At 43.6% G+C, this 576716-nt stretch overlaps 2 protein-coding genes, 4 long non-coding RNA genes and 1 pseudogene across 17 annotated transcripts; 3 read left to right on the forward strand and 4 right to left on the reverse strand.

Annotated features, from left to right (window-relative positions):
- Positions 1 to 27598: 27598 nt before the first annotated feature.
- On the reverse strand, positions 27599 to 265926 carry MYO10 (myosin X). 8 transcript variants are annotated; one of them, XM_005672397.4, is made up of 41 exons: positions 265436 to 265926; positions 215041 to 215139; positions 167264 to 167422; positions 148772 to 148959; positions 135431 to 135565; positions 133555 to 133679; positions 133054 to 133067; positions 132862 to 132946; positions 132170 to 132273; positions 122350 to 122479; positions 120686 to 120804; positions 118909 to 119055; positions 118650 to 118750; positions 118192 to 118258; positions 117266 to 117358; positions 116762 to 116830; positions 116256 to 116338; positions 112805 to 112913; positions 110141 to 110221; positions 67918 to 68042; positions 67711 to 67825; positions 61774 to 61880; positions 60727 to 60960; positions 59948 to 59993; positions 58117 to 58983; positions 57125 to 57248; positions 53330 to 53573; positions 50804 to 50899; positions 46234 to 46327; positions 45191 to 45246; positions 43141 to 43283; positions 42683 to 42877; positions 41526 to 41683; positions 38730 to 38853; positions 37465 to 37762; positions 36245 to 36452; positions 35045 to 35181; positions 34095 to 34215; positions 32707 to 33159; positions 30693 to 30884; positions 27599 to 29085 (listed from the first exon to the last, which is right to left on the reverse strand). In XM_005672397.4, exons 1-41 carry the CDS (start codon positions 265454 to 265456, stop codon positions 28984 to 28986), a joined length of 6168 nt encoding a protein of 2055 aa, XP_005672454.2. In that variant the 5' UTR covers positions 265457 to 265926; the 3' UTR covers positions 27599 to 28983. The 8 variants fall into 8 exon arrangements, with proteins under 8 accessions (XP_005672454.2, XP_084857853.1, XP_084857854.1 ...); XM_085001727.1 differs by lacking the exon at positions 133054 to 133067; XM_085001728.1 differs by lacking the exons at positions 118909 to 119055; positions 120686 to 120804; positions 122350 to 122479; ... (3 more) ...; positions 133555 to 133679; positions 135431 to 135565 and having other exon boundaries at positions 118650 to 118668; positions 148754 to 148959.
- LOC146395460 (uncharacterized) lies at positions 178621 to 183993 on the reverse strand. Its single transcript, XR_014830823.1, has 2 exons — positions 182149 to 183993; positions 178621 to 181336 (listed from the first exon to the last, which is right to left on the reverse strand). It is a non-coding gene; the product is annotated as an uncharacterized LOC146395460 (long non-coding RNA).
- Positions 265927 to 266279: 353 nt separating the features above from the next.
- On the forward strand, positions 266280 to 334450 carry LOC102167708 (uncharacterized). Of its 2 annotated transcripts, XR_014830808.1 has the most exons (5): positions 266280 to 267638; positions 291280 to 291455; positions 313988 to 314124; positions 327459 to 327561; positions 333086 to 334450. It is a non-coding gene; the product is annotated as an uncharacterized LOC102167708 (long non-coding RNA). The 2 variants fall into 2 exon arrangements; XR_002339623.2 differs by lacking the exon at positions 266280 to 267638 and having other exon boundaries at positions 290912 to 291455.
- Positions 334451 to 337886: 3436 nt separating this feature from the next.
- Positions 337887 to 344014, forward strand: LOC146395461 (uncharacterized). 2 transcript variants are annotated; one of them, XR_014830814.1, is made up of 4 exons: positions 337887 to 339598; positions 340958 to 341090; positions 342671 to 342787; positions 342993 to 344014. It is a non-coding gene; the product is annotated as an uncharacterized LOC146395461 (long non-coding RNA). The 2 variants fall into 2 exon arrangements; XR_014830813.1 differs by lacking the exon at positions 337887 to 339598 and having other exon boundaries at positions 340200 to 341090.
- Positions 344015 to 450571: 106557 nt separating this feature from the next.
- On the reverse strand, positions 450572 to 450672 carry LOC146395462 (U6 spliceosomal RNA; annotated as a pseudogene).
- A 26879-nt stretch (positions 450673 to 477551) lies between these two features.
- On the reverse strand, positions 477552 to 495164 carry LOC102167846 (uncharacterized). Of its 2 annotated transcripts, XR_308347.4 has the most exons (3): positions 495008 to 495164; positions 486230 to 486526; positions 477552 to 479217 (listed from the first exon to the last, which is right to left on the reverse strand). It is a non-coding gene; the product is annotated as an uncharacterized LOC102167846 (long non-coding RNA). The 2 variants fall into 2 exon arrangements; XR_014830812.1 differs by lacking the exon at positions 486230 to 486526.
- Positions 495165 to 495685: 521 nt separating this feature from the next.
- Positions 495686 to 552695, forward strand: BASP1 (brain abundant membrane attached signal protein 1). Of its 2 annotated transcripts, none has more exons than XM_085001741.1 (2): positions 495686 to 495925; positions 551097 to 552695. In XM_085001741.1, exon 2 carries the CDS (start codon positions 551106 to 551108, stop codon positions 551790 to 551792), a length of 687 nt encoding a protein of 228 aa, XP_084857867.1. In that variant the 5' UTR covers positions 495686 to 495925; positions 551097 to 551105; the 3' UTR covers positions 551793 to 552695. The 2 variants fall into 2 exon arrangements, with proteins under 2 accessions (XP_084857867.1, XP_003483854.2); XM_003483806.5 differs by lacking the exon at positions 495686 to 495925 and adding an exon at positions 496523 to 496738.
- Positions 552696 to 576716: the final 24021 nt, after the last annotated feature.

Genomic DNA, 576716 nt, shown 5'->3' on the forward strand with positions numbered 1-576716 from the left:
TTGAGGTGCCGGGCGGCCTCCCCAACCCGCGCTGGGGTGCGAGCGGGCGGCGTCCCTGGGGAGCGGTGGCCTAGCTTGGGACCGGGGAAGCGTGACCCCTTTTTCCTTTCCAGACGCGGTAGAGGACCGCCGCCAGCGGTCTTATCTAAAAGAAAAGTCACGGCAACGGGCAGAATCAGTTGGACATCCTCACTTTCTCATTCCAGGGCCACCGATCGCCCATCCTGCAGCCTTAAAGGGTGTGTGACAGGCGGCCCCTCCCCTGGCAGCAACCATTCCCCACCTAGACCGAGTGCCCTTGCAGGGACAGCCTGCACATCCGTAGCAGAGGTCTTTAGTCCTCTGGGAATAACGTGATGGTATAAAGGCTGGATTGAGAAATGAAAGGAAAAAAAATTGGGGGTCGGTTCAGGAGCGTCTGGCCCTCTTGTTTTAAAAGTCAGGAAACGACAGGCCGCAGCGATGGGGGATGGGGCTTCCTCTCTCCGACTTGTGGGCAAATTCATCTGACTCACAGATGCACGCTGGGCTTCAGAGGCACAGGTGAGAGGGGAGCTGACTAGCAGAACCCCTTGAATGTGTCACGCAGGTCTGGCCACCCTAGACTTCAGTCATTCAAAGTGGTCTCTGTGTCACCACAGGCATCAGAAGAGGGGCAGGACCCTGTGAGAGGGGTACCGGGACTCACCCCCTGGTGCTTCTGAGTGAGTGTGGGGGATTAGTGTTTACACTCACTTTTCATTATCGCATTTTTTTTTTTTTAGGGCCGCACCCACAACATATGGAAGTTAGGAGTCTAATCGGAGCTTCAGCGACCAGCCTACATCACAGCCAGAGCAGTGCAGAATCTGAGCCGAGTCTGCCACCTACACCACAGCTCAGGGCAACTGCGGGGTCCTTAACCCACTGAGCGAGGCCAGGGATCAAATTCTTATCCTCCTGGATACTAGTCGGATTCTTAACCCTCTGAGCCACAACAGAAACTCCCACTATTTGCATTTTTAAATGTTCTATTCTTTAATCCCTGTTCTTACTTTTCTCTAAGGTAAAATGTCCCTTCCCCTGTCCACAGCGGTCTACCTATGATGAGTCAGAGCATCCTATAGCCTCTTGGAGTTCACTGCTGGCAACCAACCTTCCTTCACAGGAGGGATGCCTCTCATTCCCAGAGCAGTTAAAGCCAGTTGTTTCCAGGGAGACTCTGGAGAATGTTCTATAAAGTTCATCTGGTGGTCATTATATATGTACCCATATGTAGAAATGCATTGATCTGTACTTGCAGATGTGTGCACTTTACTGTGTGTATGTTATACCTAAAGAGGGTGTATTCCTAGTTCACTCAAAAGGTTGCTGAGCACCTACTATGTGCCCAACACATTGTTAAGCTCTGTCGATATGGCTTCCACCCACAGGAAGCTCACAGTCCAAGGAGAGGCCAGTGACAACTGCGATTACTGCTGTAATGGAAATACTCACTCAGGGCTATGAGACCTCACTTAAGTCATGCATCCAAAATTAGGGACATTGGTGCAGCAGAAATTATCACAACCTTGTAAATTAACTGTACTTCAATAAAATGTAAAAAAAAAAAAAATTAGGGACATCAGAGTTCCCATTGTGGCTCAACAATTAAGAATCCAACATAGTGTCTATGAGGATGCAGGTTCAATACCTGTCCTTGATCAGTGGGTTAAGGATCTGGCATTGCCGCAAGCTGCCGTGTAGGTCACAGATGCAGCGTGGATCCCACGTTGCTGTGGTTGTGCTGAAGGCTGGCAGCTGCAGCTCTGATTCAACCCCCAGCCTGGGAACCTCCATATGCCACAGGTGCGGCCATAAAAAGAAAAAAAAAGTAAACAAACAATCCCCCCCCAAAAAAACCCCAAAATTAGGGACAGAGCGGAAGAGTCAGGTTTCAGAGGGTTCTCTGGAATAGATGGCATCTGCCCTGAATTATAAGGAGGAGGGAAATAAAATGGGGGTTGGGAAGAGGAGACAGTCGTTTTCGAGGGAGAGCAACATGAGTGAAGTCCTGAACTTGCAAGTGGAGGTCACGGTTCCTTATGTATATTTGCAGGTGATCGCCAAGGCCTCACCTGATCCACTAGTGGCAGCAAGTTTGGTTTTTGACCTGCAGGCAATGCAGAGTCTCATGTTGCTAACTTATCTTTAAGGAGATTTTCGACAACCCAATATAATGGCCAGGGAGGCAATGAAAAAACAATGTGGAAACAATCTCAGTATTTTTCCCCAAAAACAATGACCATCTTTTCCCAGGTGTTATCCCCTCTCTTAGCCTTAGTGCAGGAGCCTTTGAAAGATAAATGATGCTTTCTTATGGTATCTGGCCTTTGCTTAGCACTGGATACAGCCCAGAGGTTGTGAGATCCTAAGATTCGTCGCTGGGCTCCACAGCTGGAGGGAATTGCAGGGCAGAGATGAGGAAGCTGATATATCCCTATTGTCTGAGCCAGTGTGATGGGCTTCTAGGGACATGTCTGCAAGACCCTACACACTCCTCTTTCTACCCTGAATTCTCATTATTGTCATCCAGATCTGTTGAAGTAGTAAAGCTGCTGACAACCAAGACAAATAAAAGCTAAACTTTAGGGAGTTCCCTGGCGGGCTAGTGGTTAAAGAATCCGGCGTTGTCACCACTGTGGCTCCAGTCACTGCTATGGCTTGGGTTCAGTCCCTGGCCTGTGAACTTCCTCATGCCATGGGTGTGGCCAAAAATAGCTAAACTTTAGTTGCAATATGTGGTTTGTAACATTTACCTCTGTTTAATGATAAAGTTCCCTATTCTAACAGCTCTGTGAAATCTTTTCTTTCTCTCCTAAAATAAAATGCTGCACACAACTGTTTTGCACAGAAAGCTGGACTAATTGCTCTAAGGTGTCTTTTTCACCTCTGACCTCTAATAATACCAGCAAATAATGTCGCAGGAGTAGACCCTGGACTAGACACATAAGTGTATGCTAATGGGTGTTTTTTTTTTTTTTTTGTCTAATTATCTGTGTGATGTGCGAATAATGTATTCTGTGCTAAGACTACATAAAAATAATGCTAATGATGCTTAAAATAAACCTTGTCCCTTAGTTTCAACAGCATGTCACATTTTAAACTCCCGTGGGTAACCTTACCGTTTAAGGTTCTCTTCTGAATTTTGCATCTCTGTATGCTGGGAACACTAGCGAGCTAGATGATTTGAAAATATAGATCCAAGGGAAATAAGGAACTGGGTAATAGGTCAGAGGGGGAAAAAATAGAGAGAGAGAGAGAAAGAAGAAAAAAAAATGTAGCCACTGAATCTCAGTGACAGTTTAGAAAATAACAGCTCAGGCAAAGAAAGCCAAAATACACATGGGAATTCTTAAAAGAGGCCATTCGCCTTTCTCTTCCAAAAGTAGCTAGAAAGCTTGTAATAGGAGAGAAAAACAATGAATTATTAATTCTCACTCCAGGAGGCCACCTAGGCAACACCAAGCTAAGCCTTAGAATGAGAGGGAAATGCCCCGGTATTATTTTTTCCCTAAAATGTTTCATGTTAGACTCCTACAGGAGGTCTTAAAAGAAGGGCCATGCACCCATGTTACTAGTCCTGCAAATAGACTCTTGTGTGCTGATCATTTCACGAAAGTGATTCTGCCCTCCTATTCCTCTACTCTGTTTTCTTGACTTTTCTTAATTTTTTCGTCACTGAGTCAAGAGAGCCTAGACAGTTCACCCTAAGCAGATGAAAACAGGAACATCACACCACACCACACCAGCAATAACAGAGGAAAGGGAAAGGAAGATGGTACTGGTTTCCATAGCCCAGCTCCCAGAAGGAATGGGTTATTTCTCTTTGGGGTTGACTGTTGTATTCACAGGAATTGAAAAAGAAAGAAAAGAAAGAGTTCCCGTTGCAGCTCAGCGGAAACGAACCTGACTAGTATCCATGAGGACAAATTGGGTTCCATCCCTGGCCTTGCTCAGTGGGTTAAGGACACGGCTTTGCCGTGAGCTGGGGTGTGGGTCGAAGACCAGGCTCAGATCTGGCACTGGTGTGGCTGTGGTGTAGGCTGGTGACTACAGCTCTGGTTGGACCCCTAGCCTGGGAACTTCCATTTGGCATGGGTACAGCCCTAAGAAAGCAAAAAAAAAAAAAAAAAAAAAAAAAGGAAGGAGGAGGGGAGGAGGGAGGGAGGCAGAAGAGAGGAAAGCTGCAAACCAATATTTCTCATTAACACAGACGCAAAAATCTTTAACAAATTATTTACAAACTCAATCAACAATGTATAAAAATAATTATGCTTCGTCACCAAGTGGGACTTATTCCTGGTTCATTATTCAAAAATCAATCATTGGCAAAGGCTAAAAATGAAAAATTATATGATCATACCCATTGAAGCAGAAAAATAAATTTGACCAAATCCAACAGCCATAAAAATATTTGGAAAAAAAAAAGAATTGGAATATTCAAACCAGAATAATCTATGTTTCACAAGCATTCTGTAAGGGCGGCACTTACCAGAAATTAACACCAAGATGGTGGCCAGCCACACACAGTTGGGATACTCAGTTTTAGGCATCCTTCCCTAATAACACACAAAAGAGCTTTTTTTTAAGTCTTCAGGATGTTAATTTAAGGGAACTGAGGTCACACTAGAACAGTTATCCTGAACAGGAACTATTTATCTACCCACAGGCACACACGTAATCAGCAAGGATGATTTCAGGATATTAACTGCCAGCCCCTTCCCACTGGCCTACCATTTACACCCAACTTGGCAGCTTAGCCACCATTCCAGTCCTGTTGGAGGAGGTCACTAAGAGGATGTGACCGCTGATTGACCCTCCAGCTGGACACAGGCAATCAGAGGCGCCTCCCCTGCCCCCTGTCTTTGGACTGTCCGTTCTGCCCACTATTCCCACCGTGGGAGACGTTCCAAGGCCACAGCCCTGAGAGATCAGGGTGGTGTTGAGGTCACTTGGAGGTTCAATGTGCGTGAACCCCATTAAGGCCTCTGGTGGGTGGATGGGGAGATACACAGTCTCCTCCAACGTGTGCTAAGGGGTCTGAGCTTTGGGGCCTTTGGCGAGCTTTCAGCTCAGCAGGAGAACAAAGTGGCCTGGTCTGTGTTTTAGAAAAGTATCTTGGGGAGTTCCCCTTGTGGCCCAGCAGGTTAAGAACCTAACTAGTATCCATGAGGACACAGGTTCCATCCCTGGCCTCACTCAGTGGGTTAAGTGTCTAGCGTTGCCACAAGGGTTGCAGTGTAGGTTGCAGATGCAGCTCAGATCTGCTGTTGTTATGGCTGTGGCATAGGCCTCAGCTCAGCTCCAATTTGACCCCTAGCCAGGAACTTCCATACGTAGCAGGTGAGGCCATAAAAAGAAAAAGAAAAATATCTGGGGTAATGGATTATATAGAGCTCGGCAGAGACCCTGGAAGAGACTTTTTATTCATCATTCACCTGTTAGGGGAGAGAAAGAGTGGCAGGTTTGGGACATCGTTGTAAAGTCCACTTAGATAGGTGGGCACGGGGGTCTGCAGCTCAGAGAGCAGCAGGGGTCCTGGATAAGAGCCGGATCCAGGTGGAGAAGCAGCCTGTCCCAGAGTTTGGCAGAGGGTGGAGCTGGGATGAGTTCAGAGGCACTGGCCAGCTCAGATTGACCACATGGAGTGGAGTTTTTTTTGTTTGTTTTTTTTTTTTTTTAGGGCCGTACCCATGGCATGTGGAAGTTCCCAGGCTAGGGGTAGAATGGGAGCTATAGCTGCCAGCCTACACCATAGCTCCTGGCAACGCCAGCTCCTTAACCCACTGATCGAGGCCAGGGATCGAACCTGCCTTCTCATGGATACTAGTCTGGTTCATTGCCTCTGAGCCACAATGGGAACACCCTATGATGAAACTTCTGCATAAACAGATCAGATGGGGGAGAGTTTGGCATATCTGTTGCCAAGTTTAGACACAATTCTGTGAGCAATGAAGAATTCCTGAAATGTGTGCGTTTCTTGTTGTTTGTTTTTACAAAGGAAGTCATAGACTCAAAATTCCCATCTTCTGAGGCCCCAGGAATTCCAGCTTGACAGCTACCATCAAAGCAAAACCGTGATTGAAATCTAGGTCTCCAAATCAGGCCGGTGGTCTCAGGGGGTATTCTCTAAGCTAAATTAGATCAGTGGAATGCAGTGGAACCGCTGCCAGAGTTACCTCCCACAGACATCCCTTCAAAATGTGTAGCTGGCTTGTCATCTGTTCCTAATTTTAGCTTATTAGAAATTAGGCCCAGGAGTTCCCGTTGTGGCTCAGAGGGTTAAGAACCCTTCTAGTACCCATGAGGATTCAAGTTGGATCTCTGGCCCTGCTCAGTGGGTTAAGGGTCTGGTGTTGCCATGAGCTGTGGTGTAGGTCACAGATACAGCTGGGATCCTGTGTTGCTGTGGCTGCGGTGTAGGCTGGCAGCTACAGCTCTGATTCGACCCACAACCTGGGAACTTCTATATGCTATGGATGTGACCCTAAAAAGCAAAAAAGAAAAAGAAAAAAAGAAAGAAAAGAAAAGGAAAGAAATGAGCCCCCAAACCCGACCCTGTTGAGAACAGGCAGTCAGTCTGTGTCATATGTGTCCTCTTGAACTCCTTTAGGGATGGGCTCAGCCAAGGGTTTCATGGGGACCCTTCAGCTTTATGAGACTCAAGTGCCTTTTGAACCATCAAAAGGACTTTTGAGATTATATTTAATATAGTTCATAATACAGTACCTTTGTTCGTGGGCCAATTCATTGAAAATTAATGGTTTCTGGGGTTCCCGTTGTGGCTCATCAGGTTAAGAACCCAACATAGTGTTCATGAGGATGCAGATTTGATCTCTGGACTTGCTCAGTGAGTTAAGGTTCCAGCATTGTCTCAAGCTGCAGTGTTGGTCACAGACGCAACTCGGATTCCTCATTGCTATGGCCGTGGCTGTGGTGTAGGCTGCCAGCTGTAGCTCTGATTCGACCCCTAGCCTGGGAACCTCCATGTGCCGCAGGTGCAGCCCTAAAAAAAAATATCAGTGATTTCTCTCTGCCCCATTACACTCTCACACCTGTCCCACCCCTGCGCTAAAGCATGTTCCCCAAAGGGCCTCGGGTGCTCCCTCTGGGTTGTCTGGACAAGGGCCTGGCTGGGACCAAAGGCCTCCTTCCTTTCTAGGGAGAGGATACACATGAACCCAGGCTCCCACAGGCCCAGGGACCTTACCTTCCGTAGCCAGACACCCGCAGGCCCCCAAACTCCCTGGGTACTGGGCAGCTAGGTTTTCCAAACTCTGCCAACTTCTGGCATCCAGGTACCTACAGACCATTTTTTTCCTGCCACTGATGATGCACCTGCCCCATAAGAAGGGAGGTGACTGAGCTGGAAGGAAGCGACTTCTTCTCCAGGAACATCCACCCCTCCCATGGGTCCCAGTGTCAAGCCTGTTTCCCAACCCACACAGTGTGGGCTGTCCAGCTCCTCACACGCCCTGCTGGGGAGGACAGGTGGGGATTGCCAAGAGAGCCCCATGCCAGCATAAGAAGGGCTTTAAAACTGCCTGTCAACTGCACTGACCCACCGTCCCCAAGGCAGAAATACTGGCCTAAGTTTTGATCCTGGCCCCTTCTCCCTTTTCTCTCTGGAATGACTGTATATCAGGTTTGCCCATGACAGGCCTGGTTTATGCTGCCATCTGGCCTGGTTATCCAAAGCTTCACTTTCTTTCTCAAAGGTGTCTGGGTTTGGATGATAAATGATAATAGAGATGGACTCCAACTCCGTTTCTAATCTGTTGACAACAGCTGAGAACCTTTCTTCTCAAATGTTCCCACACCCATCTCTGGTTCTGCGGTTTCAGAGCCACCTTCCCTGTCCAAGCTCTGTCATTTGCTGCCCGACTGAACTTTGGGAGCCCTGTGCCCTCTTCTCTTCCAATCCACACTGTCCACTCCTCCGAAACACAGCTTTCAACATGAAGTGCCACCCAAACACTTTCCAGGATGCCCAGTTCCCTAGAACCGCTAAACCTCAATAATCATAAGGCACCTTCTAAAGTCCTGGTTCATCTCTTTCTAAAAGTCTTATTTCTGGAGTTACCATTGTGGCTCAGCAAGTTACGAACCTGACTAGTATCCATGAGGATTCGTGTTCGATCCCTGGGCTCGCTCAGTAGGTTAAGGATCTGGCGTTGCTGTGGCTGTGGCTGTGGCTGTGGCGTAGGCTGGCAGCTGCAACTCCGATTCAACCCTTAGCTTGGAAACTTCCATATACTGCAGGAGCGGCCCTACAAAGCAAAAACAATAAAAACATAAAAGTCATTTTTCTTGGCTATAATGAGATGAACCCTTCATTGAGTCCACAAGCCAGCCCCCACTTTCATGCTTCTGCTCACATAGTAGCATGTTTTCCTGTTTTCTCAAACCCTAGTTCCTATATATGTAGCTCAGCCTGCTTCTTCTCCATAGACCCTCCCTCAATTGCAAGGAGCCTGGATTTTATAGCCTCGAAGGTCTGAATTTGATTATAGACCTTAGTGTCCAGGCATTAACCACTGTGTGTTACTGACCCTAAGACACACATGGGTTTTCTCCTGCATTTTAACTTAACCTGGCAATGAAATATACTTTGAAATCTACAGCATCTTAGAAGCAGTAAAATATAGTAGATCTCTGGCTTTGTATATAGTAGCTCTCTGAGTCTTGGTTTCCTTGTCTTTTTTTTTTTTAATGGCCACACCCATGACATATGGAAGTTTCCATGCTAGAGACTGAATCTAAGCTGCAGCTGCAGCATATGTCACAGCTGCAGCAATGCTGAATCATTTAACCCACTGCAACTGGCCAGGGATCAGACTGGCACCTCTGCAACCTCTGCAGTCCAATTCTCTCTCTCTCTTTTTTTTTTTTTTAAGGTCTATCTACACCCGCAGCACATGGAAATTCCCAGGCTAGGAGTCGAATCCGTTGAATCAGAGCTACAGTTGCCAGCCTACTCCACTGCCACAGCAATGCAGGATCCAGGCCATGTCTGTGCCCTACACTGAAGCTCACGGCAATGCCAGATCTTTAACCCACTGAGTGAGGCCTGGGATCAAACCCGAATCCTCATGGATACTAGTCAGTGTTCTTTACCACTGAGCCACAACAGGAGCTCCTGTAATCCGATCCTTAACCCACTGGGCCACCTCAGGAACTCTCCTCGTCTTTTAAAACAAGAATAATACCTGAATGTCAAGACTGTTGTGGGGATGACTTGAGATAACTATAGTGGAGAACCAGGATAGGGATATGTCCATGGGAATCTGGATTCCATGCCCAGTCATTTTGTTTGTTTGTTTGTTTTTGATTTGTTTTGTTTTGTGTTTTTGTTGTTTGTTTTAAGCGGAATTTATTTATCTTTAAATTTTATTGAAGTATAGTTGATTTATAATATTTTGCTAATTTCTGCTGTAAAGTGACATATATATGTAATAGTCTGCCTCTGCTAATCCCAAACTCCCAATCCTTCCCTCCTTCACCCTCTTCCCCCTTGGCAACCAGATCTGTTCTCTGTGTCTGTGAGTCTGTTTTCTGTTTTGTTGATCGGTTCATTTGTGCCATAATTCTGTATTCCACATATGTGATATCATATGATATTTGTCTTTCCCTTTCTGACTTACTTCACTACTATAATCTCTAGGTCCATCCATGCTGCTACAAATGGCATTATTTCATTCTTTTTTGGCTGAGTAGTATTCCATTGTGTATATGTGCCACACGTTTTTTATCCATTTTTCTTTCCATGGACATATAGGTTGTTTCCATGTCTTGACTATTGTGAATAGTGCTGCTATGAACATAGGGGCGCATGTATCTTTTTGAATTATAGCCTTGTCTGGATATATGCCCACGAGTGAGATTGCTGGGTCATATGGCAACTCTAGCTTTGGTTTTTTTGAGGAAACTCCATACAGTTTTTCATAATGGCTGCATCTGTTTACATTCCCAGGAACAGTGTAGGAGGGTTCCCTTTTCTCCACGCCCCCTTTGGCATGCCCAGACATTTAGTAATCATTGCCAGGGGTATCCCCAGGAAAGACATGTTGCATGGAAACACCATTGCAACAGATGCCAAAGTTTGTGTACTAACAGAAGTTCACAGAATCATCCGCAATGTGTAGAATCAGATAGAGAAAAGAGTCTCACCCAAAGGGGTAGCTTAACCTCAGCACTTCACTGAGAACTCTGTTCAGAGGAAAGAAAGGGGACACGTCTCCAGGGGTAATGGGTCAAGTAGCTTTTAGTTGGAAAGATGTCCTTTGCGTGGAGGAAGCTACAAAAGCAGGTTTGTCCTTCATTTATTCTAAGAAAATCGTCCAAAGCTGATTTTGTTTTTTTGTGTGTGTGTGTCTTTTTTTTTTTTTTTTTTTTTTTTTTTTTTGCCATTTCTTGGGCCGCTCCCATGGCATACGGAGGTTCCCAGGCTAGGGGTCGAATCGGAGCTGCAGCCACTGGCCTACGCCAGAGCCACAGCAACGCGGGATCCGAGCCACGTCTGCAACCTACACCACAGCTCACGGCAACGCCCGATCGTTAACCCACTGAGCAAGGGCAGGGACCGAACCCGCAACCTCATGGTTCCTAGTCGGATTCGTTAACCACTGCGCCACGACGGGAACTCCCAAAGCTGATTTTGTATTTAAAAAAATCCATGGGTAATTCAGTGTTGGGTTCCAGGTGGATGTTTAGATAATGTTCACTTGGACAATTCCCCCCTACCCCTTGTGAGCCGTCCTCCCCTTTCTGTAGGAAAGTTTGGTCCCCTGCAAGAAGCCTGGTGGGCAGCCACCCTGGGGGACTACCTGACTGGCAAGGGGACTCTTTCCTTCTGTGGCCTTTTGCTGGCCCTCAGGTAAGAAGGCCAGCCTTCGCCCAAGCCCAGAGCAAAGAAGGTCCTAGCATAGGACTTGAATTGGCATTATGAGTAAGTATGATTTCGAGATCTGATATTCTAGCTCTGCCCACAGAAAGAGCCTGAATCAATGATACCCTGTGGCAGTGAGCTCACTCAGGGATAAGGTATTGGTTTCTGACTGTTTCTTGCCAAAAGGAACCAGGGCTGCATAGAGAATTGTCTGATACAGGGTCTGAGTTAGGAGCTTGCTGTATGCCAGAAAGCAAAGACATGTTCAAAGATGATTTAATAGTTCATGGAGTTCCCATCATGGCACAGTGGTTAACGAATCCGACTAGGAACCATGAGGTTTCAGGTTCCATCCCTGGCCTTGCTCAGTGGGTTAAGGATCTGGCGTTGCCATGAGCTGTGGTGTAGGTCGCAGACGTGGCTCGGATCCCGCGTTGCTGTGGCTCTGGTGTAGGCCGGTGGCTGCAGCTCTGATTCGACCCCTAGCCTGGGAACCTCCATATGCCATGGGAGCGGCCCAAGAAATGGCAAAAAGACAAAAAAAAAAAAAAAAAGATGATTTCATAGTTCATATCAAAAGGACACAGAAGCCAGCTTGAAAGGGATCCCACTGACCAAATCTGGGGAATGTTGAGGATTAAAAAGAATTATCTTGGCAAAAGATTACAACATATTAGATTTAAAAATCTGTATGACTCCATAGTGACTCAAAAAAGAGATGAGAGAGGGAGAGAGGAAAAGCCTTGCTTTAGAAAAGATTATGAGCTAATACAAGTAGGCTAAATTGCAGATTGAGAAAAGCACCCTTTTATAACTTTCAACGTAATAATTCATGCAGTGATCACCGATGACAAATATGAACACTGGGGAAAAGTCTGTAGGAAGAGGGCATATACACAATCTCACAATTATTTTTTAGTTACAAAGGCAAAAATGTGTCTTTGCTCTGGAGGGACATGTCTGCCTCTGCTCATCCTTGACATCACAAATAGGGAGACAAACGGGCCCTAAGGGTCCCTCGATCACCCACCGTGGCAACCAAACTTGCTGGAAACATTCGATGTGAACCAAATCTTGACAAAACAGAGGCATCTAGAATGTCAGATGCATTGCAGGTCAACTGGCGTGGATCTTCCAAGTGTTTTGATATAAAGGACCGAGGACGAGCTTGAGAAGAGTAAGAGCCAAGTCAATGTGTGAAACTTGCTATGATTCTGGGCCCCCAGAATAGCTCTCCAGGACATCTGGAGGGAAAATTAGGGAAATTTGAGTCCAGACTGCACACAAGGTGATTTTGTTGAATTATTATTGCTTTTCTTAGGTGTGATAATGGCATTAGGGTGGTGTAAGAGAATGTCTTCCTTCTGCTCGAAGCACCAGGAAACATTTAGGGGTGAAATGCCAGGACTACAGCCATCTGCTTTCAGCAAAAAGGAAGTGTGTCTATTCATAGCCAAGACATGGAAACAACCCAAATGTCCATCACAGATGATTGAATTAGGAAGATGTGGTATATATACACAAGGGAATACTACTCAGCCATAAAAAGGAAGAAAATAATGTGATTTGCAGCAACATGGATGGAACTAGAGACTCTCATACTACTGAGTGAAGTAAGTCAGAAAGAGAAAGACAAATATGATATCACTTATATCTGGAATGCAATATATAGCACAAATGAAACTTTCCACAGAAAAAAAAATCATGGACTTAGAGAATAGACTTGTGGTTGCCAAGGTGGAAGGGGAGGGAGTGGGATGGATGGGAACCTTAGGGTTACTAGATGCAGACTCTTGCCTTTGCAATGGATTAGCAATGAGAGCCTGCTGTGTAGCACTGGGAACTATGTCTAGTCACTTATGATGGCACATGAGAATGTGAGAAAAAAGAATGTATACATGTATGTGTAACTGAGCCACCATGCTGTACAGTGGAACATTGACAGAACACTGTAAACCAGCTATAATGGAAAAAAAATCATAAAAAAAGGAAGTGTGTGTTTATAGAGATTTATACCTACAAAGATAGAGGAAATGAGTGCAGGAAGTTGGTGAATCTGGGTGAGGGGTATCTGGGCGTTTATTGCACTGTTCTTTCAAATTTCCTGTGGGTTTGAAAATTTTCAAACAAAACAAATGTTTTTTAGAAGATCGTATGAGAGACTAGGAAGTAGAGAAAGTTCATATATATTTAAAAACAAAGATCTCTTCTATTTCCTTTCGCCCGACTGTGACCTTTGCTGCTTTCTCCCTTCCAAGAACTCTTGCTTGACTTAAAACCATTGTGACAACATAACATGGGAGTCTGATGATGTCTGACATATAGCATCAGGAAATGAAATGTTTCTATTTTCTCCAAGGAACTGTAGTTTATCTCTTTAATTTAACCTTCTTATATTGAACATCAACTATGTACAAAACCCTGTGAGAGGTACCATGCATGATAAAAGATGAACCACAATATGGTTTCTGCCTTCAAAATCTTAAAATCTAACACATAATCATGGAGTCAACACTTTTCGAATAGTTTTGAAATTAGGAGCCAAACAAATGACTAGGACGAGGGACCTAATTTTGAATAAGACATAGCCCCCGGAGTTCCTGCTGTGGCACGCAGGATGGGGCAGCATCTCTGGAGCACTGGGACTTATGTTCAACCCCTGGCCCGTCACAGTGGGTTAAAGTCCAGTGTTGCTGCAACTGTGGTGTAGGTCACAACTGTGGCTCAGATCTGATCCCTGGCCCAGAAACTTCCATATGTCACAGGGCAGCCAAAACAGGAGAAAAAAGAAAGAAAAAAGAAAAAAAAAAAAGACACAGTTCTTGCTATCCAAGAGCCCCTTATCTTTTGAGAAATACAGACACACACATCGATGTCAATAGAATAAGATGAGATTTATGAAAAGTCCTTTATCATTGTCTAAAAATTATCACCAAGCATCCAGGGACAGCTTCAGAACAAGGCATGCCTCTGAGCTAGGACTTGAAGAGTCAGAATGTTTTCAAGACAGATTGGTAGGCCTTCCAAGCAAATGGAATGGAATTTGCTAAAGCAGGAAAATATGAAGTGAGTGGGACATTTTGGGGATCCCCAAGTAGTTGAATATAGCTAGAACTAGGGGTATTTATAGAGGAGTGAGAGAGAGGGGGCTGGGAATATATCTCGGGGTAGTTCATCAAGAGATTTCATGTTATACAGAGGCATTTGAGATGTGTCCTTTAGGTGATGGTAAGACTTTGATAGTTAAGTGGCACGATCTGATTCTAAGTTCACTCTGGTGTTGGAGTGGCAGGTGGATTAGAAAAAGATGAGGCAAAGAAATGGGCTAAATGGCATTTGTAATAGTCCCAGTGAGAGATGCCAAGAGCCTAAACCAAGACAGAGGAGGCAAAGACAGATTAGAGGCAGGAGACAGACACAGCATCAATGGATCCAGAAAGAATGGATGTTGGGAAGTAAAGGTGAGGGGTGGTCCAAGATAATCCCTATATTAGGCTCTCCATAGAAACAGAACAAACAGGGTGGGTGTGTGGGAGAGAGATCTAAGGAATTTATTCATGCAGTTGTGGACCCGGGCAAGTCTGATGCCTGTGGGCTAGTCTGGGAGGCTAGAAATTCCCACAGGAGTTGATGTTTGAATCTTGAGTCTGAAGGCATGCTGGAGACAGAATTCCTTCTTCCCTAGAGGATTTTAGGCTTTTCTCTAAAGACCTACAACAGATTAGATGAGGTCCACCCAAATTATGGAGGGTTAATCTGCTTTACTCAAAGTCTACTGATTTAAATGTTAATCACCTCTAAAAAAAAAAAAAATAATCTCACAGCAACATCCATACTGGTGTTTGACCAAACGACTGGGCAACAAAGCCTGACCAAGTTGACACATCAAATTAACCATCATCACAGCTGTTTTAAAGACTGGTTATATTTTGTGCCATTACTAAAAATATGGGATAGAGGAGAAAATATTGAATTTCAGTCAGTCATGTTATGTGGTGAATTGGAACAGAGCTCAGGGACATATCTTTCGAATGGACCAAGTTGAGAGATGTTGCTGGAAGCCAGAGGACCAGAACAGGCTGCTCCACGAGATGCTCTCTGTTCGTTCATTCAACAACAAATGTCTTCTGGATGCCTCCATGTGCCAGGCAGACTGGGGGACCATGGAGTACCTAAGATAAGGTTCCCATCCTCATAGAGTTTAAGTTTTGGAAGGGTTGGCAGGCCATGAACAAATATTCACATAGACATATAATTTCAAATAGCAATATGTATAATTTACTGCTGCAAAAAAACCATCCCCAAACTTGGTGGCCTAAAACAATTTTATTTTCTCATGATTCCATGGGTTGGCAACTGGGGAGAGACCAGCTGGAGTGACGTCTCAGATCCATGCCGTAGTGATTCTGGGTTCACTTATGCATTTGCCATCAGTTGGCATATACTGGATGGCAGTTGGCTGGAGCTATCACTGGATATGTCTCAGTTGTCCCCCATGTGGCCTCTTCAGCGGGCTAGTTCAGGCTCCTCACTTGGTGGCTGGGGTTCGAGGAAACCAGTCTTCTAAGAAGCAAGCAATCATTAGGCCTCTGATCGGGTCACCCATTCTAATGTCCTAATGGCCAAGGCAAATGGAATGGCTAAGCATGAGGGGGGACAGCAGGAGTGCATGAAAATCACCAGGGACTTGTCATTAGCACAACAATCTAACATGTGCCAAGTGCAATGAAGAAAATCAGAAAAGGGTAAAAAGATGGGGAATTACTTCAAAAGAGGGGGCTTTTATAGACAAGTTAGAGACATGATTTTTGAGCCGTGATCTAAATAAAGCAAGACAGCCAGTCACGTGAAGTTTTGGAGGGAGAGACATGCTGGATGGAGGGAAGAGCAAGTGCAAAGATTACGAAGCTAGAACCTGCCTGAAGTGCTCAAGAAACAAGAAGGTTAAAACAAGGTGAGTAGAGTGTGCCTGGGTGATTCACAATTATTAGTTACTGCCACGAAACCAAGTTTTGCTTCCTCACAGATTTTTGGCCATGTCCTGAAATGATGAATTTGCCAAATACGTACCATATGTGCAACTTATTATTATAGATAATGTCATTTATTAAGCTTTAATTATATAATGCTCTAGGGAGTTCCCACTGTGGCTCAGTGGTAACAAACCTGACTAGTATCCATGAGGATGTATGTTCGATCCCTGGCCTTGCTCAGTGGATTAAGGATCCGGTGTTGCCGTGAGTTGCGTTGTAGGTCACATACGAGGCTCAGATCCCATGTTATTGTGGCTGTGGAGTAGGCCGGCAGCTGCAGCTCTGATTTGAACCCTAGCCTGGTAGCTTCCATATGTCACAGGTGCAGCCCTAAAAAGACAATAAATAAATAATAAAAATTATTATATAATGCTCAGAAAAAATAAACCCTTTCCTAAAGATCTTGAGTATCTTCATACATACAGTTGTACATTCCTTTTTTTTTTTTTTTTTTTGGTCTTTTTAGGGCCACACTCTACACATGGAGGTTCCCAGGCTAGGGATCAAATCGGAGCTGTAGCTGCCAGCCTAGCTGCTGGCCTATGCCACAGCCACAGCAATGCCAGATCTGAGCCACATCTGTGGTCTACACCACAGCTCATGGCAATGCTGGATCCTTTAACCCAATGAGCAAGGCCAGGGATCAAACCTGCATCCTCATGAATGCTAGTCAGATTCATTTTCACTGAGCCACGATGGGAACTCCCAGTTGTACATACTGATTTAAGTGCACTTAAAATTAGTTCAAAACACAGGATTCCAAGTCAGTCACACACAGCCTGCACAAAGGCCAAGCTATTGGGACCTGGCAATGAGACCATGTCTGGCATAGCATTTGCAATTGGGACTATGTTTGGTTGACTTTGCTGTTGTTCCCTGGATGTGTCTGGTTTTTGCAGGGTCCAAACTTGTGCATTCAAAGACAACACAATGGGGGCCTCACCCTGAATCCTCTAGTTCTTTAGGGATGACACTAATTTCTGCCATTCCCCCCAGGGGTGCCATGTCAGTTTTGATTTGCTATCTCTGTCATGGAGGGGATTCATTTCAGAGCATTCTCCTTGGCCCTCTACACAATTGTAGTCTTACCCAAGCCAAGGAACCAGTGTGTAGCTGGTTGTTCAACTACCAAGCATTTGGGGTCTAGGGAAATGACCACTAGCTGGGGCCACAGAGACGGTGGCCCCACTGTTAAGTTGGATCTGGACCAGGTCTCCATTTACATACCAGCCCCAGGACTCCTGCACTTTAACAGAGGGCCGTGGAGTTGATTAGTGTCTCTAGACGGTAATGTCTACAAAGACTTTGTTCAATAATCACCAAAATTCTTGGGTAATCTTCAGAGTTCAGTTGCCCAAGAAGGTCCCTTTGGTGAAGGCCTGGGACACCCAGGACCACATACATTTGTGTGGTGTTGTAGGATTCTGCGCTTGGGGACACAGTCTTTTCTTCAATCAACGGGCCTGGGTCCAAACACTGGCTCGGGTCTGGAAACCGGGCGAGTGATTGTGACTTTTTATGGGGGCAGTGGCCTCTCAGGCTTCTGATCATTTATCCTTGACTTCTTTTTATTGTATAGGTTGAGTAGTCTTCTGTGGCTATTTATCTGTTTTGCTCCTAGGATGCAGTAACTAATACGATTTGGTGCTAATTCCCCTGAGTGTTCTTTGGGGGCTGGGGAAAGAGTTTTCTGTCTTTAAGAGAAAGTCTTCATGCATAGTTCTCACCCAGAGGGGCAGCTGTCCACCACAGCATCGCTCTGTCCTTATGTAAAGTACAATTGTTACTGAAAAGCCTGGAACTGCATTTCCCGCTTTTAAGTAATGCTATGAGTGACTGTTTTTAAGTAATGCTATGAGTGACTGAATCTTGGTAGAGGATTGTAAGCAGATGTGATAACCCTTCTAGGCTGAGGAGGTTAAAAGGTACTTGTTTTTATCCAATCAACTGTCCCCACTCTGCCATCTGCTTATGCCTAAGGTGACCTTGGAAGGTAAATGTGAAAGAAGGCAGAGCCTCTGTCAGCCTGGGCCCCTGAGTAGCCATAGGAGCAGAACCACCACCTTCCCAACACTGCATCCATATCGCAGTCATGTAAGCAAGAAATCATCTTTTTTTTTTTGTCTTTTTAGGACTGCACCTGTGGCATATGGATGTTTCCAGGCTAGGGATCAAATTGGAGCTGCAGCTGCCAGCCAACACCATAGCCACAGCAATGTGGGATCTGAGACTCATCTGCGACCTACACCACAGCTCATAGCAACCCTGGATCCTTTAACCCCCTGAACAAGCCCGGGGATTGAACCTGTGTCCTCCTGGATACTAGTTGGGTTTGCTACCACTGAGCCACAACAGGAACTCCCAAGAAATCACCTTTAATAGTGTCAGGCCAAAATGTAGGAATGTGTTTGCTAAAGCAGCTAGAGTTACCCTAATACATGCTTTCTATAAACTCTATATCAAATCTACATTAAATAAAATTGTTTTCTGCCTCAGTAGATTTTTTACCACATTTGAAGGTATGTTCATGACGGTCTCAGAGGATAGATTATGGGGCATGTACCCAATTCATTCTGAGGGGCCCAGGAACATTTTACAGAGATAGGCAGCTATTATTCACGACTGGAAATGAAGTATAATAAAGTACAGTGTTAATACAATCAGCATATTCACATTTTCTGTCCTCAACTTCTTTTTTTTTGGGGGGGGGGGTCCCTAATGACATATGGAAGTTCCCTGGCCAGATATCAAATCTAAACTGCAGCTGTGACTTATGCCACAACTGTAGCAACACCAGATCCTTGACCTGTTGTGGGTTAGTGGGTCAAATCAGAGCTGCAGCTACTGGCCTACACCACAGCCACAGCAACACAGGGTCTGAGTAGTGTCTGAGACCTGCACCACAGCTCACGGCAGCAAGGATAAGGCAGGGAGGCAGGAAGGTTGGGCAGCCACACCAAGTAATGCATGACCGATCCTTAACCCACAGAGCGAGGCCAGGAATCAAACCTGCATCCTCATGGATACTAGTCAGGTTCTTAACCCATTGAGTCACAATGGGAACTCCCCTGCATGTTTATAAAAAACACAATGATGCAATAAAGGCTAGTTATTTTATATTTGGTGATGAAGAAAGGCCCTTCTAGGGAGGTGACATTTAAGTCAAGGCCTGAATGATAGTCATTGGTGCAGAATCAGGGGAAGGAGAGGGGTCCTTAATGGCAGGTATCAATTTGCCATCTCACGTGGATGATTCTAGGTACCATGTCTGGTCGAATAGCAGCAGAAATTTACTTTTAAAAAAATTCATGATTCTAGCAAGCAACAGAAGGCCAATTGGCTTAAAAGACAAAATAAACATTTCAAGCAGAGGCTTCCTACTAGCAAATAGATGGGACTTTCTCTTTGGGAAGGGATGTGTTTTATTTTAGAAATTAGATTTTTTTTTTTTTTACACTAAGCATCATATAAGAAGAACTATGAGAGTGAAAGTAATGAGCCTGGCTTTCTCACCTGCATAATAAATTGGGTTATAAATCCATCTCCTTCTATCTCCAACATATTTTTCATTTCTAGGATTAGCTGACATTTCATTTCTCAGGTATTTTCTCTTTCCTATTTCTCCCTAAAGTTTCTTCAAGTGGTCCCTCCAGTACAGCGGTTGTCAGGCTCCAAAAGCCCACTTCCCAGAGGAGTGACAAGCAAAAGCTGTGACGTCCCTTTTCATGACTTGGGCTTTGGGAGCGGAATGGTGCCCCTTCTGTCCCATTTGATTTGTTAGAGGGAGAGGAGAATTAGACCCCACCTTCTCATGGGAGAGTTACCAGAGAATTTATGGGTATGTTTTGTTTTGTTTTGTTTTGTCTTTTGTCTTTTTTGTTGTTGTTGTTGTTGTTGTTGCTATTTCTTGGGCCGCTCCCGCGGCATATGGAGGTTCCCAGGCTAGGGGTTGAATCGGAGCTGTAGCCACCGGCCTACGCCAGAGCCACAGCAACGCGGGATCCGAGCCGCGTCTGCAACCTACACCACAGCTCACGGCAACGCCGGATCGTTAACCCACTGAGCAAGGGCAGGGACCGAACCCGCAACCTCATGGTTCCTAGTCGGATTCGTTAACCACTGCGCCACGACGGGAACTCCTATGGGTATGTTTAAAGTCACCATGATTGGTCTTCTGGAGCAGCAGGTTAAGGACATTTCACCTTCATGCATTTCTGAAATCCAGCCGACCCCATGTTGCTAGTTTCAGGATTAGGATTCAGGTCCACTAGCTGGGAGTTATCCTCCGTGGGTTCTTAGGTATATCCTCTGAGGCATCCTTCTTTCCCATAAATACCGTGGATTAGTGACTGTTAGGTGCCTGCCACTTCCCCCTTTTGGGAATTAGTGACCATAACTCTTATCTTATACCAGTCCCATCATTGTATGTGGAGCACAGAAGACTTGTCCTTTCAGTGAACAGATTTTCCAGTCAACAAGAATGTAATCAATGAGCTGTACTTTGAGGGCTACATCCAAGGAGCCTCATTCACACTGGAGCTTGATTTAGATGCCAAGTCCCGGGGCCTCAAGCCTGAACCTGAGGCTTCAGTACATAAGACTTTGATGGGTCTTGAGAAGGAGGGAGCGTATTTTGCCTCAAGCGTGGTTTCAAACCAGTGGCTGGGGTAATCTGAAGACTCTCATTCCTTCTATTTGAGGTTGAGAGGATAACCAGGAGGGGATGGCTCACCTGGGGCTCATGGCAACCTTCTTGCAGTCTTTTTAGCACGGCGGTTCCAGGTTGGGACGATGTCATTTCAGTCTAGAGCACCTAAGGTGTGTGTCCCAAGAGAAAGGGCTGGTGGAGACAGGTCGCCTTTGCTGACCTGGCCTTGTACGCCAGGCAGGCTCACTTCTACCATATCCTGCTCATGAGAAGCGGAGTTGCCACAGCTGGCCCTCATTCACAGGAATGAGACTCCACCTTCTAATGGAATGGGGATCAAGAAGTTGTTTTAAAATCATCACACACACTCAGGAGCAAGGGAGGCTGGGGAATGTATTCTGTAGCTTAGCACCCACTGCAAGCTAAAACAGGGGAATTCTATTACTAAAGGTAAAAGGAGAGAATGGGCAGATTGCTGGGGGTTGGTTGGTAGTCTCTGTAACAGACAGCTTTGTGGAGGAATTGAGATCTAAGCCAGGTTGTCGTAGGTGAAGAAAATATGAACAGAGAGAAAGGTCATTTCAGGCAAGAGAAGAATCTGAGCAGAAAAAGGAAGGATTCACTTGGAAAAGGGAGTCATCTGGGCATATGTGTCTGTTGAGGCTAAAAGTGTATGTCTAATTAGAGGAAGCAGGTGGAGGGATGGTGGTGATGCCTCACAGAATGGTTGTGGCCATATAAGGAAAAAATAGAGGAAGTATTAGGATTGTAACATAACTTTGTGATAAGAGCAAGATGTCAGAGTCAGATGAACCCAGATTTGAATTCTCTGTCCACTGTGGTTTTGTGATTTTTCACCCAGTGTGGTAGACTGCAAAAATGGCCACAACTCTCCAACTTCTTGCTGAATGACTCTGCAGCAACTTCCATCAAACTCTGGGGTCTGTTTCCCCATTTCTTGGCTCTGGTCTGGCACTGGGTCCCAATTTAGCCAATGGAATGTAGCAGAATTAACCACGTGCCTGTTGAAATTTGTTTATTTGTTTGTTTGGTGGCGCTCATGGCATATAGAAGTTCTCAGACCAGGGATTGAACCTGCGCCACAGCAGTGATGCCAGGTCCTTAACCTGTTGCGCCACAAGGGAACTACCCATATGCTTGTTCTAAACCTAAGCCTCTAGAGGTTTTGCCCCTCCCTAGTAGCTTTCTTGAGACCTTGCCAAGTGCCATGTGAATCAGTCAGCGCTAGCTAAGTGGGGGATGAGAGACCCCATGGAACAGAGCTCAACTGTCCCATCTGAGGCACAGACTTAGGAGGAAGCCAAGGCAAGATCAACAAAGAAAGGATTGTTGCCTTAGCCATTGGATGCTGGAGTAGCTTGTTACACAGCAAAGCTGTTGCAGCTAGTTAAATAAGTTCCTTTCTAAGTCCCAGTAAATGAAATAGGTTTGCCAGCACCTACATCATGCCTCCTGGGACACAATGGGATGATGGTGCTGCTGTACGTGGCACCAAGCCTGAACTATCATATGGGCTGAGTAAATGGTAACTAATGTCATTGATTACATCAGAGAGAAGGTCAAGGGAAAAACAGTGAAAGTCTAAGAAGGAATTACTTAGAAATCCACATTTTGCTTCATGGATTTTCTTCGTTTGTTCCACCAGCGTGAGCTCACACTACACATCACGGACTCTGCATTTTTTGGCTCATTATACACCTTTGAAAACCCTCCTTTGCATTCTTGCTTTCTGGACCTTCAACACACATGCAGTGATCCGTATACTCTTGCTATGTCACGATCGACTTCCTGTTTGTATATTTCTATATTTTACTTCCAACCAAGCAAGTCTAAGTGAGAAACTTAAAACTGTTTTTAGATTTCCTTTGCACACCCCACTGAGACCAAGTTTTGCTTTTTTACCCAAACAGCAAGAATTTAGTAAATACTTAGCAAATGGAAGTCAATTACATTATGTTCCGGTTAGTGCTAATCCTTGGGGTTATCTTATCTCTAATCAAGACGCCTATTAAATTTCCTCAGTGTCAAGTCACCAAGTAGCCTTATAGAGAACAAGTCCCCCAAGAGATCAGAGTTAGAGGAATTATTCATTTTCTTTCCTGGCTTGTCAGGAGGGAAGAGTGAGAACTCTCTTTTAGCAACTGGTTCCCACCAAGCAAATGTCTGGATGCCTCCGGAGCAGTAGACCCTGTTTATGTCTCAAACTGCTAATCAACTCTGATCCTGTTATTACTTGAAAGAAACCATAAAAAGCCCTGGGAAAACTAAAGATAGGCACCGATTATATACTTTGAAAATATCTTTAAAGTTCCTACGTAATCTCCCCCATCTCTCAAGATGCTTTAGGCTTTCGAAGCCACCTTCTTTTTTACTCCTTTTTCCTCTGAATTAGATGCCAATTTTTCTTGAAGAAATTATTTATTGATGTGTCCTTTCCACAGGATGCAGGACCCAGGCATTACCAGCTTTAGGGAGCCAACCATGCATCTCATTTCAACTCCGCATGCGGCCATGTCACTGGACCTTGAAATCGGCCATGGTGGGAAGAGTGGCACCACGAATGTCAGCAGACACTACTGAGTGGGACTGTTTTCCCTTGGAGACGCCGGTGGAGAACACGGGCCAGCATATCACTGCCGCCAGAGCTCCGGACACCTGGGAATTCCAACTCTTGTCATCTGGAGACTGGGTTTCACTGGGAAGTGCCAAGGTCACCTTCCCACTGCTGGGCAGCAGGATACTCCAGGTTGGGGGACTGATCAAAGGGGGATGAAACGAAAGCAGGACTGAGATATGTGCTGAGTCAGAGCTAACATGGCTGGAATGCAGGTGAGGCAGAGCGTATACAGGACAAGGTTAGAGGCAGGCGGGGGCAGAAAACACAGGGTGTGTAGCAGGGACTTGTATTTTAGAAGGTTGTAGAGTTTTAGGTAGAAGAGAGAGAGATTTGGATTTGTTTGATAAAGATCCTCTGGGAGTCTGGTCTGTGGAGAATAGCATCTACGGGGCAGGGTGATGGGAGTGGGGGCAGCAAAGTAGGAAGCATGGAGATCAGTGGAGATGCCATCAGGGACTGGGGCATCTTCACCTTTGCCCTGACACCTTGTTCCGTGCCACCTCCACCCTTGTGCTCATGCTCCTTTAGGGGCCCTCCCCCCAGGAATTCTTTCCCCGCTGCCACAGCATAAGACAACCTCAAGGTGAGTACCAGCTCATCACTCTGGTTCTCCTGTCCCCTGTCCCAGTCACATGGACCTACCTGCTTTGGGCACCTGGAACACTACCTCCCAAAACTCACCGTGTCACTTTGTGTGGTCACTTAGCATTTTCACTTGCTGGTGTCCGGTCCCCATAACTTCTTGAGAGTGGGGGCTGGGACCTGTTCACTACATCTGGCTAAGCTTAGCCCCTGTGATGCTCCCAGTGGGCACCGTGCTGGATTTCTTGGGGCAGGTGGAGGGAAGACAGTTTCTGTCCTGGAGAAGCTCTAGCCAAAATCTGGGGACAAGTAGCAAGGGGAGGCAATGCTAAGCCAATCTGTGCTGATGACAAAGGCAAGGACAGAGATCAGGAGGTTACTGCAAACAGTGGACAGGAGCACAAAGCATGATCTCAATCAAAACCAGAACTCTATTCCCTACCTAACACGCAGAATCAAAATCCTAACCATAGGAGTTTCTTGGTGGCTTAGTGGCCAAGGACTTGGCGTTATCACTGCTGTGGCTCAGGTTCCATCCCTGGCCTGGGAACTTCCACATGCTGCAGGTGTGCCAACCCCCCCACCCCCACCCCCAAATTCTAACTATAGTCAACAATTGGCTCTGAAGGAGACAGCGTACTTTTTTCCTTTATGGCCACACAACAGGCATATGGAAGTTCCTGGTCCAGGAGCTGAATCTGAGCTGCAGCTGTGACCAACACCATCCTTACCCCACTGCGCTGGCTGGGATTGAACACATGCCTCTGCAGTGACCTGCTGCAGTCAGATCCTTAACTCACATCATCACAGCGGGAACTCCTATACTTCCATAATTACCTAAAACAGGGCTCCACAGATTCTCTCCAGAATAAGAGAGTAAACGCTTTCAGCTTTGTGGGTGGCCCTGTTGCAACTGATCAGCTCTGTTGTAGGGCAATCACACCTGCAGACACTGCACCCATCAACAAATAGAGACTTTTTTTGGCTGGACCCATGGCATATGGAAGATCCCAGGCCAGGGATCGAATCTGTCTGTGCCACAGCTGTGGCAACCTAGATCCTTAACCCCCTTGCCACAGCAGGAACTCCAACATTTTATTAACAAAATAGGTGAAGGCCAGATTTGGCCTCAAAATTATATACTTCGAAAATGGCAATGCCAAATCTAGAGTCCAGGTCCAATATTTTCCAACATATTAGGATACTTCTCTGATCACTTATGAAACAGGCACAAAGAGGTGCTGGTTAAATTTAGTTTTATGTAGGTGTTTCCATTGTGACTCAGCAGGTTAAGAACCCAAGTAGTATCCATGAGGATGTGGGTTCGATCCCTGGCCTCCCTCAGTGGGTTAAGGATCTGGCGTTGCTGTAGCTGTGGTGTAGGCTGGCAGCTGCAGCTCCAATTTGACCCCTAGCCTGGGAACTTCCATATGCCACAGGTGCAGTCCTTAAAAAAAAAAAAAAAATTAGTTTTATGTATACTTGTTTTGTTCCCTATTAAATAATAAACTTTTGGTGAGTGAGGATTTTCATGTTTTTAAAGCATGATTTTTATACCCAGGAGACACACAAGTGTTTCTAAAACATACCAGAGATTCCAAAGGATGAGATGGATATTAAGAGAATTTCACCATGGCATACATGGGACCTCAAGGTGCTTAGGAAAAAACCTTGTAAATAAAAGTGTGCCTTCTTGGACAACGGGACAGTGTATCCGCTCCTGCCTCCATCTCTCCAGCCCACCAGGCATCATCCTCCGTGACACTCAGAAATCTTGCCAAGTGAAAATCAGGGTCTGCTTCTACCTATTTAACATCCTTCAATTAACTTTATCCCTTAAGACCCAAAGGCATTGCCCTGGGGGGCAGGGGGAGTGTGCCTTCTTAGATTCTGTAACGATTTCTAGAGAGAAATGAAGTGTCCTCCCCCCTCCCCAACGCTGTCTTAAGACACTAAACAAGAACAAGGCACCCTTATGCCTACTGTGTGGAAACATCTAAACATTCTGGGAGAATAACAAGTTGCAGAAGAATTTATCCTTTTCTATATTTTTTTAAAAGAGAAGGGGGTATGGATATATATGTGAGCATACATACACTTGAACTATTTCTGGAAGGCTAGTCAAGAAAATGGTAAAAGCAGTGTTTCTGAAGAAGGAAACTGGGTAAACTGGGCGATCAAGTCTGGGAGAAAAAGTAACTTTATTCCCACTGTTTGCACTGGAAAATCTATCCAATAGTTTGTGATAACTAATATGGGAAAAGAATCTGAAAAGGAATGGCTATGTGTATGTGACTGAGTGGAGCAGACAGAAATTAATACCACACTGTAAATCCATGATATTTCAATAAAACTTAAAAAAACAAAACTCAGTTTCTGCTGCGGTATAATGGGATTGGTAGTGGCGTCTCTGTGGTGCCAGGACATGGGTTCCGTACCTGGCCCAGCACAGTGCATTAAAGGATCTGGTGTCGCCACAGCTGTGGCTCAGGTCACACCGGCAGCTTGGATGTAATCCCTTGCCCGGATGTCGTATGTGCGGAGTGCTGGGGGGCAAACCCCACAAAAAAACAAAACACCCCCACAAGACTCCACCTAGGTGTACTCTCTTCCAGAATTAAAAATTAAGAAATGAAAAAACAAGATTGTCTACATAAGTCTGCAGTAATGCCATGTTTCACACTGATGCCTTTTGCTATAATAAGCAGATAACACTCAAAATTACTCCACCAACCACTTTCAGACCTATTGATTTCACACACAAATGAGTGCATGTAAATCTGGTGAAATCAGAATAAACTCCGTGGATGGAGGAAGCTCAGTATTAGTTTCTTAGCTGTGGTATTTTCTGTGGTCGTGCAAGATGTTACCACTGGGGAAACCAGATGGATAGGGTACTGGCCTCCCTGGACGTCCTACTACAACTTCCTCTGAGTCTCTAATTTTTTCTAAATAAAATGTTAAAACGAAGCTACTGACGCATAGAGGCTTTTGTGTTGATAGCCAGGTTTTAGTGGTGGTGCTGTTGCAGGGCCTGAGCCAAGCCCCTCTGCCTTTCTCTGCCTACTTTCTTATAGTTGGGGTCCGAGAAGCCACAGTGGGAACCCTGAGTGCTCAGCCATGGAAAAGCCACTTCTGCCCACTGCTCTTGGGGCCTCAAGTGAAAACAAAGCCATGAAACATCCGAGTCTTAGCTCACCTCTCACCTCCTCTCTTGTCATCTTGGTTACTGATGCTGAGGCACTACCTGGTTTCAGGTCGCCTCCCAAGCGCTGTGCAGTGGGAGGTGGCCATTCCCAGACACAAGGAGACAAGCGGTAAAGAGACGGGTGCCACTGGGGGGCGCTACGGGTGCTACTCCCGTTCCACATCTGCCTGAGGAGCCTGTGCAGGGGGAACCATGTCCCCAGCTTGTTCTCTGGGTAGACTGGTCACTAAAGAAGCTCCTCATGTACCCTGATCACACTGGGGGGAGGTTTACAGGACCATGACTCTGTCATCACGCATCCTGAGGCTTAGCAACAGGAGATGGTGTGACATCCACATCTCAGGTCCCCCCATGTCTGTGATTTCATCAAACCTGGTCGTTTACCTCCTCAGCTTTCTTGGACTCATGCTCTGTGTCCAAAAAAACCAGCTGAGACGGCTGCATGTTTGCTTCTAAGACCTGGTGATCAAGTGCAGGACCCACACGACCTTGACCCTTTGAAGCCCAGAACATTAAAACCCCAACAAAAACAAGCCCATATGGTACTGAGAGCCACCCCATAAAGACAAGCTACTGCATGTTAGCTAATATCTTTTTATTGGCAGACTTTCTCTGAGCCAACAATGTTTCTGCATGGCTGTCCACAGGGATAAGGCAAATTTCTTCCTTCTTTGTGGGTAGACTTAGTTGGCCTAAGTCTTTACAAGCTTTCTATATAAAAATAGAAGTCCAAGACCAGATAATTCTCCTTCTGGTCCTAAAGGCTGATTTATTTACAGGGGCCTTATTCAGACCACTATTATAAACTCCGGATAAAATATGTGTTTTTTATTAAAGCCTCAGCATTGAATGTCAGGGTCCTTTAATGATTTGCTCATGTGTATTACGCTTTCAGGGCAGGTAGCCTCTTTCTCTCATCTTCAAACCTGGTTATGTCGCCACCTACCCGGAGTGATACAAGCTAACCTTCAAAGAAACACTTTTTTTTTTTTAAAACTTAAATCTCTTAGAAACTAAAGACTCCAACATGACTTCATAGAGTTCTAAAAACAGCACTGGAGCCAGCTGTTGAAGAGTGGTTTATAAATACAGTTATTTGTAGGCTGCATATCCGTTTATAATACAGCAGACACAGATTGCAGACGCTGCTACATGTAAGACAAAACTGGAGTCAAAATGTGGCTTTTGCAATACAGCAAAGACAGGAAAATCCAGGATTCCGGTCTGTTAGTAAAACCTCCTTGGAAAGGAAGCATGGACGCCTGTAACTCTGAACTATTAAAATATACAGACCATTGCACACCGTCTTTCCCTCTGCTCTTAGTGCTCCTGGAACAATGATGAAAGTGATGGGTTTGTTTATGAACACATGCATGCTTGGGCAAGCACACAGACTTCAAAGATGAAACAAAGAGAAAAAGTTAATTCACGTCAGCGAGGAAGGCTGCCAGCAGCGCTCCAACTAAAACAGACTGTCCCTTCACTCTCCCTCCGTTCCCCTCCCAACTCCCTCACCTTCCCTCCAAGGGGAAATCAGGCTGGGAGGTTAGTGCAGAATTGATGGATCAGCCGCCCCCCCCACTCCCTTCCAACCTTAGGAAGTCTCTCCTGAAAGGGGGGGGCCCAGCATGTCCCTTCAGTAGCACAGTTAAGGTGGATTCATGTAGGTTCCACAAGTTAAGGCACTTCTGGCTGCTTTGGTGGCAGCGTGGGTATCATTTCCTCTCTTGTTAAGGCATGTGTCATCTAAGTGAAGTAAAGCTTTGGAAACTGGGTTAAGCTTGACAGCTGGATACGCGATCACTGGAGTGGACGGGGCGTAAGGTCCCCCGAGACACCCTCCTCCGATGAGGGTCTTCCAGAAAGCCCGGGCGGCCCTGCTTCGGGCTCCAGGCACGGGAGCCGGTTGGGGCTGCAGCGGGTGGTGCGTGCAGATGCCGCATTCACGGGGACTCCCAGCCACCTTCACCTGGAGCTGCCCTGACTGCTCACGGAGCGCGAGGTGCTGTAGCGCTTCTTCACGATCATGCTGATGTAGGCTTTCATCAGCTTGGCTACGTCCACCACCTGCCGGGGAGCAGAATTGGTACAGGGTCATCAGCCTCCATGGGGTCAGGGGGCCCGGGATAATGACCAGGCACGGCAGTCTCTGCCCAGCAAGGGCAAACGGGGGCCATCCTTCCAGCAAAAGCCAGGGGCCTGCTGTGAGAATCCACGGACTCCACAGCGCAGGCTGCGTATGCGGCCCAAAGTTGATCCGCTTTTCCCTATTCCTACGCCGGAAGAAGGGCACTCGCTGTCTTTCCCAATACAACGCGCGCCACCTGGTGGTTGCCCGGCATAATTGTCACATTTTGCAGGTAAAATAAAGCCCCCACGGGATGACACAAGTGTGCTGCCGTGATTATGGCGGGGGTCACTGTCCCCACTTAAAAGGGGAAACGACAGCGCCCACAATCACAGCTTTTAAAGATTGGTCAACTCCTCACGGTGACTCTGGACACAGAAATGAGACTTGAGGGCCTGGCAGAGCTATTTGCCGTTCTGCTTCCTGCCAGCTCCAAGCTTGCAGTAGTTATTTCAGATGATGCGTTCACTGTCACCCCTTCTGGCCTGTCCCTCCTGATGGCCTGCATCCTTGTGAAGATACCCCTACTGACTTCCATTTTTCCCTGTTCTCTCTTGGACTCCAATCTCATCCCACATCTCTGTAAAAGCACTGTTATTGTTACATATCATGCCCAAAGATCCTATGGCAGTTCCCTATTGTCTATGCAATGGACCAAACCCTGCAGCCTGCTCCGGAGACCCTCCAGTGGGAGGCCCCCATCTTGTTTCAGCTCCATGACACCTCCTGCACCACATCCTTGTCCAATCACCGTCTCCCAGCATATCCTCCCCATCACTTAAACCAACAGCCGAATGGGCAGCATGTGATTCGTGCCCATTTCCAATCTTGAGGTGTTAGCAGCTCCCTGTGCAGAGACCCCAGTGGGCTTCTTGTATTATCATCACTATTACCGCCATATTTTAAGCTCTGGAACAGGATGGCATACATACATAGAGGGGTGTTTTGTTTGTTTTTCTTTTTATGGCCACACCTGTGGCATATAAAGTTCCCAGGCGAGAGGTTGAATTGGAGCTGCAGCTGCCAGTCTATACCACAGCAACACAGGATCCAAGCCTCATCTGTGACCTACATCACAGCGCACAGCAATTCTGGATCCTTTAACCCATTGAGGGAGGCCAGGGATCAAACCTGCATCCTCATGGATACTAGTCAGGTTCTTAACCTGCTGAGCCACAAGAGCAGCTCCCAAAGAGATAGGTCTTTTTTGCAATTTTTTTTTTTTTTTTTTTTTGCTGGCTAGAATCAGCTCTGTCCAGAATGGTCTGCCCCTTGCTCCCTCCTGCTCTGTGGACATGGCCGGATCCAAGTTCCCCCAGATGCCATCCACTGTCACATCATCTAGTAATTCTGCCAAATGATACCGAAGAAATTTGGGGCTGTCCGATTTTTGGCCCGTGAGAAGCCTGCAGCTGGGGAGGGACCACCAGACTGTACCTTCCTATGTCTTAAAGCAAAATATCCAAATAAAATTTGTCAAATTTTAGGAAACGGGGTGTTGCTTTTTTATTTTGCCAAGGCCACAGATGAAAGATTCGCCTCTTACCTCACTGGTTTCAAAGAGCAGCTCCCTCTCATCGACGACAATCTTGTATGTGTTGGCGAGGGGGGCCCCAAAGGAGAGGATGTGCTCGTATTGGAAGACTTCCAACGGCCTCCCCTCCCCACGCTTGTAGACGGAGACAGCGTCCGCGCTGACGCCCAGCCAGAGGTCCTGGGGAAAGCCGCCTTCCTTGCACTGGTGGGCGAGAGTCAGTGCAAGGGTTGTTAGGTCATCAACGTTAGAAACAGAAACAAGAGAGGCTCTAAGTCAAGGACACTGCACGGACTATTAAACACATTCAACGTGTCTTCGTGCCTGGGGGGGAAGTGAAATACAGCTGTCCTGAGTGATTTCTGACTGGCTGATCCCGTGCATTTGGGGAACCCTCACTGGTAAATCCAACATCTGGCCTGCATGCCCCACATCTCAACATCATTACCTGATGTTGTAACAGCCACCTGAATCAGTAGCGTGGAGTTGGCAGTAGCTGCGGAAATTGACAAGGAGCCCCCCAGCAAATCAAGCAGCCTGAGCCAGGGCTACCCTCTTCTATCTCTAGTTCTGCCTCCATTCCTATTTTCTTTTTCTTTTTACGGCCTCACCTGCGGCATACGGAAGTTCTCAGGGTCGAATCGGAGCTGCAGCTGCCAGCCTACACCACAGCCATAGCAATGCCAGCATCTGCAACCTACGCCGCAACTTAACCACTGAGTGAGGCCAGGGAATCAAACCCGAATCCTCATGGACACCATGTCATGTCCTTAACCTGCTGAGCCACACTGGGAACTCCAAGATGATAATTTTTCAAATAAAACAATCTAGGATCCCATAGGGAAATTCCCCAAATTTGTGCTGGGCAGTTTTGGCTTCTCTTATTAAACAACACAGGACAAGGAGCAGCAATGACCAGTTGTGTGCACAGTGACTGATCTAACTTGTTTAACAACAGACTTTCTTGCACAATCAGCAGTGGAAAATAAGAGCCAGGACTTGTACTTAAAAACAAATGTAACTGAATCAACCCACAGAAAGACAGCATCCAATGAAAAGTCATGAAAGGATCCTGGAACAGATGCTCAAGAATTACATTTTTATAGCGCCTCATTTAAAAGTCATGAAATAACATGCTGATTGACTATGATCACAAGGAAAACAGACAGGGGTTGTGGCCAACTTAGTGGTTTAAGGGTAAATATTTTAGGTTTTGTGGTCTCTGTCACAGCTATTTAACCCTGCCATTTTAGCGTGAAAGCTGCCTGAGAAAAATACATAAAGGAATGAGCATTGCTGTGTTCCAATAAAACTTTATTTACAAAAAGAAGGCAGGCAGGATCTGGCCACTGGGCAGTTTGCCAAGCCTTGATCTAGATCAGTAATAAGGTTTTCTTTCAATAAATGGTTTACGTTTTAAAAAAAGGATATGAATCCGTACTAGGTTGACGTGAATTTTAGCCAAATTCCAACTGTGTAACAGAAATTCCTCCCTACCAACAGTCATGGGAAAAAATAAAAATCCAAGTCTATCCCAAATTTCTAATTTTATGTACAAAGTCCCAAAAAACTTTAAAAAATTAATGTAGATTTTTACCAGCACTTTTTAACTGGATCTATAGCTTGAATAACATGGAGTTGGAAGTTACTTAAGAATAAGTGGCATCTTGTCAGCTCCCTGGTGGTCTAGCAGTTAGGATGCAGCACTTTCTCTGCTGCAGCCCAGGTTCAATCCCTGGTCTGGGACCTGAGATCCAACATCAAGCTGCTGCACATTGCAGCCAAAAAAAAAAAAGAGTGACATTTAAATTTTCTGGTCGCTTCCAATATTAAGAAAGTATTTACTATAAAGGAGGACATACACCTTGGGTAGGTGGTGGGGGTGTTAAGGGTAAAATGTCAGGGGCTCTAATAGAAGAGGGTAAGACAGTCCAATGTTGGGCCTGGTCTGCCCTCCCTATGAACTTGACCACGGTCACACTGACTCAGGTGCAACCTGGGCCAGGAAGCAGCAGCCAGCTCTTACCTCCACATCAAAGAGCGTCGACCCGTACCCAGGCCACTCCTTGATCAAGGCCATGTACTTGGCCATGGCCTGTTCCTGGCTCATCCCCTGAAACTTCTTCCACTTGTCCATGATGCTGGCTCGTGCCGAGGACACCTCCTCCTTGACCCACATGTCCAGCATTTGCTCCTCCTCCACCTTCTGGCGCACGGCGGCCCCTGTCCGGAAGCTCCGCCGCAGCGTCCCCTCCAAGAAGCTTGTGCGCCTCTTCTCCAGCCTCTCGCTGGGTGTGAAGCTCTTAGTGGACTGGCTAATGCGGGCCTTGAGCCTCTGCAGCGAGTAGACCTCCTCGAGAGGCGGGACGGTGGCGTGCAGTGTGTAATCCCCCTGCAGGTACTGTAGCCGCAAGGCAGCCAGCACCTGCAGGTTCTCCTCGGGGGCTGGGTAATGGCCGCGGATGACGGCTTCGTGGGCCTGCAAGCAGGTGGGCGAGAGCTTTAGGGGCGCGGAGGGATGCTTGGCCAGCTTGCTCCCTTGGCCACTTGTGCCTAAGCCACCTTCTCAAATGCCACCTTCCCTAGAAATTGTACCCTGACCCCCCCCCCCAACCTTTGCTGTTTTAAATCCCTCCCTGGCACGGATACCACTGAACACATGTACTTTATTTCTTACTGTCTCTCCCCTCAACTAGAACAGTTCCTGGTATAGGAGTTCAAATAATAAGTGTAGAATTTCATTCTACAACTGAATGAAAGAGCAGCTGACCCTGTCCATGCTGGGAAGTCCACTGCCACGTGTGATGTCTTGCCCTTTTTAAAAATTAAAAAAATTTTTTTTATTAAAGAGATGCTGCACTTCCATGTTTACTGTAGTTCATAACAGCCAAGATATGGAAACCAGCTAAGTGTCTATTAACAGATGAAAGGATAAAAGCATACATACACACACAATGGACTACTACTCGGCCTTGAGAAAAAAAGGAAATCTGTCATTACGAATATTGTATAATATCCCTTACATGGGGAATCTAAAAAACCAAACAAAGCGAAAAACTGAACTGGAGAAAACAAGAATTAAATAATGGTTACCAAAGGCTGGGGGTGTGGTGAAGGGATGGAAGAGAGGCTGTTTTTTTAGGGTACATGCTTGCAACGAGTAGGTAAAGAAATTCCTGGAGATCCCATATAAAGTGCAGGAATTAGAGACCACAAAGCTGTACCATGTATAAACCTTAAACCTGCAAAAAACACTAGACCTTCACTGTTCCCCTCACTAGAACAAATACAACTCTGCGCCTCGTGTGATTTCTAAGGACAGGCAGCTCATGTCCGCACAGGGAGGATGGCGCGTGGTCTATGGATGGGTTTCACCCTCGCTCGCCTGCAAAGGAACCAGAGAGCTCCATTTACCTGTTCGAACATAAATGCAAATTCCACGCTGTCTTTCGGCACGTTGTCTGTGTCCAGGAAGCAGTAGAGTTTAAAGTAGAACTTCCAGGGCTGGTCACCCACGTCTGATGTGGCAGCCAGCCTACAGACAGAAGTTGAGAGAGACTCAGAAAGCAAAGCAAGAAACGGGCCAGGGGTGGCCCACAGGTGTATTCTCTGTAACAATTCAGACACCCTGTGCTCAGACAGAGAGGGAGGAGATGGGGACGGAGGGAGAGAAAACATAGCCGGATTGACGCTCCTTGGAGCTCCCCGCTGATTTTGTTTACCCAGAGGCCAAAAAAAAGCTTTTGTCCTGGTTTCACTTGAAGACAGCAAACAGGCAGCCTTCAGTTAACCTGAGCTAACAAGTATTTCTGAATGTCCCAGTCTGGTTAGCCCCAGCTAAGCATTATGCTGAATCCAGAGGAAAAAAGGAAATAAAGCCTCTTTCTTCATTCCCTCTAACAACTCTCAAGCTATAAAAAAATATTAAGAAAAATGGACAAGAACATCAGGGAGGCTGTGTTTACACCAGGGAGTATCTTTTGTGTTACTTGGGGGGTCTGAATGTTGTAGATAAAAAATGGGGTTTGAAGAATTAATAAATTGGCTTCTACCTACTTGCCTGGCTTCAAAGCCAATGAAAAGTAAAATCTAAGAATCAGAAAATTCCAAGATAAAGAGTACACCAGGGGACGGAGAGAGAGAATGGGTCAGAGGAACAATGATGGGGTGAACGATATTTGAGGAAGAGACTTGATATATCTAGGAACCAAGGGGAACAGGCTAACAGAGGTCACGTGTGAATTAAATATGCTTCAACACAAGGTGAGATGCACGCTGAGGCCGAAACTCAATAGACGTTCAAGCCCTCCTGCTCTACATTTCTCTTCTCAGATCTGCTGACATTTCTGGTAGAAGGAACTTACTTTTCAAACTTTGCCAACACATCCGCTACGATGGTACGGCTTTCGATGGCTTTGTCGACCTGTCCATTGTACTCAAAGAGCGCGAACATGTTTCTGCTGTCCTCCATGGCCAGGCCTCGGATCAGCTTCTCCACAACCTGGAAAACATGAGGTCTTCAGCCTCTGAAGCTGGGGTTTCACAAAGCGCCTTGTCAGAGCCCAGACGGAGCTGCAGGCAAAAGTGAGGGTCCAGGCAGCCTCCTAACACTGCCGTGTGTGGTTACCCAGCATTTCGGAGGTGCTATTTTAGGAGTTTCCTGGTGGTGCAGAGGGTCAAGACCAGGTATGGTCACTGCTGTGGCACAGGTTCAATCCCTGGCCGGGGAACTTCTGCATGCCATGGGTGCACCCAAAAAAACCAAACCAAAACAACCAAACCAAAAACCCCCAAAGGGCTGTTTTCCCTGGTTTTCTTGAAATCAGCTATATCTCTTCCTTGTCAAAAAGAATGTAAGGTATTTTGCCCACTGGTTGGAGTAGACGCTGGGCCAGTTTCTTGCAGACCCATGTTAGTAGGAACAGTGCAAGAAAACTGAAGCCCTTTTGTCTGATAAATTCATGAATAATGATTTACACTGATATTTCTCTGTACCAGATTTTCTGGGTTTTATTGAACTATTCCTTTCAGCCAATTGGCTTTATAATACTAATTTAATTTGAAAAAAGAAAGGAAGGATTCCCGTCATGGCACAGTGGAAACAAATCCGACTGGGAACCATGAGGTTTCAGTTTTGATCCCTGGCCTCCCTCAGTGGGTTGAGAATCTGGCATTGCAGTGAGCTGTGGTGTATGTATGTAGCTCCGATTCGACCCCTAGCCTGGGAACCTCCATATGCCACGAGTACGGCCCTAAAAAGCCAAAAAAAAAAAAAAAAAAAAAAAGGAAATGTGTTCACCTGACCCAATGTTCTAGATAGATCTTTGGGTGGCAGACACTTTACTGCAGAAGTGATAGATAAACCCTTGTCAGAGCAGCCATATCTGAGGCAGCGCCTCAACTGTTTCTCGGATGAGCAGGATTATGTTTTGTTTACTGAGCAGCTGCATTGTGCAAACCACAACTCTGCACAGGGCTTGACCTAACCACACAATTTTCCTGACGTAAGCAAGCACGTGGGCAGCTGGGCCTCAAGCAGAAAGGCAGGGCGGCGTCTCCCTCACCTCCCCAGCTGTGGTGTGGGAGTTGATGGTGATCTTGCAGGAGCCGCCGCCGTGGCAATGCACCGTGGACGTCATCTCCTGCCTATGGATCAGGGCTTCTATTTCATCCCGGGAAGGCACAAACTCCCTGCATTTTGTTTTCTTCAGAGATTCGTAAATGAAGAGGGCGTATTTTTCCATCTCGGTTCCTGGAAACTGTTCCCGTATCCTAGGAGACAGACACGCGCCGTTAAGTTGCCAGACTGTGGACAGGACAGCGGGCTCCAGGGAGCTGGGCGGCTTCCACGCGCCGCAGACCAATGGGGTGAGCGGGCTCCAGGGTGGGCGGAGCCAACGCCCGCCACTTCCGGAGCTCGTCCTGTGTGGGCTTAGTTTCAAGAAAGGGAGGGAGGGAAGGAGAGAGAGAAAGAAGGAAAGAAAGAGAAAGGAAGAAAGAAAAGGCAGGAGGGAGGGAAGGAAGGAAGCAAGCAAGCACGGAAGGAAGGAAAGTAGGAAGAAACGAAGGAAGAAAAAACCAGAAAAAAAATTAAGAAAAACCATCCCAAAGACCAAGGGAGCTCAAGTCTGGGAGCAACTCATGCTTCCAGCTACAAGAGCCACGAGCCTCATAGTGTCAGAGAAAAATTATTTTCCTATAGTTAATCAGAATCTGAATCAGATGTTTCTATCTGTGGTCTTCTGGTTTTTTTTTTTTTTGCTTTTTCTAGGGCCACACCTGTGGCATATGGAGGTTCCCAGGCTAGGGGTCTAATCGGAGCTGTAGCTGCCGGCCTACACCACAGCCACAGCAACGTGGGATCCGAGCTGCGTCTGCAACTTATACCCCAGCTCACAGCAACGCTGAATCCTTAATCCACTGAGCGAGGCCAGGGATCGTACCTGCAACCTCATGGTTCCTAATCGGATTCGTTAACCACTGAGCCATGACGGGAACTCCCCAGATGTTTCTATCTGAATCATCGGTTTGATATGGAACAAATAAGCCCCCCGCCCACCCAGTTTATAGAGTAGTAATTCAATGGTTCCAATGTCCTACACATAGGGACACTACATGTGAAGTGATCTGGTTCCTGGAACGGGCCTGTGTGGCTTAGAGAGGATGTCTGCCACCCCTCTTCCCACTAGCTAGCTGCCCAGGTGACCCGGGCCACACCAGGTGCCTGCTGCTCCCTCCACCCACCCACCCCTACATGAGCTGCATTCTCCCCCGACCCTCGCACCTTCTCAGGTGGAACTTGAGGTACTTGAGGATACTCCGGCTGGGTAGGAAGGTGCAGCTCAGGCAGGTGAGAATCTGCCAGCTGCATAGGTTGCCCACACTGCCTGGGTGGGGCACCTTGTTGGTCTGTTTAATGAGCTGGCAGTACAGCTCGTCCCGCAATGGCCGGAGGTCGTGCCCCGTCTGCAGGATGCCCTGGATGATGGGAACGGGGTCAGACATGGACTCCAGCTGCTGCAGGGAGTTGAATATCTTGATGGCTTCATCCTGAAGTGTTGTGTAGCCTTTGTCTTTGAGCACTAGGAAAAGCAAGACAGACACGAGTCACACAAAGAGTTCAGAGAAGGAACCTGTGAGCAGCTGACAAGAGGAAGGAATGAGGACCAGACCATTTCAGCATGCAGTTCTAAACAGAGGTGGGCAAGTAAGGGAACTATTTTACCAGGCAAAACGCTTACTTGAAAGCAGGTCTGTTGCAAAACGGGTTCCACATTTGGAATAAAAGACAACTGTTTTGGATCTGGTTCTCTAATGTATTAGGGCTACTTCGAGCTCATGGGGAGTGCTGGCATTTTAAAAAATTTTTTAAATTTTTAAATTAAATTTTATTTATTTATTCTGTCTTTTCAGGGCCATACCCGCGCAGCATATGGAGGTTCCCAGGCTAGGGGTCCAATCAGAGCTGCAGCCGCCAGCCTACACTACAGCTCATGACAATGCCGGATCCTTGACCCACTGAGCGAGGTCAGGGATCAAACCTGTGACCTCATGGATAGTATTCAGATTCATCTCCACTGAGCCGTGATGGGAACTCTCGCTGGCATTTTTTTTGGAAGTGAAGTATACCTGATTTGTAATATTGTTTAGTTTCAGGTGTAGTACACAGTGATTCAGTAATGTATATATATTCTTTAATATACAATATATTCCTGAAATATATATCAAACAGTATATATATTTTATATAGTAATATGTATATATATTTAATATTATATAACAATTATATAATATAGAATAGAACGTGTAAGTAATACACTCTTTTCCAGATGTTTTTTCCCTTACAGGTTATTACAAAATACTGAGTAGAGTTCCCTGTGCTCTGCAGCAGGTCCAGGCTGGCATCTATTTGGTATGTAGTAGTGTGCGTATGTTAATCCTAGTCTATCCTTTACACAACAATCCTGGCATCGCTACAACCAACCAACGCTAATACAGCAGAGCTAAAGAGTTAACAGGGCACCCGCGCCAGCGTCCCGGTCGACTCACAGTTAAGGTTGATGTCCCCGTAGGGCAGCGGCAGGAGCGGGGAGTGCAGGGGGTGGTGGGTGTGGCGCAGGATGGGGTTCCGCTTGTAAATCTGCTCCACCACGTCGGAGTTCAGGCAGTTCTCCTGGAGGATAATGGAGCCGTTAGAGAAGGCCCGCGGGTTCGTTGTAAGAAGCAGGTACCCAAAAGAACAAAGCCCCTTGTATTCTCCTGTGCGCCAGTGCGTTTCACAAGCCACAAAGCACCTCCAGCCTGAGGTGGTGGGAATCCACCAGGAAACACCTCATGCACCAGGTACCCACAGATACGGCTAAAGGCAAATCACACATGTTTTTCTCACCTCGCTCATTCTTTCTTTCATTTGCATATATTTTCCCAGGTTATTTAAAGATCTTCCCTCTGGAGATGATATATACTTAAAAAATTAAACTTCCCTTACTAATTATTTAGGCATAAGTTATTTGGCCAAATCATGTTATCTTTTCTTTTTTGAAATTTTTTTTCCACTGTACAGCATGGGGACCAAGTTACACATACATGTATACATAAAAATTAATTTTTAATTGTTATTTCCCCAATGTATGTTATCTTTAATCCATTTAAAAATAATTTTGCTAGTTCTCTCATTTGTCTTTTGAGTCTTCCACCTGAAAATGACGCATCAGTAAGTTATCAGTGAGACTGTTCTTTCCTGAGTCTCCTTTCTCACTCCTGACATTTAAGAGCTCCTTTCAGAGAATTTCATCATGTATTTATGTTCCTGAAACATTAATCTGGGATCTGAAAAAGCCAAAGGTACTTTCAGAAATTGAAACAAACAGAAAAGTTGGAGGAAAGGCAAATGAATCATTCTATCATGGTAATTTCATTTCCACTACAAAACTTTTTCTTTCTTTCTTTTTTATGGCCTCACCTGTGGCATATGGAAGTTCCCAGGCTAGAGGGTGAATACCAGCCTACACCACAGCAACGTGTGATCTGTCTGCAACTCACATCATAGCCTGTGGCAACACCAGGATCCTTAACCCACTGAGCCAGGCCAGGGATTGAACCTCCATCCTCATGGACACTATGTCAGGTCCTTAACCTGCTGAGCCACAATGGGAACTCCTCTACTATGAAACTTTTTCAATAACACCCAGTTGAAAAATCAGGAAAAAAAAATGTTTTAGTTACTTGAAAAAAAATTGGTATCGACTTGATTAGGGCAGTTAGTCTCATTTCTTAGAAGAGTTGCTTCATCTCTAAAAAGTCTATTTACTCTTTTAACCTCTGATTTCCAGTGAATTAGTACATATAAGGGCAGATAAGATATGGCTTTGAAGAGAAAGTTCAGTTGATAATGGGTTTTTTTCCCTCTTCTCTCTCACAAGAAAGCCTCGAACATTAATTTTTTTTAAGACTAGAAATGACACCATTAGGAGTTCCCATAATGGCTCAGTGGTTAACAAATCCGACTAGGAACCATGAGGTTGCGGGTTCGATCCCTGGCCTTGCTCAGTGGGTTAAGGATCTGGCATTGCTGTGAGCTGTGGTGTAGGTCGCAGACGCAGCTCGGATCCCGTGTTGCTGTGGCTCTGGCGTAGGCCGGCAGCTGCAGCTCCGATTGGACCGCTAGCCTGGGAACCTCCATATGCCATGGGTGAGGCCCAAGAAATGGCAAAAAGACAGAAAAAATAAAATTAAAAAAATAAATAAATAAAATAAAATAAAATAAAAAAATAGAAATGACACCATTAGTTTCAAGTGCCCTGGGTTCCCTGGACAACTCTGCAGTTTGTAGGTTAACTGACTACCTTGTAGGAACTCGGCTCCAAATACTCAGAAAACATATCACTTTGGAATCAAGAGGCTGACATGTGACTTTGGTAATAATATACTACGGACCTGTTAGACCCTCTCCCACCTTTACAAAAGTGCAGTTTGTCTCCTGGATCTGATCTATTTTTTTTTTTTTTTTTTTTTTTTTTTGGATGCTCATCAGTAAAGACTCGCCTCACTATCATTCTGGCATCTTTTCTGTTATTGCTCCAGCAGTTTTCCTTTATACAGGGAACCTGCCTACATGAATAACCTGGAGGAACAGCGTAAAAATAATCTCTTTGACCTGGGCCTGCACCAGGGGCTGGCCAGCTAGGTGAACAATGCAGCCGGAATATTCCACGCCTGTTTCCACTCCTGGGAAATGTGTGTGGTGATCCTTGTTTACGGCTGCCACCGAATCACTTGTTTGCTCATTCATTCATTCAACGGACACTCAGAGCAAACAGTCTTTATAATCAGACCATTATCATTTAACAAGATCAGTGTTGGTCCAGAGAGCTGGGAACTTCTTTCAGTTCAGAGGCATCTGATAAGCCTCCCAAGTTTTCTAGACCCATCTGGGCTCTTAGTGAATCCATGTGTGTGGTCTCAGAAGCATACGGTAAAAGCAGAATTACTGTGTTACTCCTAGACGGTCTCCAACCTGGGCTTAAGAGGAACCTGTGACACACCATGTCCCTGTGATCAGGGAGCCCTACACCCCAAACTATAGAGCGCTGTCCCTCTACTTACACAGCCCAATACCTGGGTTTGCCCCAGAGGCCCTCGCCAGAGACAAGATGTTTTTATCTTAACATTTCACCCGTGGCCTGGCATTTAGATTTTCAAAAGCCAGGATACACAAACACAAAATTAACCCAGAATTACCTTTGATTATAGAATGAAAATGTATTCAACTACGCTGATGCCCTGCTGTGCCAAGGGTGAGAATCTGTGGGCTACCGTGAACCATGCCAGGGCTCCCCCTCTCACCTTGATATCTTGAATCAGCTGCTGGGTGGGGGTGTCGATAGGGGCCTTGGTGTCGGTCACGTTTTGAATGGCGCTGGACCACCTGGTGGCCTCGTTGAGCAGCTTGGTGTAGAGCCGATAACAGTGCTTACGACCATACACAGTGATGTTCCAGTAGCCTGTGAGAGCAACACACACACACACACACGTGCCAGCGTTAACCTTGGGGACCAGGGTGTCGTCACCGTCCTGCAGTCCCAGAATCTAGCGCCCGTCATCGCCACCTGAGCCCCTTTATTACACAATTCAATAGCGACCTGCTGACTTCCCCTACATGCCTTGTGCTGTACTGGGTACCCAAAGACACATGTAGTTCACAGTTGAAAGGGCAAGATAAACATTAAAATTTTAAGCCTGGGATAAAACACAGAGCAGTATCATCTGCTCTAAAAGAAGGAACAGACATAAGCTAAAGTCCTGCTCAAGGCTCTGGAAGCAGAGTGAAAACTCTTCCCTCTGATCTTTCTCCCTCCCTATTGCTCCTCTTTTATCCCCTAAGATTCTCCCTTCAAAAGAAACTGTTCATGCACAGTGAGCAATTCACGTGTTCAGAAACCAGCTGAACGTGGAATGGAGTGATCCCATGAAACAATACGTGCCTTTTTTTTTTTTTTTTTTTTTGAATGGAGTAACTATATTTAAAAAAGCATAAAATCACAACCGGCAGCAAAAAATATCAAAACAATCTAGAAACATAATGACAAAAGGAAAAAAAAAAGAAAGCTGACGTGACCCACTTTTTTTTTCTACGAGATTATATTCACTGACAGTCAGGATTTACCGTTTTTAGGCTCATTGTGACTCTCGGGGGACAATGGTGAGAAAGGCAAAAACACAAGCATAGAAAAATAAGGCTTCCTGCAGGAAAACCTTTGTTTGCACTTCACTGCCCTCAAAAGAATCTTCTGGCAACTCCATAAATCAGGACCTCTTTAATATGGTTTACTATGGTTCACGGAGCCAGCCATGAACGGCCTCAGAAGATAAGCCAGGAAAAAAAAAAAACTTTGGGGCAAAGAAGGTACAGACCCTAGGTGGGACTGTCCTTTGCTCTGAGCACACCCAGACCCCCGCTGACTGGACAGGCCCTGTTTCAGGCCAGTGCTCGTACCCCTCACCTGTCTCTTTGAAGATCTTCTCATCTGGAGGGACCACTGAACAGAGGCTGTTAAGGACCAGGGTACCCAATTTCAGCGCATTCTTCTCTGAGCTCTTATAGTAATCCAAGGAGTTATGGGTGAGCACAAACCACCGCTTCTTCAGTTTCAGGGAAGACATCTTCGGACTGTTTTTCACTTCTTTGTGCAACCACCCTGGAAAGAAAGACGGAAGGGTGAATTCCAAACCATCAAGAGAAACAGCCCCCGACCAAGTCAAAATGTGCACAGAGCTTCCAGATGGGTCATGTTTTTATGGAGTTGTTAGAAATGGACCCCAGAGTTTCTTGGATGATTTTTTAAAACAACTTCGAGAGTGAAAATTACTCAGAGAAGGGGTGCAAGATGGAAATGCAGCAGACAGCCGTGTAAAGAAAAAGAGGGCTCGATAAGCAAAAAAGGGCACAAGTGGCTGTCACCTCTCACTATGAATTCCTGGCCCTCCACTCTGGTGTCCCCCTTGGATCTCTGCAGCAGCGTTATCCAGTGATGCATCTCCTCCGGTGTGTCCGCGTTGCAGTGAAGCACCCGATTGGCCGTAATGATCACAAATGAATTGGGTCTGGGCGGTGGGGTGAAAAGGAAGCAAAAGCTCTTAGCGCCACTGCAATCGTCAACCTCCGTTTGAACCAAGATTGAATTGAATGCCTTTTTCCTGGCATATGGGTCATGGGGCGATAAAAACGGCAGTGCTATTTGTATTTCATGTTAAGGCAAACCTTGCTCATTTCTGCAGGTTTATTTTATGCCTCATTAACCTTTAAACTTGGAGGAGCAACACATTCTGAAGGTTCTGGAAGGGAAAACATTTCTTCATGCAAAATTTTCCAGATGAAACTGTTCCGGGAAGGCTAAATAAGGTGACCGCAGGGGGAAGGTTTTTTTTTTTTGATGCCTCTCCAAAGTAAATTTCTTCCTGCCTCTGGGTATGGCCTTGGATAATATTTCTGTGGGTTGGTAATGAAATGTCAGACACTAGCAACAGAAGGTCAGTAAATAGGTGTAAGTGGAACATTTTAGACCCTTGATTATGCCTGGTTCAGAGAGCCACCTGGGTCCACATATTCAAAGCAATCTGACAAGGGGGCATTTCCCAGGCAGGGATACTATAATAATGGAAACTTACTTTCTCCTGCATCTCTTTTCACCTGGCAATGCTTGGAGCCTCTCACAGCCTCCTGTCCACACTAACTCTTAATCACTGAAGCTAGTGACTCACCAACTTCTTGCAAATTTTCATATTTTATTCTATTAATGTTTTACAATTAGAGCTGATTTACAATGTTGCGCCAGTTTCTGCTGTATGGCAAAGTGATCCAGTCATACATACACATACATTCTTTTTCTCATATTATCTTCCATCATATGCTATCCCAAAAGAGTGGATATTGCTCCCTGGGCTATATAGTAGCCGCTCATTGCTTATCTAGTCTAAATGGAATAGAATCTTGCAAGTTTTCACATGTTCACTGAGGTTAAGTGCTGCAAGAGTTCAAAGAAGAGGAAGAGTGACAGGGCTGGAGTAGGGACAGACAGGTGCTCCTTAAAAAGAACAAGGTTTTGCCATGGTTGGCAAGGGAAAAGGGGGGCATTTGAGGAAGAGAGAAAAGCCTGGGAAGGGATGTTCATAGGGCCAGCCTGCCAGAGAGAAGGGGTTTCAGAGAAGAGAGACACAGATAGGAACTTGACTGTCAGATTAAGAATCTGGGCTCTGATGACTGAACAACACATGCATGTTCACAGTTCCTGAGCCAGGCATAAAAAAGGTGCATGTAACTACTAGAAATAAGGAATCTATGCTTCAGAAGAACGCGGTCAACGGTGGGGTGACAGACACTCCAGAAATCTCATTCAGCCCATGAGAGGCTACTTGTCCTTGTCAGTTTGAATACATTTTTGTTCATTCTCTAAGGCAATGTTATTGAAGGCAGGAGTCAATTTTGATTCATACTGAGGACTCCTAAGCGGCGAAACAAAAGAGAGAGGATAAAGGTGAAGGTCACTGGGCACAAAGACTCCTGAGACCATCTCTGAAGCTGATCTGCCTTCAAAAGATAAAACCAAAACCATGCCACTTTAAAGGCACAGATAAGGTGTGTGAAGGAAAATACATGTGTGTGGTTTAACTTATTATGTCCTGTATAAACTGCCATTGATACCCATTTCAAATTCATTATTCAAGTTTAGAAAGGGAACCTACACCCACCCTGATGACAGATACAGGCATTTTCTTCCTCTTTGAATCCCGAGTTTGTCCTTGGATGACTAAGTGAGGTTTCTGTGGTTTGCCCTGCCACCCCAAAGGCGCCCAGAGAGGAAGACTTTTGCATGAGGTCAAATGGTACAAAGAAGGAAGTCTCCGGATTGCTGGGGCTGACCAGGTGGAAGCACCCAGCCCAGAGCACAGAGCCTGTGGGCGCCTGCAGGTAATCAGCAGTCACTTCTGTTACGAGTCACATCCGAGCTCACCTATCAGGGCTGTCGGAAGCACACACGGAATCAATCAGCCCCACATCCAAAGTGCCCTGGAAAGGGGTGAAAAAGAGAAAAACTGAGAGAACCATCCCAGTACAGTGCACAGCAATGATAACATCCTTGGCTGACTCTCTAAACGGGCAAACAAAAAAGCCTCCTTCTTTTTATGTTAACTGCAAAATAATAGTTATCTAAGGAAATCGCCCCCTTCATTTAGTACAGACAGCCTCTAGACAGGGCAAAAGCTACTGTCCATTCATTAAATAAAGTACCAACTCATCTTTCTGTCTTGTTCTTAAAATACTTTCATCAAGGGTATAAAACTTCTTTCAATTGTACAAATATTCTGATTTATCCTAAGGTCTAGCATTAAATTTTGTACTTAGGAAATAAAGTCAAACTATTTCTGAAATTTGATTTTGTGGCTGTGGCTGTGTCTGTGTGCCTAGGACAGAGTGATGACAGAAAGAGTATGATTCAGAATTCACTAAATCCTCTGAAGGAATATGTAATGGGCTTCCACGATTTCATCAAAATTGGGAGTTTGGGGGGTCCTTTTAATGGTTTGAGGTGGGAGAATTGTAATCTATGTCTATTTATACTCTTGCGTAATTTACTCTGCTTCTCTGCATGATTTTTAACCAAAAGGTTCCTATTTCTCTTTTTAATTATTAAGCTATCATTTATTTAAATAAAGACTGTCTAGGAGTTCCCGTCCTGGCTCAGTGGTTCACGAACCCGACTAGCATCCATGAGGACACAGTTTGATTCCTGGCCTCGCTCAGTGGGTTGAGGATCCAGCATTGCCATGAGTGTGGTGTAGGTCAAAGATGCGGCTCAGATCCCATGTTGCTGTGAAGATGTGGCTCAGATCCTGTGTTGCTGTGGCTGGAGGCTACAGCTCTGCTTGGACCCCTAGCCCGGGAACCTCTATGTGCCGCGGGTGTGGCCCTAAGAAGGAAGGAAGACAGACTGTCTAGAAATTCCCCGTTTCTCGGCCTCTGGCAGCACACCCCAGCCCCTGGAGGCTCACGCACCACAGCGTTCTGAGGGTTGGCCTGTTCATCATGCATCTCCCGAATCTCCTGGTCCGTGGATGCGTGGACTTGACTCAGCACGCTGAACCACTGGCTGTGGGGGGAGAAGAGAGTGACTGTTAGGTGGTGGCCAAGCTCTGCATTGGCGGAAACAGTGACGCCCTTCTGCACATCCTCTGGGAAGGTGACATCCCCTCTGAGCAACCTGGCTTTTCCTTTGCCTACTCCTCCTGGGGAGACAAGGGTTTTGTACTACCAGGAGCAAGGTCGGAAAAAACAGCCCAGATAACTCTAAGTACCCTCTGATGCAGCTGCTGGTCAAGAGAAGACCCTTTCCTCTGGCCCTCAAAGACTCTTAGAGGCATTTCACGATGATGATAATGGTTCCCAAGAAAATTAGCAGCAAAAAATGAAATCCTGGAGTTCTGTTGTAGCTCAGCAGTCATGACCTGGACTAGTATCCATGAGGAGTAAGGTTAGGTCCCTGGCCTCGCTCAGTGGGTTGGGGATCCAGTGTTGCTGTAAGCTCATGGAGTAGATCACAGATGTGGCTCAGATCCTGTGTTGCTGTGGCTGTGGTGGAGGCTGGCAGCCGCAGCTCAGATTCAACTGCTAGCCTGGGAATTTCCATATGTTGCAGGTGTGGCTCTAAAAAGACAAAAAAAAAAATAAAAACCAAAAAACCAAAAAATGAAATCATCAGTTCTATCCAAAACACTTAGATCAAGGATCTTTACTGGAGCTCCCTGGTGGCCTAGTCCTTAAGATTTGGCACTGTCACTGCTGTGGTTTGGGTTCGATCCCTGGCCTGGGAACTTCAGCATGCCACGGGCATAGCTAAAAACAAAACCCAAAAGAGGATCTTTACTGAAGGTATTATTTATAATCTAGGGAACATTCAAGTGCCTTCTCAGTTTTCAGAAGTGAATTCCAAGGTAAAAAGGCCAATAATGTAAGAGCATCGACTGAGGATGGCCACTTAAGATCTATTTTCTCGGAGTTCCCGTCGTGGCGCAGTGGTTAACGAATCCGACTAGGAACCATGAGGTTGCGGGTTCGGTCCCTGTCCTTGCTCAGTGGGTTAAGGATCCGGCATTGCCGTGAGCTGTGGTGTAGGTTGCAGACGCGGCTCGGATCCCGCGTTGCTGTGGCTCTGGCGTAGGCCGATGGCTACAGCTCCGATTCAACCCCTAGCCTGGGAACCTCCATATGCCGTGGGAGCGGCCCAAGAAATAGCAACAACAACAACAACAACAAAAGACAAAAAGACAAAAAGACAAAAAGACACCTGATAGGATTTCTACTTAAGCGACTAAAACCAGAGGAGAGCTGGAAAGAGAAAACAATTGCCTGAAGTAGAAATTATTTTGAACAGAGAACTCTTCTATCTTCATTTCAAATGTTTTTTCGTACTTCCAGCCTCATCATAATCAGATAACAAGGGAAAACATGTCCACTCCAGAAAAGTTAAGGAGAACAAAAGTCATGATGCAGCTAGAAACAATACATGCTTAGGGAAAATGATCATGAATATCCATCCATCTGTCAGTCAGACCATCCATCTGTCCATCCATCCAACATTTATTACACAACTACATGTGACGGAGCTCCCATGGTGGAGCATCGGAAACAAATCCAACTAGGAACCATGAGGTTGCAGGTTGGATCCCTGGCCTCGCTCAGTGGGTTAAGGATCCGGCGTTGCCGTGAGCTGTGGTGTAGGTCGCAGACACAGCTCAAATCTGGCATTGCTGTGGCTCTGGCGTAGGCTGGTGGCAACAGTTCCGATTAGACCCCTAGCCTGGGAACCTCCATATGCCACAGGTGCGGCCCTAACAAGACAAAATACAAATAAGTAAATAAATAAATAAATAAAACCCAATAACTACACATGAGAGGTACCGAATGTGAAAGAGATGCTAGTACCTCCTCCTCCTGTAGGGGACTGATGAGACACATATTGTGTACATATGTACACACACACACACACTCCTATAACTAAGGCAGAGGAAAAAGTACTGAGTATACAATGGATATTTAAGTAAAAAATTCACACCTACATTACGTAAGTCATGTAAGTTGTTTACAGCAAGGCAAAGCAAGGCACTAAAATCTATCTCCTGTGATTCTTGAAGGAAAAAGACGTAACCAAGAGCTTGAAAATACTCAGGATATATAGACTTTGAAGGAGACCAATAGCGACATCTTAATATGAATTTGTTCTTTGATTCTGGCTAACCCAAACACAAGACTTCAGTCACTGCTTTTTCCAAGCTCAAAAATATCTCCAATCAAACACTGAACAATACATCCATTCAAAATGCAGGCCACATGGGAGCAGACACACAAATAAAATTTGCTATGCTTTCCATCTGTACAGGTGACCCCTTTAAACTTACAAATCTCTCCTCCTAAATCAAGTACAACCTGGAATCTGAAAGGGAAATTTTAAAAATGTGTTCTACTGGCCAGGGCAAAAAGTCCTTGGCTAAAATATTCCAAATGTTAAATTTAGCAGGTTCATTATGGCACAAACCAGACAGGACAGCTGCCAAATGCTGGGCCTATAATTCAGCTGAAGAGCTCTGGGCATATTCCCTGGACCACAGAAAACCACACGAGGTCTCTGAGCGTCCCAGACGGAATGATGGGGCTCTAATTCCAGGTCTGCTTGTTTTTCCAGTTTGTGTCATAATTTATGGATCCAAGCAGGGTTTTAGTTATTTCCCATGGGAAGAATGATTTTCTTTGCCTTTCGTGCTGCTACCTTGGTATAGTACCCACAGAGACATTCTAAGGGCAAAGGGTCATAAGAGCCCCGAGAACTGGCTAGAAGATTCTAGTGATTTCTGGGCTGGAAAATAAAGACCACAGGTTGAAGGATGCCCCCTCATAAATTAGAAGGGATTCGCTGGTGTTGCTCAGGGTGGATGACAGGCACTTCCAATGTGACCCTACAATCACAAAGCAGCAGGAAGAGACAAGAGAGATGCTCCACTGTGTGACCCTGTGATGTCAGGCTGAGGACCCGACAACAGTTCTTCATTTTCTGCCACATCTCAGCACCATGATGGAAACCAAGGTCCAGAAAAGTCAGATGACTTGGCCCAGTCCATGAGGCAAACCACCACCCTCTGAGGTCAGTCCAAAACCTTAGCTCCTTGGAGTCACCGCTCAGCAGAAATGAATCTGACTAGTATCCATGAGGATGCAGATTCAATCCCTAGCCTCGCTCAGTGGGTTAAGGATCTGGGGTTGCTGTGGCTGTGGTGTAACCCAATGGCTATAGCTTTGATTCAACCCCTAACCTGGGAACCTCCATACGCTGCAGATGCGGCCCTAAAATGACCAAAAAAAAATCTAGGCTCTTTAACAAGGTTTCTGCCTCGGTTGGAAAGAAGTGACCCTGCACTGCTTTACAGAGCACGCCACCCTTTCTCTGCACCTCAGTCTCCGCCTCTGTACAATTAGCAAACAGTAACAACACTGCCGCCCTGGAGGGCTGTATGAGAATTAAATGAGTTAATATAGGTGAAGCATTTTAGAATACTGCCCGGAAGCTCCTGCTCTGGTTCAGTGGGTTAAGGATCTGGTGTTGCTGCAGGTGTGGTGTGGGTAGCAGCTGGGGATTGGATTTGATCCGTGGCCCAGGAACTTTCATATGCCACGGGTTTGGTTAAAAAAATTAAAAAAGGGTAATACAGAAACTTGATATTTTATGCCATGGATGGGGCTGAAAAAGGAAAAAAAAAAAAAAAAAAACTGCCTGAAATATAATAAGTTCCCTCGTGTTAACTATCTCTTTGAGCCGACGGAGTTCTTCAGCATCCCGGCCTCAAGCACCCGCCCGATGCCTCAGCACTAGTGCTTATGTAAGTAGCTAGTGGTTAACGTTTCTGCTTTTTCGACTTTTCAACACACAGAAGCTGCTCTCCTTCACAGCTCAGAAGCTTCCAGAGGGCGGCTTTCAGCTGCGTGTAGCAGCATATGCTGCTAGTGACAAAGTGACAAAGGCCTGAGTGGAAATAACAAGGAGTCTGCCCAGTGGCCCTGAAGTGGGAAACCCATGTGCCCGCTGTAGCAGACACATTCTTCTGGCGAGAGAGTCCCCAGGAGACAAGTACATCCATCTTTTCTGACTTTCAGTTTTTCAACCATTCTAACAGAAAAACCCAACTAGAAAATCAAATAAAATCTTTTTTTGTTTTTTTTTGTTTTTTTGTTTTTAGGGCTGCACCCAAGGCATACGGAGGTTCCCAGGTTAGGGGTCGGACCGGAGCCATAGCTGCCGGCCTACGCCACAACCACAGCAACATGGGATCCAAGCCACATCTGCAACCTGTATCACAGCTCACAGCAAAGCCAGATCCCTAACCCACTGAGCGAGGCCAGGGATCGAACCCGTGTCCTCATGGATACAAGTTAGGGTCGTGAACCACTGAGCCACGACAGGAATGCTTCGACTAAAATCTTTTCAGAGCTGGCAGGCTCAACCGTGATTTGTGTGATGCCCAGGCCAGCAGGGGAGTGAGGATGTGGTTACGACCAAGGCGACGGCACCGGAGCTCACCTGGCGTCTTCCGGGGATTCGGCGATCAGGTGGAAGGTCCTATCGGCCATGATGATGTCGATCCCATTCTCTTTGCTGGTGTTATCAACGATCTCTCTGCAAAGGAACAGGGGCACCAACCACACATCAGGGACAGAATTCTTAATGAACGAGAAAAGAAACTTTGTGAAACGAAGGACTGAGTTAGAAACTGTAACTGAAAAATCAGATACTGATACTTTAGCCTTGGTTTTCGGCTTTTACACAGGATGGAGACCCTTGTGGCCTCTAGGGGGAGCCAGGCTCCACTCCGCTGCAGAGAGGGAGGGCTGCTGGGTGTGGGTGCCTTGTGGGGGCTGTGTATCATTGACTTCTCTAGGAAGGGGCCCCGCTTCTTCCACTGGCCCCCCCAGGCCAGGCCCTAGAGTGCAGCCTCCACTCTGCATGCACATTCCTCTCCCCCACCCCACCGCCCCGATCAACTGCTCTGCAAAGGAAAGGCCCCCACAACAGAGCCCAGTCTGGCCTGAGCTTTCCCCCTAGCTCATCACAGCTTTCCATCAAGGTTCAAGGCCTCAGCTGACACCTCTGACTTGACCTGAGATGGGGACATTAATTTCCATTAGGGGGTGTGGGGTGAAAAACAGGATTGGGGTTTCTGAATCTCAATTCCATCTTGATCGCATCTTAACGCTCTAAACAACACTGGAGGTTTAAACTCAGTGGGTGAGGAGAACAAGATCAGGGCAAAACACAAGCAGCAATTTTCATACAACACCTAGAAAACAGGCTTACAGAACTGAGGGAGCCGTAGAAGAGACAGACATCAGATTTACACGATGAGATCCACCCCCTGGACGCTCTCAGCCTCCTGGCACTTGTGGATGCCCTCCTACTGGGTGAAGTGGCACCATCAGGGTCTGGAGGACTGGGGGAAATATCCTGGGGGACACAGAGCTGCGCCAAGCTGTGAAAACTTGCAGGACTCAGATCCAAGTTCCCACGAACTCATCTCACTACGGAACATGGGCTCCTAAAAATCCCCAAAGGGGCAGCCTCGATACGTCCGATACTCTGCTGCCTGCATTTCACTATTTGTCCTTAAAATTAAATGCATATAAGCCTTTCCTCCCCTGCTTTAACTCTCCACTTTTTGACAAGTCATTTTCTTTTTTTTTTTTTTTAATTTTTATTTTTTGTCTTTTGTCTTTTTTAGGGCTGCACCTGCGGCATATGGAGGTTCCCAGGCTAGGGGTCTAATTGGAGCTGTAGCTGCCAGCCTATGTCAGAGCCACAGCAACGCCGTATCTGAGCCTCGTCTACAACCTACACTACAGCTCACGGCAACGCGGGATCCTTAACCCACCGAGTGAGGCCAGGGATCAAACCCGCAACCTCATGGTTTCTAGTTGGATTCATTTCCACTGGGCCACAACGGGAACTCCAGTGACAAGTCATTTTCTAAAGTTTCTGATGCTGCCTGAGGAGGAAGCGTTATGTCATCTTCAGGTCGCATGACTTCAGGGGTTAACGCAGTCTCTCAAAGCTTGTTTGTACCCGTTTTCTAAATACGTATGGTTGCTGTTTGAGTGGAGATGGTGTGCTTAGTAACCAGTTACCCATGAAAACCAGCTGCCCCTACGTTCCCAACATTTTCTGAAAGCTTTAGTTTTTAATAAAAATAATAGGCCCTCTTCAGTTCTAGAAGAAGGTGGCAGGAGGGATGTCTCTGGTGGCTCAGTGGGTTAAGATCCAGCGTTGCCACTGTTGTGGCATGCGTTTGATCCTGGGCCCCAGAACTTCTGCGTGCTATGGGTGTGGCCCAAAAAAATGTGGCAGAAAAAGGAGGGGTGTTGGGTTCACACAGCAGCTGTTTCTCTCATCGCTGAGTAGGAAGAGGCTAGTACAACCAACACAGGTGGAGGGCAAATGATTCATTTCAAAACACACCTCCGACCGGCTGTCTGCTCCCCATTTAGCCATCTGTTGGCTCCAGCTGGATGTGGGGAAGAACTAGAAGCGAGAGGTGGACCCATAAAAGACGTTCTGCCAATAATGGCTCAATATCCACGCCAGGATTCTACGTGCAGCCAATCACATTTCCAATGAGCTTGTTACAGTCCAACTAGCATCTTACAAACCAGAGCTGTGTGTCTGACTTGACGACAAAAGTGACTTTTCAGAGTTCCCGCTGTGGCACAATGAGATTGGTGGTGTCGGGAGCCCTGGGACGCAGGTTTGATCCCTGGCCGGGCACAGTGGGTTAAGGATCTGGCATTGCTGCAGCTATGGCTTAGGTCGCAACTGAAGCTTGGATCGGATCCCTGGCCCTGAAACTGCGTATGCCACCGGATGGCCCAAAAAAAGTGAAAATTCACAGTGAAGGCTTATCTCCCCGGCTTCCTCATGATTCCATCTACTGAAGGGAATAAAGAGGGCCCAATGGACACCTCCGAACATCTACTGCTGAGGAGAACTTGCCCCCAACAGCTTGTAGGCGGGAACAGAACTGACAGCCCAAGCCCCAGCCCGGGATCAGCAACATACTTGGCCGTGCGGACCTCCACGGTGCCCTTGAGCTTCTCCTCGCTGTCATTCTCGAAGTACATCAGCCTGGCCTGGCGGAGGACGAACCAGCGCCGCTTCCAGTTCCTCCTGGACAGTGTGGAGGAGCCGCCGCCCTTCTTGTGCAGCCAGCCTTGCTTGAGGGCTTCCTGCTTGGAACGGAACCACAGGAAGGTTTCGTCCTTGAGGACACACCAGCGGCGTTTCCAGGAGTTCATGAGGCCACCTGTGCCCCCAGGATTGGGTTTGGGGGGGTGGAGAAAAGTCTGTCAAATGGGATGCTAAGATCAGAAGGTCTTGGGGTTCAACCCATCCTTAACCTCGCCCCAAGTGACCCGCCTTCAGTGACGATGTTGTACTGCTGGCTTGTGCCCGAAAAGCTCTAGACAGGCATCAGAGGGGCTTGGTTAGATTACACAAGAGCCCTTCCCTATTTCCAAAGCAGTTCCTCCTCACTTAGCTAAGAAATTATAGCGAGGAGCTAACAGCAAGACCAGTCAAGGACCCAGGCACCAATCCATTGGTGTAATTTCTTTAGTGGACTCAACCCAGATGCCATAGGGGGAGGGACGGGGGACCGTTTCCAAGTGCAGGCCTACTTAGGTCCCCAGGATCTCAGGGAGGGGAAATTAGCTTAAAATATGTCTAAGTTTATATATGTTGTCCCTTTTTAGTCACTGTAAGAAACAAAATTTATCAGTGACTCACTCCAGACTTCAGTAATCAACTCTAAGTTACATAGAGAAATAAAATGTGGGTTTTTCCAATAAAACCCTTTTCAAAGAAAAGCATTATCGTCATCATTATCTGAATGAGATTGATCTGTATAAGGTATAAAATTTAGAACACGAGGAGTTCCCACTGCGGCACAGTGGGTTAAGAACCTGACTGCAGTGGCTTGGGTTACTCTGGAGGCATCAGTTTGATTCCAAGCCCAGCACAGTAGGTTAAGAGATCCAGTGTTGCTATAACTGTGGTGCAGGTCAAAGCTGTGGCTCGGATTCAATCCCTGGCCTGGGAACCTCCATAGGCTGTGGCTGCAGCCATTAAAAAAAAAAAAAAAATTTGATTATGAAACAAAGACTCTTAGCTGAACGCCATAAAAAATGAGAATTCAGCTGTAATATATTTAGTGGAAAACTTTTGGCTGAGAAAAATTAGACAAGGATATACAGATGTTTTACAACATAAAAACATTTCTAGAGTTTCCTGGTAGACTAGTGGTTAAGGATCCCGTGTTTTCACTGCTGTGGTTCAGGTCACAGCTGTGGCTTGGGTTCAGTCCCTGGCCTGGGAACTTCTGCAGGCCGCAAGTGTGGTTAAATATATATACTTAATACTTTTCTATTTAGCAGGACAATTTTATTTCAGGATTTTAGATTCCCCAAGAATGTTCAAGAGTGACACCTTACCACTTTGATTCAAAAATCTGTTTTTTAACAAACCCACTGAAGAACTAACACTGCTTCAATAATCATCAAATGTCCACAAATTATGTTTTTTGATCAGCTAGTCCTAACAATAAAGGACATTTAAACATGGATTTTGAAAGTGAGTATTAGAAGTACATTTAAAACACTTTCTCAGGTTAATTTTTTTCAATGACCATATATCTAAACTTCACAGGGGAACAAAAGAGGCAAAGACAAGGCTGGTCTCTGTTCGAAGTGCAAAGTGCACTTGCTTAATTGACTCCTACAGACGCCTGCCCTTTCTCGTATCTACAGCACTTCCTGCTCACCTGGCAGAGAAGCCTCTGTGATCTTGCCACGCTCCAGAGTGGTTTCCTAACAAACAGCAAACCTGCCAAAGGACTTCCAGAAGGAGACATTTTTTCCCCCTTTCTTGATTTGTGGCTTTAGTCTAGGTTTCTCCAAACAAGCCAAGAGAAGAGTATAATACAAAGTTATCCTATTATCTTATCGTCTTTAAAAGATAAAGGCTCTTCAGAGCTGTTTCAAAGGCAGAGATTCCAACAGCCCTCACCACCACTCTCAGTCACTCTGCTACTGTTATATTATTGATGGCAATCACTTTCACCCCTTCCTCTCTAATTCTGGGTACTCTGTTCATATTTCCTACAGAGAATTTGATCAATGCTTTCGTTTTCTGATTGTAAATACCTTTAGGAGGCTATTAGGCTGATATGAACTCATTTATGCTTACAAAATATAATCTGGTGATTAGATTTTCCTTATCACTGGTTTCTTTGAAACTTTTGGTCACAACTTTAAAGCTTTACTAAACATTAAACGAAAATGTATCAGAGATTAGATGGCGATACATTTACACAATGTGTTTAAGAGATGAGTTTGTAAAAAAATTCACTTGCTTACTTAACTTTCTTGAGTTTTAATGCTTTAATCTTGCAATTTTAATACTTTCAGTGTATCTTTACTTTTCCTTAGTCCTATTTGTTTTAATCAGACAATTATAATAAATTAACACCATACATTAAAAAAGTGATTGACCGGGAATTTTTATACTAATTTAGGCAATTAGATTCATGAAAGGGAGAGGAAAATATATGAATAATAAAAAGCTTGTATTTATTCTGAGAAATGCATGAGAAAATCTTAAAGTGCTATGATTAGATACTTATAGGATTCCTATTTTCTGATTTTGAGATTACTTTCTTTCCTTCAACCAATGAACACTTGACTATTTGGTTAGACTTTCTCGATCTTTTCGTTTTTTTTTTCTTGGCACACCAGCAGCATATAGAAGTTCCCGGGCTAGGGGGTGAATTGGAACTACAGCTGCAGGCCTATGCCACAAGCCATGGCCACACCGGATCCGAGCTGCATCTACAACCTACTCTGTAGCTTGTGGCCATGTCAGATCCTTAACCCACTGAGGAAGGCCAGGGACTGAACCGGCATCTCACAGAGACTATGTCAGATCCTTAACCTGCTGATACACAATGGGAACTCTGAATTTCTCAATCTTTTTCATTCCAACGCTCTATAAGGACGTCTATCAATCAATGACTTTGGCCAACAGGAAGATCCCCCAACGAACCTGGAGGAGTTTCCATGAGCACCTTAGGGATCTGAGGCTGAGAGCAGCAGAATTTTGAAAAGCAAATGACTGATGTCTGGCTAGACAGATGTTGAAGAAGAAAAAGAAACCAAATGAAAAGGAAAAGACAGAAATCAACAGAAAAAATACTGAGGAGGACAAAAGAGATATGAATAAGGTAAATATGTCAATAAGAGAGAAGCAAAGGCAAAGAACAAAAGAACAGGGAAAGGGAACACAGAATAAAGAGTTTTTCTTTTTTTTCCTTGGGCTGCACCTGTGGCGTATGGAAGTTCCCCGGCTAGGGGTTGAATAGGAGCTACAGCTGCTGGCCTACACCACAGACACAGGTAGGTCAGATCCAAGCCTCGTCTGTGACCTACATCACAGCTCATGACAACACCGGATCCTTAACCTACTGAGCGAGGCCAGGGATTGAACCTGCATCCTCATGGATACTAGCCAAGGTCATTACATCTGAGCCACATGGGAACTTCCAGAATAAAGAATTTTTCATGCAACAAGAAGAAAAAGGGAATGAAGAAATACGGCAGTAGAAAAGAAAGTCAAGAAAAGGGTCAGAGAAAACATTAAAATGTGAACCACCGATGGGCGATGGTTCTTATTATATCTGCCTCATCCCCAAGCTTCAGACTCTTTCTCCCCATCCAGTCTAAGGCCGTGTGAGGAAATCAGATGATTCCCCTCCTGTCACTCACCCCCTCCCCCAGACACTGGGGCAGCTGCAGGTCATACCTTTCATGTACAGGAAGCTATGGAAGTATGGCAGCGTGACACAGCTGTACACAGAGTCCCGGCGGTAAGAAAGCTCATCGTCTGTATCGAACCGAGAGTCAAAGTCTTCTTCACTATCTTCAAACTAGACAAGGAGAGACAGAGTGCCAAGGGTGAGCAAACAAGCAATGGAAATGCCCAGCACGGATCAACACGGAAAAAATAAAAACAACGGACACAGCAGCATCAGGCTGATGCATCACATTACAAATGGAAGGTGGTCAACAAAAGAACTCAAAATTCCAACATACTGACTTTTGCTGTCAGACGGTCAGCAGACTTGCTACATAACAGCGGACTTGCTACATGAGACATACTTTAATCCCAAGGCTGTGTATCCTAAGAATGCTGCTGTTGAAGTGTATAGTTTTAATTAAACCAGCAAAGAGTTAATTTCCTTTAACTTACGGGGCTAAAAATATCTCCGCGTCTTAGAAAGTCACAGGAGTATTTTATGCATGGTCAACAGGAAGAAATAAAAGTAAACGATCAATGAACCCAGAAGCTGGAAAGAGCCCTTAAAGTTTCCTCCCTTACAACGACAACAATATATAATGGCCCACGGGACGGTGAAACCACTGTCAGGAAAGTTCTCCAGTGTCTGGCAAGTCTGGCTCTGGTTCAGGGCGGGTCTCATTTCCCAGTGTGCTGCAAGGCCAGGACGGACACAGCCAAAGATTCCACTGAAAATGCCAGGGTTCTTACTAGGGCTTTGGGCAAAAGGCAGTCCTGGGTTTTGTGTTCACCCAACCCCAGGCCTCAAGTTCCATTTACTAATGGGACTAGAGAAAGGGGTTCAAGACCACTGCTAAGCGCCCGACTCTGGAGTCCTGGCCTGTTCCTCAGGGGGCCTCTTCATCCAGGGGAGGGTGCAACAGGGGTGTGGGTGACCGACGACGTCCACACCACCAGTGAGGGCGAGCCTGGGCCCCAGGGGGAGAGCGGTTACTCACTGAGGACTGGGCCCCCTCGGAGCTGAAGCGGTAGGCACCCGAGCTGTTGTAGGTGCCCACGGAGCACCGGTAGTCTGGGGACCACTGGCTGCCATAGGAGTTGGAGAAGGTCACGCTGCTGCCAGAGGTGATGGCCCCATCCTCATAGTCATCCTGGTCATAGTCGTAGTCGCCGTCCGCGGAGGGTGGGCCCCCGGGGGTCTGGGGCAGGCAGTAGGTGGCGTCCCCGCCAGAGGAGCTGAGCTCCGAGGGGGCCAGCAGCACGGTGCTGTCGGCACTGGGGCTGGTGGGCACCACCGTGTCGTTCATGTAGGGGTCCTCCTCCGAGGACTCGTCGCTGGTCCGGATGCCACTCGTGCGCTGGTCCGAGTGGCCGTGCTCGCTGGGGTTGGGCGAGTCCTTGAAGGCGTCGTCGTCGGCCTCGAAGCCCTCGTCCACTTCCTCCTCCGGGTAGGGCTGGCTGAAGTTGAAGCTGGGCTTCTCCCCACTTGCGCCCTCGGCCCCCTCGCCGGGCTCGTCCACGAACCCACTGCCCACTGACAGCGAGCGCTCGATGTTGCGGACACACTCGTCGATCTCGTCAAAGTTGAGCGACTCCAGGAACTCCTGGGCCGCGCGGCAGGCCTCGTCCTCCAGCCGCCGCAGCTCCTCGTCCCGCAGCTGCTGCAGCTTCTGCAGGGAGGCCTCGGTCAAGGACAGCTCCTGCCGCTCCTTCATGCGTTGCAGGTCCTCGATTTCCTTCTCCAGGCGCAGGATTTCTTCCACCTGCTTGTTCTCCTTCTGCTTCTCCAGCTCCCGGCTCAGCTCGGCCTCCCTCTGACTCTCTTGCAAGGCCTCCAGCTCCCGCTGCTTCCTCGCTGCTTCCTCCTGGACACAAACGGAAGGAAGCGGTCAGGAAACTGTGCTACAGATGCAAGCAGCAGCCCTCCTGTGTGATGAGATGCGGCTGCTGTGGGCTGAACGGCATCCTTCCCTCTTCTGAACTAACACGTGATGCCCTGACCTCCAGTACCCTCAGAATCCATGCCTCTGGATTTGGAGATGGGGCCTTTAAAGAGGTGATGACGTTACCATGAGGCCGTAAGCCTAGGCTCTAACCCACTCTGACAGGTGTCCTTAAAAGAAGAGGGGATTGTGACGCACACACACACACAGGAACACCGGGAAGCACATGAGGACACAGCAAGACTCTGCAAGCTAAGGAGAGACTTCAGAAGACACCAACCCTGGACTTCTAGCCTCTGGAATTGTGGACAACCAATTTCTGCTGTTTAATCCACCCGGGCAGTGGTCCTACGTTCTAGCAGCTTGAGCAAACTAATATGATGGTTATACTGGTGTCGAGAATTTATGCTGTCATGGTTCACTCTAAAACCTTAAACGTTCGCACATTCTCACTCGAGTATAATGGGTTAGAAACTGCAGCATTAACATTTCCTCTAACATTATCCTTCCTATTTACTTTCTTCTTAGGGCATATGGAAGTTCCTGGGCTAGGGGTTGAATTAGAGCTGCAGCTGCCAGCCTACACCACAGTCACAGCAACACTGGATCCAAACCGCATCTGTGACCTATGCTGCGGCATGCGGCAACACTGGATGCTTAACCCACTGAGAGGGAGCAGGGATTGAACCCACATCACGCATGAAGGAGCGGCAGGAGCTGTCCTTGAACCCTGATGAGCCACAATGGGAACTCCTCTCCCTATCTTTTTATTTTAAGTCTTGAATCCTTTTTCCCTACATCTTTATTTTAGTTTCACATCCTTGGGTCAACGTGTCTGGAGTGGGAAGGTGACACACAGATGCCACGTGGTCATGGCACTCTTTACCTGTTGGGCACGGAGCTCAGCTTCTCTTTGTGCTCTCTCTCTTTCTCTAAAAATAGTAAATACATACATACATAAATAAATAAATACAGTCAAAATAAATGCAAGAACAAAAAAAATCCTAGAACCACTTTTCAGAGGCTAACTTTTAAGAAAGCCTTTGCTAAAGACAACTTAAAAAGCATGACAGATGGGTATATTCTCTTTCTTTGGCAAGAGGCTTATTCTGTGATGAATGAAAACATACGCACAGCTGGATCTTCACTGCTGCCGAAGAATTTTATCTGAGCCCCCAAGAGTTATTATTATTTCGAATAGTAGGTTCTGCCCCATCCACCGGGAATTCCTACTGCAAGGCTGGGTACTGAGCATGAAATGTCAAAGGAGTCCTCCTATCTCTTTCTTTTTTTTTTCAAATTATTTTAAAATTCATTAAAAATTTTTTTAAGCTTTATTGGCATATACTTGGTTTACAATTTCGTGTTACTTTCAGGTATACAGCAAAGTGAATCAGTTATACAGATACATATACCTATTCTTTTTCCATACAGGTTATCAAACAATGTTGAGCAGACCTCCCTGTCCTATACAGTAGGCCTTTATTAGTTGTCTATTTTACATAGAGAAGTGTGTGTAGGTTAGTCTCAAACTCCTAATTTATCCCTTCCCCCTATGTTTCCCCTCTGGTAACTGTTAAGTTTGCTTTCAAGATCTGTGAGTCCGTTTCTGCTTTGTAAATAAGTTCACGTGTCTGTCTCACCCAAGCAAGAAAAGTACCATACCTTTCCTCCTCCTCCCGTCTCCTCTTCTCTTCCTCCTCCCGTTTCCTCTTTTCCTCCTCCGCCCGCTTCTCCGCCAGCAGGTGTCTGTAAACTTTCCTGGCAATCTGACCTCGGAGTTGCTTCTGGAAAACCACGGCTGCTTTCTTCAGGTGCAAGAATCTCCTCCTTAGCAGGAAAGCTCTGTAATTCTTCTGTATTATCACTACACAATCAAGGACCTTCCTGTACTGCTTTCTGAAAATGAAAACAGAAGCAGCACAACCAAATAACTGTGGCGGTAATGAGGCTTCCAGCTTTTCAGACGCGTTTACATTAATGCTACGAGACAAGAGATTAGGGCCTCGTTTGGGGCTGATTATGCTCATTACGGAGGCTCATTACAGGGAGCCAACAAGGAGGCCCTTTTGGGCAAAACGAAGCAGAAGGAAAATAGACGAAGAATAACAAACAATACGAAAGCAAGACCCTACCATCTTGCTGGCTAAATAAAACATCACTCCTAAAACTGACTTCGAGAAGTCCTGGCAGGAAGTTGGGCTGTCAACAGAATCAAGAGATGTGATGTGTTCTCCTGTTCTAATGAGGAAAAGAGAAAAGGATTGGCCACAGTGGAAGGGCTTTGTACTTGAGAACATGTAACCTACTGTAAGGTGCAGGGGTTTGAGTGGCCCAGTGGTCCACAGAGGTGGACAGGACTCAAGCACATGGAAAAAGAACCTGCCTCATTCAGCAAATGCTGCAGACGAGGCTGCTGTGGATCCCATGGACGACACCAAAGTCAACAGGCAGCTGTCAGTGTGGCTTCAGTGTGCCACCCAGAGGAACTAGGTTACCAAATTTCAATGTCTCAGCCCAGTGCCCCAAGCCATCAGGAGCCCCTTTTCTGACTTCCTGCTCAGGTCAAGGTAACTAGGCACTGGCAGCACTATTTTAGCCTGGTTCTGACCTGAGCCTACCCAAGTTTATTTAAATGAAAGCAACCCCCGCCTCTGCCAAGACCTGGTGACACACACTGGGAGGGCCTGCCTCACTCCAGACACTTCTTACCTCGCTAAGTAGCCCAAGACATGGGCCCGGATCACCATGGCCGCCCGCGTCACCTCCTCCTCCCGCCGCTTCTCCAGTTTCTGCTCCAAGGATTCTCGAAGGAAGACCTGCCCAAGAGGGAGTGACATGTCACATCACAGAACGTGGCCAGTACACGGAAGGCACCCTCGAATCAGAGATCTGCTTAGGAGGTAAGGTGTTTTCTCTCTCCAACTTGGTCCAAACACAAACAGTCACACTGTCCAGCACAGGGCTTCTCAAACTTCTTCTTGGGTTTTTGTTTTTTTTTTTAAAACTCCCATGTCTTATGGACTAAGGCCTTTACAAAACATAGTAAGAATTACTGGGAAGAAAAAAACAAAATGAGATATAAAAGTCCCATTTTCTCTGTAAGTAAGAGTTCAACTGGCATAAAATGACTGTGAAACTGCCATCAAAGTTTATAAACACTTATCTCATTGTGGGCTGGGACAAACAGTTCAGGGACCAGCACCAGTATGACATTAAGTCTAAGTAACAAGAGGCAGAGAGATTCCTTACATAAAAGAAAGAAAAGAGAGAGAAAGAAAGAGAGAGGGAGATAAAGAGAGAGAGAAAGGAAGAAAGAAAGGAAGGAAGGGAGGAAGGGAGGAGTTCTCATTGTGGCACAGCAGAAACGAATCCTACTAGGAACCATAAAGTTGTGGGTTCCATCCCTGGCCTCGCTCAGTGGGTTAAGGATCCGGCGTTGCTGTGAGCTGGGATGTACGTTGCAGACATGGCTCAGATCTGGTGTGGCTGTGGCTGGCAGCAACAGCTATGATTAGACCCCTAGCCTGGGAACCTCCATATGCTGTGGCTGTAGCCCTAAAAAGACAACAACAACAATAACAAAAAGAGACAAAGACAGACAGACTTAAGAGAGAAAGAGAAACAAAGAAGAGAAAAGGAAAGGAAAGAAAAGAAGAAAGGGAGAGGGGGAAAAATCCAAGACGTGCAGAATGCTACTTTGCCATGATATGGAAATTCTCTTCATGCCTGTCAGGTGATTATGATCCAAGCATCCTGGCTTCAAAAATAGTGCACATTCAACAACTGACATTAAGAAAGTAATTCTGGAGTTCCCGTCGTGGCGCAGTGGTTAACGAATCCGACTAGGAACCATGAGGTAGCGGGTTCGGTCCCTGCCCTTGCTCAGTGGGTTGACGATCCGGCGTTGCCGTGAGCTGTGGTGTAGGTTGCAGACGCGGCTCAGATCCCGCGTTGCTGTGGCTCTGGCGTAGGCCGGTGGCTACAGCTCCAATTTGACCCCTAGCCTGGGAACCTCCATATGCCGCGGGAGCGGCCCAAGAAATAGCAACAACAACAACAACAACAACAAAAAAAGACAAAAAGACAAAAAAAAAAAAAAAAAAAAAAAGAAAGTAATTCTATAAACTGTCTGAAATTAGAATTAAATTATTGAAGCTACCTCTTGAGCACCTCCATCCTACAAGTGTCACTCATATAAGGTAAGTGCATCTGGTAACTGGGACTTTGTATCAGAATCTCTAACATTTGAAAAGGTATGAACCTATTGACACCCTCCTTCCATCACAGTAACTTTTAATTTTGTTAACTTCCAACTGATGTGTGCATAAGAAGTCTTAAATTATTGCCTAAAAAAAAATAAGGCCAAATATTTTCATGCTTTTTTGTTAATAGCCAGCTGGAGGCACTGGTGGGGGGAAGGGATTTAAATGATACACCCGCTCACTCATAATCTCTTGATTTATGCTCCTGTGAGTCAGTCTAGTCTATGATGATGCATTATGTTCTTCTCTTGATGGCACATTTTTCCAGACTCTCTGCTCTGTCTCTTCCAAGACATTTGGGCAAAAAAGCAAATAGAGAATCCTACCATCTTGTGACTCACAGGAAGCCTCACCTCCTTCTGCTGTGGGTTCCAGAGCATTTGTAAAAGTCTCCCACAAATAATTCTCCCAGAAAAGCTTTTCATAGAATTTTCTTCTTATAATTGTAATTAATATGCTCCCTAGATGCATAGATCCTTCATCTTTAGTTTAAAAAAAAGGAAAAATTTTAATGTAAAAACCAGAAGCTATATGCATAAAGCTTGTTTGTTTGATAATGATAAAAAGATGAGTTCCCATTGTGGTGCAGCAGAAACGAATCCAACTAATATCTATGAGGATGCGGGTTCAATCCCTGGCCTCGCTCAGTGGGTAGGGGTTCCAGCATCGCCATGAGCTGTGGTGTAGGTTGCAGACGTGGTTCAGATCCCATGTTGCTGTGGCTGTGGTGTAGGCCAGCAGCTGCAGCTCTGATTTGACTCCTAGCCTGGGAACCTCCACATGCTTCGGGTGCAGCCCCTAAAAAAAAAAAAAAAAGAAAAGACAAGAAGTGTTTACAAATAGGAATCTCTGTCAAAACCATGGGTCAGAAGCCATTTTCAAGATTGGACTTCAAAGAGAGAGGACTTTTTTTTATATATATTAAGGATCTTACTCTAAATGCTTTTGCTCTAGTTAGTGCCTCAAATTTTGAAAAAGAGTGGTGGTGGTGACATAATGAAACAAAAGAGTGGATTCTAATGAGCAATATATTTATCAGATGAATAAACAGGAAGCGTTATGAATGAAAGAATATTTCACACCTTATCAGAAGCCTAAAGACTGTCTTGGTTGAAATCAGAAATGCCTGGTTTAGTTCCATGCCCATCAAAGAAAACTCTCTGCTCTGCCTATTAGATCTGCTTCCACATCTAGAAGTAGCTCTAGAGTGTACATTCTCTTTCCATAACCTGAAGGGCAGACAAAGGGAGTCAAATGCTTGAGAGTCCTGACTTGGCTTCATTAAGAACATTCAGGTTGTATTTAGGCCATGGCACATGGGAAGTGATGCCAGTTCTCCCAGCCCTGTGGTGTCTGTTGCCATGTCCCCATGTTCCCGGGACGTGGCCAAGATCAGGTTAGCACAGCCAAGCTCCTTTGACCGGAGGTACTGGCCTTGCTGGGCACCATCAAGCAGCTTAGGGAGGGGCAGTGTCCACGCCAGGGGTTGCTCGGCCAAATTTGACTCAGTATCCAAAAAGAACAACATCATGTGACTTTTTTTCATCTTTATCTTAGATAGCTCAAAGGTCTATGGATTACTCTAATAAGATGTCTTTTTAAAATACCTCTTGCAGGAGTTCCCATTGTGACTTAGTGGTTTATGAACCCGACTAGTATCCATGAGGATGAGGGCTGATCCCAGGCCTTGCTCAGTGGGTTAAGGATCTGGTGTTGCCATGAGCTGTGGCGTAGGTCACAGACGCAGCTTTGATCCCTCATTGCTGTGGCTGTGGTGTAGGTCTGCAGCTGCAGCTCCGATTCAACCCCTAGCCTGGGAGCTTCCATATGCTACGAGTGCGCCCCTAAAAACACAAACAAAAACAAACAAAAAAAAAACAAATAAAGCAGGCTTTATTGCCACAGAAGAGAGGAAATAAGGTCTGGCCATGTAATCTAGGCAGGTAATCAGAACAGTGAACGAGCTAGAGTCAGGAGGCAGAGGGAAAAGTCCAAACCAGGAAAAAAAGGGTTACCGCTGCTCACCCCACTCCTCTAAGTTCAGCTTTTCAGAGGGGAAATACATCAGGATCTTCCCGGAAGATATGACTTCTTGTCTTCCACGGACTAGATGTGCCATAGTTAGGTCAGTGAATTCAGACCTGGCGGCAAGCTTAATTTGCTGACTGCAACCCTGCCCACATCTACCAGAAGATCCAGATGTTCCTTAGAGGTTCAAGGTTGTAAATGCAAAGACTTCTGGTAACAACACCGCTAGTGTATAATCAAGAGTATAATTAAGTTCATAGTTGGTCAAGGTCAAAGCTATTTAGCGGAGGCATTTCAAATGCCCTCCTGTTTACATCCACTTCCTAATATTTATGTGAAATGCTACGTTCCTATCCTATTTCTTCTTCCAACCTGTTAACCAATTAAAACGTAACTCCTCTTTCAAGATTTCCTTTTCTTAACTATTTCTCTGATCATTGCAACTCACAGTGAGCTCTCTCCTGGAGAAGCTGTGTCTTTACTCCTTAAACAGTTCACACTGCATAATTTATCAGTTGTATGGGACATGTTATCTCCCAGCAATTTAGTAAACTGGGGCAACGCCCATGTCTTTATGTTTCTGTACTCTGGGCTACAGCCAGTTCCAAGCCTTTCTGGGCCTACCATCCACAACGTAAACTGGGAGTGAAGCTGGACTGGTTCTTCAGAGCTCAGAAAAGAGATTGGCATTGGCTGGGTGAGTCAATAATCTTTGATGCCACTCCATTGTCTAAGGCAGTGAGACAGGAGGAGGATATTCATTTATTTTATAGTTAGATATCTAGTTTATATTAGATATTATTATTAGATATTAGATACTATTTATGGTTATATATTAAATATTAGTTTATATTAAATGTTAGTTTATAGAGAATATCTCTTCAATTAAAAAAATCAGAGCAAACCACACTGTGTGGTCAAGAGTTCCATTTATTTATTTATTTATTTATTTATTTATTTATTTATTTATTTATTTATTTATTTTTGTCTTTTTGCCATTTCTTGGGCCACTCCCGCGGCATATGGAGGTTCCCAGGCTAGGGGTCGAATCGGAGCTGTAGCCACCAGCTTACGCCACAGCCACAGCAACGCAGGATCCGAGCCGAGTCTGCAACCTACACCACAGCTCACGGCAACGCCGGATCGTTAACCCACTGAGCAAGGGCAGGGACCGAACCCGCAACCTCATGGTTCCTAGTCAGATTCGTTAACCACTGCACCACGACGGGAACTGCAAGAGTTCCATTTAAACCAACTTTTTTTTTTTTTTTTTTTTTTTTTTTGCCTTTTTAGGGCCATACCTGCAGCATATCAAGTTCCTAGGCTAGGGGTAGAATCAGAGCTATAGCTGCCAGCTCACACCCTAGCAACACCAGATCCAAGCTGTGTCTGTGATCTACACCACAGCTCATGGCAATGCCAGAACCTTAACCCACTGAGTAAGGCCAGGGATTGCCTCGTCCTCATGGATATTAGTCCGGTTCATTCCCACTGAGCTACAACAGGAACTCCCAAAACCAACTTATTTAGAAAATTTTCCTTGAGTGACTATCGTACGATAATCTTGTGCCATCCCCTTACAGCTTTTTTTTTAGCACTTAACAAATGTTGATTGAGCTATTGTGTGTACTATGTAGAATAAACAACTACATTTTCTGTTGGCTGATTGCTCACAAGTCACCAGGCAAGGCTAAGACAGTGGAGAGCATGTTAAATGTTATAATCGTATAGAAAGCAGAAAGATGTACATGATTGAGAAGAGCGGCTTAACCCAGTTGATGGGTGAGTTTTGATGCAGGGTGAAATAAAGGATGTTAAGAAGGATTCCAGTCCAAGTCTACCTCTAAGCAGAGACTTGAAGGGTGAGTTAGTTAAACAAGGAGCGGGGAGAATTTCAAGTAGAGAGACCTGTCAACCTGTGAGGACACACCCCAAGGTGTGACCTCCCACCCTCCATGAGTTACTCTCTTGTTTAATCCTGCTAGTGTGGGTGGAAACTGTGACTTCTTTCTAGCCCACAGAACGAAGCAAAAGGTCTGCAGTCTCACTGAGCCACTGGAGGCTGCCCAGCACTTTCCTGGCACCGGCTTGTCCACCACGCCCACATTTTTCGAGTGACTGAAGGAAAGCACATGCGCTTGGGATAGGATGCTTCACTATGTCTCCAAGAAAAGAGTCCCTGAAAAGGGACTTCAAATAAAAGATTCATGTCGGGAGGACCAAGACTACGGCGGGCACAATACCACGCGTGTCTCCTCAATGCCAGAAAGTAATTGGCTTGCAGTCAACACAGAGCACGGAACTCTAACACCTCTCAGGGGCTGAGGGGACAGGCGTTCTTTCTCTGAAATTTTACCTTCGTCTTCCCCAGCTGCCACTCGCTGCTGGAGGAGTCGTAGAGCTGCAGCAGGGCGGTGCACTTCCCACGCACGTCTTCGGGCAGAGCCACGTTCCTCAGCAGCACCTTATACCTGCAACATACGGACGCCCAGCATCACCTTCAGCTACAGCCCCCTTCCCAATCCCAATGGAAAGAACGAGGCTCTCTTCAGCTCTGTCTTGCCTTTTGTAAAAATCCTGGAAGGGTCTCCGGACGGCATAGCCAGCCTTCCGGATCCGCACTGTCTCCAGCATCCCCGAGTACCGCAGCTGGTTGACCACGACTGCCTGGTCAAACTGGTCGGGCATCTGAAACATGCCAAGAAGGGAGAAGATACAGATGGCACCCACCCCCTCCCTGCACCACTGCTCTACGCACACACGGAATCACACAAGAGAAAACGAACCCCACCGCATGTACCCACAGCCTAGCTGTAACAACCAGCACCCCGTGTCAATCCTGCCCCCTCCTTGAGTCAACTCATTTACTCCCCGCCCTGGGATTTTTTTTTTTGAAGTCCCAGATAGCACACCATCTCTCTCACAGGTTTATCAGTATCAATATAAAACATAATCACAACACGACTATCGTTATCTTAAAAGAGACCAACAATTCCTTGGTATTAATTAACATCCAGGTTCAAATTTCTGGTTATTTTACGAATATCATAAACCCACTCCATTTTTAATGCTGTGTTTGCCAGAGCATCTAAAATGTCATCCATGGAGTTCCCACTGTGGCACCATGGGATTGGCAGCATCTCTTGCAGCGATAGGTTTCAGGTTCGATCCCTGGCCTGGCACAGCGCGTTAAAGGATCTGGCGTTGCCAAAGCTGCGGTGTAGGTCTCAGCTGTGGCTCCAATCTGATCCCTGGCCCAGGAACTCCATATGCCACAGGGAAGCCAAAAAAAAAAAAGAAAGAAAGAAAAGTCAGACAAATACCACTTTATTTGCTTTTTAAAATTCAATTTCCAGGCCTTTTTTAGCTGAAGAAGGCAGTGACCCAGTGAGGGCTGGGGGGGAGGGGTTAGGGGCTGGGGAGGAAAAGGAGAGCTCGCAAGTGGAGAAAAGTGAAAAGAAAAAAAAAAAAAAGAATTTTAATTTTCTCAATTTCTTGTCAAAAACCCCATTTATCAAGAGTTCCCTGCTGTGATCACTAAATCAATCCCAGAACATACCAATGAAAGACAGGAAATCAAAACCAAGACTTAACATTCTAAACCACATTCTCTTATCTGTTCAGTTGCCAAACAAACTGGCACGGCTTACAGGACAATGGCCTTTCAGGGTAAAGCCCCAAAGTAGGCCATTTCCCACTTACGGATTTTGGGGCAGTGATTTGTTTTTTAATCCAAATACCCCATTCCTTTTAATTCACCTGTATTTTATATCCTACACACTATGTATAAAATGATGGGAAAGTAGCACCATAGGACCTAAGTACACTGTTAAAAAGTGCGAGAACGAAAATGGAAAGTGGCTTAAATTTGCAAGCCTTAAAAATAAGCCAGTCATTAACAAAATCAGGCGGAAAGCCAAGTTATTCTGTATGCTTTCCAAACTAGCAAAAAATAAACCTGAAGAATGCTCTGCAAATCTCCCTCGAAGCGTTTGATGGAACAGCTGCCACCATCTCCAGCAGGATGACTTTGCTCGTGTTTAATTTCTTACAAACACTGTGGTCAAATTGTCTCTACTCAGCAGTATTCTACTCGAATCTAGCCAATAAATTAGGGCAAATATCCAGAGAACGGTGGCTCACTGATTTCTAGTCTAGATTATTTCAAACATCCTTAGACAAGAAAGAAAAACATAAAAATTTGAAAAAATGAGCTTTGCTTACTCCTCTACCTCATCTTTGGATTAAAAAACGGAGAGAGGCAATTGTTCTGAAGTATTTGGTTCAAATGCTCCTGTTAGATTTATTTGGGAGTGTAATGTGAACAGCAGCAGTCACAAAGACTAATGGAGAGCTAATAGAAAAACACTGAATAAAGCATCAGACTTAGTTAACTCTCTTGAATCCATAAGCAGAGAAACCTACCAATTTCATATTTAATCACCTGATGCTCACAGAATTTTTAAATGAAAAACACAAACAAAAAACTCTCAATGCCTCTCCAACTTTCACCATTCCTGACCCAGACTGTTTTTCCTTGCTCCCTTTCTTTCAATCTCTATCTAACAAAGTCCACACACAATTCCTCAGTTAGGCACTAGTTATTAAAACACTCTAAAAAAAAAAAATTACGAAAAGGACACCCCATCCACAAAGTCCGGCCAACACTTACCATCTTCCAGTCCCTCCGAGGAACATTCCACTTTTGGTTAGGCTCTCAGGCCAAAATTCATATGGAAAACAACTGCCACACTGACCTTTTCGCCACAGCTAAAGACACTGAACAATAATGAACACCATTCCTGTGCTTTAAAAAGTGCTCGGTCGCCATGACAACCCCTTCCATTCTCGGGGCTAATTAGTGTGGTGTGGTTGTAGGATTTCATACAGCCCAGGGAGGGAGCCACCAGGAGGGGCCACTCTTTCCAGGCTCCCTTTGTGACTGTGTTTCTGTCCCTTCACAGAAATTTAACCAGGGTGAGGGGGATCTATAGGCAGACTGTCGCCCCGGGCAACCCACAGGGCAATCACGAGGGGACCAGACCTGTATTTCCATTGGTGGGTTTCTTTTTAGTTTTAACTTCCTTTTCTTCCTGGCGAATTTAATGTCCAAAGACGACACAGCTGGAAGGTGGACAATTCACAGCTGAAAAGCATGTGGCCTTTCAAAACTTCCCTAACACACTCCAGTCGGCAGTGGTAACGAGTTTTCCAGAACTGGAGTTGTGTCCCCCCCCATTTCACTCCCCTCCCCCATCTTCAAAGACTGCCTGCAGTGTCCTAACTGTGATGTCTGGATGGCCCACAGACAGGGAGAATTTGGGAAGAGCCATCAACCAGGGCAATTACAGTCCAGGGAGCCGGGTCCTGATCCACTGACTGAATATTAAATGATTAAACACCTACTGTGCGCCAGGTTTTGTGATTTGCGCTCAGGGGAAACACAAAGGTGGGGGCTGGATTCTTTTCTGTCTTCAATCAACAGCCCTCACCAGAGGGGCACATTCACTACAATTGACGAATCTACAAGGACACATCCTGGTCGCCCCAAGTCTATAGCTGACATCTGGGTTCACTCTTGGTGTTGTACATCCTATGGGTTTTGATGACAGTGTAATGATAGGTGTCCACTGTCAGAGCACCAGACAGAGTGGTTTTGCTGCCCTAAAAAAACCGGTGCTTCACCCATCCCTCTCTCTCTCTTTGCAATCCCTAACAACTGCTCATCTTTTTACTGACTCCAAGGGTTTTTTCCTTAAGACTTTATTGTTTTTTAAAGAGCAGTTCCAGGTTGTTAGTGAAACTGAGAAGAAGGTACCGAGATTTCCTTTATACCCTTGGCTAACCCCACATGCATAGATAGCTTCATAGGGTTGATTCTGTTTCCAAGAACCCTGAAATTTAAGAGGGTGACAGGTATGGCATATATCACTACTTCTATAGTAGACAGTCCAATATAAAGCCGTACTCAACATTAAAGTTATGTCCTTTGGGAACACAAGAGAAAGAAAAGTCCTGAGGAGGTATGGGTGGCACATGAACTTGAACCCAGGGCTGACCCCTAGTTTGGGCTCCCACAACTACTATCATGGCAAGAGGGGAAGGGACATTCTATGGAGAGCACAGCACAGACCAGAGCCAAAAGGGGGAAAGAACTCGGCATGTTTAGTGGTTGGTCTGGGAAAGAACAGGGAGGAGGGGAGGGGCCTGGGCTGATGGTGGACGCTGCCCTCAAGTCTGATGCCACTGTTTTCGGGATCAGGAGCCCCCTGCGGGTCAGACCTGTGCTGAAGAAGATCAGGCTGGCAACAGCCAAACTGGAAACAAGACCAGAGGAATGGCTGGGTATATTTCGATATCATGCACATCATGACATGTTAGGAGGCCATTAAAAAATAGGACCAAATTAAAGATGAACTCAACAACCGTAGAGCACAGGGAACTATATTCAATAGCCTCTGATAAACCATAATGGAAAAGAATATAAAAAAGTATATATACACAGACACATACATGTAACTGAGTCACCTCACTGTTTAGCAGAAATAACACTGTTAATCAACTATACTTCAATAAAAAAATTAAAAAAATAAAGATGCACTAATTAACTCAGATCTTTTGCAAGGTGAGAAAAACAGATGCAGAAAAGGATGTATTACAATCTCACTGTTGTAAAACAAACAATGGCCTTGTCAAAAAACCACCTGATCTATTTATGTACATGTGTGAATATATACACCTAGATATGCACATGCAGAAAAGGACAAGAGGACACACAATAAGCTGTTATTGTTAACCAGTGAGGGGCACTGCTCTGGGTGGTGGGAAGAAGAGACGGCTAAGAAAAAAGGGGGGAAAATTAGACGGCATCAAAAGAAGAAAATTATCACATCTATACAATTTGAAAAGCTTCTACATGGATATATTTCTTTGAAGACATTTAAAAATAGTATTTTTAAAAATTAAAAAGAGGAATTCCCATCGTGGCACAGTGGTTAACAAATCCGACTAGGAACCGTGGCCTTTCTCAGTGGGTTAAGCATCCGGCATTGCCACGAGCTGCAGTGTAGGTCACAGACACGGCTCCAATCCCACGTTGCTGTGGCTCTGGTGTAGGCCAGCAGCTACAGCTCCGATTAGACCCCTAACCTGGGAACCTCCATATGCTGCAGGTGCAGCCCTAGAGAAAAGGCAAGACAAAAAAGACATTAAAAAAAAAAAAAAAAAAAGTCAGATACCAGTTTCTAAAGGTCCTGCATGCAACAGGATGGAAATGGGGGCAGAGAAGCAGAGAGACCAGTGGAGAAGCTGCTGAAAGGTTCTTGGTGCTTTATAAAGTAGAAACAACTCAAATGCCCCATCAACTGATGAGCGAATTGAAAAAAATGTTCCACATCCATACAATGGAATATCATTGGCCATTAAAAAATTGAAGTGAGGAGGCACACTACAATACAGATGAGCCTTGAGAACATCCTACTAAGGGAAAGAAACCAGTTACAAAAGACCACATGCTGCATGATTCCACTCATAGGACACGTCCAGGACAGGAAGTCTACAGGGACAGAAAGCAGAGTGGCGGCTGCTTAGGGCTGGTGGAGGGGGTGGGGAGACAGAGGATAGGCAGCCAAGAGCTAAGGGGATTTCTTTTCGAGGTGATGAAAAGGTTCTAAAAGTATTTGTGATAATGATTGCACATATCTGTGAATATATGGAAAACCACTGAATTTCATACTTTAAATGAGTCAATTGTATGGTAAGTGATTTATATCTCAATAAAGTTTAAAAAAAAAAAAAAGTACTGTAAAAGCCAGACTCACCCAGGCACATTTAAAATGGACAGAAAGAGGAGTTCCTGTCATGGCTCAGTGGTTAATGAAGCCGACTAGCATCCATAGCATGTGGGTTCAATCCCTGGCCTCGCTCAGTGGGTTAAGGATCTGGTGTTGCCATGAGCCGTGGTGTAGGTCGCAGATGCCACTCATATCCTGTGTTGCTGTGGCTGTGGTGTAGGCCAGCAGCTGCAGCTCTGATTGGTCCCCTGGCCTGGGAACTTCCATATGCTGCAGCTGTGGCACTTCAAAAAAAAAAAAAGGTGGGGGGGGCAGACAGAAAGGAGGGAGTTCCCGCTGTGGCACAGTGGGTTAAAAGTCCAACGGAAGAGGCTCAGGTTGCTGCAGGGGGGCGGGTTCAATCCCTGGCCCAGTGTAGTGGGTTAAAAGATCCAGTATTGTCACAACTATGGCACAGGTGGCAGCTGTAGCTCTGATGTGATCCCCAGCCAGGGAACTTCCATATGTCATGGGTGCTTCCATAAAATTAATAAAATAAAATAAAATGGAAAAAAGGGGGTGGATGCAAGAGAAAGCTTGCATCCTAGAGACAGGATTACATATATTTAGCTTCAGGTAATTTAATTCTGCAAAAAAAAAAATTAAACTTTTTCACTTACAATCTGAAAAAAAAATACAATTTCAGATGCTGAGACAAAATAAATTGACTGATAACAGAGCATGCTAAACCCTCCACAAAAATCAATTAGGAGCAAGCCCAAGCTTCTGCAACTAAAACATCCAAATAAAGGGCAACAGAGGTGCTGACAAACAGGGACTGAGGACAGGGGAGGTGCTTTACAACAAATTAGAAAATAAAAATGCATTTATGCCCAACGCATCTGATTACCCTGAACATTCCCTAGCCTTCTATAATTTCATAAATATTGCAGAGACCATAAGAAGTGTGACAGCAGAGCTGGAAATAGCCACCTGTCCATGGCAAGGGGACATTCAAGTTGTGCCTATTTAATTAAAGAAAATAGAGTTAATGGATCCTTGGGGTTCTAATGCTTTTCAGCACTTGAGAACTCTCAGAAACCAACCAAGGAGCCTTGGGATGAGCCCAGGGAGGTGGGGTGGGGTGGGAATGCAGCCAGCCCTCGGGTTTGGTGGGGAACAGCAAGGACTGCAGGAAGAAAGACCCTCTCATTCCTTTGACGGCAAAAAGTCACACACACTGATGAGGCACTCCATCTACAAGAAACCCAGGCAGGGGGTGCAGGGGAGATGCAGCACTACTGCTAAGGCGATACCCTCTCCAGGTCTTGGAGTTTCCTGAAGACAACACACACACTCTTAGTCACTCTGTGGAGAATGAGCTGGATAAAGAACAAAGAAGTCAGGCCAAAAGTGACTCTTATTTCACTCTGCCATCAGCCACTGCTCTGCACTATCACTTAGCATGGATCTATGAGATCAACTTTTCCTTATTTTGATATGAGGAAAGAAAACTATTCTCTCTAGAAGAAATGACATGCTCTATTTGACTCTACATTCATAAATAAATGACCACCGTAAGCATTGTAATTTGCTTACACACTTTGTGCCAAAGAGGAATTAAGGCAAGATACAATAAACAGGAAATAAATATAATGATTAAAAGAGACACATGGTAGAAAAAGGCAGTGTGTTCCCTTTTGCCTTGGCTGACAGGAAGCTCAAAGTTAAATTTAATTCTCAATGGTAACTACTGTTAACCAGGTATTTTATTTTGCCTTCATTTTTGAATCACACTTCATAGATGTTAATCAACCAAGTCTCCATTAAGGAGCATATATTATTTTCACAGTCTAAGAAAGCAACCATAAAATGCATAATCTTGAAAACATTTATAATTGTTTTAAAAAGAAGAATTCTATTATTCCACCCTCAAAGAGTTACTGATGATTATACACACAGAATTTCCAGTACTTGTTTAGCTGCCTTGCAGAGACCAAGTCCTCTTACTTATGTGTGTGGGGAACCCACAGCAGTCTTTCAACTCAGACAGCACTGAACACAGAAACCCAATGGGGTGGGTTAGATGAGAAATACTATTCCATTCGTAAAGGAGGAAACTGGAAATGAGCAAGGCTAGACGGCCTGCTCCAACCAGTTTTAATATTTGCTGAAATCAAACAATTAAAGCTCAAAGAGCCTTGCATTTTGCCAAACTAGTATGTGAACCAAACTTGTACACACCAAACCCTATTTTCCTACTGATAACATTCTAAAATCAGGGGCATATTTCCATAGAATGTAATTCTCAAAGGAGTGAACTGAAAACGTCTTTGGGGAAAAGATGATGATGGAATCTAGGAGAATGTGCCCTATATCACAGCATTTCCAGAAGCACTTGGTCTTCAGGGCCCAAAGAAACATTTTCTGCAGACTTTAAAATTAAGGAGGGGCCTTAGGGATAACCTGTCAGATGCTGACCTGGTGTAAATACGAGTGATATGGAAGTCACAATTCTAAGAGCCATGGCCATGTACAGCGGAAACTGGTTCACTACAGTGCAAGTTCAGCTGAACATCTAGACATGGAAATGACTAGTGAACAGAAGAAACCTTTTGGAAACTGAGCAAATCCATCTCCAGCCACTGGGCCCATTAATACAGACAATGAAAGGCTGACAACTCCATTACTCTGCGTCTCAGCCTCAGAGAACTGACAATTCTAACATTCTTTGACCCACTCACTGCAGCTCCACCCTCCTCCCCTTCCATCCTCCCTGGCTCCCCACCTACCAAGGACAGGTGCTTAAAGAGATACACAACAGTGGACACTGCGCTGGATCCCTTGGGGTGAGGGTGGCACAGGACAACATATCTAACATTAGAGCATACTGCTTTTGCTCTAATAATAAATACAGCTTGATAATGTTGCCAGTGCTTCTGAACACAGGCTACAATGCATTTCCAGAACGGGTCCTTCCCTCCCTTTTTAGGAGATGCTTAATTTATTCAAAGTCTACAAACAAACCATATGATAGAATCACAGTGTCTTAGAGATGCGAGAGCAGTAAATGTTAACTATTTTAATCAGGCATGTGCATTGATTATGAACCTTCCAGGGACCAAGAAACCACAGAAGTAGTTGTGTGGGATGCACCAGAGCAAACCTGGTCCCTGCTCTGACCCAACAAACATGGGCTCTTTGGTTCTAATCTGCTTGGTACGCAACATGTCAGTGAACACTGGGCCTGGCAACAGGGCCCTCAGAGCAGAGACATGGGATCTGGGCATTATGCCAACACCTACTGCCCTATTTTAATAGCCTATTAAATTTTTTTTTTTTTTTTGGTCTTTTTAGGGCAGCACCAGCAGCATATGAAGTTTCCAGGCTGGGGGTGAATCAGAACTGTAGCCGCCAGCCTATACCACAGCCACAGCAACACCAGACCTACACCACAGCTCACAGCAACGCCGGATCCTTAACCCACTGAATGGGGCCCGGGGTGGAACTGGTGTCCTCATGGATACTAGTGGATACTAGTTGGGTCCTTTAACGTTGAGCCACGACAGAAACTTCTAAAATTTTTTTTTTCACTGTGTATCTTTTTTTTGGCCAAGCCCATGGCACACAAGAGTTCTCGAGCCAGGGATCGAACCTGTGCCACAGCAGTGACAAGACTGGATCCTGAAGCCACTGCACCACCATGGAACTCCTTAACTTTCTATCTTACAAGATTTACCCCTCAACCCAACACTGGTAGATTGCGTCTCAAAGTGAGTGGTATAACATCTAAAATTAATTATTATGAAAGAGTTCTACTTTTTCTTATTGTGCTTTTTTTTTTTTTTTTTTTTTTTTTTAATGGCTCCTGACCTTTTTCTGCTGGGCAACACTGTCAACTTTATTCACATACTATGTGAGCTCTGCAATGGAGGGACTTATTACACAGTCCTTATTCAGGAGGACTTGTCCCCAGGGTCCTATGAAAGGTAAAATAAGTTGATTCTTGGGTAAAACCACTACACGATTCTTCATTTTACTAATTAAGCATTGTGGGGTGAGAAGAAAGACAAGAGCATTACAGAGAGGACTTCACATGTCAGGTACGTGTATCTGAATTATGACTATGGGATATGCCTCTACCCTAATTCAACTTTAAACACAAACAAGCAAACAAATCTTCAGAAGGTGGATAACCCTCTGTTAATGAAGTAAAAAATTACAGACAAATTTACCAAAAGTTGATTATGTTACACTCATAAAATATCATTCCCAGGAGTTCCTGTCATGGCTCAGCGGTAACAAATCTACCTAGCATCCATGAGGATTCAGGTTCAATCCCTGGCCTCGCTCAGTGGGTTAAGGATCTGGCGTTGCTGAGAGCTGTGGTGTAGGTCGCAGACATGGCTCAGATCCCGCATTGCTGTGGCTGTGGTGTAGGCCAGGAGCTATAGCTTTGATTCTACTCCTAGCCTGGGAACTTCCATGTGCTGTGGGTACAGCCCTAAAAAGACCCCCCCCGCCGAAAAAAATCATTCCCAATTCTATGCTGAGTCTCGACGAGACTCCTGTCCTCACTGCTTACTAATTAACAAAAAAATTAATTAAGACACAAGGCCTCTTGATCTTGATTTGCCGTCTTTGCTACGCCAAATTCTCAAAAGCAGCTAATAAATAGTGGAGAGAAGTTTATCATGCTTTGAACAGTTTTCAAATGCATGGTTACTAAAGCAGCAATAGAACTTTCCTGACTCTGAGCAGGAAGTAAACACAGGCCAATTAAGCTACCCACAAAGGTTCTTTGTCTTTTACTAGTCATTTCGCCCTGCTGTTCCACATCTGACATGGTCTTTGCCACCTGCCAAGTTTCACATTTTGAGGAGGTAGAAATAAATTTCCTCCTGGAGAAGTGGCACCCCCCAACCCCCAGGTGAGGAAGGGGAGCAACATGATCACACAATTGGCCAACGCTGTCAGCCAGTCTTGGGGGTCAGATGATAGGGCGTGGGAACATCTTCCTCACCCAGGACAGCCTCCAAGCCACAACCTTCCCAGACTAGCAGAGTTAAAAGGACGTCCAAGCTCTGTTACAGGTGGGAACTGTGGTATTCACCCCAGAGCCACATAAACCCCCACTACTTAACAAGAAAGGAAAAATCTGAACATGAATAAGATACACACACACACACACACACACACACACACGAACTCTTTCTAAGGCACAGCCTTTCCCTGCTCATGAATTTACAACACATGCCAAATTAAAACAAAGGCTTCAATTTCACATCTGAGGCCTCTACCAAGGTTCCAATCTACCTTCCCCTCAACCCACCCCCACACATATGCTCCTTTTTTGTCAATTTAGAGAGAATTCTACCCTTTTCTTGACCAAAACCTTCACTTCCTATCTTATCTCTGGCTGAAGCCAGCTTCTGCACCTGAAATGTTCTCCCACTGTCTCTAACTGTGGAGTTTCATGGATCTTTTAGGGGTTTCTCCAATACTCCCTCCTCAACAAGAAACGGTTCTAGGTGCAACATCAACTAGTGCCATCTGTGCTCTTGACCATGCTCTTCCTCATGTCACGTATTTTTTTTTTATTATTATAGTTGATTTACAATGTTGTTAATTTCAGGTGTACAGCAAAGTGATTCAGTTTCACACACACACACGGTCCTTTTTGTTTATTTTATACATAGCGGTATGTATCTGCTAATCCCAAACTTCTAATTCATCCCCCTCCCCTTTCCCCTTTGGTAACCATAAACTTGTTTTTTATGTCTGAGTCTACTTCTCACAAAAAAAAATTTTTTTTTCCTTTTTTGGCTGCACCCATGGCATGTCAAAGTTCTCAGGCCAGGGATCAAACCCAAGCCACTGCAGTGACAATGCCAGATCCTTAACCCACTGAGCCACAAAAGAACTCTCATCTCATAAATTTTTTAATATCCACAGCACATATCCATGTGAACCCCTCATTAGAGTATAAATTCCTTCAAGGCAGGAGCTGAATCTTAAGAATTTCTCATTAAATTGGCAACCACTGGTCTAGGTACCCACGTATCCTACTGTATTTAAATAAAAGTGTGGTTCTGTTTACAGCTGTTTCAAATGTACTTGCTTGTTTGGCAATGACTTAGAAACAATACCAAAAGAACAGTACACAAAAGGGAGAACTGGTAAACTGGGTTTCATTAAAATAAACTTCTCGGAGAAAGAACTGCTAATACAATGAAAACACAAGCAACACACTGGGGAAACGGTTGAAAAACACATAGCTGAAAAAGACTGTAGTCGAAACACACAAAGAACGCTTAAAACTTGATGACACAGAAAAAAAAAAAAACAATTTTCAAACTAGACAAACACATCATCAAAGAATCTAAAGGGATGGCTAATGCATATGGAAAGACACTCAACATCAGTTATCTTAGGAAACTGCCAGTGAACACAATGTCATGTCACTACAAACCTATTAGAATGGTTAAACCCAGAAAACTGAAAATACCAAATGCTGACAAGGATGTGGAGCTACAAGAACTCAAATTCATAGCTCGCTGAATGCAAAATGATAGAGCCAATTTGGGAGACACTTTCTTACAAAGCTAGACATAATCTCCACATGCCATCCATCAATTACACTCCTAGGCAGCCACCCCTCTGTACCCACAGGGGATGGGCTCCAGGACCCTACTCTCCATAGACGCCAAAATCCATGGATGCTTAAGTCCCTCACATTAAATGGTGTGGTACCTGAATACAAATTACGCACAATCTCCCTATATTTTAAATCATCTCTAGGTTACTTAAGATACCTAATACAATGTAAATGCTATGTAAACAGCTATGAATACAATGTAACTGCTATGTAAATAGCTGCCAGCCCATGGCAAATTCATGTTTTGCTTTTTGGAACTTTCTGGAATTCTTTTCCCTGAAATTTTTGATCCGAGGTTCATTGAATTCCTGGATGTGAAACCCTTGGATAAAGTGGGTGGACTGTATTCAGGCAATTGATTGAATACTTATAGTCACTCCCAAAACATACACACGAATGTTTATAACAGCTTTATTCATAACCATCAAAACCTGGAAGCAATCATCATGTCTTTCAATAGGTGAATGGAAAAGAAACTGTGGTACATCCATTCAATGGAATATTACTCAGATTTTTTTTTTTTTTTTTTTAAGAGCTCGTGGGCCCCTAAAGACTTGAAAGAATCTTGGAGTTCCCGTCATGGCACAGTGGTTAACGAATCCGACTAGGAACCATGAGGTTGCGGGTTCGATACCTGCCCTTGCTCAGTGGGGTACCGATCCGGTGTTGCCGTGTGCTGTGGTGTAGGTCACAGACGTGGTTCGGATCCCGCGTTGCTGCGGCTGTGGCGTAGGCCAGCAGCTATAGCTCCTATTAGACCCCTAGCCTGGGAACCTCCACATGCCACGGGAAAGGCCCAAGAAATGGCAAAAAGACAAAAAAAAAAAAAAAAAAAAAAAAGACTTGAAAGAATCTTAAATACCTAGTTCTGGAGTTCCCATCGTGGCTCAGTGGTTAACAATCCCGAACAGCATCCACAAGGATGCAGGGTTGATCTCTGGCCTCACTCGGTGGTTTAAGGATCCAGTGTTGCCATGAGCCATGGTGTTGGTCACAGAAGAGTCTTGGATCCTGCGTTGCTGTGGCTACGGCGTAGGCCAGCAGCTACAGCTACAATTCGACTTCTAGTCTGGGAACCTCCATGTGCTGCAGGTGCAGCCTTAAAGACAAGTCCCCTGCCCCCCCCCCAAAAAAAACCAGGAATTAACTACCTAGTGCTAAATGAAAAAAGACTCTCTGAAATGGGCATATATTTGATTCCAATTACATGACATTCTGAATAAGGCAAATCTACACAGATAGTAAGAAGATGAGTGGTTCCTAGAACCTCAGGGGTGAACAGCGATGAAGAGGTAAAGCACAGGGAAATTTCAGGTTAGGGAAACTGTTACATAAGATACTGTAACAGTGGGTATACAATATAACGTGTTTGCTATTTGTCAAAGTTTGTAGAACTTTACAAAAGAATGACCCTTGAAGGATCCCAGGAAACAATTCAGATTATCACAAAAAAATCTAAATGTATTACAAATATATGAAACAACATCATGGAAGGACAAGGGGGAGAACTTGCCAACTAAAGTAGCTTTGGATGAGGAGCCTCTTCAGTGTAAGACTTAGAGGACAAAGGAGTCCTACATTAACGCTGTATTGTAGTTGATAAAGTTGTTTCCTGGGGGGTAAGAATAACAACTCTGCTGCCCCTATATGTTTATGCTGCAATGGAACAATTACATAAATGGATGGATGGTGAAAGAAATCTTTAATGCCCCTAATTCTACCCAACTAGAGCTGATTTACTCTCATGAAAACATGAAAGCAACCGCAGCAGCAAAGCCCAACTGTGATCCTGGCATGACCTCAACTCCAAAGGATCCAGTCCCAAGGTCCCAACAGCCCTTAAAAAGTGTTTCTAAAGAACAAGCCCCCCTCCTCCAGCTCAATACCCACCCGCTTCTTAAAATTATTTATACGACACAACTGAAATGGGTTTCTATGGGGAAGAGTTCAGCTCAAGATGGAATGAAGGCACTTTTCAGTATAGAGTTAAATGAGGACAGATGTCAAAGACAATGGGAGACCCAAGTAAAGTCTTGTTTTCTTCATTATCATTAAATCAAAGAATAATGCACCCAAAGGTGTTTCTTTTAAATCAAAAACATAAGAGGATACGTGCAATGAAAACCCCACAGCTCTCCTAGAGAAAACCACTCTTGCCAGTTTCCTATGTTTTCTTCCGGACATATTCTATGCATGTATAAATGTAGCACTGTGTGTATTCACGTAAACAGATGCACACACATATATACAGATCAACTTTTTGTTTTTGTCTTTTGAGGGCCGTACCCGGGGCATATGGAGGTTCCCGAGCTAGGGGTCTAATCGGAGCTGTAGCTGCCGGCCTATGCCACAGCCACAGCAATATGGGATCCAAGTTGTGTCTGTGACCTACACCACAGCTCACGGCAACGCCAGATCCTTAACCCACTGAGCAAGGCCAGGGATCAAACCCGAAACCTCATGGTTCCTAGTCAGATTCGTTTCCACTGCTCCATGACAGGAACTCCACTTTTTTTTTTTTTTTTAAGCAAATAAAACATGTCTGACACGTCACTATTCACGTAAGGTGATCTTAGAGAGTTCCCTGTTAAGGCACACAGATATTCCATGTTTTTTCAAAGCGGCCCAGCAATCCTTACCAGAAGGTGTTTAATCAGCTCCCTAGGGAGAAACACTGAGGCTGTTTCTACCCTTTGCTGTTCTTTATTCAGCTTTTACTGAATGAAAGGAAATAAAGTGGAACCCTGGAGTCCCCACACCAGAAAATTTCCTGTCAACACCTCCAGCCCTGGCCCCCCAACAATCCTCTTTGTTTTGTGGTGAATGCAGTCCTGCACTTTTGAGGGCTAATGGTTAGGAGGCCAGAAAACAGGAAGGTGATCGCTCCAGTATGAAGCCTTATAACCTCCTCCATCTCCATCCAACCTCTACCACTAAGGAAATGCCACTACTGAGATGCCTTCTGTGTGAAACAGGCTCTTGTTCTAAGAAAAGACTCTCTGGGCTCCCAGTTTATGTAGTGTCAGCATCAGTTCGACATTTTAATCAATCAAAAACTAATTACTGGAGTTCCCATCATGGCTCAGTGGTTAACGAATCCGACGAGGAACCATGAGGTTGCGGGTTCCATGCCTGGCCTTGCTCAGTGGGTTAAGGATCCGGCGTTGCCGTGAGCTGCACTGTAGGTTGCAGACATGGCTTGGATCCCACGTTACTGTGGCTGTGGCGTAGGCCAGCGGCTACGGCTCCGATTCAACCCTTAGCCTGGGAACCTCCATATGCTGCAGAGCGGCCCAAGAAAATGGCAAAAAGACACCCCCCCCAAAAAAAACCACTAATTACTGACAAGAAGACTCTAACTAGTCTGCTAATTTTCATTCTGCTAATTTTCTTCCATGAAACTTTGGGAGTTTATCCGTCACACTATCTAACAAGGTCATTTAATAGTATTTCTAGTCCAAATGATGCATAGAAACCTAAAGGGCTGGGTTATGATAAAAGGCTGTGTCAAACTAATAATAAAAATAGCAGCTACCTACTCACTGAACAGTGACCACATTTCCACCAACAAATTAAAGCACTTTCCATGTAGCTCTCTTAATCCCTACAACCACTCCATGAATTAAATCAGCCTCTGATGATCAAATTAAATGTGTGCTACAAGGCTAAGAGAGGCAGCCACTCAGGAAATGCTATTAGCTAACATTTGCACAGCACCGTACACTCCAGATGTCACGTGTTCATCTCTACCACCTGGTGAGGTGGGTAGGGCAGCTACTAGCAGCTTCACTCAATGTGTCCAAAGATGTGAGTGATCTGAGCCACATCACAAAGCAGTTACCAGGACAGAAGAGCAACAGGCTCTTCCCACTTCTTCTAACCTCCAAATCCCTGCAGATTCTGCCAAAGCTTCCCTTCAATGCAGTAGCTCCTCTACCTATAACCAGTCCAAAGTGACATCATGTGAGCAGCTGCTCTGATCGTCTGTGAGTGGTTGATGCACCTCTGCTCTTGGGCAAAGACTGGTTTGCATTTATGAATTTTTATGACGGTGGTGGTAGTAGCAGTATTAATACTATAAGCAGTAACAATAAGTACCAAGGACTATGTGCCATGCACTATGCTAACTTTATAATGCTAGCAACTCCGAGTCATTGTCACCCCCGTTTTATAGATGCATAACCCGAGACACAGAGAGGTTGATTAACTTATCTAGAGTCACAACGCTCCTCTGAGACAGGACCAGGAGAGAGTGAGGGCCAAGCATGCACAAGAAGCCCCTGGCTACACAGCGCCTGTGCAAGGTGCAAGTTCAGGAGGTGGGGTGGGAAGTTCCCGCAGTTCCAAACTATTCATTACTTAACAATGGAGTTTTGTTTCCTGGTACATTTGCCCTAAATATTCCTGAATGAAATTCATCACAATAGCTATCTTGGTGGCAAACCTTAAGCCAAAACAGAAACCAACTTCTGAAGATTAAAACTCAAGTGAGACAATACATTCAGTTTAGAGCAAGGGTTGACAAAAGCAGGGGCTGGAGCCACATCCGGCCTGCCACCTGCTTTGTAAATAAAGTTTTATTGGAACACAGCCATGCATTGTCTGTGATAGCTTTCACGTGACAATGGCAAAGCCTGAAATATTTACGATCTTGCCAGTTATAGGAAAAGTTTGTCAAACCCCTGAGTTGGAGAATGAAAGCCAAGGAAATGATGCACTCACTGCAAACTGAATTGTGTTCTAATAGTAAGGAGAGGCCAGATTTTGAGAGATCAACATGGAAATAAAATGCAAAACATGTCATTAATAACTTTGAAATTTATCACACGCTAAAATAATGTTTTGGATTTGTTGGGCTAAAACACACTATTAAAACTAATTTCACAAAGGTTGACTTCTTTCTACACTTTTAAATGTGGCTATTGGAAAGGTTTTCATTACATTCATGACACATTTTATTTCTACTGGACAGTGCTGCTCTAATAAATCAGGCCAAACCTCTGCTCTATAAGGACTTGGAGACTAAAGAACAAAGCTTAATAGTATAATTCTACCTGCATTTGCTTGATACTTGGAGCATCTTTTACATAAATGAGCTGTCAGACTATCTTACCACAAAACTTACAAGGATCAAGTCACATACTACTTCTCTTTGAAAACTTTATCCATTATTCAAAGATGAAAACCAACACTCACACAGATAATGTGAAATAGAAAAGACTTCATGAATAATTTTTCTGAGGCCAATGACTCTCAACAAAGAAATCAGACATAAGAATTTCCATTAATTTCAAATAAGGTATAAAAGATCAACCTAATGACTCTGAAACAGAATGTTAATTTCACTTTCCTAATAAATTTATATCTGTTTTCCACAGTCACTCTGGAAGACTCTAAGAACATTACATTTTTTTCTTTTTTTTGGCCACATCCACGGCATTCAGAAGTTCCTGGGCCAGGGATCGAATCCGGGCCATAGCAGCAACCTGAGCCACAGCAGTGACAACACTGGATCCCTAACCCAATGTGCCACCAGGGAATTCCCAAATTTGTTTTTTATTTTTTACTTTTTTCTTTTTATGGCTGCACCCGCAACATACAGAAGTTCCTGAGTTAGGGGTCAAATCAGAGCTGCAGCTTCGGCCTACATCACAGCAACATGGGATCTGAGTTGAGTCTGTGATCTACTCCATAGCTCAGAGCAACGTCAGATCCTTAACCCACCGAGCAAGGCCAGGGATCAAACCTGTATCTTCACAGATACTATGTTGGGTTCTTAACCCACTGAGCCACAATGGAACTCCTGTTTTATATTTAACAAGCCACTGAACGCAGCATCTTCTGTGCCTACAAGGTAATGAAGAAACAGAACACCACTGGAGGAGTTTGTAATAAAATTAGCCTGAATAGGCCAAAAGAGAAACACCTACTTTCTCATCCTTTTTTCCCCCAAATCTGGCAATTCAATGCTTGGAAAGGCTACACGTCTAACAGCTCCCAATGTCTGGTCCAAGCACTTTAACTGGGTCGTGGGATATTTCCTCTTTTGAATTGTAGCTGCCATTGTGCCCATGTCACACACTTGTTTCCAAACCCCACAAATGGCCTGAAAACCACATGTATTTAACTGGTCGAATGCTTCCTTGAGTTACAAGAATACAAGCCCCCCTACTCCAGGGCTTCTTTCTTCCATTCTTATTCCTTTCCGGTTTCCTGCTTTGAACAACCAGCCCTGCACCTGCTGCTCTGACTGCCCTTCCTCTCACTGGCCATGCATGGAGAACTGCTCACTGCTGGCTTTCCTCTCTTCTCCTGTAGACAAGAGGCAGACACCCCCTCTCTGCCTCCCTCCGGACCACAAATTCCCTGGAAACCCTGTGGGGAGTTCCTGGCCTTCATGCCTGCACATCAGGCCCCTTCTGGGGACCGGGCACCTGGCGCTTTCTCAGAGACACCCTCTGCCATCACATGGGCAAGACAGAAAGCAGTGTGTTCCTGCAAAAATGAGAGCCCTGGTTTGCTAAGTGGAGCTGGCTTTAATTTGCGCCCCTGAAGGGAAGCCATGATTTCTTTTTTGAATGAAACATAATAATGATATCTTTTATTTAAATACGGGGGACTCTGCACAAAGGGGTTTTAGTACTTTAATTAAATTTCAAAGAACCCTATTAAGGCACGTGGGCCAGTTGCAAAGATTATTTCGTTATATATACAGAGGGACTGAATCGGATGTAACTTAAGCAGTGTCTACGGTCATGTGACTGGCAAACACTAGACTCTGTGCTCTCTTCCTTCTTGTAAGAAAACCATGAGGTTGTGAGTCCACTGTGGCTTGTGACAGCTGCTAGTCTGTGATGAGATGGACACCAAAAGTGAGAGGGACTTTTATAGCAAGATGACACGGCCACATAATTTTTATTCTATTTTTCAAAAGTGCCAGTCCACAACGAACTGGCACTAATGAAAAGAACTTTTCCTTTGCTACATATAATTTGAGAAGTGCTGCTCTAGAAGGTACCAATGTCAATTTTGGGTGATGCTTTCAAGAAATGTCTCAATCATCATGTGTATACAAATCTGCCATTATGACACTATGACTAATTTTTCATGAAGTAGTAGACTTCCCTTACTACATCAGAGCAGGCGCAAAAAATATAAGGAAAGTATGTTTATTGAAATCCTCCCTTGATGCTGTTACAAGCATAAAGTGCCTGTTTAGAAAATCTGCTATCACATCTCTGTCCAAAGTTCTCTGAACGGGGAGTTTCTGTGGTGCAGCAATGGGATGGAGGCGTCTTGGAAGCACTGGGACACGGATTTGGTCCTTGGCCCGGCACAGTGGTTAAGGTGTTGCTGCAGCTGCAGCTTAGGCTGCAACCATGGCTTGGATCTGAGCCCTGGCCTGGGAACCCCATATGCTGCGGGGCAGACAAAAAAGAAAAAAAAAAAAAAAAAAGTTTTCTGAACTGTACACAATAAAATCCAAACATTTTTATATTTCCTTGCATCCATCTGCATCCCCTCCACTGCTCATCTATAGTTTTATTCTTGCTGTGGCCCATGAACCCACCCTTGTTAATGGAGCTCCCACGGTGCTCAGGGCATCTGCTCTGGGAAGGCAGTCATTCTAAGTCAGCCCTGCAAATCTATTCACTTTTCCCAGATACCCTCTTGCCTAACTTCCCACGGAGTGAGGCTCAGTCACAGGTCCCAGGCTGGCCCTAGAACCAACCAAGAATGCAGGCCCAGGAGATGTGAGGCAAATCGACCGAGGTTTTGTTTTTTCCTAATAAAAGGAGATCCGCTTCCTTTTGGCCCAGCCCTAATTCCTTTCAGGGGTATAATGGCTACTTCAAGAGGCCAAAGCCTTTGTTTGTTTTAGTCAGAGATGAATCCCAAGAACAAAAAGATACTCAAAAACTATCTGTTGAAAGAAGTGAATAAGGATGTTCTCTGAGGATGTGATGGCAGCCATTTTGCAACCCTGAGGAAGGGTCAAGGCAACTGCAGATGCATTGACGTGAAGCCCTGATATTGTGGAGCCTCTACACAAAGGCTTCTTATAAAATGTGATCCTTACATATTTATATGCTGTTTGGGTACTGCTGGCTGAGTTATTTTGTCTTGTCACTGAAGAGTTGAGGTCTGCTCAAAGGGACAAGAGGGCTATCAGGAGTGTGTGACAGACCTGCATGGTCTGTTGGTAGGCAGACGGAAGAGGTCTTAGGGAAGAAGGGAAGGACCACCCTGGGAAGGAGGGGGCACCAATGGGGAACGGGCTTAGACTCCAGAAAGTTCGAGATCCACGGTGAAAATGCAAGGTTGAGTTACGGCTTAAAACTCCAGGGTGGTTCACACTGTTGCCCACAAAAAATACCCAGAAGGTAAATGAGCAACGGAGCAGAGGTCAGCAGGGGCAACACGAGCTGGTGTACTATGCCAAAGCCAGAGAGACATCCCAGGGTTGTGGTCAAGTTCAAATTGAGGTCAGAGAAGTCAGAAGCAAAGATCGGATGCTCAGACCCAGGTTCTGCGGCCACAGTGAGAACCACTAGGTGGTGCCCTCTTCGGAAGCAGCCAAATAGGCAGGAGACCTGGGACGGGGTGGTTTTAGGAAGGTGGGACTCAAAGCGCAGCCAAGACCTGACTCTAGGAGAGAGAGAAAGGGATGCTACAGAGGAGGGCGGGTGCGTTGGCTCAGGGGAGATGTTCTCAGGCCTCGGCCGGATTGCAAGGTGAGGTCATGTTCAGGAGGCGGCGGCGGGTTGACGTCAGTTTCAGGAGTGTGGGAAGGCTTCCCGGGGAGGAGGCTGGCGCAAAGGCTCACTACAATCCATCACAGCGCCTTTCTCCATGTGGCCCAGCAAGTCATGGAAGCAGAGAGAGGAGAACAGGTGCACTCTCAAGACCAGGCTGTCCATCTGGAGGGAGGTGAGGTCAGGGAGCCAAGGGAGCTTCCAGACACCCCAAGTTCATGACTAAATGACTCACATCTCCTCCCAGACCTGTGATGGTGTTTTATGCCTGGGCTCACCTTGTGATCACTCGGAAGCCGGACACCTAGAGTTTGGGCACTCTGTTAAGACACGTGCGCTGGGTTCCAACTCAAACAATTTTTGTTGTTGTTTTTGTTTTGCTTTTTAGGGCAGCACCCACAGCATATGGAGATTCCCAGGCTAGGGGTCGAACCGGAGCTATAGCTGCCAGCCTACACCACAGCCACAGCAATGCTGGATCCGAGGTGTGTCTGTGACCCATACCACAGGTCACAGCAGTGCTGGACCCTTAACCCACTGAGCAAGGCCAGGGATGGAACCTGCATCCTCATGGATGCTAGTCAGATTCATTAACTGCTGAGCCATGACTTGAACTCCCAATTAAAACAAAATTATAGGCCCACCAATGAATCCAACTAAGGCAAGAAGATGAAATCCCAAAGGAGCTTTACAATCAAGAGAAATTAAGAAATTGAGATCTATTTGAAAAAAAGGAACAAGTTCATTCGAATGAGGCAGTGAAAACAATGGAAGGACAAGAGGGCAGGTTACAGGGTAAATTTACATTCTCAATAGGTCAGATTAATTTAAAATTAGGAATTCAGGAGTTCCCACTGTGGCTCAGCAGTAACGAACCTTACAAGTATCCATGAGGACACTGGGTTCGATCCCTGGCCCCACTCAGTTGGCTAAGGATCTGGTGTTGCTATGAGCTGTGGTGTAGGTCACAGATGTGTCTCGGATCTGGCACTGCTATGGTGGTGGCATAGGCTGGCAGCTGAAGCTCTGATTTGACCCCTGGCCTGGGAACTTCCATGTGCCTTGGGGGTAGCCGTCAAAAGGAAAAAAAAAAAAAAAAAAAGATAAAAAATAAAATTAGGAGTTCAGTAGTTCAGTATTTTTAAGAAAATGGTCCTGAGTCTATTAATGTGCATTGAAAGAGACCCTCAGGAAAACACAAAGAGAAAAAAGTGGAGAGGGAGGGAAGGAGTAACAATTGGCTCTAAATCAGACCACATACACACAGACAATGGAATACTACTCAGCCATAAAAAAGAATGAAATAATGCCATCTGCAGCAACATGGATGGACCTAGAGATTCTTATCCTAAGTGCAGTCAGAAAGAAAAAGACAAATACCATTATGCTATCACTACTATTTGGTATCTAAACCCATCTAACAAAACAGAAAGACTCATGGACATAGAGAACAGACTTGTGGCTGACGGGGGAAGGGGGAGGGAGCAGGATGGACTAGGAGGTTGAGGCTAGCAGATGTAAAACACTACATATATACATCTATTACTGAATCACTTTACTATACAAGTAGAAATGAATATAACATTGTAAATCAACTATACTTCAATTTAAAAAGAAATCAATTAGACCACAAACTGTGGTAAAGCCAACAGAAGGTCCAAACCTTAGCATAAATCCCATCTGGAAACTCTCACAGAGCAGCCTCCCTCTTGGGTATAATCTGTTGCCATTTTATCTATGGAATGTAATTATAGCCTTTTAATCTTGCTCAACTAAACGTGAATCTCGATCTATTCATCGCTGTTCTATTTCTACGTCTCCGTTCACCATACTGAACAGGTCACACACAGTCCTCTCTATTCAGACTCGCTCAGAAAAACCATGCTGGGAAATACAAATTAGGGGGGCAGCTGTCGCCCTTTGTCGATGTTGGCCAGGAGGCTCAAATCAGTCATGAAGATGCTGAAATCACTGTGAAACTTGCTGAGCGGCTTATTCAGTCACCGAGGTTATGATGATGCGATAAAGATGCTGAGGTGGAAACCTGAAAAGCAGCAGATGAGGAGGAAATAAAGAGGCATGTACCTAGGAACCAGACATTCACCAACGTCCAGGAAAATCTGTCCAAAGGAGCTGTAATACGCGGCCAGAATTACTAATTTTACAATGCTACCTTTGTAGGTTCTAAGATAAGCCACCATGCTCCGTAAATCAGTGTACCCACAATAACAGGAGACTATGCTTGTGTGGTTTCTTACTTTAACGTACTTGAATTGTGGAGAAAAAAACTTCCAACCAGCTGGAAACTAGAGACCATTCACCACACTTAGTTCCAAAAAACTGTTCTTTTTAAAAAACTAGGAGGAAGGAGTTTCCACTGTGATGCAACAGGATCGGTGGTGTCTCTGCATCCCTGGGACACAGGTCTGACCCCCGGCCCCGCCTAGCAGGTTAAAGGATCTGGCATTGCTGCAGCTGCCACGTAGATCACAACTGTGGCTAGGATTTGATCCCCAGCCTGTGAGGCAGCCAAAAAAGAAGAAAGAAAAAAGATACAGAGGAAAACAATGGCTCTGAGAGAACAATAAATAAAAAGCCATATTGGGATCTTTGGACTATCATAAAAAGTATGAAAATGGAAGCAGCAACTCGGAAAAAATTGAGCCCAAACCCAGAAATGTCAAATATTGGAAAGAATGTGACTTCATCAGATTCATGTTGGTTGAGAGATGGAAGCAGCTTGAGAAATCATGCCATCACTTCGTCCCATTTATATAAGAGAACTAGAGGAAGCCATCACTCTACGTCTGCTTAAAAGAATCTACTAAGGAAGGAACTACCTCTTTTATAATGGATGGAGCTGATGAATGAATATTTATCAATATTTACATTGATGGGCTATGTGAGACAACAACAACAAAAAAAATCAAATGGAGGAGCTCCCACTGTGGCTCAGCAGGTTAAGAACTTGAGAGTGTCCGTGAGGATCCAGGTTCCACTCCTCGCCTCACTCAGTAGATTAAAGATCCAGTGTTGCTGTGGTATAGGTCACAGATGCAGCTCAGATCTGGCCTTGCTGTGGCCGTGGCTGGCAGCTACAGCTCTAATTCAACCCCTAGCCCAGGAAATTCCATATGCTGCAGGTGCAGCCATAAAAAGAAAAAAGAAAAAAAAAAAAAAAAAAAGACATGAAAAAATCAAATAAAGAATTTACTTGAAAACCATTCAGCATAGTCTGCCCTGAGAAGTGGCACCATATGGGAAGGACCTTGGTAAATTTTACTTTCCCAAAGGAAAATGAGGGCCTGGTGAGGAAGGGGTGCTGGTGAGCGCAGCTCCCTAGGAGTTCCCTTCTCTTGCTTATTCATGTATTAAAGTGGCTGTCTGCAAGTCATAATGGGAAATTAGCCAGCCTTAGATACAGCCAATATCTGTTAGGGATAAATTAGGAACGCAACAAAATATTCCTCAGAGCAGTTGGAAGTTGCTAGGAAACGAGAGGTCAGGCGATGCTCAAAGGCCAGGTTATTCCCATCCCTGGGGCCCCAACAGGACCGGTTCATGCTGGAGTCTGAGCACTGCACAGCCAGACTGAGAGGCCAGGCTCCTGAGTGGTGAGGCTTAAGATGCTCCTCTCAGCCCCCTACTTGGGTGAAGGCCCCAATGAGAAAACCCAAGAAAGACACAGGAAACAGAAAACATATGCATGACAATATTGCGCTCTTTCTCCTTAGAAGGACATATTGCACCCACGTCCTTTAGTGATGCAATCTATTTATTAACACTTGGTATGGTTCCTGGGCTTAGATTTATTCTTTTTGGTTTTTGTTTTCATTTTTTTTTGCTTTTTAGGACCGCACCTGTGGCATATATAAGTTCCTAGGCTAGGCGTTGAATCGGAGCTACAGCTGCCAGCCTACATCACAGCCACAGGAATGCCAGATCCGAGCTGCATCTGCGATCTACACCACAGCTTAATTCACCAAGCGAGGCTGGGGATCGAACTCACATCCCAATGGATACTAGTCGTGTTTGTAACCTGCTGAGCCACAATAGGAACTCCACCATTCTTAGAGTTAAAAAGAAGTTCTCAGGGTTCTGATAATACTTTTCCCCTGAATTTGTCTTCATCAATCTACCCTCAAATGGATGTATGTCATTCACAAGTCCTATCTGAGGATGTGGTGCTGAATTAGCAAGTGGTGAGCCAAGTTCAAGAGGAAACAAACACCTCTTTATGCTGGGACAGCAACATAGTATCAGAGGCTCCACCAACACACACATGGTGTCTCTCTGCAGAGTGACCAATATGATTGCTCTTATTAATCAGCCACCAAGACCATGAGTGGCCAGTATGTGCCAGAGTTTGAGCTAGGAGTTTTACAGACATGATCATGTTTAACCCTATAACCACCTTAAAAATGGGTGACTTCTGTCCCCACTCCATCCATGAGAACACCTGAATTGATGACCAATGTCTTGGGGCTGGTGAAAGGCAGTAAGCAGGGCATTTCCTACAAGACTCCACGCAGTCCACCATGACACACAGCCTCCTGATCCATCTCTGCTAGTTGTTTTATTCCAGAAATGGTGAAAGATGAACCCATTTTAGCATCCTGTTTATAATGTCTGCAGGACAGACTGCCTTCTTCCCTAGCAAAGAGTGATACAATCAACTTGACCGTTGAGAATTATGAAAGCCACTGAGCACTGGAATGTGTAGACAAACAGACCAGGTTAGACTGCTGCAGAGTCATGGGCTGGTGGGGATAAGCTTTGCATTAGAGGTTATATTCTGTGATTTAGGCCACAAACACTGGGACCAGGCCAGCTGGGACCAGTGCTGTTTAGAAAAACTACTAGGAAACATCATACTGGTCAACACTCTCAAAGATCCTCCTAGAATCTAAAATACGGCACAAATGAACCTATCTACAAAACAGAAACAGGCATAGAGAACAGACTTGTGGGTGCCAAGCGGGAGAGGAAAGAAAGTGGGATGGATGAGGGGTTTGGGGTTAGCAGATGCAAACTATTACATTTAGAACAGGTAAGCAATGAGGTCCTACTGTACAGCACAGGGACCTCTATCCAATCTCTTGAGATAGAATATGGTGGAAGATAGTATGAGAAAAATAATGCATATATATATGGATGACTGGGTCACTACGCTGTACAGCAGAAATTGACACAACACTGTAAATCAACCATTCACTAATAAAAATAAAAGTATATTTAAAAAAAAAAGGAAACACAAAGGAAAAAAAAAAGATCCTCCTGGGTCTGTCTCCATATCTTTTCCCATCAGTGTTGTGGCCTCGTCAGTGCTGATCTGAGGCCAGCCTGTGATTTATTAACTGGAACGGAAATGATTCAGACACGATCTATTCATCAATGCATTTCTTTTTATATTTTTGCAACCGACCCCTCAGCTCGGTTAATCTTCAACGGAAGAGTGTTGCTTTATCTACTGATACGTCAGTTAGGTCTATTCGGCTCCACTTGCGCCCCTCCAGGCTCTGGCATCCTTGGCAGTTTACAATCCCCATGGCACTCAAGAGCATGCAACCTGCGTTTCAGGCTAGTTTAACCAAAGCAGAACAAAGAACAGAAAAGCCTGTGCACCCAGGCTGGTTGCTAGAAGCCCTTCAAACACTCCCAAACCACTTTCTCAATCATTTAAATACTTTTTTTATCAACGTGTTGTAACAGGGAGAGTGGATGAGCTCTGAGCAGGCACGGTGAGTAATGGAGAACAAGTGGCAATTGTATTGCAGTTAATTTTTTTGAATCGAGCATGAGAAGGGAAAGGCTTTAACTCTGTCGACATTGGCACAGCCCCAGGTTTGTGTAAACCAGGAAATGCCCCAAGCAGCGCTCCAGAAAGCAGGCATTCTGGAGCACTCCTTGCTGATACAAGGAGGTTACAGACAATGGCTGGTCTGAGAGATGGTCAGCTGCACTGAGATGTGCAGTTTTGGGGGTATCTTTCTGTACCTCTGATGCCACGCCCCAGCACTCACAGGCTGTGCTGGAACCCTGGAAATCTGAATCATGCGACATCACAACCAGGTCCGACCTGCCCTTCCACCTCCACACAGGACCTCGTCTTCCTAATGTGCAAGGCGCCCCCACTAAAAGGCTCTAAGGGCTGCCACTGTGTGCACCTGCAGTTCAATGCCAACTGAACAGTCCAAGCTTTACTGGAATTGATGTAATGAAGGCACTGAATCAACGACGGGGGGCCAACTTTGTGGAATTAATACCAAAACAAACCAAAGAAAAAAGGAGAGAAGCCAAGCGAGGCTAATTTTCCTTCCGCAACTTCTCAAGCTACAAGCAACATATTAAAGATTCTTTACATTCGGCTCAGATAATCTGGTGGGGTCTGTTATTCCAGCTCAGCAAAATTGGTCTTCGTCTTCTTATGTATGGTGACAACCTCATTTAAACTGTCCCCTTGAAAACAACATTAAGGGAAGCCTGAAAGATTTCATACTCAAAGCCCTATTCTGTGCCTCAAGTGTAAAGAGTGAAATCTCAGCAACCCACACTTAGGATGCATATTCGAACTTCATTTTCTTGGATCCAAGGAGGCTTTTACAATTTTTTACATTTTTGTCTTTTGTCTTTTCAGGGCCACACCCATGGCATATGGAGGTTCCCAGGCTAGGGGTCGAATCAAAGCTACAGCTGCCGGCTTACACCACAGCCACAGCAATGAAGGATCTGAGCCGCGTCTGCGACCTACACCACAGCTCATGGCAATGCCAGATCCTTAACCCACTGAGCAAGGCCAGAGATCAAACCCGCAACCTCATGGTCCCTAGTGGGATTCGTTTCTGCTGCGCCATGATGGGAACTCCTAAAGAGGCTTTTTTTAAAAAAAAGAGTCATTACACAATATCTAAAACATTTGTTTGCTGGTGAACATTTTTACTGTTATAAACGCGGAGAAGAGCGAAGATAAGACACTGCAATATTTCTAACTGGGGCGCTTTCATTTCATAAAGGCAAACTTTGAGTCTATCACAGAATTCCAAAGCTAAACAGTATTCCCTTTTAAGTGAAAATACTGGCAAATGAAGCATCTGGCACACTTTAATGAGCCGTTTTATCCTTTCACAGTGGCTGAAACTAGGACAGCCATTCATTCCAGCAAGTGGAGAGCACAGAGCTATTATGTAACCCTGCCAGGCGGGCTGATATTCAGGGCACGCCACGCCCCTGACCCCCAACGATTTTAAATTTTCTAGAACTACTTACTAGAAAAAGAAACAGTAATACATGTTTTACTTCATGATGCAATGTATCTGAAAAATGTTACATGATAACTATTTTCACCATTATATTCCACAGTGAAAACGAGGTTCAATGCTATACCAAGTGCTTAATACAACTTAAATTGCAGGTAGATGCTTTCTTTTTTCTCTCTTTTTTTTTTTTTTAGCAAGAGCAAAGGAAAAATAAAGATAAGCCCCAAGAAATAATCTGCATTGACACCTTAACGCAGGGGTTTTCAACCAGGGACAATTTTGCCCTGTGGGGGACATTGGGGGGTATGTGTAAACATTTGGGGGAGAGGGACTGTTGTTCCTGGCACCTCTGGGTAAAAGGCAGGGCAGTTGCCACACACCCTAAAAGGCACAGGGTAGTGCCTCCCAACAAAGAACTGTCCTGTCCAAAATGTCAACGGTGCCGAGGTTGAGACAGTCCAGCCTAACCCGATAAATTAAAACGTGGTTAAACAAGGAGGTGGAAGGAAAGGGACGTGAAATTATGGACACACTGAAATTTGAAGTGCTGGCCAAGCAGAGACCCAGAGAAAGAGGGGGTTGTGAAACCAGACTCCAAGGTCAAAGTTTAGGGGAGGGTTTGGGGCTAAAAACAAAAAAACAAGCAAACACGTGGAAAAGGTACTCACCTGGGCTGAGGGCAGAAGGAGAGAAGTGAGCCTTGCTTCAGGAAGAGCACAGGTGAGGAGGTGAGGGCAGGACCTCAGGCCAGGCCAGGCTGACACCCAGGGAACCAGTCAAGAGCAGGAGGGGGAGGGGCAGGGGAGGGGGGAGGCTTGGTCAGAGAAGTGCCAGGAAGGAGGTGCGGCTGGTGATGCCAGAGCCCTGCGGGTGGGAGGTGGGGATTAAGAGGGCAGGGCCGAGGAGAACTGTACCTAGAAGCTTTCAGCAGGAGAGAGGCATTGGTGCTTTGGTGGCACAGCCTTAGAAGAGAATGGGAAGGGACTCTTTCTAGAAATGTTTAGCAATGAAAAGAAGACTGCTCTGCTGAGGGTTGGGGGGGGAGCTTGGCCAAGTTCCTAGGCACTTCCTCCTCCTCTCTCTTTTACATAAGTAAATATATGTTTCTAAACACAATCAAAGGATCAGCAAGGAGATGGGATTCTGAGAGAAGGACCTCTTTATAGCCCAAGAGAGAAAAACTGATGAACAGGGGATGAAATTGTCCTTCAGAAAGGCTGCAACAATTTAAACTCCCAGTAGCAATGTACTGGGAGTTTCCTCAAGTATTCACAGACCCTAGGAAGTGTTACTGAAAACAGAAAACCAAAAACTTCTCCAATCTTCATATTAGCAAGATTATCTCATTATTTGAAGTTTCTTTTTTTAAAAAAAATTATTATAGTGATTTACAATGTTCCCTCCATTTCTGCTGTACAGAAAAGTGACCTAGTCATACATACTTATATACATTCTCCCCCCACCCCAATACTATCTTCCATCATGTTCCAACCCAAGGAACTGGACACAGTTCCCTGTGCTGTACAGTAGGACCCCAACGCTTATCCATTCCACATGTAACAGTTTGCATTTACCAACCTCAAACTCCCTGCCCATCCCATTCCCTCCCTATTTTAAGTTTCATTTCTTTGATTATACAATTGAGGTTGCCAGGTTTTTTTTTTTCCCTTCCATTTGCATTACACCTTTTACAAATTTCTTGTTCATGTGTTTTACTCATTTTCCAACCAATTATTTGTTATTTTCTTCTTGATTTGTAAGGGCTCTTTACATAGTGAGGCTCTGAACCCAACATTATACATTGCAAAAACTTTTCCTGTTGATAGCTCAAGGACAAGCTGGCCACGTGTGAATGTACACATCAAAGTCATAAAAATGTGCATACTCTGATTCTGCAAATAAACTTTTGAGAATTTACCTTAAGGAAACAGTCTTAGCACAAGTATTTATGCACATGGATTTCTGTTTGTCTTTGGCTATGTGGATAACATGAGGTTCCCAGGCCAGGAACCTAAGCGAGAGCATTGACAACACCAGGTCCTTAACTGCTAGGCCACCAGGGAACTCCAAGTAGGACTATTAATCCTGGAGAGATCACTGCAAAGAGTGAGGAAGTACAAGTAATCCATTTTTATTTTGACCACACCTGAGGCATGAAGTTCCCAGGCCAGGAATTAAACCCACGCCATGGAGCTTCCGTTATGGCTCAGCAGGTTAAGAATCCGACAAGCATCCATGAAGATGTGGGTTTGATCCCTGGCCTTGCTCAGTGGGTTAAGGATCCAGCACTGCCACGAGCTAAGGTGTGGGGGGCAGACGTAGTTTGGATCCTGCATGGCTATGACTGTGGTGTAAGCCAGCAGCTGCAGTTCCCATTTGACCCCTAGCCCAGAACTTCCACATGCCACAGGTGCGGCCTTAAAAAAATTAATAAACAAAAACCTCACGCCATAGCAATGACCCTAGTCACAGCAGTGACAATGCTGGATCCTAACCTGCAGAGCCACCAGAGAACTCCTACACACAGGAATGATACAGCAAGCAGCACTGTTTACAATGACAAATAAAGGAAATAATCCAATAAAAGAAATCTGACTTAGTAAAGCCACTGACAATTCTATACAGTCATGAAAAAAAGCATGGGAATATTTTAAGATATACTAAGTTAATAAAAACAGATGTTACATAATTGGGGTAGATGATCCTGATTTAAAGAAAAAAGTACATATACTACAAAATGTAAGCAGGATTGTCTCTGGGTAGTAAAATCATAGGTAACTAATTTAAAGAGGTTTTTTTTGAGAATTTTCCACCTATTTTATAATCAAGAAATACTGCCTTTATATCGGGGCGGGGTGGAGCCAAAATCTTCGTAACTATGGCAACGATGTTTTTTATTATAGTTACTATTCATGGTAGCGGTATTTTTGAATATCAGGGAAAGAGCTGATCTGAGGAAGGAACAGGGGAACTCCCCAGGGCCAAAGGCCAAAACAGGGATGCTGAGGAGAGAGCAAAGGCAGGGAGCTTTCTCCAAGGCTGGGAGAAAATCCAGCAACATTCAGACTCTGAGTCCAAATCAGACTCTGAGTGCAAGCATCACACTGCAATCCATCCCCAGTTCCCACCCTCTCGTCTTCTCCGCAACGAAGACCCACTGTTCCACAGTCGCTGAAGGGAGCCCACAGCCTTTAGAGGTGATCCTCAGAGCAGATGCTGGGGGAGCAGTGGGGAGTTTTACAACCAAGTCACTAACAAAAATCACACATTAAGGGGGCTGCATGTAAAAATGTTAACGTGGGGCCACTTAGACTAGAACACATATACACACACACAATCACAGTCTGCCTGTGACTGACAGGTGCTTTGGGGTCTGGGATTGGCTCAAAAGTTGGACTCGGCTGCTATTCTGATTGGCTGCTATTCATGAAGTTCATCGAGGTCAGAGCAAAAAGGCACCACCCAAGGGCTGCAGGAAGGTGGCGTGGCTATCCCTTAAGGTGAGCAGAGGGGCAAACGGTTAGCCCATCTAGGCAGATGGCAGCTCCCAGGTGGAAAGCAAGCAGAGCCGACGGGGGTAAGCTCTCCAGTCACAGAGCCTTCTGGCTGTGCCCTTCACTGTGCCACAGCACTCATCCGAGAGACAGGAAGTACATTCCCTCACTGCCAACAACAGTGGGATTCTGCAGCCGAGGACCCACATAGAAATACACAGAAAGACAGGCGAGAAAACCCGCAAGTTGACCACTGTGAAAGCGCCAGAAATAGGTGGCTCTCCCTTGAAGGTGACGTCCACGACATCTTTCTCTTAGGATGGTTATTAATTTCATGTCAGAGTAATTACCCTCAAGACTGAAAAAACTGATGGTAAAGAAAAAACATTCCAACATTTTCCCTTGGCAAACCAAAATTTATTTCCGTGAAAGCAGAAGGCGCTAAGTGGCAGTCAGCCCCATTATTATTCATCTCTTTTAAATGTAACTCAATTTAATACGAAAGACTGCCTTCACATTTAAAATACTCATTCCCTTAAAGGGCACGTTTAGCAACTGAATGGAAATCTGATGAACCCTTTCAAGGAGCTGCTGAGGCAGAGATTAGCATTCAGACACTTCTTTATCAGGTTCTTTAGGTAGGGACTTCTACTCTGGGGACGAGGGGAATCTCAGCAAAAAGAGCCTCCTCAGGTTTCTCCAGGCAGATTGCAAAATATAAGCAAGTTGATGCTTGCGTGAAACAAGCACATGCTATTCAACAGATGACCGTTCAACTCCCATAACTTCTCCCAGTCCCGACCTATGACTGGACCAATTTATAACACAGCTTAAAGAGACACTGGCTTTGTTAAAGGTTCCCACAGAGCACAAGGCAAGAAAAAGCTGCAAAACTGTAGCATGTCATCTTTTCAAGGGAAATTCTGACATGACAAATGCAAACAAAAGAAACCACCACTCACCACTTTCCACTGCAACCTAATATTAAAAATGATTTTTCCTATAAAAGTTGAATTCCATTCCCCAAATATAACACATTATCAATACCTTATCTAAGTGGCTATGTCTTTTGTTTTCACAAAACATTAGTTTAAACTTGCAGACGCAACTAAAATCAGCACTTACCCACTTGAGAAACTAAACACTTCTGGTGCTCAGAGAGAAGGCAAAACCTGTTTTCCCTGGGTTTAAAAAGCTCATCTGCAAAACTTTACACTACTGTGATCATTGCAAGGTCCGTGGAACTTTTAAGCATGCAAAGAAGAGAAAAATCCCTACCTTGGGTTTCTTTTCCCCCCTTCAGCTTTTGTCCACTGTAAATGGCTGCATCTTTAGCAGTCTGCTCTATGTGCATCTGAGCCAACAGACACAAAAACAGGCTTTCTTCAGCTTGCTGCTGTTCCCAGGCTTTTATGCGGTGTCTTGGGCTCTGCTCGCTTAACTCCTGATTCCACTGAAAGAAGTCCAGCCTGGCGAGGCTGGCAGGAGAGCAACTGCTGAAGACACTTTTGACTGTAGCAGCAGACGAATCACTTTATAGGCGCCAACAAATGTGCAAACACATCTGAGGTCCAAAGTCTCCGAATTTTAAAAGATGACTAATATGGCAAAGAAAAAAAAAATGCCCTGGCCAAAAGCAAACAATTTAGTTGTGACCTTGGAAAGTCCACCGGAGAACAGCACCCCTCCCTGGAGCCCCTGCTTCATTTATGGCTACTTATCCTGGTCTTTGCATAGCGCTCCTGAATAGTTGCCATGACAACTTGGTAAACAGGATTCAAGTGACCACTGAGGGGTTTAGTGGGATTGTTTTGTTTGGGGAAAAGAATGGTGGCTTTAATGCTTCCTCTACTAAAATTTCCTGAAAAAGGAGAGCTGCCTTTTTTTTATAGGTTGTGCGTATGTGATGTTCTGCAAAGTTGAAGATGCTGCCAATGTGTGCTCCCATTACAGGAGAGGAGGTGAGGGAATGGCCTTCAGAATCAAGGAAGATTACTGAATGCCAAGTGGGCATTTTCCAGTAAGGATGCAAAGAAGTGGAATCATCCCAAAAGGCTGTAAAGTGAGCGTAGGGAGGTATCAGTCTGATAATCCAGATAGTCCTAAAAAGTCCTAGCTCCCGGTTCTCCTATGCTTTCCCTCCTTCTCCATTGTTCCATTTAGGTTCTTCTCCATAAAGCAGTGTGATTCGGATCTGATCATGGGTCATAGAAACTTCATTCTCAATCTTCACCCGTTGTCCGGGCAATCAGAAACTCTCCTATTCCTACGAAATATTACTCGGAAAAAATGCTCACTGTATCGTGAAATAGATCATGAGCATTTAACATTTTGACACCTCACGAAGGTACCTATTTATCAAAAGTCGAAGAGTCTTACTTAACTTTGGATTTCAATAATAATGGATCAATATCGGTTTACAATGATAACAAATATACCACACTAAGGCAAGATGTGAAGAATAGAGGAAAGTGTGAGAGACACTGTGTGTGTGTGTGTGTGTGTGTGTGCACGAGTGCACGCACGTTGGAGAGGAGAGTGATATGGGTTCTCTCCGGCTGGTCAAATTTTTTGTAAATTTTAAAATTTTCTAAAAAATAAGGTCTATTTTTTAAAAAGATATTAAAATGTTCATCCCATAACCATGTCAAAGACTAAAGGAAATTAAAAGAAAAAAGAAGCTAGTTACAACAATTTACCAAAGGTATGTGATTTAAAACTAAACTCAAAAAGGAAAAGGTCTGGTAATAGGAACAGCAAGAGTTTTCCTGGGATTCAGCTTAAATCGGGGGTTGAAAGCACGAGGATGAAGCAAGCATATTTCCCACCCCAAACACACAAGGCGAGACGGATTGTTTCACACAGGGAAGTGTAGCTGTTTCACGTCCGCGGGACCTCATTTAATACCTGCAACTGCTCCCCTAAGTAGGCTCCATCACTAAACGTATCTTAGGGAGAAGGAAACACTCCCAGGGCCACCTGACTGCTCGGTGCCCAGAGGCTGCACAGACACGTAGGCACACGCCTTTCACCTATTTCGCTTTCATCCTAGTGCTTTATGTGCCCTGCACCTGGGCGGCTGCGCAGTAGCATTCCCACACCGGCACGACCAGGGCGCATCCGTGTGGAAAGTAACATATGTCTTTCCTGTCAAAGAAAATCTTGGTTACTCCATTTTGCTCCGGTTTTGGCTGAAACACCCTCCTGTGACCCCCTTCTCTTTACCTCTTCTCCCAGCAACAGTTTATTTCAATTAGCCAACGGGAAGAATGTGCACCCTGACCTGACCAATGGGAAGGGGACAGGCCCACCACCTGCGTTAGGGATAAATAGGGAGGGTCTTTTCTTCTTTGCTTTTTGAGTACCTGCACCCTTCTGCAGAAGAGCCTTGGCAAGATCTCCCTGTGTTCATGGTGTCTCACTTTCCGACACTGATGATCCGAGCCAGAGTCATTTTAACTCTCCAACATCAGGAGGCACCAGACCTAGGGTACCTTGAAGCCCATGTCTTGGCGGGAGGGGAACAGAGTCACCTATGCTTTTGTCATCAGGCACCAATCAATGACCTAGTCACCAAGTTCTGCATGTAACCCCACAAGTGCACGGGAGGAGGTGGGTGGGAGGGGTGTGTATCTAGGGTGGGTGGGGCAGGGGCCAATGGGCAGTGGTAAATGCAGCCATAGGAAAACAGCTGAAGAGAAAGAAATAGAAAAAAAAAAATACGAATGAGATAAGCATGGTCAGTAATAAGGCTCAACCAAACCCACCTGCCCAAAAGAACCTGGAAATATTAATAAGAGTAATTGAAAATCCTGAAATAAAATTTCCTACAGGAAGCTGTTTACTAAGAGCAAGGACATGTATACTCATTAAGAGCTTAAAAACATTTGGCCCATTCACAACAGTAAACATTTGACATTTCACTTTCATTCAAGTGACCAGATGATAACCAGTGAATGGAAGAGGCAAAAATGCAGATTTCAGTCACTCCAAGTTCGGCCTTTCCCACAAATAGTAAGGGCTTCAAACAAAAGACAATACGCTGCCTTTAGGTGGAAGCAGAGAGTAAATTCTCTTTCCCTGAGGGTTATTTACAAAGAGGGAGGATGATCTTTGTGTCTCACGTAAAGGGGATAAAACAGACCATATTTTATCAATTCTTTTCTCTTTTTACAGCCACACCCACAGCACATGGAAGTTCCAGGGCTGGGGGATGAACTGGAGCTGCAGCTGCCTGCCTACACCACAGCCACAGCAACACCAGATCCAAGCTGCACCTGCAACCTACGCAGTTTGCAGCAATGCCGGATCCTTGACACACTGAGCGAGACCAGAGATAGAACCTGCATCCTCACAGACTACATCTGGCTCTTAACCCTCTGAGCCACAATGGGAACTCCACATTTCATCAATTCTTAACGCAAACGTTCCCCTTAATACACCTGAGTGTGTCTGTGACTCCTGACATCCAAACATCCATCGTGACGTAATTCCACACCCGGCTGTGCATGGATTTCATCACAGCCTCCACTGTCTTCGAAAATCACAGGCACTATTGGAACCACTGAGTCCAGCTGTCCTTTTAACGTAGTCTAAAGTTTCCTCTCTAAAGGCCAGTGAATGGAAAGTCATTTTACCTGCAGAAAGACCTGGAAACAGAGTGATGAGGTGAAGCCATGTTATCAGTGAAGCTATTATTTATGGTGGACAAATGACCCCCATGCTATACCTCTTGCAAGGCAAAAAGCAAGTGCCTAGTGATAAGATTGCACTGTACCTTGGTGAAGTATGCAGAGCGTCTGCTTTCAGAGTGATGTGTACATAATGGTGCCTTTTACAACCACGGGAGTCTTTGATCCAACAAAATATAGTAAGAGGTAATGCCTGGACTGAATAATGTATAATTCCAGAAAGTTCGATCAAAATGCTAACATCCAGCGTTTGACCTTTCAGGTTAACCAAACCCTTGTTATCTGGAAGATCTGCACATGTAGAACTCCTGGTCCAAACGCCCCACAGGGTCCCCATTTAGAGCTCTGGGTGTGTATGAGGCACTGAGCCCACCTCGAAGTGTTTGCAAATGAGTCGCTAAGTGCTGGGCTTGGCTGTTCCAAAAGGGCACCAAACCCTGGTGGGGGATGCGTCAGAGAAAGGGGTCAGCTGGGAGAGGAGGAGAAATAACACATTAACACAGAAAGACTGGGTCACAGTCAGGACATCACTCTAACACTGACCTACTGGTGTAGCTTTAGGGTAACTTCCAAGTGCACAAATCAAAGATGATCCAGAAACAAACAAACCAACCAAGGCCAAAAATCAATTAAACGAACTAGAATGGCATCTGTGCCAGAAGGAATGGTGCATAAGCTTGGTCTTTGTCAAAGTCAAGCGCTCACACACCATGAGCACCTCCAGAGTGTCCTTTTACGAGCAATTCAACTTAATGTTCACTGAGCACATGCGGCAGCCTGGATGGAAGCTTCGCATCAGGGCTCAAAGACGGAAGAGCAGGTTCTGGAAAGCTGTACTCAGAATACCTTATTAGGAAAATAGGATTTGGGTAGAGAAACCAAAGCCTCAAAAGAAACATAAAGAGTCCTTGGAATAAAGTTCAGTAAGGTTCCTGACAAATAAGATGAATAAAATGAGAGGGGAGACGGTCTAGAAGAATAAAATAGGACAAAAAAATTCAAGATAGGAAATGTGCTACAATATCATAACTTTTTAGTGAAATGTCTGGACTCTTTTTTTTTTTTTTTTTAAGGGGGGGGGGCTGCAGGCAGCACCTGGATCACACAAATAGGAATCCAAGAATTAAATGTGCAAGATAGGAGTTCCCTTGGTGGCGCAGCAGAAACAAATCCAACTTGGAACCATGAGGTTACGGGTTCAATCCCTGGCTTTGCTCAGTGGGTTGAGGATCAGGCATTGCCATGAGTTGTGGTGTAGGTAACAGCTGGCTTAGATCTGATGTTGCTGCGGCTGTAGGGTAGGCTGGCAGCTGTAGCTCTGTAGCTCTGACTGGACCCCTAGGCTGGGACCCTCCATATGCCACAGGTGTGGCCCTAAAAAGCAAAAACAAACAAATAAACAACCAGAAAACAAACAAACAAAAAAAACTACCTAAAAAAAAAAAAATGCGAGATTCATGAAGCCATTCATCAAATCATGACGCCTCTGGAAACAAAAGGCTTGTTTCTATAATGTCAGCATGGTGTTCTCAGTTGACGTGTGGCCTGACTGCAGCCAAAAAGAGGGACCTAATCTGATACCAACCTTGGCCCCAAGAAAGACAGGGACACGGACTGATTTAAGGGAAAAGCACTGGCCTCCCCAGAAGTTTCTGGAAGACTTCAGTGTGTGACGGTCCACATGGCCTCCTGTCTCAGTGCTTTAGGAATATGGCCACCAGAGCCAGGCCCGTCCTGCATCCCCAGCTCCATTCTCCTGCTTGATGTTCCACTTCCCAGCTAAGATGACTGCAGTCCACCTCACAAACTGCATGGCTTCCCTCCTTGGGGGCCTGGCCTCCAGTCTCCCCTCAGCTGGACATTTCTCTTCCCTTAGATAAACCAACTCCATGTGGCCACCTGTGCTAGAAGTCTGTCCCCACAACTCCCAGCATCAGGCCACCCAGGTGAGCCACGGCCTGCCTTTCTGGGGAAGCCCTGACAGAACCTTTGAGGATGCCGTGATGCTGGGGTGAAGCTTAAATATGATTCTGCAGGAATCAAGGATGTTTCTCCCCAGGCCCCAAGGGCTCCTCACATCAAACCCACAGAGGGAAGAGTGAGGAGAGCCAGTCAGGCGAGTTCCACACCACAGCCCCCCAGCTTCTGCAGCAAGTAGGCCCAGCCTCACCCTCCGGGCTGGAAACCACTGCCAACCTGTTCCCACACCTGGGAAAGTTCTCCTGATATTTCTCATCTCTTCTTTGATTCTGTCCTGCACCTCCTCGGGTTTTTTTTTGTTTTTTGTTTTCCTGAGGAATGTTAAATGACAGACTTTTCTGACTAGAACTTATCTGCTAAAACACCAGGCAGGGAGCAAAGTGAGAGGTCACAGGCCATGGGACGCCCTTGTGGAGAAATTCAGGGGAGGTGACGGGGGTTTTCTTTGATACAGACACCTCCTACGGTGGGCAGGGACACTTCCAGCCAGAAACTACTGCCGCCTAAGCAACCCACAACAGAACAAAGCCAGGAGGCCCCATCGCCAACTAAAACCTGTCGGATGGACACGTCTGCCCTTAGGAAACAGGAGTTTAAGGTGAGGGGAGAAGGGCATCCTTGAGGCCAAGGACTGGCTGCAGACCAGCCCCACTAAGAGCTATGCCTTTATTTTCTCCATAACTTCATGCCAGGAGGATTTCTCAGCCATGCTAGAGAAGTGTCTTTGATGCAACACTCCAGATAGAGCTACAAATTGTTCATAAAGAGACAAATGCCCATGTATTATGAGAGTTGATTTGACATAACTGTTCCAGCATTTCAGTTACATTCTCCCAACTTCTACCAGTTTTTCAAAGCAAAACATAAAAACTCCAAATAAGAGGAGCCCCCTGGCGGCCTACTGGTTAAGGACAGCAACTGCTGTGGCTCGGGTTCAGTCCCTGGCCAGGGAACTTACACATGCCATGGGTGCAGCCAAAAAAAAAATCTCAAGTGATAAAACCTTGCGATATTCCCACAGAAGGGTTTCTAGATGCTTTGGGCCTGAGTGTCCATTCTGAGCTTCCCACACTTGCCAAGGAGAGGAGGCAGCCCATACCATAGGCCTGGGGCCCTCGGGGCCGTGTCTGCATGCTGCCCAAATCCATGCTCTACGTTCCTGGATGATGTACAGAACACAGCCACATGCACACATCTGCAGCCACCTTTCTGAACCCCCTGACAGACATATGACTGGGCAAGAGCATGAGGTAAGGGCAGGCGGCCTCATTCTTCCACAACAGAAATACACATTCCCCATCTCTGGACAGAGACAGAGGTCAGCAAGACATTCCCTGTTAAGTTTCTAGAACCATCTACTACCTTAGGACAAAAGAAAATTCCTGAGAAACTCCAAAGGAGAGTTGTCATCATACATTTCATGTCCCATCACCAGTAATAGTCTCAATGGAACCAAATGATGCTGAGCAAGTCACAATTTACTATTTCTATAGTCTAATTAGCCCGTTCACACTTAATACCACACCCAGATCCTAGGCCTCAAACAAGTCAGTTCTCATGTCTGATTTGCTCAATGCCTTTAAAATGGTCCTGAGACGGTTTTTCAAAGCCTTCTACAGCTCATCTTGGTGTGTTATTAATTAGTGCTTGCCACAAGTCAGGGGGTGGAAAGGGCTGTGTGCCAAAAGAAATGGAACCAGGAGGCTGGGTTGGCTCTTTTTTTTTTTTTTCCCCTTTTTCTTTTTAGGGCTCCACCTGCAGCCTATGGAAGTTCCCAGGCTAGGGGTGGAATCTGAGCTGCAGTTGCTGGCTTACACCATCGCTTTGTGCAACCCTGGATCCTTAACCCACTAAGTGAGGCCAAAGATTGAACTCGCAACCTCATGGAGACAATGTTGGGTCCTTAACCTGCTGGGCCAAAATGGGAACTCCTGGGTTGGCTCATTTTTTAAAACACAATAAAAATCCCAGCAAGGAAAAATAAACATTAAAAAGAGATGATTTCTTCTTTTTATCATTTTGCTTTTGGATTTATTTAGCTGTAATAACTCATTTCATTTCCTGTGACTGTAATGTTTCTGACATTTATCAGATATATTTGGGATTCTTGGAGAGGAAATTAAGCATGCAAACTGTTTTCACTGGAATTTTTAACAAAGTTTAACAATGAATGAAATAGACATTTAAGTAAAAAAATTTTTTTTTTTAAAAAGGCAATTTCTTTGATATTCCGTCTGCTTCTGTGTTTTCAGGCAGGCCTTATTTCAGAGGCAATCACCATTTAAAGGAAAAACTAACTCCATACTATCCAAGAAAGAAAACAAAACCAAGAGGACTGAGTTTTTTAAAATTAAAATGTCTATCCTTGTAAATAAGGATCGGCATGGCAGGCCCCCTCCATTTCATAGAATCTAAGTTGCCAGTGGCTCTAAAACTGCACAACTGGAGTTCCCGTCATGGCTCAGAGGAAATGAGTCTGACTAGCACCCATGAAGACGCAGGTTCGATCCCTGGCCTCACTCACTGGGCTAATGATCCAGCATTGCTGTGAGTTGCAGTGTAGGTGGCAAATGCCACTCAGATCCCGCACTGCTGTGGCTGTGGTGCAGGCCAACAGCTAAAGCTCCATTTCGACCCCTAGCCTGGGAACCTCCATATGCTGCAGTGCGGCCCTCAAATGAAAAAGACCAAAACAAAACAAAACAACCTGCACCATTACTGGGCCACAGAAGAGGGAAAATTTCCCACTAAAGCTTGTCCTCATCGAAAGCTTTAAGATGCATCTCAATGCCCAAAGACCTTAAACTGGTGGAAAACCACAAGTGTTAAAATATGGTATGACTAGCCCTGTTGTCAAAAGTGGAAAGAGACACAGGCAGAGGTTAAACATCTCTTGGGAGTGTAGACCCAAAATGCAAAGCCCATTTATCTGATTTTGCAGATCCTGCCCACTGGGGTTTTACAAAAGCACAGCAAGTGGATATAAACCGGCTGACCCAGGCAGGACATGGTTACTATATGTTTTAATTTTCTATATTATGTCAAAAAAGCTAAAAGTTGCCATTTTCTCTGATACCCTAAAACATTTTACTATTAATTTGAAAAAAAAATGGAAAGAAGAGTTACTATTTAAGCTACCAGCATCGATGATTTAAATAAAATTGTCATCACAGATCTTCTACAGATTCCCAGTCCCAGTCACTTTATGCCACACACGCCAAATTCTCACCATCACACCTCAGAGCTAGGAAACAAAACAAACAGACTACTTCCCACCAAAGACAATTACTTCCCTTCGTGGAAGACAGAATTCAATAATGTGGTTCCTATAAGCAAGCATCTTAAACTAAAAATGAGCAATCAGGCTATGGCATTAAAAAGCTAAAACACAGGAGTTCCCATCGTGGCGCAACGGAAATGAATCTAACTAGGTACCATGAGGTGGAGGGTTCAATCCCTGGCTTTGCTCAGTGGGTTAAGGATCCAGCCAGCGTTGCCGTGAGCTGTGGTGTAGATCACAGATGCAGCTTGGATCTGGTGTTGCTGTGGCTCTGGCATAGGCCAGCAGCTACAGCTCTGATTAGACTCCTAGCCTGGGAACCTCCATATGCTGTGGGTGTGGCCCTCAAAAAAGATAAAAAAATAAATTAATTAAAAAAGCTAAAACACAGAGACATGACACAAAAACTTATGATGACAGGGGTCTTCTAGTTAGTTGCAACCCACTAGTTGAAGTCCTTAAAATCTATTACTACTACATAGAATACAGACAGTCATCATCTTTGATAATAAAGCAGAAGAAAATAAAATGGAAAAAAAAAAAAATCAGCCACAACAAAAACCACACCAACCGTTTTCTCTAAAAAGCTGTTATCACATTCTGGAGCAAAACAATGGTAAAAATAAACAAACAAACAAAACCAAAGGCTTCACTATATTTCCTTTTAAAACTAGATTTCTCTAAAACATAGTGAATGGCTTCATTCAAAAGCAGACAAACAGGCCCAAAAGACAAAGGGATTTTTTTCCATTGACTGTTAGGTTATGATCATGTCATATACATGTCCAACCTCCTATTATGAAAAAACCTTGGAGAAACCTTATCTGCAAGTAACCACCCCAGGAGGAGGTGTCCTTAAATAAGACACAGTCTCAGTCTAGAATGGCTGGAAATCTTACCTTCTGCATGTTTGGCTTGATACAGCGAACAAAGAAAGGATTAGAGGAGCTTAGCGTTGCCATCAAGGAATGCAGAGAGTCCTATTAAAAAGGAAAACGTATATGTTGATTTAGTCTCTCATATCTGTCTTTAAATTTCTCAGTACCCTAGGTACTCATCAGAAACAAGAAAACAATATAAATCCAAGGAGAGTTTTTATTTTTAACCTAGTCATTCTAATATAAAATAAAGCAAAGATAACTGTCACATAAATTATTTCACATATACAAAACTCATTTATTACTTCCTGGACATAGTACCATCAAAAACAAAAACCAAGAAACAAAACACTATTCCGTTAATCAGCAAAAAACCACCCAGGGATATTTCAATGTTTAGGACAGAAAACCTGCGAAGTATTCACTCTCCCACTGGGGTTGTTCCTAATTATTTCCATCAAAATGACAGCTTATACTAGTACCTCACTGGCCTTTGGGCCACAATCTCTTACTCTTATCTTCAAATTACCAGGCAGATCAATCTTCCCTAATACTGCTGTCTCTTCTTTTTTTAAAGGTTTTTTTTTTTTTTAACTGTGAAGATTTTTTTTTTGTCTTTCTGCTATTTCTTTGGGCCGCTCCTGCGGCATATGGAGGTTCCCAGAGCTAGGGGTTGAATCGGAGCTGTAGCCACCGGCCTACGCCAGAGCCACAGCAACGTGGGATCCGAGCCACGTCTGCAACCTACACCACAGCTCACGGCAACGCCGGATCATTAACCCACTGAGCAAGGGCAGGGACCGAACCCGCAACCTCATGGTTCCTAGTCGGATTCATTAACCACTGCGCCACGACGGGAACTCCAGAATTTTTAACATTTACCGAAGCATCATTAGTGTTAGCTCCCAGCTAGTCTCATCTCCCTTGCCCCCTGCCCCCGTACATACTACGCCCACTTCTTGTAGAAAAGCAAATTCCAGACATGCTAGTATTTCTGTCTTTTTTTTTTTTTTTGGTCTTTTTAGGGCTGCACCCTTGGCATATGGAAGTTCCCACACTAAGGATCGAATTGGAGCAGCAGGCGCCGGCCTATACCACAGCCACAGCAAGGCAAAATCCAAACTGCATCTGTGACCTACAGCACAGCTCACAGTAACACCAGCTCCTTAACTCACCGAGCAAGACCAGGGATGGAACCTGCATCCTCATGATCCTAGTCGAGTTTGCTATGGATGAGCCACGACAGGAACTCCAGGATGCACATTTCTGTCCCAGGACTCCTCCTCTTGCCCTTGTCTCTACCTGGAAGCCCTGCCCACTCTCTCTCATGACTTGATTCCTAGTCCAACTTAAGTCCCCACATCCCCAAAGCCTTCCGAGGCAACTCCAGGGAATGCTGATCTAGAAAAAGGCCATAGAACAACTGCCCTGGTTTAGCATTGGACAGACCCAGGTTCGACTCATATCCTAGCTTCAGGCCTCGGAGGGATGAGCAAGTCTCTGTTTCTCCAAACCCTGGGTCCCCATCTATAAAATGAGGACAATAATACATACTTCCAAGATGGTGGGAGAAGTGACCAAGAGAACGTATGTGAAGTGATGAGGCCAGTGACTGGCACACTGAGTGGATAATAAGCTGTGGCTGTTACTATCATACCCTGCTTGGGTCAAACCTGCCAGTCACATCACGTGAACGAGCTGGGGATCCGGCTCGTGACCAACCACACGGTACAACAGACCTCACACAGGACTGAGGACCCCCACCCGCCAAAGCATCCAACTCTGAGTAACTAATGAAAGAGAGCCGCCCAGAGGGCAAGTTTAACACACTGTTGACGGAGGTACCTCCATTCCTCCCAAGGTAAGATTTGGGAATAAAACATAACGACCAAGTTAGGGAAACGGTCTTCATATGCTCTGCTTCTAAACTATCTAAAAGGCTTAAATATTTAAAATGGAGATAGGAGTTCCCATTGTGGCTCAGTGGGTTAAGAACCTGACTAGTATTCATGCGAGTGCGGGTTCAATCCCTGCCCTTGGTCAGTGGGTTGAGGATCCAGCGTTGCTGCAGCTGAAGCATAGATCACAGATGTAGCTTGGATCTTGTGTTGCTTCGGCTGTGGCAGAAGGCTGGCAGCTGTAGCTCCAACTCCGTCCCTAGCCTGGGAACTTCCATATGCCACAGGTGCAGCCATAAAAAGAAAAGAAAAGAATAAATAATAAAATAAAATGCAAATACAAATGTTATCTTCCTTGATTTCTGGACACCTGGACAAGCAAACTGACACTGACCTCATTTAACCATGGACTTGGTTATTCCTCTAGTTATGCTAAAATCCAGACACACAAAGAAATATACTTTAGATTCGCATGAACCTTTAGATACAAATCAGAGTGATCCCAAATGGCCAAACAGTCCTTCTTAAGATGAATTGCTATTTCATAAGCTTAGCATAAGCAGCAACTTATTTTTCATAAGACAAAAAATTTTTACATTTTTTTCAACTGACACAGGAAAAAACATGTGTTTTTCTTCCTAAAGCACCATCTGGTTTTAAAGGATGATCAAAGAAAACAAAAAATTAAAGAAACATTTTCACAGACCTCACATAGGCCTCATTCCCATGTTCAGCTCTTAACATCACGACAAAGACCAATTCATCCAGGCCAGTGGTGAGGACTAACCTTGAACTGGGAGCTGACAGTGGGCCGCCGATGCTTGCTTCCGCATTTCAAGGTATCCTGGTTATTGCGGCTTGAAACGTGTTCAAATAGGTCGTAGATGAAGTCGAATCTGTGGGTGCAGAGAGCAGGAGGGCCATCAGGGCCACACTCACCCCATTATGAGGCACAGGATCACTGTAATTATAACGCATTTTCCCACTAAAAACAACACACCGGGGCCTGGAAGAGCTAGGAAAGTTTCCTAAGATTTCAAACCAATGGCTGCCGGAGAGCTGTAGGCACTGGAAACAGACATGGCTGCTTCGGAGCAGGAGGGTCTTGAAGGAGAAAAGAGGGTCCCACTTCCTGGAATGGAGGTGACCCAGGGTGACAGGCCACCTAGGAGTGCCCAGCTTTCCAGCGATTCCAGAGCCTCCCCAGCCTCATCTATAGAAGGGGGATGAGGAGTTCCCGTCGTGGCTCAGTGGTTAACGAATCCAACTAGCTTGTGGATTCGATCCCTGCCCTTGCTCAGTGGGTTAAGGGTTCACAGTGCCGTGAACTGTGGTGTAGGTCACAGACACGGCTCGGATCCCGCATTGCTGTGGCTCTGGTGTAGGCCGGTGGCTACAGCTCCGATTCGACCCCTAGCCTGGGAACCTCCATATGCCTCGGGAGTGGCCCAAGAAATGGCAAAAAGACAAAAAAAAAGGGGGGGGGAATGTGTCTGGTATGTCCCACAATGTGGCAAAGATCCACCCAGTTAACAGATGGCAAGGTGCCACCTCTGGAGAGTGGCCGACCCGGGTTCCAACCCTGTCTCCCCCTGTCATGTAGTGTGTGTGACTTAGATAAGAGGCTTGCCTCTCTCGAGGCCTGTTTCTTCATCTGGAAAATGCGGGCAATTTTAGGATTTATTCCGTGATGCTGGGGTGAGAAGGAAACGAGGAAACCCAGGCCAGAGGGTGAGTGTGATGGCTAGTGCCTCTAAGGGCCAAGAGGAGTTAGTATCATTAACAAATTCTATAAGCGCTATTGCCACTTCTAATAAAGCAAAAGGCTTCTCAATGACTTTATCTTCCTTGCATGGAAGATGTTATGGGCTGTAACGCTGGAAGTGGAGGTTGGTGGCTCCACCGTGACTAGGAAAAGCATGGAGCCCATCCTGCGCCCACGCCCCTCACAGTGGCCAGGCCAGCACTTCTCCCATCACCCTTCATTCTGCCCGATCCTTTCTCACTTTCGTCCTAGGGTGCTGTTTCATTCTTGCTCTTTGAAGTGCTCTGTGCTTTGCAAAAAGGCTTTGGTTCCATTAAAATATCACAGATTATCAAAGACGAAAAAGAGCAAGGCCAGCAAACAGCAGAGAGAAACCTGGGGCTGAAATGAAGTTCTTTCCCTCAATTCCACACCCCCTCGCATCATCACACCACCGCATCCCAACAGCAACCAGTAACACATAGTTTCCTGGTCTCCAGACTTGTGTTCTTTTCACAGGAAAACACTTCTGTTTAACCACAAAACAGTGCCTTTATTTAAATGTATCACTTTAAAGCTGCTTTGAGAGATAGATAACATGCTATAGCATTTTTTAAAAATGTGGCTATTTATTTTTTACAGGTGGGAAAACTCATCTAAAACTAAAAATAGCTGATGAGGTTGTAATTAGGGAGTCCACATATGGAAGAATTAAGACAAGCTGAAAGATCAAACAATTCTAACCCTGAGCTTCTAAGTTGACACTTTAGATGGGTCCCCTTCACCCCAATTCACAGCTATTTAAGTGACAAGTGGCCACCTGGTCCTTTCATTTCTAAAAGTATTAGAGCTTTTTAATAACTGTGCGACTTTCCTTAGGTATTAAAAATGTGTTTGTTAGAGATTCACACTGGATCTGACACTGGTACAGAAAACTTTAAGGCAAGAGCTGTTTCTCTCCTCTTTCTCACTGGTAAGGCCTGCTAAAAATAGCCTCCTGGTTTAATAGCTACAAATAGCTAAACTAATCTCTGAAAATTTCTGCATGCTTCCCTTAACTATTGATGTAATGGAATTTACGATTCATGCATGAATCAATGAATATATAATTAACTTAACTTTTAGCTGAATTAATGCTTGTTTACTTCTCCGATACCCTTTTACACTAATTAGAGGATACGTGCCTACAAACCTGAGGCTGCAAGCTCTAAGCTTGCTATGAAGATAGTAGGTCATACTGGTTAAAATCTCAGGTTCTTTTTTTTTTTTTTTTCCTGTCTTTTGAGGGCCACACCCGTGGCATATGGAGTTTTCCGGGCTAGGAGTCTAATCGGAGCTGTCGCTGCCAGACTAAGCCAGAGCCACAACAACGCCAGATCTGAGACCTACACCATAGCTCACAGCAATGCCGGATCCTTAACTCACTGAACTAGGCCAGGGATCGAACCCAAAACCTCGTGGTTCCTAGTCAGATTCATTTCCTCTGAGCCATGACGGGAACTCCTCAGACTCTTTTTTTGGCTATATCCGCAGCCTGGGGAGGTTCCATCCCAGGCCAGACCTGTGCCATAGCAATGATAACACCAGATCATTAACTGCCAGGCCACCAAGAAACTCCAAGATCTCAGGTTCTTGAACCCAGCAGACTAGAGCAAATCCAGGTGAGGGATCTTGCCTGAGTCAGTTAACCACTGCAAGTCTCAATGTCCTCACCTGCATATCAGGATAAACAAAAAGTGTGTACGCACAGGGAACTATATTCAATCTCCTGGGACAGAACATGATGGAAGACAGTATGAGAAAAAGAATGCATGTATATGGGAGAATCAGTCACTATGCTGTACAGCAGAAACTGGAGCAGCACTATAAATCAACTACACTTTGATTAAAAAAATAAAGTAGGAGTTCCCGTCGTGGCGCAGTGGTTACGAATCCGACTAGAAACCATGAGGTTGTGGGTTCGGTCCCTGCCCCTGCTCAGTGGGTTAACGATCCAGCGTTGCCGTGAGCTGTGGTATAGGTTGCAGACGCGGCTCGGATCCCGCGTTGCTGTGGCTCTGGCGTAGGCCGGTGACTACAGCTCCGATTCGACCCCTAGCCTGGGAACCTCCATATGCCGCGGGAGCGGCCCAAGAGATAGCAATAGCAACAACAACAACAACAACAACAACAAAAGACAAAAGACAAAAGACCAAAAAAAAATAAATAAATAAAGTAATAGGATCTAAGGATATTTAAAAATTAAAAAAAAAGGATTAACAGAAGTATCTAATTCATGGATTTGCTGTTCCAACACTGCTTTATTAAATGGTAGTCACTACCCCTAGTGTCACTGTATATTGCTTGTGTCATTGTATTGGTGAAACATTATCCAGGGAAGAAGACAATAATAACCAAGTTGTTTCCACATTAATCGCTTCTTTATCCTGGATTAAAAGCATCTGCATAGACATTAGTCAGGCATCTCGGGGGTGGGGGAGGAAGAAGGACGTACCGGCTTTCCCTCAGCAAGTTGAGAAGATCATCCCTGAAAGTATCTCTGTTCTTCTCCAAGATGCCTCGCACATCATACTGCACCTAGTTTGGATCAAAAGAATCATTTCAGGCCATAAGCCTCCCCTTTAATAGCTGGGCCCATGAAAAAATGTTAGTTCACCATATTTTCAATCAGCTCCTTTTTTTTTCTCCTTTTACAACTGCAGCTGTAGCACATGGAAGTTCCCGGGCCAGGAGTCAAATTGGAGCTGCAGTTGCTGGCCTACACCACAGCCATAGCAACACCAGATCAGAACCCCATCTGCGACCCACACCACAGCTTGTGGCAATGCTGGAGCCTTAACCCACTGAGCCAGGCCAGGGACCGAGGCAGCATCCTCACAGAAACGACGTTAGGTTCTTAACCTTCTGAGCCACAATGGGAACTTCCATGATAAGCTTCTGAAATTACTGTTTCTCAAAATACCAAATGGGCAAAGGTCAGCAAGGATCTTAAGATGTTACCTCTCCAGCATAGTGTTTCACTCCAAAATTGTTGACTGCAACTCTGGGCTTCACATAAAAGTGGTTATTCTAAAAATAAAAATAATAATAATGATAATGATAATGATAATACAAATGCCTGATTTCCCTTACAGATTTCCACAGAAAACTACCTATAACTGACAGTGAAGACAATTTCAAACCCCACCAAGTATCAGAGGTTTAGAACATGGCCTTTGATGCACTCTACCAAAACCATGCAACTCTGGTCTGTGCCATTAGAGTAGGTTAAAAAATGCTGAACTTTGAATATACGTGGGCATTTAGAATTCTGACAAGCAGCCCCACATCTATGCCTTTGGCTTATTTTAATCCACTTCTAGCAAGCGGAGAAGAGCTTTCATTTGAGCAAAAAATTCCATGTGGGAGACACAGTGGGGCCAACAACACTGGCATGTCCTATGCAATTTCAATCCATAGGTTTGCTATTCAGACATAATCAGGAATTGGCAGGTTTTGACATACAGCATGTTGATTGTGTAACTTCTCCAATAAGGTGCCATCTGTGGCTTGAGGAAAATGGCTTTCTTCATTGATAAGGGCTAGGAGGCCAAGTTTCTAGAAGAGAGGAAACAAGGTTATACATGAATTAAAAGTTGAATGTATGCCTCTAAATAATTTTTTAGCTCCTTTCCCTCTCTACTCTGTTTCAAGTAGGTGATAAAAGAGGCAAAATAGGAGTTCCCGTCGTGGCGCAGTGGTTAACGAATCCGACTAGGAATCATGAGGTTGCGGGTTCGGTCCCTGCCCTTGCTCAGTGGGTTAACGATCCGGCGTTGCCGTGAGCTGTGGTGTAGGCTGCAGACGTGGCTCGGATCCCGAGTTGCTGTGGCTCTGGCGTAGGCCGGTGGCTACAGCTCCAATTCGACCCCTAGCCTGGGAACCTCCATATGCCGCGGGAGCGGCCCAAGAAATAGCAACAACAACAACAACAACAACAACAACAAAGACAAAAGACAAAAAAAAAAAAAAAAAAAAAAAGAGGCAAAATAATTTCTCAAGTTGAAAAATTCAGAATGATACATTATAAAGAAATCCAATTAATTCCACGCTAAAAAAGCTGGACCCACTGCAATTTGGTGGACAAAACAATGAGCCAATCCACTCTTGGTCCGGCAAACCTTTTGATGCTGACTCAAAAATCTCTGTGAAGCCAATATGCACACTGTTGATACTTAAAATATTGACTCCCATGAGACAATGGGTTTAAAGAGGCCAAGTATTTAAATGCAACCTCGTACATTTACATTTATGTTTCCAAACGGCCCATTGTGTTCTAAACATTCACATCTTTGATGTGCATGTTCACACAAGCTCTTTGGTTCCCATAAAAGTGAATCAGCCCAGCTGGACACCCCTGGGACTGGACCAATTCCTCAACAGTGAGTTACCTTCTCGATCAAGTCCAGGCATTCTCCATTGTCGATCCAGTCAATGTCTTCCCACACTAAGCCTTCTCTGCACAAAGATTAAAAGGGGCCAAGGTGTAGTAAAATACAGCTTTAAAACCAATCTAATGTAATGATGTAATGGCTCATTAAAAAAAGGAAAAAAAAAAAAAAATGGAGTTCCCATCATTGGCTCAGTGGAAATGAATCTGACTAGTACCCATGAGGACAGAGGTTCGATCCCTGGCCTTGCTCAGTGGGTTAAGGATCCCATGTTGTCGCGAGATATGGTGTTGGTGGCAGATGCAGCTTGGATCTGATGTTGCTGTGACTGGGGCATAGGCCAGCAGCTGCAGCTCTAATGTGACCCCTAGCTTGGGAACCTCCGTATGCCTCAGGTGTGGCCCTAAAAAGCAAAAAAAAAAAAAAAAAAAAAGAAATGGAATTCGGTGAGCACTTACCTGCTATACTCCAGTTGTTCTAAAGAAAAAATATGCTTGTTGAAATATTCCTGAAGTTTTTCATTTGCATAGTTTATATTGAACTGCTCAAAGTGATTAACCTAAGGGGGGAAAACCACTCAATAAGTATCTTGAGCGCTCTCACTATTACAGATAAAGGTAGAGAAAAGCCCCCCCCCAACCACCCCCAGATCTGCAGAGAAACATATCCACGTTTATTTCAAGAGATTTAAGATTATCCCACTCATTGGAGGCATACCTCAAAGTTTTCAAACCCAAAGATGTCAAGGATGCCAATAGATTTGAAGTCATCTTTGCCTTTGATCCTGCTGTTGATCTTCTTGATGACCCACTCGAAGCAGCGTGCATAAAGTGCCATGGCCAAGGAGTCTCTGCTGTCCACCGCCTGTGCCAGGGGTTTGGGGCGGGGGGGGGGGGAGGGAACAGGGATGCCATTGCCAGATAACCATAGGCGGCCCCCGCAGACAGGTCCAGCCATGCCCCACTCAGGAGACACCCCCACTCAACACCCTTTCCCCCAATGTGAAGGAATGCAACACCATCGAGAAAAGCACAGGTGTCTAGAGAATGGGAGCTTGCTTATTTACAGCAGGGTTCACCAAGAATTCCTTCACTATCAGGCTTTCAAATTCAACCTTATGCATGAATTATAAGAAAGAACCTAGGAGTCCCTGTTGTGGCTCATCAGGTTAAGAATCCTAGCATCCATGAGGATGGAGGTTCCATCCCTGGCCTTGCTCAGTGGGTTAAGGATCCAGCATTGCTGTGAGCTGTGGTGTAGGTGCAGCTTGGATCTGCCACTGGTGTGGCCATGGCTCAGGCCACAGTCGCAGCTCCCATTTAACCCCTAGCCCGGGAACTTCCACATGCTGCAGGTGTAACCGTAAAAAGAGGAAAAAAAAAAAAAAAGAAAGAATTTGAATCAATATATTCTGGTACAAATTGTATCAGGTATAAAACAATAAGAACTGGAGTTCCCGTCATGGCTCAGCAGTTAGTGAACCCGACTAGCATCTGTGAGGATGAGGGTTAGATCCCTAGCCTTGCTCAGTGGGTTGGGGATCCGGCGTTGCCGTGAGATGTGGTCACAGATGCGGCCTGGATCCCACGTTGCTGTGGCTGTGACGTAGGTGGCAGCTATAGCTACAACTGGACCCCTAGCCTGGGAACCTCCATATGCCACAGGTGTGGCCCTAGAAAGACAAAAAGACCAAAACAAACAAACAAACAAAAACTCCAGTATAGCCTTATTTCACTCATTATCATCTTTTTGTATTCTATTCTATAAACATTTCTTCACGGTATGGTTAACATTTTTACTTATTCAATCAAGAAACAGATATTAAGATATTAGATGGGCCAGCACCTGTAATTGGCTCAAGGCAGGAGCAGAGGCAAAAGTAAGTAATACAACATACTGCTGCATTGTTTTCATTAATAATAATAATGTTATTATCATTACTAATGTTTATGTAATTCTTACTCTGCACCAGTCATTAAGTACTTAGCTATATTTTTTATTACCATTTTTACACGAATTCTGTGAATTAGGTATGGCAATTAGCCTTGGCTTACAGAGGAGGAAACTGAGGCACAGTGACTAAATACCCAAGAACAGAATATAAGCAGCAGTAGGGTCAGGACTCAAACTCGGGAAATCTCCACCAGGTTCAATCCTCTTAAAGACATGGTGACACTGTCTCTAAGAAGACGGCGGAACAGCTTTGTTTATTCCCCTGGGTGTGGGTATCTTCTTTAGTTTTTCAATGCATTTCTTTTTGGCTGAGCCAGTGGTATGTGGAAGGGCCAGGGCCAGGGACTGAACCCGAACCACAGCAGTGACAACACCAGGTCCTTAACCTGCTGAGCCCACCAGGGAACTCCTGGATGTCTTCTTTACCTTGACTATGAACCAAACTCATTTGAAGGGTTCAATGTGGTTACTTAATTGAGTCAAAGCCCTGATCTGCAGACCCAGGAGTGTCTCTGCAGGTTGCCTGGAGGGACCCGTGTACCTGCTGAACGCTGAGAGGCGTGAGGATCTCCTCTCCCCGGAGGAACATGGATCTCTGGGTCAAGGCATCCGTGAGCTGCGCCGGGTCCAGCCCAAGTAACTCTGCAGACCTGCCCAAGGCTGGGAAGGAAGGATAAGGCCAGAGTGGGCACACAGCCCTGAGAAGGAACAGGCCACGGGGCCCCGAACAGGAGCCAAGCAGACTCCAGGCAGTGACCCAGGAAAGCCGAGAACATCCCTAAGTCCCTCAGGCAGTCGACACAGGGGACACACCTCCTGCGGCAGGTTCTTCACCCCCTTAAGGAGTCTTAGGCTTACTGAGTCTTAGGCAAAGACCCTGATGCCTGGACCAAGTATGGTCCAGAGCCCCCCAAGTGGGGGCCCTAAGACCCTGTCAGAGGTCTGAGAGGTCAAAACTACTTCCAATAATAATACTGAGATGTTACTTGCTTCTCTTCTCTCGTCCTCTCACCAGTATACAGAAGAATTTTCCAGTGGCTACAAGACATGAGGTAGCTTTACAAATGGAAGGCAGGAACAGAGGAAAAGCCATCTGTCCTCCGTCACATCAGATACTTTATTTTATACATGTGTCTCTGTGTGTGTGCATGTGTGTATATACATACATACATACATACACACACATACACACTTATTTATTTTTGGCTACACCCTAAGCATGTGGAAGCTCCTGGGCCAGGGATCGAACCCATGCTGCAGCTGCAGCTACACCAGATCCTTAATCTTCTGCACCACAAGCGAACTTCCACATCAGACATTTAAAAAATTTATAAAATTGTCAGTGTCACTCTTTCCTGATTTGTTTTAGAAGATGATCTTTTACATAATATTTTAATACAGGCCATGGGTTTATCATGGCTATTTTTCAGTGAATGTGTTATTTTTTTAAACTCAGTTTTCATTTCTAATGTAATAAACATCAACGGATATGACCCACATAAACAACAGCTTTTCCGAAGTCTCCGTGCTCCGTGATTTTAAGGTTATCAAGAGGCGAGGGGACCACATGCTGGAGAACTACTGGCCTGAGCTCCTCTGCAGCCACTTTGAACTTCAACCCATCCAATTCCCAGCCTCCACGCCCTCATCCATGGCTCCCATCAGGAAAGTTCACAAAATAAATCACTCCAGGAAAATGACAACCAACACTATCATGTGTATGTTCACGCACTCAATCTTGACCACACGTCTCTGAGACACTCCACCAGGGAGAAGTCACTGGTGCTCAGGGACTAAGCAACCCGAGCAAACAGCTTGTGGCAGAGCTGGGCTACGAACCCACTAAACAGCTGTAACCCCTCCTACTATGGCAACAGGCAATCACCCTGAATAACCACAGCAACACAAGCGACTGGCTCATAACATCTTTCCTGCGTCTAATTCTCGCTGCTAATGATTCCTCTTATTCAACCCATTTTCTTTCTTTCTTGGCAAGGATGAGAACACAGCCACCACTCCCTTCAGTAATCACTTGTCACTTTGACCTTTTATCAGCTGACAGTTCACATCAGATGCCAAGTTCTTAGCCCTTAACCCAGGAGTCAAACATCTTTTCTGTAAAAGGCCAGAGAGGCAGTACGGTAGATCTACGTTTTCCCATGGAGGCAAAACCCAAAAGAAGGAGGGATGGAGAAGCCATCTTACCCGTTTTGAAGGAAATTTGCGCCCCACCGGCAGTGATAAATTCTATGTTCCCGAGATGCAAGATACCAGCGAGCAACCTCAGCACTTCCCGAACTTCTTCCTTGCTAAACTGCATTACTTCCATCGCCGTCTGGAAGAAAATAAAGGTAATTACCTTTTCATTTTTTTTTTCCACGCTGGGGGGGAAAAAAAAGGAGTTCCCATTATGGCTCAGGGGTAACAAATCTGACTAGTATTCATGATGACGCAGGTTCGACCTCTGGCTTCGCTCAGTGGGTTAAGGATCCGGCGTTGCTGTGAGCTGTAGTGTAGGTCACACACGCAGCTCAGATCCTGCATTGCTATGGCTGTGGTGTAGGCCGGGCAGCTGCAGCTCTGATATGACCCCTAGCCTGGGAACTTCCATATGCTGCAGGTGCAGCCCTAAAAAGCAAAAAAGAAAAGAAAAGAAAAAAAAAAAGAACAGGAAGAAGAAAAAATGTTCATTACTCAACAAAGTTATTAAATACCATTCTGAAGGCAACAAAGAAATAGAGGCATCCTTACTTTTAAATGACAGACTTTACATAGGTACACATTTAAAAAAATGGTATTAAGATAAACCCATCAATAAGATAAAAATAAATACCTTATGTACAAAACTCCTATTTATGTTACCAAAAATTACCTTAGAGAGTCACAGTAAAGATGGTGACAAAGAATACGTTTTCTACATGTCTCAAAACGTAACGGGACATTTATTATTTTCTTACACATTAAAAAATGGGAGGCTCCTCCCCTGTGAGCCCTGAGATTGGTCTTAATGATGAGATGCAGCAGGAACCCCAGTGGGTGGAAGCAAATGCTCTATCAGGGCATCTACTGCTCCTTCTACAAGAGATGGTGATAGAAAGCCTGGAAGGATCTAGATCTGGCTTCCTGCGACGCTCATTCCATCTCTCTTTTCCATTTCTCCAAAGCATTTTGAAGGTCTTAGTTTGCCCTCTGGATACTAAACAGAAGTTAACACAATGCTTATTTATGATTTTCATTCATAAAAATGAGCAGCCACCTACAGGGGCTTTGTTCCCAACAAGTACCTAAAAGGAAGCCAGAAATCTTCTGAAATAGACCTAAGATTTTTTTTTTCATTTTCTCTTATGATTTAGGAGCCACAGTCTTATCAGGAAAATACCCATCCTCCCAATTCCACCACACACACACACACACACACACACACACACACACACACACTGAGGATGGAATTGCTGGCAAGACTGAAGAATACAGCCTACAAAGAGAACTCCGACCCAAAATCACTACCGCGGCCATAGGCGAAGGGAAAGGAAGAAGCCACAGAGCCCTCTGAAGCAGCAGAAACTGCACAAGGAAACAACCGGAGATTTTAAAATGTGAAAAGTGTAATTTCTTTACAAGGAAGACAGAAACAAAGCCAAAAAAAGCCAAGGACAAAAACAATAGACAGGAAAGCAGAATTACAAGCAAAAATTATAAGGCAAGGAGCAATAGCTATTTTAAGAGACAAATGAGAATAAATAAATAAATATATAAAAAGGCACTTCTTAGAAGAGGAAATGCAAATCTGCAGAGAAATGTTTTCCTTCCTGGAAATCAAACATGTACAAGATAAAGAAAATGAGAAACTTCTATTCAACTTCTGAGTGATAAACTCCAAGTGGGTGTATTTAGGGGTATTTATGCACTGGTCGCTGGAACCATAAATCAGTATGATGTCTTTGGAATAAGAGTATGGGGCAGCATTGCTCTGGGCCACATACGTACATCATTTCATAATGTTCAGAGAGGTTAACTAACTTTCTCAGAGTTCCGCAACCAAGACTCAAAATCAGGCCCAATGAAGCCAAAGTCTAGGAACTTATTATCTCCATCCACCTTTATTATATTCTAAGGACACAACAGGAAAAAAAAAAATTATGTAATTTTCCTTCATGTCAATTCTGGAAATTTGTCCCAAGGAAACTTCAACAGCAAAGAATGTTTTGTAAAATATTCACTATAGTATTACCTTAAAAAAAAAACTTTGTTGGCTGTGCTGGAGGCATGTGGAAGTTCCCGGGCCAGGGATTGAACCTGTACCACAGCAGCGACCCAAGATGCCAGAGTGACGTTGGAGCCTTAACCAGCTGCACCACAAGTGAACTCCACTATCGTGTTATCCTAACTAACTTTCAGAGGAAAAGAGTTCTAGATGGCTTACAATCAGACAAGTCAGAGTAAATGAACTTGTTAGAATAGCGTATAGCTTTTAAAGGAAATTATGAACATTATATAGAAACTATTATAAGTTTAGGTAAAAAGTAAAAAAAATTTTATTTTTTAACTAATTTTTTTTTTTTTTTTGTCTTTTGTCTTTTTAGGGCCACACCCGCGGCATATGGAAGTTCCCAGGCTCGGGGTTGAATGAGATCTATAGTTGCCAGCCTACACACAGCCACAGCCACGCCAGATCCTAGCTACCTCTGAGACCTATACCACAGTTACCACAATGCCGGATCCTTAACCCACTGAGCCAAGGCCAGGGATTGAACCTGCATCCTCATGGATGCTAGTCAGGTTTGTTAACCACTGAGCCATGATGGGAACTCCACATAATTTTTTAAGAAAAACAGGTTAGGAAAAAAACTTACAAAGTTGAAGACAGTCATAATGTTATTACTATTGCTGGGCTAATGAGCATTACATTCGATCATGCTTTTAACGTTGCTGACACATTTTTATTGTAACAAGTGAGACTGTGAATGCGTGAATGGATGAACTGCTGTCTATTCAATGAGATTCTACTTACCACAAAAAAGAAATAATTGTGTTACATGCAGTTTGGAAGAGTGACAGCAGCTAGACACAGGAGAATAGATTCTGTGTGCTTTCATTTACGGGAAACTTGAGAAAAGACAAATCTATATTATAGTGACTGAAAGCAGATCAGTGGTTTCCTAGGGCTGGGTTGGGGGGTAGGCTGGGATTGTCTAGGAAGGGGGACAAGGAATTTTTAGGGTATAGAACTGTCCTTTAGTTTGTGGATATAAAGGTACATAAATTCAAAATTCACTATACTTTTTTTTTTTTTTTTTTTAAAGGGCTGCACTTGTGCCATATGGGGATTCCCAGGCTAGAGGTCGAACTGGAGCTACAGCTGCCGGCCTACACCACAGCCACAGCAACATCAGATCTGAGCCGGGTCTGTGACCTACACCACAGCTCACGGCAATGCTGGATCCTTAACCCACTGAGCGAGGACAGGGATTAAACCCGTGTCCTCCTGGATACTAGTAAGGTTTGTAACCTGCTGAGCCGCAATGGGAACTCCCCAAATTCACTTTATATGAGAATGTTTTATTGAATATACATTATAACGCAATAAAGTAGACTATAAAAAATTTAAAAAGACCATGAATTATTTAATCAAGAGAGAGAAGACTGTTTCGTGGGTACAGACAGAAGTTGAAGCAAAGATTAGAGACTATGAATGAAGTGCTGATCAATCTCAAAAAGTCTACAGCAAAATAACTATTCAAATTTACTTATTCTAAATGCAAAGAAATAAGGCTAAGAAATACAGAATATTTATTACACCTAAGACTTTTAAAACAGTGGTAGGAACCAAATCAGACTTCAACAAAATAATTATAAAGCACCCATGCTGTGCCAAAGTTAATATTTTCTCTTTCTAAGGTTAAAGTTTTCTGTATGTATTACAAGACCTATTCCACGCTAATGTATAAAACTTTTCTAATGTCATATTAGAATGACCACAGAAATGAGAATCTTCACTGTTTAAGTCACCTACCTGGACTCTACATAACACTAAAGAAATAAGTTCTTCCAGAGAGAACAGACTTGTGGCTGTCAAGGAGGAGGGGGAAAGATTGGGAGTTTGGGATTAGCAGATGCAAACTAGTATACACAGAATGGATAAGCAAGCTGTAGAGCACAGGGAACTATACTCAATATCCTCTAACAAACCATACTGGAAAAGAATATGAAACAGACACACACACACACATATAACTCAATCACTTTGCTGTACATTACCACAATATTGTAAAGCAACTGTATTTCTTTTCTTTTCCTTTTGGTCTTTTTAGGGCCACACCCATGGCATATGGAAGTTCCCAGACTAGGGGTCAAACTGGAACTGCTGCTACCTGCCTACACCACAGCCACAGCCATGCCACAACTGAGCTATGTCTGTGACCTTCTCTGAGGCTTGTGGCAACACCAGATCCTTAACCCACTGAGCAAGGCCAGGGATCAAACCCACATCCTCATGGATACTAGTTGGGTTCTTAACCTGCTGAGCCACCACGGGAACCTCCAAGCAACTATATTTCAATTAAAAAAAAAAAATCTCTTCTATACTTGTCGAAATTTAAAAAAAAAAAAAGATCTTCAAAACATAAGCTCACAGTAGCAGAAAATTTCAAACTGTGAAATGAAAAATAGCAGAAGATGCTCTGTGAGGAAAAATTCTCAAGTTCTGAGAACACACACAAAGATTACATATGGAGATCTGAAAGCAAATGAATAAAATGTGCCTCCAATATGAACAAATGTGTGACTTCTTCACTCTCAAGTGACTTAGTTAACTCGTCAGGAGTGTGGTATAAAGTGGAAACTGCATTCATTATACCAAGAGGTAATTTAATGGCTGCAACCAATTATTGCCAGTGTGGGCGGAGGCGCTAAAACTGCTAGCGAGAGGCTCCTTTCGCTGCCTCCTACCGTCCTATTTACAATCGTTTTAGGAGCATCTCCACCCCTTTGGCAAGAGTAGCCTTCTTATAATCATCTTCTTTTCTCAACGATATGGCTCAAGACTTTCAAAACCCTGGGAAATTCTCAGTCTAGCTCAGAAGTGCTACACAGCAATTTCGTTACAAAACTGGCACAAAGTTATAGGAAGGGTTTCCAATAAACTCTTTATGGAGCACATAAAAAAACAGGTGTTTGTGAAAGTGTGTGTTGGGGCGGGGGAGGGGACAAACACGTGATATAATCCCAACCTTCAAGGACAGAAGGAAGAAGGCAGGCTTGTCACTCTAGGGACAGAGAGAAGAGGAGCAAATTTAAGGAACAAAAGGTAAATCTGCTTGGTGGGGGGAGAGAATGACGTTCAGGGAAGCAAAGGATCTCTGGTGAATCCTGAAGAAATGGAATGAATAAAATGCTGAGACAGGAGGCTGTGCTGGGCATATCACGAACCATGTGATAATTTACGATGTAATTTTATATTAGGCAAGACTATGTTATTTTATAATATAACCTTAGCTTATATGCCCATATTATCCAACACTGAAAGAGACTGATGTTTTCAAATGTGGCAAAATTGAGGTATAAAGTCAGCCCTCTAAATCTTAATAAGATCTGACTCACGAGTGAACTTGTGGATATGTACACATGGGCTCACACCATTAAAAACCCTCGAGTATAGCCAGTAAGGCGTATATGGTCAGGAAACCCCAGTCCTGGTCCTTGGCCAGGCATGCCACTGACATTCCAATATTTGCAGAGTCCAAGAATGAAGCAATTAGCACTTATCAAAGACTCTTGTTTACCCCCCCCCCCATTTCATCAGCCACCATTCTGGTGGTTCAAATGCAGGCAATAAAAATAGCTGAAATAGCTTTTCCTCCTGACTCAACAATTTGTAGCACAATTTGGAAGACTACAAAAAAAGACTATGAAATTTCACAAATGTTCATCATCTCTGCCCAGGGAAAAACCAGGTCCCCTAAAACAGCTCAGGATCCCTCACAGATACCTATTTATGTCAGTTGGTAACAAGGAAGAATTCTACATAAGTCCTCAATGAAATAAGCAAAATTCTTAAAAGGTCCTAGGGCCAGGGTATACTGACATTAAAAGTTGATAAAAAGAATAATGATTTTTTTTAATAGCTGAAAATCCAAACCATGGGTGACATTCTCATACATAATTCACAGAAATAATTTCTCTCCATTAAAGGTCCCTGAGTCCCAAGAGAACGTAGTCCCTTCCCTTCCTTCAATCCCAAAACCTCTGGGAAAAGGAGCTTTACGGAATCAAAGTATGAGGATACAAATTAAATCGTATTTGATTTTGGAAGGAAGCAGACAAATTACACTATAAAACAAAAGTTACACTATAAAACAAAAGTATAAGCTATTCCTATTGTCTTTATTTCTTCACTAGATAACATAGAAATCATATGTAGTTTGTTCACTGCAGTCTCCTTGGTGCCTAGAACTGGGCCCGCCTGGCACACAGGAGATGCTTAAACATGCAAACAATATAAAATCAACTGTAGCCAAGAGTTTACTGTCTGTTTAACCATTTGTGTCATTCTTGGTTAAAGAGTGCTGGGCAAGGCAGAAAGATAGCCTGGCTGGTATTTGATAATGATACTTTATTATATTCCTATATTAAAGAAATTATGTTTTGGGGATGTAACCATATAATAATCATGTAATCATTAAAGCTGACCTAGTCTTTGCAAAAATAACATAACAGAGAGGATGATAAAGAATAAAATAAAATCCTAGAATTCTGCCTTGTGAGATAGTATTTTTGGAATATTTTGTTTCAATATTTTTTCTGCATATATAATCACTCCATATACATGATATATATATGCTTATACACTTACTTTTCAAATGAAAGATTATACAGTGCTGCTTCATGTCTTCCTCACTTAAGAGAACAACTTTTTCAATATTTTTAAACATATGTGAGCATGTGTTTGGTGAGCTGAAAGAGCTCTTTACAAATATAAGGAATAATTTAACGATTCCCCAATTCGTGATTCTTGTAGGTTTTGGAGGAGGGAATTTCATTTTTTATAAAAAGAATATTTTTCCTTTCTGAAAAGTGGTACATTTATTTTTGTTTCTTTTCTGACTGCACTGCTTAGACCGAGCCAAGAAGGTTAAATAAGAGCAGAATACATACTCCTGATTTCAACAAACATCAGCTAAGTTTTCATTGACTTTTCTAAAGGGTCAACACTAAAAAGCAATGGCAAAGTAAATAGTTACGAATCTATAAACAGAATTCCTATAAGTCTGTTGTGTACATTCATTTATCCCATAAGTCTGTTGTGTACATTCATTTATCCTCTAAATCTGTTGTGTACATTCACTATGTCAATTTCACATACACGTTTTTCTCCCTTTCTCACCTTTCATCAAAGGACCAAATTTCAAATGCCAAAAAAACCCCTATGATTTCAATTTAGAAATAAAAGCTAGGGAGTTCCCGTCATGCTCAGTGGTTAACGAATCCAACTAGGAACCATGAGATTGTGGGTTCGATCCCTGGCCTTGCTCAGTGGGTTAGGGATCTGGCATTGCCATGAGCTGTGGTGTAGGTTGCAGATGCGGCTCAGATCCCGCATTGCCGTGTCTACAGCTCCCATTAGACCCCAAGCCTGGGAACCTCCATATGCCACGGGAGCAGCTCTAGAAAAGGCAAAAAGACAAAAAAAAAAAAAAAAAAGAAAGGAAAGAAAGAAAGAAAGAAAAGCTAGAAATGACTGAAACCAGGGCAAGCTCCAAAAGTTTCCTCATAGCTAAGAGAAAGGGCAAACAATTCGGAATCAGAAAACAATATCCTAGGAGTTCCCATCATGGCGCAGCGGAAAGGAATCCAACTAGGAACCATGAGGTTGCAAGTTTGATCCCTGGTCCTGCTCAGTGGGTCAACGACCCGGCGTTGCCTTGAGGATCTGGTGTACACTGGCAGCTGTAGCTCTGACTGGACGCCCAGTATGGGAATCTCCATATGTCTCAGGAATGGTCCTAAAAAAAAGAAAAAGAAAACAATGCCCCAGAAGCAGCCATCGAAGCACCCTTCCCAGGCTCTTCCAGAACCAGGGAAGGCCAGGCTGCCCGGTACACCGTGGTAGCCAGTGAGCTGGTCATCATGGGCCTGCAGGGACACTGCCACCTGGATGCCTGGGAGTCTGTCTGTCACCAGGAACAACCACCATCTATTGCAAAGTGGATGGAGAAAGCTCGGTAGTGAGGGAAGTCTAGGTTCTCAAAATAAAACTGGGAAAGAAGACTTCAACATTTCATAAAATCCAACTTGCAGGGCCGAATCCCAGGCCTCCTCAGGTAGGTATGCAGCAAAGGTGCTGTCAGCAGGAGGCTTTTTATTAACAGGTTAAAGAAAGGAGAGATGACAGAGACAGCCCTCTACATTATAAATGGCAGAATGTGACATCTTTACAAGGAAAACCAAGGGGACAACAGTCATGATATTATAGCCTAGTCTGTTTTTGTTCTATTTTTTTTTTTTTTTTTTTTGCTGCACCTGTGAGATACATAGCAGTTCCCAGGGCCGTAGAATGAACCCAAGCTGCCATTGCGACCTGCGCCACAGCTGCGGCAACACCAGATCCTTAACCCATGACGCCACATGGGAGCTTCCTAGCCTAGTCTGTTTTTAATTTTATTTTCAATTTAAGGATACATACATTAAATGTGGGAAAGTGGTGATACATACCCATTAAAAAATATACTTTGCCATATATATTCCAGTAAAATTTAAAAATTTAAAAACATGCTTTGATTCCATTCCATGGGGCATTCATTAGGAATAATCTCGAGGAGTCAATGAAAAAGAGAGAGTTGTTGACCACTAGAAAGGTCTGGGGTGCACCAAAATCAGGGACCGAGTGACTCTTGGTGAATGTCTGGGATTTGGAGCTGGACTATGTTTAGATACAGGCTCTATTAGGTGCTGAGTGTGGTTAGGCTGGTCACCAACTTCTCTGAGTCATAGTACACAGACAACCATAGTTCTGCCCTCCCAGGGTCCTTAGAAGCAGAGAGATGGCCAGTCCGCACAGTAAGTGCCCAAGTTCAGTTAGTGTTAGCTGCGTTCACATCCACTGTATCCAACTGCTGATGTAAGGGCTCTCGCAAACAAACTGAGACCACACTGACAAAATCTATCAGCCATACTCAAACAGGGGAGTGGCTGTTGATAATGCTCCTTGACTGGGCTTCCTAAATGCAGTTACCTTACAACAAAGTCGTTGGGATATCTGAGAACTGCAGGAGACCACTCAGGTCTACACTGCAGTCCTAAGAGGACCACTCATGTGCAATCAGAATTGGTTACCAGGATTAGACTATGAGGACAGGATGAAACCTGAATGGTCACCTGGTCTGTTGGAGTTTTTTGCTTGTTTGGGGTTTTTTGTTTGTTTGTTTGTTTGCTTTTTAGGGCTACAGGTGCAGCATGTGGAAGTTCCCAGGCTAAGGGCTGAATCAGAGCTGCAGCTGCTGGCCTACACCACAGCCACAGCAAAACCAGATCCAAGCCGCATCTGCAACCTACGTCACAGCTCATGGCAATGCTGGATCCTTCACCCACTGCGCAAGGCCAGGGATTGAACCTGCATCCTCATGGGGACTAGTCGGATTCATTTCCACTGCGCCACAATGGGAACTCCCTGGTTTATTTGTTTTTAACTACAGGATCAATTATCCAAAAAAAATTTTTAATTCTAAGTTCCAAAACAGGATCCGCTTGCTCTTTACCAAGCCTGTGATTTTGTTTTGTTTTTCTAAATGATGTTCCAAGGCAACCACTCATCTCCTGAATGTCAGACACTCACCCATCTTCTAAAGAGAGGATTCCCTTCCATGACTTGGAAAAAGAAGAAAGGACCGATTCTTGCACAGCAGTTGAGATGTGATTATTTTTTTTATTAAAAAAAAAAAAACAAAACTGTTTTGAAACAGAAAATGAAAGCTGGCTCCCTCTTTCTTTTTGGTCACCCTGAATAAAGGAAAACAGGAAAGTTACTTACAATAACTTCCCTAAAGGATTCCTGGTCATTGATTGTCTTGTCTGCTACACATCCAGATTGATTCAAGTAGTGGTAGTTTTCTGGCACAGATAAATAAAATTCTTCTACAAAAAGGAAAAGAAAAACACAACCTCAGTCCTTGACTGGCCAAGATCAGACAAAACTGAAAACAGTGGTCACCCTGCAACTTTGAAAAATAAAATACAAAGATAATTCCATGCTCTTAATCATCCACTATTAAGATAAAATGTTTTCTCTTAACCATCACCTAGGGAAAATAGAATTATTAAATTAGATGGGATGGAAAACATTACTGAAGAAAAAACTGATGAAGACCAAATGTTTAGATTGTTTTTAAACACCAGATGTTCAGAAATCAGCTTCTTTTGGGTGTGACTTAAAGGGAAAACCAGTTGTAATATACGGTATATTTTTCACAAATATCCTTTAAATCAGAAAAGAACAAAGACTACAAAACAAACCAAACATTTCAAGATTTCCCTATGGAAGATTTTCCCTCTCCATGATCTGGCTCTAAATGAATGCAGCATCTTGGTTAATCTCATACACTTCCTTTCAACTGGTGGAATGTCAACAAAGTCTAAATGGATGTCTTCTCATTTCCAGATGGTTTTTAAAGTGAAAATGAGCTGCTAGCACGTTTGTCTCTACTACTTGTCCCATCCACTCACCTCTCTCTTCGTGTTCTAGCCCTGCCAGCAGCGCATAGAATACGTGGTAATTCCTTTCCCCGGGGTTTTGCCTTACTACTCGGTTCTGTGAAGATAAATCAGAGATGCTTCCTCTGCATAATGAACACAAACCAGTAATTGCCAAAAACTGTTCTTGCAGAAGAGACGGTAAATTACATCACATTTACTTACTTTTTCTAATAAATCTTCATGTGAAACGCAATGGCAAGTCAAGGAACAAAACAAGGATGTGGCACACTCAACGCATCTTTAGTTTTCTATTCTTTCTTTCTTACCCAAATCATTACAGATCCCTCTTTCTTGGACATGGAGATTTCCAGTGCCAAAAGATAAGCAAACAAAACACAGAGTAGTTTATCAAAATCCTATTTCGAACAGGATACATGTGCCCTAGGAAGTATCGAACTATTTGACAGACTTGGTCTCAAACAACAAAGAGCTGATGTTGGAAGAGGAGTCCGATTCTTCAGATTAGGGACGTGCTATCAGAGGTTCCCCAAAGAAAGATGGTTCCTCGTCTCCCACAATAATTAACAAGTCAAGCACAATAATAATGGAGCAGCAACTAGGTACAACCAGGAAGGTTTCACATTCTGTCCTTAGACAAGAAGGAACAGTTTCTGCTTAGACAGTCAACATACTATGGACAAAACCTAAAATGAAACAGGATACAATCTACAATTCTCCCGCCCTGAATATTTCCCTTCTGGCAGATGTTCAGCTGAACAAACTTCCCGAAGCGACTGGAGTTGTTGTTGTACACGGTCTTGGCGTTGCCAAAGGCTTCCATGATGGGGCTGTGAAAGAAGCCGGGACAGCAGTGAGTGCTACTTCGGAGAGACTGAAAACCAGCGATCGCATCCCTCACCAAGAGCAAAGCAATTATAAGAGGAGTCTGAAATCAAAGGGACTTACAGCCACTGAAGAGCCAGATTTTCTCAGCACTTGCTGAAATGGGTTTACAATGTCCATTTTGAGGGACAGAGCCCACAGCTGGTTGTCCAGGCACAGGATGCTACACAGAGTCAAGGAGACCTTGACAGCTGGGCTCTGCACACATCAGCTTATACACACAAGCCAAGGGTTGCTCAGAAAAAGGCCCCACTTGAATTCCAGGAACTGAAAAAGTCTCAGTCCTAGAAATTTCATCCATGTGTTGTATGTCCCCATCTCACTTCCCTGGGTCTCCTCCAACCGTAAAATGTGGTCAGACTAGGTTGGGGGTCAGCCATTTTTTTCTGTAAAGGACCAGAGAATAAATGGTTCTAGCTTTGCAGGCCACATGGACCATTTCAACTACTTGGCTCTGTCACTACAGATTGAAAGCAGCCATAAATAATACCCTAAAGAGTGTGTCTGCATTCCTATAAAGTTTTATGTACTTATTTAATGGGGGTTTTTTTTGTTTGTTTTTGTTTTTTTTGCTTTTTAGGGCCACACCTGTGGTATATGGAGGTTTCCAGGCTAGGAGTTGAATCAGAGCTACAGCTGCCAGCCACAGCCACAGCCACTATGATCTGAGCTGTGTCTGCGACCTACACCACAGCTCATGGCCACACGGGATCCTTAACCCACTGAACATGGCCAAGGATCAAACCTGCATTTTCTTGGATACTAGTCGGATTTACAATCCGCTGAGCCACAACAGGAACTCCTATATAAAGTTTTATTTATAAAAATAGGCTGCAGGAAGACTATGAAAACACTCTAGAGACAGATGGTAGTAATGGTTGCACAAGAGTGTGGATGTGCTTAATGCCACTCAGCTGTACACTGAAAAATATTTCCAGTTACACAGGGTATGTCATGCAATTTAACATACCATTTCACCACAATTTTCAATAAATTTTGAGAGCTTAAAAAAAAAAAAAAATCAAAAGAGGCTGCAGGATATGGGCATCAGGCTGGAGTCTGCTGACTCCTGGACTAGTTGCTAAATAAGAGGACATGTAAAGCTCGTCTTGGTGCTAAACTCGTACAGGGCACCAACCAGACACTGTGCAATTACAAACATTAATTCGAATTTTAGAGGATAGGACAGCACAGCCCTCTTTCATAGCTCTGAGGTCACTGCCATTGACCTGTCATCGCTCTTCTGCCACGTGGAGGCTATAAAGATGCCATTCAGCTCATGTGGTTCCTCCAAGGAACTGACATGCAGGTGGGGACTCTTCCTTGAGGCATGGTGAAAGCCAGGTCAAGAAAAAGAGAAGAGAGTTTATCTTTTTAGGGCCGTACCCAAGGAATATGGAAGTTCCCAGGCTCAGGGTCGAATCGGAGCTGTAGCCACCGGCCTATGCCACAGCCACAGCAATGCGGGATCCGAGCTGCATCTATGACCTACACCACAGCTCATAGCAACGCTGGATCCTTAACCCACTGAGCAAGGCCAGGGATCAAACCCGCAACCTCACGGTTCCTAGTCAGATTCGTTTCCACTGTGCCACAACAGGAACTCCAAGAAGAGAGTTTTAACTCCTTAAATAAGCCAAATGCTGAGGGAAGTGAGTCCTGTCTGCTGGAAAGGAGAAACACGACGGAGAGATACCTGCTCTCAAGAATAGCTCGTTCAACAGAGGACGTCTTCTCCTTCAAGGACAAGTCCAGAGACTGCTGGCTGATGGCTGATAGAAACTTGAGGATCAACTTGGTGCTTTCGGTTTTACCTGCCCCGCTTTCACCACTGAAAGACAAAACGCAGAAGTTTGTGCTTCAAGGTAGAATTTTAAAAACAAACAAAACAAAAATCACCCCTACAACATAGCTTGGCCAATATCACTCCATTCCATCTACCAAAAAACTCCCAAACAGTGGGAAAGAGATCAAAATGCTGAGATACAGGAGGTAAGGGTCCTTCCTTCTGCCAGGCACACAGCCTCGGTGTTGGCAATGCCTCTCTTAGCATGCGAGGGGGAATAGAAGGTTCCACCTTTAATGAGCTCAGGTAGTAAGACGGATAGTGCCGTTGGTGGCAGCTAAGCACTACAAGGACCAGGATCAGTGTTTTGTTCTTTCTTTCTTTATTTATTTTTTTCTTTTTAGGGCCACACCCCAGCATTTGGAAGTTCCTAGGCTAGGGGTCGAATCAGAGCTGTAGCTGCCCGCCTATACCACAGCCACAGCAACGCGGGATCTGAGACACGCCTGCAATCTACACCACAGATCACGGCAATGCTGGATCCTTAACCCACTGAGTCAGGCCAGGGATCAAACCTGCATCCTCATGAGATACCAGACAGGTTTGTTTCTGCTGCACCACAACAGGAACCCCCCAGTGTTGTTTGTAAAGTATCTCAGACCCCTTCAACAGTGTCTGTAAATATTTGTTAAATGAATGTATATCTGTGAAATGAATGAGCATATTTATGATCTTTCTGCTAAATATGCACAAAATGCAACCATTCATTAATACTGAAGGGACAAGGGAATGAACCTGCAGGTGCTGGACCCACACTTAGGCATTTTATTCCCACAAAAATCCCACAAGGGGGGGGGGGCAGCAGCTGAGTGTCAGAACTGAACAGCAGGTGCGTCTGGGTCCAAGGTCCTGCAGAGACCACACTTCTGTGATGATTAAGGAAACGTGAACAAAAGCAACCTGGGGGTAAAGGGGGGCGATGAGAGAAGTGAATGAGGTCTAAGTTGTGTCATAAAGGACAGCACACAACAGCCAGGCACAGCAGAAGTGGGAGGATCTGGGGTCAGGCAACCCGTGAACAGAAGCACAGAGGCTGGAGGAGCTCAGGGTGTAAAGGGGTTAGATGCTGGTTAGGTCAGCTGGACCCAGATCAGAGATGGCGGAGAAAGGGCAAAAGGACCAAGTTTGATGGCTCAGAGGCAACCTCGGGAGATGGAAGGCAAGGACCCTGTCCAATCAGGGTCACCCATGAGGAACATGGCTCTGAGGTCATGCTCCAGAAGGACCGAGGCTCCTTAGGGAGACCTGCTACGGATCTATGTGTGTGACGGTCACGTCCTAGACAAGGACAACTGGGCTGGAGATGGAGGCAAGGGTATGCAGACAAGAAATGTAGAAGGAGAAACCAATCAATTTGGGGCAAGGAAGGCAGGCTGCTCGGTACTCCGGGGAGAAGCTGGGAAAAGGCAGGGAACTTAAGAGAAAAGCAAACCAACGGCAGAAGTAACAGCATATGATTGGTAACACTATCTGTGGTAGCAGGTTCATAACTGCTCAAGGGGTGAGATAAACAGAGGAGGCCCCCGCACGTCCTAGGAACGCAGCCCCAACTGAGTGCCAGGAGCTGGGAGGCAATGAAAGGAATTTTGCAGAAAACATGGTGAATGATTAAGCACATATAACAAAGGAAGGAAATGAGTCAGAGATGACACGGTGCCCTACTGGGCACTGCAGGTGAGAGGGTGCTTGGCCATGGGCAGGTGTTGGGATTCCAGCCAGAGACTTAAAGGCACATGTGCCGAGGGCTCCTGGGAAGGTTTGTGCGTGTGCACGTGCTCTCTCTCTCTCTCTCTCTCTCTCTCACACACACACACACACACACACACACGCACACACGCCCACATACACACAAGACAAATACCCGGGAATCCACACCTATCTTGAGATCAGAAAGCAAAACCCAAGACATCAGAGATGCACCCAGTGGGAGGGGCTGAACCCACAACCCTGAAACCTTCCTGCCTTGATGTCTGCGATAATGAAGGCCCCCGCAAGTTACACCAACTTAGGTTGGGTTTTTCGTTATCAGCACCAGAATCTTTCTAGTGCTGGGCTTAGCACCACCTAGTGCTGGTGCCAGGACTATGTAGCTGGCACCTGTTGCTGGCACACAGGAGGCATTCAGCAGGGAGGTACTGAATGAGTAACAGGAACGGAGAGGAAGTTGCAAGAAGAGATTTAAATAATTCTCCAGGTTTAAAGAAGTACACAGGGAATTATAGTCAATATCCTGTAGTAAACGATAATGGAAAGTCTATGAAGAAGAATATACACAGACACACACACACACGTGTGTGTATATAAATAACTGAATCGTTGTGCTATACACCAGAAACAAAACATGCTCAATCAACTATACTTCAATTCAAAAAATAATACGCTCCAACTGTGGCTCAGTGGGTTAAAAACCCAATGTCGTCTCCCTAAGGATGCAGGTTCCATCCCTGGCCTCGTTCAGTGGGTTAAGGATCCAGTGTTGCCATGAGCTGTGTGGTACAGGTCACAGAAGCGGTTTCCATCCTGTGTTGCTGCGGCTGTGATGAAGGATGGCAGCTGCAGCTTTAGTTCAATCCCTAGCCTGGGAACTTCCATGTGCCGCAAGTGCAGCCCTAAAAATAAATAAATGCATACATATGTACCATCCACCCAGCAGCTGGTGATTAAATGTTAACAGAAACAAATCCGAAAGGCAAAGTTCTCCAGTTAAAATGTTCAAGGCAAGTGAACTGAGCCAGAGGCGGGGTACATGCCAGTTCCACGTCTGGTGGCTAATCCTCCCATGTCCTCGGGCCCCCTATCTTCCAAGACTGCCACCTGGGTGCCCTCAGGATGGCCCATCTCCAAAACAAAGCCACGTGTAAAATAAAATCAGGCCTCTCACGTTCCCACCTGGGGCTGTGGAAGAGCAAGAACTAAACCACTCCTGTGTTATGCCCTTGAGATCTGAGGGCTGTCAGAGCCTTTAGCCTTCGATGATGAACATGGTAACAACAGAGTGGAGAAGAGGCTCCGGGTAATAACACAGGGTGCAGCAACGGGAGCGTGAAACCCAAGACTCGCACTGTCCTCCACCAGTCACGGATCTCGATCTACACGAGGCTTCAGCCCACATTTTTTCTCAGGGTAGCAAACCTTCTTCAAGTATCTTTTTCTTTTTAATTTTAAATTTTATTAGCGTTGACTTACGATGTTGTGTTAGTTTCAGGTGTACAGCAAAGTCAATCAGTTATACACATACACATATCCATTCTCTTTCAGATACGCTCCCCATAAAGGTTATTACAGAATATTGAGTAGAGTTCTCTGTTCTATGCAGTAGGTCCTTGGTGTGTATCTATTTATATATAGTAGTGTGTAGATGTTAATCCCAAACGCCTACTTTATCCCTCCTCCCCCTTTTGCTAACCGTAAATTTGTTCTCTATGCCTGCAGGTCTAGTTCTGTTTTGTAGGTAAGTTCATTTGTATCAGGTTTTTTTTAGATTCCACGTGTGAAGTGATAAACGATATTTGTCTTTTTCTTCCTTCACAGTATGATAATCTCTAGGTCCATCCACATTGCTGCAAGTGGCATTATTTTGGTCTTTTTATAGTTCTTTATATATATGCCATTGTACATATGTACCACAACTTCTTTATCCTTTCATCTGTCAATGGACATTTAGGTTGCTTCCATGTCTTGGCTACTGTAAACAGTGCTATGAACATAGGGTTCATATATCTTTTCAAAGTATGCCCAGGAATGGGACTGCTGGTTCGATATTTAGTTTAAGAAAACTCCATACTCTTTTCCATAGTGGTTGTACCCATTTACAATCCCACCAATAGTGCAGGAGGGTTCCCTTTTCTCCACACCCTCTCCAGCATTTACTGTTATAGACTTTTTGATGATGGCCATTCTGACTGGTGTGAGGTGATACCTCATGATAGTTTTGACTTGCATTTCTCTAATAATCAGTGATGTTGAACATCTTTTCGTGTGCTTTTGAGCATCTGTCTGTCTTCTTTGGAGAAATGTCTACATAGATCTTCTGCCCACTTTTTAATTGAATTGCTTGTTTGTTTTTTTTGGATAGTGTTACATGAGATGTCAGTATATTTTGGAGCTTCATCCCATGTTGCTTGCTTTGTTTGCAAAGATTTTCTCCCATTCTGTGGGATGTCTTTTCCTTGTTTTGTTTTTACGGTTTCCTTTGCTCTGCAAAAAGCTTTTAAGTTTAATTAGGTCCCATTTGTTTATTTTTGTTCTCATTTTCATTACTCTAGGGAGGTGGATCAAAACAGATATTGCAGTAATTTATGTCAAAGAGTGTTCTGCCTATGTTTTCCTCTAAGAATTTTATAGTATCCCGTCTTATGTTTCGGTAAGCATCTTCTTTAATTAAGCATATCTTTTTTGATATGTAAGTAAAACTTGAAACAAAAATAAAACTCAGATTTGTGCAACGGTAGTTCTCAAACTTGACTGCACGTGAGAATTACCTGCTATGTCTCTAATCCAAACCTAAAAAGGGTTGAGCTCAGTCACCAATATTTTTAAAAATTTTCCGGATGATTCTACTATGAAGCCAGGGTTGGGAAATAATACATACACTTGTACAGTTTCACATATTTCAGATAGGACTGCACCAGGAGATAAAAGAGGCAACTGGGGGGGGGGGGGTGCAGAAGCTTTCCATGAACAAGGCAAAGAATAAATATAAATAAATCCCAAATTGTTAAAACCCAGAAACATGCTGGATGTCCCCAGATGTTGATGTCAAGGTAAGAGGACTCTCTGCAGGTAAACTCTTTTTTATTTTTTTTTCTTTTCACGACTGCACCTGTGGCATATGGACATTCCTAGGCTAGGGGTTGAATCAGAGCTACAGCTGCCAGCCTAAGCCACAGCCACAGCAGGATCTGAGCCACATCTGCCACCTACGCCACAACCTGCGGCAATGCGAGATCCTTTAACCCACTGAGCGAGGCCAAGGACTGAACCCGCATCCTCATGGACACTGTGTTGGGTCCTTAACCCCCTAAGCTACAATGGGAACGCCTCTACAGGTACACTTTTACCTAACTCTCCTCTTCCCCCTGCACTCCCAACCCCTGCCTGTGACTTTAACATTCCCCATGAAATCATTTACCAAGGGTCAAAGAATGTGATCCTTGAAGCAATGGGGCAAGAACAGCTCTGCAGGGGTCCATGTCCCCTCAGCAGCTATGTGCCCACCACGTGTTGGGCTGCACGAGGGCTGGGAGAACAGTTCAAATGGTCATGGACAGTATTTCCCACCCAGCTCCAGCAGGAGAGACCAAGAGTCACACGCGATGGTTAATGCTATCAAGTATAAATCTCAGGAGATGGGAGGATTCAGAATTTAGATGGAGGTAAAGGCTCAACAAAGACCCTTCTAAGAAACACCACTTAGACTGAAATGCAGAGACATGCACAGGAGTAACTGGGTGAAGACTGAAGGATGGGGGTGGAAGGGGTGGCACCTGTGGGAGGAAACAGCCTGGTGCCTTGGGGGAATGAAAGGTCATGAGCCAGAGTCCCACTGAGAGGCCACTGCTCTCCAGTCAAGTATGGAACTGGTTCTTTCAATAGGGACAGGGAGAGAGGCTGGAGTTGCGTTTCATGGCCAGTGGCCAATGATGTAATCAATAATGCCTATGTAAGGAGGCCTCCATAAAACCCCAAAAGGATGGGGTTCAGAGAGCTTCTGGGTTGGGGAACATATGGAGGTGGAACACAGCACCCTGCAGAGAGCCTGGGAGACCTGCACACCGGCTGTGCATCTCATTCACCTGCTTCCTGAGCTGCATCCTTTTATACCTCAGTGGTAATCTAGTAAGATGTGTGAGCTCTGTGGGCTGCTTGAACAAATTCACTAAAACCCAAGGAGGGGGTCCTTGAAAGCTCTAGGGTAGAGCTGGTTGGTCAGAAGCACAGGGGACAAAGCAAAAAAAAAAAAAAAAAAAAAAAAAAAAGGGAGTTCCCATTGTGGCTAAGCAAGTTAAGAATCCAACTAGGGGCGAGTTCCCGTTGCGGCACAGCAGAAACAAATCCAACTAGGAACTATGAGGTTGTGGGTTGGATCCCTGGCCTCGGTCAGTGGGTTAAGGATTCAATGTTGCCATGAGCTGTGGTGTAAGTCGAAGACATGGCTCAGATCTAGCGTGGCTGTGGCTCTGGCGTAGGCCGGCAGCTACAGCTCCAATTGGATACTTAGCCTGGGAACCTCCACATGCCTCAGGTGCGGCCCTAAAAAGACAAAAGATAAAAGAAAATAAAAAAGAATCCAACTAGGATCCAAGAGAATGTGATCCACCCCTGGCCTCACTCAGTGAGTTAAGGATCCAGTGTTGCCATAAGTTGTGGGATAGGTCATAGATGCAGCTCGGATCTGGTGTTGCTGTGGCTATGGTGTAGACCTCAGCTGCAGCTCCAGTTTGACCCCTAGCCTGGGAACTTCCATATGCCACAGGTGTGGCCCTAAAAAACAAACAAAAAGTACAGGGCACAACAGGACTGGCAACTGTACTGGAGAGCTTGCCCATCTTGTGGGACCAAGCCCTTTACCTGTGGAATCTGATGCTAGCTTCTGGAAGACAGAGACAGAACTGAGTTAATGCTTGGTGAACTTGATAATAACCTACTACATAATATACAGCATAAATATTATAGCATTATAATGATATAATGACCAGGTAGCTACTTCTTTGCTTATCATATTGCACAGCTATGACACCGAAACAAACTTCAGGATTGAAAACAAAATATAACACCAGTAAAATCCAAGTTAACAAGCCTAATTTAACCCCCTGGTTAATGCTGTTTTGCTCAAACTGAGGCATGCGCTCTGCTCTGCGACTACCTGTTCTCTCAGGAGTCTGGCAGCCTCTTCAACCACGAGCACTATCGTTCCTTTATTTATCTCACCCCATTCCTTTATTCCCAGCATGATAAGACAGTGACTTGGGCAGCAATTATGACGTTAGTTTATCTGCACTTCACAGCAAACACATCACTTACACGTCCAGTCCTGCAGCTGTCCCATTCGCCCATGGCAATTACAGTCCCAACCCTTGGCGCCAACACAACCACAAAGGCAAACATGGGCTTTGGGGAAAATGCATGCACCCAGATGAACCCAAACGAGCTGATACTGTTTAAAAAAACAAACAAAAAAAAAACTATAAAGATAACAGTGAAGGTGAAAAAGGGAAAGAAAAGTAAACCTGGAGTTTCCGTCGTGGCGCAGTGGTTAACGAATCCGACTAGGAACCATGAGGTTGAGGGTTCGGTCCCTGCCCTTGCTCAGTGGGTTAAGGATCCGGCGTTGCCGTGAGCTGTGGTGTAGGTTGCAGACGCGGCTCGGATCCCGCGTTGCTGTGGCTCTGGCGTAGGCCGGTGGCTACAGCTCCGATTCGACCTCTAGCCTGGGAACCTCCATATGCCGTGGAAGCGGCCCAAGAAATAGCAAAAAAAAAAAAAAGAAAGAAAAGTAAACCAAAGCACTGATGGGAGGCCTCAGAGGCTGTATTCAAAGTTTTGAGAATTTTTTGTAGGCAGAAGAGCAAGTCACACGGCAGTTTTTAAGCAGGGCAAGGTCATGATCAGGTTTACAGTTTTAGAGAATCACTGGGTGCGAAGGACGAAGTGTGGGGGCTGAATGGGGGGAGGGCGGAGAAGAAGCAGGCAAGTGAGGGCAGAAGGGCAATGAGAGAGTAGACGGGAAGGGCCCCCAACAGATCGTGGAGGGAGAAGGGAGGGCACGGCTGATGGCCCCGGTCTGGGTGGTTGGTAAGTGACAGGGAGGCTGGGGGACAACTTGGGACAGCCCAGGAAGCTTGCCAGTCAGCGTGCTGACCTCGGCACTGGGAACACAGCTGGGCACGTCTGTCAACGCTCACACTGTAAACATGAGACCAGTATACTTTACTGCATATGGTTTCACCTACTTATTGGGGAGGGGGGTGACGTCTAGATCCAAGGACAACTTCCCCATCTCAGGCTTGGGACCTGGTAGAATGGAGAGTCCACTTGCTGGGGTGGAGAAGCAGGGGAGAAGGAAGACGTTTCAGGAGAAAATTAGGATGAACTGAGGCGGGGCCACGCCCGAGATGTCTGTCAGAGGCTCTGTGACGATGCTCTGGGCCACCTGGATGCACACCTGCAACCCACGAGAAGCTGGCAGGAGGGGCGTCTGAGTCTGGGGAGGCTTGCAGCCACAGAGAAGGAGAGGCAGCGGGGGTCAGAAGACATCCCACGTGGAAGACGATGGAGGAACCCAGAGAACGAGGAAGAAACCAGAATGATGGAGCAGCTGGAAGGAGAGCCGGGCAGTGTATGGGAGGGAGTGTGGAGCCAAAGATACATCTTTTCTTTTTCCCCAAGACGAACATTCTAGAAATTTTTGCATGATAATGCTGACGATTCACAAGAAAAGGAGAGGTCGGAGAATCAGGAGCAGAGAGGGTCAAAGATGGAGTAAAGTCCCCAAGAAAGCAGGGAGGAGGGATCAAAACACACCTGGAGAAAAGGACCTCTGGTGGCAATAAGGGCCTTTATTCACCCTGCAGGCCCATCTCCTTCCAGTGCAGGTGTCAACCATGACCCCAAACCTGCCCTCCTGCCTGTCCTTGTCAATAAAGTTTTATTAGAACACTGCATTCCAGGGCAAGGATGATGAAGCAGTTGTAACAGAGACGATCTCATCCATTGATCATAAAAATACGTATGTCCTCCTGGCCTTAATAGGACAGCTTTGCTGACACCTGACATTTTCCATCCTATGAATCACATTCCCGATTCACTTGATTTTCTCAAAATAGACACCGATGACTCCGTTGCTGCCAGAAGACTCGGGAAGCTCCTCTAGTGTCTGGAGGATCCACTCTGAAGCTCTTAGCAAGCAGGACAAAGCCGTTACGGTGAGGCCCTGGACCAGGAAGTAGGATTCTGTTCTGAAACTAACACAGGGAGACACAAGTTCAAGTCCTGTGTCCGCTGCTCACACTCAAGCATCCTTGGCAAGTTGCTCAACAGCTCCAGACCTCAGCTTCCCTGCAGGAAAGGCTTCTTAGCTTTCTTAAGGAATGGCAGCTCCCTTCTTTGCGTTTCGAACCCCATGTCCTTCTGTCCTTAACAAATCCCACATGCTACAGGCCTACCTCCCATCTAATGATCCTTGTTCTTCCACATGTTCTTGCAAATGCTGCTGTGCCCTTCCTGCCCTCTGTGCCAGCCACACTCCCACATCCCCTTTGACTCATGACCACAATGTCCCTGTCCCTGTGACGTATCTTCTTGATTCCTTCTTGAGCATCAACTGCTACTTTTTCTCTGAGCAACTATGTACACATTTCTATTTGCCCATTAGGTGAGCTGTGTTGAAATTACCTATTTATATCAGTTTCTGCCTGCAACTTTATTTTGGGGAGGGGGGAGCTGAGGCATGCAGAAGTTCCGGGGCCAGGAATCAAATTTGCACCACAGCAGTGACAATGCCAGATCCTTTAACTGCTAGGCCACCAGGGAACTCCTCTTTTAAAAACAAACTACAAAGCTTAGAAAGGTAAATTTGCTATGTGACATGGACACTAGGCATGCCCCATGCCACATTCTTGCTGGTGCCTTTCTAATTCAGGGTGCAAGTTTTTGTTTTTGTTTTTGGTTTTTTTTTTTTGCTTTTTAGGGCTGCACCCGAGACATATGGAGGTTCCCAGGCTAAGGGTCCAATTGGAGCTACGGCTGCTGGCCTATGCCATAGCCACAGCAACACAGGATCTGGGCTGCGTCTGCAACCTACAGCTCATGGCAACGCTGGATCCTTAACCCACTGAGAGAGGCCAGGGATCGAACCCGCAACCTCGTGGTTCTAGTCGGATTAATTTCCTCTGCACCACGACAGGAACTCCCAGGATGCAAGTTTTGTTCATTCTTCCAACTCACTCATTTCTACATATACTACTAGAATAGAAAAAAAAGACTGAACACCCAATTATTATTCGAGGATAAAAAACAGTTAAAAAAAATCACTCCAATTTTTGGAAACCAAAACTTCTGCAAAGCAAGCCAAGGTCCCAAACCAATAGCTGCTCCGCCCACCCATCCTTTGATTGACAGCTATTGGACACTGGCCCCTCTATCAGACAGTGTCCTAGGCAAAGAGTTGCACAGATGAATGACCCAGAGGCCTTGCCTACACTGTGTATCTTAAAAGGCCATATATACTGAAAAGACTATAATAGACTAAACTCTGCCTGCCCACAGTTGAAATTAACTTAAAACATACTAGCTTAACCAAGATCTTGTCAGATTAAAAAAAACTCACAGGAGTGTTAAACATATATTTATATTTTAGATATTGTAACAGCATAAGCGTTCATTTAATGTGCCTAAGAAGGTAAAATAAAACTAGAGCTTAAGGGAGATAAACTCTTGAAAGTGAACCAACCAAAAAAGGCTTCAGCTAGTCTCCTAGAGACTAAGTAGTGACAGAAGCTTGTAAGGTGAGAGAAAAATTCAGCTACAAGGTCCCTGCCTCGTTCCAAATAGGCTTACTTTCTGGTTTCATAGGCACCAGCTTGAAAGTTTGGAAAGTAGTAACAAGGCTGTAGCCACCAGGGGGCAGGTCATGCCTGAGGAAATCTAAATAGGGCCACTGTACCCTACAACTTTTATTTTTATACTCAATTTTAATTCCCACAGCCCCAAGCCCCACTTAAAAAAAAAAACTGCCAGAGAGATCTATTAAAAACCAAAACACATTTTAATGAGGAATCTATTCTTAAAGATGCCGTTTCCTGAGTTAATTTAGATAAATACAGTCCCTCTTTTCACATCAGCATTACACAATGAGAGCTTTCTGTTTGGGGTCCTCTCCCTCTCCCCATTCCCCCCACCGGACCAGCCCTCCTGATTTTTAAATACCACAGTCTTTGGCAGGAAAATGCCAACCCCTTTCCGTTTTATTACACACACACACACACACACACACACACGCACAATGATCTCATTTGATTTTTCACTTTCTTCCCAAACTGCTCTGTCTAGCAAGTGATATATGACTCACGCTCTCATTTTTTCCACTGAAAGTAATAAACACAGGCAATTATCGATGGCAAATATTTAGGTACCTAAGAGGTGTGAAAAACAATTTGATCTTACATTCAGTTTTCTTTCTTTCTGTTAATCTTATTATTTTCTGTCTGCTGCCAACGGTGATCTTAAATTCTAACTTCTGAACTTGCAGTGACATCACCTAAAGAGCCCTCAAACAGAGCCTCTAGTCAGAAGGCAAGTTACTTTATTGGGAAGGTGACTCTTAAAAGCTCTCTTTTTATACCAAGCATTAGCTTCCTTTTGATTAACTGTAAGGTGTACTGATTCCTGTTCACTTAACTGGATACACTGACTCTCCCTCTATCCGAGTTGTCTTCCACAGCCTGGTGCATTAGATCCGTTAAGGTAAGAATAGATCTGCCCAGGTGCTTCTCTTCCCTTAAAGAAAGCAATAGACAGAGGGAGGTGGGGAGAGAAAATACGAAAGAGAAATGCACTGCTCTGTCCTCCACATTAATATAATTCTGACTTATTACAAGCAAAGGACCATGAACAAGAGGAACAGTAAAAACTGCCAGTGTCCCAAACGTCCGCCTTTCTGACCCGGAGTTTCAAGGAGGGGGCCTCCTCACCTCCCTACCTCTCCCTCCCCAAAGGTGTGGGAGTGGCTTTTCCAACAGGTGGCTAGGGGGATGGAGAGCTGGTCAGTTCCTCCTCATCTGGGAACTGGTTTCAAAGTGACCGTGGCCACCAGTTACCTGCCTGTACGCCGACCAGGTAGGTCAGTCTGTAATTCGGGGCAGCAGCGTTAGCAAGCCGACTGGCTGGACGTCTAGAGCTGACAGATGGCTCTCCATCTGTCCCCCATATCTGCCTTCCACTGAATCGGAAATCCGGAGGGAGGGGGCGCCTTGTGTGTCATTCTCCCCAAATCCAAACACCCTCTTCTTTCCCCCTGGAATAACAATGATGATTTTGCCACAAGTGGAGACTAGAAAGGCATCTATACCAGATGGCAAAATCTTCTTTCCCATTGGCGGGTTTAGTGACACTGTTGGGTTTCAGGAGCAGCCAAGCTCCAGGAAGGAGTGTCTAGAAGGACACGGGAATGGAGTGCGTGGAGAGTCCAGGACACTCCACATGGGGCTTGGGGCCTCATCCGGGAGTGTTCTGACCGTCACCAAACACGATTCCAACACAAATGATAAGGGCCACCATTTGCAGCAATATGGATGCAACTAGAGAGTCTCATACTAAGTGAAGGAAGTCAGAAAGAGAAAGACAAATGCCATATGATATCACTTATACGTGGAATCTAAACTATGGCACAGATGAACCAATCTACAAAGCAGAAACAGACTCACAGACATACAGAATAGACTTGTGGCTGCCAAGGGGGAGAAGGTTGGGGGTGGGATGGACTGGGAGTTTAGGGTTAGTGGATGCAAACTATTACATTTACAATGGATAAGCAATGAGGTCCTGCTGCACAGCACAGGGAACTATATCCAATCGTGGGAGAGACCATTATGGAAGATAATACAAGGAGTGTGTGTGTGTGTGACTGAGTCACTTGGCTATAAATAAATTAAAAATAGTAAGAGCCAACAGGATGTCACTAGAATATAAGGTATAAGACCAATCTGAATTAATAAAAATTAAATATCTTTAAAGTAATATACCCTCTACTGACTGTTTAGGTAATTCCTAAAAAGTGTTTTGATAGGCTTCAAAGTAGTTAATTTTAATAAATGAGTTGAGACCCAGCTGAAAAAGATGTCAAAACCATCCTTCCTTAGAGAAAACAGAAATAACCAAGCCTTTCTATTACCCCCTCCACATATACATGGTAAGCTCCTCTTCCGTGGCTAATTCAAAGGTGAACTTTAGGAACATACAATTGAAATCATCAAAAATTCCTAAATTTGGGAGATTCTAGGGAAATCTTACCATACCAGCAAAAACCAAAATCTTGATCAAACAGACAGGCATTCTGACGAGCACTCTAAGATATATAAAATATTTTCATTTTGAAAAGAACTAGGCAATTATTGCCGTAACTTAGTAGAAGGACCCGGCGTTTTCCGAGAGAGAAAAGGGGGGCTGCTGTGCTACTCAGCGGGCTCTGGTTACCTGATGAGAACGCACTGGTTGTCGTGTCGCTTCCACAGGCAGCGGTAGCACTCGTTGGCGATGGCGAAGACGTGGGGGGGCAGCTCCCCCAGGTGACACCTGCTGTAGCGCTCCACGGCCTCATGCGCGTACAGGCCGGCGATGGGCTTGTAGGGGTTCACCGAGGCGATGATGGAGCCGATGTAGGTCTGTAAGGACAGGGGCGGGGAGACAGGGTGTGGGTTACACGTGACCTCCAGGGGGCGCTGCACGCGTCCTCACCCTCCCACCCACGCTGGGGCGGAGACAAAAGATGCTCCACGCTCGGAGAGAGGGAGGAAATGCCACATCTCATTCTCGCTGAGCTGAAATGGAACCTCTGAGTGTACCTTAGGGGGACAGGTGACTCCTGATACCCACTCACACATTTCCCCATTACCTTTTGGTACGAATCTTGAGCCAATGAACTAAGGCATTTCAAAGAGGGCAGCAGTGAAAGGCAAATTAGGGCAGAGCCCTGCTATGGCGCAGTGAGTGAAGAGCCTGATAGCAGTGGCTCGGTGGCTACAGAAGCGTGGGTTGGGTCCATGGTCCCGTGTGGGTTAAAGAATCTGGCATCGCTGCGGCTGCGACAAAGATCACAGTTGCCTCTCAGCTTCCATCCCTGGCCTGGGAACTTCCACACGGCATGCGTGCAGCCATAAAATAAATTTTGGGGCATGCTGCATATGTGGCATATGGAAGTTCCCAGGCTAGAGGTGAGATTGGAGCTGCAGCTGCCAGCCTACACCACAGCCACAGCAACGCCAGATCCCAGCAGTCTGTGACCTACAGCACCTCATGGCAATGCATGATACTTAACCCACTGAGCAAGGCCAGGGATCAAACCTGCATTCTCATGGATTCTAGTTGGGTTCGTTTCCACTGAGCCACAACAGGAACTCCCATAAAATAAAAACATTTATAATAAGGCAAACAAGAGAAAGAAGATGCTGAAGCAGCCCTGGTCCCATCCCTGTTTCCTGGGGACCCCCTGACCCCATGCTTATCAGGTGGCTATTAGGAAACAATAGGGTGGCGAGGGTGGAGAGTGACTGATTAATGAGGGCAGGGTTGCTGCTCAGGATGGTGAGAAAGTTCCTGAGGGAGAGAACGGTTGTGGTTGAACAACACTGCAAATGTACTTAATGCCCCAGAACTGTACACCCAAAATTAGTCAAAATGGTAATAAACTTCATGTTATGTATCTTGAACCACAACTTTAAAAAAGTAACAAGACCATTTTGAAAACACTAGATATTTTTTTCAATAATCTCAAAACACCTCATGATGTGCCAGGTAACTTATCTGGAAAGTAGCTGACTGGCAATTGGAACTTTTCTGGGGCCATATCCAGGCCAGAAATGAAGCCAAACCTTCAGAGTGGCCAAACAGAGGCTCTGTGTGGACACAGTATTCCCTCATTCTTCTGCAAAAAAGGCTTAACCGAGTTTGGTTGTCCGCTTCCCAGGCTCAGACGCAGGTAGAGCCACAGAAGGGAAGAGCGGGGTCCTTCGGTTGCCACCACCTTCCTGCCAGCGGCTGTACTGTGTGCAATGCACCAGGGGTTTGACTGGGTGCTGTGGGCTGACTGTGTCCCCGCTGTCAATTCCTCCACTGAAGTCCCCAGTACCTCCAAATGCGACTATATGTGTAGACGGGGCCTCTAAAGAGATGAATCCATTAAAATGAGGCTCTCAAGAGGGGCCCTGTTCCTGTCCTTATTAGAAGAGGGACTCTGGATCCACAAAGAAACCCTGGGGATGTGTGTGCACAGAGAGACCACATGAGGACACAGCAGGAAGGTGGCCGTCTGCAAGCCAAAGAAGGAACCCTCAGGAGAAACCAACCTTGACCTCAGACTTCGAGCCTCCAGAACTGTGAGTATACAAAGATCTAAAGTTTCAGCTGGGCAGTGAGTGGTCTTCTGTTATGGCAGCCGGAGCAGACTAACAACACAAGGCCTGATCCTGGCAACAATCACAATAACCCTGGAGGTTGGCATTATTATCACACCCATTTCTCAGATAAGGAAATTGAGGCACAGCCATAAAGTTGTATGTTTGGTCACAGAGCCAGTTAAGTGGTAAAGGTGAGATCTGAACCCAAGCCACCTAATTCCAGAGCCTTCTCTTCACATTCACTCGCAAGCAGAAGCAACACAGCAGAGGACAAGAACAGCAAGAAACACTGGACAAGAAAGTTCAAATATCCTTAGTGCATCTGTGTCATATTATTGCAATTTGTAATCATTTACATTCACTATGACTGCCAGGAACATCAAGCAAAGTATCATGCATCCTGTGGTACTGTTTTCAAATATAAGGAGGTCTGTTTTGGAGATATTTTAAGCCAAAAAAGGTTAAAAAGATATGAGTTATTACCATAGGACCTAAACGATTAAAAACAGGTACTCCAAAAATAACACAGCAGAAGCATTCCCAAAAGACTAAAGGAGGAAACAACCCAGAGTCAATCATCAGATAGATGGATAAACAAGATGTGGTACAGCCACATGATGGAATATTATTCAGCCATGAAAAGGAACCAAGTGGTGATACAGGCCGCAACATAGATCAGTCATGACAACACAACACTAAGTGAAAGGAGCCAGACACAAGTTCACATACCCAGAGCAGGAAAACCATAGACACAAAGCTTGGTGGTGGTTATCATGGGCAGTAGGGTCAGCAGGGGAGGCAGGACTGGGGAGGCAACTGCTTTGCAGGGACAGGGATTCCGTTTGGGTGATGGGGACATTTTGGAATTAGACAGAGGTGCTTGCTGTACAACAGTGAAAAGTATGAAATGCCACTGAATTTAAAGTGGTAGTTTTCTTTCTTTTCTTTTTCTTTCTTTTTTTTTTTTGGTTTTTAGGGCTGCACCTGTGGCATATGGAAGTTCCCAGGCACTTCCCAGGGGTCAAATCAGAGCTGCAGCTGCCAGCCTACACCACAGCCACAGCAATACCAAATCCGAACCACATCTGCGACCTACGCCATGGCTCTCAGCAATGCCAGATCCTTAACCCACTGAGTGAGGCCAGGGATCAAACCCACATCCTCAGGGACGCTAGTTGGGTTCGAGCCACAACAGGAACTCCTAATGTGCTTAATTTTCTGTTGTGTAAATTGATCTTCAAATTTAAAAAAAAACGTAGCACTTTCATACATGAATGTTCAGGTTTTGAGAAACCTCCACCTTGCAGAAAGCCCACTTTTCCCGTCAGAGCACCACAGGGAGGATGTGGCCAGAGAGAAAGATGAAGCTGCTTTTTCCTCTAGGGAAGGAAAGGAGAACAGAGAAGCACATGGTTCCCCGGAGGACGCCTGGCATCCCCCCCACCTTACCCCCACCATCGATGCCTGACCAGGTGCCAGCACCTTCTTTTACGTCAACTCATTGCAGAGGTGAAGCACGCAGGCAGGCAGACAGGCGGTGCTTGAGGCTCGGGCTGTCTGGTCCCTTCCTCTTCTTGGTCTACAATGTCAGGCCTGTTTCTACCCTATATGCCTTATTATTATTCTGTGAAATATTAAGACTATTTATTTTTCTGTGAAATATGCTCTCATTTTTCCCTACTTTGGTGGAAGTCAAAAGTCAGCGCTGGCCCTCTTGACACAAATAGGTAAGGGTGCGGTGCTGCCAATCATTTCTCAGCCACAAGCAAAACATAAAATTCAGGAGTTCCCATTGTGGTACAGGGGAAACAAATCTGTCTAGGAACCATATGCTGCAGGTGTGGCTGTAAAAAGAAAAACAAAAACAAAAGGTATCATTCACCCTGCTGGTGCAGATGACATGGTTTTTGCATGTGATCAGGAGCTCCAAAGATATCAAGCTTGTTAGCAAAGATGAAGACAGAATATCCAAAATGGTCTCACATCTAGGTTCATGTTTAAGTAACTCACATTGCACTTGGCCCAATGAAACCACTTTGAGGTGTCTCAGAATGACGATGTGGTTGGTGGTATGGCAGTTCCAGACAACACATGCAGAGCCCTCCCACCCAATCCTGAGATTCTAGGAGGAAAGGCAGGCTCTCGGAACACAGACGGTCAGCACCAAAGTGGCCCTTAGAGTTGGCAAGTATTGGGCTGGCAGTCACAACTGGTGGATCCACTAGCACACACAATACCCTTCCCCACTGAGCCCAGTCACTGTCACACAGTCGGAGCTGGCCTGTGAGCTGACGCCCGGCCAGCATCTCTGGCTCAGAAAAATCATTCCAACACATCTAAAGACTGTTCCACTGTTGAGGTGCCATCTTTCAGAAAGGAAGAAAAGAGGGCCTATCCGGAAACAGGATGGTTTCACCAGCGGCCTCAAAAGGCACACAAGGTGAAAGGCACAATACAATCTTGGTTCAGTTGTAAGACGCTATCATTCACGCCACTGCACTGCCAAGGCTCTGGCAGTTGTAAGCTTTCCCTAAAACAGTATCGACCTTCGTGGCTGACTTCCACAACAAGCTGCTGAAGACCCATCTCTCATCCTCCCAGCTGACTGGCAGGCTGCCAAGAAGAAAATGCAGTCCCTCACCATGGCATGTTGCTGACCAGTTATAAGTTGCATATTGCTAATGACTTTCACTGCTTTATGCAAGGATGCCTTGTTTTTTGTTGTTTGTTTTTTTTTCCATTCTGATGGAAAACTTCTGGGAGTGTGTGGCACATGGCCTTGGTGTTCTCAAAGCCAGGTACCCAATTTAATCTTTTCTTGAGGGTTTCTGGCCTCTCCTGGACTCTCAGCCCATAAAAATAATGCTGGCACCAAATGAGGTGTGTGCTCATCCCCCCCTAACACCACCCCAGGCTCCTGAGTGCCCACTGTCCCGCCACCTGGCACTTCTCAACCCTGCCATGGACCCCATGTGGCTCCAAATCTCCAGAGGGAGAAAAGGCTGCAGGCTCTTCCTCCTGGGACCTGCCAAGCTGGGGGGACAACGGAAGGTGCTGAAAGAGGCTGCAGATAAAAGCTAGCTTGAGCTATCAAAAGGCCGGCTTTTATTTTACTTTTCATTGCACACACCACATAATTGCATCAAATGAAAAAAAACTCAAAATGTTCTGCACTTCAGCTGCTTCTAATTTTCACCATCTAGGCAGGTTAGAAGCACTGTGAAAGCTACCTGTCCTGAGCTACCTGACACTCTTTATATACACATATATATACGCATATATATCCTTAAACCAGACCTTGCTAAATCCCCCTTTTCCCAAACCCTCCTCCTTTCTGGGAAGAGAGGTCACTTAGTATAAAATATACAGCTGCAGCATTTTTTTTTTTTTTTTGGCTATTTTTCTAGGGCTGCACCCTCAGCATATAGAGGTTCCCAGGCTAGGGATCGAATCGGAGTTGTAGCCAAGGCCACAGCCACAGCAACTTGGGATCCAAGCTGAGTCTGCGACCTATACCAGAGCTCACGGCAACACCGGATCCTTAACCCCCTAGCGAGGCCAGGGATCAAATCTGCATCCTCGTGGATCCTAGTTGGGTTCGTTAACCACTGAGCCACAACGGACACTCCCTGATTTTATTTTATCTATTCTATTCTAGTCCGTTCTATTCTACTGTGGCCTTGCCCACAGCATGCCAAAGTTCCCAGGCCAGGGACAGAACCCAAGCCACGGCAATGTCAATGCTGGATCCTTAACCCGCTGAGCCACGAGGGAACTCCTGGCTACACCAGATTTTAAAAGATCAAGCATTTAGTGACACATACTCCAATGTGTAGTTTGACATGTATTTATTTACTTACTTTATATATATATTTTTTTATTTCCCCAACAGCTGCATGCAAATTAATCAAACTAGAACACGCCCTCACACCATGCACGAAAATAAACTCAAAATGATGTGTAATATAAGTAAACACAGAGACTGGGGAGAGGAGTGGGGAGAAGAGCCTCTTTGTGAATTAAGTACCATGTGACTTAAGATAAGACATAAGAAATCCTAAGAGCTACAGGACAACGTGTGTTACACACTCATGCCATTGATCACTCTAGAAAAAGGTATTTCTTTCCTTTTTTTTTTTTCGCTTTTTAGGGCCATACCCAAAGCTTATGGAAGTTCCCAGGCTAGGGGTCAAATAGGAGCTATAGCTGCTGGCCTCTGCCACAGCCACAGCCACAGCCACAGCAGATCCGAGCTGCATCTGCAACCTACGCTATAGCTCACGGCAATGCCGGATCCTTAACCCACTAAGTGAGGCCAGGGATGGAAGCCACAACCTCACAGATCCTAGTCAGGTTCACTGACCACTGAGCCACGAAGGGAACTCCTTATTACTGCTCCCCAGATGGCCACAATAAAGCCATGCCCTTTGGGACTCTGGATACAGAAACTCTCAAACACAAGGCGGGGCCAGGTGCCGGTGTCTTTCCTTGTATTGGATTCCAAACTCCATGAGAATAAATAGCCTGGTCATGTTAACAGCTTTTCAGAAACAGAAAGTATATTCTCTTTTGAAGCACATAAAAAATTTGTTTTTCTTGTCAGTAAAGTTCCACATAACTCACCCCCCCCCCGTACGTTCCCTTGCCCATTTCAATAATCTAGAACAGCTGCAGTACACACTGCTTTAATATGGTGGGAAAAAAACTCACTGCCTGGCTTCAGTATAAAATCTATTAAATCGAGGTTTTTCAAAAGGCAGAGGGGTATAATACCTAGTATCTAGCCCACCAATAAAAAAATCCCATTGTGGCTCAGCAGAAACAAACCCAACTAGTATCCATGAGGATATGAGTTCGATCCCTGGCCTCATTCAGTGGGTTAAGGATCTTGTGTTGCCTGGAGCTGTGGTATAGTCGAAGACTCGACTTGGATATGGCACTGCTATGGCGTAGGCTGGCTCCAATTGGACCCCTAGCCTGGGAACCTCCATATGCCAAGGGTGCGGCCCTAAACCAACAGCAATGACAGCAAAAGCCAAACAACAAACAAACAAACGTGAAAAGTGGAGTTCCTGTCATGGCTCAGCAGTAATGAACCCAATCAGTGTCCAAGAGGACAAAGGTTCAATCCCTCATCTCAATCAGTGGGTTAAGGATTCGGCTTTGCTGTGAGCTTCAGCTCAGATCTGGCGTTGCTGTGGCTGTGGTGTAGGCCGTTAGCTGCAGCTCTGATTCAATTCCTAGCTTGGGAACTTCCATATGTTGCGGGTATAGGCTTAAAAAAAAAAAAAAAAAAAAAAAGACAAAAACGAAACAAAAAATAGAACACATAAAGTGACCCGGTGGCCACAGCTGCATTCTGCTGGTAAACTGAAAGGATCCACGTTACCGTCAAGAAGTCACTCTTCCAACACTGGAAGAAATAATGGAGACAGCCAAGGCTCTGGCAGGTCAAGACCTCAGGTCCTCAGCCTGGACCTACCTTCCCTGATGCACTACTTCACCCGTCTGGGCCTGAGATTCCGATCAGTAACAGCAACAGATCCTCTGCTACCCCCACCACCAAGTGAGAGTGTCATACAAGTCCCAAGTATTAATCGCTGTTTTTGTTAATGAAAAGAAAGCTACAATGGCTGTCCATCACGTGGTCTTGAAAAGCTGGATATAGAGCAAGTGATCTGAAATGCACCAGGGAAACTGGCTCAGGTCAGTGCCATGACTTTCCTAAGGGGGGAAGGACTTGTTAAAAAGAGGGAACCGGAGTTCCCGTCGTGGCGCAGTGGTTAACGAATCCGACTAGGAACCATGAGGTTGCGGGTTCGGTCCCCGCCCTTGCTCAGTGGGTTAACGATCCGGCGTTGCCGTGAGCTGTGGTGTAGGTTGCAGACGCGGCTCAGATCCCGCATTGCTGTGGCTCTGGCGTAGGCCGGTGGCTACAGCTCCGATTCAACCCCTAGCCTGGGAACCTCCATATGCCGCGGGAGCGGCCCAAGAAATAGCAACAACAACAACAACAACAAAAGACCAAAAAGACAAAAAAAAAAAAACAAACAAACAAAAAAAAACAAAAAAAAAAAAAAAAAAAAGAGGGAACCACCAGCTCCATTTCCTCCCCACCCACTACTCTCCCCTTCCCTGCTCTCGCCATCATCCCAGCTAACCATAGCCATGACTTACCTCCCCAAACCTTTACCTTGCATGCAGCTTCTGTTTTAAATGGCAGATCTGAATACTAACAGCCTGCTGGCCATCCTCATCTGTGCCCCCAAGCGCGAATGCAGCATGAACAAGGCTGAGCTCCTCGAAACACCTGTTTCTTCTCAAATAGTCACATCCTGACAGCGGCACCACAATCTACCCAAATGATGGATCCAGAAATCCAGGAGTCATCCTGTCGAATTCAGCCTACTGCCCTTCAAACTCAATCAAACACCTAGATCCTACCTCTTAGTATATCTCAAGACTCCAGCTCCCCGCAGGACTGGCTGCGAACCCCATCATTTCCCATCTGGTTTGCTGGTCATCTCTCCTCCTTGTAGCCAGAGGAGGGTGGCCCAGAACTCAACTTTGACGTTGTTCCCTACCAACCTTCCCAAAGGAATTCAAGGTCATTCACTTATGCACAGCGCCCTTCCTCACCTGCTTCTGACCGCTTTGCCGGCCAGCAGCATGCAACCTTCACTGTAGCATCTGCATGCCTGGCAGCTGGACAAACACATCATGCTATTTTTAGCCTCTTCTAATCCTCTGCCAGGACTGACCCACCCTTCCTCTTGGCTGAACTCCCCTTCAATGCTTTCAAACTCTTGCAAGCAGTACCTCAATAGGGAATCATTTTCTTTCTTTCTTTGTCTTTTTGTCTTTTCTAGGGCCGCTCCTGCGGCATATGGAGGTTCCCAGGCTAAGGGATCTAATCGGAGCTGTAGCCGCCGGCCTATGCCGCAGCCACAGCAATGAGGGATCCGAGCCACGTCTGCGACCTACACCACAGCTCACGGTAATGCCGGATCCTTAACCCAGTGAGCGAGGCCAGGGATCGAACCCACAACCTCATGGTTCCTAGTTGGATTCGTTAACCACTGAGCCACTGAGCCTCTTTCTTTCTTTTTTTTCTTTTTAAGGCTGCACCTACAGCATATGGGAGTTCCTGGGCCAGGGGTCAAATCCAAGCGTTCAAGTTCGCTGAAAAGAAAGCTAGAGATCACAGCTAACAACTCGAGAAGTTACTCGAGTCAAGCTCTTAAATTTAGAAGTGACATTTCTGTTTAATTGGAGTGAATTTCTGACTCACACTCCCTCCTTGTTGAAAGGAGTCTGACCCAAAAGAGGCAGGAAAGAGAAGAAAAAAAAAAAAAATTAACAAAAACAAAGTTCCTAATTGCCAGCATCATGTGCTGATGTGGAAATGGCAACTCGAGAGCATAAATGTTTGGTAAAGTTTAAAAATACATAGAGTCAGACAGATGGTTACAATCATCTTTTGGCAACACCAGTCTTGATTTCATGTGAAGAAAAAAAAAAAAAAAAGCCAACCCTGACAAACCACACTGTATTCAGCTGTTCCCGGTATGAGACAAACGCAAAGCCCACTAGCCATCCGGTGAGGGGCACCCTGTTACTTGACACTGGCTTTGAAAGGGGACGGAAAACAACTCCCCCAAAAAGCCACTGTGGGAAGACAGGACTCAAGGAAATGAATCGCAGGTTTAAATTTGCAGGCGCACATCAGCGAACCCCAGGCCCTGGTGTGCCCACTGTCAACACCGCAGGCAGCCTGCCACCTCCCCGCAGGCTTCCAAGTTAATTCAGGAACAACAGCAAACACGTCTACAGACTCGGTCTGGAATGGCCACCTAACCAGAGGAGGATATTTTCAGGACAGCCTCAAAATACATGAGCTGTGAAGCATCTTCGGTGCTGACACAAGCAGTTATCTTTAGACTCAGCCCCACTTCTTAAAATGGGCTCCTTTGATTCGCAGCTCCACCCCATTTGTTCAGCAAGACCAACAACCCACGGGGTGGGGTGGACCAGTTGGGGAGGACCAAGCCTGGCCTCCTCTGGAACCAGAGCCCCAGTGCCAACACTGCCAACACTGCGGCAGGGCTCTGAGGTTCCCAGAGGCCCTCTCCCTGATGTGGTTTCCAGTCATTCCCACGAGCTGGGCGAGGAGGCTCCCGCATCACCTTAAGCCAGGGCGCCACAAACCCCACAGAGAGAGCCCGTGTCTTCCTCTTCCACTGGGCAGAAAACTGCGGCATCACACAGAGCCTTGCTCCACCCTGAACACAGCTGATGGTCAATGTGACACACACCTCATCTGCTCTGTCCTCGCCGTGCTCAGAGGCCAGGTACCAAACCCGAAATGATCCAGACTCTGGAGAACACAAGGCAACAGGCACCCCAAACCCAGCTGGTTTCTCAACCCTCCTCTCCTGCGGGAGCTGCCAGGGCTGTTGGCAACAGGCTCTCCTAGCCACGGGTCCCTGACCAGGTTGGGAGTCACCACAGGCAGCCCTGCCTCCTTCACACACAGCCCCGGCCCCAGCACAGCTCCTGTTTCATTTCCTCTCGCTCATCGCCATCTCTGGTCCCAAACCCTCACCTCTTCTCTTCTGAGTTATCACAACACTCTCTCAGCCCGGCTACCCTCTATAGAGTCTATCTCATCACTTCCCTTGGCAACCCTTCTAAGTGTTTCCTCGGGGAAATTCTCTCTTCATAAGCCTTTGACAGAGATGATGTCTTCAGAGTTCCTGCTGTGCCACAATGGAATGGGTGGTGAATCTGCAGTGCTGGGACGCAGGTTCGATCCCCAGCCCAGCACAGTGGGTCAAGGATTAGGCGTTACCAGGGCTGTGGCATAGATTGCAATTGCAGCTTGGATCTGATCCCTGGCCCAGAACTCCGTATGTTGAGGGATGGCCAAAATAAAATGGGGTGGCCTCTCTACCACCAAGCCCAAATGCTGCTGACCAGCTTTAAGTCAGGAAGGGGTTCTCATAACTATGACATCTTGGGCCAGAAGGCTCTTTGCAGTGGGGCCATCCTGTGCACTGTGGGATGTTGGGCGGATCCCTGGCCTCTACCTACTAGATGCCATCAGCATCCTCTGCCCTGGCTATGGCAGCCCAAAGTGCCTCCAGATGCTGCCAAAGGCCCCCTGGGTCACCGCACGTGGTCGAGAACCATGGCTTTTAAGAGTGTCCTGACCCTTGCCTATCCACCACACTAACATCCTGCTAATTGCTCCCCAACAAACAGCAGATTGCACAAGCAAAGGAGCCTTCTCCCACTTAAGTGAGGCCATCACACCCAATGCCTTCTCATCTCTCCATCTCCCTCGCCTTTGCTTCTAACCGACTCTAATTCCGCCTTTGTAGGGTCCGCACGGCCAGCTCCAGCATTCTCCAGCATTCTCCCCCCACCTCCCTGTTCCGCCTCCCCACTTCTGATCAACAACACAGATCCTGCCTCTCCAGGGACTTCCAGGTATGGGCACTTGTCCCCATCAGATCTCTTCAGTAGCAGGAAGAGACAAAGGTGGGTTGGACTCCTGAGAGCCTCTCCCCAGGGCCAGCCCCATGGTGGCAGAAAGCCCAGAGACAAGAGGTTTAGGGTGGAGTCCAGGTGGGGAACTAAGGTACGGAGCAGAGTTCTCATCCAGAGAGTCACTGGAGGGTGGAGAAGGCTGACAAGGTGGAGCACTGGGCACGAGAGCCTGGGGCTCCAGGAAGGGAATGGAGCACTGGGGTGTGAAGCAGGAGCTCCTGCAAGGCAGCTCCAGAAAGAGCAGAGCTGCTCGAACTCAAGCATCAGAGCCAAACAGGACCAGCAGCAAGGCTGGGGTCACAAAGACCCACAGACACTGATGCAGAAGTGTGCACAGCCTCTGTGCCCAGAAGGAGCTTTCCAAATAAAGGGCTGGTGGTATTGGGAGTTCCTGCTGCATCACAGCAGGTTAAGGATCGGGCATTGCCCCAGCGAGGACATGGGTCTGATCCCGGGCCTTGCTCCGAGGGTTAAGAACCTGGTGTCGCCACAAGCTGCGGTATAAGTGGCAGATGCAGCTCGGATCGGGTGTTGCCATGGCTGTGGTGTAGGCCATAGCTGCAGTTCCAATTCAACTCCTGACCCAGGAACTTCCATATGCTGCAGGTGTGACCATAAAAAGAAACAAAATAAAATAGAAAGAGCTGGTGGTATTAGCAGTTCCCATTGTGGCACAGTGAGTTAAGAACCCAACTGCAGTAGCTCCTGTTGCTTTGGAGACACAGATTCCATGCCCAGCTGGGCACAGCAGGTTAAAGGACCTGGTATTGCTGCAGCTATGGATCAGATTCAATCCCTGGCCCAAAAACTTCTATATGCTGTGGATGCAGTCATTTGCAGGGGTGGGGTGGGGGGTGGAGGCTGGTGGCATTAGATAAGTGGGGAGAGGGGTACAAAGGTTAGCAAAGTTCCTAAAGCCTTCCCGTGCCATTTTACTGTAACACAGCCCCATCAGTTATAGGGGTTGATCTTGTTTAAAAAACTGCTTTAAACGACATGGAAAATTGTGAAAACAAAGCTCAAGAGGAGGGGAGTAGAGAAAAGTGGGCCCAGTTTTGATATGTTTACTGAATGCTTGCTTTACCCCTTCACAGCTCTCCACCCACACTTTTTTTTTCTTTTTTTTTTTAATTTTATGGCCGCACCCACAGCATATGGAGGTTCCCAGGCTAGGGGTCAATTTGTAGCTGCAGCTTCCAGCCTATGCCACGGCTACAGCAACGCCAGATCCAAGCCACGTCTGCAACCTACACTACAGCTCACAGTAATGCTGGATCCCCAGCCGACTGAGCGAGGTCAGGGATCGAACCTGCATCCTCATGAATACTAGTCCAGGTTTGTTTCTGCTGAGCCACGAGGGGAACTCCTCCACCCACACTGTAGTAGAGGATGCTAAATGCTAGAAGGAATATTTGACTGGGGTCTGGTAATGTCCTCAGACAATAAGGCTGGCCCTCAAGGGGAGAAAAAAAAAAAAAAGTTAATGGTCCTTCTTAGCACAAAACAAAAGACCCCTCCTACCGTAGATGGGTCTGCTTACCAGCAACCTGTGTCACTGAGACCAGACAGCTGGCAAATAATGCAAGATCCAGAGTGATGGGGAAGCACCATCCCAGTAGTATGAATCAGAGGAGGGCACCTGGCAGGCAGAGTGACAGCCACTCCCTGCCCCACCAACCCCCAGAACCACAGACTGGGTGCGCCCAGACCAGGTCACACCTAATCCCCAGAACCTGTGACTACAGTCATGTGATACTGCAGGCAAAGGGACTCTGAAAATAGGGTTAAAGCTATAAACGCTGATACTGGGGATTATCCGGGTGAGCTCAATCTAATCACACAATCTTTAAAAGCTGAGAACCTTCAGGGAGTTCCCCCTGTGGCATAGCAGGTTGAGGACCCAGCTTATCTCCGTTAGGGATGCAAGTCAATCTCTGGCCTAGCCCAGTGGGTTAAGGACCTGGCATTGCTGCGGCTGTAGCATGGGTCTCAGCTTCAGCTCAGATTTGATCCCCAGCCTAGGAATTTCCATGTGCCAAGGGAGTGACCCTCCCCCACCCCAAAAAAGCTGAGAACTTTTCTTGGCTGCAGTAAGAGATGAAAAGAAAGAAGGAAGAGATGTGAAGCAAGAGAGGGACTCCATCCAGGGTTCCTGCCTCCAGCAGCTGGGAAGCAGCAGACAAGAGCTCAGGAAAACAAGGACCTCAGTCCTACAGCCGCAAGGAACTGAACTCTGCCAACACCAGGTAAGAGCAGGACACAGATCCTCCACAGAGGCTCCAGAAAGGAACGCGTCCTGCCCACACCTGGGTTTTTAGTCCAGTGGCTTTAGCCCTTTAGACGGCTGACCTAAAAAACTGCAAGGAAATTCATTTCTGTTACATTGGAAGGGTTGTAGTAATTTGTTACTGCAGTAAAAGAAAACTAATACGGCGCGTGTGTTACAAGTCCTCTTCTCCCTCTTTTAAAGATACAGACAAGCATCAGGCAGAGCCCAGAGAAAAGGCAAAAAAAGCTGTTTCTTGGACAAGCACCGGTTTTGTCTCAATGGGACAGAGTCTGACAGGTACTGGCATCCAATGCAAAGAGCTTTAGCAACGACAATAAGAAAACTGAGGTGGCTGCGCTACGGATAATACAGTTATCTGGGTCCCCAAAGGAAGGCATATAAGGGATAGTTAACTGAACTGAGCTGCAAATTGTATGTACAAAAATCCCGTGTTTCTCCCTCAAAGGGGAGGGGAATGACTGTCATTCCAGGAAAAGAAGACAAAGATTCCTATTCACATAGTTTACTGGGCAATTTGGCTACCAGATTTAACATTATCTTGAAAAGGTTGGGGGCGGAGGGGGGGGTACTTTTAAAAGGTTCTGCCTTTTTTTTTTTTTTTCCTTTTTAGGGCCACACTTATGGCATATGGAGGTTTCCAGGCTAGGGGTCCCATTGGAGCTATAGCTGCAGGCCTACACCACAGCCACAGCAACGCAGGATCCGAGCTGCATCTGCAACCTACACCACAGCTCACGGCAACATCGGATCCTTAACTCACTGAGTAAGACCAGGTATCGAACCTGAGTCCTCATGGATGCCAGTTGGGTTTGTTAACCACTCAGCCACCAAAGGAACTCCTAAAAAGGTTCTGCCGTTTAAAGCCCTTGGGTAGTTTGTTGTCCCTGACTTACTTTTTCCTGACTATTAAATATGTCACAAGAAGTTGCATCTAAAGACAGAAGAATATGAATTCTAAAATATTTGCCTATAAGAGCTGGGTACCAATAAAGAAATTTTATTTTTAGTCTTTTTGAGAGCTGCACCTGCAGTATACAGAGGTTCCCAGGCTAGGGGTCTAATCAGAGCTACAGCTGCCAGCCTACACCACAGCCACAGCAACACCAGATCCGAGCCGCGCCTGCGACCTACACCACAGCTCATGGCAACACCAGATCCTTAACCCACTGAGCAAGGCCAGGGATCAAACCTGAAACCTCATGGTTCCTAGTCAGATTCGTTTTCACTGTGCCACGATGGGAACTCCACCAATAAAGAAATTTTAAATCTAGCTTCACCTTTTATTACCAACTAAGTTATTTCTAAAATGTATGGCATTTGTTTTACAAACATTTGTCACCAAACTGCCAGGTCCCTGGCACTGTCCTTGGCTCAAGAAAAACAGCATAAGTCCTTGATAATCGGAGCAAAGAAACCGCGGTGTAAACAATGTTACATGGCAGTGTCAAAAGCTTCATGCTAAAAACACAGCCACGGGAGTTCCCGTTGTGGCTCAGCAGGTTAAGAATCTGACTAGTATCCATGAGAATGTGGGTCTGATCCCTGGCCTTGCTCAGTGGGTTAAGGATCTGGCATTGCCACAAGCAGTGGTGTAGGTTGCCGATGCGACTCAGATACAGTGTGGCTGTGGCTGTGGCGTAGGCCTGCGGCTGTAGCTCTGATTCGACCCCTAGCACGGGAACCTCCACATGCCATGGCCCACAGTTCCCTGGACACCTGTGTAGTGGGACTCCCATGGGAAGGGGGAGTCAGGGGTTACCTTCAGGGAGGTTTTGGGAATGGGACCAGAGAAGCCAGTCTGTGTGCATTCTACCACTTACACAAAGAGAACAAACACACAGCCGCTTTTACAGAAACAGGTGTGAACGCTACCTCTTCTGAAGAACCTACAGAAAACACTAACTCAGGGACTTGGCGTGAGCAAGCTCTGCCAGTCAGAGGACCAGACGGTGACTGCATTTCTCTAGACAAGGCTGTGCGTGGACCTTTGGCAAATATTAGGTCAATCTGGCAATGATACTTCCCCGGTAGAAAAAAGGGCAAAGAAACATTGTTTTTTAAAGCTGAGGAAAATTACGCATTAAACCTACAAACATGTAATTCCTCCTCTTTCCTAATTCTCCTCTCTTCGTCTAAAGGTAGATAAATTAGAGGAACTGCAATAGTAAGGGGGCCTTGAGTGGCAGTGAGTACCTGCTAGCTATTAGAAAGGCTAATCACCATAATCACAAGCAATACTGGCAAAACTAAATATTAACTTTTTGGTTTGGAACTTTTGTGCCCTAAAGCACAAAAGTTATGAAAAGATCAGGAGAGTTTACAGTATTAAAATTGGGGGAGTTCTCACTGTGGTGCACTGTGTTAAGAATCCGACTACAGCATCTTGAGACTCTAGGGAGGTATGGGTTTGATCTCCCTGGCCCGGCACAGTGGGTTAAAGGAGCTAGCACTGCCATAGCTGTGGCCTTGGTCACATCTGTGGCTCGGATTCATTCCCTGACCCGGGAACTTCCATATGCCACAGGTACAGCCATGAAATTGAAATACGTATGTAAATAAAATTTGGATTTTTGTTGTTAAAAGATTCTGTGAATTTGAACTTGACAAGACAAACACATAAGCAGTGGCCCAGTTTTCTATAATGCCCTACAAACAGGCAGATGAAAAAATCTGCAAGTCAAATTATCCCTGACAAAGTAATTTATGTGCCTTAATATCAAAAGTGATTATAACAAAAGTATTTTTTTTGGGGGGGGGTTCTTTTTAGGGCTGCACCTGCAAGCATGGAAGTTTCCAGGCTAGGGGTCAAATTGGAGCTGGAGCCACCGGCCTACGCCACAACCACAGCAGTGCCAGATCCGAGCCTCATCTGCTACCTTTGCCGCAAGCTTCCGGCAACACCGGATCCTTAATCCACTGAGCGAGGCCAGGGATTGAACCTGCATCCTCATGATCCTAGTCAAGTTCTTGACCCATTGGACTACAATGGGAACTCCTAATTTTTAAACATTACTTTTATAATATAGGTATAGTCATACTTGATAAAAGTTGAGGGGAAAATATGCGTGACTTTTTTATATAATTATGGACACGTCTCCAATCAAAATAGCAATCCTACATAAGATGGGTTCCCTTGAGTCCAAATACCCCCCAAGTGGAATCCTTGCACACTGCTGCTGGGAATGTAAACTGGTGCAGCCACTGTAGAAAACGTATGGAGGTGTCTCAAAAAATTAAAAACAGGAGTTCCCACCATGGCACAGTGGAAACCAATCTGACTGGGAACCATGAGGTTGCAGGTGCGATCCCTGGCCTCGCTCAGTGGATTAAGGATCCGGCGTTGCCATGAGCTGTGGTGTAGGCCGCAGTTGTGGCTCAGATCCCAAGTTGCTGTGGCTGTGGTGTAGGCAGGCAGGCAGCTACAGCTCTGATTAGACTCCTAGCCTGGGAACCTCCATATGTCGCGGGTGTGGCCCTAAAAAGACCAAAAAAAAAAAAACAAAAAACAAAACAAAAAACAAAAAAAACTAAATTAAAAATAGAATTATCTTTTTCTTTCTTTCTTTTTTTTTTTGCCAGATCCTTAACCCACTGAGCGAGGCCAGGGATTGAACCAGAAACCTCATGGTTCCCAGTCATACTCATTTCTGCTGAGCCACAATGGGAACTCCAAAAAAAAAAAAAAAAAAATAGAATTATCATATCAGCCAGCAATCCCACTCTGGGGTATGCATCTGAAAAAAACAAAAACGCTAATCAGGAAAGTTACTTGCACCCCAATGTTCACTGCAGCATCTTTTACAATAGCCAAGATATGGAAGCGGCCTAAGTGTCCATCAACAAATGAATGGATAAAGAAGCTGCTGTATAGATATACAATGGAATACTACTCAGCCACAGAAAAGAATGACATTTTGCCACTTGCAGCAACACAGACGGACATGAAGGGCATTACACTAAGAAATAAGTTGGACAGAGAAAGAAATACTGTATGATATCGCTTAAATACGGAATCTAAAACATACAACAAACTGGTGAATATAATGTAAAAGAAGCTGACTCACCGATACAGAGAACAAACTAGTGGTTACCACTGCAGGGGTGGGAGGGGTACGACGGGTGGGGAAATGGGAGGTAAAAACTACTGGGTGTAAGACAGGCTCAAGAATGTACTGTGTGACCCGAGGAATATAACCAATATTCTGCAATAACTGTGAATGGAGTGTAACCTTTAAAAATTGTATTAAGATAATACATAAATAAATAAGCAAATATCCCGAGATGAGCTCCAGAGCCAGGAAAAAAAAAAAGAGAGAAAAGCCATAAAAGGAGAAAAATCGAGAACACGAGAAAAAAAGCTCAAGCTCTGTTCTGCTTGTTTGCAAAATCCCATCTCCCGCTCCCACCAGCCCTTAATTGAGGCAGTCAACCCACTCTACGTGACTTCTTTATGAAACAGAACACTGATGAACGGAATGCACTCCCAAGAAGAAAGAGATCAAATTACCCTTCCACATAAAGTAATCCCTGCTAATAAAATCAAGACGATAAACATGAGAACATGATTTATGGAACCACGTTTCTAATTTGGCAGAACACCTGAAGACGAAGTTTCCCTTAAATTAGAGACCCTCAAAATGCAGGAAGTACTCTCTGAAGACAAACAAACATTGACCCAAGCTTGAGGGATATATTTTTTTTTTTCCCCAAGGGAATGCAAGTGGAACTTACATAGATTTGATCTCTCTTGTAGCGCTGGTGCAGGTTGTGCATGATGGCGCCCCCATGGAGCTCCGCCAAGGTCGCCATGTCATCCACGCCCTCCTCATCCATGGGGTGCATGGCCGTCACCTTCTGGTGTGTAATTGTGCTCTGCTTATAAGTGAATACCTGATGGGGGAGAAACAATTCAACTGTTTAGTTACCAGCAGTGAATGCTTTTCCCAACTTCCAATCTCGGTACAATTTCGGCAAAAGGATCCTGAGTCCGCCAGTAAAAAACTGACTGCAGGGGAACTCTTTCATTTCCTTCATGCCACCTGCCTGTTTTCAAAGGCAGCAATTATTCTGACAATTTTGCTCTTAGATGTTCCTAAAAGGCATCAGTTCAGGTACCAGCCATCCTCTGGGAGTCACAGAAATTATACATTCACAGTTCACTTTTCTCCCACTGATGTCCAGCAGGAACAGTTAAGACGCTGCCTGACCCAGCTTTCAGAAAGTAATCTGATTTCACCAGAGAGTATACTTCAAGGACCATATGATATTACTTCAACACTTCCTAATATAAGTGTTACAGCAGTTCACTGTATAGTCTATATGCTTGTTCAGAGACTAGAATGCACCTTCACAGGAAAGTCTAAAAAATATCCTTGGACTCAATCCCTGAGATTGGAGGCGAAACAAATCCTCTCAGGTTTAAAATCCTCTCGGATGTGCCTGCTTGACAGCCTGTCCTCCTTAAAATTCCAAACACCAGTGGTGAGTGGGCATACAGGTTGCAGCGTGTACAGGAGGCAGCTCTGATAATCTAAGACTGGCTACTGAATTTGCACGTATTTCCAAAACCTACTCTGGGCTCTTTATCATCACTGATTGGGTAGGAGATTAGACACATCGAGTTGGCTCCATCTGTTGATTGGTTTGACCAGCCTGACAACAGAATCCCTGTACATAACACAATGATGGAAGCTACTCCATATTTATTCACTGGATACTTTTACTGGACTCTTCTTTAAAACAAAAACACCAAGCAGTAAAAGATGTAAGTTTAACACAGAAAACACAGTCTTCCTAAGCACATATGCTCACGTATCCACATACCCACAAAACAATGTTCTTGAATAGTATTTGCAGACTGGGGGACTCTATTTTTAAGTATGGACCAGTTGCCTACATGGCAACAAATGGTATGTCATTGCAAAAGGGAATGACACACTAAGAAAAGCAGGGGTACCAACCCAATGGTTTCCACAAGCCGTGAAAAGTGGCAGGTTTTATTTTTTCGAGAGAAAAAATGAAAACTTCAACAGTGGCCTTTCTGCCACATGAACCACAAGAGTTGGTTAAAACCAGGCCTGAGAAACTGCTGAAAGTCAGGGCAGGCACCAGACGTCTCTTCTGGGCTCCAGCCATGTCTGCCAACTATTGCCTGGGCCCAGACATCCCCCCAGAGATGTGTCAGCTCGAGGGGCCCCACCTCACACGGGGTAGGATAGGCCGGGGGACTCAGGGAGTGCGAGGTGGGCGGTGCCATGGCCAGGATGACAAGGGAATAAAGAAAAGTTGAGAGTGTGGAGACACTGAAGACACCAGCCCTTCATTTTAATTCAACAACGATTGAAGAAAGTTAAAGAAACAGAGATTGAGGGAGTTACTGTCGTGGTTCAGTGGTTAACGAATCCAACTAGGAACCATGAGGTTGCAGGTTCGATCCCTGCCCTTGCTCAGTGGGTTAAGGATCCGGCGTTGCCGTGAGCTATGGTGTAGGTCACAGACGTGGCACAGATCCCGATTGCTGTAGCTCTCTGGTGTAGGCCGGTGGCTACAGCTCCGATTCGACCCCTAGCCTGGGAACCTCCATACGCCGCAGGAGCGGCCCAAGGAATGGCAAAAAGACCAAAAAAAAAAAGAAAAAAGAAAAAAGAAAGAAACAGAGATTGAGGCTAAAAGCAGTCATCTTCTTGAGGCAGCCTGCAAACTCCCAGAAGGGAACAGCTGCGGCTCTCTGCCCCTCCACGGCCTGCTCTAGGCCTATGGGGTCCATCCAGGCAGGTTTTCCAGAGACGCTACAACTGAGCAGGGCACTTGGGTCTTCCATCTACAGGGACTATGGGACTGGCCCGCGACCCTGGGGCCAGTTGAGGGGTGGAAGGCAGCATCGTGTCACCTCTCCACCTCCCCCCCGACTCACCCCCAGCATACATGGGGAGGGTCTCCTCATTCTGCCTGCTTAGCACTCCTGCCAACAGGCAGACCGGGTGGTGACACAAGTGCTGCCCCCCACCCCAGAAGAACTTCCTGTAGGGAAGACAGGACACAGAGCTTGCCCAGCTGTCTCTTGCTCAACCTCCTGCAGCCTCACCAGCAGCAAGTCCTTCCCAACGTGAACACTATTTCTACTAACTGTTTTTGGGTATCTCGAGAATTCCAGAATTTGGGGATAGAATTAAAACTCTTGTATTTTGGGAGTTCCCCTTGTAGCGCAGCGGGAACGAATCTGACTAGGAACCATGAGGTTGCAGGTTTGATGCCTGGCCAGTGGGTTAAGGATCCGGCGTTGCCGTGAGTTGTGGTATAGGTCACACACGCGGGTCAGCTCTGATGCTGCTGTGGCTGTGACCGGCAGCTGTAGCTCCGACTGGACCCCTAGCCTGGAAACCTCCATATGCCACAGGTACAGCACTAAAAAGCAAAATAATAATAATAATAATAATAAATTATTGTATTTCTAGTGATTCTGCTTTTTGGAAATAACCATACAAATCCTATAAGACTTAGACACCTAAAAAAAAAAAATATATATATATATATATATATATATAAATTGACAGAATATTTATGTCATATGTAAATGTTTCACTGCCTTTTCTAACATTCTGGGAACAGCAAGACAATGCAGGAGTCCAAGCAAGCAGCTCAGAGCTAGGCACGTGGGCACTAAAAAATATGGCTATACCTGTAAAAACAGTTCCACCTTTGCACACCTGACCCCCCCATCTCCTGTGTTTTCCAGGGGCCCTGCGTGTCAGAGGTGGGCACCTGGCCATGCCAGGAGTGGGAACATTGAGAGAACCAGTGCTATCCTTCCCATGATCTCAGGGAGAGCATCGTGATGGAAGATAATAGTTACATAAACAAGAGGCCGTGACCAGAAAAGATGGAAACACGACTGACTCCAAGACAGAGGCCTGCAGCTGCTCAAAACTGATTATTTCAAAGAAAGATGGGAGAGTAGAGAAAACGTATTTGTGAAGGTAAGGCAGGAGGAATCGTCCATTCAGAGAGGTTTGACATCTGTCAAGATTTTAGAATGAATGGTTCCAGGCACACTGAGAAGTGTCTGATGGATTAACGAAGAAAATCCATCCATCCACGCAAATATTTACCGGTGCGTCCTAAGCATTGGGAATGTAGCTTACATCCCAATAAGGGAAAGAAAGAAACAGAAACAGACAACTGAATATACACTATCATGCAGAAGGTGATGAATATCTATGAAGACATAAGTACCAACTACCAAGAGGGTGCCTTTATATTAAGTGATCAAGGACAGCCTCTCTGATTGGGTAACATCAAAGTAGAAACCTAAGGAAGTAAGTCGTGGAACCAGCCCCCTGCATGCAGTGTGTTAAAGCATACTGGCTGAATAAACACCTAATTCGGAAATATTTCAAGGGATTCATAGTGGCCCACAATCTTCTTTGAGCATTTTTAAGGTGAGCCCCCTTGAATTGACCAAAAGTCCTTTCTATGCAACAATGCGCAGGGTACTAGTTGCACAAGATTATTTGCAAACAGCAAAAATAAAAAAAGACAAAGTTCTAGACTTAAAGAATGGAATTCTTTTTATAGGAATTTTTTGGGAACAACAAACAGCCAAAATACAGTAACAACAACGAATTCCTCCAAACCCAACTCAAAAATAAACTGAGCGGGAGTTCCCACTGTGGCGAACAGGATCCACAGTGTCTCCACAGCACCAGGATGCAGGTTCTACCCCCAACCCGGCACAGTGGGTTAAAGCTGTGCTGTAGGTCACAACTGCAGCTCAGATCTGATCCTTGGCCCGGGAACTCCATACACCATGGAGTGGTCGAAAAAGAAAAAAAATAAAATAAACTGAGTGACTTCAACGTGACGTATACGCGAAGAAAGGGAGTGAGGTTATGCAATAGAGCCAAATACAGAGGATTATTAGACAGGAAATCAGTTTAGAGGAAAAGGGGCCTCAGAACAAATAGCTCCTGTTAGAGAAACACAAGTCATTGGTCACAAGACGGACTGGATTAAGTGTGGGAACAGAACAAAGGACACCAATGGACACGACTGGAGAAACCACCCAGAGGAGGCTTGCCTGAGGCTGGGGCCACTTCTGTATGAAAAAAATGAAAAGGCATGAAGTCAATTAATTAGATAAAAACAGAGGAGCTCCTTTTATTTTCATCTTAGGATAGTACACATATTGCAGGAAACCCCCATCGTGCTGACGTGAGAGTTTCTAGAGAGTGATAGACACAGATTTCTCTTATTAGGAGCCCCCAGTAAGAGAAAAATCTAACTTTTTTTTTTTTTTTTTTTTTTTTGTCTTGTCATTTGGGGGCCACAGCTGAGGCATAAGGAAGTTCACAAGCTAGGGGTTGAATCGGAGCTATAGCTGCCAGGCTACGCCTCAGCCACAGCAACTCTGGATCCGAGCCACATCTGTGACCTACACCACAGCTCACAGCAATGCCAGTTCCTTAACCCACTGAGCAAGGCCAGGGATCGAACCTGCATCCTCATGGATGCCAGTCAGGTTCGTTAACCACTGAGCCATGACAGGAGCTCCTAACTTTTCTGATTGAAGAGGGAAAAAAGAAACCTTATCGTGTCCTCTCCTGATGGACAGATGGCCCAAGAGGTGATCTCAATCAGCAGAACTTTATCTCACATGAGCCTGGAATTTCTTCTCAAGTCATTCTCAATTGTGCCGCCCCAGGGTGCAGCTGGCAAGGTTTTTAAAATGTTTTCCCCACAATTATGGGGAAGCAGGGAGAATGAACCTGGCATCAAGTCAGTAAAGACCAGGAATACTGCTATGGACAGCAAAGAATGACCCAGCCCAAAAGTCAGCAGTGTTAAGGTCAAGATACCCTGGTCTGGAGTTCCTGTCGTGGCTCAGTGGTTAACAAATCCGACTAGGAACCACGAGGTTGCGGGTTCGATCCCTGCCCTTGCTCAGTGGGTTAAGGATATGGTGTTGCCGTGAGCTGTGGTGTAGGTCGAAGACATGGCTCGGATCCCGTATTGCTATGGCTCTGGTGTAGGCCACTGGCTCCAGCTCCGATTAGACCCCTAGCCTTGGAATCTCCATATGCCGTGGGAGAGGCCCTAGAAAAGGCAAAAAGACCAAAAAAAAAAAGATATCCTGGTCTGAAAACGCCCTGACCTGCCATCCAACCAGATGTCTTAGCAGACGGCAGGAAAAAAAAAATGATGAGAGTCAGCCAATACCAATGAAGTAAAACCTTTCTAAAAAAACAAATCTAAACTCTGAGGAGTTCCATTGTGGCTTAGCCGGTTAAGAATCCAACACAGTTTCCATGAGGATGTGGGCTTGCTCCCTGGCCTTGCTCAGCAGCTTAAGGATCCAGTGTTGCAGATGCAGCTCAGATCCAGCATTGCTGTGGCTGTGGCGTACACCGACAGCTGCAGCTCTGATTCAGACCCTAGCCTGGGAACTCGCATATGCTGCAGGTGAAAGCAAGTATAGTAACTTCGAATAGAAGTACATCAAAGGTGAACATGACAACATCAGGTAATTTTGGTTTTGACTGTTATTTGACCCAAGTCAAGAAGGGTGATGGTGATGATGACAATGATGCTGACTGCCAGGCGATGGGGTTTGTTTATATTTGTCATTATTTTCTAATTGAGTATTATGGTCTCATGACACAGTCTAATTATTTCCACTTGTCTCCCTGGCCCAGGGCTCTTGTACCTGCTGTTCCCAGGTCTGGGCCACCGATACCCCACTGCTCTCCTCCTCGACATCTCCACCCAAATGTGACCCTCTCAGAAGGCACTAGAGGTCTCCTCGGAAGGACACCCCGCCGCCTTCCTCCTTATTCCATCACGTGCGCTGTCTTCATAGCTTCTGTGACAGTTTGTAATCACTTATATAATTTATTATCTTCCTTTTTAAAAAAATTATTTTATTTTTATTTTTTGTCTTTTTGCCTTTTTCTGGGGCCGCTCCCTCGGCATATGGAGGTTCCCAGGCTAGGGGTCGAATCGGAGCCACAGCCACCAGCCTACGCCAGAGCCACAGCAACGCGGGATCCGAGCGGCATCTGCAACCTACACCACAGCTCAGGGCAACGCTGGATCCTTAACCCACTGAGCAAGGCCAGGGACCGAACCTGCAACCTCACGGGTCCTAGTCGGATTTGTTAACCACTGCGCCACGACGGGAACTCCTATCTTCCTTTTTTAAAAGCCATCTTATTCCCAACTCTGAAACCTCTGGTCAGTATCTTTCACTCTCTGGACCACAACCTAGATTGAACAATGTGTTTTACACTGTAAACTACTATACACGCAGTTTCATAAGCATTTCTTCAAACACTTTACCACAGTGGTGGGTGCATCCCAATATTTTTGATTTCTTTTAAATGCTGGCTGAGGGAGTTCCCATCATGGCACAGTAGGAAACGAATCTGTCTTGGCCTGTTGTTCTGCTGCTGCCCCCAGGAGGCTGGAGAAGAATCTGGGCCACAAAGTGTAAAGTCCACTGAAATCTAGTTAAAAGGAAAATGATGCATGTCTTAACTCCCTACTGTGTGGGGGGGAGCGGGGCGGGGGATGGTAAAAGTGCTTTGCTTTCAGGTCAAATTTGTCAGCGTCAATACATCTTCATTACATGGAAAAGGGGGTTAAAATGATCTTTAGGTAAATAGTCTATTACCTTCACCTCCCCCTCGAGTTCCGGAGATAACTGACTTCTTTAAACATAGATAAAACAAAAGATGACTGTTTCTTTTTCAAAGACTCAAACTAGTCAGATTCAGCCAGTTTTCATTGCCCAGTGGGCTCAATGCGTGACATTTGGGGACAAAGTCAAAATAACAAGGAGGGGCGGGCAGAGCACACCAGTATTTACTGAGCTATGGCTGAGTGCATCCAGCACATGTGAGCCTCAGAAGGGGAGGAAACACTGCTGCTCATTTTTAAACGAATCCATTCCAAAAGTTTCAGAGAAGTTAGGAAACCTACCCAGTGGCACACAGCATTCAATTCCGTGGGATCATGGAAAAGGTGCGTCCCTGCCTTAGAGGGACACTAGGTCAGAGACAGCCTTTGGAACTCCAGCTCCACCACGTACTGGCTGGGAAACCCTAGCAGGTTCAATGGAGTCAATGGTTAAGAACCTGGACTCAGGGAGTTCCCATTGTGGCTCAGCAGAAATGAACCCGACTAGTATCCATGAGGATGCAGGTTCAATCCCTGGCCTTGCACAGCAGGTTAAAGATCCGGCATTGTCATGAGCTGCGGTGTAGGTCGAAGATGCAGCTCGGATTCCAAGTTGCTGTGGCTGTGGTGTAGGCTGGCAGCTACAGCTCCAATTCAATCCCTAGCCTGGAACTTGCTTACGTGGCCCTAAAAAAAAAGACCCCTCCCCCCAAAAAAACCAAAACCCTGGGTTCTGAAGGAGAGGAGGCGGGGGAGGGGAGGAGTAGCAATGGAGCACTGCCTTCTTGATGTGCTGGCTTTAACCTCTCACTTATTCCGAGATTTTTCATTTATTTACTCTCTCCACTTCCCTCAGGCACCTGTGCCAGGCCATGAGCTGGACCCTAGGAAAATAACGACAATTCAAACAGCCTGCTTCAAAGGGCTTACTGACCACTGAGGGCTCAGAAAAATAAACGTGCAGTCCTAACCACGTGGTAAGGAATGTGACAGAGGAAAGTCCCAGGGTCGGACGGGAACCAGCCCCGTGGGACAGACCACAGCCAGGTAAAAGCAGATAGGAGAGCAAGATGTAGCCCAGGGTGCATGTGCAGCAGAGTGTGGCAGGAGCAGGGTGGGGGGGCTCTGTGTCCTGCAGTGGCAGCTGGCCTCTGACCCTAGGACCATGTGAGCTGCTCAAGTCGGGGGAGGGCAGAGGCTCCTACCTACTCATCAAACCCGACACCAAGACTGTTTTTCGAAAGACAAGATCATGAAGAAGAACTCTCACTACAAAACACAATTCAATGAGCCCAGCTTTCTAGAAACTCCACAGGAAAGCAACGTCTGTGTCACTGCTGTTTGATCATTACACCCTGCTCTCCCCCCAAGAGGGTGACTTCCTGCTGTCATATACACAAATGCCACCTCCCAAAGCACTGGTGATAAGGACAGCCTGACAGGGTCAGGAGGGTCTGGCTAAGGGTCACTAACGTCAGTCTTCACCCCTGAGACCGAATCTTTCTGATGACACAGCAGAGTGTGCAGGCAGATGGACAGGATTAAGAGTCCACGAGGCCTATGGGAGTTCCCATCGTGGCTCAGCAGTTAATGAACCCAACTAGCATCTATGAGGATGCAGGTTCAATCCCTGGCCTTGCTCAGTGGGTTAAGGATCTGGCGTTGCTGTGAGCTTTTGGTGTAGGTCCCTGATGCCGCTATGGCTCTGGCGTAGGCTGGGGGCTGCAGCTCCAATTAGACCCCCAGCCTGGGAACCTCCGTATGCTGCGGGTGTGGCCCTAAAAAGACAAAAAAAAAAAAAAAAAGAGTTCAAAAAGCCTAAGACACCCAGAAAGCTAATCTGCGGATGGCATGTCGGCCTTTGGTCCTGCAGAGTCTTGTCACACAACCTGCAATGCCAAATGCAAATGTTCTGGTAATTTTCTGCCAGCCAGGAAGACCCAGACGGTCCTGTGGCCCTGACCCCTCCTGGTGAACCTCAGAGAAAAATTAATGGTCATAGTGAGCTGGCATGGTTGGAAGGAAATGACTAAAACACACACACACATATAAGAACATACTAGGTTGAATAGTCATATTAAAGAAAACAAGGTCTCAAATCAGAATTTATACCCAATATTAGGCATTGTGATTTTACAGAATGATGTATTCTTTTAAACATCAAACTACTTTTCTATCCTTAAGAAAGAGTTTTAGGAAAATCTGCGCAAAGAAAATCACACCTGTTGTTCCAGCTGTGCCAGGAAATGTCTTCTAGAACTTTCTTGTTGCTGACATCACCACGCAGCCCAAATCTACCCAGAAAAGGACCGTGTTCATGCTCCCTAAGCCAGTCTTTCCACGTTGAAGAAGGCAGTGTTAAGAAAAAGACCCCCATACCCTAATGTGTTTTCATTAGAGTTACATAAGGTAAATTTATGATGAAATTATACTGTGCACACACACAGCATAATCCTAGGTTTATTTTTTAAACTATACAAAGGGCAAGCACACAGGCACACACTTACCCACACATGCCAGCAACTGTACTCTTGGGTATTTGCTCTAAATAAGTGAAAACTTACATCTGCACAAAAACTTACACATGAATGTTCTCAGCAGCTTTATTTGTCATAGGAAAAACCTAGCTCCACAAGGTTACATGCTGTGTGATTCTGTTTATATAATATCCTTTTTTCCCTTAATGGCCACACCCATGGCACATGGAAGTTCCTGGGCCAGGGACTGAATTTGAGCCACAGCTGCAGCAATGCCAGATCTTTTACACCACTGAGCCTGGCTGGGGATCGAACCCACGCCTCCACAGCGACCCCAGCCCCCAGCCGCTGAAGTCAGATTCTTAACCCACTGTGCCACAGCGGGAACTCCCTATACGTAATAATCTTGAAATGACCCAATTATAGCACCAGAAGGCCAGATTGGTGGAGGTTAAAGGGAGGGGTGAGCGTGGGATGATAATGGGTGTGGCTATATAAGGGCAGCACACTTGATCCCTGCACTGATGGAAAAATTCTGTATCTCACTCTATCTGATACCCTGGTTGGGATTATTTTTTGCAAGATGTTATCATCTAGGGAAGCTGGGTAAAAGACTACAGGGGACCTTTCTGTCTTACTGCTTACAAAGGCACGTGGATATTCAATGATCTGAAAACAAAAAGCTTAATGAAAGACAAACAGTTTTAAAATACATGCAAGCAGCCTAGAAGAAAATACATAAGATCTCCAATAAGGAGTCCTAAGTTTATATGTCTATATTTTCGCTTTACACTATTCTATGACTGTCCTTTTTTTCTAAAGTTTTTACACATTTCTAGGCTTAAAAAGAAACCCATCCAATCAAAATCACTACCAGGAGCATATCTGGATATATATAACTAGTTCAATTCATCTTTAAAAAAAATGAGCATTACAAAACAGCTTTCTGTAATGCAAAAACACAGAATGAAACAGTAAACTTCCCCCAAGAGTCACCAGCTATTAGAAAAAGAAAGGGCTTCTCCAACCAATTTGTTTTAAGCACAGTACAGTTCAGCCTAGAGAAACTATGAAACAAGAAGCAGAAATAGGACGAAAGCCCGGAAATCCCAATTCTTGAGACAAATGGTACAAGTTCTCGATTCCAAGGATCCTTTACTTCTGTCCTGATGTCCTTGTCTCTGTTCTAATTTAAGCACCCCTTTCCAATGCCTTGTATCCCAGTTACAAGCATGAACCTGAACTCTGGTATAGAATCTCCATTCCTATAACTCTGAACCACCCTGAGGTTTCAAAAATATCTCAAAAAAACAAAACAAAACAAAAAACCAAAAAAACCCCAAAACATTAAAAAAGCCAAAAAAAGGGGGGAGGGGGAGTTCCCCTCAAGACTCAGTGGGTTATGAAACTAACTAGTATCCGTGAGGATGAAGGTTCAACCCCTGTACCTGCTCAGTGCGTTAAGGATTCTGGCGTTGCCATGAGCTGTAGCTTGGATCTGGTGTTGCTGTGGCTGTGGCTGCAATTCGATCCCTAGCCTGGGAACTTCCATATGCGCAGGTATGGCCCTAAAAAAACAAAACAAAACAAAAAAAACAAGCAACAGCCCTCTTTCCTCTACATCCCATCCCCACCCTGTGCCTATCTTCTCAGGAATGAGACCTTCACCACCAGCTTTCCAAGCAAGAAACCAAAGTCCACCTAAAACCCCACCCCATGGCTGGTCACCACACCCACCTTCCAAGTCCTGGCCAGTAAATGCCCAGCACCACCTCCCAGCCGCCTTCTCTCCACTTCCTCCTCCTGCCTCAGCCATCACTCACCAGTCCCCTTGTCACCTGGACCCCTCCCCCTCCTCCTACAACTGCTTCCTAAGGAGCCTGTCTCCAGAGTCGCATGGCATGAATCCAAATGCTTAAGTCAGATGTCAAAGAAACATTTTGAGTTTTAATTTTAATGATTAAAAAATACATTTTTTTTTTTTACTAGTTCTCGTGACAAATTTTCCTGGCCTTGATAACTTAGAATTGCAAGAATTGTTCAGAGATGAAACTCTGGTCTCTCTGGCTGGTGCTTCCCAGACTGGAATGGATGAGGATCTTACACAGGATGTCCGTCTGAATAGCACAGACCTGGATGGATTTGAACCCTACTCTCCTGTCCATGGGCCATGCAATCCCAAATTGCTCCAGTTACTCTGCTTTCTAACGCTCAGTAGCATCATCTACAAAAGAAGGAGGCTAATCATACCTATATTACATCAAGTGTTAGGGAGACAGAAGTAAGATAACAACACACAGAAAGGATTTAGCACAGCCCTCAGGACTGAGAAAGCAACTCAAAGGTTCCTGCTGTTAGCGGAGTTACTGTTATCTGCGATGTAATCTGATCATGCCCTGATGAAATTCTCACAGTTTGTTCCCAATCACTTCCAGGATGAGGATTAATCTCTTTAATGTGCTTTCCCTACCTTGACTTTCCTGGGGTGGTCCTCCGCTGCTTCTCCCACCCAGCTGACCCCAGCCAAATAAGTCTCTCAGCCTCTCTCCCACCCTCCCTGTGTTGTGCACTGAACACTCCTGGGGTCCACCCTTCATTCCTGCGTCCCCACCCCCCACTTCCCAGCCTCAGCCACCATGCCCCGCCTGACCTGAGTGCCCTTCTCTTTCACAGCACCTTGGACAGAATCCCCTCCTATCACCACATCATACTGGACTCTCCCCTTCTTATCTCTGCCTAGAAACCAGAGGTAGCAAAACGTTCAGCTCCCGTGCCAAAGTGGTTGATTTCCTGGGGTACCGTGATGAGGATCTGGGGCTGCAGAGGGGCCAATGGGAAGAAGGGCAAGTTGGGGCATCTGATCCCGTCCTTGTACTGGACCTGGACAGTGTCTCATGAAAACTGCTGGGTCCTCATTGCCAAGTCAAAGGTCTGGCACCAGCAGCTGCTTTCTAATTGTCTGCTAAAGGGATGGGCGCCAGATGCCTTTCCAGGGGCGGAATGTAGGATGAGCACCTATAACCCAGCTCCACAGGCTGAGTTGTAAATGAACATTTCTCATTTACTGGCTGTCTTGAAACTACTTTACAACTAAATAATATGACAGTAATTCCTTGGCTGCTCTTAAGTAAAATGAAGAAAAGCATATGTTAGCCAAATGCATATATAACTTGGAGTTTTAAAGCAGAATCAAAATCAATTTTATGAACCCTATCTTGAAGCATTCTTTTCTGTGCATGCCACTCATTTCCAAGTGTCAAGTAAGAACTAGGAGAAACCATGCAAAGTATGTAATAATCCAGTGAACAAAAATAGAATCGGCATGACTCCAGATCCTAGACTAAAACCAGAAGTCATTTTTGGCTGTTAGTTTGGTAAAATATCTACCAAGGGGTAAGAGGTCAGCTTGGCTCAAACTGAGAGTACAAGACCTAGGAGAAAACACACCCTCCATAAGATGACAGGAAAGGCCAAAAACACGGGATAGTGAACTCCTCCACTTTACCTGTGTGCCAACCCCACCCCCACTGCCAAGGAAATCTCTAGACCTGAGTTACTGAAGGAATTAGGAAAAGGCCAGAAAGACCAAAAAGAGATAGCAAAAAACTCGTTTAAAAAGTGTAATTAATAATAAAAAAATTAATACTAAGTACTCAGATATTTTTCCTAGGACTTAGACCATGAGCAAAATAAGAGGCTAAAGGAGTTCCCTAGTGGCCCAGCAGTTAAGGATCTGGTGTTGTCACTGCTGTGGCGCAGGTTCAATTCCTGGTCTGGGAACTTTTTCATGCCATGGGCACAGCCAAAAAATAAGAGGCTAGAAAGAATACTGCTCATTTGATTTTCCCTGAAAAGTATCAACAAGGCATTGTTGCTTCTCTGTAAACATCTGTGAGTGCAAAGGCTATATATAAAAGCACTGTAACACCTTCTGCTGGAAACCTGGTCTGAATATCTAAAAGCCAGGGCACCTGAGGTTTAGAGAAAATGATGAGAATTTGGTTGAGGTCTTAACCTTAAGAGCCAAGGTTATATAGCATAGACGTGGCCATGTTTCTGTCAGTATCATCATTTTTGTACTTCCCATCCTCCACTGAGCTTTCCCCAGAAGGGAGTTTGGACAGCCTTGCTTTGTGGCGAAATCCTTATAAGCTTGCATCTCTTCAAAGTTTGATGTTAGAAGGTACAGATTCCAAACACAGTACCAAGGGGAACGTACACCCTCTCACTCACTCCCAAATGGTCCATATTTTCATCAGAGAACAGCTCTCAAGGACGTGGCCCCCAACACTGCACGCTTGACGTCCACTCCCCGCTTCACTAGAACACATTTACAATGCTCAAGGCTTCATCATCCCTGCCAATCCACCTCCATCTACTCTCAAAGGGCAAAGATAATGGAGAAGGGAAGGCAGAAACTGGTGAGAATGTGATGACTGAATAAGATGAAAATTCAAGGAGTTCCTATTGTGGCTCAGCAGTAAGAACTTGACTAGTATCCACGATGAAGCAGGTTCGATCCCTGGCCTCGCTCAGTGGGTTAAGGATCCAGCATTGCTGTGAGCTGTGGTGCAGGTCGCAGACTCGGCTCAGATCCCACATTGCTGTGGCTGTGGTGTAGGCTGGCAGCTGTAGCTCTGATTTGACCCCTAGCCTGGGAACTTCCATGTGCCATGGGTGAAGCTAAAAAGAAAAAAAGAAAAAAAAAAAAGAAAATTCATCTCATGGACATCTGAAAATGAAGAAGTCCCTCAAAGACACTAAGATTTGCATTAGAAATGAATGAATAAATCCATATCCTTCTAAATCACTATATATTTAATATTTTAATTCCCTTTTCTCTTGACCACTATATATGTTCCTGTTAAAAGTATGTGAGTTAACACACTGCTGGAGGGAATGTAGAATGGTATAGCTGCCTTGGGGTTTTTCAAAAGTGTTAAACCAGAGTTCCCGTCGTGGCGCAGTGGTTAACGAATCCGGCTAGGAACCATGAGGTTGCGGGTTCGGTCCCTGCCCTTGTTCAGTGGGTTAACGATCCGGCGTTGCCGTGAGCTGTGGTGTAGGTTGCAGACTTGGCTCGGATCCCGCGTTGCTGTGGCTCTGGCGTAGGCTGGTGGCTACAGCTCCGATTGGACCCCTAGCCTGGGAACCTCCATATGCCGCAGGAGCGGCCCAAAGAAATAGCAAAAAAAAAGACAAAAAAAAAAAAAAAAAAAAAAAAGGTGGGGTTAAACCAAGTTACCGTATGTCCCAATAATTCCACACCTAGGTGTATACGCAAGAAAAAGGAAAACAAATGACAAGGCATAAGTTATTCACCCATGTTCCTAGCAGTGTTATTTCAACACACCAAAAAGTGGTAACACAATGTCCATCAACAGACAGGTGGGTAAACTCGTGGTATATCTATATGGTGGAATATTATTCAGCTGCGAAGAAGAATGGAGTAGTGATGAATGCCACCGTGGAGGGAACTTGAAAGCATTATGCCAAAGCGAAAGAGTTCAGACACCAACGGCCACATGTTATATGATCCCACTGACCTCACGTGTCCAGAATAAGCAAGTCCAGAGACAAAGGGGAGGTTGGTGGTTGCGAGAGGCTGGGAGGATGCGGAGGGGGAAATGGGGAGTGACCGCTCACGGGTCTGAGGTTTCCTTTTGGGTGGTAAAGACGTTCTAAAATTGACTGTGGTGATGACTGCACAACTCTGTGATTCTACCAAAAACCACAAACTACACTTTAAAGGGGCTATAATCTATGGGATGTGAATCATATCTCAACAAAGCTGGTGTTTTTTTTTTAAAACAATACTTGAGCTGGGCACTTGGCCCAGAAGGTGAAACACACACACGCACGCGCGCACGCACACACACACACACACACACACACTCCAAAGACGCTGGTGCCCTTCCCTCATGGGCATGCCAAGTCTCCCCTCAGATGCTGCAACGTACCAGTTGGAGCCCCTCACAGACATATGCCAACCACTCTGCTGGTTAAAAGGCAGGCGCCCAAGGGACACAAGGGAACCAAGGGCAGAAACAGGCAAAACCAGCGCCCCCCAGGACAAGGAAGGTTGGCCCAAGCACAACAGACAGACCCATCCTGCAAAAATCAGAAGCCTGGGGCTGCGCACAGGCGAGTGCGCTGAGCCCAAGGCAGACTGGAGGGGACAGGGCCAGGGGGAGGGTGGAGGATGGAGTGGATGGAGCAGGGAAGGAACAAGCTGAGGACGCCCCATCTCCCTCACACCAGACAGGCCTGGCCAGTGTCCCTGGGTGTGCCCTGTTCCCTCCCGGCCCTGTTCCCTGGCAGCTCTCCTCCTCCACGCACAGCTCCACCATCCTGTCACCAACCTGCCCATCTGGTTTTACACCTGCTTGCGTCAAAGAATTTCGGCACTAACAAGGGGCTTCACTAGGCACTCCTTGTCCAAGGTAAAGTGCACATCCATGATTCAGACAAGAGGGTCCTTCACTGTCTACGTTCTGGGTGTTCAGCTCCCAGGCTCTGGCCCCTAAATGCCTCTGGCCTGTTTTAGTGGCAACAGGATAGAATCCCACACCTTTCCAAATTCCATAAGGCCCCTGGCAAGAAAGTGCTCAGCTGCACAAGGCACGGGCATCTTTACTGCGGCCACATCAGGTGGATACAGGCACATCTGGGCCCCTTCCCCAGAGGCTGTGCCTCGGTAGATGTTTGGGGTAAAGCCAATGAGCTGGGTTTCTGCAATCAGCTAAAAGAGAGACATGCAAGTGAAAACTGGGCACCACTGAAGAGCTCCTAAAACCATGGTCTCCCCTCGACCCTCAGCAGAATCTGAAAGCTCCTGCCATGTGCCCGGCATGACACTGGCGACAGCCTGAGCAGAAGGCTCATGGGACAATGAAATAATGGTCATAAGAGCTTGGTGAGGTACCCAGCCATGTGCAGCAAACACTGACTATCATTACTATTACTGCTGTTCTACTGAGGTAGCCCCATGTGCCTGGATGAGACGAGAGAACCCACGAAAAGGGTCCGAGAAACAGGCAGCATGAACAGATGTGGCTCTGAAGTCGGGGCACTGTCAGCGAGGACAGAATCTATAGGATATGAACCAGGCTGAGTATCAGGGAAGAAGAGAGGTTTCAGAATTTAGTAGGACATTTCAGGGAAATAAAAAAGCTAGGAGGAAGAGGATTTCAGAGATACAGGTAGCAATTCTGCACCTACATTGTTTGTTTGTTTTTTGTCTTTTTAGGGCCATACCCCAGGCATATGGAGGCTCCCAGGCTAGGGATCGAATCAGCTGTAGCTGCTGGCCTACGCCAGAGCCACAGCAATGCCAGATCCGAGCTGCCTCTGCGACCCACACCACAGCTCACGGCAACGCCAGATCCTTAACCCACTGAGCAAGGCCAGGGATAGAACCTGCGTCCTCATGGATACTAGTCGGGTTCATTAACCACTGAACCATGAAGGGAACTCCAGCACCTATATAGTTTAAAAAAGAAAAAGAAAAAAAGCCCACATTCAACCTTATCTACAAGACCAGGGTTTAGGAGTTCCTGTTGTGGCTCAGTGGGTTAAGGACCTGATGTTGTCTCTGAGGACACAGGTTCGATCCCTGGCCTCGCTCAGTGGGTTAAGGATCCATCATGGCCATGAGCTGTGGTGTAGGTCGCAGATGCGACTCAGATCCAGTGTTGGGGTGTCTGTGGTGTAGGCCATAGCTGCAGGTTCAATTTGACCCCTGGCCCAGGAACTTCCATATGCTGTAGATGCAGCCACAAAAAGGAAAAAAAAAAAAAAAAAAAAGACCAGAGTTTAAGGCTTTGTTCCCCCATGCCCTCCACATTGGCAAACCACCTTGTGATGGCCACAAGAGGCCATCTGTGTATTTAACTTCCAAGTGCACTGGGGAAGGAAGGAAGAAAGCAAGAGTCTAGGCAAACCCGTGCGTGTTAAAGGAAGACGAAGGAACTAGAGTGAACAACCCAGCCAGCTCTGGCAATCTCTGGGCAGGTTTCCGACTGACAGGCTGTGGGGCTCAGTGATTAAAAAGAAAAAATTAAAAAGAAGTGCCCAAGCAGACCTGCCCTAGAGACTCTCTGCTTTACCTTCCACCAGCAACGTTTGATTCTGTTTGTGGACGGCCTTGTGAAGATGACTGCCGTCTAGTATTTGCTGCTACAGGAACAGAGCTACTACTGACACACACAAACTAAATTAACTATTTAAAGTGTCTGCATGTGCTCATAGGAGAGCTCATAGCTGCCAATAAGGTACAACAAAAATTAGGCTCTAGGCTCTTATTTTAAAGGTCTGGATGCTGTAAATAAAGTTAAAACCAATACATGGGGGGAAAGAAAGAGATGCAACACAGGGAGAGCTCTCTTTGTTTAAAAAATAAGAGGTGATTTAAAATGTTTAGAAGCTGCTTACATAATCCTAAAGACAGCCTCCTCAACACCCCCTCCCCAAATTATTCAGAAACAATGCATGTTTTCAAATGAATTCAGTTTTAAAGTTGTTAAGGTCTTTTCATTGTGTATTAGAAGAATTTAAGATTATTATGGGTAATTATTTTGTGGGTTGAGCTAAGCCAAGTGGAGACCTTTTATTTCTGTCCAAAAGGTCACAACAAATGATTAACAAAGTGAACAATTCTGTTAAACAGGCTAAACTCAATGGTCATGACAGGTTTTAGAGATTTTAGGAAAACGGCTTAGAATGTCTTTCCCTCTACTGACACCAAAATCTGTCTCCCTGAATTTAATACCCTTTAAATTTTGCATGTGCATGGAACAGCAGAGCTGGAGGTTAATTTTCCTTTGAAAAGTTTTAATTTTTCAGATTTCTCCAAGAGAGCAAGGATGGTTGTATTTCACCAGCTCCACAGACCATCACAACGGAAGAGGCTTTGTGGTCCAAGACACTAATAACTCATTCGGACTCTCCAACAAAGCCAAGTTCTATTTGAATCTTTAACAATGGAAGCTGACTTTTATGCCAACTCCTCTCACAAACTGTTTTTCATTAATAAGCTTTTTTGCAAGTGTGTCTAATAATAAAAGCCCATGATCTCTTTGTCCTGGCCTCATTATCCCAGACTCCGGCAGACGTGGAGTTTTTTAACTGGTCCCGTACACATGAGCCCACCCCGGGGGCACAGCCGTAACATTTCCTGCCAAGATGGGCACAATTATCTGAGACTTGGGCAAAGCGGACCAAATCAGAGAAGCAGGAGACTAAGCTTTAGGGGGGATTGCTAGAAATGAGAGTAGTATCATGAATCAAACAGAAAATCAGGCGGCCGGTATATTCTTGGTTTCACGTCATGAAGAACATCCTTTACAAGCACACGTACACTTTTGAAGAAGTGTCCCCACTGCTGTCAAGTTTAAAGTTTAAATTTCTGATGCCGTGTGTTGACTGAGATGGGTGTCTAAGGCATCTGCTCACCTGCCTTTTGCAAAAAGCTCTTTTGGTTGAAATGTGCTGTCTCCATGCCTGCCACTGTGCAAGCTGAGGAGACCAAGACAGATGAGACAGTGTGCAAAGCATCGGTCAAGGGAAAGGGCAGGGGGGGAAATTGATCCCAAAAGGGCCTTGGAAAGCTGCTATGATAAAGGTGCAGGGGCTCCAGGTAGAGGGAGACGAACTCTGCCAGGGAAATCACCTCCGAGGGAGACGAACTCTGCCAGGGAAATCACCTCCTCACAGCGGTCCCGTTACTTGGGTGATGTGACCTGACGTGAGTCCATCCACCACTCAGAACCTTCTTAATCTGTCCAAAGATGTAAAACAACAACAACCAAACAGACAAAAAAACACCTCCCTCCCAAGTTACAGGGCCACATGAGCATCAGGCAGGTGGCTACAGTTACCATGCATGGGCCCAAGGCACCCGCCAACAGAAGACGCCTGCCTGCTCCCAGCCACTCAGCCCTGACACTGTCAAAGGCGTGTTCCTTTGGAAATCCTGCTGTGGACCCTGCTTCCACTTGCCCCACTTCCTTCTGTCCCCTTGTACTCTGAGCCCACAGCCACTCATTTATGAGGCCGTTCCCTCCAGTCTGGCAGCCGGCCGAAACCACATGCAGCTGGCTCAGGGCGGCACCAAACGCCACTCATCATAAAACCTTTCCCAAGTACCCCACTCCACCCTCCCCTTTTAAATTTCTATGGCAACGACCTACTCCCCATATTTCTGTAACCTGCATGTGCACATATATAGACAAGTATGCATAAAATACGTACACTCACGTTCCTATGTAATTACGGCACTTCTTATTTAAGTAACCTGGCTGATACCTATATTCTGCCTGGCAGTTAGTCCTTTGGGAAGAAGGTGCTATTCTGATTCCAATTTTATAAATGAGAAAACAGAGGCCCAGAGAGCCCAGTTAACTAGGCCAAGGTCACACAGTTAGTATGTGACAAGCAGGGCTGGTAGCCAAAGGTTCACCTACCGTTGTATGTCAGACTATAGAGCAAGTGCAGGCTCATGTACCTCATTTATTTTCCTGTTTCCCTTGTTTTCCTATGGTCCTAAGTCTCCCTTATCTAACTTTCTAAGTAATATTAAAAAGTCACTCTTGCTTACTCATTGCTAAAAATCAAGTTTAAAAGTAGCAGCATTTTTTTTTTTTTTTCTTTTTAGGCCACCCCATGACATATATGGAGTTCCCAGGCCAGGGATCAGATCCCCTATGGGCAACACCAAATCCTTAACCTGCTGTGCTGGGCTAGGGATTGAACCTATGTCCCAGCGCTGCACAGACACCACCAATCCCGCTGCACCACAGCAGGAACTCCAGAAACAGTATATTTCAACAACATCTATATGAAGTACTTGGACTTAGCACATCAAATATGAAGTGATGGGTAAAAGTACAGATTTTCTTCTCTTAAAAAGGAGTGAGGAGTTTCCGTCATGGCGCTGCAGTAACAAACCCAGCTAGTATCCATGAGGACTTGGGTTTGATCCCTGGCCTCACTCATTGGGTTAAGGATCCAGCATTGCTACAAGCTGCATTGCAGGCTGCAGATGCGGCTCGGATCCTGAGTCACTGTGGCTGTGGTATATAGACTGGCAGCTGCAGCTCGGATTCGACCCTTAGCCTGGGAACTTCTGTAAATTAAAAAAAAAAGGGGGGGGGGCTTAAAATGGTTATGGGAAATAGAAGTTAAACACTCAACCAAGAGCTTCCAGGTCTTCTGAAGTTCATGAATAGCACCAAAACTAGTCTGCACAAGGTAAGCTAGTGAGGTTAAGTGAGGACGGCAATAAATAATAATTACATGGTTACATAAGAACTTCAGATACTTAAGCCATATTACTTCATTATAATTTATCCCAAAAAACAAAAAGGCCTGACACACAAGAGAGAAACTGTGCACAACAAGAAAAGTGGGTTGTCCTAAGTCACTCCATGAATCAGCCGTGGAACAAGGCACAAATCCCAATCCACCCCCACTTTTCTATTCCCTCCTCCCCTTAAAAAAAAAAAAAAAAAAATCCCTGCTCCACCCAGTTCTTCCCCTGAATCCTTAAAATGACTCTTTCAAGTCAAATGACTGGAAAATCATTTTCTCGCAAGCAACTTTTATCCACTTTTTTTCTTTGAATAATTAATTCTTTATCTGACTCAGGGTTGGTCAACGGGGCCCTGAGTATTTTTACATAAACTGAAGAAACACACATTTCACTATTAGATCCACATCACATATTAATTCAAATCTTTAATTTTCTTTCTTTTTTTTTTTTTTTTTTGTCTTTTTGCCTTTTCTAGGGCCGCTTCCCTCGGCATATGGAGCTTCCCAGGCTAGGGGTCTAATTGGAACTGTAGCCACCGGCCTACGCCAGAGGCACAGCAACGCAGGATCTGAGCCGCATCTGCAACCTACACCACAGCTCACGGCAACGGCAACGCCGGATCCTTAACCCACTGAGCAAGGCCAGGGATCGAACCAGTAACCTCATAGTTCCTTCGGATTCGTTAGCCACTGCGCCATGACAGGAACTCCTCACAGGTTATTTTTTTTGCTTTTGTTTTTTGTTTTTTCAGTCTCAGAGCACCTTAGTGAGATGAGTGAACAGAGAATAATGGTTCCTGAAAAACAAGACTATACTTAATAACTCCAAGATTTCTTCACCACGCTTTTTCCATCAACTTTGTCTAATTGTGACTGTAAAAACAAAAACAAACAAAAAAACCCCACTCAAAACAGGCAAATACATAGTTACAAAAGTAATTATGGTATGAAATGAGGAATATTAAAAATCGAAGCAAGAAAACTTACCTACCTTTCTGATAGTTAAATTAATCTACGAGATTAGTTGTTTTTTGAAAAGCAAAGGACGGATGGTCTTATAGCATTTATTAGACCGCAGACTGGCACAAACAGGATTCTAGAACCTAATGCATACGTAACCATTAATTCTAAGTTTCACCTTGTGCACTAGTTTTTGTCCTTAAAACTACTGTCAACTCAACCGTGAAATGAGATGAAAGTTATAGCGACATTAAGAACCCATGTTATACTGACTACATTATTCTCAATCAGTGGTTCTTAAATCAAGGTCTGCACAACTCTGAAAGTTTCAGAAAAACCAGTTAAGGAATGGGAGGGGGGTGGATTTTGGCCCACCCCTCCTTACATAGTCTATAAAATTTATAAACCCTCCAGTAAGATTTTATCCAAAGCAGAGGAATTCCAGATATATATATGTTTCCTTTTGTGAATTAATTATCCTACAAAACCTAGAAAGCCGTAACTATACCTAGATACATTAAAATGATTTTAAAAAACCCTATCTTTAAGCAAAAGCAGTGAGAATGATTTAAAGTGCCCGCTAGAGGAGTTCCCATCGTGGCGCAGTGGTTAACGAATACGACTAGGAACCATGAGGTTGCGGGTTCGATCCCTGCCCTTGCTCAGTGGGTTAACGATCCAGCGTTGCCGTGAGCTGTGGTGTAGGTTGCAGACTCGGCTCGGATCCTACATTGCTGTGGCTCTGGGGTAGGCTGGTGGCTACAGCTCCGATTCGACCCCTAGCCTGGGAACCTCCATATGCCGCGGGAGCGGCCCAAGAAATAGCAAAAAGACAAAAAAAATAAAAAATAAAAAAATAAATAAATAAAGTGCCGGCTAGAGAACCAAACCTCTCACTGAGACAAAGCCCAGAAATTACAAACCTGGATCTGGGAGTGCACTTCCTCCCATTTAGGTAAAAGACCCCTATTGCTGCATTAATTGCAGTAGGGACTTTCAAATGCTTAACTGGGGCTGCTGATTTTCAAGAGCCAAATGAAATATAGAAGACATTGGAATGAGTTTTTCATAAGGCTTAACGTCTTCAATATAAAAGGCTGTCCTTTATTCTGAAAGTTTGTCCTTCCTGCTTTTGGTGTGTTAAAATCACCTTTCAAAATTAAAATGATGGCCAAAGAGTTTTTTTAAGTGCCCTTACCTGACAGTATAAAAGATGGGATAACTCTAGGCCGATCTCCTAGAATTTCTGGATGCAGTGAATCCAAAGGTGTGGCAACCACTGAGTTACAGGTTCTAGGCACTGAGGAACATCGTAGCAAAGTCTTCGTGGGTGGCATTCGGGTTTTGTTTCCGAAGCAAAATGAGGCCAAACCACAAGTCCAGCCATTAGAGGCCTCGTGATAACATGACTTTCTTTAAATGTCCTAAGATTCAACAGGATTTGGTTGAGGTTTCTGTTACACCAAGCTTTTCGCACCTCTGAAAACCCCAAGGAAATCACTGAAGGATGACAGTCATTTCTGGGTGTGAGACAAACTGTCCTAGGCTGGACCTGTCAAGTTTCTCTTCCTTCTTCCCTCCCACACCCAAGCAGAAAGCCTGGCTCCGGAGAGGCTGTGACCATCAAAAGACAGTCAGACCATCTTCCAGTGCCTGTATTATCTTGTTTCTTTGCTGTCAGAAGTTGCTACAACAGGATGAGGAAAAGTTAGGTGGCCACAAAGAGGTTCACAGTTACCCAACTGGTATTAAAAGATGAAGAACACTTTCATTGTGCAGGGCTTGCCTTTGAGGCAACCGAGTGCCTATGATGACAGCCCATGCCCAAACCCCCACACGCAGGGATCCCTCTCTCTTCCTCCAACCAACCCTGCAAGTATTACTATTTTACTGATTGTCCAAAGTCATTCAGCTGGTGGCAGAGTCGGAGCTGTGACTCCTCTTTGTCTCCAAGTCTGCATTTAATCTCTAAAATACACCTCTCCAGACTCTCAGATAAATCACTTCCTGGTACCTTCAACACAGCTGTGACTAAACCCATCTTCAGACGATACAATGTATACAGTTCGGAATACAAAATCCATCTTCATGCCTTCATCCATCCAATATTTATTGGACACCTATTATGTGGCAATATTCTAGGAGGCGCTGAGGAACAAACAGATCTCTATCATCATGGAGCTCACAGTCCAGAAAGGGAGACACACAATCATACATTTTTTTTTTCTTTTTTACAATCGCACTTGTGGCATACGAAAGCTCCCAGGCTAGGGGTAGAATCGGAGGTGCAGCTGCCGGCCTATGCCACAACTTGCAGCAACACAGGATCCTTAACCCACTGAGCAAGGCCAGGGATTGAACCTGTATCCTTAAAGACACTATGTTGGGTTCTTAACCCACTGAGCTACAATGGGAACTCCCCATCAAACACATTTTTAAAAGTTATTTAAAACAGTACGACATCAGATAGTACTTATAGAGACCCATATCTTAGAAAAGACAATGTTGGTATCAGATAATATTGGTAATAAAAACCCAAATGAAATGAAAACCACAACCATAAAAAAAGGTCATAAGTTTCCAAAGTGAATGCATGTTATCAGGGATTAATTCTATGAACTGCTTCTCTTGCTGTTTGGGAAACATTATAAAGAATGAAGCACTTTCTTTACTTAGTTTCTGTCTGTCTTTCTTCTTTTCTGGCCACACCTGTAACATATGGAAGTTCCTGGACCAGGGATCGAATCTGAGCCACAGCTGTGACCTAAGCCATAGTTGCCACAACACCAGATCCTTAACCCCCTGTGCCACAGTGGGAACTCCAGTCATTTCTTTCTGTATTTAATTTCTTTACTACAGAAATGAAGATTCAATGTATGCTCTTAATTTCTGAAATAAAGTAGCCTTTCTCGAGCTTTATTTAACCCATCCTCCACCTTCTTCTCCCAGTATCATTTAGGACAGGTGGTCCCTAGTTAAGTCTTTGGAAAACTCTAGAAGCTAATACTGCTGATAGGAGTTGATACCTACCAGCTATGGACTGGACATCTCCCCACCAGACAACTCAAGAGGCCACTGACTCTATCAGCATCATCACCAACGACTTGCAGTTACCGTAAGCAGCACCAGGTTAACTAGGTTTAAGTCCTAGAGGGTAGAGACCATGATGCTTCCTCAACTGTGCCTAAGTCATCAGCATATCTTGTGCATATTTCCAACTACATTTGGAAATATGATTACTACTCAGGAAGGTTCACATAATAGCAATGGGGTGCAGTCCTTAAATTCTTTGAGTTAACTTTTAAAGCATTTTTCTCCTTCCATTCTGACAAACTGAAAAATAGCTTCAGGCCAAAATCTGCACATGACATGCATTTTCTGATTGCTACAACCTAACCTGCAACTGGACGACAGTAGAGATTTAATCCCTGCCTCACCTATTTTTTTTTTTTTTAAACAGTGGCTTTCCCACAAGTAATTAAAAATAAATTCAAAAGACAGCTTCTAGGTTGACAACTATTCGTAAGAGTGAGAGTCATATAAAACTCTGTAATGACTAAATTTATAGCATTAAAGAGTGTCTTTATGTTACCAGAATAAAGTACACACCTATAAAAGCACAAGTCAGCACAGGAAAAAATGGGTGAATTATGAGGCTACATTTAGAGACTATTGCAGAGTTTGTGGTTGGAAGGGAAAACATTATCCCACAGACACATTAATACAAGACTAAAATATTTCGGGCTCTGACTTTCTTTTCTTACATACACTGAAACCAAATCCTGGTGGCATGACTCAGACATAAGTTAAACATCTGGCCAAAAAACCAGATTAACAACAAATTCAGAGAAATACCCAATGTGTAAAATAAGTGTACTTACTTCAGAAAACACTTGTTCACAAAATATTTGAGCCAGTAAACTTGGGCGTGAAAAAAAAAAAAATTTATTTTTTTCTTCCCCAACTTAGTCTGAAATCTTTCCAACATTTCCAAAGAGCTAAAATAAATGCCACCCCATACAAAAGAAATTAAGACGGCAGGCTGTGTACATCTGCCTTAACCTAAAAACAAAAGCCCTTTTGCTCTGTCTTTAGAACCAGCATAATAAAAGCCCCAAAAGCCCAGATGGCTTAGATTTGCTTGACACAAGGTAACAGAGAAGATGGACATTTAAAACTATTTATTCAGAGAGTCTGATCCTAATGGGAAGTTTAGGTCTGGAATTTCTATAAGACAGAGAGAATGCTTTTAGGCAAGGAAAAAATTAATTGTTCCATTTTGATATCCCTCTGCATATCAGCTGATTCTGCCCAGCCCAGCAAGCATAGGAAAGATGTTTTCATTTAAAGAGCATCATCAATTCATTCAGCTATTTCTTATTGACATATAAATACATATACTGACGTATCAATGCATATTTGATATGTATTGATGTATCAAATCTGACACTTCAACGCTCCAGCTTCTTACACATTTTTTTTTTTTTAATCTTTTGTCTTTTTTTAGGGCCGCACCCGCAGCATATGGAGATTCCCAGGCTAGGGATCCAATCGGAGCTGTTGCCACCTGCCTACTCCAGAGCCACAGCAATGCCAGATCCAAGCCGTGTCTGCGACCTACACCACAGCTCACAGCAATACTGATCCTTAACCCACTGAGCAAGGCCAGGGATCGAACCCGCAACCTCATGGTTCCTAGGTAGATTCATTAACCACTGCGCCATGACGGGAACTCCAGTTTTTAAAAAAGGATTTTAGAAAGCAAAATGAAATAAATTCTCAGTTAAAGAGCCTAAGTACTGGAAGAGACCCTGGCAGGGAGAAAGATGATTTAAAGGCCACACTCAGGTAAGCTCAACCTAACGGCAATTCTGACAGCTTCCAGCGAAGGCTCTAAACCGCTGCTGGAGTGGGCAGGGCAGGGGGGATGGTAACTAATTCGCCCTGGGTTTTTTCTGCCATGTAAAACAGCTTTTCACTAAACCAGTAGACAGCGTAAAAACTTTATTTCTACCCTGGGGTCAATTTTTCATTTCTGAACTTCAAGCCTTTCAGAAATGAAAAAGGATGAAAAAGTAGCCATTGTGTTCTGCGGATTTTTTCCCCCCAGTATGACTTCACACTTTTTAAGAAAAAGTTACACTTAAATCCAGAGGGGGGGACGCTTAGGAATCTCACCCCCAGCTGCCTAATTTCCTTTGGTGCTGGAAAGCCGGGTCCCGGGGACTGACTAACGCGGAAATCACCTCTGTCTATGCAGCAGAGACGTGGTAATAAATAGATCTTTACAAATGATGCTTTAAAAATGAGAAACTTGGAGTTCCCGTCGTGGCACAGCGGTTAACGAATCTGACTAGGAACCATGAGGTTGCGGGTTCGATCCCTGCCCTTACTCAGTGGGTTAACGATCCAGCGTTGCTGTGAGCTGGGGTGCAGGCTGGCAGCTACAGCTCCGATTCGACCCCTAGCCTGGGAACCTCCATATGCCGCAGGAGCAGCCTAAGAAATGGCAAAAAGACAAAAAAAAAAAAAAGAGAGAGAGAGAAACTTGGGTCACCTGGTTGTTTTGAGGATCAAGCTGGATCAATCAAATGAACACATCTTCCAAACTGTAGCCAATTCTACTATGTCAGCCTTCTGGAGCCCTTCCACACATTATTTTAGAGCTCACAAGAACAAAAGGAGAAGGTTACTTTTTGAGACTGTTACATCTGTAACACCATCATCATGGGTTCTCTTATTTGCTGAACTGAGTCCTCCAGAAAGATCAAATCAAATAACGTAAAGTAAAAAAAAAAACAACAACAAAAACAAAACCCTGAAATATCAGATAATATATAAACATGATATTACTAGTTCATTCAGTGGAGGAAATCAGAAAAGATGTGCTACTCATTGGCTAGAATGAATGGAGAGACAGAGATAGAAATGTAGTGAACAAGCTCTATAAAAATTAAGTCTACATAACCCACAGTCCTAGAAAACAAACTCATGGGTACCAAAGGGAAAACCAGGGGGAGGAAGGCTAAATAGGATGTTGGAACTAACATATACGCACTAGTATAGATAAAACAGATAACTCACAAGGACCTACTCTATAACACTGGGAACTATACTCAATATTTTATAATAACCTATAAAGGAAAAGAATCTGAAAAAGAATACATATGTGTATGTATAACTGAATCACTGTGCTGTACACCCTAACATAACACTGTAAATCATAATTATACTTCAATTTTTTAAAAAGGAAAAAAAATAAAATCTACACATAACTTTAGGCACATTAAAAGGGTAATACAGTTGAGGGTATAGATCTTAAAAGTCACCAGGTAACAAAAAATATAGATTCTTGGTCACACGGGACATTTATTTATTGCTGCCCATGAATGACTACATATATTGGCTTAATCTTGGATGTAGAGAAACAGCCTTCTTCCTCATGCATATGTAAATGAACTCATTCATTAGGCTCTTACTTTCAGTTTTATCCTAAATGCATTCATTCACAAGCCTTTATTAAGTGGCAGGAACCAAAAAAAAAAAAAATTATTATTATTATTATTTTTTGCCTCTGGCTTTCAGACACTAATCCAATTTCTTAATGGTTTGTGAATTGCTATTATGATTCCCTAATCAGCTGGCGGACTACTTTATGGTCAGCATCACTCTTTGGTTCTGTTGCTCTCCAGGCCTCATCACCCTCAAGGAGGTGACCTGCAGAACCACGTGAGGCCTGGACTACACAGGAGAGGCCCCCTTTGCTGCCACTGCTTCCTGTTAGTCTCTCAAGAGCCCGTGATCAAAAGCACTCTGGGAACAGACTTGCGGGAGGGAGTGGGATGGATGGGGAGTTCAGGATTAGTAGATGCAAACTATTACATTTAGAATGGATAAGCAATGAGATCCTACTGTACAGCACAGGGAACTATATCCAGTCTCTTGGGATAGAACATGATGGAAGATAATTATGAGAAAAAATGTACATAGATGTATGCTTGGGTCACTATGCTGTACAGCAGAAACTGGTGCAACACTGTAAATCAGCTATACTTTAATAAAAACTTTAAAAAAGAATTTCAAGGAGTTCCCTTCATGGTTCAATGGCTAACAAACCCAACTAGGAACCATGAGGATGCAGGTTCAATCCGTGGCCTCGCTCAGTGGGTTACGGATCCAGCATAGCCCTGAGCTGTGGTGTAGTTTGCAGACATGACTTGGATCCTGCATGGCTATGGCTGTGGCTGTGGCTGTGGTGTAAGCCAGCAGCTGTAACTCCAATTCGACCCCTAGCCTGGAAACTTTCATATGCCACAGGTGCAGCCCTAAAAAGACAAAAGACAAAAAGAATTTCAAGGTCTAAAAATAAAGTGAATTGTATACCCCTTAAAAAAAAAAAAAAGGCGCTCTGGGCCAAGTCCACTCACACAGAAAATGACAGCCGAAAACATGATGCCCCAAGTCCTTTCTTTCCCCAAACCCCCGTGTTCAGCAGATACCCAACAAAGCTTGAGTTAAAATGACCTCTATTGGCGCTTCCATCGTGGCGCAGCAGAAATGAATCCAACTAGGGACCATAAGGTTGCAGGTTTGATCCCTGGTCTCACTCAGTGGGTTAAGGATCCAGCATCGCTGTGAGCTGTGGTGTAGCTAGAGCTCCGATTAGACCCCTAGCCTGGGAACCTCCATATGCTGCAGGTCCTGCCCTAAAAAGACAATGGACAAAAAATAAAATAAAATAAACAACCCTGTATAACACCCTGTAAATTTCTTCCAGGAATTCCTCCAAAGCCTTGTCCAGGTAGCCATTGAGGAGCTGAGGAACCGTCACAGCACCCATGGGAGAAAAGAACTGGGAGAGAAATGGGGATGACCTGAGATGCCACTGAAAGGAAACCTCCAAAAGTCATTATAACAAAAGTCACTCATAGGTCGTTTCTTAGAGTTACATCTTCTGACTTGGAAAAGCATTACACTTGTACGACACGGTCAAATGTCCAGCCACGTGCAGTGTCCACTCCTCACCTGCACAAAGAAATAGTCATGACACACTCTCTTGCCTGCCTGGACAGGTGAGGCAGAAGGAAAATGATCCCTAGTCATCCAAGGTCTGAGACCTACGGCATTCCTATCTTTCCAAACAGACAAGAGGCCAACCGCTTATTCTCCAAGGCTAAGTGAGTGAGGCCCTCTGCGGTCATATGCGATCCTGTCCTTGGGCTCCTCAGTGTCAGGATGTCCCTCCCTGTGCCACTGGTGCCCCCATCTGGGCCACTGTCCATTCTTCCCAGAGGTCTACACCACTTAAGGATCTCAGCCTCCCCCAGGTAAATAACCCACTTCCTGGGCTGCTTCTGCGAAACCCATTCTCTATGCTTTAAAGATTTTTCCACTGTCTTGAAACTATGAAAAAAAAAAAAAAGGTGCTCATTTTCAGACATGAGATCATAACTAGAAACAGTACATAAGCGACAGTCTACACCTTTTTTTAACCTTACCCCTTTTATCTTACTGCTCTTTATTATTCTCATTTCAAGCTTACACATCACAATCATCACCTTTACGTTCAGAAATATGAATGTGCGACCCATTTTAAACCCTATAAAAAGTGGCTGTAGAGAGCTAGCTGTTCTTTTTTATATATATTTTTTTCTTGTCTACTTAGCTTTAAAAGACTATTCCTTTTAAGTAAAATGTGGCATAACCATACCATGGAATACTATTCAGGAATAAAAAGGAATGACGTACATGCTACAGTGTGAAAGAACCTTGAAAACATCATGCCAAGGGCAAGAAGCCAGTCATAAAAGATGATGTATTACATGATTTTGCTAAAATGAAATGTCTGCAGAGAACAGACTTGTGGTTGCCAAAGGGGAGGGGGAGGGAGTGGGATGGATTGGGAGTTTGGGGTTTTGTGGATGTAAACTACTACATTTAGAATAGATAAGCAATGAGATCCTGCTGTACAGCACAGGAAACTACAGCCAATCTCTTGTGCTAGAACATGATAGAAGACAATCCGAGAAAAAGAATATGTATAACTGGGTCACTTTGCTGTACAGCAGAAATGGACAGAACCTTATAAATCAACTATAATAAAAATAAAGGGAAATACATAGAAAAAAATAAAAATTTAAAAAATATAAAATGTAATGTCTAGAAGAGGCAGATTAATAGAGCAGTTGTAGTGCCTGGGGCTGTGGAGGTTGGGGGTGAGGTGGGGTGGGAAGGTTTAAGGGTGATAGCCAAGGGGTACAGGGTTGCTCTTCTGGATAATAAAAGTGTTCCGAAGTTGGTTTTGGTGATGGTTACACATCTCCATAAATACGATAAAAGTCACTGAATTATACACTCTAGGTGGGTGAGCTGCAGGGGATGTGAATTACATCCCAATTTGGCTGTTAAAAGAAAAAAAAAACCTTTTTATTCAAGGACAGTTGACTTACAATGTGCTAATTTCTGCTGTACAGCCAAGTAACTCAGTTATACACATCTATAGATTTTTTTATATATTAGTAAAAAAAAAAAAGCTATTCTTTTCATTTCCAACTATACTGCTCATACTTCTGAAAGTTATTAGCTCATCATTTTTTAGGTGCTAAAACGTGGCTACAGCCTCTTTCTCTCTTTTACTAAAAGTAACATCTGCGAACTATTTCAAAATCTCTGTCAAAGACAGGAATGAGCCAACAATGGATACTTCTGTGTATGACTTTCCTCAAAAGGCAGAAATTATTTTCTCTATGGTATTTACATCACCTTAAATGTTGCAGAGAACGTCCCAAACAGGGAACATCCAAAGTTAGTCTGGGGATTTGCACGCTGACATGGACTCTCTGCAGTGTTACCTCCAATGAATGTTTATAAGACCAACGTACTATTTTCTAAGCCAAGTCAAGTCCCTTTGGTGAAAGGGGGGAAAAATAAAGCCCCCTAAATGTTTTAAGTGAATGATCTTTATATTTTAATTTTGGACGTTTTTAAATCAGAAACAAAATAATTGCTCAAACTGAAAAACCTGCCGTTTTAATCTCCCTGGTTTATTGCTGCTCAGGGAAGGAAATTAGGTTATTTGGACAGGATCTGCCGTTCAAAAGGCACGCTGGCAATGTTCCCCAGTGGCCTGATCTCTTTTGAGTCCTCTGCTAACAAAAGCTTCCTGAAGCTGGGGACGGCGTATGCTCTAGCCCATTGTCATAGGACTGAGTGGTTCTCAGCTCAGCCAGTAAACATCTGTCATTAGCTCCGTTTGCAAGAGCAAAAGCAGATGCTTGGAGCAAGCAACTGTGAACTCTGACATGGCAGGAAGACAGATGCATTTCAGAACAGGAGATCATTCCAGAAGACAAAAATACTTGCTCAATTCTCTAGGGCTAGCTACCCAGTTACCCTCCCTGGAAGACTCAGAAATCCTATTAATTATTTCGAAATTATTACAACAGCCTTTTGGAACACCCAAACAGCAGCTACATTAAAGACCAACTCAAACCTCTGAAATGAAGCCACTGCATTTAGAACTTTTAACACAGGCCATGTGCTGAATTTAAAAATGTAACCTTAAAGAGTTTTATGGGAGAATGCACAAGTCTGCTAGACAGGCTTCATCTAGGAAGCCCTTTGGGGACATTTTTCCCCATAAAAATTCACTTGAATAATCAAAACCATCATATTACACATTGTGTTATATACTGCAGTAATGTAATCTTAAATTGACCAAAATGTATTGACACAGATACTTGAAAAAAAAAAATCAAAGAAAGGACTGTTCAAAATGAGGCGTTTCTACAAGTTCCTGTTGTGGAACAACGGGATCTTCAGTGTCTCTGCAAGTGCCATGATGCAGTTCGATCCCCAGCCCGGGACAGTGGGTTAAAAGAATACAGCATTGCTGCTGCCGCATAGGTCACAACTGCGGTGTAGGTCACAACTGCAGCTCAGATCTGATCCTGGCCCCGGTAGCTCCCTAGGACATGGGACAGCCAAAACAGAAAAACTAAAAATCAGCAAATAAATAAGTCATTTCCCAGAATATTTTGGGAAGGAAAAAGATGGGAGTCTTGGCTTAAACTCCTAGGTCCTGAGCAGGCTGAGATCAAGATGAAGCAAGGAGCTCGAGGTGCACAAGGATGAACCAATTCTGGGGCTCCTGCAAATGCTACTTCAGCATCTGCAATGACCCCGAGTGATGCTTCTCCACGTGTGCACCCCAGATACCCCTCGTCCCCTTACCCTGGTCCTGGCCCCCTTTCTGGTCACCAGTGTTCTCTACCAGGATGGCATGGCCAATGGGATAAAACAGCTCCCAAGCTCTGGCTAGTCTTAGGTTTAATATATTAATGTTTAATATAGTAATTACTATATTATATTATAATTCATATACAAAACTGTCATAATATAATTACTATAGGGTAATTTATTAATATTAAATTACTATTTAATATGTTAATTAATATAGCAAATATTAATATATTAAACCTAAGACTAGCCTGAGCTTGGGAGTTCTAACAGCAGCTTCTACACATGGAATCACTCTCTCTTCTTCTCTAGCTTTGCACCTCACTTAGAAAACGAGGATTATGCAATTGCCTCGCATGGCAAGTGGTAAGTTACCAACTTAACTGCTCATCCTTTTAATATTAAAAATAAGCCTTAAGGGTCCAACCTGACACAGCGCTCACTGAAAGCACAGAAGCACAGTCAGCTCATTCTTGGAAATGCTCCCAGGAGCAGACTTTCCTTGGAAATGTGCTGGGATGAAATTCACACATAACACAGCCTTTTCTTCTTTTTGTTGCTCCTGGGAGTGGCTCTCCACTAACCCAGAAGAAAAAAAAAAAAAAAAAAATTCATTTGAGACGAAACCACTGACAAGGGTCAGCATTTAAAACTAAGATGATCAGACAGTTTCTAACAGGACAGTATTCAGGAATAAGTCCTGTACGGCTGCAGGAGGCAAGAAACATATTCGGATTGTGTGAGTGACCATCTGTGTTTTTAAAGAACACGCTTTGGGGGGAAGGCTGGCTCAGATACTTTTAATTAGAACATGGATTAATAAAAAAAACAAACACATACACACACACAGCCTACCAAGCCCTCCACACTGGTCCTCAAAGTGTGCCTTCCAGACCAGCAGTAGCAGCATCTGGGAGCCTGTTGGAAATGCAAATTTTCAGGCACCACCTGAGACTTGCTGAACCAGACACTGGGCTGAGGCCCCTCTAAGGGATTCTGATGCCTGTTCAATTCCGAGAGCCACTGCCCTTCAGGTAGTGTTCCTGGCAGCAGGAAGCATCGGTTTTTGTCTCTGTCCATCTTTGTCCTCTTGGGAAAGGCCTCTCCCTTCACAGGGAAATCAAAATGATGGGGCTTAACAAGGAATCCATCTACTAGCCGGGGACTTAGTACAGAATGCTGCCGGCCAGCTGTGCTGGTTCCAAGTACAGATTCCTGGGCTCACCTCCAGAGAGGCTGCACAGCTGGTATCTGGGCTCACCTCCAGAGAGGCTGTACCAGTGGATCCCGGGCTCACCTCCAGAGAGGCTGCACAGCTGGGATCTGGGCTCACCTCCAGAGAGGCTGCACCACTGGGACCCAGCTCATCTCCAGAGAGGCTGTACCGCTGGGTCCTGGGCTCACCTCCAGAGAGGCAGTACCACTGGCTGAGGAATAGGGGTCCAAGCATCCCAAGTGGTAGCCTCTCCAGTGATTTCAATGTGTAGCCAGGACTGGGAACCACTGGAACCTGCATCACTAAACATCATAGAAGAAGTAACTGGGGAAGATGAGCCTTCAGATCAGAGTTAGTGAACTTCTTCTGCAAAAGGGCCAGAGAGTTATTAATACACTTTTAAACCCTTGGACTGTGATGCTGTGGGTCAAATTCAGTCTTAGATAAACCAATGAATGGGTGTGGCTGTGGTTCCTATACGCCTTCATTAAATCTGAATTTATGACCATTTTCATGTGTCATAAAATAACTGCTATTTCTCCAAACATTTAAAAACGTGAAAACCATTCTTATCTCATAAGCTGTATGGAACATGCAGCAGGCTCAGGCCGTGCTTTGCCACTTCAGTTAAACACTGGAATAACCACATCAACTCTGAGTTCAGTAGTACTGTGTTCGTCACACATGTAACTCCAATACAAACAGCGGCCTTCAAACAAGCTAGATGTTACTTTAAAACAAAACACTGAATGCAATCTGCATACAGTAAAATACAGCCAGCCTGATGACCCACACAGAGCAAAATACTGAACATTTCTCTTAGAAAGTTCAAGGTGAGGAGTTCCTGTCATGGCTCAGCGGTAATCAGACAAGTATCCACAAGGATGCAGGTTTGCTCCCTGGCTTGGCTCGGTGGGTTAAGGATCCGGTGTGGCTGTGAGCTACAGCATGGTTCAAAGCTGTGACTTAGATCCTGCGTTGTCCTGATTGTGACATAAGCCAGCAGCTGCAGCTCCAATTCAACCCGTGGCCTGGGAACTTCCATATGTCACAGGTGCAGTGGTATCAAAAAAAAAAGAAAACTTTATTTATTTATTTTTGCCATTTCTAGGCACATGGAGGTTCCCAGGCTAGGGGTCTAGTCGGAGCTATAGCCACAGCAATGCGGGATCCGAGCCTCGTCTGCGACCTACACCATAGCTCATGGCAACGCCAGATCCCCAACCCACTGAGCAAGGCCAGGGATCGAACCCACAGCCTCATGGTTCCTAGTCAAATTCGCTAACCACTGAGCCACGATGGGAACTCCAAAAAAAAAAACTTTAAAAAAAAGAAATGAAAAGGTATCCACTAAAGAAGCTGTACAGGAAAAAACCAAGGCCTAGAAATCACAGGTAATGTGAACTTTTCCTAAGCCCAGTATGCCGAAGTGTGTTTTTCAACCACTTTCCATGTACCACTTTGATATGAGGCTCATTCGTTTCATGAAATAGTTCTGACCTTGACTGATTATTAAATGGCACCCAGATAGCTTTTTCAAAACACACAGCAGGCTGAGCCCCAGCTGAGACTGATTTCACTGTTGGGGGGGTAGGGCCAAGGCTCTTGGTAAAAGCCTCCCAGCAAATTCAATGTGCATCCAGGGCGGAGAACTATTCCATCAGAAGCAACAGTGTGGAAGTGAGATTGCAAACACAAGATGATGAAACATTAAAATGAAAAAGGAGATTTTCACTGACCCTTCCATTTCCCTGGAGCCATAAAACAAAATAAAGGGGGAAGGCCAGCATAAAGGAGGAAACTGGAGGTGGTATCAGAACCCACTGATCTTATTAAAGAGTAACTTCAAAAGAAAGCACAGGAGTTCCCGTTGTGGTACAGCAGAAACAAACCCAACTAGAAACCATGAGGTTGCAGGTTTGATCCCTGGCCTCACTCAGTGGGTTAAGGATCCAGCACTGCTGTGAGCTGTGGTGTAGGTCCATAGATGCGGTTCAGATCTGGTGTTGCTGTGGCTCTGGCATAGGCTGGCAGCAACAGCTCTGATTAGACCCCTAGCCTGGGAACCTCCACATGCTGTAGGTGTGGCCCTGAAGAGACAGAAGACAAAAAAAAGAAAGCACAAAGGTCATGACCCGAAAGGAGCCAAAGATACTCCAGGACCCAGGGGCCCAAGGAAAGAACAGAAATGACTTGGGGAAAAGCCAGGATGGGCAGTCACAGGGTCTGAGAAGGTAAACAGGCAACAACCCCCATCAGTGGTCTCACCCTGTCATACCTCAACACTCCTCCAGAGGAAGTAATGTGATCAAGCAGAAAGCGGATCCACTCTGGATCCAAAGCCAACTCTCTGAACTCATCCTTGACCAAGTGTGGGCTCATGGACATGTTATCCTGTGCAAGCTCAAGTTTCATGTCAGTAAAGACAGCTGATCATGGCTTCTTCACAGTGTAGTTGTGAGGATCGAACAGGACAGAGAGAGGTAAGATGCACCAGCATGGTGCCTCATAGAGATGTCACCCAGCAAATGGTACCCTCTTCCCTTGGCACATCCCAAACAACGACCCTCATGAGGAGGACACGGTTTAGAAGTGGGGCACCCCCTTGCCCAAAGCTCCCCAGGAAGGCAATCATATGGTTCCCTAATCTCACCACAGTGGCACCCTGGGCTGGAACCCAACAAACACATGGTTAAAGCTGGATTTGAGCAATAAAGGACTTTTCACATCACCCCAAGTCTTGCATTGCAGGTGGTACCCAAAGAGGTCTTTGTAGACAGACTGGGTAAACAATGTCCCACACATGTCACTGAGTCTTTAGGAAAACTGATTCCAAATGATGGGTCTACACATGAATTTCTGAAATGCACTCTACCTCAGTCACAAACCAACAACTGCCTATATTTGCTCTGATATATTGCTTCTGCATTTTCTACCGAAATTATACTCGGCATTAAATGGTGACATGTCTGACTCCTGAAGATAATTTTTCCAAACTGTTTTTGTTTTCAACATCTTCACATACATTGTTTTAAATTTTTTTTTTTTTTCTTTTTAGGGCTGCACCTGTGGCATATGGAAGTTCCTGGGCTAGGGGTTGAATCGGAACTGCAGCTGTCAGCCTACGCCACAGCCATTCCAGCTCTGAGCTGCATCTGTGACCTACACCATAGCTTGTGACAATGCTGGATCCTTAAACCACTGAACAAGGCTAGGAAATCAAACCCGCATCTTCACGGACACTATGTTGGGTTCTTAGCCCACAGAACCACAATGGGAACTCTCACATACATTTTTCATAAAATGATGCTTACAATAAAGGTGTGGTAGTTAAGCGTCAAAAAAAATTGAGTGTTGATTTAGCCAGTTTTCCTCATCACTTCTCTGTCATAATTTACCACCTGGTCCAAGCTTAGTATCCAGCATTAATTTGCTGACTATTTTTAATATTCATGGGTATCAAGGCATGACAGTATCCTGCTTACCTTCAAGTATGAGCAATGTGATTTGCTAAACAAACCATAAAATTGAAAGCAACCATGGGTCCAATGGTACAAAATGTCAACCCTTCTCTATGTGCCTGGACACTAGCAACACAGGCTCAGGATCCCCAGGGGTTACAGGCAGGGCCTGGTCACACCCCGGACTTGCACAGGCACAAGTCAGCTGAGCTGCCTGGAGCAGTGTCTGAAAATAGGAAGTTGACAGAAAATGGGAGGCACAGGGAAGTCGGAGGCAGACTTGGGTTCAAATCAACAGACTAAGCCTAAAAGATAGGAAGAGGAGGCTCAGTCAACAGACCCAGGGAGGAAAGAAGAGGCCAAAGTGGAGAGACAGCCACAAAGGAGAAAGTCAGCAAGTTGGTTCAATGGGGGACAGGAAACCACAGAAGGTCATGACCTAAGGCAGAGGTCAGTGGCTCTCTCCTGCAAAATCATTTAGAGAGAGTGAGAGAGAGAGAATGAGAGAGACAGTGTGTGTGTGCGCGTGCGTGCGTGTGCACACCATCTCTTGCCAAGTTACAACGAGCTAGTGTCCACGCAGAGCTGGGCAGATTTACAAATACACACGTGTTTTTTTCTGGAGCTAAGTGTATTAATAATCGGACATTATTCTGCTCCTATAGTCCGCAAGAGTGAAAATTAATGGAAACATTTGACTTTCCATCTTTAAGCCACAAGATGCCAAACCAGATTCTTGGAAGAGTTCTAGAGAGTCAGTCACGTGGCTTTTCAGGCATAAAAGCAATTTTTTCACTCTAAACCAAGTAAGTTGGACAAAAAATTAACACCAGACAAAGCCCCAGTGATGCCGTCTCTGGAGCATAGACTTTTTTCTTCTTTTTCAGGCCTCACTCAAGGCATATGGAAGTTCCCAGGCCAGGGGTTGAATCGGAGCTGCATCTGTGACCTACACCACAGCTCACACCAACATCAGATCCTTAACCCACTGAGCAAGGCCACGGATCAAACCTGCAGCCTCATGGATACTAGTTGGGTTCATTACCACTGAGCCATAAGGGGAACTCCTCTGGAGTATAGGCTTCTGATTCTAAGACACTCTATGGGCGAGTGTTAATCGCCATCTCAGAGACGGGTATTTCCAGGATGAAAGAGCAAAACATGGGAAAAGCACAGAGAATCTGAGAGTTTCCCAGCTCAGTGCTGGCTTTTTAATATAGCTGCACTGTTTGGATGGAAATGAATTCCAAGAATAACAGCTGGATCCAAAAAGAACAAAGGAAAGCAAATACATCTGATTTTTTAAAAACTATCTGCTACTTGTCACCAGCATGCCCCTCTTCCCTTTTACTTTTTTTTTTTTTTTTTTTTGTCTTTTTGCCATTTCTTGGGCTGCTCCCGCGGCATATGGAGGTTCCCAGGCTACAGGTCGAATCGGAGCTGTAGCTGCCAGCCTACGCCAGAACCACAGCAACACGGGATCCGAGCCGTGTCTGCAACCTACACCACAGCTCACGGCAACGCCGGATCGTTAACCCACTGAGCAAGGGCAGGGACCGAACCTGCAACCTCATGGTTCCTAGTCGGATTCATTAACCACTGCGCTACGACGGGAACTCCCCCTTTTGCTTTTTGATGCCTGTGCGGTCACCTTCTTCTTGAGAAGGGCTCTTCACCCACCATAAGGGCAGCACATCCTCCCCTGCACACATCACAAGGTCAATGCCAAATGCCCCTTGGTGGTCAACAGAGCCAAGTCACCATCCAATTCTCCACCCCTGGACTCTGGAGCCAGGTCTATGGCAGTTCTTTCTTGATGGTGTCTATTCCTTAAGAAAGGATACAAACCAGACTTTTTTGTTGTTGTTGTCTTTTTAGGGCCGCACCTGTGGCATATGGAGGTTCCCGGGCTAGGGGTCTAATCGGAGCTGTAGCCGCTGGCCTAGGGCACAGCCACAGCAACGCCAGATCCCAGCCTGTCTGCGACCTATACCACAGCTCAATGCCGGATCCTTAATTAACCTACTGAGCGGGGCCAGGGATTGAACCCTCAACCTCATGGTTCCTAGTCAGATTCATTTCCACTTCCCCACAATGGGAACTCCCAAACCAGACTCTCTAATGCACTTTTATATCCAGAAGCAGCCCAAGAAAACCTATTCAAGAGGACAGTAGTCTAAAAACTAACTGCATAGGGAGTTCGCGCTTAATGGTACAGCATTTCTGTTTGAGGTGATGAAAAGGTTTTGGAAACAGTGGTGATGGTGGCACACATTATGAATGTAATTGACACCACTGAACTGCACTCAAAAACAGTCCAATTAGTCAATTCTATGAAATTTATAGTTACCACAATAAACACACACACAAGAAAACCCAAGTTTCATTTCAAAAACATAAAATAAATTGTATATTTATCCATTCACTTTTCTTTCAACTCAAATTTGGACATTTGCAGCAGAGATCACAGCAAACCTTTTACACACCTGTCCAAAAAAATCAATTTCCCTAAAGGAATACAAATGTCACAGCTGTTCACACACACACACAACAGACTTCAAGACGGCAGTGGTACCCCAAAAGCCAGGGCTGTGTATTGTTTTAAGGATATATCTGCCTCTCAACTTAGCTGGACTGCCAAAAAAGCAACTTTGTTAAACTTCACCGCATGCCATCAGGGGAAAAAAAAAAAAAAAAAAAACCTATCTTTAAATCATAAACAACTGATAAGCTAAAACACACAATTAAAACAGAGGCAATTAATGATGCTTAGGCTCAGCCACAGGAAATGTCTGATACTCAACTCTCTCACTGCTTAGGGATGGTGACGTCATATGCTTCAACTGAGCCATAATTTCGATGGAAGGACCAGTTGCAATACAAGGGACATCTGAGACCTGGAGAGGCCAATGGGAGTGAAAACAGAATGGTTTTTTTCCCTTTGAGGAAAAAAGATGGCCAAGATGTCTCCCACAGAAGTGTATTAATAGGAGAATGTTTCTCTTTACCAAAAAGGAGATAAAAAAATTTGAGAAGGGGACAGAATGCACTTTTTTTGTTTTCAAACATCAAAGTGAGGGAATGACATGCAGGTCAGGCGACTAGAAAGCATCTGCCCTGCTGTCCCAGAGTTTGGCTCTGGGAGTCAAAGTACCCTAATGACACGACTTTCACATCATCAATGTTGTCCCCGAACGCGTTCTCCCCCATCTTCCTGAGTTTAGCTGTCTCCCTGCTGGTTTTCCCACTCCTACCCCCACCATTCATGGGAGCTGCCCTGGGGGGACCCCAGACGGCGCCACCACACATGGGGGTGGTGCCAACTGCTGCTCACCCATTCCCCACCCACTCAAGGATAAGGAACTGGCGGGTGAGACCTCTTTACTCGGGCAGCTGCCTCGGCCAACAGCTGGCTCCACGTGTGAAGCCGGGAATGCAGCTTGGGCTCTCGGGGGCAGCGGGTGCAGTCAGCTCCCTTTCAGATGAAATTCTTAACTTGGTTAAAATAGCCAGCATCCTCCACATCTCTTCAGTGGTCCAAGATCCGACCTGTTCCCACCTACAGCTGAAATTATTTAATTCTAGCTGTCAGATTCCTGATCACTGGTAGGGGGTCACATGGTGGTATTCGCAGCTCTGCGATGGGAGACGTGCTGGGCTGCCTTGTGGTCAACTTTCCAGCGCTCGACAGGCCTGGGGAGATTTCTCTGCAACTCAGGAGTGGCCCTACATGGGGTGTGGAGGGGGGCGGGGGGGGGTAAGAGGGGGGTGCAGGGAGAGGGGGGTGTAAAGGGGGTGTGAGAGGTGAGGGGGGCGTGGAGAGGGGGTGTATGGAGGGGGTTGTGGAGAGATGAAGTGTATGGGGGTGGAGAGGAGGGTGTGGGGGGGATGGAGAGGCCAAAAAGCTGCCACATCCACAAGACAGTCAAGGGACACACAAAGACACCCATGGGGGCAAAATGAAGCAGGGGGCGGGGGGGCAAAGAAAAGCAGCTGGAATATTTAGAATGGATAAGCAATGAGGTCCTATTGTACAGCACAGGGAACTGTGTCCAATCTCTTGGGACAGAACATGATGGAAGATACATGAGAAACAGAATGAATATATGTATGACTGGGTCGCTATGCTGTCTGAAGAAACTGACACAATTGTAAATCAACTATACTCTAATAAAAAATAATTGAAAATATTTTTAAAGGATATAAAATCAAGAAAAGCAGCTGGGCAGAGCAGAAACTCTGTGAAAATGACCCCAGAATGCAATGGGGGAAAAAAAAAATCACTACACTGACCTATCATCAAGTTTCACAAAGTTGGGCCCAGAGTGTTAAGGCCAATAGGACAAAGTCAAGGTCAAACCCAAAAGGTTAGAGATGGCTTTCAATGAGAGATGTGATGATAAATCATTAGGGCTGAGTTTCCTGTGTGGCCTGAGGAAGTCTGACTGTCTTGGGGTGGGGTTGGGGGGAACAACTTGAAAGTACCAGGCACTGTAATGGCTTTTTTGTGGACTAATAAAATGAGAAGAAGAACTTTTAAAACCGAGTCTAATCATACTTGGCGCAAATAAGAAGAGAAAGACAGGGAGGCGGACAACAACTTGTAGATTGAGACGATTAATTCCCCAGTGAGTAAAACCTTTCAGAAGCCACAACAGGACTGCCACAGAGAGTAACTGGGTTAAGTTGACTGGGGCAAGTTAAACAACTACCCCCCAAAATTCATTAGTTAAATTGACAATCCCTCTAAGCTATTTCCAAGCGATCAAATTAGGCCAGAAGAGAAAATAGTTGATTCTCAAAGTGAAAAATCATTTAGAACTTAGTCAATTCTGCAGTGTTCTTAAAGAGTGCTTGGTGATGGCCCACATGCCCGTGAACATTTCAGAAAAGACAAACATTCGATGCCAACTTCCACCCTACCCTTTTCACCAGGGTGGGTCTTTTTCAGCCAAATCTGCACCCTGCAGAACCGTGGTGCTCTCCTAAAACTCCGTCCAAAGCCCACGGTGCAAAAAGACAAAGCCATTTCTAACTTTCCGAGCCCGTGCTGACCAGACCCGTATGCGCTGAACCTGAGAGGTCCCAACTGAATTTTTTCAGCAAGGTGACCATGTCACTTGAACATTTCTCTTCCTATCTGTAAACACTTCACAACAAGGACAGCAGAAGTTGACAGCATGAGTTGAATGGGAATGTTCTGGTCCTCTGTATTCCTGAGACCCACCTATAGTAGCTTACATTTTAGCATGGACTGGATTTTTTTTTTTTTTTCTTTTTAGAGCTGTACCCACAGCACATGGAGGTTCCCAGGCTAGGGGTTGAATCGGAGCTGTAGCTGCCAGCCTACACCACAGCCACAGCAACAAGGGATCTGAGCTGTGTTTGTGACCTACACCACAGCTCACAGCAATGCCGGATCCTTAACCCACTGAGCAACGCCAGGGATCAAACCCACAACCTCATGGTTACCGGTCAGATTCGTCTCTGCTGTGCCACAACAGGAACTCCCTGGAATTTTATTTTATTATTTTATTTTGTCTTTTTAGGGCTGCACCTGCGGCATGTGGATATTCCCAGACGAGGGGTTGAATCGGAGCTACAGCTGCCGGTCTACACCACAGCCACAGCAAAGCCATACCTGAGCCACATCTGAGACCTACATCACAGCTCACAGCAATGCCGGATCCTTAACCCACTGAGCGAGGCCAGGGATCAAACCTGTGTCCTCTTGGATACTAGTGGGGTTCTTAACTCTCTGAGCCACAAAAGAAACTCCTGCACTGGAATTTTAGATGAATATAAAACTATCTCCCTGGCCCCAAACAAAACGAAACAGCTGAGTGAATGTGCAAAACACTGAGACTGAATGAAATAAGAAAGAGGGCTCTTGGGTGCTCACACCAAAAACAAGAGTATTCTCTCCTACGGCCTCATGTCCCCAACGGCCCCATTTTGGGATTTTAGTTACCTGTGGCTCTGCTGAATTTCCAACACTAAATGGGATTTGAAAACCTCTTTTTAATTCACCCGAGACCTAACTTCACTGCAGCCAGCACAATCCCTGGACGCACCTGAGGCGAAATGATTGCTGGAATTGGGGGTGGAGACAGACAGAGAACAGAAAAGCTTCTAAAGGCCTAGGAGAAATTTTACACCTGAAGCTCTTTCCTTCCCTTTGCTTCCTCCATAGCAGTGGCCCTGGTGGGACACTTAGGGGGACTGAGTATTTCCTGCTCCTCACTGTAACTACGACGCTAAAGCAGGTCTAGGCAGTATCTTGGGAATCTTCACTACTCAGATGCGAATCTTGGACCAGCCACATCCACACTCCACAGGAAGCTTGTGAGTCATGCAGATTCTCAGGCCCCACCCCAGACCTGCCAATCAGAAGCTGCATCAGGAACCAGACCCCGAGTGAGTCCTGTACTGTAAAGTTAGGGATGCACTTCTCTAAACCAAAGGGTAATTAAACTAATAGTCTGTAAGCTGCCTACGGACTCTGAAATGGTCACATTTTGGTAACAAAAATTTTTACTGAAATTGTTTATAAAGATACAGAAAAATACGCATTTGACAGGTTTTACCAGTTACCAGTTGACCTCAAACACTGATATCTTTTTCTTCTTGTGGTTATATGTACATACTAACATACTATCTGCCATTCTAGTCATTTTTCAGTATACAGCTCAGGCTTTAAAGACCCTGGCACTGCTATGCAACCATCACCACGATCCATCTTCAGAACTTTTCCATTTTCCAAAATTAAAATGTTGTACCCCATGTACCCCTATGTTCACTGCAGCATTATTCACAATTGCCAGACATGGTAACAACCTAAATGTCCACTGACAGATGAGTGGGTTAAGATGTGGCACCTATACACAACAGAATACTACTAAGCCATAAAAAAGAACAAAATGGATGGAACTAGAGACTCTCATACCAAGTGAAAGAAGTCAGAAAGAGAAAGACAAATACCAGATGATATCACTTATACCTGGAATCTAAAATATGGCACAAACGAACCTATCTACAGAAAAGAAACAAACTCATGGTCATGGAGAACAGACCTGTGGTTGCCAAGGGGAAGGAGGGAGGGTGTGGGATGGACTGGGAGTTTGAGGTTCATACATGCAGACTATTGCATTTGGAGTAGATAAGCAACAAGATCCTGCTGTAGCACAGGGAACTATATCTAGTCACTTGTGATGGACTATGATAGAGGATAATGTGAGAAAAAGAAATATACATATACATATATATACACACACACACATATATATACACATATACATATACATATATATATATATATATATATATATATGAATGACTGGGTCATTTTACCATACAGCAGAAATCAATAGAATATTGTAAATCAACCATAACGAAAAACAATTAAAGAAATTAAAAAAGAAGGGCTAAGAATAAATTAAATTAAATATTTTATGCATTCAACAACTCTCCATTTTCCCTTCCCCTCAGAAACACCAATAACCTGACATCGAATTGGGCTGAAATTAGCCAATACCTTGAAAAGCTAACACAGCCAGTTTTGACCAGGACAAGGCCAGGCTTTACATCTTTGGCCCTAATTCCTTCAAGAATCAATCCCTGCCCAGTTAAAGAGTGGGTGTTCCTGTCCCAGGCGCCAGGACGGGTTAACAAACTTCTCCTAATCTCTGCTGGCCACGCCTGTATGTCCCACAGGGAACCTGAGATGTGAGGAGACGAAGAACTAAGTCAGGAGAGAGAAACTACAATCTTGTGGCCACTGCCAGTTCCCGATCCACGTCAGATCCACGTCTTTCCAACCTGTCTCACTTTTCTCATATTTTAAACCCTGTATTTCCTACATGGGTCGCCAAGCTAATTACACCTGTTACACTTGGGAATGACAGAGCAGACAATGTAAGACCAAGGACTGGGTGACCGATTAAAGATCTGAAGTCAAAGTTGGGAGTTGTTTTCATGTTTAAGTATATATACTTTTCTGGTTCAGCTCTTTTTAAACCCACAGTCCATAAATACTGTCAAGAGGGAAAGGAACTACTGGCCTGACCACCCCTTTCCACACCCACCTCAAGGAGGGCTGCCCATCGACCAGCTGGCAAGGATGTCATGTGACCAAGACCGCAGCCCACATGTTCCAGGCAGTAAGTAGCACCCAGAGGTTGCCAGTGGCTGTTAGAAGCCTCTGCTGAGCAAAGCGTCATTTGATAGGAACAGAAAGCATCTTCAGAACCTGAAAGATGCCCTGTCAGACAGCGAAACAAGCCAGTAGCAACAGAGGACAGATACTGTATGATTCTGCTCCTAAGTATTTAAAGCAGTCAAATTCACAGAGACAGAAAGTAGAAAGGTAGTTACCAAGGCTGGGGGTGGAGAGATGAGGAAATGAAGCGTTTGTGAGGTACAGAGGCTCAGCTTTGCAAGATGAAAAAGTTCTAGGGCTCTAATGTCCAGTGACGTGTGTGTTTTAAACACTGCACCGTCCACCTCCACATGGCTAAGGTGGAATTTTAACAGTAAGTCTTCTCTGCCATAATTTTTGGTGGAGGAAAAAAGAAAAGTATCTTTGGGATTAAAAAATAAGTCCCCCCAAAAGAAAAGAAATCCATTAAGGTTGGTCAAGTCAGGTACACTGTTTAAATACGTTTTCCTTTTTTATATCATCTTGGGAAGCACCTACAAGCCTGAAAAGGAACTGAATTCTCCTCTGGGGAACATGAGAAGGCAGGAGAGGTGGGGTGAAGGCAAGACGGAGAAATGCTGGCCAGGTCACTCAGTCCTCAGTTTAATAGCTCTTCCCATACTACTGAGAACCTGATGGGAAAGAGACCAGGCTGGGCAGCAGTGACCATGAGACATGTGGTCTCTTTGGCCCCCAATCCCTGCACCCACCCTCACTCCAAATCCACCCTCCCACAGCTTTATCTTCACCAGATAAATACTAAAGAGTCATTCAAAACTCTCAGATGTAAAAGAAACTACACAATTGCAAAGTAGCCCAGAAACATTACTGCTCCTTCAGCTGAGAAACAAGGAAGGTACCACCACGTGGACCATCTCTGCTCAAGGTTTTGATCTACAAGCAGCTCTACCAAGTGCACATCACTGACGCCGAAGTTCTGTTCTCAAAACAACTTGCAAAAGAAATTCAGAAACTATGAGTTTCAAATACTGGCATATGATGTCCTTTTAGTTCTTACGTCTCAAATTTTAATATGTGTCTCTGAAGGAGGGACCCATTTGTAAGATTAAAATTGACTTCCTTGGGATTAACAGATACACCCTACTATATATAAAAGAGATAAACAACAAAGACCTACTGTATAGCACAGGGAACCATACTCAGTATCTTGTAATAACCTATAAGGGAAAAGAATCTGAAAAAGAATACACACACACGTGTGTGTGCGTATATGTATAACCAAACCACACTGCTATACACCTGAAATTAACACAACATTGTAAATCACTAGACTTCAAATAAAACTTTTTTTTAATTAGTTTCCTAATAAAATGGAGAAGCTGGGTTTCCTTCATGATTTTCCAAATATAATCAATGAACCAGTTTCTGAATTCACAAATTTTGTTTTTGCTGATGGGGCTTTGCACTTGTTTTTCCCTCAAGAACGGGGAACCTGGAGCAGTGATTCCCACAAACACAGGGCGCTTCTTCAGTAGCTTTGCAAGGTGGACAAGGATGCTCAGTTTGGTGTTTTGGTTCATCTTGTTTTACAGGGATCAGGACACTGCTATAGTCTCACTGGAAGGCTGCTATTTCCAACATTAAGGAGAGTTTGCAAATTTTCAGGGAAAGTGGTAATGAAGCCAATCAGCAGTTATCAGTGTATGTGAACTTTGTTCTCAAACTGCCTGCACTCTACACTCCTGATTTCTCCTGATCCTCAGCAAGGACACCAGCCAGGTGTAGTCTCTTCCATCCGAGACTGGATGGAACACTTTGATTTCGATTTGGGAGAATTTTTTGTTGCCATCTCCCGCAAACTCAAGCTGTGCATTACATAGTCCTTTTGGGGTTTTGTTTCATCACTTGGAGAAGATGTTTAAGGTATGAGGGTGGGAGGAGTGAGGACACCTGCCCTTACATAGGGGCAAGGAAGCCGAAGATGGATGTCAGAAGCTGCAGAGACATGAGCTCACCTGACCATAGTCTGTCCTGAAGACGACAACGCCCTCTGCACAGGAGTTTACAGTACTTGGAAAATGCTGGCCGTTTTCTCTCAGCCAGACCCGTGTTCCCTGTAAACAAAACAAACAGAGTTTAACTGTGAGTTTGGACTGCATTTCGTGCTAAAACACCACCCTTAAAATGACTAGAACTACTACATTCCTTAAAAAGCCCCTTTTGGAGTTCCCGTCGTGGCGCAGTGGTTAACGAATACGATTAGGAACCATGAGGTTGCGGGTTCGGTCCCTGCCCTTGCTCAGTGGGTTAACGATCCGGCGTTGCCGTGAGCTGTGGTGTAGGTTGCAGACGCGGCTCGGATCCCGCGTTGCTGTGGCTCTGGCGTAGGCCGGTGGCTACAGCTCCGATTCAACCCCTAGCCTGGGAACCTCCATATGCCGCGGGAGCGGCCCAAGAAATAGCAACAATAACAACAACAACAACAAAAAAGACAAAAGACAAAAAAAAAAAAAAAAAAAAATCCCCTTTTGAAAAGGAAATGTCTCTCTCAAACAAGCAAGGAATGAATCTTCCAAGCAAGTATCACCAGGAGCCTTAACTATCCCCAAGGGTGGCTGGGAAGAGCCCCAGTGAGAAAGAAAACAAAGTACAGAGAAATCAGTACTAAAGTCCAATTGACTGGCGTGGATTATCACACTTCACTCACACACACCCTGTGAAGCAAGCGCCATGATCACCCCATTTTACAGATGGAGAAGTGGGCCTAGAGGTAAAGAAACTTGCCCAGCATCACACATCCAGAAACCCCAGGTTTCACCAGGTCACTGCACTGCCTCAGCCCAGAGCGAGAACTCTTGGGGGTCTTCAGGCTCCCACGTTCCTGGGTCCGAGCCCCGTGCACTTGTCAACGTGGGGGCATCAGGACAATTCACTGACTTCCTATCTGTACCAAATCCACGTGTCACCTGGACTCTCCGAAAGACGGATTAAGTTGTAGTAAACATCAGCGCCTAATCCACTGGTAAGAACTTTGGTTGGATTCCGACACTTAAGGACCCCAAAGTTTGGGATTACAGCCCAAGACATAGCAACTTCCAGATCTTCCTGTTATAACCTGAGCTATAATTTTTTGGCACTGATTTCATTTCCCTTTTTTAGTTTCCCACTGGACAAATGAAATGACAACTATAACATTTAGCTTTTCAAGGCTGCATTTCCTCTTTGATTTTATAACATAAAAAGTGCTGGTTTTCAAGGATAATAAATAAAAAGTCTGAAGAAACTACTGGGTGTTCACTAGCTATTCAGATTAGTATGGTTATGGTTCTTTTCATCTTCTAATTTAAAAGAACTATTTTTTTATTTGATGAATTTCATTAAAAAAATTTTATTATAGTTGATTTACAACGTTCTGTCAACTAATTTGAAAGTATTATAAAGCCCTTTGTAGACACAGTCCTACATAATCAAACATACAGTTCAACTTCCTTAGTCCAAAGGTCTTAACATGTGTGGAGAGCCACTGATAAGCACGTTTTACAAAACCCAGCCCTGACTTCAAATCTAGAGCCCACTGGCCAGTTTTCCTAAACCTGCAGCAGTAGGTATCTTCCACAGATAGGAAGGGAAATGCATGCAAAACACTCCCTTTGTTCTTCGAAAAAGTTTAAACAGCAATTTTCATAGAATCAGAATTGCAAAGGAAAACTGGTGAAATGGTGAAATGGATACTTTTACACAGATTGTTCTCGATGGTTTCTCTCAGCCCCAGACTTTCTGCTTCCATCCTATTCGAATAGAACACATATGCCCAGGTTCAGAAAAAGAGGCCACCCACAGGCATTTGAAAACGAACTCACAGACAGACATTTACCAGACCATCTGAGTTTGAGTGGGGAAGAAAAATGTGCCCACCACATGCAAACCATTATATTCTATCATTGGTAAAGAAGGCTGATAATTTAATGTACAATGCAGGCATATGGAGAAAGCTCCTAGCACAGGGAGAAGAATCACCATCAGAGTAAAAATATGCCTTGAAAAGCAGGTGGAACAAGTTAGATCATAAAATACACATTTTATTAAAACTTGGGATGTTTTCATCTTAATCTGAGACAGATATGTGTTAAATTTAACTTCCAAAAGCTTTCCTGCACATAATCACCAAGAACAGTTTTACAAGACAAAGCAGTTGCACATAAATTCCCGTCTCTTTGATCTTTCAGAGCAATTCTGGAAGATAGGGAGGCTCAGAATACATGTCTTCTTCAAAAAAGACGTTCAGAGAGATTCCATTCTTCCAGTGCCAACAAATGATTTCCTGGCTGTATTAAAAAACAGACTGACTATACCAAGTGTTGGTGACAACATGGAGAAACTGATGGTGATATAAAACAGTACTTCCACTTTGGCAGTTTCTTAAAAAGCGAAACATAATCTGACCATACGTCCCAACGATTCAACTCCTAGACATCCACCTACTTTAAAGTTTTTTAAAAGCCTTGTAAGCAAATATTCATCGCAGCATCATTCAGAATAGTCAAATACTAGGAAATCACATGTCGACTGAAGAAAAACGAGCGACCTAAAAGTTGTGAGTTACATTTTATTGGGGGAGCAGTGACTGAGGACTACAGCCCAGGAGACAGCCTCTCAGCTCTGAGTTTACAGGTGTGAAGAGGTGAAGGAGGAGCCAGGATATATAGGAGTTTTTGCTGGGGGGGGGGGGAACGTAGTTGAATATCAAAAGATTATTGTTCATCACAAAAGCCAGACATCTCAAGTTACTGATTTTAGTGCTTTTCTATGTATGTAAAGATGCAAGAGTCTGGAGTCATTGAAACTGTTCCTTAGATATGCACCTTAACGGTCAAGGCCAGTATCCTGTTTTTCTCCATCCTGACTTCCCCTCAGGGTGCACCGTTGGGGGCAGCTACAGTGGCTGACAGTGGGCAACATTCACTCTTTATGGGAATGGCAGGCAACAGTTTTTTGTCTGCACACTCAAATGCCCATCAACTAGTATAGAAACAAAATGTAATACATCTACACAATGGAAGCCTTAGTAACAATAATTAAAAAAAAAAAAAAATCACAGAATCACCAATAAGGATGAATCTCAAAAACATGATGCCAAGCGAAAGAAGCTACACACAAATAAGTACATTATTACAGGGGTCCATATATATGAAATTTCTGGAAGAGGCAAATCCACAGATGCAGAAACTAGATGAGGAGATGCCCAGAGCTAGGGTGTGGGGGCCAGGAGATACACTGCCTGAATGTCAAAAAAGGACCTGGGCCAGAGAGGATGAAACTATTCTAAAACTGGATTGTGCTGATGCTGCACAACTGTATAAATGCACTAAAACTCATTCGACTGTGAATCAATAATGAGTGAATTTTATTGTACGCTAATTATACCTTGGTCACTTCAAATCCTTTAAAAAATTTAATCTCCCAGCCTATATACTTCTCAATGGTACATGAACATTCTTAACTATTCCATAATGGGAAAATCCAATCATGTTTCTCTAATTGAGCAATGGTAGTGTCAAGAAACACACACACACACACACACACAAAACCCCTAATGACTACATGTAAGAGCTGTGTTAAAACTCTGAAGATGGGTCCTGGGTCCATTAAGTCCTGCTCTTCATTAACATAGACTGGAGGGCTCAGATACTACAGGAGACTCATCCAAGTTCATGCCCAGAAGAGGCTGTGGTACAGGGCATCTTCATCTCCGTTACTGCCCCACGCCACCCCTAGAAGATTATCATAAATCCCCAGCCAACTGTCTGTGACTTGCTGTGCCTCCTCGGGCAAGAAGTTGTACCTGGCTCCTTCCTGCTACCAGGGAAACACAACGTAGCAATGCAAAGCCTAAAATATCTACCTTCTGATGCTTTGCACAAAAAATTTGCTGATCCTAATTTAAGGTAAGGAAGATAAAAATCACTATCACAGGAGTTCCCGTCGTGGCGTAGTGGTTAACGAATCCGACTAGGAACCATGAGGTTGCGGGTTCAGTCCCTGCCCTTGCTCAGTGGGTTAACGATCCAGCGTTGCCGTGAGCTGTGGTGTAGGTTGCAGACGCGGCTCGGATCCCGCGTTGCTGTGGGTCTGGTGTAGGCCGGTGGCTACAGCTCCGATTCGACCCCTAGCCTGGGAACCTCCATATGCCGCGGGAGCAGCCCAAGAAATAGCAAAAAAAAAAGACAAAAACAAAACAAACAAACAAACAAACAAAAAATCACTATCACAGATTTCAACATACTGTTGCCCCACTTTTAAAAAAAAAAGTTTTTTAAAAAACAACTACATTTCTCTGATTTTAAGAATGATTTTCTTTCCTGAACATTGAAAAAAAAATGTTTAAAAATAAGGTAAGAAAACAACCCTAAAAAGAGATAATGATGATGGACTTTAAATACCATGCTGTGTGGCATGTTCTAATGACAGATTCACAGAAAAGAGAACATTCTTTAGCCAAACACACAACTCAGTCCGCAGACCCAAAACAGGGCACCACACCTATTTTTCTCCCGTAACTGCTTGCTTGGCCCATGTTAAGTACCACAGTTCAGGAGTCTCCAACAACATAAGCCATAAAGTCACAATTTGTTCCTGAAATGTAATCTGCTCTTTTAAAGGCAAAGTTGTCAAATAACTCTGTAATGGATAACATAAATTAAGATGACTATTTAAATCTGGAGTAGATTCAGCTTTAAATGCAATGACTTACTAAAGAAGTAACCTCACCTAGAAGATGTCTAATAGACTCAGACATTGGGGGAGGAGCTTCCCTGTTCCTGACAACGCTGAATTCGAGAAATGGGATGTAGGTGATGTATGTTGGTACAAGGACTTAGACAACATTTTTTAATTGACGTATAAGTAACATGGAACACTAGTTCCGGGTATACAATATAATGATTTCTTTGTCCATATTGAGAAATGACCACTACAACAAATCTACTTATTATCCATCAACCCCACACAGTTAATTTCTTTAAGAGAACTTTTGTTCTGTTTTGTTTTTGTCTTTTCTAGAGCCGCTCCCGCAGCATGTAGAGGTTCCCAGGCTAGGGGTCTAATCGGAGCTGTAGCCACCAGCCTACACCAGAGCCACAGCAACACGGGATCCAAGCCGCGTCTGCGACCTACACCACAGCTCACGGCAACGCCGGATCCTTAAGCCACTGAGCAAGGCCAGGGATCGAACCCGCAACCTCATGGTTCCTAGTCAGATTCATTAACCACTGAGCCACAACGGGAACTCCTAAGAGAACTTTTAAGATCTACTCTTTTAGCAACTTTCAAATACACGATACAGTGTTATTAAGTATAGTCACCACGCTGTACACTACGTCCCCAGGACGTATTTATTTTATAACTGGAAGTTTGTCCCTTTTGACCTTCTTCTCCCAACTCCTCCACCCCTACCTCTGGCAACCACTAATCTGTTCTCTGTATCATGAACTGGGGGTGTTTTGGGGAGGGTCCCACATGTGAGTGAGAACTCTCCTGTTTTAGAATCATCTTTGTTGTTGGAAGCATGGATACCGTGTCATCGACTTAACAGATGTTTCTGTTTTCTAATCTTTATTACTCAAAGGGCAGGAGGCATTTATAACATACGAAGTTCTAAGGCAGGCTCCTCAACCTCGTCACTATTGACATTTGGGGAGGTAATTATTTGTGGTGGGGGAGGGGACTGTCCTGGTGGGAACCCTTGTCTAGAACAGCAGGATGTTCTAGAGCCACAGCCACTTTGAAGGAGTTTTCAAAACCATTAACTGAAAGCAGACTCCACGCTCTCGATTCTAGGAATTTCCACAACCTCCTGCAGGAGGATCAGCCCAGACACAGTATACCTGGGGCAGAGCTAATTTCCGGTGACCTTGGCTGGTGCTTCCAGGAGGAAGGGAGGGGGCCTCCCTTCCAGGAAGGAAAGAATGGGGTCCCAGGCAGACAGCTGGAGGGCAGTACCAGGGGGACCCTCTCCTTTCCCGCCTCTGTCCACTGTGCCGTTTTAGGTTTTCTGAATGCACTTTTCACCTTTAGAACGGACTTCACGTTTTTATGCAGATGACTGGAACTGCAGAGACAAAACCCATCCAAAACCCCTGCTCTTTCGCCCCAGGAGCAAGTTCAACCCCCAAGTGCCTGCAAACCTCAATGCAAAACTTGTCCAAGTGCTTGGAAATTGGGGGGCAGGGGGCGGGGCATGAAGCAGAACATCGCCAGGCAGAAGAGTGAGAATGAAATATGCAGTGTGAACACAAGCAGCTGGGACAAAGGAGCATTCCTGGCTGGGGGCAGGCCCAAGAGGCTTGGAAATAAAAGGGGAAGGTGGAAACCAAGGCTCCCCGGTGGAGACGGCGCCCCTCGGGAGGGGACCTGGAAAAAGCAGAGCAAGCTGGGCAGCCACAGTCACTTGCAAATCCCCATGGCAGTGGGTGGTCTGTGCATCCACAGGGCTCAGCAATCCCCTGACTCACTTCTTCCTCATGACCGTGAGCTGGCAGACCTGAGGCTGGCACGCCTTCCTGCACAACTGTGTCTGATTCCAAGTGCCCAGTTCTGCTCAGCCCTGTATGGAGCCTGGGTGGTTTCAGGCTCCGTCCTCAACAGACAGAGCAGAACTCCGCTAATGCCTGGCCGGCACCAACTGCAGAGGAGGGAAAAGGAATAACGGGAGGCCATGAGCCCACAGCCCAAATGTCAGAAATACGTGTGTGAGAAGGAGCCCAAGTCTGTACATGTCACCATGGCTGTGGGACAGCAACGGTGCTGGTTTACTATAACAGGCAATGCCAAGAACAACTGTTCTACAGCCATCAGAGCAGATGCCACCATTAAATTCCAGAGGCAAACGCGTTGCTGACCCTCTTCTTCAGAACTCACAGACACAATCCTGCACCCCACCGCAATCACGCCCCAAGTTGATGTGAGAAGTGCTGTGGAACATCCCTGACTGGCCTAGAGAAGTCTTGAGAAGCACCGCTTTTCCTTTTTTTCCTGCCATGCCCACGGCATGTGGACGTTCCCAGACCAGGAGTGGAACCCACGCCACAGCAGTGACTGGGAGCCACTGCAATGACGATGCCAATCGTGAACCTGCTGCGCCACAAGACAACTCCAAGGCAAGGCACTGCTTTTTAAAATAAAGAATGTAGGGGAGTTCCCATCATGGTGCAGTGGAAACAAATCCGACTAGGAACCATGAGGTTGCGGGTTCGATCCCTGGCCGTGCTCAGTAGGTTGAGGATCTGGTGTTGCTGTGAGCTGTGATGTAGGCTGCAGACACGGCTCGGATCCTGTGTTGCTGTGGCTGTGGTGTAGGCCAGCAGCTGTAGCTCCGATTCGACCTCTAGCCGGGATCCTCCCTATGCTGCAGGTGTGGCCCTAAAAAAGGAATGTAAGAGTTCCTACTGTGGCTCAGCAGATTAACAATCTGACTAGTAATCTATGAGGATGTGGGTTCGACCCCAGACCTTGCTCAGTAGGTTAAGGATCTGGCGTTGCCACAAGGTGCACCATAGGTGACAGACGAGGCTCCGATTTGGTGTTGCTGTGACTGTGGCATAGGCCTGCAGCTGCAGCTCCAATTCAACCCCTAGCCTGGGAACTTCCGTATACTACAGGTGCAGCCCTAAAAAGAAAAAAGAAAGAAAAAAAATAAGGAATGTTGTCCAGCTATTGTAGCTGTAGTGCATTTGTAGCTGTCAGCTATGTCATCATCATCATTTCTTGGGCTTGCCCATGGGCCTTGGGATCATTTATAGATTTATAGCCGTACTCGCACAGGAAGATGTGCAATGTCCCAAACATCTACCATAAACACACATAAAAAACAGCGTGATTGTAAACGGAGCCTGCCTACATCACCACTATAAAGTTCACAACTTGTCCCTTGCCTCTGGACCTTTAGCGAGAGGGTTCGCGTGTCATCCATACTCTTTCCTACTGTCCACCTATAAAATCACCTCCGTCACCACCACGAGTGGTAGCCTCCAGGCAGAAAATATCATGAAAAGCACTTCTACAGTAGGGGGTGGAAAGGGGGAAAAAAGAAGAAAACAGGAAAAAGTTTTGCCAATAGTAAACTAACCTCAGCTCAATGTTCCCAGGTAAAGATACAAAGGCCAACTGATATTCCCCACCCCCAATCAAGCTCAAAACCAAAACAAAGTATGCTAAGCGGCAATACACACAATTTTTGAACTTGTAACTCTTTTTTTTTTTTTTTTTTTTTTTTTAAACCCCACCTGGAGCATATGAAAAGTTCAGGGGCCAGAGAGAGAACCCAAGCTGCAGCATGACCTACCACCACAGCTCTGGCAACATCAGATCCTTAATGTGCTGCACCGAGCTGGGGATCGAACTTGCAATGCTGCAAAAAAAAGCCAGATTCTTTTTTTTTCTTTTGTCTTTTTGCCATTTCTTGGGCCGTTCCCGCGGCATAAAGAGTTTCCCAGGCTAGGGATCTAATTGGAGCTGTAGCTGCCAGGCTATGCCAGAGCCACAGCAACGCGGAATCCGAGCCGTGTCTGCAACCTACACCACAGCTCACAGCAACGCCGGATCCTTAACCCACTGAGCAAGGGCAGGGATCGAACCTGCAACCTCATGGTTCCTAGTTGGATTCGTTAACCACTGCGCCACAACGGGAACTCCAAAAAAAGCCAGATTCTTAACCCACTGTGCCACAGCAGGAACTCCTAAACTTGTTATTCTTTAAGGAGTTTATTCCCCTGATTACAGAGTTCCAACTCACCAACTAATTGTCCTGGTTTTATATTCTGCTTTTCCCTACCTTCCTCACAAATGCCTCAAGACAATGTTTCAGTTACTCTTTTAAACGATAGGGACTAGAAATAATCCCAGAAACAACTGAACATGGTAAGAAATAAGACATCTCCAAGTTGCTAAGACAATCTCAGACATGCAGGAATGTGACAATCTCAGGAATAAAAACCAAATTATTCCATTAGTTAACCAATCATCACATAACCAACACATATATGTTGAAAAGAAAACAGGAAATGGACCCAAAGGGAGTTCCCATGGTGGCTCAGTAGTAACAAGCCTGACTAGTATCCATGAGGAGGTGGGTTCGATCCCTGGCCCCGCTCAGTGGGCTAAGGATCCAGCTTTGCTGCGAACTGTCGTGTAGGTCACAGACATGGCAAGTCAGTAGCTGCAGCTCCAATTTGAGCCCTAGCCTGGGAACTTCTATATGTCGTGGGTGGTTGTGAGAAAGAGAGAGAGAGAGAGAGAGAGAGAAAGAAAAGGGACCTAAATAATCAGCCAACAACCTAAAAGTCATTCAATCATCTATAAATCCTTTCACCCATAAATCCATCCATCATCCATCTGACCACCCTTCCACAAGCCCATTCTTCCCGAAAGCATCGTCTGAGTCCTCTCCTATGTACCAGGGACTCTGAAAGATTCACCAGTATATAAAATCCTTTCTGCTCTAAAATATTTACAGTATGTTAGAGGTAACTCTATGCTTGTTATAATACTTTTTTCCTAGAGTCGTTCTTCCAAAGAAAGTTACTACGCACCAGGAGGAGCAGAAGAAGGAGAAGTAGGAACTTGGGAGAAAGCCATACAGACCTTATAAAAGGAATAAATCTGTCCCCCAAACTCTCAAAAACTAGTGGGAAATCCTCTCTGAGGGACACAGAACAAAACAGCTGGCTTTAGAACTGCATTCCATTCTTCCTTTTAGTGGAAACAGTAGGCGATACAGAAGGGATAATAAAAGACCATCACAAGGTGTTTTCACTCTTTTGTGGCACCTAATACCAGAGGTCCTTTACCTCTTATTTCCTAGAGTTTTGTCCTTTCCTATTCTTGACAAGAACAATTTCTTCCAAAAAAAACAAACAAACAAAAACTTTTAAGATAATCTCATGAAATCCTGGCTGTGTTCTGGCTACCATCTGTTTTTAGAAAAAACACACACACTTACTTGGAACAGGAGTTTGTCATTACTTCATAAAAATGAATGACCCAAGGACACAGTAGGAAGTAAATAAACTTAAAACAGCAATTTCTCGTTCCAGCTCTATACATACGATGGATTCCTTTGCGGAATTTTACTGAATTTCAAAAACATTTCACGTTGTTCATAAAACCGTACTTCCTGAAGTCAGACATGCTTACAAGATCATCTAACCCAACCAAAGAGACAGATAACATGTTGGTGAGAACATGAAAATAACTAGAACCCTCCTACCACGCTGGTGAGAACGTAAAACAGCACAGCTGCTGTGGGAAACAGTCTGGCAGGTCCTCAAAAAGTTAAACACAGAGTTACTCTATGACCCAGGAATTCCACTCCCAGCCATATATACCCAGGAGAAATAAAAACATATGGCCACACAAAAACTTGTATACAAATGTTCACAGCAGCATTTTCCACAACAGCCCCAAAAGAGGAAACCACCTTAACAGGCATCAACTGAGGAACAGATTTTTGTTTTAATGTGGTACATTCAGCGAAGGGAGTATTATTCAGGGATGAAAAGGGTGAAGAACTGAAACATGTTACAAGGATGAGCCTTGAAAACATGACACTAAGTGAAAGCAGCCAGTCAAGAAGGACCACACAGTGTATGATTCTGTGTGTATGAAATGCCTGGAAGGTAAAGCTATAGAGACAGAGGGCAGACTGCTGGTTGCCAAAGAGGCAAAGGGCAGATTGCTGGCTGCCTAGGGCAGGTGCAGGCAGTGACTGGGAACAGAGGGTAACTGTTAATAGGTGTGGGGTTTTCTTTGTGGGTTTTTTTTTTTTTTTTTTGGCCACGCCCACAACATGCAGAAGTTCCCTGGTCAGGGATCGAATCTATGCCACAGCAGTGACAATGCCAAGTCCTTAACTGCCAGGCCACCAGGGAACTCCCAGGTGTGGGGTTTCTTTCCAGAGTGATGAATATGTTCTGAGGGTAGAGAATGGTGATGACTGCACAACTAGTTGTATAGATTAACATATGCTAATAATATACAAATACCATATTTAGCAAACACACCAAAACCCACTCAATTGGATACTTTAAAAGGCTCACTGCTGTGATATGCAAATTATCTCACAAATGAAACAGAGGAGAGGGGGAGAGAAACAAACAGCTACAAGGAAAGGAGGCTGGCCCCTACTTGACCTCATTCAAGTCATGGCTCCAGTTATCCCAAAGGCCAGCTTCACCCCTGATCTCCCTCATTACAGACACCAAGAAAGTCCCCCTTTCAGTTTTCACTGGCTTTTACCAAGTCTCTATCATTTACAAACAAAGGAATAGCAGCTATTATTTTTGCAGCAGACAAATGGCTGCTAGAGGACCTTCAGAAGACACCTAGAAAGCAATTCACTCACCAAGAGAACCATGGAGGAGTTCCCATTGTGGCTCAGAAGGCTAGAACCCCACACAGTGTCGTGTGAGGATTCGGGTTCAAGCCTGGCCTCGCTGTGGGTTAAGGATCAGTGGGTTAAGGATTCAGCGTTGCCAAAAGCAGAGGCAATGGGTCGTAGATGTTGCCATGGCTGTTGTACAGGCCTCAGCTGCGGCTCAGATTTAACCCCTAGCCCGGGAGCTTCCATATGCTGCAGGTGCAGCTGTTTTTTAAAAAAAGACTCATGTAAATGCCCACAACTAGTTTTACAATGCCTTCCCTTGAACAACAAAATGAGAGTTATTTTAGCACTTTGACTAGGTGATGTATGTTATACCAGGACTTTTATCATTTGTACCAGGATGGGAGCCGGGGGCGGGGTTTGCTGTACTTGCCAAGGAACTCCCAGGACCTAGAATAGGGCCGGACACACTAGATGAGGGGTAAGTATTAATTCACTCACAATCCCAAATCCCACCGCAGTGCCCTGCTCACTGCCCAGGGAACTCACGGTCACACTTGCAGGAACCCGGCTGCTCACAGACAGGCAGGGCCACTTAAGACTTGAGTGGAAAGAGGCCAAAGGAATCACACTGGATGCTGCTCCGGCAAGTGTGGGCTCAAATCCCAGTGCCACGACCTGTAGCTCAGGACAGTTGTTCATCACCTGCGACTTTTCCATACAAAACAGGGCATCATCTAATTTGTCTGTGGTACAAGCACAAGAAGAACCCACGAGACGGCTTACCAAAGCACTCGCTCCAAAGCCACAGGGCCCTCGACACAACGTGGCAGTATCTATATTTGGGGTCTTGCTTCCAGCACCCTCCAGGGTCACACCCAGGATGGCTCTCAGCCATCGTATGGCTTTAATTTCACTTTCCTCTGAACGCCCCGCCTCAGAACCTAAGAACACACAGGCCTGGTTTAACTAACCATGGGAACCGACCTTGCCTCCAAACCACCAAAAGTACAACTTTGGTTGCTTTCCAGCTATGAAGCACTTAAAAATAACTTACAAAGACAAGCTCTACCTAGTCGGGAAGGTGATGGGGTGGGGGTGGGAGAGGCTGAAGAGGAAGCGTTTTAAATGACATTAAGTGACTGTGTTTGTTCCATGCGATACCTATTAAGATTTTGTTTTATTTTATTTTGCTTTTTAGGACTACACTGCAGCATAAGGAAGTTGTTCCTGGGCTAGTGGTCAAATCCGAGCTGCAGCTGCCAGTCTACACCACAGCCACAGCAACGCAGGATCTGAGCCACGTCTGCGACCTACACCACAGCTCACAGCAACACCAGATCCTTAACCCAGTGAGCGAGGCCAGGGATTGAACCCACATTCTCATGGACACTAGTCAGATTCATAACTTGCTGAGCCACGACGGGAACTCCCATCTATCAAGATTTTATCTAAATAAAATTATTTTTCCCCTGTGCCAAAACCCATTCCATCTCTTCTCGGGTTCCATAGAGATCTGGGTACGAAAGACATTTTCTTTAAAAGGCAGCATATCCACCAGCCAAGCGGCAATGCCAGGTTATATCTCCATCACAAATGTGGGCTGAAATCCAAGACTCCTCTCCAAGGATACAGTCCTGCCCGTCAGAAGGCAGGTACAAGACACGAGGAGAACACACCTGGTATACAACACCTGGCATATGACAGGCCAGAAAAGCCACAGAATACAATGCTTGTGATTCTGCTGTTTTTAAGTCAACCTTTTATTTTAGAATAGTTTCAGATTTTAGAGAAGTTGCAAAGCTAACACAGTCCACACACATCTTCACGCAGGCTCCCCAAACTGGTAACATCCTACATCACTATGGCACATTCATCTCAGCCAAGGGGCCAACCCGGGTGCCTGAACGCAACCGTATATATTTCACGGGGATTTCACGCCAGGTACCCCTAAGGTTCCTTTTCCTATTCCAGGATTCCACCCAGCACTTTCTATGTCATTGCCAGGCCTCCTTAGGGCTTCTCTGCTCCGTGACAGAGTTTAAAGGCCTTGGCAGTTTTGACGAGTACGGGTCAGGTACCCTCTGGGGACCATCCTAGGTTTTTCTCAACTGCAGTGATTTCCAACTAATGGCTCAAATCCAGGGCTCAAACTGCCTGAATGGGAATCTTGGCCTCACTGTCTCTTAAGCACGTGGCCCAGGACAAATTAGCCTCTAGGGCCCTCAGTTTCCTCATCTACAGAAGAGCAGAGGTTAAACCCTCCCTCCCTCCGGAGTATCATGGGGGTTAAAAGGGCTGACTTCCAGAAGGAAGGTGAGTGGATAATCAGGAATTCTCCGCAGAGAGCCGTAGTGGCCACTAACGGACTGAATAACAGACGTGCTGGGCCCAAGACACAGGACAGAGATTCTGAATAGACCTGACTTCCTGAAACCTGAGGTCCAACAGGGACGAAGTTTAAAAAGATCATTTAAATTTGATGCCACAGGACTCATCTGGGGACACATACAGAGTACCCACGTGTGAGGGTGTTGGCAAAGGAAGCAGGCTGACCAAGAGCGGGGCTCTGAAGGATGAACCAAAGACTCCCACGGGCTGGCAGAAGCCTCAAGTTGAAAGGTCCAATTTTCTGCAAAAACTAGTCAAGAACCAGTGTAGACCATGATGCACTCTAAAGTGGCTTACCTGCTCTACTTAATCACCATCTGGAAACTATTAACAGCCCCGCACACCAAACAACAAAGGCATTCGCCTCCGTCAAGTCCAAGACAGAAAAGTCTTAAACTCTAGCCAACCAGGTACTGGAAACCACTGAAGACTAAAACTGCCTCCCTGCTTACTAATAAAATGGGGGCCATGGCACATTGTTTTCCAATGCAACAGACCTGTTTCCAACCACGTGTGTAAAAAAAAACAAGCACAAAGAAACACAGCAGCCAAGTCTTTTTGAGGGACCAGACTTTTCATTCATCTCAGATTGTAAGACTCTGAGTCACTCAAAGCTCAGAAACTCTCAAGATCTCTTGGAGAAAGATCGATAGGTGGGCAGAACAGGGTCTGCGAGCTATAGTTAAGACCCGACTCAGGTGGCATTATCTTGTGGCTCAGTGACTTAAGGATCCAGCACTGTCACTGCAGCGGCTTGGGTTCCTATACCAGGAATTTCCACACGCCCTAGGCATGGCTAAAAAAAAAGACCTCACTGGAGTGGACAAGAATGGACCAGGCTGCGTTGAAAAGGGCAGAGGTGGGAACGGCGAAGTCTGCAGCCTACAAACAAACCCACCCGGTGCCATCAGGGCAGGTGACACCAAGCTCTGAGTCCTGACACTGAGGCAAGTTTTTCCCAGATCCTCCTGGCTCTTCGCCAGCCTCTTCCCCGACTCCTAGATGCGAGGCCCCACCCAGACCAACGTGGCCGCCGACAAATAAGAAGGCCCTTTGCTCCCCTTTCTCATTGCTAGGAAACCTCTCACTACCTGAAGGCCAGAGGCGACAACAACAGGCTCAGTCCAGCAAGATCTGCTTCCCCAGCGAGAGGCCAAAGGAAATTTCCCAGGAGTGGGTTCTGGCAACCCAGTCCTCCCTCCTGCCGCACTCCATCCCTCCCAAGCCCCACCAGCCACAACTGGAGCCCCCCCCCCCACACACACACACACTAACTGCCCCACTCATGGCCAGCAACAGAAGCTCATGGGCAGGGAAACCCCACCAGGGTGAACCCTAACACACACGGCTCCTCCTATGGGACAGGTGGACAGGATGGCGGTCAGGCAGGGTTGGACGCTGAGGCTAGATTCTGCTCCTAAGCCACCCCAGCTCCCAGGGGTCACCTCTTCCCTCTGAAAAATGGAGCCCTCCTCTCCTTCACGGCAGGAAAGCAGCTCCAGGAGAGGAAGCTCATGACTCAGACGCCAGACCCAGCAAACATCCAATCAACTATCACGGGACAGAATCGGTCAAGAAGGGAGGCTCTCGTCTCTGACTCGAAAGCAGAACCAGTCGCTGGTGGAACTCTGAACCCTCCACGGTGTCCAGGGACCAACTGCAGAGAGAGAGCTGGAGGGATGGGGCCCCACCCTGACTCTGCGACCCGGCCTTCAGGGGGGTGACCCAACGCCCCCCCCCCCCACCCCCCAGATCCATCAATTCAGAGACTCTCACTCCTCTGACTCCCAGGAAACACTGGATGCCCTTTCAGAACCCTGCACAGTCAGCTCCAGCTTAAACTAGTACAGCTGGTTAAAACCACCAACCCAAAAAGAGGCCCCAAGAGGGGGACATAATAGATCCCAGCAAAACCAGAAGGGAAGAGAGGCGGGAGGAAAGAAAGAAAAGAAAAAGAAAGGCAAGTTTACAATGTAACCAACCTGCTCACAAAACAGAATGCACTGTTAGATTATCGGAGTATATCAAATGTTGAAATTAAATTGTATCAATGCAGGGAATTAGCTAAAGTCAGTATGTATGTTCAGAAGAAAGTTGATTTGAACAAAAATATTAGACGAATAAAAGATGTTTATAAAATATTAAAAAAAAAAAAAACCCAAAAAACAGAATGCACTGCTCTGGAGTAATTTATTACACACACGCATGGGCAGACCTCTCTACTGTTCTTAATTTACTCCAATAACTAATGCTCGTGGCAATCCAAGTGTTACTTGGTTGAAAGTGATTTCCAAACACGTTATTTTAAAATTATTTTAGAAGTTCCCACAAAACTGCACCTATTGGGTTCTCAGCAGGTTAAGATCCCAACATAGTGCCCATGAGGATGCAGGTTCGATCCCTGGCCTCACTCAGTGGATTCAGGATCTGGAGTTGCCGTGAGCTACAGCATAGGTCACAGAAGCGGCTCAAATCCAGTGTTGCTGTGGTTGTAGCATAGGCCGGCAGTTGCAGCTCCAGTTTGACCCCTAGCCCAGAACTTGGGTAAGTCACAAGTGAAGCCCTAAAAAGAAAAAGGGAAAACTGCACCTAAAACAGAACTGGCTTGCTAAACATTAGCTAAAAATGTACTCTTTGGAGTTCCCTTCATGGGTCGGCAGTTAATGAACCCGACTAGGATCCATGAGGTTGTTGGTTCCATCCCTGGCCTTGCTCAGTGGGTTAAGGGTCCGGCGCTGCTGTGAGCTGTGGTGTAGGTTGCAGATGCAGCCTGGATCCCACGTTGCTGTCCCCTAGCCTGGGAACTTCCATATACTGCAGGTGCCGCCCTAAAAAGAAAGAAAGAAAAAAAAAATGCACCCTTTGTAAAAGAAAACATCCTTTGTTAGCATTATTTAGGGACTCTGCAGTACCACCATCACTGCAATGGTTCACCAATAAAACACCACGTCCTTCTTCCAAGACCCATGCAAAGTACCATACTGGTGTGTGAAGCCAAGATCCCTGGACAAATTCACATAAACCCACAGTCAACCACAACTCGCCTCTTCCAGGGGCAACGCATCTTCCTTATCAGACTTCCACAAAATGCCTGTGTGCTGCTCCTTTTCGCCAACAGCAGGCAAACTCGAGGGCCAATTATGTCTGTACAACCCAATCTTCTTTGTTCTCTTACAAAGGCCATGGCAGTTTGTCAACAGACACTGGAAATCTCAAGAGACCACCACTCATCTCCAAAGCATCGATTCCCGGGTGACAGTGACTACTCTCTTGGGCACGTTCCATTTGGGCTACAAAATCCAAACCATTTTGAAGGGCAGAGCCAAAAGGGTTCAAAGACTTCCTCATCTGCCTGCAAAGAGCAAACGCCCCCCCCATCCCCCCCCCGCCAAAAGGACTGTGTAAAATGCAAGTGGATCCTAGAAAAGTGGCGAGAACAAAAGGTGCCTGGGTGGCCAGACCAGAATTGGGAACGATCGGAGGGAGCCTCCAAATGCCATCAAGCATGTGATGCGTGTCCCTTAAACTCCACAGGCCCCACTCATCTCAAGAACTCCTTGAACTCTTTGTGCTCTAAGAAAGCACTGACCTACAAGGACGGGTGCCCTGCTGCTGTCATCCATCACAGGCTGGGAGATAAGTCGAGTAATTCTGAGAAGCACTGCTTGCAGGCCAAGGAGGCCTGGAGACCCTGAGCAAAGTAACAGAAGAAGCTGCGATGTTCTCCTGGGGGTCAGGCAGACTGGAGTCCTCACACACAGCTCACAGGATTCCAGAGACAGAACTTCTAGGAGCTCCCTGCTCCCTAGGAACCCTTCCTCCCTCCTTGTGCACATGCCTCTCTAGACCAGCACTCCCCAACAGAACGGATGCAAGCCATGGATTTTAAATTTTCTAGCAATCACATTTGGTGGGGGGGGAGATACAGGTGGGATTCTTTGTAATAATAGCTATTATTTAACCGCACAGGTGCAAAAAGATTATAACTTCAACATGTAATCAATATAAAAACTGAGAATTTTAGATTTTTTTTTTCTATACTGATTTTCAAAGCCTGATAGGTATTTTGCACTCACTGCACATCTCAATTCAGAAGACCCATTTTTCAACTGCCCACCAGCCACATACGACTAGTGGCTACATACCCAAGAATGAAGTTCTACCAGACTCCAGAAAGGTAAATTTTTTTTAATGGGTGCACCCATGGCATATGGAAGTTCCCAAGTCAGAGAATGAATCCAAGCTACAGCTGCACCTATGCTGCATCAAACCCACATGCCCACAGCAACCCGAGCTGCTATAGATTCTTAACCCCCTGGACCATGGTGGGAACTCCCAGAAATGTAATTTTCTGAGCTAAGATGGTGGTGTGTGGACAAAGGCATGAATGCAATGTCTCCTTTTTGTTTTCCCATTTTAGGGAATATATAAAATGTCCCAGTGACTACCGGCAAAGGTATGAGTTACTCATCACCTGCCCCAACGTCACCTACCTTAGTTCAACATTCACCTGGGAAAGATAAAAGGACAAATCTTTTTCTCTACCTCTGAAATAACAATAAAAGAAAGCAATAAATCTGAATTGCTCTAAGACTGTGAATGCTCATGCCCCAGTATATAAGATGATGAAAACAGCTTGGGGGAACTTGGTACATAAATTGCCCTGTGACATTTTTTTACCAAAGGGAAGAAGAAAAACATTGTTTGTTTACTGTAACTCAAAACCCACAGCCATTTCAGCAGTTACGTTTTCTAAATTCTTGAACTCTTAATTGTACATGTCAGCCCATTATCTGAATTATTGGTGGCTTAGAGTTAAGACAAATAAAACTAGACAATTAATTATACATCAAGCAGCAGAAAGTATGTGCTTTCACCCCAAAACTGCCCTCTCGTCCTCCCAACCATGACCAGATATTTTGAATGTGATAACAGCAAGAGAAAAAAGTCTTGCATATGTAAGAAGGGTTGTCCAAAGCAAATGTGTTTTTAACAGGGGTTTCCAAGAGCTATAGGTTAGAAAGTGGAATGTGCTTGAATAACAGTTAAAATCAACCTTAGAGCCCAGTGTGCACAGATCTGAAGCTAGACAGACTGCAAAAAAAACTGGTAAATTTACGCAAATGCCCAGCAGAGAGGGAGGTGAGCCTCTCTGAGAGGCAAACCGGCTTTTCAAAACCCAGGGGTGGCTCCATCCGGTGACAAAAGTCCAGCCAGGCCATCTGTTCTCACCACCTCCCCAAGTCTGAGACCCTCCCCACCCTAATCCCCCACCCCCAGCCCTATCCGTCTTCAACCTATCAGCACTCTTCAACCTATTAGCACGTTGGAACCAGCATCATCCTTGCAAACCCACCTCTCTGCCTTGCTTAAAGCCTCTTCCATTCGAACAAACTCCCTCCCCTGACTATGGACTGTAGGTGCTCCAGCCCCTTCCTCAGGTTTCAGCCTCACCTGGATTGTTCTCAGGTCCCACCCAGCTTGCACTGTGTCACTCTACCTGATGCCCTGCCAGCAAAACCCACGCACTCTTGTAGCCTGAGCATCAACCTCACCCACTCTGGGAGGCCCTGGCCTACTCGCCCTACCTTTGTCCCCTGCCGGAGAAACTAGCACCTAAAGAAATAACTCATGTGATGCCAGCCTCCCTGCAGGATGGGAGGGCCGGCACCACCTCTACTAGGAAGGACAGAAGGATGGACTTCGACACAAACTCCACCCATCCCGACGCTGGATTAGGAGAGCGTGTTTGTCTCTTGCCGGCCCTGCCTTATGAACAATGATCTCGACCTTCTGTGTCTCACTTCCTCTAAACTTCCTTGTACAGTGAGAAAACCTGTATTACAGATTCTGGGGTTCACTCTGTAGAAACCAGTCAGTGATAGCTGTACCCTAAAAAACACAGTGGATATCTACCAACACCCGCCGTCTTTCAGAGCTGCTCCAATGAGCAGGGTTACCGATCTCGGACCACAGGCGCCAGGTCTGCTCACCACCAGCCCTACTGAGCTACCCCCAGACTCCTTTTCTAGACGATAGGAGAGCACTTGGAACTCCCACTCTGCCACCCCACAGTGCCGTGGCTCCCTGGAAGCCTCTAGAGCCAGATCTTCATGAAGCCGTATTTTCCACATGGAAAATGACTGATCTGAGAAGCCATTTGTTTCTTTCGCCCAGGTGAAGGTTGTCCAAAAGGATTTTCCAGAACACTGGCCTGGTGCTACTTCTTTCGTGAATCCCATGGAAGACTGTCCCCTTTAAGCAAATGCACTGTACCTGAAGAACCACCACCACCCAAATTCCAAATGCATTCACTCACTCGACATTGCTATAAATGTTGACTTAGCCCTTGTTGGCTGACAAGGCACTGAGCCAGGGTCAGGAGGTCACAGAATTCAATGACAAGGACATGGGCTTCGGAATCCAGGAAACCAGATTCCAATCTCCCCAGTGGCTGAGTAACCTTGGAAAATAACAGTAACAGGAGACCCCCCTGACCAAGTGCCAGCTGCCATTCTAAGCACTTCAAGTGCACCAACTGGTTTAACTCTAAGGCCTTAAGAACGAGTAATGAATAATGCCCCCATTCAACAGATGTGAGCAACAAGGCACAGAGCCACTAAAAATCCTGCCCAATGTCCCAGAGTGAACAAGTGGTGAGAAAGGTTTTTCTCTTTAAAAAAAAAAAAAAAAAAAAAGCTTTATTTTATGTCTTTTAAGGGTCGCACCTGAGACATATGGAGGTTCCCAAGCTAGGGGTCTTATCAGAGTTATAGCCACCACCCTACACCACAACCACACCAGCACCAGATCCAAGCCGCATCTGCAACCTTCACCACAGCTCATGGCAATGCCGGATCCTTAACCCACTGAGGGAGGCCAGGGATCAAACCTTGGTCCTCTTGGATGCTAATCAGATTCCTTTCCGCTGAGCCAGGACAGGAACTCCTAAAAAAAAAAAAAGGCTTCATAACATGTAACTTACATCCCGTAAGTTACCCAGGCAAGTCCCTCCTCCTCACCTTACAGAATTCTGCCTCTCTGGTCACTTAGCTTTCCTGAGCCACTACTGTACAAAAACGCCAATGATAAACAAGGGGTTAAATAAGGGAATATTACTAAAGCAGCCTAGCCCAGCCCAGCACCTGGCTCAGAGAACCTGACCCAACAGCCTGAAAAGGGATAAAAAACAGTCTGCTTTCCAAGAGTTTAATCTAATCAGAGACAAAGCTAGTAAATACAGAAAACAGCCATAATAAAATGCAGAGAGAGATAAATGGCACAAGAAGGGCCGATAAAAATACAAAGGGGAATTGTGTGTTCAAATGGGAGGATCTGTATTCCAGAGCTGAAGTCCTTGCAGCAGCAAAGCCGGGCTGGGAACTCCAAGTTTAATATCACTCAGTCACTTAAAACACAAACTGCCTGAGAGCAGCCCAGAGCCACTGTGAACAAGAAGAGTCTCACGCATCTCATGCACTAACACAAAGCAATGAATCACACTTGCTGTGGAGGGCGGTCTAGATCCTTTTTTCTAGCGATGGATCTGACCGGCTTTCAGCAAACCTGAAAACTGGTTTCCAAGCCCTCCAAAGGAAATACTTTCAAGAATTTAGTGTATTTGACCTCATACATTTGTCTGGTCTCGTTCTGCAAAACTGTTATTTTCTCAGGATAATCATCTCCCTTACTGACCCTGAAACCCTCTTCCCAACTGTGACTCATCTTGGGGCCAGAGTTCCACTCCTGTCAATAGGAGAGAGGGCAGGCGGGCAGGGAGATGAGGGGCAGCAGAAGAAAGCCTCTCCGATCCCAAGCCCAGCCACTCTCCAATTAAAAACAAAAAAAACAGGAGTTCCTGTTGTGGCTCAGCGGTAACGAACCCAACTGGCGTCCGTGAGGATGTGGGTTCAATCCCTGGCCCTGCCCAGTGGGTTAAGGACCCGACACTGCTGAGAGCTGCGGTGTGGGTCACAGATGCAGCTCAGATCTGGTGTTGCTGTGGCTGTAGCATAGGCCGGTAGCTGCAGCTCTGATTCAACCCCTAGCCTGGGAACTTTCATAAGCTGTGGGTGGGTGTGCCCCCCTCTCAAAAAAAAACCCCACCTGCCAGGGTAACAGGCCTATTTCAGGTCCTCTGATTGACAAAGGCCACTAAGCACAAAAGGGCTGCAGAGGTCAGCTAAAGCACAAGACACTATTACCTTAGAGGCGACCCACTTTCAAATATGTCTTATGGCTCCTGGGAGCCCAACGATGCCAAGTGATCATCTGTTGTTTGCTTTAGAGAATAAACTCGCCAGGGGTTGAACTAAGAAATTTAACTCCTGATTTCAAAGATTAACTAACTGGCCGCACACAAACCATCCCTTACGCTGACCCCCAGGCAGACAATGTAGGGGTCCTCTGGGTCCTGGTGAGAGCCATGGGGAGTTAAGAGCAGCCTGTTAACAAAGTGATATCTGAGAAGGGAGAACAATCTGGCAATTGTCAAGTCAGACTTCCTGTTCCCTATCTTCCACAGTGAATTAAAAGGGGGAAAAAAAAGGAAGAGAAGCCCCCTTCAATAAGGACAGACACATCCTCAGCTAGAGGCTCTGTGAAAAGCAACAGGATTGCTTGGCATTTTCACAGAAGTGCTAAGTATTGCTCACACACAGCCCACATCTTTTATAAGCCCTGAGGGCACCCGCCACCTGACACAACAGCTGCTAGCCCAGCCTTGGGCCACCAGCAGACTTCTGAAGGGACCAGAATGGCTCCCCGCCACCTGCCACCACTACAGACTGGAATGAGGGCTACAGGAAGGAGCACCCCTGACTTCAGGAAGGCCTCAACCGCAGGTGTTTCAACCTCAGCAACACTGACAACTGAGGCAGCTAAGTCTTTGGTGTGGGGGCTGTCCTGTGCAGGAAGAAATTTAGCAGCGTTCCCGGCTTCTACTCATTACATAACCCCCACGCTTAGTTGTGACAAGCAAAACTCAGCAAACCTTGTCAAATATCCCCTGGGGCCAAAATTACCCCCCTCGAGGGAGCCACTGGTCAAAAGGGAAGAAAACCGTTTCAGGCCCACTGACATGCCACCCCAAAGCAGTTTGAACTCATTCACAACTAAGGACTGGACATCAGAAGCCAGTGTGGCCAGAACCACTTTATCATCATCCCTCCAAGCTTCCTCCTCCTCCACCTCCACCTTGAAGGTCTCCGCCAACACCGACACTTTCAACCATCCCAGCACTTCCAAACCAGCAGTCCCTCTCCTCTCAACTCCCTGGGTTAACGTGGAAAAAACTATCTGCATTCAAGAAGCCTTCAAGATTTCTGAGAGGAGCTTGAAAAACTTTCACTCCCTCTGTTTCTGCTCTTTGCCTGCTTCTTTGTAACTTTATCACACATGGAGCCAGGAGTCAAAACAGAAGTCATTCCCGAGCAGAGCTGTTGATATTAGGCGACTCTGCCCCTCAAGTGGGAGAGGGTGCAAACCAGCCAAGGAGGAATCAGAGGACTGGGAAAACCACACCACAAAGTTGCACAACAAAGACTGGGAAACACCAAGGGAGAAAGTATCAACTATTTCTTATTTATTTATTTATTTTTGTCTTTTTTTGCCTTTTCTAGGGCCGCTCCTGTGGCATATGGAGGTTCCCAGGCTAGGGGTCGAATCGGACCTGTAGCCACCGGTCTACGCCAGAGCCACAGCAACGCGGGATCCGAGCCGCGTCTGCAACCTACACCACAGCTTACGGCAACGCCGGAACCTTAACCCACCAAGCGAGGCCAGGGATCGAACCTGCAACTGCATGGTTCCTAGTCGGATTTGTTAACCACTGAGCCACGACGGGAACTCTGAAAGTATCAACTATTAAGACAAGTACCAAAGAAATGAGCACTGATCACCCAACGTGATGACTGACCCATCACTGGCGATGGTGTTTTCATTTAGAGTGATTTCCTAGAAAATGAAAAACCACTGGACAATTTTCTTTTTTTTGGTCTTTTTTTTATGGCTGCACCTGCAGCATATGGAGGTTCCCAGGCCAGGGGTCTAATCAGAGCTGAAGCTGCCAGCCCACACCACAGGCACAGTAATGCTGGATCCCAGCCACATCTGCAACCTACACCACAGCTCATGGTGAGGCCAGATCCTTAACCCACTGAGGAAGACCAGGGATTGAACCTGCATCCTCACGGATACTAGCTGGGTTCGTTAACTGCTGAGCCACAATGGGAACTCCATCACTGGACAATTTCATCCATTCCTACATACGGCCCAAATGCTGCTACCATACCCCAAAGGATTATGCAGACAATATCGAAAAACCTTTTATGCTGCAACACTTACAGAAGGAGATACAGACTACCTCTTTAAAAAAAACCAAAACCAAAACCAAACCAAACACCCACGGAACAGGCAAGCAAAGTATACTTATGGTTTCATTTTTTAATGTATCTTAATGTATCTAGTATGGGAAATGCATGGGAAATCCCTTCTTTGGCATTTCCAGATCTCAGCTGCTGAGAAGATGCATTCATTACAGCACATATTCACGTGATTTCACTCTTCTAAGCTTAAATATGACTTTAAAATGTAATGTTAAAACTTATCTTGGAGTTCCCGTTGTGGTTCAGCAGAAACGAATCTGAGTAGGAACCATAAGGTTGCGGGGTCAGTGGGTTGGGGATCCGGCGTTGCCTTGAGCTGTGGTGTGGGTTGCAGATACAGCTCAGATCTGGCATTGCTGTGGCTCTGGCATAAGCCAACAGCTACAGCTCCAATGTGACCCCTGGTCTACGAACTTCCATGTGCCGTGGGTGTGGCCCCAAAAAGCAAAAAAAAAAAAAAAAAAGAAGAAGAAGAAGAAAGAAAAAAGAAACTTATCTCTACCTATCATTAAAAGTGTAAAAAAGTGAAATGACTCACTTAAAACTAAAGGCTCACCAAATATTCTCTTAAGCAGTTCTAAGCAGAAAAGCTGTCAATTCCTATCATCTGGCAATACTTAAGGCACATGATGAGACTAACATAGGCCTGTGTGATCATGCCTGCTAAATCACACAAAAAAGAGCAAACTAAACTGACAGTCAGAGGAGGAGCCTCAGGCTCCTTGGAAAGAAGTTACAATGAGGTTTTCTAAAGATGCTTTTGTTTTACCTTTGGCTTATTTAGGTGGGGCGGGGGTGGGGTATGGACAAACCATGTCCAATACCTTTATTAGTTAAGCCAACTGAAAAGAGATGTACACAGAAGGGCCCGTGTTAAAGCACCCCGACACTGTACTCCAAGGACACAGAAGTCCATCCATTCCTGTCTCTAAATGTAGGACTCTTGCCAGACAGAAATCAACACAAATAAGTATAGATGTATACAGGTTAGATAAATAAATTACATAAATACATATGTAGGCTTTTTACATGCTGTGTTTTATACACAAAAAATTTATTTATATAAAATCAGAGCCAAAACTGAAATATTACTCAGCTATAAAGTGGAATGAAGTACTGATACACGCTACCAAATGAAACTCAAAACCACAGTAAATGAACAAAAAACACAGATCACACATTGTACAACATCATTTAAATGAGATATCTGAGGAGTTCCCGTCATGGCTCAGTGGAAATGAATCTGACTAGTATCCATGAGGACACAGGTTCGATCCCTGGCCTTCCTCAGTGGGTTGAGGATCTGGCTTGCCATGAGCTGTAATGTACATCTCAGACGTTGTGGCATTGCTGTGGCTGTGGTGCAGGCCAGTGGCTACAGCTCCAATTCCACCCCAGCCCGGGAACCTCCATATGCTGTGGGTAAAGCCCTAAAAAGACAAAAATAAAATAAAATAAAATAAAAATAAACGAGATATCCAGGATAGGTAAATTCACAGAGATAGAAAGCAAGCTGGTGGTTTCCAAGGGCAGAGGTAAATAGGGAATGACTGTTTAATGAGGCTGAAATTTTATTTGAGGGTTAAATCAGGTCACAGGGGTGATGACCTGATCCAACGGGATTCGTGTCCTTATATGAGACCTCACTCATGCCCACAGGCTCTTTTTCTCTCTTCCTGCATCCATGTGAGGGCACAACCAGAAGCCAGTCCTCTGCAAGACTGGAAGAGAGGCCTCATCAGCACCTCAATCTCAGGCATCTAGCCTCTAGAACCAGAAGAAAATAAAAGCCTGTTGTTCAAGCCCACCCAGCGTGTGGTATTTGGTGACAGCTGCCCAAGCTAAGACAGTAATGACCAAACCCATTTTGCAAAGAGGAGCATTAGGCACTGAACGGTGATCGTCAAATCCAGTGCATTCATGGGAACCTGCCATAGGTCACATGCCCAGCAAGCAGCAGGACATCAACAAACACAGTCATCCACACCCACCCAGGCGGCATGCTTCCAAGACCTCCCCCTCCAAGCTGCACTCTGCGCAAATGCTCCAGTCTTTCCGCATGAATGCTAAGTGATGAAGAGGAATAGGACAGTTCCAGGTGGAGCAGTGGGTTAGGGACCTGGCGTCATCACTGCCAAGGCTCAGGACACTGCTCTGCTGTGGATTCGACCCCAGGCCCTCGAACTTCCACATGCTGCAGGCACAGCCAAAAAAACCAAACCAAACCAAAACAAAACAAAAAAACAGAGGGATGGAACAGAATCTTGGTATGATATCCCCCAACTCTTCAAACCTCATGTCTCTGCCCCCAAAAAGCACACTTTTAAAATTGAAAAATCAAGCTCCCTCTTCCCATCCCCCAGCCCCAAGACAAGATTATCCAGCTTCTATCTCTGGTTTAGCCAAGTAAAACAAAGAATGAGCCAAAAAATGACTGGATCCCAAGAGGATCCATTCCGAAAACGTAGAAATGCAACCTAGATACCGCCCTCGCAAAACTGTTTCACAATACAGTAAATTACTTGGGGGAAGCAAGTTAAAACTGACCCAGAAGAAAACATAGGCCATTCCAGTCCCTTCCTTTGCTCCAAAGTGAAGAAACATCACTGCCTCACTATGTAGAGAGTACAAGCCCCATCAAGTTTTGTTTGGCCCACTCAGTAAAAACCCAAACATTCTGCATTACTTGTCAACGATTTACAAACTGGGACAATTGACAGAAATCTACATATCTGGTCTCTACAAACTGGAAGATGCGGCAAAATGGAGCTTTAATTCACTTAGGTCTGTGAGCTCTGGTTAACCACAGCCCTCGCCACTCCCTATAGCATACAACCTGGATCATTTCACTCATCTTCCTCACCTGCCAGCTCCTAATTTGCAACCCTTTCACACTGTGCCTCAAGCACTGCAGGCCTCAATACAGGTTTTTAAATATGCATTATTTTGCACATAAGGCCTCCATTGAGACTAAGGTTTTGAAGAGAAGTGTTTCAATTATTTAACAGGCTTGTCAAGCAGTGCTCTTAATTAAACTTGGCTCAACTCAAAAGAAAATGAGTACAGTTTTAGACCAGTCTTGGACATAATACATTAAATCATATCTTAATTCTGACCAAACGGCAGAATAAAGCCCCTTTTACAAGCATGAATTCAGCCACACAAGTTAGTATTCCATTTACAGCTGCCAGGGGTTAAGGCTTCCAATATCTTTCCCCCACCACTCTGCCCTACCTCTAACACACACACCCCATGTCACTGCCTCAATATCGAATTTCAGCCTCCAGCAAGTCAGACTTTTTCCATTAGTTTGGTTTGGGATGATTCCTGAGCTGTAGGCACGATTCCTGGCCAGCTGCCAGCGGAACACCAACCGGAATGCAAGGAAATTGTTTATTCCTCTCAAAATAAAAAACTGATTCTATCTTCCCGTGGGTTTCCATAAAGTTCACTGAAAAGGAGCCTACAGTTCTCACGGGGCTTCCATTCTATTGTGATTGATATCCGAACCCAAATCTCAAAAATCACTGCTTTCTCCCCCATTACAAATGATTTTCACATCCAGAGTTGAAAGGTGCTAAAAACAAATTTTAAAAGGTTCAACATGCTCTTAACACTCTTGCGGATAAATTTTTAAAAATCCGTATCTTGATAATCATCAACTCTTTTTGACTCACGACAGAGCAGGGAGCTGTTTGCTTGGTAACTCTGGAAGGAATCCAGGCCTTTGTGCCATGAATTACTTGTGAACATTTCAAACTGTGATTTTTCTGCTTCTCCTCATGCATCCATCAGAAACTCAAGCTTGAACGGTTCATCTCAAGTTTCAGCTCTGGTATTGGAGAACCTCCTTCTTCACAGGTCTTGAGAATGAAGTCACCTTTTGAGAAGGTGCATCTGTACAGTGGATACTCGAGCTGAAGAAGGGAGACCTGCCATCTCTTGAGATCAAACCACTCAGGGACTGGGGGCAGGGGCGGGGGGAGGACGGTGGGAGGGGGAGGCCAAGAGAGGATGGCTCCATACAAAAGCAAGATCAACCCTGAGCAGTGGTCCAAACAGGGACAGGTGTGTGATGGTGTGGCATGGAGTGGGCATGGCTTGGAGTCTTGAGTCAGAACAAGAAATGAGTTAGAACTACAAATCGATGGAGAACAGTATGGAGGTACCTTAGAAAACTATACATAGAACTACCATATGACTCAGCAATCCCACTCTTGGGCATATATCCGGACAAAACTTTCCTTAAAAAAGACACATGCACCTGCATGTTCATTACAGCACTATTCACAATAGCCCAGACATGGAAACAACCCAAATGTCCATCAACAGATTACTGGATTAGGAAGATGTGGGGGGGGAGGTGTGTGTATATGTATGTATATACATAAAATGGAATACTACTCTGCCATAAAAAAGAACAAAATAATACCATTTGCAGCAACACAGATGGAACTACAGACTCTCATATTGAGTAAAGTAAGTCACAAAGAGAAAGAAAAATACCATATGATATCACTTATATCTGGAATGTAATATACGTCACCAATGAACCTTTCCACAGAAAAGAAAATCATGGACTTGGAGAATAGACTTGTTTGTGGTTGCTGAGGGGGAGGGGGAGGGGAGGGAGTGGGACAGATTGAGAGCTTGGGGTTAACAGACGCAAACTATTGCTTTTGGAATGGATTAGCAATGAGATCCTGCTGTGTAGCACTGAGAACTATGTCTCGTCACTCATGATGGAGCATGACAATGGGAGAAAAAAGAATGTATATACGTATGTGTAACTCTGTCACCATGCTGTACAGGAGAATAAAAAAATTTTATGGGGGAAATAACAATAAAAAAAATTAAAAAAAAAAAAGAACTACAAATCAGGTACACGGGAGTTCCCATTGTGGTTCGGCGGTAATGAACCCCACGAGGATGTAGGCTCGATCCATGGCCTCACTCAGTGGGTTAAGGATGCCATGCTGCCATGAGCTGTGGTGTAGGTCGCAGACACAACTCAGATTCCAAGTTGCTGTAGCTGTGATGTAAGACAGCAGCTGCAGCTCCGTTTCAACCCCTAGCCTGGGAACTTCCATATGCCGAGGATGCAGCCCTAAAAAGACCAAAAAAAAAAAAAAAAAAAAAACAAACAAAAACCTAAATCATGTTCAAAAATGAGGGCGAAAAAGTCAAAGCTCCAAACACAAAAGCAAAGCAAAGCCTAGACCTGCAGTGGGGGGAGGGGAGGCCATGGGATGCACCTACAGAAGAGGCACCAGCAGAAGGAGTAACCTCCACAATGTGGGTTAATTTCTGCACCTCAATGTTGAAAACTCTTATAGCCTCTCAGCCAAGGTAAGCCACACTCAGCTATTCTGGGCTCCTTACACAAAGCAGGTGCCGGGGAACATGACCTTGGGCAATGAGTTAGGTCAGGAAAGGCCAAGCAAGGCACACTAGCAACTTCTATCTGATCTCAGCAAAATGATAAAGACCGTAATATTCCAAGGTGAGGGCAGGTGGTCCAAGAAGGATCCCCACTGATTCCCACCTGCTGGCCACACGGCCACTCTAAGTGATTCCGACCCGTGACAATGTTTCTAAGGGCCTTCACTGAGCTTCTGCTGGAAAACGCTAGGAAGCGCACAGGGCCCACTCCTAAGAGAATCTTAATATCCATCAGCCACAGATCTATGCTATCAGAGTGGCCGGCAAAAGGGCAGATGAAAATGCTCACGACCACCTCCTTGCTGAGACCAGTGATGTCCGAGGAAACCCATGTGGCCCGTCTATGTCCCTGTTAATTCTGTAGGCTTGTTATTTCTGCCCAGTCCACTATTTTCATTTTGCCCATTTACAAATATTGTTCCCAGCCCCAGCTATGCGCTGTGATTGAGGGAGCCCTAGACCAAACACACCCTCAACTGGGTACACAAGCCGTGGAAATAACCTTGAAATACGATCACTGCCAAGTGTGGGATCCTACCGCCCTAGGAAAAATCCAAACATCTGATAAAATTCACAGTCGGTCTTCCAGCCTGGCAAGCCACCCGGCTGGGAGAGCATTGATAAGCTCCTGAGACCAACCTGGAAGAGAAGAAATGAACACGCAGGCTCTGGAGTCAGACAGGAGACCTGCAACCCCACCTACTAGCTGTGTGACACGACTAATGATGTAACTCTTCTGAACCCCAGGCTGTTCAAGTCCGTGTGGGATTAACAATCGCTCCTAACACGCAAGAGGTGATGTAGCTACAAGGCTTGGCACAACTCAGCATCTCGTAAATGTCCTCTCTTCTTGTTGCTGTCAGTTTTAGAGGTTTACAGCTTCTAGATGAATCTGAGCAACCTTTCAAGGAGCCTAAATTCATCAACTGTACTTCCTTGGGTCCTCTGGTGCCCCACCCCACCCCCTTTCAAGGCATGGTCTCACCTTTAGCACCCAGACCCTTCACAGGTCCCTGCTTGCACAACTGAATCATAACACAACTTCCACTGGCCCAAGTGAATCATGTCGAATTCCATCAATTCCAGGATGGCAAGTCCAAGCCTTGGAGATGACGTCACTGCTGAGGTCTCATCACCAACCTATCAAGCCCAGATTTCCACCATGAACCATGTCTGGAGTCCTTAACTCCACATCAGAGTCAGCTACCACCCAGCAAATTATCCACTTAGTAAATTACCTGCTGTGTTAGCAGACAGTGGTGTGGACTCTTGTTCTAACAAATCCAACATCCCATTTGGAGCCCTAAGGAGTCTTTTTCTTTAAACGATTCCCAATCAACAAAGCATGCGTGACACTAAAGTTCCTCTAGAAAGATGTCTCATTTACCCCATTAAAAAGCAACAAAGTCCATACAAAATAAGATTATTTCCTTTTTTTGGTCTACCTGTTGGGGGATGGGGGAGGAGAAACAGGGAAAGAACTCACACCTAACAGGATGCATGCTTTAAATAACTTACAATTTTATTATGTCAGTTACACTTCATTTAGCAAAACAAAAAACAAAACAACCCCACACACTTTAAGATGAATCCAACCTAATTTCGCTCCTGCTTTAAGATTTGGTGAGAACAATAAGGGTATGAACATCTTCCATTGATTTTTCAGCAAATAAAAGTTTTGCCTGCTGATTCAACGGCCCTTACCTGGCTTTCAGTGATTCATTACTGTGGCTTGCAATAAAACAACATGCTAGGTGAAAATTAAGCAGAAAGAAAAACTCACACTTACTCATCAAAACTGGGAGACGCTGGAAAAGATAAGAGAAGGTGTGGAATTTGTTGGTAAAGGTTCACTGATCCTGTTCAAAGAGGCTACACCTCTGGCTTTATCAGGGTTGCCACCTCAAGTGCCTGGTAATTGAAATAATCAAATGACAGAAGAGGTCCAAGAGCAGAGGGCAGATCTCAAATGCGGCCTCTGCTAGAGCTGTTTTTCATCTCAGAAATATACACCTCCATTGCCTAGGATGCTATGACCAACCTTATCCTGCTGCCCGTTTCTTTGCTTTTCAGGATAAGTGGAAGTTCATCATTAAGAAGGCTAGGAAAAGTACTTTATATTCCACTATAGAAATATATGAGTTCCCGCTGTGGCTCAGTGGGTTAAGAACCTGACTAGTATCCATGAGGATATGGATTCCACCCCTTCCACCTCAGTGGGTTAAGGACGCAGCACTGCCGCGAGCTATGGTGCAAGTTGCAGACGCAGCTTGGATCCGGCATTGCTGTGGCTGTGGTACAGGCCGGCAGCTGCAGCTCCAATTCAACCTGTAGCCTGGGAACTTCCATGTGCCGTGGGTGTGGCCATAAAAAAAAGACCAAAAAAAAAAAAAAAAAAAAACCTCACATCAGTTAAAAGGTCAGTGTCCAAAAAGGTTCCCTTATATGTTATTGCTTGCTGTGGATCTAAAACTGCTCTAGAAGAATAAAGATTTGGAGTTCCCTGGTGGCCTAGCAGTTAACGACTTGGCATTGTCACTTCTGTGACACAGGTCTGATCCCTGGCTGGAAACTTCTGCATGCTGTGGGCATGGCCAAAAAAAAAAAAAAAAAAAAAAAAAAAAAAAAAAAAAAAAAAAAAAAAAATACAGTCTTTATTACCAAAAAAAAAAGGATCCTTACACTTGAATGAAATAGCACTTCTTTTTTTTTTTTTGTCTTTTTGCTATTTCTTGGGCCGCTCCCGCGGCATATGGAGGTTCCCAGGCTAGGGGTTGAATCAGAGCTGTAGCTGCCAGCCTACACCAGAGCCACAGCAACGTGGGATCCGAGCCGAGTCTGCAACCTACACCACAGCTCACGGCAACGCCGGATCGTTAACCCACTGAGTAAGGGCAGGGATTGAACCCGCAACCTCATGGTTCCTAGTCGGATTCGTTAACCACTGCGCCACGACAGGAACTCCGAAATAGCACTTCTTTTACCCATCATTTCTGAAGATGTGAATGAACAGTCCAAATGCCCCAAACCACTTACATCTAGAGAGGAGACAGAGTAACTCGCTCCACAGCTTCATCCACTGCACAAAACATGCCTTCTTCTGACATCACGCTATGGGAACCTCAAGTTTAAAAGAAACGGACCAAAAAGTCAAGAAAAATTACTTAGGAAATTCAGCGTGACCCCTGCCATCAGTGGAGATGCGCTCCAGAAACCTACAAATATCTCATTGAAACTATTCTCTGAATCTTCTCTCCAAACACGACTCCCGCTAAGACCATCGCTCAGGATGCAAAAGCAATCAGAAGGACAGTGCCTCTGGCTTGTTTGATTATAGGAAGATGTCTATACACTGTTGCTTCGCTGGCAAATTCAGTTCAGTAATTCTTCAAGGGCTTGGATCACATGACTTTGGTCTGCTCTCTAAGGAGAAGCAAATACACACTCCCAAAGCTCTCCACACAGATTCTATCTCTACCTCCTGCCACAAAGACCTACCCATGGCCTCCAAATGAGTTTAAGTTCCATGCAACAGAATAGCTGTGGGTCCCACCTCTGGTTCGACCACTCTCCAGCTGGGTGAACTCAGACAAATTACTTACCTTCTCTATGACTGTGTTTCCATAAGTAAAATGGAGATGAGAAGGGTATGAACCATACAAAACTATTGGGGAGACTAAGTGAATTTATCCATGCCAAGTATTTAAGCACAGCCTCAGCCCATGGCAAGTGAGTGATCAGCTTTTGCAAGTTAAACTGGATGAAAGAAAATGTAGGTGGCCTGGAGGCTGAAAAGACAGCACAAGCGCTAAGCCACCATGCGGAGTTTCCCGTGTTCAAATTATTACCCAAATCCTGCCCTAACTTACAGCCTAAATCTACACTGTATTTCCTCCTTGGACAAATAAACCAATGACTGAGTTAAAGAACACTGCTAGAATACACTTATTTTTCCTTTAAAATGTAGTTTTGTCCCAAACTGGTTGTGATAAAGACAGGATAGACCCCCCCCCCTTTTTTTTTTTTTTAATTCGCTTTCAAAATTCTGTTTTCCTTGAGGGAACAGCTATTCAACTTCATCAAACATTTTATAATAATGCAAAATAACACCCTCAGGGGACCTTTTATTCTTCAGACTTATATCCTATTTCCTTGTTTCACATGCACAAGCCAAATCTAATGATTTCCATTTAGGGATCTGGTGGAAGTTTAAGAGCCCACAGGGATTTTTAAGAGACTCCAAGGACACAACCTAAATGATACTTCCGACCTCATCATTTGGTGGTAGACCCTGGGTAAAGTACCCAAGTACTCTGGGCCTCAGGATAAAAGGAATCTACCTGACATCTCAAAAATAATAGGTGAATAAGATAAAGTTACCTTTTGGGTATAGAGAGACATCTAAACTCCTTCTAAGAGATTTTTCAATTTCAGAAGCCCATTTTTTGAACACCGCCTACAATCCACAAAAAAGCAAGGCCTACGGCAGCCAAGCTAAACTAATTTTTGCTCCCTGTGTTCACTCTTAGAACTTAGGACTCATGTTTTATGGTGAAAAGACAGATGCACAATTTAGCCCTCACAACATATGCAAGAGCCCCAGACCTGCTTCCCTTCCAGAAGCCAGTCCTCGTAAATTCACAACCAAAAGCTCACAGCTCACTTTATCAGATGTTTCTTCTTTTTCTTTTCTTTCCTTTTTTTTTTTTTTTTTTTTTTTTTTAGGGCGGCACATGGAAGTTCCCAGGCTAAGGTTGAATTGGAGCTGCAGCTGCTGGCCTGATCCATAGAGCAATGCAAGAGCCGAGCCACGTCTGCAAGCTACACCACAGTTCACGGCAATGCCGGATCCTTAACCCACTGAGAGAGGCCAGGGATCGAGCCCCCATCCTCATGGATACTAGCTACATTTGTTACCGCTGAGCCACAATGGAAACTCCCATATGTTTTTGCTTCTGATAGGTACATTGAAAAATAGGAGATTCCACCTTATAAATATGTATAAAAAAGGTACACTGGCCTTTTCAGAGAGAACCTTAAGTGAAGGTGATTTCAGAACCTAAAACACAGGAAGCTAACCCACCAAATCTGCCCAAAGGCAAGAAGGAAATTGTTACAGCTGAAAAAGCTACATTACCAAGAGACACATCCAAGAATTTCAGTGGTTCTCAAGGCCTGAAAATTAATGCCAGAATTTACAGTCTGCACCTGACTTCATATCCTTGAAGCTGAACTTGGCATCTACTTTTGAGAGAATCCCCAAAGGAATGAAAATCTTATGGAAACACAGTATAGCTGGGATTAACAAGGCAGCATTCTGATGAGCCCCAACCTAACAAGGCAAGTAGTGTGTAGGACAGTGGGGAGGCTCCTTCTAACTTTTATCTTCTTAGAAAACTGTAAGCAGTTCAAAATACCGCCTGGCAAAGACTGCTTCTGGACAGCAAACAATACAACTATTAGATGTGAACTAAAACCCTTAGGCAACTTGGCCTTGGTAAGATACTTCGCCCCAAACCAACAGTTGTGCCTGCCTCAGTCAGAAACCATGATGCTAAATCAAACATATACATGTATATGTGTATGCATGTATTACAAATATTTACACATATGCATACATATGTACATACATACTTATGACATGTTAATCTCATATAAACCAGTTTAAATTTTTTAAAAAATTTCTCCTTTACACGTAAAAGGAACAGCTTACCTATTTGCTGCTGAAACACTAGTCATACTCTTCACAACATACTTGGTGGGAAAAAAAAACAAGAGTGGGTGAACTTTATTCCTATAAAGCAGGAGTTACAAAGAAAGAAAATTCCTACGTGGAGAAACACTTTCATATACAACCTAGATGGAGCGGAACACCAGGCATCTCCCTAGGACCTAGTGCTCACTCTCAGCTGATTTTAATTACAGAAGGAAAAGGGGAGCAAGATCAGGGGTCCTGGGTGGGGGGGTTGGCTCAAAAACTGGCAGCTGGTATCAGGGGAGTTCAGACCGCCCATCCTCGGGAGTTGTCAGGGGCGGGGGATTGGAAAAGGTAAAGAGAGTTCCTTCTCATGGGATTTACCTAAGTTTTTTTCCCGCCTGTGCCCAATAAACTCTCTTTCTCCAAAGCATGGGACCAGAAGCAGTAAGAAGCAGGTAGCAAAGAGGAAGCCAGGTCCAGTAAGAAATAACTGGGAAATAGTCCCCTCACTTCTCTATCAGGCTCACCTCCACTGGGCATCCCTCCCAAACAGGCAAGACTCTGAACCAGAGTGAGGGCGTTTCCCCGCTTGCAGGGTCACCCGCCTTTGGACTTTGGCTGCTCCGGCTTCTCCAGCCACACTATCTACCCAGATGGTCCCTCACTGCGGCCACCACCACATGCCTGACAAGTGGGACAGTTTCAAGGGCCCTGGACATCTTGCCTTACATTAAAGAAACCCCCTTCCATCTGGTCCTGCCAAGATACTGATAGATGGCCAGAACATGTTGTCACATTTTTGTTCAGCGTCCAAGAAGTCTGCGCTAGAGCAAACTCCAACATCCATTTGCTCGCCTGGCTGGTCCACGTGGGGCCGTCATATGCTAAGGCTGTGACCTCAACAGCCTAGCCAGCAAAAGCCATTGATTGCATGAAGCTTCTGTCTCGGGGAAAGAGACCATGAGTAGGAATCTGCTGCTTGGTAGGATGATGAGCAGGAGTTCAAGTGCACCAGGGCTGACCAAATCAACCTCAAACTACTTGAGACAGAGCCACGAATCAAAAAGTTCTTTGACAGCAGCACAGAAATATACTACAAGAAGTAAACAAGGAAGGCCAGGTGAATCTGAGCTCTCAGCAGCCAGGAGACAAAACCAAGAGTAATTTACTACACAAATAACTGCTGGCCTCAGAATGATAATGGGTGTTCGCACAGGTATTAAAGGAGACCAGTACACTGGAATGCTACGGAAATACAATGCAACGCAGTACCGATGCACAGAACCTGGGGGAGTCTCACAGGAGTGAGAAATGCCCATCTCAGATTTACACGCTGCTTCCACTTACATAACAGTCTCAAATGACAAGATCTTAGAGAAGAACAGATGAGTGGTTACTAAGGACTGGGGAGAGGCAGGAAGCATGGAGAGTTCTGTAGCATGGCTGTGCTGGTGGCTGCATGCATCTATACTGTCATAACATTGCTTAGAACCACGTGCTCATGCACACAGATGAATGGATGTGGAAATCTGAATGAGGGCTGTAATTGCTCCAGTACCAACTTCTTGGTTTTGATACTGTAATTATCCACCCTTATATAAGATGTCACCACCAGGGAAGCTGGGTGACAGGTACACAGGACCTCTCAGTGCTATTTTGGCAACAGCTCAGTCTATATTGAAAAAAATAAAAAATAAAATTAAAAAGCAAAGCTTGGCGTTCCTGTCGTGGCTCAGTGGTTAATGAACCTAACTAGTAACCATGAGGTTGTGGGTTCAATCCCTGGCCTTGCTCAGTGGGTTAGGGATCCGGTGTTGCTGTGAGCTGTGGTGTCTGTCGAAGACATGACTCGGATCCTGCATTGCTGTGGCTGTGGTATAGGCCAGCAGCTGTAGTTCCGATTCAACCCCTAGCCTGGGAACCTCCATATGACACGTGTGCGGTCCTAAAAAGACAAAAAACAAAAAAAAAAAAAAAAAGCAGAGCTTGTTAGACTAAAACTTTACAAAATATACAGGGGGAGGGCCAAAGAGAGAACTTAACCTCAACATGTTCTGAACACTTTCAGAAAATACGACCTCCTTCTTTCCTAGCAGAGAACAAGTGTCACTTTAATTACTCGGTATAATAAACAGTTCTCTAATGCTCTAGGGAGTGGGCTTTGGGAATATGAGGGGGAAATACCAGAAGGGAGACCAACAAATGCCTTTGGGCAGAGGGGAGAGCTGCATATGAATATTCCAACTAGAAAGAACAACGCAATTTAAATGATAAACCGAGTCTAAGCATCCAAGTCTAACAAGGAGAGCGTGGATCCTAAAGAGAAAAAAAATTCAACACTGAGAAATGTATGGTCTCCATCACCCAAAGAGATGGAACGCAATTAGGAAGTGGTATGAAATGAGGAAGGGTAAAGAAAGTTCTGGCAGGATCCAAATTTAAGTTGTGGCCATAAAGGCATGGCCATGCCACCGTGATTCTCAACTCTAAGGACTCTGCCTGGGCCCCCGCCTTTCTCCCCAAGGGAATCTGCAATGTGTGGTGACAGTTTTGGTTGTCACAACTCAGGCGGCAACGGGCATCTCATGGCCAGGGACATTGCTCAAGACCCTACAAGGCGCAGGCCAGCTCCATCCTCCCATGACGGATCCAGCCAAAAAGAAAGGGTGCTGAGGTCAAGAAGGCCTAGAAAGAGGGCACACTTGCCCACATCTGGAAATCTGAGGCTGAAAAGCACGGGAGGGCTGTACATATGCCTTGGCCCTTAGCGCACATCATTAAAAGAATAAAATAAACAGAAGCAAAGCTGTATTAAATGACAGCGGCATATACTGTAAAAGTGAAGTGTTATCTTCACCTCGCACTCAACACTTATTTCAAAGTCCACGGAGGAGTTCCTGCTGTGGCAAAGTGGGTTAAGGACTTGAGGTTGCCACAGTTATGGTGTAGGTCACAGATGTGGCCAAGATTTGATCCCTGGCTGGGGAACTTCTTATGCCACAGGTGTGACTGATAAAGGAAAAAAAAAGTCCATGGAAAGATTTCCTGGGTGAACTTAATAAAAATAATAAGCCTTAAAGTCAAAGACACACACACACACACACACACCTCAACAGTGTAGTGTGTTACCTAAATCCCTACAGTTAGAGCCACCACCACATAACTGTTGTGCTTCAGGGTTACAATGCAAAAGAATGAGAATTAAAAGAAAAATCCATACAAACAATTCCTTAAATTTATGGCCCAGGTGTAATAAAGTCAGGTTCCTTGTGTGTGCTTTGGCATTAAATGACCAGGTATCACGCTGGGATTTTCTGGGGGTAGGACTGTAAATCAACAAGCCGCCTGTCAGTAACTGTGAAGACGGCCTCCCTCCTCTGCTCTGACTCAGAGAAGAGCCCAACAGCGGACACAGAAATCCAGTATATTACATGCTAATTTCCTCTGTGAAACAATGCTTGTCACTAAGACTCTAACATGAAGTTGGAAAATCTCTGCTGTCATAAATAGATCACGACACAGTGTGGTCTCAGCTATGCCTGCTGTAAGCTACACTGACACCCCTCAGAAAACTGCTGCTGCCAAAGAGTCTAAGTAAAAATGTGCAAACCCTTTGAGCAAACATTCCCACTCCTGGAAATTTTTATCCTCAAGAAACATGCAATGACCTGGGTACAATAATATATGTGTGCCGTTTTTTGTAAAAGCAAATACCTAGAAATACCTAAGATGGACATATGAGTGGTGAGATATGCCCAGAAGGCTGGGCAGGGCCACTCTTAGACCAGACAACTAGGACTCCTGCCTTGGGCTACAGGCTTTAGGGTGTCCTGTACATCACAGAGGGGAAAAAACCAAAAGTAAATAAATAGAAGTTCCTCAAGTAAAGAGCAAAACACCGTCTTTGGTGGCAAATGATATTAATTTTGAGACTGCATAGTGACAATTACTTGATACAAACTATTGTTTATAATTAATAGTATTAGCAAAAGCTTCCAAAACCCCTATCAAAAATAATTGGGCCACTTCATCTTAAAATATATTTTTAAGAATTTTACAGAAAAAATTCTTCAACTGAATGGGAATGACATAAGAAACATGCAACAAAATTAGTATCTGAAGAAAATATTTAAAGATCAGATTAAGGAAATAAAAACATTTGCATGACTAGGAAGAAAAAGATTCATACCCACATAATCCTTTAATGCATTCTGAGATACAGACTATTTTCTGGCCAAGATGCATAAAAGTTTAGTCTCCTCTGAAAAGATTGCTAATGAATTAACATCTATTTTCAGTTTTCTTCATAATATACACAGGATTGAAAAGTTTAAGAAACAGTGAAAAGTCACAATGTTAATGATATGACTTATAAATTTAAAATATTTTGTACTTCCTGCAGCATCTATAACCTATCACACATAATCTTATTCTAATTTTTTTATTTTTTTGCTACACCCATGGCATGTGTAAGTTCTCAGGCCGGGATCGAACCCACACAACAGTAATTCAAGTCACTGCAGTGACAAGGCCAGATCCTTAACCTGATGCACCTGAAGGAAGCTCCCTCCTTTTTTTTTTTTTTTTTTTTTTTTTTTTAACAGCTGCATTAGCAGCATATGGAAGTTTCCAGGCCAGAAACTGAATCCAAGCCATTACTTTGACCTATGCCACGACACCAGATCCTTTAACCCACTGTGCCAGGCCAGGGATTGAACCCGCACCTCCACAGAGACCCAAGCCACTGCAGTCAGATTCTTAACCCACTATACCACGGTAGGAACTCCCCTCCATTTTTTTTTTCCTTTTTTTCTTTTTAGGGCCACGCTCAATGCACAGGGGTCGAATCAGAGCTGCAGCTGCCTGCCTACACCACAGCCACAGCAATGTGGGATCCGAGCTGCATCTGCAACCTACACCACAGCTCATGGCAATGCCAGATCCTTAACCCACTGAGTGAGGCCAGGGATCAAACATGCATTCTCTTGGATACCAGTCAGATTCCAAATGTTTTTATTTTAAATATTGCTGCATGAATTTTGACAATGCCAACAACTATTGTCTGCCTTAGCAAAGCAGGCCTTCTCCAAACTGAAATTAAAGAACCACAATGACTCAAGAAAGGGTTTCTACTTTTGTGTTACTGTCAAACAACAAACTATTGTGAAAATCTTGATGCTAACCATATAATTAGTGAGTCTGCTGAAATACAAGGCAAGAAAAGTAGATTTATGGAAAATTTATTATGGAGTCTATGTCTGTTACTCATGCAAACACCACTGGCCCATCAACAAAACACCCACACAAGCGCCACTCTAATTATCCCTATTCACCTTTGATAGTCTGACTTTTGGCAATAACACCCATGGCTTCAGACATTTTTTAATTATGACCCAATGAAGGTGCATTTGTCAAGGTAGGAGAACAGAACACTTATTGACCGGTTTGGAAGTCTGATTTATAACTTAAATATTTAGGTATGTGATATGGACCTTACATTTGTACTTTGGCCCCTGGCCCTGCAAATGACTGTCTGTATATATGCAAGTTTCTGGGCATTTTTTTTAATCTTTATTTAATGATTTTCATTTTTTTCCTTTATAACTGGTTTACAGTGTTCTGTCAATTTTCTACTGCACAGCAAGGTGACCCAGTCATACATACACACAAACATTCCTTCTTCTCACATCATCATGCCCCATAACAAGTGACTAGATATAGTTCCCAGTACTGTACAGCAGGATCTCATTGCTTATCCGTTCCAAAGGCAATACAGCCTGCCTCTATAAATCCCAAATTCCCAGTCCATCCTACTCCCTCCTCTCTCCCTTGGTAACCACAAGTCTATTCTCCAAGTCCACGATTTTCTTTTCTGTGGAAAGGTTCATTTGTGCCGTATATTAGATTCCAGATATAAGCGATATTATATGGTATTTGTCTTTCTCTTTCTGACTTATTTCACTTAGCATGAGAGTCTCTTGGTCCATCCGTGTCGCTGCAAATGACATTACTTGTTTTTTTTATGGCTGAGTAGTATTCCATTGTGTATATATAACACATCTTCTTAATCCAATCATCTGTCAATGGACATTTAGGTTGTTTCCGTGTCTCAGCTATTGCGGTTTCTGGGTATTAAAACTTTTCTCAAGCAACTTTTAAAGTGAAAAACATTATGGGTGTGCTTTCACAGGTACAAATACAGAGGCAAAGAAAGCATATACCACAAAACATTAAGAGTAGGACTGAAGAATGCTGATGGCATTTTCTAAATTTTCTACGCTTACCCATACTCTTTGTAGGATTAAGGAAAGAAAAAAATAAATTTAAGAATGACATGGAAGGAGTTCCCGTCATGGCACAACAGAAACGAATCCATCTAGTATCCATGAGAATGCATGTTTGATCCCTGGCTTTGCTCAGTGGGTCAGGGATCCGGCATTGCCAAGAGTGGACGCGGGTTACAGATGCGTCTCAGATCTGGTATTGCTGTGGCTGTGGCGCAGGCCAGCAGCTGTAGCTCTGATTCAACCCCTAGCCTGGGAACTTCCATGGTGGACATGGCCCTACCATGCAAAAAAAAAAAAAAGAACAAAGAAAAAACATAATATGGAAAAGTAATACAGTAAAGCTATTTATCAAAGTTTTTAAGAACACTCCTAATTCAAAATATAGTCCTAGTAACCTAATTTAAGTTATCTATAAAGCTAACCCAAAAGTCAACGTTAGCCATGCATATGGGCATGCAGTCTACTAGATAAACTTCTTTTAAACAATTTTAACACACAAGGCAGATACTATAACACAGATTCTTCAAAGAGATAAGTCCACCTGCCTCCACAATGAACACTGGTTATCAATGATTACTACTTACATGTTATTAACTGGCTCTCAAAAAATAACATTTAAAAGAATTATGGGGTTCTTTGGGGATCCAATGTTAGGTAAAAGGTCGAGTGAAAAAGCTACATTCTATTCCAACATCCCCAAATCTTATTTTACCTTGCCCTCAAGTCACCAACAGGTAGTAAATATAAAACATTCTAATATACATTGGTGAAGCCACTATGGGAAAAAGCAAATAAAACTAAAAACTAAAAATAAAGTTGCCGTATGATCCAGCAATCCTACTCCTGGGCATATATCTGTTTAAAACCCTAATTTAAAAAGATACATGCACCCCCATGTTCATCGCAGCATTTCCTACAATAGCCAAGACATAAAAACAACCTAAATGTTCATCAAGAGGGGAATGGATAAAGAAGATATGGTACATATATACAAAGGAATACTACTTAGCCATTAAAAAGAATAAAATAATGCCACCTGCAGCAATATGGATGGACCTAGAGATTATTAATTAAGTCAGAAAGAGAAAGACAAATACCATATTAAGTGAAGTTAAATCAGAAAAAGACAAATACCATATATAGCTATAGATAATGTATACGTAAATATATACAAACATATAGTATATATAATTATATACAATTACAAATACATTTAATATATATTTCGATTATATGTGGAATCTAAAACTGACACAAATGATCTTACCTACAAAACAGAAACAGACTCACAAATAGAGAACAGACTTGTGGTTGCTAAGGGGGAGCGATGGGGCGGGAGTCTGGAATCAGCAGATGCAAACTAGTATATACAGAATGGATAAATGACTAGGTCCTACAGCATAGCACAGGAAACTATACTCAATAGTCTGTGATAAACCAATATGGAAAAGGATATAAAAGAATGTACATATGTATAACTGAATCACTTTGCTGTACATCAGAAATTAACACAACACTGTAAATTAAATATATTTCAATCAAAAAAAAAGATAAAACATCCTATCCCAAAGTACTAATATTCAACCCTGCCTACCTCTTCTAACATAAATACCTCACTTTTTTTTTTAATTACCACCATTTTAAACGTGTTTGTACAGTGGCAATTTTCATCCTGAAGAGCAGAGACTGGTGCTTGGGTAAAGGTAGACTAGGAAATGCAGAGCTGCCATCTGGTCCTCCCCTGCTCTGGCAGGGTTTCAACAGATGTGTCATGGCTTTGCCACAAGACCTCAAACACGTTTTCCTATAACTGACAGAGTCAGACGATATGATGTCATGTGACATGAGAGGCTAGATTTAAATTGGGGACTCAAGTTTCATACTTCAGGCCTGGCGGACACGTTTTCCAAATGGCTCTTAGCAAGGCGGCAAAATGTTTTATTCAAGGAATGCTCTTTATGTTCCACTCTGCTGTCAGTGATCACTCCACCCACGAGCATTAATAAGCTAAGAATTAAAACAACGGATGGAGAAAAACTCTGGGAAGGCAGCCAGAATCTGTAAACAAAAAAGAAGACTCCATCAGAAAATCTCCAAGAGGAACCCTCCCCAAACTGATAGAACTGGGGAAGAGAAATGAGCCCTTCCGTTTTTTTTAATAGAATAGATACTTCTCAAAAATCCACTTTTCTAAGTGCCTTATTATCTAAATCTTCCCACCATCCTTATAAGGTTGGTCAATGGCTTTCCTCCCATTTTACAAGCAAACAGAAGGTAACTGTGTCTTTCCTAAGTAAAAAGTACACCAAATAAATATTGGTGGCATGCTCAAAAGCTGATTAACATTTTCCTGCTGAATTTACAATGTTTCTGGGGCATAGGCCACTTGTCTTCCCCAAAGCCCATGCAGTTGTCAACTCAAAAATCATCTGTCTATGGTATAAAGTACTTCATCTAAGAGTCTAGAAACAAGCATAAGACAAATGACACCAACAGGAGAGGAAAGCATGGCAGCGAAGAGCAAAGAGGCTCTGAAGACAGCCTGTCTGGGTTCAAAGCCTGGCCATCACTTTCTGACTGTGTGGCCCTAGGCCAGTTACTTCACCTCTCTGTGCCTCACTTTCCTTATGGAGCCTTACTCATAGGGTTGTTGATGGATGAAATTAATTACTGAATATACACTGCTTTAGAAACATGGCTGGCACAGAGTAGGCACTCAATAAACATTAGCCATATATAGTACTGTCTTCAAAGAACTTGTAAAATGCTTCATAATCAAGTGGAAAAGTTAGAAACATCTCTCCTCCCACCATAAAACTCTGTACTTGAGGGGAAAATTAGGGCTACATGAGGATAGAATCCCATCCTTAGAGACCTGTGAGTGCAAACGAGGTGATAAAACTTATAAATTGGATATTTAACCTCTCAAGGCTTGGTTTACTCATTTGAGAAGAAAAAAAAGAAAGTACAGCCTCTAGCAAAAAGGGAGTCAAGCAAAGTTCAGAGAAAAGAGGGGTAGGAGGGACCATCAACTAGACCTATCAGGAATGGTTCCAAAAAGTAGCCAGACAGGCCGGGCACCCCATCAGCAGAGAGGATGGCACAGACAAAGATACAGAGCTGCGCTGGTAACAGAGCCTCTGGAGTAGAACTCACGTGTGGCAAAAGACTTAAGAGAGACGCAAGATCAGAAGGCCTTGGAAACCAGACTAAGAATGCGAACTTGATTTTATAAGCCATCTAGGCATGTTTGAGACAGAACTCTGGCCAGTCGGCCAGAAGTGTACCGGTCAAACAGGGAGAGAGTTAATAAATGCCATCTAGCACCAGAAATGATACAGGGAACAGCCCTGAGACCAAGGTTTCCCTGCACCATTGAGTACTGGGACGTCAGCCACCACCAAGGCCGCTCAGTCTTAATTCCTAAATTCCTAGAACCTTTTATTACTCCCCAAGTGCTTTGTAAGTCTATCTTGAATTCTCCTAACCACCAGGCAAGGTCAACACTATTATGCTCACTTACAGAGAAATAAAGCCCCGGGAGGTCAGATAACCTGGCTGAGAGCCCACAAGTGGGGAAGGTGCAGTCAAGCTCCCAAAATCCCTAACTTCTATTACACTTAGTGCCGAGATGCTTTCCCTCCCCCTAGGGACATTCAGGGTCCCCTGGAAAGTGTGGCCAAGCTTCCGGCAGACTTTGCGCCTTGCTCAAGCTTGAGGGTTCCCTGCAAATCAATGACCTGAAAGTATGATGCAGCAGTTGCTCTCAATGCAAAAATGCCCACACTCATTAACAAACAGGTACCCTACTTCCTACCGATCTCAACAGCAGAGAACATTCAAGGTTGAAGTCCTTAAGGGTTACTCCACTTAAAAGCCAGCAGAGCGGGAAAAGCAAACACCGCCCTCGCCCTGCACAGCCCCGGTTAAAACAGTGAAGGCCACGCCCACGCTGCTGCTCGGTGCCTGATTTGGCGAGAGGTGAGCGCGCAGAACTACAGCCCCGCCCCGCTCACCCAGCCTGCCCAGAAGCCCGGGGCTCCCAGCTCCTTGCAGCTGCTCCCAGGGCTTTGCTGTGCCCAACAGGGGCGGGGCCCAAAAAGTGACAAGAGAAATCCTTGGAGGGTATGTGTAAAGGGCAAGGCACTGTGAGTCCCTCCATATGTGGGAAAGGGGGATACCGCATAATGTTCTGATCCCATTCCGCAACAGTCAGTGAGGTCGCCTGCAGGATGTGGTGGGACAAGGAAGTCCTCGGTGCTTCCCTTTTGCCCTTGAGAGATGATATGCGGGAGAGGGGTGGAAGGAGCTGCCAAAAATAATAGTCTTAATTTTTTTTTTTAAACCAAGAAATGTAAGATGCGAAGAGGAAAAAGAAAAAAAACAACAATAAAAAACCCTATAAAAACCAGGAGAAAAATAGGCTCAAGAACTCATTCCAGCCTTAAAAACCTATCTGAATTCCAGGTAACAACCAACACCGAGATACCTTCCTAAATTAAGGGGACATGAGGAAGGTGTTTCCACTTAACATCTTGAGAGAGTTGGGTCTATTCCAGCCCAGAAGGAACCAGGCTGTAAGAAACGGGTTACAGTTGGAATGTTTTCCATGAACAAGTTAGCTCTTAAAACATTAACACCTGCTTTACGTTTGTTTTTGAGTATCCTTTATTTTCTTTTCCATTTTGTAAAGTTTTATTGAAGTATAGTCGAGTTACAATATTGTGATAATTTCCGCTGTACAGCCAAGTGATGCAGTTTTACACATATAAATATCCATTCTTTTTCAGACTCTTCTCTGTTACAGCTTATCACAGAATACTGAGCAGAGTTCCCTGTGCTGTTATACAGAAGAACCCCATTGACCATCCATTCCAAACACAATAGTGTACCTAGGAGTTCCTGTTGTGGCTCAGCAGTAATGAACCCAACTAGCATCCATGAGGATGCGGGTTCAACCACTGGCCTCGCTCAGTGGGTTAAGTAACTGGCACTGCCGTAAGCTGTGATGTAAGTAGCAGATGTGGCCTGGGTCCTACGTTGCTGTGGCATAGGCTAGGGGCTGCTGCCCCAATTAGACCCCTAGCCTGGGAACTTCCATTCATCACACGCATGGCCAAAAAAAAAAAAAGTGTGCCTATGCCAAACCTTACTTGTATAGATTTTACATATTTATTCTGAAAATCAAAGTGTTCACAGATGTCCCATTACTAAAACTTAAAAGATTTTTGTAGAGTTCTCATCGTGGCACCGTGGTTAACGAATCCAACGAGGAGCCATGAGGTTGTGGGTTCAATCCCTGGCCTTGCTCAGTGGGTTAAGAATCTGGCGTTGCCACGAGTTGTGGTGTAGTCACAGACACGGTTCAGATCCCGAGTTGCTGTGGCTGTGGTGTAGGCCAGCGGCTACAGCTCCAATTAGATCCCTAGCCTGAGAACCTCCATATGCCTCGAGTGCAGCCCTAGAAAAGACGGAAAAAAAAAAAAAAGACTTTTGCTTGACCAGCCATTAGGCCATGCCTGTTCCTCAAACAGAAGACAGAAAAGTCAAGCTCATTTATGTGTCCAACTTGTAATGACCAACTGCTCCAGTATTCTAGGCGCTCAACTCAGCCCTGGGAACTTGTAAACAGCAGTCACTTCAAAACATCAACAGGTTTACACAGTCGTCTTGCCACTTTCCTGATGAAGCCTTTTCAGTTTGCCTTAAAAATTGCTTCTGGTTACAGACGTACCTAAACTTAGGTTCTTTCTGCAAGAAACTTTTTTAACAACCTACCTCTAAATGCTGAAAAAACAAACTTCCCAGAAGTGCGCATACAATTTACTCTAGAGGAGTCATAAAAATCTAAGGCAGGCTATGAAGAAACTCAAACTCAGTTGGGGAGCTCGGGGTGCTCAGTTTCTCCAATCCCAGGGTATGTTCTGAAGTCAGTAGCCATCAGCAGAATGGGCACAAACCCCACAAGCTTCTGGGTGGCCGGCAGTAAGATGCCTGATGCTACTTAAAGCAGGCAAGCATAGGCAAGAACTGTGCCTGCAACACGCATAGCAATTAATTCCACGAGGCCACTGCTTCATGGGTCTAGCTCAGGTGGTTCTCAACTGTAAGTGATTTTGCTTGCCGTAACTCTTTCCAGCAATGTCTGCAGACATTCTGGTTGTCACAATTTGAGGGTGCTATTAGCTTCTAGTGGGTGGAGGCCAGGGATGCTACTCAACGTCGCACTATGCACAGGACAGTCCCCCCCACAGCAAAGAATTAACTGACCCGGAATGTCAATGGTACCCAGTTTAAGAAACCCTGGGCTAGCTCTACACAGCAGCTGCTGGTCAGAAGGAGCTCCTATTTCCTCAATATTTGGCCGTTCATACATAAAGCTAATACACGTGACATCTCATTCAATATTTTTTCAACTGTTAATATCAGCTTCAAATTGTTTTCCACCAAAGCAATAAGGGAGTATCCCTAAATCGCAATGGGGAAAGTTACCAGAGAACAGGACACTACTTAGTGATAAAAGAGGCCCTACAATTTTGCTGTCCTTGGAAATATACCACTTCCACACTTGCTGTTTCTGCTCCAACGGGACAATTTAACAAAAGTATGCTCTATTAGAAGACACCAAAGAGAGACCTGATCTATGTTAAGAGTCTGTCTCCAATCAATACAGCACCTACAGCCTCCTTGGCCCTGGTGGCTTCCCTTTCAAAGTAATGTTTAGAGGAGGAACTCGGATTAGAAATTAATACTGACTAGAAAGAAATAAACCAGAAATTAATTTCTGATTAGAAATTAACACTGTAATACAAATACATCACAAAATTAATAACATAAAAGATTAAATACATAAAAATTTCCCTCAATACTGAAGTCACTAGAGGAAAAAGCCCGTGGGTTCCATAACAACCTCTTCAACCTTAGGCAAGTGACTTAACATCTTTGAGTTATTAAAGATTCTTCATCTAGGAAGGGAAGGGAATGGAAATGATTGCTGAAGGCCAACTTCAAGACCATATTAATCATGGAAATAAAAATCCAACCACTAGGTTTCCTTACTGAGAAAAAGTACTTCAAAGTCCAACAGGACGATTGGAGGGCAGGAGGTTGCAGCTGTCCCACGTTATCCTGCAGTTCCTCCCACTTGCACTAGGGGGCAGAGTTCTTCCAAAGGGGAGGTCATTGGTTCCCTGAGGCCCACAGACAGGCTTCGTAGGGACTAGGACCCCAATAAATCCAATACAAATTCTATGTCTCATCAAATTTCCTAAGGAACTCACAAAACAAAAGCAAAATAAAGGGCCCCCTCCACTGCCAAAAAAGTTAAGAGTTAGTGTCCTGCAGTCAAGAGCCTTAGGTTTTCTTACAGATGAAAGCAATTAAACACAGCCCGCTGGTCTTTCATCAGTGGTTAACCCGCAACTCCTGCAAAAAGTTCTGGTGCCTTCTTACAAGCACGAAAACAAAGGTCTATGGATTAGAAAATGCTAGAGTCTCATAATTGTAAATTTCACTTTTTTTAAAAAAGTAAAAAATTTGTATTAATGAATGATTCATTCCTTTCCAGTCTCCACCTCTCACCATGAATGTGGGTATAACATTGAGACACCACTTTTTTTTTTAAAAAAAAAAAGGGATATTACTATCATGCAAGAACATTTCACTTAGACCATTTTAAACAGTTGTTAGATTATTTATAATCCGTGGGCATCCAGAAAGTACAATCACTTGAAATAATGTATCTAATTAAACTGATAAAGTTAGCCAAAAGAGATGCAAACCTTCACCAATCTAATATTCTGGAAGATTCCAAAACTGTCCTTGATTTACAAAACATCCCCTGGCTTTCAGTGAAAGTCACATCAGGCTCCTTAAGTCAACTAAGTTTACTTTGAGCCACTTCAAACCTCAAACTTAAATAGAATTTATTAAATAAACACAACCAAGAAAGGAAAGGGAGCCAAGAAACTACAGTAACTCTCGGTCCTGGGGGGGAAAAAAAGGAGGTTCTCAAGACAGATTTCAAGTAACTGTGGTGTCCCGCCCTCCATGACCCTACAAGGAACATCAGTTTAATCTTTAAAAATAACCAATGTTCGCTCTAAACGCTTTTCTTTACATTCGAATTTAAAATCTACAAAAACAGTCCGCACAAATCCCTACTCTTTTTGTCTCCCTGTCCGGAATGATCTCAGATCCTAAAAAGAGCACTTCTTGGTGAGCATTAGAACCTAGACTCCAAAGGTCCGACAGGCAGAAAACACAGTGAATGATTAAACCCTCGCCTCCCCCTTCTCACACTTCATTAAGCCGTCTCCACTGGAAGTGTTTGCACCCCTCTTACAGGAAGCCGGCACGTTTTGCAAAGGAAATACCAAACCAGACCCTTTCTTGGAGAAAGGCACGTCCCCGATGAATATTTTATTGGGCACCCTGGAAGTGGGGCATGCAGACCTCCCGGCCAGGCCCCTCGTCCGCCGCCTCACCTAGCGCCGGGCGCCGTTGGGACACCCGGGGAGCCGGCCACTCCTGCAAAAGGACGCTCACCTTCGCTCACCGGAGCCAAGTTGAGAGCACGGGACAAAATAAAACCTGCCTCGGCTTACTCAGCCGGAGACTCCCCGGGGGTTGATTTCTGACGACTCCCAAAAAGTTTCGCCCTCTCGGGTTTAGCGCGCGCGGTAGCAAGTGTGCGCGCTGCGCCGCGGGCACATCCCTCCCTCCCCGGAGGCCAGGTCTGGGCAGGAAGGGAGCCCGCGCCCGGCTCCCGGAACGCAGCCCGAGCTGGGCCAGGACGCCGGCGTCCGCCCTCCCGGCCGCTAGCGCACTCACCTCGGGAAAGAAGTTGTCCATTGTTCCCGTGCGCTCCCCAACTTGCCCGAGTCCGGCTTCCAGCTCGAGGAAGTCAGCCCAACAGAAGGTCCGGGGAAACCATGCGTGTCACGGCGCGATTCCCAGCAACTTGACCCCGCGGAGCTCCCCCACTGCCATCGCTTTTTCCCCTTATTGTCTTTCGCACCTTTTGTTTGCCCAAACCCAAGTCTCTAACTCATTCGTCCCAACTGCAGCCTTTGTCTCTTTCTCCAAGTTCCTCACTCCTGGGCGCTGCGCTAGCAAGCGGAGAACAGCTGGTGGCACATTCTTCCCCCGCGGCTGGGGGAGGGTGGCGGGGAGCTGGGGAGCGCGCCCCCTCCCTCTGCCCTCCGGCGGGAGGCGCTCGGGGCGGGCAGGGGAACAGCGGCCACAAAGCGAGCCCGGAGTTGCTCTCCCCGCGCGAGCACTGCAGCGGTGAATATTCGGGCGCCAGGGCTCAACCGGCTCACAGCCGCACGGAGACTTGCGGACAGGAGCGCACGGCCAGCCCCGCCCGCTCGTCCGGCCCCGCCCACTCGCTCCCCTCGCCCCGCCCCACCGAGCGCTGAGCCCCGCCCACCCTGCCCGGTCTGCCACGCCACGCCACGCCCCTGCAGGAGCCCACTCCTCCCCGCGCTTCCGCAGGGTTCTGCCCCACCCGGCGGCGCACCCCGCCCCCATCTTCTCCGGGTCCCCTCCCACCCTGCTCCTCCGGCTGCCTCAGGCTCCGAGGCGGGCGGGGAAGGCGGGGCCTGATAGGCTCCCCTTACATCCCCGCCCTTCCGCCTCCCAGCCTCCCCACCTAGTTGAGGGCGGGGGAGTTGACTCTTCCTTCTGGTGATAGAGACCAAATAGTCACCGAGGAGGAGGGGTTGGGGGACTTTTTTGTGTGCCTTTGATCTTTGGCAGACCCTGGAACCGGCTAAGCACGGATCTCATTAATGCGTCGGCAGATGAGCGACCCAGGCAATGGAAGCGTGGTCCGCGAAGCTGCCCTGGCTGTTGGGCCAAATCAAAGCGGAGAACCGAGGCTAATCAGAATTTCTGGAAGCTGCCTTCCCGTGTGGAGTCTCTCTCCTGCTGTTAGGTTAAAAGACTTTTTCATTGGAGCCAGAAAATGTAGTTTTGTAAATTGGAAGAGGACGTGGCCAATTGCACCCTAAAAATGTAACCCTTTCCTGGACCTAAAGGAAACAGATAGCCAAACGGAAGGGAGGTGAATGAAGGCTCAACCCTTCCCCCCGCCCCGGTACTGAGTGTTAGTTTCCTCTAGGGCAGGTCCTCAAACTTTAGCGTGCACAGGAATCACCTGCGAATCTTGTTGAGCTGCAGGTCGGAATTCTGTGGGGTGAGAATCTATAAGCTGCATTTTCAGCAGGCTTTCAGGTGCTTTCGGACACCCAACCTTGTACTGTTTTGCAAACTGTTTGGAACCTGACTGTAATGAGGGGAGAAATTGAGAGCAAAGGTTTAGAAACTTTTGTAGCAATTTCAAAATGCCGCTGATATACAAGCACGTGATAGGTGAACGCTTTGAACCGAGTGCAATCCATTTTGGGTGTTGTCAGACTCGTAGTAAGTCATACCTGGCACTCCAGGGTTGTCCTATGGGTACTTGACAGATTGGGGAGGGGAAAAACAAACAAACAAGCAAAAAAACAAAAACACGGCTGGTTCTTCACCACAAATGGTTTGAGAAGCTCTCTCTAGGGGATTTGCCAACTGCTACTCATCCTTTAAAACTCAAGTCGAAAAGTCACATCTTCAAGGGGAAGCCTGCCCAGAGATGCCCAGCCATTCATCATAATTCCAGCTCCACCTAACCACTGGGTGTGGCTTATTCCTAAGGCTACTGGAGAAACTATGGCGTATTGAGGTAAACCTACATCATGTCCAAGGGTTTTTATTGGTGTCCTACTCATCTTCAGTTGGCAGAGTCAAAGCTCAAGAGAGGAAACTGTGGAGCTCCTGCTGTGGCTCAGCAGGTTAAGAACCTCGCAGTATCCATGAGGATGTGGGATTGGTCACTGGCCTCAGTAAATGGATTAAGGATCTGTTGTTGCCGCAAACTGCAGTGTGAGTCACAGATGCTCCTCGGATCTGGTGCTGCTGTGGCTGTGGCTTAGGTGGGCAGAAGCAGCACCATGTCGACCCCTAGCCTGGGAACTTCCATAGGCCACAGGTACAGCCCTAAAAAGAAAAAAGGGGGGGGGGGACTGTTCTTTCAAATTGGTATCCCCAACCTGTCTCAGAATGAATGAATGAAGCATCTCTCTGTAAACCTCCTGTGAAAATTTAAGTGTGTTTGTAACCTATCTCAGCATTAATATCATTGTGTCCACTCCACTTTGCTTTGGAAAGGGTCAAGGTGGATTAATTTTTGATACAGTGCTTTGGGATTGCCCTGTTTCACAGTTTTACACAAGTAAGCCATTAATGATTGTGTGCCAGGTGGGTCAGAGTGTTAAGATGAAGCCCAGGATAAAGACCAACCATCCCAGGCACCAATCAAAGTGCTTAGTCAAATGAGTCCCACTGCCACCTGTGTTCAGATACTGTCACAGAACAATTAGAGTCATTATGATGGTAATCTGTAAAGAACATCTTTCAAGAGAAAGTAGTACCACCAGGCAGCTTGTTCAAGTGTGGGTGTGGCTTGGCTACCAGCATTAGCCCAGCCTTGGCCATGTCATTTCAGTCACTTTCCAATACTGGCTCATCAACTGTAGCAACTGTGCCACCCTAATATAGCATGCTAACAATAGAAGAAACTGGGATACCCTCAGTTTTTCTATAAAGGCAGAACTGCTCAAGAAAATAGAGTATTAATTTTTAAAAAGTCACTTCCCTATTGATTAGGAAGATACGGTTAAGAGAGTTCCCTTTGTGGCTCAGTGGTAATGAACCTGACTAGTAGCCATAAGGACTCAGGTTCTATCCCTGACCTCGCTAAGCGGGTTAGGGATCCCGCGTTGCTGTGAGCTGTGGCGTGGGTCACAGACACAGCTCAGATCTGGTGTTGCTGCGGTGCAGGCCAGCAGCTGCAGCTCCAATTCAGCCCCTAGCCTGGGAACTCCATATGCCTTGGATGTGGCCCTAAAAAGACAAAAAAAAAAAAAGAGATACGGTTAATAACTACATACCCCTAACTTGTCTTATAAAAGATTTGTGAGCCAAAGCCAATACCTAAGAGTTGAAATTTACTGAATTATATTTCTTTAAAAAGTTTACATCACTTTTTCAAAATTCTCTAGGACACTTGTTAGAAAGGCAAACAAACCTAAAACCCATGACTCTGAATCTCAGGGGTGGGCTAAGTGCCTAAGAGTCTGCATCTTAGTTACCACCCAAGAAGACAATCCTGAGTTTGAGGATCATTGCTTTAGGTTGTCAGAATTCATAGGATTTTATGTGTAAAAAATGCACAGTCTCAAAAAAGGTGTAAAGATGAACTCCAGCAGTACGATTCTCTTTGCTGAGCAGCAAAGAGCATGTTATTTTAGGTATTCTAAACAGGATTGCTAACTTTCAAGTATTTGGGGTGGAATCGGTTGTTTAAAAGGAATATTTAAATTTACAAGGGCTTTGGCATAATTGAACAGAGAAAGGGAAACATTTTAACTCAATAGATTTCTAAGAATATCCGCTTATTACCATTTTTTGAAAAGTTAAGTGCTTCCTTTCAGGGAGCTGTGTTACCCATTGCTCAAAGCTGTTTGGGCTAAAACATTAAACCCTGCTCTTTGAGAAATGACCATTAGAGGCTCAAGAATGTTAATGCCAGAATGGGCACATTTCTCAGAGGCCAAGTTCCTTTTAATTATCCTACTTATTTCTCAAACATGGTCATGGTGTTACATTTGCAAAATAAAAAAAAAAAAGCTCGTTATGCTCTCTTTTTCAGCAGCAAAAATTAATCCGTAAGTAACAAAAATGTATTTGTGTATAAAAGAGAGCATAAGGAGATTTACATATGTGTATGTTTGTGAATGAAATACTACATCTTCTTCTGCTTTTGTTGTTTTTAGTTGAAATGGGTTGTCCTAATTGCCTTCATGATTTCGAACTGAGTTCCTTTGCTGTTGTTCTGTTGGTGGCCAGCGCTTCCTAATCTGGATGTATCTTGGTGTATGGAGTCTTCTTCATTACCTTTGTTTTCATAAAATATTCAGCTCTAATTGCTCCAGTCAGACTAATGGTTTAATTGTTAGTTACAGGAAGAAAAACTTCTGGAGTTTCTTTCACACAAATTAGAAGTTAATAACTGACACAACCTTAAAATCCTGTTTTTCATGCTTAACTAAACAGCAGTTCCTTTCAGTTCACTTATAGTCTTGGATGTTTAAAAATGCACATTTTTGCCTTTTGAACGAACAAAAATTAAGGGAATCTTTTCATGTTCTTTAAATTTTTAAACAGTTGTTCCTTTTATTTCTCATAACTTACAATTCAAAAGCCCTCAAGGAAGTTTTTCTTTTTTTTTTTCCATGTGAAACTTAAAGCAATTATGAAAGGTTTCTTTAGAAAGGATAAAAATCAGTGGAAAAAAATACCTGAAATGTTTCACATTGTAGTAGAATTGAACAAGTGCAAAAGAATAAACAGAGAAATAAAGCAGGTGTAAGACACTCAAAAAACTGATTTGCTAGCCATCATTCTTCTAAACAAGATGAGCTACAGCTCAGATATAATTTGCCTCAATAGAGCTTCTTTAATGGGCCGTCAATGCCAACCACCTCCATTGTTTCACAGGATACCATGAATGCCTTCTCAATTGATATCCCACACAAAGAAAGCTGTTTTCATAAATTAATCCACTTCCATTTAAAGTGCTGTGTCCTGGAGTTCCCATCGTGGCTCGGTGGAAACAAATCCAACTAGTATCCATAAGGATGTGGGTTCTACCCCTAGCCTCCCTCAGTGGGTCAGGAACCTGGCATTGCTGTGAGCTATGGTGTAGGTCGCAGAAGCAGCTCAGACACCCAGTTGCTGTGGCTATAGCGTAGGACGGCAGTTGTTCCAATTCATCCCCTAGCCTGGGAACTTCCATATGCTGTGGGTTTGGCCCTCAAAAAAAAAAAAAAAAAAAAAAAAAAAGTGCTTTGTCCTATCCTATTGGGTGTGATAAATAAATGGTATAAAGGTCTAAGAAACCCTCCATGATGATATATTCTGCCCATTTGGGGTATGTCTGAAATCTCCAGTTTTCTCCTGATTTCTTTGTATTTTCACACTCCCTCTCTTTTCTGAGACCAGGGTGGCTCCAAGGCGGACTTTCCAACTTTTACCATCTCTCCACCTCTGTTGTTAATCAAAACATGTTTACCATTTCCAAACCATGGGCTCTCACTTCTTGTTATCTGCCCCCTCTTCTTACATCCTCAATCTTTCCTGCTCACGTTATCCAGGCCAATGAATATGACTGTGTCTATTCCATCTGAAAATGATTGTTTCTTGACCCAACTGCTCCCTGAACTACTGGGCCATCTCTTCAACCCCCTGACTTTTACCTGTCTACACTTCATCCCCAAGCAATTTACTCATCACCGCATTGTGATTGGAGATTGTAACCCCATTTTCTTGAAGATCACCCAAAATAATCAAATTCAACAGCCTGTTCTCAAATTGCATCCTCCTTGACATCGCCTCTCTTTTGAAACTCCCACCTCATAGCTTTGGGACCAGTTTCATCAGTGCCCAGCAGAAGAGTTAGTTACTCAGGACCCTAAGCCCAGAAGGTGCCCTGATCTTTGTTTCATACTCTACGTATTAACTTAAAATTCAAATGATTTTTGAATCAGCAGTCCTACTTTTTCCATTTTGCATGGGGCCCCCAAAATTGTATAGCCTAGCTTTTATGACACTCCATTTGTCTGGTCCTCCCATTTTTTGACCTCATTCTCTGTCACCTTTGTAGTCTCCTCTCCTCTCTCCCTCCTCCAAAATATGGTCAATCTCTTCTCTTCTTCACTCTTACATTCTTGCCATCAATTCTCAGTACGTCAGCTGCCATCTCTTCGTAAATGATTCCCAAATCTATAAGTTAAGCTGAAAGTCCCAGCCCCATATTTCCAACCCTCTGCTGGATTTTTTTCTAGCGAGGTCCTTTTCATTCTGCACGTGCCCAAGCCAATGCTTATTCACTCTCCTCATCCACTTTCACCAGACTCCCTTTACTAATGGAATCATCATAATTCAGTCATCTTGATGAGTAGATATCTGCCATTCGGGGCTGCCCTATAACTTCCAATGACCCTATCCACATGCCAAGAGTGTTCCCATCTTGGGAATCCTTCCAAACCAATGGCGAATCTTCAGGCTTCCTTTGCTCTAAACACCGTGACTTCAATTCTACCAAGGAGATGCATCCACTCAAGGTGTAACTCAAGGTTCCTTTTTAAGGAACAAACTACGTGAGGACACAGGAGAGGCTCAGAGCATCAGTGTTGGTGTCACAGTTGGGGGCACAGGGTATTTTGGGGACTCAGCTGTGGGGACTTCACGCCCAGATTGCCCCAGCAGGGTTCTTAAGTTGGTAGTCGAAGCAGCCACTGACCAGCCAGGCCTGCTTGGTGCATGGGTTCTAAGAATTGTTTCTGGAACTTAGCCTAAAACTCATTTCTTTGGCTCTTCCAATGATATGGCAAGATTTGTAATACTTTTTCATAAATCTCCTCTTGCTTAAATTCTCTAGAAGTTCCTGTTGTGGCTTAGCGGTAACAAACCCAACTGGTATCCATGAGGATGGGAGTTCGATCCCTGGCCCCACTCCATGGGTTAAGGATCTGGCATTGCCAATAGCTTGAATCTGACATTACTGGGGCTGTGGCATAGGCCAGTGGCTAGAGTTCTGATTCAACCCCTAGCCTGGGAACTTCTGTATGCCGCAGGTGCCGCCCTAAAAATAACAACAGTAATATTATGTTTGGAACTTTTTTTCCTTCAAGTTTTCATTCAATGCAAGTATGCTGCTGCTGAGAGTATTAGGGAAAAATTAGATAAGTGCAGAAAATTGTTTATATAAGAATGTCCAGGATAGAGTTGTTTAGAATAGTTTAAAAGCTAGACACAACCTAAAGTGGCCCTCTGCAGATGGGTTGAGTAATTTCTGGTAAATGCACAGAGCAGCATATGTTTGTGTGAGTTATCTGTTTCTGTGTAACCAGACCCCTACAACTAAGTGGCTTCAGACAACAACTTATTACTTCTCACAAGTCTGTGGCCTAACTGGGCCTGACTGCTGCTGTCACCTAGGTTCTCAGAGGCAGCTGCAGGCAGATGGGTGCCAGCTGTGGCTGGTGATGGGACACAGTCATCTTCCTGGGGCACGCACCTCTCTGGGCATCCGGGACAGCTGGCCACTCTCTCCCTGGTTTTTCTTCATACCGTGGAGGACTCAGGATTTCATTCAGGCAAGAATAGGACTGTTAACACCTTTTGAGAACTTCCGAAGACGTCACATGGCATTGCTCCTGCCACATTTTAGTGGTCAAAGCCTGACATAAGACCATCCCACATTTCAGACTCTCTTTTTTCTTTTTAAAACATTTTTTTTTTTTGTCTTTTTGCCATTTCTTGGGCCGCTCCCACAGCATATGGAGGTTCCCAGGCTAGGGGTCGAATCGGAGCTGTAGCCACCGGCCTACGCCAGAGCCACAGCAACGCGGGATCCAAGCCTCATCCACAACCTACACCACAGCTCACGGCAACGCCGGATCCTTAACCCACTTAACCCACTGAGCAAGGGCACAGATCAAACCCGCAACCTCATGGTTCCTAGTCGGATTCGTTAACCACTGCGCCATAATGGGAACTCCTAAAACATTTTTTTTTATTAAAATATAGTTGATTTAAAATGTTGTGCCAATTCCTACTGTACAGCAAAGTAACACTCACACACACACACACACACACACACACACACACACACACACATTCCTTTTTTTGAAATATTATTTTCCATCATGATCTATCCCAGGAGATTGTATATAGTTCCCTGTGCTATACAGCAGGACCTCATTGCCTATCTAGTCTAAATGTAATAACATGTATCTACTCACCCCAAACTCTCAGTCCATCCCACTCCCTTTCCCCACCCCCTCCAGACTCTCTTGATGGAACAAACTGCAGAACATCTGTAGCCATTGTTTTTTTTTTTTTTTTAAAAAGAAAGAGGGAGGTAAGGAGAGTGCTAAAATTTACAAAACACCACATTCACCATTTTAAAGTATATAGTGACATTCACAATGTTTCCAACCATCTATCTAGTTCCAGAATATTTTCATCACCTCAGAAGATAACCTCGTAACTCTTAAGCAGCGACTCAGATTCACACCTACCCCCAGCGTCTGGCAATCACTGACTTGCAGTTTGTCTCCAGGGATTAGTCTATTCTGGATATTTCGTGTAAATGGAATCATGCATACCTTTTGTGACTGTCCTCTTTCACTCAGCGTAATGTTTTTAAGGTTCATCTATGTTGTAGCATGTATCAATACTTCTTTTCTTTTTGTGGCTAATATTCCATAGTATAAATAGACCACATTTTGTGTATTCATTTGTCATTTGATGGACATTCAGTTTGTTTCCATGTTATGACTGTTGTGGATAGGGCCATTATGAATTCTTGTACGCCTGTTTTCAGTTCTTTGGGATATACACCTAGGAATGGAATTGCTGAGTCATGTGGTAATTCTGTGTTTCCCTTTTTGAGGAACCACCAAAATACTCCTCTGTGGCCATTTTTTTAATGGCCACACTGGTGGCAGATAGAAGTTCCCAGGCCAGAGATTGAATTGGAGCCACACCTGCGACCTATGCCACAGTTGCAGCAACACAGGATACTTTGACCCATTGCACTGGGCTGGGGATTGAACCCCCACCTCTGAAGAGCCACTGCAGTCAGGTTCTTAACCCACTGCACCCCAGTGGGAACTCCCTCTGTGGCCATTTTTAATCCGCCATACTATCTGTATTTATTGATATGGAGTTAGGCGTAAGTAAAAGTTATGAGATGAAATGTTTCATCTGTAGGCTACAGAAGTTTAAGAAAAACAAAGAAATGGTGGCTATAAATAGACATGTTTATATTTTTTTCTTACGGACAAAACCTGGAAGGTTGGGGTGTTCCAATAAAGTTTCCAAGGACACCAACTCCTTCCAGCTCTCTCTGCAGGGAGCCACTGAGGCTCTCAGGCCCCGCAGTTCAGGAAGGCAGCCTCAGCTTCCTAGTCTGCATTAGGCCATGTGGGGCGGAGGCTGATGGAGGGGGCAAAAAGCACCCCACGGTTTCTTACAGCAGATTCCCAGGAATTGTCCCACAGCACACCTGCTCGCTATGGGCCAGAACGTAACCAGCTACAAGGAATAATGAGCAATGTTGTATGTATTCTGGGTTTTTATTTACCCACTAAAAACTATTACTTGGAAGAAGGAACAAATAGATACTAGGGAACAGCTGCCTGTCTCTTCCCATCTGACAAAATGAATTATATAGAGCACTTTCAAGAAAAACCAGAAATGTCCAACGGATGTTACTTCTAGATAACAAAGACAAAGACAACTGAAACTTATTCTTAACCCCTTTTCTATAAGTTCTGAGTTTGTAGTATCTATAAAATCATATGGTTATTCTTTTTTTTTTTTTTTTTGGCTGCGCCCAAGGCATGCAGAAGTTCTCAGGCCAGGGATTGAACCCGAGCCACAGCAGTGACAATGCCAAATCCTTAACCCCTAGGCCACCAGGGAGCTCCCATACCGTTATTCTTATTTTGAAAAATAAACTACACATTTCTTTTATCAGAGCAGAACTTCATTTACTCTTCCATTCTTTTTATTATTCTTTCAAATGTTTATTTTTTTATCTGTAATATCAGGTATTAGAAGATATAAAGATGAGGAAGACAGGGCCCCCAAGGAAATCAAGAGACCAGCTGCAGAGAGAAACTAAAAGATAACTTGGAAATGGCTGGCAATTTCTGCAGTAAAAACATACACAGAGTTTTAAGGGAACTATAAAATAAAAAGCGCAGCCCATTGGAGGGTTAGAGGCAGAATAATGTCCCCCGCCTCCACCCCCGAGTCCTAACTCTGGGTACCTTAGCATGGACTGTATTTGGAGAGACAGCATTTTAAAGGTGATTAATTAAAAACAACGCCATTAGGATGGGCTCTAAGCCAGTGTGACCGGTGTCCTCCGAAGAAGAGGAAATGTGGACACACAAAGCGACATGAGGGATGCTTGCACAGAAGAAAGATCATATGAGGACACAGCAGGAAGGCAGCCATCTGCAAGCCCAGGAGAGAGGCCTCCAAGGAAACCAACCCTGCCAATACATTGACCTTGGACGCCTAACCTTCAGAAGTGTGCAGATCCTTCTGTCTTTTGTCACCCAATCAGTGGTATTTTGTTATGACACCCAAAAGCAAACTAATATAGGGAGAAAACTCCCAGAGAGCTTCACTTGAACCAGGTCTCAGTGGATGAGGAGCCTTCCAGCAGGTGGGGAAGAGAGGAAAGCACATTTCTGAAGGTATGAAAAGCATTATTTAGCCAAGTGTACCAAGGATGTTTAGGGCAGAGTGTGTGTGTAGAGCTACAGGAGACAAACCTGGAAACTTGTTTTAACCTTCCATTAAGTCAGTTTACAACTAGTGGTATGCTAATGCATGCAAGACAATTGACTCTATGAAAGGAGAGCCTGATTTACACTGAAGCTTTTGCCAATTTCTATGGTGTAAATGCTCTCACCTTGGCTTATTTCAGAGATTCACTGAACATGGTGTCGGCAAGTGTTGCACAGAAGGACATCATTATTTATTATTTCTACCATATCACATAGAGTAGACACCACGAACTTCAAGTGTGTAGATAAGAGTAGCATAGAGTGCTAGATACGGAGTTTCCATCGTGGCTCAGTGATTAAGGAACCCGATTAGCATCCACGAGGAGGCAGGTTTGATCCCTGCCTTGCTCAGTGCGTTAAGGATCCAGCTTGGATCTGGTGTTACTGTGGCATAGGCCACTGGCTACAGCTCTGTTTCAGCCCCTAGCCTAGGAATTTCCATATGCCATGGGTGCAACCCTAAAAAGACCAAAATAGGAGGGGGGGTGGGTAAGGGAATTTTTGGAATCCAAGAGGAAGATGAAGAATGATGGAGGTCCTGAGATGGAGGGAAGAGTGGATGAGGGAGTTTTCAGATCAGGCGCCCTCCATAGGCTCAGCTCCTTAGTAAACTGGGAGATCAAGCAATTTGCACTTTTGCTCTGATACAGGTACTAGCTTCACTCATTGTTATCTTAAAAGCCAGCATATTGCAGTCTTCAGAGAGTAAGAGATGGAGGGATTCTGGCAGCTATAAACCATAGGGTAAGAGGGTTTAGGGGAGGAAAGGCAGAGGCTATACATTGTGTTGCAGAATCAGGTCCAAGTTAGCTGTAAGCAGGAAGCCATCAAGAGAAGATGCAGGAGTTCCCACTGTAGTGCACCAGGATCATGATCTGGCTCATCTCTGTGGTGACACCAGTTCAATCCCCACCCCAGCCACAGTAGGTTAAGGATCAAGGTTTGCCGCAGCTATGGCGCAAAGGCTGCAGCTGCATCTTGGGTTGGATCCCTGGCACAGGAACTTCCATATACCTTGGGCACGGCCAAAAAAGAAAAAAGGAGAAGGAGATGCAAAAAAACTAGGTTGGGGATTCCACACTCACAGAGATCACAGATGCAACCACATGGGGACTCCTCCATCTTCTCTCTCGAAGCCACAGTCCTGCACTTTGGACACATTTCCAGCTGCCACCAGAGAGCATGCATCACCTCTTCCTGGTGATGTCTGACCCTATATTTCCTGACCCTTTTATCCTTCTGACTCCAACATCATATTCCCCACCAGACCTTTCTGATCAGCCCACAGCAATAGCCCGATCTCTAAATCTCTCAAGGAAGCCACATCCTCCTCCAGCTCCCACCCCATAGCCTTCACAGCAGAACACATTCAAGGCTTTCTGTCTCTGTCTCTGTCTCAGTCTGTCTGTCTGTCTCTCGCCTTTTTGTCCCTTCACCCTCAACTGTCTGTCTCTCCACTGTCAGTGTTGCCCATGATGTCCCTGCTCCACAGAAGCTGGAGTGGTATCTTAAAATGTAAATCAACACCTTGTTCAGGTTGTTCTTAAACACTGCAAGGGACTCCTTAACACTTAGTTTCAAATACCAGTTCCTTTCAGGCTGATAAAACCCCACTGGCCTTCTATAGACTCTGATCCTGCCTCAGGGCCTTTGCACATGTGTTTCCTGTACCTGCAATATCTCCCTTCCCCTTCCATGAACCTCATGGCTGTCTTGTCTCCTCGCTCAGAGCTCAGCTCAGGTATCCTCTGACCAGCCCGTCTACCTCTGTACTGACACACCTGGCACATGGTATCACAGGTATTATGTTTCTCTATCTATTTTTTCATAGCATTTATCACTCTTGAAAATCCTCTTACAGGGAGTTCCCGTCGTGGCGCAGTGGTTAACGAATCCGACTAGGAACCATGAGGTTGCGGGTTCGATCCCTGCCCTTGCTCAGTGGGTTAAGGATCCGGCGTTGCCGTGAGCTGTGGTGTAGGTTGCAGACGCGGCTCGGATCCCGCGTTGCTGTGGCTCTGGCGTAGGCCGGTGGCTACAGCTCCGATTCGACCCCTAGCCTGGGAACCTCCATATGCCGCGGGAGCGGCCCAAAGAAATAGCAAAAAGACAAAAAAAAAAAAAAAAAGAAAATCCTCTTACATTCTCTTTGTTTTCCTCAGCAGTGAGCAAACTGAGGTCCATGAGCCAAACCTGATGCAAAATCTTTTCTTCAAATGCAGTTTTATTAGAACCAGCTTTCTTTACTGACAGACTGTCCATGACTGCTTCTGCACTAAGGGTTGAATAGTTGCAACAGAGATCTTTTGGCTCAAAGAGCCTAAAATATTGATATTTGTCCTTTTAAAAGATTTGCTGATCCCTGGCTTACGTATTTATTGCGTTTATGTGCTTGTCGTCTGCCTTCCTCTATTGGAATGCCAGCTCCCCACCCCCAACCTTTTTTTTGACCACACTGCTGCATGTGGAAGTTCCTGGGCTAGGGATCGAACCCATGAAACAGCAGTGATGGTGCCAGATCCTTAACCTGCTGAGCCACCAGGGAGCACCAAAATGCCAGCTCCTTGGGAACAGAGGTTTGTCTATTTTATCTCCTGCTGTATCTCAAGCACCCAGAGGAGTGTCTGTCACTGTTGTAAAAGAGGGGTGATAGTGAAGGAGTGATAGAGTTGTTAAGTAAAGCACTCAAGTGTTGACACTGGCCCAGCCTAATCCTAACACCAGTCCTACTAGCCTTGCTTCTACCACTCAGGGCTAAAGTGGATTCACAAGCTCTAGTGTGTGCTGGGTGCTGCTCGAGAGCTTTGCTTGCATTATTGAATCAGCAAGGGAGGTATCCTTCTACCCATTTTGCACAGGAGCAAATCGAAACTCAGAATTCTGACAATTGCCCACCTCCCCACTGTTGAGCGGTCGCACACAGCTCAGTGTTCTTTCTTCTGTCCTACCCTGGAAAGACCGTGAACTTGAGAGAAAGACAGAACTGGGTTCGAAATCAGACTTTACAACTTTGAACTTGGCCATTTGTTTAGTGTGAGGCTGGAAAACAAGCCTGTGATTCCCAGGACTGAATAAGCTAGGGAAAGCATCAACACAAGGCCTGACACCTGGTAGGTACAAAAAAATGTTAATTTCCTTTCCTTTTTTTTTTTAAGACAATGAATGGAACAAGTTTCATTCGATCCACACTTGACCCTATACTGGTAGTGGGCCAGAGTGTGTTGAGCCTGTTGTCCTGCCTGGCCAGCAGCAGCGCCTGTGTTTTCATTGCGGGGATCTGGCAGGAACACTTGCAAGTCCTTGCCCCCCACACCTATCTCCCTGGCCTCTTACCTCTCTTGGAAATCACCCTCTTCAGCTGCTTCGCCTTTGGGATGCAGCGTTCTGTCTTTGCCACCCCCTGCTCATACCGAACCACTTGGCTCTGATCACTGCACCAGAACAAACAGAGAAATCACAAGAGAAAACAGGATTCAGCAAGAAATAAAATATCAGTGGTCTGGGCACTAGCACCTGCATAAGTGCCGAGAAGGACGCAAATAAAATCATGAAAAGTTTTGCAGGAGTCTCAATTTGTTCAAAATATATTAATTTGATGTTGTCAGGAAAAGGCACTGGAGGCATAGTGGTAAGAACAGAGACAGGGAGATATATTATGGGTTGTGAATTAGTCATGGGCCTCTTTGAATTAATCTAGAAACCCAGCCCTGGCAAATTTAAGGGGGAAAGGAATTTATTTGCAGTACGGTGGGTACCTTGTAAAATCAAAGGGTGGGGTCAGAGGATAGTCTTCCTCCTCCAGCACCATGTTGAATAGATGGCACCTCTCTTACCACCAACACCTTGTTATGTTGGGTACATGGGCATCTTTGAAAATTCATGTATATCCAAATTGAGAGATACTCTATAAAAATACTTCTACATTCTACAAAAATACTCTTCAAACTGTCATCAAAAACAAGAAAAACAGGGAGTTCCCATTGTGGTTCAGAGGAAACAAATCTGACTAGTATCCATGAGGACACAGGTTCAATCCCTGGCCTTGCTCAGTGGGTTGAGGTAGCTACACCTCTGATTCTGCCCCTAGCCTGGGAACTTCCGTATGCTCCGGGTGCGACCCTAAAAAGACAAAAAACAAATAAACAAGCAAACAAAAAATAAGGAAAGGCAGAAACTGTCACAGGCTAAGGAGGCAAAAGAGACCTGAGGACTAAATGTGTTATGGATCCTGGGACAGAAAAGGGACATTTGTGGAAAAACTAGTGAAATCCGAGTAAAATCTAATGTTTAGTTAATAGTAAAAAGTTCCAAATTTGGTGTCTTCACTTTGACAAATATGCAAAGCAACATAGGATGTTAGCACAAAAGGAACAATCTGTACTGTCTTTGCAGCTTTTCCATAAATCTAAAATTATTTCCGCCCCCACACAAAGTGTGTTTTTAAAAAAACTTAAAAAGGTGCAGGGAATCCACAAAGGCCCAAAGAAAGACAAGGCACTAACCGCAATGGCAAGTTAGTCCCCAGGCCAAAGAGGAATAGGACTCAAAGCTCCCATGAGTCACAGCTGAGACTCTTGCATAAAACATGACTCCTTAAAGGCTATACCCACAGAAGTTCACAGCAGTGAAAATTCCCAACTCTTGTCGAAGTACTAACAAGAAAACTTGTCAACTAAGGCTTTGATGTGGGTTGGAAAAAAAAAAAAGAAACTTTTTGGAGCACTCTTAAACACAAGCGGCTCTTATTCTGGTTTATAATTTTTTTTTTTTTTCTTTTTTTTGGCCATGCCTGAGGCATGCAGAAATTCTCAGGTCAGGGATGGTACTCTCACCATAGATAGCAGTGATGATGCTGGATCCTTAACCTAGTAGACCATCAGGGAACTCCACTCTTAGTCTGGTTTAGACTTTCAATTTGTATTGCCTATTCTAGGCATAATTATACACTCCCCCCAGTTCATATGTTGAAATATTAACCTCCAATGTTTACTGTTTTTAGATACTCAGCTTTGAAGAGGCGATTAGGTTAAAATGAGGCCATTAGAGTGGGCTCCAATTAAATATGACTTGTGTTCTTATAAGCAGACAAAAATGTGGACATAGACAGACACCAGCATCATGCACGCACACAGAAGAAAGACCATGTGTAGACCCAAAAGAAGGCAGCCATTTGCACACCAAGGAGAGAGGCTTCAGGAGAAACCAACACTCCTAGCAGCTTTTTTTTTTTTTTTTTTTTTTTTTGTCTTTTTGTCTTTTTGTCCTTTTAGGGCCGTACCCACGGCATATGGAGGTTCCCAGGTTAGGGGTCTAATCGGAGCTATAAACACTGGCCCACGCCAGAACCACAGCAACACCAGATCCGAGGCTCATCTGCGACCTACACCATAGCTCACCGCAACGCCGGATCTTTAACCCACTGAGCGAGGCCAGGGATCGAACCTGCAACCTCGTGGTTCCTAGTCAGATTCGTTAACCACTGAGCCACGATGCGAACTCCATTGCTAACATCTTGATCATGGACTTGTAGCCTCCAGAATTGTGACAACATCAAATTCTGGTGGTTTTTGTTTTTGTTTTGCCTTTTTACCACCACTCCTGCGGCATGAAAGTTGCCAGGGTAAGAGTCCAGTTGGATCTGCAGCTGCCAGCCTATACCACAGCCACAGCCATGCCAGATCCGAGCCACGTCTGCAACTTACACCAGCTTGCAGCAACGCTGGATCCTTTAATCCACTGAGTGGGGCCAGGGTTTGAACCTGCATCCTTGTGGATACTAGCTGGATTCTTAACCTGCTGAACCACAACAGGAACTGCCAAGTTTTGTTGTTTAAGCCATCCAGCCTGTGGTACTTTTCTATGGCAACCCTAGTAAACTAATAGATTTGCCAAGTGCCCAGCAAAACCCAAGCAAAAAACTAATTTTAAGCACATACAGTAGGTAAAGCCTTTTCGGGGCAAATGTTCTAGGTAAGAATTCACTCTTCCAGCATCCTCAGGATTCCTACTGAGGATGAACATACACTAAAACGGAAAACCCCAATAACCAGGTCTTTAGTAAGACGGAAGCTTATTTTTCCTCTCATTAGAATGAGGTAGTAGGGAGTTCCCGTCGTGGCGCAGTGGTTAACGAATCCGACTAGGAACCATGAGGTTGCGGGTTCCGTCCCTATCCTTGCTCAGTGGGTTAACGATCCGGCGTTGCCGTGAGCTGTGGTGTAGGTTGCAGACGCAGCTCGGATCCCGCGTTGCTATGGCTCTGGCGTAGGCCGGTGGCTACAGCTCCGATTCAACCCCTAGCCTGGGAACCTCCATATGCTGTGGGAGCAGCCCAAGAAATAGCAACAACAACAACAAAAGAATGAGGTAGTAGGCTGTGTGGGGCTGATGCAGGGGGTCCAGACCCTCAGGGCCCTCCTGTTCCTCTATTTTTCTGTAAAGCATTTTGGAATGGGTTTATGACACAGTGGAAGAAGACGACGAGATGGCATTAAATACAGACTCGCTGGGAGTTTTGTGCTCAAGGGAAGCAGAAAACTGGAGGGGTAACTGGAGAGGAAAGTAAAGGCAAAAGAGAGGTTTTATTTTAAGATGGAGAAACTGCCCAGGTTTGGATGCTGATGGGAACAGAGATGGAGGGGAGGGAGCCTAGCTGGAGAGATGTCTTTACTCTGGTGAGGGAGGAGGAGCGGTAGGAGCCAGACTGCACAGTGAGAGCGGAGGGAAAGAGGGCTGCAGAGAAGAAAAGAGCCCCTCCCCCACTTCGGGGGGAGGGACAGATGGGAACTGAACAGAGAGCCTACCTAACGCAGTACAGGGACCAGAGCGGTATATTCCTGTGGTCCCATGAGTCTGTAAATCTTTCCTGAGACGCTTTCTTTGTAACCCATTCACCTGAAGACTGCTGTGTGTTTTCGCTCCAACTCTACTCTGTCTCACCTCTGTGCCTTTTTCGGCATCGGAATGCTGGGAGCATTTGGGGAACGTGGGTGGGTGGGGTGGGTGTTGGTGTGTGAGCCAGTGTTCTCCAGAGAAGCAGATTCAATAGGATGTGTATACTCTCACACACACACACACACACACACACACACACGTGATGAGAGAGTGTGAGTATAGAGAGGGATTTACTTTAAAGTCTTGGCTGCCATGATTATGGAATCGTGGAGGCCTGGCTAGAGCAGAGTCTGCAGGGTGGGCTGAAAACGGGAAATCCAGGGAAGGGTTGCAGTCTGAGTCCAAAGCCAGTCCACTGGCAGAATTGCTCTTGCTCAGGGGAGGTCAATCTTCCTTCTGTTTTATTAAGGCCTTCAATGGAGTGGCCCACCCACGTTATGGAGAATAATCTATTTACTCAAAGTCTACTAATTTAAATGTTAACCTGATCCAAAAAACACCTTCACAGAAACATCCCGAATAATGTTTTTTGTGGGTTTTTTTTTTTTTTTTTTTTTTTTTTTTTTGCCTTTAGAATTGCGCCCACAGCATATGGAGGTTCCCAGGATTCTAGGTCAAATCTGAGCTGTAGATGCCAACCGAAGCCATAGCCACAGCAACGCTGAATCCGAGCTGTATCTGCGACCTACACCACAGCTCACGGCAACACCGGATCCCTGACCCAGTGAGTGAGGCCAGGGATCGAACCCGCATCCTCTTGGATACTAGTCGGATTCATTTCCACTGTGCCACAACAGGAACTCACCAAATAATGCCTGACCAAGTATCTGGGCACCATGGCCCAACCAAGTTGACACCTAAAATTAAGCATCACAGATGAGATGTGTTTTGTTTGGGGGTATTTTGTTTGTCTTTAAATGAGCGCCAGCTGTCTGGGTGCAGGAATTGCTTTGGTGGATATTGCTGCCTCGCACATTGCTGACTCTGCTGGGATGGAACCCAGGGATGTGAAAGGTCTTCTGAAGACATGACCGTGACCCCATGCTGCCCTGCAGCAGAAGCAGAGGAAATATTGGGTTTGAAATAAATGAAGCAAGTCTATGGAAAGCTCTTCCAATTCTCACAGCTCATATATAAAAGAACTTCCAATGAAGTCTGCCCAAACTTGCCAACAATCCTAAAAATGTACATGACTTTGCCATTTAATCTTTGTGAAGTGGAAAGAAACGCTTCTACACGATCCATAGTAAAAAGCAAAATCGATTGATCATGCTAGAGACGAATTACCATTTTTATCCTCGCTATAGAAAATATTATTACAAAACAAGCTGTCATTTGAAGATGTGATTAAAAGATATGCTGAGGGAAAAATGTAGGAAAACATTATTAGATGAGCATTCATTAATAATAAGCTTCTTAAGATTTGCCATTTGTAGTGATTTATTTATTCATTCTGCTGAATACTCACATTTGTCCTCATTGTATTGTGTTTAATTTTTTTATAAAGAGAGTTTCCCCATTTGCATATGCTCTGGGTCTCACATAACCAGGATCTGCCCCTGGGTAGGGCTGAGGAGAAGGAAACTTTGAGGAGGAGAAGAAACCAGGGGGACTCATGGAAGTCAGAGAGAGGACTATTTCAAAAAGGGGGTGGCTGTCGGTATAGAATGTTCTGGGACTTGAGAAACGCTACTGTCAAAAATCGCACACCCACTCATCAAAAGCCTTCCAGGGTTTAAAAAGTGCTTCATCCTGGGAAAACTTGGGAATTTATAAGTGTCCCATCTGCCTCAAAATCACCAAGGGGCAGGGCTGCCAGATTTAGCAAATAAAAACAGAAGATGCCCTGTTAAATTTTCTATAAAAAACAAAGTTTTAGTATGAGTCTGTCCCATGCAATACTTGTATCTTATCTGGCAACACTACCTGGTGAGCTTTTTAAAAATGTGTTTAGGCAAGTGGGGCACTGCTCTGAAAAATACAGTGAACTATCAAAATCGATCTCTCCAAATTGACTTCCAATCCAGGTCCACCAGTTTGTTGCTCATCTTTATAATGAAGAGCATAAAGTTGACCTCGGAGCAAGCAGTGCGATGTCGTGGTAACAGAGTTGCGTATTATCCTCTGAAGTAAGGTCATGATGCGATTAAGACATTGGCCAAACGAGCGGATGTTGGGGTCCTCGTTTCCTACTCATTTTAACTTTTTATTTTTGTTACTAATTTTTCATCTTTATTGAGATAAAACGGACAAAATCTTAAGATATTTAAAGTGTACACCATTTTTATTAGGATATGACATACCGAAGGATTCCCATTAATTCTAGTGAATTAGCACATCCATCACCTCACTTTTACCTTTTTTTGCATGCATGTGAGAGCATTTAAGTTCTACTCTGGTAACAAATTTTATGTATGTATGTATGTGTGTGTTTATCTTTTGTCTTTTTAGGGCCACACCCACAGCATATGGAGGTTCCCCAGGCTAGGGTTCCAATTGGATCTGCAGCCACTGACCTACACCACAGCCACAACAATGCTGGATCCTTAATCTACTGAGCGGGGCCAGGGATCAAACCTGTGTCCTCAAGGATTCTAGATGGATTTGTTCACCACTGAAGCATGGGAGGAATGCTGCAAATTTTAATTATATAATATAGTGTAATCAACAATAGTCACCAGTTTTTACATTAGATCCTTAGAGCTCAGCTTGTAGCTGAAAATTTGTATCCTTTTACCAACCTCTCCCTAGTTCCCTCACATACTGTACCCACTACAACAAATTTTCTACTCTGCTTTCTAATAGTTTGGCTTTTTTTTTTTTTTTAAAAGACTGCACATGTAAGTCATACCATGTAGTGTTCATCTTTCTTTGTCTGGCTTATTTCACTTAGCGTAATATCTTCAAGATCCATCCATGTTGTTGTAAATGGAAGGATTTCTTTCTTTCTCACCACTGAATAACCTTCATTTATATAGATCCCACATCTTCTTTACCCATTCATCTGTCAATGGACAATTAGGTTGCTTCCATGTCTTAGCTGTTGTAAAGGATGCTGCAGTGTACAGGGGGTGCAGGTGTCTCTTTGCCATCGCGTGTCCATTTCTTTCAGATAAATACCCAGAAGTGGCATCTCTGGATCATATGGGAGTTCTACTTTTAGTTTTTTGAGAAGCCTCCATACTATTTCCCACAGTGGCTCCACCAATTTGTATTCCCACCAATGGTGCTTTCCCTTTTCCCCACATCTTCACTGACACTTGTCAGGTGATACCTCATTGTGGTTTTGATTTGTATTTCCCTGATGATTGGTGATGTTGAGTACCTTTTCATGGTCTGTTGGCCATTTGTAGGTCATCTTTGGAAAAAATATCTATCCAGTTCCTCAGCCCATTTTTAAATTGGATTGTTTGGGGTTTTGGTCCTACTCATTTATTTTTTTATTGTCTTTTTTGGCTGCCCTGAGACATATGGAATTCCTGGGCCAGGGATCAGATCCAAGCCGCAGTTGTGACCTAAGCCACTGCTGCAGCAATGCCAGATCCTTAATCCGCTGTGCCAGGCCGGGGATTGAAACTTCATCCCAGCACGCCCAATATGCAGCTGATACTGTTGTGCCACAGAAGAAACTCCTGCTCCTACTCATTTAAAAAAAAATTATTGTGTCAGACCCCCATTGTGGCTCAGCGGGTTAAGAACCCTACTAGTATCCATGAGGATGCAGCTTCGGTCCCTGGCCTAGCTCAGTGGATTAAGGATCTGGCGTCACTGTGAGCTGTGGAATAGGATGGCTTGGATACCATGTTGCTATGGCTGTGGTGTAGGCGGCAATGGTAGCTCCAATCTGACTCCTAGTTTAGGAACTTCCATATGTTGCAGATGTGGCCCTAAAAAAAAAGAAAAAAAAATTCTCATGGAAAAATACACATAGCATTGCCTTTTTAATTATTTTTAAATGTACAATTCAGTGACATTAAGTACACTCACAGTGTTGTGCAATCATCACAATTTATCTATTTCCAAAATGTTTTTTATCACCCCCCCCAACATACAACAGAAATTCTGTAACAATTAAGCAATACCTCCCATCCCCCTTCCCCTAGATAGGGGTAACCTCTCTATTCTGTTTTCTCTAAGAATTTGCCTACTATACATATTTCATATAATTAGAATCATATGTTATTTGACCTAGCTTATTTCAATTAGGATTCTGTTTTCAAGGTTTCACCTATATTGTAGCATAAAACAGAACTTCATTTATTTTTATGGCTGAATAATGTTCCATTGTATTTGTATACCATATTTATTTATCCATTCATTGGTCCGTGGACATTTGTTTTGTTCCAACTTTTGACACGATGTGACTAATGCCATACTCAACGGATGGCATACAAGTATCTGTTTGAGTCTGCTTTGAATATATACCAGAAGTGGAATTGCTGGGTCATATGGTAATTCTATGTATAGCTTTTTGAAGTTCTGACAAACTCCCTACTTTCTGTTTACAGCCTACTTGCTACACAAGCACAGGCCCCTGGGCTCCAACATAACAGCATGTAGGGCCAGCTTCCTGGGCAGGTGACCTGTGCCACTTCACAGGGCCCCATGCTCAGAAGAGCCCATACTCAGAATGGCCTCTGCTGAGAAGGATCGCATGTGTGGTTTAATCCTTTGCTGCCACCATCTTGAAATTCTGTCTTTGAACTTGTGTTTTGCAAGTGGAGTTCCATAGGACAAAGGAGAAATGTCCAGTATCCTTGTTCTCAGCCATTCCTTGCTGCCTCATTTGCATAGAGCTTTCATATTGCCCCGAGCATGGCGTTCTAGAGGACCCAGTATGCCTGGTAGCAGAGTGAGACTCTGAGTACCAGATAAGTGTGTTCTGTCTATGGCCTGGGTAAAATGGGTGAAGGGGTGCTGATAGCCCCAAGTAGCCTTATTTCTTTTAAAATCAAAACTTGCTTTAAATAGGAGTTTCTGTCGTGGCTCAGCAGAAATGAATCTGACTAGCATTCACGAGGACACACGTTCGATCCCTGGCCTCGCTCAGTGGGTTAAGGATCCAGCGTTGTCGTGAGCAGTGCCATAGGTCTCAGACACGGCCCAAATCCCTTGTTGCTCTGACTGTGGAGTAGGCCAGGGGCCACAGCTCTGATTGACCCCTAGCCTGGGAATCTCCATATGCTGCAGCTGTGGCCCTAAAAAAAGCAATAAAAACCACCACCACCACCACCAACAAAAATTGCTTTGAACACAGAAAGATAGCAATTGTGTTTTAAGAAACAAACCACCACGGAACTCAATCATACCCCTTCTTATTCACGTGACTTCCCTTATTCACCAACCACCTCTGCTGAGAGTGATGGTGTAGAAGGAAAGGGAAAGACAAGGCAGTGACTGGTTACTTTTCCTTTCAACTCATCATTAATTCAAACGCAGAAAGTGGTGGTAAAACGTGTGTGCACCAAGAAGTGAAATTAAAACGGTCCAGTGAGTTTCGTGCATTTCCACCATTCTTGTAAGAATAAAATATATATGATGCATGTAAAAGCAATGAAACATGAGTTGTGTAATTTCTGTGGTTCTGCCTATGAGTCAAACGCTCTGATATTTTATTTAAAATTAGCATTGCACAATAAAAGGTGGACAGTGAAATTCTTGCTAATAATTTATATTTTAATTTTTCTTTAATTAAATGACTTTAAACAGCAAATAAAAAAGCACCATGACAAGTCAAGAGAGAGAATACAGAAAGAAAAAAGCTTTTTATTTTAGTGTTTTCAGTGGTGCTTTTTTTCTTATTTTTTGAACAAAGGGCGTGCATTTTCATTTTGCACAGGACCCCATAAATTATGTAGCCAGCCCTGACAGCCCCCTGTTCTCAAATGCTACAATAGTAGCTTTATGTGCAATTAAGGTAGTAGGGGAGGGTGGAGGAAGATCTTGAAGGGCCATGGTGTTATTTTAGGAAAGGAGGAGCTGACCATGATTTTGAGAAGGAATGCACTTCAGGAAAAAAGTACACAGATGAAAGAGCTTGGAGACTCAGGCTTTCATTATGCACTGTCTCAGCATTCTCATATCCAAATGAGTGACGGAAAATTCTGTTTTAAAGAGAGAGAGAGAGAGGCACTGGAAGGCCAAGTCAGATGAGCTTCCTTTTTCAGTAAATGTGTCGTATCACACAAATAAGGACTTAAACATGAAAATAAGGATAACAATAGGTTCCATAGCACTGATAAAGTTATGAAAAATATATGAAAGATAAACTTTTTTCATCTAAAAATCACTATAAACTCCAGTCTGATAGACATTTGAAAAGCCTTTATTTCAATTAACTGATCAATAAAATAAAAATAAACTCAATTTTCATATCTCTGCCTTAGATTTTTTAACATAAATATTTTATGGCAATTCAAGTAAGCCAATACATTTCAAAATAATATCAGTATCAGAAATAATAGACCTGCTTTCCTTTGACAGGTTTTAAATGTTTGTTTTCCTTAAAATGTACACTAGAAAGAATATCAAATATTTTGGATTAGTGACTTTGAAGTTTTTTTTTCTCCTTTTGGAAACTCTAAATATGTCTTTCCATAGAAACCTAAAAAAATGATGATATTTCTTTTTGTTTTGTTTTGTTTTTGTTTTTTAGGGCCACACCTGTGGCATATGGAGGTTCCCAGGCTAGGGGTTGAATCGGAGCTATAGCTGCCAGCCGACGCCACAGCCTCAACAACGCCAGATCCAAGCTGCATATTTGACCTATGTCGCAGTTTGCAGCAACGATGCAAGCAAAACCAGGGATCCAACCCGCATCCTCATGAATGTTAGTCAAGTTCTTAACCCACTGAACTCAAGCGGGAACTCCAACAAATTTAGTTTTACTTGTGTTTCATGTCACTTTTTTGAAAAAAGTAAACAGAACACTTGTATGTCAGTATAACTGCCTATCGGTTTCTTTATTTCCCTTTTTGTAAAATACAATTTAAACTGAAAAAAATCTCACATATTATTCAAAACATTTATTAAATTTTTAAAAACTTTATTCTGTGCAATTTACCTAGATTATCCAACTTCTGTATCGGGTCCTGGATGTGTGACCCATGGGTTGTTCACAGGTGTGGGGTGTCCTGGGGCTGTGCTAAAAGAGGGCTCATTATTGACCCATTGGCTGGTAAAGATGAGGGTCAAGGGGGGCATAAGCAGGTCATCTGAGAAGAAGTCAATCCAAAGGTCTGGAGGCAGGAAGGTGCCCATTCAGAGCACCCAGAAGAAGCAGCTGAGGCAAAAGAACTAGAAAATATGGCTTTACATTCAGTAAATTGAGGCTCAAATGGGCAAAAGGGGAGAACAGAGAGTTCCGGAATGAACCCCATGAATAATCCCATTTTTTTTTTTTTAATTTTCATTCTTTTGCTTTTTAGGGCTACACCACAGCCTATGGAGTTTCCCAGGCTAGGGGCTGAATTGGAGCTACAACTACCAGCCTGCACCACAGCCACGGCAATGCCGGATCCTTAACCCACTGAGAAAGGCCAGGGCTTGAACCTGCATCCTCATGGTTCCTAGTCAGATTCATACCCCTGAGCCAAGACGGGAACTGCCCGTCTGTTTTTTAAATTGAAGTATAGTTGATTTACAAAGTTGCGTTAGTTTCAGGTATACAGCAAGTTGATTCAATTACACCCATACATATATCCTTTTTTCAGATTTTTTTTCTTATAGCTTATTACAAAATATTAAGTATAGTTCCCTGTGCTATACATGTACAGTAGGTTCTTACTGGTCATCTATTTTACACAGGGTATCTGCTAATCCCAAACTCCTAAATTATCCCTCTCCCCTTCCCCTCTAGTAGCCATAAATTAGATTTTTATGTCCATGGGTCTATTTCTCTTTTAAATGTAAGTTCATTTGTATCACTTTTTTTTTTAGATTCCACAAAGTCTCATCTATTTTCAAATCCCACAGCCAACAACAGAACCTAAGAGTTAAGGCTGGATCTTCAAGGGACCTCACAATCTGTCTTTCTTCTTCCCTCTGTGCCTTTGCAGTCTCTTTGACTGACCCCATCTCCTCCAGCCACCCTTTGAGATCACGTTTCTCAGCTCACCACATGCATCACCTGGGGAGCTGGTTAATAATGCCAAGGTCATGGAGGTGGAGCCTGAGAATCTCAGTTCTTAGCCAGCTCCCTAGCTGATTCCTTGGCTTCTTAAAGTTTAATACCTAATGCCTTAAAAATACTAACTTTCTGAAATTCTACCCTCGTAATTTCTTCCTTCTTCTTTTATGCTCCAGCTAGCCCATCACCTGGCATGCAGGAGATGGATTCAGTATTTATGAGATGAATGAATAATGTCGACCAAAGCGCTAGCTTCAGCCATTGCCTGTGTGCTGAGGACTCAAATCATCTCCAGCCCTTTCTCTTCTGAGCCCGCCCTCGACAAAACACCCAACTGCTGAACATACAACAGGTAAGCAAACTTTACAATATTTTGCAGAATTGGAAGCTTGTGTTCTTTTCTCTGTAATTCCCTTCTCCCTTGCAAATGCAGTTTTTCCTTAGTTAGCTTGGTCACCATCTGCCTTGTGTTTCAAGAAAAAAGGGAAATCTTTCTGTACTCAACCTCATTCTCATTGGGGTACTCATCAACCCCAAATCCTTTTATGGCACCGTCTCCTGATTCTGTCCCTTATCTTTCATTCCCAACTAGAATTATGTTAGTTCAAATTTATATCTTTTGTTGCCAGGAAAACTGCACAAATCTTGCAATTAATCCTTCAGCTACCAGTCTCTTCCCACTCCAGCCATTTTCTTCACTGCCACAAGAATTCAGTGTTCTAAAAGCACATCTGGTCCTATCAGCTCCCTCTCTTTTTTGATAAGATGACCTCTAGAATCTCCAGGATGGAGAATAAAACCTTTAACAGTCTGTTTTCAGGCTATTCTACCTCCCTTCCACCCCTAAGCACACATGCACCCCATGGCCCAGTCACATTGAATATCTCATGGTCCTGGACTGGGCCAGCCCTTTGACACATACCTGCCTTCGAACATGCTGTGTCATTTGGCTTAATTGCTCACCTCCTTCTCTGCCTGGCACTTTAATACCAGTTCAAAGAACATCTCCTCTGCATATGTGTCGTAAGTGAGAAATATGTGTATTTATCCATAGCTTTCTCTGTTCCTGGCATCTGTTCATGCCTCTATTATTTTGTAGTATTGCATTCGATAGAAATTATCTACATGCCTGCTTCCACATGCAAAAGATTATGATCTTCTAAGAAAAGAGGCAATGACTTGGAGTTCCCTTGTGGTGCAGTGTGCTAAGGACCTGGCATTGGCGTTCCCGTCGTGGCTCAGTGGTTAACGAATCCAACTAGGAACCATGAGGTTGCGGTTTGATCCCTGGCCTTGCTCAGTGGGTTAAGAATCTGGCATTGCCGTGAGCTGTGGTGTAGGTCGAAGACACGGCTCAGATCCATCGTTGCTGTGGTGTAGGCCAGCGGCTACAGCTCCGATTAGACCCTTACCCTGGGAACCTCCATGTGCCATGGGTGCAGCCCTAGAAAAGACAAAAAGACAAAAAAAAAAAAAAAAAAAAGGACCTGGCATTGTCACTGCAGTGGCTCAGTGGCTGCCATGGTGCAGGTTTAATCCCTGGCCTGGAAACTTCTACATGCCACGAGTGTGGGCCCCCCCCCCAAAAAAGGGTCATGTCTTTTTCATCTTTGCATTTTTAGTGCCTAGGATAGAGCCTGTTACATAGTAGCTGTTAAGTGTTTGTTTACAGAATTAGTCCATCAATATCAGAGCTGAGTCCATAGAAACGCCTAGAGGGTTCTATTTTGGAGGGCATCATTACCTAGTGCCAGTGGCAAGTAATGATGCCTTTGGACATTCTCACCAAAGTCTCTAGAATCATCAATTTATCCCATTTCTCCTTCCATTCTTGGGATAGATGAAAAAATGGATATTTTAATTTTATTTGAAAAATTACATTTAACCTCTCCTAGAACTTTCTTTATCTGATGATTGTTCCCAGTCCCGAGAGAATTTTTTAAATTAAGTCTTATCCTTAGAGAATCTTTAGTATAGCAACAGCAAGCCAAGTTTTGAATAATTACAATGGATGATGAAAATGCTCATTCAGTGTAATCAACAATTAAATATAACTAGATTAGGTATGAATTAAGACTGCCAGTTTTCCGGGGTGTGGGGATGTACTTTTCCTTCATGAGTATCTCTGAGCCCACAGGAAGCTCATGGCTCTTGGTGATAGCAATCAATGAAGGAGAATCCTCTGCTTGGAATTACGGAGTATTACCACTTAAAACTTGGCCTTGGGAAAGATGGAATAGTGACCTTATAGCATAGAATCTCCCTGTCGTCTATTTCCGCAAGGAATGGATAAACAATCATTTAAAAAAAAAAAGCGGAAAAAAAAAAAGAAAGAGAAATACTATCAATAGCTAAACAAGGGAAAATGTATAGCCTCATGTCATTACCTGCATGCAAAATGGGATTAGATGCCAAGCAGGGAAAAAGAAGATTCTGGCATGGTTTGTTCAGCCTCTAAAAATGCCCACCAAACTTCCCTATTCTGGAGAGAAGGAAATTGAGGCGGGAGGCCCAGGGGAAAAATAAGGAAAAGGTAGCATGATCTAAGGTCCTGCCTCACCACTCCAGAATTTAGCAGTGAGCAAAGGATATGTCAAGCTTTCCATTTTGCAGGGCTCATCACTGAACTGTGGGGGCTGAGCCAAGTCTTGGAAAAATCTCTGTGAAGAGATTCCCAACTTGACAGAGTGATCCTTGGCACAGAACATTTAATAGAAACTCAGACAGGAGAGCAGAGCCTAGGTGTTGGGTGTTAGATGATTTTATATTTTAATCTTTGTATTCCCCTTCATCGTTTAGGTGTTTTGTAATGAGTGAGTGCATTTAAAAAAATAAAACAGGAAAGTCAGAGTCACTTAAGAAAAAGAAAAAAGCTGAAGCTCCCTTCCTGGCGCAGCAGAAACGAATCCGACTAAGAACCATGAGGTTGGGGGTTTGATCCCTGGCCTCACTCAGTGAGTTAAGGATCTGTCGTTGCCATGAGCTGTGTGGTGTAGGTCAAAGACGCGGCTTGGATCCCAAATTGCTGTGGTTGTGGTGTAGGCCAGCAGCTGTAGCTCTGATTTGACCCCTAGCTTGGGAACCTCCATATGCTGCAGGCACGGCCCTAAAACACACACACGCAAAAGAAGAAGAAGGAAAAAGAAGAAAGCCCACAAAAAAAAATCCAGTGTCGAGAAAGCCCTTTTTTGGCTTTTCCCTAGGATCCTCGTTGAGAAGGGATTTCAGCTTTCTGACCAAAAACTAGCTCTCCTATGGACTAATTAAAGTGACTCATTACCTTGTGAGCTTTCTTCCCTGTCAAAGCAGACAGAGTACCTGATCACTTAATCTAATCCAATACCTTCCACAAACTTGAGACATTGGGTGTTAGAACTGGGTAATGAGGGAAATGGTTGAAAAAGGGTCCAAAGAAGTACTAATACAAATTTTTTTCAAGGATAAGCACATATGGAAAGTGAGTTGGGTTTTTCATATTGTCCTACCAGTGTGTCTGCCTCTTCCTTTAACCCCAGAATTGGAGTGGCAAATCCCATCGGTTTCATTGCCAAAGTCAGATCCCTCATGGGAGCTTAGTAACCATCTCTTCCCTTTCCTTGGTGCCTCAGGTTGACTTGGTTCCATGCATCCTCTGCATCACTTTTATGCTTGGGAGGCAGAAATATTTCAGGTGTCAAAAGCATTGCATGGACTGCATTCTGCGTTTGATTCTAGCTTAGATGACAAAATGATTTACATATGAGAAGATGCTAATGTGACTTCTTTTTTTTTCTTTCTAGGGCCACACCCACAGCATATGGAGTTTCCCAGGCTAGGGGTCAAATTGGAGCTGCAGTTGCTGGCCTACAGCACAGCCACAGCCATGCAGGATCCGAGCCGTGTCTGTGACCTGCACCACCACTCATGGCAATGCTGGATCCCTGACCCACTGAGCAAGGCCAAGGATTGAACCTGTATCCTCATGGATACTAGTCAGATTCCCTTCCATTGTGCCACAACAGGAACTCCCTATTGTGACTATTAAAACCTAAATCATATTAATCAGCAACATAATCATAATATTCTGAGTCGTAAGATTTATATTCTTATAATCTTAAAATTATAATAAGAATATAAATCTTTTTTTTTTTTTTGTCTTTTTGTCTTTTTTTTTTGTCTTTTTGTTGTTGTTGTTGTTGCTATTTCTTGGGCCGCTCCCGCAGCATATGGAGGTTCCCAGGCTAGGGGTCTAATCGGAGCTGTAGCCGCCGGCCTATGCCACAGCCACAGCAACGCGGGATCCGAGCCGCGTCTGCAACCTACACCACAGCTCACGGCAACACCGGATCGTTAACCCACTGAGCAAGGGCAGGGACCGAACCCGCAACCTCATGGTTCCTAGTCGGATTCATTAACCACTGCGCCACGACGGGAACTCCTAAGAATATACATCTTATTAGAAAATTTAAACTGTTCTTTACTTCCCCAAATTTGCAAAATGGACACATAATTATGTATATACCCAGAAAAAATACATATGTATAATTTAAAACTAAATAAAGGATTTTGAGGGGATTTCAAAAACCTTTATATCTCTGGCCTCTACCTACTCCCACCACAACAAAATAATAGTTAATTTCTCCTATGAAAGTTATTCCTTGGGAGTTCCCTTGTAGCTCAGGAGGTTAAAGATATAGCATTGTCACTGCTATGGCTCTGGTTACAACTGTGGTGTGGATTCAGTCCCTGGCCTGGGAACTTCTGCATGGTACGGACTCGGCAAAAAAAAAAAAAAGAAAGAAAGAAAGAAAAAAAAATAATAAAAACAAAAGTTATTCCTTAAATGGAGTCAACTTGTTAAGAAGAAAATTTAGAAGAAATAAAAAGGAAATAACCTTTCCATGCAGCTTGTGGGAAGCTAGAGGCATTTGCTCTCACAGAAGTTCAAGTGGTCAAATGAAGTGGTTAGATGACTTGAAAGCCAGTGAAATGAGAGCATTTTCAGGAGGTGATGGCTGCAGGGAAAAAGGGGTCTGGAAGAAGGCAGGCAGGAGTTGCCCTGATCATCAGTTATTAATAGGAGGCCAGGTGACTAATTTTAGGGTGAAGAAGAGTTTCATATTGAGCTGGTAACAGGAACATCTCATGCTCCTGACCTTGATTTTAATATGTAGAACAAGATCCTTTGTTTATTAAATTGAAGGTACTTTCTGGGTTTTTTTTGTTGTTGTTGTTGTTTTAGGGCTGCACCGCAGCCTATGGAAGTTCTCACCTTAGGGGTTGAACTGGAGCTGCAGCTGCCAGCCTATACCACAGCCACAGCAATGCCAGATCTGAGCAGCATCTTTGACCTACACCACAGCTCACGGCAATGCCAGATCCTCAGCCCACTGAGCGAGGCCAGGGATCAAATGCTCACGGATGCTAGTCAGGTTCATTACTGCTGAGCCACAGTGGGAACTCCTGAAGCTGCTTTCATTTTAATGCCACATTTGACCTTGGTCTGACTCACATGAACAGCTCATGTGGGGTTATTGTTATTTGTGGACCTACAAGTGCAGTGGCTGAGGTAAAGCCATTGTGCCAGGTGCTGGCAATACAAAAGCAAATCAGAAGGAAAGAGCTCAGAGCCAACCAAGGAAAACAGACATATAAAAAAATAACATAAAATAATCCATTAACACTGTGATACATGGAAGGATAAAGTGCCATGGGAACATGCATATCAGGACCTGGATTGTCCCAAACTTTCCTAAAGGAAGAATCATCCATCCCACATCACTTGCTGGAAGAAACAGATTCCTTGATTCCAACGCAGACCTACAGAATGAGAAGGTCCAGGGGAAAAGCCAGGAATCTGACTACAAAACAAATATCTTAAAGGACCATTACCGAGAACCATTTGGGAAGCGTGGGTGAGTAGGGGAACAGAGTTGATCCAAGATAAAGTGAAGTGGGGAACAGAGGTGATCCAAGCTAAAGAAGAGCACCTCAAACTTCTGTATGTGTAGGAATCGCTCAGGGCTGTGTTGAAATGCAGTTGTTGATTCAGGAGTTCTCAGTTGGGGCCATGATTTCATCGCTAACCTTCTCCCAGTTATGGCAAAGCTGCTGGTCAGCCAGACACACAGGACCTCTCACTGTCTTTATAAGAAAGTGCAAACACTTAATCTGTATACAGGATCCTCCATGAAGCAACCTCATACCCCTCTGTTCCAATCTTTCCCTTCCCGTCCTGTATTCTGTTCGACAGACTCACCTTTGTTTTGTCTACAAGTGTTTGTCTGTATCTTCTCTTCTAGTCACCCTCTTTTTCTTTGTTCAACAAATTTCTGGCTCCTGATACAGACTCCTAAGCGTTCTTTATGTCCCTTTTAACCATCACTGCCTTCAGGAAATATGGCCCGATGCCCCCAAGTCTGGGGTAGGCACTCCTCCTGAGTGTTCTGACAACACCTTTTACTCTGAATATGTAAATCTATGTTGGCTTTTCTAACTGCCTCCTCTGTAAGATGTTCTTTTATCCCCAGGACACACAGCCTGACTGCGAGCAACTGCTTCATAAATAGATGTTTGTAAATTCAATGAAATTAAATAAAAGGTCCATGTCCAACAGACTGAAAAGCACTGGCAAAGACTCAGACACTTAAAAGTTGTGCAAGATGTTTTGGGGACCCAGGAAGTAGTTTAGTGTGAGCAGTGCCCTGAAATCAAACAGAAAGGTAATTGTAAAAACACAGCAGTGCGGAGTTCCTGTTATGGCTCAGTGGGTTAAGAACCTGACACAGTGTCTATGAGGATGCAGGTTTGATCCCTGGCCTTGCTCAGTGTGTTAAGGATGCAATGCTGCCACAAGCTGTGGTGTTAAGTCACAAATGGGTTCAGATCCCACATTGCTGGCCAGTGGCTGCAGTGGGCAGCTGCAGCTCCAATTCAACCTCTAGCCCAGGAACTTCCATAGGCCACAGGTACTGCCCTAAAAAGAAACAAACAAACAAATAAAACAAAACAAACAAAAAACACCCATAGCAGGGTGTGAGGGCCTTTGAAAGCCATGAAGCTGGCCCTCTAGGCTTCAGTGAGTAGTGGAACTGAGGACCCCAGGTTTAACATTTTTTTGAGTCATAGAACCTGATGAGAGCTATTGTGTCCACCCCTGAAAGAGCCTTAAAAGAACACAAAGATGTATAAACACATTTTTCCAATTGATTTAAGAGAGTTTAGAAGCCTAAGGACACCAGGTTAAGAATTTTGACATTGGAGTTCCCTTCGTGGCCTCAGCGGTTAACGAACCTGACCGGGATCCATAAGGTTGCAGGTTTGATCCCTGGCCTCGCTCAGTGGGTTAAGGATCTGGTATTGCCATGAGCTGTGGTATAGGTTGCAGGATCCCATGTTGCTGTGGCTGCAGTGTAGGCCGGCAGCTATAGCTCTGATTTGACCCCTAGCCTGGGAATATCCATATGCCATGGGTGCTGCCCTAAAAAGCAAAAAAAAAAAAAAAAAAAGAAGTTTGACATTGAAGGAGACCCTGTAGGAAAGAGGCAGGAAGGGGATGGACTAAGGCTCATGGTCTGTTCTAAAAATAAAGGTATTGGGGTAGTTCTCTGATGGCCTCGTGATTAAAAATCCAGCATTGTCACTGTGGAGGCTCTGGTCTCTGTTCTGGCTCGGGTCACTGCTGTGGCATGAATTTGATCCTGGCCTGTGAACTTCCTCATGTAACTGGTGTAGCCAAAATAAGTAAGTAAGTAAGTAAGTAAATAAATAAATAAATAAAAAGTATTGGAACCCAATGATGTCCATTCATTTACTTATTGTCTATGGCTGCTTTGGAGCTGCAAACAAAGGGTTGGGAATGGTTGTGACAGATCTTATAGTCTGGACACCCGCAAATGGTCCTAGCTAGCTCTTTACTGAAAATGCTTGCTGGATTAATGTGTAGGAGCGGGACCAGGGAAGGTTCAGGTCCAGTGGGTTTTCTACACATATATTCTACTGTTGGTGGGTTTTTTTTTTTGTCTTTTTGCTATTTCTTGGGCCGCTCCTGCGGCATATGGAGGTTCCCAGGCTAGGGGTCCAATCGGAGCTGTAGCCACCGGCCTACGCCAGAGCCACAGCAATGCGGGATCCAAGCCTCGTCTGCAACCTACACCACAGCTCACAGCAACGCTGGATCATTAACCCACTGAGCAAGGGCAGGGACTGAACCCGCAACCTCATGGTTCCTAGTCGGATTCGTTAACCACTGCACCACGACGGGAACTCCTGTTGGCGTCTTTAAAAAAAAAAAAAAAAAAAGGCTAGTTTAGCAAACAGAAAATCTATGACACAGCATAGGTGGGTGCCAGCTGTCAGAGATAGTGGGTGAGCCCCCTCTGGGGGCTTAGGTCAATTATTTAGTGGCCCAGGGCCTCAATGTCCTCTTTTGTAGTGTAGAGTAATGGATGCTTATTTTTCCCAGAGTGCTTGTGAAGATTAAATGATCTAATGCAGACCTGGCAGATAGCTAGTTCTCAAGCAGTGGTAGTTAGGAACAAGTGATGTCTGAAAGAAGTTATGGAGTGTGGTTTTACTTGGCCCAGGTCTCCATACAAAGGACTCTGTTTACAACGTAATTCAGCCCACAGTATATTGCCAGGCACTGTGTTTGTTTTTTTGTTTTTTGTTTTTCTTTTTTAGGGCCACATCCGAGGCATGTGGAGGTTCCCAGGCTAGGGGTTGAATCGGAGTTGTAGCTGCTGCCTACACCACAGCCACAGCCACGCCAGATCTTAGCCACATCTGCAACCTACACAACAGCTCACAGCAAGGCCGGATCCTTAACCTACTAAGGGGAGGCCAGGGATTGAACCCATGTCCTCATGGATCCTAGTCAGATTCGTATCTGCTGCTCCACAATGGGAACTCCGGTGTTGAGTTCCGAATAAAAACTTGTCTAATGATTGGATTAATGACTGATGATTGGTGAGAGCTCTTTATAACCTTCAGAGGATGGAAATTCTTTTAATGAATTCTATGAGAATTCCATTTTCATACCTTAAAGAACAAAATGCTTGGGATATAGGGGCAATCAAACCATACGGAATTCTGAACTAGATTCTACTGAGGGGAGAAACAAACTATGCAAAGGATAATTAACTCCCAAACCTTAAATAAAGAGGAAAAACCTCACTGAGGACATGAAGCAGGTATCCCTAGCTGACAAGGAAATTCACTGTTTCCATTTATCCGACCTCCTGCCCTTTCATGTCCTCTTTCTCCACTTGTCAGCCATAATTCATTTCATTCCCATCAGAAATATTTAAAGAACCCTTTGTAACAGCCCAACAGTTGAAGATCGGGATACAATTTATCTCTTAAAGCCTTCATAGAGGTCTTTTGTTTTCGCCTGCTCGTAATCTCTCAGCATGGATGTTGAAACAATTTATGGGATGTGCTTGCATTTCCTCTTTTTTCTTTTTTCGGTTTCTCTCAGATCCTTTATCCAACATTTCCATGCATTTTAACATACTGACTCTTGTTAGAGGATTTTCTTTTTTTTCGAAAAATGTTTTGGTCATTTCAAATTAGTGTCTCCTTTTTATTGTGATAAAAACAGATGACACAAAATCCAGTCTCCTAAATTGTTAAGGGTACGTACAATATTGTTAATTATAAATACAATCTCATTCATTCAATCTTTAGACCTTCATTCTGCGTAAGGGAAACTTTGTACTTGTTGAGCAGCAACTCCTCTTCTTAGATCACTTAATTTTAAAAAATCTTTTAGGACAGAAGACAGAGGAAAGAGAAATAAGGTATAAGAAGAGAACTGATCTATTTTCTAAAAGGTTCACTCCCTCCCCATCAGGATACATCGCATTTAATTGAGAGGCCTGGGACGTCTTAGAGAGTCGAAAGAAAATATGGAATCTACCAAAATCACAATGGCAAGAAAGGGCCTGAATTGCCCAATGCAGACCAACACTGGGAGAGTTACAGGAAGAAGAAAGTCCTTCAGGAGGCTAGTGAACTGAGCTTCAGTCTGTGACGCCAGTGTCCCTGGGACCCCCTCACTGCACCAGAGTGGTTTTCATGGGAAACCTTCTGAATCACCTTGCTCCATAAAGAGAAGGTGAAGGCCAGCCTGGCTATTTCCTAGTAAGAGTAAACAGTAGTCTTATCTATCACCTTCTCTCCAACACATCACCTTGTTTGGAGCTACCTGTCATCTTTGGTTTACCACTGGAAAGGAAGGAAGGAAGGAGAAAGAAAGAAAGAGGAGTAAAGAAAGAAAAGGAAGGAAGGAAGAAGAAAGGAAAGAAAGAAAAAAGGAAAGAAAAAATAAGGAAAGACAGAAAGGGAAAAAAAAACAGAGGAGAAAACTAAAATTTTGTTCTGTAAACAGATGTGATTTTTTCCCCTGCAAAAAAAGATTTTATGAGGCTAAATTAATACATCTCTGTAAAGTGCTTTGATATTTTAAGAAGAGAAAAATGATCCATGAATGAGCTTATTCTGGCTTAAAGAATTACCTAAAATAAAGCAACAGGGTTTGAGTTTAGTACCTTTTGTTTCTCTTTGGAAAACTGGTTTTTAGAATGTGTAAGTTCACCAGTGCCAGAGTAGGGTTCACTCTGGAGAATATTTAATTTTCTCTGAAGATTTACCTCCTAAGATTCACTTTAAGTTAAACTCTTTAGGAAGCAGAAGAGCAGTAGCAATAAAGAGTGTAGTCTTGAGTATGAATGTAGTCGATAAAAGCATATTCCTTCCATGAATTTGTTTTAGAAGTTCTTATCATCATCTGAAAACCTGTGAAGTTGATGTGATTTGAGTTAGCCTAAGAAATTTAAAGGAAATAAAAGTCAAAAAAAGGAGGAACTTCATGGAGCCCATAGATCAAAGTCTTGAATATAACAGAAGAAGTAAATTGTTTTTTTTAAAAAAGGTAGGAGTTCCCACTGTGGCTCAGCAGAAACTAATCTGACTAGTCATGAGGATGCAGGTTTGATCCCTGGCCTCACTCAGTGGGTTAAGGATCCGGCATTGCCATGAGCTATAGTGTAGGCTGCAGACTCGTTTAGGATCTGGCGTTGCTATGGATGTGGTATAGGCCAGCAGCTACAGCTCTGATTTGACCCCTAGCGTGGGAACCTCCCTATGCCTCTGGTGCAGCCCTAAAAGCCCCCCCCCCCAAAAAAAAGAAAAGAAAAGTAGGGATAAGGCTATATGGTTACTGATTTTTTATTTTTAGTTACCAAGAAAAAATTTATAGATGTTACTCCTCATAAAAAATGTAATCCTTCTGCCTTGGCAAACTCTTTCTTATTACAGAATATTTTGATACCTGTTTTGATAGTTGGATGTATGCAGGAGACCCCTGTAGGGTGGTGGGCCTCTTGGCTGTGTGAAGTGATTTTATTCTTGGCTGTGGCATTTCACAGAAGTGTCGCCCCCACCTCCACCCCGCATCTTTTGTCTGATGCCTGTGCTGCGGTCTTTGTTGTACAGGTTACACGTGGAGTGATCTTTCTATTTTATTAAATAGACAAACACTCATTTGTTCCGATTTATGAATGGGTTTTCCTGGAGAGCTGGTAACTTTTGTTTGGCATATGATTATTTATTTTCTGTCATTATTTCTTGTAGGGACTTTTTCTTATGTGCTTGCTCATTTCCTGCAGCTGGGCATGATTTGTCAATTATTTCAACAAGTCAGTCCCCTCTCCTTCCCTTTAGTCAAGAACCGGATAGTGGGCAACTGGCCAGTCTTCTCTCCCAATAGAATCCATTTCTCTTCCAACAGAATCCTTTCTCTTTCACTTTTCCATGATTTTTCCCTCGCATTCTTCTGTATTGAGTCTTCAGAGCAGACCCAGATTATCTGAGGGAATGGGCATTTCATTCATCTATTCATCAATTTCTTCAGGAAGCACCTGCTAGTTTCCATCATAACTTTTAAGACCTATTCTGCGAGCTGGAGTTAAGGACAGAAGACAGACACCTTATGAAATAAAATTGGAAGGAAGAGGGGAGAGACAGATTGATGAGTACAAAGAGGAAGAAAGAAAACAGAGGTAGTAGAGAGCTAGAGAATTGAAGGAAGAGGAAACTGTTGGAAATGAACAAAGTGGACAAGAAAAGGAAAAGGTTCAAATGTGGCGTTGGTTTGTTTTTTTAAATAAGAACAACAATAACACAAAGGAGATTAGTTCAAAACCAGCTATGTGCCAATGATTCTGCCAGGACCTTGGGGATCATGCAGACCAATTGGTCTTAGCCTTTAACCTCCAAGTATTCATGATTATATGCAGTGATCAGATTTTAAAACATGGAAAGACGTAATTATCTTTGGCTCTAGTTGGTATCCTGAGATATGCATTAGGAGAACTTTTTTTGTTTTGTTTTTTCTGTCTTTTTCTCTTTTTTTAGGGCTGCACCCGCAGCATATGAAGTTTCCCAGGCTAGGAGTGGAATCAGAGCTATAGCTGCTGGCCTACGCCAAAGCCACAGCAACGCCAGATCCGAGCTGCATCTGCGACCTACGCCACAGCTCATGGCAACGCCGGATCCTTAACCCACTGAGCAAGGCCAAGGATTGAAACCGCAACCTCATGGATACTAGTCAGATTCATTTCTGCTGCAACACGATGGGAACTCCTAGGAGAACTTTTAAAAAGGAGTTGGAGTTCCTGCTGTGGCGCAGCAGAAATGAATCCAACTAGTAACCATGAGGTTGCAGGCTCAATTCCTGGTCTTGCACAGTGGGTTGAGGATCTGGCGTTGCCGTGAGCTGGGGTGCAGGTCACAGAGATGGCTCAGATTCATCATTGCTGTGGCTGTGGCATAGGCCAGTAGCTGTAGCTCTCATTCAACCCCTAGCCCGGGAACCTCCATATGCCTCAGGTGCAACCCTAAAAAGGAAAATAAATAAATAAATAGAGTTATCTTTTCCTTCTTATGAAAGAGGGGAATAACAAGTGAGTGGAGGAGTTCCCATTGTGGCACAGAGGGAATGGATCTGACTAGAATCCATGAGGTTGTGGGTTTGATCCCTGGCCTCGCTCAGTGGGTTAAGGATCTGGCGTTGCCGTGAGCTGTGGTGTAGGTCGAAGACGTGGCTCAGATCTGGTGTTGCTGTGGCTCTGACGCAGGCCAGCAGCTGCAGTTCTTATTTGGCCCTTAGCCTGGGAACCTCTGTATGCCACAGGTGTGGCCCTATAAAGAAAAAAGAAAAAAAAAAAAAAAGCCAAAAACAAACAAACAAAAAACAACCAAAAACCAAGTGGAATAACAAAAATCTAAAAGGTTAAAATGTGTACTGTGTGTTGCTTATAAATCCCTTTTCTGTCGCAAAACCCAGGCTGGGGGCTTGGTGACACCCAGGGCGTGAGAGGCAATCCCCTGGCTGTGTGGCATCCACTCCAAGAAGTCAGAACGCTGGCTGCCAGCTAGCTGGGAGGGAGAAAGGGCACATTTTCTCCTCCCTTCCAAAGCTGTTCATGTTCTGTTTGCCAATAAACTATTGTAACAATTGATCTCTGTGTGAATTGGATACTCATTACATCTTGCTGAGCAAGATACTTAACCCCTGCAGATTTCCTTTACAAATGACCTCTTCTCTCTGCTTAATGGCCACTCATCCCTGTACCAGTTGGTGATCCAGGTCACCAGCTCACGGCCCCCAGCCCTAGACACAGTCATTGGAGCAGGAAAATGAGAGGGACATTCTTCAATGAAAGACCACAGTGTGCTTTGTCATGTGCAAGGCCGGTGCTCACACGTCCCTGAAATCCTGAAGGAAGTCAGAAAAAGGAAGTCTGCTCGCGGGATGCTTGTGATATTTTTGGCAGCGATGTTCTCACTACCTGCGCTGTGTGTTTGTGTCTATAACGATGTTTACTGCAAAGGAAAAAAGAATAGCTACTAAATTGGGATATGATGAACTTCTCAGCTGGGGAGAGGACTGGATCCAACAGAGAAACAACATTTGGGACTTGAGATACTGTGTTGGCTTTGAGATTACATTTAGATGTTAGGAAAAGCAAGGGAAAAAACACTTGCCATAGACAGGAACAGCTTAGCTGTGTCCAGTCTGTGTATGAAAAATGGAAATGTTTGACTTGAGCTTTACGGTTGTTTTGTCTAAAAAGATTAAGCGCTCTAGGCTTTGTCCACCTCATCATCAGATCCTTTTATCCTTTTAGTTTGATGGGCAAGGTTTTTGGTTTTTTTTTTTTTTTCCATCAATATTCTGTTTTATTTCAGCAAATGTTTGGTGGTTCTGGGTGATAGATTTCCTACAAAACTGTTTGGGATTTTGATCAGTTTTCAAGATCAGTGACTCTTTGGGGTTGTCATTGGAAAGGCGTTTGAAAGCTCTGGAATATCTCTTCTTTTGGCCTTCAAGAGAGAAAGTCACACCAAATATATGATTGTTTTTAGACTTGTCAAGAGCCTCTAGCAAAACAATTCGAAACAGTTTTAAGCCTGGGATGGGAGGAAAAGATGAATGCTTTCCTCAGAGGAAAGTGATTGAGGGTCTGGATGGAAGAAGCTCCGGGCAAAACTCTGCTCCCTGGAAGGATAATTAGCAAGGCGAATGGTGAGCAGAGACTGTTCTCATAGAATGTTCCCTGTAATTACCCCACCAGGAATGTTCTCAGGGCTAAATTGAAGGGGTTGGGGGACTATTGAATGATCAATGTTTGGCCTTTTATCCTAAGGAGGGTTTCACTCAAAGTCCTCTTTCTTCATATTTTGCCTATCGGGCGAGTAATACCCAAAAGCAGTGGTATTTTTTCCATTCACTTTTTAAGTCTCTCTCTATGCTCATACCCACATACACTGCATATCAATGATAATTAATGCGTTACATGTGTTTAATAAAAGACAGCACTTAGGGAGTTCCCGTCGTGGCACAGTGGTTAACGAATCCGACTAGGAACCATGAGGTCGCGGGTTCGGTCCCTGCCCTTGCTCAGTGGGTTAAGGATCCGGCGTTGCCGTGAGCTGTGGTGTAGGTTGCAGACGCGGCTCGGATCCCGCGTTGCTGTGGCTCTGGCGTAGGCTGGCAGCTACAGCTCCGATTCGACCCCTAGCCTGGGAACCTCCATATGCCGCGGGAGCGGCCCAAGAAATAGCAAAAAAAAAGACAAAAAAAAAAAAAAAAAAAGACAGCACTTAGAAAAGTTGTTTCAAGTTCTTTAAAGTACATGTAGTGTCACTCCAATATTTGAAGGCAAGAGACTTCTAAAACAAGACACTAATGATAATAAAAGCCATTTTATTATATTAGACCCTTGAATGTGGTTTGTATACACATGAAGTATTACTCGGTTATTAAAAAGAGTGAAATAATGCCATTTGCGTCAACGTGGATGGGCCTAGAGACTCTCACACTGAGTGAAGTGAGTCAGACAGAGAATGATAAATATTAAACGGTACTGCTTATATGTGGAATCTAAAAAAAGTCATTTGCAAAACAGAAATAGACCCACAGACACAGAAAACAAAATTATGGTTACCAAAGGGGAGAGAGGTGGGGAATAGGCATAAATTAGGAGATTGGTTTTAAAATAGACACACTACAATATATAAAATAGATAACCGCAAGGACCTATTGTGTAGCACAGGGAACTCTACTCAAGATCTTGTAATAACCTATAATGGAAAAGAATCTTAAAAAGAATAGATTTATATGTATATGGTATAATTGAATCCCTTTGCTCCACACCTAAAAATAACAGAGAATTATAAATCAACTACATTTCAACAACAATTTTTAAAAATTAATTAGACCCTTGAAAACGCATTGAAGAATGACATCCGCATTCCTCACTAGCCCCTGCCCCCTTTTTATTTCTACTTTATTACAAACGAGGAATTTTCAGTCGATTTTACTATTCAAAGTCTCTTTTTCCTTCCAATTTGTAAGAGAACAAAAAAAAAAAATCACTCTTTCCTCAAGAATTTGCTCCTCAGGCCCAAAGTCATACATGTTAACTGGGCCACCTCTTCACCTGCTACTGGACTTGGCACCTGCCCTTTTCCTTAGAAACCAGGTGCCGCCTTCCATTCCCTTGGCCCTTAACACAGAACAATCATTATTCCTGCTTCACCATTTGCCCTCAGGGGCTGAGAAGTTGCATGACTGGTTGCTCATGTCTGACTGACTTAATTCTCCCTGATTCTTCCCTTTTGCATGTCTTCTGATGTGTTGTTCAAAGACATGTGAGAGAGGGGAAGCGTTACTTATTTTAAAACTTGATAAGTGAGTAGAGCTTTTTAATGGGAAATCAATCAACTGCCTCAAACTTAGAAAATTCTTAATCATCCATGGCTGTATTCAAGAAGAGAGATGCCTTCCAAAGACACATCATTAAAAACCATTGGTATAGGATGTTACTTCTATGTGGGATCTAAAAATGTGGCACAAATGAACCTATCTACAAAACAGAAACAGACTCATAGGCAGAGAACAACAGACTTGTGGTTGCCAAGGGGGAGGGAGTGAGATGAACAGGGAATTTAGGCTTAGTAGATACAAACTATTACATAAGCAATTAGATGGTACTGCATAGTGTATGGAACTGTATCCTGTCTCTTGGGATAGACCATGATGGAAGATAATGTAAGAAAAGGAAGGTATGCATATGTTTGACGGGGTCACTTTGCTGTAAACAGAAATCGACACAACCTTGTAAATGAACTATGCTTAAATTAAAAAAAATGAAAAAAGGAGTTCTCGTTGTGGCTTAGCGGAAACGAATCTGACTAGGAACCATGAGGTTGCGGGTTCCATCCCTGGCCTTGCTCAGTGGGTTAAGGATCTGGCATTGCCGTGAGCTGTGGTGTAGGTCGCAGATGTGGCTCGGATCTGGCATTGCTGTGGCTGTGGCACAGGCCAGCAGCTATAGCTCTGATTCGACCCCTAGCCTGGGAACCTTCATATGCCGTGGGTGCGGCCCTAAAAATACAAAAAAAAAAAAAAGAAAACCCCACATTTAATAAACCAATGGTGCAGCTTATTTCTCTGGCACACTTTTATTTTGAAAGAGAGCCCCTTTTCCTTTCCTGTCCAATATTTGATTATGTTAAGAACCATAAAAATGCACCTCAGGCAGTCTTTTGGGCAAGTGGACTGAAACAGAATCAAAACCAATGGCATTTACAAATTTAACAACTGAATGTTTTAAAGTAGAAAATTAAGTATAAAAAGATACAGGCATTCTTGCTTTAGTAACCCACTACCCTTATAATAATTATCACATTTATTGAAACTATCAGAAAAGCAAAGGAAAAATTCACAGAGACAGAAGGTAGGATGGTGACCGCTAGGGATTAGGTAGAGGGATGGCGAGTCGGTGTTTAATGGGTACAGAGTTTCAGTTTGGGAAGATGATAAAAGTTCTGGAGAAGGATGGTATGTGGTGGTTGCCGGACAAAGTGAATCTATTAGAGCCACTGAACTGCTCAGTTAAAAATGGCTAAAATGGCACACTTTATGTATGTATATTTTACCACAATAAATAAATGCAAAAAAGAGAAAAGAAGGAAAGAAAAGGAGAAATGCTAAGATTGGCTACCGGAAATCACCGTTGAATGAAGTGGAATGTGTATTGTTTGGGCCTTAGTAGAAAATAGGCCATAGTTGTCCCGAAATTACTGTTGGGGCAGATCTCTGAAGAAAGAAATGAGGAAAGAAATTTCAACAGCTTAGCATTTATAGGGTACACAATTGGGAGTAAAACACATGTGTAAAATATCATGATAGAAGGCCTTTATTTAAAGTGTGGTGAAGGCCGCTGACTCATTGGATAACTGGAGTATTTGTGGCTTGAGTAATGGCCGAGCCAAGAATCCTGGAGTCAGTTAGACTCTTTCTTCCTTGGGAAAAAAAAAAGGGGGAGGGGGGGGGTCAAGTAAATTCTGTCCCACTCTATCTTGGATATTTTGTTCGACAATGATTTTGACCAACCCCAGATTCCTCCAGCAAGGGAGGAATGTTCAGTGTTTTTGTAACCTTGATTAACTGTGATATTATTCCAAACAAGGACGCATACCCCTATGGGGACAAGAGGTGGAAAGGAAAGAGCTAAATTGGGAATCTGTTTTTGATCCCAGCCAGATGATGGATGCCTCCCGGATGGGGCCAGTGCCGCTTCTGACCTCATCCTACGCAAGGACGCACTTTGACTAGCTGCGCAAACTCTCTGGACTCAAGCGTGAAGCAACTTGATTGGCTCCACTAAGTACCTGAAGAAGGTCAAATTACTCTGATCACGACATGCTAATTATGTCTCTTCCGAAGGTTGCATTTCTTTCTGCGTGTTCTCTGGTTGGGATGAAGTAATCACTTATGACTTGGGTGCTTGGAACCGCCACGGCTAAGAGTTTCTGTTTTCTGTGAAGTCCGTGGCCTTAGGTTGGCAGGAGTCTGGTCATCATCTTAGGGGTGGTGTTGAGTGTGGTCAAGCAAGGATATTCTGGAGCCAGACTTCCGGCCGGACTCCCTGGTCTGCCCCTTAAAAGACGAGATCTTGGGCATTTGCCCCCATTTCTGTGCCTCGGGTTTGTCGTCTCTGCAAGAGGGTGATTGTAATAGATCTTATCATACGTTGTTGAGAAATGTGATTTAAAATTTGTAAAATGCTCAGAACAGTGCCTGGCATGTAGGAATTGGGCCATAAGAGTTCACTATTATTATCATCCATCATTGCCTCTTTGGCTAAAACAGTGAGGTGTTTTGGTGTGGTGGTTCTGTTGCCTGTTAGTATCTGCTCTGGAGAGTTCAAGACCCAGTGGCTACGTCAAATCATCACATTGTGCACATTAAATATATCACAATTTTGTTTGCCATTTACACCTTCATAAAGTGGAAAAAAGGAGGAAAAACCTTCCATGGCTGCTGGATGCATGCATAGCTGAAAGTGAAATGAATCATCCCCGCATTCACTCATTTGTTGACTCACCACGTGCCAGGCATTGGGGATACCGGGTCAATCATGATGTGATTAATTATGATGCTCAGTCTAGTGGCAAAGAGACTTGCTTGAAGAGATTACTATGCAGGATGTAGGTGCAAATATGGAGATGTGTATGAGGAATCACTGTGCTGTGATGGAGGGAAGCTCAGGGGTTGGGGGAGGGTGGAGAGGAATAATCAGGGAAAATTCCTGGAAGTAATCCCCCAAATATGTGGTCAAATGAAACCTGATTTTTTTTTTTTTTTTGGTCTTTTCTAGGGCATATGGAAGTTCCCAGGCTAGGGGTCTAATCGGAGCTGTAGCTGCCAGCCTACACCACAGCTATTGCAACTCGGGATCTGAGCCGAATCTACGACCTATACCACAGCTCATGGCAACGCTGGATCCTTGACCCACTGAGCAAGGCCAGCGATCGAACCCGAAACCTCATGGTTCCTAGTCAGATTCGTTAACCACTGAGCCACGATGGGAACTCCCAAATAAAACTTGATTTTTTTATAACTTTTTTTTGGGTCTTTTTAGGGCCACACCCATGGCGTATAGAGGTTCCCAAGCTAGGGGTCGAATTAGAGCTACAGCTGCCAGCCTACACCACAGCCACAGCAGTGTGGGATCTGAGCCACAACTGCGACCTACACCACAGCTCACGGCAACGCCAGATCCTTAACCCATTGAGCCAGGCCAGGGATTGAACCTGCATCCTCATGGATCCTAGTCGGGTTCGTTACTTCTGAGCCACGACGGGAACTCCAAAATTTGATTTTTTTTTTTAAAGTAGGTAAATGTTTCAGCTTATGTCTCTACAAGATAAGGATTCTCTCTTATAAACAGTATACTGTTATTACCTCTAAAAGAAATAATAATCGTCTCTTAACTATAAACAAATATGTAGTCGATTATCAATAGTCCTGTACATGTCACATTCTTTTTTGGTTGGTTTGAATGAATCAGGATGCAAATAAGCATATCTTGTAATGGGTCTCTTAATCTTAGCTGTCCCTTAATCCATATTAGGTTCCTCCTCCTCTCTTTCTCTCTCTCCCTTTCATTCCTTCTGATGTATTTGCTGAAGAAACTGGATTGTTTATCCTGTAGAGTGTTCCATAGATGGATTTTGCTAATTGCACCTTCATGGCGTCCTATACAATTTCCCCCTCTTCCTTATATTTCCGATAAATATCGTGTTACATTTAAAGGCTTGTTCAGGTTCAGGTTCAATTTCTTTGGTGGGGGTGGGTGGGTGAGCCAAGAAGACTTCACAGAAAGTGTGCTGCATTTCCTTCAGGGGTCACATACTGAAGGGTGGCTTCTCTTTCTGAAATGTTTGCAGCCCTGAAGGCTTAATGGTTAGGGCCACTCATTCATTAAGGTTGCAATGTGGTCCTATTCTAATTCTGTCTTTCCTTCTTTGGCTGGAATCCTATAGAGAATTTTCCCTCATTTATTTTTTGCTTCCTCCATCGTATACACAGTTGGTCTAGGAAAGGCAAGATCAGTGTCTGATTGAAAATCCATGTTAACAGTGGCCCCGTTGGTACCACAAGGTCCGCAACCTTGAATGGCAATGAAATTCTATTCAGCCTACAACTTGATTAAAGCAAGAAGGTGAACACATGGGTTTTTATAAATACTTGGCATGAGAAGAAGTTTCTGCTTACAACATAGCTTTAAAAACACTCTAACTTTCCCCTAAGCTTTTAGTAAAAATAGAGTTTTTTTAAAACAGCAATTACAAAAAGATAATCTTGCTGAACTGAAATCCTAGACTATATCTGATATCATTTTAGTTTTCGGTGACCTACTTACTGCATGGCATGATTTACAGTTGAGGTTTATTGCTTCAGCAAAATAATGCTTCGGTCGTTCACTTACAAAGAAAAAAAAATCCTCTCAGTTTTAGTCTCTAGTATGGAATGGAAACTTTAAATAGTCAAAACTGGCTCAAGGGTCAGTCATCATTAAAACAATTTTGTATCTCAGACCTAAAATAGATGCACACCTTAACATTGATCTATACAGAGCTTGTGTTTCCTAAAAGGTGAAGGAAAAATATATTCCCACAACTGTGGGCAGGATGAGTAAATGATACCCACTTACACATACAAAGGCTAATTAAAAATGGAATGTTTAAGGAGTTCCCATTGTGGCTCAGTGGATTAAGAACCTGACATTGTATCTGTGAGGATGCAGGTTTGATCCCTGGCCTCAGTCAGTGGGTTAAAGATCTGGCATTGTTGAAAGCTGCCGTGCAGGTCACAGATGTGACTTGGATCTGGTGTTGCATGGCTGTGGCTTAGGCTGGCAGCTGCAGCTCCCTTTGGACCCCTGGCCCAGGAACTTCCATTTGCCACAGGTGTGGCCATAAAAAGAAAAAAGGGGGGGGGCAGGAGTGGAACATTTAAGAACCATTGCATTTCAGGTGTTTTGTGACAGTCCCTCATAAATTTAGTCCCAAGGGAAATCAGTTATTTGCATTTGGTTGGCGACTTAAAACCATTACCTATAGTAGAAACAGGAGTGACCTCTGAGCTGCTGGGTGGATTCTTGTGTGACCCCAAAGTGCCCCACCCCCTCCAATGGGAGACTGGTCACCCCAGATCCTGACTAGTTTTCCTCTTGCTCTTTCCTTCCAAATCACATAAATTCTTTGTCTCCAGCTACATTAGATCTATTCAGCGTTTCCCTTTTTCATGCCTCCACAATTCCTTGATATCTACAAAGAGCAGATTGATTTCCACTATGCCAGCAGGAAGCAGTGGGGTGTGCGTGTTGGATGGGCCCTGATTTGAGAAACAAGCCAACAAGGGGAATATTGTCTTTCTTTTCATTCTTTCTTTTATTTTTTTTAGAGCATTTTTCTTTCTTATCCAGATTAGTCTGACCTCAGCCCAAGACAACTGTGTATTACTTTTACCGGCAAACTTGAATGTCGCCTGGGTTGCGTTGGTGGTTTTCCATGAATGTAATGCGATAATCCCAATGGAGCCACCTCAGTCACTTACTACTCTTACCCTGATAAAAATACTTTGTTGGGGCTATTATGATGTCTTTTATTTTTAATCCAACTGAAAATGGAAGTATTACAAGAGCTTAGAAATATTAATGAGAAAATTCTCAGCTTTCCGTACCCAAGTACCCCACTCAGGACGGACTAGAATAAAGTATTTTGCCCCAGTTTTACCGCAAAAGAAACATCTTAACTGAAGCTTTCAAGAGAGGCTTTTAAGAAAGAATCAGATGACACACACGCGTATACAAAATGGACATGCCCTGGCAGATAAAATTAACATTCTCTTATTGCACCTGTAGTGCAAACGGTTATAAAAAGGACTTGCTAAATAATGTACACTCTCCGATGATCTAAAATGCAGCTGTGCTCTTTTCTATTTTAAAAATCCTGAGAGTCAAAGCCTAAGCTAATCCTTTCTTTGTCAGAGTTTCTGTCAACTGATCAGACCCTTGGAACGGTTTTCATTCAAGCCTGATGGGCTAGGAGTTCTCTTGTGACACAGCGGGTTAAGGATCCAGCTTTGTCATTGCGTCAGCTGGGGGTGACTACTGTGACACAGGTTCGATATCTGGCCCAGGAACTTCCACATGCCTCCAGCGCAGCCAAAAAAAGAAAAGAATGATGGGTTTCGGTGAATCTAGCCTACATCATTAAGAGACTGCCCTTAAGCCTTGACGGACCTTCTAGTGTTTGTATATTAACAGATAGAAATGGACTTGCCGTCTGGCTCTCGCTCTTTCTAAATAAACCTGTGCCCAAACCTAACCGGGTGCTGAAAACAGCTGTTTCTCCTCTTTCTGAAGACATGACTTACTTTCGTATTTTACCTCCAGGTGCCATCCTGTTAGAATGATTTGTCAAGTGGCATAGACATTTTAAGTGGGAATCACCTAGAAAATGAGTTTTTCTTGTTTGTTTCAGGAAAACAAAAAGATGTCCCCTCCTCTTGTGGTCATCCAGTGGAGGCACGAAGGAATCCCACCCCTAGTTTGTTTGGATGTCAAGGCTGATGATACCACACAAACACCGAAAGGGTTTGAAACACTTTATCACCCATGGTGGGCTTTCCGCAGGGGGTGGGGGGGGTGGTCGGGGGGGGGTGGGAGGGTGGGGTGGGGGGGGTGGGGGGGTGGTCGGGGGTGGGGTGGAGGGGTGGGGTGATCGGGGGTGGGGTGGGGTGGGGGTGGTCGGGGGTGGGGTGGGGGGGAGTGTCGGGTGTGTGTGTGTGTTGCAGAGCAGGCTCCCAAACCCATCCAAAATAGGCTTCAGAGACCAGCTTGGCTTTTTACATATTAGGGGGTAGCTGGAGTTGAGGATTTCTCCTTGCGTCCCGGAGCTTGTGGGGTTTGAACTTCCCGCTGGTGTCAGAGAGGGGAGCAGCTGGACTTCCTTATCAGCTGGCCAAGGGGTGGGGTGGGAGTGGGGGAGAAGAGGTGGAGGCAGAGGAAAAGGGGAGTGGTGGCGCCTGAGAGCCATCAGGGGGTCAAACATCGGAATGGGGTCAGACTCCATATTACATGAATCTTTACACTGAAGAACACAGGCACTATAAAAATGGTCCATATTTCTAGACTAATGCCAAATGCTGCTCGGGATGTGACGGTTTGGGGGTATTCTCTGGAAGCGTTCTAAAATTCTGCTATATATTTTGTTTTGGGACTTCTAGGGGCAAAACAGTATGTGCAGTCAGCCAATCTTCTCTGTTTCTGATAAAAAAAGAGAAGATTGGATCCATGAGAGTTCCCATTATGGCACAGTGAGTTAAGAATCTGACTTCAGTGGCTCTGATTGCTGGGAGGGCGAAGGTTCCATCCCCAACTTAGTACAGTGGGTTAAAGGATCTGGTGTTGCCAGAGCTGTGGCTTGGATTCAGTTTCTGGCCAGGGAACTTGCATATGCCATGGGTGCGACCATGAAAAACATTAAACAAAATTTAGATAAAAAGTCATAAAATGTCTAGATTATTACTAAAGACATTGAAAAATTGTCCCCTTCAAGCAACTCAACTCTTACTGTTGGTAGACTATTTTCCACTTTCTAACCTAAATCCTTTGTACCCTAGGACAAAGTGTTTCTTGGTTCTCCCACTACACTTGATGGAATGATGGGCAGTCGGAAGTCAAGGGACATTACAGATTGTTGAGGATAATTTTACTTATTATTTAGATGGAGAAACCTAAGGCCTGTAAGTTTCTAGAGTGTTAGCTGAGATCACACAAACCAGAATCCAAGCCTGAGCCTCATCTCTGGTCTAATGCACCTCATCAAAATGAACTCAGAGGGTTTGGTTGTCTTATATTTTCCTAGGCTTTTAGTTACAGTGCTTTCTTTACAGAATGCTAGATTTTTCAAATACTCAAACATGTATATTATTTCCCAATAATATCGTTAAATCTGAATATACTGCAGAATTTTCTAAAATAGAGACCCTATATTTTTTTACACTGAAAATGTTGAATTACATCTTGGCATTGGGTAAGAAACCCAATAATGGATCTTCCCTTTTGTTTAATTCAGTGTGTTTAATTTTAAAATAACATTAAATATTTTCTTTGAATGTTTTCCTCCCTTTTTATGTTACATTTAAGGATTTTTTAAGCATAAACTTTTAATTTTAAGGTGGTTTTAGATTTCCATAAAAGTTTTGAAGACAGTACTGTGAATTTACAAATACTCCATGCTTGGTTTGCCCTGTCAGTGATGTCTCACATTAGTATGGTGTATTTATTGAAGTTAATTAACCAATATTGGTCAATAGTATTAAGTACATTTCATACTTTATTCATAGTTCCTTAGCTTTAGAATTTTTTTTTTTTTTTTGTCTTTTGTCTTTTTAGGGCTGCACCCATGGCATATGGAGGTTCCCAGGCTAGGGGTCGAATTGGAGCTACAGCTGCCGGCCTGTGCCACAGCCACAGCAACGAGGGATCCTAGCTGCGTCTTCGACCTACACCACAGCTCATGGCAACGGCAGATCCTTAACCCACTGAGCAAGGCCAGGGGTCCAACCCACATCTTCACGGATACTAATTGTGTTCGTTAACCCCTGAGCCAGGACGGGAACTCCCACATTTCCTTCACTTTTTACCTAATATTACTTTTCTGTTTCAGGATCCCAACCAGGACACATTATTTTCAGTCACAATGCCTCAGGCTCATCTCAGGCTATGACAGTTTCTCAGACTTTCCTTATTTTGTTTTGATGTTCTTGACAGACCTAAGGAGTACTGCTCAAGTATTTTGTAGAATGTCCCTCAACTAATATCATATGATGTTATTCTTATGATTTGACTGGAGTTACGAATTCTTGGAAGAGACATGACTTATCACTCTTTTTTTAAAAATTTTTTTTTTATTTTTTGTCTTTTTGCTATTTCTTTGGGCCGCTCCCGCGGCATATGGAGGTTCCCAGGCTAGGGGTCCAATCGGAGCTGTAGCCACCGGCCTACGCCAGAGCCACAGCAATGTGGGATCCGAGCCGCGTCTGCAACCTACACCACAGCTCACAGCAACGCCGGATCGTTAACCCACTGAGCAAGGGCAGGGACCGAACCCGCAACCTCATGGTTCCTAGTTGGATTCGTTAACCACTGCGCCACGATGGGAACTCCACTTATCACTCTTGATATTAACTTTAATCACTTCTGCCCGAGGTAGTGTTTGTCAGATTAAGGGTTCTGGAAACCCAGAGAGGACAAGATAGGAAGGACAGAGGTTTTGGGTTTTTTTTTTTTTTTTTGCTTTTTTTGCATGACTTTTATACACAAAATTTACTCCCTTTCATGTTATATACTCTGGAAGAAACTTAAGGGTTAGTTATGCTCCTTCACCTACCTAAGAGTGGAATATGCACATAAATTAATCTGGAATTTTGCATGAGAGGTTTGTCTCCTATCTGTCTGTCTGTCTATCCATCTATCTCATCTATAATATCTATGATAGAATGTACTCATTTATTTACTCATTTGGATTATAATCCAATATTACTTCATTTTGTTTTTTGTTTTATTTTGCTTTGTTTTTTGTCTTTTTAGGGCTGCTCCCATGTCATATGGAGGTTCCCAGCCTAGGGGTCAAATCGGAGCTGCAGCTGCCAGCCTAAACTGTAGCCACAGCAACCTCCTGATTGAGGACAGGGATGGAAACTGTCTCCTCATGGATACTATGTAGATTCATTTCTGCTGAGGCAGGATGGGAACTCCAATATTACTTTATTTTGTTACTTAAATTATTTCAGATTTGGTCATTGAGATCTCTTTCAGTTGACTACTGTCCTTTTGACATAACTATTTCATGTCCTTTTTAAAGCATTTTCCATTTTCCAGCACCATAAGATGTCCCAGTTTCATCTTGTACATTACCTGCACCAGTGCTAGAATCAGCCATTTCTATGAGGAGCATAATTTTTTTTAATTGAAGAATTCTTTTTTTATCTCTGTACTAGAAACAGATATCTGGTTGTGAGGTGCGCTTGTTCTACTGAAATGTCATTGCTTCTAGGTGGTCCTCTCAGCCAACAGATCAAGGAAATATATATGCATATTGAACCCTTTTATACCTCTACAAGTATTTTTATATGTATCCATCTATAAATGAACCTAAACATTAGTTCATACTGATCTCTCCAACTCTAATCTAGTACCACATGGATTATTCTAGCCTCCTTCCCTTGTTTGTAACCTCCCACTCCAACAGAGAGAGACCTGGCTCCCACCATCTGCCTCTCATTTCTTTAATTGTTCAATTCCACTTACACATGTATAGCAGTTTCAGCATTGTTTATCTGGTTTGGGGATTTTTTCAACTTTATCTTTCAAGACATCTTCTGAGTAATTTTTCCCCAATCATCTTTTTTGTTTGCAACATCTCTTTTTCCTTCTCTAATGGTTCCATTTTTAAAATTGTTTGATAATGTTGCCAAGTCCAGGCTGGTAATGCTCACTGATCATTGAGAGAGGAGGTGTTGGGGCAAGGAATAGTGAATGATAATATTGCAAAAGCCAGCACACAGACCAAGAAGATGGTGGACTAATGGCCCAAAGAACATCTTACCCAAGTTAGAAATCAGGCTTTTTTTCATACTAAAAAGGGAGGGGGTGTGGCTTGTTGTTGTAAACTTCTTCTTTTTTTTTTAAATTGGTCTTTTTGGGGCCACACCTGTGGCATATGGAGGTTCCAATTGGAGCTGTAGCCACCAGCCACAGACACAGCCACAGCAACTCAGGTCCCAAGCTGAGTCTGTGACCTACACCACAGCTCATAGCAATGCTGGATCCTTAACCCACTGAGCAAGGCAAGGGATCAAACCCATGTCCTTATGGATGCTAGTGGAGTTTGCTAACTGCCAAGCCACAATGGGGATTCCTGTTGCAAACTTCTTGGTGCCAGAATCCTTTGTTCTTGCAGCTGTCCACAGAGGTCTGGTCACAATGTTCCTATAAACCTCCAATAAGACAAATGTTATTCTCTGTTTTGCAACTTTCTATCTGAAGGGAAGAGTATTATGCCTTTAAAGGTCAAACCTTGAAAATGCACTATCCTGTATATTTCAGGCTATAGGCAATATTCTTTAGCAAAAGATGCAGCACCAACATGACTAAGCATATGCAACGATCACAAGCATTAGAGATCCAGTATGGAGTTAAATTTGTTCTTTGTTTAATAGCTTCTTTTCTCTTTCCTAAGTATATTAATTTCAGTTTACGGAATGCATTCTGTTCTCAGGATTGTCTCTGTTCTTTGGGTTTTTTTTTGTTTGTTGATATTGGCCTTTGTCTTTTGTCTTGGAGGCTTTCTTCAAGTATCTGATGATCTTTGGCTATTTAAAAAGGTCTAATTCTGAGGCATGATGATTTAAAAATTATTAAAGTGCCTAAATAAAACACTGTCTAAATAATTTCCTGTGCTAATCTACAGATTGGTTGTAATTATGAAAAGAAAATGATATTATTGTTGGTGAGCTGTTCATCTGTTGGCAACCAAAAGATATGCCCTGAGTTATAAGTCAGAATCAGGGGCAGAAACTTATCTTTAAAATGTAAAATACACTAGGGAGTATAGTGATTACTACTTTCATACACTAAATAGCTAGCTAGGTAGATACAGAGTGAGGCACCACATAAGCTGATTGGCAGCTGTGCGTCTTGGAGCAGGGCATGTGACTGCAGTGGGTGCCTTCAAGGTGGAGAGCCAGCATTTTCAATGGGGAATCCCCCAGAGAAGAGCCACCACTTTATAATAAATACATTTTATACAATGAGCTGGTAAACACACACAGGGACCAACCTTTCTACCCTTTTCATGAAAAAATATTTAAATTTACTAAATGCAAAAACACTTATGTTTTCCATTTTAAAAAGGTCATGACTCACTAAATTGATTCTAGCAATGATTCAAGACCAAAAGTTGAAACAATTTGGTTCTAAAAGTCTCTGTGAATTGGCCTCTGTTTCTTCATTTTTTTATTTTACCACTCCCTGTCAAATACACTTATCATGTCCAAACTACTTAAAATACTTGAAAATGCTGCGATTTCCCTTGATTCCATATTTTGTACACGTTGTTCCTTTGCCCAGGAAGTCCTCCTCACATTTTTTGCTGGCTAACTTTTTCATGTTCTGAAGCTTCAACATAGACATTATTCATCTTGGAAAACTTTCTGGATCTTTTCTTCTTTCCTATTCTCTACTCATCCCTGGGGAAAAGGAGTTTTATCTCATCGGTTCTCTTTTTTTATTTCTACAGCAATGAATACATATGCCATTATCACATTTAACATGTGCACTTGTGCACACACAGGTGCTACATAACTACTTTTTTGTTGTGGTTTTTTATTTTTTTTTGTCCTTTTTTTTTTTTTAGGGCCACACCTGAGGCATATGGAAGTTCCCAGGCTAGGGGTCTAATCGGAGCTGTAGCTGCTGGCCTATGCCACAGCCATAGCAATGCAGGATCTGAGCCACATCTGCCACCTACACCACAGCTCACGGCGACACCAGATCCTTAACCCACTGAGCAAGGCCAGGGATCGAACCCGCAGCCTCATGGTTCCTAGTTGGATTCATTTCTGCTGTGCCATGACGGGAACTCCATAACTATTGATTTTTATATCTGTGTCTCCTCTAGGCTATATATTCAGGCCAGGCTCTGTGTTTTGTACTGGCATATATCTTCTACATCCACATGCAAGACTTCTGCTTTGCTTTGTTGGGGCATGCAGGCTAGATCTACCTTGACTCAGGAAATTATTCACTAAATCCTAATATCCCTACCCTAAACCTATGTAGAAACAGCCCCTTGAGGGCATTCTCATTGTGGCTCAGCAGGTTAAGAACCTGACTAGTATCCTTGAGGATACAGGTTTGATCCCTGGCCTGGCTCAGCAGGTTAAGGATCTGGCATTACCACAACCTGCAACAGAGGCTGCAGATGCGACTTGGATCTGGCATTATCATGGCTGTGGTATAGGCTGGCAGCTGCAGCTCTGATTCAACCTTTAGGCTGGGAACGTCCACATGCCACAGGTGTGGCCCTAAAAAACAAACAAGAACACAACAACAGTAACAAAAAACAGCCTTCTGAGTCTAGGCCTCAGATCCAACTTGGAGCAATGCTGATTCCATAGTGGGCAATCGCTGCCTCACACCACTGTTGCCCACGAGAGAGAGAGCGAGCTGTGGGCATGGACCTCCAGGTTTGTTTCCAGAAAGAGAGCAGGCCTGCAGCTATGAGCCAGATGTACCCCCAGCATGGGAATAGAACTGGAGAGAGGACTCTGGACTTGGGGTCATCTGGATAAAGCACTCTCCCTCTTTGTCTTGTAGAAGGAAAGAGGTAGAGAAAGGAGTTAGAAACATTTCTCCAATACTGCGTCATCGTGGATATTTATCACAACTCTCTTTCCTCTTTAGAGGCCCGTGATTGAGGGTATTCAGGATCTCATTCTTATATCTGTTCCTCGGCCTTTAGTATAATAGCAATTGGGGTGAGCTATAAGCTCAGCATTTATGATTGGAAGTATAGATGTGGAAAATAATGATGCGGTGAAAGACCAGAATTCATAACGATAAAACATACTATACTCAGAACAAGATAAGGGAGAAGAAAGAAGACAAAGATACTAGAGTATGATATTTTGGTGATTGATAGATTTGAGTGGTTGCCTATCTTTAAAATTTTTTAAATTAAAGTATAGTTGATTTACAATGTTATATTCATTTCTACTGTACAGCAAAGTGATTCAGATAAGAATATATATATATATATACACATATATATTCCTTTTCATATTTTTTCACTATGTTTTGTCATAGGATATTGAATATATTTCCCTGTGCTACACAGTAGGATCTTGCTGTTCATCCATTCTGTATATGATAATTTGCATCTACTAATCTTAATCTCCCAAAGCATCCCACCCCCCACCCCCTTTCCCCTTGGCAATAAGTGATTGCCTGTTTTTTGCAATATCTAAAATGGAATGGGGATGAAAACTATTAAAGAGGAAATTGAGGAATTGTGAGATCTACGTATTAGGAATATCCTTAGCATGAGCATTTAATTGAGGAAAAGATGATGGTAGAGGATCGAATGAATAGTGAGATTAGGTAATGCTAAAATAATTTGAGGGAAAAATAGAACATTATGGAGGCTCACAGATGCCTAGACAGGAAGGACAGAATGGTTATTATGTAAAAAATTAATACTCTCTTATATGTTTATTTATTTATAACTTTTGCAATTAACAGATAGCTTTGTTGCTTATTGTTCTGAAATAACTTACTTTCAGGATCAGAAATTAAGCTCATACCACTACGGACAGTAATGTATTTTGGCTTAAAATAGGAATAATGTTTTAGAAAGGAGAATGCTAGCTGTTGCGACAAACAAACCCAAAATATGTGCGAGGGCGCTGTCATAATATGTTTTATTTCTTACTCATGTATAGTTCAGACTGGATGTTCTTGAGTGGTGGGTGGCTCTCCTCCAAAGATGATTCAGGGACCTAGACTCCTTGCAACTTGTGGCTCCACTTTCTTTAATGTGTGCCTTCCAAGGTCCCTATGCTTAGCTCCATCAGGCTAGCAGGATGGAAATGGAGGAGAAGGTACATTGCTTCTTACCAGCCGGGGCAGGAAGAGACAGATTATTTCTGCCCATGTTCCACCAGTGAGCTCTATTGGTACAGCTTCAAGGGAGGCTGGGAATCTAGTCCCTGGTTGCCAACTGCTTCCCAGTGACAAAGTGATACAATGAGAGGAAGTCCAGGTTTGTGAGGATAATTAGCCATCTTTTCAAGAATGAATATTTAGGGATTGCGTGTATGTATCCATAATTTGTCAAAAAAACCTTGTAATAATTATTAAATTATATTAAATCTTATTTAATTATAATTAAGTAAAATTCAGTAAAGTATAATTAAGTAAATAATTAAAACTTTCAACTATTGTTGATTGATCAAGCCACAAAAAACAATTAGTAAAGATAAAAATGACCCAATTACCATGCTTGATTTAATGGATAAAAATAGAACTTACGAATAGAAAAAGAATTAGAAACCACCCATTCTTCCTAATCACTCAGAGAAAAATTACAAAAAGTGATCATTTTACAGGCCCCAAAGCAAGTTTTCAGACATTTCACAGCATTAGTATCATACCAGATGCAGTCTCTGACTTTAAAAATAAGAATTACCCTTTGGGCTCCACTCTGCCCACTCAGACAGGGGGCATCTCACTCAAAACCAAAACTCCAATCATCCTGCCACCAATTGCCAGGAACACAGGTTGCCATCTTTACCAAGAAAATATTTTTAGAAGCAGCATTTTTATGTGTTTTAAAGATAATTTGCATATTGAAAATATACTTATCTTTTTTCTCACAGTTCATAAACATCACTTGCCCCTTCTATTGCTTCATATCACCCTTTGAATTTGCAAGCCTTAAACATTTTTACTTAACCCTTGTGATGGTTTCTGATGACTTACACATTGAAGGTTGCTTATGAGGTCATTGGATTTGTAAACTTTGCCCTCGCTAGAATTAGGAAGCAAGCTGTGGGACATAAGTGGAGCATTGGGAACATTTAAAATAAATACCAAATTTATTACTATTCCATTAACTCTTACTAAAAATAACAATGTTTGTTTATTCCAATAGAAAACCAGAAGTCATTTTCTTTTACATTGAGAGAAGAGCATTCAACCATGAAATCTGACAAAGACGGAAAGAGCTTAGTTCAAAGACAACCTAAGGAATTCAGGTTATTTGGTAGCCAGAAATGTACCCAATGTTATTTATTTTCTAAATTAAATTTCCCAATGCACACAGACCTCTTAGAAAATCCTGAGCCCCAGTTCTAAATGCATAGCTCCGCAAAGAAGAGTGAAAAAAACAAGCAAGACTATCATGGGAATCCTGACTTTAGATGGAGCAAGGAAGGATTCACGATTACTATACTTTAGTGCTAGGAAAATTGAGGATAACTTACCCCCTTTGTTTTACATGTGAAACTGATGAGACCTAGGTAAAGGGTCCCCCCAAATACTTCAGTTCAGCCATTGGCAATTACAAAAATAAGAGAATGGTCCTCATGGTAGACGACATTTTTGGGTGTCACAAGGGACACCAGAGGGAGGAGAAAGGCTACTGGCCGCATGACAGGGAAGAAACGGGAAGGAGAATACACAGATATGCTCACCGATGCAGTCTTCCTCTGTCCTTATTTCAGTAAGTCTGAGCTTGCCCAACCATTCACTTATTCATATCATTCAACAAATATTACTAAGCTCCTACAATGAGCTAGGTCCATAAATACCGGTCTTCATGGAGCTTATCTTTTAATGGGATGGTTCTCCCCCATATTTAGTGCTTTCAGTGAAAAATTTACAGAAACCTGACACTAAGTTGGGGTTAGCTAGTAAGATCTACACAAAAAGTATAGAATGAGTACTTTAAAAAGTCACATGTCCCATTACACAAACATCACAATGGCTACAATAAAAAAAGACTGGCAAAACGAGATGTTAGGATAAGAATATGGGGCACCTGGAACTCACACATATTGTTGAAGGGAATGTAAAGTGGTACCAGCATGTTGGGAAAAGATCTGACAGTTTCTTGTACGCCAAGCACACATCTAACTTAACAAACAAAAACTCCAAGTCTAGATATTTACCCAAGAGAAATGAAAATATGTCTATAAAAAAATATGTAAGTGTATTTGCAGAATATCTATTTGTAATAACCTCAAATTTGAGAGTCTAGGTGTTCATCCATAAGAGAATAAATAAACTGTAATATATTCATGCAAAGGATACTACTCAGTAATTAAGACAAAAATGATTGCTGTACTAAATATCATCTAAGACGATAATCAAAGAGGAAGAGATAGAAAGGATAATTACTTTCAGGGGAAACTTTTTTTTAAAAAAATCTGTCATCAAAAAAAGATATCGAGATTGGTCCTGGGCTGGACTCTGGCAGTGTTGATCTGAAGGGGGTCTCTTGCTTAATGTTCTGGTTCCTAGTGCTCATCTGGACTCCAATTTTTGGACCTTGGTATTTGATGCTGGAACAATTTAAAACTTCAGTTTGGTTGTTCCCATCGTGGCTCAGTGGTTAACAAACCGGACTAGCATCCATGAGGACATGGGTTCAATCCCTGGCCTTGCTCAGTGGGTTAAGGATCTGGCGTTGCCGTGAGCTGTGGTGTAGGTCTAAGATGAGGCTTGGATCCTGCATTGCTGTGGCTATGGCTATGGTGTAGGTTAGCGGCTACAGCTCCAATTGGACCCCTAGGCTGGGAACCTCCATATGCCTTGGGTGCAGCCCTAAAAATTCAAAAAGACAAACAAAGACGAAAACGAACAAACAAAAAATTGCAGTTTGGACAAATGGGGCCAATAGTGCACACTACCTGACTTCTGGGAGCATTGCCAAGACTGTAAGAAGATGTGACCCAGGTGGCAGAGGCTAGGGATAAGGGCGAGCTCTGGGGAGCTGATAGTGGTTTGTTTCCAATTCAGCCAAGACGACAAGATTTGCAAGCATGCTAAATTCACCCTTTCCCAGACAAGAGTATTTCACCTTTAGTTCTAGTTCCTAAAGTCTTTCTGATAAACTTTTCTGATTCTTAACTGCATTGACAGGGCTGTGTTATTTTTGAACATTTGTGGGACATCAAAAGTATGGGATTTATCAATTAGGCTGAATGAGAGTAAAAAGAAGAGTTTGAAGAGCTTGCAGGGAGCCTGTAGTGTCAATTCGGGATCCATCTATATCTGATCCTTCAAGACTGGGAGCCAAACTGCATAAGTGGAAGTGAGGCTTAAAACTACAAACCTGTTTTCTTTCCCAACTTCTAATTCCGGTCAGTACGCCTGGGTCCTTTTTTCTTTCACATCGTCATTTACCATCTTCCTTACTTCCTGTCAAGCCAGCTCCTCTTTCGCAGCCATTTGGTGCTGTTACTTCCTCTCCCTTTGTCCTGGATCCCAAAAGCATCCTTGTTTATCTGAAATGACGTGGTAACACCTAAAAGGAATAAAGTGATCAAAAGTCCTTCCCATCCTTTCTTCATTTTGGGGTTGGAGATAAGAGGGGGAAAAAGTGAACAGGAAATGGACTGAGATTAGAGCCAATAGCTGGGGGAACAGCTCTCACAAATATTGAGTTAAGGATAAATTTCCAAAGACACTCATTTTCATGAAACTGCCAAAAGCTGAACCTGAATGGGACCACTTTAGGAAAACATGAGAGCGGTCTAGAATGGACATCTACCATTTTCCACCTCCGTGCTAGCTTCTGGGAATACAGAGGGGTGCCCAGTGGTCAACTCCGTGGTAAATATTTATCAGCTCACTACTGATCCAGAATTTTAGGACAGGCATGCATGTAACTATCATAATTTTTATAACAGAGGAGCTTATACAGTTCTTGACAGAAATAAGAATGGAGCAATTAATTTTGGCTGAGGGGCTTGTGGGAGGGGTCCAGGAGGAGTTTACCCTTGAGTTGGGTCTTGGAGGGTGAGTATATCCAGGAAAATGGAAACGGGCACCCCAGGCAGAAAGAGACATGGAGTGTGGATTACTCAGAGGATTGACAGGCTATGTTTGAGCAACTGTCTGGCTATAGGATAAGCAGGGCATGAGGTTGTGTTAGGAAGCATTCTGCAGAGAAACAGAGAAACAGAACCATAGGATGTATGTGTGTATATTGTATACAGGTGTTACAATTCTTCAACCCTTTTTCCCTCAAAGGGAAGAATTCAAATGAGAGACATACAGCAGTTTCGAGCAACAGACATTTTATTTAGCAAAGCAAGCTAAATGTGGCTCCCAAAGAGAAGAGAGAGGGCTGTCTAGCTGGAAACCAGAAGCAACCCAGAAGTGAGGAGATGGCTGTTTTTCAGAGTAGTGGAGAGTCCTTCCCTGTGTCCTGCATCATTTGATTGACAAGGTGATTGACAGCTTTAGGTTATATAACTTTTCTCCTTGTGCCCAAGCACTTACCATAAGCACCCAAATGAAACCGATAGAGTGAAGTGGGGGGGGGGGGGAAGGGCAAAAGCCACAAAGATAATTATTATAAATATGGTATAATAAACCCAGTTGATTCTGCGTCACCTCTTAAGTCTTAGTGTGCCTGTCCCAACCAGTGTTGGCAGTTTGGAAAGCTGAGTTGTGTTTTTGACATTCTACTTAAGACTGATAAGGCTGGGAACCTAGTGATCCTTGGACACAAAAGGGAAGATCCCTGGGCCTGTTCTGCTCAGTGTCAAGGCGGGGGATGAAAGAGAAAGATGACTCTGGCCAGGATATGTCTGTCTGTCTGTCTGTCTATATCTATCTATCTAGATAATCTTACAAGGTACCTTATATATCTTATATCCTATATACCTTATATATCTTATAAGCAATTGACTCATGCTATTATGGAAGCTTCAAGGTCTCAAGACCTCCAGGAGGTAAGCAAGAGACCCAGGAGAGCCAATGGTGTCGTTCTAGTTCAAGTCTGAAGCCCTGAAAACCAGAAGAACTGATACTGAAGATCCAGTCCCAATGCTAACAATCTCAATAGTGCTTCGATTCTAAACCAAAGGCAGGGAAAACTAATGTCCCAGCGTGAAGGCTGTCAGGTGGGAGAAATTCCTTCTCCTTCAGGGTGCTATTCAGGGGAACTTTCATCCCATTCAGGCCTTGAGTGGATTGGCTAAGGCCCACCCACCTTAAGGAGGGCAATGTGCTTTAGTCAGTCTACTGATTTAAATATTAAACTCATCCCAAACTCCCAGAAATATTCAAAACAATGTTTGATCAAATATCTAGGCACCCCATGGCCCAACAATTTGATGCATAAAATTAAAATCGTTGTTTTCTTCTCCTGATAGAATGTAGAAGGCGGACAGTTGACTCCAGGCTCGATGTACTCAGCCCCATTTGGACAGGAAGTCTGAAAATGCCTATGAGCTGCTGTCAACCAAACCCACATAGGTCAGTGAAGATGCCTCAAGTGGCCATGACTTCCACTGAGAATTCAAAACTGTTTTGTAAAAATGCGGTCTTTGGGAGCTTAGTGTCAACCTACGCTATCTGGTAATATTTGTAGAACTAAACTTGTAGAACTAAAATTATGTGGGAACAAAGCACTGACAATCTGCGGGGCTATTTTCATGTCGTAAGTGTTGACTTGTAGAGCTGTTCTTAGAATCCTACACCCACCCCTTCCCACAGATATCCATGCTTTTTTGCTAAATTCTGCACAAGCAGTTAAACTAAAATATTTCCTCTTTCTCACTCTAGACTGTGATGAGCTTGAGCTCTTGGAATTTAATAATGGACAGTGGTTTATTTAGTTGAAAAAGTAAGGCAGCTGCTAGTTCATTCTATACTGTAAAATGAATAATGGCCACATTCCTCATTCAGGCTGTGTCCTTTGAGCTGTAGGCATTTAGCAATGATGAGGATGATGGCAATTATATAATAGCCAACCTGTATCAATTATTGATGGAACCAAGTAACTTTATATTAATTAAATTATTGTCCTCATTTTATGGGTGTATAAACTGAGACTTAATGGATTTTAAACCTTGTTCAAGCTCATACATTTAGTTTTTTTGTCTTCCACTTTTGTTGAGATACATTTGGCTTACAGAACTGCGTAAGTTTAAGGGGGTATAGCATGATGATTTGATTTATATTATGAAATGATTATTGAGATAAGTTTATCAAAGAAACAAGTTTTTTCCTTGTAAGCGTACATATCTGCTTTGCTGTTAAGATGCTAGACTGTTTTTATTTACTTTTGTTAATGTTGATAGTGAACCTGAATGAGCTCCAACTCAAGTTCTAGCTCAAGATGGATTTCTTTATATCTACACTGTCCATTGCACCTATAGGGACTAAATTAGTCAACTATTACTTGAGAAAATTTCAAAATAGCTTCTCTCTGTAGGAAAAGAGGAGGGCAATTTCTTGAGGACTTGGTGGATGATCATGAATGGAGACGATTTCTGGAAGGGTCAGGAGCTGGATCATTCATTTAGCAAATTATTTCTACATTTCTGTGTAGAAAAAAATAGGTACAATCTTAAAAAGGTAGAGAAACAGATTAGAACAGAGAAAGGGGCAGAGACCAGCTCATTGTTTCGTCCTGCCAGTAAGCTGATGGAATCCATGGAGCTTCGGTCTGCTTTGAATCATTTGCATTTCTCTCACCTGATTACAGCCCTGGGTGTTGGACCCAGTGAAAACCCCCTCATTACAAGCTGAGGCTATCATTTCGTTATATTGCAATCCTTTATTGCACCTCTGTGGGGTAAATATTATTCCCAGTTGAAGAAATAAAAGGCCCAGAGAAACTGAATGACAGTAAGTAAAAGAATTGGAACCAGGATTTAAACCCACAGGGTACTTATAATATTTAAAAGGGAGCAAGAAGAGTTCCTGCTGTGGAGAAGTGGCTTAAGAATCTGACTGCAGCCACTTGGGTGGCTGCTGAGGCGTGGGTTTGAATCCCAGCTTGGCACAGTGGGTTAAAAGGTGTTGGCACAGCTGTGGCATAGGTTGCTGCTGTGGCTCAGATTTGATTCCTGGCCTGGGAACGTCCATGTTGACGTCATATAAAATAAATTATAATACATTTTACCTTCAAAAAATAGGAGGGAGAAAAATAGACAAGAAAGAGTAGGAGATAGTGGGAATCCTTAATCTCAACCAGCAGGGTTAGCGTTCTTTTCTCAGGCTCCAGGCCTGGACTCAGTCCATCTTTTGCAAGAGTCTGGATTCCAGTAGCTGATGCCAAAAGAGAGACGTCCAGGCTTTTCTAAACCACCGTCTTAGTGGGTTTGAGCTGCCATAGCAGAATACCATAACAGAAATTGGGTGGCTTAAATACAGAAATTTATTTCTCACAATTCCTCTTTTTTAATTTTTAATTTTTGTCTTTTGGCCACCCCTGTGGCATGTGGAGATTCCCAGGTCAGGGATTGACAGCTCTAGCCAGCAGTGACAACATCAGATCCTGAACCTGCTGAGCCACCAGGGAACTCCTTTTTTTTCACAGTTTGGAAGGCTGGGAATTTTGAGGTCAGGTTGCCAGAATGGTTGAGAACCCTCTTCTGGTCTGGAGATGGCTGTCCTCTTGCTGTTTACTCTAGCAGCAAAGTGCAGAGAGAAAAGCCAGCTCTCTCATGTCTCTCATCATAAAAGTATTAATCTTATAAAGAAGGCTCTACCCTCATGACATAATTACCTCCCAAAAGTCCCCCTCCCCAAAAGCCATCGCACTGGGGAATAGAGTTTCAACATAGGAATTTCAGGAGAAAAACCACCCATCTCAAATTCCTGCTCTCCAGTGCTGACTCCTGCCTTCCAGGTGCTGATTCTACAGCAGTCCTTTTGCAATCTTTTTCCCCTTTTAAGATTGGCTTTGATGACTATCAAGTTTCAGGGCTAAGAGATAAGTTGTGGAGATGGTTCGTGGTTGTGGAGGAAGTGGGTGGGAGTCCCACCGCACAGATGATGCATCTGAGTCAGGGACTGATGGAAATTGAAACCTATCTCAGCCCTCTAACTCCTAGATGAACAGGCTTCTGTTAAGTGGTTTCTTACTGAGGCATCCACTTACCACAAAATGACTCTTGCTTTTTAAGAATTTTATTGGATATAATTGACTAGCGACCTTGTATTTGTTTCAGGTGTACAGCAAGGTGAATCAGTTTCCCATATGCATAGATCCATTCTTTTTTCCTGTATGTTTATTACAAAGTATTGAGTAGATTTCCCTGTGTTGTACAGAAGGTTCTTGTTAATTATCTTTTTTGTACAGTAGTGTGTGTATGTTGTTCCCATCCTCCTAATTCCTACCCCCCCTCCATGATTTCCCCTATGGTAACTCTAAGTTTGGTTTTGAAATCTGAAATCTGTGAGTTTGTTTCTATTTTGTAAATAAGTTCATTTGTGTCATTTTAAAAATGCCACACTTGTGGCATACGGAAGTTCTCTGGCTAGGGGTCAAATCAGGGCTGCAGCTGCCAGCCTATGCCATAGCCACAGCAACACTGGATCTGAGCTGCATCTGCAACCTATGCTTCAGCTTATGGCAATGCCAGATCCTTAGCCCAATGAGCAAGGTCAGGGATCGAACCCACATCCTCACAGAGACAAAGTTGTGTTCTTAACCTGCTGAACCACAATGGGAACTCCTATTTTTATCATTTTTATTAGATTCCACATATGTGACATCATATGACATTTGTCTTTCTCTGCCTGACCTTCTTAGTATGATCATTTCTAGGTCCATCCATGTTGCTGCAAGTGGCATTATTTCATTCTTTTTTATGGCTGAGTAATACTCCATTGTACATATGTATCACATCATCTTTATCCAGTCCTCTGTTGATGGACGTTTAGGTTGCTTCCATAGCTTGGCTATTGTAAATAGTGCTGCAATGAATATTGGAGTGCATTTATCTTTTCAAATTATGGTTTCTCTGGGCATATGTCCAGGCATGGGATTTCTGGAAAATGAGACTTATCTGAAACTGTTCATCAATTCAGGGCTCTTAAAGAGCTTCGTTTTTCCTGAACGATTCATTTCCTATTTGCTAGAGCAAGGGCTGGTTAAACAGAAACATCTTGTCCAACTGATAAAGGGGCTCCAAGGAGGCTCCAACCCAACAAGACACATTGGTGGGCTGGGCCTCCCATCATTTACCCAGAAAATCTTCACCCCTATTCAGTTTGGAATGATGAGGTCCAAGAGGAAATTCTAAAAAGTGATGTTGCTCTTGGCTATGTGTGAGCGATGATATTCTCATTCAAACTGATTCCTAAGTTTTTGGTTTACCAGTGCTTGCTTTATTCATTTATTCATTTATTTATTTATTTATTTATTTATTTATTTATTTATTTATTTATTTATTTATTTATTTTTTAGGGCCGTACCCATGGCATTTGGAAGTTCCCAGGGTAGGGGTCGAATCGGAGCTACAGCTGCTGGCCTACGCCACAGCCACAGCAACCCAGGATCTGAGCCACATCTGCGAACTACACCACAGCTCACAGTAATGCTAGATACCCGACCCACTGATGCTAGTCGGATTCGTTTCCACTGTACCACAGCGGGAACTCCTACCACGGCTTTTTAGAATCTGGTGAAACTATAGACTCTTTTCCCAGAGAAAGTTGCCCCATACAATATTTTGTGTATAATTGGGGGGGGGGGCTGTAGTCCCATGGCCCAGAGGTTGAGCATATTTGAGTTATATGTTGCAATGAATAAGGATGCCAGGAAAAATTCATGACTATCTCTCAAAAGTGTCTTCGTTGACAGTGAAAAGTCCAATTTGGAATAAGTCGTGGGGAAAAATAATTGATCAATCAACCTCCAGGGATCAATCAAACTTGGTTGATCTTCTTGTTATGCTGAATTTGGAGGCTGTAGTTATGTCTTATGGGGAAAGGTGATGCCTGAAATGATATTCTTTGATATAATGCTCACTTTTTAAACAAGGTAGTGGTCTGTCTCCAGAGAATAGCAGAAGGAGACAGCCTGGAATGGGGTGCTGATTTACCTCACTTCTGAGAACGGCAGTTAGACATTTAAAAATTTACAACGTGTGCATTTAAAAACTGAAAATGAAATAGGATGTCTAGAAAGGGGGGAAATTAATGTGATATCATGTAAGACTTTTTAAAAAAATTACTCATGAATTTTATTACATTTATAGTTGTACAACAGTCATCACAACCAAATTTTATAGCATTTCCATCCCAAGATATCATGTAAGACTTATGACAACTATATGTAAAAGCAACAAATAATAAAATTTTGATCCCCACAAATGTGAACTGGGAACTCAAGAACGACCTTGGCAGTTGTCAGCCTCAGCGATCTACGTATCCTTTGCTTTGTTTTGTGTGCACTGCATTGAGAAAAATCCTGACTGATCCGGCTCAATAATGGCAAATTATAAACCTTTTAGAAACACCTCATCTTGCTGTCTCAGGATACTCCCCAGTTAAAACTTCATCCAGAAATTCAGAAGAGGAGTAGCAGGAAGTGTTTGTTGCAAAGTTGAAGCCCTAAGAATATTTTCTGGGTTTGGTTTTCATTCACTCAGGACTGCAGAACTGCCCCTTTGACCATGAGTAGAATATGTGCCTGGGGCTTGTGGAGGTTCCAATGGGGGAGCTGCTGTAGGGAGGACTCCTGTGAACAGATGGGACTTCTACTTTTTAACCGTTTTAGCCATTTCAGATGTGTACAATTCAAGGGCATTAAGTAAATTCACAGTGTTGTGCAACCGTTCCTCCTTATGCCCTACTTTGGTTTTAAAAGTCATTTCTAAGAGTCTGTGACTTGTCACATTGAAAAGGATGCATGTATATATTAATCATGACTTTAAAGTCACCATTCGCATAATTGCCTAAGTACTAATACCTTAGTGTACACAGTGCTAACGGTGGTTAATCTCTTTAATTTAAGCTTGATTTTTTTTTTTTCCTTCTTTAGGGTTAGGATTCTTCTGGCTTGTCCTTTCCTGGAGGTATTTCCAGAAGATTCAGGACCCTGTGGGATGCTGAGAATTGGAACTTCCCGTGTGACCTGATCCCTATTTAGTGTTCTAGACTTTAATTAGCTACCTACCCTAATTTCTTTAGTTAGTATCTTAGCATTCCCCGAGCCAATCCTAATGACCTAAAATCTCATCAACTTCTCTCCGAGGAAAACCAGAACATTCAGTCCTATTACGTCCCCTCCCCCCCTTTTTTTTCAGAGCAGAAAAAAATGGAGAAAGAATCAACTATATTTTTTCATCTATGCACACAATTATATTTTTTTCTGGGTCAGAGCTCAGATCTGAGCTGCAGTTGTGACCTAAGCTGCAGCTGTGGCAACTCTGGATCCTTAACCCACTGTGAGGGCAGGGGATCGAACCTGTGTCCCAACACTCCCAAGATGCCACCAATCCTGTTGCACCACAGCAGGAACTCTAAGAAACTATAATTACTGATTAAAAGGTCCTGTTTTGGAGTTCCCGTCGTGGCGCAGTGGTTAACGAATCCGACTAGGAGCCATGAGGCTGTGGGTTCGGTCCCTGCCCTTGCTCAGTGGGTTAACAATCCGGCGTTGCCGTGAGCTGTGGTGTAGGTTGCAGACGCGGCTCGGATCCTGCGTTGCTGTGGCTCTGGCGTAGGCCGGTGGCTACAGCTCCGATTCGACCCCTAGCCTGGGAACCTCCATATGCCGCGGGAGCAGCCCAAAGAAATAGCAAAAAGACCAAAAAAAAAAAAAAAAAAAAAAAAAAAAAAAAAAAAAAAGTCCTGTTTTACTGGAATGATCCTCAGAAGACCCTAGGAGGAAAATACTGTTGTCACCTCCTTTGTAAAGAAGATGAGATGGAAACACAGAGAGGTTAAGTAACCTGCTCCAGGTCACACAGCTAGGCAAGTGCAGAGCTGGAACACAGATCCAGGCAGCCAGCACACACCTAACCACTGGGTCACAGTGTCCTCATATTAAGAACTGCTTCTCCTGTGATACCTCCCCAGAACTCTAGCATCAGTAGGGAAATTTGTGTCAAGGACAAGAAAGACAAAAATGGACTGGGAGCTGGAAGCCTGGGTTTTTGTGCTAGTACTTTCTCTATCTTCCTATGGGACTTGGACACATCTCATGCCACTTCTGGGTCATACTGTCTTTAAAAATGATGGCATTTTAAAATGAGTGCGCACCATTTAAAATGAGTGAGCACCATTCTAAGAGAACTGGACTGTGGACCTGGAGGACAAATGCCATCCATGAGTGGGGTTGGGACCAGCTCCAGGGGTTGGAGGGTCCATGGCATGATAAAAATTAGGGTCCCTTATTCAAAAATTGCTAAGAATTTAAGACACAGATGGCAGAGCATTGCCCAAGGGCAGGGTCCTCTGAGCCTGTGGGTGTGTGTATGTGTGTATTTGGTTGGGGAGTGTCTACTACCCACAGAAGGAACTGAGGCCATGTGCTTCTGTTGAGGGGTCTGGATGAAGATGCGGTTTCTGGGGGAGGATCCTGGGAGAATCGTTATTAAGAGACAGCTAGGGATTTCCCATCATGGCACAGCAGAAACGAATCTGACTAGGATTCATGAGGATGCAGATTCGATCTCTGGCCTTGCTCGTAGGTTAAGGATCCGGCATTGCCATGAGCTATGGTGTAGTTGGCAGACGCAGCTCGGATCCCGCGTTGCTGTGGCTGTGGTGTAGGCTGGCAGCTACAGCTCTGATTTGCCCCCTAGCCTGGGAACCTCCACATGCCACGGGTGTGGCTCTAAAAATACAAAAAATAAAAATAAAAAAGGATACAGCTCAGCACCTGGCAAGCCCCAGGATTTCAGCGGGATTCTCTCACACTATAAGCGCTAGTGAGCATGCTCTCAGAGCTCAACAGAGGGCTTGCTGCGTGGAAGGACATAAGCAGAGAAACGCAGATTAAAACTGAGCACCAGCTTAGCAGTATTCATAGCTCCCCCATTTCATAAAAGAAGTAGGATCCAAGTCACATAGGGAGACAGAGAAAGTTCTAGAACTAGAACCCACATCTTGACCTGCCAGTCACTGTGTCTTTGTCGGTGACACAGATTTTCCCCTGACCCTGGAGTTCTGGGGAGGAGCTGAGATGGTATCATCAGGGGAAGCAATTCTAAATATATGTATATAATGAGGTCACTGTGGCCCAGTAGTGAGGTGTAGTCTCTGGAGCTGGCTGCCTGGGTCTGTGTCCCAGCTCTGCACTTTCCTAGCTGTGTGACCTGAAACAGCTTGCTTAACCTCTCTGTGCTATCTCATCATGTGCACAATGGAGATGATAGTAGTATTGTCCCCTTAGGCCTGTTGTGAGGATCCTTAGGAGGTAAGATACATAGAGGGATTAACATAAATAAGTCAATAAATATTGTGTCCCCCAAAATTAATATGTTGAAACCCTAGCCTCCAATGTGGTAGAGATGGGACATTTTCAAGGTCATTAGGTTTAGATGAGTTTATGACAGTGGGGTCCCCATGATGGGGCTTAGTGTCCTTATAAGAAGAGGAAGAAAGACCAGAGATTGCCAGGGGTGGGTGGAGGGAGGTTGTCTTTTTAGGGCCGCACCCATGGCATATGGAAGTTCCCAAGCTAGGGGTCAAATTGGAGCTGCAGCTGCCGGCCTACACCACAACTCACAGCAACGCCGGATCCTTAACCCACTGAGCAGGGCCAGGGATTGAACCTTTGTTCTCATGGATCCTACTCAGGTTCATTACTGCTGAGCCACAACAGGAACTCCATTTTTTTTTTCCTCTTCCATTTAAGGACAGGGTGAGAAGGTGGCAGTCTGCAAATCAAGAAGAGGGGCCTTGGAGTTCCCATTGTGGCTCAGTGGTTAACGAATCCAACTAGGAACCATGAGGTTGTGGGTCCGATCCCTGGCCTCGCTCAGTGGGTTAAGGATCTGGCATTGCTGTGAGCTGTGGTGTAGGCCGCAGATGCAGCTCGGATCCCGTGTTGCTGTGGCTGTGCGTAGGCCGGCAGCTGTAGCTCCGATTAGACCCCTAGCCTGGGACCTCCATATGCCTCGGGTGGGCCCTGAAAAGACGAAAGACAAAAGACAAAAAAAAAAAGAAGAGGGGCCTCATTAAATATTGAATCAGTCACACCTTGATCTCGGGCTTCCCAGTCTCCGGAAGTGAGAAGTAAAATGTCTACTGTTTAAGCTGTCCTGTCTGTGGTGTTTGGTTATAGCAGCTAGAGGTGACGAGACAATACGCATCAGCTATTATGTGAAGACAATAGAACTGGCCATCATTTGTCTAATACAGCACATTGCCAGCTTCTCTAGGCTCTAGTTTCAGAGTTCCCTGGTGGCTCAGTGGGTTAAGGGATCTGGTATTGTCCCTGCTATGGCTCTGGTTACTGCTAGGGTGTGGGTTCACAGTCCCTGGCTGGGGAACTTTTGTAGAGTATGGCCAGAATAATCATTATCATCATCATCATCTGTAGTTTAATAAGCTTTATATATATATATGTATATATGTGTGTATATATATGTATATATGTACATGTATATATGTGTGTATATATGTCCACATATATGTATATGTATGTATATATGTATATATATAAAATGTGACAGAATGATAATACCTTCCTCCCAGGGTGGCTGTCAGATGCTTAGCACATTGGCTGACAGGTCAGGGAAGCTGAAGAAATAGCAGTTTTTAGCAATATTAGCTATTATATAAAATCCCAGGTTGTAGAAACAACACATTTTTTTTACAGAAAGAAATTGCTTCTCATTAAACAGAGGATAGAATGAGGCCCGAAGTCCCATGCTGCTCTGTGCCGCCCCCAAGGGACCACCCACCCCGAGGCCTGCCGGCCAGTGATGCACCAAGGATTGGGCTGCTGAGCTGTTACTCACCCCTAAGGCCACTGAACACATCTCATTTTTAAAATGCCTGTTGATCACCAACCCTGAAAGCTATCAGACCAGCAGGAGAAAAAGAAAAACAATACAACCAAACCCAGAAAACCAAACCTGGGCCGTCTGGCTAGCTTGTAGGACAAAGGCAGGAATGAACATGACCTATAAAGAGGCACAGTCGGCTGCCCATGCAGACCTGCTCCCACTCGCTCAGGGGTCCCTTTTGAGGCTGGACAGTGAAACTGCAGTGAGGGGATGGCTGGGTGGCATTTGCCAAATGCTCCTGAAACCTGACAGGGAAACCCCACTTAACAATCATGCCTAATATGTGTAAAATTAAGAAGCAAGTAATGGATCTTGATCTGATCCAAGGTTATTGATAAAAAGCAATAACTCAGAAAGAAAAAAAAAAATACGAAGTCTGAAATAAGTTTCCAGCCTGGTTAGAAAAGGAGGTAAGAGTATTGTGAGACAGAAAATCCAAAACAAAACACTTCAAGATTATTTTTCTCTGTTGGGAGATGTGATTTTTAAAACAATGACCTTCACATCCTGCTGACACCAGCTGTTAAAATTAGCATTTGAGGTTTTTGTTTTAGTCTCTCCCAGGCATAGGCTAGGAAACCAACCACCTTTGTACACAGAACAACTTCATCCTAAGAAAAGGGAAGTTGGGGATTTCACAGCATGGCTAAAATAATACAGAAATAGGAGGGCCTTGTTCTGACTCCCGTTGACAACCTTGAAGAGTCATCGTCCTTCCCCGCCACGATTTCACAAGTCCACGTGCATTTTTTGTACATCATCTGTGTTCTGGGCCCTGGAGAGAGACAGAAAGGAGAAAGCTCTCTTGGGAAGATAATGTTCCTTGGCTGTGCAGTCTCAGGCAAGCTGTGGAACCTTTCTGTTGACTGCGACTGAAAATGGGATAACTACTATTAGTGGGGAGCAAAAGAAACAAACATCACCTTAAAACGCCTACAAGAAATTTGATTTAAAACCTCAGGCTCATGTTTTCATCAGTCTTCTGGAAGTCTCATTTCAGTCCAAACATAGATTTGAAAATTTTTATTGTTTAACAGGGGACTTCTGTTTTGGTGGGGGATGTGATTAATTTCAAAATACCAGCTATCAATGACTTGTTCAGGAGTGATCCCAAGTCTAAGGAATCTTATGTGTCTGAATGTGACCCCCTAGACCAGCAGTATCGGCATCACCTGGGAACTTGTTAGAAATGCACTAACTTAGTGGTCCCAGAGCCACTGAATCAGAAACTCAGAGGATTGGGCTCAGAAATCTGTGTTTTAATTGCCGTAAAGAGAATTCTGATGCATGGTGATGGGTGTTTTTCATAGTTTCAACATTTTCAGCTAGGATCATTCTTATGAGTCTTTATTCTAAGTAAAACTCAGTTAAAATAAAAAAAAAAGCCCCGTGACAGACTTTTCTTTTATATAGTTCAAGTTTCAGGTATAACTCCCACAGCTGGAACCCTACATCACAATAACTCTTTCACTTGACAGCATTGTAAACTGCTTTCCCAGGAGCACCTTAAAAATATTCCCTTTCCCATGAAGGCACAAGGGCTATAATAAAGGAGGGGAACAAAGTACCATCAAGTAGTCTACAGACAGGCTGATGTGAGGACTATTTATGACATTCCCCTTGTGGGCAGTAAATGTCCCCGCCAGGCTGGGAGTATACATTACGTACACAGCAGTTTTTGGATACAGAGGAGCTAAGTCATGTTTAGGAATATTCCTTCTCCAGGGACAGCATAATCTCTTAAATGCTACAAGGTGTCTGTCATTGCACTTGGCTTTTAGATGCCCTGTCGATGAAGCAGGGGTGTGCTGGAGAGCATGACAGCCAGATGAGCTCGGCTCTCTCCCAGGCAGTGCTCAGTGTCAGCACCAGGGTATCAGCTGCAGTAGGAGAATTTACACCACGGAAATTGGCAAACGCTGTTAAGTCAGGGCTTTTTCATCTTGTGAGAGCTGGTTTACCAGCATGTCAATGGATTTGGGAGAACCCAGAGCTTTAAGAGAGCTATTCCTGTGGAATAGTTTGATACAGTGCTTATTTTGAGAGCAAGACTCAGCTCTATACTTGTCTGGATGGTACTCACATTGGGATTGAAAGCAAATCTCTGGGAAGGTTTCTCTGTGCAACTTGAATGTTGCTGTCTTTGCTTCTGTGATGAGGCCTCCACTTGACACTCTAGGCCTTTTTTTTTTTTTTTTTTTTTTAAACCAGGCATTACCTGGGTGTCTGCCATGCAATCCCAGAAGTGCCAGAACTGGGAAGCTCAGCCACTTAGGGGTGACTCCCTCCGTCCCCTTTTCAGCTTCTGTCCCCTTTTGTATGCTGCTCCAACTCTACCAGAGAACCAGAGCTTTTAGTGAAAGGGCGATGCCCATTTTAATTTGAAAATTTAATGCTTATTAAGCACATAGTGTGCTCCAGGTACTATGGGAATAACACTACAAATATGGCCTCATGTTGTATGTACAGAAGCCCCAAGAGATGGTACTACCAGTATCTCCATTTTCCAAGTGAGAAAGCTGAGACAAAAAGAGGTAAGTGAAGTCCAAGATCATAGAGGATTTGAACTTGGTGTGTCTGATTCTTGTCTTTCCACACAGGCCTGATTCACTGTTGAATGCTACTTGGGATCAGTCTTGTACCTGGTTCTTTCTTCCTTTGGGCTGCATTATATCCCTGGGGCCTTTTAGCCTCTCATGCAAACAGATATCTGGTGGGTCTGGCCCAGATGGGCTCATGCAGTTCTCAACCTCAGGATTAGATATAATTTAGGATTGAGCTAGGACAGACTCCTCCCTCTTATTCAATTAGTGATTTATTAAGTGTTTACCTTTTTTTTGTTTGTTTTATTATCATCCATAGAGGCTTTTTTTTTTTTTTTTTTTGCTTCTTAGGGCCGCACTCACGGCATATGGAGGTTCCCAGTCTAGGATTCTAATTGGAGCTACAGTTGCCGGCCACGGCCATGGCCACAGCCACAGCAACATGGGAACCAAGCAGTGTCTGCAACCTACACCACAGCGAATGGCAATGCTGGATCCTTAACCCACTGATCGAGGCCAGGGATCGAACCCTCAACCTCATGGTTCCTAGTTGGATTCGTTTCTGCTGTGCCACGATGGGAACTCCATATCTTACATAAAGCTTTAAAAACATAGCAGTGCTTTGGACACAGATCTGGAAATGCTGATTTATTAATTAAGATGTTAGGCCTATAAATTTTTGATAAGCTAATCAAGAAGAACAGCTAATTGGAAAATCCTCCATGTGAGATATCTAGAAAGGCCAGACCAAATGTTACAACATCCTTTTATGTAACTGAGATGTTAAGACAGTACTGAAAATCCTCTTGGGCCAAAATCATAGAAAGAACTTAAAACCAGGCAGGTGAACCCACGAGCTGACTCTGCAGCTGTGCTTGGTGATAGAGGAAGAGTGTAGCAGTCTAACAATCAAGTTGGGGACATTGAAAAAATTATTTGGTGTTTGATGCACATAAAGGAATATTATTCTTTTAAATATATAACTAAAGTTCATGCGTGTTGTTAAAGACATAGCTCATTCACTTTGTGTCTGTGTGATATTCCATGCTATGACTGGACCATTTATTCATTCTCTGGTCAGTGGACATTTGGGAGGTGTTAAATTTTCACTCTTATACAGTAATAAATAGACACACACATCACCTGATGCTGATGTGCCAGATTTTCTCCAGGACTATAATTTAATCAAAATGGAACTCATTATTCTTGCTCCTAAACTTGTTCCACCTACTGTCTTCCCTGTGTCACCAAATGATAACTCTGTACTCCTACTTGTTCAGGACAAAACTTTGGCATCATCTGTACTGGTTTATGATGACTGCTTAAAACAACAAATTTGTCCATCAACAGATGCGTGGATAAAGAAGCTGTGGTATAAATATACAATGGAATATTACCCAGCCATATAAAAGAATAAAAATTTTGCCATTTGCAGCAACATGGATGGACTTGGGGAGCATTATGCTAGGTGAAATAAGTTCAGGTAAATAGAGATAAATACTGTATGATATCACATATATGACATCTAAAAAACTAGAACGAACCACTAAATTTAACATAAGAGAATCAGACTCACAGATATAGAGAACAAACTAGTGCTTACCAGTGGCGGGGAGGGCGTGGCAATCATCTGGGGGTAGGGCAGTAGGGGTACAAATTATCCAGTATAAGATGGGCTCAAGGATGTCTGGTACAACATGGGGAACATAGCCAACATTTTGCAATAACTATAAATGGAAATAACCTTTAAAAATTGCACAAAAATAGAATTTTTATTTTTATTTTATTTTATTTTAATTTTTTTTGCTTTTTTAGGGCTGCACCTGCAGCATATGGAAGTTCCCAGGCTAGAGATTGAATTGAAGCTACAGCAGCAGCTTCAACCTACATCACAGCTCAAGGCAATGCTGGATCCTTAACTCACGAGTGAGTCCAGGGATCAAACCCACATCCTTGTGGATCCTAGTTGGGTTCGTTAACCACTGAGCCACAAAGGGAACTCCTAAAAATAGAAAAAATTTTTTTAAAAGAATGAAATTTAAAAAACGCAATGGAAACACAACAATGACACAAATTTATTATACATTGTTTAGATTAGAAGTCCAACATAGGTGTTACCAGGCTATAATCCAGGTGTTGGCAGGACTATGCTCCTTCAGGAGGCTCTAGAAGAGAACCTGCCTTCTTGCTTTTTCTAGCTTCTAGAGGCTGCCTGCATTTCTGGCACATGGTCCCATTCCTCCATCTTCAAAATCAGCAATTTTGGGCCAAGTCTTTCTCAAGCTGCACCTCTCTGGTTCTCCCTCTGTTACCTCCCTTGTCTACTTTTAAGAACTTTGGTGGTTACATTGCGTTCACTCAGATCATCCAGGATAATCTCTTCATTTTCAGGTCATCTGATTAGCAACCCAAATTCTATCTGGAACTGGAATTCATTTCCCCCTACCCTGCCACCCAGTGTCTTCTCAGGCTCAGGAATTAGGATGTCGGCCTCTTTGGTGGACCATTATTTTGCCTGCTCTACCATCCTCGATGACTCTCTCACATGATACAACTAATCTGTTAGGAGACCCTGCAGGCTCGGTTTTCAACATAAAGTGAAACTCCAGCCACTTCTTGCCACTCTGCTGCTGCTGCTCCCATCGTCCCATCCACCGTCATTTCTCCTGGGAGTCATTTATCGCAGTCGTGTTCTGACAGGTCCATCCTTGTAGGTTCATCTTGATGCACCAGCCATAACGATCCTCTTATCATGTCAGTCATATCGTGTTACTCTTTCATCTTCTCAGAAGAAAAGCCTGACTTCTCATAACGGCCCACAAGCACTTCGATCCCTCAGACCCCCACTTTCTCTGTCTCACCTTCTATTGCCCCCCACCCCTGCCTACACCTTACCTTTCATTTCCTTTATAATTTGCTTATTGTTTTCTTCCCTGCTCCTTCTAAAAAGTAAGTCCCATGAGGGTAGAGATTTTTGTGTCTGGATTATTCAGACATCTGCGCACAGCCCAAAACTCAGCATTTATATTAAGAAGGTTTTTTTTTTTTTTTCTTGGTCCAAAGGGCTTACAGCAGCAGCTTGGACAGAGATGAGGCCCTGGGCCAGCAAAAGAGGGGAGATAAAAACAAGACCCTTACATAAATCTGAGAAGCTGGAAACAATTCTTCCCGCGGCCAAAGGTGATGACGAGATTCTGTCTGTCTTAGGCTGCACTCAGTCTTCTAGAAAGCAGTTCAGTGGCTGCCAGGGACTGGGAGGAGGGGGGATGGGGACTAATGGGTACCAGATTTCCTCTCAGGGCGATGAAAGTGTTCTAGAACCAGACCGTGGTGATGGTCGCATTATACTGTGAATGTACTAAATTGTACACTTTAAAATGGTTAGGATGCTGAAGCTGACCACAGTAAAAGACCCCTAAGAAATTATTACCACAGCCCTCCTGTCATGTGGATTTGGGATTGAATTTAGACTACCAGCATGGTCAAGGGGCTCCCAGGCAAGAAATTAACATAAGACATGGTCTCCGGCTGGTGATACGCTTCAAAGCTTTGAGAGGAATAAATACTTCTGTAACTCTGGAACAAGGCAGTGCTGGTTTGTCATAGGCAAATCCCCCTGAAAATGAGCCTACCATCCTGAACTCCACAGCCTGTGAGGGAGCATTCTGTATGAACTGATGTCAGCAGATGAAACCACCAGCAGAATTAAATGGCAAAGAACTCCAGACAACGGAATCATCATCTGGAGACTCGAGGAGCATGTTTAAAGCACGTAAAGACCGAAATAAGCAAATACATGGGAAACATGGCAAAAAAGAAGCAATACTCTATCAGAGTTCCCTTTGTGGCTCAGTGGGTTAAGAACCCAAAAGAGTGTCTGTGAGGATGTGGGTTGGATCCCTGGCCTGGCTCAGTGGGCTGAGGATCCGACATTGCCCAGAGCTTGGGTGTAGGTTGCAGATGCGCCTTGGATTTGGCAGTCTTGCTGTGGCTGTGGCGTAGGCTGGCGGCTACAGCTCAGATTTGACCCCTGGCTTGGGAAATTCTGTATGCCGTAGGTATGGCTGTAAAAGGAAAAAAAATGAATAGGAAACAATATTCTATCAAGGAGATCAGGAATATTTGAAAAAGAACAAAATAAAACTCTTCTAGATATTAAAAAAAAAAAGTCTTTAAAACTCTTAAATGACATGGAGTTCCCGTAGTGGCTCTGGGGTAACAAACACAACTAGTATCTATGAGGATTCAGGTTCAATCCAAGCCTTGCTCAGTATGGTTAAGGATCTGGCGTTGCCATGAACTGTGGTGTTGAGCCCCTTACTTTATGAACCCTGGCCTTAAAAAAAAGATTTGGAAAAAATCACAATGATTTGTTAATTGCAATTAAAGTAATGGTTTTTCACAGTATGTGTGTGGAAATGATTTTTGATGGCAGACAGAGGGAGATGGCAGATTTTCCTCCCATCAAGATGTGGGTCCGCTAATGTTCTAGTGCTAATGCAGCACTGTTTACAATAACCAAGACGTGGAAGCAACCTAAATGACCATCCACGGAGGAATGGATGAAGAAGCTATGGTGCATAAACACAGTGGAATACTACTCTGCCATAAAAAACAATGCAACAATGCCATTTGCAGCAACATAGATGGTACTAGAGATTATCATACTAAGTGAAGTAATTAGAGAAAGGCAAATGTCGTATCACTTATACGTGGAATCTAATAAAAATGTTACAGATGAACTTATTTATAAAAATAGAAACAGATCACAGATTTTGAAGTCACACTTAGTGTTACCAAAGGGGAAAACCGTGTGGGGGGGGCGGTATGAATTGGGAGGATGGGATTAACGCATACATGTGACTATGTATAAAATGGATAACTAGGAGTTCCCGTCGTGGTGCAGTGGTTAACGAATCTGACTAGGAACCATGAGGTTGCGGGTTCGGTCCCTGCCCTTGCTCAGTGGGTTAAGGATCCGGCGTTGCCGTGAGCTGTGGTGTAGGTTGCAGACGCGGCTCGGATCCCGCGTTGCTGTGGCTCTGGCGTAGGCTGGTGGCTACAGCTCCGATTCAACCCCTAGCCTGGGAATCTCCATATGCCGCGGGAGCGGCCCAAGAAATAGCAACAACAACAACAACAACAAAAGACAAAAAGATAATAAAAAAAAAAAAAAAAAAAAAAAGGATAACTAACAAGGACCTCCCTGTATAGCACAGGGAGGTCTACTCAATTTTCTGTAATAACCTATATGAGAACAAAGAATGTATAAAGTATATGTATAACTGATTCAGTTTGCTGTACACCTGAAAACGATAACAACATTGTAAATCAACTATGCTCCAATAAAAATATAAAAAAAAGAGAAGTGAATCTGTGCCACCTTTCCTGGGTCTGGGAGGGCTCTATGATTGCTCTGACCCACATGATATCAAGGATGCAGTGCTGTGCCAGCTCTGAGCCTAGGCCTTAAGAACTGGCAGCTTCTACTTCCTGGCTTTTGGAACACTTGGTCTTAGAGCCCTGAGCCACCATGGAAGAAGTCTTGCTGTTCTTCTGGAGCCACTGTGTGGAAAGACCCAGGCATCTGAGTGAAGCCATCCTCAACACTTAGCCAATTTTGCTGCAGCTGAGACCCACCTAGTGATGCTCGTCGGGGCATGAAGCATGTCCCAGTTGAGCCTATATAAGAATGGCTCAGACGCAATAGAATTATATTTCTGCATCATGTAACAGTTCAAGGAGGGAATTTCTTCTTGATAAGTGGCCCTCCTCCATGTGATGACTCAGGGATCAACAAAATAGTTTCCAGCCACTAATAGTATGATGTTACACTGTAACAGATACCTAGATCTGGGTGTCTTTGGATCATATGTCATTTCTTTCCATTCCCACCTCAGTTAGTATCATATTCTGAATCTGAATGCTGTTTTGGTAGACTCATCAGAATTTCCGCTTGGGCAAGAGGAAACATAGACAATTGTCTTCTTGATGCCATTACCTTTCTGGAGTGAGTCATTTCTAATTCTCCTACCTATAGATCTGTACTTTCATCAGGGCCAGCTTCATGGCCATGTCACCTGTGTGGTCACACAGGGCCCTATGCTCAGAAAAGCATATGCTTGCTTTAGGGCTCTGCAGCTGTCATGTTGAAATTCTTAATTTTGTCTTTGACCTTGCGTGTCTTTTATTTGTTTCTTCTTTTTAGGGCCACACCCGCGGCATATAGAGGTTCCCAGGCTAGGGGTCAGATCAGAGCTGTAGCTGCTCCCCTACGCCACAGCCACAGCAACACTAGATCTGAGCCACATCTGTGACCTACCCCACAGCTCGCAGCAATGCGGGATCCTCAACCCACTGAGCAAGGCCATGGATTGAACCCATATCCTTGTGGATATTAGGCCAGTTTTTACCACTGAGCCACTACAGGAACTCCATGACCTTTCATTCTGCTAAGTAAAGCCTGCAGGAACAACAGAGCAGAAGGGATGCATGTAACATGTGTGCCCACAGACGTTCCTTGCTGTCCCTTATGCAACCTTTCATGATACCCCATGGACACAGATTTCCAGTGGACAAATGATGGTGGGTGTTCACTGGGACTCAAAGCATATCCAAGATAAACATGGGATGTGCTCAGATGACCAAGCACGGGTACAGACAACCCTAAGAGGCCAGGCTTTCCTTTGGAAATAGAATTTGCTTTGGCTGCAGAAAGAAAGGGTGCTGTCCTAAGAAACACAAGGGACTCAAATGGGAAAAGGAAGGAAGACCTTTTTTTCCCTGTCTGTAAAGATGTGGAATTTAAAAAATGAGCTGCTCAAGTTGGTAATAAAAGTTTTATTGAAGTATAGTTGATTTACAAGGTTGTGATAATTTCCGCTGTACAATAAAGTTATTCAGTCACACATGTACACATCCATTCTTTCTCAAATTCTTTTCCCACATAGATGATCACAGAATACTGGGTGGAGTTCTCTGTGCTATACAGCAGGTCCCTGTTGGCCAATCAATCCATATACCTCAGTGTGTATATACCAATCCCAAACCCCCAGTCCATCCACCCCACCTCCCAAACTGTCCCCTTTGGTATCCATACGTTTTTCAAAGTCTCTGAGTCTCTCTGTTTCATAAATAACTTCATTTGTATCCTTTTTTAAGATTCCACATAGAAGTGATATCATATGCTGTTTGTCTTCCACTAACTTCACTTAGTATGATAATTTCTACATCTATCCATGTTGCTGCAAATGGCATTATTTCTTTCTTTTTATGGCTGAGTAATATTCCATTATATATATATATATATATATGTACCACATCTTCTTTATCCATTCCTCTGTTGATGGACATTTAGGTTGCTGGTGATAAGTATTTTTATGTGTTGGCATTTCCATAACCAGAGGAACACTTGGGCAGGGCAGGTTAGCAGGCAGATCTGCCTGTGGCTACTTCAGCCTGGTAACTTCTGTTGAAAATTAGGCTGTTTTATCCTTAACACTTAGCTCATAAGTTAGCTAACTCTGCAAATTCACTTGAAAGCTATGTCCTTGCAACACTCAAATTAAGGATGCATGGCTATGGAAAATGCTGTCAATCATCTCTAATGCACACCTGTTAGAATTAAGGCTTATGATTTTGAAGAAACACCAGACTTTATCAGGGCAGGTCATCACAACATCAATTAGCCGTGATAGCAAGTCAACAGCTCAGCAAGAGACAGTCTGAACTTTTGGGATGTATCTCAGTTCTCCATGTAATACATATGATTTTAAGCCTGTTCAGGACTGTTTGGAGCACTTCAGAAATACTGGAGCAAGGAGTTCCCACTGTGGCTCAAAGGGCTCCAGGGTGTCTCTGCAGTGCCAGGACACAGATTCGATCCCAGGCACTGTGGGTTAAAGGACCTTGCATTGTGGTGTAGGAATTCCGTAAGCCCAGAGTGGCCAAAAAAAGAAAGGAAGAAAGAAAGAAAGAAATAGGAATTTCCATCCTGGCTCAGCAGAAACAAATCTGAATCATATCCATGAGAACGTGGGTTCAATCCCTGGCCTCACTCAGTGGATTAAGGATCCAGCATTGCTGTGAGCTGTGGTGTAGGTCACAGACACAGCTTGGATCTGGTGTTGCTGTTGCTGTGGCTGTGGTATAGGCTGGCAGCTGAAGCTCTGATTCGACCCCTAGCCTGGGAACTTCTATATGCTGTGATGGCAGCCCTTAAAAAAAAAAAAAAAAAAAAAAAAAAAAGAAGAAGAAGAAGGAGAAAGAAAACAAAGAAAGAAATACTGGAGCAAGTAATGGCAGTGATGCCAACGACATCAATTGAAGAGGTGACCCTAAGACTCGTGGCAGACCTCGGAGGGGAGGGGAAACGGCCTCTCATAAACAACCCCAGGGGAAGGATTGCCTCCAGCCTGCCCAGTCTTGGCAAATGGCACCGCCATCCTCCCAGTTTCTCAAAAGACAAAAGATGGCATCAGAATCCTCTCTCTCTGTCTGTCTTCTATCCCTCCTCCAATCAACTCTTGTCCCATCCACTCTACCTTCCTAATACAGTTGACCCTTGAACAACCTGGGTTTGAACTGAGTGGGTCCTCTTGTTTATGGATCTTTTCCAATGGTAAATACCATAGTACTACACAATCCACGGCTGGTCGAATCCTCAGGCTCAGAACCTGGATATGGAGGAACCACTGGGAAGGAGGAACTGGACGCAGAGGGCCAACTATCCTTGGAGATGGAACTGCACAGATGGTCAGCACCCCTAACCCGTCAAGGGTTGACTGTATTTCCCCAGGGCCCTTTGCCTGGCATAGCCTGCTAATGTAGTAAGTCGCTGCTTTCTGTTTTATTTTTCTAAATTGAAAAACTTCAGGTGAAGTGGGCTGATAAATTACTCACTGAGACACATGGGAGAACCTGTGTCTTAATAAACTTCCATCCAGGTGCAGCATTGAATATATGGCTTATCTGAAAGATCTAAGAATTAAGGCGTTTTTCTCATGGGTTGTAATTTTCTAGGGGTGTTGGCCAAGCGAAGGCAGGATAGAGAAGTGGTTCTGGATCTAGAGTATCTGGTTCACATCCAGGACTACTTTCCTAATCCGTGGCATCTACAGCACTTGCCTGGAGTAATACAATAATCTTATGAGTGCTCTCTCCCCTCTATTTATGCTTCTTTCTTTCCTTTGTCATCAAAGGGATTTATTTAAAGTATTAAATAGAATGAATGTTCTACTATAAACACTTGTCTATGTTTGTATATATGTGTGTGAATGTGTGTGTGCTTGCATATTTATTTATTTATTTATTTTGCTTTGTAGGGCTGCACCTACAGGCTAGGGGTTGAATCGAAGCTGTAGCCACTGGCCTATGCCACAGCCATGCCACAACAATGCCAGATCCGAGCAGAGTCTGTGACCTTCACCAGATCCTCAACCCACTGAACGAGGTCAGGGATCGAACCCGAGGCCTCATGGATGCTAGTTGGGCTCATTAACCACTGAGCCATGACGGGAACTCTCCTGCTTGCATTTTTTTTTTTTTGGTCTTTTTTTTTTTTTGCTATTTCTTGGGCCACTCCCACGGCATATGGAGGTTCCCAGGCTAAGGGTCTAATTGGAGCTGTAGCTGCCAGCCTACGCCAGAGCCACAGCTACGCAGGATCCGAGCCACATCTGCAACCTACACCACAGCTCACAGCAACGCCGGATTGTTAACCCACTGAGCAAGGGCAGGGATCGAACCCACAGCCTCATGCTTCCTAGTCGGATTCGTTAACCACTGTGCCACGACGGGAACTCCCTGCTTGCATTTTTAACTAGTGTCTATGGGTAGGTCCTTGAAGGACACAAGGTAAATGGCAGAGCAGACATGGTTCTTGCTCTCAGGGAGCTTACAAATTCATGGATGGATCTCTGTCACTCAGTTGATTTGAATGCCTCCATACAATTTAAAAAATTCTCCTGACATTTTTTGTTGATGCTCTAGAAACAATGCAGAATACAAACTGCTATTTGCTGAGGGAAGCTTGTCCTTGATTGCATGACCTCATGCTGCAGGTTCACTTTATCAATATGATGCCAAGTTTTGTTTCAAAGACTTTGCATTCTTGTGGCAACTTGTACAACAATAATGCTGGAAATAAGTCAGCTCTGATGGTGTGGGAAAACCTAAGGCCGTTTATCAGATCTAAAACACCAGGGATGAGAATTCTGTGTTTTATGTTTAGTGGTTACTGGCCTGAGGGGATGTGAATGTTAAACTTCAGACATTTGAGTGAAATAGCATGTGTCCTTCAAGAAGTTTTTAATGTAGAAAGTGCTGCCTTTTTTTCTAGGACATGAAAAAGTTCTGTCACCATTTGATATCTGGCAATAACACTGCTCCCAGGATTACTGTCAGGATGCGAAAAGTTACACTCTATGTGCGGATGCTGTACAGGTTTTCATCTGAAGATAAAGTGAAAATAATGAAATTATTTGTAAGCGTTTTCCCCCAGGATATCTGTGTGATGTTATCAGGCTTACCATATAATATTGTGTTTATTAACAAAAGTTATTTCTCAACAGTAGAAACAAATTATATGTTTCCTTGAATACATTAGGAGTTGTGCAACTTACGTTGACATACTTTCAATTTCTGGAATTTCATAAAATGAATGAATGAATGAATTCTACTTTTGGGTGGAATCAATGTTTTATATTCCTACACTGGGCTTCTAAGGCATCATGCAGAGCTGAACAGTTGATCTAACTGAAGTAGACAAGTAATGTACATTCAGGCACTATTTTTTTTCCCCAAATGAAAAAATCTTCAGGTGAAATGGGTGAGAAATTACTCACTGGAAGCACCCAGAGAATAGAATGATTTAATAAGCTTTCATAAGTTTCAGATTGAATATGTAGAGTATCTGAAATATTTGAAAATTACGTATGAAGACATGTTTCTTTCCAATTGTGCTTTTATTTTTCCCCCTTGGCACATTCCCCAAGTGAAAGGCAGTGTCACAGGATGGCTCAGAGGCTGCTTGCTTGGCTCTGACATTTATACCCTGAGGGTTTGGGCTTTACCTCCTTTTGTCTCAGTTTGTTCATCTGTAAAATGGGTAGGCATCATCTGTGTGTTCCTCCTTGGATCAGAAACAAGATTAATTCCAATTACACAGGCAAAGCACTTTGAATAGAGCTTGGCAGAACTTGGCTTATGGTTCCATAAATTTTGGATACCTTGATTTTTTTTTTTTTTCTGCCGAATGGAACCTAACCACAGACTTTTGCAGAACACTATAGAGTTTTGCCTTGGCACCAAATGAATATGGATGAAATCAAAACAAGAACATAAGGATAATGATAGAGGGCTGGCTTAGGAATTAGATGCCAGACACCTTTGGGGCAGGCATTGTTTTGATTTCCAAACAGAGCTGATATGTGACTAGGCTGTCTTTCTTGAGAAAACCAGCTATGGTCATTCCTTTTTTTTTTTTGCTTTTTAGAGCCATGCCCACAGTATATGGAGGTTCCCAGGCTAGGGGTCGATTAGGAGCTACAGCTGCTGGCCTATGCCACAGCCACAGCCATGGCAGATTCGAGCCGCGTCTGCAACCTACACCACAGCTCATGGCAATGCCAGATTCTTAACCCACTGAGCAAGGCCAGGGATCAAACCCTCAACCTCGTGGTTCCTATTTGGATTCATTTCCGCTGCACCATGACCGGAAGTCCTACAGTCATTCTTATATTGACCTCTTCTATTATCATTTCATGACCATGCAAACAAAGATAGGAAAGCTCCATGTAAGCAACCTAAATATTTGCTTCAGAGGAATTTTAACTTAATTGTTCTATCTTTGTTTCCTTGAGAACTGCCTTTATATTTTGTTTGTTTGGCAGAAGTCAATTAGAAAGTTTTAAAAATAGACTTCACTGAGGAATTTTTCTATATCTTCAAAAAGATTAAAGGTTTCCTGGATAAATCTATGCAAACGTCTTGAAACTCTAACTGAGGCTGCATTATGCTTGTGTAAAGTAAGTCCTCTGAAGAGCTTCACCCAGAAATAAAAACAAACAACAACAATGGCAATAAAAAAAATAAAAACAAACAAATAAAAATGAAGAGCCTCACCCAAAGGTTTGGATGATGTTTTGAGTGTTCCCTGGTGTCAGCTCTAGGTTTCTTGCTACTCCAGCTTCTATGTTACATGGAGGAAGAGCTCACTCTTCAGGACACAGACAAGCCTGGGACGTGAGACAAGCCAGGCAGCATCCTAAGAAGAGATGCTGCTTATTCAAGTCTCTTGGGCCAGTGGTCACTTTGTGGCAGGTGGAATTCAACCAGAAAGTGGCATTTGTCTCCCATATTGGGGATCATTCCTGCTCCGAAGGAACCCACTGGAATTTCCTGATGTCAGAAACACTACTGCGACAATTCCACTAAAGACCCGAGCCACTCCTGGTATCATCCTAGTGAAAACCGGTCCCCACTTCTCTGCTCCTCGCATCGAACAAGAGGATTTTAACTTCATGATTCTTCTAGAATTCTAAATTTCCATCAGTAACCATCAGGAATGTGAACTCATTAAATTAAAAACCCCTATATGTGCTAGGGATTTTTTTATAAAGCAGAATGATGCTATTAATGTAAGCAGTAATACAGAGAAAACTCATGTTGGTGGTGCTATTAAAATATTCAGAGTGGGTCTTTTTAAATACTAGGATAAAAGGAAATCATTCATCTCACTTGAGCAGATTAAGATGAAGTTTTAGATGAAATGTTTAAATATTCAACTATATATCCGTCTTGGGATTATACTGGCAATAACCCCAAGAAAATGCAATTGAAAAGAAAGTTTCTTCCTAATATCTGCAATTCTGAAGCAGTTAGATAAAATGACAAGCAGTAGAAACCAGAGAAATTGATGGTTCCACTGGATTAAAAAGATACCAGCTTTGGGCCCCATTGTGGCTCATCAGATTAAGAACCCGATCCTGCCTCTGTGAGGATGCAGGTTCAATCCCTGCCCCGATCAGTAGGCTAAGGCTCTGTCATTTCCGCAAGCTTAGGTGTAGGTTGCAGATGCGGCTGGAATCTGGTGTTGCTGAGGCTGTGGCATAGGCCTCAGCTGCAGCTTGGATTTGACACCTAGCCCGGGAACTTCCATATGCTGCAGGTGCAGAAAAGAAAAAAGCAAAGAAAGAAAAGAAAAAAGAAGGAAAAAAATTATTATTTTCCTGGGTATTTTGGATGATAATAGCCATTGTGTAAGTTTAGTTTAGGTTAGTTCAGTTAAATTGAGTAGGAACCCCCTGCTTTAACCCCATGCGGAGAAGGAGTAACATTTTTCATAGTCACCAGAGTATTGCTTATGAAAAGATGAATGTAATCAGCTTTACCTTGGCAGACAGGTTGTACCCATCCTGAGTCAGGGGAAGGCTAGTCTAATGAAAGCAGACAAGGAAGCATTGAAGAACTGGAGTGGATGCTGCCAATCGCCCGTCAGCCTCGCCTCTTACTCTGCGTCCTCAGAGTTTAGCCAGGAAATGTCCCACTGGCAGCCACGAAGCTGAGCTCCTAGATCAGCTCCACAAGGCAGCCAGGAATCCCCAAAGGGGGAGAAAAATCTTGCTAAACTGGTTTCCCAGGTCACTTAGATTTGAATGAGAGGAAGAAACAAATGTGAAAGACAGAGGAGAAAAATCGAAGGTTGTGCTACTTCTGGCCTTTCAACCTCAGGGAAACGGAGTAGCTAAATTACAAAGAAGTCCGAACGGGGTGGACCACTTCGCAAGTCGGGGAAATGCAAATAGATACGTTGCCTATTTTGCCAGTCATTTCTTCTTACATGCAGCAGAGTGCAAATCTGAGAAGATAACACCAAGAATTGATCTGCACGCACTATTCTTTTATTGGCGGTATGGGAGGGCTTTGCAAACAGCCGGAAGCTAAGTTTACTCTGCTTTGAAACAGAAAATCCTGGAGCCTGAAAGTCAAGCCAGGTATCGGTCCTGGAGGAAGCAGACCGGAGGGAGAGCTCCTTCCACAAATTTAGGTTTTCTCGCCTCTTTCTAAACAGTATTTCAAAAGCTTTTTTTCAAAAATATAAAAAATTGGCACAGATAAAAGGCAGCATTTGGGGCTTATGGAGGGCATTGCCTAGTAGTAGTGGATGTGACTGGAAAGTACCAATGGAACACTTTCCTGGAATTAATCCCTTGCTGGCCAGAACCCCAGCTTTGCCAATTTAGGGGGAGTCCCCTAGTTGTCGGATGATGCTTTGGCCCAAATACGTCTTGAACCTGGTCCTAGACCAAGTATCATTTTGATTTTCTCATCTTAGTTTTTGAGTTCAGCTAAGGGACCAAACTACTCTCTAAAAAATTCTTCTGTATACATTTCTCTAATGCCTAGTTTCTGGAGACTGTATTTTCTGTACTCACCGATTCTTACATAAACTTTGGTTATTATCTCCATTTCATTAGACGCTTGAGGCTCTGCCCAGTGGCATGGTACCAAGATTAGAAATAACTCTTCTGGCTTCTAGGCCAATGCTCTGAATTATTTCCCGTACTTTTGCCTTCTTGGCTACTTGTATCAATGATTAAGAATATTTTTATGACCTGGAGTTCCCATCGTGGCGCAGTGGTTAACGAATCCAACTAGGCACCATGAGCTTGCGGGTTTGATCCCTGGCCTTGCTCAGTGGGTTGAAGATCTGGAGTTGCCATGGGCTGTGGTGTAGGTTGCAGATGTGGCTCGGATCTAGCGTTGCTGTGGCTCTGGTGTAGGCCGGCGGCTACATCTCTGATTGGGCCCCTAGTCCAGAACCTCCATATGCCGCGGGTGTGGCCCACAAAAGACAAAAAGAGACAAAAAAAATTTTTTTATGACTGTTAAATTGTTCCCATCAGAATTCTAGAGTTTTCACATGGCTGTCTTCTTAGGCACAATTGGTAAGGGAAAATACTACATACATGTATTTATTCATGCATCAACCAATATTTATTAAACATACATAGTGTGCTGGGCAATTTTCTAGGTGCTAAGGAGACAGTGGTGATCAAAATAGGCAAAGATCTCTGCCTTTATAAAACATTCCAGGAGTTCCCACTGTAGCACAGTGGGTAAAGGATCTGACACTGCAACAGCTGTGGCACAGGTTGCAGCTGTAACTCCAATTTGATCCCTGGCCTGGGAGCTTTCATATACCACAGGTCTTTTCCAGTCTTTTACATTCTAATGCATGGAGACATACCACAAACAAGAGAGACAAGGAAAATATCTAGGATATTAGAAGTGATTGTAGGGAAGGAAAAAATATTTTGCTCTAGGAGTTCCTGTTGTGGCGCAGTGGTTAACGAATCCAACTAGGAACCATGAAGCTGTGGGTTTGGTCCCTGGCCTTGCTCAGTGGGTTAAGGATCCAGCATTGCCGTGAGCTGTGATGTAGTTTGCAGACGTGGCTTGGATCCTGTGCTGCTGTGGCTGTGGCTGTGGCGGGTGGCTACAGTTCTGATTCAACCCCTAGCCTGGGAAGCTCCATATGCCACTGGAGCAGCCCTAGGAAAGCCAAAAAAAAAAAAAAAAAAAAAAAAAATTTTTTTTTGCTTTGGGTTCCACAAATGAAGTTTGCGAATTAAACTGATGGAAGACAGGAGTTCCCGTCACGGCACAGCAGAAACAAATCTGACTAGGAACCATGAGGTTGTGGGTTCTATCCCTGGCCTTACTCAGTGGGTTAGGGATCCAGCCTTGTCGTGAGCTGTGGTGTAGGTTGCAGATGCAGCTCGGATCTGGTGTTGCTGTGACTGCCGTGTAGGCCGGCAGCTGTACTTCCAATTGGACCCCTAGCCTGGAAACCTCCATATGCTGCAAGTACAGCCCTAAAAAGCAAAAAGCAAAAACAAAACAGAACAAAAAAACTGATGAAAGAAAGATTAGCTGGAAAAAAAGGCATCCAAATGTTAGTAATATTTTAAATTTTGCATGCACGGGGCATCACAGAAAAGCAGTGAAAAACCCAGAGAAAGATTAGACTCAGGGGCTTAAATACTGTTTTAACAAGGAGTGATAAATTGTGGAGATGTGACTACATAAAGGAAAGGGGGTTTGGGCTTCTAGGGTCAATGCATTGTGGGAAGGAGGATATATAGGAAATTTATGGGGGAAGCTCACAGTGGACAGGCTGATTGATTAAGTTTTGTTGCTGTGGATTCATCTTAGTGCCATCTCTGGTGATAAGGATTTTCTCCTTTTCCTTGTCCAGGAGAGGGGGATCCCCTGTGTCTTCTTTGTCTCAATTGCCTTCGGCTCAAAATAATCCTTATGCCCAAGTGACATGTTTTGAGGTGGCATATTCCAATCCCCTTCAGGATAACAGGGCAGGGGGAAAGGGTGGGGTGGGAGGGGCTCTGCAGCTTTAGGTAGAATGCTCAGGGGAAGCCCCCTGACTTGACTCAAGACCTTAAAGAAGAGAAGGAGGGAGACTTGAGGGTGACAGGGAAGAGCATCCCAGACAGAGAAGACAGCAGGTGCAAAGGGGGAAGAAGGAGAGGCAAGTGCACTTAATGAGGCAGAGCAAGGGAGGAGGAGGAGCAGGAAGACAGAGAGGGAAGGATGAGGTGAGCATATATCTGTACAAGTCAGGAGATAAGATGGACCATTTTGACCAGAGGATGGTATGATGTGACTAACATTTTTGTTTGTTTGTTTTATTTTGTTTTTAGGGCTGCATCTGTGGCATATGGAAGTTCCCAGGCCAGGGGTCAAATCAGAGCTACACCACAGCCACAAAAATGGCGGAATCTGAGCCACATTGGCAACCTACACCATAGCTGACCGCAGCGCTGGATTCTTAACACCCTGAGTGGGGCCAGGGATCAAACCCGTGTCCTCGTGGATACGAATTGGGTTCATTATTGCTGAGCTACAGCGGAGACTCTGACCGACATTTTAGCAAGATCACTTTGACTTCAGGATTGAAAATACACTACTGGGTGACAGGGTGTTACACAGGCAAGAAATGGTGGGGGCAGGGACCAAGAGATGGAATGGGGAAAGTGGGTGGCGGTCAGGAGAGTTGACAGGATTCACTGACATATTCGATGGGGTGTGAGAGAAGAGTCAAAGAGGACCCCCGAGGTTTTGCCTGAGCACAAATAAGAATGAAGCTACCATGGTAGGCAGAAAAGTAACTATCCTTTTACCCTTCCTAGTACAGGTTGAGACCCTCCTATAATAAAAGACAGAGTAATGAGATAAATAAGTTGGGAGTTCCCATTGTGGCTCAGTGGTAATGAACCTGACTAGTATCTATGAGGATATGGGTTCGATCCATGGTCCCACTCAGTGGGTTGAGGATCCAGCATTGCTGTGAGCTGTGGTGTAGGTTGCAGATGAGACTCAGATCTGGCATTGCTGTGACTGCGGTATAGGCCAGCTGCTGTAGCTCCGATTTGACTCCTAGCCTGGGAACTTCCGTATGCTGTGGGTGTGGCCCTAAAAAGCAACAACAACAACAAAACCCCTCCAAAAAACAAAAACAAGTTTATTGACCTGTGTGCCTTATGAAAACATGGGAGGGGGTAGTTCCCTGGTGGTTAGGTCTCAGTGCTTTCAGCACTGCGGCCTGGTTTCAATCCCTGGTCTGCGAATAGAGATACCACATCAAGCCCCTGCATGTCATGGCCCCCCAAAAAAAATCTTTAAAAAGGGTAAAGTCAAACCCTTTAGCCCATACTCACTATAACTATATAAAAAAAGAATACATGGGAAAAACCAAGGCAAAGTGAACAACTCAAAGAGATGTCTTTGGAATTCAGGCTTAAACACCATCTTAATAAGGAGACGGGAGGGAGGATGCTGGCCTCTTTGGCAAGAGTGAATGATTTGTAGGAAAGATAAATGGGCCCTTTAAAGCGCAGATGGGAGATATGATGGACGTGATAGAGTCTGTTTGGGTGTGGTGTGCACTTCCAGCCTCCTCTCCTGCGTTAAGAGTTAATCTTCTCTGGGAGTTCCCATCATGGCTCAGTGGTTAATGAACCCAAATAGCATCCAGGAGGACACAGATTCTATAGCTGGCCTCGCTCACTGGGTTAAGGATCCAGTGTTGCTGTGAGCTGTGGTGTAGGTTCCAGACTCGGCTCGGATCTGGCATTGCTGTGACTGTGGTGTAGGCCAGTGGCTACAGCTCCAATTGGACCCCTAGCCTGGGAACCTCCATATGCTGCAAGTGCAGCCCTTAAAAAAAAAAAAAAAAAAAAAAAAAAAAAAAAGAGTCAGTCTTCTTTGATAATACTCCAGGGAAGAAATACATGACAATTGAATCTCTTTTAGAGGATCCTCCTTTAGGCAGATAAGGGGAGTTGGGAGAAAGCCTCTTTCTGCTTTTGCATTTTTCGAGTGGCTCCAGCTCAAAATAACCTCCCTCTCAGAGCAGTGCATTTTGGGGGTGGCATGTTCTTAATTCCTACAGTGGTATTTTGGGGTGGCACATTCTGCTATCCTTCACCATTTACTAAGATTGATGAAGACTCTGAGAGGAGTTGGTTGGTTGGAGGAGGGGGATAGTTACTAGGAGCTCAGTTTTACATACATTAAAGTTGAGGCAGTGATTAGACATCTCACTAGAAATATCAAAGACACAATTGGATATATGAGTGGGAAGTTCAGAGAAGTCTGAGCTGGAGATAAATGTTGGGAACACACGAGTATATTGATGTTTAAGACCATGAGACCCCAGATGTGCTCACCAAGGAAGAAAGGGGAGACTTGGAGTTAGAAGATATGGGTCCAGATTTCAACTTCAATATTTGAGTTCCTTAACCAACCTCGTTTCGTTGTCTGCAGCATGGTTATCTTATGGATTGAATGTTTGTGTTGCCTCCAAATCATTTGTTGAAATACTAACACCCAATGTTATGGTATTAAGAAGTAAGTCATGAAGGTAGAAGATGCATGAATGGGACAGAGCCCTTAGAAAAGAGATCCCAGAGGGCTCCTTCGCCCTCCGACACCATGTGAGAACACAGAAGATGACATCTAGGAAGCAGGCAGTGGGCTCTCACCAGACCCTGAATTTGCAGGCATCTTGAACTTAGGCTTCCCAGCCTTCAGAATTGTGAGAAATAAAATGTGCGTTGTTTAAGCCAGCCATCTATTGTAATTTTGTTATAGCAGCCAGAATGGACTAAGACACTCTGATAATGTTAGCATCACAATGGTATATCCTTAGAATAGATCTAAATATTGTCCATGAATAGATACACAGTTTCATTCCTTAACCAACTAAGAACATTTGTTCTACTCAATTAACTCTTATCTTGACATTCTCTTACTCACCATCCCAGATTTAGAGTGAGGAGCGGGGTGGGAAGGGAGGGCAGCAATCGGACTATATGTGATTGAATAAGCTGCTATTTAATTGAACATTTACTATGTGCCTGAGGCAGTCTTATCTCTTAAAGTGCAATATCTCTTTTTATTCTCACTAGAACCCTAAGAGATAGTTACTATCAAGGTTCCAGTTTTACAGATGAAGAGTAGGTAGTGTATCCAAGGTCATGGTAGATAAAAGGAACCTGGTCTGGGACTCAGGTCCAACAGACTCCAAAGCGTAAGCATTTATAAAAAAAGGGGGGGAGGAGTTTCCATTGTGGCTCAGAAGGTTACAAACCTGAGTAATATGCATAAGGATTCAGGTTCAATCCCTGGCCTCGCTAAGTGGGTTAAATATCCCATGTTGCCGCAAGCTGTGGTGTAGGTTGCTGATGTGGCTTGTATCCCACATGGCTGTGGCTGTGGCCAGCAGTTGCAGCTCTGATTCAACACCTAGCCTGGAAACTTCCATATGCTGCAGGTGTGTGCCCCCATCCCAAAAAAACCTCAGAATTATTCTGCCCTCTGGTCAGTGACTTAGTCTTAACTCCTTTTACCAGTTGCCCCATATTTTCTTTTTCTTTTTTTGGACATGCCCATGCCACGTGGAAGTTCTCTAGCCAGGGATGGAACCCGAGCCACAGCATCGACCCCTGAGGTGCTGCAGTGACAATGCTGGATCCTTAACCTGCTGGGCCACAAGGGAACTCCCTGTATTTTCTTTCTTAGTCCAGGTTTACACAGCTGCTAAGTGGCTGGTGAGATCAAAGGTCAATTCAGATCTTCCTACAAATCCAGGCACTGTGTTCTACACCACAGTGGTCATTTCGATGTTGGCAAGATGTTCCTGCTTCCTCTCTTCCTCCTTCTGAATTAAAACACACAGAGGAGTTCCCGTCGTGGCGCAGTGGTTAACGAATCCGACTAGGAACCATGAGGTTGCGGGTTTGGTCCCTGCCCTTGCTCAGTGGGTTAACGATCGGGCGTTGCCGTGAGCTGTGGTGTAGGTTGCAGACGAGGCTCGGATCCCGCGTTGCTGTGGCTCTGGTGTAGGCCGGTGGCTACAGCTCCGATTCGACCCCTAACCTGGGAACCTCCATATGCCGCAGAAGCAGCCCAAAGAAATAGCAAAAAAACAAAACAAAACAAAAAAAAACAAAAAACACACACACACACAGAAACATCGTGAATAAAATCTCTGGTTTATGGCTCCATTTAATCTTCCTATGTCTTCACTTGACCTCTAAATGGTGCTTTTCAATCCTGGCCATGCCTTTGAAAACACCTGGAGAGCTTAAAATAACACAGATGCTGAGACTCTACCACAGACTAATTCAGCCAGAATCTCTGGATGAGGCTGGGCAGTCGTCTTTATTATTATTATTATTGTTATTTTTAATGTTGGAAATATATTTTAATCAATATAAATTATTTCCCATATATAATCACACAATTTGAATAGAAATACGTGAACAGAGCTCGCCCCAGTTTTTAGAACTTCACAGGTTGATTTCTGTTTGTTGTTCTTCATATTGTTGTTTGCATGCTTCCAACTGTATCAGTTCTTACAAATCAGACGTCAGAAGTCATGAAATTAGAACTAGGTTACGTGAACATGTATTATAACAAGGCAGTGTCCATTTTTTTCTTTATGGTAGCAATTTCTAACAACCAAATTACATTGTCTTCTGAGAAATGCCAGTCAGTAAGCAGAAGAGAACATTTTCAGGGGAATTGGAAACTTGCAAAACTATGAGCTTGGCTTCCAGGTTGAAGCTGATATCAATTTCATGAATTTAATTTTTTGCCCTCCAAGGTCATGAACCTACAGTAAAACCAAGGTCTAAATTTAAAGCAACATTCAGGCTTTCAAGCAACATATATAAAGTTGGGTGAAACTATGCAAAGATGGAGGTGAGCGGTTTCTGCTGAGGTCTTTATGATTTTTAAAAAATTTATCTGGGCAACTGTAATGTGCAGACAGACAGACCCATGAACACCCAACTTATGCAGTAGGACAATGCAGGTGAAAACATATGGGGAACCACCAACATATGGGGTAGGACATGAGTTTCTTTTTTTTTTTTTTTGTCTTTTTGCCATTTCTTGGGCCGCTCCTGCAGCATATGGAGGGTCCCAGGCTAGGGGTCCAGTCGGAGCTGTAGCCACCGGCCTACGCCAGAGCCACAGCAACGCAGGATCCGAGCCGCGTCTGCAACCTACACCACAGCTCAGGGCAACGCCGGATCCTTAACCCACTGAGCAAGGGCAGGGACCGAACTCGCAACCTCATGGTTCCTATTCGGATTCGTTAACCACTGCGCCACGACGGGAACTCCAGGAAATGATTTTCAAAGGCGGGTGAAAATCATGACATTTAGCTAGACCAAGGATAAAGGTAAAAAAAAAAAAAAAATCACATTTAAAAAAAATTCTAGGGAGTTCCCATCATGGCTCAGCAAACTCAACCAGCATCCATGAGGACCCAGGTTTGATCCCTGGCCCCACTCAGTGGGTTAAGGTTCTGGCATTGCCATGAGCTGTGGTGAAGGTCACAGACGTGGCTTGGATCCTGCATTGCTGGGGCCAGTGGCTATAGTGCTGATTGGACCCCTAGCCTGGGAACCTCCATATGCCGTGGGTGTGGCCCTAAAAGACAAAAAAAAAAAATAATAATAATAATAAAATAAATTCTAATCTTTTTTTTCTATTCCCAAGCATTCAGAATGAAAGGTAGACCACACCTATGGGAATCTGGAGTGGGTAACTAAATTCAACAGGTCCCTCAAATGATCCTGATTGATGCGCACGGCTATTACATCCTATCTCTACCCTGATGCCTTTTTGTTGAGAATCAACACTTTGAGGAAAATAGGAGAGAGCCAAGTTATATGGGGTAGTTTGTGCAAGATGCAAAGCGCACAATACAGTGAGAAGAGGGACCCAAGGGAGTGAGTTCTTAGGTGATGATGATCCACAGCTCCTCTTTGCAGGAGACGGGAGATGGAAATGGGAGAACTGCTGGGAATGGGGGAGGAGAAAGGCCCAGGGGAGCTAGGCTTGAATGTTTACCCCTCCCCTCTGTTAACCTCATTCTGACCTGGGGACAAGTCCCGGATTCCAGCAGGAGAGGGGGCTTGGCTGAGCAAATTCAGGTAGGCTCAGCAGAAAAGGCAGAGATTGCTGAGGTCAGCAGGACTGCTGAGTTGGGAATTCATTCTCCTTCAGTCATTCCAGGATGTCTGACCCTTAGAGACTGCTGACCTGCATAGACCTGTGCAAACCTGCATTTGGAAAAGATACCTTAATTTTATTTAAAAAAAATTAGAGTGCCCGAAATATCTTCTTAACTTGTCCATCTTTTCCTTTTAGTCACGCCCACGGCATGCAGAAGTTCCTGGGCCAGGGGGGGACTCCACATCATAGCAGTGACAACGCCAGACCCATAACCTGCTGTGCCACCAGGGGAACTCCTCTGTCTATTTTCTAGTATGTTCTTTTTGGGAGGAGTGAGAGGCTGTAGCATAGTTGAAAAGCTTTCGTTGTTCTTTCTTATGTGGAGACCTGATGGGTACACGTATTACTACTTGCAGAGGAGACACCTGAATAATGCTGGAGACATAAAATGATGTGGTTACTGTTGAGTATCCAACTGTAATGGGCACTTAGAACCTGGCTGGCTCACCAGAGGGAGAGGAAGAGTCTTGGAGTCAGTGGCTACTGACCATTCCTTCCAATCTCAGAGCTCTTTGTGCGCTTCTGATAAACCAGCTTACTAAGTGCAAAGGCAAGTCCGGAGCCAAATTCTCTTCTGGGCCTCGGTCCAGGCAGGTGTCTGCAAGTGTGATCTACGAGTGCGATGACGGGGTAGACTGGGCTTCTTCCATTGTTGTCTGCCCAAGGGACTACTGTGACCCGCCCCCACTCCCCATCTTTGGGAGTTTTTGATGTCCAAGGATACAGATGTAATGAAAGAAGGTATCAGGCCTGGGAGCACATCTTCTGCAGTCTTCCCTGACCTTGCTTGCTCTGGGGGTGGTCTGACCGAGAGGTAAACCAGACGAAGGAGGAGTCAGGAGGAGCGCACTTGCGCCCTGGCAGCCCTCCAGAGGTTCCAGGAAGCCTTCCTCTGAAATGTCAAAGGACTCTAAAGCTCCTTGAGGACAAAGGAATCTATGTATTTTAAGCAGCATTGAATTTCAGTTAATGCAGGATCTATTACAGACTAATAAATAAAAATGATATGTACAGAAAATGATAGAGGCCTATGAAAACCTGCTTCACCAGCCAGAACGTGGATCCATTATTTCCTTTTTGGTATCATGGCACAGAATTGTTGTGAGCTCTTATAGTCTGCTTGTTTGTTTTCATAATTTAAAACATTGTAAAATATACAAGGGGTATGTGAATCTTTTAAGCAGCAAAAATCAGTGAACACTGTTTATAGACCACTACCTACCCCAGGAAATGGAACATGATGAAGCTCCCTGTGGGGTTCAATTAGATGGCGTATCTGTTCCTACCCTCATCCACAAGACAACCACTGTCATGACTTTTGTGTTAATCACATCTTTTTTTTTTTATTGTGTGTGTATGTACAGCCATAATATGAGTATATCAGGAAATAGTGTATTTATTTTTGCCTACTGTTGAATGTTCTATGAAATAATACTGCATGATTTGCTTCTTTGGCTCAGTGTTGTTTTTTGAAATTCAGCCACATTGATGTGTGAAAACTGAGATTCATTTTCACTGCTGTGTAATATTCCATAGTATAGAAAATTGATGGCTTTTAATCATTCTGCTGTTGATAGGTACTTGTATTGTTTCCTTTATGAAAAATATTGCTAAGAGCATTCATGAAAATTTGTGTTTCGTGGTGAACACGTGTCAAGTTGGATTTTGACAGCTCTATGTTTTCCAAATCCTTTGACTGAGATATCATTAGGCAATGAGAAAAATTCTCAAGATTGGAGCTATCAAATGTTCTTAGTTTTTTTTGTTTTTTGTTTTTTTTGTCTTTTTTAGGGCTGCACCCGTGGCATATGGAGGTTCCCAGGCCAGGGGTCGAATCGGAGCTGTAGCCGCCGGCCTACACCACAGCCACAGCAGCTGGGGATCCGAGCTGCGTCTGTGACCTACACCATAGCTCACGGCAACGCCAGATCCTTAACCCACTGAACGAGGCCAGGGATTGAACCCGAATTCTCATGGTTCCTAGACGGGTTTGTTAACCACTGTGCCATCACGGGAACTCCCTTAGTTTTTAATAAATGGAAAGATTTGGTATCTAAAATATATTGAAATTATGAGTATGAAGAAACTTGGCAAAATTCTGAAAAAGAAAATTAGATGTAATTTGTTCTTAAGAGTGCTTAGAAAGTGTCATGTTGCTGAAAATAAGCTATGACGGGAGTTCCTGTTATGGCTCAGCAGAAACAAATCTGACTAGTATCCGTGAGGACACAGGTTTGATCCCTGCCCTCACTCGGTGGGTTAAGGATCCAGGGTTGCTGTGAGCTGTGGTGTAGGTCCCAGACATGGCTGAGACCCCGTGCTACTGTGGCTGTGGCGTAGGCTGGCAGCTACAGCTCTGATTCGACCCCTAGCCTGGGAACCTCTATATGCCGTAGGTGCGACCCTAAAAAGACAAGATAAATAAAAGGTAAGTAAACAAGCAAATCAATAAAAAGCTGAATTTATTTATTTATTTATTTGTTTATTTTTTAGGGCTACACCTGCAGCATATGGAATTTCCCAGGCTAGGGGTGAACTGGAACAGCTGTCTGCAACAGCTGTCTGCAACATCACAGCCACAGTAACGTGGGATCTGAGCCATGTCTGGGACCCACACTACAGCTCATGGCAACGCCAGATACCCAATTCACTGAGCAAGGCCGGGGATCGAATGCGATCCTCATGGATACCAGTCAGATTCATTTCTGCTGTGCCACAATGGGAACTCCCTGATAGATTAATTTAATCAATCCCTTTGGTAGGCTCAGTGCACTCCATTTCTGGTAGGAGGTCCAGGGAATGCTCCATTTATCTTATTTTCCTAAGAGTATCTTTTGAGGCTCTGTATAGATTCTCCATCATAGGACTCTTCAGTGTGGCTTATATTTATTTGTTTCCACATCAGTGTCTCTAGATCAAAAGGTCAAGTGGACGGGGGAGTTTATCTCTATCAACTAACAAAGTACTTGGCTCCCATCTGCTCCTTCCTAGGGATTTGTTGGATGACTTCTCTCCTTGAGGACAAGCCCAGGAACATAGGATTGAGGTGGTACAGGCAGAAGGACTAGCAGTTTTAGTCGAACACCACATCTAATGGTAATTGATTAGCAGATAAATATCTACTTAAATATAAATATCTACTTAGAAACTTCCATTTAAGCCTTTGCTGTGCTCAGTTTTTTTGGAGAGTTTAGGTGGGTTTATTTATTTATAGAACTTCATTGAGATATTATTTATATAGCATGCAATTTACCCATTTCAACTGTACAAGTCAAAGGTTTTTTTGTATGTGCAGCTATCACCACTATCAATCTTGGAACATTTTCATCACTGCAAAAAAAATCCACAAAAAACCCTATGCCGATTAGCTGTCTCTCCACATGGCCTCCCAACTGTCCCAGCCTCAGGCAACTACTAATCTACTTTTAGTCTCTATATATTTGCCTATTTGGGTATTTCATATAAATGGAATCATTCAACGTGTGCTCTTTTGTGACTGGCTTCTTTCATTTACCATAATAGCTTTAAGATTGATTCATGTTGTAGCACATATTAGTACTTTAAAAAAATTGCTGAATAATATTCTGGTCTATAAATATACTGTGTTTTACTTATCCATTCATCAGTTGGTGGACTTTTTTTTTTGCCCACTCTTTCACTATTTTGAATGATGCTGGTTTGAACATTTGTATACAATTTTTGGGTAGAAATATGTCTTCATTTCTCTCTGAAATATTTTTGTTTTATTTCATTTCTCTTGGGTATATACATAAGAGTGTGATTCCTGGATCATATAGTGAAGCTAGCCTTTGAGGAAGTTGTCTTGGTCAAAATTTTAATAAGTAATTTAAGTGAAGGCAAAATTTATACTGATCAAATTGTGAATGGTATAAATCTGCAAGGAATCATTGCTCTAGAGGGATGATGTTCAATATGGTAGCCACTAGCCACATGGGGCTGTTGAGTGTTTGAAATATGGTTAGTCTGAATTAAGATGACTTACAAATGGGAGTTCCCTGGTGGCCTAGTGGTTGAGGATCTGGCGTTGTCACTGTGGTGTGGATTTAATCCCTGCCCCAGGGAACTTCCATATCTTCCACGTGCCGAGGACATGGCCAAAAAAAAAAAAAAAAAAAAAAGACTTACAAATTAAATTATACACTGAGTTTCAAGGTTTCAGTATGAAAATAAGAACATAAATTGTCTCAGTAATAATTTTTATCTGGTTATAGGTTGAAAGGCTAATATGTTGAATACGGTGGAATAAATAAAATATATTACTAAAATTAATTTCACCTGCTTCTTTGTACTTTTTCAATGTGGCTATAAGAAAACTTACAATTGCATATTTTCTCCACATTCTATTTCAATTGGGTAATGTTGCTCTATTTCTTCCATATTCCTTTCCTCCTTCAAATGGAGAAATACGGAGTTCCCCTTGTGGCTCAGTGGTTGGTTGGTGAACCTGACTAGCTTCCATGAGGATGTGGGTTTGATACCTGGCCTTGTTCAGTGGGTTAAGGATCCGGTGTTGCCATGAGCTGTGGTGTAGACGAGGCTTGGATCCTGCGTTGCTGTGGCTCTGGCACAGGCCAGCGGCTACATCTCCAATTGGATACCTAACCTGGGAACCTCCATATGTTGCAGGCGTGGACCTAAAAAGACAAAAAAAAAAAATGTTAGAGGACTACTAGCCTGGCAGGGCTTGGAATCAGACTGACCTAGATTCAAACCAGATTCGTCTTAGATATAAAGCAGTGGGCAGCTTACTTAAGAGCTCTAAGTCTCATTTCACTTTTCTATAAAAATTGAAAAATAATAATATTTATTTTATGACAATGTTATGAGGAGTCAATGAAAGAAGTTATATAAAGAACTTAGCTGAAAGCAGGTACACAGAAAGTGTTAAATAAATGTTAGTTCTCTTCTCTCCTTTCCTCATTTCCATTCTAAGTGATGGTAATTAACCTGGCTAGACCATTTGTGGTTCTGGGTGGTAAGGTGCCACCTTGTGCAACTTGCATTTATGTTAATAAAGAACTTTAAAAATATTATGCTTAATGAAATGATTTCAGTGGTTGCATTTTTCTGGTAGGCAGGATCTCATAAATAATATGAATAATCACTTTCATCTCTTCTTTGATTTTAGAATTTAACTTTGCCCATCTGCAGGGCAATATATGCCAGGTCTTAAAATAATTCCAGGCTGTTTGAACTTAACATTAAGGATATGTTGAGATTGTTCACATGTGTTTCAGGATGTCATTCGAACCATCCAGAACGCATTCAATATGGAAAACTAAGTGAGAACTTCTCAAGGGAATGTATTCTCTCTCCAGAGGTCAATGGAATTTCCTGTTTCTGTTTGGACTCAAAATATCACTTGAAGCTCTACTTTCTCTGAACACTTTGGATCCTGGCTTTACCCAGGAAGGCATATAGCTTCATTTAAATGAAAAACCTGCACATATCCCAGACTTTTCACCACCTCCCCAGGTTTGGAGGCGTGGCTGCTTGACCAGAAGCGTATTTCTCTCAAACAGCATTGATCATGTGTTGTCTTCTCTTTATTTCACTGAGATTCCTTCCTTCTCCAGAATCAGCAACCAACCACGATTTTTTTTCCTGCCCTTTTGCACTTTGGGAAGCAGATTAAACATGAAATAGAGAAATGGGTGGAAGGGAATTGGTAGCTACCTTTCCTTAAATGAAGGAAAAATTTGCCTCTGAAAATGGAAGTTTCGTCTAATCCAGTAAAACCTCCTGCTGTACTGAGAGTTCAAGGCAGTTCTTTCCTTGCTTCAGGTTTGTGTAAAGGACAGACACGCAAAATTGTATTATCGCTGCTTGAGTGTTTATTTCTTTCTTGCCTGTATTTTGCTTTTCTAGGGGTTCTGTGTCTACAACATTCCTCTTTGGTATGCAGTTTAAAAAGTAAAAATAAAAAGCTGCCTCTCTACCTTTTGGAGAAAGGTAGTAGAGAGCTTAGGCTGAAGTAATAGACCGCGTACTCTTGGAGGAGCCTCTTACCATCTTGTTCCTATTTGCTTGATTAGGGATTAAACATCTTTCAGCCATGTGTGAATTTGGCACACTGGAGACTTTTGCTAAAAGTTTCAATTCCTTCCACATCCTGCTGCACCTTCTGAGAGAAGTTTCTAAAGACTTCCTTCTAGCTGTCACCAAAAATGATGAAGGGTCATTTACTGACAGAATTGCTTTGATTGCCCCCGCCTATGTACACAATGAGTAGAAAAGCGTTGATTGCCTTTTCAAGGGCAGTCGAATATTCGAAACAACGTACTGACCTAACCAGGTTCTTTGCCTAAAGGCTGGGAGAGTTCTGACAAAATTTCTTCTGCTGTTGGGATAGCAGCAGAGATTATTCAGTTTCTTAGAAAGTCAAGTCAAAAATGCCAAGCACTGTGGATTTACTGGGATTGACGGAAAGAACCCTTTGCAGCTTCTGGTCTATAAGGTCTTTCTCAACTTCCTACTTCTGACATTTACAAAAAAGTACGCCGGCTCCAACCTTATGAAACCTAATCCTGGTGTTCCTCAAACAGGAAAGAAAGAGGTCATTGAGAAGAAGCCAAAGAATGACAAGTGTTGCTTCTTCCTCCAGCTCGTTTAGAATTTTGATGATTCCACACCTTCTGGAAAACAATACAGATGACTAGATATAGGTCGTTCTCAACAAAATTAATTATTGCCCAGAGGCAGTAGCAGACACACCTACATTATTTTCAAAATTATATTATTTGTTGAGGAACAGGTGGTAGGGTACGTGGAGGTAGCAATAGTTAAGTTTTCTCTTCTGGGACAACTGTTTTTACCTTTTTTCTATCACCATTGACTAGAAACAACAAAATTTTTCATTTGCTTTGAAAGTCATTTTAGCTGTTCACACAATTATAATCAGAATAAGTAGAAGTGGAATTAAAGAATAATTAACTCATAATCCACCCTCTTAGTATTACGACTCAATTTTCCCATATTTTTTCCAGTCTTTGTCTATTGTACTTCAGAGAAAATGAACTCTTTTTATCTCTCTTGTCATTTAACCAGATATTTTAAAATAAGATATGAAACTATGAGCTTCAATGAAAACATCTATCTGTACATATGAAATGAGGCAAAGAGAAATGCTATTTAATGAAAAAATACATACAAGCTACAAGAAATTAGTACAGTTTTGAGCCCTTATACTAAAGCAACATAAAATCTGACTATTAAAGCAAAAACTCATAGATACATAAAGAAAACTTAAAAACAAACAATTGTTCTGAGAGATTTAAATCTCTCTCAGGATTTAGTGAACCAAGCAGACAAAATAAAGACGAATAGAGTTTGAAAAATATAACAAACACCCTCAATGTAATAGAGCAATATATAGGACTTTATAACCTGCAGAAAATAGGTGTTCTTTTATGACTATGGAGGTTTACAGAACTCAATTGTGTAACTGGCCACAAAGTAAATATTAATAAATCCCCAAAAGTGGAAGTTTTAGGTCAGTAGTCTTTGATCATAATTCAGTAAAACTGGAAATCAGTAATGTATGAGTAAGTATACTGAATTAAAGAAAGCTTTGCATAACCGCTTGGAACCTGTTTAATGTCCTATTTTATGGCAGGAAGTACTACATGGTATGGAGGTCCTACCGTAACTGAGAACTTGTTAATACGAGTACAATTGATGGTTCTGGATAATTGAGAGACTGGAATTGTATTGGGGGATTCCAGACTTGTTGGAGTATCTGGGCCAGACTTCGATCCTCAGAAGTATTTCCATATTCAGAAAATCTTTGTAAGGAATGAACTTTGGGGTCCTACGAGCTGACAAGTGAGAACGAACCTTTCATGTTATTTCTTTTTCTTTCCGGCTCTGAGGAAACAAGGACCACGTAAGAGTGGAACTTTTCCAAAGGCCACGATAAGATCTCCCTTCCGTGTCTGGAGTTGAGTTCTGAAGCACTAGACTCTTAATCAGCAGAAAGAGGAAACCAAGGCTTCCTTCCCAGATCATCCTGGTCTCGGTCGAGCGCAAAGCCACCTTTTGTAAAATTCCCTGGATGCTATCAGCTGAGGATCCATTTTTGGCTGTTGTTGAATTCCCCTCGGCATTCGACTAAACAAAGGCCTATGTTCCCATTTTAATGTGTAATTCCTTAATAGAAAATCTCCCCTAGGGGAGGGATGGACCGGGGGGTTGGGATTGGCATGTGTATGCTGTGGAATATGGAATGACTGCCCAACAGGGATCAGCTCTATCCAACATTCTATGATAATCTACAGGGACAAGAATCTGAAAAAGCATGGATATGTGTTCACGTATAACTGTATCTCTTTGCTGTACAGCAGAAATGATCACTACATTATAAATCCACTATACGTCAATACAACTTTAAAAATATAGCCAAACTCATTAGAAAAAAAAGAAGGTATATGTTGAGAGTTTGGGGTTAAGGCATAACCTATATATTTTATTCCTACATAAAATAATGGGGAGACTTTCTAGGAAAAAAAAAAGTTCTCTCCTATTTCATAAAGATAAAGCAGCTTAATTAAATGATGCTTCATCACCCTGTTCTGTCAATATCATGACTATATACATTAAATTAAAAAATATATTGGAGTTCCTGTTATGGCTCAGCACCTTACAAACCTGACTAGTATCCATGAGGATGCAGGGTGGATTCCTGGCCTCATCCATTGGGTTAAGGACCTGGCGTTGCTGTGGCTGTGGTGCATGCTGGCAGCTGCAGTCTGATGTGATCCCTAGCCTGGGAACTTCCATGTGCCACAGGTGTGGCCCTAAAAATATCTATCTATCTATCTATCTGTGTAATATCTATATATATATGAAGTACTATAAATATAAATATAGATAGATAAATAAATAAATAAAAAATAAATAAATAAATTGTGTGTGTGTGTGTGTGTGTGTATAGTATGAAGTAAACAGTGTGGATTGGTTTGGGATGGGGTTGGACTTGTCTTTGATGAAAGAAATTTTAAAAAAAATTAGATAAAAAGAGTTGCTTGGTAGATCCCTGCCTGTGACAATAAGACATTTTTACTTTATCCATTCTTTAAACCTCAGAAGTGTGGGAGGGGTACAGAGCGATGGAAGACAGCCTCTTTGATTCTGGTGTGTAAACAAGTCATCTGAGCTCTTACCATATTTCAAAACCCCATTTGTAAAATGGGATCAATTAAGAAAATGAACGTGAGCTGGCATTGGCTGAATGTGAATCATCCCTTGTAAAGCCCCGAGCTGCTAGAAGATGCCACGTTGCAAAAGGCTTTAATGACATGCTCCAAGTTAACTAGGAAGAATTTTAGCTTCATTCTAAAGTAAAATGTTTACCTCAGAAGGGTGAAGAAAAAAAAAAAAAAAGAAATCCACAGGCCTGCAAACTCTTGTTTGCTGCTTGCAGGCTTAAACCCATGGAATTCTATTGCAACAGTGGTGTTGACAGAGCCAGCATATTTCATTAAAACAAGAAGCCCAATTTAATAATTACTACCTTATGAAGCCCTCATCTGTTTTCGACTCACTTTTTTGCTGTTGTTGTCTTTTGTCTTTTTTTAGGACTGTACCCGAGGCATATGGAGGTTCCCAGGCTAGGAGTGGAATTGGAGCTGTAGCTGCTGGCCTACGCCACAGCCACAGCAACACGGATCTGAGCCGTGTCTGCAAACTACACCACAGCTCACGGCAACACTGGATCTTTAACCCATTGAGCAAGGCCAGGGATCAAACCTGCGTCCTCATGGATACTAGTCGGGTTCATCAACCACTGAACCACAATGGGAACTCCACTGACTGACTCTTTTCTTTCTCTTTGCACCTTCCCCTTTCAGAGAGTCTCCTGCCACAGGTCTCCTCTTTGAAGGCCTGTTTTTCTGGAAGTGGGGGACTTGGGAAAGGGGGATAGTGTCACTCAGTACCCCAAGCTTGGCCCATGGAGCCTACACTTCCTTCACCACTTGCTGGACAGGTTCTGGTGTCCAGAAAAATCAAAACACTGGGGAGACAGCATCAGAAGGAAGAATATTTCCACCTCTGCCCCCATCTTCAACGCACCCTCCTCCCTGCTGTGTGAAGTCACACCAAATGAGAATAGCACGTTCACCAAACTTCCTTTGTCACAGAAGGGAGCCTGGTTCATTTATATGCCTACTGGGAAGAACACTGGCTTGGAAGTTTGCGGAGCTGATTGCTAGAGGATAAAAATATGCCCATAAGGAAGTTCCCGTTGTGGCTCAGCGGTAACGAGTCCAACTAGCATTCATGAGGATGTGGGTTTGATCCTGGCCTCACTCAGTGGGTTAAGGATCCCGCATTGCTGTGGCTGTAGTGTAGGCCGGCAGCTGAGGCTCTGATTCAACCCCTAGCTAGGAAATTTCCATATGCTACAGGTGCATTCCTAAAAAAACAAAACAAAACAAAACAAAATGCCCATTAGATGGTGTTTGCTGCTTAGAATATAAAAGGAGTAGTAGTATTTTTTCCTTTTCTTTTTTTTTTTTTTAACAGCCACACCTGCAGCATTGGAAGTTCCCAGGCCAGGGGTTGAGTCGGAGCTGCAGCTGCCGGCCTACCCACAGCCTCAGCAACACTGGATTGGAGTCCCATCATCTGTGACTCGCTGGTGGCAAGGCTGTATCCTTAACCCACTGATAGAAGCCAAGGATCGAAACCTCAGTTCTCACAGAGACTACATCAGGTCCTTAACTTGCCGTGCCACAAGGGGAACTCCAAAAAAAAAAGGAGGAGTAGTGTTTAATGTACTGTGGTTATGTGACAATAGAAGTGTACATACATGTGATATGTTATGAAATTCTTGAAGTTATTTTATACCCAGAAGAGCAGACATGTCATTATTTTGCAAACATTGATTATTCAAATATGTGATTTGATTGTTTGGAAAACCTAACAAAATCTAGGACAAATAGTATTCGTGAAAAAGAAAGGAAACAGAAGAACAAGAACGCTTATTTTGATGTGAGTTGATGTTACACATGACAACATTTCCCTTTCATTATATTGTAATATTTTTAATAACCTTGAGGCTCTGGTGAAAACGTTCAGCCAAATACACATCGAATGTTCATGATTGAGGTACATGACCTTTCAGAACACTGATGCTGGCAGAATTCAGTAAACATGCAAGTTCCTATCTTGTGTGTATTTTCTTTTTACCTGTGAGAAGATGAAACTTTTAGGAGCAGTTAACAAAAGGTAAGGAGAAAGTCCTTAGGCAATTTTACTCAGCAGTAACTATGGATACACCCATGATAAAAGCAACCACATTAAAATGCTTTTAACGCATCCAAATTACTCTTTTGCTTTAGGGCCAAGATCACTAAATCAATTATTTTCTCAAATTATTACATTAACTTTCACTGAAGCCCTATGATTCAGGTAACTGTTAGGACCAGAGGGATGCTTGGTTGGGCCTGGAGGTGACAGCAGACTGTGCTGAAAGGTAACTTCAGAGACTGGGAGAGATCATTCTTTTTAGGCCCCAGTGAGCCAATCAAATTAAAGTGCTTCAAAAAGAACTTTTCCTCCATCAACAAAGGAATGGATAAAGAGGATGTGGTACATATATGTAATGGAATATTACTCAGCCATAAAAAATGAAAGAATGCCATTTGCAGCAACATAGGTGGACCTAGAGATTCTCATACTCAGTGAAGTAAGTCAGAGAGAGAAAGACAAAGATCACATAAGATCATTAATATGTGGGATCCAACAAAAAATTATACAAAAGAATTAACAAAACAGAAACAGACTCAAAGATTTTGAAACCAAATTTCTGGCTACCAAAGGGGAAATGTGAGGTGGGAGGGAAAAATTGGGGGTTGGGATTGACATGTACATAGTACTACATAAAAAATGGACCTACTGTATAGCAGAGGGTAATCTACTCAATACAGTATAATAACCTAGATGGGAAAAGAATCTGAAGACGACCAGACGTGTATATAAAACTGATTCACTCTGCTGTACACCTGAAACTAACACAACTTTCTAAGTCAACATACTCTAATAACATTTATTTAAAAAAAAAAGAACTTTTGTCATCCTTGTTATAGGAAACATCCAGAAGAAAATCCATCAGCTGAAAGACATACTGGCCTAAAATAATGTGATTATTTTCTTCCCTTTTTACTTACTACTAGTCTAAGTAGAGTACATGATATTGTTTTCATTTTTGTTTTGTCTTTTTTCTGCAGTTTCACATCATATTGATCCACTCAGCCTGTACTTACTTTACACTGAACATAGATTCTCTCTCCCATTTGTCTGATTCTTAAGAGAGGCTTTTTTAAATTTTTAAAAATTAATTAGTCAATTAATTTTTAATTGAGGTTATAGATATACAACATTATATAAGTTATAGGAGTACAATGCAGTGATTCACAATTTTAAAGGCAATACTCCGGAGGTTCCTTGGTGGCTCAGTGGGTTAAGGACCCAGTGTTTCCACTGCTGTGGCTTGGGTCGCTGCTGTGGCTTGGGAACTTCTGCATACCACAGGTGCAGCAAAAATTCTTAAAAGAGGCTATACTCCATTTATAGTTATTATAAAATATTATATTGCCCCTGTTGGACAGTCCATCTTTGTAGCTTATAGTTTGCACTTATAAGAGGATTTCTCAGGATCAAGTGCAGAAAGAAATTTCTTAAACACTTTGAGTACCACAAACCAGGAAAGTTAAGAGCTGGAATAGAACAATTTGCTAAGATCCCCAGTTGTTTCCCAAACTAGCTATACTTAAGAATTACTCAAAAAACCTTTTTAAAAATACAGATGTGCTGCTGAAATATTTAAGGGGGAAGTATATGGATGTGTGTCACTTTCTTGGAAACGTGGCAAAAAAAAAAAAAAAAAAGAGCAAGTGTTGGGACTTTAATGACACCCTGGGCTTTCTTTTTGTTCTCAAAGATTGGCTTTTATCTATTGGTTAACTTCTCGGTTACTATAAGGACAGAAAAGCAAACATTTAATAATGAATTAGGACACTATCTCCTGACCAAATCCTCATACTACTGGAAGCTCTGGGTTTTTGGATGCAAACTCTTATATTTGGAATGGGTGGGCAATGGGGCTCTATGGTACAGCTCGGGGAACTGTGTGTGATTGGGTCACTTTGTTGTACAACAGAAACTGAAGAAACATTGTAATCAACTATACTTATTTAAAAACATTTTAAAAAGCCACTGAACTTGAACTTCATATACTAAGAGTTCAATTAAGATTCTTTTGGCCTCAAATAAAAAAGGTCACCCATGAAAATGAAAGGCATATTTGTCATGCATTTCTTTTGTTAATGTGATAGATGTGTACAGTTTACCCCTTGGTATTCTCAGGGGAAACTGATTCCAGGACACCCACCATGCCAGAATCTGCAGATGCTTAACTCCCTTACATAAAGTGACATAGCATTTACATACGACTTAAGCACACATTCTCCTGAGTACTTCAAATCATTTCTAGATTACTTACAATATCTAATATGATATAAATGCTTTATAGATAGTTGCCAGCACAGCAAATTGAAATTTTGCTTTTGGGAACTTTCTGGAATTTTTTTTCCAAATATTTTTGATCTGCGGTTGGTTAATATGCAGATTTAGAATCTGTGGATTCAGGAGATGGAGGGGTGACTGTATTATAGAAATTCAAGCCATAAAGAAAAGTTCAAAGAAGAAAGTAACAAAGTCCCTTCAAACTCTAAAAGCCACTGAAATAAAATTATTATTAACATTTCAAATACCTCTATGATTATATAGTCAGAAGGATGGAAGTACAATGGGGATCATATGTTATATACTACATTTCTGAAAAGGAATAATTGTAATTTTTGAATTTAGTAGGAAAAAACACTGAATTTTAATTGAATTACTAAACTTGTATTAGTATTTAAAAAACTTCATAAAGAAGATCAAAATATAAGTTTATTGGTGGTTACTTTATATTTAACCCATATTGTTTTATATATTTTATCTATAAAGTTAATTCATTTTAGAAAAGAAGAAAAGCTTGCCATAGATTGCTCAGAGTTCTAGGCAAGGGAATTTAGAAAAGTAGATGAGCTGTCACACAATCAAGCTCTTGGTGTCAGAAGAGCTAATTGTAAATCCAGAGCATAATTAATCCAATAAAACAATCACTGTAAACATGACTTGTAGTTATGGATAATGCAGAGCTAAAAGTAAAATAGCAACACTGTAACGATTTCTAAATAATGGTCTACAAATAATAATGGTGGTTTTAATCTCTAGACTGACTGATAAAACCCATAGTTCTGAGTCCTGCTGCTCACAAATGAATCCTTCAAATGCTAAGATCTGCATCTTTGGATTCCACTGTCAACTCAGGATTTTATCCTTCCTGGTTAATGAATAAACAAGGTAAATGTCTAATGCTGGATGTTCTCTTGCCAACTGCTCTCATGTGGTATATTTATTAATAATACAGTTTACTCTTGAAAACTGCAGATGGGGGCTGTCCAGGTCATTATACACAATTTTTTTTTTTTTTTGTCTTTTTGCCATTTTTTGGGCTGTTCCCGCTGCATATGGAGGTTCCCAGGCTAGGGGTTGAATCCGAGCTGTAGCCACCCGCCTATGCCAGAGCCACAGCAACGCAGGATCTGAGCCGCATCTGCAACCTACACCACAGCTCACGGCAACGCCGGATCATTTACCCACTGAACAAGGGCAGGGATTGAACCCGCAACCTCATGGTTCCTAGTTGGATTCATTAACCACTGCGCCACGACGGGAACTCATAATTATACACAAATCTTTTTCAATAGTAAATATTACTTTGCTACACGGTCCTTGGTTGGTGGATTCCACAGATGTGGAAGAAGCAGAAATACAGAGGCAACTATGAATTATAAGTAGATTAATGCCCCCCCATTCAACTTTAACAGGTTATATTTCCTGAAGATTTTACCTGTGCCAGGAATTACGCTGAGTTCTTTGGATGCCCTTAACCCTGGAACAACTCTGCAAAACTGTTATGATGATGAAAAGATGAGGAAGATGAAAGATGAGGAGGCTGGGCCTTAGAGACATAATTTACTGAGGGCTACAAAGCAAATAAAGGGCTGAGCTGAGATCTGAATTCTGCTCTTTCTGACCCTGGAGATCACGTTCTGGCCCTGAGGTCACATCTACCTTGTGACTCACGCTCTCTGCCACGGTCAGGCATTGAGACCTCATGAAAACCAAAAGAGATCATGTCTGTGAGAGCGCTTTGAAAACTGCTGTGCACCATGCAGGTGTAAGGTGCCAAGGTTAACACTTTGAGTAGCCCCAGTTGTCCAGAGGACATAAGCGACCACAGTGGAGGGTTCCGGTGTGGGGACTCCCCAGGTGGGCCTTGTGTGTCTCTCCTGAGTATGGTTAAGTCATGAGACAACTTACCCATCAAAAGAGATCCAGGAACTGGTCACTAAACCCCAACTGAATTTACAAGGGAGAATTTGTCTCCTGCCCTCCTGCCTCCCTGAGTGAATTCATTAGCACGACTTCTCTTATTTTCTAGGGTAAGCATGATGTATGGCCTGTAAAGCAACCTCTTGGGACCAGGTCCTTGGACTCCCTACAGCTAGTTTATTGGGTCAAATGTCTAGCATTTCAGACTGATTTTAAAAATGGAAAAGTATCAGGGGACAGAGAATGCCACTAGGATCCAAAACTGGGTTGCTGTTCTTTTTTGCTTTTGGGGGCCAGACCTGCAGCATATAGACGTTCCCAGGCCAGGGGTCAAATTGGAGCTACAGCTGCCAGCCTACATCACAGCCACAGCAACACGGGATCCTTAACCCAATGAGCGAGACCAGGGATCGAACTTGCATCCTCATGGATACTCGTCAGATTCGTTACTGATCAGCCACAACAGAAACTCCCAAAACTGGTTTTTGCCCTCTTTCCACAGAAGAACAAAGTTGGGAGATTTGTGTTGAAATCACTTTGATGGGAACACGTAACAGACAGAGCTAGGGTTTGGAAGTATTAGGTGGAGTGGCAGGTATATTTTCTGGGGAGCAGCAGGTAGAGTGCTCACTCTGCTGGTTCAGAAGAGCTTGTAGCGGGCATCTCTGGACACAGACTTAGGTCAGCATGATGGGTGCTCTGGCTGCCTTCCAAAGTGGGCCCTGAATCCTTTTATGGAATTGGGCATCTGTGGCTTTTACAGGCCCTGGATTATAACTCGGAAGCTTGATTTTGACAGGAGAGTCAGGGAGAGATGAATAAATAAATGAATAAATGATGTAGAGAAGGAAGCAGGATGATTAGAAAGGATTTAGAACAATGACGACTGTGTTGCCCTAACCATCAGAGAGGAAAAGACCTGAACCAACCCCTCCCAAATAAAAATCTAGCGTTGACTCTTTTACCCAAGATCCTTGATTTAAAAATTTTTCACATTCAAGATATGAAAACAGAATATGAAAAAATCTTGAGACCTCAGTCAGAAGATGTTTTTGGAGTTTGTATTTCAGTAGGTTAAGAACCTGATGTTGTCTCTATGAGGATGCAGGTTCCATCCCTGGCTTTGCTCAATGGGTTAAGGACGAGGAGCTGCCGCAAGCTGTGGTGGGGTAGGTCACAAATGCTGCTCAGATCCTGTGTGGCTGTGGCTGTGGCTGTGACTGTGGCTCTGGGATACGCCAGCAACTGCAGCTTCAACCCCTAGCCTGGGAAATTTCATATGTTGCAGGTGCAGCCGTATGAAAAAGAGAAAAAAAAAAAAAAAAAAGGAAAAAAAAAAAGAAGATGTTCTGGTATTTCTCCTTAATCATTTACCATTTGAAACCCAAAGCAATTCCTGGGCAATTTCTTATTTCTCTTAACAGTAACTGTCTTTAAATATATAATGCCTCCATATTTTGAATGATAAACCTTGGAAAATATTAGGTCCTAGTCTCTCTTTTAACTCCCATGGAGTCCCTATTGTTACTCCATTTAGAAATTTTTTTTTACAATGATTTTTATTTTTTTCCATTATAGCTGATTTACAGTGTTCTGTCAATTTTCTACTGCACAACAAGGTGACCCAGTCACGCATAGATGCATACATTCTTTTTTCTTGCATTATCATGCTCCATCACAAGTGACCAGACATAGTTCCCGATTTAGAAATTTTCTAGAGTCAGAAAGAATTCTAATTCTTATTTCACAACAGTTTCGATCTGTCCCGAATTCTTTCGTTTCCTTCACTAAAAAAAAAATTCGCATTGTTGAGATTCTATGTATTACGTGCTTCCTTTGAAGGCAAGGACATTCTAGTTCATTGTTTCTTCATCCTTGTTTTTCCAAGGAAAGCAGCTTGCTTTCAACATGGGGATATATTTGAAATGCACGTCATCCTCAGAATTGTAAAGAGGCCCTCAACCAGCTTGTACAAGTTTACCTGACTCAGGAAGAGACACAAACATCCTATCCTAGTCCGAAGAAAAGGCAGAACTGGGGCTGGTGACTTGCCTTCATCAACTTTCCTTCTGTCAGGGCTTGGGCCCTTGAGGCTGTATCAAATGACAGGAGTTGGCTTCTCGCAGAAAAAAATTACAGTCATCGTCGCTATAGAAATGCTGCCTCTATTTACTTTTACCACCCACGCTTTTGAAAATTGGCAGCAGAGAGACATTTGAGCCGTTGAGCAGAATCATGCAAGAGATGGAGAGGAGGCTTATCCGATAGGAGTGGGAGGGAAAGGCTGAGAAAGTGTCAAAACTGCGGCCATCCAACAAAAGGAGATTCTGCACCCAGCTGACTGCTAGGGATTAAGAGACATCGTACCCCGAAGCGTGAACTTTCACCCATATACTCACCAGACTCGAAATTCGGGAAAAGAGTGATGGGACAGGTCTGCTCTGATCCCTGGCGGTTCGAAGGAACAAAATAAAAAGAGATCAAGGTTTTGGGAACTATGCGGGGATTCCTGTTTCCGATGGGGACTAGAAAACGCTGCTTCGCTTGAGATTTCATGAATTCCAGCTGTGGCCCTCCATCCCTGGGTAGAGGTAGCTGCTGCCACCCCTTCTCCTACCCCCTCCCCAAACCAAAATAAGTTCCACATAAATGCGGTTGATGAGTTTGAGCTGGCATGAAAACCAGTGAGGAAAAATCCAGGGTTTTCTTGCTTTCTCCCATAGAATAGTGTTGCCCTTCTAGAAACCGTCTACCCTTCTTGGTGGTTTAAAACCAAACAAGTGATTCTAATGAAGCATTTCTCAAGTAGGAGAAGAGGACAAGCTAGAAGCAGAGAGCACACATTTCTCTTAACCCTGATCCCACAGGAGAATCATTTTGGAATGGAATGCTCTGCTCGAACTGGCCACGGGCAGTAATTTTTGCGGAGAATCAGAGTACTTTAAAAAGTGTGTGCTGGGGGAGTTCCCACTGTGGCTCAGTGGGTTCAGGCTCTGACATAGTGTCTGCGAGGATGCGAGTTCAACCCCTGGCCTCACTCAGTAGGTTAAGGATCTGGTGTTGCCGAAAGCTATGGTATAGGAGCTCCTGTAGCTCCTATTCGACACCTTGCCTGCCCAGGAACTTCCATATACTGTAGGTACAGCTTAAAAAAAATAAAAACGGCCTGTGTTTATAATGGGAAGAAATCTGTCATATGTAGCAACAGTTCTGTATCTGTCTGTCTGTCTGGGTGGATGGTCAGAGGGTCTGTGTGTCCACGTGTGGGGTGCCTAGAAGGTGTGGTGCTGTCTGACACCTTGCTCTCCCCCATGCACATTGGAGATTTTTTTCTTCCATCACTGAAGAGGCAGAGCGTGGGGGTGAGGACCATAATAAATCTCCACCAGAGCTTCCCATCTCTCCTTGCACTCTAATTCCTCCCCACTCCCTGCCGGGGAATACCTCTGGTGCGGTGCTTCAAGGTGGGTGGAAGGGTGGGAGGTGGGTGGGGGGAGTGTCTGGGAGTGGCCTCTACTCCTCTGTCAGTTGGAAACTGCATTGGAAACCTGAGCCGGTGGGTGCTTGTCTTACCCCTGCAGCTGGGAGAATTACTGTTTTAACCTAGAGGGCAGGGAAAATAATGGAAGAAAGAAATCCTGAAAAGCAAGTGTCCTGACCATCTAGGACATCTAACAACGTGCCTTTCCAGAGTCAGTCACAGTGCTTGATTTTGGAAGTCATTCTGATGATCCAGAAGATCCAGAAAAATTACTAAATGGCAGCACCGTCCAATGGCACTTTCTGCAATGATGGAAATGCTCTCTATCCTTGCTGTTCCAACAGGAGTGACAAGTCACGTGGCTACTGAGTGCTTGAAATGTGGCTAGTGTCATGGAGGAACAGAATTCTTATGTTAATTGATTTATACTTAAATAGCCACACGTGTTGGAGTTCCCATTGTGGCTCAGCAGGTTGAGAACCTGGCATAGTATCCATGACAATGTGGGTTCAATCCCTGATCTCCCTCAGTGGGTTAAGCTCCGGTAATGCCCTGAGCTGCAGCATGGGTCGCAGGTGTGGCTCAGATCCTGTGCTGCTGTGGCTGTGACATAGGTCTCAGCTGCAGCTCTGATTAGTTCCCTAAGCTCCTGGAACTTCCATATGCCACAGGTACGGCCCTGAAAAGACAAGACAAGAAAAAAAAATAGCCACATGTGGCTAATGGCTACCATATTGAGACAGCTCAGCTCTAGAGCAGCATCCTGCAATGATGGAAATGTTGTAATCTCCTCCGTCCCTATGGTAGCCCCTGGCCGTATGTAACTGTTGAGCATTTGAAATGTGACTAGTGTGGCTGGGGAACTGAATTTTAGTTTCATTTGTTTTGAATGAATTTAAATTTAAATTTGAAAAGCCAAGTATGGCTACTGGTTACCATACTGGCAGCACAGTTTAAAGGCATGAATTTATGATGGAGTGTGTTCTGTTGCTCTCAGAAGAAAAACTACTCTAAAAGCACTTGTGTTCCCTGTCACCTTCCTCATTCTTGTCACCAACTTGTTTCTGGAGCCCTTGAGAAAGTCCAGTGCAAAGCAGGTCAGGATCTACATTCTACCCATGAATGTTCTCTCTGTGGACACGTAGACCAAACCTAATCCTCTAAGCGGCTACACACTGGGCTGGTCTCCTGTCTGCCCAGAGGATTTATTTCTGAGAACACAGCTAAGCTTATTTTCTGAATTCATAATTCTCCAGGCTCCTGCTTCCTCTCATTTTTTGTTTTAGCCCATTGTTTTGCTTTCGAAGTTTTATTTCACTGTTTTACCCTTGCTTATGCCCCAGAGTCCACAAAGTTATTTGTGTTCATGCAACCTGACCTCTCAGCTTTAGCTGGATTCCTCTCTGTCCATGACATTGGTTCACATGCCACCAATGTCACCTGCAGGGAGAAACGGAATCACCCTGAAACTCCACATCCTTCTTGGCTCTCCCTGTCCCCAGCAGTGACACTGTTACAAACCACAAGAGAAAGAAAACAGAAGGGGACTCTATTGATCACCTTCTAGCCTGGATGCTTCATCTCATAGTTGAGAAAACTGAAGCATAAAGAGTAAAAAATGACCTACCCAGGGTCACACAGACATTAGCAGAACCCGACCTGGACCAGCCAGGTCTCCTGACTCTGAGGGGTTTTTTTTGTTTTTTGTTTTCAAATCATATCGCATTGTTTCCCCAGAGGCGCCGAACTCCAGGAGAATAGGGTCTACATGAAGCTTTATACACCTGCAAGCCAGTATAGTAACGCTGCTAAAAGGGCTATTTGATTTCGAGGTCAGATGTCTAAAGGTTCCCGCCTATTGTGTACAATTCCTTCAGGGCTGCAAGAGAGTCCCTATTCAGCCTGTTTTGGAACGGCCACCAGCACGACCATGCTCCGTCTTGTGTGTATTGTTTGAGGCTGCTTGGTGCTACAATAGCAGATTATACAGCCTCTAGGCCCGCACATTCTAAAATATTTGCTACCTAGCCCTTTATAGAAAATGTTTCCAGATCCCTGATGTAAATTAAAATGTAGTCATAAGGTGTATATTTCTCTTACTGGCTGTTGTTACAAATGACCACAAACTTAGCAGCTCGGAACACCACCATTTATTATTATTACAGTTCTGGGGGATAAAAGTCAGAAAATGGATATTCCTGGAGTAAAGTCGAGGTGTTAGCAGGTGGTATAACTTGTGGCAGCTCTAGGGGAGAGTCTGTTCCTTCACCTTTTCCAGCTTCTAGAGGCCACCTGAATTCCTGGTTTAGGGTCAAAGACAGATGTGCAACATCTTCAAATCTCTCCTGCTCTGCTTCCCTTACCATATCTTCTTCTCTGTTTCTGGCCCTCCTGCTTCCCTCTTTCACTTATAAATACATTTGTGACTGCATTGGGCTCATCCCAGTAATCTAGGATAATCTGCTGTCAACTGAAAAAAAAATGCACAACATAAAAGTCATGAGTTATGTTTTATTCGAGGACCTCACTGAGGACTACAGTCTGGGAGACAGCTCCTCGGGGAACTCTGAGGAACAGTTCTGACAAGATAAGGGAGGAGCCAGGAAATACAGGAGTTTTTGCTGAAAACAAAACAAAACTAAACAAAACATGTAATCGAGGATCAAAAAATTACTGCTAATCACAAAAACCCGGCATCTCAAGTTAATGATTTTAGTGCTTTCCAACGTATGGGAAAAAGCAAGCATCTAGGGTCACTGAAATTATTCTTTAGATGTGCATCTTAAATATCCAGGAACTGATTCTGTTTTTCGCCAACCCCCCCCCGCCACGACGCCACGCCCCCAGGATGCACTGTTGGGCTGCCTCGGTGGCTGCTGATTTGCTGGCAGGAAACATTCATTGTTTACCAGAATGGCAGGCAACACTTTTGGTCTACACTCTCATCTCAAGCTTAGTCTATTTCCACATTTGTTGGATCTCCCTTATTTTGATTTCCCTTGGCCAAGGAATATAACATATTCATAGGTTCTGCCTTGATGTGTGACGCGGTCAAAGTTCTGCTTGCGATGTGAAGACCAGTGCGGCACTAAGCCCCCCAGAGGGACCTGGTGCTTATGGCAAGTGTGGCAATGACGTTAGGAATGCCAGGGCTCATGTTGTTGTGCATTCGCTTTATGTCCTTGCCTAGGTCAGTTAAGTCTCAGCTTGGATGCCTCATTATTACAGCGGAGGAATACTAGCTAATTCATACAGTTATTTGTGGATGGAGTAACGTAAGTAACATTTTTTTGTATGTGCCGTGGCAGGGACATACAAAAGTCATAAAGTCACTTCCCCATCTCCTCTGGGCTAATGTGGTTGCTTCTGAGTGATGGGTCTTTTTGTACAGGCATTGACTGCTATTCCATGACTTCTTTCCTCTCCTGTTAAGAAGGCGTCCCCTTGATTCCTTTGCATTTTCATCCCAAGAGCAGCATGTATCAAGTTGTAGAGTTCTAGATTATTATTATAAAGTCCTCTGCTCCCTAGCTCTTTTTTTTAAGAAATGGTAATCTATGGAGTTCCCAGGTGGCCTGGTGGTTAAGGTTCTGGCATTGTCACTGTTGTGGCTGAGGTCACTACCGTGGTGTGGGTTTGATCCCTGGCTTGGGAACTTCTGTATGCTGTGGGCATGGCAAAAAAAAAAAAAAAAAAAAAAAAAAAAAGACAAAACCCAAAACAAACAAACAACAACAACAACATCAAACAATAATCCAGAGAACAGTGTTTAATTGTAGAAACACATCTGTTTGTTTGCCAAGAGCCATGCCCACTCATCTCATTCATTCCACTCAGGGCCAGCTGGGTCAGGGTAAAACAGATTGTGGAACAAATGGGCTAAGATTTTCTTCACAGTTTCTTTTCAAAGTTTGTGTATTTTCTTTACGGCTAAGAGTCTAAGTACAGAGTCACACATGTATTAAGCCTTTATGACAGTATCTTAATTATACTAGTTGGTAGGTGCAGAACAAAAATGGATTTAGTAGGTAAATTCCAGAAAAATCCCCAAGTTGAGCCACTTACAATTCTGTCTCTTTATCAGGATTTCAAATAACATGCCACCCTTCACATGTACATGATCTATGCAAAACAGTATGGAAGTTCCTCAGAAAACTAAATATAGAACTACCATATGACCCAGCAATCCCACTCTTGGACAAATATCTAGACAAAACTGTAATTGAAAAATAGAAATGCACCCCTATGTTCATAGCAGCACTATTTACAATAGCCAAGACATAGAAACAACCTATGTGTCCATTGACAGATGAATGAAGAAGCTGTGAGATATATATATATAGGAATACTACTCAGTCATAAAAAAGAATGAAATAGTACCATGTGCAGAAACAGGATGCAGCTAGAGATGATCATTCTAAGTGAAGTAAGCCAGAAGGAGAAAGACAAATACCATATGAGATCACTTATATGTGGAATCTAAACCGTGGCACAACTGAACCCATCTACAAAACAGAAACAGACTGAGACATGGAGAGCAGAATTGTGGTTGCCAAGGGAGAGGGGAAGGAAGAGGGATAGACTGGGAGTTTGGGTTTAGTACATGCAAAATTTTCCACTTAGAATGGATAAGCAATGAGTTGCTATTGTACAGCATAGGGAACAATATCCAATCTCTTGGGATAGAACATGACGGAAGATAATATAAGAAAAGGAATGTATATCTGTGTATGACTAGGTCGATTTTCTGTGCAGCAGAAGTTGGCACAATGTTGTAAATCAACAGTAATTAAAAAGACTTGATATCAGACACAACTTAGAATAGATTTACAAGGAGATCCTGCTGAATAGCATTGAGAACTTTGTCTAGATACTCATGTTGCAACAGAAGAAAGGCTGGGGGAAAAATGTAATGTATACATGTAAGGATAACCTGACCCCCTTGCTGTACAGTGGGAAAATAAAAAAAAATAAAATAAAATAAAAAAAAATAAAAACAACAAAAAAAAGACTTGGTTCCCCTGGAACTGGTTGTGCTGGAAGAGAGGTTCCATTTGCACAGAGACATCCTGGTCTAGATAGTAGCTGGGAGGCTCTGCCTCTGGGTGAAGCCTACATAGCTGGCATTAGGATGAGACAGTATTTTTGTTCCTTTAAAGTCAATACAGACGCCGAATCCTTGACCTTAAATTCATGACTAAGAAGCAAAGAAATTCCTAAGCACCTGGGAATATTTGCTACCATTTATTGATCACTTTCAACATACCAAGCATCACTCTAGTGCTTTGTGTTTAGTGACTCAGGTAATTCTCCCCATACTCCTCAGAGGCAACTGCTACCACTCTTATTCCCATCTGACACACGAGTAGATGCTGTTCTTCCCATCAGGCAGAGAGGAGGTGAGTAACTTGCCCAAGGATGCACAGCTAGGGGAGATAGAGGGTTTCCCAGGCAGGTGGGGAGTCCATGGAGAGCCGGAGGGAATTCTGGTCTTCTCCCATCTTTGTCTCCTCCCCAGGACCTGGCAGTTTTAGAAGAGTAAGGCAGTCTAGCCAGAGAAAGAGTAGAAGAAACAGGGCATGAGGACTAGTGTGGGTTAGATCCAGAATTTTCTAATATGTTTGTGAACGGAAACCATAAAACCAAAGTTAATTCCATTATTTTCATTTCTTCCAGATTCTCGTCTTTGTTATCATTCTTCCTGAGAGCTTTCTCTTTATTATGATTTTCAAGTTGTGGTAAGAGCAAGTTTCTCTTTCAGCATTCTTTCCTTTAACTATGGGACCCTGTCAGCCTTTTTGTCCTGTTCCCTCCTTATCTTTCTTGTAGAAATTTGAATTCCATGTTAGCCACTGGCTCAATGCTCTTCATTTATTTTTATTTTTGTAAATGTTTTCGATGAATTACATTTAGCGCACTTTACTCATTTATTTTATTTTTCTCCTTTTTTGGCCACACTTGAGGCCTATGAAAGTACCTAGGTCAGGGAATTGAACCCACACCACCATGGAGGCAATGCCAGATCATTAACCCATGGTGCCACAGAGGGAACTCCCTGTCAATGCTTTTAAGAAGGAATAGGAAAGCCATATACAACTCAATTCAAATATCCAACTTCTTGGCTTTATTCTCTGCAGGATCTTCTGTATAGGTCCTGTATAGATGATGCATCTTGCTAGAAGCACCTTTACTATAGAGCTGCAGAGCACCTACAAAATGTTGAGGAGAAACTGTAAGGTGGGCGGCTATTTGCATGCACCAAGAGTATCCAAAGTGCAAAACAACACGTCCATTTTTATGAGTGGGGTGAGTCTGAAGCCTTATGATGGCTTTCCACATTGTTTTGTTTTGTTTTTGTTTTTTAGGGCCGCACCTGCAGCATATGGAGGTTTCCAGGCTAGGGGTCGAATCAGAGCTGTAGCTGATGGCCTACACCACAGCCACAGCAATGAAGGATCTGAGCCTCGTCTGCAACCTAAACCACAGCTCATGCAACACCGGATCCTTAACCCACTGAGTGGGGCCAGGGATGGAACCTGCATCCTCATGGATGCTAGTCAGATTCTTTACCCGCTGAGCCATGATGGGAACTCCTCCATGTTGTTTTTAAACAATTTGTTAAACATTGTTCTGTAGATTATTAGGAAAAAAGAATCAAGGAGTAGAGAGTGATACAATGTACACCAGAATATTGGTGAAAAAGACATGTGGAATCCTGTGAAGGAAGCACAGGAAGAACTTTTAAAAATTTAAAAATTACAAGAAAGTTAAGAACCATAACCACACTAAGAAGGATATTAGCAATGTGCCCATTTGATGCATAAATAGGAAGAATAGAAGGTTGCTGCTGAATCCCTTAGGGAGTGGTTTTTTCAACATTGAAAAACCATTTATTGAGCACCTACTGAATGTCTTCAGAGGTCTAAAAACTGATAAAACAGTGGCAAAATAATCAGTTGTCTTCTTACCAACTTTACATTTTAGGGCTGGAGCTAGTCCAAAAAATCAAGAAATATATAATATGAAACGTGGTGATGTGCCCAGAGTAAGGAAGTAAAGAGGAGTGAGAGGAAGACTTCTCTTTGATAAAGAAAAATAGAAGAAAGCCTGCCTGATAAGATGGTATCAGAGTTGAGACCTGAAAGAAGGAGGGAACTGAACTGCATAGGTATCTGGGGCAAAGAGCATTCCAGGCAGAGGGAAAAGCAGGTGCAAAGGCCTTGAGGTAGGAGTGCACTTGGGGGGATTCATAGGCAAACAAGAAACCAGGAAAAGAGTAGACGAAGATGAAGTGGGGTTAAGTGGATACTGTGTAGACCTTGCAAGCCACCTAAGGACTCTGTCTTTTGGAACAGAAGAGTGGCATAATCCGGCTTAGATTTTAGAAGGATCATTTATGCTCTACGTGGAGCCAGACTTTGGGGTGGGAAAGACAATGTAGTTATGAAAACTCTCTTCCAGTTCTGCAAGAGCTCAGTAAGAGCAACTATTCTCAAATATTTTAATGGAAGACTTTATTCAGATAAAAGAAAGAAGGCATTTGGCATGATCTTTAAATGACCCAAGGGAAGAAGGAAGTCTTGGGCAAATATAAACAACACTGCATTCAGGAGGTGAAGTTGAGACATGCTTTCAGTCCAGCATCTGCAACAGCCAAGTCATCCCAGCACAATCAAAGCCAGCTGGGACCACGGAAGATGACTCCATATCCTGTTGATGTGCTGCTTGGCACCATGTGGATGAAAGCCAGTGAGGACTGGAGGGTTGAGGCTCCATGGCTGCTGCCAACCTTTGTTCAAAGAAAGTGGAAACTCCTGATTCAGCTCAGCTCTTGCCTGTGGCTAGCAAGGGGAAGGCCTTAAAGGGAAGATGCTGAGGCTGCCGTGATGGTGCTGTGTTGTGCAGGCCTCCGGCGTCCCCCTGGAGGCATTATTGAGCCTTTTCCAGTTTGCTCTTAAACTGACAGGTCTTTGGAGTTCCTGGCTCAGCGAGTTAAGAACCCAACATAGTATCTGTGAGAGTGTGGTTTCGATCTCTGGCCTCGCTCAGTTGGTTAAAGATCCAGTGTTGCCGCAAACTGCAGTGTAGGTCACAGATGCGTGTGGCTCAGATCCAGTGTTGCTGTGGTTGTGGCATAGGCCTGCTGCTGCAGCTCCGATTAGACCCCTAGCCTGGGAACTTCCATATGCTGCAGGTGCATCTGTAAAAAGAAAAAAAGAAAAAAACAAAAAAACAAAAAAAACTTGTAGGTCTTTTTGCTGTTAATACCAGTTAGCATTTATTCAGCATTTACCATATACCAGGTACTGTGCTAACTTACTATATTTATTGTCTTATTAATGAATAAGACATCTTGCATTTTTCTTTCTTTCTTTCTTTCTCTTTCTTTCTTTCTTTGTTTCTTTCTGTGTTTCTTTGTTTGTTTGTTTCTTTCTTTGTTTCTTTCTTTCCTTCCTTCCTTCCTTCTTTGTTTCTTTCGGCTGCACTGGTGGCATGCAGAAGTTCCCAGGCCAGGATGGAACCTGAGCCACAGCCGTGATAAGCCAGATCCTTAACCACTAGGCCTCCAGGGAACTCCCTCATCTACACTTTTTTTAGAACTGGAATCTGAAAGTTTAGAGACTTTCAAAAGAACTGGGATTCAAAGCCAGATAATCAGAATCATGTCTTTACATTGAAACAAAAACACACCGTCTATGAGTGTTACTTGCCAATGTCTCTCATGAGAAATTGCCTAAATGATGGCTCATTTAATTCTTAATTGGTTTCCCTTTAATAGGTGCTGGCACTGTTTTGCATCACCATGAGGTCTGCTCACTCCCAGTGTAGGAAGTAAATAACGAGGTATTAGACTGATGGGAGAAAATGCTTGTTGCCAATCTGCAAGTCCTACTTTTAGCAAACCTAGGAATGTGAAACAATACACTTACAAAACAGGCACTAGAGGGGCATGCTTTGAGCATAAATTTTTTCATTGCTTTGCCAAAAGATTTGCCAGAGTGTTCTTTTAAGTAGTAGGTTCAATAAAGCACTGAGTGTACACTTTACATTTATTTAAGAGATCAGAAGTTCTGATAAATAAAACTGCTCATCAGTCCTGGTTGTTGGTGAAATGGTTCACCTAGGGTAAAAAGCATCTGAAATGGATCATCTGGGCCTGACAATCAAGCATCACCATTTCAGAGTGAACGTTTCCTACTGAACTGTTTTATAAGTTGATGACTTTTAACCATGAAGGAAAGGCATGCTTGCTACATACCCACAGAGGAGTCCTGCGTGTTCACCACCAGTTTTTTGTTTTTGTTTTTTCTTTTTTGGCCGCCCCAGGGCATGTGGAGTTCCTGGGTCAGGGATCATATTTGAGTCACAGTTTCGACCTAAACCACAGCAGCAGCAACGCCAGATCCTTAACCCACTGTGCTGGGCTGGGGATGGAACCCCGCGCTCCCAAGACCCCACCAATCCTGTTGAACCACAACGGGAACTCTGCCATCAGGTTTTAAGTCAATGTTACTGTTATAAGATGGGGACTTTCTCTCTAGACTTGCTGCTCATAAAAATGGCTATGTATTCTAGTAGTAAATGTTCTATCAATAATAACTTATTTAAAAAATGGCTGGAGAAAAAAAGAGATGGAAAGGTTTCTCTTTGTTCTTTCATCCTGACCACACAGTTCGATCTATCCAGACTTGAGGTCCAGGAACAGACTAGTGTCAGGAGCGAGAGTAGGTGAAGGCAAAAGTGAACTCAACCCCATTCAAGCCACCTGGGTTCTGTGCCAATCTCTGCGGGCTGTGCAAACTAAGAAACAATCTTTGGGGCTGTAAAGGAAAAAGGGGCAAGCTGGTTCAGAATTTACAGCCGAAGGTCGTCTTTGAGAATTCTGGGATTAGCAAACTCACCCCTTTGCCCTAAAGCTGAAGTCAGTGGATGGAGAGGTGAGTTGGGTAGATGGCTTAGAATCTTATTTCAAGAGATCTTAGTTTAATTCTGAACAGAGACCACAAGTCTTAAGTTCAGATGAAGTAAGCACCATATATGATCTGATATGATCTCTGTTCTAGCACCAAGCATGATTCTCCCCACCCCTGGCCCTGCTGGTTACCAAGGATCTGATATTGGCTTCCCGATATTTATGATGAACTCTTGTGTTCACATTTTCCCTTCTGGCACAATTCAACACTTTACTTATGCACTCAATGTTTTTCCTGAATGGGAGTAGATGTGTGGAAACTCTTTCCAGAGGGTTTTACCCGCCTTAGATAACTATGAATCCTTTTTATTCTCTTCTTTTGGTAATTTATTTTATTTTCTATTTTTTTCATTTTTTAAAATTTATTTTTTATTGTTATTTCCCCCAACACACTTTTTTTGCCCCCACTGTACAGCATGGGCACCCAGTTACACATACATGTATACATAATTTTTTCTCCCATTGTCGTGCTGCGTTGTAAGTATCTAGACATAGTTCTCAATGCTACACAGCAGGATCTCATTGTTAATCCATTCCAAGAGCAATAGTTTGCATCCATTAACCCCAAGCTCCCAGTCTCTCCCACTCCCTCCCCCTCCCCCCGGGCAACCACAAGTCTGTTCTCCAAGTCCATGATTTTCTTTTCCATGGAAAGCTTCATTTGTGCTGTATATTAGATACCAGATATGGGTGATATCATATGATATTTGTCTTTCTCTTTCTAATTTGTTTCACTCAGTATGAGAGTCTCTAGTTCCATCCACGTTGCTGCAGGTGGCATTATTTTGTTCTTTTTTATGGCTGAGTAGTATTCCATTGTGTATATATACTACATCTGTTAATGGACATTTGGGTTTTTTCCCTGTCCTGGCTATTGTGAATAGTGCTGCAATGAACATGCGGGTGCATGTGTCTCTTTTAAGTAGAGTTTTGTCCGGATATATGCCCAAGAGTGGGACTGCTGGGTCATATGGTAGTTCTTTGTATAGATTTCTAAGGTACCTCCGTATTGTTCTCCATAGTGGTTGTACCATCTTACATTCTCACCAACTGTGCAAGAGGGTTCCCTTTTCTCCACAGCCCCTCCAGCACTTGTTATTTGTGGACTTCTTAATGATGGCCATTCTTCCTGGTGTGAGGTGGTATCTCATGGTAGTTTGATTTGCATTTCTCTAATAATCAGGGATATTGAGCATTTTTTCATGTGCTTATTGGCCATCTGTATCTCTTCCTTGGAGAAATGTCTATTCAGGTCTTTTGCCCAATTTTCCATTGGGTTGTTGGCTTTTTTGCTGTTGAGTTGTATAAGTTGCATGTATGTTTTAGAGATTAGGCAGGTAATTTATTTTCTTTTTGCTTTGTAGGGCCACACCTATTGCATATGGAAGTTCCCAGGCTTGAGGACAAATCAGAGTTGCAGCTGCCAGCCTACACCACAGCCACAGCAACACGGATCTGAGCTGTGTTTGCGACCTACACCACAGCCCATGGCAACGTTGGATCCCCGACCCACTGAGCAAGGCCAAAGATGGAACCCGTGTCTTCATGGATATTAGTTGAGTTCATTTCCACTGTGCCACAATGGGAACTTAAGGTAATTTATTTTCTAACTGTTGATTTTTACTGTTTATAAACATTTTCACTTGTGTTTTGAAGGATTACTTAAAACAGTACTTATGTAAGAGGGATAAGAAAATCACTGTTTCAGAGTTCCCTCTGTGGTGCAGTGGGTTAAGGATCCAGCCCCAGCAGCTCGGGTCTCTGTGGAGCGCAGGTTTGATCCCCAACCTGGCTCAGTGGGTTAAAGATCTGGCATTGCCACAGTGGTGGCGTAGGTCATGGCTGCAGCTTCGATTCAATCCCTGGCCCAGGAACTTACATGTGTTGAGGGCGTGGCCATGAGAAATTTAAAAGAAATAAAAGAAAAATCACTTTTTTACCCTGCACTTAGTTTATATTTGGGGCAAACCTTTTATCGTTTCTGTTGAATTAGTAACAATAACTAGGTACATGAAGGATTTTAAGTCTAATGGCTGTAAAGAATTTTTTTTTTTAAGGGCTGTATTTGCTACATATAGAAGTTTCCAGGCTAGGGGTTGAATTGGAGCTGCAGCTGCTGGCCACAAGCCACAGCCACAGCAATGCAGGATCTGAGCTGTGTCTGCAACCTACACCACAGCTCACAGCAATGCCGGATCCTTAACCCACTGAGTGAGACCAGGGATTGATAGAAGCTGCATCCTCATGGATACTAGTTGGGCTCGTTACTGCTGAGCCATGATGGGAACTCCTACTATAAAGAATTTTAAACTTCTTAAAAAGCTTGAGCATTCCAAATTAGTTTCAGCGGATCTCATCTATTTGGAGTCATACTTTAATAGCACAAGTTGGTAATTTTTGCTTATTAATTTTAGAAAGAACTTCACTCAATGACTTCTCATAGAGGAACAGTAACAAACTGTGCTTCATAGCCATGGATTCAAAGATATACTAATACTCACTTGAAAAGAGTATTTATGCTGATTGATGTAAGTGGGAGAGAGCCTTTAGCCCTCTGGGAAATCTGTCATTTAGCTACAAAAATCTTTCCTTGGTCTGTAAACTGACAGATTGGCTATAGATTTTTCTTTTAATTAAGGAAGAAGAAAAATGCAAATAAGCTAACATTTCCCTACAACTTAAATCTGCCAGTGAAAGTGACCATGGCCTCACTTCTTCTTGTGTTCACTTTCCCTATCCTCGGTCAAGGTGGCCTGTTTCTTATGAGATTGATTTTTTTTACTGTGCATTGTTCTAGATGCTAAGCTCCATTGATTAAGTTGGGTGAGTTTATGCAAATAGCAACTCTGAAGCAGAAAGAGCCTCTCAGTTTAGTAGTTACCATGACTATATCACACATCAGGGTTAATACACCATGAAGAGACCTCCAAGAGTTTCCAGTCATTTACACATGCTCTTCCCTGCACAGAGTTTGCATTATGATTACTCTATTCATAAATCAAATGTTCATTACAAGAGATTATATGGAGGAAAAACCTTTTCAAGCTTTATTTGTCAGTGTTTTTTCTTGTGCTAGTTCCCAAATCTTAAAAATAAAATGTCACGAGTCATATGCTGCTTAACCAATCAGTCTATGCAAAGCATCATGTGCAGAAGTGAGATCCCTCTTGAGAGAAATTTTCGGAAAGCTATGTCTGTTTAGGGATAAAAGCATAAGTTATGAGATAGTCTAACAGTGTGTGTTTTACCATAAACAGTATTGTAGCGAATGTTCAGTGTTCAATACACAATGGCTCTGCAGGCAGACTTTCTCTAGAATTTTCTGTGACAATAGCAGGGAGACTCTAAATGCAGCATGAGCTACACTGACCCAGCTTCCAGGGAGAGGGCTGCATATCATTTAGGAGAAAACTGGCCTTGGCTTTTAGAAAGTTAATCTCGCCTGAAAATCAAAAGACAACGGTCCCATTACCTGTTTTTCATTCTCTGTTTCTATCCTATCCTGGCAATGATGCATCACTCACATGCTTTTAGTTTTATTCCTAAACTCAGGCTCCAGAGTCTAAAGGGAACTTTTATCATTTTCTTTTTTTCTTTTTCTTTTTGGTCTTTTTATCTTTTTAGGGCCACACTCATGGCACATGGAGGTTCCCAGGCTAGGGGTCCAATCAGAGTTGTAGCCGCCGGCCTGCACCACAGCCACAGCAACGCAGGATCCGAGCCGCATCTGCGACCTACACCACACCTTGAGGCAACGCCGGATTCTTAACCCAATGAGCGAGGTCAGGGATGGAACCTGTGTCCTCATGGATGCTGGTTGGGTTCGCTAACTGCTGAGCCACAACGGGAACTCCTCAAACTTTTATCACTTTCTAACAGCTAATCCATTCAGACCTAACATGCTGAGAGGAGGAAGATGAGTAAATCGCCGTTCTTGCCAGAAAATCAAACAGGACAGACAACTCCATGTCATGACGTCATTACGTGTAAAGGCTGTTAGATCTGCAAATATTTTGAGGTGAGGAAGGAAATTCTGTTTATTCCACAAAGTTCAGCATTTTTTACATTTCCGTGTAAGATGCTTATCTTGTTTTACATTAACTAAATGCATGATAAAATTCAACCCCCTGTAAGAAGGCAAAGCCCGTGGGTGGTTGCTGGGGAGAAGAGGAGAAGGGAAGCAGTGGCCTCCTCCTCTGGGAAACTCTGCTTGAAGGTCCAGGAATTCTGGGAATTCTCTCCAGCTTCCGGGTGGCCCTGAGAATGCAGTTCGACCTTGATGTGGCTGGGCAGTTTTGGAGATGAGATTTCAGCCCAGTGACTCCCCAACTCACCAAAAGCTCTGAATGTTTCCTTTCTAGTTTCTCATCTCTATTTTACCTCTGTGAAAAACAGTATCATCTGGGGACCTTCCTAAACCAACCTTTTAGCATTTTTTTAAAATTTAATTTTATTTTTAAAATTATTTCCCCAATACAATTTTTTTCCTACTGTTCAGCATGGTGACCCAGTTACACATACATGTACACATTCTATTTTTGCACATTATCATGCTCCATCATAAGTGTCTAGACATAGTTCCCAGTGCTACACAGCAGGATCTCATTGCTAATCTATTCCAAAGGCAATAGTTTGCATCTAAAACCCCAAGCTCCCAATCCACTCCACTCCCTCCCCCTCCTCCTTGGTAACCACAAGTCTGTTCTCCAAGTCCATGATTTTCTTTTCTGTGGAAAGGTTCATTTGTGCCCTATATTAGATTCCAGATATGTGATATCATATGGTATTTGTTTTTCTCTTTCTGACTTACTTCAATCAGTATGAGAGTCTCTAGTTACCATCCATGTTGCTGCAAATGGCATTATTTTGTTATTTTTTATGGCTGAGTAGTATTCCATTGTGTGTATGTCTACAAAATACAAGCAAATGAGAACTGTGTGATGTCTTGAAAACTCTTACCATCATTTTCTTTTCTTAAAAAAAAAAAGATCAACTTGCTATTGACCTTGATATGCTGCCTTGTCCTGAATGCTTGGTATCCTAAAAATTAATTTGCCATTTGTCTTATCAATGATTTTCAAAAATTGTGTACATTATGGTATGCTTGAATACATTACCAAAGGTATCTGTTTTTCCTGTCATTCATTGTTCAGAAGAAACAACGTATCTCCCAAACGATTAATGGAATAAAAAAAGTCAAGATTCTTGTGATATTAAACACTAAAACTTTATACTACCTTGGCATATACATTTATATAATTGTAGTTTACAATATCTCTGGGCATATGAACTGTGACTGACTTATTTATCCCCAATTTTAACCGTATTTTCAGACCTAGGCAAGCACTTAGCATGTGCTCAATAAATCTTTTTTAGAGAATTAATATAAATCTGAGAGAAATAACATCAAAGTGCACTTGCTTGTCATAGACTGAATGTTTATGTCCCTCTCCAAATTCATATGTTAAAATCTTAATTTAAAAAGTGGGGCCTTTGGGAGGTGACCAGGTCATGATGGTGGAGCCCTCAGGAATGGAATTAGTGCCTATAAAAGAGAGACCCAGTGACCCCCCCTCCCCTTTTGCCATGTAGGGACACAGTGGGAACACGGCCATCTATGAATCAGGTACCAAATCTGTCAGCGCCTTTGTCTTGGACTTCTCAACCTCTAGAACTATGAAAATCAGTTTCTGTTGTTTATAAGCCACTCAACCTATGGTATTTTGTTTACGGCAGTCCAAACAGACTAAGTCATGTTTTTCATACACTTATAATGCTATTTAGCTTGGATTTCCTTTTTTTTTTTTTTTTGCTTTTCATGGCGTATGGAAGTTTCCAGGCTAGGGGTCGAATTGGAGCAGCAGCTGCCTGCCTACACCATAGCCACAGCAACGTGGGATCTGAGCCGTGTCTTCGACCTACACAGCTCATGGCAACGCTAGATCCTTAACCCTCTGAGCGAGACCAGGGATTGAACCTGTGTCCTCATGGATACCAGTTGGGTTCATTATTGTTGAGCCACCTCCAGGATTTACTTTTAATCTCTTTGTTGACTGCCTCAGAATTTATTCAATGGAAATAAAACATTTGAACATCTTACATTTAACATTAACGGTCCATCAAACATTACAATCATTAACACCTTCATGCCATGTCAGTACTAATGCACTTGATTTCCAAAGAGACAGAATGAAAACTATTTTATTTGGGTTTTTTTCCCTATTTGATTTGTATAAAGCACCTTTCTTAGACTTGGGATTCGGCCTCTTATTGCCACCATCCATCCATCCATCCCTCCATCCTCAAGGCTCAGCCTGCGTGGACATCGCCTTGTTGCAGAGGTGAGGCAGAGATAAACAAGAGTATGCTGAGTGGGGATCAGTCCATCACTTGGCTGTAATACAGCCTCCGGGAGACGATACATATCTTTCTAGAGGTTTGCTTTCTTCAATTATATGCTTTAAAAACACCGAGCCCCGGCTCACATGGTCTTGGAGACTCTCAGATAAACGACTTCACATTCTTTTCTCTCAATCTGACCAACTAGCATGAAATTCTAAATTCCCATGAGGCCGTGGGTTTGACTTGCTTGGACTCTGCCCACGGTCTGGACCTAGGTGGTTTCTTTATTTGATAAGCTCTTTGGCTAAAGTTTCGATGAGACTGGCAGTTATTCTCTGGGAAACGGTATCTCTTTATCTGAAGAAAAGCTTTCTGTACCAAATTTTCAGTTTTCTGGTTGATCCAAAGTATGAGGAAGGGAAATGTCCACTGTCAGAGAGTCTTGTCCTCTACTGGTGGAAAATAAAAGGCAATCTGTTGAAATTGTGAGAAGGATCACAGAGATTTTCGATTCCAAAACCCCTTCATTTTTTCAGATGGGGAGACGGAGGCGCAGCGAGGTCAGTTAAAGTCATGCCCAGCAGTTGCTCTGCACTTGGGGCAGGAACGGGATCCTTGGTTTAGCGAATGAAACATCGTTCCGAAAACATCCCTGCCTGGTTATAAATTGCTCTTTAAGTCCCTGATTGTGTGCAGAGGCCGTGAGCTTGGCGGGCTGTTACTGCTCACAAGTGTATCTTTTTACTTGAGGATTAGAAAGTGTGTGCCGACTTAGCACAGGTAAGCTTTGATCTTGCCCAAGGTCAATGCTGAAAACTGCGTCTTTTATGAAAGAAGAACAGGAAAATCCAGTGTGAGGTTTCCCATACATATTTATTCTCCTGATAAGCTTCGCATTTGCTAATGCTGTAGTGTTCACTTCCCCCTGTTAATGATTTGACTGTGTGTACCTTTCCATCATGATTTTGGTTTCTCTGAAATGGGATAAGTAAGGGTCCGTCTCAGTCTGTCTGAGTGCAGTCACTTGATATTTGACTACAATATGCGTTATCTACTTGCTGCTTCACAGGTAACTTTTAGTTGGTTACATTTTTTTTTCCCCAGAATTTTACCCCTAAATATAAGCTAAGCTACTTAAAGGCATCGGGCTTCACTTAGCCTTTCACATCATTATTTTATTTTATTTTTTTTGTCTTTTTGTCTCTTTGTCTTTTTAGAGCCGCACCCTCGGCACATGGAGGTTCCCAGGCTAGGAGTCGAATCGGAGCTGTAGCCACTGGCCTACACCAGAGCCACAGCAACGCAGGATCCGTGCCACATCTTCGGCCTACACCACAGCTCACGGCGACACCGGATCCTTAACCCACTGAGCAAGGGCAGGGATCGAACCCGAAACCCAATCGTTCCTAGCTGGATTCGTTAACCACTGAGCTACAACGGGCACTCCTCGCATCATTAATATTAAATGACATTCCTGAAGGTACTTGAAAAGCTCAATTTTTTGTTTGTATTTGTTTGTTTGTTTTTTAGGGCTGCACCTGCAGCATATGGAAGTTCCCAGGCTAGGGGTTGAATCGGAGCTGCAGCTGCCGGCCTATGCCACGGCCACAGCAATGTGGGATCCTTAATCCACTGAAGGAGGCCAGGGATCGAATCCAAGCCTTCATGAATACTAGTTGGAACACAACGGAAACTCTGAAAACCCAAATTTTATGGGGTGAGCTACTGAAAAGGGATTATGCCAAAAGAATGTATATATGCATATATGTATGACTGGGTCACCCTGCTGTTCAGCAGAAATTGGCTCAACACTGTAAATCAACTATACTTCAATTGTTTAAAAAGTGATTATAAGCATGAATTTATTGTTTTGACAAAGATGAATTTCCACGTCAGAACTGCCTGGAGCCAAACATTCCTACATTTGCACAAGTTCATCTTTCCAGGGGATTTCTGGGCCCAGATCAAACCTCTGCATGTATTTCTGTCAGCCCTTTCTTGGTTCCTTTTCTTCTAGAACCAATTTTTTGAATAACCAGGTGTTTAAACATCTCCTTATAAGGGCTAGTTTGGAAATTTCTAGCTCTTCCCCTGTTCTTCATAATGGACATGTGTGTTCTCAGAAGAAATGATGGTGAATTGGCCGGTGTTTTGTGGATAATGTCCTCCAAAACTCCTGTGTATCTACTGACAGATAACGGACTGTAACTGGGGTGGAAAACACTGTCCTTGGCTCGATTCCATCCCATCTATATGATATTATTGCTTGGCCACTAATTCTGTGCCCAGAGAATTTCCCCTTTGTGGATATGCCTTTAAGACAGAAAACAAAAAGGCGTAGAGCCAGCGTGCAGGCAATTCCAGGAGGAGGGTAACTTCTTTGTGGGGCTTCTGTTGACACCTCTGTTCTTAGGCTAATTACACATTTGGTTAATTGGCTTAATTGGTTAATTGGTTTTCAGAGCCTGCCTCCCTGGTGAGAATGACAAGACCAGGGAACTGCCAATTCATGCATGGATATGCCCTTTCATTGCTTATGGCTCATAACCAAGGCACACGCAGTGCTTACTTTAAAGAGTTTCTTTGGGGGGAATTTACTTTTTGTTCCCTGAAACCCGTTTTTTTTTTTTTTTCCTGTCTTTAGAATACAAATAGAGCAAATGCCTGTTTACTGCCAATTCCAGAAAAATGTGCTTTTCTTCAGCGAGGGAGGAGGTGGAGGTGGCAGGTCCCTGGAGCAGGAGATAGAGTTGTGGGGGACAGTTATTGGCTGGGGGTGACTGATGTCCACCTGAGATTTGGAGGTGTTCTTTCCCCTCTGCAGGGAAGACCAGAGAAAGAACAGGGGGAGTTCCAGTTGTGGCTTAGTGGCTTAAGGACCTGACATAGGGTCCAGGAGGATGAGGCTCAGATCCACTGATGACTTGGCTGTGGTGCAGGCCTAAGCTGCAGCTCAGATTCAACCCCTAGTCTGGGAACTTCCATATGCTGCAGGTGCGGCCAGAAAAAGAAAAAGAAAGAAGAAAGAAAGAAAAGAAATGGGATTCAGTGTGTTAATTCTGAATGCTAACATTTTCTGAATGACCAGTGAAAAGGAAGCAAATGACTTCTTTTGAGACTGTTGGAATAAAAGGCCACAGAGACATAGTTTTTTTTTTGTTTGTTTGTTTGTTTTGTTTTTCCTTTTTACTGGTTATTCAGAAAATATTAGCATTCCTGGGCTAGGGGTCAAATCTGAGCTGCAGCTGCCAGCCTATGCCACAGCCAGAGCAACACCAGATCTGAGCAGCATCTGCGTCCTACATTGCAGCTTGTGGCAACGCAGGATCCTTAACTCACTGAGCAAGGCCAGAGATTGAACCCACATCCTCACAGACACTAGGTTGGGCTCTTAACCTGCTGAGCTGCCATGGGAACTCCTGAAACATAGTTTTGACCATAGATGGGTTTTACAGTTATAGACGCTTTCATCATTTCTAAGCCTCCCTATTTTCGTTTTGCCTAAAATGGTATTTTTCACAAGGTGAGGTTATGAATGTTGAACAAATCATTAGTATACCTTGTTTGGCAGCTTAGGTATCAAAGCTTGGAGAAGAAACGCTCCAGGGTCCTTTTGCCTTGATGAATTGCCCTCACAGTGGAGGGAGTTAAGAGCTGGTCGTGCATATCCAGTCACGTGGTTCTGAGACATCTGGAAAGAACGTAGTTGAAGATTTTAGTGCTGGTCTAGATCCCTTAACTAGAGAATGGAGCATAATTATCCATTTTAGAAACGATGCTGTTTGGTTCTAACCATCTCTAATTGTTGGGTTTCTCATTTCAATCTGTGGAATTAACAAGTTTGGAACCTCCTTTGTCAGACTTGCCTAAGAATCTTTTTTTCCTTTGCTCATAATTGGAGAGCTCTTAGTAATCTTTAATCAAATTTTTCTTTGAACAAGCTTAATTACATCTCATTCCAGCTTTATTGACCAGTGTGGCTAATTGATCCTTTTTCTTCCATAATATTGCTTTGTATGCTTTTTTAAAGGCAGCTATAGCTTCTTTTGCTTTCATTTTCTCTTTGTTGCCAAATATTCCTTTGAAAAATCGTAATTATTTTTAAAAATCACAGAAGTCACATAACAGTAGAATTATTTGGCTTTTGTTTTCCCTTTGGAATCAGCTCCCTACAAATCATACTGCAAGTGACATTTTTCTTTAGATTTGAGGTTTGAAAACCAAACATGAGACCAGCATCCTCTAACCGCTGCGGAAATCTGTGGCAGAAGTTCTCATGCTTTGTGCCATGTGGGGAACTCTTGTTCATATATTCCAGTGTCAGAGGCCATTTCCTCTTTTTTTTTTTTTTTTAAAGGATAGCTTGGAGGAGAAAGGCGGGTGGCAACTGTGTCTCATTAATGACTCATGTTCCTGTGTCTGTGAGCATCAGGTGAACAGAGGGCAGAACTCTCCAAAACAGTGTTCTCAGGGTGGGCAGCCTCCCTTAAAAAATCTGATTCCTCCTGCTTCTTTCTGCCTTTCCGTCACATTCTGGCTAAGTGTTCACATAGCATCATCCCCTTAGTGAGGAAACAGGAAATGAGAACAGAATTACATTCACCCAGACTGGTGGGGGAAAAAAAATGAAAGAAAAAAGAAAATGACAACCACAACCCAAAAAAAAAAAAAAAAAATTCCTAGAGGGGAAAAGAGGGAATGGAAGGCAGAGAAAGAAATGAGAGGCATAGACAGAATCTTGAGAGAGAGGTGAAGGATAGAGAATTGCTTATTTATTTATTTATTGTCTTTTTAGGGCTGCGCCCGTGGCATTTGCAAGATCCCAGGCTAATGGTTGAATCAGAGCTGCAGCTGCCTGCCTACACCACAGCCACATCAACACTGAATCCAGGCTGTGTCCATGGCTTGTGGCAACACTGGATCCTTAACCCACTGAGCGAGGCCAGGGATCAAACCCACATCCTCATGGGTACTAGTCAGGTTCATAAGCCCCTGAGCCCCATCGGGAACTCCTACATTTTTAAAATTGCCTTGGTTTGGGTTATTCCAGCCTTTGCCTTGACGGAAAAGTTTCCAACTCTGAAATGCTGGAGCTGTAGATCTGTGGGCCCAGACATGTTCTGTATGAAAGATGTTGTAATCATCAGCTGACCGTGCCTGGCACCTTGGCAAAGGCTCCCTTAGTCAGCAGTAGGGTGGGTTCTGTCGGGGAGCGGAGGGGAGAGGAAAGGAGCCCCAGAAAAGCATGAGGTGGTTCCGCTGGGAGGCTCCCTCCAGGGAAGTCCGCAGCCTGGTGAGTCAGCAAAGTCCAGCCTGTGGGTCCAAGTTGATGGCTTGTTGAAGGAGAATAGTCAGAGACAGCAGGAGGTGACGAGGTGATGGATGAGCTCCCTGGGGCCACAGGAAAGATGCAGTTTCCTGTTGCCTGTGCTTTATTTAACCAAACGGCTAGGTGAGCAAGGATTTCATGAGAATTAGCCCATATTCCCATGCTGTATTTTTACTCTGTACAATTGTTAACTTCGGGTGTAATTTTTGTTGGTTGTAACCTAATCACCTCTTCTGATGAGAAGATTTTGGTTTTCTTGCCTTTAGCTAATACTTAATGGAAGTTGTTAGTGTCAGCTATAAACCAACATTAAATATTTGCTTTGGAGGCCAGTAAAGTCAGAGATAAGACCGAAAATGAGATCACGCATGCCCCTGGTTTCACCATGTGCAAAATGAGGAAGCTGATATTAATCCAAACTGGCTGCCAGGCCACTTCTAGCACCTTCAGCTTTGCTTACCTTATCTTACAGGGATGCGCCCAGGTCTCTGTTTGGTGCTAGAGGTCCCACTTCGGGGCTGCTACACCTGCCAGCAATGGAAATAATAAAAGCCAATGCTTAAGTGTGCTTGCTCTGCACAAAACACTGCTCCAGGTACCACCCATGACACACATATCCAGCCATTTACCCTCCAAATTATCAGAAATGTTGTGTTATATGTTCACACTTTACAAATGAGGAAACTGAGACACAGAAAAGTTAAAACTTGGGGTGGGGGGAGATAAATTAGGAGTTTGGGATTAACATAGGCACACTACTAAATATAAAACAGATCGGGAGTTCCCCTGTGGCTCAGCAGGTTAAGGGTCCGGCATTGTCACTGCTGAGGTGCAGGTTCCATCCCTGGATCAGGAACTTCCCTATACCCACAGGTGCTGCCAAACAAACAAAAAACAAACAGACAAACAGGATGTACTGTAGAGCCCAAGGAACTATACTCAATAGCTTGTAATAACCTATAATGGAAAAGAACCTGAAGAATATAAGTGTGTGTGTGTGTATAACTGCATCACTTTGCTGTATACCTGAAACAACACTGTAAGTTAATTATACTTCAAACAAACAAACAAACAAAAAACTGTACTTCAATTAAAAAAATTTTTTTTTTGGTCTTTTTGCCTTTTCTAGGGCCGCTCCTGAGGCATATGGAGGTTCCCAGGCTAGGGGCTGAATCTGTAGCTGCCGGCCTACACCAGAGCCACAGCAACTCGGGATCCGAGCCGCGTCTGCAACCTACACCACAGCTCACGGCAACGCCGGATTCTTAACCCACTGAGCAAGGGCAGGGACTGAACCCGAAACCTCATGGTTCCTAGTTGGATCCGTTAACCACTGCGCCACAACAGGAACTCCCTTAAAATGGTTTTAAAAAAGGAAGAAATAAAATTTCCCCAGATCACACATTATGAGGTGGCAGAGCAGGGACACTATGGGTTGGGGGATAATGACTAACAAGAGAGATTCACATCCTGCCTTCAGAACGCTGGCAGTCTAATAAGGGCATGAGCCACTAAACACTCAATAGCAATTAAGGGCGGCTGGTGCCAGAGCAAATAAACACTAGCAGAGGCAATGAACTAAATATGGAGGTCAGGCAAGGCTGCCCAGAAAAAGTGTTATATGAGATGCAACTCATGGCTGGGGGGTGGGGGTGGGTGGTTGGCAGAGTGCAGGGTAAACAGCCTGCTGAGAAGGGATGTTACAAGTCTAAGAATGAAAAGAAGCTGACTATAGTTGGGATATTAAGAACGAGCTGGGGGTGTGGTTTGAGGCAGGAGGCAGCAGCCACACTGGGGAAGGCCTTTGAGTTGCATTAAGAGTGGACTTTATAGTACAAGGAGGCCATCCTAGGCTGTAGAGTGAGGAAGTGATTGCTTGTACTTGGCTGTTGTGGGAGAATTGGATGGTGTTTCTATCAGAGGCTGAGATGTAAAAAGAAACTCTTTAGTAGTAGAGATTAGGACTGGGGCAATGGCCCTGAGAATGGAGAGGAGATGGGGTCAGAAGTTAATGAAGAGGTAGGGCTGGTAGGCTTAGTGACCAGAAGTCGAGGCTTCAGGGGGTGCCATGTGCTGTGGGAAAGAATGGGTCAGACCCTGGCATTCCCTACCCAGTAGCCCTTTCATGTCCTGTGCGGCAGCTTTAATCAATGGAGACACAAGACTGGTGGGCTTCTGGAATAAACAGCGGAGCCCTGGAAGACCTGGTCAGGGTGATGTTGGTGCCTTGCCCAGGCTGGCTTTCTGGGAGTGCTGCCCCCCACTGTGTAATTGCCTGAGTGGCTGCCTGTGTGACCCTCTCCAAAAAAACTGCTCTTGACTTTGCGTGGAGACTCAGGCAGATACTCCAAGACCCATCCCACCTGACACACACTGGGGGCTGCCCAGTGAACTGATAGATAAGGTGATTGAAAGACCCAGCCCCCTTACTCCAAGGTGGGACAACTCAGTGGTGTGATTGATAATGCTGGAACCCCCTACCCTGAGGACCAGACTGAGACCACATCCTGTCTCCCCTCCTTCCTCTCCCTCGTCCCCCTTATCTCCCTGTTACGGACTTAACTGTATCCTCTCAAAATTCGTACATTGAAACCCTAACCCCCAGTACCTCCAGTGGGACTGGCTTTGGAGACAGGGCCTTTAAAGGGGTAATCAAGTAAAAGTCATTAGAGGAGCTTCTGCTGCGGCACAACAGGATCGGGATCAGCGTCATCTTGGGAGCACTGGGATGCAGGTTCAATCCCCGGCCCAGCACAATGGGCTAGGATCCAGCATCGCCGAAACTTCTGCATAGGTCACAACTCTGATGCACATCTGATCCCTCGCCTGGGAACTCCATATGCCACGGAATGGCCAAAAATGAAAAATAAATAAAATGAGGTCATTAGAGTGGCTCTGATCCAAGAGGATTGGTGTCCTTCTAAGCAGAGGAGAGTGGGACACACATGGGGAACCAAGGAGGTGCCTGAACAGAGCGACCATCTGAGAAGAGGCAGCGAGCGGGGGGTCCCTCCGCAAGCTAAAGGGAGAGGCCTCGGGAGAAACCAGCCCTGCCAACACCTTGATCTTGGACTTGCAGTCTCTGGGATTGTGAGAAAGTAAGCATCTACTGTTTAAGCTGCCCGGTCAAGGGTGCTTTGCTGCAGCAGCTCTGGGAGAGGAATGCACCCCTTTACCATTTTCCCCCAAGAACATTCGCTCAGTATACCTCCAGCCCTGGGACCCTGGTCTCAGGCTCGGCTTCTAGGCATGTGACCCAGGACACCAAAGCTCTAGGGAAAAAATGTCGGGTCGAAATCCAAAAGTGTCAGCCCTTTCATCGATCATTTTATTAACTTGTTAGAGGAGAGCTAACACCCAGGAAACAGAAAGCCTGGCCAAGGGCTCCCAAGGTCTGTCTGTTCTGGAGCTGGTCCAGGCTTGGGGGGGAGGTCCCCAAGTTTCAACTAAGAGCAGTTCCTCAACACTCAGCCCTCCACATTTTAAAAAAGTCTAAATAAGTGAACGTAAGTTTTAATAGTTGTAAAAATTAATTTGTTTCTGGTGAAAATCAGAAAGAAACAATTAAAACCAATTCCATTCTGTTAGAACGTAAACATCTTTTAATATTTCTCTCTTTCTCTGGTTTTTTTTTTTTTTTTTTTGGTCTTTTTAGGGCCACACCCATAGATGTGGAATTTGCCAGGCCAGGGATCAAATTGGAGCTGTAGCTGCCAGCATACTATGCCATAGCCACAGCAATGCCAGATCCCTAACCCACTGAGCAAGATCAGGGATCGAACCTGCGTCCTCATGGATGCTAGTCAGATTCGTTTCCACTGAGCCACGACGGGAGCTCCATCTTTTACTATTTCTTGGCAGCAGATGCCTTCCACTTATTATTACCCTGTGGCTATGTACATAGGAGACACATGAAGGGACAAAACAGGTTAGAAAATGATCTGGGGTCAAATTCTGAATCAGCCGGTGTGGGATTTTCAACTCTTTACTAGGCCCAGGTTCAGGTTACTTTCGTTTATTTTATTTTTTATTTGGCTTTGCCCACGACATGCAGAAGTTCCCAGGCCAGGGATAGAACCCGCACCACAGCAGTGACAATGCCCAATCCTTCACTGCTAGGCCATCAGGGAGCTCTATGCTTTTTGCTTTTGTCTTAAAAACAAGCAAACGCACAGAAAAAAAAAAAAAAAAAAAAAGGAATCCAAATCCCTGTCAAGCCCGTCTCTCTCTCTCACATTCTAATGGTTGTGACAATTAACCTGGGATATTTTGGATGGAGGCATTTTTCCAGATTCTTGGGTCTTCCTGTTAAGACGTCTCACCTCTCTGAGCTGGCATGTGTTGTCCCAACCCACTCTCATTTTCATTTGTGAACTTCAACTCTTTTCACCTTTCTGTCCTTAATTCCCCTGGCTGGTTCTGCGTGTCAAATAAACCTCTGCAAACAGACTTGAAGTCTGACTCGGCAGCATTTATTGAAAACCCATTATGCCCTGTTTACTTATTCTGCAATCAGAGCCTGTGCATTTCTGATAGACGCTAATGGAAAAGTTTTGGCCAAAGAGGAGTCGATTGTTCTGGTTCTGTCCTGTCCCATGATATCACACATCCATCTGTGGAACACATCTGAAAGCTTTTGTCACTTAGTAACTACGTGGTTAAACTTGAGAGAGAAGGAGGGCGAGAGAGAGAGAGAGAGAGAGAGAGAGAGAGAGAGAGAGAGAGAGAGAGAGTGTGTGTGTGTGTGTGTCTGTGGGGGTGTTGGGAGAGGTGGGTGTTGATTTTATTAGCTTGGGATGCTTTAACGCTGTGTTTTTGAGGAACTGTCAAAATCCCCAAAGTATGCCTTCTAGCGCGCAGTTTATTTTCTTAAGCCTCTGCTGACAGAGAACTGACCAAGAGACCCAGGAGGTGCCTGAAACATTGCAGGAATGAAAAGTCTTTTTTGCTTTTGTCCAGCACAGCGGGTTCTTCACACTCTTCTAAAAGCCATCCAGGGGCTCCCATTCGAAGTGGCTTGAGGTGTGACTCATGGAAACGTATCAAAATGTCCATTAGATGCACTTTTTTTTTTTTTTTCCCAATGCGTGATGATGATGGCAAAAGCAACTGTATATGGTTTAAGGGCAGGGACTTGCCGGAGATTAGTAACTCCTACAAAGTAAACTCCTTGAGGACGGCCTCCACGCCCCATTTATTTTTGTATGGCCAGAGTATCGAACAGTGTTTGGCACACTGGGCCAGGAAGAAATAAATAAAGCCATGCGTAACCCATGCAGCCCCAAGGCTCAAATTCTGATGCATGCCCACAGAGCAATGTTAATCCTGCCTCTTGTGATGGACAGCAGGTTAACTGCGACAGGAAGTCACCTCCTAGAGCTGCACAGTGTGAAGCCAGCTGCTCTACCCTCCCCGACCCCGGTCATTTCATCACAGCATCCACTGCCCTCACAACCATCCCATACGTTTCATGGGAAGGCTTTTATCGCTTGTCTCCCCTCCTAGAATGTGAGCCCCCGGTTGGCACAGACTCTGTGCATCTTATTTGGAACTGATCCTGCTGCCTAGAGCGGCTTAGGCACCTCTAGTTGGACGGGAGTATATTCTTGTTGAAGGAATGTGTAAATGAATGCGTGAGCACAGAAGACATACAAGTATCATCTAATCCAGTACCTACTCATTGAGAAAGCGACCGGGGCACTGGATTGTTTGAGACCCTCCAAAAGAGCCAGATCATGTTTTCAAGGAAGTATAAGCTTCTCGGAAAGAAGAAACCAACAGCAACATCCCTTCTGACCTTCACTCTCTCATCTCATGAACTCGCACCCCCGAATGCGAAGTCAGTAGGACCCGCCATCTACCTCTTGGAGCCACAGATGTTCCTCTAGTGTGAGTCCTCACCTATGAGGTTCTGAAAAAGAGCCAAACGTGGCAACGTATATTTGAACAATGGTTGCCTTCTTGGGTAAGGCGGATTAGAATTGACCAGAAGGGTGCACGAGGGAACTTTCTGGGGTGTTGAAAATTTTTTAGGACTTGATTGGGGTGGTGGTTTACAAGTACTTATGCGATTGCCAAACCCCATTGAATAATGAAGATGTGTGCGTTTCATGATAACTAAATTATGCCTCAATTCATTAATTTGTGGACAATGCAAAACATCTTTGGTTGGTTTGCATTTCGAAAGTGGGCAGAATAAGGCGTTCTTTATCTGAAAAGGTGGTGCGTTTGCATCCTGCCTAAAGTTAAAGATCTTAATCTCTCAGGAAACTGAGGCCCAGGTGAATCAAGTGAATTTTTTTCTAAAGTCATAAATCAACCACATGGAACTGGGTTTGAACCTCAGACCAGCTCCCTAACCACACCCTCTGTCGAAGCTAGTTTCCTTTCCATCGTAGAGTGGGAAGCAGGAAAGTCTTTTCCTTGGTACAACCTATGTTCCCATCCTTGATTTATTGTGTTATTATTACTTGTATGAACTCAAAATGGTTTACTTACAATCTCTATGTCTCAGTTTTCACATCTATAAAATAGAGACAGAGTGTTTACCTGTGGATAGGACACAATGAAATAATGTCTATTAACTTAGGGGCTTAATAATTGCCGGCCCCTCCTCCTTCCCACTCTATTCATTCCTAATTCTCTGTACTTCCCTGTCATTCTCAGGCCCTTGATATGTTTATTTGCAAGGTTATAGTATAGTGAATCAGTTCTTTAAATAAATATTTTTCTTCAGGAGAATTAATAAGCCTGTTTCAATAGAGTTTTAAAAATTCCCTAAGCCTCTTTTACCCCATCCCCAGAAAACTCGTGACCCAATAAGAAAATAAAGCTCATAAACACGACAAACTACAGCCTATTGTGAAGAAACCAGATATCTTAAAAAAAAAAGAAAGAAAATATGTGAAAAGGTGAAAACACTTGAATTTCTGGTAGACTTTCTGTCTTCTTCGGGAAACAGTTTCCCTTTCCTGTGCCCATGGAAGAAGCTCTCCAAATAAAAACAGCTGCTTCTCTTGTAAAGCTGAGACTCCTAAGGAAGAAATAATTGTGACCTTTGGGGACAATTGTGGGATCCTGCATCAGACCGTCATGGGGTCCCTGCAGTGACTTTGAGGACGTTCCAATATTGAGAGTATGTCATTTGAAGGGGCCCAAAGGGACCTCTGTTGCTCGGTGCCTTTATCTCGCTGCCTCATCCCACCAGTGGCCTCCTCTCTTCACTGTGTACCGGTTTTGTCCCCACCTCCCTCCCCATCAATTCCAACCCTGGCAACAGCTCCTCACAAGGTTGACTAGGCAACTATAAGCACAAATGGAAAAAAGAAAAGAAAAGGTCTTGCAGCCTTTATGGAAGGAAAGCAAGCCTTCCAGATTAGAGTGATTGATATTCTTGCTGCCCTGCCTTCCCACTGTGAGAGGGGTGCGGGGGGAGGGGGTGGGTGGGTGGGGGAAGGATGGCCCCGGGAGGAAGGCATATGAGAGAGGCTGTCCCTAGCATCATTGGAGCACTCCTGGCAGCTACACGTCTGGCCCACAGTGATCTAATTTGATGCATAAAAATGTGACATACAGAGTGCATTCCCGCAGTAGACAGTGCACTGGCTGGTGCTTTGAATTACACGATAGACTCAGTAGGCTCTAAGAAATCACACACTCAGCACAGGGCACTATATCCAGTCCCTTGGGATAAAACATGATGGAAAACAGTGTGAGAAAAAGAATGTGTATATATATGTATATATATAATGACTGGGTCACTATGCCATATAGCAGAAATTGATATGACTATAAATCAACTACACTTTAATAAAAATTTTTTTAAAAAGATGGAACACTATAAACCAACTATAATGGAAAAATAAAAATCATTAAAAAATAGTCATTTTAAATAAATTGAAAAAAAAGAGAGAAATCACACACTGCCCACAGGAACACGAAAAGCAAACACACTCCTCCAATCCCCATGAAAATCAAGCCAAGCTGGCAAACAAATGCTGACCTTTCTCACTTATATGGGACTGAACTTGATTGGGAAAAATTGAACATTCCTTGGAAATATCAAACACCCAAACTCTGGGCTTTCTGGGATCCTCTCTCGAACTATTTATCTCTGGATGAGGGAGGCTAGTGGATTTATGCTTGTCATATGCTTGTGCTTAAAAAAACCCTACATCCTGTAGATGCTAGCTGAGATTTTCAGATTGGTCTTTAGCACAAATATTCCTTTAAATCACATGGGAAGAGACTTTGCCTTAAGGGCTCTGTTTTTCCAGGAAAACCCAATATTTTTGGGGCTGTGCCTATTACAAATGGAGTCTTAGACTGAAGTTAGTATTGAGACAGGCTTTAGAAATTATATAGCTAAGATCAATTAATGTATTTGCTTTATTTCAAACAGCTAGGAACTGATATATGACAAAGAGGTCAGGTCGCAGAGCCAGATGGCAGATGAGGGCCTTGAACTTGGAGCTCAGTGTTCTAGTTGGATAGCCTTTGCATAAGCCATGAATTTTTGTTTCCAGAAATTATGCTCTTTACTTTTATTATTACTATTATTACAATTGTTATTATTTTATGGCTGTACCTGTGGTATATGGAAGTTCCCGGGGCAGGGGTTGAATCGGACCTGCAGCTGAGGTCTATTGCCACAGCCACAACAACACTGGAACCGAGCCACATCTGTGACCTCCACAGCAGTTTTCGAGAATACCGGATATTTAACCTACTGAATGGGGCCAGGAAACAAACTTGCATCCTCACAGAGACAACATCATGTCCTTAACCCACTCAGCCGCACAAGGAACTCCAAGAAATTATGCTTCTAATCTGATTGTGCTTCCCCAAAGCGAATCTTTGGCCATGCTTTCCCAAAGCTCATCTGACTGCCTGCCTTAACCCACAGCCCGTAAGCTAGGGGCAGGGTTGCAAGTGAAAGAACCTCTGTCTGCCTCCCTCTAGATAAGGCTCAGCCTCTGTCCCAACCTTTCTCGTGCTTTCCTCTCTCTTAGCTTTGGGAGGCAGAATGGGGCCAAAGAAGATGCCAGTTGCTGCAATTGTCACAGAGAAGGTGAATGTGGGGGCAGGGATGATTAATCCTAACTCCATCCTAAAGAAGATATAGGTGGAGAATATTCATGGATTTGGTTCTCAATTTTACTTTCAAATCAAGAAAAAAAAAATTCAATGGAAACATCTTTCAGTTTGGTTCACCAGAAAACTTCAGGACTGATGACCAGCAAGAAATACATACTTGGTCTCATGCATGTACTTTGCAAACTTTGATAAAATGTTGAAAATTCTGTAAATTGAGCGATGAATTAATAAATAATGGCAACTTCTGGCTTAGTGGGGTGTCATGTTTTAGCTCTACTCGTTGTCATCAGTAGTCAAATAATAGAGGGATGGAACATAAACGTCTGGAATGCAAGGCTAGGCAGGGTTGGGGATGGACTAGGTAAATCCCGAACACAAGAACATGCTTCAGGGAGTTCCCACTGTGGCTCAGCAGTAATGAGCCCAACTACTATCCATGAGGATGTGAGTTCAATCTCCAGCCTTGCTCAGTGGATTGAGTATCTGGCATTGCTGTGCGCTCTGGTGTAGGTAGCAGACGTGGCTTGGATCCTGTGTTGCTGTGGCTGTGGCGTAGGCTGGCAAGTGTAGCTCCAATATAACCCCGAGCCAAGGAACTTCCATATGCTGCAGGTGTAGCCCTAAAATGCCAAAAATTTAAAAAAAGAACATGGTTCAAAGCTTAAAACCACTTGTGAGCCTTCTCTACCAGCATTCTAAGGAACCTGGACTCTAAACCCTCTTCTCCTAAAACTCTGGGTTACATCCAGAAGCCGATATGAGCTTTCTTCCCAAACATTTGCTTTACAGCCAAATGGACTGAAATCTATAAACAGGGGTGAGTGTGAGAGTTATATGTAGGGAAATCCATTTTCTAGCATCACAGAATTATCTTAAATAATGAATCAAGGGCCATTGATTGTAGGACTCTTATTGAACCACAGAAATAGGCTGAGCTCGATATGTTAATAATAAAACAAAAATAAAGGACAGTGCTTGGCTCTACTTCATTCACCAACTGGAAAATGAAACCACGAACAGGCTTAATAAGTGGCTGACAAGTTTCCATCAGGTAGAATGCCAAATTTAAAAACAGGAAACCGAGCTTTGAAGCATATATCACGGAGATTCTTCAATAAATTCCACGTTTCTCAAAACTGTGTGGTCACTCAAGTCTTGGTATTTAGAAGGAGCACTGGGTTTCTGATCTTTATTCCCTTCTAAGATGTTTGTAAATTCCAAATGAAAAGACTACTCTGCTGGTTTTTCCAATCTGGAATAACAGGAGCCCTCTAGTGGTCAGAAAGTGCACAGTCCAAAACATGCAAACTGTACCACTTGTGCAGGCAGTTTCAGGGTTTAGTTTTAACTAAACCAACATTTAAGTCTCAGATCTGCAAATGTTTTACCATTAGAAATAGGATAACACAAATAAAAAAGCAATGTTTTAAGTATACACTCCGAATGAATAGAGCGCCTAAAAGGAATCAGATTAATTGTAATTTGTCTTTTAAAGAAAACTGAAAAACTGTCACGTTGTATAGGTTTCATAACGGCCTCCTCCTGCCCTGACTTTATTGTGGGTTTTTACAATTAAGTGTTGCATCATCCTATGATGGGCAGCACCCAACTTGGATCATTTAGGCCATAAAACATACTTTGTGGATTGGGAAGGCAATAAACTCCCCTGGATGCAGCACAGGGCTCTGCGATCAGAATTGTTTGAGTTTGCACAAAACCAGTCATTTCTCTCCTTGTGCCCCTTTGTTGATTTCTGGATTTAAGAAATGGATGTTTGGTGCATTGGGCTTCTGTGGTGCCTGTTCTTGGGTTTGTTATTGGAGCCACTATGTGTAGAGCCTGGCTTTGTCAAGCAGCTCTTGCTTTTCCTAAAGATCTTTTCTTTTGGCATGTACTTTTAAAAAAGATGAAATAATTATAGGTTCATAGGAAAGTGCAAACAAAATAAACACGGAGATCTCATGTACTCATAACCCAACCTCCCCCAGTCGGTTACATCTTAAGCAAAGCCAGGAAACTGACGTTGGTACAATCCATAGAGCTTTATTCATGTGTGTATGTATAAAGCTCAATGCAATTTTATCACACATGAATGTTTGTATAATCATGGCTATAGCCAATACAGAATTGTGCCATCACCATAAGGCTTTCTCACGCTACCCTTTGTACCCATACCTAGCTTCTCTTCTATCAACCCCTACCTTGGGGAAACCACTAATCTCTTTCCTATCTCTTTAATTTTGTTATTTTGAAAATGTGTAAATGAAATTATATGATATGGGATCTTTTGGAGATGAACTTTTCCCCCTCAATACATTTCCTTTGACATCTATCCAAATGGTTGGTTGTCTCGTGTTCATTTCTTTTTGTTAATGAGTTGTGTTCCATGATGTGTCTATACTCCACTTAGTTTAACAATTCACCTGTTGAAAGACATCATTTGGATTATTTCTGGGTTTTTGGCTGTTCTGAATAGAGCTGCTATGAACATTCTTGTACAGGTTTTTGCTTGGTTGCAAAAGGCTGATGAAAAAAATCAAAGAAAACCTAATAGCTCTCTTTTAAGGAGAACTAACTAAATTTCTTCAGCTGAAAGTCATATTCAATAATCTAATAGCCTCTTTAAGACTCTTTATGGGATCTTTCTTTTTTATACACTTTTAAAAATTTATTTTTTAAGTATAGTTTATTTACAATGTTGTTCTAGTTTCTGCTATACAGCAAAGTGACCCAGTCATACATATATACATTCTTTTTCTTGTTATCTTCCATCGTGGTCTATCCCAAGAGATTGGATATAGATACCTGTGCTATACAGTAGGACCTCATTGCTTATCCATTCTAAATGTAATACTTTGCATCTCCTAACCCCCAAATCCTTGTCCAACACACTCCTTTCTCATTCCGCCTGCAGAAGGTGTTTATAAATTTTGGAGATTAATCCCTTGTCGGTCACTTCACTTGCAAAGATTTTCTCCCATTCTGTGGGTTGTCTTTTCGTGTTGTTTAGGGTTTCCTTTGCTGTGCAGAAACTTTGAAGTTTGTTTAGGTCCCATTTGTTTATTTTTGTTTTTATTGTCAATACTCCAAGAGGTGGATCTGAGAAGATGGTGCTGCCGTTTATGTCAGAGAGTGTTTGGCCTACGGTTTCCGCTAAGAGTTTTACAGTGTCTGGTCTTATATCTAGGTCTTTAATCCATGTGGAGTTTATTTTTGTGTATGGTGTTAAGGAGTGCTCTAATTTCATTCTTTGATATGTGGCTGTCCAGATTTCCCAGCACCACTTACTGGAGGGACTGTCTTTTCTCCATTGTATATTCTTGCCTCCTTTGTCATAGATGAGTTGACTGTAGGTGTGTGGGTTTAATTCTGGGCTTTCCATCCTGTTCTGCTGATCTGTATGTCTGTCTTTGTGCCAGCACAATACTTTTCTTTTTTTTTTATGGTTTCCTTTGCTGTGCAAAAGCTTGTAAGTTTGGTTAGGTCTATGGGAGTCTTCTTTCGATTGAAGTCCTCCTGGGCTGTGAATTTCAATTCTTACTTTTTAATTATATGGCAAGATAAAATATCATTTAAATGAAGTAAGTCAGAGAAAGACAAATATCGCATAATATCACTTATGTGTGGAATCTAAAAAAATAATACAAACGAACCTATTTACAAAACAGAAACAGACTCACAGACTTTAAAAACAAACTTATAGTTTTTTACCAAAGGGAAAGGTGGGGAGAATAGATAAGTTAGAAATTTGGTATTAACATATAAACACTGCTATATGTAAAATAGGTAATCAACAAGGACCTACTGTGTAGCACAGGGAAATATGCTTGATATTCTTTAATAATCTATATGAGAAAATAATCTGAAAAAGAACGGATATGTGTATGTATATATACACACACACATAACTAAATCACTTTGCTGTATACTAGAAACTAACAAAACATTGTAAATCAAGTATATGCCAATAAAAAAATAAAAATTATTAATTTTTTTTGGTCTTTTCAGGGCCGCGCTCACAGCAAATGGAGGTTCCCAGCCTAGAGGTCTAATCAGAGCTGTAGCCGCTGGCCTAGACCACAGCCACAGCAATGTGGGATCTGAGCTGCATCTGCCTACACCACAGCTCATGGCAAAACCGGATCCTTAACCCACTGAGCAAGGCTAGGGATTGAACCCTCAACCTCATAGTTCCTAGTTGGATTCATTTCTGCTGTGCCATGATAGGAATGCCAATGAAATTAAATTTAAAAGATATAATATCATTCACTGATGTAGTTTAAATCTTCCTATATGGACCAAAATGGTATATTCCTTTTATCCTTGCTACTGTCCCCATCCCTAAAGTGTACTGTTAGGATCAATGGTTTCCTAAGAGATAAGTGTGTCCTAAACCAACATAATCTAATCTGGCAGCTGCTGCTAACTAGATGTGGCTATTGAGCCTGCAGCATCCTTAATTTAGATGTGCGGTGAGTACATGCAGAGTTGAAGGCTCACTATGAAAGAAAAAGTGTATAATATGTCATTGATATATTTTTATGGTTGATTACACACTATATTACCTTTGATATACTGGGTTAAATAAAGCCTATTATTAAAATTAATTATATTTACTTTTTTTTTTGGTCTTTTTAGGGCCACACCCATGGCATATGAAAGTCTCCAGTCTAGGGGGTTGAATCGGGGTTGTAGCTGCTGGCCTACAGCAATGTGGTATCTTAGCCACATCTGTGACTTACACCAAAGCTCACAGCAATGCTGGATACTCAACCCACTGAGCAAGGCTGGGAATTGAACCTACATCCTCATGGATACTATTTGGGTTCATTACCACTGAGCCACAATGGGAACTCCACTTTTATTTACTTTTTATTTTCTTTAATGCGACTAGAAAATTTAACTCTGTGTGTCTCATGTGTTATATCTGCTGGATAGTGACGTCCTGTGAGGAAATGCAGGTCTATGGCAGTTAAGTAACTTGCTCGAAGTCATACTGTAAACCCTTCACATGAAGTCCTCTGTTTATGCTTGTTTTCATTCCAATGACCATTGATTGGCTCTGGGTCAGTAACATGATTTTGTGTTAATTTTGTGAAGGCAAGAAGTCATTGTGATGGAACAGGTGGGAACTCTCCAAAGACTTTTGGATGATGGGTTCCATTTCAAGATGCCATTAATGCTTCCCTTTTGTGCCTCCTGGATGCTCTGCCACACAGCAGCCTTGAGGAAACTTTGCCTCATATGTACCACTTGGTACAGATATGTTTAGACTGCCTTCGACCTTCCATTCTTCTCCCAAGTCTCACATGAGTCCTGAAAGCAGAGGCTGTGTTTTAAACCAGTTTTGGAGTCTGTATTGTGTCCTAAGCATGTTTGGTTAAATTGGCTAACATTGATTCAGCAATAATGCCCAATGGTGTACCATGAATTATATTATTTAGTTCTCACAACAACCCAGTGAGTTACATATTAGCGTGGCTCCATTTCATAGATGAGGAAACTGAGGCTTAGAGAGATTATGTAAATTGCCCAAGATGTACAGGCTGAAAGGATGTACACCAAAATTCTAGTCTTTGCTAACTCTTGAAGCCCTGCTCTCGACCACTGTTACGTTTTGCTCTTTCAGTGGAAGACTCACTCTGAATATAGGAATACGTCTTCTATGCACAAGAGAAATTTTATTCAAAGACCAAGTACTCATATTCTAAAATATTCCTGTATTCAAAGACCAAGTACTCATATTCTAAAATATTCCTGAAAAACTCACAAAGCATAACTGTTTATACACTTTACAGAAATCACACAACATACAGCAGCTCTATGGTGTTAGAATCTATGTTAGACTCTCTTTAGAATCCTACAGACTCTCCTTTCCTTCAATTCAGGGTGCATTCTTTTCAGGGGAAGTCGTTTGTGCCCGAGCCCTCCCAGAACAATTGTGAAGGGTTTTGCCATGTGAGTCCAAAGCCCTGAAGTTTCTTCATTCTTCTCTGTATTCACAAGCTTATTTAAAGTGATTTGTTTGTGTGGAAAACTAGTGTCCACAATCCGCCATTGGTGTAAATGCCTTGGATATCTCGCTATATTCTAGGATGATCAAATATTGGAGCTGAAGAAGATGATTTTCTACTTTGGGGGTGAGCAAATGTTTCCTGTAATGTGCCAGATAGTAAACATTTGAGACTTCGCAGGATTTTAGTCTTTGTTGCAATTGTTCAACTCTGCCTTTGTGGAACGAAAGCAGCCATAGACAATATACAAACCAATGGGCATGGCTGTGTTCCAATAAACCTGTATTTACAAAAACAGAAGCCATGCTCTGCTGACCTCTGTGCTAGTGAAATGCTTTTACAGCTGAAGGAAGAGGTCTGGGTGGAGTAGCCTGGTCAGCTTCAATGACTGGTTTGTTGCAGAACAGGGTCTAGAAATCAGACCCCCAGACTATCAGTATTTTTTTCCTTCTATTTCACTTATCCACCTTCACACAAATTTCCTTCCTCACTTCTTTAAAAATTATGTAAATTTCCAACAGTCAATAATACAAGAGTAATGTAAAAATCAACTGCATACAACCATCACCAAGCCTAAGGAAAAAATTGCAAATATGATGGAAGCTTCCTGTGTCCCCTCCCCAATTCCTACTTCCCAGGTAACCGTTATCTTGACTTTGGTGTTTGTTAGGCTCTTGATAGTCCTCCTCCTTTAATATATATATATCCTGAAACAATACAGATAAAAAAATCATTTTAGAGAAATAACAGCAAAAGGTATTTCCCCCCCCCAAATAACAAGAGGTTATAAACCTATACTACCATTAGCAGAAAAATGTGTAAATTGCATTTGGTAAATGATCTAATCCCACCCCATTTCTTTATTATAAAAGGATTGTTTGTTTAGAAGAGAATTGGCAACAAGATACACACAAAATATATATATATTTTTTAGGGCCACATCAGCAGCATATGGAGGTTCTCAGAATATCATTTGAATCTAAGGCTACTTGTAAAGATGTGGGGCCAAATTTCCAGCTGAGTGGCCTTGGACAAATTATTCACCCTTCTCTGTGCTTCAATCTGTAACAGTGGAAGGAACAAGTCTACCTACCTCTTGGGGCTGAGAGAGGGGTAAAAATATATAACGTGCCTACAACAGTGCCCAGAATGCAGTGTTAGCTCTTATTCCTTTTAACATCCATCATTTAACGCTTCCACTTTTAAGCTTTCATACTGGGAATGAAGATTCTGGACATATTCTGGCCCACACTGCAGATGTTATGTCCTTAGATGGAGTTGCTAATTTTCTAGACTGAGAGCCCGCATAATTTTGGAAATGACTTTAATAAATCAGGAGTATTTTTGAAGGAAATATTTGCCAAGGAACACAAATTTAGTACATAGCAAGGAAAAGACAGAATATTAATTACAATCCAAAGACAGACCCTGAGAAGGGAATACAGCAATGGAAATAGCTCAAGACTGGGAACCCAGAGATCCAGCTGCAGGATTCACCACTCAGGGTGGGATTGTCTCCGGAAAGTTCCAGAACCTCTCCCAGCTCACGTCCTTTGCTGAAAAATGTAGGTAATGACTGATCTGCTACTTTGGGCAGGGATAAGCCAATAGCAACGGGCAACAAAGTCAGATGTTGCTTCACTGCTGCTGTTGTTGAGATTATTGCTGTTGGCAAGATGGCTTGGGTGGTGTGGACTCGATCTACGAAATGAATATTCCTCAGAAATGTTGTTGTTCTGTGGAAGAAAGCCATCAGGATGCTGAGATGGCAGAAGCAAAGCAGGAACAGTTTAGGGAAGGCTTTTTTGTGTGTTCTTCTTTTAAGTGTTTCACCTGAGTTCAAACTTTGCTAGAAAACACATTTTTGGGGGGTGGTTTGTTTCTGCTCTTAAAAAAGATGTGAAGAGACCCAAAAATGTTGTAAATGATGACAATTACTCCTGTGAATAAAGGTTGAAGGTCTTGGGGTTGTTTGGCCCGTAGAAAAGCAGGCTGAGGGAGGCTTAATGATGCTCTTTAGATGAATGAAAGGTTTGAGTGTGGGGAATGTGCCCATTTTTTGGTCAGTTTTGTGAAGGACCAAATTAGTGGACATGAAGTTAAATTAAAGAGGAGGGATTTCCCATCCCTAACCGTGATCAAAAGTCACAGCGACCAGCTCTTGTAGGGAGCTGCCAAGAGAGAATGAGAACTGGCCTCGAGAGGTCTGAAGAAAAGCAAAAACAAAAGCATACCATTAAGATGCTCTTTGAAAATCTCTTCCAGGCCAATAGGTCTGCTGTTCTTTGGATCTCACTCTAGGTGAAGAATGTACAAACTAGAGGAAAAAGTCATACCATTTTCTTGTTTGCAGCACAAACTGGTATTTTCTCACTGATATTTCTGGGATGTTTATCAAGTCTGTCTGTTCCTGGAGCCACTTTCTCCTGGCCTCTGTTCCTCTGGCTCCATCATAAGGCTGGGCTTGCCATTAAATCTGCCCCTGCCTGTTTATCTCTGCTTCTCTCCCCTCTGTTCTGTCCTCCTGGGACTCCTCCTCCTGTCTCCTGTCTCCTTCCCCCATTCTCTAAATTCTCCTAGGTGCATGTCTTTGTTTTTTTCTTTTATTATCTCTATTTCCAGGGCTTAGAATCAAGAGATGCTTTGACTTATTGTCAGGAGCATTTACATTTTGTTATCCAGACCAGTATGACACACATTTACAAGGTGTATTTTCTCTCTATGAAAATGGATAGGCTCAGCCCTCTCATTAAAATACAGTGAACCTTCCTTCTAAAATGAAAACACTCGTAAGTATACCATAGCATAGTGCAGCATAATATACGTGAGCATTCAGCAACCACTGCTGTGAACTGAATCTGGTCCTCTTCTTATTTTTGTACCACCTGTGGGCAAAGAATGGCTTTTACCTTTTTAAAAATATTTGCAAGGAGCACTAAGTAGGAAGCATCACTTACGGTTTTATCTTCAGCTCTCCTGCTCTTTAAAGTGATGCAACTTGAGTTCCTGTTGCAGCTCGCAGTAACGAACCTGACTAGCGTCCATGAGGACTCAGGTTTGATCCCTGGCCTTGCTCAGTGGGTTGGGGAGCCAGCATTGCTGTGGCTGTAGCATAAGCTGGTAGCTTCAGCTCCAACTTGACCCCTAGCCTTGGAACTTCCATATGCCGAGAGTGTGGCCCATAATAATAATAATAATAAAGTGATGCAGTCATATGACAAAAGCAGAGGAAAAGCATATGAAGATGTGCAAGGAGGAAAGTGCTGCCTCATTTCTGCCAAGAAATTAAAATGTCCAGGGGTGGAAATTCACGTGCATGACGATAGTTCTTACAATGCATTCATAGAAATTTAATAAAGCGTTTTCCTATGACATATATGTTCTCTGTGGCTGTCTGTGTGTGTCCATATTACAAGGCAGAATATATAAATGTGTGATTTGGGGGGGACCATGCCTGTGGCATGCAGAAGTTCCCGGGACAGGATCAAACCTGTGCCACAGCAGTTGCAACACCAGATCCTTAACCTACTAAGCCACCAGGGAACTCCCAAATATGTGATTTTTATACTGTGACCATAGAACCATACAATGGACCCGGCTATTTAATACATCACACAATGATCTTTTTCTAGGATTACAGTTCTATTGAGTTGGACAAAAATTTCTTGAGCTCCCATTGAGTGCCAGGCACTGTGTTGGGTACTGAGGATGCAAAGGAAAAGTGTAGCCTGGTTCCTGGCCGTGGGAGATTGCACACAAAGGCTCTGCTTGCTTAGTGCACAGAGTGGGATCCTTCAGAGCTTTGTCTGTGCAAAACCTTAGAATGAAAGCCAGCAACAGGATGACTTCTATTTAGAGAGCGAAATAACAAGCAGTAATGGGTTTACTAACCTGTCTAGAGTCAAATACAACTTAATGGTTCTAACCATAGCTTCCGAACATTCTAAGGCCTGCTCACTGTTCTTGTGTCTAAACTAGCAATTTCACTCTGTGGTAGAATATAAAAAAGGCCTCAGAGTGTGCCCTTGCGATGTGACGGTGAGGCCCCTTGCATCAAGAGAGGAAATGTATTTCTCTACGACTTGAATCTGGGCTGAACTTGTAACTTGGCTTTGATCAAGAGTATGCAGTGGAAACCATCTGTATTGGCTCCAAACCTAAGACCCCAGAAGCAGATGACAACCAGGCATGTGATGAAGCCAGCAGAGAAGAGCCAGCCTCCACAGACCCACCGACTGACCTCAAACCAGCAGCTGATCACAGATAGAAGAGTGAGGGTCACAGAGAAGACAGAAGAATCACCCTGCTGATCCCAAACCACATTATTAACCCACGCCATTGTGAGCTAAAGAAAGAACTGGATTGGCTGGCACTACGTTCTGGGATAATTTGTTAGGTATCAAGAACTTAGCTAAACACAGCTAATCATTGTTAATGATTTCTCTTTAATTTTCCTAATTAGATTAAAATGTCTTTCAATGCAACGCGTATGTAAGTTACCTTGTTTTATACTTTAAACTTGAAGTCTTTTGACTCTTTTAAATAGTTTAACTCATGAACCTCACTGATGGGAATAGGCCTTGTTTTTGTTTTACTGTACTTCTCTTAGGAACCACATGGAGTTTCCAATGGCTTGTATTTTTAAGGGCCCAAAGCAAAGGAACTACGAAAGTAAAGCCTTGAAATTTCCATCAGTTGAGTAGACATTGTGACATCTGGTTTCTTGAAGTTCTTTTAATGAATATCAGTTTCAAATGCAGAGAAAAACTCAAAGCCACAAGAAAGAAGAAATAGACTTTATTCCAAAGGGCCTCATTTATTACCTGTCCAAACATGTTACCTGAGAAATGGTTAAGCAGTTTAAAATTAAAAGTAGTTTTCCCTCATTCATCTAAAGAGAAATTATTCTAAACATTTTTTGTGTGTTTTGGACAATAGTAAAAAAGAGTATTTTAGGCTATTGTTCCCTATTCCAGGATATGAAAGTCAGAGTCATTCTATCAGGTAGCGGTAATGGACATGAGTACACCACTTACTTTTTAAAATTTGTAGTAAATGAATAAATCGGAAAATCACAATTGCATTTCCCAAATGGCATGAGCAAAGCCTGTTAAGAATGCCAGGAAACTGGGGAGGGAGGAACAAGTTTCTTTTAGGAAAAAACCCCCAAACAAAAAGCAGCTGTTTTTAAACATTTGACGTGCCGAAAGACGAATTCCACGCTAACCGTTGTTTCACAAAGTGCAAGAATTTCCCAAAGGGTTCTTTTCACTGGAAATGCTTTTGTCCCCTTTATGCAATTGCAGTATCTGCTTATAAAGTCTGATTTTAATTTTTATCAAACCTGGAGGCAAAAATGAAAAATATGTAACCCTCTTCTTTTGAATTTTAAAAATGATCATTTTGGCCAGTGTGGTGGGTATTTCCACATAACAGTGTTATTTCCCTCTTCATAAAACAACATGAAATGAGATGTACTTTGAAATGCCAACCAAAAAAACAGTTTTACAAGAAACACATGAGATACTTGTGCTAAGCTATTGCATAGTAATATGGGGCCAGCAATAAATGTGTGTGGGCAAGTGAGTGACCATGCGTGCATGAGTGTGTGTGCACGCGTGTGTGACCTTTTAATAAATATCTCAAGGCCTTCCATTGAGAAAACACACTTTCAAGCTGACACTTTAACAAGGGAATTGAGCAAAATCTTGTATCACAGTAGAGAAAGAGTTAATGAAATCATTAAACATAAACTGACAGATTAGCAAACTGATTTATGAGATGCTTATTTTCCTCATTTTTTGCTCTTTAGGTAAATGTTCTTCTAACCCTTGAGTTGTCATTCTTTTGAGACTGTTAAGTTATGACTAATGACTTTATCACTAAGCCTGACACCCAGGGAAATCTATGGCTTTATAGACACCTCTTGGGAATAAGATTAGTTTAACAAACAGCAGTGGGAATAGTTTGCGTTTCATATCTGAGTGGAAGCGAAATGAAAATCATTTGCAGTCTACATGCGTTTATGTCTTTTGGCTAATGGCTGCTTGCCAAAAGCCTATGGTCAGTATATAGAAAATAGTCCTTATTCAAAGTAATGAGAATCTCTTGTTACCCCCAACTTTAATTTCTCATAGTTTAGAGGAATTAAAGGAAGGAGATGATGGAATGCTTGTAATTGTTTCTGCATCATGACCTAATGATTGGGCAACACACTTTCTCCAGGACGTGTTTTACACCAAATTCATCACTTAGAATGACGCCTTCCTTCTCTGGGAGAAAAAGCCCCAGAAGCACAGGGTCAAGGGCCTCCTCTTCTTGTGACCTATGACCTATGACCAGTGCATATTGCAGATTTGTGTGGGAGTCTGCTATGGGTAATGGCATCTTCTAGTTCAAGGCTTTGAAAAACAAATAAGGCAACTTTGGGGTTTAGCCTTTTGTGAAAGTGAAGGGGCAGGATGTTAGTGCTGCTCATGTGACTGTTCATCGGGGGAGAATTTTCACAAAGCGTTTCCCCTGGGGACCCGGGGTCCCTACAGCTGAGAGAGGACTTCCATTTTGGCCACGAACAGGGAGTGCAGGATCCAGTGATTCAACACTCTTTTCAGATCTGCCTGTGTTTTCCCCATTTTAGTCTATTTTTAGTAGCTGGCTACAAGATCATATAAACAGCCATGAAAGCCCAAGAATGACGTATGCAGTCACACTCATTTCAGGAAGCATTTATTGCGTGCCTACGGTGTGGAGGACTTTGTCCCGGGTTCTGAATGTAAATTGTGGGTCTTGCTTTCTGTGCACAGAGCCCAAGCTCCCTTTGAGATGGGGCCTTCTGGCACGTACACGCAGATGCTGGCCCTCAGGCCCCTAAGTGAATGCACTGCTGGCCTGTGATTCACAAAATCTACACACTGAGTTAAAAATCCCCTACTGGAAGATGCAAGTTATAATTTAGGGACGGCCTTGCTGCCCATGTACTCACATTGACCTTCCAGACATGACAACATGAGATATACCCAAGTGTGGGGACTGCTGTGGAATCCCTCTCAGGCTTTGTCTGCCCAGTTGCTCCAACTTACAGGGAGATAAGTTTTATTTATTTATTTATCTTTTTAGGGCTATACTCATGGTACACGGAGGTTCCCAGGCTAGGGGTTGAATCAGACCTCCAGCCTCTGACCTGCACCACAGCCATAGCAATGCAGGAGCCAAGCTGCACCTTTGAACCACACCACAGCTCATGGCAATGGATCCTTAACCCACTGGTCGAGGCCAGGGATTGAACCTGCATCCTCATGGATGCTAGTCAGATTCATTTCCACTGAGTCACATGGGGAACTCTTTTTTTCTTTTCTTCTTTTTTTTTTTTTTTTTTTTTTTTTTGAGAGACAAGTTTTAGAAGAGCTCCTTGAGACAGAGTTATTACCTGTTTTGGTCTTTTGGCTTCTACATATTTCAATTGTCATTGCAGATAGAAGTGAATTGAGGGAATCAGAGATTCCTCTGATTTAACATTGGTTTATTTTTCTTTTTTGTCCTTTTTTGGCCACACCTGTGGCATATGGAAGTTCCCAGGGCAGGAATCGAACCTGAGCTGCAGCTGCAACCTGCGCCACAGCTGTGACCACGCCAGATTGTTACCTCACTATGTCACAGTGGGAACACCATAAAACTGGTTTCTGACTTGAGCATTCTTCTTTCAGTACTTTGAGTTGGTGGTAGATTTCTTAAGCTTCAGAGTAACTGGAAGAAAACCATGGATTTCCTTCTTGTGTCTACTCACTGGTATTACAAAACAGGGCAATCACAGGCTCACCACAACCTAGTCTAACATATGGACACTTGACTAAAGACCAGCTCATCACAGAAATTGGCAGTGGGGGTTGGGTAACTGGGACGGAGTAGCAGATTCCAGCCTTTCTGACTTCACTGGGGCAATAACTCTTGTTTCTCCATCACATGTACTCCAAAGTTATTGTGCAATATCTTACAGGTTGTATGTAAGGCTTCAGTGGGTTGGGTGACCGATTATCTTGGTTTGTCCAGAACTGTCCCAAGTTCAGTGCTAAAAGTTCATGTATCCCAGGAATGGCCCCCAGACCTGAGAAAATCAGGATGGCCATCCCACCTTTATCTCTAAGAGGAATCCTGAGCACAGAATGGTTCTGTAGTCAAAAAATTTTAGAAATTGCTTCCTATGGTTTTCACCTTTTAGAGACATAAAAGATAATAATAAATGGAGGTGCTTAGTAAGTTCTCTGGCAAAGACACCTGTTAAAACTTATTGTTTTCCAAACTTATTTGGCTGAAGAAACCTTGGACACCTCCTTAACACTGTTGAATATAACTTGGAAAATACAATTATAGTTACAATGATACTGTGATTTATAAGAAGAAATATATTTCTCACATGAATTTGGTCTTCATCCATGGTTCCTTTATCCATGGCTCACAGCTCCCAAAACTCTTGGAATTCCTGAGCAAAAAGAACAATGGGAGGGAGCTCCCATCGTGGCTCAGTGGTTAACGAATCCGACTAGGAACCATGAGGTTGTGGGTTCAGTCCCTGGCCTTGCTCAGTGGGTTAAGGATCCAGCGTTGCCATGAGCTGTGGAGTAGGTCGCATACACGGCTCGGATTCCGAGTTGCTGTGGCTCTGGTGTAGGCCGGTGGCTACAGCTCTGATTCGACCCCTAGCCTGGGAACCTCCATATGCTGAGGGAGTGGCCCAAGAAATGGCAAAAAGACAAAAAGACAAAAAGACAAAAAAAAAAAAAAAAAAAGAACAATGGGAGCATCTTTTGTCATAATATTTTGTCTTGTCCTCAGTGTGGGAAATCACATCAGAGCCATAAGGATAAAATGGGTATCTTGTTATTCATAATTAGCCCCTTTGCAGCACAACTGGGTTCATATTAATGAAGTAACTTCTGGAGAACACCTAAGGATGGGGGCTTGTTACCAGAAAAACCGACTGTGAGTAGATGATTAGAACTCTCTGTCCTATCCTGATTCCTGGAGAGGGAAGAGGGGCTAGGTGTTGAATCCATCACCAATGGCCAATGATTTAATCAGTTGCGCTTATAATGAAGGCTCCCTAAAAAATAAAAAAGATGGGATTCAGAGAGCTCCTGAGTTGATAAACACTTGAAGATTTGGGGAAAATGGCCTCTTGAGGAGTTCCCATCCTGGCTGAGTGGTAGCAAACGCAACTAGTATCCATGAGGATATGTGTTTCATCCCTGGCCTCACTCAGTGGGTTAAGGATCTCATGTTGTTTTGAGCTGTAGGTCACAGACGTGGCTAGGATCTGGCATTGCTGTGGTTGTGGTGCAGGCCGGCAGCTACAGCTCTGATTTAGCCCCTAGCCTGGGAACTTCCATATGCCATGGGTGTGGCCCTAAAGAGCAAAAAAAAAATAAAGAAAGAAAGAAAGAAAGAAAAGAAAATGGCCTCTTGAAAGAGTGTGGAAGCTCAGTACCCTTTCCCCATATTCTGCTCTATGCATCTCTTCCATCTGGCTCTTCCTGAATTACATCCGTTTATAATAAACCAGTGGTCTACTAAGGAAATGTTTCTCTGAGTTCTGTGAGCTGCTCTAGCAAATTAATTGAACCCAAGGAGGGAGTCTTTGGAACCTCTGATCTATAGTCAGTTAGTTTTTTTTTCTTTTGTCTTTTTGCTATTTCTTGGGCCACTCCCGTGGCATGTGGAGGTTCCCAGGCTAGGGGTTGAATCGGAGCTGTAGCCACCGGCCTACACCAGAGCCACAGCAACGTGGGATCCGAGCCGTGTCTGCAACCTACACCACAGCTCACGGCAATGCTGGATCCTTAACCCACTGAGCAAGGGCAGGGACCGAACCCGCAATCTCATGGTTCCTAGTCGGATTCGTTAACCACTGCGCCACGACGGGAACTCCTATAGTCAGTTAGTTAGTCAGTAGCCCAGATGACAGTCTGGATTTGCTTTTGGTGCCTGAAATGGGAGCAGTCTTGGGGGACTGAGCCCTTAACTTGTGGGATCTGACACTGTCTCCGAGTAGTGTCAGGATCAAATTGAACTGTAGGACACCCAGCTGGTGTTTGAGAATTGCTTGGGGATTGGAGGAAACAGCCCCCTCCCCAACCCCTACATAGAAATTGGATACAGAATTTTTAGTTGCCCTTTATAATCTTGTGCAGTGCTAAATATATTGGGCTATGTTTTCTATTAAGTCAGTTTCTGCTTTCTGGAAACATCTACCAACCTTCCCTAATTCTCTGCAAGAGTTGAAGAGAAATGTGTTTCTGGAGTTCCCATCGTGGCTCAGTGGTTAACGAATCCGACTAGGAACCATGAGGTTGCGGGTTTGATCCCTGGCCTTGCTCAGTGGGTTAAGGATCCTGTGTTTCCTTGAGCTGTGGTGTAGGTCGCAGGCGAGGCTTGGGTCCTGTGTTGCTATGGCTCTGCTGTAGGCTGGCATCTACGGCTCTGATTCGACCCCTAGCCTGGGAACTTCCATATACCAAGGGAGTGGCCCCAGAAAAGGCAAAAAGACAAAAAAAAAGAGAGAAATGTGTTTCTGATTTCCAAAGTTCTCACTAAGAAGGTGTTTTTTCTGTAATAACAAGGAGTTATAAGCCATGTTTAGAGGTCTCTAGAATCATTTATGAGTAGAGGAGTCTTCTGTGCTCTAACCTAGGAAACGCCCCACTGCAGACCTGCTGGTGTCTGGGGATTGACGTGTGATTGGCACACAAATATTTTTACAGAATGGCACTAAGCTTCTTCATTATACTCTTGATTCCATGCGGGGAACTGATTTTTTTTTTTTTTTTTTTTTTGCTTTTTGCTTTTTAGGGCCACACCATAGACATATGGAAGTTCTCAGGCTAGGGGTCCAATAGGAGCTACAGCTGCGGGCCTACACCACAGCCATAGCAGTGCAGGATCCAAACTTCGTCTGTGACCTACACTACAGCTCACACAGTGCCGGATCCTTAACCCACTAAGTGAGGCTGAGGATTAAACCCGAGTCCTCATGGATGCTAGTAGGTTTGTTTCTGCTGTGCCACAATGGGAACTCCCAAAAGGATTTTGAATTACAAACATTTATAACAAATTTGTTTAAAAATTAGAGACAACCTGTATTTATATTTGAAGGCTGCCTATGGTTAAAAAAAAAGATTTTAAGAGTTGAAATTTTATAGTTTAAAATGTCTTTGTATTCCTCACCAAAATAGTTCCATTTGAGATGATGTTTCAATCATCTGAAGAGTGTATGAACAATCTCTTAGAATATCAGGATATTAGAAGGTGTTGTGGTCTAGAAAAATGGCAGCCGGTGTTATCTTGTTAGTTGGACCTGGTACCGCAGAGATTGTCTGTCTAGATGAAGAAATTGAGGCCCGAGAAGAGGAAGTTGTTTAGCCTCATAAATGCCAGCATGGGGGCTAGAATTTCAGTTGAATGAATTCTCATCCTACCTCATCTCAATATTCTTCAGATTATTTTTTCCTCTGAAAAAACATAACTTGAGGATTAAATTCCAAGTCCATATGAATTAGCACAAGGCCTTTTCCCTCCCCCTTTGAATTTTTAACAAATGGCATTTTCTTTTCTAGAAACCAGCATTTCGCTATCAAATCAGACTTCCTGAAGTTTTATTTTTTCAAGAGGCATGTCATTTGTGGCTCCTCGGAACTCCTGACAGAGATGACACAAGGGGAGTGTATTTGGTAGGGACTTGTCAAAAAGAAAGGAAGGATGCGAGTTAAGCGAGGGAAGCTGAGCTGTGATGCAGCCTGACAAAGGCTTCAGTCCCTCCCAGTAGGAGCTCTGAAGCCGAGGAGCCCCTCAGAGTTGACTCCTCTTTGGGCAACAGTCATGGTCTTTGTAGCCCTGTGAATCAGTCGCTGAATGTGGGCATCACAGGAAGGGGATGGGACTTTGAGTGAAGAGACTTTCTTTTTGCCATCACTGTCCTGGGCCCTGCAGCGCTGCCGACAGCTGGGAAAGTGAGTTTTCATTCCTGAGGGGACTCTAAGCATGGCAGGGCCCACCGTGGGACTCATTCCGTCATTCCAGGAGTCTCGTTTCCTCTCAGACAAGAGATTATTAGATTAAAATGTTCTAAACTAATTTCTGTGTTGCATCAAAGGACGTGGACGGAACCCAATACAGGAGTGGTTACATAGCAGATTCCTTTTCGAGACAAATTCTGGCATGATGATAATGATCCTTTGAATATCCTTTGCTAATTCCGTTTACTTTGATAGAGGAGAGGGTGGTAAAGATAAATTTGTTTATTTATTTATTTACTTATTTATTTATTTACTTATTTATTTATTTACTTACTTACTTATTCTTTTTACAGCAGCACCTGTGACATACGGAACTTCCCAGGCTAGGGGTCTTATCAGAGCTGCAGTTGCCAGCCTTCGCCATGGCAACACTAGGTCCTTAACCCATTGAGAGATGCCAGGGATCAAGCCCACATCCTCACAGAGACTATGGCAGGTCCTTAACCCAGTGAGCCACGATCGGAACTCTGACACCTGAATTTAAAAAGAAGGAGTTCCCGTCGTGGCGCAGTGGTTGACGAATCCGACTAGGAACCATGAGGTTGTGGGTTCGATCCCTGCCCTTGCTCAGTGGGTCGAGGATCCAGCATTGCCGTGAGCTGTGGTGTAGGTCGCAGATGTGGCTTGGATCCCGCGTTGCTGTGGCTCTGGTGTAGGCTGGCGGCTAGAGCTCCGATTGGACCCCTAGCCTGGGAACCTCCATATGCTGCGGGAGCAGCCCTAGAAAAGGCAAAAAGACAAAAAAAGTAAAATAAAATAAAATAATAAAAAAATAATAAAAAGAAGAAGAAGGAGAAGGAAAGGAGTAGGGAGAGGAGAGGGAGGAGGAGGAAGTGGTTATGGTGCCAGAGTATGAGCACGGGTTGTTTTGTTTTGTTTTACCTTTTCAGTACTTTGTGTATTTTCATGCAGTCATGTATTACTTATGATTTTTTTAAAGTTTTGCATGATAGAAGTATAAATTCCTGCCTCCACCTTGGAGAGAATCTTTGGAGCCCATTTATATGTGGGATCTAAAAAAAAATAAAATAAAATAACAGGCTAGTGAATATAACAAAAAGAGACAGACTCTGATATAGAAAAGAAACTAGTGTCTACCAGTGGGAGTGAGAAGAGCGGAGGGCAACATAAGGCTGGGAGAGGGGAAGGTACAAACTATTGGGCATAAGATAGGCTACATGGATGCATTTTACAATACGGGGAACATAGCCACTATTTTATAATAACTATAAATGGAGTATAAATTTTAACAATTATGGCTCATTATATTGTATATGTATAATTTATATAATATCATAATCAACCATACTTAAAAAATGAGTAAACCTGTAGATTCCAAACAAAAAATACACAGCCTCTAGCCACTGTTTCTCCCCTAATCGCATACCCTTCTCCGTCAACCTCCATTCTAAGCCTTTCAATTGCGCATCCAGAACTTCCTGATTTTTCTGTTGTCAAGACTTTCTTTGTACCTTTGGCCCTCCAAGGACTAATCTGTTGACCTCTTAGAGGGACACTGTTTTTCTTGAATTAGTGGAGGCTGCTCTTTCTTCTACAGTCTACATATCCTTCATCTGGGAGAGGTGTCAATGCTGTCCTCAGTCCCCTTTCCTGTGCCTGGATTTTATGCCATGTCCCTTGGGGAGAAACGCTCTTTGTTTTGGGTTGTGCCATCCACCTAACCCACCCTGTGGATCACTGTTCTCCACTGGCCTTCTTGTCTCCCTCCCACATTATGGAAAACCTTAGAACTTGGTTCATGGTCTCCTCTTGGTCACCGTCTCCAACATACAAAGTCCCTTTGATGTCTGAATGGATGATCCCAGACATGTGATCTCTAAGGCTTCTTGATCTCAGAACCAAGGAGTTTAGCTCCTTGGCATTTTAGCATCCCTCTTTCACTAGCACATCCTGTTTTATTTTATGCCGAACAGTGTCACCTCTGAAACCTCCAACAGCAATAACTTAATGTTTTGGTTTGAGTATCCTAAGAGGCAAAACTTGAAGAAAGATTCCAGTACAGTGTATTGGAAGCTGATCCCACTACAGGCTGGGGGGCGACTAAGACAAGGATGAGAAGAAAGCAGAACATCCCTTAGAGTTAGCGAATCTGGGAGAAGATAAAAGGACCTGGACCATTATTCACTGATTCTCATTAGTCCTTGGCCAAGGGCTGCTTCTGGTGGAAGTTAACTGCTTGGTGTGGCTGAGCTGAAAAGGCACTGAGCCAAAAGCAGTCTGGCTAGAGAAGGGGACATAGAAGGATGGGACACAGATAGCACCCACCAGTTCAGGTCTCTTAATGCTGCATTTCCCCTAAACATGACTTTTGTCTTTATTGAGATCCCTAGCCCCTTAACTTCTTCATCTTCAGGACAGCGATCAGCTTCTTGGTACCAAAATTTCTTCCATAACGAGCCTGGGATCAAGGACAATTTGAGCTTCTTTCTCGCAAGCCTCTCAAATCCATTGTCTCATTGCTGATGTTTTTTGGATTCTTCCTTTTTTTTCTTTTTCAACCACAATTTGGTATTTCCCAATGAAGTTCAAACTATAATAGCTGGAAAGACTTGCCCACCCAGGCACACTGGTGCCACCACAAATTAATGGAAGTCTGTCTCCCTAGTTTGCTACATATTTTTTTCACTTATTCTAGGTCAGTGATCTCTTTAGTAACTTTCAGGACCTCAGCTAAACGTTCCCTCTCTCCTCAAGGCATCTTATTATTCTTTATTTATCTGGCTCAGTCTCTGTCGATGATTCAGCCAGATTTATTGGTAGAATTGTCTATATTATTGCCTCCATTTCCTTCTTTTCTCTCTCATTCCTCAACCTGCCCCAGTGTAATTTCCAGCTCCGTTATCACAAGAAAACAATTTTTGCTGTAATGCCAAACACTGTGTCAACTCAATGGACATTTTACTCTCATTTTTTTTTCCTAGCACACGCTTGGATATTTTCTATCTCTGGAACTTTCTCATCCTTTGTCTTCTTTTCCTTCTTTCTTTCTTTCTTTCTTTTTTTTTTTTCTTTTTTTTTCTTTTTTTTTTTTTTTTTGTCTTTTTAGGGCAGCATCCACGGCATATAGAGGTTCCCAGGCTAGGGGTCAAGTTGAAGCTGTATCCTCCCACCTACGCCAGAGCCACAGCAATGCAGGATCTGAGCTGCGTCTTCAACCTACACCACAGCTCTCGGCAACACCAGATCCTTAACCCAATGAACAAGGCCAGGGATTGAACCCATGTCTTCAGGGATGCTAGTCAGGTTCATTAACTGCAGAGCCACAGTGGGAACTCCTCATCTCTTGTTTTCTGTGCCATGAAACTACCTTAATTTCTTATATTTCTGGCCAGCTCTTCTTTCTCTCAACAGTCTCATCATCTATGCATCCACGGAATATTTGAGCTCCTCAAAACATACTTATAGTTACCAAAGGGGAAAGGTAAGGGAGAAGGATAAATTGGGAGGATGGTATTAACGGACAAACTATTATATATAAGACAGATAAACAACAAGGACACACTCTATAGTATAGGGAACTATATTCAGTATCTTGTCATAACCTGTAATGGAAAATAATCTGAAAAAATACGCATATAACTAAATCACTTTGCTGTACACCCCAAACCAACACGATATTATAAATCAATTATACCACAATATAAAGACAAATTTAAAAAATTCTGTGTTGAGCCCTCTCCTTTCTTATATCATCTTTCTATAAAAAATCTTACTTTTTTTTAAAGCAGAAAAACAAATAGAATTTTAATAACATCTATATACCTCCTATATATATGGGCAATATCCAGGAGAACAGAATAACTCCCTAAAATGGCTCAAGCCATCACCTTAAATATCATCTTCAGGAGTTCCCTGGTGGCCTAAACGAATCTGGCGTTGTCACTCACTGCTGCAGCTAACAATCTTTTTTTTTTTTTTTTTTTTTTTTGGCTGCCCCATGGGGAGTGGAGTTCCAGGGCCAGGGATCAGATCTAAGCTGCAGCTACAGCAATGCTGGATCCTTAACCCACTGTCTCAGGCTGGGGATCAAACCTGCATCCCAGGGTCCCAGAGACACTGCCAATCCCCTTGTGCCACATCTGGAACTCCCTAGCGTTTTTACTCTTGATGCATACACTTTGAGCTACAGGTTAGTCTTTCCCTTTGGGACCCATGCTTGTATGTCCAGCGGTCTATTTTAATATCTCAAAGATGCAATAAAATCAACATCTAGAAGTAAATTATAATCTTTCCCCCAAACCCAGCCCACCTCCAGTGTACTTCATTTTAGCAATCCACTGAGTCTGTGCAGACTGGAAATTTAGGAGCCAGCCTCAACACTCTTTCACCTTATCTTATTGAATCTCACTTGAAATCATCTCTCTCTTTTTACCACGACTACCCCCCTTTTTACTTTCTTGGTTATACCCCTGGTATGCAGAAATTCCCAGGCTAGGGATCAAACCCCAGCCGAGGAGCAACCCGAGCCACAGCAGTGACAATGTCCTCTTATGATGCCCATAATGATCCTTAGCCCACTGTGCTCCCAGGGAACTACAACCACCATCTTGGTTGAGCTATAGTTATTTCTTCCCAGGATCATAAAAATGGGTCCATCTTGTCTTCTCCTGATTTTTCTAATCTATTCTCTGGGCTACAGCGAAAATCACCTTTATGAGCTCCAAATGTGATCATGTTAGCTTGGCCCCCAGCCCCTTTTTAAAATTCCTTCGTGCCTTCCTAGTACTTTCTGGATTGCCTTCCTGACATGTCCTAGAAGATCCTACCTGATCTGGTCCTATTTACATCCCCAACTTCACCTTTCTTCATACCCTACCTCATTCTCTGGCACACTTCCTGTCTTTTCATCCTGGCTCTTCCAATGCTCCCCACTTTCATAGGACTTTTACTTCCCCCTATCTCTTCTCTAGTTGTGGATTGGAGTCAGGTCTCTTCATCAAGAGTCATGTCCTACTTGGGTTATCTTAGCCAAGAAAGCTTTGTTTATACTTTAGTAGGTCAGTTCCCTTTGCTATCAACTCTTATTGCACCATGTACATCTTCATAGCGTCTATCATTGTTGCAATTTTACATTTATTTGTATGAATTTTGATTACTGCCTGCTGCTCCAACAGACTTTAAGCTCCAAGAGAACAAGGATGATGCTTATTGTGGTGCCAGGGTACCTAGCATGTGCTCAGAAAATATTTATTGAAGAAAAAAAGACAGTTAATGAATGACTAATTTTCTATTCATAGAGAAGATCAAGTTTATAGATGCGAATGCCCTCATTTTCCAGCCTCTACCCTAATGAGCTTGTAGTTGCAAAAGTTGCAATAAAGATCTCTGTTCTAGATGAACCCCCTAGAAGGTTATCTTAATCATGTGCCTTCCCCAATCTGGTCCCATTTGTCTCATATTGAATCTTTCCTTCTTGCCTTTCTTGCATCCATTTATATTTTCAAGCCCCATCAGAAAAAAAAAAAAAATCCTTAAATTTTGTCTTTTTCCTTTACAATGCCCCCACATTAGCTCTCTCCTCTTCGCATTTCCATGTGCTGTCAGCATCTCTAACCACTTTAAAGTCAAATCCACATCTTCTTCTTGAACTCCAGACCCAAATTAGCAGCTGGAGACTTGATATATCTACCTGCATGTCTCAAGGGCTCTTCTCATCAACCTACTTCAACCCTTTCAAATCTGCCCTTCCTCTACTCTTTTAGAACTTGTAAAAAAGTTCTGTCCTTCTCTCAGTTACCAAAGTCAGGATTCTGATAGTTATTCCAATCACCTTCAATTTACTCTATATTCTAATCAGTCAGGATCGTTTGTCTGCTGCATTTTTCTCCCCCTTTTATGGCTGCATCTGTGGCATGTGGAAGTTCCCATGCTAGAGGTTGAATCGGAGCTACACCTGAGGACTATGTCACAGCCTGTGGCAACACCAGATCCTTAACCCACTGAGCAAGGCCAGGGATAATACCTGCATCCTCATAGATATTATGTTGTGTTAACCCACTGAGCCACAACAGGAACTCCATGTTGCATTTCTTTTAATTATTTATTTATTTATTTTAGGGCTGCACCCTTGGCCTATGGAGGTTCCCAGGCTAGGAGTTGAAGCAGAGCTTCAGCTGCCAGCCTATACCACAGCCATAGCAATGCCAGATCTGAGCTTCATCTGCGACCTACACCATAGCTTAGGGCAACACCAGATCTGTAACCCACTGAGCGAGGCCAGGGATCAAATCTGCCTCCTCATGGATACTAGTCAGGTTCTTAACCCACCGAGCCACAATGGGGAACTCCCCATATTGCTTTTCTTAAATGTTTCTGGAATCTCTGCACTTAATCAGTCTTGATATTCATCTTTAGCTCTTGGACTAAGGTGAGCGCTTCCAACTACTCTTGAAGGTCAGCTCAGCCCCACTTTGGTCAGATATTTACACTGCTATGTGATCTTTCCAGGGCACAAATATGATCCTGTGTTATCCTTTTCCCCCCAGCTCACCATACTTTCAAATGTATTGGCGTAGCCTGCAAGTCCCCACCTGATTGTATCTCCAGCTTCACCTCCAGCCGTGTCTCCCATTATCCCCTCTGCTCTAGATATTTCCCATTCCTTGCTCTCCCTTCAACACTGTCTCCAGACCTTTGGAAGACTGGAGAACCCCTATTCATGCTTCCAAGTCCAGGTCAATGACTTGCTTTGAACAGATTTCATACTTGGCTATTTTAAATAGTGCTGAATCTTCCCAAATAGATATATGCTCTCAATACACCATGTCACATTCTGTTTAGAACTCATGTTGGCAGAGCTGCTGCCTAGCGTTGTTCAGGTTGTGGACTGCACATCTCTAGGTATCTTGTTCACAAAATCAGCAGAGTCATACACACATCATGGCATTATCTTGGAGCCGTTTTTCCATTCATTGCTCTTAAGGATCATAGGAATGGGGAAGAAAGATAAAAAGAAAGTTAAGAATGTAGTATGTGGAAGGAAACCATAAGTAAAATGAAAAGACAACTTATGAACTTAGAGAAAATATTTGCAAATGATGTAACTGGCAAGGCCTTAATTTCCAAAATGTACAAAGAGCTCATACAACTCAGTAACAACAACAAAAAATCAAATGACCCAATTAAAAAATGGGCAGCCTACCTAAACAGACATTTCTCTAAAGAAGGTATACAGATGGCCTATAGGCACATGAAAAGATGCTTAACATTGCTAGTTGTCAGAGAAATGCAAATCAAAACTACAATGAGATGTCACCTCACATTGGTCAGAATGGCCATCAGTAAAAAGTCTGATATATTAATAATTATTAATAAATGTTGGAGAGGGTGTGGAGAAAACAGAATCCTCCTATACTATTGGTGGGGATGTAAATTGGAGATCAGTATGAAAGTTCCTTAAAAAATTAAAAGTAGAGTTAATATATGATGCAGCAATTCTACTTCTGGGCATATATTCAGAGAAAACTCTATTTCAAAAGGATACATGCACCCCAATGTTCAGAGCAGCACTATTTACAATAGCCAAGACATGGAAACAACCTAAATGTCCACAGACAGATGAAAATATAAAGAAAATATGAGATGTGCACACACACACACACACACGCACACACACTAAAATATTTCTCAGCCATAAAAAAGAATGAAATAATGCCACTTGCAGCAACCTGTGACCTAGAGATTATCATACTCAGTGAAGTAAGTCGGACAAAGACATGATGGTGTTGTGGAATCTAAAATACGATACAAAGGAATGTATTTACAAAACAGAAATAGACTCACAGACATAGAAAATAAACTTATGGTGACCAAAGGGGGAAAGAGAGGGAGGAGGGATAAATTAGGAGCTTGAGATTAGCAGACACAAACTACTATATATAAAATTGATGAACAAAGAAAGTTAAAAAAAAACTTAAAAAATCAAATAGATGAACAATACGGTTCTACTGTAGAGTGCGAGGAACTATATTCAATATCTTATAATAACCTATAATGGAAAAGAATATGAAGAGAATATACATATTCAGTGTATAACTGAATCATTTTGCTGCACACCAGAAGCCGGCACAACATTGTAAATCAACTATACATCAATTAAAAAAAAAAAAAAGAAAAAAAGAATGTTGGAGTTCCCGTTGTGGCACAGCAGAAACAAATCCAACTGGGAACCATGAGGTTGAGGGTTCAATCCCTGGCCTCATTCAGTGGGTTAAGGATCCGGCGTTGTTGTGAGCTGTGGTGTAGGTCCCAGGCACGGCTCATATCTGGCATTGCTGTGGCTGTGGCATAGGCTGGCAGCTGTGGCTCAGATTAAACCCCTAGCCTGGAAACATCCATATGCCACAAGCACAGCCCTAAAAAAGCAAAAAAAAAAAAAAAGAAAAGAAAAAGAAATGTCATATGTGGAATTTATATGTGCAGGATCACTATGTTAACTCAAGAGGTGCAAAGGACAAAGATGGGTACAAGTTGAGTTGGGATGCTTATTTGTATAAGGCAGGAGATTAAGGAAGAAGAAGTTTGCTAGGCTTTGATGTACATACTTAAGTGGCAAATTGTGCAAGAAATATGACAAGAAAGAGCTGGCTTAGGGTGGTGATGTTCGTGCAGAACACCAGAGCAGGAAGACCTAGAAGAACATAAACACACTCATTAAAAACAACCAAAAAGCAACTGGCTGTTGAACAAGGAGCTGATGACTGGTGTTGGCAGGGGGGATTGCTCAACTGAATCTCCTCCCAGGGCTGCTTAAAAATTCAGTCATGGACAGACAAGGGCAATCACAGCTTGAAGGCTCGTTGGGTCATTTGTTTATACGCTTGACCCTCCCCTCTCTTAATAGATGGAGAGCTTCACTAAGCCAGGCTTTGAATCTTTTGCTTTCAAATCACCAGCATCTTAGGTGGTGCCTGGCCCATGATGGGCCCTGCCACCCGCATCCCAGAAAGAGGGGAAGAGAGAGGGTTTCCTTTGTATTAAAGTATAGTTGATTTTCAATGTGCCAATTTCTGCTGTACAGCAAAGTGACTCAGTCACTTTTTTAGTATTAGTTTCCATCATGGTTTATCCCAGGAGACTGGATATAGTTCCCTGTGCTGTACGGTAGGACCTCATTGCTTATCCATTCTAAATGTAATAGTTTGCATCTACTAACCCCAAACTCCCAGTCCATCCCACTTCTTCCCCCTTCGCACAAGGTTGAGGATTTTAAATAAGGTTTCTGGAGTTTCCTGGTTCCTCAGCAGGTTAAGGATCCAGCATTGTAACTGCTGTGGATTGAGTCGCTGCTGTGGCTCAGGTTCAACCTCTGGCCACGGAACTTCTGCATGCCACCAAACAATGGGCCAAAAAAATTTTTAAAAATGTAAAAATAAGTGAGACTTCTCTATAGCCTCAGGCTTTGTATCCCTGAGGTCTCATTACTTGTCTTATTTATTTACTCTTTTGTCTCTCATCCTTGGCAACCCCTATTTGTTAAAGTGTGGGCTTTCATGCACATTCTTTTTTCTCTTAATAGTCCTGGGAGTAGGGGTGGGGGTTGGTGAGTCAGTGGTCTGAGAGGTTGAAACTCTTATTCCAGAGAGACATTGTACTTGGGTCCCCTGGGCTGCCTACCTGTTTCCTTAGGCTGCTTTCCTTTAAACTGTGGAGAAATTTGGGAGATTTTTCTCCCAACATTTTCCTCACTCATCTTTTCATTTTGGTGCTGTTTTCTGGGAAGAGGAGTCTAGGAGCCTCTTTCTCATCTTGGTAAACACGCTGGTTTTTCTGGGTAACACTTTTCAAGGATTTAACATGGGTTTTCCTGCCTCACCTGTTTAAGGACAGCTGATTTTATTTCTTTTTCTCTAGCTTATGCATATCCTTATTTTCATCATTGAGTGATTTTTTTTTTTTGGTCTTTCTCTCTCTCTCTTTTTTTTTTTAGGGTTGCACCCACAGTACATGGACGTTCCCAAGCTAGGGGTCAAATTGGAGCTGTAGCCTCTGGCCTACACCATAGCCACAGCAATGCTGGATCCTGAACCCACTGAACAAGGCCAGGGATCAACCCACATCCTCATGGATACGAGTCAGGTTCATTACCACTGAGCCACAACGGCAACTCCTTCATTGAGCAATTTCATAATTTGGTTTCACTCTGTCATCTGATCCCAATATGAGATCTGTAAGTCTCAGGTTTTTTTGTTTAAAGCCAAAAAAAGGTCACACCTGGCTTGCATTTGATGAGGATTTCACATGTTCCATTATCTTCTGTGGCTCCCCACCAGGCTTTTAAACATATATATGTTATATTTCTGTGTTGTGTATAGTAATCATTAAGAGCTTTGATTTTTCAGTTCTAGTTCTAAGGGAGAAAACAAGCATTGTGTTTAATCTTCACTGTATCAACAGCAAATGGACAGATGCCAATTCATTCCTTGATTTGGATCTTGAAAACTATTTAGTTTGAAATACTCCCTTTCGACCCCTCTCCCTCAGTGCTTTCTAATTATGTGGTTGGTTGGCCTAAGAGTCTGCAAATGCTGGCCTAGCCATTTCCTTTATAGGATTTGTCTTCTTGAAGGCATTTGGGGGTCTTAGATTTCCTCTTGCCTAAAAATAGAACAGTATGTGCTTATAGTCATTTAGCCTACACTTATATGTTAAGAACAAAAAGTCCATGGATTTCTGCCCTTAATTCTCTCTAAATTACATTTGGTTTGGTTTTTAAATGGCGTCAAAATGATGCATAGTGGTAACACTTCAATTTCAGAATTGGGATTTGGTACATTGCCAAGGGTGGTGATAGACCTCCCTTTTGTAAAGAATTGAGTAAAAGTTATTTTTCCAGGATTAAGTTATGTCCTGTTTGGAAGTGAGACTATGGATTAGGTATGGCTGGGTTTCAAATCTAGAGCATTCCAGTCAATTGATTCTATAAATCACTCGTACTTGTCAGGCCACGTGCCCTCATTTTCAGTCAGGAAAATACGGTCTCTGTATTCATTTTCTAGGGCTGTCATGACAAAATACCACAGCCTGGTGGCTTAAACTATAGAAATCGATTTTTTCACAGTCCTGGAGGCTCGAAGTCCAAGATCAGAGTGTTGGCAGGGTCGGTTTCTTCTGAGGCCTCGATGAATTCCTTAGAGATGGAAATCTCGCTGCGTTGTCACGTGGTTTTGCTCTGTGTTCACATAAGTTTGTGTCTTCATTTCCTCTTCTTGTAAGGACATCAGTCGTGTTGGGTTAGGACCCACCCATATGACTTTGTTTCTTCTTTCTTTTTTCTTGTTTTTGCTTCTTAAGGCTGTACCTGCGGCATATGGAAGTTCCCAGCCTGGGGTTGAATGAGAGCTACAGCTGCCAGCCTATGCTGCAGCCACAGCAACACTGGATCTGAGCTGCATCCACGACCTACATCACAGCTCATGGCAACTCCAGATCCTTGAGCGAGGCCAGGGATGGAAGCTTTATCCTCATGGATACTAGTCAGTTTCATAACCCACTGAGGCACGACGGGAACTCCACCTTGCTTCAACTTAATTACACCTTTTATGACCTTCTCTCCCCACATCATCTTATTCTGAGTTACTGGGAGTTAGGACATCAACGTATAAATTTGGAGAGTGGGATGATGGGGGTATAATTCACCCCCTGACTGTCCCTCCATGGCTGATCATCTTCTGGTCCTTGCTAGGTCCTGGGGACCCAAACTTCTTCAGGATATTTATTATTACACTGAAGAAGGATGATGTTCTCAGGGTACACTGCTTGGTGGTACCAAAGAAAACGGAATGTTTTAATCCCCCCAAAAAAGTTCAATAATACAAATGTAACAATATATTATTATTATATGATAAATGTAAGAACCCGAAGTACCCTTAGATAGTAAATTGCTTAAGTTAGTGATCACAGAATCTGAGGCCACCAACTATGATAAATGATGAGTTGGTACTTACTTATTAGTTGAAATTTATAAAGTAAAGCATTAATATTCTTTCAGAAGCTATTATGAAGCAGATGCTTTGTTCTGCTGGGAGAAAACAAATGCTTTATCTTCCTGTTCTTGAGAAGTTCCTAGCTTAGGATGTTAAAGTTTGTAGCACACTGGGGTCACATATTTGAATAAATCAGGTGTCAGTGTCTCCCCCCATCCCCCCATCCCACCCCTCTTAGATCTGGATCAGACCTGCTCTAACTCCTTGTCTACCAGGAAGTTCAATGCTGTTGCCAAAATTTCCATCATTCCTGGTGTCACACTGCCAGTCACCTCTGCTTTCAACTTCCAGCTCCTGCTGAATTTTTGTTCTCTACTCTATGTCTTGCAGCTGTTCCCTTATCCTTTTCTTGGAACCAACCCAAACATGGGACACAACCCTGGATTATTTGCTCGTTCCTTTAAAATACAACATCTGATGCAGCTGCCGTGCAGTAGATTTCTGTTGGCAATTTGATGATGAGGAAAATTACATTGCAAGGCTACAGAGCAATTAATTTAAAATGGAATAATCAACTTCCCTATTCTTCAAAACATTTCTTGGGCATTCCCATCAACTCTAATTCCACTCCTCCGCTATTTTGCTGAGATCTCTTTCTGGTCTCTGCCTTCCTTCTCCTTCCCTTCTCTCCTTCTCTGTAGTTGATGTAGAATAGATATCATACCTGGGAGAGGGTCCATCCCAATCTCTCCTCTCTAATCTTCTTCCGTGGAGCTTTCCCCACCTCTATTTTTGGTGTTCTGTCTCTTTTGCTATGATAGGTGATATTCACTTAGTAATGTAGATATTTCTTCCCTCAATGTACCCCCTATGGTCAGTGTCTTTTTCTGTCATTACTTTGGGCAAGTCACAAAAGTAAATTTCAACCAAATATATGTTCTAGAAGAGTAACAGAAATAACCTTCTACTTTATAATAGAATTATACACACACACACACACACACACACACACACAAACACACACACACATATATAGAATAGAATAGAACAGAATAGAATAGAATAGAAAATAGAAACTTCTGGAGTTCCTGTCATAGCTCAGTGAATTAAGGACCTGGCATTTTCTCTGTGAGGATGTGGGTTAGATTCCTGGCCTTGCTCAGTGGGTTAAGGATCAGTGTTGCTGTAAGCTGCAGCATAGGTCACAGATGTGGCTCAGATCTGGTCTTGCTGTGGCTATGGTGTAGGCCTCAGCTGCAGCTCCAATTCAACCCCTAGCCCAGGAACTTCCATATGCTATGGGTGTGGTTGTAAAAAAAAAAAAAAAAAGAAACTTTTATTTTATAACACACTATGATCCATACTCACTGTCAGTATTTCCATATCATCATGAAATTGGAGGTATAGTAATTATGAAATTAACAGACAAGATCTTCAACAATTAAAAATTTTTCCCATTATTTCTTTTACACGAGCAGACTGAAATAAGAATCCAAGTCACTGAATGTTGTGATCCTCCAATGGGGTGTGTGTACTCAGAAGATGCCAAAGGTAATCCAGTCAGAAGGGGGAATATATTAAAACTATTTGAGGAATTCCCATTGTGGCTCAGTGGTAAACAAATCTGACTAGGAACCATGAGGTCGCAGGTTCGATCCCTGGCCTTGCTCAGTGGGTTAAGGATCCCGAGTTGCTGTGGCTGTGGCGTAGGCCAGCAGCTACAGCTCTGATTAGACCTCTAGCCTGGGAACCTCCATATGCCACGGGTGCGGCTCTAGAAAAGACAAAAAGACAAAAAAAACCCCAAAAACCCAGAACTATTTGAGTTTTAGCTTATAATTTAATTAAAATTTAATTTTAAATGTATATGCAGTTGTATTGAATTTTTTGATGTACAGTTCTCTGGATTTCAACACACAAACACACATATATATTTGTGTAACCATTGATATAATCAGTACACAGGACAGTTTCATCACCGTGAAATATGACACAAAGATTGTCATATTTTTAAATTTATTTTCATGTGTGTATTATTTTGTGATGTGCACAATATATTATCATTGTAATACATGTTTGTAACTTATGACTGTCATCATATTTTATTTTACTTTATTTTATTTTATTATTTATGTACTTATTTATTGTCTTTTCGTATTTTTAGGGCCGCACCTATGGCATAGGGGTCCAATCAGAGCTGTTGCTGCCGGCCTATGCCAGAGCCACAGCAATGCACCAGATCCTAGCCATGTCTGTGACCTACACCACAGTTCATGGCAACACTGGATCCCCAACCCACTGAGCAAGGCCAGGGATGGAACCTGCAACCTCAACGTTCCTAGTCAGATTCGTTTCCGCTGCGCCACGACGGGAGCGCCCAGTCATCATATGTTAGAGGTGTGTGCTCAAAAGTCCTTCCTAACAGAAGTGCACGAATGAAAGTGTTTGAGGACAACCTCTATAGAGAGTAGTAAAGAGAACTGTTCGTTGGGGAAAATGACATAAGGTGATTTAAAAAAAAAAAAAAAAAAGGTAACTGGGGAGCTGTGCAGACACTGGTATGCAGAGAATCTGAAGTTGGGTGGACCAAACAAGACCATGTCGGTTATTCAGACAAAAAGAATGGCAAAGACCTGGCTTAGTTAGTGGCAGAGGAGAAAGACAGCATTTAAGAGATTTCCCTGGAGTGAACTAGGGAGGTGTAGGGAAATGAACGTGGGATAAATTGAGCATGGATGAGGGTTTTGCTGCATGAGAGGCAGGGCTGATGGTAACACCTTTGACAGAGAACTTGACTACAAGAGGCAGAGTTGGTTCATGAGGTTCGAGGTTCTACTGAATTTAAGAGAAACTGATTGAAACCATGTGAATGATGTGGAACAGTGAAGATCTTGGAATACGTGTCAGGATTAACTTTGGGATTTATAGCTTATAGTTACAGCCATTTGGAACCAGTTAGAAAATGCATGAGCCCATTTCCTATCTGTCATATAATAGAACTCACCTCACTCTCCAGGATTTAAAAAGACACATTATTTATAATATTTTATCATTATTTATATATTATTTGATTTATTATGATTTATATATTTTTAAATTGAGATATAATTGACTTATAGCATTGTGGTCACTTAAAATAATGATTTTGCTATATGTATTATTGCAAAGCGATTTCCACATTTAGTTATCATACATCGCTTTACGTATTTACACATTTTTTTTTTCTGTGATGAGAACTCTTTTTTTTTTTTTTTTTTTGTCTTTTTGCCTTTTCTTGGGCCGCTCCCGCGGCGTATGGAGGTTCCCAGGCTAGGGGTCAAATCGGAGCTGTAGCCACCACCCTATGCCAGAGCCACAGCAACGCAGGATCCGAGCCATGTCTTCGATCTACAGCACAGCTCATGGCAACGCCGGATCGTTAACCCACTGAGGAAGGGCAGGGATCGAACCCGCAACCTCATGGTTCCTCGTCGGATTCGTTAACCACTGTGCCACGACGGGAACTCCGTGTCATGAGAACTCTTAAGATCTACTCTCTGAGAACTTTCAAATGTACACCACAGTGTTATTAACTAAAGTCACCCTGCTGTTCATTATTACAGCCTCAGGACTTATTTATCTCATAATTGGAAGTTTGTATCTTCTCTAAAAGGGACAAGTCTTAATCTTCCTGAAAAGTAGTTCAGACTTCTGGCCAATCGGACCTCAGGCGTGTTCTCAACGGGAAAGCAATTTGGCATCTGGCAGTCAGGAACCACCGTCTTTTCTGTCTTAACTCCTTTGCTGCCAAATGTTCAGCGGGACTGGAGCGGAGGGCTGGATGGAGGGATGGGGGTGGGGCATGAAGAAGAGGGTGAGGGTCTGCTTATCTGAGCAGATACCTGCTAATCTTTAGAGCCAGGTTGGAGGCTACAAGGAGCCAAAAAGAAAATCCAGAAGGACCTTGGGTTTATTTTAAAGTAAAAGCTGACCATCCTATACTGTGAGACTTGAAAAAAGGTCTGATATCATTTCAGAAATTTTGCCCTGGTGGCTGTTGAACCGTGTGCTCACAAGTTGCAGGGGAAGCTTATACGCTGAAAAGTATCCAAGAAAATATTGGAAGAAAATGGGTTGCAGATGTACTCTTTTGTTTGAAAAAAGAAGACCCTTTATGGATATTTAATACACTACTTCAGAGTCTTACACGTGTATAATTTATAAGTCAGTGCACACAGATTGGGAATGCCTGCTCAGAAATATTTTACTGAGGGGGATCCAATTACAGCCTTTTGCTTTTACTTTAGCATAGACCTCAAAGCCCTTCTGGGTTTCCCTTTCTGTCCTGTACAGGATAGAAGAGAGGAGGGGGTGAAGAAGTTGGGACAAAGAGGAAGGAGTAGAGGGGAATGTGGTAACTTAGGATTTGGTGACTGACGGCTTGTGGATGAATCTTTGATAAAACCCTGGCCCTCCATGAAGAATGTATTGCCTTTCTAACACTTGTACACAACTGCCATCAGTTCTGCGATGGCTTTGTAATCTACCTAGTTGTTTACCAGTCGTTTTCCTCTCTGTCTTTTGGAGAAGGATTCCTAGCGATTTAGTGGATGCTAAAAATGACTGTTGCCATGTGACCCTTACATTAAATGTTTTACTAGCGCAAAGACAGAGAGGCTCATATTTTTGAATGAGAGAGTATTCCATAGAATGGTAGACACTCTTAGCCTTTTGCCTCAAAAACGAAACAAGAATGTGTCAGGCTATGTTACAGAATTAGGGTGGTTAACATTGGCCTTATGGGGCGTTCCTGTTGTGGCTCAGTGATAAAGAGCCTGACTAGTATCCGTGAGGATGAGGAGTCGATCCTGGCCTTGATCAGGATCTGGCATTGCAGTGAGCTGTGGTGTAGGTCACAGATGTGGCTTGGATCCCACATTGCTGTGGTATAGACTGGCAGCTGCAGCTCCAATTCCACCCCTGGCCTGGGAAACTCCACACACCACAGATGTGGCCCTAAAAAGCCAAAAAAAAAAAAAGAAAAAAAAGATTGGCTTTATGATTGTGCATTGCAGGTTGGAAATTACTGGAGTTAGTCACTTGTTGGTGCCTTTGTCTAGAATTTACACGGTGATTAAGGACACCATTAAATATTTGCATTTTATAAACCACAAGCAAGCATAAGAGTCCAAATGAATCATAAAGGTTATTTTTCTCCTTACGAAAATGTAAGAGTCAAAATTAGCCATAAAAGTTATTTTCAAAGCATTTCCTTTCAGAGACGTAAGGAATGCTGACTATTCAACAAACAGTAGTTGCATAAAGAAGATTTTTGGTCCCATGATCTGGCTGAAGCTTTGCAGGAACAGCTGCTTATCTCATGAATGGAATTTCCTGTTAATATTCTTGCAGGCTAATTGTTCATCAAAAGTATAACAAATGTCAACAAATATCACAAATGTGTTACTTCTTAATATTTAAGAGACAGCAGAAATAGTTCAGATGTTTAACTTGGTTGTTCTTAAAAGGCAAGAGACCAATCTTTAGCTTTTGTCATAAACTACTCTTGATGAGATTAATGCTATTCAGAGAAACCATTTGGTTTAAATGTCCCTTTCCTTTAATTTACAGCAATGCATGGCTTAAGATAAGGCAGGCTAAGGGAAGAAACAAAACTGTAACTTCAAACATTGTTATTATAAACACCTTGTTTCAAATGAATTTCATACAGTTTTCATCCCAATGACATATGGATATAAATTTTCTTAGAACGAAAACACTTCAAATGGACACTTAAATTTCTCGGCAGCAACTGCAAAGACATCTACTTTTTAATGTGAGACGCAAATTGCTTAGGATGGAGGTAACAGATTTTTCAAAAGCATTTTTTTTTTCTTTTTTCCCCTTCCTGATAAAATTAGCTTGCACTCAAGAGCTGTTTCAGGAAGATGCTCCTGAGGAAATTTTAGCATAACCCACTGTCCTTCCTCAGACTGTTAACCCTGCCCCTTTCTCTTTTCCTCACACTCACAGTGCCCAAGAGCTGGGGGTGGGCTACAAGGCTATTTCCCTGCTCTTCCAAATCGTATGACTGTTTGTCCCACTTTCAGAAACAGGTGAAGGTGGAGTCAGGTGTCTGAAAACCAGAGCCGCCTCTTAGCTTCCTGTGATCTTCTTTTTGGGAGGGGAGGTCACACCTTCACCGGCCCTGGGAGCTCCTTTGGGGTCACAAGGAAGGAAGCTAAATGACCCCCACCTCTGCTGTCTTGTCCATTCCGGTGCATTTGCAGCTGTGAGTTCTCCATCGTGGCCACTTGCCTGTAGTCCCAAGGACCTCCACATCCATGACAATCAGCACCCATGCATGGCCACCAGCCTCCCCTCACCCTCTGAAGAAGGCTTGGCAAGTGACTGAACACACAGGGTGGTATGGTCTGTAAGCAGCGGTCAATGTTTCTACATAATGTTTCTGTAGTTCTGTACAGCTCAATTTTCTGGATTAATTCTTGGAAGGAAGCATTTTAATAATATTGTATATTCATGAATTTAGCAAACACTGAGGGAACCTCCCTTCCCGTGTGCTCTGCCATAGTGGATCATACAGAGATGAATAAGACTTTTCCTGCCCCCGAGATAATGCAGAATAAGAAGCTGACATAAGGAAGGTGTTGGCAAGACCCCAAGGGCATCGCCTGTTTTTGTCCATCATGCTAGGTGAGAATATGAAGTATTACAGACAAGAAGAAGAATGTGTGATTGAGTGCCTGTGACTTGCAAAGCCTGCAATATCTACTATCTGGCCCCTCACAGCCAAAGTTTGCTGACCCTTGACATAAGGATGTAATGCAAGATAGAATTTTAAATATTTTATCTTTTAAAGTCCTATCAGGACTGGTTGAAAGGCTATAGGGTTTCAGAGAAGGTAGCTGCTATTTTTTTTTTCTTTCTAGAATTCCATTCTTCGTACAACTGACCCTTTTTTTTTTTTCATTTTTTGAAGTTTTATTGAAGTAGAGTTGAAAAAAAAAGAACAAAATACCAGCATTTTTTTTTCAACATGGATGGACCTAGAAACTATCATGCTAAGTGAAGTCAGCCATACAATGAGACACCAACATCAAATGCTTTCACTCACATGCGGAATCTGAAAAAAGGACAGACGGAACTTCTTTGCAGAGCAGATGCTGACTCACAGATATTGAAAAACTTATGGTCTCTGGAGGAGACAGTTTGGGGGGTGGGGGGATGTGCCTGGGCTGTGGGATGGAAATCCTGTGAAATCAGATTGTTATGATCATTATACAGCGACAGATGTGATAAATTCATTTGAGTAATAAAAAATTAAAAAAAAATAAAATTTTACATAGGCAAAAAAAAAATGTTTTGATAATTTCTGCTGTGCAACCAAGTGATTCAGTTATACATGTACACATATCCCTTCTTTTTCAGATTATTTTCCCATACAGGTTATCACAGAGTATTGAGTAGAGTTCTCTGTGCTGTGTAGTAGGTCCCTGCTGGCCATCCATTCCATGTATAATAGCGTGAACATGCCCATCCCAAACCCCCAATCCATCCCTCCTCCCACCTTTCCCCTTTGGTAACCATAAGTTTGTTTTTGAAGTCTGCGAGTCTGTTTCTGTTTGTTTTTTGGATTTTTGTTTGTTTGTTTTGGCCACACCTGCAGCATGTTTCTGGAAGTTCACCAGCCAGGGATACAACTGGAGCCACAGTTGCAGTCTACTCCGCAGCTCTGGCAACACTGGATCCTTAACCCCTGTGCCACACAGGAGTTCCTGTTTCTGTTTTATAAGTAAGTTCATTTGTATCATTTTTCAGATTTCACATATAAGTGATATCCTATGATGTTTGTCTTTCTCTGTCTGACTTATTTCACTTGGTATGATAATCTCTAAGTCCATCCTTGTTGCTGCAAATGGCATTATTTCATTCTTTTTTATGGCTGAGTAGTATTCCACGGTATGTGTGTACCACATCTTCTTTATCCATTCCTCTGTCGATGGACATTTAGGTCGTTGTTTCCATGTCTTGGCTATTGTAATTAGTGCTGCTATGAACATTGGGGTGCATGTATCTTTTCAAATTATGTTTTCTCTGAACATATACACTTTGACTCTCCTTGACAAAAATAAAACTAAACAAATCGTATTCTATACAGTTTTTTAACTTCACTGAAACCTTTGGAAATTACAAATATGGCAATAGCTATTTTTAAATTTTTTGGCTGCACCCGAAGCATGTGGAAGTTCCCAGGCCAGGGATCAAATCTGAGCCACAGCAGTGACAACACTGGTCTTTAATAGCTAGGCCACCAGGGAACTCCAAATATGGCAATAGTTAAGGATATTATTCTTTGGGGATAGAAATTTCTTTACCTCTGAGAGCAGCTGCAGAAACAGTGAAACAAAAGAGAATTTCTTTTTGTCCTCTTGGGGTTTCCTAAAGCATCCTCAGATTTAATTAATCAACTTGTTGAGTCATTTCTTCTAGCACCTGCTGAGTGATCGGTTGTCTTCAATTCCCTAGCCATAGCTGCCATGGGAGACGTCCTGAGGAATAACACATTAGCATTATTATTTGCTTCCATGATTTTTTAAACTGAACAATAGAAATCTTCATCATTTTAAATGTAAGAGACTGAAAAACATGGAATGCTTCACAAATTTGTGTCATCCTTTTGCAGGGGCCAGGCTAATCTTTGTATTTGTGTTGTTCCAATTTTAGTATGTGAGCTGCTACCCTTTTTATTTTTTGGCCACACCCGAAGCATGTGGACGTTCTAGGGCCAAGGATGGAACCCATGCCATAGCAGTGATCACGTCAGATCCTTAATCCGCTGAGCCACCAGGGAATTCTATGAACTGCTATTGCTTGACTGATGGGATCAAAGGAAGGATTTAGAACAGAGGACATGAGTCTTCAAGAAAAGGTGAAATCTCAATAAAGGAAAATGGGAAAGAAGCAATGTCAGGAAGAGGGAAAGGGAAGAAAGGGCCAACAACCAAGCTAGAGCCTCTCCACCCACAGTTGCACCCTAGGACCCACTGGGAGCTTTTAAAACATATTGAGGCCAAGGGAGATGCCGTCCTCCTCAGTGGTAATGAACCCATGAAGAGGGAGGTTCCACCCCTGGCCTCACTCAGTGGGTTAAGGATCCAAGATTGCCGTGAGCTGTGGTGTAGGTTGAAGACATGGCTTGGGTCCCATGTTGCTGTGGCTGCGGTTCAGGTCAGCATCTGCAGCTCTGATTCGACCCCTAGTCTGGGAACTTCTATACACTGAGGGTGTGGACCAAAGAAACAAAACAAAACAAAAAACAAACAAAACCATATTGAATCCAGACCATAAAATGGAAGACAAATGGGAACAAATACAGCTAAGGGTATATTAAGTTGGAATATAACCACTCAGAGGAAGAATTATTCCAAGTGACTTTTTTTTGATAATGATGATTTTAATTTGAATCTCATGAGGCATCAGTTATTACAATTAAAGTAAATTAGAAATGAAAAAACATAATCAATACAAATATAGCAACTTGAAGTCAGCAGTTTTTTTCAGTATATAGTAGTCATTATTGGTTTTGTCCACCCAGAAACTTCTCCTTTTTTTTTTTTTTTTGCACATCTCCCCACCCCCCAAACTGTCTCCTCCAGAGACCATAAGTTTTTCAATGACTGTGAGTCAGTATCTGTTCTGCAAAGAAGTTCAGTCTGTCGTTTTTTCAAATTCCACATGTCAGTGAAAGCATTTGATGTTGGTGTCTCATTGTATGGCTGACTTCACTTAGCATGATAATTTCTAGATCCATCCGTGTTGCTAAAAATGCTGGTATTTCATTCCTTTTAATGGCTGAGTAATATGCCATTGCGTATATGTACCACATCTTCTTTACCCACTCCTCTGTTGATGGACATTTAGGTTATTTCCACGTCTTGGCTATTGTAAATAGTGCTACAATGAACATTGGAGTACATGTGTCTTTGTGAGTCATGGTTTTCTCTGGATAGATGCCCAGGAGTGGGATTGCTGGATCAAATGGGAGTTCTATTTTTAGTTTTCTGAGGCATCTCCAAATTGTTGTCCACAGGGGTTGCACCAATATACAATCCCACCAACAGTGTACTAGGGTTCCTTTTTCTCCACACCCTCTCCAGCACTTGTTTGTAGACTTTTTAATGATGGCCATTCTGGCTGGTGTAAGGTGGTACATCAGAGTGGTTTTGATTTGCCTTTCTCTAATAATGAATGATGTTGAACATCTCCTCATGTGTTTTTGGCCACCTGTATGTCTTCTTTGGAGAACTGTCTGTTTAGATCTTCGGCCCATTTTTTGAAGGGGTTGTTTGTTTTTTTGGTATGGAGCTGCAGAAAGTGTTTATAAATTTTGGATATTAATCCCTTGTCGGTCACTTCATTTGCAAAGATTTTCTCCCATTCGGTGGGTTGTCTTTTCGTGTTGTTTAGGGTTTCCTTTGCTGTGCAGAAACTTTCAAGTTTGATTAGGTCCCATTTGTTTATTTTTGTTTTTACTGTCAATACTCTAAGAGGTGGATCTGAGAAGATGGTGCTGTCATTTATGTCAGAGAGTGTTTGGCCTATGTTTTCCTCTAAGAGTTTGATAGTGTCTGGTCTTATATGTAGGTCTTTAACCCATGTGGAGTTTATTTTTGTGTATGGTGTTAGGGAGTGTTCTAATTTCATTCTTTGATATGTGGCTGTCCAGATTTCCCAGCACCCCTTACTGGAGGGACTGTCTTTTCTCCATTGTATATTCTTGCCTCCTTTGTCATAGATTAGTTGACTGTAGGTGTGTGGGTTTAATTCTGGGCTTTCCATCCTGTTCTGCTGATCTATATGTCTGTCTTTGTGCCAGTACCATACGGTTTTGATGATTGTTGCTTTGTAGTATAGTCTGAAGTCCGGGAGCCTGATTCCTCCAGCTCCATTTTTCTTTGTTGGGGTGTCTTTGGCTATTCTGGGTCTTTTGTGCTTCCAAACAAACTTTAAAATATTTTGTTTGAGTTCTGTGAGAAATGTCCTTGGTAATTTGATAGGGATTGCATTGAATCTGTAGATTGCCTTGGGTAGTAGAGTCATTTGGATAACATTAGCTCTTCCAATCCAAGAGTATGGTATGTCTTTCCATGTATTTGTGTCATCTTTGTTTTCTTTCATCAGCGTCTTATAGTTTCCAGAGTACAGGTCTTTTGTCTCTTTAGGTAGGTTTACTCCTAGGTATTTTATTCTTTTGGATGCCATGGTAAACGGGATTGCTTCCCTAATTTCTGTTTCTGCTCTTTCATTGTTAGTGTATAGAAATGCCATTGATTTCTGTGTATTAATTTTGTGTCCTGCGACTTTGCCAAATTCATGGATGATCTCTAACAGTTTTCTGGTAGAGTCTCTAGGATTCTCTAGGTATAGTATCATGTCATCTGCAAATAGTGATAGTTTTACTTCTTCCTTTCCAATTTGGATTCCTTTTACTTCTCTGATTGCTGTGGCCAGTCCTTCCAAAACTATGTTGAAGAGTAGTGGTGAGAGCGGACATCCTTGTCTTGTTCCTGATTTCAGCAGGAATTCTTTCAGGTTTTCACCATTGAGAATGATGTTTGCTGTGGGTTTGTCATATATGGCCTTTATTATGTTGAGGTAGGTTCCTGCTATGCCCACTTTCTGAAGGGTTTTTATCAGAAATGGGTGTTGAATTCTGTCAAAGTCTTTTTCTGCGTCTATTGAGAGGATCATATGGTTTTTTATCAGCCCACTTACAGCAATGGACAGATCATCCAGACAGAAAATCAATAAGGAAAAACAGGCCCTGAAGGATGCAGTAAACCAGATGGACTTAATAGATATTTATAGGACATTCCATCCAAAAGCAACAGAATACACATTCTTCTCAAGTGCACATGGAACATTCTCTAAGATTGATCATATCCTGGGCTACAAATCCAACCTTGGTGACTTTAAGAAAATTGAAATCATATCGACCACAATGCTGTATGACTGAAAATCAACAACAAGAAAAAAAACTGCAAAAACCACAAACACGTGGAGACTCAACAACATGCTACTAAACAACCAATAGATCACTGAAGGAATCAAAGAGGAAATTAAAAAATACCTAGAAGCAAATGACAACCAAGATACAACACTCCAAAACCTATGGGATGCAGCAAAAGCTGTTCTAAAAGTTTATAGCAATACAAGCCCACCTCAGGAAACAAGAAAAAGCTCACATAAACAAGGTAACTTTACATCTAAAGCAGCTCGAGAGAGAAGAACAGACAAGACCTAAAGTTAGTAGAAGGAAAGAAATCATAAATATCAGAGCAGAAATCAATGAAATAGAAATGAAGAAAACCATAGAAAAGATCAATGAAATGAAAAGCTGGTTCTTCGAAAAGATCAACAAAATTGATAAACCCTTAGCCAGGCTTATCAAGAAAAAGAGAGAGACGACTCAAATCAGCAAGATTAGAAATGAAAAAGCAGAAGTAACAATGGACATCACAGAAATACAAAGGATCATAAGAGACTACTATATGCAACTATGTGCCAATAAAATGGAAAACCTAGAAGAAATGGACAAATTCTTAGAAAAGTACCATCTTCCAAGACTAAACCAAGATGAACTAGAAAAGATGAATAGATCAGTCACAGGAACTGAAATTGAAACTGTGATTTTAAAACTTCCAACAAACAAAAGTCCAGGACCAGATGGCTTCACAGGTGAATTCTATCAAACATTTAGAGAAGAGCTGTCACCTCGCCTTCTGAAACTATTTCAAAAAAATCGCAGAGGAAGGGATACTTCCAAACTCATTCTATGAAGCCACCATCGCCCTGATACCAAAACCAGACAAAGATACCACAAAAAAAGAAAACTATTGGCTAATTTCACGATGAACATCGATGCAAAAATCCTCACTAAAATACTAGCAGACTGCATCCAACAATACCTTGAAAGGATTGTACATCATGATCAAATAGGATTTATCCCAGGGATGCAAGGGTTCTTCAGTATCCGCAAATCCATCAGTGTGATACACCACACTAACAAACTGGAGAATAAAAACCAAGTGACTTTTGAACTCAGTACTCTGACCTGCCATCTCTGGCAGGGAGTATTTTAAGAAGGCAAAGAAAGAAAAAGAAATCTTACACTCTCTTTAGCAGTTTTATTAGTGCTCATACTGGCACTGTGACCTTAATACTGTCTTATTTGTATGATGAAATAAAGCCGATTAGTAAATATGTTAATTTTATTAATGTTTGGTAAAATGGAAAAGAGATACAAATTAAAAGGTCGAAAATGCTGGAGTTCCCGCTGTGGTGCACCTGGGTGGTGGTGTCACTGCAGCACCAGGACACAGGTTCGATCCCTGGCCCTCTACAGTGAGTTAAAGGATCTGATGTTGCTGCAGCTGCAGCATAGGACACAACTTTGGCTTGGAACTGATCCCAGGCCTGGGAACTCCGTATGCCATGGGGCAGCCAAAAAAGAAAAAAATATATATATTGAGAAGACTACAAAAACATAAAGTGTTGAGAAAACTAAATCATAACAGGGAATATTGATATACATTTATGATTTGTGTATATGTAAATATCTTAGTTATTGATTTAAAGTGTGTGTGTGAGTTCTCCTGCAGTGCAGTGGGTTAAGGATCCAGCATTGTCACTGCAGCAGCTTGGGTCACTGCTGTGGTGCGGGTTTGCCCTGTGGCCTGGGAACTTCCATATGCCTCATGCTTGGCCAAAAAAAAAAAAAAGTATGTGAGTGTATTTCTACTGAAAGAACCTAAAAGTGATAACATTTCAGTAGCCATGAGAAAGCCCCTGCCCACTTAGTCTCTAAATATTATATAAAGAAATCAGTCTTTTAGAGAAATTGATGGATGTAGGGCTGGTTCAAGGAAAGTTCAAGGTGAGGATGGGACTCTTATTGTGCCAGGAAGGAAAAAAGTGCGCAAGTTTAATGAAGTCATCAAAAGTCATAGGACCAGCTTGATAGCATTTCCATTAGGCAAATTTGGGACACTTCGGGAATTAAAAAGAAAGATAAATGTTAATGATTGTAAAACATGGAATAAATTCAGAAGTCCACAGTTATAGAAAAGGAGAAGAGACCGAGGAATTAAAAAGGAAACGTTGTTGTTCCCACTGGAAGTGATTCCCATAAAAACTTTCTTCTCTAAAATTTGGCAGTTCAGCAAAAGGAATTAGCATTTACTCTGCCTTTGTTAAAAGAGATATAGCTCATCTCAAGTTGATGAGAAAATGTTTTTCCCCCACAGGAGATTGCTAGTAAAGAAATCTAAAAGATGATGGAATTTTTAAAGTGACCATGTCAACTCGCACATCATGAGTGAGCATGTAAGATGGTACAGCCACCGTGGAAAAGCCGCTGTGGAAAAACTGAGCATTTTTTATAAAGTTAAACATACACTTACTAAACAACCCAGAAATCCTATTCCTAAGTATTTACCCAAATGAAACCAAAACTTAAGTTCACACGAAGATGTGGATGAGAATGTTTGTATGGCTTTGTTCATAACTGCCTCCAGCAGTAAACACCCCATATGCCCCTCACCTTGGAATGACTAAACAAACTGCAAGGCACTCCTGCCATGGGATTCCATTCAGCAATAAACAGGAAAGAACTACAGATACACAGTATGCAGGGGGTCTCAAACACATTCTGTCAAATGAAAGTGGCCAGACTCAAAAGGCTAAATGACCCATGATTCCATGTATGTGACATTGTGGAAAATGCAAATCCCAAAGGATAGAAAATGTATGAGAGGTTGTCCAGGGCTGGGGTTGGGGTTGATTATAACAGGATATAGGGGACTTATCGGGGGATAGTGGAACAATTCCATACCTTAGAGCTCGTGCCAGTTGCATGAACATAGACATATATTTGTTGAGAACCACAAAACTGGTCAGAAATCCTATACATGGATTATGCCTTAATCCACAAGCGAGAAAAAAATGACCATTTTGCAACTTCTAGTCAAATAATTCTCTCAGGCAAGCAAGTGTCGTCAGTGGATGCTAAAACCCTCTAGATGGAATTTTGTTGGGGAAACAGGACCTTCATGTGCCAGAATACCACCCCACAGTTTCCTTGCTAATTGTGAACAGGAAAATGAGCTTATATAAAGAGGTATGATGGTCACCCCCTTACTCAAGGGGTCAAGGTCAAGCTCACTAGGGCATGATAATTCAACATTGTAATGTCACCTGGTATAGTGTAAATAGACACCTCCTATGACTTATTCTTGCCCCAAATCTTGATCGGCATCTAGTCTCTTTAGACTTAAATTTCAGTTGCGGACCGACCAGGAATAAATGTGTAAGTGAAATAGTGCCAAGAACAGGCAGTCAGACCAATACAGACTATAGACTATGCTATAAGACAGCTGGCCTGGTTGCTTTAAAAAATCAACATAATTTTTTAAAAGAAGTAAATAAATAAAAGGGAGAACAATGGACTAAGGAGTTTTAACAAGCAAAAACAAGGCATGAAAACTGACTGGATTCTGGTTTGAAAAAAGAGTAAAATGTGCGATTTTTGAGGTAAGCAGGGAGATGTGAACATGGACTGCATAGTATTAGGGAATTGCTGTTATTTTCTTAGACATGATAATGGTACTATGCTTATGCAGGACAATGCCTTTATTTTTGGAGAGTTTCATGCTTATAGGTAAAATGTCATTTCTATAAATTATAATCAAATAGCTCAGCTATATGTATCTCTCTGTGTATCTATGTATCTTTCTATGTCTCTATCTGTGTTTCTGTATATCTATCATCTATCTCTCTATCTGACATATTGCAAAATATTCAAAATTGTGATGGGGTCACAGATTTCTGTGTATTATTCTCTCCACTCTTCTTGATGTTGAAAACTTTCATAACAAAAAGTAGGGGAGAAATTAATACCAGATCCTACTCTAGACTAAATAAATCAGGATGTCTTCAGGGACAGGCCCTAAACTACAGCATTTTTTAGAAGCTCCCCAGATGATTAAAAAAAAAGCCATAAAACAACCATTTTATTGGGTTCCTGGATTCTGTTGGTCAGGAATTCAGACAAGGCAAAGCTAGTCCATGATGTTTGGGCCTCCGTTGGGGTGTGCTGCTGCCTGGAGGCTGGTGTCACTTGGAGGCATCTTCACACAGGTCAGGTGGCTGGGCCTCAGCTGGGCTGTCAGCCAACGCACCTCCGTGTAGCCTCGCCATGTGGTGGCTCTGCATGGCCTCCAGGTGATTTTAATTTGAAGTCAGCATATTCCCAGACTTGAACAATCGTAAGAATGATCTTAAGCATTTATTAAAATTCAGATTCTCTGGCCCTTTTTCTGAGTCTGGGATGTGGACTATTAATATTTACGATCAAAAGTCACCCAAGTGATTCTAACAGAAAGGCAGGGTTAGAAAGCACTGACATAGGGCATCAACCCTATTTTTCTCTTAAGGTCCCAGATATGTCCAGGTACTGAGTCCCAGACATTGTAAGAGAGGGGTAATGTCGGGAATTCCCATTGTGGCACAGCTGAAATGAATCCAACGATTAACCATGAGGTTGTGGGTTTGATCCTTAGCCTCACCCAGTGGGTTAAGGATCTGGCATTGCTGTGAGCTGTGGTGCAGGTCTCAGATGAGGCTCCGATACTGTGTTGCTATGGCTGTGGCTGGCAGCTGTAGCTCTGATTTGACCCCTAGCCTGGGAACCCACATATGCAGTGGGTGCGGCCCTAAAAAGCAAAAAAAAAAAAAAAAAAAAAAAAAAAAAGAAGAAGAAGAAGAAGAGGGGTATTGTCATAATCTTTTGCTTTATTTCTGAAACTTTGTCCCACATTCTTCCTTTGATATCTAGATTATCTGGCCCCCTTCTACTCTGCCTTTTTCCTGTCTGTAATTATTATTCTTTCATGGCTATGTGGTTTTTGTTGACTTAGTTGAAACACTTGTCTCATTTGACTAAGTATTTGGAACTTCTTACTCATGATTTTGATGATGATTTTGTGGGTATAGAAATTGGATGAGTGTGAGTTAAACTGGAGAGAGAAAAATGAGGCCAGGTCAAACCAGGTCTTGAATGCTGGGCTGAGGAATTTGGCCTTAAGTCAATACGCAGTGGGAATCCAGAAAGTGATTCTTGATTATGAGTGCAAAAGGATTAGGAACCTGCCTTAAGAAAGCTAATCAGGGGCAATGAGGGCCTGGAGGCCTGGAGAACAGGTTAGGTAGGGCCAAGCAGAAAAGTTATGCGGGTTTGGAGTTCCCATTGTGGCTCAGTGGTTTAAGAACCTGACTTTGTCTCTGTGAGGATGCGTGTTTGATCCCTGGCCTTGCCCGGTGAGTTAAGGATCTGGTGTTGCCACAAGCTGCGGTGTAGTTTGCAGATGTGGCTCGGATCTGGTGTTGCTATGGCTGTGGTGTAAGCTCACAGGTGCAGCTCTGATTTGACCCCTAGCCTGGGAACTTCCATATGCTGCAGGTGCAGCTGTAAAAAGAAAAAAGTTATAGGGGGCATTTGACAAGAAGTCAGTGATCTCAGTGTTAAGGATACATCATTTTCGAGGTCCTTACAGATCGTCAGCGCATTCTTTGGCATCAGTGTTGGCTTATAAAATGGAATAAACATTTTATCTTTTGAGAAGAAAGAAGACACTGCTGACTGAGAAGCTACACTGATCCATTCTAGGTTGGTCATAACGTATTTGAGATGATCAAATGAGGCCATGGGTCTGGTTCCCCTCTTGACCAAGAGAACTGAAACTGAGCTAAACGTTGGATCTGTGGACCTTCATTTCAGCAGCATGCTTTTCCAGCCCACTGAGCCTGCTACCATAATCTAAGACCAAAGAAGACACTCTCTAACCAAACTGGAACCAGAGAAATGGACTGTCTTCTGAGGATGTTCCCTATGGAATCTGTTAAGTGACTACTCAGATGTACTGGTGTGTTTTTTGTTTTCATTTGCTTGACAAAATTCTGCCAAAATTTAATGAAGGTGTGGCTACTGCTAGTTACTTAGGACTAAGGAATAACTTCTAGATGAATTTAGGAAAGGTCATCACATTCTAGGCCACAGCTGAATAAGCCTCAACATCTGCTTTTTGTTAATGTCCTTTTAAAAAAATTTTTGATTATAGTTGAATTACAAATGTTCCGTCAATTTCTGCTGTCTATCAAAATGACCCATTTATACATGTATATCCATTCTTTTTCTCATATTACCTTTTATCATGTTCTATTGCAAGTGATTGGATAGCGTTTCCTGTGCTGCACAGCAGGACCTCATTGCTTATCCATTATCGATACAGTAGTTGGCATCTATTAACCCCAAATTCCCAGTCCATCCCACTCCCTCCCCTTCCCCCTTGGCAATTGTTAGGTAAGTCTGTTCTCTAAGTCCATGAGTTTTCAATGTCTGCTTTTGTAAACAAAGTGTTACTGGGACATGGTTACATTCATTTTTTTTTTGTTTTTTGTTTTTTTTGTTTTTTTTTTTTTTTGCTTTTTTAGGGCTGTACCAGTGGCACATGGAAGTTCCCAGGCTAGGGGTCGAATCAGAGCTGAGGCCACGGGTCTACACCACAGCCATGGCAAAGCGGGATCTGAGCCAAATCTGCGACACAGCTCGCGGCAACACCAGATCCTTAACCCACTGAGTGAGGCCAGGGATCAAACCCGAATCCTCATGGATGCTAGTTGAGTTCATTAACTGCTGAGCCATGAAGGGAACTCCCACATTCATTCTTACATGCCATCTATGGCTACTTTCAACTACAATGGCAGAGTTGAGTAGCTGCAACCACAGAGCCTCTGGTATTTACTCTCTTGTCCTTCCTAGAAAAAGTTTATCGACCCCCAATCTAGGAGAAGATTTTCTCATTAAATGGTGGTGTGGGGAGTTCCCGTCGTGGCTCAGTGGCTAATGAATCTGACTAGGAATCATGAGGTTGTGGGTTTGATCCCTGGCCTCACTCAGTAGGTTGAGGATCCAGGATTGTCGTGAGCTGTGGTGTAGGTTGGAGACGTAGCTTGGATCCCGTGTTGCTGTGTCTGTGGTGTAGGCCAGCGGCAACAGCTCCAATTAGACCCCTAGCCTGGGAACCTCCATATGCATGGGTACAGCCCTGGAAAAGATAAATAAATATAAATAAATAAATGGTGGTGTGGATCTGCACTTGCAGGAGGAAGAGCAATCAGAAATATGAAATTTTCGGGAGTTCCCGTCGTGGCGCAGTGGTTAACGAATCCGACTAGGAACCATGAGGTTGCGGGTTCGGTCCCTGCCCTTGCTCAGTGGGTTAACGATTCGGCGTTGCCGTGAGCTGTGATGTAGGTTGCAGACGCGGCTCGGATCCCGCGTTGCTGTGGCTCTGGCGTAGGCTGGTGGCTACAGCTCCGATTCAACCCCTAGCCTGGGAACCTCCATATGCCGCGGGAGCGGCCCAAGAAATAACAACAACAACAACAACAACAAAAAGACAAAAGACAAAAGACAAAAAAACAAAAAAAAAAAGAAAAGAAATATGAAATTTTCGGAGTTCCCATCGTGGTGCAGTGGTTAACGAATCTGACTAGGAACCATGAGGTTGCAGGTTCGATCCCTGCCCTTGCTCAGTGGGTTAAGGATCTGGCGTTGCTGTGAGCTGTGGTGTAGGTTGCAGACGCGGCTCAGATCCCGCGTTGCTGTGGCTCTGGTGTAGGCCAGTGGCTACAGCTCCGATTAGACCCCTAGCCTGGGAACCTCCATATGCCGCGGGAGCGGCCCAAGAAATAGCAAAAAAAAAAAAAAAAAAAAGACAAATAAATAAATAAATAATAAATAAAATAAAATTAAAAAAAAAAAAGAAATATGAAATTTTCTTTATACGTTTACCATTAGGCCAGGAATGTCTAGTTGGGAGAAACAAATTTAAATCCCTTTGGTGTATATGATCTTTGAACTTTCCCTTCTTCTCCTCTTCCTCCTTCTCCACATCCTCCTCCTTCTTTTTTGGCAGAACTACTCAGGTCTCATCTGTGATATGTGGTACTGGTTACTCCCTGTACAACTTTGGACGAGTCATTGGACTACTCTGCATTTCAATGTCTCCCATGACAATAGAACCTGCTGTCTGGTTAAATGAGTTTACATAAGGCATGACCAGGACAGTAGCTACTACCTCCAGTCAACACTCCGTAGATGTTAGCTCTTACTAGTGCCAATTTGATGTAGGGTCATTTACAACCAATGTTGCTGAGACTTCCAGGATTCTTCATGTCAGTGATAGATGACTCATGTCAGGACAAGAACCAATCTGTCCACTTCAGGGCTCTCTGAAATGTTTTTCCAAGCGGTTCTCAAAGTGAGGTCCCTGGGGCAGCAGAATCAGCCCCATCTGGGAATTTATTAGAAATATACAATCCCAGTTGCTGTTGTGGTGCAGCAGAAACAAATCCAACTAGTATCCATGAGGATGCAGGTTCCATCTCTGGCCCTGTTCAGTGGGCTGGGGATCCGGCATTGCCGTGAGCTATGCCATAGATCGCAAATGAGGCCTGGATTCCACGTCGCTGTTGTGGTGTTGGCTGGCAGTTATAGCTCTGATTCAACTCCTACCCTGGGTACCTCCATAAACTGCGGGTGCAGCCCTAAAAAGCAAAAAAAGAAATTTCTTCCCTGGCCCCCTCCAAGATTACTGAATTAGACTCTGGGAATGGTAACGAGCCAGTGGTGTGAAACTCAAAGGCTTAACTGTTGGCTCAACAGGGAAACTATGGCCTAGAGTTGGCTGATTCTCGTGGTTTAACTTCTCCCATTAGGACCAATTACAAGCTACCAAAGCGATGTTATCTCTTGTGATGTTACGAGGTTGGAAAGAGAAATTCACAATCAGCTCTCCCGAGCTGACCAGGGAACATGCTCTAGCATGTTCTTGGCCCAGAGAGCTGTGTTTCAACAAGTATTCTGGATGATTCTAGAATTTACACGCCACCCCAAAGAGCCTAGAATTCTGGGGAGAAAGTGAGGCAGAGGGCCTGGGCTTTGCAGCCAAACATCTGGATGCAAGTCCCATTCTGCTACTCCCCAACCTTAGGAAGATGCCTGGCATATACTTAAGCACAATCTATGTCTATCCCCATAGGTGGTCATAATTATTACTCTAACTTCATTCCTGCTGCTGTCCACAGCACCTTCTCCAACATTAGAGGAGCTCTGAGGACTTTCACTGCTGCCCAAGACCTCTGAGGTAAGCCAAAGCCATTGCTGCATTTTGCACGGAGAACTTTCCTGAGGGCCTGTTGTGCCTCATGGTGATTATGCAAAGTGGAAAATGGTTATTACCCCCATTATCGTATAAATAGCCAACCTCAGAGTGGAGATTTGCAGAGCCTTGGTGTTTGGGGTCAGGCTATAGAGGGCTGGAAGTTCACTTTTGCCCTTTAGTAACTGAAACTGCTCAGATGGGGCCTACAAGTCCTTCCTGATAATTCCAATTTCCACCACAGTCAAGTAGCTGGGTTCCTGTGTGTAAGGGAGCCTAGTTGACAGAGAGGCCAGCATGGTAACTTGAAGTCTAATGGGACTTCTCGACTTCCTGGAACCTCCCCCTACCTCAGAACTGAGGCTCAGAGAGGTTAACTTCCAAAAGTCTCCCAACCTAGAAGCACCAAAGCTGGGATTTGAACCCGGACACTGGTGGCAGAAGCTGTGCCCCTCACTGCTGCACCATCCTGCCTTTCTAGGACCAAGAGAGGACATAACCCTGGAACCACCAGTCTCTAGACTTCCTGGTATGCGAGAGGAATGATGTTCTCATGTTTAAGCCACTTTAGTTGGGTTTCCTGTGACTTTCCCCTCAAACATTCTAACTGATATGGTGTCTTTGAATTGGCCTCCTTTGTCCAGAGTTTCCGACCATGCTAGTCACTGAATCATGTCTCCATCAAGGGCTGATTCACAGCAGACATGGATTAGGAAAGCCTCTCAATGTCAGTGAAGAACAACCCATTGGAGACCTGGGAGCACCGATGTCGAAATATCTAGATAGAGACAATCACATGGGATTCCATCTGTGTTTGACCCTGGAGCTCATATCCTAGCAAAGTTCAGCCTTTTGGCACCTGCTGTCATCTCTGATACTGATCAATGAAGTTTGTCCAGAGGTGATGTGGTCAAGAGAAACTCAAAGAGGAGTTCTCATTGTGGCTCAGTAGATGAAGAACCTGACTAGTGTCTGTGAGGGTGTGGGTTCGATCTCTGGCCTCTATCATTGGGTTAAGGATCTGGCATTGCTAGGAGCTGAGGTGTAGGTCACCAATGCAGCTCAGATGCCACCTTGCTGTCACTGAGGCTGGCAGCTGCAGCTCTGATTCAGTCTCTAGCCTGGGAACTTCCATAGGCCTTGGGTGTGGTCTTAAAAAAAAAAAAAAAAGAGTGAGAGAAAAATCAAAGAGATGGGGAGCCTTGAAAAACATCCAGAGAAGGCTGCCATGCCAATTCTTAAAGTCTGTTGCCTCTGTTCTTAGGTGGCTAGCATCTGGGTTCCCAGTCTCCCCAGACCTCTTTGGTGGTGAAGAATTCAGACGGACTCAAAGGCAGATTTCACTGATAAGTAGGGTGTTTGTCTCTTCAGGCTGACGAAAATATGGAAACCTACAAATGTTCGATCCATTGAGTCAGGAGTAAAGACAGACTTTAAGGAACGATGCTGAGGCTGGCTTTACAGGACAGCATGGGGCATGTGGAGCTGGGACAGAGCAGGCTCCCTTTCCCAGGCATCTCAGGAAACCCCCTTCCATCCCCAGAGCCATCCTCTTTTCTCCCCTGCTGCTGGGCAGCCCCACCTTCCCCCCTCCCCTCCCCCCACCAACCCTCCCTGGTATTTTTCTTTTACTACATCCCAGGAGTAAGTAGAGCCAGGGCTGCAATGGCAAGATGCAGGGCATGGTCCAAGAGGAGAGACGAGCAAACCTCAATGGCAGAGAGTCCTGGGTCTATCCCTTGTCATCCTCGTCATTTGTCCCTTGGCTTACTCAGCAAAGAATTGGTGAAATTCCTACTAGGAAAAGCACCAAAGGTACAACAGTGGAAAAACCCCTCCTGGGAGAAAAAAAGAAACTGCCATAGGATCCTTCAGTATTTGGTGGATCTAAAGACCCAAAAGGACAGCAAACCCTTGAGATAAATAGGTTAGGTTTTATCATCTGGTTTTCCAGGAAGATGGAAGTCCAGTGACTTTCTCATGGGATGTGGCTAAGTGGCAGACACAAGCTGCGAACTCACATCTTCTGACTCATTTCTTTTCTCAGCAAGACAGCTCACCCCATGTCTAGCCTGGGAGGAGTCAGTCCCTGCAAGGGTCACTGCTCTGAAGCAGACCCTAGAAAGTTCTTTCACCGTGAGCCCCTCATTGTAGGAAAAGGAGGGGCCACGGGCAGCCTGTGTGATCCTGCTGGTTAGTCTTTGAAGTAAAAAAATCTTGAGATCAAAGGAAATATTTTGTGAACCCAGTCATTAGTCCTTGATCTGCTAGAAACCTTAATTGAATTAGCAATATAAACTTTGTGAAGATTTCACTTTTTCAGCTTGGTTTGAACAGATACCATTTCTTTATTTCTAAGTGACTTGAAACAAGTTAGGGGAAAGAATGTAAAATATCTCACTTAAGATATGAACTATGCAATACTTCGATCTCATGAGGTTTTTTTAGTAGAACCGATCCAGATTTGGGTAATTTTCATGCCACTATGAGTAAGAAGTTAGAGTAGGAAATATTTTTGACTAAATGATCTAGTTGTGTTCCAGAAAGGCCAGCTTCCCAGATTCCTTGATGTCTGAAATCACAGCATTTTAGGAAGAAGTGTACTAGCATTTTGGCATATTCCATAGGTCAGGGGCTTTATATATGTTTAAAAAAAGTCAGCCCTTCCAAGAACCCATGACAAAGGTATTCCTCTCTCTGGTTCACAGAAGAAATCAAGTGACTTTCCTCTGGACACAGAACTTGGACATGGGGAGTTAAGGCTTGATGCTGGCAGGCACCAGGGCCTGGTCTCTGTTAACAGTTCATTTAAAGCTGCCTTTGGACCTTCAGAAATCACCTGGGTCACTTCCTCCCTTTGCATTAGAGCTGAAGAATTTAGATCCTGAATCTTAAGTTCCTGACACAGTGCAGAGCACACAAAACCTGACTCTCAGGAGCATGGTCTTTTCTCTTGCATCTCAGCAGAGGGTTAAGAGGGGGAAAAAGTGGGAGTTCCCACCATGGCTCAGCGGTAATGAAACTGACTAGTATCTATGAGGATGTGGATTTAATCTCTGGCCTCGCACAGTGGGTTAAGGATCCCATGTTGCCGTGAGCTGTGGTGTAATTCGCAGATGCAGCTCGGATCCCACAGTGCTGTAGCTGTGGTGTAGGTTGGCAGCTGCAGCTCCAATTCAATTCCTAGCCTGGGAACTTCCATACGCCAGGGGATGAGGCCCTAAAAAGCCAAAAATAAAAAGGAGAGCTAAACAGCATCACAAAGTCCATTCAGTTCTAACTCATTTTGTAAGGAGATGTATAAAAATGTTTTCCTGGAACTTGAAAAACACACTCAAAAACGATTTCAATGTAATCCAGCCTGGGAGGGGTCAGAGATGGCAGGAGGACAGGATGGTTGAGAAAGCCTATGACATAGCATCTGTGACGGGTGGGGATATTTTCTAAATAGCAGCATGACGGGAAGGTTAGAAAAAAATGGGCTAAAACCAGTGATCCTGAGGTCAGTCACGTGGCTGCTCCACAGAGGATTTTACCTGGGGACCAGAAAAAAAGTACTTCAGTTCTAAGGGTCTTCGTGATCATAATATCTCCAGGTTTTGCTCTTTTGTGTAACTCCCTGTCCCACCGCTTCCAGACAAGCAGAAGCTACAGCTGTGCTTTAAAGTAGTTTGGTCCCTGTTTCAGATTTTCCTGTGGAGAAAGGAATGGATATTAGGCAGATTACTATACCTTCCCTCTGCCACACCAGGGTAAGCTTCCTAGACCAGCTAATTCTCCTTCCTCGGGCCTGGCAGCTCCCAGCCGTCAGCTGGAGAAGCAGAATTCCTTCTTTCTCCAACGCATCTGTAGCCCCGAAGACTCTCCTTCTACCTGGGGCAGCGCCCAACTGACTCAGCGAGAGCTCCAGTGCCCTGGGGGCTCAGAGGACTGGAAACCACTGGATGCTGGTAGGGCTCCTGGTGGCTGGCGAGTCCCATCCTGCCTGCCATTCTGTCGTCTCCAGGGACCACCCAAGGCCTGGCCCTGCCGATAATCTCTTTTGCCCCTTGCTGCTCCGTGGGTCTGCCCCATGGACTTCTAACTTCTCTTCTGCTCCCACGCCACCTCTTCCCACTGCACTGTCTGCATCCTGGTTACACGGCAGAAAATCTCTTCTGCATCCTCAGTCTTCACAGGAGGCTTTAAACCGAAATCTGGCTTTCTTGATATTTTTCCACATTCCATCGGCCAGATCGGGGATTCAGGGTTATGTCACTTGCAAGCCATTGCTCCTCTTTTAAAAAAATATCACGTGGCTGTGGACTCTTTGACTTTTAAGGGTTCCTCTTCCCTTCATCCTTGCTGTTCCCTTTGGGATCTCCTGGTGACTGGTCCCTCTCATCTCCCCAGTTCAATTAAGATGTGAGTGAGCATGTGTGTATCTATATAGTGTAAAGACAACGGCTGCCATTTATCTGATGCCCTGGATTCTCATTTCCACTTTGCACTCACCAGTTTGTGCGACTTTGGCCAGGTGACTGTATGTTTAGCTCTTGTATAAAATGCAGATAAGTACCTCTCACAGGATACGGTTGTGGCAGGGATGAAACGGGAAGATCCAGGTGAAGTGATTGGCATGTTTCTGGCATAACTTAAGAATTGTTAACTATGACCATCGTTGGCTGCTTCTTTTCCTTCCTGAATCCCGCCATCGTCTGGAAAGGTCAGTGTCCTTTGGAACCACCCACGCTTTTTCCCACCTGTGGTCTCTAACTGGGGGCCTCCATGCCACACACCGATGCTGTTTCAATGACAAGGTCCTGATCCGCATGTGCCCCCTTCACTGCCGGTGTCACTGCTTCTTATCTGTCCTGTCCTTGTCTTTTTGTCTCACTAGCTGGAGCCCTTCAGCCTTGGTCAGATGCCTTACTTTCCCTGCAACCTAACAGGCTGTGGTGTGGATGTGATTTTGCTTGTATGAATGTCATGTTTATTCAAAGTTTGCATTTTCATAATTCTTCCAATTTAAGGATCAATATGAGGCTAAACCACTCCCTCTGGAGAGACCCTTACCCTCAATCTCTCACCTCGAGATTGGTGAATAATGGCCTTGATACAGGGGGTGAGTCCTCTGGGACACTGGCTTGGCAGGGAGGTAGGATGGCACTTTTCACATGATAATGATTCAGTAGCTGGGACACCAGGAGGTCATCTTTGTCATCTGAATTCAGAATCTGAAATCAGAGGAGGAATGGGACTGGACCTCTGAGCCCTGGACAAACCCAGCTGTGTTTCTGTGCTTCTTTGATTTCCCTTGAATTTTTCATTGGTACTTTTGGAAATTCCAGTCTGTCTCAACCCAGCTGAGTCACAGAAAGGATAAGCAAGCATTCTGTCTTAGCATGGGCTAGAACTCTTAAGATGCACCTCCTCTCTTTTTTGGGCCCTGGTGCACAGCAGGCTGATGTGGGATTTCAGTTCCCTGACCAGGGATTGAACCCAGGCCACAGCAGTGAAAGTGCCAAATCCTAACCACTAGATCACCAGGGAACTCCCTGGTGGTCCCACTCTTTGGGAGGCTGAACAGGGATAAGAGAGTGACTTACCAAGGGAGTAGAAAAGCATTCTGAAAGACCTTGGTGCACCGAGCCAGCAAGCCAATGACCTTCCTATCCAGGGATCCTGTGGAGCCAGGAAAGATGGGGAGGTTTAGCCTGGCTGGTGCTTGTTCCTTCCCATTATTCCGAGAGGTGGAGTACTTTCTCAGGGTGGAAAGGGGAGGAAGGGCGAAGAGAGGGAAATGAAATATGGATACTGGGAAATTAAATCATCACACTTTACTTGTACCATATGATTTGAGGTTTTATGAATTCCAAGAGCATCAGACATATTTCTATCCAAAATATAGGAAAGCTCCCCAAAAGGCAATTATTGATTGAGCCCTGATTTTGGAAGATTTATTCACTCTTCCCTTAGAGATGGATAATTAGGAATAAAGTAGAACTTACAATACTTAAAAGAGATTGCAGGAGTTCCCTGGTGGCTTAGTGGTTAAGGATTTGGTATTGTCCCTGCTATGGTTATGGTCGCTGCTGTGGTGCGGGTTCAAGCTCTGGCCCAGGAAATCCCACATGCCCAGAACTTTGCCCAAAATATATATATATATATATATATATATATATATATATATATATATATATATATATATATAAAGAAAAAGAGAGACTGCAGTAACCACTTCAGTGGGATGTGTTCCAAGACCTCCAGTCATGCTTGAAACCACAGATAATAAGAAATGCTATGTAGACTACATTTTTTTCTACACTAAAGGATGGGCATACTGGACAAAGGGATGATTCATGGCCTTGGCAGGACAGAGTGGGACAGCATAAGATTTCATTATGCTATTTAGAATGGTGCGCAACGTAAAATTTTATGAATTGTTTATTTCTGGAATTTTCCTTTTTAATATTTTTGGACCACGGTTGACCTCATGTAACAGAAACCATGGAAAGTGAAACCTCGGATAAGGGGAACTACTATAAACAAGGAGTTGGGGGGTGTCTCCCAAAACCTGTTCATTAACTGAAGAGCTATGGGATTTAGGACAAGATGCTTTTTTTCCCCGTCTTTTTAGGGCCACACCCATGGCATATGGAGGTTTCCCGGCTAGGGGACCAATTGGAGCTGTAGCTGCCGGCCCATGTCACAGTCACAGCAACACCAGATCTGGGCAGCATCTTTGACCTACACCACAGCTCACAGAATGCTGGATCTTTAACCCAATGATTGAGGCCAGGGATCAAACCCGAATCCTCATGGATGCTAGTCAGGTCTGTTAAACACTGAGCCACGACGGGAACTCCCTAGGACAAGATGCTTAACTTGGCTCTATATTTCCTGAGGTTTATAAAAAACGTTTATAAAAAAAAAAAAAAAGCCCAACTCTCCTTTAAGATGTCATGAAGAATAGAGTAATATTTATGTCAAATACTTTTAGAGACTCAAGGGAGGAAAGTGTTTTAAAAAATGCCATCTAGTCTGTGAAGTTTTTAGGTATTCGGGGAGAACCATAAAATGCACCAGGAAAAATAGAAGGACACATCTCTAAAAAGCGTGAAAAGCTGTGCATTTAAAAATAAATTAAAATAATGTTTTATATTTAATTTAAAAAATGGAATAGTGCTGTTGAGTTGGCAGGAAAAAAAGAAAGAGCTGAATTTGGTCATCAATAATTAATTTCTAGGGCTGCAGTAACAAAGTGCCACACATTAGGTGGCTTTAAACAACAGAAACTGGCAGTTCCCTTCACCGCTCAGTGCTAATGAACCTGACTAGTATCCATGAGGTTCGATCCCTGGCCTTGCTCAGCGGGTTAAGGCTCCAGCACTGCCGTGAGCCATGGTGTAGGTTGAAGATGCAGCTTAGGTCTGATATTGCTGTGGCTGAGGTGTAGGCTGGCAGCTAAAGTTCCAATTCGATCCCTAGACTGGGAATGTCCACATGCTGCAGGTATGGCCCTAAAAAGAAAAAGACAGGAGTTCCTGTCGTGGTGCAGTGGTTAATGAATCCGACTAGGAACCATGAGGTTGAGGGTTCGATCCCTGGCCTTGCTCAGTGGGTTAGGGATCTGGCATTGCTGTGAGCTGTGGTGTAGGTCGCAGATGTGGCTTGGATCCTGAGTTGCTGTGGCTCTGGTGTAGGCCGGTGGCTACGGCTCCGATTCCACCCCTAGCCTGGGAATCTCCATGTGCCGCGGAAGTGGCCCTAGAAAAGGCCAAAAGACCAAAAAAAAAAAAAAAAAAAAGAAAAAAGAAAAAGACAAATAAATAAGCAAATCAATAAACAACAGAAATTGGTTTTCTCACAGCTCTGGGTGCTGGAAGTCTGGGCTCAAGGTGTGCAGGGCTGGTTTCTTCTGTGGGCTCTAAGGGGCGCCTGGTCCACCCCTCTCCCAGCCCTTGGGATCTTCCACAGTACTCGGTGTTCCTGACCTGGAGATTTGCCACCCCAGTCTCTGCCTCTCATCACATAGCCTTTTCTCTGTGCGGCTCACCTTCTCTTCTCTTAAGGACAACGGTCATACTGGATTAGGCTCCATCCTAATGACCTCAGCTTAATTTGATCACATCTGCAAAGAACTTTCCAAATAAAGTCATATTCACATGTGTTAGGGGGAGGGATTAGGACTTCAGTATATTTGGAGGGACACATAATTCAACCCACAGCACTGATTATTTTATTTTATTTTATTTTAGTGCTGATCCTGAGGCATATGGAAATTCCCAGGCTAGGGGTGGAGTCCGAGCTGTAGCTGCCAGCCTATACCTCAGCCACAGCAACGAGGGATCAAAAGCCATGTCTGTGACCTACACCACAGCTCATGGCAATGCTGCATCCTTAATTCACTGAGCAAATCTAGGGATCAAACCCGAGTCCTCATGGATACTAATCGGGTCCACTACCTCTGAGCCATAATGGGAACTCCCAGCACTGACCCACTTAAAATTAATCACGGCGTTTCCGTCATGGCTCTTTGCTGTGAGCTGTGGTGTAGGTCACAGACACGGCTTGGATCCCCCATTGCTGTGGCTGTGCTGTAGGCTGGCAGCTGCAGCTCTGATTCCACCCCTAGCCTGGGAACTTCCATATTCGCAGGTGTGGCCCTAAAAAATAACTAACTAACTAAATAAATGTGGAGTTAGTTTAATGAAAAAGTCACATGTCCTTTTTAAAAAAAGTGTCAGAACACACGTGTCTGGCCTCTGGCCCCCCACTTCATTTGTCTTGGCTCCATTTGCTGTAGTCACAAAGAAGCCACTCTTGACTTTTTATGGCCGGGGACCATGTCCCCCTGGAGATCATGACCTTCCTCAACTGCAGGCAGCTGGTGACCTCAGATGCATTATGAAATTAAATAACTTCTCCTAAATCTAACTTTAAAGTTTCTCCAAGTCCCCTAAATTTTCTTGCCTGTGATTATCTAGCAGGGGTGATGGGGTCCGGGGCGAGGGGGGAGGTGGGGGGAGGACACTGTCAACAGAGCAAGTGCAGTGTGACAATTGCAAGACGGGCCTGTCTTCTGTGACCTGACCTCTTGGTTCACATTCCCATGCAAGTTCACCTACTTTCACCTTAGTACAGGGCCAAGTCTGGATACCAAGAGTCAGCTATTTTTTAGCTTCTGCTGCCAGAAAATGGATTTTTTTTTTCCTTTTACAAAATGTGAAAATGTGGCTTCTTATTTTGCGAAGGCAATTCGCTTTTGACACCATTAATGAAGTGACTCGAATTTATCCAAGCTGATCAAAGGTTCGGCGTTCATTCTTGTCCGCCTTGACTGCAGTGACCCCTAGTGGCTCCTTTGATAACAAAGTTCTCTGGGTTGATTGCTTTACAGAAACAAAAGAATACATTTTAGCAAATTCGTTTTCCAAAGTGAGTTGGTGGGGTTTTTTTTCGGGGGGGGGGGGTGTTGCCAGCTAAACTTCACCTCAATACATGACCACATTATGCATATATAAATCTTCTGATTGTTCACATGAAATTCTCTACAAATGTGTTCCCTTTCCTTGTTTAAGGAAAGAGGGGAGAGGGGAGGGAGGAATAATAAAATGGTCAAAGACGAAATGAGCATAAGGGCTTTTGAATTGTGGTTGGTAACATGATATCTGTCTATAGAAAACTGAAATGTGAAAATACAGCTATAGTGAAGTTTTAAAACTGAGATTATCATGACTAAACAATTTTAAAAGCAGGATAAGGATATGAATTCATTTAGCCAGCATCTGACCTCTCTTTTCTGCCAGACTTGTGACAAGTGTGTGTGGCGGAAACAGCAGGTCCCAGATAAAGGCCACTTTCTTGCTGCTTTGCATAAATGTGTTCTGCCTGTGACTTTATCCCATTTTATTCATCTCAGACCCGGATCTCCAGCTGCCCTGCATGCCCCCTGTCCTTGGAGTGGCGGTGAAGGCCTTGGCCTCACTTCCTTGCTCTGTAGCTTCGAGGAGGCTGCTCAGTGGGCAGCAAGTCAAGGGATTCAAGTAAGGTTTCTCTTGTTCTCGGAAACAGATTTGGGGCTGAGGGGGTGGTTTTCAAGGCTTCTCTGAAGTAATTGTAAAGATATTGCAGAGAGGGAGTTCCCGTCATGGCTCAGTGGTTAACGAATCCAACTGGGGACCATGAAGTTGCGGGTTCGACCCCTGGCCTTGCTCAGTGGGTTAAGGATCTGTCGTTGCTGTGAGCTGTGGTGTAGGTCACAGATGTGGCTCGGATCTCGCGTTGCTATGGCTCTGGTGTAGGCCGGTGGCTACAGCTCCGATAAGACCCCTAGACTGAGAACCTCCATATGCCGAGGGAACAGCTCCAGAAAAGGCAAAAAGACAAGAACAAAACAAAACAAAAAAACTCGAGATATTGCAGAGATTCCCAGGTTTCGAGATTTGACAAGCCAAAAAGGAAAGAGTTTTATGGAGGACTTAGGAGTTCCTGTTGCACAGTGGAAACGAATCCTACTGGGAACCATGAGGTTGCGGGTTCGATCCCTGGCCTCGTTCAGTGGGTTAAGGATCTGGTGTTGCCGTGAGCTGTGGTGTAGGTTGCAGGTGCAGCTTGAATCCTGCGTTGCTGTGGCTGTGGCATAGGCTGGTGGCTACAGCTCCGATTAGACCCCTAGGAACCTCCATATGCTGTAGGTGCAGCCCTAAAAACACAAAATGAATAAATATATAAATGGAGGATTTTAAAAAAGATTGCTAATTAAAAAAAAGTCCCCAACCAATAGCATTAAAAGTAATCATTAAACAACTACTATCCACATTAGTTCACAAAAGAGAGAACAATTAAATATAAAAGATAAGACAATTAAAGAAAGCCATTTCTTGCCAGGGAAAATGTGTTGTTTTTTTTTTCTGAACTTTTTTAAAATTTTAAATGATTTTTATTTTTTCCATTATAGCTGCAGCATATGGAAGTTCCCAGACTGGGGGTCGAACTGGAGCTGCAACTGCAGGCCCACATCACAGCCGCAGCAACACCAGATCCAAGCCCCATCTGTGACCTATTCCAAAGCTGTGGCAACACCTTAAACAACTAATGGAGGCCGCATCCTCATGACACCATGCGGCGCTCTTAACCCACTGAGCCATAATGGAAACTCTGAAAATGTGTTTTTTTTGTTGTTGTTGTTGCTGTTGTTGTTGTTGTTGCTATTTCTTGGGCCGCTCCTGAGGCATATTGAGGATCCCAGGCTAGGGGTCGAATCGGAGCTGTAGCCACCGGCCTACGCCAGAGCCACAGCAACTCGGGATCCGAGCCGCTTCTGCAACCTACACCACAGCTCACGGCAACGCCGGATCGTTAACCCACTGAGCAAGGGCAGGGACCGAACCCGCAACCTCATGGTTCCTAGTCGGATTCGTTAACCACTGCGCCACGACGGGAACTCCTGAAAATGTGTTTTATATATATGTTTTGTACACACACACACACAGAGTTGCTCTTCTTTGTCTTTCATTTCACCATGGAACAGAGGAAAGTTCATCCTGAACTGGCAGCTGTTTGGGGACTGGCTTTTGGGGATGCTGTGGGAATTTTGCCCCTGAACTTTGACACTCTCTGGCGTGGTTTGGAGAGCTCCTCTGCCACGTGATTTTGTTGAAACTGGGACACAGGCTCTACCACCATAAGGAGAGATGAACTGTGAGGGAGAGCGTTTGAGCCCTGCGGCTCCAGAACTTGCTCCCTGCTGGTCTCTGTCGTGTGTGGAGGGCACAGGAGAAAGTCAGCCCTCCCAGAACCTTGGGCTCACAGGACCCAGAGAGACAGGCTGGTGAATCCTCCCAGGTTAGTGCAGAACCACAGGAAGCATCCCAGACAGACGGACTATGCTCACGTGGGTCCAAGGCACCCCTAAAGAACAAGGCAGTCCTACCCTCCGAGCTCTCACTCTCAGAAAGGAAATCAGCGATCTAGAGCCAGAGTGGGCCTAGAATCCCATGGTTGAATTTCCCCCTATCACGGAGTCACTAAAGCACCGGAAAGAGGCAAAAAGACAAGCACAGGTTCACTAACATGCTCTCTGGAGAGGCTGGTGCTGCCCCTCCATGTGCCACCACCCAACACTGGGACCTTGAACATGGACCACCTCTAGCTGGTGGGTGGCTGGACCGGGGTCCCCGACACTTAACCCCACCCCTGAGATGCATCCTTCACCTACTGGTACCCCTTTGAGCCAAAGAAAAAGCAACATCAGACGCCTTTCTTGAGAGCCTTTTTCTGCTGGTCTTAGATCAGTTATTTTATATTTAAGTGTTCTATTAACCATGCTCATTCTGTATATCCTGTCTCTAAGGCCCTTCTTTTACAAATACTTGTTAGATTTTTTTTTTTCGAATTTAATTCTCCTTTCACATGTACTGTTCCAGATGGGCCGCAATCTCCTAATATCCCATTGACATTGAACATTTACACAATGTATGCATTCGCCTCATCTCGGTGCTTTCTGAAAGTCTATGCTCTGCATACTCTTACCCATATTTTTATTGGCTGTGTGTCTTTCTCTTTGCCTTGTCTTATGTTCCCAACCTTCGAATTAGTTGCATATTTCAACTCCTTAGCTCAGTTTGCTGGTTTTGATGATGTCTCATAATGCCCCCTCCCACCGCCCCATCCTAATCCCTGAAACATGTAACTCTGTTCCCTTATTTGGAAAAAGGGACTTGCAGATATGATAAAGTCAGGGGTCTTCAGGTAGGGAGATTGTCTAGGATTATTTCAGGGTGTCTAAATCCAATGACAAGGGTTCTTATAAAAGACACCCATGGGGGTTCCTGTTGTAGCTCAGTGGGTTAAGAACCTGACAGAAGGCTCAGTGGAAACGAATCTGCCTAGTATCCATGAAGATGAGGGTTCGATCCCTGACCTTGCTCAGTGGGTTAAGGATCCGGCATTGCTGTGAACTGTGATGTAGGTCGAAGATGTGGCTCTGATGCTGCAGGTGTGGCCCAAAAGGACATGCATGGGAGACCCACGAAGAAGGTGATGTGAAGAGAGAGTGGAGGCTGAAGGGCTGCGGCCACAGGCCAGGGAATGCAGGCAGCTCCCAGAGGCTGGAAGAGACAAGGAAAAGATTCTTCACTGGAGCCGCCAATGTGGCCAACACCTTGACTTTGGACCTCTGGCCTCCAGAACTGGGAGAGATCACCTTGCTGTGGTTTTAAGCCACTATTTGTTCAGGATGCCACAGAAAACTTCGAGAGCCCCCAGTGTTTTAAGACCATGTCCAACACGTCTCCTCTACAGTGCTTATTCATAATTCCCACGTTTAACACCTTTCCCAGCTCTCCACATTTTACTGCACCTTTTAGTTCCTGAATCTCAGTCATTTGTGTATTCTTTCATTTTTTATTTTATTTTTTTGCTTTTTAATGGCTGCTCCTATGGCATATGGAAGTTCCCAAGGTTGGGGTCCAAGCGGAGCTGCAGCTGCCAGCCTACACCACAGCCATGGCAACACTAGATCCTAGCTGCCTCTGTGAACTATGCCAATGCCTGATCCTTAACCCACTGACCCAGGCCAGGGATTGGATCAAACCTGTATCCTCGTGGAGTTATGTCGGGTTCGTAATCCAGTAAGCCACCATGGAAAGTCCCATTTTTGTATTGTAATCATTACTTATTTTGTGTATCCATTTATGAGCTGTGTCTAGAGTTTTCTACCAGTCAACAAAAGATAAGTTGGTTTATAGTCTAATCCACAAATTTGGGAACAAAAGCCTGGAAAATTTGTAGAGTTGAATGGTTTGGCATCTCAGAAGGAAATATGTGTCATGAAAAGGCATTTCTGAGCAATTACACTGATTACACTCTTGCAGTATTTAGTGTGTGGTTTGGAGCTACATTCATTGGGTAGGAATCCAGCTTTACCATTGGATGGTGGGCAAGTTATTTAGCTTCTCGGGGTCTTGATTTCCTCATCAGTGAAATGGGTATGGTAACAGAGAATTTGGTGAGGATTAAATGAGGTAATATGTGTAAATTTCTTAGAAGACCGGTAGGGGCATATGCTGAGGGTGCAGAACTGTTAACTAGTATTCATGCATTTATACCTTAAACATCCAGTTAGGGTGAAAGTACCTTAAAAACAGGGAAAGCCTGAGTTTTCATAACCTGATGTTATTCCTTAGGCCTAAGAGTGTCAAGAAAATGCTTCTAGGTACATAACTCTAGGTGACCCTGAAAATAAGGTTTAAGCAGAAGATACTTGCCTAGGGACAAACAAGGAATGATACAGTCATAAAGTTAGTGGCATTATTGTGCTTTAGGCTGTTGATTGTTGTATTTACCAGGCAGTGTCATGACAAATGCCCTCCTTTATTAAACCAGTCAGGTCTCTTTTCTTGATCCTTTGCTGTGTTTCTCAAATTTATTCCATCATTTCAATTCAAGGGCTAATAGATTAATCTCATTTAGCTCATTACGGTTTCATGCTGTGCTATTGTAAATATTTATGGCCCCCATACTCGTAGGATGAAGTAGTTTCCCTCCAGCAGAATTCTGGCACAGCCTTCTGCAAAGTCCCCAAGGCTCATGGAACTCCCATGTCTACAGCAGTGGCTTCAAAGCTCTTTTGACCCTGCATACAATCCGTAGAGAAAAAAAAAAATTAAGGTGTCCTCTAAATAATACACACATGCAATTTATACTAATCATAGGTGATAAAACACACAACAGCAAAAAGTTTTCAAAGATGAGTTTAAGCAGAAATAGAAAGTGTTTTTAGATGTCTTGTGAATTATGGCGCTCGATCTTGCCATTAGCTGTCCCCTCGAGGCACGTTTCACATTTAGGGTGGGGTTCTTCTTGAATAACAGTGCGTGCAAATCCTCATGACAATGCAGCTTCCTGCTCACTTAAAACTTTTTGTCCAGCTTATTGTCAGAGGTGACTTGATTACTCTTAGTTTTACCTCATGCTGAGTACAGGTGGGTCTGCCCTGCTATTTGCCTGTGGCTTGTCTGTGCTTGCTTTATTAGTACGGTATTCAGTATGCTGTTTCTTTCTAGGAATTTGTTTAAAACATGTGTCCTTTTTTTTTTTTTTCTTTTTAGGGCCATACCCATGGCATATGGAGGTTCCCTTCCCAGGCTAGAGGTCGAATCAGAGCTACAGCTGCTGGCCTACATCACAACCACAGCAATGCTGGAACCCCCACCCATTGAGCAAGGCCAGGGATTGAACCCGCATCCTCATGGATCCTAGTCTGGTTTGTTAACCACTGAGCCACGACAGGAACTCCGGTCTCCCTTAATTCTTGTTACACATTTTCTTAAAACTTGGTGCTCCTTGATTGCCCTTTTGTAATTAAACAGGGGTCTTGAAAGCGATTTGCAAGCTCTCTGTGGACAGAACTGTGGGTGAGCAGGCTTCACAATGGTGTCAAACTAAAATTTTGGCTAACTGGCCTTTTCATGAGGGAACTCTCTCTCCAATGACGTCGCCAATCTCCTATGGGGTGGGTGGGGTTTTCTGGCTGCAGGAATGTACAGGCACCAAGTTCTGGGAATGTTTCTGGCATCGGGTTGTGGGAGTGGGCTGGGTGTTCCACTATCGTTAGGCCAACACTCAGGTGATTCCCCCACTTTCAGGCCTGTGTCTCTTGGGATCAGTTTCTCTAGAGTAAGTTTCTAGCCAAGGCTGGAGGCAGGGAGCCTGGAGGTGGTTGCTTCTGTTGATCAATCAACCCCTGTTCTGCCTCTTGGCCTTTGGATATCTCCCACCTTGAAGTCCTGGATCTTTGAAGGTCCTGTAGGGAAGCTAGCTTTCCAAGCCTTCTGGACAGAATTGCAGTTTAAGCCATTTTCCTTCTCATTAAATGGACCAGTGGAAGAAGTATTGTTGGGAATGGTCTGACAGGGTGAAATCTGTGATGCTTGATCTGGGTTGAAAGAACCAGCAGGAACTGCAGGTCAGAATCTACATGATTCAGGAAGTTGGCTGTTAACAGGCACACACTGAAAGCTGTATTAGGAACAGAAATGTCACCAATTTGAAAGCAGATGTGTATTCTTTTTTTTTTTTTTTGTCTTTTTGCCATTTCTTGGGCTGCTCCTGCGGCATATGGAGGTTCCCAGGCTAGGGGTCAAATCAGAGCTGTAGCCGCCGGCCTACACCAGAGCCACAGCAACGTGGGATCCAAGCCGCTTCTGTGACCTACACCACAGCTTACGGCAATGCTGGATCGTTAACCCACTGAGCAAGGCCAGGGATCGAACCTGCAACCTCATGGTTCCTAGTTGGATTCATTAACCACTGTGCCACGACGGGAACTCCAACAGACGTGTATTCTTTGGAACGCTAGAATGCATTCTCGCAGAAACATCAAGGAGATCTAAAAATAATTTAGGAGTTCCCATCGTGGCGCAGTGGTTAACGAATCCGACTAGGAACCATGAGGTTGTGGGTTTGGTCCCTGCCCTTGCTCAGTGGGTTAACGATCCAGCGTTGCCATGAGCTGTGGTGTAGGTTGCAGACTCGGCTCGGATCCCGCGTTGCTGTGGCTCTGGCATAGGCCAGTGGCTACAGCTCCGATTCGACCCCTAGCCTGGGAACCTCCATACGCCGCGGGAGCAGCCCAAAGAAATAGCAGAAAGACAAAAAATAAAAATAAAAATAATTTAAATTTGGTACCACACAGACTCTGCTTTGTTACTGCCCTAGGACCAGTAGGGGAGTATGTACTTTCCTTTCCTGGTTGCCAAGAACATATGTGAAGAGAAGAAAAGTATGTAATGAAATGGAATTTTATTTATTTATTATTATTATTATTTTTTTCTTTTAGGGCTGCCCCTGCACAAAGGGAAATTCCCAGGCTAGGAGTCTAATCAGAGCTACAGCTGCCAGCCTACGCCACAGCCACAGCAACACGGGATCTGAGCCACGTCTGCCACCTACACCACAGCTCACTGCAATGCCGGATCCTTAACCCACTGAGCAAGGCCAGGGATTGAACCTGAAACCTCATAGTTCCTAGTCGGATTCAGTTCCGTTGTGCCACATTGGAAACGCCCTAGAATGGAATTTTAAAATCAGAATATCAAAAGTAACTTATTCTCGCTGGATTTACTTAGCAGCCAAAGAGATGTGTACCTTCTGAATGACCGAGGCTGTAAAGGCAGAGTGGCTGAGTCAGGGAAATTAACACTAGTTGTTCAATAAGTATTCTCGAGTAGGTATATCTTCATGGATAGCACGTAATCACCCACACCTTCTATCACGCTACAGGTAGAGATGTCTTGGTCTCTTTATTGGGCTCTGCTTCTCATTTTAAACCTCTTAATGATGCTGACATCTTCTAATACAAGTTAAATAAAGCCTAAGTGTGTCTATATCATGCCCATGAGAGGTAAAAATGAATGAATGAATGAAAATGATCAAGGATACTAATGACATTTATCCATTGCTTAACATACCCCATATAGGGGGTTAAGCATTTTATAGGTGGCTGTTCATGTACTCTTACAACCTAAAATATTGAATCAGTCAATTTAAATTAAGTTTTGCTGCAATAAAAAATAGTCTCCAGCTCTCAGACCACACACATTGATTGTTTTACTCACACCACATGTCCATTGTGGGGTTGAGTGACTAGGGACCCAGAAGGTAGGGCAGCATTTAGGTGGATTTTGGTTTCTCAGGTGGTCGACTATGAATGGGTTCTTAAAACTTCAATTCAGAAGTGACACCTGTCACTTCTCCATTCAATGGCCAATGCGATTCACATGGTCACTCCTGACCTCCATGTATCAGGAAGCTTTTTTATTTATTTGTGTGTTTTTTAAGTTTTATTGCAGTATAGTTGATTTACAACGAGGGAGGTTTTATTCTACTTCCTGGAAATGCATCCTTTTTTTTTTTTTTTTTTTTTTTTTAGGGTTCATGGAGATTCCCAGGCCAGGGCTCCAATTGGAGCTGTAGCCCCTGGCCTACAGCACAGCCACAGCAACGCGGGATCCGAGCCTCATCTGTGACCTACACTACACCTCACAGCAATGCCGGATCCTTAATTGACTGAGCAAGGCCAGGGATGGAACGTGCAACCTCATGGTTCCTAGTTGGATTCGTTTCCGCTGCGCCAGGATGGGAACTTGCGGAGACACATCTTGAATCACATGGCCGAGCCGAACATCAGAGAGTGGGGAAGTCCTCCAACAGGGACAGTAGCAAATGTTTTGAGTAATCCAACCCCCCACAGACAAAACAAAATCAGCAAAGCCAAACCAAAACACAACACAGAGGGCCCTGATAATGCAGAAATGTTAGACACAAACCCTGTCTGCCACTTTTTTTCTTTCTTTTTATGTCGCACGATAATACAGAAATGTTAGACACAAACCCTGTCTGCCACTTTTTTTCTTTCTTTTTATGTCGCACTTGTGGCATATGGAAGTTCCAGGGCTAGGGGATGAATTGGAGCTGCAGCTGTAGGCTTATGTCACAGCCACGGCAGCACCGGTTCTAAGCCTCATCTGTGACCTATGCTGCAGCTTGCAGCAACGCCAGATCTTTAACCCACTGAGTGAGGCCAGGGATTGAACCAGTATCCTTATGGATACTATGTTGGGTTCTTCGACTAGTATCCATGAGGACATGGGTTTGATCCCTGGCCTTGCTCAGTAGGTTAAGTATCTGGCATTGCCGTGAACTGCGGTGTAGGTGGCATATGCAGCTCAGATCTGGCATTGCTGTGGCTGTGGCGTAGGCTGGCAGCTGCAGCTCTGATTCAGTCCCTAGCCTAGTCCTTATGCCGAGGGTGCAGCCTTAAAAAAAAAAAAACCAGGAGTTCCCATCGTGGTGCAGTGGTTAATGAATCCGACTGGGAACCATGAGGTTGCGGGTTCGGTCCCTGCCCTTGCTCAGTGGGTTAACGATCCGGCACTGCCGTGAGCTGTGGTGAAGGTTGCAGACGCAGCTCGGATCCCGAGTTGCTGTGGCTCTGGCGTAGACCAGCCGCTACAGCTCTGATTCAACCCCTAGCCTGGGAACCTCCATATGCTGCGCGAGTGGCCCAAGAAATAGCAAAAAGACAAAAAAAAAAAAAAAAAAAAAAAGTAGCATAAAAAAAACCCCCCCAAAAACAAAAAGACTATGTTGGGTTCCTAGCCTTCTGAGCCACAACAAGAACTCTCCTTTTTTAAAAAGAGAAAGAATTAATTTTCACCTGTATGTCATTATTCTAGGAGGTAGTTGGGAAAGAAAAATGAAATGTTAAGGTAATATCTATGAGGAATAACACCAAGAGATTTATTTATAGAAGGGCCAATCTAGTGTTATTTCTACAAATTAAATTCAGGTTCAAAAATCTAGATTTCAGAGGGCTTCAGTGGTCTCCAAGAGGATTCTGTTTCACTCTGGGGATTCTTTAGTGTTTTATATTCACCCTGTGATGCTGAAACTTGACAAATGTGAGAAATAGCTGAAGTGGTAAATGTTACTGCTTTAAGGGGAAATAATTTAAGAGGAAATAAGTTCACATCACTAGAAGAGTATCTTAAACTCGGGTACCTAGCCAGTCTTTGCCTTTTATTTCCTTTTTCATGGTTGCCCAAAGTCTTGTCTGTCAAGTAAATACTTGTCAAGGCAAGTATATACATACACACCCCCACACGAGAAATTGTTTTCTAGTTTATTAGAATGTTCACTTAAAAAGTCACCACTTCTCTGTGTTTTGCATGTCTCACTCTAGAAATTAACCAGGTGACAGTGTTTTCTTGATACTAGCCTGCCACCTTGTGGTCATTTGGAAAACCAAACTTGGCAAAACAAATGTTCTGCAGTAATTTTCCTTCAATAACCATTTGGGGGTGGTGGTGGAGCTAATTGTGTTCCTTTTATCAACTGGGTCAGAATCCACTTATCTACCTCCAGAAAACATTTACTTATTTATTTATTTATCTTTTGAGGACTGCACCTGCGGCATATGGAGGTTCCTACACCGGAGCCACAGCAACGCCAGATTCAAGCCGCGTCTGTGACTTACACCACAGCTCACGGCAGTGCCAAATCCTTAACCCACTGAGCGAGGGCAGAGATCGAACCCGCAACCTCATGGTTCCTAGTGGGATTCGTTTCCGCTGTGCCACAACAGGAACTTCCAGAAAACATTTATTAACAATAGCATATTTTAAGGAAATTGGGTTGCAATGATTAATACTTATGCTTAATTGGTGAGCCAAGAAATTTTCTGTACAAAAAGCAATTTTTAAGGGATGAGCATTGAGAAAAATTCAACCTTATGCCTGTTAAAGGAGGCCCCCATAATTTTGTTCTTTTATAAATGCTTCCTGTTTCACCCCCTCTGCCCCCCCCCCCCCCCCGATGTGTGCCACACAATGTGCTGGGCACTCAGCTTAAGACTGTTAATGAAATGGACTAGAATCTCTGCCCTCCTGCAGTGTATGTTTTAAAGTATAGAGACCTGCATACATAGGTTACAGTCTGGAAATCTGACCCCCTAATGTTCTCCCAGCGTGTATGTCCATCGTCCCTACCACTGTTCCTGCTCTGTGTGAGCAAAATATCGCTGCTCAGGTAGAGGTCAGCTCTTTTTCATTCTCTGGATTCAAATGCCTCTGCCCTCTTACGGACTCAAGGGCGTCTCATCTGTAATTCCCCTTCTCTCCCCTACATGCTCAGTCTTCCTCCCTCTTGCGCATTTCCTTCATACCTACACAGGCTCCAATAGCTGCCATTAATCTTTCCTTAACCCCCAATTCTCTCCAGCTAATGCTGTGTTTCTCTGCTTCCCGTCACAATAAAACTTCTCAATGTTTTGTTTTTATTCCTCGTGCCCACAAGAATCTAAGCCACCTAGTTTATGGTTGAATTCTCAGCTTCTTGTAGAGTTTCTGGCACTTAGTAGGTATTCAGGTATTTGATAAAGGTTTAGTTTGCATATGAATTTATATTGCAAGACCTCCTGGTCTCTGAGTAATCTGGTATTCGGAAAACAGCAGTAGAAAAGGCATTAAATTGATAAGAACCATGCTCAGCACTTGGGAAGATGCTTTAACCTTACAGCCTCCCCATTTGTAAAATGAGAGAATGGAGTTTATTGGAGATGACAATTACATAGCAGCCTTGGGGTAAGATCTAATTGGCAGTGGCATCTTGGGTATAGTATTTCAAAGAATTTTTTGGCAAGAGGAGAATGCTGTGACTGACCGATTGATTGATCAGCAATGCCCACCTGGATGTGGGAGGGGGGGCTGGCCATGCATTCCTAGGTCACATGGTTTCCTTCAACTCTAAATGTAAAGTGATTTAAAAAGACAGATTCTCAAAACGTTGTTGCTTTAACTGCATTTTAGATTTGAACTAGACTTAAACCTTTGAACACTTCTCAACATTTAATGATAGAATAAGAATTCAACTCAGGAGTTCCTGTCGTGGCTCAGTGGTTAACGAATTCTACTAGGAACCATGAGGTTGCAGGTTTGATCCCTGGCCTTGCTCAGTGGGTTAAGGATCTGGCATTGCCATGAGCTGTGGTATAGGTCGCAGACGAAGCTTGGATCCTGCGTTGCTGTGGCTCTGGTGGAGGCCGGCATCTACAGCTCGGATTTAACCCCTAGCCTGGGAACCTCCATATGCCAAGGGAGCAGCCCTAGAAAAGGCAAAAAGACAAAAAAAAAAAGACAAAAAAAAAAAAAAAAAAAAGAATTCAGCTCAGACTCAAAATTATAAACTACAATCTCCAGGAATAAATCTAAGATGAATGAAAATGGATCTGCACCTATTTATTTAACCAGAGTTCATTTGATAGCCTATATCACGAAGGAAAAGCATTTGATTGTATATTTAAAATGTTCCTTTCAGAAAAATGTCCTGCACTGTCTGGTATATATTATGCCTATTATCGTATTTCCCTTTAAGCTGTGTTTTCTTCTCTTCTAGCTGGCTGACTTCCTTTTCCTCCATTTTGCTTCTTTATGAGGCGCTAGGTCCAGACTAGACTGACAAATATTTCAGGCTTCATTTCAATCACAGGGACAATAAACGTGAAATTAATGAGATTAAGATAAAATGAACCTCAGAAGTCAGTGTAAGCCCCTTTTAATGGAAATCAGGATTCAATGCAATTTTTCATCACCTTAGAGGTCGGTCAGTCATAAATGTTTTGAATGGATGCAAAACCATGGCCATGAAGATTTAAAAGAATATGCAGAGTTTATCTTAGTGAAAAGTCAAGCTAATACTTTTCTTAGCAGGAGGAGAATATTAATGATCTAGACCCGGATGGGAAAACTGTACCTCTTGTGTCAAAGCTGACCTGCCAATGTGTTTTTGTAAATAAAGTTTTATTGGAACACAGCCACACCCACTTGTCTCCTATGTGTGTGGTTGCTTTCTTGTGTAATGGCAGCATCCCAGTGGCAGACAGGAATCTCATGGCTTGCAAAACCTAAAATATTTACTATTTGGCCTTTTCTAGATTATAAGCTTCTCCATTAGATTGCATATTTTTGAAGGCAGAGATTCTAGTTCTAAACTTGGTTTTTAATTTCTCTTTAAAAACGTATCAGGGAGTTCCTGTTGTGACTCAGTGGGTTAAGAACCGGACTGGTATCCATGAGGTTATGGGTTCAATCCCTGGCCTTGCTCAGTGGGTTAAGGATCTGGCATTACTGCAAGCTGAGGCATAGGTTGTAGATGTGGTTTGGATCTGGCGTTGCCGTAGCTATGGTGCAGGCCGGGAGCTGCAGCTCCAATTCAACCCCTCACCTGGGAATTTCCATATGCCTCAGGCGTGGCCCTAAAAAAGAACAAACAAACAAACAAAAGTATCGGTCCCTTTGAGATGATCACAGCTTTAGGAAACATAGTATAAAATATAAACATGCAGTGAGCCATATTTCCCATCAGTACTTACATGTGTCCTAATTTAGTCCAACCCTCTTTTTCTTAGCCCTTAGCCTGTTTTTCTTATACCCTCTGCTTCTCCACCTTCAGCTGGTTCTTCAACATGACTCACCCAGAAGGGCACTCTGCATGGCCGGATGTCAGGGCCATTCCCTTCCAGCCTGAATCTGCTCCCAATGTTCCCAAGGTGACACTTGTGGCATCTTGAGGCCACCCAGCTTGATGGTAGGTAATCACGGCCCTCCTAAGTTTTCTTGGCCCAGGCTGCCTCTTCCATCCTCAGGTTTCCAGGCTCTGGAGCATTTTGCAAGCCCTTGAGCAGATTTTAAGCAACTGACAAGGAAATGTGGGGTGTCCATTGTCAGATTCCCATGGCATCCCTTCAGGCAGAAATGGGGCAACCTTCTACCTGGGCCAAAATAGAAGCAAAGGTTTTAAGTTTAAAAGAAGAAATGGAGAAGTTCCCATCATGGCTCAGCAGAAATGATTCTGGCCAGTATCCACGAGGATGCAGGTTAGATCCCTGGCCTTGCTCAGTGGGCCAGGAATCTGGCATTGCTGTGAGCTATGGCATAGGTTGAAGACATGGCTTGGATCTTGCATTGCTGTGGCTGTGGTGTAGGCTGACAGCTGTAGCTCCGATAAAACTCCTAGCCTGGGAACTTCCATATGCCATGGGTGTAGCCCTAAAAACCAAAAAGGTAAAAATTAAAAAATTAGAAAAAAATAAAAGAAGACATAGGAGACCTTAGAATACAGATATTTTCTTATTTTTCTGCCAACACAATACTTGAGAAGTCAATATTAATTTTTTTCCCTTTTTTTTTTTTTTTTAGGGCTGCACATGTAGCATATGGAAGTTCCCAAGTTCCCAGGCTAGGGGTCAAATCGGAGCTATAGCTACTGGCCTACACCACAGCCACAGCAACACCAGATCCAAGCTACATCTGCGAACTACACTACAATTTGTGGCAAGGCTGAATCCCTAACCCACTGACTGAGGCCAGGAATTGAACTTGCATCCTCATTGATACTAGTCAGATTCTTAACCCACTGAGCCACAACGGGAACTCTGAGAAGTCAAATTTTTTTTTTGGCCATGCCCAAGGTGTGCGGAAATTCTCCGTCCAGGGATCAAACCTGTGCCACAGCAGTGGCACGTTGGATTCTAAATTGCTAGGCCACCAGAGAACTTCAAGAGTCAATTTTTATGCTGCAGTGTTTGCTTGAAATTTACACCAAAATATCTGGCATTGAGTTAGAAGCTAAGGGAGAGGGGTAGAGAACTTGCCAGTGGCCACGCCTAAGTGCCCTAGCATCCTGGGCCCCAGGCTGAAAATTTCTGCCTGAGACCCAAGGGGAGAAACGACAGCATCAGAACCTGGAGGTGAAGATGGACACATATTTTAGATAGAACTTTCTTCTCTAGAGGACATTCTTGCTGTCCAAGAAGAGGACAGCACCCTGCTTCCTGCTTGTACCCTCCATCCTCATGAAAACATCTCTCTATGGGCTCAAACACAGAGTTGCTGCTGGTTTGGACCACATTATTTTTGCCCTTTTCAATAAAATGCTTTAGCAAAATTATTCTAAGATGGTTTCTGCAGCTTTCAGGTTGATATAATAAATGACCTCCTGAGTAAATTTCCATACCTCCAGTTAAAAATTGTTATTGAAAAATTGTCCTTCATGAAATTCAGTATCTTTTACTGAAAGGGATCTAGTGATACATTCTTCTTAAAGTTGATTGCTAGGAAGCATTGTCCTTTTTTTTTTTTTTTTTGCATTTCTTTTTTATTTTATTTTATTTTATTTTATTTTCCCACTGTACAGCAAGGGGGTCAGGTTATCCTTACATGTATACATTACAATTACATTATTTTTTCCCCACCCTTTGTTCTGTTGCAATATGAGCATCTAGACAAAGTTCTCAATGCTATTCAGCAGGATCTCCTTGTAAATCTATTCTAAATTGTGTCTGATAACCCCAAGCTCCCGATCCCTCCCACTTCCTCCCTCTCCCATCAGGCAGCCACAAGTCTCTTCTCCAAGTCCATGATTTTCTCTTCTGAGGAGATGTTCATTTGTGCTGGATATTAGATTCCAGTTATAAGTGATATCATATGGTATTTGTCTTTGTCTTTCTGGACACACTTGGAATGTATTCCTTCAGTGGAAAAATTAATAATCTATAATATTTTGATTTTTTTTCTCTTGGCTGCCAAGAAGCTTAGAGCTAAATCCTTTGTGCAAACATAGTGTCATACTTCAGCTTTTCTGTACTCCCCCACAGCCCCATCCTCCTATATTCAGTACTTAATTATTGTTATTTTATCCCTTCCTTAATGGTCCTACTGGTGGTATTATAAAATTAGCTTCTTCAGGACACATTTTTCTGAATGTGTTTTATGAATTGGCTAAGGCTTTAAATCCATTTTCTGATATAATATTTAGAACAACCCAATGAAGTTGGTAATTTTTCTACTTTCCCGATGAAAAGACTAAGGATAAAAGACAGGAAGGATTGTGTTAAAACCCATAAAGCTAGAAAGTGAAGGCAAAGTTAGGATTTGAAACCATTATCATCCAAAAAGTAAGCTTGTCAGCTTGACCACTGAGATGGACAGGCTCCCTTAGTCACACTCCAGTGGATTTCAACAGATGCCAAGGAGAATGCAAAGATGGAATCAATTTTCCCATTGAAAAAATGATAAAAAGATGAACAGTTAGAAGACCTTTATCCACAGAATTGATATTAATGCTTTCATAGGAGACTGAGAATGTTACACCAAACAAAATGCAAGCAGCAAATCAGCACTGAAAAAACAGAGTCTAATCTTGTTGGTAATTAAACATATGCAACCTCAAACCACTTTGCACCTGTGAAAAGTTGTTACATGTTTTGATGTTGGAACTGTGGGGAGACAGGTCTTTTGGTCGCACCAAATTTGTTTAATCTCACTGAGGGGCAAAAGCCATAAAAATCAGCAGAGCATTGACTGATAGATAGGTCCCATTTCTAGAAACTGAAACTGAGGAAATATTTTAAAACATGAGAATTTGGAGTTCCCCTCATGGCTCAGCAGAAACAAATCCGACTGGTATCCATGAGGATGCAGGTTCAGTAACTGGCCTCGCTTAGTGGGTTAAGGATTTGCTGAGAACTGTGGTGTAGGTTGAAGATGCAGCTCGGATCTGGCGTTGCTGTGGTGTAGGCCAGCAGCTACAGCTCCAAATTGGCCCCTAGCCTGGGAACTTCCATATGCTGTGGGTTCGGCCCTAAAAAGACAAGGAAAAGAGAGAGAGAGAGAGAGAATTATGTGTTCAAAGCCATCACTGCAGAATTATTAAGATAAAAAGCAGAAGGAGATAATTAGTCTTCAATAGAAGAGAAAATGCTTAAGTGATTTTGATTCAGCAACAATGCTGTGTGCTGGAGGTTCACTGATGTACTGAGGAAGACATAAACAAAAATGGTATATAAAAAATAGAACTTTGTGTTGATTACGGGTCCACTGATCAAAGCAAAAAGCAAGTTAATACGTGGATGGAGTAGAAAGAGCTAACTATGGACTAAAATCTTGTTCCGACAATCACCTAAAAAGCTGGGAGGTGGAGAGAAGGCTTTTGCTTTATTTATTTATTTATTTTAATTTTTTTTTTTTTTTTTTGTCTTTTTGTCTTTTTTGTTGTTGTTGTTGTTGTTGTTGTTGCTATTTCTTGGGCCGCTCCCGCGGCATATGGAGGTTCCCAGGCTAGGGGTCCAATCGGAGCTGTAGCCACCGGCCTACGCCAGAGCCACAGCAACACGGGATCCGAGCCGCGTCTGCAACCTACACCACAGCTCACGGCAACGCCGGATCGTTAACCCACTGAGCAAGGGCAGGGACCGACCCGCAACCTCATGGTTCCTAGTCGGATTCGTTAACCACTGCGCCACGACGGGAACTCCAGGCTTTTGCTTTAGAAGTGGGCTGGGAGGTCCCGATGTGGCTCAGCGGTAACAAACCCAACTGGTATGCATGAGGTTGCAGGTTTGATCCCTGGCCTTGCTCAGTGGGTTAAGGATCTGGCGTTGATTGTTGCTTTGAGCTGTGGTGCAGGCCGCAGACTCAGCTTGGATCCCACGTTGCTGTGGCTGTGGTGTAGGCTGACAGCTGCAGCTCTGATTTGACTCTTAGTCTGGGAGCTTCCATATGCCACAGGTGCGGCCCTAAAAAGACAAAAAAAAAAAAGAAGTGTAATGGATTAGGACACCCAAAAGTGACCTGGGCCAGCAGCCAAACGTGGAGTGGCAAGGCTGTGGCCACATTCTTCATCCAAAGTGAGCCACTAATTTAAAGGTGAAGAAGCCGAGATGTGAGAAGCAAAAGTACGGTGTTAAAATACAGAGTGTCAGGAGAGCTGATGAGAAAGCAGTTTCCAAGTAGTGATTTCTGAGCCCAAAACAGGTCTCTTGAGCAACGTACAAAATTATATATTCTGATTCTCAAAGTAATGGGTGGTCATTGCAAAAACATTCATTCAACATAGAACTTTATAACATGGTATTAGAAAGATGAGCAACCCTCTACCCCACCTCGGAAATGACACCAATTCCCAGCAGGAGCTACTATTAACAATTTGAGCTAAAATCCTGCAGTCATTTCCCATGCATTTATTTATAGCATAATATCAGGACACTAACATTCTGCTTATTGCTCAGCAACCTACTTTCGGCACCAGGGAAGTGGTTTTTGACATCTTTCCCTGGGTTTGATTTTGATCAGATGAATATTTTAATTATGTCAGTGAGCCAGTTTTTTTTTTTTTTTGTTCCAAGTCCTCCAGAAACACTGATGTTTTAACATGGGAACCATGATTTTCCTATTGCGCCCAGTACTTCGTCTCTTTACCAGGATGGGCCATTTCATTTTCACAGCTGGCATTTCGATCCCCTTAAAACTACTGACATAATAGTAGCTGATTTTTTTTTGCTGGGGCGGGGGTGGGGGTGGGGTGGGGGTGGGAGGAGGGGTGTTGGCTTATTTTTGGATATCCTCAACTATTTATGCCAGCTCTTTCCTTAATATATTTTAAGTCGGGCTCTCTCCTTTCTCACCATTTTACTTTTTTTCTTTGGGGAGAAATCATTCTTTCTGACATGGAGTTGAATTTGTCTGAGTAGGATATTCCTGGGCTGGAGAGGCAAGAAGGTTACAGCAGTCATTTGGGAGTCTCAGGAAGTTGATCCAAAGAGCAGAGTTAGGTTGATCTTGGGAATTTGACAGTATTTGCATTTGGAAAAGTGAAAGTGCAAGATACCATCCCTTAATTAATTTACAGCTAAAAATGTGCACCCTCTGCATTCTGTTTGGCAACTTGCTTTTGGGCAATTGATTTTGGGCACCATTTCTTGCATTGCAGTTAAAATAAAAATATTTTCACTACCAGGAGGGGCTGATTGGAGAGCAGAAGCAAGTGGTGACAAGAAATAGGGCAAGATTTAAGGTTCACACTATTTAATGTTGGAACCTCTGTAGTCTCATTTATGCAAAGGGAAGCCATGTGAAAAATGTCCTACAGCATTCTTTATGCCATTGTAAGGTAACTTGTTATTTGAAGGGTTTAACAGGTGATTATGGGGGAAGGGCAGCCAAAGAATTAAGGAGTATTTTCCCAGGACTAAGGTCGCTCTGTTCTAATCCCCTGTCCTGTGTCTGTAGAAACAGGTAGGCACTGCCTGAAAAAAGCCCTCACTGGTTAGTGAGGCAAACACACTTTGATCCCTGGTGTTATGTATTTTCTTAATAGAAAATGCTGGCAAGTAGAAAAAAATGCTTTGGGATTGAAAGGATAGGTGGGGAAATTCCTGTCTATGAAAGGGATATGAGAGCTATTCGGGTAGAATATACGATTGGTTTTTGCCCACCTTTCTCTTGGGCAAAAATGTTCCCAGCGGGCTGCCAAGGCCAGGTTGCTCCTTGCATTTCAAGTCCAATGCTTTGAGGTAAACACACAATTGCTCAGGTTTCCCAGCTATCCTTTTACAGGACATAAAGAGGAAAGTGAACTAGGGGACCCAGGTTAAGCTGTTTCTTCCAGTTACTTAGCGTGTAGTAACAGAGCAGGATTCAAAATCTCTGATGGTAACCTTTGCCATTGCTCTGGAATGACTGCCTAGTCAAAGAAGATGGCCAAGAGGAGCTTGGGGTGTGATGTGATGCAGCCCCTGCTAAGAGGAAAATCTCTTAAATCTTTGCACTCCCAAACCTGCTGCCTGCTGCAGTCACCCTGAACCATACACAGCAAGAGGCCAAGAAATCAGGTTTTAAGCCCAGATTTCTCAGCTCACCGTTACCGACATTTCAGGATGGATAATTGCCTGTTGTTAAGTCTGTTCTATGTGCGTTGCATGATGTTTAGCAGAGACCCTGGTCTTTACCAGTTAGAAAGATGCCAATAGCACTCCCCCGCCAACACACACTCCCTTCCCCCAAAGCCTCCAGATATTGCTACATGTCCTTGGAGCCAAAAATTGAAACAAAGTCCTTTCACTTGACTATGGAAAGGCTGAGGTTGTAATAATGAGGAGGAAGGGAAGAAAGGGAGAAAGATAAGATACACTGATTTCAGTATTTTCCTTTGATTGAAAATTACCAATATATTTAAGAAAGAAAAGCTAGCTACTTTCATATGTAATATTAGTTGGTTATCTGGCCTTTGGCTTGCCATTTGCAGAAGAGAGCTTGTGAACAAATTATAGCAATTCAATCTTCCACCAATACTGAGCTGTTGAGGTGAATTGATCAAATTCTCTACCTAGGTGTGGGAAGGTTTGCAGTAATTCAGCAGTCTTGAAACAGGAGCTGGTCAAAAAGATATCAAACAAAGGTGGCTGGGGTAACACTGGGGTGACGCTACTGTCACCACACATTTGCTTCATTCATGTTGGTTTACATGTTTTATTTGGGACTTTAATTCTCTTTTTGCTGTTTAGGAGGAAAGGAGGGGGAACTGGGAAGATGTTAAGCCTCAGGGAATGCTGTGAGAGGTACCAAGAGAGGAACCGTGGGTGAGATCTGGAGGTGAGATGAGTTCTGTATAATGATCTATCATACATGTCTCAATTGACAATAGATACGATTTGAAAAGCCGAACACACAGTGGAGTTTTTGTAAACCTACTAATTTAGGTGACAGTGAGTCCATTGCATTGCAAGCAAATTCTATGGCAAATCCTTTAGCAAAAATCAGTAGTCACTGAATCATTCATCTTTTTGATGAATATTTCCACAACGCGGGTAATGCTTCACTGAAGCAAACTGTGTAGGCAATTGGAAATGACATTGGAATTTGTTTTACAAGCCAGGAAGTCTATTTTTGTTATTAAAGAAATTATTTATTCCTTTTAGAGAGGAAAGCAATTTTTATTTTCATAAGTGTAATGTTGAAAGGTAATTAAATCTGCCATAAATTTAACATATTCCCAAGTTCATTAGTCTATAATCTAAACAGCTAGTGACATCCACAGTAATGGCAAAATTTCTCTAAACTCTCCAGCTTTAAATACTCTCATTAATTCCCATTAATTCCCTAAGCATATGTTTTTAAAAAGTTTCAAAAAGAACACACCTTAAAAATGTAAGATATTAGATGAATAACTAAAAATGAGACTAAAAGCATCACCAAATTGAATTTTATCTGGTAATATATTGGGATGTAATGCTTAGGGTACCATTTGATGCATGTCTGGAAAAGCTTCTATTATTAAGATCAATAGGACTATCAACCATTATTTCATTAAAGAATTCTTTTAAAAATCTTTAAAATAAACAAACAAATCTGATGGAGGACAAAACTGAGGAGACCCTTGGTCTCATTGGTGTCAGCTTTTGCCTCCCATTTCTCTGGTAATCAGTGATCTTTATTCCAATCACACCCTTGTTTTCTTCATCGTGAAAATTTAGCCAGGAGCACTGAAGATACCGAACATTAATTTTTATGGTTTTTTTAAAAAAAAAAAACTGGAAAAAGAGAAAAGATAACACCCAGAGACTTATCCTGCAAACACAATAGGGATGTACATTTACTAATTATTATGTGAATTTACATGCCTGGATCACAGGGCTAAAAACTGAACGCCAAATGAAATAACTATGCAGATACCTACAAGTGCATTCAGTACATGTTTTGAGCATAAAATTGCAAATGCTCATTTAGTTTAATAGGGTAAAAACATAGAGACTTGCTCACAACAAGTTAAAAAAAAATCTATAGCCCTGTAGTTTTCAACCTGGAGTGATTTTTGCCTGCCAGGGGACATTTGGTAATGTCTGGAGATATTTTGGTTGTCACAACTGGTGGTGGTGGTGGTGGTGTGTACATTACTGGTAGCTAGTGGGTGGGTAAAGGTTAATAATGATGCTGAACAGCCTACCCATCCAACAGAAAATTATCTGCGCAAAAACAGGAGGTTGAGAAACCTTATATCTAGCTTCATAGATAATGTACTGAACTGAGAGACATATGGAGCATATTAAATTATTGAACATTTATGTTCAAATAAATAAAATGCTTTGGAGGAAACACTGGTTGTAACTTGCTTCCCTGCTTATATTTACTCCTTTATTATTTCATTTAAGTGCCAAAAAGACACAAGAAAAAATGAAAAAGACAGCAAAATCCCCTTGCCCCTTTGACTTTAACATGTGCACATTTCCAGCTTGCCTGCCTTTGTCTAACTTGTGTGACCCTATAAACTGTAAATACGTGTGCGGCAGGGTAGCCTTGTTTCACTGCAAAACTTCTAGCCTAATTTGGGGTAAACCCTTAACATCTGGCTTAATTTAAATACAGTAATTAAGTTCTGGTAAGAATTTAATTCTTTTATTAATCGAAAATGGACTTACCTTTCCCCAGTTGAAGGCGGATGCACTTGCTTTTGGCGTCTGCCCCCATAAATATGCTTACATTTTGTCACCTCATTTTGAATAACATTTCTACCCTGGAATCCAAGCCCAGGTCAAGAGGGCAGAACCATCCAGGAAGAAAACTAGCAGCTCAATCGGTTTTTCTTTGCAGGGATGTAGGCAAGCGTGAAAACAATCCAGACACAGCCAGAGGGCGCCCAAATGCCGCAAATGAAAGTTCCAAAGGTTCAGATGGGTTTTGCAGAAGATAAAATGGGCTTTTGTCTAGTGAAAGAGCTACGTCGTAAGCGCTGTGGTGTTACAGACGATGTCATGTTATGTTTTTGCATTTGTTTCTTGCCTACAAATAAGCAGGGTGAGCATATCTCCCTACCCTAGTGATTATTTTGTATCCCGATGTTAAACAAAGTGGCAGCCCCCACCCCCACCCCCGGGACACCCGGACACAGCGTTCTTAGCCACGGTTTTGACCTGTGCATTTCTGAGCCGCACTGTGCCGGTGGCCACTCCTAACTCGGTCTTCCTGAGAACTGGTTGCCTCCATTAAAACAGAGACATCAAAAAACAGACGGTTTCTTCCCTGGGGCTCTTGTCTTCCCTCCTTCCTCTCCCAGATCCCGAAAGCATCCTCGCTGAACTTTAGCCCGCCCGGCCCGCTGGACTTTAGCGCCGCGCTTGCCCAAAGCCGCAGCCTTCCCGGCTCAGCCCAGTGAGTGCCGGAGTCGCCCGCCGAGCGCACTCGGTCCTTCGGGCGCCGCCCAAGCGCGTCTGCCGTTGGAGGCCACCCTCAACCCCGCGGACATCGGTCCTGATGGGCTGAGGGGAGCCACCAGGTCACCCCCAACCTCGGTGCCTGCCCAGATATAGGAATCTCAGCTGGACGTCCCGGGCGGCGGGGTAGGGATGCTGAGGAGGGGAGCAGGTGGCAGGGGGCGTCGTTCACCACCCTGGCGGCCCCTTGAGTCTGAGCGAAAGCCCCAGCACTTCTTAGCCAACCATTCCATACAGAGAGCGAGCGAGAGAGAGAGGGAGAGCGAGAGCAAGAGCGAAAGAGCCCACTGACATCTCCAGCACCGCGGGGGAGGGGAGGGGAGGCGAAAGGAGTGGGGGGCAAAGACCTGGAAAGGAGCGGAGCGGGGGTGGGGAGGGAGTGGGAAATCGGCATTCAGGGGTGGCGTAGAGTGGCAGGAGGGGCACAGAGATGGAGGGAAGGGGAGGGGGAAAGGGGAGCGCCAGCCGTTTGGATAGGGGAGATGGGGGGACCCGTGATGGAGGGAAGGAGACGTAGGGAGCGCAGGGGGCTGCAGGGGATTCGAAGGAAGGCAGGCGGGGCATCAGGACTGAGCGGAGTCGAGGGGAGGCGGGCGGGGCATCGGGATGGAGGGGAAGGGAGGGGAGCGAGGTGGGCGGAGTGAGCGGGAGGAGGGAGGCTGGGCGGATGGACGCGCGGGGGGAGGGCGCTGGGCAGGAAGGGGAGGGGGAGCGCGAGCGCGAGAAATGCAGAGGCTGCAGCGGCGGCGGCGGCGGCAGTAGCGGCAGCGGCGACGGTGGCGGCGGCAGCGCTCCAACTCGCTACTCGCTCCGGGCTCCGCCGTCGAGCCGGGGAGAGAGCCTCCGCTAGCAGCCAGGCACCCGGCTGGACGACGCCAGCGACCCGGGCCCCTTGGCGGTACCGCGTTCACCCAGGGGCGGCACAGGCACCCAGACCCGGTAAGGAGGCGCGCCCCGGTGGCCCCGCTGCCACCGCGGACCCGGGGTGACGGCCACCCGGGGGCCTCCGTTCCCCTACTGCACCCGCCCCACCCCCGAGGCCCTTTGTTCTCTCTCGGCGTCGCAGCCCCGGGTTGGGGGAAGCGGTGCGGGGCCCGATTAGAGCGCGCTGGATGTGGGGTCCCTTCTTGAAGGCTCCGTCGCACTTCGGGGATGTGGGGTGATGGGGGCCCCGAGGTGGGTGGCTTCAGCCACTCGCAGGGCGGGGGGGGGGATGGGGAGTTGGTGAGCCTGATAAATGGAGCTGGGGGTGGGGATGGGTAGTGGGAGGGAAGCAGCTAGTTAAGGAGGAAATTGCCGAATGTGAAACCCTTTAAACTAAGCCTCGAGTCCCGAAGAGACGTTTTGTGAAGCTGGAGAGAGAGTATCCTCATCGGTACAGTTCACGGCCGGGAAGAAAGCGCTTGGTGCGAGGGGCGCAGCAGCAAAAGATGGAGGGTGGGGGTGGGGTGTGGCGGGAGTAAGGGGGAGAAAAGAATACGGGGAATCTGGTGTGATCGGAAGCAAAGAGGTGGTTTTTTGGCTTAGCAAATGGGCTTCCTTGACCCATGGAACTCCTGAATCTTGGCTTGGGGTGGCCAAGGAATGCGAGGTTCACAGGACAACACGCTTCCAGAAGCACATCTGAGCAGACTAAAGCCCCAGCCTCGGACGTGGTTGAATTGCCTTGCCATTAACCTGTGGGCCACATCTGAGCATTTAATTTTTTCGAGTATTCGGTTCAGAGAATGCGCTGGGCGCCTCCTCTCGCGGTCCCGGCTGGGAGGGTGTGAGCTTGAACCTGACAGCGCGCGGCCTCTAACCGCCCAGCCCTGCTGTGAGAGAAGGTTTGGGGTTTAGCAGGTTTTGCCTAAAGCGCTAACACTGAAACCCGACCCCCGTCCCCAGCTCCCCCCTCTCGCCCAATCGTCCCCTCTCCTCCAAGAATAAAAATTGCAGAATCCCTGGATCCAAGCGCACACAATGCGTGGCTATAAACCGCATTCTTTTCATGAATATTCATCGAACACTTGGCCAGGCTCCTTATCTGCTTCCCTAGAGACATTTCCGTCTTGAAACGAACTCTGTGAACAGTCTTTGCTGAAATTTTCACCCTGCTGAAATTAGCATAGCGCATACGGGTGCATTTTTAGTACCTCGAACAGGATGGACACCACACCTCAGTCTGCCGTGAGGCCACTAGCACGTCCGTGGAGGGTTAAAATCAAACACTGGCATCGAGGTGGTCTTCCGGCTTTAAGGGTGTGGATCAACCTCCCGGGGATTACAACCGAGGCTAATAGATCCTCAGTACTGCGGGCAAAATGAATGAATCGGTGCTGTAATTACCTATTCCTTTGTCTTGGCCTCGCGCATGCGCTGGAGAGCAGGGTGTGGAGGGCCCCGGCAGCCCCATCTGATCCCTCCATCACCCACCCACCCACTCCCTTCCCAAGCCCTGGAACAAAGGCGTTTGCCCCAAAGGTTTCTTGAAACCCTTGGACCAAATGACAGTCCCCACCCCGCCCCGCCCCGTGTTGTGTGTATTTCTCCTTTTCCGGGCTATCTCATCTTTTGCTTTCTTAGTGATTTCAATTGATGAAAAAATAAGATTAGCCTTGATGATGAGGGCAAACTGTGGATTACATATTTTTGTAACCTAACCCTGCTCTGTTCCTTTCTGGTACTGTTCATTGTTCTTTTTCCTGTAACATATTGCACTGCGGTGATGGTGGCTCTTAATTTGCATCAATTAACCATTTGTCTGACAGATTTTTGCTGCTGGCCATTTGAATGCAGGACATCGGTCTCCAAGCCGGCAGTTGGTATTGGCCCCTAGTGCCACTACTTGGAAAAAATTAAGACATTTTGGCGTTTATATGAACAAGATGGCTTACAAAACCTAGAGCTGAGAAAATGGTTACCTTGTCAAGATCTCAACCCTGTCTTTTCTCTTGATTCCTAACCTCATTGTTTCATTCGGAATCCCAAAGACAAACTCCATGGAGATGGAAATCCACTGACAGCTGGGGCTACTGGGGTGAAAATGGTTAAGTTCTTAATTTTTACTAACCAAAAGGAAACATAAAAAGGATCTAAATGCTATATTTTCGCAATGGTACGTTATGCTTGAAAGAATTTTATGCTTTAGGTATTCTCAGTACACTCTGGTAAGACAACACGTGTCAGGAAAATGGAAATCATCCTTTTGTTCTTTTTAATGAAAAATTTGATATATCGATCTAGTTTAATATATCAGAGTCTTTACTTGGTAGGATAAAGACTTTGGTTACACTCTCCATAGTATTGAGTGGGTTTTTTTTTTTTTTTTTTTTTTTAATGGTTTAGAGGGCTAGATGTAGGTGTCCCCTCCCCTTTCCTTTAGGTTGTGTTTTTGAGGAACAGTGGTAATAGAGACCACATACAATAGCAAGTATATATCGATGTGCCTCCAATTCAGTGAGTCTTCAGTTATTGAGCAAGATAATTTTCACATTGGATTATAAATGATCAGTTACCTTATCCTTTTATCCAGCTAGCTTTTGGGCAAGCTTTAGCAGGTAGAGAAAATGAGTTGGGCCTTTTGCTAATGTGCGCCAACAGTGACTATACTACCAGGAGCATCATTGGTGATTCTTTCCTTAACTAGTGCTCTTGCTTTCATTGTGTGGGCAGAAGGGGACCTTTCCTTTCCCCAGACCACCCTGATTGGAACATCTAACTGGAATGGAAGAGTCTTATAGGCTTTGGTTCCCTATCTTTGGAGTCTTTATAGTCTTCCTAGATTTACTAGAATAAACCACATAATTGTCTAAGATGTGATGTATTCAGTCTCTTTAATTTCTGTCTTTTTTAAAAAAAATTTCACCTTAAGAACAACTTCAAGCCATTTTCACTCCATGGTCAAGATAAAGTGGCGAATGAAAAACTAAGGTTTAGAGGCAATTTGGTGACTGTAAAATGGATGTCTGTAATAGTCACTGTAGTTTTATAGAAAACTACAAAATCCCAAACCATTTTGAAAGCAATGAAATTGCTATGTGTATACACACACATAATTTATATATCTATATCTATATCTATATCTATCTATCTATATATATATATATATATACTCATGCTATAAAAATTGTATTAATGATATGAAACTAGTTGGTGTAGATTTTTTTTTTTATAGTGAGTGCTTCATAGTGGTCTTAGGAAAAACAATGAATTTTCTGTTTTTCTCAGTATGTATATAGAAGAGAGAGCCCAGCTTGTCCACTAAGATGCTCATTTTCAATTTTTACTGCTATACCCCTGAAAAGAATAGATTGCATAAAGCATTATAAATTAACATGTTCATTTTACAGGCTTAAACATTCACATGAAGCACTACTAAACTTGAAAAGATGTAATAAATAAAGCTTACTAAATAAAAGATTTATAAAGTTGCTCTGCCTTATTTTTATGGTTGCTTGTAAAATTTTGCTTTGAGAAATAGCCAGAAAAGGCCTAACTATTGTTGGTTAAATTGCCTTGAATGTCTTATTCTGTTGAAAGAAATGCTCTGATTTGCGTAAATTGTTAACTTTTCCCCACTCATTTTACACCCTCTTTATCAAAAGATTAACATCTTCTTACTGATTGTTTTAGCCGTAAACTGGAAACAAGGTAATGGCTGATTATGTATGACTTGAAATACTCAAGAGAAATGGGTGTGGAATCTCATTTTATCAGGTTTTCTCATCTCACTGAATTCTTCCCATTTATTCTGACTTAAGACATTGGATAGTGCAATCCAATGCGAACTTTCCTCTTCAGCTTAATTATGATGGATTAATATGAGGAAATAACTGAGGTTGTGACTAGCTAGAGTTTTTTTGTTTGTTTTTTTAAGAGAAAATACTCCTAGGGTGTACTGGAAAAGAGAGTCAGTTTGAAAAGTCTCTAGGCGTTGGCTAGGCTACTTTTGGGCAAATTCCTTCAAAACTCTCAATTCAATTGTAAAATCAGAGTAATAGTTCCTAATTTTAGGCTATAAGAAGGACCACAAATATATGTCTGCATAATGCCTAAGTAGAGTGGCTGGCTCTTAGATGCTCTTTGATTTGCAGTCTGCATTTTCAACACAGTGTGATTGACATTGGTAACTAATTTCTGTATGTTGAGCTGTATTTTTGTTCCATGCTGATTAATCAAGACCGCAGGGTTTCGGTGTATTCGGTCAGAAGTAACAAATATTTCAAACCTTATGTAGATACAGATTTGAGATTCTGTGCGACATTTATGGGAATTGGCTTCCAATGTAGATTGAATGAAGCCAGAATGGCCACCCTCACTGCATTTCCCACGGCTGCTTATGTAACTCAAGAGATGGCATTTAAGTTCTTTGGAGAAAATATAGTCGTTGTCTTAACCACAGAAGCTCCCAGCCTGCCAAAGGAAGATTTCTGTTAAATGCCATTTCCTCCACTGCTATTAAGACAGTTATCTAGGTAAGTGTCACATGAGAAAAAATGTCCAGCGAACCCTATCAAAAGTAAAAGATAATCATAGAGATAATCTAATTCTCACTATGGTATAGTTAAATTGTAACTTTGAAAAGATACAAGCCTAAAAAGCAATGTGATTAAACAACATTCTTCCCTCTGCAACTCAGAAATGGGATGATGGGATGTTAGACAATCTCATAGCATATTTTCCTTCTTCTGCATCCTAAGGATGTAAATAACTTACAAAAATCAAGCTTTCCAAAGGCAGTAGTTTTTTTTTTTTTTTTTTTTTTTTTTTTTGAATGAAACAGGGAAAGCAGCGATTCTTTTGACTAGTCAAGGCCATCAGGGAAGGGAGTTGTGATTGAGCCTGCCTTGAAGTCTAGGAATAAATTCCTAAAGCTTTAGAGATTTAGAAATGGAAGCCATATGTAGGCATAACAGGGACCCAGGTCATAAGGAAACATTTCAAGGTAATGTAAGAAAATGGTGTTCAGTGGGGAAGGCAAAGCATTTACACAGTATTTCCTCCTTATCACTCAAGCGCTTTATGAACTTGTTTTTGAATTGATTTGTTATTTCCTTATTCATTTTGGATGGGAGAGAGAGGACTGGACTTCATCGATTTGTTGATTGAACTATAGGTTTCAACCACTGAAAGGAAGTATATTTAGAAAGCCTGTTGTGGAAGGCTAGGTGTGAGCCAGCTTCACTGGATTAAGAATCTTGGTCTTGGCCGTTTACAAGCTGTGTGACCTTTAGCAAATTGGTTAGCTTCTCTGTGCTTCAATGCTCTTCTATAAAATGGGGTTTACAATTTAGTTATTGTAAGGATTAAGTAAAATAGTTGAACACTTTAGGATGATGCCTCACACCACATATTCTGTGCCTTTTTGTGATGCACATTCACTATAAAGTGGTGAGAGGACCAGCTTTCTTTACTTCATACTCTATAGCTGTTTAGATGCTTATTTCAAAGGTCATTATTGCAAGACAGGCTGGTGGTGGTACCTTGGACAGGAGTTGGTAGAACACAGAAGTCTGTGGTTTAGAAAAATCCTCCAGGTGTAGCTACAATACCTTGATTATGTGGCCAGGACACTAGTACTAGTTTCTTGGAAATCCAAAGTGGGTAGATTTATACAACCCCAGCCTCCATATTGAATTGGTATTTCAATGAAAAACAATATTGTGAAAGCCCTTGGCACTTTGGAGACCTTGAGAGAAAGGCTCACTGTTTTGATATGTGGGAGATGTAGATTCCCCCGCATGACCTTGGGTATAGATGTAATTCATTCATATTCCTGAAATAACCTGGCTTTGTTGTGTCCTGAATCATGGGATGTATTTGTTAGCATTTGAAGTATCATACTCATTAGTGCAAAGATGGATGCAAACCAATTTAGACATTTAAAATCCTAAGGATACAGCAGGTATAGGTTTGCACTTTCCCACATGCCCGCCATCCACACCAGGAGTAAAACAGAAAGAAGCTCCTCTTACTCAGGAATGTAAAGGTATTGTCACCTGTTCACAGAATCTTTGGAAATAATTATTCCCTTGGCAACCTCAGTCCCTGTAGCCTCCTAAAACAAAACAAAACAAAACAAACAAACAAAAAACAAAAAAACCCCCAAACCCCCAGAGTTCTTTGGAATTTCAGATATTTGGGACGGATCATCTTGGAGTCATGGTTTGACCTTTCAGGCATTTAATTCAGGGATCTGCCTAAGTGATTTGTTTTTGGCTTTCTGGACACTGGGCTTTGCTTGTGAGTGAAGATAAAATTATTCTCATTTTGGCTAAATTACTTTTTAATTTCTTTAAACAGGGTTTTGAATCTTGTGGAATCAGGAGGGAAATTATATTTTTATTTATCGGTCAGATATTCACTATAGGAAAGAGGTTTTGGATAAGGTAATTGTATCATTTAAGAAATTTCCTCCCTGGGAGTTCCCTGGTGGCCTAGTGGTTAGGGATATGGCAATGTCACTGCTGTGGCTCAGTTTGGATCCCAGGCCTGGGAACTTCTGCATGTTGTAGGCGTGGCCAAAAAATTTTTCCTTTTCAGTTTCTTCCTTCCTTTCTTCCTTTGTTTTCCTTAAGTCTGGAGAAGTCAAGGGATGAAATTGGATACTTTTTGACTATTTATTATGTATGTCTTACACTCTAACTGAATTTCATCCCCTCAAGCATATTGCAAGATGTATTTTATCTGAATAAATGAAAACTCGAGGATTAAATAACATACACAGGATCCTATAGGTAATAGAAATTTCTAGAATTTGATTTCATGGCTGACAGCCCTACTCTGCTGGCCAGTGATACTCTATTTCTCATAGGCCTTGGCCATTTTATCTCCTACAGTATGGATACTTGAGGATAAAGTGGATTACTTTCCAATATATTAACATCTTCAGTATTCAGTGAGAGTTGTACTAAGTTATTCAATAAAAAATCATTTATCATAGAAGAGATACAGTTTAATCTGTCAATATATTAAGTGACCACTAGATTAGAAATGCTTCCTGTCATAGTGAGCATGAGTTGACACCCTTAAATTATGATGATGATGGGATGATGGTGGTTCTTTAGGACTGTACAGAGCAGATAAAATCAAATTCTATAAATTTCTTTCCTCATTACACTCCGCAGGTGGAAGTAATCACTCAGATGCCTTCCCTGTAATTCTACTTTTGAATTGCCAATCAGAGATATTAGTCGGCTCTCTTCGAGCTAGGGTTACCTGATTAGAAATAAACCAAGTCCTAAGTTTGTTACCCCATTTTCATTCTGCCTCTTTGCAGGGTTCATTTACAGAAAGGTCAGTGACCCCTTTTAAATACAACCTCAGTCCTTTGTAAATACTTGTGTCATTCTAACAGAAGGTCTGAAAGCTGATGACTAAATACTTCTTTTGGAACTCGAAGGGATCTTAGAAGAGTTAGTGGCTTATTCAAGGTCCCACGAACTGGTTAGTGGCTGAGTAGAAACCCCGGTTATTTCCCAATAAGGCCTCACTCCTACCACTCCCTCCCTTTTGTCTAATTGAGTCAGACTCTTACTCACTGTCTAAAACTGGGGGAAAAAAAAAAATCCTACTATTTTGACTCTGCTACCATGTTTTGAGACTCCAACCCTGATCCTGATTCTCCTTGCTGCCCTGTCTCTTCTCTCAGAAAGAGAGAAGCCTTTCTGGCCTTTTAGACACCACATGTGCTCATGGTCTCCTGAACACTGGTTCCTGCTTTATCTGTGCGACATCTCCGCCCACCCCCTGCCCTCTGCTGCTTCTCTTTCATAGTCTTACATTATAGGCATATGGTATCCTTCATATGCCAGAGAATTTACAGCATGCATTACGATAATTTTGGCCATAAAACATTTTAGTGTCATATGTTTGTTCTCCTAAACTAAGCAGTGGTGCAGGGTTTAGAGGCTGCAGATGGAGGGTGGGAATTTGCAAAAAAGCCAGTTTGTTTTAGACCAACTTGGGGGCAGATCAAGTGGTCAAGCATGGTGGGTGCCCTGGAATCTCTTGGAAGATCCAGCAGGCACAGTGCCAGCAAGAGGTGATGGACACGAGCTTTTATGCCCATCACTAGAGTTATCTGGCTTACTGGTTTGAAAGCTTCATGAAACATGAGGTTTACTCTTTTTTTCTTTAGAATTATCATTTATAGTGCTTGGGCTGATTGAAAAGAGCTGTGCGTTTTTAAAAGAAGTCATTAAAAGATGGAACTTAAGTTGTTAAAAACACTTCAGAACGCTTAATATTCAGACGTTTGAAATGGATTTGGGCAATGTCAACTGCTGATGTGAATTTGTGTCTGGAGAAACTGTGATAAGGTTAGTTTTAGATGAGACAGTTTTAACTTCCTGTTTAAACTGATCTATTTGGACATTTTCAAGAAGTAGAGAATAAGCTTTAGGTGAGGTTATGTTTTTTCCCACAAGAAACCTGCAGTGAAAAGTGACTTTGCAGTTTTTGTAGTGCTTTTAATTATTACAGTTTTGCAGGCTCAGAAAAAGGATATATTCCTAAATTAAATGCAAATTAATACCTCCTTTAGGACACCGATGTGGCTCAGATCCCACGTTGCTGTGGCTGTGGCGTAGGCCAGCAGCGGTAGCTCCGATTTGACCCCTAGCCTGGGAACCTCCATATGCCGTGGTGTGGCCCTAAAAAGCAAAAAAACCAAAAAACTCAAAAACCTCCTTTAAGTTTTCTGAAGGACTTTAGAGAACAGCTTTGCCTGGTTGAGCTTCCTAAATTACAAGTTCCTTGGATTGCTTGGCAAAGTGATTTTGAAAAGACCCGCATCATTTCCCCGTTGACAGCCCAGCCGTTATAAACACCACTGCCGTGCAGACTAATACAATAGCCAAGTTAAACAGTAACAGGATCCGATTGGGGAAATAGTATATGAAAAGGGAAAACAGCAGCAACCCTCTAGTAACTATGAGAACATCCGTATTTCTTAAGGACGCAGAGAAAAGAGGTCTCTTTGGAATTGTTGGGACTTTACAGAGTGCTGTTTTAAGCTTCTGAACTTATCTTGGAAACTTCAGGGGCTGTAGGCACATTTGCTGTCTGTGGCCTGTTTCAGTACAGGATAAGAGCATCTGTATTTGCCTCAGGCATGTTTAAGACAGGTGGGGAAAGGGAAACCAGTGACTTAGAGGTGAGGAGATTTCAAATGACTTTCTCCTTTATTCTTCATTCCATCAGGTTGGTAAGGGTGAGGTCATGTGACACTTTGGGTATTCACTACAGACTTAAGTGATTAAATGAAGGATTCATTTTCCTAAGGAAGAAATAAAGAATCTCAATTAGCAATTAGTGGTGCTAATACCTCTTGGAACGTCTCATGCTCACCCAACCTTGGTGAATACTTGCCTTATTGACCAGAGGTTGTTGTGGCACTAGGGTTTCCTCCGTAGCCCTGGTGATCTTTTGTTGAGACCTCAAGCTTTGAATTCCCATGGGCTCACCCAGCTGGACTTTAGAAACTTTGTTCCAGAACTTTCAGCCATGTGGTTTTCAGACAAACGGTAACAAGTGTTCGTAGCAGTGTCTCCAGAAGGTTATTGATAACAGATGGGTAGTTTCCAAGCTCTGTGCTTCATGTGTCTCACGTCTGAATATCACTCTTCTCCTCCACCACTCCAATCTGGTGGTTGGCTAATGAAAAGTTTCGTTGAAAGTTCTGTTGGTGTAAGAGGTAGAACCAATAGCTCACTCCATTTACCCCCACCCTTTCTATTCTAACTGGTTTTATTTCCGCCATCTGGAGAGCTTAGCTTTGCTCCCATCTATATCAAAGTCTCCTGGGTGGGTCGGTATGGGGGCCACTATCTTAGGAGAACTCAACTGGCTACGGTTCAGAGAGAAGCAACTACACAATGGGATTATAACACGTGATTTCATTAAGGTAAGAGTTGTAGTTTTAAATAGGAAAGGAGTTTTATTAATACTTCTAAGCTATGATGTTGAATTTACTATTACGAGTCCTGAGAATGTAACAAAAAATGAAATTTAAAAAACAGAATTTATGGGAGTTCCTGTTGTGGCTCAGCAGGTGACAAATCTGATGAGTATCCATGAGAATGTGGGTTTGATCCCTGGCCTTGCTCAGTGGGTTAAGGATCCAGAGTTAACCCAAGCTGCAGCACAGGTCACTGGAGGGGGTGGCTTGTAGCCCACGGTGCTGTCATTGTGGCTGTGGTGTAGCCTGGCAGCTACAGCTCTGATTAGACCCCTAGCCTGGTAACTTCCATGTACTGCAGGTGTGGCCCTGAAAGGAAAACAAACAAACAAAACAACAAAAAAATGGAATTTGAATGTCCACAAACTTCACCTCTCCGTGCTTCACCTGCCCCTGCGACCTTGTTAATCAGTCTTTCCTGCTTCCTGCACTTTGTGCTTTAAACTTTGATGTTGTCAATAGTAACGTTCTTTGGCTGTCTCCTTATTTTCGGCAATGGGAATATGCCCGTGTTACCTCTTAATACCGTGGTAGGGGGAGAAGTGGTGATTGGAGGAAGCACTTGACAAGTTAGGATTTGCCCCAGATTAGGATTTGTGCTCCCGCCGACCCCCTTTAACCTGCCTTCTTTCAGACCAAGAGCTGCTGCTTGCATGACTCTTTCTGGTATTGATCCCCGTGGCCAGGCATGCCACCTAAGGAGGATCCTTTGTCGTTTCTGCAGTAAGTTAGCCAAGAATTCCAGATCAAAGGTAAATTCCAAAATGAAGTAACACTACAAAAAGTGTTATTGCTGTTTCTGAGGGGAGTGGAAAACAACAACAACGACAACAAAAAAACCCCATCTCAAGCCAGTTTTAAGTTGGGCATGATTCCTATTGGAAGAGGGTGTGATCTGGGGGAAATATGTCTAAAAATCAAACACCTGCCCCCAAGCCCTTTAGGGTATTGAGACAGAATCGTATAATGCAGCTAATGTTAGCAGCACACAGCTTGGCAATCCGGCAGGCCCTGACACGTTAGCCATTGTTTGCATAGTTTACCTGGTAGAGAAAATAACTGCTAGAATAAATGCCTTAGGTCACTAATATGCAGCATGGTTAGTGTGAGGTTTACGTGGCTGGGGATGAATTTCATTGAAATCTGATTCTGATAATGCACTTAATTACCACCCTGCCTAATTAAAAAACAGCTCCATCATCGAGTTCCCATTGTGGTGCAGCGGAAACGAATCCCACTAGGAACCACAAGGTTATGGATTCGATCCCTGGCCTCACTCAATGGGTTAAGGTTCCCATGTTTCGGTGGCTGTGGTGTAGGCAGGCAGCTACAGCTCCAATTTGACCCCTGACCTGGGAACTTCCATATGCCGTGGGTGCATCCCTTAAAAAAACAAAAAACAAACAAACAAACAAAAAAAAAGTCTCATCTTGAGAGAGGGAGAGGCACTTGAGAGCAATAGCATTTCTTACTTCATACTAAATTTTGTAAAACATCCTTCTGAAAAGGAGGAAATGGCTGTAGTTGAGGGAAATTTCAGCTAGGTGCTTTTGCAGCCACAAGTCTGGATGGAGCGAGGGGTACGTCATTTCTTTCTGTTCCTAAGAGTGTCTGATTCCCCTTGTGTGGGCAGGATTTTTAATACGTTGCAGGAAGCAAAATGGCATTGTTCTGGATCAGTAGTCAATAACCTCCTTTCTAAGCCCCAGCGCCCCCTCCTTCTAGCCTTTTCAGGGGAGCAAAGGAGACTAGAACCTGAGGAAGAAGGGGAGGGAGAGGAGAGCAGAGATGCTCACACAGTAATAGGAATGGAAGAGACAAGGATGCTTTGCTCCTGGCTTGCAGTCTACTAGGGCTCTGCTAACAGAATAGCCCAGACTGGGAGGCTGGAACTTCAAAATCAAGGTGACAGGTTTGATTTGCCCTGAGGTCTGTCTCCCTGGCTTGTAGGTGGCCACCTTCTTGCTGTGTCCTCAAGGGTCTTCCCCTAAAGAAGGGTCTTCTTCTCTATGTCCTAATTCCTTTTATACAAGGTCACCACTTCTATTGGATTAACCACCTTGATGACCTCACTTTAACTTAATTTACCTTATAAAGGCTCTCTCTCTAAATACAGTCCCATGTTGAAGTACTGGAAATTTGAGTATGTCAAAACATAGGAATTTGGAGGGATACAGCTCAGCTTTTAACAGATGACGTTTCATATTAGGAAAGCTGGTTTACAGTGAAGAACATTCGAACGAAGCCCCTTACGATGTTCCCTGCCCTCAGGAAGAGTGTAGAGAGGGTAGGATCAGCTGTGGTGTAATCTTCATGAATCCAGCCTAAGTAGTGTCTTCTTTTGACACCATGAGATGCAGAGAAGTTAATTTCCTTAAGATGCACCTCACTAGAAAAGGTAGAGCCTATGTGGGAGGCAAAGCCCATTTCTGTGGCTCCCTTATAGTGGGATGGCAAAGGATATATGCAGGTACCCTCTGTTGTGCTCATGATGGACGTGGTGGGTACGTGGATGAGGTCTTAGAATCCTTCCTAACAGTGTTCTAGGCAGTTGCCACCAATCAGCAGGCATTAATAAGTGGTGAAACCTATTTTTTCCTTCTAGCATGACTTTATCGTGCTTTCCCTCTGCTTGAAGGCTTTCCTTTTTGGTTTTCTCTATACCCAAATATGGCAGGAGTGAATAAAGAAAGAGAGAAGAAGTTATTTAGTCCCTGTTATGTAAAGCACTAGCCAGTCTTGAGTAAATTAAAATAGGCTTATTCTGGGAAAGCCCATTTAAAAATCTACCAGTAAGTGGCCTTGGTAAAGAGCCTCTCCTACTCTAGATGGAAGGGTAGACCAGATGGCAAGGCCAGTTTAAAATCCTATTCTAGCATCCATGCTTATTAGGAAGGATTCACCCGCACAGTATCTTACTATGGGGCAGGTTTTATTGGATGGAGACTTGAAGGCATTGGAAGATACAGGCTTTAAGCAAAGGTGGTTAGAATGGTTGGAGTTTTGGTAATTTTCTATACAGTGGGATTCTAAGGATGGGAAGTTAGTGTCAGGAGTCACATGAGGGCTTTGATGACAATACAAGACAAGGCTAATGGATTTTGGGGCCTTTCCAAGTAATAAAATAAGTAGTGATACTGAAGGGATTCTTTGAGGGGCATTCTCAACAAATGTGGATGTGGTTATGTTTTCATTTGACTCTTTGAGAGCCTCTTTTTCAGAAAGCAGTTTACACCTTTTGAAAGAGCCCTGTCACTTGACTCAATCATTGCCTTTCTGTTTCAAGCTTCAGGTCACATCATGTTAACTATGGCAATAAAAATATTATCTCATTAGTCCATGGTCTAATTGAATACAGTAGTTCAATTTGATGATGCTAGATGAACCACAAGCCCTAAACTCATTGAAATTTGGTACTGCTTAATACCTTTCATAAAAAATGTCACTGGTGAATTATTTTCTGCATAAAATCTGCAATGTAGGTTACTGTAGAATTTTTTTATTTTAACTCTTTTAACTTAGGCAACATCTGTTTTCAAGCCAGTTGTCTAAGGTCTTTCAGTGCACGTGTTCTGGTCAATAACCTCTTCTTCCATTCATTCCAGAACACTGGGCTCTTTAGAAAAGCTTTATCAGGTCTACTTTCTAATTACCCCTCACATCCATCCATTTCTCTCTACATTAAGCCATGAACCTAGTCGAAGTCTTTATCCATCCCCTCTGCCTGATTACTACTGTAATATTCTTCTAAATCTAAGCATGGCGTGCCTGTGCTGAAGACTTTGATAGCATGATTTTCTGTTACACTTAGAATGCAATATCAGAACCCTTTGCTATGATCTTCAGACTAATCTCATTCTCACTCTAACCTACTCTCCATTCTCACCCACACTGCTTGCCTTTCAGTTCTCCCAATGCTCCAAGCTCTTTGCCATCATTTTTCTGCCTGAAATATTCTTTTTCCCATTGTCCAAATACTCCTCAGCTTAAATGCCACTTTCTCAGAGCTGCCTTTCCTGCCCCCATACCTCTTAGAGTACTTGGTGTTTTTATCCTTGCACTTCTCAAAACTGATGTGATTATTTAATGTCTCCATTCCTCTAGATGGAAAGACCCAGAAGGCAGGGATGTGTCAGTTTCATTGACCCATAACAATACTGGACAGCAGTTCTGGGACTTGCCAAGCACTCCATATTTGTTCATTGTCAAAGGCTGCCTACAGTACATTATATTCACGGAGGGCACACATCTTCTGAAAGTCACCTTTGTCAGCTGAGATGAGATAACTTCCATTTACGGACACTAAATTTCACCTCATCAGTTGTGCTAGTTTACTACGAAGATGATTGAATAGCTGATGAACTCCAATTAGTGTAATTATTCTGTTTCCAAGCAGTAACCTTAGTGGTAATTGTTCCAAAGCCCTGTGACATTACAGAATAATTAGTACTAATGGCTCATGCATCCAAGCTTCCTCCTAAGGTAGAGTCTCCAAAGAAGAATGAAATTGTGTTATTATTTGGGAAACAAATAATATTACACTGTGAGGTCTTTTCAGAAATAAACCACGATGAGTGAAAGCCAGGACTGATTGTGGTGCTGTTTCTCACCCATTCTTCAAAGTCATTGAACGCCATGGGTCTAATATGGATCAATCATGTTGAACATCTTAACCAATGAATTTTTGTAACATCTTTGTGAAGTCAAGAGTATTAGGGCCCAATATGAGCATCTGGTTTTAAACCTTGACACAGTAGTGGATTATAAACCTAATGGTGTGTAGATGAATTTAGCCCTGGTTCTATGCTGTGACCACTTATTCTAAATTGCGAGTTCTTCTTTGACAAGACTTTGCCTCTTTCATCTTTGGATATGAGTTTCTAGCATAAAACCTATGGTCTGGTCTGGGCTGAATGCACAGAAGGGCATGTTTTATGGCTATTTGACATCATGCTATACAAATAAGGCATATTTCAGAGTGTTGGCCTTTGCTGTGCTTTCATATCCAGGAACCTTTAGCAAATATCACAGTATTTTCTTTGGGGGAAGGGGTGAATACAATTAAGACAATTTTTAATTTTTTTAATTACTCAATGAATTTTTTTTTCCATTTATAGTTGTAAGTGATCATCACAACCCAGTTTTATAGCATTTCCATCCCAGACCCCCAGCACATTCCCCCACCCCCCCAACCTGTCTCATTTGGAAACCATAAGTTTTTTTAAAGTCTGTGAGTCAGTATCTGTTCTGCAAAGAAGTTCCGTTGTATCCTTTTTTTAGATATCACGTGTCAGTGATAACACATAAAGACAACTTTGTAATACACTCCTCATCCCCTAGTTTACAAGCACTCCTTGATGGTCAAGACTCAGCTTTCATTGTCTCATCCCTGAGTCCTTGGCCAGGGATGGAATCTGAGCCACAACTGCGGCAACACGGATCCTTAACCCACTGTGCTGGGCCAGGGATCAAACCTGAGCCTCAGCAGCAACCCAAGCTGCTGCAGAGACAACACCTGATCCTTAACCTGTTGTGCCACAGGGGGAACTCCTGAACTAAGATTATTAAAATTTAAGTATTTTTGTGATAACCTTGTGATCTCTCACAGGACAGTGTTTAGTTTTTTAAAGTTGACTCTTGACGATTTAATTCTTAATAAATAAAAAAAGTTCATAGCGTTTTACAATGAAAGAAAATTGATGTCCAAAGTAATGTGTAGTTAATAATAATGCCAGCTTCCAGTAAGCAAGTCTAGTCTGACAATATAATTTATTCATTCTAAAGCATTTTTAGCTATTGGCACTTTATTTGCAGTTTTTATTTTAATAGGCTTCTTTTACATATCTTAAGTGCAGCTATAGTTGAGGTGATGGCCAGGTCTTTACTCTGTCTGTGATCTGTGTTGGGCTATAAGACATTTTTATACCGTCTACATCATTTGTACCATAAACACTTGCTCCTTTTATTATTAAATCAATGCTTTGTCTTAAAATGGAACTAGCTATCAGAGGAAGGGAGAGCATAGCTGTGAATCACCTACTTCATAGGGTCAAATCACTTCAATTTAAATTGGGTAGCAGGGAGTTCCTGTCGTGGCACAGTGGTTAATGAATCTGACTAGGAACCATGAGGTTATGGGTTCGATCCCTGCCCTTGCTCAGTGGGTTAGGGATCCAGCATTGCTGTGAGCTGTGGTGTAGGTTGCAGACTTGGCTCGGATCCTGCGTTGCTGTGGCTCTGGCGGAGGCCGGTGGCTACAGCTCTGATTCGACCCCTAGTGTGGGAACCTCCATATGCTGCGAGAGTGGCCCAAGAAATGGCAAAAAAAGACAAAAAATAAAAAAAAAATAAATTGGGTAGTAGAAGGAGTTCCATGTGACGCAGCCGGTTAAGGAACTGGCTTTGTCACTGCAGTGGCTTGGGTCACCACTGTAACACAGGTTCGATCCCTGGCCTCGGAGTTTCCACTGGGGCCAAAAAAGTAAATAAATAAATTGGGTTATAGAATAAAAAGGGCAGTGATAGCTCTTTGCAGTTAATTTTTTAATGTTATGCACTATGGATGGTCCCTATCTCACCAGACCAAGGGCTATTTTTCACCAAACTTGTGTTTTGTTTCAGAAGCCTTGAAGTTGTAGATTGCATACTTGGAAAATGTGATTAGCTGCAATGACATGGCCTTGGTGCCTGAGTTTATGACAAATAAGTAATTGAATGGCTGATATATACCTTTGGATGTGTATTTCTAAGCAGCTGACTAGGTATTTTCCTTCATTTAAAAAAAAAAAAATCTTCTCATATGACTTGCTAGGGTAAAGGTGTCATTTAAGTTGAAATTGAGGAATATACACAGAAAATTGCTGTGGCTACAGTGAGGAAGCCCAAGGTATGATTGGTTTAGGGGATTTTTTTGGCCACACCCATGGCATATGGAAGGGTAGTCCCCAAAGGGCAGTCCCCGGGCTGGGATGGAACCTGAGCCACAACAGTGACAAACGCTGGATCCTTACCCATTAGGCTACCAGGGAAGTTGGCTTCGTGTTTTAGATTCCACCATCTCCCAAGCCCAGGAAGCATTCTGTGTGGACCTCCGTCTTCAGCTCTTGTGGGTATGTTTTTCATTCTCCTTTAATTGTGTGAAGATTGTCCTTTCTCTGCTCTATAAATGCATTATTGGGTTCAACGCACATGATGTACACCAATGACATTTGAAGACATAAGTTATTTTCTGTAAGGGGAAGTTAGAAGTATTTTTTGGTCATGAATTCATTCTTTAAAGATCAGTAGTCTTCTTTTAAAAAATGCAAAACAAATTTTAAAAATTTTCAAAAAAATCTGTGGTTTCCCTAAGCATATTTCTATGACTATGCTTTCTAAAAGCAGTTCAGAGTTCAAATGAGCCACTCATGTAGGAGTTTTCTACTCTGTTAAATACAACGTGGGAAAATACAAACCACATTAAAATCTTGTAAAGTGGATGTTTGTTTACTGAATGAGCTGGAAAAGACAAAGACCTGTTACCTTGTTTTTAAAGGAGCTTGCAGTTAGTGAAGGCAAACAAGTACACCCGTAATTACAGCGACACAAATGCTGGTCTCTGGATACACAGGAAAGACTGGTAGAAGAGAATCATTGAATTAACAACACGATCAATCATTACCTCTGTCCTTCCTCTCTTCTGCTCTCAGAAGTTCTATCTCTTTCACTTAACTAAGCCGTGTGGGCTATTCCAAGTTCAAGTGGCTGTTACTTAAAGAGTTTTGTATAACTATCATTTTTGAGAGTGTGGAATTCAGTCTTGATTTCATTTAATTCAAAGGTCTTAATCACTTTAGTAGAAAAGTCATTTACGTATCTTACATTGGCATCAGAAACAAAGTACTTGGGGATTATAATGGCAGAAATCACCTTCGAGAATAGTTAAAACACAGTAGGAAAATGTCTTAGATCTCTTAGATATCACAGGCATTAAAGGATCTCTGGGGAATATCCCCAGCTGAAGCCCCTCCTGCTAGCCTAACTGCTTTAAGACAGGCTACTCAACCTGAGAGACCCAGGGAAGAATTTCTGGTGCTCCTGTCTTTGAGAGCCTAAGAAAAGTGCACAGTGGTTTGCGGGATCCTTCGAACCTTTATTCTCTTTGTTCCAGAGAGATGGAATCTTTAGGAACTCAAGAAGAGGTGCGTGGAAATGACTCTGACATGTGACTAAGAGGTGTCTCTATACAAAGAAAACATTTTGTTTTGATAGAATGTGCTGTGGAAAATGTTAATTCCATAGTTTCTTCTTGGATTGGGTTAATTAGCAGTGCTAAAGTCGAGATATATATGCAGAAATTCCTGCGCCATGGATCAAACCCACACCACAGGAGTTCCCCAAGCCACTGCAGTAACCATGCTGGATCCTTAACACTGCCCCGGGGGACTCCATATAGCAGACTGTTTTTCCATTAATGTTTTGTCATAGGAATGATAATTCTTTCAGTGTCTAGTCCTTTTTGCCCTGAAGTGCTGATTTTTCTTGACTCCTGAATTGCAAATAGCTTACAGAAACTCATGAATGTGACTTTTTTTATTTTAGCCAATCTCTTGTTCTTACACCTTCTGGTCTGATTTGTGCAACCTGCCATCTGTACTGGCTGCTTGACAAAGGATTATTTCTCAGCCTCACAGGGAAACTCCTTGGACCTAGGAACCCTGTCTGCTTGACTGTTGTTCTCCTAGAACTTAAGGCAGTAGTTGGCCCAGAATAATTGCTCAGTGTAAATCCATGTATTCATCTTTGAGATTATTCTCTCTGCGGGAAGAAGAGAAAAAATGATTACTTTTTACATTTAAAATTTTTATTATATATATTTATATATGTTTGGCTAAGTCTTCATAGCCTCTAATATGTGAAAGTTGAGTAGGTTACATGTTTTGATGTAATGCACAGTTCTGATTGGATCCATCTTCAGGCGAAAACTCTTATTAGGCAGTCTTGATGTAAATAAATCTTCACAAGCTACTGTGTAATTCCTCTGAAGTTTTCAAGAGCTAGAATTGTTCTGTATACCTTTGCAAGCTTGTTAAAGGAATGTTCCAGCCCACCTTGCAGTAAACAACCAAGAATTCTTGCTGGAGATGTCGTAAGGAAGACAGATAAGGCTATCTGATAGGAAAGCAAAGAACCCTCCTTGAGTTCCTCTGGAATTCTCTTCTGGATTAAAACACAGACTGAAGATCTGTTTTTAACCTGAATGACTTGGATAATTTTCATTTTGAAGAAGGAAAACTGCCTAAATGTGGGGTTGAACTTGCAGGCGTGACGAGTGTAGACCTCTGAAAGTGATGCATTTAAATGAGGTTTGCAAAACCCGGCTCTTCCTAGGTGTTCCTTGATGTCGCTTTCTAAAATCAGTGTACTTGCGGTGTCACCAAACCAGTGCACTGTAACGTCTGTGAAGAGGCTGTTATTAATTATCCAAATGCTAATCTGGGGGCGTCTCTCCTCTTTTGCCAGTTCTCAGTCACGTTCTCTTGGATGGATCTGAGCAGTTCCACATTCTACTAACACTTCATTGGGTTTGTGAAATATTTTTGTGAAATTACAGCTATTCTGTTGTCTAGCTGCCTTTCTGTTTTTTTTTTTCTCCTCATCTTCTTTATTTCAATTGCTTTCTCTTTTCAGAACAGCTCTGGACTTCCCTTCTCCTTAAAGTCATTTCAGATCCATTTGGTTCTATGGGACATCTTAGTCTTAATACAGGGAAAGTGATCACTATTCTCAACTAACTCAGTTTACCTAGCTGGCGATCTCAGTTTTTATTGAAAGCAGAATAGAACTTCAAAGTGACTGAAGAAGCTTGGGCATCTTTTCTCTCCCTTCCAACTAACACCTACCAGTGTTTATCTTGGGAGTAATTTGATGTTTATTTGATGAAACATGTAGTTAAGTGTTGGGAGTTCCCGTCGTGGTTCAGTGGTTAACGAATCCAGCTAGGAACCATGAGATTGTGGGTTCCATCCCTGGCCTTGCTTAGTGGGTTAAGTATCCTGCTTTGCTGTGGCTGTGGCGTATGCCGGCGGCTACAGCTCCCATTCGACCCCTAGCCTAGGAACCTCCGTATGCTGCGGGAGCGGCCCTAGAAAAGGCAAAAAGACAAAAAAAAAAAAAAAAAAAGCCATGATGAAACATGTAGTTAAGTGTCAAGCTTCAGAACAGTGTGCAGAAATCTTTAATATTTTCTCTTGCCCATTTGAGACTCTGTGGTCATGAGTTTCTATGGAATCCATGAAAGCTAGGAGTAAAAAATGCTTGCCTGGCTCTCCTAATGTGACAAATTATCAATATATTTAGATATTGATATGACGGTGATTTTTTCAAAGAATGTGTGAAAACTTCTTTTTTGAGTGTAAATTATTAACCACTCCACTTAATTTCTATTTAACTTTTATTGGTTATCCTTATTAAATTTTAATGACCTTTCCACTGAGATGAAGACTGACCAGCTCTCTGATAATACCTGGAAAAGGAGGTTTGGTTTAGTGCTTGCTCATTTCATCAGGGGAAGAAGCCAACTTAGCTGGCTTGTGCCAACAGAATGTATAAAGGAGTAGCGGGGATAAAGCCATAGGACCCTTTATTCTTACCCGAATAATCAGTCAGCACTCGATTGATGATTTCACACTCTTTTCAAAGTAGGGCATATGTGCAAAGTCCCCTCACTCACTTTCGGGTTTTTTTGGAAGCCATTTTTGAAGTTGCCAAATTGTCTGAATAAAATTTGGTCCCACACTCACTCTGAAGCCTAGGCCTCTGTGTCCCTGTCATGATGGATGAGTTTAGACCAGGTAGTCGGTCTTAATTACAACTCCCATTTCCTTCCTTCTGGGACCTTGCAAAGTAAGGCTGATCCTGGTTCGGATCCAGTTAGGAATTTAGATGTGCATGTGTGGCATGTTTGCATCAGCTAATGTCCTCTAAGGGTCGAAAACAGAAGCTTTACTTAGTGGAGCAAAATCTCTCTTGTCTGCATTTCCCCTCCCCTATCTGTGACTCTGTACCTCTTCAAAGCCCTCTTAACTGGTAACCACTGGGTGGTGGTGGTAGTGGTGGTATCATTGGAAAAGTCACCCAAGAGTATGGTGATATTTGCTTGTTTTTCAATCTGTAGTCCTGCCTTTGGAATTGTTCATAGAGATGCAGTGTCAAAGATTCTTCTAAATAGAAGGCCTAGATTGTGGTGATTTTGATTCTAAGTTGATAACCTAAAACCATCCTTACAGGGAAGGCAAAGCTAGACAAAGATCTATTTTTTAAATGGCATTTCACAGCCTTTTGTAACCTTTTAAAATGATGTTATTATAAAATAAAACCTTTTAGGAGTTTGCATTGTGGCACAGCAGAAACGAATCTGACCAGGAACCATGAGGTTGCAGGTTTGATTCCTGGCCTCGCCTCACTCAGCAGGTTAAGGATCAGGTTGCTGTGAGCTGTAGTGTAGGTTGCAGACGCGGCTCAGATCTCGCATGGCTGTGGTGTAGGCTTCCAGCTGAAGCTCCGATTAGACTCCTAGCCTGGGACTCTCCATATGCTGTGGATGCGGCCCTAAAAAGCAAAAATAAATAAATAAATAAATAAATAAATAAATAAAATCTGTCTGTTGAACGTGAACTTAGGTGCCAAGCAGGCAGTGCTCCAAGCTTTACAAAGTTGGACATTTTAAGATTTAGTGACTTGATGAGGGAAGGTATTGTTATTCCCATTGCACAGATGAGGAGACTGAGGCACAGAGAAGTAACAGGTCACATGGCCAGTGTGACTAACCCTTCTTTCTACATTCCATGCTTTTAACTTGCCAGAAGTGTTTCAGTCAATAGAAAAACTTCATCTGTTGCTTCCAGCTTGGTCCCTTCTCTTTGACTTCTTGAAGGAAGTGCCACACCTTAAGTTGTAGTTGTTGGAAATGAGCACTATTTGGAAGCTTTCCTCTGTTCCGGGACCAGAGTCCACAGTGGTCCCTGTGCCTGTGGAACCGCAGGGACCACTGATGTCATAGACTCCCCTCCTCCAATCCCTTTGGCTGCAGTAGGTAGGATTCAGACCTGTGGGTCCATTCACCAAAACAAAACTGAGGCTCCAGACCCCCTGACTGACCAGGAGCTGAGGGATTTGGGACAGTTTTGCGAAATTAGTACATGGAGCCCGTGGGCAAAGTTGGGATTTTCTGAGACTCAGACTTAAAAACTCCTAACAGAAGTGTTGACCCGTGCTGTGATCTCCCCTCAAAATATGAGGTGCGCTGCAGTTTGAGGGAAAGTGGTTATCTCAGAGAAAACACCTCATTCCCTCCCATTCTGTGTGTTTTCTCCATAGAGAAAGGAGTAGAATCCCAGTAAGGAGCCGTCTTAGGCCACGCCCTAGAGTGGAAGGCGTTCACCGTTCCTAGTTTTGACAATTACTGTCATCGACAGTGAATTCATAGTTCCCGTCGGGGCTCAGTGGTTAATGAACCCGACTTGTATCTATGAGGACTCGGGTTTGATCCCTGGTCTTGCTCAGTGGGTTAAGGATCTGGCCGTTGCCATGAGCTGTGGTGTAGGTCACAGACGTGGCTCGGATCCTGCGTTGCTGTGGCTGTGGTGCAGGCCGGTGGCTGCAGCTCTGATTTGACCTCTAGCCTGGAAACCTCCATATGCCGTGGCCCTAAAAAAAAAAAAAAAAAAAAAAAAAAAGGAAAAAGATGAAAGCAAGGAGAGGGAGAAGTTTAATATACATCCATATCAGCAATAGATGGGGTTGATTGGTTTGTTCCTTTGTTTTTGGCTGCATGTTGAAGTTCCTGGGCCAGGGATCCAACCGGTGTCACAGCAGTGATTCAAGCTGCTGCAGTGACCACACTGAATCCTTAACCTGTGCCACAAAGGAGTGGGGTTGAGAGCCTGTGGCTCTGTCTGTCTGACTCTCTTAATATATTTTAGAGCAGTTTTAGGTGCATAGCAAAATGGAGCAGAAGGCAGGGATTTCACATAGACCCCTTGCCTGCACACGTGCATAGCCTTCCCCGATATCAGCACCCCTGCCAGACTGCTGCGTTTGTTCCAGTCCATAAACCTACATCGACATGTCATAACCATCAAAGTCCAGAGGTGACATTAGGATTCGTCCTTGGTGTTGTATGTTCTCTGAGTTTGGACTAAATTTTAATGACATGTATCCACCATCATAACTTTGTCTCTCAGTAAACATTCAAGTCAAGCCTTCTCACTTAATTTAAGGGGGATTCATTGATCGTAAATGTGTGTTATACTATTATGACTATTAATTAGATTTAAACATATTAAACCTTTAAACAATAAAAAATAATTAATGTTATTTACCGTAACATATTATTTACTGGTGGAATGGAAGTTTGGGGAAAAAAAACAAATTTTTTTTTTTTTTTAAGGTAAGCATCTTTTCCCTTCTAAAAGGAATATTTGGGGAGAGGAGGACATATCTTTAAATAAGTAAACATGTGCTTATAGGGCTTTTTTTAAGCCCTTCTGTCCTCAGAAGTTTACTCTTTTCCTTAATCTAAGGGTAGACCATGTGTATAAAGGGGAAATGAACATTCTGGAACACCTGTAGCCTATGTCTCTACCAGGTTCATGTGGTAGATGACGAAAGGGAATCGATCAACCCATCCAGACTTAAGTCTTTGTTCGATGCCTTATTTATATCTACATTGACTTAGGTCAGTTCTTCCAATCTTCTTAGCTTCAGTTACTTTGTGTTTAATGGCATGGTATCTGCCTCATGTTGTTATAAGGATTCTTCAGGCACTGGAGTTATCTTGCAAGGAGTTGCTGTTATTCCCCTCCCTGCTCTAATCTAGATCTTTGTTTCCTTATGGCACTTATGACACTGAGTGATTATTTTGTTTGGGATCTTGTTTGTGGGCTCTGTCTTATCACTTGACCTTATTGTTGGTGGTCCTGTCTTGCCTGTGCGTGATGCTGTCTCCTTCCTAGTCAGTAACATAAGCTCTCTGCTACCCGCCCAGGTCTGTCTCCAGCACTCTGTACCTGGCTTGTCCTCAATGGATAATTATCCACTGCCAGCAGAAAACAAAACGCTGGAACTCTAGCCAAAGTGTTTATCGGGCACCATTTCTCCAGTGTAATACATGCTGGGTACTGTGTGAAATCAGGTAAAACTAATTCCCTGCAAATATAGCCTTACACTGGAAACGTTAACACAGAGTTGCAGATTTCTGTTTGATATTTTTGGTTCTCAGATATCGGAAGAAAACTTTCTACTTGATGAGAACCTCTGTATTAAGTATTTTCAATATATATCAATAATTCCAGTAATTATTGATAAGATAAATACATTACATATTCCCAAGTTATGGAAGACAGAACAATTAGGTGAAATCATGATGCTCCAATATCATGCTTTAAAAAAAAAAAAGTTATTTATTTATTTATTTTTGTCTTTTGTCTTTTTAAGGACGCACTTGCGGCAAATGGAAGTTGCTGGGTTAGGGGTTGAATTGGATCTGTAGCTGCCAGCCCATGCCTCAGCAATGCCAGATCTGAGCCTCGTCTGCGACCTAAACCACAGCTCACGGCAACGCCGGATCCTTAACCCACTAAGCAAGGCCAGGGATCGAACCAGCATCCTCGTGGATACTAGTTGGGTTCATTAACCACTGAGCTACAACAGGATCTCACAAACAGGTAATTTAACTTATGCTAAGTATAACTGGATTTATGCTTTTGAGTGATCTGCTTTAACTTCAGACTGAATTTGGTATGTTAGTTTTTGTTTGGTTTGCTCTGTGTCCAGGTAAAAGTTAATATTGAATCACAAATATGGATAAAACATCAGTATCAGGAAGACAAATAATGGCCTAGGTGTATGTTATCCGTGAATATTTGGGGACCTACTAGTCAGTAACTCCTGCTGAGTTGGGGTCTAACATTGAATTCTGGGAGCCATTTCTCTTCCTATTCTCCCTTTTAGGGGTGAGCGAACTGATGACAAAAGGGTCTATGAGTTACGCACAAGCACACTGGTATTGTATATACTGTCAACATCTAAAGTTATGTTTTCACGTAAATGGGACTTGATTAGGTGTATAGACATTGAATGTATATTTGTGTTTATGAACTGTCATTATTGATGCTATTTTATCTCATTGGAGCTATTTGATGAACACTGCTTTCCCTATTCTAATTGTTAACAGACATTTTATGAATAGTAAAATTTTTCTGGCTGCACCTGCAGCATATGGAATTTCCCAGGCTAGGAATGGAACTCGTGCCACAGTTGTGACCTGCACCGCAGCTATGCCAATGCCAGATCTTAACCTGCTGAGCCACAAGGGAACGTCCTATAAATACTAAATCTAAATGCCAAATACACGATGTTTATATATGAATTATACAAATCCATAAATGACATTTTGCCTCCTTTATTAATTTTATTTCTTCTAAACAGTCTCACCTCTGCAATTTAATATCTGAGATTCTGAGATGAATGATACATTTATAATTCCGTAGGCCTTTAAAAATTACTAGGTTCCTCGTAGAAAGTTAGGTATTCTTTTCCCTCTGGGTAGAGAATCTCCTCAATCTTTACTGTTTATGTCATTTGGAAAAAAAAATACAGAGAAAGTTCGCTGGGGTGGAAAAAGATAAATATAGAAAAGGGGACAAGCAAGGGAGGGAAGACAAGAAAAGGAGCAGTGGGATCACGGTGAATAAATTCGTAGCTCAGGGTAAACTCAGCTGTTACATGGAAGCACCAGGACTCACAACCGTGCATGTGGTGCTTGAGCTTGTGTGTTTGCTTTCATAGAGTCAAAACGAAATGGGATGGGGGAGCCAGTGGTGAAGTGCTGATAACGGTGGGTGATAATCAGTGAACTGTATGGATAGAAGGAAAAAAATGTGAAGAGTCTAGGAAAGGAAAGGGAGTTTCTCTCTTTCTAGAATTGCTCTGGAATTTTCTAGAATCATTGGAGAAGGCTTTGGGGTAGAGCTCCAGCACACTCAAAGGCAATTGAAGGAAGTTTTTCAGCAAGACTTGTCCCAGCTGTGGGAATGGGCTTCTAGCCTCTTCAGAGGACAGTCTCAACTGCATAGACAAGAACAAAAGACTCTGTAAAAGACCCTGGGAAAGGGAGAGATTCTGGGCCCAGAAGACAACCCTTAGAACTAGGTGGAAACTTGGGCCTGCAAGAGGGCAGTGGGAGTTAGACTGGTAACTGATGGAGCAGCCATAAGTTTCCAAAATCTGTGCCCTCCAGTACATGACCTTGTTACATGGGGGCTAAACTACATGCAAACTAGTAAACTTGAGAGAGCATTTTAGATTGAGAATCTGGCTCTGGTTATTATTTCAATTATTGCTATTTAATACGAACCTTGCTAAGTACCACTCATTATTAGGGAAATGGTGCTGTGCTTTGGGTCAACTCACACCTCTGTGACTAGATATGAATGAGCTCCTACGGGCCTTTGTCACTTGGTGAAATTGAAGGAGAGGGGTCTTTTTCAAAATCGCATTTTTCTCCCTCTGAGCCTCTTGGGGATTTGAACTCTGGCCGTGACTGTTGAGGAGAATTACCCTGTGTTCTAGCATTTATGAGATAGCACCTTACAAAAGTTGTTTGGATTTCTTACTTGGCTTGAAGTCCTAAACACAAAGGATCCAGGAGCCCTCAGCATGGATGTGGATTCTGACAAACTCCTGCTACTGTGATGTTTTTATTTGGCTTAGAGAATCAGAAAACAATAAATGTTACCATGTCTTCATTCAACTACGGAAGAAATCAGGTGACTATCATGCCCAGTGGGCGTGTGGTCCATATCCCGCTGGGCTTTGGGGATCTGAAGCTGTAACTATCTTGAATGCTGCTTCTTCAAAAGGTACCTGTGGTTGGGAACCAACTTTGATGTGGCCTGTAAACTTCCCGGGCTGGCACTTAAGTCTCCTTTGATGCAGTCACCCCTCAGTCAAATTCTGCTGTGTGACTGAAATCAGATCTCTTTGAATATGAAAGACGGCGGCAGGAACATAGTCCCTGAGCATGGCGGAATCAATCTTCTGTTACTTCCCATGTCCCAGATTTAACTTAAAAGAATCTGGTAGATTTCGTGTTAGGAGAATTGGGGGGGTAAATGTATTGCAGAGGTTTTGGAAAATAGTTAGCATTTTTGTGGTCTCTTTAGCAGTGCCCCACTGTTTCCTGGAAAAGGGGTGTTAGTGGTCAGAGGAATGGTGACTCTCTTTGCCTCTGGGCCACCACGAGACTGTCTTAGCCCTAGACTGGCCAGGAACCCCAGGATCATGAGGCTTCGTCTATCTTCTCTCAGTGGCTTATGATTATTTCATCTCAGTTCAAACAATTAAATATTCCAGATCTGGGATAGTGAACAGATGGTTTCCTGCTAGTCAGTATGCTAGTGACTATATTTTAGTTGGTTGCCTGTAGTCACATTGCCAGAATTCTCACTTGGGCTATGAAGGCGACAGTGTCTCTGGCACACACTTAACTTTCAGCCACTGCATGTTAACTATTGCGGTGAAAGGACCCAGCTCACACCCAGTGTCTTATTACCCAGAGGAAGTGACCAGCAAGTGTGTTTCAGAGCAGCCTCTGTTGTGACCTTAATCTCTGGATTTGGTGTGAAAACAGTTAGCTCATGCTTTAAAATAAAAGGTGTTTTTGTCGCCTAGCTGTTGTTGTGTGTGCCGGATAAGGATTTTGTAACTAAAGGGTATTTATTTCTGAACGTCAGTGCGTATTGATACTCGGAATTCAAAGGGGAGGTCGCTTTAGCAGAACCATCAAAAAAAACCTCTGCTTCAGCTTAAGTGGGACACGACTGTGTTCAGTGTTTATTCTGCAATTGAACATTCCCATTGCATAAACAGAGGATTAGGACGTGTCCTTTCAAACTCAAAAGGAAGGAGGAGCATGTTGTCCCATAGAATGGGAGTAGCTTACAGCCCATAGTAGAGCACAGTGCCCTAAAACAAAACTGTCTATGGGGGTTCCATCAAACAGGAGGGCACAGGATGACTCCGATACCATAGCACCTTGATATAAGTACATGCAACATTGCAGCTGGGCTTTTTGCTTTTCAGCACTTTTAGCTATACTTCTTTTAGTCTCCTGGAGTACCTTTTTCTAGTTGCATACCCCCATTCACAAGTTCTAGCATCTCTTAATTATGGGAGGTTATTCCACATCCCCTTAAACGTTGAGACACTCATCCCCAATTAAATACAATTTGCATAACCTTAAATCTCTGTGTTGAGTTGTAGAAGCTCCTTGGTATAACTGTTACTGTAGACCCATAAGTCCATTTGGGCTGCTCTAACAAATGGCACTGTAGAGTGGCTTAAACAGTAAATATTCATTTCACTTAGCTTTGGAGGTCAGGAAATCCAGGATCAAGGGACCAGAAGATTTGGTGTCTGGAAGTGACAAGGAGCTCTCTGAGGCCTGTTTTGTAACAGCATTAATCCCATTCATCAGGGCTCTGTCTTCATAACCTGGCACCTTGAAAAGACACCCCCCCCCCGCCCCCCGCTCCCAGATACCATCCCATTGGGGGTTAGGTTTCAACATGTGAATTTTGGTGCAGGTGGTGGGGGTGGGTGGGAGGACTAACACTTGGTCTATAGCAACATGTAAGATGAATTTAAATTACAATCTGGAGGTCTTTTTGTATTTTGGAGATGCTATTTTATTTCTTCCAGATCTCAAACTTTTAGACTTTCCAAAGGAGAGAGAGCTCAGACAACTTTGCCCTGTACCTGCAGGGCCTGATGTAAGAACCACCTGTGTTTCTGGTCTGTATTGCTTCTTGTCTTGATGGGGGGGTCTGATCTGTGTGAGGTGTCTTCCTGAAGCCCTTTGTTTTTTCGCTGGAAGAAAATGTGGTCACAGGCGAGAAGCTATCTGTTCCTGTCTTGCATGGGCCTGTAGCAACACGTCAGAGCTATCACCTTGAGGTGCTGTGCTCAGGCCCATCTTCAAGGAGTTTCCTCCTGAGCTGAAGGGCTGGCAAAAGTCTAGATGGATGTGATGAACTGATGTGGAATTTGAAAAGCCAAGTCTGTTCCTGGTTCCCAGAGACCATCTCAGCCCTGTTCAATCAATGTCAAGGCACTTTCTCATCATGCATTGTTTAAAGCCCTACTTACCAGTACTTGCTAAACATAGTCTCTCTCTCTCTCTCTCTTTTTTTTGCTTTTTTCTGCACCTGTGGCATATGAAAGTTCCCAGGCTAGGGGTTAAATTGGAGCTACAGCTTCCAGACTACACCACAGCCATAGAAACACCAGATCCGAGCTGCCTCTGCAGCCTACACACAGTTCACAGCAGGGCCAGGGATCGAACCCAAGTCCTCATGGATACTAGTCAGGTTTGTTTCTGCTGAGCCACGAGAGGAACTCAAACACAGCCTCTTTACCTTTTTAAAACTTCAATTTATATTCTATCATGCTTTCTATAAGTGGTGCTTTTTTCATACTTACACTTTTCTACTTTTGCTTGCTTTTGTCCCTTCCTGCTTTATTAATTCTTTCCAACCCACTCCTTTTTTTCTTGATCATCCCTAAGACTTGTCATGCGAGTGTGTTTTTAGAGCTCTTTTTTTGCTTTTGCTTGTTGCTGAGACTCACCCTTGCTAAAGCTGTATGGTCCATCTGTACTAAAATACATGCACTTCAATTTGATATGTGTTCTGCTTGACTATTAAAAGTCACATATTTTTTGCCCATGCCTGAGACATGTGGAAGTTCCCAGGTCAGGGATCTAACCTGTGCCACAGTGGGGACCCAAGCTGCTGCACTGACCATGCCAGATCCTTAATCCACTGCATCATAGGAGAACTCCTTAATATTTCTATATTTTAACCTGAACTTTTGGTGCTTCAGGAGTAACTTTGACTAGTCGACTTGTTAGCATTAGATTTTGCTGCATAGAAAGAACAGAAAATCCATCGTTATGACTTTAAATGACTTGAAAGTTAAAATTCCAGAGATGGGCTCCAGATGGGCTGGTGGCAGTTCGGTGATGTCATCGAGATTCCAGGCTGTTTTTCTGTCCTCGTGGTTCAAAATGGCTGCTGGTGCTCCAAGTCATCTTTCTTCAGAAGAACATAGAATACTTTAGATCATGTTTTGTTTGTCAGCACTTAGCTGTGGGATTGTGAATAGTTTTGAAGCAATTGGATGTGAGGGTGGTGGTGGTGGTTCAGGTTGGTCCACAAAGACCTCATGTTTCTGCCTGTGCAGGGGGATGTATGGAGTGGATGGCCATTCTAGTCTCTCGATGGGGACACAGAAGAAGGAGTAGGTTCAGGTAGGTGGGAAAGGTAGCAGTGAGTCACGTGGTGAGATCTTGAGTTTGAAATCCCCAAGGGGGCATCCATTTGGGGTCAGTAGTATACACTGTGCATGAGTCTGAAGCTTAGGAATAAATCGTAAGCTGTAGATGCCAGGCAGAAGGTGCCTCAGCATCCCAGAAGGCTCTTGAAACTGTGCAAATGGGTGAATCTCCTGGGAAAAGCAAGACAGCTAGATTGAGGATCAAGAGTGATGACCCCTGTGGACCTTTGAAGGAGGTCATGGGCAGGAGAGAGGAACTTGGGTGGAGACTTGAAGAAAGACAGTTCTGGGAAGAATAAAAGGAAAGCAACGTATGTGTTTCCTTCAGCTTCACTTTCACTATTATTTGATATTATAGGAGGATCAAAAAGATAAGCATTTTTACTTCTGAGAAGTCCAGGCAGGATGGAATCTGAAGGGTGTCACAAGACCAAACCCTCTGCTCAAGAGGAACAATGAGTCTTTGCTGTCTGATTTAATTGTTATAGTCCTCTTTCATTTTTATGCTTGTGAAAAAAGCAGGCTCACCAAGGAGAGGAAACTTACTGTGTGTGTCATGCAACAGAAAGGAATGGAACCCTGGCTTGGAAACCAAGTGAGTTTTTTAGTTTTTAGTTCCGGGTCTGGAATTTGTGCTGTGACACCATGCCTTCTGAGAGGTTTGGTGGCTTGTCCAGAGTTTTTTGACCTGGAAGTGCTGTGTTGATATAAAAGTCTCTGTGCTCTTGGGCAGTCAGAATTCAGAGTAAGTGATAAGAGATACCCCCCCCCAAAAAAAATTAAAAAAAAAAAATTATCTTGTTTCCCAATCTTAACATTCCCATGTGACATTCTTCTTTGCTGATAATATTGTAAACCAAAACGGGCCTGATTAATCTTTGTAGCATCTTTTAGGCCTGAATCACACTTTTCATCTGATAGTAGAAACTGAGTCACTGGTGAAGTATGTTCACCCAAGACTCTAGACAGGGGTCAGCAAACTTTTTCTTAAAGGACCAGACAGTAATTATATTAGGCTTTGCCAGCCCTACAGTTTCTGCCACAACTACTTAACTCTGCTTTTGCTGCAATATGTACATGATTGGGCATGGCTGTCTTCCAGTTAAGCTTTATTTTCCCAAACAAGCTGATGGCCCAGTTTATTGACCCTTGCTCTAGAAGAAAGCTAAATTCTAGAATTTCCCCTTTTAATCCTACAGGTAAAATCATCCACCACAATTGTGAAGCTAGGCAGTTGTTCTTTTTCATTTTTATTTTAATTTTTTTCTTTTTCCGGCTGCCCCCGCCTCACATGGAAGTTCTCAGGCCAGGGATTGAATCCCAGCTGCCCCTGGGACCTAGACCACAGTTGCAGCAATGCCAGATCCTTCAGCCACTGTGCCACTGTGGGAACTCCTAATTTTGTTTTTCACATTAACTTATCTCTGTAGTGATCTTTTATAAGTGTAATGACAGTTTGAGGAGAATGGCTGCAAAGTGTGAAATTAGATTCACTATTCTGTTCTGTTTTCTCCTGGGTAGTCTCGATGGACTTCTGTTATCAAGGTCCTTCCTAATCTCTCAAACTGATCCCTCTCTTTCAATCATAAATCATGGAGAGCCTTGATTTCCAAACTGAGACATTGTTGGGTTGCCTTGACCATCCGCGTGTACCCCAACATCTGTGGGGTTAGACTGGAATCTGTGCAACAAAGTTTGGATACTTGAATTATTTAGCAAAGTTGCATGCATTTTACTCAGCAGTGATAAAACCACTAGCACTTTCAGGGAGCTTTATGGAGCAGCGAAACCTTTGAACATCCCTTACTTTATCTCCTGTTTTTTGTCTGTATTATGCAGATGTTCATCGCTATCTGAGAACAGCATTCTAGGTGGAATTTGCATGTGGATAATTTTCTGGTAGGTTCCACTTGCAGCTCTGCATTTGTATTGTAGTTGAAACTTGTTGTCGATGTGAACTAGATGAAATTTTTAAGGGAACTATCTTTTTCTCGTGAAAGAATAAACTAGAAAGTCTCTAATATCTTGTGTGCAGGTAAGTACTGATTATGACAAAGGAGCACAAATCATTTGTAAAAGAATTGTTAAGTAGATTCTTGATTATTTTTAGTAGTTCGGTCTCATTTATTTGTAATTGAAAAAGCCTATTTTTGCTGAAGTAGTTGTAATTCGTCCTTTGTGTTTATTTAAAAGTGCCCTCCCAGGCCAGGCAGGCTGCATGCAACCTAGTAATACATATAGGTCACTCCTTCATGAACCTCGCTCTCACTGCTGTTGAGTACTGTTTATTATCTCTTTGGTCTTCGGCTCTCATCATGACTTGTGGGAAATTAAATATTCCTCCTCTTACAGAAGGTCTTTGAAATTAGAGTGTCTGGGGGAGCTCAGAAGACCTGGCAGGGTTTGGGGAATCCTCTGAATGTTATAATCACCCGTGACTATCAAGTTTCACTATTTCAAATAAAAAAGGTGGTTTGGATTTTAGCATAGTCAGCTTTCAAAGATAGTTAGAAATGGCATAAATCTGTCTGAATAAGTAAAGCAAGGTGACAGAAATTGATAGAAATGTTCCAATTTGCAGAGCTCAGCGGTTGATGAACCCGACTAGCATCCACAAGGATGCAGGTTCGATCTCTGGCCTCGCTCAGTGGGTTTAAGGATCCAGCGTTGCCAGGAGCTGTGGTGTAGGTCACAGACTCGGCTCGGATCTGGCATGGCTGTGGTGTAGGTTGGCAGCTGTAGCCGATTCAACCCCTAGCCTGGGAATCTCCATATGATGCAGATGCAGCCCTAAAAAGCCAAAAAAAAAAAAGTTTGATTTGCAGTGAATCTTCAGTATGTAATGAAGAATTCAATACATTTTGAATAACTGTATTCATTTCTCAGATAAGAATTCAGTAAGAATTGTAAAAAGCCTGTGTTTGCGTCATTACAAAGGGTGAATCATGTGATCTAGAATAAGAAAGCTTTACTGCCTTGGTCATGAGCCTGAAGACATTTTAGGTTTAAATTAGTAAGAAGTTTGCTATTCAAACAGAGGAAATAAGTCTTAAAGCACCATTTATCTTGAATGCTCTTGTTTCAGTAGATGGTAGCTTGGACAGCCTATTTCAAGTGACACCAAAGGAAATAAAAATGTTCTGACGTTGATCTCTGTCTTAATAGATGCTCCCTCTCTTATGGATGGTCCTAGGTTATTTTCATTCACCTGTTCTTTTTAGCCTTCCGGCTAACTGAAGGTGTAGCTTAAATTTTTTTCTTCATGTTACATGATAATTTATTCTAACAGGCAACATTTATTTATGTACGTATTTAGGATCATTTTTGCAAACCAGTAATTAGTTTGAGACATTAATACTTACTGCAATAGTATTTTAGACACATGGAATTTTAGGGATGAAATAGCTCAATGCCTTTGTCATAGAGAAAAACCTTGTAGGTCCAGAGCTGTGTGGGGTGGGTGGACATTCACTTGAGCTAGAAGATGCCATCCTCACAAAAATTCTTCTTCCCTTTGGTTCAACTTCATCTATTTTTGGTCTCGTGGTAATGACATAGTACAATAATTTACCCACTTAATACTATAATACGTTCACTAGGCTTTTCGCATTAACAGACTCATGAGTCATAGCATAGTACTACCTTCCAAGCTTTTATTCAATCCTCTCCTTCTATCTAAGAGTCATATGGAGTCTGTGGTACCTGTGACAGTCTAAGACTGTTGTGTGTTTTGAAATCTCTTGCCCCACGCGGATGCCTGGTGTCAGTCAGGAAATGTTGTAATCTGTTACCCATCACCCAGCTGGTGTGACAGGGTAGGAAGTTGTGGGAGTGCGAGGTTGGTGATGGGATCGAGTTAAGTAGAACCCTCGGGATCTTTACCAGGACTTTGTTTTTCTTGCTTATTTAAGTTGGATAAACTTTGTCATGTTCTATACATCTTTTCTATCACCTCTGCCTTCTGTTTTCAGTGGAGGCTGTGTTTGCCTTTGACTTTCTTATTAAGACTGTATCTATCACAACTCTAGGATTGCTTAAGACTCAATGCTGTCATCGGCATGTTCCATTTAGCAATGTCCTACAGATCAGAGTACATTGACAGTGAACTCCAGACACCCACACATAGGAGCCGGAGGTTTAGTGCATGGGATAGGGCCTTTGATCAACCAGCCGGAAGGAATCTGTGTCTGACTAGTAGACCAAGGGGACCAAGTCACCTCTTGAGGTGTCTCTCCTTGACATCTGAGATGTCCCTTTCCCTCGTTTGTTTGGTATCAGTATGCTTTCCCACCTTTGCCTTTCGGCACCCCATTTTTAGCAGCTCCCACCTTGGGCCACATCTCAGACAGTGCTCAGAAAATTTGAAGGAGGCCCCTCGTTAGCAAAGATTTGGGCCCCCACCTATGTAATTTCTTCTCTAATTTTTGCCAAATAAGTTGACTTTCTCTTGTAGTATATTTGTTAAAATAGGTAAGCCGAACCATCAGACTTCATCCCACAAGCTAGCATTTGCTGTTACCTTTGACCTGTTTAAGAGGCATAATCTTCTCTAACCTAGACTTGAAAGAGCTATGGGCTCTCAGAGTCCACCTGGGTTCCCATTGGCAGCCCTTGCAGGTAGCACAGTGTCTGGACATTAGTGGCATTTCTGAAATAAATGTGTAAGAGGGTTTGAATGCTCAGGAAAATCTAATTATATACGTATGTTATAGCATATTTGTGTAAAGATGGAAACTTAGAGATCTGAGGGATGTACTTCTAGTCGTTAACATTACAAATTCAAATAACCAAGCCCTAGAGAGTTAAAAGCAGCTTGTTGAACACAAGCAGCTGGTAGTGGCCTTGGTGAAGCTCAAGCCCAAGTGTAACAGATGCTTATAAAGATTCAGGTTTATAAAACCTATGCAAGGAGTGGTGTTAGTTCCTTTTCGAAGGCAGTTATTCAGGTGAGTTATTGTGTGGCTTGAACAAGCCGAGCCGTACTCCATTGAGCCATTAAACGGGTGCCCTGTTTTAAGTTCCACATGTCGGGATGGTATTTAGCACTTGGTCAGCCAGCTGAGTACTAGCCTGATGTTGGTGTGATTCAATGCAGTGCCACATTCCCGAGTAGCTGCCTAAGTCCAGGAAAAATGCTCATGGATTCAGGCAATGGGGTTTCTTAACTTGCTTTTCTAAGGCTATGGGAAAAACTAGGAAGTGGCTGGTGGCTGGCTTCTTGTCCGAATTTTTAATTTAATTTTATTTATTTATTTATTTATTTGTATATTTTGCCAAGTTTGAGGAAGGATATCTGGTAATTCTTTCCTTTACTTTGTGTTTGTGAATTTGAGTTTGGCACTTGCCATCTGCCTCTACATGGATTAAATCACGAGCCATTGCACCTGCTGACCCACAGCAGCCCCCAAGCACTGGAGCTCAGGGTGGAGACCAGGAGTGAGGCACTCTGTGCTCTGGGAAAACTGGAAGAGTGGGGCTTCAGATAACTAGATATTTTTAGGAAAAGATTTTATGAGCCCAAGCTTGCATCTCGTATCTAGAAAAACACTAAAAACCTTCGCGGTGGTGTCTCTCTGCTCCTCATGACTGAGTAGTAGTCACCGTCACAAGACCAGCAGCAAACTTCTGTAAAATGGGTGCATGGCTGCCTGCCCCTCCCCCTTCACCTTTACAACTTAATATCTTGATATTTCCCTTTTCCCCTTGGGGTAGTATTTCAGAGGTATCTATCTGAAATACTGCCTCCTGGGCTGTAGTTGAGTGGAAAAAACAAAAGGTCATCTGTGAGAACAGCCACCCCCAAGGGTGGGCCAGTGAGCCCTGAGGAAACTCAGGAAAGAAACAAACAACACGGGGCCCACAACTGAGGTGCATATCAAAGCAGTGATTCCAGGAAGCCCAGACCTTTACATCTTCCCATAGGAGCTGGTTTTCTGTAAATCTGATTATCTGTAAACCTTTTGTTCCTACTACCTTCCCTTTGTTGCAAAAACGCACATCCTAGCTCCCCCTCACTTTCCTCGGAGGAGTTTCTCAGGGCTACCTGAGATGCTGTCTCCCAGGCTTAAGTCCTCATTTTGCTTAACTCTCGACGTTTTTAAGTTGACATGTTTGCTAGTTTATTTATTTTTGTCTTTTTAGGGCTGCCCCCCTGGCATATGGAGGTTCCTAGGCTAGGGGTTGAATTGGTGCTATAACCGCCGGCCAGCCTATGCCACAGCCACAGCAATGCAGGATCCAAGCCTTGTCTGTGACTTACACCACAGCTCACGGCAATGCCGGATTCCTAACCCACTGAGCGAGGCCAGGGGTCGAAACTGCAACCTCATCGTTCCTAGTCAGGTTAACCACTGAGCCACGATGGGAACTCCTAAGTCGGCATGTTTAAATGTATTATTTTATAGCTGTAAATGAAGCATAAAATAGTCCCAAGAAAAGGGTTTATTGGTATTTCCATTTTAAAACTATTATAGAACTCCAAACAGGTGAAATGGGCAAAACAGCCTCTCAATTTAAGCAAGTAAGATGGAAATACAGTTAGGAAGGGACCTTTCCCTGGGTTGCTTTAAAGCACGTTTTAGGGCCCATTGTCCCTTTTGATTTTCCCTGGAGTATTTTCCTCATGCAGGGATCGTTTGGTGTTCCCTGTTGGCATTCATCGTTTCCCAGTGTTACTGAACCCCGGCTCTGCTGTTCACTCCTTGAAAGCTAACACTAGAAAGACACGTATTGGTTGGAAAGGGAAGGTTGCTTTAGTCTGGAGGCTGGCAGCCTGGGGAGAAGGCAGACTTGTGTCCAAGAACCAACATCTGTTCTCATCCTTGTAAAATTTTGTCCATTTAGTAACACTTCCTTGCTTTTACAATCTACAGATTATATCGTGGATCTTGCAGGCTTTAATCAGGAACTTAAACGTTAACAAAAGTGATTGTTGGCCCGTTTTGAATACAGTCATTTATTTGTTCCACTTCTCTTTGACTTCATTTTGAAATGCAAGATGAAGTAATATAAGATACTACCTATTACATATTAACGGGGCTGCGAAATGGTTTTAGGTAAAGAGGTAAACAAATTTACTGAATACCTACTGTGTGTCCTGTGTGAACTATATCCTTTCCTGCAAATCCTCCATGTAAATGCTATTAATAACCTCCTGCCCCCCTTTTTTTCCTTTTTATGGGTGAGGTGAACTTTCCTGCCCAAGTTCATGGAGCTGAACTTGGCTGTTGACCCCACTGTCCATGTTTTCTCCAGCAGAGTAGGGCTGCAGACTTGTTGGCAAGCCATCAAAGTATGTTTGGATTAGAGAAACGCCAGTTTTCTGAAACGTGAACTCTATTTATATAGAATGGATGCTTCTGAAAACAGTATTGTCTCAACAGGGTGGACATAAACTCTGAACAACAATTGAAGCCTCACTTGTTATATAAGAAGAGTGTTTACAAAGCCAAATATCCATCATGCTGTGCTGTGTCTTTCCCCACCCTGGGGGTGGGGTGGGGTGGGGTGGGGCAGAAGTTCCTGGGGTGACAAGGGACCCCCACAGCCTGGTATAGGTGCAGGGGCTTCTCTGCAGCTCATAAAACTGCTCTGGTCAGGAGCCTTGCTCTTCGAAACTGGTTGCTTGGGTGGTGCTCCTTCTGTGGCTACACAGTGGCATGGATGAGAGGATTAGGTGGGAAGGATGGTGAGGAGGGTGGGAGCACTGGGATGCGGGAGAGTTTCAGGGAAGGAGTCTAAGCCCTGCTAAAGTCTCATTTGTGATTCTGGTAGCAAAGAGAACTTAAAGAGATTTCCCTGGGGCTAACACCAACACCTTCTGTCCACTCTTACCTCCAGGGTAGACCCCAGCCCCCAGCTAAGTGTTCTGCCATTCTTGTTTTTAGCTTTGTAACCAGCAGTAATCACCCTGGGCTTTGGGATTTTCATGTTTCAGTTTTTTACAGACAACCCAAGATCATTAACTGACTCTGTGTCACTTCAAGAATCCATGTATTTCTCAACCCGTGGCTCCTGAGCCACCAGCTTTGACTCTACCCAGTCAATCTGAAAAACAGATTCTTATGGAATGGATATTTTTATGTGTGTAACAGAATCACTTTGCTGTACACGTGAAACTAGTACAACATTGTGAGTCAACTATTTGCAATAAAATTAAAAGATTCTTGGGATCCACTAATTAATTTATGTAATGAGACTGTGGATCTGTGTCTTATAATGGGCTCCTCAAGTGATTCATATACACAAATTTCACTACTACTATTTGAAACATTATATCAAAATATCAACCAAAAAGGAAATTTGAGTGCCTTTGTTCCAAATGATATCATGAATAAGGAACAAATTGGTATTAAATTCTAGATGCTTCAGTTAGATAGAACTCATTTCCACTCGTGCATTCATTACTTGAAAAGCTATGTATCAAGCTTTTGCCATATAGCCAAGTCTGGGGATAAAGACAAGCTTTTCTTTAGTAGTTCCATGGTTAGGAAGAAATACACCCCAGGTGTATTTTTAGATCTCACAGCTCTGTAGGACTCAAACCTTCACTGTTTCTTCATTGCTCAGTGCCTTAGTAAATATCCAGGATACTCAAATTTGAAGAAGCTGAAGGCATGGCAGAAAGTGTGAACAGACAGCTTGGGATAGATCTGTTGGTTGAGAAGTTTTGAGAGATGTATTTGATTTGTAAGGAGAGGCTGTGTTACAAATGACATTAATTGTCACTGTGAAGCTTAAACTCAACATCATAGTAACCTCTTGAAGACTGATACAACATGTACTATTTACCTGTGGATTTAATACACTGTTTTTAAATTCAGCATACATTTACTGAATCCTTCTTTGTGCTAAGCATAACACCATGGGGAAAAAAAACCCAAATTCTTTGTTTAAAAATGAAGGATTTGTGTACAAAATTTTGGAATGGTTTTCATAAAAAATGATTAAAATATGAAATAGCTTTGGGGTTGGAAATACTATGTTTGCTGTTGGTATATATCTTAGCTGCTGTAAGTTTTTTCCCTGTGCTTCATTTTAACTCTGTGTTGAGGGTTCAAAATTAGTTGTGGTGATAAGACATAATAGTTTCCTGGCTATGTGGAAGAGAGGAAGAGTTTAGAAGTTATCTCAGTAGTTTGCATTTCCTGGGCTAGTTGTGGTTCACTTACTAGCTTTATTGACCAAAAGAGCAGGTGATTCATGTAAAGTCATATGTTAGAATGCTGTAACCAGGGCTTTTGAAAGGACCATCTCACCCGTTAAGTGCAAATAAATAATGATGTAAATGTACAGCAGACTCTAAAAAGCATACTAGACTATTGATGAGAATGAATAATACATGTTTTCTGATAATGTGTGCTGTATGTGGCAGGAAACATTAAAAGGGGGAAAAACTCTGCATGAGGTCTGCATTTAGATAACCTTTATATTCAAAGACAAGCTTAATTGTCATCTGCCATATTTATAGCAGCACCATCAGTTCAGAGTTTTATGCTCAAATCTTGTAGACTTAATTAGGAGCTATGTTTTGAAAAAGTGATCTGTGATATGCACATAGTAACCTAAAAAAATGTCTTGTCAATGTCTTTGCAGTGATTTCTGTGTGTGCTTGTTTTAATTATGTGATGCATCCTTGTACTTTAGAGTTTGACATTATGGATGATCCCTGGAACTTGGCCATGTCTCATTTCTGGAATGGAAATTTTGGTTCTAATTTAGCATACTTATTTCTACTGCTAAGTAGAGGCCATTTACTTAACTCAATTTATATGGTTGTATAGACTCTTTCATCTACTGAATATATAACTTGAAAATTGCATGTTTCAGTGGATAGTGAGTCTGTAATATTTTGTGCATTTACCAACCTTGAAACAAAACATTTGTTCTGACGTTATACTTTAGGTCAGTGTTGAAGGGGGGTCAGATCCATTTTACTGCTAAAACTTCCAGCTCAATATAATATAATATAGTATAATACAATATAATACAATATATTATTGTATATAATATAATGCTAAATATACTGCTAAAACTTCCATCTCAATATAATATAGTATAATACAATATAATATAGTTTAGTATAGTATAATATAATATAAACACAAAAGGGTTAATTGGAGTTACTATCATGGCGCAGCGGAAACGAATCTGAGGTGAGGTTTCAGGTTCCATCCTGGGCCTTGCTCAGTGAGTCAAGGATCTGGCATTGCTGTGAGCTGTGGTGTAGGTCACAGACACGGCTTGGATCTGGCGTTGCTGTGGCTCTGGTGTAGACTGGCAGCTATAGCTCTGATGAGACCCCTAGCCTGGGGACCTCCATATGCCTTGGGTGCAACTCTAAAAAGACAAAAAAACCAAAAAAAAAAAAAAAAAAAAAAGAAAGAAAGAAAAAGAAAAAAGAATCTGACTGGTATCCATGAGGTTGCAGGTTTGATCCCTGGCCTCACTCAGTGGGTCAAGGATCCAGCTTTGCCGCAAGCTACAGTGTAGGTCACAGCTGCAGCTCAGATTCAGCCTCTAGCCTGGGAACTTCCATATGCCACACTTGTGGCTGTAAAAAGAAAGGGGGGGGGGATATTATCAACGATGATACAGATAAATAACCAAAGATGGAGGCTTATCTAAAGACCAAGATTAGATGGCCTAGTAAGGAAAGAATAAGGATAGTAATTAGTTCTGCAGAACTAATGTCCTTTTTATAGTTATTATGAATACTGGGCTAGATATCGGCTATGCATTTCTTATCTGAGAAACTCTTAATCCCTTTGTAATGCAGTGAGCCTGTTTGCTCTACTTTTGCACATCAAACTGTTTCACAACAAGACTTCTCCTGGTTTAGTGGTCACTATGTTAATTCTTTAACATTTTAAAACATTTTAGTTGATGAAATATCTGTCCTTTTCCTCCTAGTACTTGAGAAATCCCGACTGTTGTAAGAAAGAACCGAGAAGATAAACAAACGACTATTTCAAAGACGCATGATCAAACATTTACTATAAAGACATCTTATTGAGGAGTTCCCATCGTGGCTCAGTGGAAACAAATCTGACTAGCATCCATGAGGACGCAGGTTCAATCCCTGGCCTCTCACAGTGGGTTAAGGATCTGTTGTTGCCATGAGCTGTGGTGTAGGTTGCTGATGTGGCTCGGATCTGGTGTGGCTGTGGCTGTGCCATAGGCAGGTGGCTACAGCTCTGATTTGACTCCTAGCCTGGGAACCTTCATATGCCACGAGTGCGGCCCTAAAAAGACAAAAAAGAGAGAGAGAGAGAGACCTTATTGAGTCTTTGGTCAGGAATAATTTGGACTTGACTGCATGCACTTGAAAGAGAGTGATGCCAGTGCCCAGTCTTGGAAAATCCTTGGATTTGGATTGTACTCCCCCCTCACCTTCTCATCTGTATAGTAAGGGTTCTTGCTCACCAGCCTTAATCTTGACAGGCCTGTCTGAATCTTCCAAAACCTTGCCCTGTCCATGATTTCTCATGGGTCTTTCCACTTCTCTCTTTATTCGTTGTCTCATCCCATCTTCCCATATATATTTTCAGTGCTTCCAAATCCTTATAAAGAAATACACAGAATTTGACAAAATTGCAAATTCTTGCCTTGATGGTGCTTTCACTCCCTATAACAACTTTCTCTGGGGACCTTGGCGAGTATCTTTGCTGGCTCTTTGCGTGCTCTTTGAGCCCTTCCAAAGAGGCCTATGTCTTCACTCCTACCTGAGTCACTCCAGGGTCAGCACTTAATAACTCATCACAAGATCAAATTGCACAATTTCTGTTTTTTGTTTTTTTTGGTTTTTTTTCTTTATCTTTTTGCTGTAGAGTATAACTCCTCCAAGCTGCTTCCCCAAATTCTCTTCTGATTTCTGAGGCTTTTTTTTCTCCCCTTTCTGGAAAAACACAAACACAAAACTGATTTTCTGCTTTCTGCCATCTAAATACAAACATTCTATTAGGCAACCTTAGTACATTATATTTCACCGTCCCTCCAGGGAGATGAGTCCTCACCTACCTCCTAAATGTAAATAGAGCTTTTTTATACTCTTCACTTGGGTTCTTCCTGTTTGTTTGCTCCAACATGAGTACTTTCCACTTCCCCATCTTCGTGTCCATGTAGCTTAGTTCATCTTTCAAGGCAGTTTATCATGATGGTTAAGAGACCTCTCAGCCCCACCACATCACCAGACTCCTAGTTGTGTGATCTTGGGTAAGTTATTTGGCTCCAACATCTCTTAGTTTCCACATGGTAAAGTGGAGGTAGTAATGCTTTCCTTCCTTGTAGGATTGATGAGACAGTTAACGGGTGAATAGATGTAGTGATTAAATAGTAAGACAGTCCTAGACGGAGTAAGTACTGTGTGTATAATTATGTACCTCTTTTTTTTTTTTTGCTACTGCTGTGGCATGCACAAGTTACTGGGCTAAGGATCGACCCCAAGCCACAGCAGTGACAACACCAAATCCTTAACCCGCTGAGCCACCAGGGACTTCCTGTGTATGAGTGCTTTTGATATATCTACCACCTCAAACTCCAACTTCTGCATAAGACTTTTCTGATCTCTTCACTCCAACTGAAGGTCGTCTTTTCTGGAAAAACTAATTTTTTTTTTGTCTCTTATGAGGTTTAACAAATTGTCTCTGAATGTCTTAACCCTCTTGCTAGACTAGAGTAGGTTTTTTGTTCTTAGGTCCTTTGCCTTGTCTTAACTTCAAAACATTTTTCTTGAATAATTTCTGAAGATTTAAAGTTCTTAAGGCTACTCTGCATGTCGGATTTTTGATGAGAGATCCTCAAAGATGCTTTTAAGGACGTTCCATGAGACTAGTCTGTCCTTGGTGAAGGAGATCAGTGCAAGTATTGCTTGTGATTAATTTCCTTCCCTATAGGAAGGCTTTTTCTGACTTTGAGGGTCTAACTCATTTTCATCATGTCTTTGAGAAAATTAGGGTGTAGCAGTGTGAGTGTCTGTGCGTCTGTGTGTTTTCCAAATATTTCTTGCCCATTTTACAGTACATTTTTGCAATGTTGAACATGCGTATTGTGACAAGGAAATAAATTGTCTTTGAGAGTTTTCTCTAAAATTTTACTCATGGTATTTAACGGGTTTGCCTTAGAAATTTAGACATGGTTTGACAACTCTTACCTTAGTTCCCTCTCCCCAGAGGACATCCCGTCCCCTAAATGTTGAATTGTTGAGTAGAAGCTTTCACCCTGTTAGATACTGACAACACTCATTCTAATAAAGAAAATTCTCACCAGGCATTGATAAAACCTGAGCAAGTCATTATGACAAAGCACATCCTGGTAGGAATACCAAAATACACATAGGCTACATTTTCTTTATTTCCTTTTCCTCTTTCAGAATAAAAGTTTTGGCATTCTCTTATCCCAGCATTGACCAACAACTTGGATTCTTTCAGCCTGAGTCATTATAAACCCAGTTTGTCTGGCCATGTTTGTCTGCAGATGCAACATATGAGTCAGTTCTAACTTCATATGTTACCTTTAAAAAATCAATAATGGAGTGCCTTGTACATATATACTTTTGCAGCCCTGAATTTGCAGAGTGACACAATTAATATGCTATGGCCACATATTTAACTTTGTCAAGAAACATTGATTCATTCTCCTGATTCGATCAAAACAAAAATAGTCTTTTGATTCTGTTTCCATCTTATAATCAGAAGAAAATAGATGTGCCTCACAGATGGAAACAGGATCAAAAGGAGACTATTTCTTGTCTTTGATCACACCATGAAGCAGCAATGAAACCAAAAATAACACTTCAGTCTGTGACACATACTGTTGCATATTCATGTTGGGTTTTGCTAGAGTCATATGTTTCTTCGTAATCTAGTTAACATCATCCTTAACTTTAGTCCCTTGGTTCTCGATGAAATGGTTAATTAATCCAAATTTGTATTTTCAAAACAGAAAATTAGCAGTGAGTGGGACCTTCGTGTGCTTCAAATTGTCCGATATAGAAAATGCCTGGATGTTAGCTCAGAGAAAGAAGATATAAATAGAAATAGCATGTGAAGTCATAATACAGTAACTTTCACATCATGTGAAGAATTTATCATTTTCTTACTTCGTTTTAATACACCAGTTAACATATACCAGTTATTTTCATTGTCACAGAATTGTATTATTGTTGATTGACAGTGAAAAATGTAGAAATATGCTAGTGAGAAATGGAAATGGGAGATGGTCATGGAGTGTGGACTATTTGCAAGAAGAACATAGTGCATTTAACCCCCATAGTTTGAGGACAGCTACCGCCTGAAAACTGTGTCATTCTGCAAGATTGCGTTTTCTGAAGAGGGACAGTGCTATAATTGGGGCTTGCATTTTTCCTCTGAAAATGTGGACAACACTAACTAATGGATATAACCCAACAAAGTGCTGCCTAGATGAAAATTCAGCAGTCACGAATGGTGCATATCAAAAACATCAAATTCAGTACCTGGGCTGAGATGAACATTAACATGTAATTGTCAGTAATTTTGCCTACCACCAGAATGCAGAATGGTGTTGAAAGCTGTTTTGAAGACCCAACCCTCTAGAGGGATTCTGCTAGGATGTATGATACCATGCTACTACCTAGATCTGCCTCAAAGGACTGAGATTTTAAAGTTAGTGGTAATAGTTCTGTTGTTGTTTGTCCAACTCAAAACTACCTTTGGCCCAACAATTTCCCCTTTCTCTCTCACCTACACCCAACCAGACTACTTAGTGTTTTATTTCAAAGACTAAAGAAAGGAAACTGTAAATGATACCTCCTGGAAATCTCACATTTTATTAGAAAGCCAGAAAAACAACTTCCATAGTGGATAAAGTATGGATTTGAGTCTATCCTGGTGGGTAGGATTGTGCCTTCCTATGTCTAAAAACACTGACATTTGTCTTGACCAAAGGAATATATAGGCAGAAGGGCTGTGTTTTCACTTAGTTGCCAAAGGATATGGGAACTTCAGAAACTGGAAGGGACAGAACTTCTAAGAGACTACTGAGGTCAGCTCAATGGCTTCACTCACCCCAGTCTGCCAGACGACTCCTTTCTTTATGGTTTTTTTTTTTTTTTTTTTTTTTTTTTTTGGTCTTTTTAGGGCTGTACCCATGCCATATGGAAGTTGCCAGACTACTGGTCGAATTGGAGCTGGTGCTGCCAGCCTATGCCATAGCCATAGCAACGCCAGATCTGAGCCCCCTCTGCCATGTACACTACAGCTCATGGCCACACTGGATCCTTAACCCACTGAGCAAGGCCAGGGATTGAACCTGTGTCCTCATGGATACTAGTCAGATTCGTTTCCACTGAGCAACCACAGGAACACCTCAGCTGGCTCCTTTCTTAGCCCTGGGGAACAGGGAAACCATTCTAGTGGGCTTCCTGACTCCTAATACCATTGCTTTACCTTCAGTGAAGAATGAAATCAAGGTTTAAACTCTTTATACTGCTAGATTCTTTTTCTTGCCTCTGAAGGTCCTGCTAGGGAAGCTTATAGGATAGAATATTTGACTTCAGGGAGTTCCTTGGTGGTCTAGTGGTTAAGATTCAGCTCTTTTCACTGCTGCGTGCCAAAGCAAAAAAAAAAAAAAAAAAGCCTCAGTTTTTAACATAAAACTAATCAGGTTCTGAACATTCGAGAAAATCCACAATGGGCCATATTCAACAAGTGAAAATTTTTTTCCTTAGAACCAATATTGCCTATTTCTGCACTCAAAACAAAACAAAAGATTCCCCCCAAAGCAAGTGGTATAATCGACTGGTGGTGGTAGTGCTGGTGACTGGTGTGGTCACTTCTTCAGACTTATTGAAGGAAGGAATGTCTGGGATTTGATAAACATTTGGATATTGTTTTTTAAGTTTTTATTTCTAATTTCTAATGAGTTTCATATATGTTGAGATTATGCACAAAGAAATAACAACACTTGCCGTGAGCTGTGGTGTAGGCCGGCAGCAACAGCTCCGATTAGACCCCTAGCCTGGGAACCTCCGTAGGCTGCAGGTGTGGCCTGAAAAAGACAAGACAAAACAAAATAGAATCATAGCAATAAACCAACTGGTTGTCAGTTTAATCTTCAGGGTGCAAGATGGTATAAGGTTTTTGTGTGGGTGTGGTTTTTTTGGGGGGGGGGTCACACCTACAGCGTTCGTAAGTTCCCAGGCTAGGGGTTGAATTGGAGCTGCAGTTGCCAGCCTATGACACAGCCGCAGCAATAGCAGACCTGAGCCACATCTGCAAACTTTTCACAGCAATGCTGTGATCCTTAACCCCCTGAGTGAGGCCAGGGATCGAACCTGCATCCTCATGGATCCTAGTCAGGTTTGTTACCAGTAAGCCACAACGGGAACTCCTGGTCTAAGTTTTTATGATAACAATGGTCAGGAGTATAGAACTTTATTGTTTTCATCCATTTGAGCTGGTGTAACAAAGTTCCATACCGCTGGGTGGTGTAAATAAACAATAGAAATTTATTTCTTATCGTTATGGAAGCTGTAGAATTCTAAAGCTCAGGGTGCCAGCATGGCAGGTCTCTGGTGAAGGCCCTCAGGATAAGGGTTGCCATCTTCTTGCTCTATCCTCACATGGTGTAAGGGGCCAGAAAGCTCTGTGGGGACCCTTTTATAAGGGCGCTAATCCCTTTCATGAGGGCTCCACCTCTTGGCCAAAGGTCCTACTTACTACTACTGTAACCTGGAGGGTTAGATTTCAACGTACTTTTTTTGGAGAGAAAATAAATAGAATTGATCATAGCACGTTCATCTCACATATACCTTTTGGTTTAGTACTATAAACATCCATACATATATATGTAATTTTTCTTTCTTTCAGAAAGAGAACAAGCCCTAAATATCTTCATTTTACTGAAAGGGGAATTTGAGACCCAGATGGGAGGTGACTTATTATCTCTGTCTATTATGGTATCTTTATTATAACATAACATTTCAAATTATTTTTTGTCCCTAACCCCTCCCCCCAATTTATTTTAGGGGGGCTATAGTGGCAATATATAGCATCACAGGTTGTTTGTTTGTTTTTTTTTTTTTTGTAGGTCTATCTTAGTATTCAACTTGGTAGTTGAACATTAGCTTGTCAACAGGATTTCCTTTTACAAAAGAAAGGCTTGTTAGCTCCAAGACTCAGCACAAGCCTCCAAATATTTGCTTTGGAGAAAGAATGAAAACCTAATACGGAGGCCATTTATTACTTTACTTCATGTACTTATTTTTGAGGAAAAAATAATCCTCACCTTACCCACCCTCCCTGCTAGGAAGTTAAGCTCTTATGTGCCTGGAAGACACACCTTTAGTTTTGTATAGGTTCATAAATACACACTGTCATTTATTAGCAAGTCATTTGCTGCCAATAGACAAAGAAAAGTTGTGTCAGAAGTGACTGTAATGTAAGCTGACAGCACTGTGAAGTCAGTCTGCAGAGGTGGTAGGTGTATGACACAGATGCGCTCTCTCTCTGAGTCCCAGATGGAGGTGCAGGCAAAAGAGACCCAGGCTGGGGGGCTCATAAACGCCATCCATCTTCCCTCTAATTGTCATGACTTCTCCCCTGTTTTCCCACGTCCCATCCCCGGTTGCTTTGATCACCTAACCATACGAGAATGTCCCTTTCTCTCTTCACTTAAAAGCAAAATTCTGCATTGTTTATAGCCAAGTGGGATGAATCAACTAGAGAGCGGCTGGCTTTTATAAGATGGGGCAGTGGGGTGGGGTGATAAGTCACGAGACAGCTATGGGAGATTGAAAACACTTTTTAGTATCTTAAAGATAGTCAATGATTGGTACTTGATAAAAGAAAATTTTCCTCTGTGGAAAGTTGGAAAAAAACAGTGAGCGGCATTTGACTGTTACTTTCCCTCATAAACTTCGCATGTTTAATTTCTTAACCGAGATGAGGTATAGCTCAAGTTTTTTGCCTTTCACCTATGTATATAATGAGAGTCAGTAAATCAGTCGTAACCGAGGAATTGGATTCTGTTTTCATCCTAATAACTGAAAGGGAGTTTTTCTTGTTTCTTTGGACCATGTGATGAAAAGGTGGTGGGAAGATGAGATGGTATTTCTTCTGTGATCACTCCAGTATCAGCTCACATTGAGAGGAAATAAATCTGATAACGAGTCTACAATATTTACTTCTATCTGGAAAATGATTTCTCAATGTAATAGACTGTTTATAGTTTTAAAAGACTGTAACCTCAAGAATCTTACGTATATAAGAGATTCAAACCAAAGAAGTAGACTGATTTTAATATTTGCAAGATGGTGACAGCAGGTGATGGTACAGACTTCTTTTCCACACATACCCAGTCCGCAGGAGCATATGCTTGGGACACATACCTAAAATCTCCTTGATGCCCTTTGAAAATTGTTTTTAAATATTTCAGTGACAGTGCTTCTAATTCCTGATTCTGTGTGTATTTGTGTGGGCCCTCGGTCCTGCTGTTCCTTTGGGCTTTTACAAACACAGCATTATCTAAGAACTGCAAAAGTAAATGATGAGGAAATGAACTAATATTTATTGCAGGCCCATGAAACGTCAAACATTCTTAAGATTGACATTTCCTATGCTACAGGAAATGAAAGGGCAATCAAGTTAAGTCACTTGCCCAGGAATTCAGGGCAGGTGTGCTGTGCAGATGTGATTCATCACAATATCTTATTGCGTCTACAATGACACAATGTGCAAAGTCTCGGTGAAATAAGTCCTGCCCAACATTTTCCAGAATAAACACAGTGAAGGTCCTCTATTGCGGTTGATTAGTTGTTTTCAATGCTAATTTGAAGCCCAAAGTCTATAAATTTGGCCCTGGTAGCATAGAATTCTCCTATGATTTTAAAGGATGACTCCGAGTGTGCTTTCCTTTGAGATGTTTTACCTGATAAATCAACTTTAGTGTTTGATGTTGTATCAACACATAAAGCTTAGTTCAGTACATCAGCATGGGTCTGACTGTTCTTGCTCTGCCACTCAATGACTCGTGAATGTCCCCAACGTGAAGAGATACAAGCCCTTAGCTTAGATTTGGGTTTAAGTAACTTCCAGGGTGTATTACTATTTGATTGCTTTTTGTGGTTGTTTTGTTTTGTTAAACTTAGAAGTTCTAACTTCTGGCTTTCTACACCACCTGATCTCTTCCAACATTAGAAGCAATAGAAATGAGAGAAATAAGTAGAATATATACCCACCGCTCCTTATTTCTTAAAGATCTTGGCAAATGGGGTAATAAAAGGTTTAGGGGAGAGAGAGGACCTGAAATTCAGGTTTTGTCCTTAATCTTGTCGACAGCTTGAGTTAATAGATTTCAAGTTGTAATTTATTTTTTATAATAATTTTTATTTTTTCTGTTATAGTTGGTTTACAGTGTTCTGTAATTTTCTGCTGTACAGCACAGTGACCCAGTCACACACATACACATATACATTCCTTTTCTCACATCATCCGCCATCAGGCTCCATCACAAGTGACTAGATATAGTTCCCAGAGCAACACAGCAGGATCTCATTGCTTATCTCAAGTTGTAATTTTAATGTATCCCTGGATGTAGGCAAGGTTTTTACCCATAATGTCTTAGAATATACTTAGATTACTCTGCTTTTGCAGGGTTCTAGTGGATTCTATTAGCCCCGCTTTGATACCTCACTATAATTAACACAAGAAAATTAGCAAAAAATAGGAGTCCATTAACTTTGTGTTTGAAAAACAGAAATGGAGGCACACTTTCTTAGAATTTGATTATGTGTGTTCAGTTTACTACCCGTAAACAAAGAATAGAAAGTGGCTCTGCTGGAGTTCCCGTCGTGGCACAGTGGTTAACAAATCTGACTAGGAACCATGAGGTTGCGGGTTCAGTCCCTGGCCTCGCTCAGTGGGTTAAGGATCCAGCGTTGCCGTGAGCTGTGGTGTAGGTCGCAGATGCGGCTCAGATCCCGTGTTGCTGTGGCTCAGGCGTAGGCCAGTGGCTACAGCTCCGATTCGACCCCTAGCCTGGGAACCTCCATATGCCACGGGAGCGGCCCAAGAAATAGCAAAAAGACAAAAAAAGTGGCCCTGTTTCATAACACCCGTGTTAGTAATGTAGATTTTAGGTTTGTAAACCAACATGACCTTGAGCCTCTGGGGACAGCTGAATAGAATTTCATGCTATGGGGGTTAAAAAGGAGCATTCAGGAGTTCCTGTCTTGGCTCAGTGGTTAACAAACCTGACTAGGAACCATGAGATTGCAGGTTTGATCCCTGGCCTTGCTCCGTGGGTTAACGATCCAGCGTTGCCAGCATTGCCATGAGCTGTGGTGTAGGTTGCAGATGTGGCTTGGATCCTGCGTTGCTGTGGCTCTGGTGTAGGCCGGTGGCTACAGCTCCGATTGGACCCCTAGCCTGGGAACCTCTGTATGCCACGGGAGCGGCCCAAGAAATGACAAAAAGACAAAAAAAAAAAAAAAGGAGCATTCATAGGTTATGTTCATACACACTATATTTGTACTTTGTCTACTATTCTGTAATTTTCAAGTTGGAGTATGGGTTTCTATTATAGAACTGGGTGAAGAGCCTAAAGGCAGACCTGTCAGATTTTCTGTTTCTTAGCTCTAACCTAATGTACCAAAATATCTTGAAATATCAGAGCTGGCATTATTTTATTTTTGACATGCACCATTCATGCATAGTGGGTAATTAAGAATTCAGTGAAAGAATTGTAAACTGTAATTTAAAGCACTGCTCTGGTTTACTTCTGTGTTTTCATTTGTTGCTGTGTGATTGCATAGAGGATAACAGTACATTTAATAGTATTTTTACCACTTATGTTTGCTCCCACTTCGGAGGGAGAAATAACCAAAAATTAAGTCAGAGCCCACTGGATGCCTGAAGTAGGTTATGACCAAAACCCACTCTCTTTTTTTAAAAAGCATGAGAGAAATTCTTACTTTGATAATGTGATAAAGGCCTTCATTGAGAACAGGAGCAGTATTTTCGTCATCTTTTGGTTTATTGCTTTTTTTTCTTCCCCAACTATTAAAGTCATTCCAGACAGGAAATTCACCCGTAGAGTGGCAAGACAAATTTTGACTGATGAACAGTACTCTCCTACCCAAAACTTGGCTTTCAAATACAATAAATGTAGGTTATTCACTGTCATCATGATTCCCAGGAATGGAATGAGTAAGCAGCCAATTCTCTGTTATAAATGAATAATATTTAAAAAAAAAAAGAAAAGACTGGTCAAAGAGTACATTATATTATTCTAACTCTTCCAGGAGTCAACCCTGCCTGACCTAGAGCAGAACAGAACCAGGAGGTCTCTCACCTGGTACACCTGTTTGCGGGGACATGGGGCAAGGCATATGGCTCTCTTCTCTTTCTCACCCTTCCCTCACCCCTGGGCTTATTTAGGTCCTCCTAAGGACTAAAGGGCATATTGGCATGGAATTGCTGCCATGCTTCATCAAGGAAAGGCAAGTGATTTTTCTCTAAGGAACAACGTTTCAGTGGATTCCCACTGATACATGATGCCAATAAAAATACACGTGAACAAAAAGAAATGCAGCACCTGTTCAGCTACAACAATGGTTCTGGACTTAATTTATTATTATCTATAAATTTATAATTGATCGTTGATGTGGATTCAGTACCAGGGGGGAAAAATTCAAGACTCAAATATATTCGCAGGTTACTATACCCCAATCACGTCAACCTCCAGAAAGTTGGAAACTTAACTTTGAGTGAAAAAGCCTGTTGATGACCATGGAAGTTGTGTATCTAGTTTGGATTCTCATCAGGAAATTGATAATGAAGGGCATGTTTACATTACTACAGAACTATTTCTTATAAGCCAAAAACACCTTGAAAGGCAATGAATGCATGTCTGATGCAACTAACAAACTTAATGTAACTGACTGCACCATTGCTTTTCTTTTCTTTTTAAAGATTTTATTAGAGGAGTTCCTGTTGTGGCTCAGTTGCTAATGAACTCAACTAGTATCCAGGAGGACATGGGTGGGCTGACTCAGTAGGTTAAGGATGTGGCATTGTCCTGAGCTGTGGTATAGATTGCAGACACAGCTCAGATACCATGGTGTTGTGGCCATGGTGTAGGCCAGTAGCTGCAGCTCCAATTTGACCTCTAGCCTGAGAACTTCCGTATGTGGCAGGTATGGCCCTAAAATGGAAAAAAAAGAAAAAAAAGAAAGAAAGAAAAAGAAAGAAAAAATATTGGAATATAGTTGACTTACAAAGTTGTGCTAATTTATTTCAGGCATATAGTGAAGCTAATCAGTTATACCTATACACATATCCGCTCCTGTTCAGATTCTTTTCCCATATAGGTTATTATGCAGTACTGAGAAAATTTCCTTGTACAGTGGGTCCTTGTTACTTCTGTTTTACATATAGCAGTGTGTGTCTATCAATCCCAACCCCTAATTTATCCCTCCCCACCCCACCCCAGATTTCCCCTTGGATTCAAAATCTTGGAACCTGTTTCTGTTTTGTAAGTTCTGTTGTATCATTTTTATTAGGTGCCACATAGTCATGATCTCATGACCCTTGTCTTTGTCTTTCTGACTTCACTTAGTATGACACCATTGCTTTTCATTTCTTGGATGATAGTTTTCCTTTAATGGGACCTACTTAGTAATGAGATAGACCAGATTCCTCCTTGCCTTTGGTCTTTAAGATATGTGTGCTTATATGAATGTGTGTGTGTGTGTGTGTGTGTGAATAATGGAATTTGAAAGGAGTTTGAGGTTTGGGATTATTTTCTTGAAATTTCTGATTTGTGATTTTCCAGCTGTGCCATTTCTCTAGAAAGTGTGTTAAAATTATGAAGCCTTTTACTAACTATACTGTAGACCTAAAATGGTTGTCACTGCCATTTTGTGCACATTAGATGTTTGAGTTGGACCTTGGAAAGCAGATGAACAAATACTGCTAGCTTCTCTTTACAGACAGTCTTAGCCTTTGAATCACAGAGTCTTTGTTGACTTTTGCTTGCAGCTTAGTATGTGCTCAGCTTGCTACAAGTAGATCCTTTATAACAGAGCTCTTGACTTTTTTATGGCTTACTTAAAATTTTTCTTTAATTGTGGCAAAATACATGTAGCATAAGATTTACTGTGTTATTTTTTGGCAGCCCTGCAGCACGGGGAGCTCCCAGGCCAGGGATCAGATCCCAGCTACAAGTTCGACCTAAGCCGCAGCTGCAGCAACGCCACCAGATCCTTAACCCACTGTGCCCCACAGGTATCAAACCTGCACCCCAGCACTCCCATGAAGCCACCAATCCTGTGGAGCCACAGTGGGAACTCCTGTGTTAACCGTTAGTGTACAGACCAGTAGTGTTCTGAACTCCTTACCCTGTAAAGGGAAGTGTTTCTCTTTCTCCTTTTTCTTTTTAGGGCCACATTGACGGCATATGGAGGTTCCCAGGCTAGGGGTCCAGTCAGAGCTACAGCTGCTGGCCTAGCCACAACCACAGCAATGTGAGATCAGAGCCATGTCTATGAGCTACATACACCACAGCTCACAGCAACCTCAGGTCCGTAACCCACCGAGCCAGGCCAGGGATCAAACCCGCATCCTCATGGATACTAGTCGGATTCATTTCTGCTGAGTCACAATGGGAACGCCACAGCTCTTAGACTTGACACCGAGGCTGCCCTCAGTTCTGCAGGCTGGGAATCCCAGATAAAGGTGCAATAGATTGGGTGTCTGGCGAGGACCTACTTTGTGGCGGTAGATGGCTGGTTTCTGGCTGCATCCTCACGTGGGGTAAGGGGCTGGGAGAGCTCTGTGATGGGCTCTCTCCTAGGAGGGGACTAATCCCATCCATGCCCCCCCCCCCAATACCGATGCCCTGAGGTTAGGATTCCACTCATGAATTTGGGAGGACTCAGGCGTCCCTCCAGAGCCCCAAGTAACTCTTTCCTGTGTTGTGTTGTGTTGTGTTGTGTTACAGAACTCCAAGATGGGAGGCAAGCTGAGCAAGAAGAAGAAGGGGTACAATGTGAATGATGAGAAGGCCAAGGACAAAGACAAGAAGGCTGAAGGAGCCGGGACAGAAGAGGAAGGAACCCCGAAGGAGAATGAGACCCAGGCGGCTGCAGAGACCCCAGAGGTGAAGGAGGGCAAGGAGGAGAAGCCAGAGAAGGATGCTCAGGACGCTGGCAGCAAGCCAGACGACAAGGAAGGCGAGAAAGATGCAGAGGCGGCCAAGGAAGATGCGCCGAAGGCAGAGCCCGAGCAGACGGAGGGAGCCGAGGGCAAGCAGGAAACCCCAAAGGATGCTGAGCAGGAGGCGGCAGCCGCTTCGGGCCCCGCGGCCGGCGGTGAAGCCCCCAAGGCTTCGGAGGCCGAGGCAGCGGAGCCCGCAGCCCTCACCAAGGATGACAAGAGCAAGGAGGCAGGGGAACCCACAAAGACTGAGGCTCCCGCAGCTCCTGCCGCGCAGGAGACGAAAAGTGACGGGGCCCCAGCTTCAGACTCAAAACCCAGCAGCACTGAGGCTGCCCCATCCTCCAAGGAGACGCCAGCAGCCACGGAAGCACCCAGTTCCACGCCGAAGGCCCAGGCCCCCGCAGCCCCCGCAGACGAGGTCAAACCTGCCGAGACCCCGGCAGCTAATTCCGATCAAACCGTAGCAGTCAAAGAATAACAAGGACAGCCTCTGGAGAAACGAATACCGCTTAACAATGATCTGTCTCTCTGTCTCTCTCTTTCTCTCTCTCTCTGTCTCTCTCTCCTACACTAACTCGTTTCAAATTGGAAGTAATGATACGTATTGCCCAAGAAAAACGATGTGGTCCCATCAAGGGAGGGAGGGAGGGGGTGGGGAGAATCCAAATAGTATTTTTGTGGGGAAATATCTAATATACCTTCAGTCAACGCTACCAATCAGTCCTGGAGTTTAAAGCGCAATGTCTGAAAGTACAGTACATCTCTTTGTACCTGAACTGCTGTTACATGCACTCCATCACTAAGGTCCGAAACATCTTGTCTTCTGCAAGGGGGAGTCGGGGGTGATACGTTTTGATTCTGCCCGCAGGGCCTGTGCCAAGGCAATCAGATCTTTATGAAAGCAGTATTTTCTGTGTTTTCTTTTTGATTTACAGCCTTTCTTATTTTGATATTTTTTTAATGTTGTGGATGAATGCTAACTTTCAGACAGCCCACTTAGCCTGTCCACATGTATCTCGATACCAAGACTCCATTCTTCCTCCCCAGGTATTTTTGGGAGGAACAAACATTCTCTCATCCTACTTAGCCTCCCTAGATTTCTCATGACGAGTTAATGCATGTCCGTGGTTGGGTGCACCTGTAGTTCTGTTTATTGGTCAGTGGAAATGAAAAAAAAAAAAAAAAAAAAAAAAAAAAGTCTGCGTTCATTGCAGTTCCAGTTTCTCTTCCATTCTGTGTCACAGACACCAACACACCACTCATTGGAAAATGGAAAAAATAATAATAATAAAAAACAAAAAAAAGTACAATGGATGCATTGAAATTATATGTAATTGTATAAATGGTGCAACAGTAATAAAGTTAAAACAATTAAAATGAAGTGATGAGGACTGCTGGTTTTGTTTTACCACCACTCTGTCTCCTTCTTGGTCATTGGCTCAATAGCGAACAGAACAATGTATTGGGTATTTTCTTGGGTGTGTTTGGACAGAAGTCTAGAGCAGGATCCTCAATGTCATCTGTTTTAAAAATCAGCTGAGTCAGTGTCAGTAAATCTTGGAAGAAAGTAAACTGGAAACTTACTATGTCTATGGAGATATACCCTTTAAAAATGTGGTGTGATTAAAGTCACAAATACATTGAGTAAAAGATAAAACTATAAATGGACTGTGTCTTGAAGGCTGGGAAGAAGAGAACTATCAGTTCTTGTAGAAGTGTCACATGTAAGATGTAGGTTGTGAAACCACCCAAAATTGCGATAGAGCCCAGAAAAGGGGATCTGAGTATAGGCCGTGCTTGAGATAGCAATGGAGTGAATACAAGCCTGGACCTGACTTGTGAAGTGAACAGATTACTGTTCAGGTTTTGCATTAGTGACTTGTATGGCTTTTGAGTCATGTCCAACCTGCAGACTTCCCTGCATCACCTACAAAAGGGTTAAGGAAAAGCCTTTTTCTCTTCTGAAATATTCAACAGTTGGTGTATATGCCTGGTGATGATCTTATAAGATCTATAGCTAGTACCAACAGATGTGACATCACTCCTCCATCTTTTGATTCCTCCCCCAGTTCAAGTTCCATGTATTCTGTAGATGAGGGAAGGGTTTGGAGGATTGGTGTTAGCAGTGGCTTTTATGGAGTGGCCAGTCGTGTGCATCAATTCTGTAACGTAAGAAAATAAGGAATTGTCTCAGATCTCTTGTAGTGGTTTGAGTCTTTTCCAGTTGGATATTAGAAACCACACCTCACACATAAAACACTTAAAAGTGAATTTAACCCTATCCACTACAAAGATTTCTTGTAATTTGTTTTCTTTTTGGGGGGCCACACCTCCAGCATATGGAAGTTCCCAGGCTAGGTGTAGAATTAATTGGAGCCAGCATGCACCATAGCCACAACACTACCAGATCTGAGCCCCATCTCGGCTTGAGGTAATGCCAGATCCTTAGCCCGCTAATTGAGGCCAGGGATCGAATCCACATCCTCATGGATCCTAAGTTGGATTCGTTACCGCTGAGCCATGAAGGGAACTCCTGAGCTATATTCCTGTTGGTTACAATTCATGGTCAATTTTTTGGCACTTTTGCTTCTTGTTTCTATAGTGAAATAAATTTAAACTCTTGATGCTTGAAAGCACAACAAACAAGAAATATGTAAACATGTTAACCACCAAGGCACTGTTTTAGGTAAGAAAAAATACCAGAGGAATGTCCAAATTATTATTAGTGTGTTCTTGCATATATAAAATAGCTCAGGGGTGGGTTGGTAGTGACGGCTGGGAGATAACAGATTCTATGAACCATGGAGGACATTTAAATGGTTGCTAATATTAAGTACTATGCATTTCTTGCAGATAGATGCAACTAATGGAATTAATAAATTCACTCTTCATCCCCCTTTTCTAATAAAAAAATCACTAGATTTTTGGAGTGATTAGATCAGCCTTCTGAGTTACTGTATATCACAATTAATTGCAGCTTAGGGATTGAAGAAACTAAGGAGACAGTTTTCTTAGTTTATTTACACTTAAAAGTGTGTGAGAGAAGTGAAATCTGAGCTACTTTTCTAACTTAGGTGTCCAAGCAATTAAAAATTTGAGAGGTGTTCCCTTGTGACACAGTGGGTTAAAGATCCACCGCGGTGACCAGTGGCTTGGGTTGCTGCTATGGTATGGGTTTGATCCCTGGCCTGGAAACTTCCATATGCTGTGGGCATGGCCAAAAAAAAAGTATGAGAAATGTGGTCCCCCAAATATTTAAATCAGAATTTTAACCTAACCATGGCTCACGATATTTAACTTTACCACACTTAATAAGAACAGCTTGAGTTCCCATTGTGGCACAGTGGAAATGAATCCAACTAGGAACCATGAGGTTTCAGGTTCGATCCCTGGCCTTGATCAGTGGGTTAAGGATGCGGTGTTGCTGCCATGAGCTCTGGTGTAGGTCACAGACTCAGCTTGGATCCCAAGTGGCAGTGGCTCTGGCTCTGGCTCTGGCTTTGGCTGGCAGCTGTAGCTCTGATTTGACCCCGAGCCTGAGAACCTCCATATGCTGCAGGTGCAGCCCTAAAAAGACAAAAACAAAAACAACAAACCAACCAACAAACAAAAACCTGAGTTTGAAACTACATTCAGCAGAAAGTGTTTAATGTGTGGGAATGATTGGCTCAGCCAGGAAGGGACAATGTTGAGCATCCATTTTGATTTTGGATTAATTGAAAAATTTTTGCTCCCTTATCTTGAATGATCTTAAGTAAAGGGAAGGTAATGCACAGACTTGTGCTTAACTGGCAAGTTATTTGAGGAGTCACTGCCTGTTTGGCTCACTAACTCATGTGTGCTTAATATCTCCTTTACCAAGAAGAAAGGGTCCCAGGGCCTAACACTTGTTGGAACCTATGTGCACACTGCAAGTAGGAAACTAACAGGAATGGAAATGAACTTGTCCTCGGTGACCAGCTTTGCCCTCCACTTCGAATGTCCTGCCCAGCAGCCGAAACTGCCTCTGTATGATAGGGATGGATCCAAGTCCCCAAGAGCTGGAGTGTGCCATGCATTCCATGGTGATCCTACCTGGCCTCAACCCTAAGAGTGGACCAAATTCAGCCTGTCCCTAGCCATTGAGGCAGAGGCCTCCATGACCATGATCCAAGAACACCATCTGCCATTCTTGGATGGTCTCCTTCCTTTCAATGGGGTCAAGACCCAGGTCCAGTGTACATCAGGGAGTTGGTTGTCAACCGTTTGGAGCTGACAAGATCTAGACAATCTTTCACTGCCTAAGTTGGGGAAATTATCAAGTGCCAGCAACTAATAAAGTTTGTTCTCATAAAGCATCCTGAAATCTTAATTTTCATTAAATGAAATACCATGGTATATTGAAATACATTATATTCATTGAAACAGTCAACACATCAAGGTCCATTGTTGGAGCCAACTTTGGGACACCCATCTTAGATTGTTCCTTTACAGATAAAAATCTTTGACATACACAAATTTCATTCAAGTTTCATTTATGGGGAAAAAAATCTACTATTTAGATAATTTACTATTTTTTTGTTAATCTAAATTCTTGTCTCAAGATTGATGATAAACGAGGCCAGGAATCGAACGGCATTCTTTTGATTTCTATTTTCCAGAGCAAAAGTAACTGCAGTTATTTTGATCTTTATTTTTAATTCATTTGCACAATAATGAAAATTGGATGCTTGGAAGATAATTTTAAGAATATACCAAATAGGAGTTCTCATTGTGGCTCAGCAATAATGAACCCAACTGGGGATGTGGGTCGAACCCTGGCCTCTCCCAGTGGGTTGAAGACCTGGTGTTGTGGTGAGCTGTGGTGTATGTCACAGACTCGGCTGGGATCTGGCATTGCTCTGATTCAACCCCTAGCCTTGGAACTTACACATGCCGCACATGTGGCCCTACAGAGACAAAAAACAAAACCCCAAAAAAAAAAACCCAAATAGGAGTTCTCTTATGGGGCAGTATGTTATGGATCTGGCATTGTTACTGAAGAGGCTTGGGTCGCTGATGTGGCTTGGGTTTGATTCCTGGCCTGGGAATATCCACATGCCATGAGCAGGGTCAAAAAAAAAAAAAAAAAAAAAAAAGAGAGAAGAATGTATCAAATTAACAGTGCCACTAATGTTTGAATCAGATGAGCTTTTATATGTATCCTTATAAAAAGAAACAAAAGTTGCTTCATTTACATCTGACACTCTTTTTGATCAGCCAAGTAGATCATACTTTAAACATTTAGCTCAGAGATGGCTATTTGGCCAGGATGTCACTTTCGCTTTTGTTAATCTTTCTGCTCATGGAAAAGAGAAGAGAGTAATGCAGAAAGTTTTTCATAAACATGTATGTCTTTAATTTTGAAAAGAAGGTATTTCTTTTTGTGAGCCTATATGCTTTGTGCCTTTTTTTTTTTTTTTTTTTTTTGTCTTTGTAGGGCTGTGCCTATGGCGTATGGAGGTTCCCAGGCTAGGGGTCAAATCAGAGCTACAGCTCTAGCCTACACCACAGCCACAGCAAGGTGGGATCTGAGCCTCATCTGCAACCTACACCACAGCTGGGGCCAACACTGGATCCTTAACCCACAGAGCAAGGCCAGGGATTGTACCCGAGTCCTCATGGACACTATTCCAGGTTCGTTAACTGCTGAGACATGTGGAACTCACACTTTATGCCTTTTTAAAGATAGAAACTTTATTAGTGTAGGAAATCTCAAAATTCAGGAACCATTGATTTAGTACATTTCTCAAACTTTTTCTCAGTGTTCATTTTATTAAAAGCAATTTTCCTTCTGAAGCTGTATACTTCATTCATACACATATTTAAATTCCTAGAGGCAATATCTTTTTGAAAAAGAACCATGCTCTTGAAAAAGAATACTTAGTACAAATGTTCACATTGAAATAGAAATATCAAATAGCAATATCTTACATCTAGCTCATGGACCCTTTACTTTCATATTTTCCTAAAGTCCAAATATCACATTTGTTCTTCATTTTGTTTTCTTTGAAGGTGGTTTTATGTTTCCCATGTTTCCCTCTGAGTCCAGGAAAATTCACGTTTCATATCACTCATTTATAAATTAATTGGCCTTCTAGAATGCATCTAGTTCTTTTAACTATTTCAGGTCCATGTTTTTAGTGGTCAAATGACAAAACGATGGAGCAATAAGCACCAATTTAGAATTATTCCCGTCGTAGCGCAGTGGTTAACACATCCGACTAGGAACCATGAGGTTGCGGGTTCGATCCTGCCCTTGCTCAGTGGGTTAAGGATCTGGCGTTGCCCTGAGCTGTGGTGTAGGCTGCAGACGCCACTCCAATCCCGCGTTGCTGTGGCTCTTGCTTAGGTCGTCGGCTGCAGCTCTGATTGAACCCCTAGCCTGGGAACTTCCATGTGCTGCGGGAGTGGCCCTAGAAAAAGCAAAAAGACAAAAGAAAGAAAGAAAGAAAGAAAGAAAGAATTATTTAGAAAGCTTTTTCTTTTCTTTTTTTTTAAATGGCTGCATCCACGCATATAGAGGTTCCCAGGCTAGGGGTTGAATCAGAGCTACAGCTGCCAGCCACAGCCACGTCAGATCCAAAGCACGTCTGCGAGCTACACCACAGCTCACAGCAATGCCTGATCTTTAACCCACTGACCAAGGCCAGGGATTGAACCCGAGCTCTGGATGCTAGTCAGATTCGTTAACCACTGAGCCACGATGGGAACTCCTGTTTGCTTTCTTCACTTATGTTTTTGCTTATTCAGTCCGAGATTTAAAACAGAAAAGGAAAAGTGTCTCAAAAATGCTGTATTGGGGTATGCTGATTTTGAAAATGACTTTAGTTGTATTTCCCTAATTCTGAGGCAGTTTCAGATAACAAGAAGGTCAGTCTGGCTGTGTGCTTCCCTGAAGTGGTGGGTGTAGAAAAGTCTACTAAAGCTTAAAAAGAAGTCTGTTTTTAAAAACTCACGTAAGTATTCTGATCCATTAAAAACATATACCTTAAAGACTGAGTTTCAATCACAAGAAATGCTATTGGCCACATCACTATCTTTTGGCTTTTTTAAGCTGTGGATTTATTCAAGTAGAAAATATGTTGATAACTTGATCCCCATACTGTACAGCTGGAAAAAAAATAAATTAATTAAAAAAAAAAAGAAAATATGTTGGAATAGACGCCAAAGATGCTTGCCTTATAATTGACTCAATTAATCCTAAATGTTGATTGGATTGGATGGAATATTCACACATCCAAAAAGTCAGGCCCATCCCCTTGTTACTCAAAGGGAAAAGGCACATTTTTAACCTAGAGGAGAATAGATTCACTTGTCATATGCTTTTGTTAACAAAAATAACAGTGCAGAGAAATTGAAAAAAACCATTCTTAAGCCCCTAAAATGAAAGCAGTCCTCCGGAGTTCCCATCATGGCCTCGGCATAACAAACCTGATTAATACCATGAGGACGAGGGTTCGATCCTTGGCCTCACTCAGTGGGTTAAGGATCTGGTGTTGCTGTGAGCTGCAGTATAGATCACAGAAGGGACTTGGATCCTGAATTGCTGTGGCTGTGGCGAGGCTGGTGGCTGCAGTTCTGATTCGACCCCTAGCCTGGGAACTTCCACATGCTATGAGTATGGCCCTAAAAAGAAAGAAAGAAAAAAAAGCAGTCCTCTAAATGAAAGGGAAAAACTACATTTTAGCATTTTACTAACGGAAACAATATGAGCAGAAGGGGATGACATGTCTGAATACAGCTGTCTTTTAGGCAGGTTTGGGAAGTTGGATCTGGCAGGTGAACCCCATTAAAAGCACTGACTAGCAGAACGTCCTATAGCAGCAGTGAACAATTTCTATCCTACCCAGCCTCAGCAGAGACATCTAAGAATAGAGCTGCCTCTCAGCCGGAACCACCCACCGCAGCCACCAAAGTCTGACTAGTATGCAAATTCCCCAGAGGGTTCTTTTTCGCCTTCTTCTTCTTCTTTTTTTTTTTTTTTTAGCTAAGGATAATAGAGACTATATTTTGCTTGCTACCTATTCAACTGCCTTTTCTTGCAGGAGCTGAAATTGCCTTGACATTCAGAGCAAATTCTACCTTTTCAAAATAAAACACACACACACACAATACACACACACAGACAATAGCAAAAACAACAAAATTTAAAATAAGCTAATTAGAAGACAAAAAAAAAAGAATTGCTTATATTTCTGATGCTACTCAGAACTTCATTATATCTTTTTATTTGGTCTTTTATTTCCTCTCTTATTTATTCTGTCTCCTCTGCACTTTGTCTTTCCCATCAAATCTCTCACTTCTACTTTTTTTTCTTTTTTCTGATCAGCTAATTACATTCTTTTTTTTTTTTTTTTTTTCTTTTCTTTTCTTTTTAGGGCTGCACCTGCAGCATACGGAAGTTCCCAGGCTAGGGGTCGAATCAGAGCTGCAGCTGCCGGCCTAGGCCACAGCCGCAGCATCACTGGATCTGAGCCACGTCTGTGATCTACACCACAGCTCACGGCAAGACCGTAAACCCACTGATGGAGGCCAGGGATCGAAACTTCGTCCTCATGGATACCAGTCAGATTAGATTCCACTGAGCCACGAGGGGAACTGAATTGGCTAGTTACATTCTAAAGTGACATTGTCACCGTCTTCTCTCCCTTTCTCCCTCTTGCCTTTTTTTTCCTCCCTCCCTTCCTTCCTTCTTTCCTTCTTTCCACTGATTGAGGCAAATGGTCAGAACTAACTCTAGAAATTGATGTGTACTTTTAAAAAAAAGTCTCTTAAAATGTTTATTTTGGTCAGAATAACTGGATTTTCTAAGTCTTTTGGTTTATTATAATAAGCATCCCCCTCTGAAAAAAATCCATTCAAAATATCTAAATACTTAAGGTAACATGATTTTTTTTAAGGGAAAAATTCTTAAAATTCCCTTAAGCTTGATAAATAGAAATAATCCCCCCCCCCTTTTAAATTTATTTTTTAGCTGTGCCCAAGGCATATGGAAGTTCCTGGGTCAGGGACTGAATCTGAGCTGCAGCTGCAACCTCTGCCACATCTGGGGCAATGCCAGATTCTTTTTTTTTTTTTTTTTTTTTTTTTTTTTGTCTTTTTGTCTTTTTGTTGTTGCTATTTCTTGGGCCGCTCCCGCGGCATATGGAGGTTCCCAGGCTAGGGGTCCAATCGGAGCTGTAGCCACCGGCCTACGCCAGAGCCACAGCAACGCGGGATCCGAGCCGCGTCTGCAACCTACACCACAGCTCACGGCAACGCCGGACCCTTAACCCACTGAGCAAGGGCAGGGACCGAACCCGCAACCTCATGGTTCCTAGTCGGATTCGTTAACCACTGCGCCACGACGGGAACTCCTAATGCCAGATTCTTTTTTTTTTTTTTTTTTTTTTATTTTCCCACTGTACAGCAAGGGGGTCAGGTTATCCTTAGATGTATACATTGCAGTTACAGTTTTTTCCCCCACCCTTTCTTCTGTTGCGACATGAGTATCTAGACATAGTTCTCAATGCTATTCAGCAGGATCTCCTTGTAAATCTATTCTAGGTTGTGTCTGATCTAATGCCAGATTCTTAACCCACTGCACTATAGCAGGGACTCCGGAGTAATCTCCTCTTGGTCTACTCTGGTGAACAAAAGTGCACTTTATACAGCAAAATATCCAGTCACTTACTGGCAAATGGAAGGTGAAAACTATTCATTTACTTGAATGTGTACTTCTTGGAGTTCCCTGGTGGCTCAGCAGATTAAGGATCTGACATTTTCACAGCTATAGTTCAGGTCACTGCTGTGGCACAAGCTTGATTCCCAGCCTGGGAATTCCTGCTTGCTGTGGGGAATGCCAAAGAAAAGAGAAGGAAAAAAAAAAACAAAACTCACATTTAAAAAATGTCTACTTGGAGTTCCCGTCGTGGCTCAGTGGTTAACGAATCTGACTAGGAACCATGAGGTTGTGGTTCCATCCCTGGCCTCGCTCAGTGGGTTAAGAATCCAGCATTGCCATGAGCTGTGGTGTAGGTCTCAGATGCGACTCAGATCCGGAGTTGCTATGGCTGTGGTGTAGGCCGGTGGCTACAGCTCCAATTAGACCCCTCGCCTGGGAAACTCCATGTGCTGTGGTGCAGCCCTGGAAAAGAACAAAAAAAAAAAAAAAAAAAAAAAAAAAAAAAAAGTACTTAAATATACTGTTAATGTGCTGTTTGTTTTGTTTGGTTTTTGACTTTGCATATCATAACCTTTATTACCATTTGTTCTTTGGTCAGGAAGAACAATATACTTTATTTGGAACTTGCCTGCATTTTACTTATATCTCCTCCCTCCCACCATTTATCTATAAGAAAAATAGAGAAATTAATGGAGGATACATTTGTTAGGTTTGCTGAGGGAGGAACTCCCAAGGCCAAGTTAGTAAAGCAAAAGAGATTTATTAAGGCATCAGCGGGGCATGGGCTGAGCTCAAGATAGTGCCAGCCCTGACCATGAGGAGGTAGGTGCTAGACTTAGAAAGGATCTTTGGAGGGAATCTGCGGCTGGATGGAGTTCTTGGTGGGAACTTGCGGCAGGAACGATGAAGAAGGAGGGTAAAGTCAAGGGAGGGGTAGGAGGTCGAGGGCAGTTAATCCTTGTAGGAGGTTAATCTATGCAGGCCACTGCTTTCTCCAGGCCTTTGTTTCCTGCTGCCCAACTTGAGCATCCACATTCTGGGAGAGGGTGTCCATAGCAGGTCTCCAAGGTAAACAGCCACATTTGGGGTGGTGGTGGGGGGGGCGCGGTCTGTCTCCATCCTCCAGGAAACCTGTCAACATTCAAGATCAAACATAATTTGGAGTAGTCCTTGATCTAGAGTGCTTATTAAAAAAGAATTTTGGAGTTCCGTCATGGCTCCGCAGTAATGAACCCATCTAGTATCCATGCGGACGCAGGTTCGATCCCTGGCCTCCCTCAGTTGGTTTAAGGATCTGGTGTTGCCATGAGCTGTGGTGCTGGTCGTAGACATGGCTTGTATCCCACATTGCTATGGCTGTGGTGTAGGCTGGCAGCTGCAGCTCCAATTGGACCCCTAGCCTGGGAACTTCCAAATTTTGAGGATGCAGCTCTAAAAACAACAACAAAAAACCAAAACTGGCAGATTTCACCTCAAGAGGCTCTATTCCAGAATGCAGGGCAGTGGTTCCTAAATGCCATACAACCTGGCTAAATAAAATTTTTTAGATATCAAAATTAAAAACATTCCATGCAAAAAGTCGTGATTTGGATTCAGTAGTTCTTATGGAAAGTGGAGGGAGGGGAAGGGTTTCATAAAGCTTTTCTTTGGGAATTGTCTGAGACCGTGCAACTTTCCCAAGATTAGCAGGGAGACTTCAGGTAGAATCTATTTTTGTGGGTGATTCTCTGATCTTAAGTAAATGACTCAACACCTCAAAGGCTCAGTTACCTCGTTAGAAAAAACGGGAAGAATAATAAGTTGCTGTGAATATTTCTACTAAGAGCTGGAAGTAACTAGCTCTTAATATTTAGTCAATGAACCATGGCAAAGTCTTCACTTTCTAAAGCAAGCAGGGTTTGTAAACACTGGCCTGTCTACCCTACTTAAATTGTAAAGGAAAATGCAGTGGGAAGACATTTCTTAATATTTCCTTGGAAATACAAAGGAAATGAATGTGGAATGGAAACCCAAATTATCCTAGATAAGACAGCCTGGTTTGTAGGAAAAGAAGAAAGCCATTTTTGGAAGGTCAAAATCCAAGATGGGTTTATACCTGAAAACTGGGTTTGTCTCTTGGTGAGTGCTGAGCCAAAGACTGGGAGAAGGAAGAATTTATTTATTTATATTTTTGGCTGCACCTGAGGCATGTGAGAGTTCTGGAGCCGGGAATCGAACCTGAGCCACAGAAGTGACCTGGGCTGTTGTCATTGTCACCCGCTGTGCCACAAGGGAACTCTGGAAGAATTTATTACTTGCAGCAAGTAAGGTTTTCCTGTGACCTTTCCCAAAGCAGTGTCTCCAAGAACAGCAAAATTGGAGAAGATTTAAGCTAAGGCTACATGCATATTCATGAAGGGCCTGAGCAGAGGAGGATTCAGCACAGAATTGAGTCAAAGGTCAACAGAGTCCAAGCTTTAGTTAATTGAAGCCGGGAGGCTCAACAGCAGTATTCTGTCCTCCACCTGGGTGGGGGCCTTAGTTCCTGTGGAAGCTTTGTTTTTATGTGTATCCCTTGGGGAGGAACTGGGACTCTGCTTTATCACTACACTATTGTTTGACAGCCTGCATTCCTTCATTCCTTTGTTTCCTTCAGATCATTAATTACCAAGACCTGTTCAAGGGCAAGCATTGTGACCAGGCTCAGGTGACAAAATGGCTTAGGCCAAGAAAGCCATTCCTGGTTCTCTTTCTCTGGGGACCCCCTCACCGTTTTCCTGAGAATATTCAAATTAGGTTACTGAGATAACCCAGAGCATCAAGGAGGGAGAATCAATTTGGGTCTGGCAGGTAAAGACCTCAGAATTCTAGCGCTGTGACCTGGGGACAGGTTTAACGTCTCAGCCTCAACATGCCAATCTGAAAACTAGAGAACATCCCTGTTTTGGGGGCTTGTGGAGAGAATCAAACGTCCTGTTTAGCAGAGTATCTAGCAGGGCCCTATGGGCTTCTGGGCACAAGACTTTCTGTGTCCTCCGTTTCTTGTTTTTAGGGAATAAGCTTTAGCCTCCCTGACCTTCCCTGAGTTCCGAAGGGCAGGTTCAAACAGGGAAGGGAGGGGATGCAGCGACAAGGGAGGAACAGCCAAGAAACAAGAGTGCAGCTTGGGGGAGAGTTCTGGTTCCTCTTCAAGGAATATGCGTAAAAATATCCCTGAGTTCTTCTGCAGAACTAAAACCCTGACAAATGAAAACCAGAGAGAAGGACCACCAGAACCAGTCCTGAGGCCACTAAACACTAAATTTAAAGAATAAAAGCTTGCATCTATCCAGATCCTTATCTGTGGCCCTATTTTCTTGTCCCAAACTATAAAAACACTTCCTAATCTCTCCCATGGGAGGGCACAGTCTTTAGGGCATTAGCCAGCTGTGGCCCTCTTTGCCTGGCAAAGCAATAAAGCAATTTTTTTCTCCTAGTCCTAAAATTCTGTCTCCAAGTTTCTATTCGGCACTGGTGGACAGAGGTCAAATTTCAGTAGTATTACCAAGGCTGTTTGCCCCAGAATAATACCATTGCCCCACCCTCAAATGGAAACAAATTACTCTTCCTTTTTTTTTTTTTTTTTGGCTATTCCTGTGGTATGTGGAAGCTCCCAGGCTGCAGCCTGAACTCTTGCCACAGTGGCAACCTGAGCTGATGCAGTAAGAGCACTGGATCCGTAAAATGCTGCACCGCCAGTGAACTCTGGAAACATATGACTCTTATCTAAGTTTCAGGAGGAAGCTGCAAAGAGAACAAAACAACAACTGGTTAGAACCTGCTAGGCCCAAGATGGTGGAAGATTTGACTTCCAGTAGACCTTGAGACTTCTTATAGGCTCATTGTCATACATTAGCATGCTAAAGACACACTGCCAATCCCAGGATAGTTGACAGTTGCCATGATAACAGCATGAAGAGTCCATAAAACTACTGAGAAGGAATGTTGCATCAGTTCAGAGTCCAAAATGAAACCAGAGGGAAGGGGGCAGGGCACAACCTTAAAAAAAAAAAAATGACATAGCTGTTGAGGATATGACAAAACTATTTTTTTAAATTTCTTTTAAAAATTATTTTTATTTTTTCTATTGTAGTTGATATATAGTATTCTGTCAATTTCTACTCTACAGCAAAGTGACCCAGTCATACATATATATATATTCTTTTTCTTACATTATTCTCCAACATGTTCCATCCAAGTGACAGAATATAGTTCCCTGTGCTATACAGCAGGATCTCATTGCTTATCCACTTCAAACACAATAGTCCATCTCACTCCCTCCACCTCCCTCTTGGCAACCACAAGTCATTCTCCACGTCCATGAGTTTATTTTCTGTAGAAATGTTCATTTGTGCTGTATATTAGACTCCAGATATAAGTGATATCATATGGTATTTGTCTTTCTCTTTCTGACTTACTGCACTTAGCATGAGAGTCTCTAGTTCCATCCTGACAAAAACTATTTAGAACAACTAGGTCCAACATGGTGGAAGATTTGACTTCCAGTGGACCTTGAGTCTCACTATAATATATTAGCATATGCTAAGTGACACACCCACGCTTGCTATGACAGTTCTAAGGCCAACAATAAAGGGCAAAAAGTGGGGAGTGGCCCAATTCCTGAAAATACCTGCTCTTTCCCTGAAATGGTTGTAATAACCCTCCCACTCCTTAGGCTATGAAAGGACCCTGGCCATAAAAACTCACCACGCCATATTTCGAGGCCTCTCATTTTCTGGGTTGGCCCATACTCTGTATCTCAATAAATCTACTTCTTACTTATCATTTTGCCTCTCGTTGAATTCCTTCTGTGCCAAGACACAAAAAACCTGAACTTCACTAAGTCCTGAGATCAGGTACATGATTTTAATTAAAGGTCAGTGGGTTCGAGTCCCTGGGTCCAAGTCCCAAACTGAGTCATGTGGTTTGAAACCCACACCCCTGTTCTTGGGTAAGTTGTGAATATTCCTCTGAGGGAAGAGTGTTTACTGTGATTGATGGGTGCTAGGCAGATAGCTCGGTAGGGGATTTGAAGATGAAGAAGGAAGTTTAATAAGGTGGTAAGACACACTTTGAGGGCCCACTGGAGATAGTTGATCTTGAATGATGAGTAATGATCCTCTGTTGCTTGCTCTTCCCCAGAATCCTTTGACTACTTGGGTGCAGACACATAAGAAGAGCACAGGTGGGTGCCTCCAAGGCTGGATTTTTCTAGGTGCATGTGACAGAAACCCAGCCCTCAAAAACCAATTAAGGAATGGGCAGGACTCTTGTTGATATGGCAGCCATCACATGACAATAAGACCAGGAGAATGCAAAGAACAAGGGGTGAAAGGAATGCAATTGATGGGATAAACACCCTGAGGAATCTGACCTACAGACATGGTAAGAGAGGCTGGAAAAGCACATTGGAGAAATGGAGCAGGACACTTAAGCTGGAAATTTTGGAGGTGGGGAAGTGTTGAATGGTGACAGTTTTCCTGGAGGTTGAGGAAGAAGGTGGCCGAGGGGGTGAGTGGGTTATTGAATCAGAGGAAGTGGAGACATTGAGAGGCCAGGACTGGACCTAAGTTGTCCACATGGAAGGTGATGCCATCTAGGATGCTGGTCTGAGATGTGGGGGAAAAGAAGTAAATAGGAGCCTATGGAAATGTGAGGAGGAGGGGATGCTTTGTCAAAGGGCAGATGTTTCAGTGCAGACTTGGTGATGTTTTTCACAAAACAGTGGGAGAATAAGCTTCTGGAAGTTGCCGCAGGGAGCAAGAATCTTGCCAGTCTCACCTGAGAGCGTTGGTGGGGAACTCATCCTCAGTGGCTTCAGTTAGGGCAAGGAGGCAGAAGGGATGTTCCCAAAAGAGGATTGAAGGGAAAAAGGAATTTCCTGGCTCTGAGGCCATGATTCTGGAGCATGTAGTGGCAGAGTCTCGGGGGTGAGGAGGAGAGCACAGCCGGGTCTGGGAAGGAACAAGTGCATTATGGGAAAGATGGTGCTGCAGCAAAATGCGGCCCACCCACAGCTTGCAGCTGGATGTTGATCGATGGTAACTGGAGATGAGAGATGTGGTGACTGTGCTTTAACATGCAATTTGAGGACAATAAATTCTGGCCCTAATGGCCAAAGTGGTATTCTCCATCTTGCCCCAGCAGGTTCTGCAGGCTGGACCTCAAACCAAACGCATGTGGGTGGGTGAACCCGCTTTACACCTGGGCTCAGCACACACTGTTTTGATCACTTCAAATCTCTCCAAAGACCTCCTGTGCCTTTACGCCCTTTGACCCTTCCTCTCGCACAGCCTACGCTGAGAAGACATAGGCAGACTCCCTGGTTTGAAGCTTGTCTCTGAGGCTTTAAGGGCTCAGTGATCTTGGACAAGCTACCCAACCTTTTTATCTTACAGTGCGCATAATAATATCACCCAACTAATGGGGTTGTCACCAAGATCAATAATGTAACAGACCTGAAGCACAGTACCAGGAACCCAGTGAGGGACCGAAGAAAACCTGCAGTCTTGTCACTCTGTTTCTCCAAATATTTCCTAAAATCTAGTCTAAATGGACTTTTTAAAGCTTCTGTGCTCTATATCTCACTCACTAGTCTGTGAGTGACTTGAGGGCAGGGACCTACCTTCTCATTTTCCTATCTCCAATACTTTTTTTTTCTTTTTTTTGGCAGTGCCTATAACATGTGGAAGTTCTCAGGGCAGGGACTGACACCTCACCACAGCAGTAACCAAAGCCATAGAAGTGGCAATGCCAGATCCTTAACCCATAACGCCACAAGAGAACTCCTTATCTCTAGGACTTGGAATGTTGCCTCCCACTTAGTATTTTAAAAATATTTGTTGAGGAGTTCCCATCCATTGTGGCGCAGCAGAAATGAATCCGACTAGGAAAAATGAGGTTGTGGGTTCGATTCCTGGCCTTGCTTAGTGGGTTGAGAATCGATCTGGCGTTGCCATGAGCTGTGGTGTAGATCACAGACTCGGCTAGAATCTGGCGTCACTGTGGCTGTGGTGTAGGCCAGCAGCTATAGCTCTGATTGGATCCCTAGCCTGGAAACCTCCATATGCTGCAGGTGTGGCCCTAAAAAGCAAAAAAAAATTGTTGAGATATAGTTGACTTCTGTAATATGACCTCATGTCCTCTCCCTGACCTATTTGCCTTTTTTTCTTTCTTCCTTTCTTTTTTGGGCTGCACCTGTGTCATATGGAAGTTCCAGGCTACAGTTTGAGTCTGAGCTACAGCTGCTGGCCTACACCACAGCCACAGCTATGTGGGATCCGAGCCTTATCTCCAACCTACACCACAGCTCATGGCAGTGCTGGATCCTTAACCCACTAATCGAGACCAGGGATCATACTCACATCCTATGGATACTAGTTAGTCAGATTCATTTCCTCTGCTCCATAATAGGAAGTCTTGCCTTTTAACATAAGACAAAAAGTTTAAGTAAAAATGACTTTCGGGAGTTCCCGTCGTGGCGCAGTGGTTGGCGAATCCGACTGGGAACCATGGGGTTGCGGGTTCGGTCCCTTCCCTTGCTCAGTGGGTTGACGATTCGGCGTTGCCGTGAGCTGTGGTGTAGGTTGCAGACGCGGCTCGGATCCCGTGTTGCTATGGCTCTGGCGTAGGTTGTCAGCTACAGCTCCGATTAGACTCCTAGCCTGGGAACCTCCATACGCCGCGGGAGTGGCCCAAGAAATAGCAAAAAAAAAAAAAAAAAGACAAAAAAGAAAAAAGAAAAGAAAATACTGGAGTACACAACAATGTAAATAAAATACACTTTAAAAAAAAATGACTTTCAATTTTCCAATTTCAGGTAAATGGTCAGGCAGAGGAGGGGTATTTATTTGGGGAAGATTAGGGTGATTCTGAGTGAGCAGGAGAGTATTATTGGTGAGAATTTTCCGCTGCATATGGAGGTTTCCAGGCTAGGGGTTGAATCAGAGCTGTAGCCTTACAGTGATCTTGCTGAATACACAGTGTTATTCAATTTAAATTTGGGTTAAAAAAAAAAAAAAGGAACGCAATTAGGGTAACAAACTGCTTTGCTTGATATTCTTTGGAGAAACTAGCATTTACAGTTGGGGTCATCATGGGCTCCTGGAAATCTGACATCTGGTTTCAGCCTTTTCTTGAAGGTCCCATAGAAAATTCAGTTAGAAGAGCTGGTGTTTGCTTACCTAATCCTCTAAGTCTGTCTAAAGACAATTAATAATTACTGAATAGCTTTATCTTTAAAACAAGGAACTAGGAGTTTACATACTAAGTCTATAATCAATCCATAGGAGTTATTAAGTAACCAGAGCATACGTTTATTCTGGCAAAACCCCTAGGGTAAACTAATATATGTGTTCTCTTCTCTTTATGTGTAATGCGTGATAATTTGGTAACTTCTAATGGAAATGTACATGATTCTCTTCTAGATTTTTTCTTTTTTTTTGAATAACAATGGTATTTCCTTCTACTTGATGGAAAAAAAATATGTGTTCATAACTTCTATCAAGTATATAAAGCTACTATGCATTCACCTGTATCTTCATTATGTATCTGTAGTTAAACAAACTTATTATTCTTCGTTTACATAAGGCATACAAAAATATTTCAACATGTTTCACTTTTATTTTTTAACTATTAATTAATACATGGTGGCACCCATGGCATATGGAAGTTCCCAGGCCAGGAATAGAATCTGAGCCACAGCTGTAACCTACAGCAATGTCAGACACTTAACACACTGTGCCACAGCAGGAATTCCTTATGCTCTACTTTTAAAAAGAAAAAAAATCCTGTTATTATACTTAAAATTTTCAATTATCAAATTTATAATACCATGAAAATAATATGTATAAAGTAATAAGACATAGGGATTATTATGTTTAAAAAGCACTCAGATGGGTAGTTCCTTCGTTTATCCGGAGCATCTGATTTTAGGGAGAAATTTTAGCTGGTCATGCTCCCTAGTTTGATTGATACTTCCTTAGAATCTTGGTCTTTGAGGAACATCTGGATCTTTAGTGGCTCTAAAAACTGAGAAGTTGCTGCGCTAAATCTCTGTTACCTTTTTTTGAAGGCCACCATTCTGTTGGATGCCCAACAATCTGTACGCCCTAGCTCAGATTCACTGACTCACATAATGTCCTTCTGATGTTCTGATCGGAATTCTTCCAACTTTCCCCATCTTCTGATTCTGATTCTCTGAAGCAAGCCAAACTTGTTCTAGGAGAGATTTCATACCAGCTACAAGCCACCACCCCTCCCGAAGGCAAGAGGAAGCCAAAGTATTGCTGATGATTCAGATGATGTTGTTGAGTTCAGCCTGAAGAGAATTTTGGCTCCTTTTTTTTTCTTTTTAGGGCTGCACCTGTGGCATACGGAAGTTCCCAGGCTAGGGGTCGAATCAGAGCTACAGCTGCCGTCCTACACCACAGTGACTTGGGATCTGAACCACATCTGTGACATACACAACTCTTGGCAATGCTGGATCCTTAACCCAATGAGCAGAGCCAGGGCTTGAACCTTCATCCTCATGGATTCCAGTCTGGTTCATTACCATTGAGCCACGATGGGAATTCCTTGGCTCTTTTTTTATATCTTTGACTATGGCTCTGCATTGTCCCTTGAGAAAATTTGTTTTATGGAAGAGTTACGAGAGAGTCATATAATCTTTGAGGAAGATCACTTAGGAAGATCAAAGTGCAGGGATAATAGCTGTAGACAGGATAAATGCCCCCCAAACCAATAGGGCCCAAGAATGAGCCTTGTAAATGAGCAAATCAAAAGAAGAAGCTGGTAACCCACTTAAGCACCCAGTTGACACGCAAGGTGATCAGCAATCAGAGATCTCTGTGATTTATGAAGCCAAATACCCAACCATGTGTGTATTTACCATGGATACTTAATGCTTCCAAGTTCTCTCTAGACTGTTTCCTGCCGTTTGCCATCTCCCCAATTCTCCCAGGGCTTTTCCTGAATGTGTGGGCCTTCCCCCAGCTCTTTGCACCATTCTTCATTCCAATAATAGTTTTGCTGAGTATAGGGAATTTTTACCTTTTTGATATGGTAGAGGCAGAGGGTGGAGCTAGGAAGTAGTTCCTTAGTGTATTTACCTTTACCATTTAAGAACCATATTTAGTTTTTATTGTTATATTTTTTTGTCATTTTTGTCTTTTGAGGGCAACTCCTGGGGCATATGGAGGTTCCCAGGCTAGGGGTCTAATCGGATCTGTATATGCCGTCCTACGCCACAGCAACGCTAGATCTGAGCCGAGTCTGCAACCTATACCACAGCTCATGGCAACGCTGGATCCTTAACCACTGAGTGAGGCCAGGGATTGAACCCGAAATCTCATGGTTCCTAGTCGGATTCGTTTCCCCTGTGCCATGTGACCAGAATTCCAAGAACCATATTTAGGAGTTCCCATTGTGGTGCATTGGAAATAAATATGACTAGGAACTATGAGGTTGCAGGTTCAATCCCTGGCCTTGCTCACTGGGTTAAGGATCCGGCATTGCTGGTGAGCTGTGGTGTAGGTTGCAGACATGGCTCAGATCCCGAGTTGCTGTGGCTGTGGCGTAGGCTGGCTGCTACAGCTCCAATTTGACCCCTAGCCTGGGAACCTCCATATGCCATGGGTGTGGCCCTGAAAAGACCAGAAAGAAAAATAAATAAATAAATATAAAAAAAGAACCATATTTAGAGGTAACTAATGGTAACCATGATGGAGTTTTCTGCATAAGAAGTAAGTGTAATTTTCTGAAGTTTCATTATTGAGCACCCTGGAAAGGGAAATGTATTAATATATATCTCAGAGTCTTTCTCAAATGTAAGATGCATGTGAATCACTTAAAGCTCTCATTAAATTACGGATTCTGATTCAGCAAGTCTGGATTGGGGCAAAGGCTTATCATTTCTTTTTTTTTTTTTTTTTTTTTTTTTGTCTTTTTGCTATTTCTTGGACCGCTCCCACGGCATATGGAGGTTCCCAGGCTAGGGGTCGAATCGGAGCTGTAGCCACCAGCCTACGCCAGAGCCACAGCAACGCGGAATCCGAACCGAGTCTGCAACCTACACCACAGCTCACGGCAATGCCGGATCGTTAACCCACTGAGCAAGGGCAGGGACCGAACCCGCAACCTCATGGTTCCTAGTCGGATTCGTTAACCACTGCGCCACGACGGGAACTCCAGGCTTATCATTTCTAAAAACCTCCCAAAGGATGTCCATTCTGGTGGTCCTTCCTCCACCCATCAATAGCTAGGTCTTAAGGGATATCAAATAATTAATATTATTTGTCCTACACAAGTGGAAAAACGTCTACTTCTGGAAATGTATGTCATAGGTGAGTATCCAATTTTTTCCAGTCTTGTATTAAAAAAAATATTCCCAGGCATTCTGCTTGGTGTCTGAATGATTGCTAGGCTTAAGTCACAGAATGTTGAACAGACATTGCTTGGCCTCCACAAAGAAACAGCTAAATGACAGCATCGTATCTTTAAATACTTGGAGAGTTCTTGTTTTCTTTTTCTCAGAGGATTGCTGGTCATTCCCAACATGCCCTCCACCCCCACATTCATATGTGACTCAAATAGAAATAAGGTTAAATTAAGGCTGCATCACTTTGGTTTGTACATAGCAGGGATGTATAGAATGCTGAGGCACGTAAGAATCTTCATCACTGAGTGGCCTTCTCAAAGATAATAGACTCTAATTTAACCTGCCCTGATTGAGAACCACTGGTTCAGAGCATAACCCACTGGACTTAGAGGGCTGGACCACTGACCCTTCCAGGTCATGACTGTTCCAGCTAATAATGGAAAGATCATGCTGTCATCTTCTAGGTTCTCATCCTAGGAACCCCTCCTCTACCTGCCTCTGGGAACACTTGACTCTCACATGAAGACTCGTCTTTGCTTCCAGCAGAGGGGACCATTCCTTGATCTCAGTCTTGTCAGGGGATATAGGAAGCCTGTTCTGTCATCTCTCAAGACCAGGAAGATTCAATCTGGATTCACATAAACCCAAGAGGAGCCGAGGTGCTGTGGGTAGGTCAGACATCCCTTTATTGGCTTCACAAGTGGGGAAAGGCCCACCTACCTTTTATATCGGTATACAACAAAGCTGGCAATTTGCCAAAATAACACACAAGGGGTGGTTGTCATCCTATTTTACTGCATATGCATAACTATCATTATGTATTAGTTGCTGCATCACAGCTCACCAGAACAACATGGTGCTAGGCAGCAAGAGCCTGAGTTACACCATTTTCCCCATAAAGCCTTAGCCCAACTTCAAAGGTTTTTTTGTTTGTTTGTTTGTGGGATTTTTTTTTTTTTTTTTTGTCTTTTTGCCATTTCTTGGGCTGCTCCCATGGTATATGGAGGTCCCCAGGCTAGGGGACCAATTGGAGCTGTAGCCGCTGGCCTACACCAGAGCCACAGCAACAAGGGATCCGAGCCACGTCTGCGACATATATCATAGCTCACGGCAACGCCGGATCGCCAACCCACTGAGCAAGGCCAGGGATCGAACCCACAACCTCATGGTTCCTAGTCGGATTTGTTAACCACTGAGCCATGACGGGACCTCTGCCAACTTCAAGGTTAATGAGGGTGCTGTGACCTTGATTTGGAGGCCCAGTCTACCCTTGGACCCACTTAGGATAAGAGGATCAGCAGCGTATGCCAGAACCTATGGTTTCCTAAACTGGGCTCCTCCAGAATTGAGGTCCTTCTCAGATCTTGCCAGTCCTCTTTGTGACTGGGAGGTCCTGAGCCCACTGCTAGTGGCAAGATCCCAGCCAGCAGCCAATTGGCTTTCCACAGACTCTACAGAGGCTGCCTATAGAATCTCTGAATCTCGTTTTTTACCTGGATCCCTTTTGCCCCTCCTACCTGTGGAGATAATCCTGTTCTTGTTTCTGCATCCTATGCCTCCTAACACTGACGAGTTGCCTGGACTGATTAAAATTCACCAAATTCTGCAGTTCCAGTGGTGGCACAATAGGATTGGCTGTGTCTTAGGAGTGCTTGGATGCAGGTTTGATTCCCTGGCCAGGCACAGTGGGTTAAGGATCCAGCACTGCCACAGTGGCTTAGGTGGCCCCTTCGGCCTGGATCTGTCTGGGAAGTCCATATGCCATGCCGAGGGGTGGCCAAAAAAACAGAAAAGAAAAGAAAATTTATCAAATTCTCTGAATTCTGAGTTTTGCTCAGAATTTATTCTTGAACTTGTAGGAGTCGGCCTTGTTCTCAAATTCAGGGGCAGGCTTATTTCTCCATTTCTGGGTCTGCCTCCTCTGATCTAATCTTTATACCACCATGAATCTGACTTTGCCTGACAAAGTTCTAAGATGAAACATGGGTGGGGGAAGGGATATGTGTCTAATGTTTCAGAGTATTTCTTGCCCAATAGAAGAACCATGTGCTGAAATTTTGAGACAAGGCTGTTACAGAAATTTGAGGGAAAAATTCTTTGGCTAATATCTGGATAGGAACTCAGACTCATGAAACACATATATGCTATTACCATGAGGAATAAAGTTTATTCTCCTCCTTCACCATGACATTTCTAGAAATGATTCTAGAATACACATATTTGATCATCTACAATGTTAAATGTCAATTGGCTATGAAAAAGCATTCTTCTGTGAAATGAACATTTAGTGTTTGTACTATTATTGGGAATTGACAGCTTAGTTTAAAAAAAAAGGCACTATCGGAGTTCCCGTCGTGGCGCAGTGGTTAATGAATCCGACTAGGAACCATGAGGTTGCGGGTTCGGTCCCTGCCCTTGCTTAGTGGGTTAAGGATCCAGCGTTGCCGTGAGCTGTGGTGTAGGTTGCAGACGCGGCTCGGATCCCGCATTGCTGTGGCTCTGGCGTAGGCCGGTGGCTACAGTTCCAATTCAACCCCTAGCCTGGGAACCTCCATATGCCGCGGGAGCGGCCCAATAAATAGCAAAAAAAAAAAAAAAAAAAAAAAGGCACTATAGATACTTTTTTACTTCCTTTTTAGTTTTTTTTTTTTAAGGGCCGTACTTGCATCATATGAATGTTCCCAGGCTAGGGGTCGAATTGGAGCTATAGCTGCTGGCCACAGCCATAGCCACAGCAAGGGGGGATCTAAGCTGTGACTGCAATCTACATCACAGCTCACGGCAATGCCAGATTCTTCACTCAATGAGTGAAGCCAGTGATTGAACCCACATCCTCATGGATAGTAGTCGGGTTCATTACCACTGAGCCACAACAGGAACTCCAGGTTTTTTTTTTTTTTTCTTTTAAAGCATGTTCTTGGTCAGATTTAAGGAGATTTTAAACCAAACAGGCGATATATGTATATGATAAATACACATGTAAGCTTATAATGCTACACATATATTACAAATGTCTCTAAGGCAATGTTATCTTTCAGTCACTCACATACAAACTTGATAATTTTGTTACAATTCCTATAACACCCCGACTTGTTTACTTAAATGTTTTCTTCAAATTAGTTCACTGGTTTATTTATTTCTACTGAGTCATATTTATTTAAACGGGAACATTCATTTCACCATCAAAAATGGAAAGCCATTATAATTTGCCATAAATAGGACATAATAGAAGACTTGAATCTTAGCCAGGTGGTGTGGGCTGACACAGACTCTGGATGGGAGGTGCATTGGCTCAGGCGAGATTAGTCAGTGCTAGAGTGGAGATAGCTAGTAGAGCAAACTGAGACTTTACCCTGGCTTTCATTTGGACAGGAGAGCACTGAAAAGGAAACCACTGTGAATTTTATTTCATGTTGGTTCCCAGAGCCACCTAACATCATCCTTCCAGTCTCCAGGGCATGGAAATTAATGTCCCAACTGTGTCTGTGCTCAACGGAAACCATCTGTATTCACCTTATTTTGAGCATAATTTCTTTATTTTATTTAAAATTTTTTTATTGTAGTTGATTTACAAGGTTCTGCCAATTTCTTTTTTCTTTTTTTTTTTTTTTTTTGTCTTTTTGTCTTTTTGTTGTTGTTGTTGTTGCTATTTCTTGGGCCGCTTCCGCGGCATATGGAGATTCCCAGGCTAGGGGTCGAATCGGAGCTGTAGCCACCGGCCTACGCCAGAGCCACAGCAACGCGGGATCCGAGCCGCGTCTGCAACCTACACCACAGCTCACGGCAACGCCGGATCCTTAACCCACTGAGCAAGGGCAGGGACCGAACCCGCAACCACATGGTTCCTAGTCGGATTCGTTAACCACTGCGCCACGACGGGAACTCCCAATTTCTACTGTATAGCAAAGTGACACAGTTATACATGTGTGTGTGTGTGTGTATTCTTTTTCACATGTTATCTTCCATCATGTTCCATCACAAGTGATTGGATATAGTTCTCTGTGCTATACAGCAGGACCTCATTGCTTGTTCATTCCTAATGCAAAAATTTGCATTTACTAACCCCAAACTCTCAGTCCATCCCACTCCCTCCCCCTGCCCCTTGGTAACCACAAGTCATAATTTCTTTTTTAAATTGATTTTAAAAAAATTAAAGTATAGTTGATTTACAATGTTGCACCAATTTCTGCTGTACAGCGAAGTGACCTAGTCATCCATATATATATAAAATATAAAGTCTTGAATGTGTATATATATGTATAACTGGGTCACTTTGCTGTGCAGCAGAAATGAACAGAACAAAGTAAATCAACTATAACAAA

The sequence above is a fragment of the Sus scrofa genome, chromosome 16 (genome assembly GCF_054392235.1).
Source record: "Sus scrofa isolate SSC_HxYL_T2T_F1_AM1 chromosome 16, Sscrofa_HxYL_maternal_Yorkshire_Landrace_v2.0, whole genome shotgun sequence".
Taxonomy (NCBI): domain Eukaryota; kingdom Metazoa; phylum Chordata; class Mammalia; order Artiodactyla; family Suidae; genus Sus; species Sus scrofa.

Excerpts from the sequence above, each read along its gene's own strand:
- MYO10 (XM_005672397.4), bottom strand. The coding sequence starts at position 265,456 with ATGGACAACTTCTTTCCCGAG. Across the intron at positions 133,680-135,430 it reads CGAGCTATTCTTGAGAGCAG|CCCCATCATGGAAGCCTTTG; the intron begins GTATCTCTCCGT and ends CTTCTTTCACAG. Across the intron at positions 37,763-38,729 it reads CGGGGACATCAACCTTAACT|TGCTCAAAGACAAAGGCTAC; the intron begins GTGAGTCGACCG and ends TGCTTTTCCTAG.
- BASP1 (XM_085001741.1), top strand. The coding sequence starts at position 551,106 with ATGGGAGGCAAGCTGAGCAAGAAGAAGAAGGGGTACAATGTGAATGAT.